Genomic DNA, 576,716 nt, shown 5'->3' with positions numbered 1-576,716 from the left:
ATATTTTCTTTTCTAATTTAAAGAATCTTTATTTTAATTAAATGTTTTTCTCAAATCTGGATTGTAGTAATAAGACAGTTTCTCTATCTCTTTTTTTTTTCAACAATGAGGCTTTTTTAAACAAAGAAGAATCTTTCAGTTTAATTCATTCCTTACGAACTATTAATGGATAAGATCTCAAATTCATAAAATATTCGATTTCCAATGTAAGGAAGTTAAATCTCTTAGAGATGTTATTAATAATGAAAAAAATACTAAGCATGAAGCATGTTCTAAGAAAATTTGTTAAATTTTATATCAAAGCGTTTAATCTACATTATATTAGAAGAACATCCATTCCACCTACTTAATTAAAATTTGAAAATCATTTAGGAGCTGCCCTTTTCTTCTTTCTATAAAAATTATTTTTCTGTCTATGAGGGGAGAAGCCTCAGTCTCGAAATCAATTAAGAACTTTTAGGCATAATTCATTTTTAATCTTTTGTGATAAAAATGAATTTATGAATTTGCCGCTGAAAATTGTTTCTAAAAATTGAACTTTCATGCAGAGCGGTAGCTTTAATATTCCTTTAGGCGAACGTTTTCCACTACCCAATAGCACCTTGAAAGAAACTCTTCAGAGATTCAATTTGAAAGCTCTGAAATATGAACAGCTATTATAAACAAAAGTGAATCTAACCCTTTCTTAACGATATTGACATGAATATCCGCTTCCTCCAGGCAAAACAACCCATCGAACAGCTGTTCCTGATCCAAAGGGTGTGGGGGGGATAGTTTTGTTTTTCTTCGTTCATTATTTGCATGCAACTCGTTGCCGTCTATAGTAAAGATAGGGTTAACTTTCAAAAATGGGCAAACGATATCTGCTGGCGTCTTGCCATTTTTCCCCCCTGTTCATACAAAACCTGTTCTGGATATCAGTGTTCTTATCGTACTTTAAATTGCTTTCAAATCTGTACTATCATTGGTGCGGTTAAACGGCTATGTATTTTGGTATCTGCTTTCTAAAAGTTTAATTATTGGTTTCAAATATCATCTGCTATCGAACGGAATTAATTAAAATTTAAGTCACTTGTAAGTTTGTTCATTCCCCCTGTTTCTCTAAAATTATGTAGTGAATGAATTTTTTCGATGAAGGAAGTTTTAGAAGATTTAAATAGAAGAAAATTAAGGTATTTTGTTTACACGTTTTTTTTACTTAATTTCAATGTAGGCTTGGATTTTGTAAAGATATATTGCATTTGATTTTATTTTTCAGTCAGTTTTCATGTATTATTAATACAGCTTGTTATAATTTGTATGAAGGATGATTTTAACGAAAAATATTGATTGTCAGATTCAGAGAAGATGTATTTTAAATTATTAATTTAATTAAATTGATAAATAATTTTTTGCTAATTAATTAGTGATGTCCAAAATTATCTGAAATCTGAATATAAGGTTATATTGCGAATTCATTTTACCATAATCGCACGTAGAAGTATATTCTCTTTTTTTTTTTTTTTTTTTTCATCTTGCTTGTTCTTACTTCTTTTTATCATAATGGTTTGATTTTGTTCGTTTGTAAAATAGTTAAAAATGGAAAAAAATAAACAATTATTTTATCTATTAATTAGTCAGTCAACCTGAATATAATACTGAAGTCTTTGCATTATTAATTTTCAGCATTTATATTAATTACTGGAGTACATAAAAAAATTTAACTGAAAGTAAAAATCTCGCCTTATTTTTTCTGTTCATCTATATCCATATTCTTTATAGATTTCAAACTTTTCTACTGATTTAAAAATGACAATCAATTTGTATACAGTTTTGAATCCAAATTCTTTTTTCATCTAATATGCAGGCTTATTATGATATTTATAAATAAAAACTATGTTCATGTGTCAATTTCTTATTATAGCCCAATCAATTAAGTAACTGATTCTTTATAGTAAAAATTTTTAAAAACATTTTTATTTTAATTTAAGAGCAATCGATAGATTTGTAATCTGTTTTACTTCAGAAAACTGGAAACAGAATTATTCCTTAATTGTTAAAAATGGAATCTGATTTTTATTGCATTATTTTTATATTTAAATTTATCTTTAGATTTCAGCATATAGAAAATTTTCAATTTTCGCAAATGAATTTAAATTTCCTCATGATGATGGTTATAAATTTATTCAATTCAAACTAGCTATTTTGCAACAATTATGACATTTCCTTCAATGCAAATGTAACCGTCCCATTAATCTCTGATTTAACTTAAAGCTTAGATTTCAGTAAATTCCGCCATTTAAATTATATGAAATAAATTAATGTAATTGTGAAGTAAAATTAAATTCAGAATGAAATAATAGTAATTTTTTAAAAAGAAAAATTGGCGAAAAATCCTTAAAATTTGTCTTGCTTATAAATAAATATTAAGGAGGTTGTTTTTTTTTTAAATATTGAAAAATATAAAGAAATAAAAATTGCATTCCAATTCCTTCCACTACCACAAGAGTAAAAGAAAAGTCCAGAAAAACTCCAGGATTTTCTTTTTTTAACATGAAAATCTGGCTAATGCGCGGCGGCGTATACAGGGTTGAAAATTGCTTAGGAATTAGTGAAAACATATTGACTTCTTAGGAAAAGTTGTAAAGAAATAGTGGAAAGCGTTCTGTTTATATACGGATGTAAAACGCAGCTGTTCTATAAATAAGACACTGGGTATTAGCGGTTTATTGTTTTCTTCAGGCAATGCCTTTTTATACTGCGATATTCTATATGAAGATTTAACGAGAATCTTCTCTTTTTAAAACGTTATACCTATTTCATAACGATTCTAATTAAAATCTCTTAGTCATATTATTAATTTCCATTTTTACCAAAACAAACCTGAAATTCCTTTTAAGCTATTGAAAATCATTCATATCAAATTTTAATTTTTTAAATACCATGGGAGTCATGTATTAGGTAATTTCTGACAACACATACTTTTAAAGCACATGTAACACATAGTTCTCGCTAACTTTCTTTTATGCCAAAACACAATGGCGTCATCAATAAGCATTTTTTCCCCAATACGGTAGTTCATGCATTAAAGTTTGAAGAAACTTGAAAACGTTTAAGATTGCACTGTAAAAATGATTTATATTTTGGCTGTTTTTCAACTTGCTATAAATTTCATGTTAAACAATATTATTTTAAAATTTTTACTAATGATCATTGGTATAATTACGAATATTTGATATTTAGGATATTTTTCATTTAATTTCATATTTATTGTTTAGTTTGATTCATATGATTCAGAAAAATTAATCCTGCAGTATGAAAATCAAGGGTTAAATATATATAAAAACAATTATAGAAAAGTATAGTTCAGTATTGTAAAATAGTTATACAATATAGCAGTTATAATAAAAGAAGAAATAGAAGCAGCTGTTTATATTTTCTTGGGATTTATTCAAATAATCTAATAGTATAAACAGGAAATAAAGAGATCGATCACTTTTTATTGAAATCTCTTTCATTTATCTTATTTATCTTGCATTTGGTTTAAGTTCTTCATGCCTAGCTTATTTAAGGATCTTTTATATTCCAGTAATATAAAATATTACTTGAAATAATAAATACTTGTCAACTATTGAATGTTTTTTGGTTCCGATATTACATTTTGTTAGGTAACTAGATGCACTGTTCTCAAACTTGCATTTTTCTACCTTACAATTCTACCAAAAAAGTACAATATTATACATGAAATCCTATCCTTTTTTTAAAGAATTTTTATATTATATAATATCATGATCAAAAATTTCAATAGTCCTTCCTTAAATAAATATTTAAAATGATATGCTCTTTTTTAAGAAGAAAGGCATAAATGTTATTTTATTCTGAATATAAACATATTTCAAATTTAGAACTCTTAGGAATCCGAAATTTATTTTTTACAGAATATTGTTCCCAGAATATAAATCTATTGCATAATTTTCTGAATAAGAATTTTTTTTGTTGTTAGTTTTTCATAGATACAGTTTTCCGATACAACATAACAGCTGAATATTATGACTGATTCTGTAAAATTATTTCAGAATAGGTGCCAGCTATAAAATAGAGGCAAATAATATTTGTAAGTAAATAAAAAAATTATTTAGTCACTGAGAACTTAAATATTAAAGATTTTTCTGAGAATCTGTAATAAAAATATTGTAATCAAAACCATCATTTCAATTTTTTGCCCAAAAATAAGAGTAATAATAAATATTGTCATTACAAAAATTCTATGTCTAAAAATATTAATGCTTTGATCACGTAAAAAGATAAGGAATCAAAACTTTTATTCAGGTATTATCAAATATTTACAAGTTAACTTTGAATGTGAAGTTAGTTTTCAGATTTTTATTTTATCCTATTATAAATCCAGTTGAAATAAAAAGAAATTTGAACTGCAAAGATTATTGTTAACATTTAATTACTAATTACTATTAAAAGCTATTGATATTTTTATTCGATATGTAAAATGAATGTTAATTTTTTTTTTCTTTTTCAGGTACGTATTTCGTCATGTATTCCATGATGAGATTGTTTGTCCTCTATAAGATTCACTGAAAAAAATATAAGGTATTGTGCTACCTTCATTGTCTATAAATGCCATGGTTAGTTCCTAATTTTTTTTTAATTCTCCAGCATATTATTTAGATGATCAATTGGAAAATATCAATATTCATCTGCAGTGATGCATCAAATCTTACAACAGTTGATAAATATAAAATTAATAAAAATTTTGAACAAATTATTGAAGAATGGCTGCTTTATTTCGTTTGAAATATATTTTTAGTATCTTCAATATTTCTTTTTAGTTTGATTATTATAAGTTCCTAGTCCTTTATTCATAATAAAAGATTGTAGATGAACAAATTAATTGTAAAATTTCTCGTATTCAGTTTCATGAAGTAATTATACTTTCATCTCTATTTTATTCAGAATTTGTTTCGAACAGTGTAATTAATTAGAGAGAGGGAGGGACACAACAACCAAATATATATTTAAATATGCAATAAAAAAATCGCTTAAGTTTTTAAAAAATTTCTTAATTCGGTAGTAATGTACTCTACCCATTTTAATTTAAATAAGAAATTAAAAGTAATGCTTTTATTGGGTTCGATACCTTTGTACAATCTATGCATTTGAAATTCGAATATCACTTCCCTGAAATTATCGACAGTAAAAAGGCATTATTACAGTCATAATTTTTCTTTGTTTGTAATTTTTGTAATGTGGGATTTTCTTATTTTAAAACATATAGCGATAAAAATAGTTTTACGGCTAGAAATGACGAATTAGTGAGTTCCTGAAAAGGTAATGTTATAAGCATCCTTCTGATAGGTAAAAATTATAAATGCTATTTTTTTATTAATTTTTTGAGAGCAGTTATTAAGCTTCGTGATTAATACAGTTTATTTCAATTCAGTGACAAAACTCACATTACTTTTACTATAAAGTTCAGTGTATTAATAAAATTATTTAATTATCGGAAAAAATTACACTAGATTAAACTTTGAGATTCTCATTGCTGTTATATTAAAAATTAAATCAAGTGCAATTTTTTGATGACATGCTTTAATAATAGATATTGATTTTCTCTTAGGTTTATTGTAATTATTTAAATTTTGAAATTGGTTGTTTTTAACATCCATAGTTATAACTTATATTTTTACTCAATTAGAACTAAAAAAAAATCTTTTTTGCTTTATCAACGACGAAACGATACGACTGAGTCCATTAAGTCCATTTTTTATTCATATGGTATTTGTTGAAAATCACATGTGAGGACTATTGATAGAAAAACATTGAAATAAAAATAAGTCGTTATATTTTGTTCACAAATTAGTTATTTCAATAAATGAATCAATATTTTCTAGATTTAAACATAAATATTTTCTATATTTAAACATCAATATTTTATATTTTTGACATCAATATTTACAATGATTAAACTTTTATCCGGATTTAAAATTTCTTATTCGAATCTGAATTTTAGCACTGACATTTATCTTTGTTTTGGATGTAAAAGTAAAATATCCCCTGTTGTATCACTTGAGATCTTTTGTTTGTCTTAGATTCTTAGTTAACTTGAGAAAAACTGAATGATGTTAAATTATTGATTTGCTATATAACTGAGAAAAAAAATGGTGTAGTACTAATAATGTGAACAAATTCTTAATATTCGTAAATTACATTTAATTTTTCGAATTGAACTAATTTGGAATTTCGGAAAAAATACTGAAGTTCTCACTAATATCTTTTTTTATTTAAATTACTTCAATTCTAAAGATGAATGCAATTATTTTTTTTCTGTGAGCATCGAGCATTTTTCTGTGAAATATTCATACGAACGAATGAACGTGCAAAATATTTCTGGAAAACACTGCAATTTTCCAAAAACATTAGAAAAAAGAAAAATATTTCAAGTTTCTTTTTTATTTAAAGTTATTTATAATTTTCATATTTAAAGTAGGAAATGTAAATAGAAATCATGAATTTTGATATCCTTTTGATACTTTGTATACTTTCCCAGATGGTGAGAAAAATTAATTGCAAGAAATCGAACTAATTAATGCCATCTATCTTTCAATACAAGGTTATGCATTTATTAAAAGTCAAAAATTAGTCATAACTGTATTAGAAAAGCATTAAAAAGAACACAAATTTATGAACTATAATAATTACACAAAAGGGAGGGTCTTACAACTTTAAAATTTGTTAATCACTGCATTGAAAATATTTATAAATGCCTAATGATAAAATCGAAAAAAAAAATTGTAAATTGGAGTTTATATTTGATTGATGGATTCTCAATAAACTTATTAATAATTTGTCTAAAATTGTAGCTTTCGAATAAAATGATTTTATTTCTGTAAATAAACAGAGACAAGTTACCAAAAAAGTTATATTAACCCTTTAAAGGGCCATTTTTTTCTAGTCATATTATGTTTAAATATTTTAGGCTTGAAATTAGAATAAGAAAAGGGATTCATTTAGCTTATTAGATAAATTTAATTTGATTAATTAATTTGGTTAATTAATAATTAAGTAACAAATGAAGATACATCATTTTGTGTGAGATAAAGAACTGAAGCATTTTAGTTTCTATCTTTCTAAAAAAATTTGTCAGAACTTATGCCAACCTACATAATTTCATACAAAGATTGATAAATTTGGTGGGAAGCATACTTCTCACAGCCTTAGAAAGGGTTAAAATTCTTTGGACAAATTTATTACTATATTTAAGGAAGTCTTGCTGAATAGCTGACTTTTAGCTGAATGATGTCTTGCTGACGTCGTCTTTTGACTTTTAGCTGACGTCTTGAATAGCTGTAATTTTATTATAAGTTGTATTACTTCTTTGAATCTTAACCTAGGTTAACAAAATATGTTTGTAAATGGTATTGAATCTTAAATATTCGAAGAACAGAATCATGAATATGTTAAAGAATAATTAGATCTCAGATTCAAAAATTATAACAATAAAATCTAGCTCCATATAAAACGGTTACGGAAATTTGCTTCTTTGATAAGGTACAAATTTAATCACTTTGAAATTTTGAAAATTTACTAGAAATCTTCATCGATAAATCAGTCAGGGCCTCTGTCGGTATTTAACAGCATTTTATTCTTATAACTGTATATAGCAGAACGTGTGTATAGAAGTATACCTCACAACCCTATAGTCTTATTAAGGGGATACGGCGTGGCATTGTAGTACCATTTTTATTAAAATTTATTTATAGAAATTTTTTAACAAGAATTCTGTTAGTTGAAAATATTTCAGAAATTTTGAAAATTTACTAGAAACCCTCATCGATAAACCAGTCAGGGCCTCTGTCGGTATTTAACAGCATTTTACTCTTATAACTGTATATAGCAGAACGTGTGTATAGAAGTATACCTCACAACCCTATAGTCTTTTTAAGGGGATACGGCGTGACATTATTATTAACATTTATTTATAGGCATTTTTCAACAAGAATCCTGTTAGTTGAAAATATTTCAGAAAAATTTCAGCTTACGCTGATGGGCATAGTTAATCATAAGAATACCTTAAAACACAAGTTTTTTTTCAATAATAATAACTACAAAAAGAATTTGAAATCCTATCTCTTGCAATGGTGCTGTGAAAAAGTTCCATTTCATTTATTCATGAAAGTGCAATTAAACCTAAAATTTCAATGAACATTTATTTGATATCGTTTATGAAATATAGATTCAGATAAGAACTATTCCTATAGCAACAGATAAGTGTAAAATGAATTTCTGAGGTTTCTACGCTGATGCAGAGTTAGATCAGTAATTCCAGGACTTATAATTTCAAAAAGTTGTAAAATTATATCGACAAACTTTTAATAGAGTTCTAGATATTATTCAAATGCTTAAATTAGAATTATGGCATTTTATTTCTGTTGTCATTATGGAATAAAAAACGTAGAGTTTTGATTATCCTTTTCCCCTAATTTTTTAACTTTTTACTACAACGTCATTGGAAAAAAATGTAGAATTTGATTTCGTACTATTTGTGAAACACAATATATACTGATAATTGAAAACATTAACAAAGATCAATTCTATCAAACGACATTTGTTCTCAAAGCCACTTTCAATTTTCATTTTGCAACATTTTACATGAAACCGAAAAGCCTCCTTATCGCCATCTCGCCACCACCCACCGACCATTTCTTGATCTATATCTAAAGGAAAAATGTGTTTATTATTTAATGAAATTATTCCAAGAAGTTCTTTCTTGAATTGGGTATGTAAATCAGCATCGATTGCCGCCTTTTGCAACTGGGAGATAAAGATACTGTTTTCGATTTAAAGACATTTCTCGAGTCGTTTGAAGCATTCAACGTGTTTTTATTGTCAGTTGAATTCCAAAACGAACTTCACATCTGCTCCACATCATTGGATATTTATTTTTACATATTTATCGGATAAAATATTTAATTTGAGAAAATTACGTCTCATGTGACAAAACAGAAGATCCTTTCTGTGCGCGGAAGGCAAAGCATATTTGCATACTCACGTCGCAGCTCGGATTTTTTCCTTCTTTCTTCTTCGCATTTAAACCGCCTTAAAGAGCTCATTTTTGAAAGCTTTGAAAAGGAACGTTCCCAAAAAATGTTTTTAGGGTCTTGCGCCTGAAAGAGTCAATCCTTTCTCTTTATGCCGCATTGCGACACTGGTATTTATTTTTGAAAAATGACGTTCGGCTAAAAATTTTCTCCCCGAGCCGAGAACGATTAATTTGATGTCAGAGCTTGGTTATTAAAGCAAGAAGAGCGGCAAAAAGGGGACGAAATTGCAGCCGAAAGAAAAATTATTCCTTCGCTTTTCACTCACAAAAAGGTGATTTGACTTGCTTAGTAAAATACGGTCAGATTTATTAGTTTTCTGCTTTAAAGAGTATTAAACCCCATGCTGTTGTGAATATTACGCGCACGTGTGGGTAGATTGGAGAATGAACATTTTTAAAAAATACGTCCCTTCTATCTTTGCTAAGGAGTAATAACAGTAATGATAACTGACTCCAAAGCGCTGTCACTCATGCAGCTAGAAAAAGTTCCTTATGGCTTTTCGAGCGGACCGCCGAGCTTTCAATTGTTAATCAGGTTTTCATTCAAGGTGCAGAAACAAGGGTTGCAAAGAAGAAAACGTTTATCATCTTGCAGGCTGTTGCCACTGGGATTGCTCGCCAAGTATCATTTCAAATGACACTCATTTTTACGAAATCTTATAATTTTAAATGCTAGTTACGAAAAGAAAAAAACACGAATGTTCACTTTCAATTCATTCTATTCCGTGAAATATATGTTCGCTTTGTAAGTCATTAGAGAACAACCTGCAACATTTTTTTCTTGCCTTTGCATTTAGCAGTTGCATATAGAAATGGACCGACAAATAAAAAAAAAAAAGTAAATACGTTGGTGCATTAAGTAATAAAAAAGTGTGTTTTTGAGTGATAAATAATCTCAAACAATTATAAGAGAATTTTTGTCAAAAAAAAATGATGGCACATTTTTCACATTCTCATACATTTTGAAAATCAAAAGGATAATTTTCTTTTATGAGGAAATATATTATAAGCGAATGAAAGATTATGTATTAAATATAAATAGTTGTTAAAAATTATCTTAAATTAATTTAAAACAAGCGGCAGGTTTTAGGTATACAGTAAGTAGGTAGACGAAGAAGGTATAAAGTTAAGATTAAGTTTCAAAAATATTCATTATAGACATTTTTATCTCACATATGTATTTCCTGATCATTTTTATAAAATAAAATAGGACTCCATAACATGAAAATTTCTTAACTTTAACAGCGCAGTTTTTTTTTTTTTTTACTTGTGATATTGGAAAAAAAACACACCATGCAACAAATTTTCTTAAAGCGTTGATAAAACAATATTTGGAAAATCAAAGAATGGCTGGCCAATTATTGATTGATTATTTACAGGAAGTCATCATCCAAAATGAAGGAATAGTATAATTATGTAAAAAATTACCTTATGATCTTCAAGAAAACAACTCCTTCAAGGTGAATAATTATTTATTCATGGAAAAGGAGAAAGTAATTTATTACTCCTTTCAACTCCACATGAGAAAAAATTTATCTCATAGTCAAATGATGTAAAAAACGAGATTAGGAAATAACTTTTCATATCATGCTTCTTAGTATAGGCAAAATTTTGTATTTAGCATAAAAAATAAGATTTTTTTTTTATTGTATGAAACTTATAATAGTCCATTTATTTTCTTAGAGGAAAAATGATAAAATTATTTTTACCTAATACAAAATGTTTGAAGTTGTTTCACTTTGATTGGCTTTTTCTCAATAATTGGTTGTTAAATATTTTTATCCTTAAGGATAATAAAATTTTTTTTAATGATATTGCCTTGATTATATACCCATCATAAGTCTTTTATATTAACATTTAAACAAATGCTTATACTATAATGAAACAATCATTCTTAAAATCATCAAGATATTTTAATGACTGTTATAAACATTTACTTGCATTATTTGAATATCCATTTTGTGTAGACCAATAAGCTCTAATAACATTCAGATGCTTTATAAATTCATTCACGGTGATTGTAACTTAGTTTCTAAGAGCTTTAAATGCAAGCCTTAAACTATGGGATTTTTAAAGATATTTCATTTTCTATTAATTGAATTTTTTACATATGATTGCGATTAAATTAAGATATTGGTTCGAAACTTCAAAAGATGTTGTTGAATGCAAAAATATCGTAAATCAAATTCAAATTTTAAACACAAATTTAAAGATAAAAGAAATACATAAAATTACTTGAAGAATTAGCATGACTGTAAGAGATAAGAATTTTATCGAATGTTTTCAATATTTCAGAGTGAATATATTTTATTTTTAAAATATTGCTCAAAATTGGAGACAACCATATTATCTAATATTTAGGCCTGATTTATTGATGGATTTAAACAATACTTTTTAATATTTCATCATTTCAAGAAAAAGCTGTAAAGTTTTAGAAAATGGTTAGCATATTAAAAAAAAAATTCTATACTTTTTGAGGTATATCTTCAACATTTTATGTGATAGTACTGTAAATAGAAAAATCATTGTTGAGTAACTCAGAGGCTTAAATTAATCACAGAAAATAAAACATATACCTCGTTTATTCCTTATAATCAACTTTTCAGCAGAAACATTGGGTTTTATTTTATATTTTACATTTTTCTTCACCACAAACTGCTAAATGAAGCTGTAATAATTTTGAACCATTATCAGATAGACGATAAACTTGAAATTAGAATTTGTTATACTAGGTTTTTTCCTAACACTAACTGATTTGCTCATTATTTAACTTTATTTTCCTTAAAAAAATAATAAAAACGAAAAATGGGTATTTTTATTTGCTTACACCCTATTACAATTTATTACCTTAAAATTATTTATACGTTTTTGATTAAATCATTCATTTAATTCTTTTTTTCCCTAGCTTCATTCATGTCTTTTTGCTTTTGCTTTCTGTAATAGCCAACTCGTAATTTTGAAACAGGACTTCTAATGTAACAAATCGATTAGTTGTTCTCTTTAAATTAATTTTTCCTAATTCAGTTACTGATTATTCAAGCTATTTATTTATTACATTTTTGACTTATCGATGAACATTTCTTAGTAAAGAAATTTTATTTGCCTAATTAAGGTTTTTAAACTAAAAAAGCATAGATTAAAAATTTATTTAAAAATAATTTTTAAAAATTATTTTACCTGAATTCTTTTCACTTGAAATATAAAAATTTTAGCGGTAAGAATTTAAGATTAAAAATCAAGTTCTTTTACAAAATACTTTAAAATATTTATTTCAATTTAGACTTTAATCTCCATAAAGTATTTTAAAAATGGAAGAAAAGGAATAAACCGATTTTCATAAATTAAGCATTCACATTTCATTTCGAAAATTACAAAAATTTTCAAATATACTTTAAAATGTGTTTAAGAACAATAATATATTTTATATATTTAATAAAAGTCACATGCAAATGTATAACTTAATTTTTTTTATGGCAATGAAATGACCTCATTTTTTTTATCTCTAACATACCCACACGCTCTTATATTTTTATGTTAGTATTAATCTAAACATTCTAGATTTTTAAAATTTTAAGCATTTTAAACAAGACATTTCCATCAGCAGTTCAATCTCATAACTGCCCACTATGCGCCTGTATTTTGAATTTTTAACATAATCTTCTAAATAAGGAAGAGAAAATTTTCGAACTTTTCTTGGAATAATAATCAAATTACATTCCTAAACCCCTCGCCTGCTCGATTCCTTGAGATTATTCATCTGCGCTTGTGAGAGAGCATCCAGCATATACAAGATATAGAAATGCGCTCAGTCACAGGAAATATTGAAGATTCAACAGGCAAGGCCTATTTCTTTCAAGGCCGTGTCTTTCTCTCATTGTTAAGTCTCCTGAAGTTGGCATGTTTGGCGTGAATTCGCGGCGAAGTCAAGGATCTTGACCCGACTCGCGCTTTACACAAAATCGAGGAGCTGAGGAGGAGGATGACTTTCCTACCTCGAACAAAATTAAGAAGACGTAAGTGACGTGGTAAATGAGCGAAGAGGCATATCCTGTCGTCTCGACCCTTTTAAATTAAGCTGTCTTAGACCTCGAAGTTCTTGATGGGACCACAGGCAGAAAGCCAATTCAAATTAGTATTATGGGCATATTGTCCCCGTCTAGCAGTTGAAAACAGACCCTAGTTGAAGAGATGGTTCATTGTCTAATAAATAAATAGACGTGATTATTCCACTTAAAATTCGCAAATACCTGCTTGGAGTGTTGATCCTCTTTGTCTATTAGGTATTCCGATAATTTAGGAAAGCCTTGCATAGTTAATTGCTCTACTAATGTTTAATTAAACGCATTCTATAGAGGAAAATAATCGAAAAACTCAATTGATTGTCGTTATAGGTGAACGATAGGTTTGCGCTGATATCTATGCAAATGACATATGGTCTTGGTATGAATTCTTAGTAGTCGGAGCTCAATGCTGAAAATTCGGAAATGATTATAAGATTTAGAAATGAATGGAAATAATTCAGCCTTTAAGTTTTCATATACGCCTTAGGATTTTGCACTGAATACGAGCAGAAAACAATAAGTGCTGATTTCATGCTTCTCCTGCTTTCTTTAAAGCTATTATTTTTAATTGAATGCAAATTTTTAAAACGCCGTATTTACAAAAATGTCTCTTTCTTTAATTTCTGATGTTATATTGTTTGCCATTTCTTGGACATAAGATCATAGTATTTTTTTTAACTAGAATATTTTAAATATTTATTGCAAACAAATTTTAAAATCTAAATTTATATTGTTAAAAACAAATTCATTTACATGAAAACTTTAAGTTCTTGTATATTGTGATTACTCTGACAATTACTTTACTCCATTAATTTTGTATTAGCAATATAGGAAACACTTAGCCATAATTATCCCAAAATTTAATTACAATGTCGTTTGAAGTTTTTAATAAAAATATATCTAAATTAATATTATTTCATTAAAACTGTGATTGTATATCTATAAATAGATTTTCTATGTTTAACTTGCAATATTCCATACCATTTTGAAGATTTTACATTAGATTAACTTCTAAAAGAAATCTAAGAATAACATCTAATGAATAAAATAATTCTGTCTGATAATGCTCAACTTAACAGTAACGATGAATATCACCAACTTCTTAAGTTCCTTATGGTTCAATATGCCAATATGATGCCTTAAGTTCCAATATGATGATTTCTAGAAACGGATATTATATGATGAGATAAATTTTAGAGAAAATTACGAAACTGTTATGTTTAACTCTCACTCTAACAAAAATTCATCAACCGTTCTTCAGTTCTTTCGAAAATTCTCTCTACCGCCTTCATAATTCTTCTCTTTTTTTCAAAAATGGGATTTTAAGAAAAGCGAATAGTTATCTGTCTCCAACATTAAAGTAAGATGCCATATTTTTGAAATATTTTGCTTTACCTACATTTCATCAGAGTCAAATCTAGTTTTAAATTATACATAGCAGAGTAAGAATAATTGGGATTGAGAAACAAGCATATCATGCAAAGATCATACACCTAATATCATATAATACCATGATGACATTACTATGTTTCTAAGCATACAATTTCATATAATTAAACAAATATGCTCATCTGTGACTTTAATTGCATTCAGAAAAGTACATGGGACATCTTTTTTAGAAATTTATTTAAAAGTAAGAAATCGTATGTAGTGAATTTTTGGAAGATATATGGCATTTGTTCAGGGTTAATGCCTGGCGTATTACAGATTAATTTTAATTACAATTACAGAATTTTAAGAATTTGTCTCTTTAAAAGGTAAAATACAAATAATTATTTATATATCAAAATTCATTCAAGATTAATATTTAGATTTTACATTTCAGCACGTACAGAAAAACATTTCTAGAGATAAATATTCTATGTTCCATAATATGAGTATTTTAATATACACAAATAAATTTAGAATTTAGAAAGATGTGGGTGGTATTTTTAATATATGCCTTATCGGTAAAATGCAAGTTTAGATAAAATATGTTTCAGCGAAATTTCAATCGCATTTATATGTAGCATCAAAATCATGTTATGCAGAATTTTAAGAAAGCTTCAAGTTTCCTTATTGATATAATGTTATATTCACATGGTAGACTTGCGTATATATACAAAATATTCTTATTATTCACCATACATCGTTTGAGATTGGTTTTGAGGTTTGTCAATGAGCTACCTCTGAGCACATCGGGTAGTTTCAAGGTAGTAAGAAATATTTCTAAGTAAAAGCATGAGTTAGAAAGGGGAAGATTTTTTTATCATGCAAATCTAAAGTTAGAAATCTGGTGGTTAGTTAGAAATCTGGGCATTTGCATTTTAGTAGTTGCAACAACAACACAAAATTATTCTAGAAAAGTCTTTTATTTTTCTGATGAAATTATCGCTAATTTTTAATACGGAAATAGGTATGCTCAGTTTTTCAATCTTGAATATGATACAAATTTTCTCCTTCATATATCAACCAAAGGCTTTATACTGACAAGTAGTCTTATGATAACCGATAAATGGAATGCAAATTCTAAGCAATTTAAAATTGAGATATTTGATAACAATCAAACTAATTTTTAAGCTATGTTTTTATGTTTATTATATAAGTTATAAAAATAAATCAGTGAGCTTCATTAGTCATATAAAGTTCATTAGTCATATTAGTCACATAAAACTGATATAGATAATAGATAAAGCATAAAAAAGAGAAATATTTATGCCCACATACATATGAAATATATATATAAACTAATACAGTTTTTCTTATTTCATATAACTGAGAAAAATAATTTCCTCCTAAAAACTTCGTAATTTCAACATAGTAATAGCTTAGAATCATGAATCATAATGCTAAACAAAACAGGAAGAATACATTCTTAAGTTTTTTTTAAAAAATATCGAGTAAAATAAATTTATCATTTATTATAAGATTCAAGATGAAATGCAAAGAGACGTTTTCCTAAAAATATTTAAAATGAAGTTAAGTTCCATATGCAACAAAAATAATTTTCTGGGCATTATTCTGGTTTTAATTTTTTAAATCTGTTTCTATCATACGAGCAAAATTCACCAAATGATATTCTAACAGACCTTAAGCATAAGAAAGTTAAATTTTAAACTGGAACTTCGTTATTTCTAACCATTTAAAATTTCTGTGGTCAGTATTTCTACGCTCATATATTTAAAAATAATTTTTTAACAAGATTTACTAGAAGGCAAAAAATTGCAATGCATAGTCACGATCCAAAAATTCAAATATATATATATATATATATATATATATATATATATATATATATATATATATATATATATATACATACGTTAGGTGAATAGGTTAAGTAAATAGATTAGCTGAATACGTAAGGTTAAATACGTTAGGTGAATTTCATGACATAAAATGTATACACAATCATAAAGTTCACATGAATCGTTTTTATTTTTTAAACAATTTCTAAAAAAAGTATCTTCCTTTACAGAATCTTTTAAAAGTTATTAACTGCTCTGAATCCAAAACTAAAACTATAAAATATTTCACATATAAAAGAAAAAAAATTGCTTATGTAATTGTGGTATTTGCATGTCTAAACAAATTCGCTGAAAAGATACCATTCTTCCCAGAATGCATAGGAAAACATTTTAAAAAAACTGCTATCTTCTAAGTTTATTTTCAAAAGAAATCGCACTGTTTATACACTTCCAAAAGATAAAATGAAGATTAAATTTAAATCCCAAGCAAATTTATTTCATGAGACAGCAAACACAGCCTACTGTGTAATGTGAATTCTTAAAATGGCCAACAACTTTCTTTCCTAAAATCTCCTAAAATTGTTGTAACCCACTTATGTGTGGTATATCAATGACAGAATAGCAGTAAATACTCATTAGACTTAATCTTCTAAGCTAGAAACTCTTCTTATTTCACATTAGGTCGTAATGTTTCTAACAAAGATTAGTTTAATCCTGGCTTCTTTTGGCATTTATTGTAGGTTGAGCTTGTTAGACACCTAATCCACTCTTATTTCATTAAAGATATCAATATTTGTAACAGCATTTATGTAAAATCGCATATTTTGGAATATATTATAAGATTAAATGATTAAATTAAAGAATGTAAAATTGTTTAACATACCAAATTCAACTATCTTTTCGAAATTATGAGCAATGAAAACTCGATTTTATCATTTCAATTTCAAAATTATTGAATTTTCTTTGAAAAGAACATTGCCAGGGGATTTTATAGAAGATTCGCTTCCATTTGAGCTAAATGAAAAAGAAAACAAAATAGGATGTTAAGAGCAACATATAGTACAGATCATCTGTCGTAGATGGAAATTTTAAATTATTGTTGTAATATTTGAAAAAAGCAATTCCTATGAGATTTAAGATCTAATATTATCGTAGTAGTGTGAGGATCGTTTCTCTTACTGAAATCTGAAATTTTTTCTCAGTTTATTTCTACTTTCCATCTCCCGAATATTTATTGTGTTATACATATATATGATACGACACTGCCAGATCAATCTGCCAATATTCAGTAAATAAATTTGCTCTCTGACTGATTAACTAATGTGAAAACTTTACAACTTTTTAAATATCATTGTGAAGATATAGTAATATATTGTTAGAATTTTTTGACTAATTTTCAAATTATTATCTATAGTTTCAAATTAAATATTTATGGTGATCTCCATAAAGTATTCAAAAATAGCTATTTGAAATATATTCCAACAGAAATAAAGTAGACAAAATTTTATCCATGGCAATTGTATGTATATGCATGTAATTCATGGTAAGTTTCAATTATTAACTAACAGCATAACAATAAAAGGCATAAAAGCATCAACTATGATATTTCAATGCACTGTGGTAAGAAAATATTTTTAGAAGATTCATTCAATTAAAATATAAGTGGAGGTCTCCGAAAATTCCTATTCAGGAAACTGGTAAAATTTTGCAATAGCCAGTGGCGAAATAAAATGTCAGTTTCAAACACGACAAAAAATTCCTCTATTTTTAAGGCACAGTTAATGTTTATTTCCTCATAAAACGAATTTCTAAAAGGAATATAAACAGTAAAAAAGTTTTTTTAATAAGCTTTCAAATAAATTTAAGGTATGAATTATATATTCTAAATTATATAAGCCGAAATTAAAATGGGAGGAGTTAACTATTCAGGAGTTCAACTAACTTTTGAATTCTTAAAAGTAGCTTAAAGTAATTCATTTTTGAGTAAAAATTTATTATCTTTCCTTACTCAGTTTAAATCCTATAACTCAACGGTTCTTAACCAATGGGTCGCGATCCAAAATTGGGTCGCGGAGCATATTTCTTGGGTCGCGCTGAGTCGAACCAAAAAAGTTAGTAATACACCAAATTTCAGACATTTTAGAAATGACGACTTGAATAAATATCAACAATCGAAAATGAATGTGATTAACAAGATCAAAAAATATCAGTTATCATAATTAAGTAATGAATCGATGAAACCGAACAAACTTAAAAGACATTTTGATGCAAAACATAAAAATTTTTCCTTTGAGGGAAAAGATCGTACTTTTTTCGAAAGAAAAGAAGCCCATTTAAAAAGACAGCGTTTGGATGCACCAAGTAGTAGTGGTTTTATAAATTCTGCCAAACTAGCTACACTTGCTTCTTTTCATGTGGCTTGGCATATTGTAAGACAAAAGAAACCCCATAATATTGCTGAAAAACTTATAAAACCTGCTGCCATTGACATGGCGCATATCATGTGCGGAGATTAAAGTTCAAAGAAATTACAAAAGATACCATTATCAAATGAATTTGTTAATATTAATCAATTTCAAGAACAATTAATAGAAATACAAAGTGACAAAGCATTTCGATACAATTTCTACAAAAACACTGAATCTTTATGTGCTTTCTGGTTAAAATTAAAAACCGAAAAGCCAATAATTGTTAAAGAAGCCCTAAAAGTATTATTGCCCTTTTCAACAACATATATGTGTGAGGCTGGGTTTTCGGCTGTATATGTAATCAAAAACAATTACCGGAACAAGTTAAATCCTGAAATAGATATAAGGTGCTCCTTGACAAGCATTCAACCGAGGTTTGAAGATCTTTCAAAATGTATTCAAGCACCAGGTTCTCATTAAAACTGTATGACTTGCATTTAAAATTTAAAAGACTTAACATATGTATTGATATTTCTTTTTTTTATTTAGGAATAAATTAAAATGTCAATTATTTTCAAAAAGTTATAAATATATTTTAATTTGGTCAATAAAAATTATTAAAAACGCTTGATTATTAATTAAATTTTCCTTGGATCGAAAAGTACTTTTGTTTATCTTTATTATTAAAAAAATAAATAAAAAATTTGTAAGTTTAAAAAAATTATCATCGTAGGATTGAAGATTTTTTTATATATATTTCTCAAATTTGGGTCGCGGCTTAAAAAGGTTAAGAACCACTGCTATAACTAATGGTAAGTGAATGTAATAGTATCATTGTCTGTTACATATGATTACATAGTCTAACATCTAACCACATTTAAAGAAGAATGTAGAAACAAACAATAGATAATTCTATTTATACAAAATAAAGATTATTGAGGAAACTTACTTTTTTAATAATTGTGTTTGTGTGCACTGGAAGATGATACGAAATATGGCAATATCTCTTTCGTTATTCTCAAAATTTCATCATGGTATGATGAATACATATGATTTTAGGGATCACTTATAAATTATTTTCATATAGGAAATCATAAATTGGAAAATTAATTTTGAAAATGCTAAAATAATCTTAAAGCTGTCTTAAATAAAATATAATTTTAAATTCAGTGCGTTAAGAACAAAGAATTCATAGCATTTTATTACAGAGTATTTCAATAAAGAAAAATCATACTGATCAAAATAATTCATTCTGGCTCCAACAGAATCACAATAAATTCTATTAACGTTTTCGTATATATATTTGTATCAGGATCATTTTTTTAATCTGAAAAAAAATTTCTACAAATAGTTTTAGCTGTAACCTTTAAAATTCTTAGAAAAAGAACTGCGCTCCCATAAAAAGAACTGAGAACTATCAAACTATGATTAACTCCGATGAAATCGATGATTGCAATGATAAATCAGTGAAATTACAAATAAGAATGTTGCATTTTAAGTTTAATTCGAAAACTCTGACAAATCAGTTTTCAGTATGTAGCTCTTCATAATAGAGAAAACACATTGTTATAAAATGAAATAATTAATAATTTTCGCTCATTCTAATTCACATCATCTACTTATCTAACAAATTGCCTGTTTGACTTATTGAAATACACAATTTATAAACTTTAAAATACTTTCACTGTATATGAGCTAAATTTAATCAAAAGCGTATTGGAAAACCGAGGGCTTTAACCTCCAGCTTCTCACGGAGAAGGTAATCTTCCTGTTCCGCAAAGTGTTTTTTCGGGCGTTCTTTTAAGCCATAACCCCTTCTTACACCCTCCTCCGAATTTCCAAGTTTACTTCTTACACGTAGATAAAAAAGAAGGTTCAACCACCGACCTTTAGCGACTTAAGAATAAGGTGTTCATCTAAAAAGGGAGTTTTTTTTTAAGTCACTTGATTTTTGGTTCCCACCAAATCGAATGTTTTTGGTTGAGGACATTGACAGGGAGAGATAGAAAGTTTGTTTCCATCTTAACTTCATCTTACTTCATTGATTTGTATTATTTTAACTCTCTTTTTGAAACCTTTGGATTACAAACAAAACATTTCGAACAGAAAAATGGTGAATAGTTGGTTATACATTATTTTTTTTTTGTGATAGGTATAATTGAACTCCAGAATACTATGTTAATTGATTAATTAGAAAGTATAAGTAACTAATTAGTACAATATTTGAAAACATTAAATACAACAATTACATTTTGTAACGGTTTTGATCTTAGATGATTTATTTTATCATTGTTAGTTCTTTTTTAAAAAAATAATGGATTTGCTTGCAGATTATAAAGTTTGGAAGATGACAATTCAAGAACTCTGATTATTTTATGACCTAAGTTCAATTTATGCCTGAAATTATGCCTGAAATGCTTCTACAATTTCATAGATTATTCAAGTTATGTTTGGAATTAAATATTTCATGTGTTGTATTTATTTTAGGAATCTTTATGAAACAATAATTTTAAAAATAAGTCAAATGGTATATCAACATGAGAAGTAACATTTTGAAGTCACAAACCGGCATACGCAATCATGCAATTACCGATTCTTTTGTAAAAGTTCCATTTCAGTTCACGAAGTTTTATTAGGACAATTAGTGAGCAAAGATTAACTGAAAATTGTTATCTTTATTATTCAATGGAAAAATATCATCAAAACTCTATATTTGAATACGGAAAATCACATTCTATTTTAAACACAACACTTATATTTTTAATATAGGATTCATAAATACTTAACCCTTTCTAGGACCGTGGGAAGTATGCTTCCCACCAAATTTATCAATCTTTGTATGAATTTATGTAGGTTGGCATAAGTTCTGACAAATTTTTTTAGAAAGACAGAAACTTAGATGCTTTAATTCTTCATTTTACACAAAATGATGTGTCTTGATTTGATTCTAAATTATTAATTAACCAAATTAATTAATTAATCAAATTAAATTTATCTAATAAGCTAAATGAATCCCTTTTCTTATTCTAATTTCAAGCCTAAAAATATTTTAACATAATATGACTAGAAAAAAATGGCCCTTTAAAGGGTTAAAGTAAAATGAAAAATTTCATTCAGCATATATATATCCATATATTCTGAAGAAATATATATAAATATATAATATTGCTAATTTAAATACATCCACCGAATACAATAACTTTTTTTGAATATTTAAATTCTATAATAAAATTGCTGCCGTTTCTTAGCCCACCGGATATCTATGATATTTCATACATAAATAATTTTACATTTTTCATTAAAATTATTAAGAAATATTAATATTTTTTAATAATTTATTATATTTGAAACATAATATATAATATTTTATCTATAAAGATAGATATTATTCATACTTTAATCTGGTTAATTGACTAAAAAAATCGGTTAAAACTTATTATAAATCAAATATTGGTATCTTCAGTGAAATACTGAGCTTAAAAGCAACTTTATAGTGACAACGTTTTGAAATTAAAAATTTATGAAAGCATTTTCTTCAAAATATTTTTAAGCATAATAATGAAAAAATAAATGACTTTTCGTAAATATTTGATTTTTATCTGATCATCAAATTGCCCTTAAACAAATCTAAAAATAATTATTCTCCTAAGTGGAATAAACAAATCAAAGACTTTTCAAAATGCAATTAAATTTACCTCTTAAAGAAATTTATGAGCCATAAAAGTATAAATAGAGCCTTATTTACATTTGTATGTCAACATCAAGTCAATAAATGGTTTACCTAACTGCAAATGCTATACAAGTGATTTAATCAAAATTAAAATACAAAAAGATCCCCAAACAATCTCTACACGAAATCGAACAATTTTCTGTTTGCCAATAAGAGAAAAATTGAACCTGAAGCATTAATGATCTTAGCTTAAAAGGTTGACTGTCATTTTAGTTCAACAGAAATCAATGATTTATATGCTAGGGGCGCAGTTGCATTTTATTTATAATAATATTTTTAGTTCAATATATTTGCATATGTTAAATTTAACCGAAATGAGTTCAAACATTTTTAACTTTTCTATGCATCACAGAATATGTGAAATTTATACTGAAATTCTATAATCGCTGTTTTGCTATTAACTTTTACAACGATAAACTGGATTATTACTAAAAAAATACATAAATTTGAATAATTAATGACTAAAAATTGATTAATTGTCAGCGTCCTGGCCTAGAGGTATCGTGTCCCGGGTTCGAGTCCTGACTCGGGCATGATTTTTCTTCAATCTTGTGTTCTATCTGTGAGGTGTGTAAATAAGCCCCCCTGTAAAAAGGGGTTGTGCAAACGAGTATGTGAGTCTCATCCTCATATGAGCTAGAAGTAAGATGTCTACCCTCGGGTGCTCAGGAGTATTTACCCTCAGCAGCTAACCTTTTTTTCCGTGGTAACACGGACACAGCATCATCATCAATTGATTCATTAATTGAAACATAATATTTTCATTCAAAACAGGATATAATTTTTTAATTAGACTAATAATTTGGGGAAAAGATAATTTTTACCAGTTAATGAAAAATTACAATAGATTTCAGGAAATAAAATCTCCGCAATTATATTGAATGTATCTTCAGTTCCAAGGTTCATAAGACTTTTGGATTTGATTATTTGTTCATTTTTGCTATTGCTACACATTAAACTAATGGGCATTTTGGAATCTAATAATTATCACGGGATATATATCAAATGTTTTCATGCTAATTTAACACTGAAATCGATGATTAAAACTTAGGATATGATACCATATAATAAATAAAACCCATTAAATCTGATGCCAGAAAAAAGTATATTATCAATTGGATAAATCTGTTCACTATAAGCAAAATCTCCATTTCAAAAATTATAACCGACTGGAAAACTTCCCCCCCCCCCGCCTTTTTTTTTTTTTTTTTTTTTTTTTTTTTTGCATAAGAACAAATTTTTTTAATTTTAGAAGACTGTCCATTTTTTATAGTTTTAAGAATATAATTTTCTCAGATATGATAATGTACATACATTTGCTTCATAACTTGAAGTACACAGCAGCAGTTCTTTAAAATTTAATCATTTTTTTATGAAATTTTAAGACTGCTATAAAAAAACAAAAATAATGCACTGAATATCCATAAATAAAGAACATATATTTTTTCGATAACGACTTAGCAGAAGAAGGCCTATATAAGCAGATAAAATGAAGAAATACAGAGCAATATGTATTTTATTCTTTTTCGAAAATCAATTCAAATTTAAAAGGTTGTTTATGTACTTTAAAGAGATTGTACATAATTTCGGAATTATTAAGATGAGGATATTGTGAAACTGAAAATTACTCTAAACTAATAACACTTTCCTTTAATAAGAATGAGTGTCATTTAAAATGATAAAAATTATAGCATTTTAAGACAGTTTTTAAAAAACTACTAGCAAAAGCGATAGAAATTAAACTAAAAAAAATTTAGCATGAAAAAGTTTTATCCAGTTTAAGTAAAAAAAAAAAAAAAAAAAAAAAAAAAAAAAATTAAGGAACAAATTCTTTAAATTTTAAGTATCCATTTTTTCTTCGATTTTTATCGTGCATATGCATTTACACTGTGAAATTTAATTCGAATTTAAAGAGCTGTTTAGTATATTCAACCTTTACTGAAATGTAATTTTTCTGATACAAATATAATTTTTAATAAAAAAAATAAATTATCTAAGTAGAGGAAATTCTAAATTAAGAAATCAAGGAGCAAAAAAAGATAAAAATTGATATCAATTAAATTGATTTATTTTTTTAAATAAAATTTTTTATCATTCTGTTAGAAAAGAAATGAGTCTTAAAATTTAATTAGCACGAGTTTAATGAGAGACAGTAAGGTTTTATGCTTTAAATTTTTCACAATATAATGAAAATAACACATGTCTTAAATGATTTCTTACGAAAGATAAAATGGATTCAAAATAACAATATATTCAGTTTTATATCTAATAAATTATTCATCTATATACCAAAGTAGTTGCATGTTGATTAAGATCTAAATAACTTTTTTTTCCAATCTGGGCAAATTGAAATTTAATTTGTACTTTCTAGTTCATTTTAAATAATTTTTAAAACATGACTAATTCTATCATAATTTAAAGGGTTTTTATTTCTTTTAGAAATTATGGATACTTTTACAAAGCGGATGAGAAAAGAGGGATACTGTTATCAGGAGAATGTTTTTAGACGCAAGGAAATTATCTTTATTAAAAGCTTTTATTCTTTAAAACTGGGGGGAAATATGAATTTAAGTGAAATTTTTTAATTTAAAAAAAACTCTTCAAAAGTGCTCCCAGAAATATACTAAGAAAGGCATGATACATCTTGATTAAGAATAATTTCACAATGTCACTTCGCAATAAAATTACCATTATTATGAGAAAACTCCACTCATTTAAAATGGCTACAGAGAAAAAAATAAACGACAGATTTTTTAACGAAATAGTCGAGTTTTTTTGTCTCCAGATACTACTGTAAGCAAGAGACATCCGAAATATTTTTATAGAGTTTATGTAACAGTATTTTAACTATGAAGTTTTAACTATGACTTTGATTTAAAATAAATCTTTGATTTTTGAAAAATTAAGACATAAAAACACGACAAAAAATAAAATCCAAACGTCACAAGCGATTATACAAAACTAAAAGAAAAAAAATCAAAGACCCAAGATTCTAAATCTGTGGCAGAAAAGCTGAAAATCATTATTTTATTTCATTCATCAATCAAATCTTTAAAAAGTATTACTTAAATAAGTTTATATATTTGTTAAGTGTTATATAATAAATATTTGAGGGAAGAGTAGGAAAAAGAGCCATGCTATTTGACACATCTTTCAATGAATTTAAAGTATTTTTGATCAAATCCATTATGTTTCCGAGCTTCAGTCTGGATGCTCGTTCAAAAAGTGAAAAAAACTCCGTTTTCCGAAACTTTTAGAACGCCATCTACTGGCAATTCCTTTTGATGCTGTGTTGGGAGAAAAGAATCAAGTTTCGCCGAAAGGAAAACTATTCAAACTATTTTATGAAGGGCGTGTACTAATTCGAGTTCTTTAAAGAGCTAATTTCTTCCAATGACAATCGCATTTTACCGAAAGGTAAATTCACAGTTTTATGAACAAAAGAAGAACGAAAAAGGATATCATAAGACAGTTTAAGATTGCAATTGGTTGTTTAGATAACGATTTATGAAATGAAACAAAACATTTTCCAATTTATTAAAAAAAGGACTTTCAGAAAAACTGAGCCGAGTTTATTTTTTATTTTTTTAAATAACATTATTTGAAAAAGGAAAAAATATCTTTTTTAACAAAATTGGAATGAATAAGATTTTAAATATAGAATACGGAGAAAAAAAATACTATATTCAGCTATAGAATATTTAAATTTTTTTGTATTATAAAAGAAAATCTTGTTTTCTATTTCGGTTTTTCCTAAATTTTGTTTTTTTATAGAAGGAAAAAAAAGAGACAAAACTGAAATACGTATGGTGATAATTCTTGACTCCTTTTTTGTAATATGAAAAAAAAAATTCTTGTACGAAAAAAACGGCTTAAAATGTCTACGTTGATGCATTTTGAAATAGGAAAAACATTAAAGACAACAAAAACATTTTTCTCTAACAACAACAACAAAAAAGAGACAAATTTGAAATGTACGTGGAATATGGAAATACATATATTAATATGGAAACGAAAATAATCGCAAATGCGATAATATATTTAAAATAATTTATACCAACAAAGGATGGTAAATTTGAAATAGATAGGATCATTTGTATAAATATGAGAAGAACAAGAAAAGAGTAAGAATATAATCTTTTTTCAGAAAAAGATGCCGATGGAAAATCCAACATCGAACTTAGCTTTCTTATAGTTGATAATAGATACATAAAAATCAAAAATGAATTACATCTCATGATATAAAATTAAATTTATTCATTCAAAATTCTAGTCTTTATATACAACAGGTATTATTTTTTGGGCCAGTCGGAATTCAGAAGAAGGTGAAAAACAGACATTATAAAGAGTTAAACCGTCAGATTTCTTCAAACTTGTATAGTCATACATGAAATAAGAGATCAAATAACAAAACAAAAAGTGCCAATTCTGCGAAGGAATTATTCGAGATTCTTTGAGCTTGTTTATATAAAAAGGCGATTAAACAACCATCCTAAAAGAGCTGCTTGTAGGAGCATCAGATTTCTTTGAGTTCATAAAAATCTTACAAGTGATATACAAATAAAATAAGTCAATAAAGAATTTTCATCAGGGAGATGACAAAATCAAACAAAGTGCTTCATATTCCCTAGGGAGGAAGATCTGCTTAATATTTATTACAGCGGTTGTTCCGAATATAAAAAGGAATGTCTTATAGCGGAATGAAAAAAAAAGACCAAAAGATGTAGCATTTTCCGGTTTTATGAGAAGCAGCATTACATTCATTAACAGTTTTCGTTTAATGAAAGACAGCGGTGATATTTTTCATGGGAAATAAAATGAATAGAAAACCCATGCTATGCATGTATTTGGGGAGATCTCAACACAGCAGGAAGTCAAAACAATCTTTTCAATGATTCCTCAAGAGTCCAAAAACACATCATACCCAATGAACGCTTAATCAATAAGGTAAGAAACAAGTTTTGTAATATATTGTGTAGCCTGAAGCAGGCGAGAGAGAACGAGAAGTAGCAGAAAATAGTCTGAAAGAAAGCAGAAAGTTGTAAAAAAAAGTCGAAAAGTTTCGAAAAATAAAAACGAAAAAGCCATCTCATTATAATAACAAATGACTTGGAGCTGCAAATTTTCTTTCAGGATAGAACGCTAAATTCATTAATATCAGTCGCTTGGCAAAGAAGCAGCAGGGAAAACAGGGAGAGAGAGAAAAAAGCTGCACAAAATAATGAGAAAGTTCTTTCGGGGGTGAAAATAAGGAAGAATTGATTCGACGAGAACCCTAGAGGGGGCGAACTGTTTCGGAGAAAGAAGGCATTTTTCTCTAGTTTACATTCGGGAACCACTAAAGAATAAAAAGAAAAGCAGTCCCTTATCCTCTGGCGTGCCGTTGTTCCTAGAGTAGTTTTCTAGAAATAAAAATTCTCTTCAACCCCCTGCCACCACTACCACCATCCCTGCCAGAGCAGAAGAGAACGCGCTGAAAGAAAACGACGAGTTAAAGTGAAGGGAGGGGGGCTGTGATGAGCTGTCGGGGGGAGGCAAGTTTAGAAACCGTGTTCTCCACTCTTAAAAGACCTAGCTTCCACAACGGTATGGCAGATAAAAGAATGAAGAGAAAATTTAAATTACGAAAGCAGAAGAGACGCAGAGGAGAGAGATATAAAAGGTTAAAAAGGATGAAAAAACGCGCCGTTGGAAATTAAAAGAGGAAAGAGATAGTAAACAAGGCATGCAAAGACATGTAAGAGAGGAGTGAACGAAAAATCAATGCTTGTGCCAAGCGCTTCTGAGCTGTCTAATTAAAGACTTCGTAAAAGATATTCATGAGAAAGGAAAGAAGGGGCCTTTTTTTCGCTCCTCTTTACATCCATCCAGACTCCGTATTTATTGACCGCGAAACATCTTGATCGTTAAGATGTACCTTCCCTTCGCCTCCCTCTTCTTCTTAAAACCTTGTAAAAAAGAGTAAAAGGCGGAAAAAATGCAAACTCTTTTAAAGCCCACTTTTCTGTTGCTCAAACAAAACAAATCATTTTTCGCAAAATAATAAAAAACTTTTTTTTTTTTTGCTACACGAGGAAAAATAGTTTCATAATTAAAAATATAATTAGCAAAAGCCTTCGACTTTTATGTTTTGAAGGCCCCCGCTTTTGCGAAGCGTTAACGGCTGGTATTTGTCGCCTGGCTCGAGAAAAAAAGTTGAAAAAATAAAATTCTCCATAAAGCCTCGTTTCGGATAATAAACACAGCAAGGATTTTCTGGAAAGGCCCATTGTCTTCCTAGTTTATAGAAGCGGAGAAAGTTAACGTACTTTTAATTAGAAAAGAGCTCGTTAAAAGAAAGACATATGCAAAAATCAATATTTACTAGCGGAGCGGCAGGCCCATCAAAAGCAGTGTTTACCCAGAGCATAAACAATTTCTGTAGGATGAGAAAATGAAAAAAACTCTCATGGTAGAGGGGTTATGATTTAGCACGGTCCGTTAGGAAACAGACATTTTCGATGTAATGAAGTAGAAATAGGAAAAGACAAAAATTTTTGCGTTATTTAAAACAAAACTAACTTATATGATTTTAAACATAGATATTAGGTTGTATGTGTACCTAACGAGATTTTAATGCTATATTCTGTACCTACAGTTTTCTCGTTTTTGTGTACATCATTCAAAACTAATTACGTGCCGCGCTCCCATTTTCTTGTTTCTCTTTACATCTCTACTATTATTTATAACTTCATTACTATATCGCATTGAGCTTCAGTAAAAGGTTTTACAACTCTCTTAAATGACAATTCAATTTCTTAAGAAAATCTTTTTAACATTCAGTCATGAGAGCCCTGTTCTCTCTTTCTTCGTACCTGACAGCATTTATTTGAAAACTATTTTCCAATTATATGCCTCCTTAAAATAAACTTTTTTTCTTGCTACAAAATTTCTGAAAAATAATATTTTCATTTGGATTCTATTCCAGTGAAATATTTTTCTCATTTCGAAGAGAAACTGCATTTCTGTCTTTGATTTAATTTCTTTAAGCACGCCCCTGTTTCAACGATAATCTTTGTCTTAAATTAACCACATTTTTTCTTCTTTTTCTTCTTCCGTTCAAGCCAATGGCCGCAATTGCTGCTTATCTTTATATTACATTTAAGTATCTCCTTATGAAAAATCAAAGAAAGTTGAGATACAGTACTGCTCCCTTCTTTTCTTTTACGTGGCAAGGTATTAAAATTTCTTTAACTGCTTTATATAATTGCTCTTTGTAATTCATAAAAGTTCCATCTGAAAACCAACCATGGATGGTTTTAAACACAATGTCCTTGGCGTGTATTTTGTTGATTTTGGAAATTTTGTCCGAGATGGAACTTTCTTGGTAGGTCTTCATTAGAGAATAATAAGGTATCAAAGTTAGCAGATAATGCTAAGGTTCTGACATGAGCCGTAAAAGATATGTGAAAGACTAAGGATAATAATATATCTCTGTCCTTTTTTGCCACAGAGAATGAATACCATCAAAGGACACTGGTATATAGTATTAACGCCGTATTTCTTTTATTGGGCCGCATATGGAGGTTTCTTTATTTATCTTATCCCTTTTCTTTTTTCATAAAAATTTTAACTATAATCGATCATGGATAGATATGAATCCAAATTTTATAGTACTGTTTGCTTGATTTTGGAAACTTTGTCCAAGATGAGAGTGGACGAGAAAACCTGACTTTGTTAGTCTCAGTAATCCACTAAGACAGGTCCGTAATGAATAAAAATGAATTGAAATAGATAGTTACTTCCAAGAGTTCTAAAGCATTTGTCAAGAAAATATAGAGGAACGTCACTTTTTGCTTTTGCAATTTTTTTTAAAGGCCCAAATTCAAATTAATGCAATATTAAAAAATTGTGGGGTATTCTCAAATCAACCAGTTTGTATTCCAAATTTCACTTGCAGTCCAACCACAATGCTATCATAATCTTTCATCTCTTATATATTCTTTTATTGAGGCAACAAGCACTTAAGTGGCAATGAAGTCCCTTAGAGATGTGATAACCTCCCGTTCTGAGATGTTCCTGCTCAACTTCTCAGGTGGTTACCCTTTCTTTCCTTCCCTACCCTGTATCCCCTTCCCTGCATCACTTCCCTAAGGAACTGAAGCTTGAACTATCAAGTAAGAGGTCCTTACTCCACTTATGATGTTCGCTGTACATAACTTGTTTATAGTGCATTGTTGAAAATAGGGATTTCTTTTGTCTTAATTTGATGTAAAGTGTTAATTGCTTTTTAAAAATCTTCATGGTCTAATATAAAAAGATGAGCTAAAAATATCTTGCATGCAACTTCGTAAATAAAGTGGCGTAAGAGGTCAATGACCTATGTATTTAATGTTATTTATATGATATGCTGAATGACAGAAAATTATTTTACTTTCAATATAGATTTATTTTAACATTTTTTTTTTAAATTATGAGATTTTTACATTAATATTTATTCATTTTTTTTATTCATGAACTTACAGACTCATGTGAAAAATTGATGTCTCCGAGAAACTAAAAAGTTTTAAAACGAATGGTTAAGGCGACTATTTTTTTACAACAAATGTCATTTTCAAATCCCAAATTTAAGTTGACCTTGGAACGATGTCATTTTTAAAATGGAAAAGACCCAAACAAATATTGGTATTAAATATCTCAAAAATGTGTTAACAAAATCCACTACGAAATGAACTGATTGTTATTTCTCTAACATATACATAAAATAATGCATACCTGCATATAAAATTACAGTAAAAAGTAGATTTGAACTGCATGTTGTGATATAGTATACACACAAGAAGAATACCAATAACTTATTTGTTGTTAAATTTTGATTTATTTCTCGTTAATTTATATAGATAATTTAATTTGTTCTGGTAACTTTTCGTTTTCGTTCTGATTTATGCTAGCGCCATAAATAATCTAAATAACGTAAGGATCTCACTGATTCACTTTCATGTTTCAAATAATTTCATTAAAAAATATTCTTGATGAAAGCATAAGTATTATTTAAAGAGCCAATGATTAACAATTGAGTATCAAAATTTTCAAGCTACAACTTTGTACCTTTCAAGTCACAATAAGCTATAATGATTAAATTCATAGCACTATATGAGAAAGCAATTTTGTATTGTTTTAAATAATTTTGAGTTTTATGAAACGAAAATCTAAAATAAAAAACGTAAAACTAAAATTAAAATTAAAACTTGGCAAAAAATGATACTGCAAAAATATTCGTTATTATTAAGTCCTTGAAACTGCTGATTTCATTGTTAATTTAAGCTTATAAATTATGCGTTCAAAAATAGTTTTGCAATTTTACTTCACATTAATGGTAAAAATCTTCTTGTAGTGAGTTTTCACAAAAAAAAAATAACAATTTTTGAATGTTATAACACCTCATATGCCCATGAAAAAAAAACGTTTAACCATTAATAAACGTCTCGTCATAATAAAGAAATCTTCGTAAAATCTAAACTAAAATTTTAATGTATACTGGCAATATGAAAAGTTTTATTGAAGTAAATTAAAAAGAAAGGAAATTAATGATTTTAAATTAAACGATTTAAAGCATCAGAGTTTTGCTTCCTACAAAGTCAATACGACTTCATTATCTTATCCAAATAAGCAAATAAAATTCTCATTGCTTTAAATTAATTTATGGATGATCATTTAATTTAATTTAATGTAAAGATTGTCTCACGTACAGCAGGTTTTCTTTCTTTTTTTATTGTGAAAAACAAATTTTAGTTTATAGCTTGAGTAATTTCAGTAAATTATCAATAATTACAGATATTCTGATTTACTTACGCATTTTCGATCAAAATAAATAACGTTTTCTAAATTTCAAATAATTTAAATGTCTTTACCTAGAATTATTTAAAGTGTCTTCACATATTAAAGACTGAAAATTTTTTAGCATATCATAATAATTTAAACCATACAGAGGAGCACTTTGGATTCATTGTCAGACTTCATTATATCTGATTTTTTTTTCTATAAAAAGTTTCTTTAAAAAGTTTTGAAATTACAAAGAAAATAAAAATTATTAAATTTTCTTTACAAACCACCCACATCAAAAAATACTACTACGCGTATCAATATAAGAAATATGCATTTTTCATGAAGTGAAAAATATTCATATATTGAATACTGCTGTGAATAAACGAGCTCCATCGTTATGAGTCACAAATGAATCACCATATTACAATAATTAGCCCATGTAGAGGAACAATTCGGATTTATTATCAGACTTCAAGCATATAGTCTGAATATATTTTTTATTTTTGTCACTATAAAACCTTTTCAAAATTAAAATAAAAAAAGAAAATCATTTCAATTTAATTTTTTTTTTGAATGAATAACCACATCAAAAAATGTAAATGTACCAAACAATGTAAGAAAAACACATGATTAAATAAAAATATTAAATTATAAAAAAGACATTTTTTTTGATAAGCGAGTTCTATTATTATAAGTAACAAATATATATATATATATATATATATATATATATATATATATATATATATTTACTTATCACAATAACTCAATCCATACAGAAGTACACTTGAATTTCACTGTCAGGAACCAGTCATAAAGGTTGAAGGCTGTTTTTTTTACGTTATTATAAAAAATTTCACTAAAATTTTTTTTAATTACAAAAGAAAATTAAAATTATTTTAACTAAAATTTTGACATAACCAATCACATCAAAAATTATCATTATACCAAACAATACCAGAAAAAAATTTTACCCACTAAATGAAATTATCAAAATGACGAAATTTCGCAGCTAGTAAACGAATTTCCTTTCCTGAAAGTAACTAACGAATATCTTAAGAATTATTTCATTTAGCATATAAACTTAATCCATTTGTAGGAATATTACTGCCTGTTTATGAAATATGAGCTAAAACGGACGAATCTTATTTTACTTGTCGTTATAAAATTTTTCTATCAAAATAATCACAAATATTATTGAACTTTAAAAAAATAATAATTCCACACAATATCACTACACCAAACAACATCTTAAAAAATGTCCTTAATAAAATGAAAAATGTTAAAATGGAGAAACAATGTTGCGAGTAAACAAGCTTTTGCAATGCAAGTAAGAATCGAGTTACCTAAAAATTATTTTACTTATTACAATAACTTAATCCATGTTGAGGAATACAAGAAACTGGGGAGTGGGGAAGGAAATTATGCAAAGACGCACAAGTATAAACGTTTCACTTCTCTTCAACTCTTAAAACGTGTGTCAAAGCGGAATAATGTCTTTCATTTAAACGAATATTCGCTCTGTGTGTATTCTTTAGATCTTCTCTTTGCTCTTCTTTGTGAAATGTCATACTTCAACTATATTCTGCAAATTTCGTCACTCGTCAAGTTTCATGTTTTATCCTAGAAAATTATACTTTTTGAAAGTATTCTTTGTTTTGTTTGCTTTCGCCTCTGGAAACTCATCCTATTGTTGAGACCTATTTCATGCAAATCTGCTCTGTTCTAATGCAAATTAACTCAAGAGTCGTAGATTAACGCGCAAAGTTCTCACAAAGCATTATCACAGCGAAATTTATTATATTATCCTCGTATTCTTCTTGAAAAGATTTTTAGAAGTCGAGAAAAAAAGCATACAGAAACTTGCGTTTGACTTTCGGAATCACAATTTAATTAAATTGCATTTAATTTGAATATGTTTTTCGGCACGTTTTTGACTCTTTTGCCTTGAAATCAAGAAGCATGAAATAATTTTGTTTGACTTGGAAATAAACTGTTTAGATTTAAAAAAAGTGCAAAAAGTTACTCGTTGTTTAATTAAAAAGCTCAAGATTCAGATTTTAGTTGAAATAAATTTGCATTACAATATAAGATTTTAAAGTGAGAATTCATGAACTAAAGAAACAATTTTCTTTAAATGGATAAAAATTTGTTTCATTCAAATGAAGTTAATTAAACACTTTGCATTTTCTGGATATCAAAGAAAAAAAAATCTAAAGGAAAATACAGGCAATTTGTATGGGTTTTTTTCGGTGCATGGCTTATGCGTAAAGAAATTTTCACTAACTTTCCAGTGTTGTCTTCTTGTTATAGAATAAACATTTTATTTCACTATTGTTTGAATAAATGAAATCTATATTAAATTATTTAAACGAAAAAATATACATCTCTACGCATAAATAAATATACGTCGTTATACGTCTTAGATAAAAATTTTATCTAAGACTTATAATATTTTATCTGAAAAGTTGTAGAATGCTTGTTTTTGTCACTGAAAGTTGTGTTTACTTGGTAGAGAAACGTCAGAACCATATACAGAACATAAATGTTATTCTATTTTAAGGGAGTTTTCAAATAAATTAAAAGTCTTGGGAAAAGTGCATATTAGGAATAACATGCAGTATATCAACAATGACTGATAGCTTTGTTTGAGATGTTTGATTTAATTAAATATGTCTCTTATCTAAAATGTCATCACATAGTCCAAGATTAATAAACATTTTTATAACTAAATATTCAATGTATTAACACCTCATTTATTAACTTTCAAATTACTAGTCAAGGCCCCTAAATGCTTTTAGAAAATTATAATATTAGAAGTATCTAAACTTTAAAAGCATTTTTGATTAATTTTCTTTGTTTTCAACAAAACTGCTTAGCATGTTTCTGAAACATGAAATACAAGCCAATTTCGAAAAATGTAACATTTTTTTTTTCAGTTTTTTTTTTGTCAACTTTTGTTGATTTTAATATGTTCTCATTGTTGTAATCCCCACAATTTCAATTACATCTGAACAAGCATCCATAAATTGCTAAGATTACTTTTAATTCTATCTAGAAATTTAATGAAACAGTTTGTATTGAATTTAAAAAAACTTATATATATTTATGAATTTTTTTTATTTTACTGGAAATTATAAAATCTAAACTGTTTGCTGCGTTGTATTTCGTTCTTTCATTCGGTAAAATAATGAAAAAGTTTGAAATTCCTAAATATGAAATGAATATTCTAATGAGAAATATATTCGTGAACTTGAACAATTTAAAGTGAAATTTGAACATTCATCATTCAGCCTCAGCCACATAATAATACGTCGCCACATCTTGAGATTGTTCCCATTTTACCAAAAACGACCGTTTAGAATCCAACCCATTTCTTCCCACATCTACCATTTAAGCCTCTTTTCTGCTTGTTATTAAATTGGAGCAGAGAATTTCGAAACAACAATAAAAATGAGTTTCCATCCGATGTCAGCCGCATCCTTCCAACGCATTCTGCAGCTGAGTTTCTTTTTGCCAGCGAAACTCTTGCATCTGACAGTATAAACGGGGGTTCCTCTCTTCTTTATAATGAAAAAAAGAAGCTCCTCGCTTCAGACGAGTGAGTGAGTCCATGGAAAGTACGCTTTGCGCGGAGTAAGCAAACGCGTGTTAACCGTGTAGGTAAAATCTACAGAAGACATTAACTCCTGTTTTCCAGAATTCGATGCTGCACATTCCGAAAACGGGAGGAATGGGGGAAAAAATTAAAGTCTTTTTCCCTCTGTTGGTTTGGTTTTCGAATTCTCTGGGAATCTCGGAAAGCCAAGCGAGAGAACAAAATAAATGAATATTTTCCAGTACTAACCATTTCGTTTAGCTTTAAACACAGGGGCCTCTTTGGTGATTGCCTACGCGTTATGCAAATGGAGACAATTATGTACTGGGTTCTGGAAAATGTGGTTTTGCACGTGAAAGGATCCTATGACGTCATGATCCCCCTTACAATCCACGCACGCTCTTACATTCCCTGAGATCGGCCTCAAATTAAATAATGGGAATTTTATTCCGGAATTAGATGAAAGAGCAAGATTTTCCTGTAAAACGTGATCTCCATTTTCTCGTAGCCTTTTATGCACGAACTAAATAAAGCTTTCGAACCCTGAAGAGTTTTTTTCCAGCTTTTCCCACTTTGGGTAACCGAAGGAAGTGGGTTCTTTCCTCGAAAAGTAGCAGTAAAGTCGCCAGAAAAATTAGTGGACTTCAAAGTGACCTGTGTTTGCAAATTACGACTTGGCTATAGAAAGTTATGTAAAGTGGTGTTGAGCATTTTCGTGGTAGTAATGGGGCAATGAAAAAAAAAATAGTTGTTTCTAGGATGAGTATCGCTTAAGCCCTAGGATGAATCTATTACAGATTTTATAGGTAATCTAATGCATTATGGTAGAAGGGGCGGACTAATTAAACTGATGCGAAAATAAAAAAAAATTAGTCCAAGCATAAGCAGGATTTTACTGCTTTAATAATTTAATGAAGAAGAAAATGTTAATAAATATAACACCATGCAGGCTTTTGTTGCTGCAATATGCATAATATTTTCAAGCAAATGCTATCTTTATGAAATTAAGTTGATATTATATTTTCCATTCCGAAGAAAAAATAATTTAAATGATTTAATAGATATGATTAAAAACGAATTATTCATGATTTATCATCTTGAATACACCACACAAAACCTTTCTTTATGTTACAAATTTCTATTTATGCTTAAAGCACAAAGAGTGTATTGATACGAATATTAAAAGTATATTACATTGGGATTTCTTCAACTCGAATATATATTTTAAGAAAGTTATAATTTTTTTAAAAACTGCGCAAAAAATAATTTTGGAACAATAATTCACAAAAATAATTGTATTGAAGCATAACTGAACAAAAAACAAAAATCAGTCTCACTGTCTTTTTTTTTTTTTTTTCACAATGGTAATGATTTTTTTTCTTATGGATCTTGGATTTATGAAAACTCGTAAACTCAGGGGATAAAAAATACAAACCAGTGAGTTTTCTCTGTATAGAATAAGCAATTGTTTGCTAGTTCATGCTTTTTTAGAGTATATGCATGTAAGAATGTATTATAATACTTTGGAATCTAGGTATTTGCATAGAGAATTTTCGATAATCCAGAACCTTCATAATCCGAACAATCCTTTGTTTGATTTAATTAATACAAATGTTATAATTTTATACATAATTTTATACATCGTTTTGCGATTAGATTTCATTTACAAACAACAGTTATTCGAATCTCATTATTTCGAAAAACGACTTTGTTATAAAAAGAATCAATAAAGGGCAATGCCCGGCAATATGAAGTTCTTAGATGCTTGGTTTTATTCGATAAATAATAACATATATGTGTATGAAAACCATATATATCATCTAAGAATCATACTAAAAGCGAATCTTATAATACTAATTAAAAATTTGTTATCTTAATGATCAGGCCTTTAATATACAAACTAAGCTAAAAAATTTCCTTAAAAATGCATGAACGGCATAATTTATGAAATTATTCGTTATGTTAGCTGAAAAAAATAATTGTATCTGTTATATTACAGAAAAACTTCATATTCTTTTACATTAAGAAATTATATAATAAATTATTTATTTTCATTAATTATATAATTCTGCAATTCTTTTACCAGAATAAATATAACAATTTAAAAAAAATCTAAAATATTCGTTGAATACTATAAATAAATAAATTTAAAATTAAGTGCAGGTGAAATTAAAATTTAAGAAATTCAACTCTGTTGGATAAAATTTCTCCACCCCACCTCTTGTTCTTTTAAGAAGCTTTACCCTTTGATCTGAACAGGTGCACAACCTTAGGTTTAAACTTTTCAAAGCTATACCATTCTTGAAGCAAAGTTCAAACATGAAACTACCTTCAAAGTTCAGTATACGTGAGCAAACCTTCCCCTTCACTCCTTGAAGATTTAATTTTTAAGAATAGAGTTTTTTTAGGCTTTCTCTGAGAAAGGTTCCTCTTTCGAAGAACTTTAGTGTAAGGGTCCCAAGGTTCCCATTGAGATAGTTTTCCCCCTTTTCTTAAGTCGACGCGCCTCCACATCTCTCCCCAAAAGAACCCCTTTCGGTACTGAATCGTAATTTTTTATTGAAGACGAAGAATGTTCGTAAAAAAAATTTCCCATGCATTTAAGTTCATCGGCCTGCCTTGAGACGTTTTCCTAGACTTCTTCGAAGCGGTCGATGACATCAAATCATAAACAAATTTAAATGATTAAATCTTAATAATATAAAATTTTTCAAATATGCTATTTTTTATTGAGTAATCTGTTTGAAATTTTATGTTTTTTTTATTAATATATATGAATTTGGGGGATAAATTTTATAAATATTTCAGGTCATTGATCCCCAAACACAAGTCTCTCTATTTATAAACTATTATTTTTTGTAACATATGAAATTTAACTTTTAATAGAAATAATAACAAAGGCAAACAATAATCCACTTCCAAATTTGACGAGTAAGATACATGAAAGGAAAAATTGTAATTTTAAGTTTATGAATTAAAATGTTATTCTTAGACATTATTATTTCATACACGAAATACATAAAATCTGTAAACATGCCAAAAGTTTTTTATCTGAATAAAAATGACCATATACTCCAATAAATAAAAAAAATAGCTTCTATTTAGAGAGCAAGAAAAAAATCATAAACTGTCAAAGGATAAAATAAAAATTATAAAATCAAAAAATATCCATATCTTTATTACAGATATATTTAACGGGGTTTCAAAAGCATGAAAGTTATATTATGTACTCTTTGATACGATGTGGGTCAATTATGCAGAAAGCAATGCAAAACAATAGATTGAGGTATGTAAGAGTTCATAAGAATATTAAAGCAAAAGTTCACTTCGTATACCTTTCCAGTCAATCTTTTCAAATTGTCTATTAAAATATTCCTTCAATGTTGAAGGCCCTAAGCAACAACCAGGAGTAAAATGAAATCTGTGAAGTTAATTAGATTACGTTTATGTGAACTCTAACCTGCATTTCCACTCAGACGCTATGCGAAGTCAAAGATCAGCAACCTGACTGTTTCGCTGACAATATCATGATGGATAGACTCACTTCAGTTTCATGAAGGCAACAAAGACTATTCCAACTCTGTCGAATGTTATCAAGTAAATGAGAATTTAGATTGAGTGTATCTTTCTTTATTTTATCACATTAATTGATTATTTTTTATTATGTTATTACTTGTTTTATTTTTTATATGTTTATTATAGCTCTTAGTAGATCACGATTGTATGGCACGAGAATCACAAAACCAATATTAGAAGACAGTTAAATCTGGATATAATGTAATAATCACTTTTGAAGGTGAAAATTGTGTTCGATATTAAGAAAATTAATGAAGGACTAATTTTAAGAAAAAAACATTTTAAAATAGCTCAGAAAAATTCACTAAAATCCCAAATAAATCGATTAAAAATCGAAAATTAGATTAATATTAAAACTGAAATTTTTTTCTGAAACGATGCACAAAATACCGCTGTTTAAAATGAATAGCATTCCAGATTAAAGTAAAAATGGATAACAAAATAAAGAAAAGGAAGCATATTAATATATTTGAAATAACGGAAAAAAGAGAAAAGGAGAAAATTATTGAAAATACAGCTTTAAATTTAATGTGTAAGTATTCTACAAGCTTGAATTACAAATTGGAAACAACAAAATTTATATTTGCAAGTGGTAAAAAAAGGAATAAAAAAATTCATTAGAGATTTCATCGAACGATGAGATAATAATCAGAATGTAATATGATATGTTTACTTGAACTTTCGCTATCCAGATATTTATAATTTATTTATCATTATTTGTTGAACTATACCAGTTCTTCGAATGGAAATTACTTAAAGATGTAGTATGCGAAGCATTTATTTATATGATACACTTTTCTTGATAAGTTAATATTTTAGTACTCAGCCTTTGGTTATATTCTGCCTGATTTTAGAAATATCGTTGAAACACAAGATGCTATTATTCATCAGAATATCATTTTTGGAAACGAAATTAGATCTCTATTTCCTCATATTTTCTACGCATAATGTTGGTAAAATTTAAGATGAGAAGCTGAATAATTATAATTTGCCATCAGGAGTATGAATTTCTGTATTTTTATGATTTGATTGCTATCATATTAATTACAACTAATTGTAATCTTCAATTAATGTTCAACCTTTATTAAATTTCTTTTTATAAGAATATTTTTATATTCTTTTTATTAAATTTTTTTATATTAAATTTCTTTTTTATTTTTAAATAATAAATTATATTTTTTTAAAAAAAAATCTTATTTTCAAATTACGAAATTCAAAAATGGTGAAAAAAGACTGGGTGGTGTTTCTCTCTTTCTTTTTTTTTTTATTTCTGCATGCAAGCTTATTTTAAATTATTAAAATCATAGAATTTTAACTTAAATTTAAATTACAGAAATTAAATTTGAGTATACCAAAGTTTTCTGCACAATTTGCTCTTATAAGTTGCCGCGATTGCTGCTTTATGTAAGAGCTCATATAATATTTTTAGTGATCCAATATGTCGAAAATAAATAAAGAATTGAATTAAAATTCTTGTTTCCGTCATGAGTGTTCATAATATGAAGAAGTTTGTATGGTATTGGACACGGAATTTATATTATATTATATATATATATATATATATATATATATATTGTAGATTATAGTTGATGTTTTAGCTGTTCTCAAATTCTTCAATTATGGAAGTAGTCTTATAGGAAATATTTATGTTCAAATTATTACGCGATTGTTATTAAAATTATAAGCATGCACAGTTTAGTTTGTAGTCTTTTTGGCATCATCATTTGCATTTCAGCATTGAATAAGAAAAGGAAATTTGATTTTGCATCTTCTTCAGGCGGTAGCATAATCAGTACAAACCTTATCACATACCATAGTTTTAAGGAAGTTTCTAATCCTAGCACCTTAAAAATTAATTTAAAGCCTCGTGTTTTCTGAAAGTGAAGAAACGAAATGACCTAAAACAAATATTTAGAGCTGTTTTTCTTTCTTGTCTTTTCCGCCCATGAAATTAGTTAAACGTTCATTAACCTTTTATCGAAGACAGGCCAGTCAATACTCTTCTTGTTAAACTCTCTTTTAGTGTCGTTAAGACGATATCTATTTTAGTTTTCCTGATTTGATGGATGCTGATTCGAGTTCGTGGCACAATTAGCACTCTTTTACGCAGCACCTTCTGCTTTTCTTTAATTGGAGAAAGATAATTAAAACAGCAGATCAACTGCTTACTAGAATTTCGTTTCACCACTAACTGCTATTGACCAGCTCACCAGTCGTTCCAAACCTCAAAGCGTGATTGAAGATCATCAGGTGTTTCCTACTCCCCTAACCTAATTAAGGAAAGCAGATCTGGAGATTTGTTTGCGCTGATCTGCCTTCTTCAAGGAATTTCGCTTTTTACGATCGTAAGGACTCGACGAGAAGGATTAACAAATAGGTGCAGCATACCGAATAAATGGGTCCGCATCATTATTATCTACTGCTGAAGAGCCGCAACAATTCACTTAAGATCTCCAATTGGAAGGGATTGGATGCTTCTATTTTTTACTTGCATGCACTTGAAATGAAATATTGGATTTCATTAAATGGAATGGGCAGGTTTTAATAACTGAAATTCCTCTTAGAAATTCGTTATGATAAGTTTTTAAATAGAAAAAAATTTCTCTTTGAAAAGTTCCAAGACTTTTTTCCGTTGAAGGGTAATGTATGTGTGCCTACATTTTTCAAGATGAAGTGTCATTTAAAAAAAAATATGAAAAATAATTATTTAAGTTCAAGGATGTAAATCTTTTTTAACATCTTGTTGATTTTATTTAAATAATTTGATTTGAAATTAGAATTAATTTCCAAGTCCAGAAATCTACCATTATTATTTATATCTGCTTTTTAAGACGTTTAAAGGATTTTATGAGTGCGTTTTTTTTTATTAATTTTCTAAAAGCAATGCTATTGACCAAAGTAATGCAAACTTTATTTTTCTGATTTTTTTTCCGTACAATTAAAACTTTTGCACAATATTTTGAATGATTGCACCCTGTCTTTCAAATCCATTTAATATATTTCTAACAACCAGTTTTTCTATGAGCAAAATTTAATGAAATGGTAAAATTATTCAATTATTCTGCAAGATATTAGCATTTCATTAATTTTTAATTTTTTATAAAATTTCCAGATATAATATATATATATTCGTAAATCTTTAAAGGTATTAAAACGTCTGCTACCATGACTTTTTTTTTATAAGGACATAAAAATTTTGCTTTTTTTGCGCCATTAATCTTTAAACCAAAATAAGAAACTTGGAAATCACCTTTTCTTTGTTAGCGAAGAGCATAATGTTTGAACCTCTTTCCCTCAAAGGTAAATCTTCCCCCATTTAACATTATCTCTTCTTAAGGCATGCATTTCTCAAATTATGTAATAACAATAACGATACAATTTATAGGTATTATTTAAAATAAGTACTTTTTACATACTCCTATTATCTGTTGCCTTATGAATTTTTCAACGCGTCATCTATTTTGTTTTCATCGTCCGAAATGTAAATCTTAGTAACTTTTCCATTGATGTCCTAACACTTTCTATTCTTCTAGAACATCTTCTTAAAGATAGGGGAGGGGGTTTAATCGCCTTCATTGGACAACAGCTGCGCATTACTGCTAGCGGTACCTTTGTTAAAAAGAGGTGGTGTTGGAAGACGATTAGCGCGAAGAAATGAGTCTTTATAATCATGCTTTACTACATCTTTAAGGGAGGGGAGGCCCCAAAGGGGAGCGGGGTTTCTCCTTCCAAGCACCAGGTGGCACTGTTCTTCATGTTGGGTCCTCATCAAATAACATTATATGTTCAGTGCTTTTTTAGAAAGCAAGAAAGAACTTTTCGTTTCGATCGGTAATTTTGTGGGTATGTTCTCTGAATTTTTTAGCATTTTTGAGCCACATGTTTACTTACAAATTTATAACAAATGCCAATTAAAATTCATACTGAATCTTAGAAAGTTTTTCTTAATTATTTAAATGCATTAAAAGTTTAATAATAATTGATGAAATAATATTTGAAGAATTTTCTTTTGTCACTTGTTAAATAGCATTAATTTGAAGATTATAAATTAATTTTTTTAATCCTTTAAAAACTTTTTATTACACATTTTTAAAAGCATAGGACTGATATATCACAGATAGTTTAGAATGTGGAAATATTTTTTCGAAGATCTCTTTGTGTAATTCACATTTCCTGAAAAAAAATTACACGATCCTTTTAACAAAGAATTCTTCATAAATTTAGCATATTTTCTATCAACACAGATTTATTTATTTATTTTTACCGTTTCTTAATATAATGTATTCGCATGTCAGAAAATCAGGTTTATCTTTATTATTATTAAAATACTTAAAATTTGTAATGTTTCTTAATTTCCAAGATAATTCTGCAATATTTTAGAAAGAAAAAAATAAAAGAAAAGAAAATATTTCGAGTCATTTCAAGATAAGGTTTTAATATCTGTTTCTTTTCTTTAGCAAATGTTTTGAAAAGCTGAATATTTATGAGTAATTAAACCCAAGATTTCTGTATGCGTACTGCATTTATAAAGAACCAAAATGCAAAGAAACTAGGGAAAATCAGAATCATTACGATTGCCTTTCGGAAACTTATTCCATCTATAAAAACAACAATGCTACTTCCTTTGCACATAAATAACAATTTCCACTCTAAACATGCCAAATAATTTTTCATTATAAACCTTATTTCTTTTATAACTTTATTATTTACTACTAAGCGTCTCTGAAATACATATTCACATTCATTCCCCCTTTTAGCAAACAGTGCCCTGCAAAAATAAACGGGAGCCCCCAAAGCCCCCCTCCCACCTCGCTTTGAAGTAAAATCAGGAAGTGAGCATTTAGAGCGTGGCGCTATTGATATTCGCATTCTAAAATCGGCATCAGAAAGAGAACGAACTTTGCAAACGAATCGTCCTCCACCCGCCTGGGTAAGCCACAGATAAAGTCAACGATAAAACATCGGCCCCCGGAAACATTAATTACAAACGTCGCCCGAACTTTGCGCTATATTAGCTGATTGGTTAAAGCGAAAAAAGGGCAAAAGAAATCCAGCAACAGCAAAGCAGAAGCAAGCTGGTGGAATTTAATAAACGCAGAAAGCGAGCGAGATATTTATAATGTTCGAATGTGTTCAAATTAAAAGTCCGTCTGTATAGCCTTTTTTTAACTTCCTCCTGCGCGGAATGCATTTGCTTGCTGCAGTGACCAGGTTAAAGCATCATTTGCTTTCGCAGTTAATGGTTACTGGCTTCTTTTGCGATACAAATGCGCGTCCTGGAATCACAGGAATGGGGAATCAAAGAATAAAAAAAATCGATTAATTGCGTTTCTCGTCTTTTTTGGAAAATTAATTCCGCACAATAATTTATCGTTAAAACAGCGAGGCTTGATAAAAGAGAAGCGGGACTTTCAGGTGTCAAATCAAATCGACTTAGATACTATTTATCTAATAAATCAGCCAGGAAAAGCATGCCCAGAATGGCTTTGCTGGAATTATTTGCGTCGCTGGTATTAACGTACAGGTGAAAAGATATCTTTGCATGTAATGTGCAACAAAATAACATCAGCCGAATTGAAGATGTAATGGGATTCTTTTTAAGTCTAGTGTTATTGTGCTAAGCCCAAGTGAGTAATTCTACATTAGCGTTTTTGGAAAAATTGCCTCGAGTCCTCGCGACGGAAACTGAAAAAAAAAGGACTAATCCAGAACTCATATACAACATTAAAAAGATATTGTTCTCTGATGCCCTGAAGCATCCAGAAAAATGAATGCAGATTTTTAAAAAGAAAGAAACAGGTTGTTTGTTAATCAAAACTGAAGATAAACCTAGATTTTTGAATAATGGGTATTCAAAACATGATATCAGTAAATTTGTATCTAAGAATTTCAATCTTCTTGCCTGGAAAAATGCCATTATAAAACATATTGCAACTTTTTAAAAGAAAAGATCGATGATTAAAGCTTCGAAAATTCTAGGTTAGGAGTTACACTTTGAGAGACGGAAATAACACTACCTGAGATTTATATAGTATATTCTCATTGAACCCATGTTCATTTCTGTTAAAAAAGTTAGCGATAGCGATTATTAGCGATTAATTTTGAACAATATGTACAAATGTGATGCCTTTTCTTTTACATAATGAAGATAGCATTAAACTGAATAAATTATCTGAAAGTATCTGAAAAAGGAATAAAAAAGGGATTATGCATTCTGAATACAATATTATGATATTTATTGAGTATGAAATAGATCATACTCAAAAAATATCTCAAAGCTTCATATCAGAAGATATGATAGGAATTAAATAGCCTTTCATATCTTTTAAAGGTCCTTTTTGAGATATAAAAATAATTTTCTGCCTATAAATCAAGTAACTCTCTAACAATCTGTTAAGACTGGAACTGTTGTATAACTGAAATCGTACATATTTTTTTTCAAATACATAAGTAATAATCAAGTTAATTTTTTTTAAATCAATTGTTGAGGTTTCATGGTCGGTAAAATACTTATGAAGCTAAAACTGATTTCAAAAATTCATCTTTGTTTCATAAATCAAGTGTCCCATATTTGCATTTGAAATTCATCTTGTGTTTGGAATAACTTAATAGTATTCGCAAACCCTTAAAAAATTTTCGTACTCTTCTCTAAATATATATTGTTTGCGAGGAGTAGCTCGTATTCAAATGGACGTATAAAAATACAGATATGTCAACTATTCAAACGCCAATGAGGCAATGTTTTTGCTGGAATAATTAAAATGAGTGGAATAGGATAGTCTTATGAATGGAAGAAAACCTTAAAAGTGTGAGGTTTTAAAACAATCTCACATGCCTCATATTTAAATTTTGGATGCAAAAAATAGACGTTAAAATTAGCAATGTAGATTACTACATAGAAAAAAATGAATATTAACAATAAGCATAATAACCTATAGAAATGGCGATAAATTATTGTTTGCTATTTTGATATAGTTGAACATTCAATTAAATTTTGTAAAAAATGCTTTAAAATATTTAAAATTAATTAAAATTCCTATATTTTTTGACGTGGCTCATTATGTATGTTTTTCACAAATGAAGAAAACTAATAGATAATAGCACACTTAAAAAAGAGTTATGGAATCTATATCATTTTTATTTAAATCTTGAAAAGAATTTACATACCTGATACGTTCTTCAATAATTTTTTAAACTATAGTATTGGAAAATTAATGTTTTTATTTTAAGAAAAATTATTTCAGATTCAATATTTAGACCTTTTACATTCAATGTGTCCCTTTTTGGTTATTATTTTAATTTAATTTTGTTCGGATGCTTTTCTGAAAGCATTAAAATAAAACAATGAAGCATACTAATTAGATCAAATGTACCTTAAGGAAAGCTAAAATAGCAAATTTTATGAGATTTTTTTTTTTTTTTTTTTTTTTGCATGAAGAAATTTAAAATTTAGCAAGACACTTTATTATTCATAGAATATGGATTTTTAGTTTAGTAAGATATATAATAAAGAACTGCAAGAAAAACCAAGTTTTCGGTGAGGATCTTTTTAACTTGCATAATGATCATGAAAAACGGTGTTCATTTTTTAATATTCCAATAACAATACGCTAAATAAGGAACATAACCAGCATCATTTTTTTAGTTGAACTTAAATAATAAATTCTTTTTTCACACTTTAAATTTTCTTTCAAGCAAATTTACTCAAAATGGCCTAAAGTTATGAGCGTTGTTTTCTTTTTTACTATGCTAAAAAAATACCACTTTGATCAAAATTTAATGTTATTTAAATTATTAAAATTAAAGGAAAAAATAATCTTTCGAGTATTCCATGCTTTTTATTGAGTATTACAATTAGCTGAAGAACAATTATATGATTTTTAATTTAATAAATTTTTAGTATGTACCAAACAAAATATACTTAACACTGAATTTTAAATCATTTAACAATGGCCAAACAATTTACTCTCAATTTTTTGTATAATCTAATAAATCAATCTTACAATTTACTCACAATTTTTATATAATCTAATAAATCGATAAATTGATTATGTTTCTCATAAGACAGACATTTGTAAGTTCTGGTAAAAAAAATGAGATATCCTTACAAAATTATAAAATTCATTTCAGCAAAATCATATACTAAGAAAAATATAAAAGTACAAAAATATTCATGACATAGCACTTCAGTTCACTTAATCTTCTTCACATAATAGTGAAAATTAAACTGACGCTATATACATTGTTACGGTTAAAAATTTGAAAGTTTAACGAAGTCTCAAGAGCTTACTAAAATGTAAGTCTTACAATCATCAGGAATATCCTAAACGAATTGTCTAGCAAAATTCCGTGATTAAAACATATTATTTCGTATGTTTGTCTTAATGAGTAACAAATTAAAAATTTTAAAAAAATTAGCACTTCTTGACACATGTATTAAATCTCAATATTTGAGACAATGTATAAAAAATAGTTAAAACTTCATAAATATTTTATTTCTGTTTAATATTTCCATAAAAAAATTTAAAAAAATTGTTTTGCAATAATTAAAGTAACCATACAGAAAATTTTTTGGAATACCATGTAGGCTGAAAACTCATAATTTACTAGCGAAATGTAATATTTCTTTTAATAATGTTAAATAGGTAAAAAATATTTTTCCCATTTCTGTTGTTCTAATGTGTCTAAAATCTTTAAACTGGAAGATAAAAAGGCTGTGGATATCAAATTTTCAAGGCAAACATGAAAATGAAATCGATGTAAATAGCAGTCCGTGTAAGAATAAATAAACAAAAATTCTTTTCAATAGTTTAAGAAACCAAAATTTGGACACAAACGAGGACGAAATTGCATTTTCGAGAACATATTACACTACAAAAAAAAATCCTTTTTTTCTAAATGGAAATAAACATCATTTATATTTGTAATTAATTTCAATTTAAATGTATCCTAGAAATTAAATTCTTAGACATGGCAAATAAATAAACTACTTCATGTTCAGGAAACTAATATTTTAACTACCATCCACAAAACGGTATCAGGAACGAAAATATCAGAGTTTAATAAAAACTTTCCTGGTCAAATAATTCCACGTCTCTATGCATAAATATAGAAACACTATTTATGAATATAAAAAAATTAATTAATGATAAATATAATATTTCTTTATACAGAAATTTCGTTAAATTTAACCATATGAATAGAATCAAGTAAATTATTTCTGTTTACCAATATTAACAACTTGAAACAAATACGTTTACTGGTAAAATTTTGAGATCCGTTTTATAAAAATTTATTGACTTTTATGATCAAATCTTATTCATTTAGGGAATAGAGTCTTCAGTAAATTATATGTAAATGAATGTGTGTTTCTTGTTGATGTAAATAATGGCAGATAAAAAAATACACATATATTTCTGATGTTGTGTTTAAAAGTGATATTGAAACCTTTATTCATAATATACAGCTTGTTCAATGGCAACTTGAAGAAAATTTCAAGGAATAACTAAGATTCTTAGTGAAAAAAGAAATTCCGCACATAATGTAGAAAAATAAAGGAAAAAAGAGGTTAAAGAATTTTTTAGAAAAAAGCTCTTTTTCTCATAACGAATGATAAACATTTTATTCCAACGCGGCTTCAAAATTCGATTTTAGAAAAAAAAAAGTATGTTGAAATTTATACCTAAATATCCTATAAAATATATAAATAAATTTGATTCTATAAAAGCTTCACTGTTCATTTCATTAAAATGAAACTCATATTAAATTAATATTCATTCTACCATAACTCTTCGTTTTTAGAAAAATCTTTTTATTACACTTAATTGACTCCGATATTTTAATTTTTTCATATAATTACTGTATTATTTGGTGTTTCTTTAACTTTTAATTTAAGTTAGACTTAATTCATAGAAAATATCCAAATTACAAACATTACAATTTCTAAATCGGTTTCGTTTTTTTTTATTCTTTTATAATTTCTTTATAATATCAATACATTTATTCTTTTATAATATCAATAATGCATTTTATTCTTTTATAATATCAATAATGAAACACATTCTTCAATTCACTTTATTAAATTAAACTTATTTGCAGAAGAATATTATTAAAGGTCAAAGGCAATTTTTAATCTCCATGGAAAACAAGATGCCTTAAATATCTCTTCTCAAAACTGACTCTATTTCGACAGGTCACTTTTACAACAAAAAATGAGTTCTGAAAACCCTTAGCAGATTAAATTCACATAGTTCTGAGAACATGATTTAAAATAATGAGCACTAATTTTAATTGCCAAAATTAGATTCTTTAATAATAACACTAAGCTTATTAATTATTATTATATTCAATAAATTAATAAATGATATTCCACTTTTTAACTCTTATTTTTAGCTGCTTCTGATTTTTCTAGGAAGCACAACAATCTCCTATCTTATTCGGAAGCATCTCTAATAAAATTTGCAATTAATCTAAAATAATTTTCAATTATAAAATTCCTTCTTTTTTAAAACTTTTACCTTCTCAAATTCTTTTCCACTGCGCTTTTTAGTTCTATTGTGAATGGTATAGTAATATATTTAAGTGCTTTGAGGAACTACCTTTCTTAGAAATTTTTGTTGTATTTAAAATTACATTGTATTTATTTAAAGGCACTACAGATTTAAATTTAAAATATTTGAGTTTAATACCGCAGCTCTAATTTCAAACACAAGTTGCGGGGGTTGAAGCAATTCTTGAAATGTTGAAAACTCGAGATTATTAATGCCATGTGTCCTTTTTAATTTTTTAAAATAATTTTTATTTTTTAATTTACATTTCCAAATTTCAAATTTCGCAGAAGACTTTTCAAGGTAATATGACAAGTGAATTCCTAATTTTCTCAGTAAGCCCATTTCTATTGTTTTATAACAAATAAGCAAGATAAGCAATGGAAAAAGTCACAACTGAGTAATTTTTATGAAAGAAACTTAAGTTTATGTTTGTTCTTGTTTATGTTATATTTATGTTTGAAAAAATACAGATGTAAATAAAAAAAAATTCAGATAAAGTCAAAAATTTTCCTAAATGCTATCAAAAATTCAAACTGTCTTAAAAAAGAGAAGCACATTGAGAAAGAACAAAATTAATATTAAAAATAAAGTTCTTGAATTTTGAGGAAATAATTGAATGAAGAAAATACAGTCATTAGTGGTTTTATTTCTCTGCAAGTGAGGCTTAGAAACATCTTGAGATTTATTGAAGAATTTTAACTAATCTTAGAAAATTCATCACATAGTATTTAAGAATTTTACAAACCCTATCATTCTCAATAGTACATTGCATTTCTTCAATTCAGTAACTGCTCGCGAAAAGGTGTTTAACTTCGGAGTTTCATAGATAAAAATAAGAATGACAGCTTCAGAATAAACACAAACGCATTTTTTTTTTCATTTAAAGGAATGGTTATTGAGTTGATTCAATTCAGCGCGCTATCATTCTTAGCTTTCTTTTCAAAATAGTAGAGCCCTTTTTTTTTTTTTTTTTTTTGGTAAAAATGTGAAATAATGCTGAAACCGCCAAGTGACCTTATTAGTAGCACTGGTCATATTTATTACCCTAAAATATCTTACTTCATAATTAAAATATTTATTGTTAACGAATTTTTTCCCAGAATTTTGAAGTAATAATTAATTACTGAGGTATAATAAAAAAGTAAAATTAGATTCCGTGAGAATGAATATTGTAATTATATAATTATTATTTGTTAGTTGCACCGAATTATCAAAAATTAAAAATTTACGAAGAGTGAATACAGTTTCTTAAGATACAAATATAGCTATTTGCATTTAAACGGAATATTCTTGGTTTTAGACGAAATTTTACATACTGAAGATGATAAGTTGTTTTAATTTATTACAATATGACTTAAAATACAGATTGCTTTTCTCAACTAAAGAAAGTAAAAAAACATCTGCATGTTAAAGTAACAGTATTTAAATCAAAAGCACTTAAATCAAAAGTTGCCAAATTCCACATTACAGTCATGCAAGCGGGAAAACTCTAAGAAACTAGCATCTAAATTTGGTTCTATCTCTATAAACACCAGGAGTGTAATTAACCATGCCATATTTGAGTCTTGATGAAAAAATTATTTTTAAAAATATTCTATAACAGATCTTTGATTGCATCCAATCCATTCGAGTATAGGCCACCACAATTCAAGATGAGATACACTTCACCTAGAAGCAGCTATTCGGATTAGAAAAATTAAAAGTTCATTTCTTACCTTCTATTTATGAATGATTTTAAAAAATGTCACAGTTAAGAAAAGGAAGAGCAAGAGAATTTTTCTATAGTTTAAAGGAACGAAAACAATAGAAAAGCATTGATTTGAAGATGATAAATTATTGAACAGAAAGGGACACACCCTAAAATTAAGAAGAAGAAAAATATCGTATCAAAAAGTAGATCTCTAGTTTCGTTTATACTTTTGACTGGCACCAGCAACTCAAAAAAAGCTGCAGATTATTCGTCTATTTCAATTGATATATCAGATACAAATAATTCAACTCTAATGGAAATAATTCAATATTAATCAAAATGTTATGATGTTAGATATCCATTAATAATGTTGTGATAGTATGGAAATCTTGAATAATGAAGAAGAAAGATGAGCTTTCTAGATAATGAAGGCTAATTGCAAATTATCGAACACTTAAGAGAAATCTGGACCAGTGAGCTCCTTTCAAGTAAACAGATCGTTATTTATCAGTACTTTATTCGTGAAGGGGAGGGAAAAAAATGCCTCGTATTACTTTCTATAAACAAAATTACTCCCGTGATCTTCTGATATGGATCCATCCACTTAGGCCTTTTAACAAAAGTAGAAAACAACGAATTTTAAGATTCCTAGGTGAAATTGATATGCTTTGGAGTATATATTTAATTATTTTCCCTCTTTCAGAAATCATTTCCTTTCAAGTACTTTTTCCAAATTAATGTAAGTGAATATGTGATGCACTTACAGACTGAAGTTGTGTGATAGTGAACATTAATTCTTCTTAAAGAACATTCAGTACAAAGTTTGAGTTTTTAATAAAATATAACGTCAGTAGGGAAGAACTTATATTGGTATTGAGCTGCGTACAAATTATCTTAAACAGAAATTATAATTTTCTTCGTAATGCTTATTTTAGACCAATCCAAAACCTAAAATGACCAGCGATAGATTTACCTATACTGTTAATAAGAAATATTAACTAAATGCACGGTTTCAGCTTTATATAAAGTTATGCAAAAAACTGTATTATTTATTTTTTATTAACTTCAGAGGAACTTTCAGCTAATAAATGTTCTTCAAATTATATGTTATAAAAATAATCTTTCATTTTAATATTCACCAAAGAATTTATGGATACAAAAAGTGAAAATGATTATAGATCAGAAATTTCAATCTGAGAATCAGATCGTAATACATCATAATTAGTAATAGATTTTCCATTTTTACTTCCATCTAATATATAAAAATACTAAGCAAACTTTGGAGGAACACTGTATTCGAAGAAAGTATTTAATGATATCAAACCCCCAAGAAAAAAAGTTGTCTTTCAAGTTGATATTCTACTTTTTTTCCTTCGAATTCTTTGATTTTGCATTTATTTATTAGTAAAATCTCGATTATCAATTTGATGAAATAAACTATAATAACTTTTATAAATGCCTAGAAGAAGATTAAAAATTCAAGAAAAATATTATGAGCGGATAAATTTAATTAATTAAGAATTTTTATTTCGATATAAAAATCTGTCACAAAATGCTTCAGATTTTTAATTCTAACTATTTGAAATTCTTCAACGCTTAGCGAAATGGACATGCAAATATATGCAATTTTATCAAAGGATGTTCTCAGGTTAAAAAGATCTGCTCAGATTTTATTTAAAGAAAATAAGTTATCACAAATAGTCCTTAACTGAACTTTGTGGATGTAATTTGTTTACATCGAACTACTTTATTATTGTTCATGATAAGAATGTATCAGTTAACTTATTCAACTGAGTTTTATATGTTAATTTTATTATTTTACTGGAAACAAAATGATATTCCAACATGTTAGGTTTAAAAAAATCTATTTCTGAGAAATTTGGATTGATATACTCATATATGATGAGGTCATATGAGCTACATGAAAAATGGACCATTCTTTAAATATAAATTCTCTTATAGAAAAATGTTTTTAAAAGCTTTTTAAAAAATGTTTGCTTCATAATTTCCATTTATTTTGAAGTTTACTATATTTTTTTTTTAAATTTATTCCATTATGAATTTTAACGCTTAGAAGATAACAATAAAAGTTGAAGATTTTCAATCACAATGCTCCAGTATTTTCAGATTGCAAACGAATATAAATTTTTTGGCACGCACTCATTTGATCATGCATCAAAATACTGCTCTGATTTAATACCAAGTATTCAGGCGAATAATGCTCTCTTTGAGATCTAACGAAAACGCAGTTAAATGTAAGAAGATAATTGAAATTACTGTTCAAATAACAGGGATCAATGAAAATTATTATGCTTGTTTGAATGCATTTATATTACTGTATTCATGAAACAGTAAATTAATTAGAATTTGTAAAACAGAATTTCAATCAAACATTTACTTGAACTGCATCACAAATCAAAATTAGCCGTTTTCAAAGTATGTATAGAAATTTCAGGAAGAGAATAAATTAAAATTATGAGAAATTGTATATACTTCCTGAAAAAATAAACTAATGCAATCTATTGCAATATTTGACAATTCTCTAACAATTCAATCTCGAGAATCTCTGATTCTTTGAAAAGTCCTTACAAGCATCTTATATATAACAGGACATTTTCTGATTAACAGATAATGAAAAAAAAAGATAAATTATCTTATTTTTTTATCAAAGAAAACAAAATGAATGAGTTACAGTTCAACATTCTCAAACATTCTTTGAATATTTTTAATGAAAATTGTCATGATATATACAAATGTATCATGAAAAAAGAAGGTTTTAAGTAACAGTATAAAAAATCCCCCATTTTTCAGTTCTAATACATAAATGTTTTGAAAATAGATTCCAAATACTTTTAATCTTTTAAAAAAATCATTTTTTATTTGCTTTTCTTGAAAAATAGTAAATTAGGCTTACAACATATTTGAGACACAACTTAAATCAAAATGGATGATAAAACAAATATTTAGCGAGATGAAAATTTTGTTTATCATCTGCGACAATTCTTAGTTTATTTCTCAGAAATGACGGCCGTTTATCTGTATTTATTTGAGGGGAGCAATTAAGCAATTAGCAGAAATTAAATGAACATTTTACAATTAAATAAATTCCTCTTACATTTGAGAAATATTAAATAGAGATATCAAATAATAACTGAAGTGTTAATTTAGGAGGAAAAATTCGGGACAGTTTTTAAGGAATCCTGTCTGAATAAATATAGACAGCGAATTCTTAAACTTCTTAAACAAATCCAATTCTATTTTTTGACGGAATAAATCAGCATTTTAAACCATTATCGGTCACAATATTTATGATTGTATGCATTAAATATGTCCATTCTATTGGAAAGAATTTGTAAATATTCATTGAAAGTGAGAGCTACTTATTGAATTGCGAAAATATTGGATGGAATATATTTTAATAAGAACAGCAACGAACTTTTAGTCTAATTATTTTAATGGTATAATTCTGCTTTTGCAGAAAGAATAGTCAAATTTCTTTCGTTATTCAGTACAAAGTGAATCGAATAAATACATCATATATCTCATAATAGGAACATTTGGAAACGAAATTGTATAGTTAAGATTTACTCTATGTATTTCTCTCAAGCAATTTTATATTAATTTTTATAAGTACCTAGTATTGTGGACCATTTCAATTAAAGACTTAATGCATTCTACTATTAGGAAATATGAATTATAAAGAAGAAATGTATTAGAAACATAATTTACTTCTACTAAACTGAATATATAACAAGAAATTATCCCTAAATAGTTTGAGCAGCGAATTTGTGACCTGTTTGCCATCAGCTAGTGTTGATGTACCACAAAAAAAACACAAACAAAAGGAAAAAGACAAGATAATTTAGGAATATTATTGAGTTTCTGCCAATGTTATGGCCGTATGTTCTTTGAAAAAAGAGCATTTGTTTACTTTCAGATGTTATTTTCTTACCTCCAAATATAACAATAATATTGCTAAAGTATCTTGTGTTTCAGGTTTAAATGCGCTTTATTTAATGGAGCAAATTTAGGATAGATGACTCATTGAATATAAACAAACAATATCAGTTCCTTAAAATGATACCAAACATAAATGCTTTTAACACACAAAAAATACTTGCGAAGTGGGATAAATTATCAATTTTGCAAATTTACATGCAAGCAGAACTACTACTGATTCTTCCATAATTAGAAAGAATTATAAAAGTAATGAACTCCTTGGAACTATGGAACTGTATTTCGCATCGGCTGTGTGAATTACAACATTACTGATTTTAGATTTACGAAATCATAGTCGGGAATCATAATATGACCATTAAAAAGTTTGATTTAAATAATTTAATGTCATTCAGAAAATTATAATACTTTTAAAGACTTTTAACAGTATAGAGATTGAAGAATCTTCATTTATTTAATGCATTCTTAGCAATAATAAACTAATAAATATTATATGAAAATGACGTTTTACACTACGAATAAATGGTTGAGAGAGAATTAGATAGTTATAATGAAACCAGCAAATCAAGTTTTTATTATAATTCTTTAAAAAATTTACATTTAATAAAATAATTTATAGATATAATTTTCTTAAAGATAAATGTTGCTTTGAAAGCTTTAACGCAACAAAATTTTAAAATTTACATTATAAATACATTGGGGATCTACGCAAAGAGTGTACTGAACTTCAACTTCCATAAGTAAAAGAACTGCACCTGTTTTACGTCGATTGCTGAAGATGAAAAGGAAGGAACTCCCCAGAGTTCAGATTATTAAGAATCATACCTGAATACAGCAATTTGACTTTTATTTAACAAATATTTTGTTTATAAGTCACCAAAATATTGAAAAAAATCATGTTCGCCACAGTATAGAATACCCTAGACCTAATCAAGATTATTGGAACAAAAAGATCAATGAACTTTCATGTTTTACCTATGTAAACAAGTTACAATTTGCAATCTTTTTTAGCTTTGAAAACAGAAAATAGTTTAAATTTGTATTAATAGATTTTTCTCATCAATTATCTTTTTTTATGTATGCAGATCTCAATGTGAACATTTTGTATAATTACATCAACTACATTTTTTTTTATAAACACATTGTTAAATATCATAGTAGTATCATCGAAAGTAAATAAGAATAGCAAAATAAGGTTTATTTAACGTACTCTTGAAAATAAAAATTAGAGAATGATGTTAATATTGGTATTTATCTAATTTGATATCAGTTTACAGTGCATCAAATCGAATTCAATAATAATATTGCTTCCTATAATTCTTAAAATCTTTTATATTTACTTTAAATGATATATTAATAGAATTTTATTAAAATGCACATGATTTAAAACAGTTTAACTTGGGTTATTTGTTTTTGGGGAACTGTGTAATGTTATGAGTTTCTACCATAATTAAAAGAGCATCACCTGTCTTAAGTTTTTTGGTGCTGAAAAGCTAGCGAAAGAGTTCCTTTAATAAGAATTAGATTCAAAATCTTTCTTAAACAGCAATATTTAGATATAACTAATATTTCACTATCTAAAAACGCTAAGGCACTTAATATATAGTATAATGCATCGGATGTGATCAAGAATCTCAAAATTTGAACATTGCAGATCTCAATGTGAACAATGAATCGACTAAGAGCAATGAGCTCTTAATCGATACAATTGTCAACAAATCCGAACTTACGAGTCTCTCGAATCTTATAAAAAGAACTTTGGCATTACTAAGAACATAATTTTTTTCCTATACATATTACATTTCTTTTTTGGGCATTTGTTGCTTGCAAGAATTTGTTGCTTTGGGCATGTAAGAATTTGTTTGGTTATAGTAAATATTTTGCGTTTTTTATATTAAATAGTCTCAGCATTATATAATTAAAGAGACCGATAATGTGTTTATGTATATTGTTTATTCATTGTTCTTTTTCAAAATGCAAAACAAATTCTATGCTACTGTAAATGATAGTTATCAAAATCTAACATTGTCTTACTCTGCATTAAGCAATCCTAATTCAATCATAATAGCATATGCTTGCTGTATTTTTATAAAATATTTTTACTTGATATAATATTTTAACTAACAAGATTTGATTTAAGTTATTGCAAACTGCAATGTTTTAATTCAATTTTAAACAGTAAATTTTCATAAATAATATTCCATAACCACTGAGAATCCAAATAATGAAATGAACTTTTCCTACCATGTGTGTTTATTTAACTGTTTTACATCTGCTGGCGAAAGTGAGAATGAAAGAACACCTAATTGTGAATTTAACGCAAAATGATTCCCAAACAGCTATATTCAAATTCTGAAATAAGGATATTTCAATTTCCAAAAACACTGAAAAGACCTGTTCGGTATATAAGAGAATCCTAATGATATATTCAAAATTCTCAGAAATATCGGCGCAATGAATTCTTAATTTATACCAATGTGAAATATTACTTTAAACGGTTCTTCAAAGCAGCAAAAGATTTTATATTGCAGTTCTTGGCGACTCGTTTCTTACAAATTTCAATGCAAAGATATTCTAAGTCACAGCAAAGGCATTTGTTATTCAAACTCTATGTTAAATATCATAAACACTATACAAATAAAGATGAATAGAAAATCTTTCATATGTTCAAGAAACAGATCATATGTTTTTCTTTAAAGTACAAAGCTGAGTATTAGACTGAAGAAAAGATATCTATCAAAATTATTCTAATTTATTTCACATAACATGATTCTTGTAATGGAAATGATTCTTGATGTAAATAATTCTATAATATAATTTTACTAAAAGAATACGCTCCTTACTAACATTTAATATAATTTAATACAGTAAAGATTAAGAATTTTTTAATATATATACACTGGAACCCACATAGTGCAATGAACTTCTTCAGTAAGTCTAAGAACTACACCGATCTCACACCTCCTGCCGAAAATATAAGACAAGAAATTTCATAAATATGAATGAAAATAAATATGGAATTCGAAATTATTTCCAACAATAATATTTAAATTTTAAAGAAAATATATTGAAAATCTTCGTTTGATTTTGGTAGAACACTGGAGATTTGATCAAGACTCTCAGGATTAGAGGAGCAATGAACTCTAAGTTTCTACCAACGTAAACAAATCACGACTGATCAATATAATGATATCGATAGAGATTAGTTTTACCTGGCCTTTGAATAAATTATTTCAGATATAAATTACAATTTTTGATATAAGTTGTTCTACAAATCCCTGTGCAAAGTTTAGCTGCACTAATGCTTTTTTTCAATGCTATGTTGAACATCATTGGTGTTATATATGGCAAAATATATATTTATTGATATTATTTATTAAACGTTCTTCTATAAATTACAAACCTGAATAGGCGATGCTGGTAAAATAATGTTTATCAAAATCTTTATGTGCATTTATGTGCATATTATTCCCATTCAAATAGAATCGATGCACAATTCTTATTAAAACTCCTTATGTTTCATACAAATATTCTACTGGCAATATTTTTATGGAGATAACTGCAACTTGTAATGCCTTGAGGCAATTTAAAACAATAAGATTTCACGAACTCTTTTACATATATACCGATAACCCATTTAAGGAAATGAAATTTACTTCTAAGTGGATAACATAATTTTTAAAAACAATTATGTTTCATATGAATAATTTATTAACAGAAATATGCAATGACAGATGTCACTTTCAAATATTTAATGCAATTTCAAACAATAAAATTCGATAATTTGGAATGCAAGTGCACTTAGAAATCATTTAGGGCAATGAACTTTTTCTGCCGTTGGTGTAAGTTCTTCACTTGTCTTATGTTTGCCAACAAAGTTGAGAGTAAAAAAATTCTCTGAATATGATTCTTTGAAAATTATTTCCAAAGAGCAATATTATTTAGACTTCCATTTGACGGATATTTCATGTTTAAATCTCCTTAAGTATTGAAGATTCATGTTTAATAAATTTTAGAACCCAGAAATTAGAACCATGATTCTCTGAATCACAGGGGCAATGATCTCTTGGTTTCTACCAAAGTAAACAAATCGTAACTTATCAACTTCGACACTCTAACCACTTTTGTTGTAAACAAATTTTATTTCGTACATTTTACATTTTCCTTTGCAATTGTTTTTTTACAAATCCAAGCTTTGAAAACTCATATAATCACAATAGAACGCATACATATTTATTTTTGAAATACTATGTCAAATATCATAAACTTTATACATGTAAAGAATAATAATGTCAACATACATTTATTTGATATAGATTATCTTCAGGAACAATAGAAAAAGTCGGATGTTTTTCATCTTTCTTTTATATGTTTCATATCACCATCGGCAGCAATCCCGTAATTTTACTAAGCAACATATGCAACTCTAGATAGAGTTCCAAAATATTCTTCACACACGACACTACGTTAATTTTTCATTTGTTATTTCAATATTTTTATATATCTATTTTGATATTATAAAAAGGTTTTTAATCCTTTAATTTTAAAGGTTTCGAATCAAAGTGGGAACGAATTTCTAACAACCCATAATTTTGTCGTGTTTTGCATCCTATATAATGAACAACAAATTTTAAAAATGAATGTTAACCAGCTTGTTTATTGTATTTTAGAGTTTATTAAATCTTCCAAATAAGTTTTTAGATTTTTTTTTCCTTCTTCCTTTTGAATAACTAATTTAATATTAATTTTTCAAACTTGCCATTCATTTATGTTTGTTCCTCTACCGGTAAAGATAGCCAGATCTAGTCATGATATAATAAAATGAAGGAACATTATCAAATGTTCCACTTAAAAATGATTCATACTTTTGAAATAGATTTTCAAAGCGTAAGGTGCATCAAACGGTCGTTCAAGTCGATTTTTCAGACATTTTTATTTAAGGGCATGATTTCAAAAAAACACCTGTAGAGCTCAAATTCGAATTTAAAAATCCATACCTGTGTTAATAAGTATCCAAAGATGGCTAATTAATCCATTAGTCTGTAATTGACATCACAACATCACAAAAATATCCGAATTATCAAATCCAATTGCACCACAGATTGCACTGAAATTGAGAGCATAAACAAATGCACATTAATCCCACGTGTTGTACACTTCGATCAGTGAAAGTGCATCTTATTGACGAAGCAATTTCACTCTCACCTGAAAATTCCATTGAATCCTGAGATGGAAAGTGCATCTTGGGCCAATGAACTTTTCCCAGGCATGAACCTGTCTACTTTCTCTAGCGGAATTCTATCACACCGGCAGGCCCCCAGGTAAGGGAGGGGGGCCCGTACCTACACAATAACCCTTTCCGTTCAGCTTCTTGAAGAAAGGGTGGTTTTTTTCTAGTAGGGCAATAATAGTTGCTCGATCTTTTCCGCGTAGTGAGGTTGTCTGTGGTAGGATATTGAACTCTTCGAGCTTATAGGATGGTGCTGTGATACCCTGTGCTAGAGATGTCTGAAGAAATGTGGTGAGAAAAGAACCTAGGCCAGGTCATTGATTTCTTCCTAGATGAAGAAGACAAGAAGTTTTTTGGGGGTTTGGATCAGGTACTTTGGGGATTCCCATACAGTCTATAAGTTCATTGACTGCGAATGTCAACATTGGTCCACACCTCAAATGCCGATACATCCAGAGATAAGCAGACGTGCTTAGACTTCTTGGATGTTGGTTGGCATTGCTGGAAGAGAATTATTTACGGTTTTGTTTTGAAGATATCAACTCATGAAAGTCAATGGATTACTCATATTCGTCTTCCAGTTAAGTAGAAGTAAGTGAAAATTTTAATTTCCATGCACATATGTTTGATATTTTCTTTTCTTGAAGAACATTACCGGGGTCCTTAACCTTTGTGTTTTCATGCTTTCACATTCTTCCTCGTAATAAGTGCAATATTTAAATGAAATAAATGTATTTCGATGTATCAACATTAGAGTTTGCTAATATTTGTAAGCATTATGTTTTACTCTTTGTTTAGATGCAGATATGTAGTTGCGCATTGTTTGTACTGACCGATTTCTTACATTATACAAAAATTTTTTGAGTGTCGAATTGTTTTATTTCAGTCAAAATTTTATTAAGCTTTTTTCATATTTTATAACTTAATTTAATTTAATATTTCTTTTTACTATATCTCTCTTTCGTATTTAATCTGAAAGGACAACATAAGAAACTTAATGATGAAATATAAATAAGCGGAAAAAGGATGATAAAAAATGATTTTTAAAAAAAATTCATTTTTACAGTTTTTAGTGATAAATTTGTTCATATTCCATCAAAAATTGGAATACTCTTTTACATAAAAAATGTCGTTGCTTTTCGTTTGTCGCAAATGTCACTGTAATTAATATATCGTTTTTACCTGTTCCTGTAAGTAATCGAAGTCATCATCCTGTGCGTAATCATTTAAAGTGAAAAAATATTCAATAATATTTTTGTTATTGTTAGTCTATGAATTTAAACATAGCTTGGTAAAAACATTTTCCATATAATAAAATAATAAAAAATATATGCTTAAAACTTTTAAATTTTCATGCATGGATTCCCTTTGATTTAGAAATCATCAAGTTATTAAATAAAATTAACACCTTTAATTTAGAAAAAGTATTTAAATAAATTTATTTTATTATGGTCTTTATTAAACCACATTTTTTAGATTTTCTATTGCTTTTTACAGGTTTTATCTGTTAGAATAATGGTTTGGATAGGTTAGAGCACTGAACTTCCTAACAAAATAGAAAAGTGGTACAAATTACATTTTTCCTTTTCTTGTACCAAAGCATTCAAAATTTAAATTTAAATTCAATGCCATTGCAATGAATTAAAAATTTTAAATAATCTGCTATTTATATTTACCTAAATTTAAAAAAAAAATCATTTTTACATTTTTAGTGATAAATTTGTTCATATTCCATCAAAAATTGCAATGCTCTTTTGCATAAAGAATGTCGTTGCTTATCCTTTCCCAAATATGTCCCTGTAATTAATAGATCGTTTTTACCTGGTCTTATAAGTAAGCGAAGTCATCATCCCTGAGTAATCATTTAAAGTGTCAAAGTATTTAAAATTATTTTTGTTACTGTTACTCTGTCAATTTAAACATAGCTTAGTAAAAACACTTTTCCATATAATAAAATAATAAAAATATATGCTTAAATATTTTTAAATTTTCATTCATGCATTCCCTTTGATTTAGGATTGCACATGAAATAATCAAATCATTAAATAAAATTAACACCTTTAATTTAGCAAAAATATTTCAATAAATTTATTGTATTATGGTCTTTATTAAGCCATATTGCTTAGGCTTTTCATTGCTTTCTACAGAATTTACCTGTTAGAGTAATGGTTTGGATCAGTTAGGGCACTGAACTTTCTAGAAGAATGGAAAAGTGGTACAAAGTACATTTTTCCTTTTCTTAAATTCAAGCAGTAAATTCAATTTCATTGCAATGAATTAAAAATTTTAAATAATCTGCTGCTTATTTTTACCTAAATTAAATAAAAAAAATTGATTAATGAAGTTTTTTTAATTTCAGTATTCACAGTAATTTAAGAAAAAAAATCTATTGAAGCATTAAATTTTAATTTTATTTAACTGTGAAACATATTTATTTGAATCATTTATAAAATCTTATTTTATCATACTTATTTAATATTAAGTAATAAAAGCCATCTTCAATTAGATTCAAGTCAAGTCGTCTCTTTCACGAATTTCAGCAGCAAACTTTAAATGAATTAATTTCATTCGTTTTAAGGTTGTTTACAAAATACTGAAAAATTTTTCTTTAGAAAAACTTGTCAAAAATGATATTTTACATATATTCTGATGATCATTAATTAAGAGAGAAGTGCATTTATTCAATGCTTTTAAATAGGAGTTTGACCATTCTCGTATTTATGTACAAAATAAAGAAAGATTTTTATGCATCTACAAGTGCTTCAGAAATTTTAATTGAATTATAAGTGTATATGAATTCACTTTTAGATTTTCGTATTTAATGAAATTTTATCCTTATTCATATGATTTAATGCAATGATATAAAAAAATGTTATATATTTAATGAAGGTTAATAATAATGAAACTTCTGCATTTTCTTTAAATAGCAGAAATGAATAAAAAAATTTTAAAGAAAATAAAAAAATTATATAAAACAGCTTTTTATATGTTCAGTAATCTTTCAAAATATAAGCTTTTAATTAAAAAAAATGGGGCATTGATTTTTTTTTTTTGTATATTTTAAAGAAATAAGAATATCACTTGAGAATTAGTAGAAAATGACATACCATAATCTTTTAGCTATAAGAAACTTATTCAAATCATAAAATTAATTGCTTAGTTTTACCACTCTTTTTTATATCTTTATTTTATATAAAAATATCTAATAACAACAATAATAATAATAAGAATAATTAAAACATTAATATCCATTGCAATTATAAAAATAGAAATTAATATTTTTTTGCTTATAAAATTTTTAAGCTACATGATTCTGCTACTTAATTTCCCTTTAATTTGTAAAAAAACCATAAAATAAAACAATTTTTTAAGAAAATTTTACACTTTATTTCATGATAAATTTACATTTTTATGTTAACCTATTTTTAACGCCATTTTTATTAATTTAATAGAATTCATATTTATATTAAATGATTTTTTATATGATAATACAGTAATAATAAAAAAAAATCACATCATTTTCCTTCCATAAATTCCATTCAAACATAAAATGTGTTGCAAATATTTTTTTTCCTTATTATAATAACATTTATTGTGGGAAACTTTTTGAAGCTCTCATTCTTTATAGCAGTAAACGAATAATAGAATTTGATTTATTTAAATTATTTTTAATATTTCATTTCAGAAACGTTTCGGATAATAATTAGCTTTCTTAAATAACATATCATTTGAAGCGTTTGGAATATTTTAGAAAAATAATAATAAAAAATATTTATTTTAATTTCATTAAAAATGAATCTCAACTATCAATCTGGAATTCTCTGTGATTTGTTTAATATTAACATTCAACTTTTTTAAACTTTAGTGAAGATCTTTAAATGGATGGAGTCCTTGAATAAAAAAAGTGTTAAAATGGCATTCGCATCCAAATAAGGCCAAAAAATATCATTTTCAGAATCAAATTATTAAAATATTGTTAAAATAACAATGGTTTGTTGAAAAGATACAAAAATAAGAAATTTTCCATGCAGTAAAACAGGTTTTTTCCATCTTGTTTGTCTGATATAATTATAAAAACTGGTTTTCCCAATTATTAAAAGAGATAAATGAATAAAAATTATTTTTTCTGCAATTAAAAGACGAATATTTTATCTTATTTTTTAACATTCTATTTTCAATATTTATTGATAATCAAAATCCTCTCTAGCTTAAAATTTTTTTTCCTAATCTATACAACTATATAATATGAATTGAATAACCAACAATACGCCATGCCCATGATCAAGATAAAACATTTTTCGTAATACGGAAATTAAAAATTTCCCAATTCTTAAACTAATCGGCTTCAGCTACACCAAAGCTAAGAAGGGTTCGGTGGCCGTTGCAACGCGGAAATGCTGTGTTACCCACTTTGCGCAAAGTTCGGTCGTTGACATAGGTAAAGGATCCCCATCTGTTCTCTATCCCCTTTCGGAATCTCAGCTGCTCCACTGCTCCGGCTTCATCCCACAGTAGGACAGTGCGATTCGAGTCACTACTGCCCGGATATGGAGAAAGAGTGCGGGGGTGAAGGGGATGGGCTAACTACAACCCCAATTCTTTCGGTTAACCGATTTAGCCAACCCATCCAGTTAAAAGTTGGACACAGCGAGGACTAGGCAAGCATATGAGGCACTACCTGCATTTCGGATATGAAGTAATTATTTGTCATCTTTTCATATATTTTCATATGTCCATCATCATTTATTTATTTATTCATATATTATGTTCAAAAAATAACATATTAAAAAATTATTTCATCCTGCCTGTTTAAGCAAAAAAAAAAAAAAAAAAAAAAAATCGATAACTTTTTATTTAGCTTCGGAAGTTCTTATCATTGCAAATGAAAAGAAATAGTGTCCCGAAATCATAATTTCTTCAAAGATGGTAATTTGATTAAAAAAATCACTCTCGAGTTTTCTTTGTCTTGACTAATTTATATTTTTAGTGATTGGACTGATGTCTCTCTTTGTATGCCTACTTTGCATCTTCTTCCACATATTTCCATTATTTTTCGAAAAATTAATTTTACACATAACTCAGTGATTCGCATTTCCTCTTAGATTAATTTTGAATATATATACATATATATTTCTACTTTTTGTCCGTTCTGACAAATTAAATCTACAAAGTCTCTCCTCTCATTCTTTTGCCATGGTGAAATTAAAAAAGATATATATGAATCTGACAGACTTTAAAAAATTCCATTTCTTAGATATTGTATTTTCATGATTACTTTCGTACGATTGATAGACGCCGGTAGCCAGTCAGACGACCCTGATGTTTTTTTATAGTAACTAACTTTTCTTGACAGCTATTGAGTTCTAGGAACTTGATTCAAAATATGCATTAATAATACATCATATTACTTGTATTTGTGAATTGAGATGTCTCCGACAATATATATGAAAATATATGTAAGCTCTTTTTTTTACTCAGGAAAAGTATTTTAATTTTGACAAGTATATTGGAGATTATATTAACTTATACTTTCTACAATAGTATATATAAATATTTTTAAAACTGCATTACATCAACAACAAGTAGTTATGTTCACTTTATTCGCAGTTTTAACCATTTGATAATTTTTTTTAACTATTGACTTTGCCAATTGATTTACTTTTCTCCAGATGAATAGATTCATTAAAATACATTATTAATCACGCATGCAACGTATGTCATATAATCACGATTTTAAGTATTTTAAATTATATATTTAAGAATAAATTTGACCAACTAAAAAGTTTTGTTCAAAAAAACAAATCTAAAATAATTATTATATAATTTGTGTAAATAAACAGAATATTTTACTGGCAATTTGTTCGGAATAATTATTTTTAGTTAATAACTTTTGTTTCTAAATTCTGGAAAGTAATATTTTAAGATTTTCAAAAAAATTTCTTGCTTATAAGTCTTATAAGTGAATAATTACATTGCCGTGGAAATGTTGCAGATTTGAAAAAAGCATTTTCTGATGTAATAGCATAGTATTACATAGTTATTTAAATACAGCATCTCGGAATTTATATAAATATAACTCATTATATGTACTTTTTATTCCAGTTAATGCCATTCCTTTACAATTATATTTAAAATAAAATTCAAAAGTTATTTTTCTTTATTATAGATAGAAACTGCAAAATTATATTAACTATATCATGTAATCAAAATTAAATTCAAACATAACTGGTAAAAAAATACTGGCAGATTACTTTAATTACAATATACGATCAAAATGTGGGGATTTCAGATATTTCATGAAATGTTAAATTGTTACAGGACCGAATGAAATGAATGAAAAAGGATAACTTATTTCAAATTTATAAAGCTTATGAATTTTTCTAAAAAAATTTCCAAATTTTTGAAAAGGAAAATCTAATTATTTATAATTCATATACTTATTTATATTGTACACTGTATGAAATAGGGCTTCTTGAAATATGATTTATTTTCAGAGAAACTCCAATAACTGATCATAAACTTTAATGCCATATTTTTTCCTTATCACAAAAAATATCCTTATATCTATCTATAGCTGGAAAACATATTATCAAGGACATTTTTGATGAAAAACTTTAGATTTAAAGTCGAATCATGTGATGCTCAACACCCCTTCTCATTATGTACTTTTTTCCATTGCTTCATCTTTGCACGTTTTAAAATCTTAATCATAAAAAATATTGCAGATAAATAGATTCAATAATTATTTGACTTTGTCTGTTTTTCTTCTCCATTGAAATATGGATTTTAAATCAAATAAATGAATGGTTTGTTATTTCCTATAAATTTTTATTTATTTCTATTTTTCACCATACATTGACTCTTAAGTTCATTAAAGAAATAAAATGAAAACGAGGAAGAAAAAGATTTTTCCCTCTCGATCAAATGGGAAAAGCTTCAAGAGCTGTCTGTCGGAAAGCTCCATCTACCATAACATTTGAAACAGTGTTAAATGCTGTTAAAAGTAAAGAGATTTCTCATGTACGCATTCTCAGAGGAATCCAAAAAGAAAGCAGCCCAAATCACAATAGAATTTGCCTAATTTTCAATTGATGATATATTTCCACCCGCTGAACCGATCGATGTCTCGATGAATGGATCGACATGCATAGTGCGCCGTATAAATATTACCCTGAGCACCTTAAACGGTTTCGAAAAGTGAGGCGGGGCTCTTCTTATTGGAGTCGGAAGTTAATATTTAAGAGGCGGAAATCTCTTTAGCAAAGAATCTGCTCCGATGTCAACCGGAATCGGCGCGTGTCAATGGTGAACCTTCTGGTGAGACACCTCCTCTGCCACCGGTAATTGCCTGCCTTCACCCTTGATTTAAGATTACTTGTAATACGCGTTTGGCGTAAAAGATCAATCAACAAAAAGACGATAGATAGTAAAAGGTAAGTACCACAATCGGTCGTGGCTTTTCCTCAATGAAATCGACGTCACACACAAGCTCATTTGCATACTAGCGCCTTCATTGTCTGTGCCATTCCCCCCTTGTGAGACTAATCATCGGAATTATAAGGCCAAATTGAAATGGAAAATCTCGGCAGCGCGACTGTTGACTCTCCACTTGAATATTTATAGAGGAGTAAGTTTCAGTAGGACAAAAACAGCAGACAAGGTTCTCAAGTTTAGATTTTCAGGGTCGCTTTTCAAGGTCGCTAAGGATCGGTCGACTCCAGGCCTCGCGAGTCATTTGTCTCGTGTTGTGGTGGAAGACGCTCGTGACTGGGGCTGTGGAAGGCATTGACTGGGAAGGCGTTCTGGGGACTTAATTAACTACTTCCAAACGGAGTGTCGAAAGTGAATATTATTTAAGGTGGCTTAATATTTCGTTAAACAGGATGGTGACTCAGAAAATTAATGATTTTCGGATTATGTTACTTCGTTCGAAGATGCCTATGACGATGATGAAATATTAATGTGAGTTTAGTAATTGTTATGATGCTAAAGGACCGAAAGTAAGTATAGGCATGATACTGATTAGATATTAGTATCTCATTGAAGGATCGTGTATCGGAGTAAAATATAAGCACGGATAGATTTGTAAGAAAATAAATAGGCAAATTAAATTTAAAAGAGACAATTAAAAATACCGTCTTTCTGAGATACCAAATTAAATTAAATTAAAAAATTTTAAATGAATTTTACCTACTATGCAATATTTTTGTATAGAAAAATAAAAAGAAGCGTATCGATTGCTGATACGATACATACGATTACTATACTTGCCAGAAGAATGATTTCGTTCTCTTTGCATTTGTTCAGTTTACAATCTATGGTTTGATATTTCTTTTCCAATTCATTTACTAAATCCGTATTGCATTTTATAGAGTCCATGAAATCACAATCCTTTCAGGTTTCATTGCGTAATTACATTTATGGTAAGAAAAAACTAGTAATGCATTATCTATCTAATACATATTGCAGAGGTTTGACTGCATTACTTCAAGCAAAAATAAACCTCAATCTCAAAAAGAGTCAAAGCATAAAATAAGAATATTCTCGGAAGTATATGAATATATTCTTTCAGCGTTAAAACATCTTGTGGGAAGTAAAATGTCCTTCTTTCATGAAAGAAGAAAACTAAATAATGTGATATTAAGAAAGTAATAACGAAGTTAGTGAGTCTGGTTATAACTAGATTAATGTCAGAATGAAATATGGCCTTCGGCTATCGTCCAAATTTGGAGCTATTATCAGCAAGCAGGAGAGGAAAGCAAATGTTTAAGCTAAGTTTGGCAAGCATATAACAAAGAATTCATGAAATATTAGATAAAGCTAGCCAATTAAAAAATAGTGCGAGTGACTAAGTACTATGATGACATTATATTCAAAGTTAATATGCAAAAAATTATAGGTTTTTCAATGTTATATGTCAATTTGGATCATTTTCTCAGTTTCTACTTTTTCGATCAGTATCGATATTCATTTCTATTAATGAAATTGTCTAAATCTTTATTTATTATAATAATTTTCTTATAATTTCCAATAACTGACTTTTAAATTCTGCGTTTTCTTTAACTTGTAGATTTTATTTACGATGGCAATATTATATCATTATATATTCAGTAAAATAATACATTTCCTTTGTCTTATCCTTCCCCTTGAATCTGCTGCATATACATCACTCTAAAGCACAAAAATTAATATTTCTTTAAGAAAGAATTTTATGCAAAACCATGGAAGAAAAAATATAGAAGATCTACATTCTCTATTTTTTATTTTTTTTTAAGTTTTCAGATATTTGATATTCATTTTTAAATATTCCCTTCATATTTATCCTTTTATTTATTTTGTGGTATAATCTACAATGTCAATCTAAATAAAGGTGTCAAATTGTTGAATCATTATTCCAAAAAACTGTTTTGAATCATAGCTTTCTTTTTTAAAAAACTTTACTAAATTAAAAAGGAAATTCTATATCATATTTTCTTTTAACTGAATTCTAGAAATAATGTGAAAATTTCTGAATAGTCTGTCTTTTTTTATAAAGAATGCAAGTCAACTCTTTTAGAAGTAAATATGAAACAAAAATTTAATAATAGTATCAATTTGTTTTATATTCTATTCAAAATAATCTTAGTGATAAATAGATGATTATTGAAACTTGCAAAATTCTCAAAAAGTATTATTCAAAACTTCTTACTCGATTTATTGAAATAAAGTGAATGAAGTGCAACTAAATTTACCATAAAAGAAACCACAAATCACAGAACGTTGACAATTATGTACAAGGCATAGAGTTCCTAATGTTACTGTATTATTGGGATGTAGTTGATATTATCTATTATTTTGAAAATATGTTAGGTTATTTTACTTTTCTACAAATGTTGAAAGCGTTTTAGAGTTAGAAAAATTAACACAACACTTTATTATAGTAAACAAAACTCTTTAGGAAAACAAACTAATTTATTAAAAACCGTATATTTTTTTTATATATTCTAACTCTAAACAGAGACTCTAACTCTGCAAGTATTTCAGAGTTATTATCAATATTTTCAATTACTATTAATATTTATTAAAATTAAAATTTTATGGTTATCCTGGTTTTAAAATTCTATAATACAGAAGAAACAGTCAAGTAAAAACCTGTATAAATATTAAAAAAACAGTTTAAAATAAAATCTGTTGGAAAATATTTGATATTTCTTACCTTTGGATGTTATCGTTTGCTTTGCGATTGTTTTAAAAATAATATTTTAAACGATGATTTATAAATTTAGAAATTATTTCGAATATAGTTTAGGCAAACCGTAACTATGACTATGATTTTTTATTGACTTAACTTCAATAACTATGAAGAAAAATCTGAAACAATTTTAAAAATAAATAAACATGAGTTAAAACAAGTAAATAAAGTAATTTTACAAATAAAAATAATAGAAGAAATAAATCCCATAGAAATAGAAGAAATAAATAAATCAAATCCCATAGAATTTTTTTTTACTACTGTGCAATAAATACTTGTTAGTCATTCACGACGATAAAACCAATCATTTCATTTGAATGAAACCGAAAACTCTTCTCGGTCACGTTTCGATTTTTCTACATTCTTTTGATGATTCCGTCGTTTTTGTTCGGGAAATCCGCGGACATTGCCCGGCATAAATCAAAAGGATGCAAATAATGGCTTCTCTTCAACAAATTTCATCCATTAAACGCTTATGAAACTAGATAAACACTGAGTCTTCGGGCACGTAGTCTGAAGAATTGTTTCTTGCTGCAGAAATCAGAAATTTCGTGTCACGTTCGCGAATTCGATCGAAGTTTTACCATAAGAATAGATAAAGCGTTGATCGAGTTGCCTCCTTGAAGCAATTATGCCTCCAAATATATGTATCTTGCAATAATCATTTTTGAAATCATTTCTCAAAATAAATGGTGAAGGAATCCTTCGGTTATTAGCCTCTATTTCTAACTAAATAGTTTTGCCTCCTAAATTTCATACATGACATCAAGAACATAACACCTCAGGCAACAAAATGAATCATTGTACTTTATTAATAATTAAGATTTGTGGCTGTCTCTTAAGAAAACAACCCTCCACTGCATTATATTCTACTTATTATTTGTTTCTGCCAGAAAGAATTTTTTCATCCTGTTTTAATGTATATCTTCTATGCGATTAATTTGAACATACATTGATAAATGAATGTATTGAATTTCGCAAAATATGGAGAAACAAATGTATTAAATTTGGAAAAAAAATTGTAAAAAACAAAATAAGAAAATATAAATAATAACTTGAAAATAAGTATATACAAGCAAAATGAATAAAATATATTTTGATATTAATTATTTCAACAATAAATTTCATTGGGAGCCGGAAAGAAAAAGTTAAACTTAATATGAAAACTTGAATTACCAACCACCAAAAAGGTTAGCAATTGTTTATTTAAATTATTTTACTCTGCTTTTTAAATTTAAATTGAATGAAATAAATAAAACTATGTAACTTAAAATAAATTTTCTCATTTTTTACAATTGATTTCTTTCATGATACATCACTACAAATTTATAATGTAGATTTTGCTACTTTACTAAGTGTTTTATTTTGTGGTAGCAAACATTTATCAATTTTGTACTTAAGATAGGTTTTTGGTACTGGAAAATAGGTTTTTGTTGCTGTAATTGGTCTTCCAACTTTTTGAGCAAACTGTTTTTTAAATTAAATCAAAATCTGAAATGTCAGAGAAATTAAGAGTGTCTTCTTAAGTAATTAAACATTGTAGGTAAATAAATTGTCAAATAAAAATCTTATTAATCTGAAATTGTTGAAGAAATTGATAATATTATAATATTTAAAAATTTATTGACATAAAGGCTTAAACAAAGAACTGTGCGATGAAATTAAAATGATTCAAGTTTAACATGAATTCGTTTTTAAAATGAGATATAATTCTATTAAATGAAAATTTTAAAAGTTTCGATATTTTCGAATTTTATTTTATTTAACTTTATGAATATTTTGAAGATAATTGCTTGTACGCAATTTTGATCTTTAAGCATAATATAGCTAGTAACAAATAAAGCTTTTAAAATGTTTCTTCAAAATGAGTGCACCTAATTTTGCTACATTATTATAAATAGCTTCTAAAACATTTTTTTTTTTAAATTTTCCACTAATTTTATGTGTAGGGAGAAAACTTGTTTCACTTAAATCGAAAAAATCGTTATATGAGGAAGACATTTTTTTTAAAAAAATCAAAATTAAGTTATAACTTTTTGTTTTAATAAAAAAAATCTGAAATTTCTTTTGGTTTTTGAAAAGGAAAATAATTAAGGGCAGTTTGGCTATTGAGTTAATTTCATGACTGCTATCTGAATAGAAACTGTTGAAAAATCATAGAATTTTGATACTGAAGAAAAAGATACTGCATAAGATAATTTTTCTTGCTCAGGACTATTTTATAGAGTGCATAAGAAAATTTGTAACATTTATCTTCTTATCCATAAAAAAATGCATAAAAATTCAATTTAAAATTACCCTTTAGTTTTCTTTTATGAGTGTTATCTTTAATAAAGAACATTTTAGAATCAGAAAGTTTTGATATAGAAACAGCGTCAAATAAAGTTATGCCCCCCCCATATTTATATAAGTTGCTTCAATATTAAAAGTAGATTAAAAAATTATTATGTTATTGCCTATAATTCCATCTAATTTTTAAAAAAATCTCGAAAAATGCATCATTTTCACTTAGCTGTCTATTTCAGTTCATTTAGCTTTATTTAACACATTAGCTCAATAAAATAATTTTGAATACAGTATGTTTTCTTAAAATATGAAAATCTTCGGATAACGTTTAGAGATTATTTTTGTTGTTAGAAATTATTAGATGTCCGGGCATATTTCTCAAAGCACCCATATTAGAATTCGAATCTTAACTGCTGTTTGTAGATTTTTTTTAAATTTATGATGGAAGGAAGTTTTCAAAATTTTGCAAAAACAAAAACCTGTCTTTTATATAAATTTTGAACAAAATATTTGTTTATATTACATGAATAACAAATGCAAACAATAATTTCCACGTGACTGCTTAAAACAAGATAATTTTATATTATTCGACTTCTAACATTCTATAATCATATTGAAATACTTTCTCTTTGATTGATAATGCTTCTGTTTGATATGAAGAGATCTAAATCATAAAATATTTACATTGACTTTAGCACACTTCCTTTTTAAAAGAGTGTGTATTCAAAATAATTTCGACAACTTTCGCAATTTCATTTCATCACTTTAGCTATTTATTTCTATAAAATCTTTTGAGTTGTTTGGTGAAGAGTGCGTATTGACAATGAAATTTATTCACAATATCAAAACAATTAATGCAACTTAATAAAATCAATCTTTCTAAGAATAACAAACATTTCCTTCCTTAGCAATGAAATAAATAAGCAATAAAATTGTTTCAAGCAGGGAGAGAAAATAGAAGATTTTCTTTCAAGTATTATTGCATTTAGACAGAAATTATCGAATGTTCCTACCTTCTAGTATTTTAACAAAAGAATATTTTAATGCTCAGAATATCTTGAAACGTAAGCATTTAACCTTTTCCGAGCCTGTGGTGCCATTTGGCATTATTGAAATAACATGATTCTATATACATTTTTTTTTTTTTACATTTGGATTACAATGATATGATCAAGATGACAACATGATCTGGATACAAATGGACAATGATTGAATTGTTTTAATTAATTAATCTAGATGATATTAATAAGTTAAATAATTTTTTTAATTTATAACTTCCAACTGGAAATATTGAGAAGTTGTTGCTTGTTTTCAAGTTATTTCATCTGTTTTTTATTTTTTAATATAATATTTGAAAACAAAAGGGGATAAGGATTTCTTCAAAGATAGAATAAATTCTGATTTGACAAAATTACAATCCTGAATATTCTATTATTTTACCTGTACTTTTGTCAGCTTTTGATACGCAAATCCTTGTTTGGTACTTGAATTTATAAGTCTACATGGTACTTGAATTTTCTAATTATAATATATTATGGCCTTAACACTGTACTTCTTTTTTAAATCAATATAAAAGTTATTGACTCATTCATATTCAACTTAATCATTAAATAGATTTCAAAAACAGAAAAATAACAGAAAGGTATTCTTCTTTTTAACAACAAGAAAAGCCATGTTCAGCTTATTCAAAATACAAAACTTTTAAATACAATTAAAATTAGTTAACCTTTAACACAAGATTCAGTTTAGTTTCCATCGCAATTTGTACATGAAAAGCTTTATTGGTTCAAATAAGCATGAAAACCCTTAGTTGATGAAGGTTCAAACACAATCAGTAGCTTTCTTCAAAATATATATATTTTTTAATTTTCAAATTAATTTATATGAAGTATTAAAAAAAGAATCTTAAATTCCATGCAAGCAACTATAAAAAAATCTAATAATTTTTCAAGCCAAGATTTTTTTTAAAGGACTGAAATGCACAATCCTATGTTTTGAATCTGAAATATTTAAAAATTAATGTTTGCAAATTCCAAAATCTCTATTGTTATTTTGTATTGCTTTCTACAAAGATGATTTCTGAAATTCCCTCCATCCTATTGAGTTGACAGAGCCAATTTGATGTAAAATTCATCATTTTAATTCTGAAGAATTATTGCTACAAAACATTACTATTAAATGAACAATAATAAAGAAAAAGTATTTACTTTTTAAGAAAAAGATGTATTTACAGCATACCTAATCGTGTAGACATTTTCTTTACTTTAAATGAGCAAATATAAAATACATTTCTTTAAAGATATCGTCTTTGAATCTTTCTTAATTCTTTCTAGGCCCATGGGAAGTATGCTTCCCACCAAATTCATCAATCTTTCTATGAAGTTATGTAGGTTGACATAAGTTCTGACAAAGTGTTTCAGTAAGAAATAAGCTTAGATGCTTCAGTTCCTTATCTCACACAAAATGATGTTTCTTGATTTGTTACTTAATCATTAATTAACCAAATTAATTAATTGATCAAATTTTTTTATTAAGTTAAACAAATCACTTTTCTTAAGCCAATCTCAATCCTTGAAATATTTTTAATATGGCATGACAAGAAAAAAATTTCCTTTTAAAGGATTAAATTATATTTAGACGCTCGTATTCAAAGTGCTCTTAGTGCTCGTACTCAAAGTTCTTACTCTTTCTTTAAACAGTGAGTTTTATTTTTAAAATACAATTTTTATTTTAGTTTGGTCCAGTTGATTTCTTTATGGTCATTTTCTTATATCCAAAAAATCAAGCTAGATTTGTATTTACTACAGCTTGTCTAATTTTGGCCAAAAAGCAATGCACTTTTAACAATGTCAGGATAATTAATGTCAAATATAAATATTTTTCACATGATTATGAATTGTATCAATACATCTTTAAAAAAATCTTCATGGGTTTTTTTTTTGTTTCGTTTTTTTGTAGACTTCGAAAGTTTTGATAAATTGAGTCAGAAAAATTGCATTTCATCAGATTATTTATAGTAATCTTAATTTGCAGATTTTTCATTTTCTGTTTCAAAAATTTGATATAGTATAATATAGTAATATTACCGCATTAATTCTCATCATTACCGCATTAATTCAAATAATTCGTTAGTTTGCCTTTCTTCTATTTTATCTTGAGAAAAATGTTTCACACCGAACGTATTCACTTAAAACTCTATTAACTTGTGATGTGACATGTAATACTGTTATTCTTTTTTCTTTACAACTTATACAACTGAACTTAACTTATATAATTTAAGAATTTGATATGCGTTTTTCTCAAATTATTGCTGTTTTTCTGTGCTGATAAGATTTGTTTATCATTCTGGAGATTCTATGCAAAGAGAAAAATAATCTCTTTATTCTGTGTCGCATATTACGAAATCATAAGCTAAAAAATTAAACATTAATATCAATCTTCTGTTATGTAAAATTTATATTTCTCGCCAAGATGCAGACCTAAGTTTTAAGTCTCGCCAATGCAGACCTAAGATTTAGATACAATTGTTTTCCTTTTCTTAATTTTGGGCTTAAACTTGCTTTTTCCAATTCATGAATTCTTGTTTTAACTATTTTGTTGATCTACTTACATTTACTATTATTCATTTTATGTTCTAAAAATAAAACTATATAAAAATTATCCAAGTCTATTGAAAATTAGTTATTTCTTTAAACTTGTAATGTCCTAAGTGCAATATATTTTCAATAAAACTGTCTTGTCCTAATATAATCAACTAATTTTAACTGATAATCATGTCTGAAATTTCCTACTTTAACTTAACATTTCTATTTCCTAAAATATATAAATATTTTTTCTGTTCTTGAAATTAAACAGGTGTTTAAAAATGAAACATGTAAGTCTATTAAAACTATTTTGCTTGTGTTTGTCTTGCATTAACTTAAAAGCATATTTTTCAAAGAAATATTCTCTTAATAAAGATATTTTACCCATTAAATTTAATAACCAAAAACAGATGAAAAATTTAATAACAAAGCCAAAACTACAAGAGAATATTGATTATTAATGCACTTGCAGTGAAATCGTACATTAAGTAAATTATTCAGATAATTTTTTAGGCAAATATTTTTTTCGCTGTTGCGTGTGAATCAATATAACAATAAAATCTCAAGGTCTGCTTACAGTCACCTGTTATTATTTGTTTCGTAATTATCTAAGTGCAAGTTGTTCCTTTATTTGCCAAAGCATTGTATGATGCAGTCACTTCCCGTGCTAAACTTAATAACTAAAAGGAATTGTCCTTGGTTATAAGAGAGATGAAACCGTAAGTGACTATCGATTTCAAATGAACTTATTGTGAAGTGACACACATAAAGGAATTGGTGAAAGAAGAATGATTGTTTGGAGGCAAAGGCTTCAGGCAATGATCAAACAATACAAAAGAGGTTAATAGATGCTCAACTACTATTCGATAGGAGAGGATCCTTGCGCAATAATTCGATTTGTTGCTGTAAAATTGTAAGCATTTAAAGAAGAAGAGTCTTGTTATCAGATACTAGGAAAGAGAAAAGAAAATCTGTAAACTGGAAAAGGATATTTCGTTCTAAATCATGGAAGACAAAGATCGGCCAACATTTCATTGACAATTCCTTTCTTATCGGATTGACAAAAGGCTCGGTGTGATAAAAATGTTGGTTTTCTCATAGAGAGTCAACTCCCATTAGGGGCCTTAAGGCTCTCGTTAAAATAAATTAAAAGTTAAAAAATCTTAAAAGGAATATATATGTACAGCAGAACTTGCTTAATTCGAATATTTATTATTCAAATTTGCCAGTGATTCCAATCGGTTCGTGATATAAATTTTTACCTGATTTCTTCAATTTCCTATTTACATAATTTTAAATTCTCCTGAAATTTCAATGTGTTTTGATTAATCACTGAATTCAAAATTAAAAACTGTGAAAAAAACTATTTTTTATTTGTTTTTATTCATTAAGTGTATCAGTACCTTATGGCAACCGAATCCATTTTATTATGCCCCTCAATCTTTTAAACAAATAAAGTAAAAAGAAAAGTTGATTATTTTCGTTTAAAAGTTTTGAACATTTTAGATATGTGAGTGCACATATCTAAGTAAATTTTATTATACAATTATTGTGTTCAAAAATCAGTGTATTGTTCATTCATTACAATCAATATCCTATTAGTTAACCTTTTAAAACATAATTTATCACTTTATTCATTAAAATTACTTATTTATTTATTATATCATTATGCATTAAGACTGTTAAATATTAAAAATAAATCCTTTCTGCATTTTTAAACTAGAAACTGAATTTTTCTCTTTCTTATTTACAATCCCAGATTTTTTTTAATTCAAATTTTTGGACAAATCCAATTTCTATTGTGACCCCTTCAGCTTCGAATTAACGATTGCCTACTGCATTTATATGTGAAACGAAACTTGCTATTTTTACTTTTGAAAAATTTCTAAAAATAATACAGCATAAATGTAACTGCATTTTTCAGTAGGAGTCAATTACCAATAAAAATGAGTTAAAGTGGCCCTGACCTGTAATAAATAGTCACAGAAGAATTCCAGAAGGACTCCTGTGCAGATATTTTTGTCATAGTTCCGTAAATTTTATTATATTTAATAAAAGTTAGAATTCATTAAAATCAGAAATTTTAACATTTCAAATAATTTTAAAACATAAATGGATACATATTTCCTAATCCAAATATAATATATCATGTCGATAATGTGCGTGTTCTTTTCAAATTGTTGCAACTAACAGGTAGCTCTCCAGATAATGATTAATCAATGACAGGAACTACTTTATAATATTTTTCTACTTTATAATTATTTTTCAACCTCTTGGGCATGAAATTTATATGTGATGTTTTCGGATTCGAAGCATTTTTCTATTAGTTGTGGTAGATTTTAACCAATCAGAAAAATTACATTTATTCTAATGAAGTCATGAATTGACAATGATTCTCAATAAATAAGTAAATTTAACAAAATAGGAACTAGATACATGATGCTTTCTAATTTCTAATACTATTTATGTGTTCTATGTCAAATGTTCTAAAAAAAGTGCAATTGTTTTAAATTACAAACGAACTTTTTGAGCACACTGTATCGAGGTTAATTAAATGTCATAGTAAATAAATGAAGTTAAACTGCGAGAGCAATACTTAGACTAACAGTTAGATTAAAAATTAGAGCTAGCTTTAGTATGTGTTTCTTTGGATAAATAGCACAAAAAAAAAAAAAAAAAATTCCTTCATCAATTTTTTATAAAACCAATTAATGCGATGTTGGGTGGTGATGTATGTAATGTAGGTGGTATTGTATGAAGAATCAATTAATCTTAGTAATAAATTAAATAACATTTATAGACCGTGTTAAAAATCTCTAAAACCCTCAATAATATGTTATGTTAAAATGACGAGAAAATATACTAAAATCATATCATATTTAAATAGTTAGAGCCTAGTTATCTTTCATTTAAATTTACTTTTAATAGAAACCATAAAAAATTTCCTTTCATTTTTTTTTCACCATTATTAACCTACATTTGTATTTTAAATTTCAAAGACTTTGAAGAATAAAAATTTATTCTCTATTTTATTGAAAGTATTTTTGCAATTTGCCTGATTGTGTGTGTGTGTGTGTGTGTGTGTGTGTGTGTGTGTGTGTGTGTGTGTGTGTGTGTGTGTGTGTGTGTGTGTGTGTGTGTGTGTGTGTGTGTGTGTGTGTGTGTGTGTGTGTGTGTGTGTGTGTGTGTGTGTGTGTGTGTGTGTGTGTGTGTGTGTGTGTGTGTGTGTGTGTGTGTGTGTGTGTGTGTGTGTGTGTGTGTGTGTGTGTGTGTGTGCGCGCGCATAAAATTGTAATATCCATCAAGAATAAGAAGATATTTGATCAAAATGATTGGAGATTATACTTATTTCCAACAAGAAAATACTTTTTCTAGTTTAATAACATACAAGTATTTTAATGGTATTTTAAGCTCTGATCATTGACTTATACGTTATATTAAATTATAAACTGAAAATATACTGTTAAAAATACATAATACACATTGCCATTCCGTTTGAAATCAAATTCTCCATGTTTAGAAAATCCCGTATTCAATTATGGGATTACTTTAAAAATTTGTTCATTAATACATCAATAAAACACGCTGCTATGAATAGATTGTTTTATATGTTTTTGACATCGAATCTTTATAATCGAAACTATAGAAATCTCTTACATAATCATAACAAGTATACAAACATATCTTAACTGAAGAACATTAGGATTTAAAACTACATTGATAATAAATTTATAAATTCACTATAATAATTCATAGATTTGAATTGCCTATGCAGCTGAATATAGATTTTATTGAAATAACAGCATTTGAAAAACATTCCAAATGTCATATGAAGATTTAATCATATTTTAATTATGGATTTAATTTATTTCTTATGCAATACAGGGAAATCTCTTAATTTTATAGCACTTACTTGTCTTACATTTCAAAACATTTAATGTAAAATGTCAAAAAGAATATGTTTTAAATGAAAATGTTGCTTCTGTTCATTAATGGAAAATCGGATGAAAATGATTTTTTTAAATTATTAACTTATAGATGAGACAATAATATCTACAGAAACAGGTTGTAGCATATCTTAAAACAAAAATCAAATATCATAATTCCTGTTATTTATTTCTAATATATAAAAACTTATATTATTAAGTGTACATACTAGTATTATAAATATTTTATATACATATTTATTTTAAATAAAATCATTGCTTAAAAATGCAAAAGTTTTTATATTTTGAAATAATAAATTATGTAAATAAATCTTTCAAAAGTCTAGAAATTCGTTTTCGTTTTGATTTTAAAATTATCAGTAGTTTTTTCTGTTGCTAAAAAAGCCTCAAATTCTTTAACAAATTTTTCAGTAACGATAACAGTAATAATATTTATGTGCATTCAAAAAATTCTTTTTATTTATTAAATGCGTCAAAAAATAATATTATGAAATAATGCATTAAATTATTTTGAACAAAACTAAATAATATAAAAGTCTTATGATAGATATTCTCTCACAATTTCTACAATTTCTCTCCTTTCGTCTTTATTTCTTTTTCTTTATTTATTCCAAATTTATTTTTTGTAAAATAAATTATCAAAAAGAAACTGCTCAATATAACATGTACGAACATTTTCTAAATATATAGGCTTAAGATCTTTTTGTTGTCAACCTGCAATGCTTAAAATTCAATGAAGAATTCTATATCGGCTTAATTATACATCAATTTGTTTACAAAAACACCTGTCCTGATTTTATTTTGAGAAAAAATGATTTTACTCTAAAGAAATTCATAAAATATATCAAAATGTATTTAAAATTTTTATTTAGTTAATTGTGATGTATCTTACCTAATCATTTGTTGTTTCTTTTTTAAAAGGAAAGCATTTATTATAAAATCAATTCTTAAGAAAGAGATTAGTTACTACAATTCCTTTGCATAATTTTGTTCCAATAATATTACTTTGTCATTGGTGCTAATTTTTCAATAAACTTTCCTTTCCATAACTGTTTATATTATAATGAATGAAATAATAAATAAAAGGTAGACAGCCTGTATTCATAATTGACAACTGGTAACTGACCATAAGAGAATTCAAATGTTTTAAAGTTTAACTATAAGCATTTCAAGCAGATAAAAAAATTAGTAAAACGTGAAACGAAATTCGTTTTTCGAATATTTTTCTTTTTCGAACTAAAATTTCGAAGACATTTTAAAATTCAGCTTGTTCACACTCAATATGGTTACATATTTTATGTTATATTCCTTATATTTTGTGTATTGTGATTCTGTCAATATTTCATAGATATTTTACTCCAACAGATACACCCCAAATCGAGTTTAATATTGAAATGATGACTGTAGAAATATGTTATTGTAAATATGTTTTAAAAGCGTTCATTTTAATCAGCAATAAATCAACTATTTATTTAATGTAGAAATAGTAAATTTTCAGGATCAGGGATTCAAATGTACTTCAAATGATTTTCAGAAAACATACTAAAAAAGTTCGGGGATATGGAATTTAACTTAATCTATAAGTTTTGCATTTTATAACAGTAAATCATAAGGGTTTCCATGGATTTATTGAATGCATGTTTTAATCTTTCTTTGGGTAAGAACAAAATATAATATTAAATAAATTTGTGGTTCATGTGTTCAGTGAACATAGATATAGATATAGATTCATTTGTATTATGAAATAATTTCCTTTTAATATTCTTCACGCCTTGATTTCAAAATAAATGTTTCCTTTAGAACTTTTTCTAGTGAATTCAAAGAAGCAAACACATGTTTAATTTTGTCTTTATTTTTTTAATTATAAAAAGAAATGCTTATAAATGCAATATGCCCATCATCGTGACTCAAGCCAATCCAAAATTATGCCATGTGGAGTAAATAATAGTCATGAGTAGTAACAAGCCCTGGGAAACAATGAAAAATATATTATTAAACAGGAAATAATTGCTAAATAGGTATTATTAATGTTACAATATTTTAGCATTCAATGTAGCATTTTTTATGTTACACATATAAGAAATTTTGAATTCTGTAAAGTTATTTTATAAGTATTGCTCAAAGAAAAGATATTTAAAGGGCTGATTTGCAAATAATTTTCGTAAAGCATTTGCTTTTAATTTTCATTCATTTGAACACAAGAGTCTTTCTAAGAAAATTCATATATGAAAGCATATTATACTGTAAATAATATCTTCAATAAATACTAGGCGCATTTTTTTTATTTCTAATCTTATGAATGCTGTCAAAAAGAAATTGTTAAAATATCTTCATTTGTAACTGTTTAAAGACATTTATTGATGTGAAACAGAGTATTTTTGATTTTTATTCTGAACTTTCTTTGTAGACAATAGTCGTTTTCACTGATCATTTTTTCAAATCATCAAAATCTTTTTCATACATGATGACTGCCATAGCAATTAAAAATATTTCCATAAAATTCTTATTTTGTAATGTTTTGTTCTTACTCTAGAGATACAGATTCAAGTAAAATGTCAAACGATTTTGCTTTTAGAAAACTATATGGCTTATTATCACTTATACTGAAAAGACATCAAATACTTTTCTGAGTAAATAAAACTGTCATAATATGGTATTGACAATGTAAAGAGAAAATTTCTTTCTTAACTGATAAACAGATATGAGAAAAATGTCTCTACTTGAGGATAAAATCTTTCTAAAATTACAATTTAAATTGTAATTTCATTTAACTCCTTTCATAATTATAAATGAAAAACTTCTCATAATGTCGATAATATCTCTTTTTGACACTGAAAGAAAAAAAATATATTGATATCAGTTTATCAGTTTTTGTTTCCAGGCTAAGGCCACGTGTTGAAAAATATCGAATTATTTGTTTACATTCTGAGAATACGACCGAAGATTGAAATATTCAAGTTGAACCGATATTTTATATAGAATATAACCGTATTCAAGATAATAGATAACAATATTTTAGTTATATATATATTATAATACAATTTCGGATTTGTCTTAATTCATAAAGCGAGCTGGTAACGAATCTGATTCTCCGAATTCAATACCGTCTCTTCCCGCGAAAGATTCGAATCTCACCGCTACCTTTCGCACATTAAAACGACGACGAAAACATAGGCTTACGAGATAACTCTTGATGACTTTAATTTCTGTTTATACAAGTCAAAACAAGCTCCGTTCAGCTTACTGAAGCTTCTTTGTCTGAAAAGAGTGGTTAGATGTAGAGCCAAGTCTTCTAAAAGTGATCTCATTGTGGTTTGGTAAAGTAAGGAGCTCCCAAAGACTGGCAGGTATTTATTGATATACCATGTCTATCATGGATTACTGTTTTCTTTTCCCCTTCTCCCCAAGCTTCAATGTAAACCATAAAGATAACCGTCTTTTGGAGGAGGGCTTTTCTTTACCCTGCATAGGCTTAGATTAATTTACGGGGTTATGTGCAAAGGGTGAGAGGGGGTTTCGATCCTTATGAATCGAAAACGATCCATGTTCCACGTGGCTGGCTCGGTATCGAAAGAAATGGTGAAATCGCGTGCAGGGAATCTATTTTTTCTCCTTAGTAACAGTGAAGAAATTACAGCAGGGAGTCCACTAAGTGATATTAACAGTTTTCTTTGCAATAATTGCGATCAGAGTTAGAGATCGATTTCCAATGAAGGGGCGTCGTTTGTGTACTTTCATCGATGACAGCACAGTGTTGCAAATGAATTTGATTCAACCGAACGCTTTCGGTTTGCCATGAATCTCTTAAAAAAACGATGGGTTGAAGTGACTGTTGCTGAAGCTGCTTTGCCACTGACAAGTGTGATAGGTGAATACGGCTTTTCTCTGTGCATAAACTCGGATTTCATGTTGCAGATACCAAATTGCCTCCGTTGTTTAGGGTTAGAGAGAAAAAATAAAACTCGGAAGATCGGTATATTTTTGGATTTCCCATGTATGCCAATGTCAACCTCAGAAATCGACAGCTGAGATTGGCAATAAGTTAGAAAAGGGAAGCTCAGTCAAACTGAAACAAAAGAATGCATTCAACTCGCCAGTTAGAGGTTTCTGTCTTTTTCATGCGTAACTGTCATTTTAAAACTAAATCGAATTTCACTATTTGCACTGGCTGGTAGATATTGCTCTTAAAAGTGAAGCTTCCTTTTTCCTCCTTTTTTCCAGGAAAAATACGTCGCCTCTTAAAGAGCCCAAAGCGATAAGGTACAATGTACACAAAAAACTTCATAACCTAAAAAAGTGCACCTTATTTTAAAGAGTTATATGCGTGAAGCCACAATGGATATAAAAAAAAATTGTAAGAGCGAAAAAGCTCTTTTCAAATGGTGGGTGATATCGCTTTGATTTCTGTCGCACCTACCCTTTCTTCACCCTTTTAGTTCCCCCTGAGAAAGGAGGGCCCCTTTTACATAAGAAGTTCATTGCTCCTTACATTAACGCCTCTTACTTCACGACTCACTCGGTGCCGAAGCATAAAGTCTTATTGAGCTTCGGAAAGGGTGGGATAGAACAATTTCACCTTCTTTAATAAGGGGTGGGCGAGTCATGTTGTATAAATTTCGTTTGGTCTCCTGGGTAACCCAAAAAATCTGGTAGAAGAATACAATACGGCGCAGCATGAGGATTTTTAATAAGTATTTATCGTCGTACTTGGATTTTCTAAGAACTCTTCTTTTCTAATCTGCATTTTTATCTTCGCCGTCCCTTGCATTTAAAATGTGCCATGGTTTCAGGGACCAATCTCTAGGATCTGGCAATTGTTCCAGCCTTCTCATTCAAGAAGTTGAACAGTTCTTTCTCTTTTGTTAATCCTTTATCAAAGCTTTCACACTTCTGCTTTGCTTCTAAATCAGTATTATTACCAAGTAAACCGCGGAAGTGAAAAAAAATAAAATTAGATTTTAAGATAAGTTTGTTTATTAAGAAATTTTAAAACAGTATGCTTTGTCTTACATCTGCATTAATTTAAGCAACTATCTGTATAGAGTTTAACCATGCTCAGTTCATAACATCTTAAACTTTTTTTACAATCTCAAAAGCCTTAAAAAACTAAAATTTTGTTGATTTCGGTGGTCTTTTTTTATATAAAATGCTGCTTGATTAATTTGTTTTTAAAAATATAAGCAGAAACTGAAATATTTTAACTTTCTATGATTATAGTTTCAAATTCTATAATTATGAAAACAGTGTTTAAAACGAATCTTATTCCATGCTTGTGAAAATTCAATTTTAATGATAGATAAATGTTTAAGTATTTAAAAATTGTTTCTAAGATATAACTTTCATTTCCACCACATAGCCAGTGATAATAAACCATTCTTTTAACTGCATCTACACACTTTTTATAAAGAAAAGGTTAGCTTATTTTATGCAGATATTTTTACAGAAGCTTCAAAAAATACAAATTTCTTACAAAGGGATAAGCATAGTTGATATATTTTAATTCTTACTACAATAATTAAAAATTTGATTCTGTAAAATAAAAGTCTGATTATTGAGAACATAGTTCTTTTTCTAGTTAAATTGTTAAATAATAAAATTACTCCCCTTTTAATGTTTCATTGCAAAATTTTGAGATGTCAATGTCATTTATAAAAATTACATTCATTCTGCATCAGTCAAATAATAAAAAAATATTATCAGTAAAAATTATGTTTCAAAATTTTCAATTATTTCTGCATTATATAAAAAAAATATTTTTTTATTTATTATCTAATATGAAATTAAGCTGATTTTCAGTCATTCTAATTTAGAAAAACTGTTATCTGATGCAAATGCAAAAGCTATAGTGGAAACCTACTAAACTTTAAATCTTATAAACTAATTAATCTTATAAATTATTTTTTGCATAAGTCTTTGGAATGTTTTTGTTCTTCAAAATCAATTATTTCTTACCAGAGCTATTAATTTGAATTGAATTTAAAACATTTTGTTTGTTTTCATTTTATATTTCTCTAAAACATCAAACTGATTAGATTTGCGAATTCTCATCACAGCAGAATTTTAATATTCTTCATACTTATTTTGTAATCTATAAAATAAAACATATCGTACCATATCCTTAAACACTTACAAAACTTCTCATATTTTCCACGAAATGCACTTTTTACAGTGTTGACAAATGTTGTTACATCAAGATACTAATGATTTCCTCGAATTAGCTATTTCTGAAAATAGTTCGATTCTTTAACTCTTGCTGATTATGGAAAAACTTTTTTTCTTAGCACTCTGTAGCAAGATCATCTATTTAGAGCAAAAATTTCTTAGGTTGATTACAGACCTTTCTTTCTTTTTTAAATTATGAAGCATTCAATAGAAGCCAAACATTGAAAAAATTTCTGTTCAAATTATTTAGGGAAAAAAATGTTCTCCGAATATTTGAATGCTAGATTTTTTTCGCAGAATCTTGATAGTTATTAAAATTTTTCATTATTTATGCATAAAAGATAAAATTGAAAAAAGTATATTAACGCTCATTAGCACATACACATACGTTACATTTAATTAAAAAAGTATTCTAAAATATTTTTTTTATTATTATATTGATTTTTTATTAAAAAAATATATCATTATATTAATTAATCAGATGTACCGTTATAACATTGAAGAACTTTCCTTTTTTATGGCGACTGTGTACAATAATTTTAAAAAACCAATGAATGTAAATAAATGCGAATTGGAATTATTTTTTTTAAAATATGATAAAAAAATTCATTGAAAAATCATGATTTATTTTCAATATTCCATATTATTGAAAAGTATTGTAGCAAAATTTTCATACAAACGATATAAAAAATGTGTGCTAAATATCGCTTTGTTGCTTTCCCATTTTGCAGCGTTGTTGAAATATTCTTTATCTGCTTCTTTGTGCCTGTGAGAGATTTCCGCTATCTCTTTATATATCCTTGTATGATTTTAAAAATTCAATTAGTGGTTTGAAATAAAAATATTTAAAAAATTTATTTCAAAATATTTTGTTCAAGAATTTTTCTATTTACTAAGTTACTCTGTAATGCGCAATAAAATAATTTTATTTTCACTTTTAATATCTTTGTATTTTGTTTTTCAATAAGCCAAAGGAGATATTTAAAAGTAAATTTTGTAATTTAATTATTTTGCTATGCGATTATGCAAACAATGATAAGATATCTCAATTTTATTTATCATTTGGGAATTATTTTCATTTTATTTGTTTATAAGAACCACTTACATAAATAAAGCAGATATGAAAATGCTTATTTGGAATTACAAAATATATTGCTAAACTTATTATTAAATCAATGACATTATTGATGTTAAAGAAGCTTTTTCAGCGTGTGATACGGAGATACAATATTTTAAGTGAACAAATGTCACCGCAAAAAATATTCTCAACAAATTCATATAAAATTCTCTGTTTGAAAATACATTTTAGTAATGTTCAAAGCTCCTTCTCTTCATATGCTTTACTAAGTGGTAATATCGCATTTTATTCAGAGAAAAAAATTTCATTCACTATGTATTTGTTCTAAAAGAATTAAGTTATATAAATTCTTTTATTTTTAGATTAAGTTTCAATTGCGATCTCCTTTCTGAAATCAATGACCAAAGCTCAAATAAAGCTGAATTGAATTAATTTCCATCTAATATTTTTTATGATTAAACTTACTTATAAAAGTTTAATAATTTCTAGTTATTTTCCTCTAGGGGAAGAGGGAGAAAGAATAGTTATCAAAAGCATTATTGAAGATTTGACTACTGAAGAATTTTAATTAATTTTATCAAAGAGAACACTGTGATTATCTGTTTACTTCGTGTTAAAGATTCTATGAAATGTTAGCAATTTTCTAACTTTAAAGAGCTTTTTTTTATTTGAAAACTTAAATAGGGAAAAAATCGTTAGTATTCCGTATAAAATATTAAAATCCTGAGTAAAATAATAAAAAAATTAAATATTTTAAATTCGTGGTAAAAAAAATGAATATGCATTTGTTGTAAATCCTAGTAAAATTTCACCAATATTATTTTTATAAATTATAAGCTCATTTAATTACGTATTAGGTATTTTAGGTTCAATAATTAATCTCAAATAAATCCATGTTAAGTATTGATGCACACAAATCCTTAGGGAAACAATTATTTTTAACTTCCAATATAAGTTATATTTATTTTCAAATAACATTTCTAGGAAAATACTACATTATAATGACAATTGTACGAAATATTATATTTTCCTGCTATAGTAATTGTATGGAGATTATATCTTGATAATGAAAATGTTTGATCCATAGGGACTTTCTCTGACTTGTGGAGAGACGTTTGCGATTGAGAAGAAGTGAAGGCATTTTGGCTTTGATATGTACTACCTAAATTAAACGAAACAACAATATAAATTATGAATTATGTTATGACTCCTACCATTTAGCTATGAAAAACTTTACGTTTAGATTCGGGAAACTCCAGCCTTTTCCTCATGGATAATTTACAAAATCTTTCAGATAAAATTAAGAGTTGTAAAATTTCTTTTCGGGATTTTTTATGTATTAAGTAGCAACTATATGAATTTGGTGGCTAAGGAATAATATCGTAAAACTCAATTTTATTGTTAAAAAAGTATTAATCGCTATAACGTAGAAATATGCCTATGATATAAAGATACATAACAATTCATACTAAACCAAGTTTGGAAATATCATTAAGAAGAATTATTAAATAAATTTCAATTTACAGAAGAGAGTATTCGATTTTTTTTCTTTCAGAAAAAGTGTTGCAACAGAAGCACTTTTCTACACACAATCACTGCAAAAAATGAGGTATCATTCATCTTGCAGATATTTCCTTAAATTTATAAAAACTTATGCAGTAATAAACTGAGAAAAAAAATATACCTCATCACTCATTTACAGCATCATGAAATTTTAGAAGAGTTGAAAAAGATCTAGAAATAATTGTAGTAAATTATTCATTTTTTCATTCTGTCCTACTTAATTCCTGCTTAAGACTTTGTGGTTTAATTTTTAGAAAAGTTTTCTTTGCGAGAAAACACTGTGTATTCTTGATAAGTAAAATTTGAGAAATCTTGAGAAAAAAATGCTGAAAATGTTTGAAAGTTGAAGATAGGATTGAACATCATTTGAATTTTTTATCCTTTGAAGTAAAAATTTTATTTCAAACGAAAAACACACCAGAAAATCTGTTCCAACTAAGCGGGATGTTTGAAATAATTGTTACACTTTTGTTTTTGAATCTGTCTTTAAATTAACGCACTTTATCAAAAACAAATATAACTAATATTTTTAAATAAAAAGTTTGCCATATCTTATGATTTAAAATTTTCGAATTCAACAATATTTTAAAAAATGTGAGAATGAAGTGTTGAATTCATTCCTTATTTTTTAAACAAGAAATTTTTTATATAAGATTATAAAACTAAGTCCTAAAGTTTATCTTACTAAAAATCGATATAATGGATCTCATCTCTCATATATATATATATATATATATATATATATATATATAATCTTCCAATTTATTCTGAAAATGACATGTTTATATATAATTTTGATTGGTAATCAACTTTCTTATCTGTTCATCATCTGTTGTTTTTTTTTTTTGGGGGGGGGGGGTGAATCAAATTTCATTATCTGCTTTCCAGGCCATTTTAAATACACATGTATTTGGAAATAATATTTTGAAGAACAGTTTTGGGATCTTGTATGAAAAAAATTAGCAAGATTTCGGAAATCGCAGAGTAAATTGGTAATACAAGATTTGGAAAGATTTATTAGAGTTTTCTTATATTTTTCAAGTGTGTTCAAATTTCTATCAGAGCTTTCAATCATGACAAAAACACAATTTAATTCAGCAAGCTACAGAAATAAATCTTTAAAACAGTTTCTCATAGCTCCTTTAATTGTTTACATGTATAAAATGATCAACCAACATTTTTTTCTGTGCGAAATAAATGCTAATTTCTTAAATCTTTTATTTTAAAAAGTAAATTTTTGTGCAAATCTTAATTTCCAACCTTTTTTTCATAAATATTTTAATATTATGAGGTTACAGAATTAATGTTTAAGATTTTTTTTGTTAGTTAAATTTATTTTTAATTAATTTTTTCTCAATTTTGTGAAGTGGAAATTTTTATAGAATTGATAGTTGTTTCTTTATCTAATGGTTTACACAGTTCAGATTGCAGGCAATTTTTTTTTATAAATCGGAAAAGTCTCAATTATGTATAAAACTGCAAGTAAAAGATAGATAATTTATGCAATCTCATTTGCCATGTTTGGAAATTTAATTCAAATTATATGCTGTAATAACATTGATAAAATACATTTAGCTTTCTAATATGAAAAAAAAAATTGCTTTCGAATTGACTTATTACCTGTTTTAATATATTCTTATAACCAGTTATAAAAGTGTGCAGAAATAAGAAATGATTATTGTCCATGTTAAAAAGAATTAATTTTATCATCCGGCATAAATTTTGGAGAGTTCCAATGAGAGAGTATTTTCAAGAAAATCTTTTCAGTATTTGAACGCCTTTCTTGTGGGATGTCTTATGAAAATGATATGCAAATACGTATTTTCAATGAAACACTAATAAATCTACGTGAGATCAGGTTAAGCTGTCCTAAGTGAATTAGCCCCCATTTATTGTTTTCGATATAGCATCATACATAGTTGTGACCCGGAGCATGCCCTGTTCCACATCAAACATTGTGGGGCACTGAAACTCTTTCTGTCCCTGTAACGAAAATCTGAAAGCTCTACTGTTTACACATCCCTAAATATAATCCCGGGTAGTTTGCTTTTACAATAGCACCCCTACTCCCGGAAGCGTCGTTTTTATTTGGTGTGTACCTCCTCCGACAGATAGCCATTCTGTCTCTCGATTAAACATTTACTAGGTGCAGGTGTCTTCTAATTGCAGCCACAGGCTATCTGTCCCGGAGCGTCTAATGGGTATTTTCGCAAGATAATATACTCCATTTAATGCATTCCAAAAACAGCCTTCACCGAAAACCTCTATAGTCAGGAGACTGCTGGATTCACTTCTTTATCCGATTAGGACATTACTTATTCACTAACTCTTGATGCCCTCCCCCCAACTTCGGGCCACTTGCCCTTTTCTCTTGCACGCTATTGTTTTTCCCTCTCAGTATTATCCTCGGCTTTCTTCAGCGCATTATGTATTCTAGTTTTAATAAGACATGGACATGGGTAACGCAAAGTCGCCTTTAAAACTCCTTAATCTGTTACAACGAAAGCCATCTTCAGAGCTCTCTCCTACTTTCATGCATTCACTCACTCACTCCAAGTTGTTTGCTATCCATGTTTGAACATGATCCAGCCATGGATGCAATACAAATAACTTTTTTCCCCGAATCTCCAATGGTAATAATTGATATTTCCAATTTAATTCCTAGAATGGATTGGATGCAAGATTTTTTTTCTGCAACCAAAAAGACATTTAAGTGTGCCTCCGGGACTGATATTTTTGGATCGGTAAATAAGCATTACTTACTTTAGATGACGTTAGAGACACAGTTCTATGATTTACATTTTTAAATTAAAAGTTGTTTTCATTAAAAAAATGTGTTATGTATTTTGCTTAGAACTCTGCATGGCTAATGAAAATTCTTACCGGTGAAGATTGCTCAAGGGTGAATTGTTTATTTATCGTAGATAAGGAAGAGGTTTACTTCCGAAGTGCAAAATGATTGAAAGAATTCAAAGTGCCATATGTTTAAATATTGCTCGGTCTTGTACATTTGAACTGATAAACATTTTTTTCTTGTCAAATTCTAATTAAATCTTATTGAAATGGCTTCCCAATATAATTTAGCAAATTATTATACAAAGTTATTTTAAAGGTTAAATTTAGGCAGCCTGCATTTTAGCACCTGAACAGAATGCTTAAAAATTAAACCTTGGAGAAGTAGAATACTGTAAAATGTAGAGTAGAACCTTATTTACATAGATATTTATCGTATCAAGAGCACTGGTGGGAGATAGAAACCAAAAATAAAATTAGAAAATAAAGTACAATATTAAATTTAAAATAAAGATAAATAAAATATATGCTTACCATTTAGAAAAGAATAACTAACAAACAAAAAAAGACCTTTAATAAAAGGCGAAAACAATACTTCTGAACCCTTTAGAAACAAAAATATAAACAAATATGCAGTTGACAGTTATTTACTCAATTATAAAGAATTATTGAAATTTGGCTTTTCGTAGATGCAGAAAAAAAATCACAATATTGAAACAAAAAACAAAGTCTTTATATAGAGTTATTAATTCCTGAAATACAATAAACTGAAGAGAAAGATAAGCGATATAAAGAGAAAAACAAATACTGCTTCCTGTGCTTATAAAAGAATCTTAGTAATAAAGTCTATTACAAGCTTGTTATTAAAGATAATTATATTAATTTTACTCTGTACCATGTGAAATTTTGAAAAAAATAATCACAAATAGAACAGGCACAATGATAAACAAAAATTTGAGCATCTGAACTCAATGATTCAACCTGTTAAAGGTTGTTGTTACCTGTTATATTTACAACCTGTTATATTTAGAAATAATTACAAATGCATATCTATCAATGAAAAGCAGGGAGTCCTTTAAATTATTTGAAAAAAGTATACTTCAGCCCAAACAAAAAAGATGCAAAAATAATGCAAGGTGAGGCCTTATTACTATAATTTTTTTTAATTTATAAAAATTGGCTTAATGCAATATTTTGTTGTAGTGAAATTTGTAATATTTAACAGACATTTATCAAATTGATATGCGAAAGTATTAACAATTATTGTAATATTTTATTTTTTCTTTCATAATTGTATTCTGCTAATAAAAGAAGAGTATTTTGTAACCTGAATTTACAAAATTTGTCATTTTGCAACCTGTTTATGTCTGCATGAATGTAGAATCATAAAATACTCTGAATAGATCTATATCGATCATTAGTATAAAAGAGTATAAAGGAAAACTTCTAATTCATTAATACACGAGTTCTATACGCAATATATTTTCATATACTTCATTTTTTAAAATATTAAATATGCATCTAAATTTATTTCGAAACATTTTGCATTTGAAAACTTTGTTTCTCTATGAATGAAGCATTATTCCTATTTTTTAAACATTCCTTCTTCAAATATTAAAATTATTTCCTAAGTTGCAAAGTAGCTTATTAAAAAGGCCATTTCAACAAAATTATAATAAGTCTGTGATTCTAATTCTTAGTATATTTTGCTTTCTTATCTTTCCTTATATATCTTAATTCAATTAATTTCTCAAAAAATGCAAAATAAGAAAATCTTTGACATATCGTGGTTTTATGATAACCTAATAAAACCAAGTCAAATATTTTGTAACTAATTGAACTCTTAAAAGCAATTAAAATTTTAATCATTTCAAAATAAATGTCCCACCCTTCAAAATGAGATTCTGCACTATCTTTTTTCCATGTGTTTTCAATATTTTAGCATTCAAAATAAGATTGATAATGTGATATAAACTGCACAGATAAATTCTGAAAGTTTGATTTCAATGTACAAGTGTATCCTAGAATACATTTTTATAATTTACAAAATTTTCAAATCAAATTGCATTCCAAGAGAATATTCTGATTGTTGAATAGTAACCAAACGCTGCAAAGGACAGCTTCAGCAATGAAAAAAACTTAGAAACTATAATGGATAACTCATGTTTGAAAAGAGCATTCAGGTCTATATTTCTCCATTGATACTTTAGAGATGTATATTTCTTTCGAAACAATAAGCTCTGAATTATATCTATTATTTCCCTGCTTCTGTTTAATTCCATTTTAGTTTTTATTGGTTTGTTATCATAGTTTTGTGCAATCTGTGCCAATGAATTTCAAAATTCAGAACTTCTTATGTAGAGCATATTTGGAAGATTCACATTAAAAAGATAAATGTCTAAAATTAAAATTGCGGTATATAAAGAAAATTTTCTTTCTATCAAATTTAGGTAAATGACGCAAACTTAATATGGAATTTATGTTTTGAATTTTGCGTATAGTGACATTTTAAAGTATAAATATATTAATGAGTCGTCCGTTTAATGAATTTCAAAAATTTATCAATTCATTTTTAAAACTTGGTAGTTCAATTTCATTCTTTTCTTCGTAAGTAAGAAAACTTTTTGTTTAAGATTCATTAATAGAAAAATTCCACAGTATACGCCCTGAAAAGTCAGAAATCGAATATTCTATTGACACTGCAAATTTTATTTCAATTTACTAAACTATTACGATAATTTCGCGTGTTTAATGCTTTGACAAATTAAATCATAGTTTAAACAATTAAATACTCATTTTGTTAGTTTTATTTCAGTTTTATTATTTTATAGCTAAACTTTAGAAATACAGTAAATGCATCAATTGCATTATCATTTTCATAAGAAAAAGGATATGTTTTATATCTTGTTACTGATTAAGCTTTCAGGAAAATTACTTTTATTTCATTTCAAAATGCAACTAAACGTTGATGATATTGATAACCAGAAACGATATATGAAGCTTTTCCTCAACATGAAAAACTATTGGATTTTTCTTAATTCATGGGAAGAAACAATAGGGAATTCTGCATTTCGAAATCGATTTTGTATATAATTCACATTTAGAATAATATATAACTATGAATAATGTAAGCCGCTAGAATTAAATACTTGCTTTGCTAGAAACATTAAAAACGAAAAATAATCTTATTGTTCAAAAAATTGATGGAATCATATTCGATTCAATGGATAGACATTTTCAACTGACTTCTATAGATCAGCTAGTAAAGACTACAAAAATGCGTAGAAATAAGGTGAATTAAAAAATGAACTTTACTTACAACAATGGCTGCTCATTGAACAAACAATGAAAGAAAATAGCTGGTGAATATATTTCTAATGAACAGAGTAAATCCCTGTATATATAATGCTACTGAGTTATCCCATCAAAGAAAACGCCTTTGGAATAATCATTTTGAATAATTCCTTTACAATGAAACGCGTAAAATCGTTACATTTCTTTTCAATCCAAACAGAAATGCTTCATCTAGCGCGCTTTGACTTTAACTTAGATTCTATTATAACATTTGAATTAAAAAATTCTATAAGCTGAAAGTAATTTAATTGCTTCGTAAAATGTATTCAATTGACTTCTATTGTCCGAAGAGGTAAGCCATAAGTTAACCGACGGGTAATAATCTGTTCTACTCTAAAAATCGCTTTTCTCTAATTGTTGACTTTTCTAGCAACGCAGTTTGTTGGATCTAAAAATTGTTTTGCCAGTTCAGCAAGGATCTCATTTTTGAAGAATTTGCTTTGAAATAAAAAAAAAGTATTTTACAAAAGTATGAGATATACTAAGCGTTACAAATATTGTTTTTTTCTTTTTATTAATTGCTTGACTTAGTATCCCCAAAGGTTTTAATTAATCTTAGTATTTATTATAACAAACTTCATGATAAATTTATAATGTTCTTGCACCTCAATACAGCGACAAAATTCAGTAGTAAAATATAATAATAAAAATATTAAAATAATATTAAAAAATGAAGAATAATATATTTTCTACAATAATTCCATTCATGAGAAATATAAGAAACAGAAACAAATATAGCTTTTACAGTATTAAGAAATAAACGGCTGCTGAAGTTTTGATAATTGATATCACATTATGTTCGTTCATTATTTAAGCAATTGCAAAGATGATTAAAACAATAATTATTTAAGAAGAAAATTATGAAGAATTTGAAAAAAATTATAGCAGTTTTTTTTTTCAACTTAAAAGATCTCAAAAAAATATTATAAAAATTGCGTTGTAATATTTATCAGCATTTCATTGCTTGAAAAAAGGTATAATTTTTACATTTACTTCGAAATTAAAGCAGTTTGAACGTTGGCTGGATTCGATTATATACTAAAAGGAATGCTGAATTCATGAATTTCAAATAAAGCGTCTAGTTATATTCAAACATAACGTGTTTAAATAAGCGATATTCTCTGCCAGAGTTTGAAGCGAGATATTACATATTAAGGATCCAATATTTTGAAATAGCATATAATAAAAGAAATAATCAAATTTAAAAATCAATTTTATTAAAATGTTTCAGGGCTGAATCAATTGAATGTTTCAACCAGTATATATCAATGCGTGTCACCCAGATTATGTAACAGTATTTCATATATTTTCATGAGTTAAGATTTTAAAAACCTGCCAGCTGATCTCGCGTTACACGTTGCATGCTTACTGAACGTTTTTAAGTATCCTGAACTAGTTTCAAAAGCTGCAAAAATGTCATTTTATTGTAAATTATATATTAACATAATGTGCAGCATATGTTTAAAATGAAATTCTTCAACAAGATTGTAGTAATTTAATCATATAACTCGTTTCAAAAGAAAATAAATAATCCCTATTTTGTATACACATTTTTTTCTTGTGTCACAAGTTCTTCCGGCTTTCTCATTTTTGAAATCAAAAATTCAGACTCACATCAACTAAATTCCTTTATGCTCATGAATCATAGAAGACTAGGAAATGAAAACACAATAAATCAAGATTTAAGTTTTTTTTTTCTTTTGATAGACGCTCTAGGTCACAATGATACATCCCCCAGGACAAGCTCAAACGTAAATTCTTGCTCTTCTGTCGCTATGCAAACAGATATCTCAACATTTTAAGGATAAGCGAAGTGATTTGTTTTAATTGTCTGTAAGCATTCCAGTGTTGATAAATGTCTGATAATGGCCTAAATCTGGTTTTCGTGGCTGGTGACATTTTTGTCAATTCATGCTATGCAACAATCACATAAGGAATGTAACAGGCTTATGTCTTATAAAATTTTATAGCATGTTTTCTTAGTTTTTTTTATAAAATTTTATTTCTTTCTTTATAAAATTTTTCTTAGTTTGTACAGCAGCTTCACGTGTTTTTATCCGTAATTAAATCTCTAGCGTATTCCAAAATTTAATTGGGATCATCAAATCGCATTGATATGAATTGATACCTCTTGAGTTTTAAGCTGATATTAGAATTCATCCTAGATAAACAGAAATATTAGATTTTTTTTTTTTTCATTTCTCTCCTTTGTAATGCTGGAGTCGTATTTCCGTTACTTATATTTCTCCTTTGTTCTAGGAAATATGACGTAGAAAATTTGACAAAAATTATTAAATCATCATTCATAAGTTCATCGTTACAAAGTAACCTTTGGAAAAATTTAAAATCAAGTCTAAGTAATTTATTAGAATATAACTATCGGAGAGCTTTGTTCAAGATTGTTGGGCAGATGGAATTTGAATCAGAAAAAATATAAATACTTGAAGAAAAGTTTTTAAGTCATCAAGAAATTTCACTTAAAATTTTTTTGCTAAATACTTCTTTCTCACCCTTGATTGATTTGATCAATTAAAACGTGTGAAATAGCGAGGACAACTGAATGCTTTATATGCTCTTAAAAATTTCAAAAATTAATAAATAGTAGATAATCAATTAATTAAAATAAATAGTTTACAAAATAGCTTAAAAATAAATTATTTATTAAATCTACAAACAATTTTATAAGTTATCTATTTAATTGATCATTTTTTAATAATTAACTAATTCAATTAATCACTTATTATGATTAATTTTAAAAGTTTATAAATATTTGGTGGAATATTTCTACATCAGAAAATTGCGGAATCCGAACTATCAAATATTAGGGATGTAATAACACCTAATATTTAAAATCCTATGAGAAAGAATTAGATATAGTAGAAAAAGTTAAAAATTTGATAAAGTCACTTAAATACATGATATCACAGTAAAATGAAAATCAAAACTGATGTTTTAATACATTTTTAGAAATTCAGGTCTAAATTCAGTTGATTGCGTGCAAAAAGAGTGACAATTGGCAAAAATATTTTCGCCTTTTTATTAATTATGCCATATTGCAAAATCTATTACTTAATTAAAATTAAATTTGATCATTTTTTAAATATGATATATGAAGGAAATATAAGCGTAAAGGAGATATGTTAAGATAAATCAAGCTGTCTCTTATTTATGTTCATCTTTTTATATAATGCATGAATATTTATTCTTTTTATGATGAATCTCTCCTAAAACAATAAAAAACCAGTTGTTTTAGAATTCAGTATTTCTTTAAAATTATTTAATTACAGATCTTTAGTATATCGAACTGTTTAAAAGTCTTCTAAAACACCAGAAATTGCTTATTTTATTTATTGCCATTACTTGTATTATCTATGTTACTGATTTCAGACCATGAGATTTTTTTCATAGCTTCAAAATTAACTTATTTGATGACAAAAACGAAAATCGATGAAATGCATACCTTGCTGAAAGATAGTAGTATATTTGGAAAAATAAATAAATAAACTAGACTACTATAAAAACGATATCAAAAAACAGTATCAACTTACAACGCCAATTCTAAAGCAAATTTTTTAGTTTGTTTTTAATATCTGACTTTCGAAATATTTTATATTTTATTTAATTAAATGTGAACAATTATAACTTTCTGCCAAATTCTAAATATTTTTCGTAAATTTTCCGCAATTTCAATCTCAACATTTTATAGCTTTGCAATAATACTTTATATATGGGAATCTGAAATAAATGGACATATTTTTTCGTCTTCGCTAAATCTTAATTCTTGTTTTTTCAATAATAATTACAACATTGTATAAAAATATGCGTATTTTAATATAATTCGGTATAACTATTATATATTTAATGTAATTCGGTATCCATTTTGCACAATTTTAATGACGTGGCATTGCTTCATAATATGAAGTCTTTTTTTCCAGTTATTATTTATTGATTGTTTTTTGAATGATACAATATTATTTTATTTCTCTTTTTAATTGGAAATATCGACCAATAAATGTCTTATTCTGGTAAATATTAAATTTTTAATCATTAAATGACAAAGTTTAAAACAGATGTGACATATTTTAAAAGCATTTTTCTCTACAAGAAAACTTTTTTTCAAACTTCTGCCCATGATCTGGAAACTGGTTTACTGTCTTCAAAATTTATTATCAATGCATTTTAATTCTTTAAATCCTTTTAAAGATTATAGCCATTGCCCTTATTATTTAAGTGTGCTGGTTACGCAGAGTGCTATGATATTTGCTAATAAATATTTTCTTCCATACATTTTTAAAAAATTCTTATGATAATGACTACTATATTCTTTTATTACGTTACCGAATTCCATGAAAATTGCTTATACTTTCTTTCGTGAAAGACTATTTGGCTTTATATTAGTATCTTTGCAAATACTGATTTTAAAACAGTTTATTCAAAATTCATCATCTTGAAGAACCTCCTAATCTTATAAACATTAAGCTGTTTAGAGTACTGTTTATATCAATCTCTGTCTTTTGATTACCTGCAGCTCTCAGAACTGCATAGATTATCTTTAATTAAAAACCTACTCTTCAAGTTTGTGAAGCAAGAAAGCATATGACTTGGATATCCATCAACCCACATCTATGTCTGTAGGGTCAAGTGAGTGCCATTTATATGTTTGGTATATTAAAGTAAAAGTCAACTTAATTAATGAAAAAGATACTGTTGACAGCATCAATTAAGTTCAAGGAAAAATAAATAAAATAGCATCTAATCTTAACTATTTGACAGTTTCATAGTGAAATTAATCCCGATAAAAGTCTCGAAGAATTAAAAAAATAATAATTTATGTGCAAGATTTCTCCTTCTCTGCAAAATGCCCAATAAATTTCTATTTTTCATAGCGAATTAAAAAGGAAAATTTTTCTTTCCGGTGCCACTTAACTTTATAGTGTGGCTAATAACCATAATGGCCGTACCTAATTTAAGTATTTATCGCTTCCGTTTCTACAAGAGCTCGATCGAAAAAGCAAGTGAAGTATATATGGCTTAAAAGACCTTATTACATAACTTTCTCACTTTCTTATTGAGATGAGACCTTCCGAAATCTTAAAAGCACTAATTGAACCTCTACTTTCGATGTCATTTTTGATTTTTACCATTAGCGAGTATTTAAATCCGCTTAAAAATCTTGTAAGATTTAAGCGTGCGAATATATCAACTCGTGTCTTTCGATTACCTGTTACCGTCAGTAACTACATAGATTCCTTTTAATTACTTGGAGGTGCTCCTTCAGAGCTTGCTCTTGGGGTTGGAAGATGCATCTGACGAAGACTTACCCTGTCTGTCTCCGAATCGTTAGAGCATTTCATCGCCGCTTGATAGTCCCGAAAAGGAATGTGTTCAAACATTGTTTACTGCGGTAGCATTTTAACGCTTTCGACGAACAGGAGAGGGCTTCAGGTAAATATCTCTTGCTTCTTGACGAAGTAGTTCGTTGGTTTAAACTTGTCTGGCTCCTTGTGTTAGTATATGACCTCTTAAACTATAAGTCCCGACCATAAATGGGTTTGTGGGTTGGAATTGTTTCCACAAGCATTAATAATGAGTGTTTTGGTCAGTAATATTATAATATTAATATTGTTTTTAGTAAATATTTTATAAATTGATTATATTAGTTTCATAAAACATCACATTTAACCAATTTTTCTTCATATATGCCTCATTTCACTGTTCAAAGTAGTTAAGTGCTTAGAACTTGTTTTGGCCATTCTTCTAATGAAGTGACAAACTATAGGTCCTCATTTTGAGTCGCGTGCAGTAATTTTGGCATCATGAAACGTTGACAAAGAGCATTTCATCCATATTGTTTGATACTGATTATCAAGATCACAATAAAAATCTACCATGATTTAAAATATTTGATTAAAATTTTATAAAAACTGCACAATTAAGAATAGTTTTTTTATCATTAATTAAGGATTCCTTCTCCTATTGAGTTTTAATATTTATGGGGAGAATTGAAACCCAGTAAAAAGTTTTTGTTTATGAATCGAGTTGCTAAAGATTTTATACTCGAAATGGGATCGTGAGGAAAAGAAGTTTTAACCCCATTCCAGTGAATGTGCAATAATTATATGGTGTGTATGTGTGTTTTTCTATATGAATCAAATACAGCCGTGTTTATAGTATCACTCATTGTCAAAAAAAAATTTTTTTTAAATGAGAATCTAATCTCAACAATTTGATGATTTCTTAATGAAATCTTTATATATATGTAAAACGTTGCTTACCAAAGTAGTTCACTTGGGCGTTCATGCATTGAATTTGTGAAAATTATAACAATCGGTTAATTCAATTATTTAGGAAATCTATATTAAGTTTCACGCTATCAATTTTATTCCAAAAATAATTTAAATATCTGTGTCATTCTAGAACAAGAGAATCTGATTATCTTGCAAAAGAAACAAATTTCAGTTAACTATGGAATTTCTATAAAATATAAATATTTTTCATACCTCGAAAGTATAATTGAAATCTTTGGCAAATGCTTCTCCGTGATCAACAGAGAATTTGGCTGGTTAAAAGCTGATTCAGCGTTCCCTGGAGTGAATCTACTGTACTCACACTATCCATTACTCCCAAGACATAAAAAAAAAGTTATTGATTGCTAAAATTACATTATTCTGCCTATTATTACATTATTCTGACATTATTCAACGAATAACTTAAAAATGTTAGCGTTTATCTGACGCGAATGCCTTGAATTATGCCATGAAAGACTCCAATTGCAAATAATTGTGGAACTCGACTTAATTATTTGCAATTGGGGTTCTTCCCATTGGAAATAATTAAGTTCGACTTTCACATTTATGTATTAATTTATAGTTCAACTATTCTTCTTCTATATACTGTAAGGAAGAGCTTCTAAAACACCAGCTTCATATTATCTAAAACCCCTTTAAAAAGAATTTTGCTAAAGCGTGGTTAACTGTGTTAGAATCGTAGCATTTTCAAACAAGAAAAGAAATCTTCAGATATATGCTTATTAATATCCGCAATACAAAGTAGATAGTCAGCAAAAACCTGGATCGGTATTTGCTTGACAAAAATCATTAATACTCATGTAATTAATTACTTTTAAAGCCTGTAGAAAGAGATTCATGTTCACACTATATTCTGCAGTGTTTTAAAAATCACCTTAAATATTGGTATGTATCTTGTTTTAGTGCTTTAAATAATTAGATACGGTCCGGAATTTCTTAAAATAGTATTCTTGGAAAAGGGCTTCTCAAATTTTCTGCTGAGTCAAATAATAATTTCCCTAAATTAATTAGGTGTACATAAAAAGACTTGTGAAATAATTAATAATACATACGATACAATTAGGTAAAATGGTAAATATTAACGACATGATTTAAAGTGCAAATGTTGTTTTTCTTCAATTGTTTTTATGAAGAGATTGAAGAATCAGTTGGATGCCTTGGCTATTAAAGTATTAAAATCCTGATATTTAATTATATAATCTAGATATCGCATTCCATTTTTCAAAAAGAGGAAATTTTAAATTACCAGCCTTTCCTTATAGAAAATTGGAAATACGGAATAATTGGGATTTCTAATATTCTTGACGTTGTTCAATTCTTCTGGGAATTTGAATTATACATCAAATATAGTATTTTCAAAGCAGTTTCAATGTAGTTTTCAGTGATTTTATTTCCGCTTCATGCAATTCTGATGTCATTTCACAGTGTTTATTGCTTTAAATACCAGTAACATACTTTCAAAGTGTATCATAATTCCAAACACTGAAATCAGAAAAGAAAATACTATTCAGGAACTTCTGAAAGTGTTATTTGAATCCAGTTCAGCTCAGTATTCTGTAATGTAAATCATTAGCTAATATTAGATGAATTAAGTATTTTATATACAAATATAAGTATTAAATGAAATCAATATTTTTAACATTTCTTACTTTTTTTATAAATACAAAAACCTTTTAACATAAATTGTAAGATAATATAGTTTCTCTTTATTTCAAACAGTTTTAATTTCTCGTTAATTTTTTGTCAATCTGCATTTTTTTAATTTATAAAATTTATAATGGAAGAATTATTATGTACCATTAATAATATCATGAAAAATAATTTATCCCTTTCTATGTGCGATTCTTGATAATAATAGATTCAACAAATTTTTAATTATATTTGCCGTTAACATATTAATATCCCTTAAGTCAAGTTATCAAAAATATCACATTACAAAGCATTTAATCACATCTAAATTGGGCCTTTTATTTCCAAATCAAATCAATTCTAACTATTTTATTAGTGTCTTTTTCGTAATAACTATGCAGTCGGAATGATTTAGAGAGCACTCAATAGCTTTTGAAATTTAAGAATGAAAGATGCAAATTCCCCCAGTTATGTAAGCGAAATTTATCTGCAGAACTTACGGAACTAACTTGTTAAACGTTTGGATTTCTCATCACCTTTTCTCCTAATTCATTCACTCTCAAATGGAACAAGGGATGAATCTTACACCACTTCATCTAAAAGAATCTTTTAGTCATGGCAAGGCATTGACTAAACGATTCGCTCTCGATGCTCTAATTAGTACTTTTGAGATTGTAACCGAAATGGTTTCCGAAGCGGCGTCAAGTCAATCAAGAATCGATGCGCCCCTTCCGCAACCCGGAAGCGGGAACCAAAGGAACCAGAAAGGGTGTCTCCGCAACAGCTGATGCAGTCCAGGAAGTCACCTTTTATCATTTCCTGATTATCCCGTGACGTCACTCGGCGAACAATTCAAACATGTTGGCAGCCTTTGATTCCGCATGCTTCTTTCCAGGTCGCATTCTAACGCTTTTTTCGCTATTCTTTGAATTTTAAACTTTCTTACTTCGGTTATGATTTTTAAAGTAATGCGTGGAAATGGTAGGAAAGTAGAAAAAGTAAAGTAACTTTTGAAATCCTTAATATAGTTAGGAATACGTATAAAAAAGTAGAAAAGTCTAAATTCTGTTTTTTCATTTTTTTTTAGCTTCAAAAGAAATTAAAATAAGAAAATTAAATAATCAAAGTGATTGCTGTTATTTTGCATTTTACAGTCTTTTGATTTAGACAATATTTCTTTTAAAAAATCCTCTTTTGAAGAAATTCTTTAAAGTGACTTTTGAAATCCCTCCTACAATAAATATTACAAGTTTAAATAGGATAAAATTACAGCTTAAATAGATATATCTGATATCTTGTAAAATTGCTCAACGCATAAAACCTTATCAGTCATATGTCCCTCATTTGTAGAAATATATTTCAAAAGCAATTGTAAAATTCTCAGGAAATTCATATTTAATATTTATGGTGAGAAAAAAGGATTTTTATATAATTTCATCACTAAAAAGTTTCATCATAAATGATTATTTTGTCCATATTCGGCTCAACAAATGTGGACTAATATATATATATATATATATATATATATATATATATATATATATATATATATATATATATATATATATCATATATATATCATATATATATCATATATATATCATACGCCCCATCATTTGTATTTCGAAATAAATTGTAAAATTCTCAGGAAATTCATATTTGAAATTTATGGAGAGAAAAAAAAGGAATTTTATATTTCTTTCTTAATTTAGACACGTTCTAAAACTCAAAATGTAAAATTTTACAGCAAATTTATGGCAAACCATAAAACTTTTTCGAGGTTATTTCTAAACTAATGGCTAACTGAATACATTTCTAATGTCTTTATGAAATAAATAGCATTCACTGTTGATATGAAGGGACTTTCAGGGCAATTATATCCGTTTATACGTATTCGTTTATTATTTTTTATATCATTTTTTTTAAAAAAATATATGAATTGCTATACTTTATAAGATAACATAATTTGAAAATTAACAATGCCATAAAAATAATTTTCTATTAGAATCCTTAGTAAATTAAATCAACGGATATTACAGAGTTCCCTGGAAACCTTTTAAACTGATTTTAAGGTGTTTCAGTTTCAAAGCTCGAAGGCGCCTTCATCTTTATTGCTGTTTTTTTAGGATATATATAATTTTTCATGACTTGCTTTTATGGGTATTATCAATAAAAAGTTTCATCATAAATGATTATTTTGCCCATCTTCGGCTCAACAAATGCGGATCAGAATGTAAAAAACTTATAGAATATTTTTTATATTCTACAATGCGAAAGTTAATAGTTATGCACGATTAAGAAATGTATACTTTTTTTTTTTTTTGCTTTTCTTAAGAAAAAGAGATTTTATTGATTATGATTCTATAAATAAGCCGCTTCAGCAAAGGTAATGTTTTTATTTAACATTTAATGTTAAGCAACTAAATTTTGAAAAAAATGGATAGCTTTTTTATTGAAAAATAATTGGTGTAATAAAATAGGAATCAACATGTTACAAAGCACAAAAAAATTCTATTACTCATAATTGGACACTGCATGCTAAAATTAAAAATGTCATAACATAAGAAGGAAATTATAGGTAAGTGAAATAGTTTACTGAAAAATTTTAATGTGTTCTTAACAATTAAATCAAATATTTTTAAAAATCTAAACATAGAACGATTTATCTTTCGATTTCCTTTCAAAATTAATATATTAAAACAAATAAATAATAGTCGCAAAACTTCTTTCTGTAAGGGAGATAGTTATTTATAACAATCAATGTTCCGTGCAGTCAGAAATATATGTTAAAATGTGTCCTAAATAGTTAAAAAAATTGGAAAAATTATTAATAGTCTCATTTAAAACGCGCACATTTGTAAAAAAAATCATTGTGATTGCAATTCAAGAATGTGGTGTTTTATAGCTAAAAAAATCTCAATCAAGCAATATACATAAGAATTTGTTTCATTTTATATTTAAGTCTCCTCAAATGAAATTATAGAAATACTTTCGCATTGCCTGTTTCACACTTGAGATTCCTAGTATTATGATCTACCAAATTAGCTTAACTACTCTTTCTTTTAAGCAAGCAAAAAGGAAATATAATCAAACTTAAACCAACAACTAACATATCGTAAGATTTTACTTTGAAAACTGAATTTTATTTTAGAAATTAATTCTAAATTTTATCAACCTATATAAATAAAATTTATTCTCTCACTAGTTTCGTCAGACAATCAACTTTAAAATTATTGCTGAAAGTGGTTCATGCGCATTAAAATATATTTCCTGTCTTATAGAAGAAATATAGCTATTGCTTCGTAAGAGTGTTTTGTTTCAAACTCATAACAATGATTACAGATTCCCTAAAAATGCATACATAGTTTAAATAACTAATACATAAGCAATTTAATAATATACATCAAATTTTCATACCAATTTCGTATATAAAGTAAGAATATTGTCAAATATTGGATATGTACAGACTGCTGACTGTCATTTTCCAAATTCATCTGAAAAAGTCGAATGATTAACTGGAATCTGCATTAACTTATAACGGTTGCTCTTGATTCGCAGATTGTAAATTATCTTGATCTATAAGCACTATATTTCATTTATCTTCAAAAAAGAGATCCATTGAGATAGAATTCAGTTATTACTAGGAGGGGAAGATGGGGGTCAATTCTTCTTTTTCGCCATCATCATTTGTCGAACTGAATTCTACCAAGATAGGTCAACACGTCATGATCATTGGGCAGAAATACTCCTTCATGTTTCGTGTTTCATTCTTTCTACTCAAACATTTCTTGAATGGGTGAAAAATGTATTAAATTTATGTCAATATGCCCTGCATTAAACTTATGTCAATATTTACATTAATTCTTTATCTAATAGTTATTCAAGGGGTATATATATTAACCCAATTAAATAATAACAAATAATGTACTTATAATTTTAAGACTTTAAGAAGATTGAATCTATTAATAGTAAATAATAGTAATAATAGTAAATAAAAAAAATAATCAATATAATAGAGAAATTCTGGATTAAATGGATATCAACTTTCTGGGGTTATGACTTTATTAGACATTCCACTCAAATAATAAATACAAAATCTCATATTCAACATGACAACATTTAGTGATATCCCAGGAGCAATTTTTTATAGAAGAAATACAATTGTAAGAGCCTGGAAAATATATTCGGAACGTTGTCATACTTGAAAAAAATAGACTCTTAAAGAATTGTTGAAACAATAGAAGATAATAAAATATCTAAGCATAGTCTTTTTTATTTGTGCAGTTGATACATATTTTCGATGCTATATGCTTAGTTTAAAGTTTCCTGTAGTGAAGGTTACAATCCCCGGGTTTTTTTTTTTGTTTGTTTGTTTCTGTCTAAGTTGTAAATTCAGGCGAAATTTATACCTTGTGTTTGGAGAAGCATAACCAAATTTAACACTTCCACCAATAACCGGCAATAAATCAAATCCTACTGTGTTACAGTAGCATAATTTTCAAGTCAAGAAATCATTGATAGCTGATACTCTTGCCAGAATTTTTAATATTAGGGATTAACATCAATAATAGAAACAAATTGAACAAAAATCTTCATAAAATTTATATATCAATTATGCAAAAAAAATTATTTGGGTTTAACCCTTCAAAGACGAGTTTTATTTTTTCTTGTATAAGTATATACTTGAAAAAGAAAATTTTTCAACTTAAAAGGAATCGCTAGTGCAAAACTTCGGAGAAAACGTGTTTCAGAAATAATCTGAATCGTGTTATATTTACAAATTTAAAAAAAATTAGTGATATTTAGATTTAAAAAAAGAAATTGTTGATAGTCCTTTGAAATAACTTATTACTATTATATATATTTTTTATATTTATAACTATTTATATATTTAGGTTTAGAAACAATTTAAGCAATAGCAAGCTTTAAATAGATTTATATAAATTTTGAAAAATAAATTTAAAATGCAGAATATTTAGTTTTGTGCCTTTTTTAAGAAGCTATTTTGGTCATCTACTATCAGAGTTTTTAAGAAGAACGATTTGTTTTTCCTTACTTCCTTAGTACCTCTTTCTAAGTCTCAATATTATTTCATCATGTTTATCGTTTTCTATATTATCAACTGAAAAACATTTTTATCATTTAATTTTCTCCAATTTAAGTAAAGTCTGGAACTTTAATGTAACCTTATACCAACTGTTATCCTATAATAAAAAAGAAATTAAATGAAATGTTTATTTCATTAACTTTTTCCCTAAACGCGATTAAAAATTAGACGCAAATCAAAGTTTCAACTATGCAATAGCTTTTCTAAATAGCCAATAAAAGCATAGACAAATTCCTTAGGTTTAATATGGAAAACTGAATCAAATTTAAACCTTAACTTTGAAATTAAAAAGCGAAGACAAATTTTAAGTTACTTAACCGACTAACCATTCTATAAATAAAACGAAGTTCAATGAAATATTTTTATCCAAAATACAGATAAGCATATTGACTTTATTTTGTCTTTAAGTTAATAATAGAATAATAATATAAAGAATAGAATAATAATATATCAAAAGCTCATTACATTTCTGAGTTTCGTTTATTTTTCAAAAATTAATAGAATTATTTAACTTGTAACTTCGAAATATTCAATGTATTTTATTATATCTAAATAAAATTTGGATATGATTTCTAATAAGTATCAACTATAGAGCAGAAACTAGATTAAAATAAATTTTTAGATTTAAAAAACGTTATTCAAGAAAATTACCCGAGGAAAAAAAAAGCTTTTCATGATTTTAACTTTTGCTTCGATGAGGAGTAAATAATCTCACCTAAAATCTTAGATGTACTGATGGCTGTATATACTCATATTATTGTAAAATGAAAGGCTTCATATGCTTATTTATTTGTAAAAAGGTTAATATTCTCTAAGATTTAATTTTTTTCTAATTTTCAAAATCAAAACAATAAATGAATATGTTTAATTTTGAAAGCCAAACTAATTTTGCATTTAGACATTCTTCATTTCTCAGAAAAAAAAAAGTCTACTTTTGCAAAGTATGTGTCATTTTTATAAAAATAATTGAACAAACGGCATTTCATTTGATGCTTTGTTCAAGATAGATGCCTAAAATTTAATTTTTCACTTGTCATTATTTGAATTATTAAAGACATTATAAAAATCAAACTTCAAGAATACTCATTTCAAAGACATTTTTTTTTAACTTTTAAGATATATCAGCCATATAATTTACCTGCTTAAAAATGAGCTGCCCGCCTTCATTAGAGAACATCAATTTTTCAGAATTCTAGCTCAAATCTTTAAATTTTCAAGAAAAATAATTAACGTCGCATTGAGAAGTAAGAGCGCACATAAGACAAAATTACATTCTTAAAATATTGGTTTATTATTATTACTTATCTCCTGAATGAAGCGAAAATATACGAATAAAATAATATTTTGATACAAAAATCAATAACACCAGCTTAGTGAACCTATAAAGATTTTTCAAATTTACTTCATATGTGTAATAAAATGACAACAGTTCACCAATTATGTAAAATTCATTTTAGTAAATATTTTTGCACATCAGAAGAGTACCCGTTGGGGCTTCTTTATTTCTCTGTCAGGTAAAAATAATCAATGGATATTTGGAATAAATAAAATAGAGTCATAGAGAATATTCAATTAAATTAATTAAATGAAATAAACTTTTTTAATTAAACAAAATCTTGAAAACCAATTTTTCTGATTGCGAATCTTAATTCTTATGAGACTAACAAGAGATTAATACTACGAGATGGAAAGTGATATATTCATTGATTCGAATAATTATATCTTGAATCCTAACCTACTTTGTTTCTTTTTCATAGCTCTTCTGGGAGTGTGAAAGGAGGCATTCTGTTTTCGATTTTACAGTATATAGATGTTGTGAAACAACGCGTGAAATAAAAAAAAAGTCAATTCTGAATATCTGCTAAAACGTATCCATTTTATAAATAATATTTTTATGCAATATCCAATTATCTTGAATTTTCGTGAAACTTTAGCAATTAATAATATGAATGTAGTAGTTTTTAAAAGATTAATTGTTAACAACAATTTGTTATTCTTCTATAATCAGTGCAACTAAAATCCTCAAGTCCACCTACACTTTTCTGCAATTAATATCGGTTGTTGTATCACTCTTTCAGTCTTCATAAATTAAAAATCTGATAACAAAAAAGCTTATGATATTCCTGACGCAAAGCTAATTTGAAAAGTTTGATAAAATTGTGCAGTTTTTTTTTTCTTTGTCAAATTTTCAAACTAATTTAGGCCATTCATAAAAATTATAATCTGAGAAAAATTCTGAACATTTAAGGGACAAAATAATATGAAATTTGAAGAGAAGAATGCCTCTAAAATGCTTTTCAAGAAATATAAAATCAATAGTTTGTACTTTCAAACAAAATTTCTTCAAAGATAATACTTATTTTTTTTAAATTTCCATTTTTATAAAAACATGGCTGATCAAATGCTCAAAAACATGTTTGTAATCAGTGTCTATTTTATCAGAAAAGATTATTAAAAGAATATTTTGTGTTTTTTGTAGTAAAAACAGAGTCGAAGTGTATTTATCAAATCGCTTTTTCAGGTTTTTACATGTAAAAGTTTATAAACATTGTATCCCCTTGCGAAAATGTTACATAAAATTAATAATTAAATAATTAGATCACTGAAAACATGAAAATGAAGTCTAATGTAAATGGTAAGATGAAGCAGGAAAGTTTTTGAGTTTTTTCTTATAATTTCTTAAAGAAAAATTTTGCTTTAACTATTTATAAAATCTACTTGATATTTCTATTCTATATATAATAACTGAACTGATAGAGATCTAGATTAACCAATATTATCAAGAATTTTACATGACACTAAGAATTTTGAATTATCCCAATGTTTTGCTTCCAGTTTATTTGCATATTTAAAGTTCCTTTTAATCATCATGAATGTTAAATCATGTTAAAGTTATATTACTGGAGTGTGTGTGTGTGCACTGGATTACTTATATTACTGGATTGTGGATTCTGTGTGTGTGTGTGTGTGCGAACTTGATATACTTCTTGAAAATTAAAGAGCGATAAAATACTATTTTTAGTTTTAAATAGCCTTTTGAAAGCAAAGTTGCATTTAGCTTTAGTTATCATAAAATATTTTTTTTCTTTAATTTGCTTTTTCATCAAGTACCTGATTGGCCTGAACGTCATAGCTGCATCAAGTTATAATATATTTTAATATTATGAATTAAAATGAAATAATTATAGACCCTATAATAAGATTTTTATATTATGTGTTAAACATAAGCATCTCAAGTATTTCATAAATTTTTATATTAAAACTTTAGCACATTTCCAAAACAGGAAATATAATCGAACTAGATAACAGAGAAATCAAAGTAGTCAAATAGTTATTGATTGAATAGTGAAATGTTTAAATGAGAATCAGAAAAATTAATATACACCATAAATAATCTCCATTTTTTGGGGACTCAGTTTTATCTTACTCTAATTTTGATTTATGCATATTTACCTACATTACTTTGGTAACAGAAATAAACAGTTATTCAGAAACAAAACATCTAAGAAATTATTATAATTGACATTTAGTTGAAGCAGCTAATAACAAATTACTTCTAGTAATAAATTCTTTTAATAAGAAAAAAATTGGTAGTAGATATTTAAATTTATATTTTTTTACTATTTTGACTTTTTAATAAATATTTGCTCCGATGTATATTCAACTTTTTCTCTGCATTTGAAAAATAACTTCTCTCTTGTGATGAAAACTACTTATCACTAATGACAAAGAGAGCTATATAAATTATATCAGATTCTTTTCATTAATTTAATAAGGAGACTTTGCTGCCAATCAGTTTTTGAATTTCAAAGAAAAAGCGAAAATGATTTATAGTTCAGGAAGAAAATAAAGGAAATAAGAAATTAATATGATTTAATAAAAACGAATGCATAAAGTTGTAGCATTTTTACCATTAGTTTGTAAAATATGATATTCCATCCTATTGCAAAAATTCCTTCCAATATAGGAGTATTGGTCACCTAAATCTCAGATTCTCTTTCTCAAGTTCCATATAATCCCAAAAACTATTTTTAGAACATTTTTCCTAGATGTCTACTCTAATTATTCTAGAAACTTCCAACAATCACAATTACCTGAGTCGACAAGTGATTTTCTTTGTAACTGCCCACATTTTTTTGTTTTGTTAACTAAGCTGAAATGCACGAAAACATGTCCATATTTATTCTTATATCTACTCTATTGTATGAAAAAAAGTATATAGGTCTGCCTTTAAACTTTGCTTCATGTTTAATGAAAATTTTTCGTACGTTGACTTTAGTCAATACTCTGCATTCTAATATTCTAAAATACAGTATTCAAAAGCAAAGTCAATCCTCGTAATACCATGATTTCGCCTCATAAAGATATATATTACGTCAATTTTATATCGAGGAGTTTTTTTCCGATCAAGTCCTTTCTTGCAGTAAAATACAGTAGAATTTTTCATTGATATCCACCTAACTAATCTGAAAGTAATGTTCTGAAGCGATTCTTTCATCTTGCCTTTTCAGGTCATTTAACACTACGTGAAACACATATAAAAAGTTATAAGTTTACATAACTTGTATTTTGTTATATTTTTAATCCAAATTCAGCTGTTTCTGAGTAACCTCCTCCACTTTTAATCAAGCAATTAAAAGAAGGAGGTCACTGGAACTTATGCTGTTTTTGCAACTCATTTGTGGTCATATACCTCATTAATAACCAAATATATTTTTGCTTGTTTTTTTATAAACACTTTGTCATTACCTTTAGGACAAAGCTTTTGACATACTGGTCTAACTTTTGGTTTCGGAATGTTTCGAATTTAAAAGAATTAAGAACAAATGTTTCAGGCAGGATAATAAATTGGGATAAGTTTTTGATAATAAATTGCAATTAAAATTGTTTCTATTGTTTGAAGTAATACCTTAAATTAACAGAGTGAGAGAAAAACGAGTTGCAAGTGTAAAATTTCAACAGACAAGTACATATTGATATGTGAAAGGAAAAACGAGCGATTCAATTGCTACTGTATTATGAATAAGCGTTTTTTTTAAGAAAATAAGATGTTTTAATTACTAATTAGAAGACATGTTTTTCAGTCGTTAGCTTCTACATATCAGTTCGATATTTAATAGGAAATAAACTCAGAAATAGTAACTACAGAATTTTGTATTAATACTCCTTAAGAAAATTCGTTAATTCCTAATTTTTAGAATCAACTTCTGTATGGGTATGCATGCATTTCAGCTGAAAACTAAAGAAGCATATTTCCAAAAATTAGCATGTTTATATAATATTAGCTATCATTAAAGTTATATTTTCTTCCATCAAGAGGCTACCGAAAAAATTTTATATTACGATGGCAAGGACTCCAATTGAAATATTTCAGTGAAATGTTCTTTTCTTAATTTATTTAACTATTTTTCGTATTCGCAAATTATTGTAATGCTAATTGCTAACGACGATTCAGTACTTTTATTTTTATTCATTTAATTTCCTTTCATTTTGAATTTGATTTAATAAGGTTTATTTTTTTTTTATTTTATCTATGAAAATGCAAAGAAACTTTTTTGAGTAACCTATAGCTTTTATAAAGAAAATAAATGGATTTATTTTATTATTTGCAAAGACAAAAAATGGTAAAGCAAACACAAAAATATTATTTGATTTTACGAAATTTTTTATTTAAAAAAAATTGTCTTATGCATCTTTTGTACATTATATTGCCTTTTAATGAACAAATCGCTTTAAAATAATTATATGCACCAAAATTTCCCTACTATATCGATTTATAATTATAAATGTATGTATTTGAATTTTTTTTATTTTTATTTTAACAATTTATTGAACTTATTTTCCTATTTTTTTTTCTCTTTAATTTCAAAAATATAATTTTCAAGAAATATTCTGCAGAAAAAGAACAAAAATTTATTCACTATTTACAAACTACATACTTAAATACAATGCTGAGAAATCATATATATATCTATACAAGCTACATATAAGCATTAAAATATTATAAATGACTTTATTTCGCTCCTTTTTAACGAGATTTTCTTTGATTACATTCATTAATGTTATAATATATCAAATATTAATAGCGAGAATCAACCTTCAAAAATAAGAAATGAAATTTGATACTTTAATACTATTTAAGCCAAAATTGTGAAGAAGATCCCTTTAGAAGCAAGTACTGTGGGTTGCGAAGTTCAAAAAATTTTAAGAAAACGTCTAATAGTAGCAAAAATTTACCTACAATTTTCTTTTGTTTGTTTCAATCAAAAACAATGAGCACGAAATATTCAAAGAAACTAATTTAGTGAACAAAATATAAAAATAAAACTATATTAAAATTCTTTTTAATTTCGAATAGAAAATGAATAGATTTCTCAAATTTTTCTGATTGAGAGAATTTATTCATTTATTTATTTATTTATTGCGTTGTAATTGTTTTGAAAAATGACGAAATTTAACTAAATTGACACAATTAAAAACATCGATTGTGACAAAAATCCAAACAATGCTTACATTTTTCGGGAAATTTTATGCAATTTTATCATTTTTACGAGTTAGTAAATTGAACAAATATATATTGTAGATTTTAAAATATTAAAAAATAGAATTTTCAATTAAAAAAATATGAATGAAGTTTTACACTCAGAAAATTCATGCATTAATCATCTTTGATCAATTGTCCATTCAGTCTTATTGAGATCACACGGAGTTTTTATACTTAATTATACAAAGAAGATTCACAATAATACAAATATATTGTTCTTCTAAAATGCAAGAAAAATTTGAAAATTAGAAAAATTATGTTATATAAATTCCTTTCATTCCCATGTCTGTTTACAGCTTCAGTCTATATCTTCTTCTTATAAAAATTTTTTTCTTAAGTTTAATTTTCACTTGTAAGACATAACTCAGATGAGCAGTTCTTCGATTCTTAAGCAACCGTAGATATTTTTTATTCAAACTTAAAGCAGAAACTCTCTTTAATAAATAGGAAACTATAAGTCAATTCTGAAATTGGTCAAGATACGTCTTGATCTACGAATATTGAAATATATTCAGGTAGATTCTAAGTAAATGAATGTTTTTTTTTACAGATTCTTTTGAAAATTTGTTAAAAAGAAATCATATAAATCTTATATAACTTTTATAGTTATGTAACTCTTAAGATAACCGAGAAATGCGCGAATACCCGAATACGTCTGTAAATTATCATTCGAGATATCCTGAACCGTCCAATAAAATATAATTATTTTTATTGGCATGCAAAATTTTCAAGAAAACGACATGTGCGTTCTTTTAACAACTGCAAGTAGAAATTTGAATTTGACATAGGGTTAATTTATTTAACCGTTCCGGACCCTTAACTGTAATAAAGTTTAATTAATAATTTTAATGTAAATTTATTTCTGATGTGAATGTGGGGTATTAGAAACTATATGAATTCTTGAAATTCTTTGTGCATTCTGTTTCTCCCATTCTCTTTTCACAAGTTTTTATTTTTATTTTTGAATTGTAAAATGATTCAAAACTATACTTTTAAAATGTATTGCTTTTTCTAACATAAAATTATATAAGGCAGAGATCAAACTAATTTCATGTCATCAAAAACTGCATTATGATTTGAGAAAGTCACTAAGTAAGAAAAATGCCTTCTTTAACATAATTTAATGTAAAACATGATAATTCTAATTATTTCTCACAGCAACAATAACCTTTTCTAAGAAATTGAAAAGTAAAAAAGTAAAATTTTGTGTCTTGAAAAATGCGAGAGTTCTTTTTATATGTCAGATATAAGATGACTTGTAAATTAACTGTATTGAAATATTATTTTTAAAGAGAGTAATTGACATTCGAATACTTCTGTATTAATTTTTGACAATTTCAGTTATTAAATTCCATCAATTATATGGTAAAATATACATCAGATTAGGCTATAAATAGAAGTGATGTCAGCCACTGAAAAGTTGTGCTATTTAGCAAACTTTTCAACACCAAATCGTACCACCTTTAGATCAGCCATCAAAACCTCACAAAAAAGTTTTGAGATTTATTCAGAATACTAGCTAAAATACTCACATTACCTTGCCAAAGAAGTTTTAACCAAATTATCTACAACATATCATTAGAAGTATGTATTTACATAAGACTAGACAGGCGACTATAAAAAGTAATAATTTCAAACGAATCCTTTTAAAACTTCAATAAAAAGGTTCGAAATTTATTCAAAATTCTAGTTAAAATACACGGGTTATCTTATTATAGTGCCATTATAAAATCAGAATTTAGCTTCTGAACAGTAAAATGGACTTTAATACTCTTTCATTTATTTATTTGTTGTTTCATCTACTTCTGAAAAAGTTTCTAATTTTCCGATATAATTGAAAGAAAGATCTGCATCTTCGTACAAAATAATTACGAAAAAAATACTGCATATTTCCGTTTTATAAAATTAAGAGGGGATTTTAATCAAGAAGTAAGCTACAAGAAAATAAAAAAATAATACCCTCATTAAATTAGTATATGTTTGGAAAATTTATATTTGTATTTGATGTTTAAATGTATCGTCAAACATGTTTATATCTATTCATTTTTGGTTGAATAACTGGAGAAGCTATCAATTCGGTCACAGTTAAAAGACTAATAATCAGAATTTAGATTTTATACAAAAGATTAATTAAAGCAAGTCATTTGATCCAATCTCGTTTGGACATTTCTCAGAATAGCAAATTTCATACTTATGAGTTCTAAAGAAATAATGCCCAAGCGATTTATTTTCCTGTTAACGAGAAAAGACTTAAAATTTTTGCAAAAGCTTATTTTGCACATTAGCACTTTGCTACTATTTATTGTCATTTTTTGTGCAAAATAATTAGAAACTTTGTTTAGTATTCTTGTTTAAATTATTTCGTTTAATAAGATTAGAAACTCATTTGTAGTAATTAATACTTCATCCTCAAAATTAAACTCTCTCTCTTCAAGAAATGCATTTGAATGGCAATGTTAAACTCTGTAAACATTCATTAATAGATAATTATCTGCAATTGTCGGTTCATTGACATATAGTTAAGGTTTTTAAAAGATTGTTAGCATAAGCAGTTATTTGCTATTGCAACAAAAATAGCTTCAATTCTTATACCATTTTTAAATTCAGACATAACTAAAAAATAAGCATAAAAATTAGAAAGCAGTTTTTAGTGAATCTGTTTACTTAATGTAAATGCAATTCAAGAATTTCTTAATTACAAAGGGCTCTGTTCTTGTTTCGATTGTGTTCATAATTTTGGTGAAGTATATTTTTTTACTGAAGAATACCCTTATTTTATATTATTTTATTTCCAAAATTGATCATACTATTAAGTATAAAAGCATAGGAAGCAATCGAAATAAGCTTTTAATCATATTTAGGTATTAAGTTTCGGAGAGTATTTTCAAGACCGATTAGCATAGAATCGCTCACTTCTTCCTCTTATCTTACCAACTAATATCGTTTTACAAATTTTTAAGAATTTTTTCTTAAAACACAAAAGAAAACATTGTTTAGAAGAAGAAAGAATCCTGCACTTCAAAAGCGTTTATTTCGATAAAAAAAAATAAAACCGGCATTTCTCAACACAATATTATGATAATTGGATTCATACTAATTTTGCATAACAGATATAAGTACCGAAGGGTTTTTTTTTTCATTTTTATAATAATCTCAGCTGATAATAATTTAAATTTTTTAAAATATACGTGTTTTCAGCTAGAACTTGAAATTATTGCGTGAGAATCATGCATAACGAAACAAAACAACTGTCAGTTATTAATATATTTGTAAAATTCGGATTTTTTTTTACTCCTTAAAATTTAAAGGCACATATGTAACCTTTTCATCTAGAATGTAAAATACAATACATAATATTATGCATTTTGGGTAAAGAATTGTATCCATTTAATATGAGATATATACATTATTATAAAAAAGCAAAAATTTTATTTCATGCAAAAATAGTTTTTAGTGTTTTATTAATGTGTAGAAACATTAAATAAAAGTGCGAAAAAATTAGTTTATTTAAAATACATGTCTGAAATCAACAACTACAAGAAAAAACACTTTTCTGATATTAATCTTAAATATATTATTCGTATTTTTCAAACTATACAAGATTTTTATGGAGTTGTATTTTATTTATATCTTTAAAATATTAGAATGTGTGCAGCTTATAGGTGTAGTATTTATAGCAATTTAAATATTTCATAATTTAATAAATATTCAAGGAATGTTTGCCATTGAATTTGCAGACATATTTGGTAGATCGACCCAATTCAATAAATATTGTAGTTGGCAAATTGATATGGTATGAATTTATTAAGAAGGGATTAATTCTTCTGCAAGTGAGTAATACTCATCTTTGAAATGTAAAAAAATTGGCATTTTGCTAAATGATATTAATTATTTAGATGGTTTTATGGTCAAATGAAATCAATTTTTAAAAGAATTTCAGTAATGTCTCATGTATATATTAGAAGTGTTGTTTTACTAGAATGAAAATAGCACTACCAGTGACAACGTTTTTAATATTTGTTAATGGTTATTTCGTTCCTCGAAATTACAATCGCTGGTCAACTTTCGAAGACCCCTTCTCTGTAGGTAATATAAAAAATAATGCAAGTTTGTATTTATTAAGCTGTCATGAACCTTGAAAAATTGTGCTAATCTGATTTCTCCTACAGCTTAGAAGCTCTCTAAAAATCTTACTCAGAAAATATTACAGATTGGAACAAACCATTTGAGTTTTCGTGTTTTTCTGATAGCTTAAGAAATTTATTTTTATTTGTTGAAATGTAGACATTTAATTCCATCTAAGATGATTAAAAGGTATAAAACATAAGTATATTATTTTTTTTGTAAATGGAAAATATCAAAACATTGCTAGTCTCAAAATAGTTCTAAAAATGTTACTGAAATGGACGATATTATTTTTATGTCATCTATTTAAGATTGCTGTAATATCATGTAGAGCATAATTAATATTCAGAACTAACAGCAAGTTTCCGCCTGAAACTGGACTTAGAGAGTGAGTTGGTTAATCCCTCACCTAAATAGGATGCTTGCTAAAAGAGAAGTCAGAGAAACGAGGAGGGAATGAAAAAGACATGGTCCCAATTATCAAATGATTATGAATGTCTTTTTCTGCTTGGTCCCTCACAGGACGAAGAAGTTTCCCCGGAAAAGTCCAAGACAGAGGCAATTTCCTAATCCGAGTTTCACAATTGAAAAGAGTGAGTATCGTCATTAGCAAGGCGAAATTTGGACTCGACTTTCCTCCGAGGTGCGGTTGAGCGGCTCCGGATAAGCGAGAGACAAAAAAAAAATCAGGGGTGATGGAATTAATCTGTTACACAGAAAAGTCTTTTTCTGGCAGCAGCAGCAAGGCGGCCCTATAGAACACGCTCACTGGAGAGTTCCTGCCCTTTTGATATCGACCGGAATTTTTCTTTTATTTTTCCACTACACTTCTTGTCTTGAGTTGTTGCTAAGGATGAGCTCCTTCCCCTCTCTAATTCCTCTCCCCCCAACCTCAATAAAAAGTGTGGATGTCGCCCACTGGATCGCAGAATATTGAGCCTTGCGTCCAAGCTCCAATGACAGGGCTTGCCGTACTATCTAGCTCCGCCCTCACCACATCCCGATCCATCCGCATCTCCATCTTCTTTGCAAAAACTCCTCTTCCGCATCCCATCCCTCTCTTTCTCTCTAGAAACCACCCCCCACCCTTCCCTCACTACCCCTCCAGTGGAAGTAAAAGTGGAGGCAAAACGGGGTGGGAGGTGCATGCCAACAGCATTTGCATATTCTTTTGCCTCCTTCCCTTTTCATAAAACAGGCATCGACTGCGGCAAATGAGTTATTGTTTTGGGGAAAAGTTTGCTCATAGCTCTCCACCCTCCTTTATTTTTGCCTGACACGAAGGTTTCCACTTTTTCCTTCCCCCCGACATTTTTGCACGCAGTCTGTCCGATACCTAATAATCCAGTATTTCAACCTAATATGTAATTAAGCATATTTGCCTCGCTGAATCGGTACCTAATTTGAACTGGAGTAATGTAGGTCCACGTAATATATTGTTTATTTTGCGATCACCAGTTTGCTCTTTTTAAACAGCGTGTCTGAAATTTCTTAAAATATATGGAGGAACTCTTTCAAATAAGTTTAATTTTGGTTGCAGGGTGTGTTTTAGTGGTTAGAACTACATTCAGTGTCATTTTGTTTTATTTGGTATTAGAGAATGATCGTTTTTCAAGAAATTTTTTCTATGCGAATGATTTGCATCTCGCGTACGGAATGTTTAAATACAAAGAAACAAACATTTCCGTGCAAGCTGCTTCGAAATCATTATACATTAGTTAAAATTATCGTAACATTAATTTTAAATTTTTATTACAACACATAAAAAGTTGAATATTTATATAAAGTAAGGAATAAAAAATAATATCTAATCCATTATAGAAGAAAATAAATGCGAATTCACAGATTTAAATAGGCTTTAACATATATAAAAATGTTTGCCGTTACTTTAATCATAAAATAAATTTCGATGAGGATTTTGCGTTTTAAAGTGACTTTTTTTCATCCATCAGAAATTTCAAAGAAAAAAATTATTGGCATGTTTTTTTCATTTTACGCAAATAGTTTCGTATATTATAATTTTTAGAAAATTCACTATTCTATTAATTTTTTGTTTGCTTTTTCCTAAAATAACTTTTTTCTTCTATTACTATACATATTTATGCAGAAATTAACTATATTTATATCTGAAATTATTGTGTTATTAATTGTTTGGTTATTTTAATTGTATCACTTACACCGTCTATCGTTGGAATGTGTTTTTTTTTTTTTGACATTCAAAAAATTTTACAAGGCTAATAATAATTAGAAAATATGATGATGATTTCATTTGTTAACAAGTTTTTTATTAAAAGTAGCTTTGCAACATTCTTAATTTTAAAATGACAGAACGCAATGATTTTTTTTTTGTTGTTATTGTTTCACAAAAAAAAAAAAAAAAAAAAAAAAAAAAACCCGCGTTACTTAACTATTATGCGCAATAATTCATCTTACAATAATTTGCTTCTTTTTATATTTCTTGTGAAATATCAAAAAAGAGTAGTGTGTCCATTAGATGAGTTTCATTTTTTAATTATTAGCCTTATTGCGTAATTTTTTAATCAAAAAGTTCAGGCATCTTATGGCCCTAAAATATTAATTTTTAAAAAATGAGGTAAGAGATGAAGCAGTATTTAGATTATTACTTTAATTATCATTAAAAAATTCTTAAATTTTGTTTTAATTATTTTTAAAATTTCTTTTTTTAAACCTTATTTATTTGCTAGATTGCCTTAGTTTATTTTCTGGATATATAAAAAGAAAACATTTTAAGAAATTTTTTATTGTATAACAATGTTCTCTGAAAAGAACTTAAATATTTTAGTAACACAATAATATGCATTAAAATTAAGTTTCGGTTAGTAAATAATATTGAAATCATTCATTATATCACTACACAAAAATGAATTGCCATTCTATATTTTTTAACAGAAAAAAAAAAAGAATTTCCTATTTTAATTGATTTTTTAAAAATATTTTTATAATTTGATATTCTTATAAATTTTTTTATAATTTGATATTCTTAAAAAAATCTTGTGAATTTATGATAAAATGTTTCAAAATTATTTAATACGAAACTCTTATATTTTCTTAAATTTTGTCTTATTTTCTTACTTTCTTTTGTAAAGCTATCAAAAATCTGTTTTACTGATTTTTTATGTTTTATTTTTTCTTATAATTTTTCCTTTTGTTAAAAATTTACTTAAGGTAAATACAAAAAATAGCAAAACACCGAGAGAATTATATTTTATTTAAAACGATGTAAATAAAAGTTATATAAAATTGAAACAAAAATTCATTAAAAGATTTAAAAGGAAGAACTGAGCGTCTTCAAAGAATGTTATGAATAATAATATTCTTATCATTTAAAGCAAAAGAAAATACTGTGGAACCACATATTAACGGATTACATCTAATTATCCAGAAAATGTTTAAATAAAAAATATCCTTTAAACTATAGATTTTCTGTCTTTTCTATTCACATGAATTTGCTATCCTGATTTAATTTAAAAGTTAAATACTCTTTTTAAACAAGACAATAAGAAATAAACTGTTACTTCTTTGCATATAAAAGTTAATTATATTCGTCTCTATGTTTATTATCTCTTAAATTAACAAATAAATAAAATCGTTCCATATTTTATCTTGTGATAGCACTTATTTGGACTATACTGTTTTCTTTAGATGTAATTCAGTTCTGTCTATCATGTACAGCTATTCATTCTTTTTTAAAGTAATTTTATATTTGTTTCGCGTGTCGTAAAAAAAATTGCTAAAATAAATATCCGAAAAATCGAAATAATTATCATATTACCCTTTTTTAATAGCAGAAAAATATTAATCGAGAACATTATCTTACACTTTGTTGTTAGTAAGTAGAGATGAACATAAAAACATTCAAGCCTTTTTTACCTAAAATACTACCTCATTTCGATACGTTTGAAACGCTTTATTACATATTAGAATTTTATAGATTTCTGGAAAAAAATATATAATTAATCAATTTTTTTAGGATTTCTTATAGAAATCCAGAAATATTCCCAATCATTATGCTCTTTTGTTTTTACAGTTCGTAATTACAATACAGGGGAAAAAAACTTTTTTTTAATTCGCTGTTATAGTTTGTAACAATGTCCTGCAGAGCTTGTTTCTTTTTTCTAGGTAGTTTGTAAGCATCTGCTTTGTATTATTATTAGAATAGTTGAAAGAGAAATGGCTTAAGCAGCTTAAAAACTAATCACTTTTTTTAATTAAAATAGCTCCGCTAAACATGTAAAAATACTTCGTAATAAATCAATTGCATCTTCAAAAGGAGATTCGTCTCAGATGTTATTCCATCAATGAAATTAAAAATGCGAAAATAATTTCTCTTTGGTGCCCCATAGAGCCTTTTCCATGCATTTGTTAATTTAAATGATAACACATAACTGACAAGAATTGAAATATCTTTCTAATATGCAAATAAAAATTACATCTAAAACATTTTAGCTATTTTTTAATCTTATTTCATCTAATATTTGAAATAAAAATTCTTTTGAGTTATTTAATGGTTTTCATAAAATTTTAGATGAAAAGATTTCTCATAATTTAATTTACTTTAATGCTTAATGATAATTTCCTTAAAAGTACGCATCTTCAGTAAATTAATTATTTGTTCATAAACTGATGAGTAACAATTCTGATGGAGCTTTATGTGTTTTGATAGTTTCTATTTTGGAATTCATCTGACTAAAGGAACCTTAGTTTGTTTGTTTTGTTGGTTATCCACAGTGAGATTTATAATGTTAAATGAGTTATGATATTACATATAAAAGCTTTTCACTTTTTATTGGATAATAAAACTCGATTGATGGTTTATCACTTCTATTCACACGCTTTCAGTCGCATGTTTATCATATTTATTCATAAACTCAAGATAAGAAGATAAGAAATTGTTTCAATTATTTAAAAATTACAGACTTAGAAAAATATTTCTCTAACATTCTAGAAATTTATTAAATTTTCGAAGCCTTTGAGTCTGATTAATTTTTCATATTAAAACTCAAATTCTGAACTACGGAGCAAATATAGCACTTCACAATTGAAAATCAGCTTTATCTTAATGAATTAAAAATGCATTTAAAGTTAAATGATGCATTATATTTAAAAAATAAATCAAATATAATTACTGATATAAAGATTCATGTAAAATAAAACACTTTACTTAGGAAGTTAAAAATGAGTAAAAAATATTCGTCAAAATTTATTAGCAAAATGAGACCTTCAATCGCTTTTATATTGTTTTATTAACTGAAATATAAAATCAAAAACAAGAAATGTAAGAAACAATTATAAGAAAGAAATCTTGTTTTTATTGCACCTGTTAAGAAAATTTAAAAAAACAAAATTTTTAACAAACTAACTTTTTAAACTAAACTTTTAACTAATTTTGCTTAAAATAAGTTATATGTTTCGAATATGAAATTCTAAAGCAAGTTTTAAGGAGAAAATATGTTTGAAAAACTGAGTAATATCGCTTTTATAATGAATATATGTATATAGTTCACTCCAAATAGTATAATTCAAGATTAATATAATAATTAAGTCCCAAATTATTCTTTTTTATTATTTAAACTGGAAATGAAAGCATTTTAGGCAATAAAAGAAGTTAAAAATCAGAATAATTTTCTGCAATGTCTTTTCTTAGAAAATCTCATATAATTGGAATATCAGTGTATAATATAAGTTTGAATCTAGGACAGAATAAAAGGGATGTTTCACCTGGGACGCAGAGCGATGGATGATTAAAATAAATATTTTTAAAATATTATCATTAATGTGCTTTATTTTAAAATGTTCAACTTAATAATCCTCCAAATAATAATAAGCAATTAATATCCTCCAATTTAACTTAATAATCCTCTTTTTTAATGATCCACCAAAAACAATTATGTACAAATTAACAAGAACATCAACTGTAAAATTTTATTTTTGATTATTTTAAATATATGAACCTTCTCTATAACATGATTGCATGGGGAATTAAGAATCTAATGAAAGAAAAAATGCAAATATTCACTTGACAATTCTTTTTAGATTCATGCCCAATTGCTTAAATTCCATATACTGACTTAATAAATCAAAATATCTAAATGAACTAATTTATAAAATGCAAAATTCTGAAAATACCGAAAAAGAGAGATTCGCTTGAAAAGCAAAAGAGAAATGTATTTTATTGTTTTTCCGAAACAATAGATATGATATTTAATACGTCAAGAGTACTCCTAGATATAGTCTTAAATCTTTTAATCGGATTTAATAAGGTTTGTATATTTTGTGCAGATGATTTTCTTTATAGAAAATACCTCGCATTGCAATGGGATTCACATTTGCATCCTTATCATTTCTGTTGTTTTTTAAATAAATTTCGAAGAATTAATTTATTGATTAATAAAATTATTTGTTACGATCACTTTCTATGATTTTGACAAAGTAAAGAAGTTTTAGGATCAAAATTTGAATTAAGGATTATATATTTCATAAATTTTTTATTAATTATTTATTATTATTTTATTAATAATAATTATTTTATTCAATTATTATTTTTAAAATCAAATTTCGGGTACTTTTTGAGCATTCATTGCGTCCATTTTTGTTTTAGTTTAAAAAAATAGCGAAATATACGGTCAAGTTCCGTTTTTATAAAGAAAATTCTATTAGCAGTAAAAAAATTCTGCATTATTAATATTATTATTGAACAGTTTCATACAGAATGTATTTAGAGTAGAATGTTCTAACTGTAAGATTCCTTTGGAGATTACTGATCGTTATTAAAATATCGGAATAACTTCAACATGAAAAAACATAAATAAAATTATTTCACTTCTTCTGAATATTTTTCTCCAACAACTAAGCTTTTTTTGAGAAATTAATGAAGAATAGTTAATTGTTTTGATTAATTTAATCTTATTGGTAATTCTACAACCTGGCATGTTTATAAATAAGTAATATTAATCTAATTTTTCAGCTTTATTTTTCCCCTGTCAACACATTAAATATGCACATCAACAAATGTTGCACAATTTATACCATTTTAGCCTTTTATTTGGCGCAGTATAGTCAACACCATAAAAGTCCAAACAATCCATTCCAATTCACCAAATTTTGGATGAGAATGTTAGGAGAAATGTATGGTTTTCAGTCATACTTATTAATAGTAATATTTATTTAATATAAGATTTAACCTTAATTTGCATTTCAAAGTCAAAACATCCTTCAGTATTTATTTAATTAATACGAATACTTGATAATAGGTTTAGAATGTGTTTCTGCTATTTGTCAGTAAATGTAATTTGTATTCAAAAATGAAATTTTTTTGATATTCAGCGATTTTACGAAGTGGTAGAATAATTACGATTGATTTAACAAACAAAAGTTCAAATTTGAAATTTTTATCTATAAAATAAATTTAAATACATAGTGGATATTTTTGTTTCAAAACATTATATTGATAATGATAATTATCATTTACTGCGCTAAATATGAATGTGCCAAACAATTCAAGAGCTCTATTAATAAGAAGCGAAAGAAAAAGTTAACATTCAGAGAATTTTTTTCATTCCTGAAAACGCCTACATTCCGGTTATTAACTAATAGTTCATAATTACTCTACTGAATATTATTGTATTAATTATTGATTTAATACAAACTTTTCGTAAACAAGTAAGACTTCATTTTAATTTAAGCAGTAATCCAAACTTCAAATATTCATACTGATGGCTGTAACTAAATTTAATTCACTATAAAAATTTATAGCATTCACATAGAATTTTTGATCAAAAATCAAAAAGTGCATTTTTGCTAAAAACATAAATCGGTAATATTAGTAAGCAAACTACATAAACCATCGAAGAGCAATATAATATTGTAAATAATTTTTATCTACAAGAGAATATATCATGAAATTACATCTCAAATCAGCACGCATTAAAAAGAAACTGATACGCATCTCAATTTTGAGAGCAATCACCCGTACTGGAGCTTCATCTGTGAGAGGTACCCTCTCCAAAATTCATTAAAATAAATACAAAATATGAAATTGCTTTTTTTTCTCTCTCTCTTTTCAATTTATGAAAGTTTTGATGTGAGAGTCGAGACTTTTAAAGCTTTAACATTCTACACCGCAGAATGAGATCCAGAAAATGCGATAAGAATAGGAGTTAATGAAGCGCGGCTTTTTAAAATTTACTTTGCATATTTGTCGATCAAAACTTTAAAATGGCGACCGGTTTCTATTATCTAATCTGAGTGACTGCAGGAAATCACGTAAACTAGGAAACCAATTTACCAATTTATGCTTTACAAAGTATTTGGATTAGTTTCCGTTTATGACTTGGTTAAATTTCTTAGTAATCATTACACAAAAATACAAGTTAAAAGATATACAAATATTGCATACCAGAATTCATTTAATTATTTATTTAAAAAAAAAATACTTCACATGGTAATATATCTTCAAACGGAGCTTGGGTTTATGAAATTTAAACTGTATTTTAAAATATTAAATCCAATAATTTTATTCAACAAATGTCAAAAATTTATCATTTATACATTTTCTGATATTTTGACCTCAACTTTCGTTTCTATATTAACATGTATTATAGTGTCCTCCATTACCTATATTTAGATTGAGATTAGCTTACGATATCTGAGGGATAGGTGTCTGAGACTTGGAGGTTCAAGTCTTTACTTCCCATAAACTGCCATCATGACTTGAATTTTGTCGCTGATACGTTGTAGATAAATTTGAGCATCAATACAAGCTACAGCTTTTTAAAACTACGGAATTCTTACTAAATTTTCCGAATAGGGCGTTGATCTACTTAATTCAAAGTTATTTAAACCAAGATAAGTTTGATTTTAATTAAATATTTTCTGATTTATTTGAGCATAATGTAATAAAATTCACTTATCAGAATTTTAAAATTCTCGAATTCCATTCATAAATCCATGATATTTGAAGAAGCTTCTATTTTCTTCAAATGTTATAAAAGTTCTTACAGAAAGCACTGTTTTCGTTTCAATAAATCAACGTTTATCAAAATTACTATTTTATCAAAGACAGCTGCTTAACTTCAATGTATATTATTGTTTTAACCTTTCTTTGAATAATATTTTTTAATGATACGAAAATTTTATTATATCAGATATTGTTCATACAACTGAAATGCATGGCAGAAAAAAATATTCTGTATATGAACTCTTCAATCAAGCAATTATTTCTCAAAGTATTCAGTAGTCTGCATTTAGATTTCGGAATTTTAATTAAGTTAATATTCACTTACTGATTTTCTTAGAAAAAGTGGGAAAATAGGAAATTCCATAGAGTGTACAACACATTGAACATACAGTTCAGTGAGCTTTCAAAAAAAAAGCTCTCAAAATTCTTTAATAAAATGAATATTAATAAAATCTTGAATTTTCTAATGCTTTGATATGATATAATTTTTTTAACAAAACAATGCTTTTGAAGTTATTTAGTAAGACAAATTTATGAATATTCGTGTGAATTTAAATCCATACTTAAGATCTCATTTTAATGCAAAAATTAAAATTCACAACACTTAAAAGAGGAGCTTCCTTAATTTAAAGAAATTGCTATCTTAAAATATGTTAAGCATTAATGTAAAAATCCGCAATTAATAAAATATTATTTTATGCTTTGTGGATAAAACAGAATTCATCTAGCAGTTTATAATTAATAATACTTTATTTAAATTTCTATTAGTTTTTGTGACTGCAAAACAAAAAGTTAAAAGGCTGTACCCGTTTTGCAATACACACTATTTGTACATACAACACCATGATATTGATAATCGTAACAAAAAAAATAATAATTTTTACTATATTTCACTATATTTCTTTCTTCTTCATTATGACTTGTTTTTCTGCTTAACTGCTTGAATAAGAAATTTTTAAGGTTTTTGAGATAAGAATAAGATTAGATATAACAATATGAATTTTTTGCGACAGAAGTTACTGAAGTGCTCAACTACCTTTGCATCTTTTCTGTCTGAAGTAAAATGATAAGGTTTAAATAATAATAATTTTCTCAAAAAATCGCAAAAACTAAATTTATTCAATCCATTTTACCGATGTCTTAATACAAATAATTTCTCTTTAAGAATTAAACAAATTAAATTATAATCTTAATTTTCAAAGAATTTTTTTGAAAACTTCAAAGTTTTTTTTTTTTTTACTATGCATTCACTTAGAATAATTTCATTAAAAAACAATTAAATTAAAGGGAGAAGAAGACACATTGATCTAAATTGCATGAAATATTATTCCATTTAATTTAATAAACGTATGAAAATAATTATGTATTATTAAATATAAATAATGAATAATAAACAATAACGCAGAAGTCTATGCTTGAGCTGATCATTGCTTTAAAAATTAGGAAAAAATAATATTTCATAACGATGCAACCAAATGATTTATCATCATTTATTACTTTCAGCCACAAAGATCAGATTCATCATGTGTTTTTAAGTATTATGTTCTATATAGAGTCTTTGTATTCTTGGCGCTTTTAAAAGGATATCTCTAAATATATGAAATGCTTCCCTTCAGTATTTATTTTGAATACCGCAATAAACCTTCTTTGATTATCTAACTATCCGACATTCTCAAAATAAGCTCAGTGTCATCTTCATCACCTGTCCGAAGTTCAAATAAAGAGATACGCTCCAAAATAGACCTCGTGGTGCTTCCAAGCGGAACGTAAATATAATTAAGCAAATTAAACTAACTATAACTATTGTAACTAATAAACTAACTACAACTTTCGAGCTGTAAATTTTAATCTCAAACTCAATCAAGTGGAAGAACTCAGAAATAAGGAAATATTTTCTACTTTTTTGCAAACATTCGAAATTGCGAATAAGCTATATAATGTTACATAACTTCCAGAAATTTATCTTAGTTATATTATAACTTATCAGAATTATCTATGCAACTAAAGTTATACTTATCAGAATAATCTACGCAACAAAATTCCTTAAAAATTCAGTTAAAATTATAATCTGATCTTAGACATGTTATGGAATACCCTTATTAGGCTATACTCTACATGATAGATTCAGTATGTATTCAGGTCTCTTCAGTATGTAATTGGCGCAATAGAGCCTTATCTGGATTTTGCACCAGTATAACAACAAATAAGCCATCCTCTAATATATCTCTGGTGTCTACAATATAAATAGTTAAGAACTTTAAAAAACAAGAGAAATAGCTCCTGTTTAAAAATCAAATATTTCAATAAGCAGATATAAGTAATTTAAACCATCCTATTATTGTTAAAATGCTATCCTTAAAATTAATATAAGTAATGGCCTTTAAAAATAACAAACTAAATAATTACCGATATTACAATTAGTTAATTTAAAATTCATCATTTAATGGTCCCTTATCCATATTACATCTCAATATATACTTAGTATTAAATAGTGAAGAGCACTGCATTAGAAAATGAGTTTTGAAAATGAGGGAAAATATTTTTGAAACCCTTGCATAAACCATAAAAATTCTTGACTTTCATAGAAACATATTTCGCTGCATATTTGAGAGATGTTTAAGCATCGTCTTGGGTTACTAGTTTGGGAAACTGTTACATCCTGCTGTCTTGCTAGTTTGGGAAAGCTATTAAGATTATTGGACAATTTTATCTTGTCAGCAATAGATGCATTCTCATCAATAAATAGCATCAAAATATAAAGTAAACAAACTTTAATTAATATTTACTTTCCTTTAAGACATTTATTTAAACTTGATTTGAAGAGGATTGCGGTATCCCAGAAAATTTTAGAATATTACACTGTAACTATCTTTTTTCATTCCTTTCTTTCCACTTACTTGAAAACCATATATATTTTTTCAACACAAAAGTATTAATTATCTTTTACGATCAAGAACAAACTTCTATTATGATTATAAACATATATTCTGTTAATATTTCCTGTTATTTCGTTTAAATAAATAAAAATATAGACAAAATATTGGCTTTTACATATTTAATAGCCAAACTGTATAAAGTAATTCAACTTAAGTTGTTAATTCCTTTCATGCAAATAAGTTATTGAATAGTGGCCCAAAAAGAAGGAGATATTCGATAGCCTATTATTTATTTAAAAAATTTTTTGAAGAAATTATACATGTGCCATAATCAGAAATAAATTATACATACTAAAAATATCTCAATTCATTTAAAAGTTATCTTAAAATTGAATATATCTTATATATTAATAAATTAATAACTTTTCATAATAAAATTTAATTTATCAGTATTTCAACTGATAAATTACGAAAAAAATATATAAAAAATAATTAAAATGAGATATGAAAAACCCTTAGTAATAAATACTGCATTTATGAAAAAATTTCTGGTATGTAATTTTTCATTTCACAAGAAAAATCATTTTGAAATGCAAATTCGAGATTATTTTTCATATCCCGGTATAATTTACATTATGAGATCATTTAATTAATCAAAAACTTGTAGGTATGAATAGTACTTTAATTTAGCAAAGATATTTAACATAGGAAGGAGGGCGATATATCTAAGAAGAATTTCTTACTAAAACACCTGAATTTAATAGTTACATTTCTCTTATATATATATTTGATAGATATCAGTAAAATTTTCTGCTTTTATTTTCTATGGATTGACTTCATTTGTTTTCTATAGAAATAATTTTATTTTGCATTCTAAATTTAAAACAATATTTATTTAGCACTTACAAAGGAAGTAACAACTAATGAGTAAACTGTAGAAATAAAGATTAAACTAATTTTGATAGTAGATTGAAATATTTTTTTTATGTATTTACTGTCCACGAGTTAATTTTTTCCTTAAAGATGCAACAATTTTTCACTCCAGTTTCTGAATACCTTTTTTAAATTGATGGAATAAATATTAAATTTTTTAAGGATGAAATCTATCTTTTTGCATAGATATTGTTCTCTTGAATCTTTTAGAAAAACTTACATATTTATAGACAGAACAGTCATTTTTTTAATAAAAGTGTATGTAGGGCACATGTAATATTATAAGTTTATTTATTGTAAATCTCTTTTTACTTACAATCTCTACTTGTTATAAAGAAGTATTGTGTGTTTTCAGTATAAAGAACAAACAGTTAGAATTAGATATTTCACACTGATAAACTTTACAAAATCAAAATAAGAACCTCTTTGCGATTTAAAAAAAAATAATAGTTTAAAACTAAACAATATTCCGAAGTTTTTCCATCAAACCTTAAAGAAATATTATAGAAAGAAAGTGATTTTTGTGCCAATTTCAAATAAAAATTATCTTTTCAATGATACCCGTTTAGTGCCATAAAATTTTCTTGTCTAATTTTATTTTTTTAAAAAAATTAAATATATTTTGAAATTATCTCTTCACTATTCCAATGAAGCCAAATCGTTTCCATTATCCCCACTCATATTTTATGCCGATTTGTTTTCCTTCAATTGTTGTTAAGGGGTCGGCTTATTTTTCTATTTTGAATAGGTTTCTATTTAATGTATGTTTTTAATAAACTTTTTGAATACAGTAGCAATTAATGCTTCAAAAGTAAGCTGTGATAAAAAAATTCCTAAAGTTTTGGGAATTTTTAAACCAATCGTTCTTTTCTATAATATAATTGGATGTATAAAAATATATTATGATTCTTATAGTTTAATGTTTCGTTTTCTTATTGTAGTATACTGATTTTTTTAATACAGAATTTTGTATTGATAGTAAGTCATGAAATACTTTCTATAGGGTATACTAAACATCACTATTGAAACATTGTTTTTTCTAATTTTATATTTGCTATGAACGAGCTTCAATTCTGTGAAGATGTTATCACTCTCCATTTAAAATTACTATTCTGGATATAATGATAGAAATTTAAGACGAACATAAGACATTGAACATAATTGTATCAGGTTCTAAAAAGTTACGTGACTATCGAAATTTGAAATTTATAAATTCTGCGCTGGGGAACCCAATCAGTAACGTACAAAAAGTTCGATTGCAATTTGTCAGAGGTAGTAATCTCGACGAATACACTGGTCACCAAAAGCAACTTGTTGTTGAATAAATCTGAAATTTTCGATAGTACAATTTTATCTGGAATATTGATATCAATAAATTAATCAAAGTTATTGTAAAGTGAATATTTTGAAATTTTAATTATCGATATTCTTTTTACTATCAGTGTCAAAATATAGAATTATTTCTCACTGACAAATATTATTTAAATGATATTAAAAAGAAAAATTATCTACTTATTTCGAAACTCAATTGAAAATATTTTAAAGAATTTATACGTATGATATTAAAATAGAAATATTTCCTAAAACTCTTTTCAATGTTTATGAACATAATACTTTTTTTAATTTACTCAATTATCCCAACGATCAGCAACTTTTTTTTCTTCTTAATACGTAAAAAGGATTTTAAAACAAAGTAATACCAGCACACTGGTGAAAAAAAAAACCGTAGGTTCCCTTATGTGTTTTGGGGAATACACCAGAGTTATATATTGAAAATCATTTTTATTGATTAATATCCACCACCTTACAGAAATAAGAACTATTACATCCTGATTGCTTAGGAATTTAAATGTCCATATTCCTCTAAATGTCTATGTGATAGTAATGAAACATAATTTCTCATAGCAAAATATTATTTAAAAGAAATGCTCAAAAAATGAAAAATACTTTAATATTAACTCATATTAAATTATTTAATATTAATGATGAAATTGAACATAATTAACTCATTATAGATGTATTATTTCGAATAGAAAATCTTATTTAAAAGGATTTTTAATGCCTTAACATAAAAACTCTTTAACAAACCAGATATTACAAATCATCACTCTTATTGTCTAGTAAATTAATAAACTGCATCAAGAGGGGAAAAGAAACAGTATCATACTGATGATAAAAAGTCCTTTAAGCCCCCTGAAAGCCTTTTGGATATTTATCATTGTTGGTAATTAAAAATAGTTTTTTATTAACCAACCGGTATACATCTTAAAGAGGCTTCGTCGTTTATTGTAGCAAAATTTAAGAAATGGGATCCAAATCCTCAAACATCTCTGTGTTTTCCAGAAAGCTATCTTTTGAATCATTTAACTTTAACCAGAAGGGGGCTTTCTGCTTCCACTGGTATGAATATTTAAATGCATTCCTGATTAAAACGGGAGAACAAGGCTTCATGGGATGGTCTCCGTGAGAAACTAATATTTCTTAGCGAAATTAACTAAAACAAGATTGTGCGGATAGAGACTGCATTTTAAGTTCCGTCCTATTAAAATTTAAAAACAGTATTATTCTCCAAACGTATGTTCTCTTTATTTAATAAAAGGTAACAGAGCTGTTTTTCAATAAGAATTCAAGGTTTTCTGTTGCTATAGCGGAATTTAAGTCTGCATGTTTGTTTTCGATCTGCATGCTATTCTACTATTCCAGTTGTAGCCGTTTTAGTGAAAAGGTTGTAAATTTACAGGTACAAAACGCATTTCTTCTCACAAGAAATTTAAGTCTTGTATAAATATTTATTTAAATGACATAAGGATATATATCTTAATTATTTAGAGAATGGTCTTCTAACAAAATAGTGCTACCTTTAAAAATAAATATTGGCTGTTAAAATCCAGAATTTTTCGTTCAATATTTCTGAATAAGGGCCAGTTTTGCACTGACTGATATATATTGTTTGTAATTTCGGAATACAAAATAAGTTTAGAAAATTTGACTTTAAGGTTTTCTTTTCTCTCATTTATTCTATAAGCAGGATATACTGTCAAATCTTTTTAGAAATAACATTTTCCTTAGCTTTCCAAGGCAAAATTTTACATAATTTGCCCTAAAAATTGATGTAATTTAGTAGTCATGAAAATTTCAAGAATAATATAGAAAATCATACATACAGGTAAGGTTCAGTCGTAAGTTTAAAAGAAATTACTTGCTGTCATCTTAGCCACTCTATATCTAATTTATTTGTTTTGTATTGAATAAAATATGAATGGAAACTTTTTAATACTTCCAATATTCGATTATGCCTTCGAAATAAGATATGTATCCTCAACAACACGATTCCACAATTTTAGCTCAAGCTGTTACCTGTTAACCATCTTCCATGTATTAATCAACAAAATTGAACAAATTCCTTTTAATTATTAAACTCAGTTTTTATTGTTAATGTTTTCCTATATAAAATAATAAAGTTTGATGCCATAAGCTGATATTATTATCTGTAGGTATAAAGGAACTTGCCATTGTTGCTATATAGTAATACTTTTTCTTTATTATTTCATGAAATCTTAATAAACAAAAATTTGGATTAACAAATATACTGGCAAAAATAAAATGATCTCCGATCGAATATAGAATAAATTTGGATTAATAAATACGTTATATTTTTATGAAAAAGTTTAATCATATGTGTAAGCTGCAAACTCCAATTCATTATTATTAAGAACCACTTAAATATTTCTAAACTTTTTTAGTCCTTTGGACAAATGAGTTTTAGAGTTATTAAGGGCAGTAATCAATCTTTTTCTTTCTTCATTTTTTTGTACTTATCAACTTTAATGCTTGCTCTAATTCAAAACAGTGGTACCTGATGATAATTAAGAAAGCAATCCTTCTTATCTATCCAGTGACTAATTAACTGATTAAATTTCTTATATCCAAAATACGTTTATATTTCTCCATTGATTTATTAATTGTTTTCTAAGAGTGCAGCTTTTTTTTGCCAGACTGTTCAATTATTAAATTAATTTTCTTTTCACCTTTAACAAATAATACAATATTTTCATATAAATGTGATGAGCCTGCACATCAAAGCTCTTCAGAAAAAATCCTGATGACCATTTATCCGTAAATATAAAGGCTGTGATTATGAATTTTTTGTTTCATACAATTTCTGAATATCCAAAGAACTGTCTGAAAATTAAATTTATAACTGTAAATTTTTTTACCAGTATAATGAGTAACTGTGAAGTTTAAAGGTTAAATGAATTCATTTATAAACAAATACATAATTACAGACTTTAAAAAGAGTAAAGAAAATAACTACATCCTACTAGGTAGACATCATGTAAGCCCATTAAATCATTATCGCAATTAAATAAACAATAATTGAAGTAGTAAGGAAAACATTACTTAAATAAATATGAAATATGCAAATGTGGAATATCTTACTAAAATCAGAACTATAAAATCCATATTATTTAAAATATCAAATAGCATTTCGATGAGGAAATGATATAATAATAATATTATAATATTTCATGGAATGCATCATTATATATATATATATATATATATATATATATATATATATATATATATATATATATATATATATATATATATAATATTGCATTTGAGAGTGCATGTAGTTTACGAAATTTTTTGGAAAGCATCGCCATGTTTAAAACGGAAAAATATATTGAAAATGTGAGCCAAATTCACTAAATATTTCTAAATATCAAAAGAAAGCCTCTTTTACTCCTTTTAATATCGCATATGTTTCTGCATCGTATACTTCATTTTGTACGGGTTCTTTCGTTGATTTCTAACATCTGTAACGTGATTTTTTAAAAAACTTTTGATACACACAAACTGAAATTCTTATTCAATCTTGAAGCGCGGTACCATGTCATTCTGTACCAAATGCTAGAAAAAAATGGAATTCTTCGAAATGACCCACAAAATTTATTTTTCTTTCTATGTTAAAGAACTAGGTTTTATTTACTAATTTCACAATATACCATTAATTGGGTTCATTCATAATGATTTTGTTCTTACTTATCAAAAATAATTAAAAAAAATATTTAAATTAGTTCATGATGTTCATCAGATAAAAAAATGCAATATTCTCAAACCAAATAATCAAAATTCTATAAAATATATTTAAATATACAGTGGTGGCCAAAATTGTGGACACTTTTGAAAATTTTAATGTTTTCTAACTTTATATACTTATAGAAAATGTAACTTTTCACAAAATGCAAACCCTTACATATCATTTTAAAGGGAATTTAATGCTGATTTCAATACCAAAATCAAAATTCAAATATTTGCAAAACAAAAAAAGTTAAAAGGTAATAATTGTCGAGATACATTAGATGCTGATGATTGCATTGAGTTATCAGTTCTTAGTAAGGTAATCTTTATTTTTTATTACAGCTTCACATTGATGTTTCATTGAGCTGACGACAGTTTTAAACTCTTCCTTCGTTATTGTTTGATGCCAGGAAACAATTATAGACTCAATTAATCCTCTTTTATTTGATGAATGCTTCATATATATATAAGAGTTTTCAAACTGTTTCATAAGTTCTCAATAGTTTTGAGTTTTAGGAGGGTTTCCTGGCCATGATAACAATTCAATGCTCTTTGTACTTAATCACACTTTCGATATTTTTGCTTATGGCAACGAACCGAATCCTGTTGAAAAATAAATGTTGCATGGTTGGGAAAGAGATCACTGATGAAGGTGTAAGTTTTGGCTTTAGAATAGTGTCAATATATTTTCTTGCATTTAATGTCCCATCGATAACATTAAAGCGACCAATACCGTCTGCTGACATGCATGACCAAATCGTTACACTAACTGAATACTTCAAAGTTGCCTGAATGCAGTCAGGATGTAGCTCTTCGCCTATTCTATGTCTTATATATTTTCGCCATCCCTACCAAATAGCAATATATTTGTTTCATAACTCCGTAAAACTTGCAACTACTGATCATCTGACCAATTAATGTGTTCTTTTGCCCACTGTAATCTTATACACTGCTGTAAATTTTTTTCGTTGAATTCTACATCTTAGTCTAACATCTAATAATCTTGTCCTGATTGTTCTTGAACTGACATAAATGGCAGCATCATTCAATTTACTTCTGGTGGCCATGACATTCTTCGATCATGGGGACATGGTCTTTTTATTCTTCTGTCATGAACAGATGTGGTGTACCTTTTTCAGCCATTTCCTGCTTTGTTTTTTATTGAATTTGTCTCCTGGTATCGTAAACAAAACTTTCGGACGTCATATGTAGTTACTGAATCACCCACCTGTTTTGCAATTTCAGCACTGGAAAGAACACATTCATGTAACACAATAATCTTAGTTCTCTTTCTAAGTGTCCAATTTATTCTTTTATTTGATGGCATTGCTTCATGACTAAATATTAGATATAATTCCTATTAAATATTAAAAAGCGTAACAAAATTTCTTACTTGTGATTTGATTACATAAAAAAAGTCTTCCTTCTATAGAAAAAAGCACAATAATGACCTGCTCCAACTTTAAACATGATGTCATAATTTTCTGGCAATTATTAACATTTTATTGGTTCCCAGAATAAAAATAGTGATTGGTCAGGAAAGTTAAAATTTACAATCCACTTCATCACTGCATTTGTTATTCAGATTGAAGTAAGAATAACTTTTTTTTTGTATTGAAAATATTTGAATTTTGCATTTGTATTGAAATCAGCATTAAATTCTCTTTAACATGATATGTAAGGGTTTGCATTTTGTGAAATGTAACATTTTCTATAAGCATACAAAGTTAGAAAACATAACGATTTTCAAAAGTGTCCACAATTTTGGCCACCACTGTACATCATTTTAGTTTCAATGCTTTTACCTAATTTATTTGTAGTAATCATAACATGGAGAATTCAAAGATTTTATGCTTTAAGCAGCTAAGCATTCAACTGAAATTTTAGTTAAGAAATTAGATTGCACCGAAACATGAAAAAAATATATAATAAATAAATCGAAATATAAAAATTCTGAATGGAATTGCTGGTGCATGAACATGAGTATTCATTTATCAAAACTACGTATGTCCATGATTGCTGAATACTGCAACTTCGAGGGGGGAAAGGGTTTTTATGAAATGATAAATGAGATCTTTTTTCCACAAGGTTCGAAGAAAAACATCTCTTAATTTGAATTTACATTCAAATCTGCTTGTTTCATGCTTCAAAACTCATAATCAGGATGCTATAAATCAAGATTTTCCGAACTAATCTTTTCATGTGAAAATCTTAAATTTCTTTCTTACAGGATAATTTACTAGCCAAAAACAGAAGTATTATCTTCTAAAATTTTAAAAGTTGACCATGTCAAAAGAAAATTTAGGTATTTACTTTTATTTCCCTTTTTGCAAGATTTATTAAAATATTCTTATATTACTTTAAAATAAGGTTTTAAGTTTATATGAATAATCAGTAGAATGCATAACATTTTCCTCCACAAATTAAGGCATTTGTTTCTCAGGAATTTCGTTTAGATTATGAAAATCTGATTACTGATTTGAAAAAAAAATAAGAAATTTTCTGTCAATCTATTGAAATTGCAACCAATGAAGCGCCTCGTGTAAATTTTTTATAGTGCATCATAGCTTTGAAACTTAGAAAGAAAAATAAACATTAGAATTATCATTATTTTTTGTAACTGAAAAGGGGTAAATATTACCTGAATATTCAACCTTCCAAGACTTATCAAAATTTAAATTCTAAAAGTATGTAAAAATTGGATTTCAAAACACTCAATCCTTTTTATAACATAAGTATCTTATTTTTTTTTATTTCGTTTATTTAAACGTTTGTATATAATGTCTATATACACATTAAGTAAAGAAACTCTGATAACTAACTCTAAAGATTCTGTTCTGCTATAAATATAGAATTCTCATGGAATTTTTCTCTTTAAAATTCTAAATGTAGTAAATCAAAATGTAATGTAGGGCAGACTTACCGAATTTGTACTATCGCCTAAATAGGAACTTTATGATAACTTCAGTTCTATTAAATATCTTCACCGTAAAATATACAGGTTATAATACATTGCAGTGTTGTAAATATGGTATATGGAGTCATTTGTAAGAGATTAATTAATGTTTCAGTTAAGGAAAATGTGTTTTATATTTAGAAAAAATTCATCAATTAAATACTTTAACTAAAGATTAATAGGCCTTAAAGTAAGTTACAACTGAGATTATGCATTTCGATCTGACGATGTATTTCTTGTTTTCAGTTCATATGAGTTCAACCGTATATTTTCAAAGCATATACTTTTTAATTATAAAACTTCCTTTTCTTCTTTAATATAAAGCTTTAAACAGGAAGTAAAATAGGCATTATCTAATAAAAACTGTTAAGAAAATCACAATAGGTTTTAATTACTCCAATAAAGTTTCCAAAAGAATTTTTCAATTTAAAGTAACAATGAATGTAATTTTACAAGGCACAAAAATTTCATTCAAGAATTTGTTTAGAAAATATTTCATGAGAAGAAATTCTTTCATAGCCTTATTTATGCGTAAAATCAATTTTTCCTGTGAATTAATTTTCGCATTTTGCATACTCTTATAAGGCAGGAAAATTTACTGTTACTTATTTATTTATTTCATTGGCAATGTATGAATAATTTTTAAAGACATTTAATTCATGCAATTAATCATGAAACTTTTGTTGATATTCAAAAGCACCTGAGTACCTCATTACAACACCTCATTCTATAAAGAATTGCCCTAATTTTTAAGTAAACTTTTTAATTTTTTTACACAAATGTTCTAAAATTTTTGACTCAATTGACTCAGTAGGTTTTTGACTCAGTAAAATTTTTGACTCAGTAGGTTGTATTTTAAATTATTGTGTTCAAGATTATTTTTTAATTAATTTACTAACAATTTTAACGTTCTCTCTGTTATGTAATATATTCTCCAATTCATAAAACAGTTTACCACGATACATCTATCCCACATATTACTAAATATTCAAGATTTTTTTTTTTTTTTCATTTTGAAAATAAATTTTTGCGTAATTTTCCCTGAGAAAATACGTTTGTAAATTATCAGAAGAAAAACAGACTCTAAATAATAGTTTCGATATATAATTTTATAACCACCCTTTAATGGAAATCACAAGGAAGATTTTCTCACTTAAAATTAGATGTCAAAAACGAAATATAGGACCTAATATTTGCTATAATAATGTTCATATATAATATTCTAGTTTATATTATATATGATCTTCTTATTTGTTCAGAATTTTATTACGCTATTAATAAAGAAAATCTACCTATCTATCTATTTTTAAAATTCAGAATTAATAAAGAAAATCTATCCATCTATCTATTTTTAAAATTCAGAATTAATAAAGAAAATCTATCCATCTATCTATTTCTAAAATTCAGAATTAATAAAGAAAATCTATCCATCCATCTATTTTTAAAATTATTTATTTTATGAAAGCTTTAAATTTTGAAATATATTTTCTATAATAACTGTTTTTATAAAAAACACACTAAAACTTTTAAAAAATGTAGGTAGATTTTTTTTTCTTCCTCAAATTTTGAAGTTAAAAGTGAATAAATAATAAAGAATTTTAAAAATAGAAAGTTTAGTCTCAGAAGTTTTAAAAAGCAACAGAAATGAACGGAAAACCTTTAAACACAATAAGAATTTGTCAATTAGCTTTTTGTTAAATCCAATTAAGATATGGTATTTACTTTTATTATTCCATTTTTTTTTAATTCTCCCTGAAATTAGTCATTTTTTATAACTATAAATAAAACAAAATTTTTATTTGAATTTTTTTAGTAAACATTTTTCTTCATTTAATCATATTTTCAAAATTACTGTTTGAAAGATCTGTTGCTATCGAAAATTTTAAAACAGTAACTTTGTAATATATATTTTTTTTATAAAGAGGAAGAAAAATTAATCTTTTATGTTATGAATATAGCTAAATTAATATTTAGTATCTTTAAATCATTCTGAATTCAGTATATTATGAGATATTAAGGAAATGATTGTCAGATATCCTCTAGATTTAGGATTTTTCCACTAGTATTTGGTTAATACGAATTTAGCAATTAATTTTTTTAATATTTTTATTTATACAAAAAAATTTATATAACTTTAAATTAAACTTACGATTGACTTATATTGAAATTAAATTTTTGTAGGTAATCTGTTGCTGTTTGATTGAAACAACTCATGAAAAATAAAAGCTGAAAATTCTTAGTTCACATATGTGCTTAACAAATTTAAAGTCAAATTTGATAGATTTCTGAGACTTAAAGATAATTACCCATAAAAATAAACGAAGCATCTGTGTGCTATTACAAAACTTTGCTTATCATTAATAAGATCAATATGCGCAAGCTCAAAAATAAAACTTTCAATTTAAGAAGATTTTAATTAGCGTCAGGAAAGGCCGAGTCTTTAATTAATATAAAATTAATAATTATTTTTAATAACCCATAGTTAAGAGTAACTATTCATGATGTAAAGGCATAATCTTACAACTAGTGGTAAATTTTGCTGGCTCTGTAATAATAAATGAGTATCTTTTTTGGGTGGATTATATAGAAAGTTGCTATCTTTTTATATTAGCTGTTTTCTGTTAACAGTAAGAAGTTTAATTTTTTATTTTAGTTTTCATCATTTGAATCGTATATTTATTAAATATATAATTTATAAGAACATTTAAGAAATACTGCTATAGATGCTGAGCATAATATCGATATTTCGATGATTTTTGGTTACCATGCCGCATTAACCAAAGAATTAGTGCATCAAGTTACGATATGACAGCTTTCATTATGCGAATTTTTATTGGCTTTTATATAAGTAACCAAACCCATATTAAAAAATGATATAATTTTTAATCATGTTTTCAATTTTTTTTTAATCTTAATATTTCGTCATTTTCATACTATTTTGCCATGCACAGGGAAATTTGTACAGGAATTTGTTGTGTATTATACAGGAATTACAATTTTCATCTGGCTAAAAAATTTAGGCGGAATGCAAGCCAAATTTATACAATAAATATCTTAGTACTTGATTTATTTTTAATAAACGAAATTTCTCTAGTTTATTGAACCGTAAACTGTAAAGTGAAAAATACCCTCTTTAGAACTGGAAAATTTAAAAAAAATAATGTGGTAAAGAATTAAATTTCTATTGAAAAGTGGTGAATTTTAAAACCAATTTTTTTTCCCAGAAAGTTGGAAAAATTATGTTCCTTATCTAAAATATTATTACTTTTTTCTAATATTCTACAAAATGAGCATGAATGTAAGAGAAAAGCCATTTTCTTGTACATTTTATCAATTACCACTTCAAATACTATATTTACTGATTCATTATAATTTATAAAGAATTGCTTGATAAAAACTGCAGGAATAAAGGATTAAAGCAAATGTCCCGGTACCTACAACAAAGGACAACTAAGTTGGCAAAGCAGAGAGTGCAACGAGTGATCATTCTTTTATAGGTAAAACAAAACAAAACCCTTTTTTTTCGCATACAAAATCAGTGCACAAATTTCGATTAAATTCTTTTCATATGAGTATATTACTCAGCATACAGTATGAAAATATTTAACTGAGTATAATAATGCATCGCGTAGCTTTCCGAACATTCTCGATTTCAATTATTAATGACTAGATTGAGAGTATTTCAAAAATGATATATCTTGCTTCTTTTGGATATTAAAGGAGGAGGACAAAAATAAATATCGATAGCGAAAAATGCGAAAATAATTTGATGTTTGATTTAAAAAATATTTGATGCATCGCTGAAAAAGATTGTGAAAAATCACAAAAAAATATCAAATAACAAGTTGAACAAGACTTCAATAAATACAAGTGTGGCAATCAGAAAAATTCAAATCCATCCGCCAAGTGGTCTATCATAATTCTCCAGATTGTTTAAAATATCGAAATTGCATAAAAGCTATCTTGGATAATATCGTTTTATAAAAAGTGTTTCGATTTTTTTTTATTTATGCACAATAAGTTGAGAAGTAGCATGAATCTGAAATAGATTATTAAAGCCACTGGTTGTGGTATCATGAAAAGTGGATCATAATTAATTCAATTTATAGGCTAGACAATATTACCATGTAAGTAATCTCCAAATTGTCAGAATTGTCTAAATCTTCTGAAATCATCACTATTTTTTTGTAGCAGCATAAAAATGATTCATGAAAAGTCCGTGAAAAAAGTTGTGTGAAACTGCCCTTACCTTCATTCTCGGTATCCAGTCCATAAGTTTGTGATGCTTAATATAGAATGCGTCTGAAACAGAATTTTAATGTCAAAAACTTTTTCCACATTATATTGAACATAATTTTTATAACTTTATACTTGTAATATATTAAAATGAACTTACTTGGCTGGTTTAAAAATTTTATATAAAATCTAAGTAAATATTACAACAGTCACAGGGTTCCATATATTTTTTCATAAGAACTCACGTTCTAATTTTTTCACAATGTATAAAATTGCTCTTAACATATCTAAACTAAAAAAACCTTTCCACTGTATCAAAGTAAAATCATAATTATTCTTCTAAAACATTAGTTAGAAATTTCTCATAAACGTTTTCTGAAACTAACTTCAGCAATATCAAATTTTGTTGTTTCGATAAAAAAGTGATCTTACATTATATTGAACATAGTTTTTATAACTTTACACTTGTATTATATTAAAACGAACTTAATAGGCGGGTTTAAAAATTTTATATAAGAGCTAAATAAATATTACAACAGTCACAGGTTTCAATATATTTTTTCATAAGAACTCTAGTTCTAATTTTTTCACAATGTATAAAATTGCTCACGGAACGAACAAATATGAGATAAATCTTATTGCAAAATTTTTCAATGTATTGATTATGTGTAAGTGTGTAAAATATTCTTAATATTTCAAGCACGGTTAAAATATTCACATGAGTAAATGTAATACTTGATACAAATTTTAAAGTCAACGGTAACACTCATGCAACAATAATCAGAACTCCATCCCTCTAAAAAATATTTTATTCTCTCGTAGAGGTATATTCACTATGCAGTACCTTACAAAGCTGTAAAACGTAAGTTTTTTCTAAAAGAATAAAACCAGAAAAAATTTTATTTGATAAAACTCAAAAAGAGATTTTACTATTGATAAAAAATATTTAAATATATGCCATTTTATTTTGTTTAAAACAATTTTTTGAATTTCGAAGTCATGAGAGCTTTTCAGATAAATTGCATTTCTCTTAGAGATTTAATAACAATTCAAATAACAATTAAAATATGCATTCTTGTTTCTCCAAAAATATTTACAAGTTCATACTGAAGATTAGGTTATTTCATCAGTTAGGCAATGAATGTATGATTTATTAATTTTATTTGAGCAAATATTCCTAATTGCAATTTTTTGTTTTAATATAGATGCGAAACTTTTATGCGCGATGAAAATCTGAGGTTTAAACATTCTTTCTAAATACTTACTATACTCATTAAAAATTTTATGTCTACATATTATAAACGATCAAACTTCAATATTGTTGTATCAAAATGTATGTTGTCAATCTGTGAATAATAGTACTGTTTTGTTTACAATATAATAAAATTAAATATTTGTATATAATGTATTTTTTATAATATATTTATATATTGTTTCATCGTGTAATGTAACTTAATATCCAGAATCCTCATTTGACTAGTCTTTAATGCTTATTTTATTGGCTTTAAAAAATTTTATTTACTTCGAACAATATTTGAAATTGTTGACATTTGGAAGTAAATGGTTAAGAAAATTTACAGTTGGTATATTTTCTTTCTGTATATTGTTCTTGTGTATGTTAAGTAATAAATCCTGATTGTAGGGAAACATTTCTTGTGGTAAAGGCTTTAAAATGATCCATTTTGGAATTCCATTCAATTAGTCATCTTTTAATTACTTACAATGCATGCTTATGTATCAATTTAAATGGTAAAAACGCTTTTTTTTATATATATACTTCCGCAAGTCGAAATAATAAAATTATTTTCTTTGTATTCTTAACAGAATTCTTAAGAAAGACTTTTCTTTACTCCTGGAAGCCTATTGAATTTATATTGATGATCTCAAATAATCAAATAAATCAAAAACTTTTATTTTCGTTTCAAGACTTCTTTAATTTCTTCAAATTTTCCACATTCAAATTTCCCATTTATAGCCTTTAAAAATATTTTCACTGAATTTATTTCAGAACAAATTGTTAAGTTTTAAAAATCGATGATCACTTTTTTCATTCTTCTTCCTTTTCTCTTCTTTCTTTCTCTCTTTCCTTCATTCTTTCCTTTTATCTTTCATTGAGCTTTTAAACATTCATTATTGCAAAAATGTTTGAGGTACTTATTATATATATAATACAATTAATATATAAAATTATAATATTATATATAAAAAATATATATTATTATAATTATTATATATAAAAAGTGTAATAGATACTTATTATATATATTATATATATTTAAATTTCTCTTTGGTGTTCAAATATTTTCTCTCTTCATTTCTTTAAAAAAAAATATGAATAAAACTAATATAAGGGGACAGTGCTAAATTATAACAATCTATGGTTGTTTTGATTTTTCTCATAATTAGCTATCAAATTTACTTGCACATGGACAATCGAATTTTTAAGGGTTTCCTTTTTTATTATTATTTTTTTCCAATTATACAACGCGAGATGATTTCGTTGGCCTCTCACAGTAAAAATTTTGCTTAATTAAACAAGTAAAATATCATTTTTATTTAAAACTCTTCTTTTCTCTTATATCGTAGAAAACATAGGTAGCGAGTTTTAAAAAAATATTACTACTTTTTCTCTTCGTTTTTTTTTTTCCTTCGGTTTATTAATTTCCAATAAGAATTCCTTTCTGAAAAAATCTTGTATTCTGAAAGTGTGTTTCAAAATTCTATCCATTCAACAATGTAACAACGTCACTTTAGTTACTATATTGAACGGTCCCGTCCAACCAATGTATGAAGACAACCAACTTCTACCCACTTCCTAATTTTTTACTTTTTCAAACTATAAAACTCGAGGTGATTTCGTTAGTCCACCACAGTAAAAGTTCTGGTTTATAGTCTCAAGTAAAATTTCGTTTGGAGACAGGCCACTTACTCCCCCACCTAATTCAAAAACTAATCCAACTAGCGTTTATTCTGTATAACATCCGAACAAGCCGTTTCACTCGAACGATTTGATTGAGTTCCAACCTTTCCCCATGCTTCAGCGCGCGAAAAGAGTTTCTCTGCTGCAAAGAAGAGTTCTTTACGCTATTGCAGTCCGTATCACGTGATCCATAATTTTTTTCACCCCCTTCATTTCCTCCAGAAAATAAGGCTAAGTGCCAAATCGATTCGCTTTATCTTTCTCGCCAGGATTTTGTCCTTCTTTTTATTCCCCAAGAAAAGCGTCCATGGAGGTGGTGTGCGGGAGGGGCACGCTGCGGAAGGAGCATCTCCCGAAAATTTCCGGTTATTTTCATTTTTCGCCAAAGGAGTAAGGAAAAAAGCGGCAGAGCGGAAAGGCCTATAATTTATGCCTTCTCCTGCACCCTAGAACGCCTTCCATTCCAATTAATGGCATCTTCGGAAGCAGATAAACCAACAAAAAGGACAATTAAGAAAAGCTCCTCAACTCCTGGCCCGATCGATTCAAGGGAAAAGAAGAGCGCCTTCTCTTCCCTTTCCTTACTTTGTCAGCTCCTTTTTTTCACTCCTTTCTTCCTTCGCACACACGAAGAAGCGCCACCTAGCGACGAATTGGGTTTTTGCTTCCCCTATAACGAACCAGATTTAGGTTAAATGGCAGCAGAAATGATCGTTAGATCATGGTTGGTTTCAAAAAAAATATCTTTCTGTATTTCCAAAGACAGTAACTCTTTTTAAACCTTTCGTGATATAATGGGTGAAAAGGGAGAGGAACATTTGCAGGTCGAGGGGAAACGACGAAGGGAACTTTTTTCAGCCGTTTAACTATTCAAAAACCCGATCGTAGTTAGGTGAGCACCGCTTATCGGTTCACCCTTTCAACCCGATGCTTTTTCACTTCCCTGATTCTTTCGTTCAACATATTTTATTTCCTGATTCCATCAGACAAAATAAAGGGTTTTCCAATAATAAAGTAAGGGAAATTTTTACTGCTCAAGTTTGAATTTTGTTTAAAATAAAATATTAAAATTATCGAAATAAGGTTGATGTTTTAATACATTATTTTAAATATAAGTTTGGTTAGGTTTTAATAAAATATCATTTCAAAAATTTGTTTTTACCACTTATTAATAGATTCCGAGCAATAAATTCGCAAAGCCAGATGTTTCACGCATTGCAACACGAAAGGTATCAATTATTGGCTTCCGAAAGATTGTTTGAAGTGGAAATGTTACGTTTTAAATTGAGCCTCCTCAAATGACCGTTTGTTTGTTGTATCAACAAGTGATTTTCATCGATTCCATCAAGTTCCCATTGTTGCTTTCGCTTTTGTTTGGAGAAGTGCATATTTGAGCATCTTTATGCTTGAAGGTTTAGTAATTGTGTTAAGGTATACTGTCGGCACGTGGTGATAGCATTGTAGACGGAAAGGGAATTTTTTATTTATTATTTTAAGAAGCTTTGGTATACAAAAATTGTGAAATCAAATGTCTGGCTATTGTATTCTATAGAACAAATAGGGCTGCTACTGTTAAAAGTATTTTATATTCATTAGTTGAATTAAAAAATTCCATTTTTAATATAAAATATATATTCCATTTTTAATATTTTAAATATAATTCCATTTTAATATAAAAGTCCCATATGAAAATGCTCGAATGGAATAATTTTAAGCCTACTATATTTTTTACAATCAAAAGGTTTTTTTTTATAATAAAAAAATACGTTTTTTTTCTTTCATTTGATTTATCCAGCATATATTTAATTAATATGGTCACATTTTTTTATCTTATGTTTTAAATTGGGAATTCGGAATGTTTATGCTTATTATATGCAGTTATTTACTGTTTCACTTTTATACTGTTCTTTCATTGTTTCTTTTTGTTATCTTTTGATTCTATTAAATCGGGAGGGGGGGGGGGGGCTCATCACAAATACGTGAAGAGAATCTGAAGTATAAGTAAGCCTTACTTTATTCTTTCTTCCAAGATCTCACGTTCTTGGCCAGTTTACCAATAGAGTGGGGACAAGTTACTTCCACTCCATTGATAAAGTGTACCTAATATGGAAAGAGATGCCATGGCGATAATTACGATTGAGTTTCACCCTTGGCTTTTAGATCTACAGTTTTATTTCCTACCTTCCGCTATGGTGATGACAGACATTCAGATCATTCCAGATGCTTAGGCAAGGCTGGAATAGCTGATGCTTAGATTGTAATAATTATCACAAAAATTTCTGGGGTATATAACATAGTGGCTCTATATGTGTTTTTGTAAATTTATAAATTTATTTTTGGGTGTGATGGGGCTTACTTGACCTCTATTTTTTCCCCAAAATTTTCCCATTTTTTTTTCATGTGTTTGCATATTGAGTTTGCATTTATGGATACTATAAATAAATTAAAAAGGTTTTTTAGTCGCTATTTTTATTAGGGAAATAACTTTTAAAAAGTGGCATTAATATCTACAATTGAAACGCTGAATGAAGAAAAAGTCAAAGATGCAAAATAAACGTAAAGAGATGAAAACAAATTTCATCCACTTTTAAAGAAAGACATTTCTTTCAAGTCATTTTTAAAATAAGCTGGACTTCCCTATAGTTTTTCTAGCTTTATATTTCTTTCAATTATTTTTTGCAGCAGAAAAGCAAGTAACAAAGTTTTTATGACTGTTTATATAAGTGTTCCAGTTCATAACAGTAATCTGATTTGTTAATATATTAAATTTTCAAATCTTTTCAATTCAAATTTCATGTTCACGGAATTACTTTTTTAGCCTTTTGAAACATGTTTCGGTTTTATTTTTATTAATTTTTCCAAAATTTTCCATTTGATTACGAATTGAATTTATGAATATTTAAAAAGTTATCCTTTATGTCTGTAATTTTTTGTCCACAGAATTCTCTAATTAAATTCCTTAAACTTTTCAATAATTAATTTTATTCTTTCATAATTATATGTTATTCCTATGATCTAGAATTCCTTTTATTTTTTGTTCATTATATTTGAAACAGTTTCAAAAGAATATGCAATTATTCGCTTTCATATGACGTGTTTTGGTGATTGAAAATTATGGAAGATAAGGAAAATGTAAAGATAAGAACGTGTTTTAGTTCATTAAATTTTAAAAGAATTATGCTTTAATTTTGTTTCGATTAAGCATATTTTCATGTTTTTATTCTACGAATTTTTAATGCAGCACACAATTATTTTAAAACTTTAGTTCCTAACTTACACAAGATATCCAAACTTTTTTTGCCTTCAATTTAATAAATCCACACACGGTGAGAGAACATTTTTCATATCTCTTAACACACTTTATAAAACTCGGTATATTAAATAGATTTATGAAATGGTATCATCAGAAAAATTGTCTCTGTATAAAGTTCTTTTAAATCAATGTAAAAAATAGGTTTAACGGAGATTTGTCAGAAATTAAAACATTTTCTCTTTAAGTTTTTTGCCTTCTTAGTGGATTACAACACTTTTAAATCCTAGGAAATATATATAAAAAAAAAAACTTTATTATTCTGTCCTATTTTATAAGAAAATGTCAGATATCCATTAAAATCAACTTTATAAGAAGATTATTTTTTAATAAAAGGACCTTTTGTTAATATCCTTTCCAAATTTCACACGTGCTTGACAATGAGTACACGTGCAGAATTTAACGCCATTTGAATTCAATTGTGTTGCTTGGTAAGATGAAGTATAAAAGTTGAAGAAAATCAAGCCTTCCATCAACTATAAAATATAATAAGTTGTTTGGTTCTTAACAGCAAGACATATGAAAGCTGCTAATACCCTTTTCCATATATGTGAAGTGCTTTTTCGGTGACAATGTAAGGAGCATCAGTAAATGCACAAATTTTTTCATGGAAGAGGGAGAAAACACGCTCTGATGAACCATCTGCAGTCAATGGCGATATGGTGCAGATAGTTAACAGCAAGATTCATGCAAGCAAGAGATTTACAACTTCCACGCTTTCATCGAAATTCTAAAAATAGTTTTAGATTTGTTTGAAGTTATATTAGAATTTACAGTCTAAAATACTGTCCTGTCGATGGGTTCCTAAACTATCCAGTGAAGATCACACACACACAAAAAAAGGATGCCAAATAATTTAACAAGAAGATTGACGACTCTTTCAGCGATACCGTCTCAGGAGTTGAGACATAACTGTCTAGTGTGGTTCCCGAATCATTAACAAGAGTCAACGAAGTTGCGACACGTGCCATTATCGAACGAAATGAAGACAAAACAGAACACCTTCAAAAAGCAAAATCATGGCAATTATGTTTTAAGTTGGAAGGTGTTTTTATAGAACTTTTTGTCACAAAATACATCAATTAAATTCGTCTTCCTACCGAGGATTCTTTAAGAACTTCACTGCCCGATTCCAAACAAATGGCATGTAATATGTTGTCATGAGGTGTGAAGCCATGTAATAAAGTTTGAATTAAAAATCGAATAAAATCTGTTGGTTGGAATATTCTATCACCCGCCATACAGTCCAGTTCTTGCCCCAAGCGATTGCCATTGATTCTTCTATCGCCAAACATTTCTGAATGGCAAGTGTTTAGACACTGACAAGGAAATGAAGCTGATTGTGGATACTGGCCATCATCACCATTACTTGCTTCGTACTTATTTTAAAACGCATCTTACTTAAGAAAAAACCCTCATTGTTTACTTGCTGTATCTCCTAAAAATCTCACATTTACAAAAACATAAAATTTAGTATTTTTTCAAGTAAAAGATTTGCGGGCCCCTCTATATAAACTGTTATTTTAAGCTTCTTTCTTCTCCCCCCCCCCTTTTTTTCATAAGTAAAACTGTTTTCAGATAAAGTCTCTATTTTTACGAGTTTTTCCAAGATGTGCTTAAGAAGCATACATTCCAAAAACAAGAAGTAATTACACTTATTTCTTTTTATTACTTCTTTATTGAAAACTTTTATAAAGAGAATATAAGAGTAGTTTGTTTAATATTATTTTACACAGACATATAAAAATCTCAGTTACTAAAGTGATCTTTAAAAGCAGTCTCCCTTGAAAGAATTTATGGTTTAAATTTTCACTTTTTTAAAGGAATTTGCATAGACGTTTCATAAGCATGTAATTTCGTGAAGCCTCTTCAAAAACTGCCATTTCATGTTTCTTTCTCCTCCTCTGACTTATAAATTTCTGAAGGGGTCTTTAAAAAATCCCGTCTTTTAACATATTATTGGAGACATGCTTAAGAACAGGACATTTCCAAATAATTCCTCCTTGTCTGCTTTATTGGATGTTGTTTTGTTGCGGGTGTCCCAGCTGTCTGGCTTGTGTTGCTGCTTGATATGTTTTATGGGGCTCGTGGGTGAAAAACGGTCTTGGATTGATTACTGAGTCAGAAAATGTGTATGAGACATTCTTTCGAATTTTCTCCACTGTCGTAATTTACGGGAGGCCCTGGTGGCAGTTATTGCCCCCATTAACCTTGTTTTCTGGACAGCGAATTAAACATTCTTTCAAACATGAGGAGAATTCTCTCTTGTGACTGGGTAATGACTCCATCCCGAAGCCTTTCGCGCCCATTTAAAACTTCGGGGCCGAATTCTTGCCCTTGGCTTTTGTTGGGGGAGGATGGAAAAAACGGCACCATTGGAATGCCATTGACGGGGAGACAGGGTTTTATTACGCGTACATAACGGCTTCATCTTGATTACTTTGAAAACTTGACGAAGGTAAAAGGAATTCCGATGTCTTTTCTCTTGGGTCAAACATACCACCCTCCCACCCTACAGACTCAATAGAGCGATGATTTTTATAGCAGAAATTTCGAAAGGCTGATTTCTTAAGCCAACCTAAAAAGTAAAGCGTGATTTACTGTTTAGAGTCAATGAGGTGATGAAAACAATAAGGAGTCTTCCGAGGTTCAGCCATTTGACCTGTAGTTGAAGTTACACCTTTCTTTCATCTTTGTTCGTAGTTTTTATTTTTTGATCCCATCTCGTGTGGGTCAAAAGTGAGATTCTCATCCCACTTTTTGTAGTTAGGAACACTTTTGATAAAACTCTTGTTTGCATTGCCTCTGTAAATGGAAATTTATCATGGCAGTTTATGGAAATAAGTCCCCTTTAATTTCTTTGATAGTAAAAGATTTTTTTTTATTGCGGAACATATGAACTGTACAAAATATAAAAACTCTCTATATAAAATATAAAAACGATGCAATGAAAGTTAACTGCCGATGAATCTATAGCTATTTGAAATGATAAAATAATATGCTTTTTCTTTTACACCTGTTCTGCTTTTTAAGAGGTAAATACACTCAAAGATACTTTAGATATAGAAATTTTTTTAAAAAACAATTATCTTTGAACTTGGGACTTCAGCTAATTTTTTTTATTATTATCTTATTCTTTATTTAATGATTTAAGTTGTGAGTAATTTCTACAAACAAATTAAGAACTTTAAATGCTGCTGATAAACTACGGTTTTTCAAAACTAGTTTATAGCTTGGACAACAGAGTGGAGAACTAAGCTCATTTTTTGAATAAAAATGAAGTATTTTTCATTGTTTGATATTTCTATTGTAATGTAGCTTTTTCTTTTGCAATTTAATCCCTTCATACTTTACCTGAAAGAAATGAAAATTATCATTCGCACCCTAAAAGGAATAAATGTTTAACAAGTTTTTTTTATTTTTTAGAAGCTATCTAAAATTATAAATTTTAATGCATAAAGAGATATACGCCTGAAACTGCTTTTAAATATATCTTAGGATCATTGAAACTTCATGAAAGCGAATATTGGCTGAAATAGTAACACACAATTTTTAATCATTTTCAAGCCTTAAAACTAATATTTACAGCTTTCACGTCTCTTTTTCAAGTTTAGAAATATACGACAAAGATAAATATCAGGCAGTGGCGAATTCAATGTACCCTCCACAGGTGGTTTCTGACAAGCAGCCTGGTACCCAGTAGTCATTAAAAAATGACAAAAGCCGGAAGTTAAAGCATAAAAGCCCTACTTAACTCTCCATAAAAGAATTTCTTTCTTTTTTTCTTATTAATGAAAATAGTTACTTCAAAAAGGTTGAGATTGCTCTGAAAAAGTAGTTTAGCTGTCAGTACAGAGATGAAACTTAAATCTCTTTTAATCTAATTATTCTAAGAGAAAGTCTTTTGTACAAAAAGTGGGATTGTATTGGATTTAAATTGACTAAACAACAATTGAAGCGATAAAATATGTATGCGAAAAAAAAACTCTATCAAACTCATACAAATATTTTATCACCATCTCTTGTACTATTTTATTAAAACCAAATCAGAAAGCAAAGAATTTTAACAATTTAGTAAATTTAAGAAAACTAAAAGTTGACAAAAATGTTATATAAAAATTATATCATAAATCTTCAAATATTTCTTTCTAAAAATAAACTCTAAAAAGTGTCTCTCTCGTTCAAAGTTTAATTTTTCAGAAATTTAACAATTATATGATTTATCTTTTGCATTGCATTTAAAAATATTATAATTTATCTCGTGAAAATCATTCTTCTCCAGAAAAAAAAAACTGAATTTTTTAAAAGAGTTTTTTTTTTTTAATTTAAATACTGAAACATAGTTTTGTATTGAATAGATGGTGCTTATGCATTTTAAGCGATACTTTTATTAAGATAATTTGTCCTTTTTTTTTCATGAAAAGATATTTTTTATATGGATGAAACAATTAAATATAGTCGTATTGTCCTTTGAATGCTTTTAAACTAGATTTCTTTCCCCTGAAGAACAAATATTTTCAAAACAAAAAAAAAATTCATTTCATTATATTAGAAATGATTCCTTTATCTTTCCAGAGTAATCAGAAAAATCAAATCCTTACGAATAAAATTAAGATCTTTAGTGCAATATTTTTGTAATAGAACTGAAATACTTGTATTCAAACTCTAACTTTTGATTTAGTAAAACAAGTAAGTTATGGAAAGTTTTACAAGAAAATTTTTTTAATCACTTGTAACTTTCATTTTAGTCAAAATGCAGTAGACATTTTTCGTCAATAAACAATCAATTATATCCAAAATTTTCTCTATTATACCAACATTCTAATTAAAATCTACCAATTTCAATGACTATAAATATTTGGTAGCCCTCATGATAGTCCGTTACATCGAAAATTTGTTCTGCTGTATTTCATTTCTTATTATTTACTTATTCTCTTCGATACGTCCGATATAGCATGATTCTATTCAAGAAAAGAAATTGCTTAAATTGCGCAAGTGAATTAACGTTCAAATAAAGAGCGTATTTAGGCTATGTGCAGCTGTTAATTATTTAAAAAAATCGTTTTGTTTTATAAATTTGTTCCTAAAGACAAAAAATATTGCATTTAAAACAAAGCAGCTGTTTAGCTTTGTCGTAATCTCTCTCCTGAAGTTATAAAAATTTAATTCAAGTGCATTTCTTTTTTAAAGCAGGAGAAGGACGCGCGAAGTTCTTTATTTTATATCTTATGCTATAGAAATGTTTTTATTAAAAGCGATATACTGAACTTATTATATTTCTTTGTGTTGTGAGTTTTAAAAGCTTGGTGAATGTTAATAATTGATGTTTTATTTAAAAATGTCAAACTGATGTTAATTTTGAAGGCGTTGAAAAAGCCTTAAGGTATAGTTTCTATCTGAATAAGAATGTATCATTATTTAAATTATTTTTTTAAAAAATGTGAAATGCAGAAAAAAGAAATCAGTACAACTTTTTAGTTTGAAATTATTACAACTTTTTAACGTCAAAGAAGGAAATTCTAATATTTTTTTTAATTGTCAGTAAAAAAAATTGCATTTCTGCTTTCATACGAATGAGGGTTATTCATAGACGCAATGATAAAAAAGAAAATACATTGAAGAAGTGTATTATATTTCTAGAAAATTACCTTTCACGGTGGTTAATCTATATCTAAAACTGAAACTTTGCGCCATAGGTAATTTTTTAAAACAAAAATCAAACGAACAATGCAATCGTTTTTAAGCTCATCAATTATTCCACACACACACGCAAAAAAAAAAAAGATATTGCCCATTCCAAGGCAAAATTTCCATTATTCGCTTTATTCTTTTATGATATATTGTCTTTTTCTTTCAAATCTCAGACCTGAATATCCAGCTTCCAATAGGAAGCCTGCAGTTTTATACTAAAACATTACAGAGGAACATTTTTTGCAATTGCAAGGTTGGAAGCGGTTTTGATATGAATTCCGTATTGTAAATATCACGTATTTACATACCAGAACTATATATCTTACCAGTAGGCTTGCTGCATGCATGCTTTCCATATTTTTTTCTTCTGTTAAGAATATGAAGTTGGACATACGACGTATACAGGAAAATAATCTTTTGGAGAATTGCCAAAAAACTTGATATAGTTACAGAAACAATGAAGACTTCGTTTTTTATTTGTTTTGTTTTTTTCATTCAAAAAGAATTGACTTTTTTTTTACAACCATCAAAAGAGTGTTGAGTAAGTGCATCATTTGAAAGTGAAATTTTTTGTTCGCCTCGGTTTGTCGTATGTTATTCATTGCTGGAGCAGGAAACACTTAAACTTTTCCAAACGAAAGCATAGGGGGAAGTTGAAAAATTTAACCATAATATGTGCTGTTTTAAAAGTAAATTGGAAAATTCACTTCGTTTTGAACGTAATTTTTGAGTACTTTTATAAATCAAACAAGATGGGAAATTTGAATATACTTTACCTTGAATAAATTTATACTTGACTAAATGATAATTACATTCGCTAGATTGTTAAAATAAAAAAATAATGATTTTAAATAAAATATTTAATTTCATTCATGTTTCTAAAAAGGAGAAAAGCTATATTTTTAATTTGTAAAATTGAATTAAATATATCACTGGTTCCATGGAAATGATTTAATGTCTTTTAAATAGTTGAAAAAAATGTTTGAAATTGAAAATCGGCGATACGTTGACACTAGTGTATTTTTCCATTGCTTCCTGCTCTTTAATACTCGTCATTTCTCTAGTTAGCAAAGAACCATGCAACCAAAATAAATCTAAAATGAAATTTAACTATAAACAAAACAAACTATAATATCTGCTATTTACTTCAACCTTATCGGTGAAAGAAACATTTCCCTGTCATGACTAAGCAACTGTGAACTATGACTGTTGTTGGACTCATTTCGTCTCATCAAAGCTTTGCAGTGGTTAGCCATGAATTGAAAGATTACTATCTAAAGTTCATAAGAAAAATGAAGCGCATCTTGTTATCTTAGCTTCTAGAAAAACAGCTGATTGAATACTTCTCATCAACTGAAACTTCATTACTTCACTCTTCAACCTATTGTACTCTTTGCTTTGCTGTTTCGTTTATTTTCTCATATTGTTTGTTTCCCATTAACTGCTTCCGTTCTGTTTCGTTTTAATTAATTTATTTTTTCCTTACTTTTTTTTCAAGTAAAGGGTGGGTTGCAAGAGTGCAGCATCTGTGTGATTGCGAGTATACAGTGGCCAATCACAGCAGACCGCTTGACTGGACAGGAAACGGAAAATGCCTACGGCAATAGATAATCTCAACGTTTCTAAAACTGAGTAGAACTATGAATTATTAGCTCAACCAAAATCTAAATAACGCGCTTAAAAAAACAAAAAGTTGCTAGTATTCATCTTTTCTACTATATCAATAGAAGATTGGGAAAAACTTTTAAATTTACTTTTTAAATATATAGTTAAAAGATTGCTTTAAGAAATGTTTTAATAGCTGTGTTGTGGCATTTTATATAAATATGAAAGTATATTACCATGATAAGTAAGAATAAATGTTACGTAATATAAATTTGCGGCATAATTTTAAACGCACAAATTTTTATAAACCTTACTTATTAATTTTTTAATGTGGTTGAAGTATTAGATGTATAAATGACAGCATAACAAAAGTTATAAGAAAAACGGTAAAAGCAAAAATTTTCAATTATTAGAAGCATTAAAGTAAACTAATTATGACAGTATGAGTTTCTATTACCATTTTTAAGTCATTATTCTTCTTGGTTTATTAAAGACGTTGCTTCAAGAAAGATAAGGCTTTTAAAATTTAATACTTATTATCATACCATTTAAAACTAAAATAATTATTAACAGCATGGAAATAAAAATTATGGCTTGTTGTTATCCTTAACTTAAAAGTGTTTAAATTTTGAACTTGGTTAAGGAGAAGAATTTGTACTTATTTATTTATTAATCCTTAATTAGAGTTTAGATTAGTAAAGATTAAAGCCTAAAATATATTTATGATTAATTGAAACTTAATTCTTAACTTAATAACTCAAGAATTTATTTTATATTTTTGAGTAAACTTGACTAAAGTTATTTATTACAGCTCTGACCCTTTTATCGCATCCATTCAATTTTACTGATGTTTTTTTTATTATTATTATTATTTAAGCACAGTTTCTAATCTTTCGTATAAGAAATTATATGTAAATGATGTTGACTGTAACATATGTGTAAGAACTTATAATATACTCGGGACTTACAACTAAAATTCGAGTTTTGGTAGCTTCACATTTCTTATACAAACTTCATCTGATTTAAATCAAAGTATTTGATAATAATTTGATTGTGACCTTTTCCGCCCTTGAATACTAGTCATTTAAATTACCAAATGCTTTAGGACAGAAAGGATTCTTTCTTTATTTTTTTTTCTATCACTAGCTTCTCAGAGAAAGTATTGTGAATAAATTTTAAAGCTTCAAAGAAATATGCATTGTTTGGTAAATTGATTATTTATACATCTATTTTCTTTCTACTATTTTTATATATTCACGGATTTTATGGTACAAGATCCAAAATATTATGAACTACGCCATATTATTCAATGCAATTAATTATAAATGTTAGCTTCTAGCTTAGGTTCCTCAGTCAGAGCTAGTTAAGTTGAAGACAAACTAAAGGAGCTAAAAAAAACAGGAACTAAAGCTTAAAAAGTAATGTAACTATATATTCGTGATATGATACACTTATTGAAAAGTAATAAAGTCAATAATAAAATAAAAAATCAGAATTAGACAAATATGTTGTATAGTAACTGTCATAGAAGATATTAACATCCTTCAAGTAGATCAATAAGTTAAGATAAACACTTCATCAATTGACTCCTTGACATACAAATTTATTTTAATTAAGCACCATATCCTATTTAGGAAATTCATTGATATTCCAATCCGCTTAGGACTCTTGAAATAATTGTGAGTGTCTAAATTACTTTTGTCTCTTAAATCAATCGCTATTTCCCTTACTTATGAATTTAAATACAAAGTATATAAAAGTTAAAATCCGTAGATTTTTTTATTAAAATTCTTTTATTCAATGCTACAGACGCATACGCCATTATATGCGCAAAGGTTGAGAATGATAAGTAGCTATAACTATATGCTAAGCCATACTTTGTTAAGAAAGGAAATTTTAATAAAATCGACGCACCTGACTTGAAAGTGAACTTCTTAATTAAAGTGATTTTTTCCGCATAATTTGCATATTATAACACACTGCAGAAAAGAAGCTTTATATCATCATCTCAAAGATTAATCATTTGACCAAATAAGGGACAGAAATTTTAACCCGATTATTCTTCCTTGCAGTAAAGCTTTTTGGCGAGACACCGCTCTTGCTCCCTGTCAAAAAGAAGTCGTTTTTTTTTTTTTTTTTTTTTTTTCTTTTTTTTCTTTCTTTCCACCCTCCCTTTCTGTTTGATGATTGCGGAAAGAAACCGCGTGAGAGTAGGATTTCGAAGGTTGAAACTACTTCAGTCGTGCTTCTGAATGTTCTGTTTAGCTAAGCTTTGACCCAACTGACAATGAAGGCGAAACTGCTGACCCCGAATCTCATCGCAACTTCTTCGCTATAAATCCTTCCGTAGGATTCCCTTTCGCTTTGTTTTATTGCGTTTAATCGAGTTCAAGTGAATTAAAAAATAATACCAGACATCCGGTGAAGCTTCTTATTTCTTAGACAGCTCTGCGCAATCTGTGGCGAAGTACCTCCAGGCAAGGGTGGATCTAGAATTTTTTTCCCCTTCTACTAAGGGAGACACAGATTTGTTACCCGATGTATGCTAATTTGCTTAAATCTTTGGGAGATATGCGTGTCCGTGTATCCGCCTATGCCTCTGGTGATATGTGCCAGGACATTTCAGGCAGATTAAAAAATAAAACCTGAAGTTCTAATGAATACTTGCAACTAAAGTCTAAAACAAATTTTCTATGACATATTAATCATGTTAATCATTTTTTATTCAGTGTAATGTAATTTTTTTTAAGCAGTTGTCAGAGTTCTTTTCTAGAATAGTTCATCTGGTAGGGTTTCTGGAAATTAATGTGATTACAAATTAAAACTGCTGATCGCTACGGTTTTCGATGCTTTATAGAAAGAATTTCAGACCTTGATACGTCATTTGAAATTCGTTAATGCCATTGATAGTCAGTGTTTCTCAACCTTTGACCTTTTTAGTGTTCATCTCCCTCTTTATATAGAAATACATGGAATGTTTTACTTACCATTCCTAAAACTGTAATCGAGCAAGAATACATAGAGATAAAATGTGCTACATTTCTGTGAAAAGTTATTGATAGACAGGAATAAAAAAACTCTTTAATCATCAAAGGGTTTGATGATAATTTAACACTCATGATGTGCTCTTTTATCTCGAACCTTCTAAAGGTGGCTGAACTCAAACTGAAAATCACTGGCCAAAATCAAGGTTTCAGAAACTGTATTCTCTATCTGAATTACAGTAAAATTTGTGCATTTTTACAAAATTCGTCACTCTAAAGCTAAATATGTTTTTGTCCGATATCTTAATATTATTTAGCAAAATTGTTGCAGAAATAATTTTTATGTAACGTAAAGACATAAGGCACAATTTGATGACAAAAAAAAGAAATTCCCGTGTTTCCATTTTTTATGCGAATTGTTAGTTCTGTAGAATAAAATACAGTAATGAACTAAGAAAAACGTGCTGAAATCATCTCGCATTTTACAGTATATGTTATTAGATTCCAATATATAAATATCTGTGTGAAAAATAACCAGATATATAATTTTCATTAAATTTTTTATTTTCTTTTATTATTATTATTAATATTAACACCTAAAAAGAAGTTCGAATGTATGTTTTTTTTTATCGTGTAAAGCTTTGGTAGACTCCTGTGTTCTTATGTTTAAATACAATTGTGTCACGTAAAAGAAAAAAATAATAATTGTGTGAAAAATAACCAGATATATAATTTTCATTAAATTTTTTATTTTCTTTTATTATTATTATTAATATTAACACCTAAAAAGAAGTTCGAATGTATGTTTTTTTTATCGTGTAAAGCTTTGGTAGACTCCTGTGTTCTTATGTTTAAATACAATTGAGTCACGAACAAGAAAAAAAATGAAGATTCACCTCGAATAGAAACAGTTCCAGGAGCAGAACCAAGGGGTTTTAGCATTTGTTTCTTCTTTTAGATATTGGGGGGTTTCTTTATTTTTTCAAGCAATTTAGATGCATGAGGGCACAACTTATCTTCGTATCCTATACAGGAAATATCATAAATGAATTAAACAAGGGGACGATTTGGACAAACTCAAGCAAAAGAAAAAATATAATAATCTCTTTTTGCTTTCCAATTAACTAATTAACTATATTTTATTCGTAATGATTTTATAATATAAGCGAATGCAGCTTCTGAAAAAAATATATGAAATCCGAAAACTGTAAAATAATTTTTAAAAAGTAATTTTACATCACTGTAAAAAAATTGAAGTTGTGATTTATATAAAAGAAGTTAAAGGTTAATTTCTGTGCTGCTTAAGTATCTTTATTTATATTTTAGATGTGGTAGATGTGTTTCCTTTTAAATCAGATTTTTAGATGTGTTTCCTTTTAAATCAGAATATTATATACTCGATACTTTCTATTAAACGTGAATGCGAAGTCTCTGGGGTTTTGTACATATTTTAATTTAATTATTTAGTTTAAACAAAAAAAAACCTTTAATTGCTTCAACTGCTATTAACCATGTTAAAATTCCTTTACCTAAGTCATGGTGTATAAATGAATTTTTAGGAAACAGATGCGAGAGAATTAAAAAACATTAACACAAATGTAGTAAGTTTTAAGGCAATGAATTAAGCAAAAATAAGTAAAAGCTTCTATTAAAATGATATTTGTACCAATTTTCTAAATTTGCTGCTTTAAAATACAGCTGAAACGAAAACCAGTTTTTTAATCAATCCAGAACTACTCTTCATAGGCAGATCGATTGTTTCACAAATTTTTCAACTCGGTGTGCATTTATTGCGCTAATTTCTCTATAATTATATCCGGCTAAAATAGAGGTCACCTGATACTCAGCCAAAATCCATTTTGAGCATCCGTTTCGAAACGAGAGCTGCAAAAAGTAAAAAGAAATTCCAATACAAGTTCCTTTTGTTTTAGCTCCATCAATTCGATAAATTATTTCCCAAAAACATGAACTAGCGTATGAAGGTTAGTGCATCATTTACGGTCTTATTGTTCAAAATGAAGTAGACTGGTTTTAATAATTGATTTTTAATACAAATTTTATGCGGATATAATATTAAATTAAGAAAAATGTGAATCATATATATAATATTATGTGTGTATATATATACACATTTTTCTTTTCTCTGTCTCTTCGGTGGATAGCGACCTACAACAAAAACCAGTTTGGTTCTTTCGCAACCCCTTTAGAAAGAAAGTATTCATCTTCTTTATTCTCTGTTCACATCTACGTTCCTGCCCCAAGAAAGGGTTACATAAGATTCTACGAGAGAAAGGCGAGGCTTTTTTTCTTTCTCCGTCTAAAGGCAAGAAAGTTAATCGCCTTTCAAAGTAGCCTCACTATAAAGAAAGTGTTTTTTTTTTTTTTTTTTTTGCTTCAATTGAATAATTTCTTTCTTCTTTTTTTATTCCTTTCATTCTTCTTTGCTGAGTTCGCTGTCTTCGAAACTTTTAATAGCTACGTTTACATTTTGAAACAGATTTGTAAAAGATTTCTGGGTTGATGACTAACGGGTTCTGCCCTCTTTATGAGAAAGGCTGCGTTGATTTATGGTTATAACCTTAAAAAAAAATTTTAGAAATGAATAAAGAATATCCATATAAATTACTACGATGGTAACGAGGTGGTTTTTTTTTTTTTTTTTTCCCTCCTTAGCCGAATTTTTTAAAACACTCGCTATAATTGCTTCGTTTTTTACGATAAATAATGCATAAGAAATAATTTCACATTGTTGTCGCTTCACATATTGCGTTTTGTCTTTATGACATATTAAAGAAGTAGTTAATCGTGAAGGTTCTCACGTTCTTTAATATTCAGATTGGCTGAAGTCTTTTTATATTCAGATTATGCGGGAAAGGAATAGTTATTTGTAGAAATATTCTTTATGAAATGTAGCTGTCTAATAAATAGTATGCGCATGCTAGTCGAAAATTAGTGCTTGTATGAATACCTTTTTGTTTCAAATTTTACGTTTAGAACAGAGAATCTGTAATTTAAAATATCTTTGAATACGCTTATTTAAAAGCATAGCTGTTTTATTTAACATAAAATTTATTTAAGTCGGCTTTAAGTACGGTTTTTTTTATATTCGAATATGAAAATAACTTTGATACGTTATTATAAGGAACAATGAATTTTAAATACCACATTTTTAGTGAATTGCAATGTATTTGACGGAGAATTCAGCAAGAAAAAAAAATAAACATTATCTTTTCCTTTCTCATTTAAATCAAAATACCTTAATGAGTATTTTAATGACATTTTATGAGTTTCTCAAGATGAAAAAACCCATCCAGTATAAAAATGCTACCTTTAATGATAATATAATTTTGTGGAGGAGATGCAAGTCACTTATTAACGAAACGAATTTAAATTCTCATGGAAGGATTTTTATTATCACTAATAATCATGTTATTTTTAGTTTTTCAACTGAAAAGTTTATTTTTGTTTTGAGTTCTCCTTTAATAAGTCATTTTCCATATATATTTGGATATTACTCCATAATAAATTAAGTTTAATTACCATCGATGCAGCTTCATTTTTCGTGAATACTATGACGTAGTGAACGACATTGAAAACTGATATTTCAGACTTAATATAAATTTCATGTAAATAAAAATAAATTAAAAATAATTAAAATTTAGATGAACATGCTATCCATTATGTATAAAAACTTCATATTAAAAGATTGTGATCACGTGATGTCCATTCTTCAATTTTCTTCTATCTGTCTTTGAAGTTCTTTATATTCACTAGAAAAATATTGAAAATATTCACTTTCACAGAACATTTCATCGCTTCTTATTTATTATTAAATATTTACGTTACACCTAATGACATATGAACAGTTTTAACTGCATATATTTAAGTAAGTCTTTTTACAGATCAAGCTAGCTCCAAACTCACTTAACTCCTTGACCTATGACTTTACTTAATTTCTTAATTAGATGACACATCCTATATGGGACATTCAGTATTATTTTAATTTCTACAATATAAAGGTATATGAGATTTCTGAATAAAGTGATATGTGACCCCGTTTATAAGAGATTTCTGAATTTTAAATTATTTAATACTTTCACTTAACTGCAAATTTAAAATTTAAAATTCAGTAATTCAATGCGTCAGTCAAACTCGTTATTGTACGCGAAGTGGTAAAATAAGGTTTAAAGCAAGCATGTATTCTTCCTGTATCTTTTTTTTTTTTTTTTTTTTTTTTTTTGTAAAGGGGAGGGGGAAGAGAGATGTCATCTAGTTTTGTTTTTCAAGGTTCGTGCAAGGTAAATAACACTTATTCGCATGAAGAAATAAATAAGAAAAAAAGTAATGTTCGATTTGACTTTTATAAGCACCGCACAGATAGTTTTCGTAAAAATATACACCGAAAAACAATCAATAATCAAGATAAATTTCGTAAATTTATCTTGGAATAATATGCAATCCATAATAATTTTTTTAATCTTTCCAAATCAAAAATGGAACTTTCTTAATTCTCAAAACTTGAGTGGTTGAAATGATAAAATGTGGTTGAAAAATCTATACTGTAGACGTATTAAAATTTCTCAATTATTTTATGTAGAAAAAATTATGAGAAAACTGTTAATATATGAATGAGAAGGATATTTCTTAACTTTAGCGTTTGGATGAATTAGTTGCATCTAGGTACTTTATTTTGCAGGGATACATTAATTCCATATAATACAAGAAAGCTAACCAAAAGAAGAAAAGTTTTTGAAAACACATTTAAAAAATTGTAATTATTTGCACTCCTTCAAGAATGAAAAAGTATTTGCGCAGGCATATGACTATCCTAGTACTGGTAACCCGACATGCTTTATGTGTTAACTGAGCACTTTATTGCTTTAAATAAATATTTGTAATAGTTAAAAGTATCCTGTATTATTTATTTCATGTATCGTTTTATTCGCAAGTCTTTAATTTTTGAAGAGAAGAAATGTTGCTGTAAATACTGAAATAGCAGTTTGACATACATATTAAAGAAACTGTTATCAGTTGAAAAATTCATAATTGAATTTCTTAGTTTTATGCAAAAATGCCAATTTTTAAGCTTTAATGACGATATAATTTTTTCAAATTCTAAAAAACCGCTCATTTAACCAAGTGAATTATGCAACCCCATATTCTATACTAAATAAAAACGTCTTGAACATTATCTTTGCCTTTCTTCCATTAGGTAATTTATAATAATTCCGCGATCCACTTTGCTGCATTATTTGTCATGTTTCTTTGCAAAATTATTTATAAATTTGAAATAAGATGGTAAAACTGAATGTTCATTAAAAATAATAGTTGAGTATGCTTATTTTTGCAAGGCAGTATACATTCAGAATTTTGAAGCAGAGGAAAATTTATTTTGGAATAAATTCTGTTCTAAGGCACTTTATAGGACAAACCTCCCCTCTTGGCGAGGCTCGTTAAAAAAGCCATGTTCTCCGCGCAAAGAAAGCAATTCCTTTTAATAGCGAACAAATCACTACCAGATTCAAGTATACATTATTAAGGAGCAGTATTGCCTAACTATTTCAAGCGCTGATGAAAAAGGTGCACTTTCTGTATTATATTGAAATTACAATCCAACTTTTTCGAAATGAAGGGAAAATCTCGCCAAATGCAGTGTGATCTTCTGTATGCAGGTCTCATTAACTGAATGCAAGTGTAGAAAAGCTACTTGAAGTTCATTTCGGAAAAATCATCTCTCGTTTCCTGTGAGGTCCAATTTGTTCTTTGGCAACGAGTGAATTGTTTTAACAGCTGTAGATTTTTTAATCACTCTTTCGATTCCCTTGTTTCTGACAAATGGTCACGAAATATCACTCTAGGTAGTAGTGGTTCACACCGCCAAATTATGCGACTGACAAGGTTTAATTAGGAAATAAAATGTTTCCATGCGTGTGAAATGCTAAAGCCTTTTTTTCCCCTCGTCAATGTTTTATTCAAACCTTTTCTTTATGTCTGCCTTTTTTTCCCCCTTAAGAATAATTTGCCCATGAATACTTACTCCACTTACTTTGATGTTTCCGTAATGGTTTTATGACCTTGAAGAATCAGGGAATGATTGTAGGACAATTTTTTAAAATGAACGCAATCGGAGTAAATAGTTTTGAACAGTTTAAATGGCTAGAATGAATATCACTTTTAAGGTTACTCAGACACAAATATCACAGATAATTTTTTTTAATAATTCAAGTTTTATTATTTTATGTATGCAAAAAATAGCTATTTTTGCATATGAATATTCTTCTAGCTAAAAAAAATAGCTGTCGAGGCATTCAAAAAATAATATATATGCTTTTCTTAAGTTTCTGGAACTTTTACCTGTACATCATACTCAGTCATTTGGAAATGTCTTTGTACCATTTTGTATTTTCCAAGATAAGCTAATAAAGTTAAATGAAGGAGAACCAATTATGTATTTCAAAAGATGTTCCATAAAATAATAATTCGATGAAATTCAAAGTGCTGAACGCAGACAACTAAGTTAAGTTGATTCTTAACATGTAACGAATCCACAAATAATGTTGCAAAAATTCGTTTTTAGTTAATATAATTCTCGAACACTGTATATATGCGAAATAAGGAGGAATTCGTAAAATTACAGATTTCTGTGTTTTTAGAATAAAACAGATTTGGATTCACGCGATTTCTATCTTTAGGGTGGCCCCAAATAACTGACCTAAATATTAAAGAAATTTAAATCTAAGAGTTTTTTTTAACTTTCAGATATCTTTTAAAGTTCATTATAGTATTTATAAAAGAAAAATTAATGAAATAATATAATAGCTCTTTACAAAAATTATTTCTTGATACAAGTTCTCTTCACTTCACGAATATTCTGATATAAAAAACGTTTTTATGTGTTTTATTCTTATATTAGGACAAAAGAAAAGCAATTTCTTTAATCGCAAGCAAATGCAAATTTTATTATAATTAAAAGCTTTCTAATTTTATTGGTCCTCGTTGAATTAACGCATTTATAATCTTCATTCAATTAAAAGCTCGAAATAAAACAAAGTTATAATATTTCTTCTAAATAGTGTAGCACAATAAATTGGTACACAAAAAAATATTTTTAAATAAATTGCTATTAACAAAAAGTCCGTTGAAAAATTCTGGATCAGTTTATAAAGTTTTTATATAACTTTATTTCACTACGAAAATTTCAATGTCACAAATTAAACGCACAAAGGTCTTTAATTTTAATTCCCTTGTAAATTAAGTTTTAAATGCTTAATTCACACAGTGTTTCAAGATGTACTTAATTTTGAAGCAGAGAGTTAATACTAATAAATTATTCTGCTCTGTAGTTAGAAGGCATTTGAAGGTGAATATTTAAAATGTCTACATGGCGGTATCTTTTGCAAAGTGTTTGCTATTCCCTCAAGTCACAGAAGTAGAAAAGAACCAATATTGACCTATTTTCTGCAGAAACTATATCTGTTAAAGCTGAATTTAAAGTTTAAGTTATCTGTAACCCTTTTTTTAATTGAAATGAATGCAGAGAGTTCTTTTAGGTGACTTTTATTTTTAAAAATAATTAGAAAATTTTTTGATGCTTCGGAAAATTAAAACTATTTGAATTTTTGTGCTTATATCTGAATTAATTTAAGTCATCCTGAAAATTAAAACAGAAATTCAAGATTTTAAGAACTATAATTGTTATACATTTTTTTTGCAATAATTTATTTTAAAACAACCAATAAAAAATTCAGACAAACGAGGACCAAAACGTAGTCCTCTCTGATCACTTTAAAGCTATATTATTTAGCTCATTGACAAAATATAAAATCTTATAATATGTTATTTCATAAAAGCATTGAGTGTTCACCCACCAATTCAATTGAAGGCATTTTCAAACTTTCCATAGATAATTAGAGTTATTACTAAGTAAAACAAAACTTAGAGATATTTTTGGACAAAAAGAGAAACTGATGATTATATATCATTCGCTTATAATCTACTAATAAGGAGAATATGTGTTGCTTCTCTACAGATCAGACTGTTAGAATTAGAGCTACCAAGTTTGGAGCAGATATAATTTAGAGGGTGAGAATGGGCACTATTTTTTGAAATTTTAATTAAATAAAAATAAGCGAAAAAACAATAAGTATATACAATGGACAGACTTCACTCTCACGTTATACATGGTAAAACAACAAGGACAATTTTAATTTATATTATGAATATGAATTCATTTAAATTGACTTCATTGTAACGTTTTAAAATACACGCATTTGGAGAAACAAATATATAATATTATCATAGAATAGAATTTTAAAAAAGTTTTATTTATAAAAGAATCATTTATAAATCAACTTAAACTTTGATGAGTGACAAAGAAATAATACTTTAAATTTCAGAACAGAATTAAGTAAAGAACATAAAAAAATATGAATAGTAGCATGTTTTAAAATGAAGCTTAATATACACTTTTAAAGAAAAATGAAATATGTTTTATCATCGAATATAATCGCACGATGATATTAAAAGAGAAAAGAAATAAGATTGTCTTAAATCATTAATATTCAACAGATTCGAGAAAATTTAAAGTAATTAAAAAGACAATGCAAAAGAGAGACAGGATTACAATGGAGTTCTTTTTTCTGAAATATTTCCATCTAAAACAAATGCCGAGGTTTCTTCTTTCTTATACAAAATAAGTCAATCTTGAAGTTAAAATAATAAACTCGCAACATAAACTCTCGAATTGTGTTAAGAATAACACAAAAATATTCAAGATGTATTCAACAATATATACTTTTATTAGACAATCCGTTTGAGGATAGGAATCAATAATAAACTGTAATGTGAAAACAATGGAGACATTATTTCATCAGCTCAACAGGGAAAATAGCATTTTATTTTTGTTTAATATTTCCTAATCAAAAGATGTTGGTTTGAATGCGGATCACGATTTTCATAATTTGTAAAAATATCGAAGACGAAGAGCTCTAAAAGAGAAGTCAATTTGAGGAGGATGTGAGAAAAAAAAATTCTCTTTTCCCGAAGGAAAGAGCTTTGCAAAAACCAGATTTTTGAAAAGTGAGTCTGCGAATCTTTTCTATATCATATTTGACGCCGTAGGAAAAATCAGATATTCTGTTTGCTCTCAAATTTTCCGTTTAATTATGCATAAAAAAATCGACTTTTCGTTATCATTGAATTCTGGTATATCTTACTATCTTTTCATTTGTCTGCGTAAAATATTTCAGCAGCTTTTTCCACGAAATCCAGTTATTAGTTGTATCCTCACAATTTGAGAATCGCCTGCATTCAATTTCATTGTTTGCAGAGTTAGTAAACAAAACGACCTTTGGAGTCGAGAGGATGTTTTTTTTTTTATTCGAATCCGAGCTCAAATTCGGAAGTTGTTTTCACGTAAAATGCAAACGATCTTAGAATGCTTTTCATAACGCAGCTTCGGTTGTGGCTCACGACTGTTTGGCTTTTGTTTACCGTTGGGAAAATCGCTTGCAAAAGACGAAATTGTTCGAGCTCAAGTCAATTTTTATGCCAATTAAACGGATGTTAATTAGAATTTACAAGATTTAAATTTGTTTCTTCTTTGCTGCGGTGTCTGGATTCAATCGAATTCATTATTCGAGGATATGAAGTTGGATGATGATCGTGGGTTTCTATTCATGATGTCGGAAATGTCAAAACTGTAGGCAGAAAAGCAAATAGAAATGAAATTTCCACATTTTGTGTAATTTAGCAAAACATTGGGATGCATATTGATTTGAAAAACAGAAAAGTTCGGGAGAATTTAATTGCTCTAAAATTATTATTATTATTATTATGTATACATATATATACGGGTGATTTTTTTCTCTTATTTATTCTTTTGTGTTTCATGATACAAGATAGATGAATTACAGCTTTTTCAAAATAATTCACAAAATTAAAATAATGTAAATAAACTAATTTAGTTCAGAAATGAGTTTTAGAATTTTATATTAGCATTTGATATCTGAGGATATATTTCTGCATATGATTGAGCATCATTTCGAATATTAACGTAAGAAAAAGGCTAAAAAATTGAAATTTTGTTTACAATTTTAATAATTTCGTTTCGCTTTAAATTATTTGAGTGAAAAGACTTCAAACACGCTACTTCACTTCCAAAGTGTTGTGTGCCTAATTATTTTTAATCTTATAAGAAGAAAAATAAGAATCAGTTTCCCATATCAAAATAAGATATTATACATTTATAACTAATTTAAATAATATTTGTGAAACTTATTTAATATAATATTTTATTGAAATGAATTTTTATAAAAGATAATTTTAGTTCTTATGGCTAAAATAGCCTGAAGTATGTGATAAGGCTATCGTGGAAAAAATTCTAAGTTAAATTTTGAAATAAAAATACGACCGAGAAAATATCTTGTTTATTTATCAATTGCATATCTAGAAACTAGTTAAAAGCTTCTCTTCTTAAAACTTTAACTAAGTATGTTTTCTTTGAACATAAAGTAACTTTAAAAAAGTTATTTTAATATACCGATATCTATAATCTCGTTATACCATCTTTTTTTTTAAGGGGTGGTGGGGTATGAAGCCTACATTTTTAAGGTATTAAGCCTGAAATATTTATACATGACAATTGTTAGCAACTAATACATAATACTCTACTTATTTAAAAATTTCATTGAATGTCATCTATATTTGACAGATTATGATTACAAGTATTCTTCGCATATAACATGCTTCTCTCCTTTACCCTAAGGGAGGAATCAACCTTATACAATTTTCTTTTGATAAGTAATACAGTAAATTATCTCACGCGCAGATTATATGAACTTTACTACGATTATCTTATTTTTAAATTGATTTTCGGACTCATATTTTCATTCCGTAATCTGTTTTTTTCTCAATATTAGTCTACTTAGTTGTAGCACTTCTAGATATGTTGCAATAATGCATAATCAATCTTTTATTATTTATTTTATTTTTTAAATTTTATTTTCGTCTTTCAGTCAAATTGTGTTTAAAAAGAGTGAAAAAATGCAGTTAAAAACTATTAATGATAATTTTGAGCTTTATATTTAATAATTAAAAGATTAATTACTAAATTTAAAACATTTGTTTAAAATGTTTATTTTTAATATTAAAAACATGGCATGGAAATAATTTGAATAATTCAAATTATTAAAATATTCTAATTTAATTTAAAATTAATTAAAGGGTGAAAATGTGGTTACAAATCTCTTTTAAATTTCGGTAAATAAGATTTAAGAAAAAAATGAATAGAAATGTGAAGTGTTCGTATTTAATTGACCAACTGCATGGAACTGTTCATCAGATTAATATAAGCTAGAATCAGTTTGGTGTCCAAATGGAAATTCAATTTCTCTTTCCAAGAAATTTAAATTTAATTCATTTAGATTACTATTCATTAAATTAATTGTTAAAACCTAAAAAAGGAGAAGTATCGTATCAAAATTTTAAGATAATGAAATTTTGACATAAAATATTTTTCTAAGATTCCCCTGTGTTAATATAGAGAAATAGTCTATATCGATTTGAAAAATTGCCTCGCAATTTAACAAATAGCTTCATTAAGTTATATTAATCATTAATTATTATTACCTCATTTTTTCATTACTTTCATTTCGTATAAATATGCCAAGAATAGCACAAAAAAAAGACTGAAAATGGGAAAGATTTCCGCCGATGGAAAATGCGTGGCATACTGAAAAGTTTTAGTAACTTTGATTTGTAGCAGTTAAGTTACCTTTAGATCAATGAGAATTCAAATTGACAGTTCACAGAAATTTATGAGTAACTTCACCGATAGAGAATTGCGTCATGATGGTTCTACACGTAATTAGACTAAAGAAGAACTACAAAAAACTAAATATTTTTATTTTTAAATGTAGTCTTACTACATCAGTTATCGCTTACTGATATTTAAACATCAATTATCGATACACCAAATATCGATAACTGATGACTAAATATAAATAATGTTCAAATTCTTATATAATAATGATCTAGAAATACGAGAAAATCATATCCAATGTTTGTTTGTTTTTACCCTAATAAACTATTACACATCATAGTTTTTCGGATGCTACCTATCATCTTGAAATGACACTGATATATAGCTTGATAATACAATCATTTGGATATTTTATGTTATTTAGTCAAGATTGGGACAAAGGAATAATAAAATATTTCATTGTCGTTAAAAGAAAAATAATCTATTAATTTTAGTACTCTGTACATCTTGGATAATTTTTTAAGCAAATTCTACTCATTTTCTGTTAATTTAAAGTATTTATTTGCATATATAAAACTAAAAGAATAACATTTTAAGAATTCTGGAATTTTTACTTATAATTTTTTACTAATAACAATTTAAAATAATGACCAAAACAAGAAGATTCAGTGTATGTAATTATTATATGTAAAAACATATATGCATCCTTGAAAAAAAAATATATGACGCGGAAAGTAAAATATATTGTCCAAAGATAATTTCAAAAAAGTTATTTTCCTTCCTCAAACCAGGCATTAACTATGAAAATTATAAATAAATTGTATTCATGGTTTTCTTTTCCCTTTCCTTCTTTTTATGAAAACTAAATTAAATTTTTTAATAAAAAAATGCAAATAAATGAATGCTGAAAAATGCTGCAGGGCGTATAAATGCTAAAAATATATTGTAGTCTACTCATATCACTTTTCAGATATTTTTACTTTAATTTGTTATTTAAAATCTTTTGCTGAAAACGTTATTTGCATATTTAAATACTTCTATAATTTTAAATGTCATAATTTTTATTGATATACATTATACCAAAATGATTTACATTATTTTCTTTTTTTCTTTTCAGGTAAGAAGACTATTGAGTTTGTCTCTCTCTTCTAAGGAAGATACAGATTGATGAAGCTCTTGTAGGATAAGATGGCATGACACAACACAGTATTTTTATATCAACCACTCATTCAATACTATACAATCATAGCAAATCAAAAATTCCTCATTAAAAATGATAAAAATGGGAAAATAGAGCTTTATATCAGAAACGTTTCACTTTGGCAAAATGAATTACGTAAACATTTAAATAAATGTTATTCGAGTCCCTTTTTTTGTTTGTTTGTTTGTTTAAAAAAGTAATTTTGGTAGTAAGTATTAAAAATGTATTTTTCTTTTAAATCATCAAATAAACCAAGCGTAAAGAAATTATTTTTAAAAATTAGTAAGTAATAGAAAAACTTCTTCGCAGTGATAAAATGTTATCAAAAAAAAAAAAGAATAGGATTGATAGATAAAAACTTCATTTGAAAATCGGGGACTATCTTAAGCATAGTGAAATGATCATGCAAAGCATGCTTCCATTATAGTTAGCATCTTGGTTCTAGAATGGAGGGGGGAGGGATGTTTACTTCTTAACCTTTTTTATAGGCAACTAGTTGATTATAGAGAAAGTGAAACGTGGTCGTATAGAAAAATATGCAGAGGAAATGCAATAGGTTGATAAAAAAAATGCAAAATATGGCATGACACACATTCTGTTAGCTGTCCTAAAGTAATCAAAGCCATGCAGTTGTTCTCAATGCTAATTCTTTCACCTCTTTTAAAATGTTATTTTACATGTATTTGGTGCTTCAATGACAAACCGTCGGACCGTTATAGAACACAATAAAGGATTTTTTTTTTGGGGGGGGGGAGAGTTAGTAAGGTCTATTGATGCTAGAAGTTTGTGTCTTATTACAATATCTTTACCGCTTTTTTATACTCTGAAAATGTCCAAAGGATGCTTTGTAGAATGTCATAGACATACCACCACTATTCTGGTTATGCGTATTATATGCAACCATCTGTCACAGTTGGCAGCCTTATAAAACGTGATTCCTCGCTGATGGATTAAAGATGCCATTAAATGATTAAACTATTTTCCTACAGACTTTCCACACCAAGCGCACTCTCAATGGTCATTCCTGATAAAAAAAAGCAAAACTTACAATTTAATTTAATTAATCCGCAATAGTTTATACTTATTTTAAGACAGATAATATGTGAATGAACTTATGATTATTTATTATTATGGGACTAGATTACAGCCTTCAAGATAGTCACCAGCTTGATTGTTTTTATTTTTAGCAATTTTTGGGAAGATTGCATTAAATGCAAATGTTGACAGAAATGGTCTATTTAGAAATTTTTATACCAGTGTTAGAATTTATAATATTGTCTTTATGGCCTAAAAGGCATCTTTGATGTGGAATAAGTTGCTTATACTATGAAAAGATCAGATTTACATCAGTATCAAAAGGCGATATTGTAGCAAACGTATTTAAATACTCTACAGGAAAATTTCAGTTTGATTTAAAATTTTTGCCTTTTTATAATGTTTTTCTCATGTTATATCATTCAATATCCTTCAGTGGCTTTAAAACTGTTAACAACTGCTGTAACTGTAAGTGCAATAATAAATAGTTTTGCCACGCAATTCTCATTGAAGATGACTTATCTAAAGTAGCAATGTCTTTCATAAATCGCATTTCTTTATTCAAATGATAAAAACCTAATTCCACTGACCAGTGTTAGGGTTTTTCTGTGGTAGTGTGTTCAATGAAACCTTTTTCTATGAATATTTGATGGTCGAATAAATGTAAAATTTAACTGTGTCAATTTTGTTTGATTTTTTGATAAAAGACATTAGCCGGAAAACAGCACTAATCTATAAACTTATTTCGATTAAGATCCTTGAAATCTAACGAAATGCCGTGATAAAGAAATAATACCTTTTGTGTCTTCATATCTCTGCGGATAGTGCTAAGAATATGCTGAATAACTTTAATTCAAAAACATATAAAGATTTTTTATACATATTTCGCTTCCATTTTAGTAAGCAAATACATATCATTTTGGTTTCATTTGATAATTACCAGAAGAATAGTATAATTCTTGTTACCATTTCACAGCATTTCCGATTTCTCTCTTCAATTTGCGTTCTGATATTATAACTCCATGTAGAATACTATCTATGAAATGTTAAATTTCTTCAATTCGCGTCCTGATATTATAACTCCATGTAGAATACTATCTATGAAATGTTAAGTTTCTTCAATTCGCGTCCTGATATTATAACTCCATGTAGAATACTATCTATGAAATGTTAAGTTCCCTCATGACGAATCATGGTATGATGGTAAGCATATTTAAAACTGCTTAATGGTTGTTTCAGTTGTATTTTAATTTATTATCTAGATAATGTCATTGGAATCTAAAAATGTTATATAATTTTAATAGAAACAAGTGCTTTATGCATTTATACTGATAAATGCTTCTAATATGTGTATATTCCAAACCCCCTTATTTTATAAGTAAAACAAACTACCAATCCAAATTTTTATTCTGGACTGATCTATGCCATAAAAAACAAGCACAATGAGCTGATGGGTAAGATAATGACAGACTGCTTGGACATTTCATTATTCTATTACTATGCTATTACTATGTTTTCAAATTCTTGAATTTGTTGAACTCTTCCTCCCTCATCATAATAAAAAATTATTATTTACTTCCTCATTGAGAGATATGAACAAATAAAATTATATTTTACATACTCGTATGACAATTCATTATATTTTAAAAAATACCAAGAGAATCCTATTTAAAGTATCTTGTTACAGAAACGAAGCTGCGATTCGCCAAGATTTAGCTAAGAAATTGAAACCTCCTTCTGCAAATATAGTTGGAGCGAATAATTACAAATCGAGCGATAGACGTTTAACGAGTCATAACGCTCAGGGAAGGCGTTAATCGTTTACACAGTAGAGGCAATCCGAATCGTGATTTTAATGTCGTATTCTCGACACTGGCTTCCAGTGACAAATGCTGACTTCTAAACACATGCTGTCACTTTCGGCTAAATGTTATCTAATGGCAGCTCGTTTAGAACCTTTTGGGATAATGGCCAGTATCCATCATAATAATGATTACCATTTAATAGCGAATGTTCACTTCTGGATAGCGGGAGCCCCTTTAAGAAGTTTGTTTAAGGACTGCGCCCTAAACACCTCGAAAGATCGACGCGAGACATTTGAAAAGAAAGGTTTCTTTGCGGAGAAAAAGTATCTGTTTTCATGGGAGGAGAGTCCTTTGCCGAATTCAGAACCAATCAAATGGGATATTGACGTGCATTTAAGCACGCTCTCTGATTGGCTTCGCTCTTTTTGATGCATTTTTGCGTACTTTTTTAATACCATTAATTTTCAGCATTAGTTTTGATGCTTTTGCTTCTTGACGGAAGATTGCATTTATGAGGGTATATTACTTGTATGGGAAGGGGCAGGGCTTTCCAACTCCTCCTAAAATGGGATCGTCTTGCAGTGTCATTTTGGCTTAAGATGGGAAGTGTTTGCTCTTAAAAAAATTCTAATCGTGGATTCTTTGATGTAATTAAACTTATTTTCACAGAAACATCTCGTCATTTTCGTACCTTTGAGCTATTGTAAGTGATAACATTGATCTTTAAAAAGAATCAAATAAATTTTGACTTCTTTGTTTTATTTCGAGATGCATCAATTTATTAGAAGAACAAATTTATTTGATTTGTTTTCTCAAATACCGTTCCATTGAAAAGCTTTCTATTCAAACTCATTTTTAAAAGTATTATATTTATGAAAAACGTTAGAATTCTTGAAGATAATTATTATTAATGAATAATCTTTAGCCGAACTCCAAAAAGAATTTGACTAAATCTCAATTTTTTTTAAAAAATTCAAAGGTTTTGTTTGTCGTTAAAAGATAATCTTTAACGATATATGTCCTACAATGGAATATAAAGGTGGGGGAAGCGTAATGTTTCATCCGAAATTTTGATTGAAAATTTCGTTTTTGTTTCCTTTACTATTCATGCTTTGCAAATGAGATTTAATGCTTCATCATTGTACAATCTCAGATATAAAAATAAAGTCAGTAACGTGAGAAAAAGTAATAGATGTGAGACAAGAGTCAGAATTAAACAGTTTCTTTTCGGTTCTCTAATAAATCAATATAAATTGTTATAAAAACTTTGTATATTTTCATTTTTAATCAATAAAAGATATTTATTAAAAGATTATTACAAATCAAAGTCATTAACTTAAATTATTTCCTTATAGGAACATTGACATTGAGGCAACCAAAAAATTTTCCTCTGTTAAGAAAATGGGGACCTAGTCAGAGTTTGTGAATAAACTCAAAGACAACTTAAGTACCCTTGTTATAATATTTTTGAAAAGTTTGCGTAAATTAACAGACGCAATAAAAATGCTTTAGTTTGGTTAACGCGGTTCCTTCCGAGTCTCCCGATGTAAACATAAGCCTGAAAATTTAGATGACGACCAACTCTTTTCAGATGAAAAATTTTGCAGAACTAAAAAGGACATAAAACAAAGTCCTGCTTTAGAAAATTATTAATTCTTCTCTCTCATTTCTAGAAAAATCTCTCGTTCAATACCATTAGACCAGAGTAGTGCATTAATTTTAAAGCAGCTGAGTTCAATTAGCCTTGTGCCCGCAACAGACAGCATCAGACCTCCAAAAAATGGCTTTGCTGCGCTGGATGGAGTCCAGCTCTCTTGATCGACGCTGTCTCCCAAGGATGATGGACGATTCTATGACAGCATCTGACGTCAGTTTTGCTGTTCATCAACTCTATCAAGTCGCGCGGGTGTCAGCTTTCGTGTAGATCTTCATCGAAGCACTCGTTAAATAGTTAAGACTGTTTAAAGAGGAAACCAGAGATTTTTTTCCTCTCTGTCACCCCTTTTTTGCAATATATCATTCTTTATTGTACTGAGATTTCTCTAGAAAAACCTTATGATGCTCATAAAATAGTGGAAATAAATCATATCAGCATTATATTAAATTAAGAAATGCACCTTAGGCCCTTTTCTTCTTCCTCTGCTTCGCTTTATAACGATAAAAACAGCTATTTTTCGTTTTATATTAATTATTAATAAAAAATTTATTATATTAACATTAATTAATAACTATTTTTGCCAATGCTATGCAATGCATTCTCGCCCTTATCCGAGTCCATAATTTTATACAGTGGGAAAGGGATAACGTCTTTATTAGAGAGTCTGCGAGAAAGTTTTAGGGAGACTATTTCCGCTAATTTAAATTAAAATCCCGGCAATTTGACTATGAAGCTGTTGTGTCACTTAAAACTCACGCAAGTGCCTTTAAACTCAGAAATAGTAAAAGTATTTTCTAATAACTTTTAAACAAAAGCAACTTAAAATGATAATTATGGTTTTTATTAATAATTATTAAGAAAAAATTTATTATATTAGCATTTATTAATAACTATTTTTTGCCAATGCCATACAATGCATTCTCGCCCTTATCCGAGTCCATAATTTTATACAGTGGGAAAGGGATAACATCTTTATTAGAGAGTCTGCGAGAAAGTTTTAGGGAGACTATTTCCGCTAATTTAAATTAAAATCCCGGCAATTCGACTATGAAGCTGTTGTGTCGCTTAAAACTCACGGATACGACTTTAAGAAATAGCAAAAGTGTTTTCGAATAACCTATAAACAAAAGTATCTTAAGATGATAATTATCGATTCCTAAAATAAAATTCACATTTTAAGGAAAAACAATAAAGGGATTTTTTAATTAAGCAATCATTTTTTATCTCACTAATTAATTTCATTTATTGAAGAAATTTATTTTATTTATTTCTTTATTTTTATTTGTTTCTAATTACTGAAATTTATTGCATTAACTTCTACCGAGACAAATATTTTTATTATGACTTCCGAAAACAATCACGCATTTTTATTTATTTTTTTTTTAATTTCGTATTTAAACGCTGCGCAAGGTAAATATGTAGATCTATTAAAAACTGAACAGTAAAGCATTAAGATATGAAAATCAGTATACATTTTTTTTTCAATTGCGCAAGATCTTATACTCCAGTATGGATATCCTAAAAATTAATATTTTTATTATTAGCCAACAATATTCAAACCAATATTCAATATTCATTCATCTTATACTCCAGTATGGATATCCTCAAAATAATATTTTTATTATTAGCCAACAATATTCAAACCAATATTCAATATTCATTCATCTTATACTCCAGTATGGATATCCTCAAAATTAATATTTTTATTATTAGCCAACAATATTCAAACCATATGGACCTCACTGAAACTTCAGAAACATTTCCAAACTCAATTTTTAATTAGATCTTTCAGTTCCGGAGAATGGAACATTCTTCATTCAAATGTGTTTCTAATGTGAAGCATTCAAATGTGTTTCTAAAGCAAAACGACACAATGCATCAAATTTAATCACTATCTGAGGAATTGGAACAATCGAAAAGAATCTCTCTTTCTACTGTCTTCTCATTCGCATGGGACTTGAACTTGACCGCTTAATGAGGCGTCTTCAGCGGCTGATTTCAATCAAAGTGCTGGCACGCAGTTAATTAAGTGCAGTAAACCTCTTTTCTGTGTCACATGAAAGTGCAGCGCAAAATATCTAGTTTTGATTTCTTTTGTAAATGTATTGAATGCTGCGATTTCAAAACAACTTGGAAACAGTAGTGAATCAAGCGAGTTCTTGTAAGCCTGTGAATTAATTTGTAGATTTTAGTTGATTGCTATTGTGGCCAGAGAGAAATGATGAAAATATGTGGAATTTGTATACAGTTAGCCTAAATTTAGAATTTTATTACGCGTAATTACATAAGTTTCACAAAATGGACAAGTAACGAAACATTAAATAGAACAACAATTTTTTAAAAAGCTGTTTTATGCATCCGATTAATATTTCTTATTATTCAGATTTTTGCCCGCATCCACAAATGACCAGGGTTTTTTCCCCAGCTTTTTTAATTTTTCCGCGACCATATCCCAGAAAAAATATAGATGTCTCGAAAGAATTTGCACGGCTCACTTTTTTTTTAGCAAACTTCCCCATTTGTAAAAAAAAAAAAAAAAAAAAAAAAAAAAAAAGCCTGTCTGGATTTAAAATAGTTCATTATAATTAACTAAATAACTGATCAAGTTGGATATTTCTTATTTCATATCGTTAATGCACGAACGATAAACAGCGTTAATCATTCGTGCTTTAACAGCAAAAACATATAGGAGAAAGGTTTAGAAAGCTTTCATTCAAATCGGTTTATGAAAATAATAACATCCTTTCAGAAGTGTGAAACAATATCTTATAAGACAAAAAGATCCCGCTTAATTTTTTTTTAAAAATAATAACAGATATCAATAATTTTCCTTCGGATATAATGCTAATGAATAACTCAATTCTTCAACTTAATAACGGAAGGTTAATTATAATTTGTTAGAAAATTTTTACTCGGAGAAGATTAATCTACATTTTTAATTTAAACTTCTAATTTCATATTACTAAAAAATGGCATCAGAAAATCCACATTTTAGGATATAAACGATATTTTTAAAAATGGAAATCAATTCAATGCATATTTATCAGTTTATTTAAAATGAAGACATAATTTCTGTTCATTTAACTTAATGAATAAATATTGAGAGTTTTTTATTATTTATCACCGAGCTAAGTTCTAACATTTACATCTCATTAGCTTCATTTCCATCTCAAGTCACCCAAAACCTGTAATAAGATGTATGCTCTCGAATTTTGTTCAAATTATTTAAAAATTTGTTTTTATGGAAAGAAAGTGAAAGTTTTTAATTTTAGATTTATTGCTGTAAAAATAGCAATAATATTATTAAGTTTATTTCTGTAGTTCAACTCGCAAATTTCGTCTATGTCATCCATCCCCTTTCTGGTTGTTTCCTAGTCTATGAATTGCATCAATTAGCCTAGACAAAAATAAGCTTTGTTACAGTCTGAGGGTGCTTAAACAATATGTGTTGCATCTTTTCTATAAGATCTTATTATCGGTGTTTGCTTACCTTGGGGTATTCATAGTAGACTGAATAAATCAAGATATAGTTTCTTGATGATAAATTCTTTGACTTGGCCTTCTTCAAAGACAAAGTGGTGTCTTAGAATAGCCAGCACTTGTCTGTGCTTGAAGACAAGACGCGAACAAGAGGGAATTGCTGATAATCTCGGAGCTTCTTGAAACGTCCTTTGTAATATAAGCAACTCTGAAAATGTTGATAAACAGAAGCAGGAAGATTTGTTGTCAAACAAAGTGTAATACCTTACCGTTGCTATCGGTCATTTTCTTGAATTAAAGTTGGTATTATTTTATAATACTTTAGGGGGGGGGTGCATTATATTACATGATCTAAAAATTATATTATGAGATAAAATATATTTATATGAAAATGACAATTTAAAAAATTATATTCATATGATGTCGTCTTACACCTTCACTTTTGGGATTCTTTAGTTTTCTTTCTTCTTTTTTGCATTTCTTTTTTCAAATAGGCTATATTATTTCATTAGAAATTTTTATGTATGACTTTCTTAATTATTATTATTTATTTATTTATTTATTTTTTGTAAATTCTATCTAAATAATTTCATTTAATAAATTGTAAGGCGGGTTTGTATTACTCTGGGAAAAACTTTTTTTTTAAGTAAATTAGTATTTTGATTGATTATATAAATTCTTCTAAATTTTTTATAGAGTAGAAAATAAGTATTTTAAGATAAAATACTTATTTTCGCATAAAAATGAAATAAAAATTTCTTAATATTTATTTCATGTTTATGCGAAGTACATAACGATAACTGAGTACGATGCATAGTACTAAGCATTTTTATACCTACTTTTTCATTGCGTTTATAATTTCTGTTATCTTCCTTTGCTTACTAATCGGGAAAGAAAAAACTGTACCGTAGTTTTATCAAGCTTGTCTCAAAAATTACTTAATTTTTTTTTCTAACTTTCTCTGCTTGACTATGCAAACAAATTTACACTGATATAACCCTGTAGGTAATAAAATAATAATTAGTGGATTTTTTTTTATTAGGGTGAAGTTAGATTGATAATTCTATCTAATTCCTTATTACGGGAACTATTTAACAATAAAAAAAATTGCCTAATTTAAAATTAATTAATTCAGTCTATTAGTTAAAGAGTTGATCCATGCTATGATAATAATCTAAATTTTCATCCTGTAAAATCAATTATTTCATAAAATAAATGGGTAATATCTGTTTTAATAATTTCTCTTAAAATCAATTTTTTCAGATATTTTTTCAATTTAAAAACAAAATGAATTATTTATAACGTTATGACTCTATAGTAAAACTTAAGAAAAATGAACTCCTTAACAAAAGTTCAATTCTGTGTTTACCTAGGGGACGTTCAACCCTAGGTTTGCACCTACCTGCAAATACCGATGCAGGTTGAGAGAGGGGTTTCTTGATAGGAATTTCCGGCGAGTTGAACCTCCAAGTCGGGAGAGGGTTCAATACCCAGGAACGACTTACTCCCCATTGTCTGATCCTAAAAGAGGTGCAAAAAAGGGTTGAATGTACGAAAGTAGCCTCGGATCCGACATTTTTTTACAACTTGAACCTCGAAGATGGAAAGGAGTCCCTTAAAAGGGCCCTTTCGTTCCCATAGTCTCATAGTGTTGCGTTCCTATACACCATCAAATCCGCCGTGCATTGACCCGGGGAACTTTTTAAAGCAGGTCAGAAATGATTTTGAAATCCTATGCAAAGCGATTTTGCCTCATTCGGCTTGTCTCTCAACTCCTTGACACCACTCGCGGGATTTTTGGAGGTAAGCAATAATTTACTTATCGTGTAGTCATAAAATGCTATAAATTATTAAATTTTTTTATCGTTAAGTAATTTACTGTATTTCATATTACCATTTAGTTAAACTTTTTGAAAGTAAATTATTTATAAATTTTCAAGAAAGACTATTGTTTTTCAGATGAAGGCTAATTTAGAATTAATAGTTCTGTATTTAGTTTATTACTGTTAGTTAGAATTTATACATTTCTATTCTTAGTTCATAATTAATTTTCGATTAAATATATGCTCGTATAATCTTGTTCTTATTTTTTGTGTCGTTCTTGATTTAATTTCTTAGAAGACTTCTTGTTTATTTCTAATTTTAAATAATAATTTTTTGTAGTCAATCAAACATCAAATAGTCAGTGTGTGTGTATGTGCATATAAGCTCGTGTGCTTGCGTGCGTGTGTGTGTGTGTAAATGACAGTTTCACTGCATGCCTTTTACGATTTTTCGGTAATAATAGCACACTATTTAAAGAATGCCTATGTTAAGTTGATTAATGTTTATATGATGAGAAGAAAGCGCCTTATACCTTCTATATCACTTTTTTTTGTTATTTTTACAATTTTTCTATTCATTTGATAGTAACATAAAAATAATTCTATAATAGAATAAAATTCAATATATCTTAACTACTCCGTGTTGCTTTCTTTTAGGTTTAGAATCGCTTTTTGTCTTTAATAATTCAGTTTCTGTTTGTAATATAATCTATGAAATTCTACATATGTTATTTTTATTTATTACTTTTATAAGTTATTATTTTTAAGTTATTAATTTTTAAAAATATAAAGAATACAAATACAAATAAATTCTCAGCAAAGATAAGGACTAGAAATATTTTTGTACTTACTTGTTTCAAAAAAAAGTAAATTTCAATTTTTAATTAATTTTTCCATACATTTTAGTTAGTTTTATTGATTTCTATTTCCTTTAAGAAACAATTATTATTTTATTTCTAGCTTTATAATCAAAAATATCCATTAATTTTATTCAATTTTATTTCATAAAACGTAGATTAATTTATTTCAATCATAATAAATCCAATTTTCTCCAACTATTTGATAGATATATTAGTTTAGATTCCGAACTTTTTACTCAGATCCTAGAAATTGATTCAAGGAATAAAAAACAGTGAATTAATTCGCGACCCTTCTGATTAGAGAATGCAAATGATTGAAGACTAAAAGCATTTCTGACCTGCAAAACTCAGCTCATTGCTATAAGACATCATAATAATAATTATGTTTTTTATTTTCGAAGATGTCAGATGACACTCAGGGCACATATTCAGGTAATAATAACTTGGATTTATTTGAAACGTATTAACAAGATTTTCTATCCAGTGTAAGAACAAATTAATTAGTTTTATCTTTAAACCGCCAGAAACGCAATTTTCTGCTGCAGCTCAGGTTTCGAATAATTGATTTTTCTTCCCCCTGTTTTTCGACTTATTTATAATAAAATTGGAAATTGTAATCCCACCATCATGTATTCATTGATTTTTCTGCCATCGCATTTGAATATAGCTTTTCTTTTATTACTGGCCATAAATTTTTATTTTGATCTAATTGAAAATTTTCAGAATAATTGAATTCTAATTTTTCTTGCTAAAAACTATTCACAGAAAATATCATATATTTTTATCTCATATTATAATTTAGCAATTAAAACTTTGAGGAACTTTTGGTTTGAAGGGGTTTTTTTATCCCTTGAGATGTCATATTTTTCTTAGAAATCATTTAGAGTACAAGAGGCTATCATCGGAATTTCGGAAGTACACATTTTTCTATGTTGAATACGAGCATCAAGGAGGGTGTGAAAAGTTGCCTTTTATAATCGGAATTCTTTTAATTGATATGAATATGATATGAAAGACCATGGGTATGTAGATTAAATATGATAGAAATCTCTCTGTTAAGATTTTTTAAAAAGTTTAAAAATTACTGAATCCTTGTGAATATCGTCTCAAAAACAAACATTTTCAAGCGATTTAATACATTTAAAAAGTAATATTAAATACTCTTACCTGAAAGTCCATACATGAAAAAAATAAAACAATCCATTTGTTTAATACCAATTACATACTTACTACAACGTCTTGAAAAATCTTCCATCAGCATTTTGCCAACCAACCATTCAAACCAACCTCTATTGTTCAATTTATCATAAGAATTTATCATCATTATTGGTAAATAGTTTCTTTTGATAATTGCAAGATCAAACGCATTTCAAGAAGCTGGAATGAATTCAGATAAATATGTAAATCATTAATGGAACTATCATGTTCAGGTTTTAAAAAATTTATGTTCTGGCGCACTCTTTTTTTCATTCACGAAAGAATAATGAAAGTTTTTGTCAGAAATAATTGATCAGTTAGCCATAAATAAATTTTAATGGCAAAAAAGATTTCTAGATTACACTGATTTCGACTATTTTAACTGAATTTATTATCTTGATTAATCTATTACATTCTTTTTCAATGTTCATATGTATCATTCTATGAAAAAAAAGTTGTGTCTTTCGAAAGATTTCGAAAAAACAAAAAAAGAGGAAAATACATTTTTTGTCCTTCTAAAATTCGAGTAATCGAGTACGCCTAGAGTTTTGATCAATTTATTATCTGGGAGTTGTCTTTTTCTATTAATTTTTTTAAATTCGTATTTAAAGTTTTGGCACCTGTGTTCATCTTGGGAAAAAGTTATATTTTTCGAAAGTTTTCGAAGAAAAGAAAGCAGCATTTGCTTTTTAACACAAAGTCGTGTGTTTTATCTCTTCTTTTAAAATTCTTGGTTGATGAGTTTCTGATATTGAATATGCAATGAAAAAGCAGATATAATAAATCAAATTAAGGAAACATTACACTGTAAAATCAAAGCAATCCGCAGAAGTTTGAAACATTCGATACTGAAAACTCTCCTTGATTATTCTTTATTTATTAACTACAGGAAACAATTAATTATTATGTTATATGCAAATTAATTTTACTTGCATTTTTTGCAAATTAAAGTGGTGTTTTTTTTAAATCGAATTTAGATTATTTTTCAAATAATTTTAAATTTTTAAAATGCATAACTTCTGGAGTTTAAATTATAAATAACATTCTGTAAAAGTAGTTAAAATTCACGAGAAAAATTTAGTTTCTGAAACGGTAAAAAAGCATCATTATGAAAACTTTGATTTTATTCTAATAAATTTTTTTAATATATTTATTACATCTCATTAAGGGGAATTTTGTACTTTTCTTTAAATGAATTTTTCATGAATGCATTATCCAAAATATCATTCATCAAAATGGTATTGACAGCCCATTTCCAAAGTTTTTAATATTATGAGAAATGAAAAAAACATAAAAGATAAAACGCTGGTTTATTCTAAAATATAAGGCAGATAAAGCTTATATTCCTTATATTAAGTTACCAAATATTTTCGGTCTCTTCGAGATGTGATTGATCAAAATGTAAAATATGGATTCATTTTCATTGGATATCAAAAATAAAATCAAAATTTATATCAAAAACCGTCATAAATTAGCATAGTTTCTCGTGACTGCAAAGATAAACTGAATTTATCGAATAACAAAATATTCAAAGGAATTTGTATTTGATAAAATTCAGAAACCAAGACTTCCATCTTGGATGTTACACCTCATTAAAAGTTATTTTCCTATATTCCTCCATGAACTGAACAAAACAATTTCGATTCTTCAAATATAAGCAATGTAGCCATCGCAATGTTTCAAACTCTTGACTTAATTCATTACGATCATAAATTCCGAGTTGTATGGATTTTAATAACTGACCAGAGAAATTGAATCTTTAAAAAGAATTTAAAAGATATTTTCTGCATTATTACTATCGCTAACAGAGTTTCATTTGACTTATACTAACGAATATAGGGATTAAATGATGGTAGTATATATTGCTTCTGATAAGATTTTTTGCTTTGTCTTGAAACCACAGTCTTACCATCAAAGAAAGATAAATGGTAGGAACAAAACCGCAGCCTTTATATTTAAACATCAATCTGGTGGAGATATTTTTTAGGATGATGCATTTTACATGTAAGCAAGAATATAGAAGTTCATTCTAAATTGAAGAGATGTCAGGTTTTTTCCCCTTATTCGGAACATGTGGTAGATGCCACATTTAAGTTGAAATTGTGTAAAACTTGCTACAATATTATATTTTTCGAATCGCATATTCATCAATTTTTGAAAATGACGATGTGACACTGAATTCAAATGACAGTTAATTATTTATTTATTTTTTTGTTTGACCTTTAAATCCGGGGATATCCGTGTCATTGAAAACATGATTCAAGATTTTAACACTGTTGAGATCCATTGACTATGACTATGTGACATTGAATTCAAATAAAAATTGATTTTTTTTTATCTTAAACTTGGTGAATATCCCTGTCATTAAAACAGAAAACTAGTACATCATTTTAACACTATGTTAGGTATGAAATGTCAGATATGTTTTAAATTTTCCATTTTTTAGAGACCATTAAATTATTAAAAAATATATATTAATTTAAAATCTAAGTGAAGAGTAATAGTAGTTTTAATAACAGTTTTCAAACTCACAATCTAAAAATCGTGAATTGGGGACTAATTTTATCTTAGATTACGCTTTAATTATAATCGCATTGTATTTCATTAGCTGGATGAAAATACCTAGAATCATATAAATATTAATTATTATTATTATTTATTGTACTTTAGTTAAAGGCAATTTTTTAACAAAAAAAATAAGAGATGAATTAAACAATTTGTATGTATTTGTGCAAGTATTTTTCATTCCAATTTGGTGCCTTTCAGTAGAATAAAATGCTGGAATATTAAAACTATAAAAATCAAAATCGTTCCGATACAAAAATACATAAAAAAATGCCACAATATTAATTCGTTCGTTGTACACTTTAGGGTTATACAGTTAAAAGTATAGGGCTCTTTTCTTATAATTAAACATTTTCGTATTAACTATTCATCGGTAATTGTAATAGTTTTAAACATCTAGGAGAAACAGGTTTATAATTCACAACCTTCAAATAAAAATTAGATGCCTTCCATTTACATATAAAGACGGTGAAATGATTTAAGTTACAGTAAGTACAGTAAAAAGATGTAAGTTACAGTTTATTTAAAATAAAATGCTTTAAATGTTCATGAGAGCATTTTCTCATTGATACACTTGATTAATTAGATATGCGTTCTCAAGTCACTTCATTATAAATTACTTTTGTGCTTTCATTATTAATTATTTTTGTTTAATTTTATTATTATTTTGTTTAATTTAATTATTTATTTTATTATTTTATTATTATTCAAGAAAAAACTGATGAGACTATATTTAATACGTAGGTATCTCAAGATCTGTGATATAAATATATTTTGCAAAGCAATTTGGAAGACTACTCTGCAGGGGGGGATATCACTTAATTCGCAATTTTTCCCCCTTTCCAAAACTAAACAGAAAACCTTCAATTTCTTTAAATCAAATTTATTTGCACTTTAAAATTTTGTATAACTCGAACGGCCTAAATGAAGTATAACATTTTCCTCCGCGTATTCCTTTTCTGAAAACATAAGAAATGTAGTGGGTTTTCTGCACATGTCAAAGAAAAACTCTAACACATGTTTGCTTCATTCCTATTAAATAAAGAATTGCAGTATCAAAAAGAAGGGTTACAACATTAAAAAAAATCTTAATTTTAACTTAAATAGAAATTTTTACCATTTGACTTAAGGGACTTACTTTTTTTAAGATCCCCAGCGAAAACCTATTTTGATTTTTAAATTATGTTTCTTAATTTCTACCGGATATTAATTTACATTACTGGTTTTGCTCTGAATTAAAATATTTTCAAATATAATATATTTAATATAAAGACTACCTCCATATAAAATATAATAATATTTAAAATCTTTTTATTGCCTGGTTTTAATTAACTTTGGTATATCAATTGAGTCAGATAGCTAATTCTCTTCATACATTATTAAAATTTATTACAATATCTCTGCAAATTTTATTCACAAATGTTTAAGTATAAGGCAGGTTGTCTTTGAGCGGTTCACATATGTTTAGTTTTAAGCATGGTGAAATCACTACTTTTAAGACTAGGAAGTTTAAGAATGTCAAATTTTTGTTAATGCTACGATGACTTTTATTTATATTAAGATCATCCTCAGACCTGAAATTATGAATTTGTTGCCCTTGCCTATCTATAAAATTTCTGAAATGTGAATTTTGGGGATAGAAGAATAATGATGAAAAAAATTATGACTCAACACTTCAGGCTGACAGATAAACTATTTCTCTTGTAAGCGGTTTTTATAAGTCTCGATTTTTATAAACTGTTTCTTTACTTCGTTTAGAAAAGGCAACTAAAAAAAAGTGCTGCATTTTATTAAATTTCATCTGCAATGTAGTGGGTTGAATCACTTCTCAAGCATTTTCTTTTTTAAAAAATGCTAGAATTTTTTAGAATTTTTTGATTTACCGAAAGTGATTGTCCTTTTTTTAAATGAAATTGGGAAAAGATGCTTTTATTTTTCACAGAAATTGTAATGAAAAAAAATGTGTATATATTGAGGCAGATATCCAAGGAACATTAAAGTCTTAAAAGCATGTCTATAAATAATTTGAAGGGATTATGGAAACTGAAAGACATCACTAAACTTTTTTTTCTAATTTCATTTGACAAGAGAAAAATTTTAGAAAAATTATCAATTACACTGACTCTTACTTATTTGAAATTCACTCATCAAACAAAATTCTAGACTGCTGCAAAGTAGAATTTCTTACCTAAATAATATACGGAAATAATGATTCCAATAATATTTTGCTGTTATATTATGTTTATGTGTCTACGAATTCTTCCATTTTTCTTCTTCTTAAGTATTCAAGAACCTTTTTAGTTTCTTTTACTTCTTTTTTATAGTATTACATAGTATTGTAATAGATGGGCTTTTTTCACCTTTCTGTATGAGAATACATTTAGATGAAAACTTTTTCGATGTCATTTAATGCGTATTTATATGTGTCATTCAATTCCTCCAGGGCTTATTTTTTACTTATCAAGAGTGCAGAAACCAATTTTTTTGAAATCTTTAAGCACTTTTTGATTTAAAAAATTCATTTTAATGTAAAATTTAAAATAAAATAAAAGGAAAAGGCTAAATCATAGAATACCAAAGAAAAATGTGTGATGATTTTTTTTAAATCTTTCTTTCCAGCCAACTAGAATATGAAGATATTTTTTTAAAAACTATGAAAATTAGGAATTTGTCTATTGGATATTACAAGTTGGCAATATGGAATGTAATAAATGCAAACATTTAGTAAAAAAAATTATTTATCATTTCCTATCATATTCGGGTTTTTTCTCATTTGATAGAAAATGCTCGTTATCATTATCTCCAACTTGGCATCGCTATTTTCTGGAGTAGTATGAAAATATGAGCAACTATCTTTTTTCTGATTCAATGAGTATTTCCTTTATTTCTAAAAATTCATACATTTTTCATTTTTGAAAATATTTATAAAGATTTCTCATTCGGATCAGTTATACACAAACTAGATAACAACTTATACTCATTTTCCAATAAAGCTCTATAAAATCTCTTTTTAATTTAAGTCTTCCTAATCTATTCCAGCGTTTTTCATGGAAAAATTATTTGTCATTAGGATTAATATACAAATTGCATAAAAGTATTGCTTAAACTCTACACTTCTAATGGCATTTGGAAATTGAAAATAATCTCTGTTCTAATTAAAATATACTGATAAAAGAAAACTGTCTTGAATTTTGTGCAGAGTGTCTTGATTATTGCACGAATATTATTATTCCCAAAGAAAATGACGAACAACAAGAATTATCAAATAATTTTCGTAATATAGAACGCTTAACCATTCGTTCTGGTTATTTTTCCCCCTTTCTTAACATAAAAAAATGATAATTTCTCCTTTTTACATAGGTTGGTATAATGACATTTATTAAATCATTATTTAATAGTCAAGAAGAAAATTTAGTTTTACAGTAATTATAGGTTAAAAGCAGATGTAGCTTAGCTTAACCTTGATGATATTATGCTAGATTAGAGTTAGAATTAGTTCGTATATTTAACTGCTTAAGAATTATTTAATTCATATGCGTAGCATTTAGTTATATAAATCATTTATCATTTTTATTGATTAGAACTATTAAGCGTGGAAATACAATTAATATAAGCAGCTGTCAAATGGCACTGACTTCGTGAAAAGTTTTCTTAATGAAATGTAACTATTATTTATTGCATGTTTCTTAGAAATAGGAACATTTCTGCAATTATAAGCTTTTATTTGCCGCCTTTCAATATTTATGTGTTTGAGATGATGAGATGCGTTTACAATATCTTTTTAAGTCATGTCGTATCATGTTGCATAGACATATAATTCATTTAATAATATTTTTTTTTTGTTGTAATTTCTTCTTTTCGATATCCCATGAGAAAGAATAAGCATTAAATCTTCTAAAAGGCTTAGAAGGTTCCTCCTAACCAATTATTTAATGCACAATCTTTTCTACAGTAATATTTTACAGAGTAGTTCAACATGAAATTCGTGCAAATCAACTTAGATTTCTTCGGAAATTAATCAAAATCAAATCTTATAGCAATTCCATACTACAATTATGTGATATGTTAAAAATATATGCCTATAGAGCACACTTACCGATATTAGCTCTTAAAGGATCGCTTATAAATGAATTTTGATTATGATGATTCGGTAGAAATAAATAGTTTTTTTTCCCCATTATAAGGACTATAGAATTGTTATAAACATGGAGGCATTTTAATTAAAATTTCAGAATCACTTTTGATTTTCCTTTTAAATACTTTTCGGAAGAAATATCAACTTTTTTAAAAGACTAACATTGCGCTCTCCTTTACTTTCAACATTCTTTAATGCGCATGCGTCTGCCAGCAATGTGCCGAATTCATTGCCCCCAAACAAAATACTTATTTGAACTAGAAGAACCAGTCTTTTCTCACATGTAATTTGATACGAATATGATAATTTTAGTTTTCTTGCAATAAATACTAAAACATGCTAAGCAACTTAATATGCAAAACGGATAATTTAATCATGGTGATTTTGTGCTCTTTCCAAATTAGGCAACTTTTGCCAGAATGCTCCTGAATGTTTAAAGCTTAATTATTTCTCTAAAAGCCCTCAAAGATTTTAGCTTGTTTGATAAACACTTTTGCCCAGTACCCAAAAAAAATCTGTGGTGTCACAGACCACAATGTTCTGTGCATAAAACAGTATATAAATCGTGTGAAATTTTAAATTCTTTTTTCAAGCGCAAACTGAAGGAGTCAACCAAACATAGCATTTCGATATCTAATTGACAGATCAAATAATATTTGTATTTCTAAACTTTCACAACTTTTCATATAAAATATAAAAAAATATTAGTCAATTGATGATAACCTTGAATTCATTTTATCATGTATGAAACTTTCCGAAATACATGTGTTTATCTGTCATTCAATAATACCTCTATGTAATGCATTTTGGTCAAGTGTTCTTTAAAGTATTTGAATGCTCTACTACTTCCACCTGTCTACTTGAATCATTAAATTTAGTCAATTTGTTTTAGTTCTCTGTTTCTGGCATTACACGTGGCACAACAAAGAGAAATCCAATCCATGCATTATACCTAATAGGAAACCTCTCAATAGCAATATTGTAGCTCTGTCAACTTCTTCTATATTTTTAATTCTTTTAGCAAGTGCTTTAGGCAATTATTCTCAATGCTAATCAGTTTTTGAATCATCAGAAGACTGAAAATTATTGTATCATCCAACAATAAAGTCTGTAATTATTTGGAAGAAATCAGGATGAAATGAAGTTGATTTTCTATAGTATATTGTCAGAAAACAGTTCTGTCGGTGCGTGAAAGTGTCGGATTCGTAACTAAAGATCATTGTTTCAATGAGTATGTTATACGTTAAATCCGTTGAGGTCAAATGTCCTCCCACTGGTGTGGTATGGAAGTTTAAAAGGATGGGGATTCAGTTCCATACTTAATCTAACTGCATTTCCATCCAAAATAACCACCTTGTCATTACAAAATTGGGTATTAATCCAATTAATGAAATTTATCTGTAGACTTGAGACAAAGGGTAAGGCAGTAGATAAAGTAAGCATCTACTAACGTTGTGGTATTCGTTTCTTTTGTAAGGAATGCAGAAGTTCATATTCTTAAAACAGGCTTTGGTTTTATTCATTTTTTATAACTCTAGGAGGGAGAAAAATTATGTGACTGAAAGCAACCGTATGAACTTCTTTCTTTATTTCAAATTTTTAGGAGTGAAGAACTGTACCTATCTTTTAAAAAGTATTGTTATTCATTTTCTGTGTGAATTTTCATGGTCTGTTTAATTATTATTATTAAAATATCATATTTTTAGTAATTTTTATTCTATTTTCGGGAGCTAGGTTGCTTCGTTCTTGACTCTTCTCATTTTTACCCCTCATGTTTTGCATTCAATGCCTTGTTTTGAAATGCATTGTTTTATTTTACTTTTTCTTCTTGTAGATATATATTATTTAATCAGGTTTTTTTTCCAAATATTTTTTATTATTATTTCAACTCTTTTTTGCTGTTAGAATTAACATTTTCTTTCCAAATATTATTTCATATTATATATAAAGAAGATTCCCAAATTGGAACCACTTGAAAGTTTTAATGCCCGTAGAGAACGAATTCCCATCAATATAAAGAATATTTATCTTGAAGACAATGTAATTTAGCTTTTAGGAAATACCCTTTAAAATAGAAAAATGGCTTATAATTTGTGCCACTATGCCAGATAAGGAAACTAGTCTCCCAAATTAGACCCCCATTCCTTTAAGAACAATTAAAATAAACACATTTTTTTTATTCTGAAATTTGCATAAATGCCCAATGTATGAACACGAGTATGACAATTTATGCAGTGTATCATTTGTTATTCTTCCTTTGCTTCCTTACTTATGGAGCAAAACCCCGTAGCCAGGTTTTGCGCCTTTTTGTATCAACATATGATGTCTAAAGTTTTTTTTTTTTTTTTTTTTTTCTTTGGCTTGATCTAATTTTATGTTATATGGATTACTAGAGGTTTTAGCTACTTGTTAGGTTATTCCTCTAGATCAAAATAATACTTCTGTTGATTTCAACAATCCGATGAAAGCAAATTGTTGTAGTCTAGTCTAAATAACTTTTGGGTCAAAAAAAATGGCAAAACCTTATCTTCAAACTTTTATAAAATTATTATAGAAAATTGTTGTTAAAGAAGGACCCCCTCTGAGTATTTAATAACATACTTTGCAAATTACTTTGAAACAGTTTATGGTCTATTGGTCATCTGCTGAAATATTTAATTGACAATACTTAAAAATAAACGTTTCTTCTCTAACTTCAATCATGCAGCCCTTTTTTTTTTTTGGAAAAATAACTCCACAAACCTCTTTTATATCGTTGTGATACAAGCTGCCTATTTTACGAGTGAAATATTTAATAGAAGAGGGGTTTTGATACTGATCCAAACTGGACAATGGTCTAAATTCGAAACCCTCTCTTCATATTATATATTACAGAAATAGGTACAAAGATTTTTTTATTTAATTTATCATTATATAATTCCCTTTAAAACTTACTCAATTTTTTTTAAAGCTAGAAACGTTACATTTTTATTTATGTACAAACTCTCAGTAGCAATGTATATAACCTTGAAATTATTTTATATAACTCCTTATCTATAGGCTATTTTATGCTAGTGTTTAATATTTGATATATTACATTTCTGTCTTTGAATGCAGATGAAATTTTGCAATTATTATCTGTGTTCTGGAATCGTATCCCATTAAATCCACCATTCTTTAATGTTGTTTTATGTTGTTTAATATTATGTTTCCGAATTTGCATAATACAGTAAGAAAATAAAAAGAAATGAATTTCTTTAAAACTTCAGAAAACTCATATTTCATATAAAAAAAAGTAAATATTTTTTTATCCATTTTGTAGAATTATTACAATTAAAAAGAATTATTTTATGACTGAACAACTTGTACTGACGCAAACTTATTTGTAACGCATTGATCTGACCCTGAACATATATACTGACAAAGAATTCCGGATAGGAAACGGATGGACACCGCAATGCATATCGCACACAACCTTATCAGCAATTAGAAGCAAGTGACACCAACAATCCAAACTCCACGACACCAATCCCAGTGTCGCCACGACAAGCAACCACAACCTTAAACTCCAACCACTCCGATGTCAGAGAATGATCCCAGAATTGAAAAAGCTCATTTTCCAGAAGCGAGATGCGCTTGTAATGTATGCGAGCGTTGTTGGGCAAAAAAAGCGCGAATTAATGAGTGAGGGATGCCTCCCTCTTTATGTTAAGGAGGCGCGGGTTTTTTTTCGCGGGCGGATTATGCGGCGATCAAAACAAAAGCGCCTCCTTCGTGGGCTGTGCGGCGGCGCCTCCTCCTCCGCGCATAATGAGGGACGACCATCCGCCCCCGCTCTCTCCCGACCCTTTTTTCTCTTCCCCGAAAGAAAACTCTGTCGACCCCCTCTTTCCCTCCCCGCATTCGCATTGGACCGCGACCCAAAGGAAACTTCATTCTTCTTACATCATGCTGACATGAAGACGAGGAAATAAAGAGAAAAATGCACAAATATTGGACAGCTTGGCAAATGCATTTTTTTTTCGAGTTCTTTTATGCGCATTATTGCAAAGCAGTTATCTAGAAAGAAGCTTATATTAAGATTTAAACTCTGAATCCTGCAATAGCAATGTAATGATTCGTCTTAATAATGTAGTTGATATTAATTTTGAGGCTTTACGACAAAAAAAATCCCCGATAAATAATAAAAAGATAAATTAGTAAAATGCATTATAGTTGACGATGGTTCTTTGACCATAATTGTATGAACTTATCGACAATCCAAATGATAGTCAAAAAGAAGTTAAAACCGTTGATTTATTTTAAAGTAAATTATACCAAGAGCAAAACTGCACATCCAGTAGCAATAGCAATAAGTAAAAGTATCGATGTGTAGATATTTTTAATTTGATCATAAAAATTAAAATCAATTTCCAGCAAAAAAATCTATAAATAGAAGAAGAAATTACAGGAATTTAGAAGAAATTACAGATATCAGGAAGCATATTAGTTATAATTAATTTATTAGAAGTTGTTTGAATACAGCATTCATTATTAATGGCAGGTCTTTTTTTTTTTTTTTTTTTTTTTTTTGTAAAAAATATTTCTAAATATTCCTGATGTTGAAAATGAGTTATGGTCATTCATGGTTCTCTGTAAAAAAATTTCTTAGTTTTCATACAAAAAATATCAATAATAGTATATTATTCGAATAGTATTGTCGAAGTTAATTTGAACCATTAAAATTAACTGAATAACTTCTTTTTGAATAAGTAAATAGTAAAAAATTAAAATATTAGATTTATTGTTGTTGATTTTCTGTACTGTACAATGTTGATATATTTCTGTACAATGTTGATATAATTTTCTGTACTTCATGCTTTATTATATGCATTATAGCTTACTTTATTTTTTTGCTTTGCAGTTGCATGTATTTTTTTTATGTCATTTACGAATAAATCAAGGGTTCTTCTATGTGACAGGTTAAGTACAAACATTACCCCATGCAACTTATAAATTTGGGATGAATGAAAGTCATACTATTTTGCGAACTATTTTTGAGAGTGAAAAAAATATTTCTGACATACTTATACTTTATTTATAAATATTCAATGCAGGTATTATATATCAAATAATGTAACAATGAGAAATTTCCTGTTATCTATTTTAAAAAGGAGAAGAAAGGGGAAAAAAGTAATTCGTTTTTCACTCATTCATTCAAAAATTCACAAATATTTGTTATGTTACAAATTACAGTATATTTTGTCTCATTAATTATTCGGTTAATTAAATGTGATATTTTCAGCATTCTTGTGAGGGAAAATAAAAAAAAAAAAAACCTTAAAAAGACAAATTTAAAAAAAGATACTTCCAGTACATATATTCTTTATTCATAAATATTCAACACTGGCACTACATATCAACTAAAGTAATTTGTTCATTAAGTATAAAATATAAAACAGTTTACTATGATGCACAAATCTTTTTTTAGGGATGACGTGATGACGTCAATTTTTGTATATGTTTGCTTTGCTTTTTTATTAAGCATGTTTTAACTTTTCTAGATGAAAATAACAACACACCTTGGTTGCAAATGAAGTTAAATTTTCTCTTAAAACTTGCTATTTAATACTTTCTTTTTCAGTAGTCAAAAGTTAATTGTACCATAATCTTAGAACATAATGCACATCCATAAAATATAAATGATTCAATTTGTAATCTAAAATGCACGGAATATGCATAGCCATACATCTTTAACTTTTAAAGGATATTCTGATTTTTCTTTCACTTATCATTTTAGTTTTTAAAAAAAAAAAAAAAAACAAATACATAAAATTGCAAATGCTTCAAGAAAAGAAATGAAATCTAGAATTAAATATAAATAAGCAGATTTATAAGTTATATAAACATACTTGGATTGCAAAAAATTATTCTTTAAAAAGATTTTTAAAAAATATGTATAATTTCTTTATAGCAGTATTTAGCAATGAAAGCAAGGAATACCTGATAAGGTACAATTTCATGGTTTAAAAAAAATATTTAAAAAACTACCGATTTCAAATTCACAGATTTTTCTTCTGAAAACAATTGTTGTTGTTGTTTTTCTCCTTTTTTATCAATAAGACATGGAAAAGTTTTATTTAACTAATTTAAACTTCTACCTTAAGTTTTTTGGCATGCATGTTGAAGATTTTCCTAATAGGTGGAAATGTGAACCTTGGATGTTTCCTTTTGTTCCTGATATTCGAGGATGATACAGAAACTTCATAACCCCAAACTAAGTAAAATTTTATGCAATATTTTTTTAATTATTTAAACACGTTTTTTATTTGAGAGTAAATTTTATTGACTTTTTTAATTCATATATTTCTTCAAATACCTGCTTATTGCTCCAACACATTTAAATATGAAAAGTTCACGAAAACTTTATTATATCAGTTTTAAATGTATGCATACTGCATTTAATATCATATGATGTGTTTTTCTTTCATCTAAATTTTCACTAATTTTAACATAAAAAAAAGATTTGGAATGAAGTTATATAAAAGAAAAAGTTATTTTTTCAAAATGAATAAAAAGCATACAAAAAAATTAAATTTTACTTAGGTCTAAAAAAATATAATCAAATATTTTTTTTTTCTTCTTTTTCTTATGACAGATATAAAATTTGTCAATTTTCTTTCTGAAATTCTTAAAGATTACATTGCTTCTATTACTTTTTTTTATTCTGCGCTCAATCACTTTGTTCATTCAAAACGGCTACTAATTTCAATTTTTGATGATTGCTGTACAATATTAATTCATTGTACTCCTACCAAAATTTTGATCTAGCTCTCTTATATGAATGTTTTTCCATTAAAATTAGAAGAGTCACTGTGTTATGTGCCACAATTTTTGACATGTAAATCAAGCGTTATCACACTTTTTTCATTTTTTGTGAGATTTAATTTTTAATCCTAAGCTTAATAAGACCTATATTCCATTTGAAAGTCCCCGATAAAAACGTATAATATGAATTCCTGTGGTTCAGAAAAAATAGACACTTTTTTATGACGGTAATAAAACTCATTCGATATCTCTCAGACTCTCTTTTAAATTGGTTGATTTTTTTGTTTGATAAGGTCTCGTAATTTGTTTTAAGGAGAAAAAAAAATATGAACTCAAGTAATACTCAAACTATGTAGCAATAAAGTTGTTACACATAAACTTTCAGAGATTGCTTATGTGAAAAAAAAATTAAATTAAAGAACCCAAAGTAAGCGATATAAAATAATGAAAACATTTCGAAATAAAACGTTTTTCTGAAAATATAGCCAAATAAAATTGATTTGGCTGACCATACTGTTTATTTTACAGCTTCTGTAGAAGATCACAACGTTTTTTCTGTATTCCACGTGCACCGGTAACTATTACGTCAACTGATAGGTCAGCCGGCGACTAACACAAGATCATAACTATTCATTACTAGACAGCAGAAAAGCTGAAAAAATTCCACGAAACCTGTTTTGTTGGCAGAAAAAATAATTGGAATTCAGTTGCTGTCTGCTATTTTATTTTAAGAATTGCAATTCACTATTACTGTAAAATTAATTCAGTATATTTAAACAGACGGAAGAAAATTCAAAATAAAATTTAAATAAAACTGGATTTAAAAATTCAGAATGAGAATTAATTCAATTTATAATTAAAAATATTTCTTTAGATTCTTTTGAATTAATTTGCGAATATATTTATGAATCATATCACTGAATATGATAGGATTTTTTCTTCGTTTGAAATATTTATAATGCAAAATTTGCTTACTATATAATTGCATTAAAGCCCGTCTGAATTTTTTCTCAACTAAAGTTTACAGATTAGCATATAATTTTCAAACTTTCTCTTTTACAAACTTTATCTAAAAGATTTCATATTCTGTTTCTTTATATTTGGCTAAAACAAATTATAACCCATTGTTGTATGAAAGGAAACTGACTAGTGACCTTTTTGCCTACATATTATAGCTAAAGTCCCTGAAAGGTGTAAATGAGACTATTTCCTTTCCACGCCATTAAGGAGATACTTCTTTTCTGATTTCTAAAGCAATTATAGATCGCGTGACATTGCCACTTCGAAAAGAAATGTTTATGAGAGCATTAAGGTCATTTATTGAATCGTGTAAACTTGCTTGCATTTATATTTAAAGCCAAGCAGTCATTAAATGCCTTTTTTAAACATAATTACTTCTTATATACTGAAACAGATTTCTTTTTTCAAAATATATCTTGATGACAAACGATTATATAGCTTTACTAAACTGTCGATAATAAAGAGGAGCAAAATTATTCTTCTTGGAAAATGCGTGCAATTTTAGAGCTTTTTTTGTGTTGTCATTCGGAGCATTGTATAAAATAATCATTAAAATAGATATTTTTAAAAAAGTTTGCACTTACATCTCAATTCTGAGTACTCATTCTATTCTGAAACATTTTAAATCTTTTCTTATGTGTGTGTGTGTGTCTATTAAGCAATATAACCCATAAAATGACACTTTTTTGAATATAATTTGGATGCAAAACAATTATAAGTCTGATCTTAGAAAATTTATTTGTAATCATCACATGTAAAGATTGTAAAAATCTGCCTTAGCACTTCTCTTTTGTATACAAAAGAATATTGAAAAATTTAGGGCCTTTAATTCATTCTTTGTTACTTTTAGAATCATGATTCCTGAATTTTAATAATCATTCATTATGCAAAAGTAAACAACTAAATAAGGTTAAATACATTAGATTCATTATCAAAGAGCTTTATTGAATTACAAAATGGGATCATTTGAATCTATTTGGAAATTTAATTTTATCATTAATAAATCATTATACAAGCATCAACAAATCATTATGCAAATTATTATGAAAACGAACATTTTAAACGAATCGTTTTGATCATCAAATAATCTTGAACAGAAAAACAAGTTTAACATCTTAAACAGCTTAACATCAGAGATAGGTTTAATTCTTTCGGAATCAATTATAACTATGAGCTCTTTTATTGTGTTATTATAAAACATTTCAGAAGAAGAAAATGTTCTAAGAATATAAATCATATAAAATGCTTAATGCAATTATTACTCTTATATTGATATAGAATTAATGTTTTTTAGAAAATATTGTTTACTTCAACAATTAATCCGTCGATAAACATAATTAGTTTCTTTTTATTTAATTTTATCCAACATAATCACAGACATTTCTTCTTCACATCATTTATTTTATAAATAATCATGCAGTATATAAACTTTAAATACTATTCCACCAATTCCTTAAATGGTATAAATACTTCATAATCTAGACAAAAAAAAAAGTGAAATTTAATTAAAGAAATTCAAGATTTATTAGATCATTTGCATTTTAGGCTTTCCTTTCAAATATAAATTTGGAAATATTTCCTTATTTTGTTACCAAGTATTACAATTTGATTTAATATAATATTCCCTGATAATTAAATGTAATATAATTATATTTAAGTTTAAGCCTTTTGAAGCCTTATTGACTTTATTTTATTTTCAATGCATGATTGACAAAAATGTTCATCAAAAGTTCACTGAATAATAAATATAAATTCTTGATATAAATATTTTAAATTTTCTTCCTTAAAATTTTGCTTTTTAATATAAAAAAACGCTACTCGGTGACAATTTCAATGCATTTTAATAGGTAGAGCGATATTACAATACTTTAAAAATTTAAAAATTGGAAAGACTAAAGTAAATTAAAAGAATTACAGTTGCCATTAAGTTCCTCAATGATAAAATGAATTAAGTAATGAACAAATGCTATATTTCTAAATAATTTAAGATATAAAAACGACATAAAATAAAAATATATTATCTACTTCCTATTGTGCAGGAATCATAAAAGCGTTAACATCACGTAAACCATTAAAATGTTTATCCGCATGTATAAAATAAGCAGGTGTAACTATAGAATTAAATCTGAAAAAAGTTATGCAAACTTTAAAGAGTTTTATTTTTAAACGGAAAGTTCTATCGTGAAACTTTGCATAGTTCAAAAAAATTTTATGACGTTTAATACAAGATTTTTTTAAGTTTTTCAGCTGTCTAAAACCGGACAAAATATAATTAGTAGTTATATAAGCAGAGAGCTCATTAAAATGTTTGACTTTGCATAATTTTCATTCAAAAAATATATTCAATTATTTTCCAGTGACAAAACTGTTGCATTTTCTAGTCAACATCAAACTAGAAATAAAAAAAAATTCAACAACAAATAAAATCTTCCTTAAACACCATTCCGCACATGGACTCAATCAATATATTTATTTATAAATAAAATAGCAGATTATTTTCTGACCACATAATATTTTTTACACTAATTAAGTTTTAAAGAAACTATTCTACGATCGCAGTATAGTTTCAGATCCTAAATAAAATATTTTGTCTAATATGAAATGAAATACTGCAATCTAAGAAAATATTAGACATAAAATAAGAACTTATTCTATTTAACTTGAATTTCTATTTGAGATAAAAAGAAAAAAAATCAAGTGTAAACTTATTTCTGATAGTTTTATCTGGTAAAACCATTTTAACTTGTTTTTTCACTAGAGAGCTCACATTTTAGCTACATTCTCATTTTTATATCTCTAAATCATGTATTAATAAAAATTTTATTACATGTCTCAACTATCTCCTTAAAACGAAATTACTAGTTATACACAGCAATATTTCTATTAGTTTTAAGTAGGCAATTTTTTAAAATTTAGTATCGATACACCAAAAAAAAAATATTTTTATTCGTCATTTGTTACAGCAAGTCTACAAAGTCTTCCGGGTAAGAATTTTCCCGATAAATTTCTATCCATAAACTCGAAACATGACAATAAAAAAGCTCTTGCGGTAGATTTAAGCACGGCAAAGAAAAATTTAGTAATTCGGTAAAATAAGAAACATATTAAATGTAGTTAGGGAAGACCGGGGCAAAAGGACAATGTTAACTGTTAACAATTTTTTTATATAGTTTTTGAGGTAATTTTTTTTTCGCATAAATTATTAGAATGGCCTGTTTTTGTATTATACTTAGTTGGATATATTTTTATTTTAGTTTTATAAATATTATTTTGCTATTTTAAACAAATAATGGAAAAATGTCATCTGACCTCGGTACTAGGGCAAGATGAAAATTTTGAAAAACGTGCATACTTTGTTTTTCTTAGAAGATATAAGACAGTACACTAATGAAATAAATTTTGTCAAGTACATTTTTTAGAATTGTATGTGATGGAAGGGGTTATTGTTTTTAAAAGTCTATCTCATAGTAAATTAATATAATTAAAAATCGGGTTTTTATTATTACTATTATTATCAAAAATTGAATATGAAGTTCCCTCCTAACATCTATCCTACCGCCATGTGTAACTTTTGCAACATTTTATCATAATTTTATCATAATAGAGGATAGGACCAAAACATCTCACATGTTGGAACTGCATTTTACGTTCCGAATAACTGATAATGACCGAATAACTTACTACGAACTAAAATTTCTTTACTGATACTCATGTCATGAGTATCAGTAAAGAAATTTTAGTTCGTAGTAAGATTTTTTTTAAACCTGAGGCTCTTACTTTAGATGCTTTAAATGTACTTGTTGCGTTTTTATCTATTTCCTTTGGAACTAGCATATATTGCAAAAGTGATCCAGTTAAAATATTATCTGTAAATCTCTGCGATGGCGATATGATTTTAAATCGTTTGTGGATAATGTTGATTAAGAAAATCGCACAAAATATGTAATAAATGCACATAAACGCTAAAAAAAAACAATAAAAGGCATTTGATGCAAGTTAATAAAATCATCACCTTACCCCTGTTATCTTATCCAGGCTAACAGATTTTTTTTTTTTTCGTAACATTAGCAAGAATAAGATATAAATAAATACTGATAACAAAAAGCGTATTATCTATGTTATCATGTATAACAAAGAATAACCAATTGTATACCCTTTTAGTCAATGAGATCTTCTGTAGTAGACCTTGAAAATTACATTCCAAAAGTCAAAATTCATGAACAACATTTAACAAACAACGAAATGGCGGAAGTGGTCTATGCGACTTTCCAGTGTCTAAAAAAATATAAAGGGTCAGCAATAACCGTAAGGTGATGAATTTTGAGCAATACTTCTTTCTACCTTACAAATTATGATAAAAAAAATTAATTTAAATTGAAAGTGGGATTTTTATACGTCGAAGGATAAATATTTTAATTTCTTAAATATAAATTAATTCTTAATAAAAAAATAATTAAGTAATCACTTAGCGTGTTTGCTGTTGCTTCACGTATGTATCAAATTAACACATTTTTAAATGTATAAATTAATACGAAGTTATTCGAAAGTGGCGCAAAATAAATTCATCAGCAGCTACGACATTTCAAAAGAGAGCGGCAAACACCCTAAGTCTATCATGTTCCAATTATGTTGGTAAAATAAATAATTAAGCAATTTGAATGATGAATACAGTTGAATTTTTTTATAATATAACTTATTTCCAGATAATTGGAATGACTTCATATCATTTACTTATTTATTTTTATCTCCAACTTTTAAATTAAAAACCATAAAAATCTATATGATCAATAGTATAATTAAATTTTCAAAAATGTTTGCTACTTTTGCTATGAATTTAATGTGGAAAACGAAATTCGAGGCCGGTGCTGTATCTTCTTAGATCAATTCCATTAAATGATAAATGCTTTGAAATAAAAAAAAAGAAAAGAAAAATTATTCATAGTAGTTTTTTTTTTAGTCTGGTACGTATCTTGTGCAAGGGGAAGGACAGAACGCAAATAATTTATTGTATAGCATTCAAACTCCAATTTGATAAATGAACTCAACTGAAAACAGCAAACTTTGCTTTTTATAATATGTGTCTTCCATGTAAGTAAAACAGGTGGCTGCATATTTGATACAAAAAAGAAATATTTTATTTTATATATGGCGAATAAAATTGTTATTCAAAAGAATTGAGACGTCTGAACAAACTAAAGAAGTGCACAGGTTGTAGTTACACGTGACTGGCTTCTTCAGTGACTATTTTACTATTCCATTTTTTTCACTTCCTTTTTTTTTTTTTTTTTTTTTTTTTTTACCTTCGTCTGTTAAAAAGGTTGATTTCGCAGCTGTTTTGGAAGAAAGTTGTTTACGCGTTTCTTACTAATATGCAGGAGGAATTAAATCGAAATATCTAAATCCATGAATGTTGCTGGAAATATCCACCGAAATGTCCATCCTTAAGCAATAGTGCATTCTTATATTTTTTTAAAGATCGATAAGATAATACCAACAGAATATTGCTTTTGACAAAACACACCATATGTATCGATAATATATACATAATTCAATTCAATATTTTTGTGGTTTTTCAGAAAGTAGTCATGGACACGACTGCAACGAAAAAAATAAGTAAAAAAAAAAATTTTCAAAGTAAAATCTAGAAAAAGTAAAGCGCTCAATTCATTTAAACGCATTTTTTTTTTCATTATAATAGACTGTCAATTGACTATTTGAGTATGAAAATTTTTTGGTAATATTTAATTCAAATACCAGGTATAAAGACATACAAAAGAATTCCATGATAATAAAAAACATTCTTCAAAAATCAATCTTCGATTTTTTTAAATGTCGAATTTATTAAAACTTTGCAAATTGTGTCGCTTTTAAAATCAATTTATGAGGCAAAAAATTTCTTTTTGAGCATAAAAGATGAGATCGAGTGTTGAAAAATGTAAATTACTGCCAAACACAAATTATGTGTGCTGTTTCTCGTTTAAATAAAGTGCAAAGTTTCAACGAAATTTTACACTTTAAATGTTGATACGCTTAAACAAATAGAAATGAAGAAATATTTCTGAATTAACTATAAAAAGTGAAATAACTCGATGACTTTTTTTTTCAATTGGAATTTTATAATCTTCCTGTTGTTTTAATAAAAAATATTTTTTGTAAAAATTTGAAAATTTTAACCTTTACCTACTACTGCAGAAATAAAGGCTTTCCAAAAATTTCAATATTACTAGAAGATTATTTCTAATATCAACTAAGAGAATTAATTAATGATTATAAATAATAAATTTACTAGTTAAAAAAAGCAAGTTCGTGATTTTGAGAGGACATGCATGTAGGAAAAAATTAAATACTCTATTAACGAAAATCAATGCTTTAATGAACCATAGCTCTTATGAATACAGTAATTTAATATATTTTATTGAAATGTTTTTAAAAGATGTTTCAAAAATTGTTCTTGATTATTAATTTTGAAAAAAATGGCAGAAGTGAATTATTTTCAAAATTTTAAAGAACTAAATTTCTTCTATTTATTATCGCAATCCACAATCCAAGAAAAGGCTTCAAGCAGGCCAGATTTTTTTTGTTTACAGTTTACATTTATGTACAAACGTAAATTTTAATACCCGACACTCCACAGAATTCTGATTTTATAACTATATTTTGGAATTAAACATGTCTTTTTCCATCTTAAGACCTACTTGTAGTAACTATAAAACTATCAAAAGATGTAATTATGTCATGCATTTCAAGAATTGGGGGGGAAAACTAATTTCATTGCATTTCAAATATTTTCTTTACCAAGCACACTGCTGTGTTTGTTTATAAAAAAGAAAAATGATAAAGAATGAAAGAACAATCTAAATAAATATCTGTTTGATGCTTACAGAAATTCTTCATATATTATCCCTTAAAAAAATCATCATTCTCTTCAAAATATTACAAAAAAATGTATTTTCGCATACCTGAAATCAAACAAATATATACATTTATTTATTTTTGGTCATTTTATTTCTTAAAATTTTTAAAAAAACTCATTTAATCAAGATTTTTTTTAATAATAAATAGCATCCAATATATTAAATGAGAGATGTGTACTAAAATCACAAAACTTTAAGTATCTTACTAACTTACAAAACTTTAACTACAAGTATTTAAGTCGAAAGAAAATTGGAAAGGGCATAATACCCTTACAATCATGGTATTTTTAACAACTATGAGAAATTTCATCTAAATTTGGGCATTAAATTATTTTGGTTTTCGCTATAGAAGTATATATAAATATATTTAATTGTCTGAACATGAAAATAATCTGAATAAGGTAAATTATAATTTTTTTTAGTTACTTACAACTTAGAAGACAAATATCAAATATCAGCAACATTATTTCTATGAAAAATTCATTAAGGGCGATAAAATAATTTTTAAAAACTTTAAGATTTCTTTCATTTTTATTCAGAAAAAGTATCTACAAGGTAAAGTTTCACAACATTCAACAATATCTAAGTAAAAAGTGTAAAGAATTAAAAAAAATGATTTGGGGTTTTTCCTTCTGCTTGATGCAGACTGAAAAAGCATTAACAGGACAAAACTTCGTTGCGACATGACCATATCGAATAGTATCTTAATGAACTTAACTTAATGAATTTACTTAATAATTACGAATAAACTTAATGAATTTTAACAAATTATTGTAGCACACATCTGCATGATTATATTTCAAAGTTTAATATAAACCTTAAATGAAATGAATTAATTATGTAAAGAAATATGCTAATGAAACCTCATTTTCTAAAATTATACAGAGTTCAAAATGAGAATAGAATCCAGGAACAGAAATTGTATGCCAAGTCAAATGAAAATTCAACGCAAAGTTAACAGAACAGGAAATTAAAATAATATCTGAAATCATCATTTTGTTTCAAATGTATTTTCACATGCTTGAAACTTGCATAACTAAAATTATTATAAAAATATATAATATTAAAAGCATATATAATAAAAATATATAATTGTCTCATAAAAGATTTCTATTCCGTAACTAAGCATTTAGTTAACCAATTGACCTTTTGTTTCTTACGAATGATCAAATCAGAAATTTTTACATTAACATTAAATAAGAAATAAATAGCTTCATTAAAATAGTTTTCAGAACTTTCTATACAATCATCCATACAATATTTACTCACTCAATTCTGTTTTATTTATTTCAAGACTGAAATTTAATAATTCTTTGAAACCGGAATCAAATAGAAAATTCCTCTTTGTAATAAATAAAATATATTTGCTTTCTCAAAACTGAAGGGGGGAGGAGGCTTTATCACCTTCGTTTATCTTGAAAAATGCCTGGCTTTATAGTTTTCTTGTTATTTTATCCGAATTATTCGTACAAATTTAACATGAAACCAATTATTGGACTAGATTGAATGCTTTCTTAAATGGTTTATAATATTGGTAGTTTGAATCTCGTCTTGGTGATAGTTACGAAAATTTTTCTGAATACAATAGTAAACAAACAGAAAAAATAATAATTATTATCTAAGAATTATTATTTAGCAAATAATAAATATTGTAATGTAAAATAAAAGACATCTGAAAAACTGAAACTTTCAATTTCATAAGTACATAATTATATTATTTACACATTACTCAAATTTGAAAGTTGATTCTACAGAGTCATAAAAGCTTTTAACTTTCACGTGACACAAATTCAAAGTAGAACTTTTTTTTTAATTCTTCAACATTAGACTTATTATCTTCCTATTCCATGGTTAAAGTGAAAAATGTATATCATAAAAAAGAAGAAGAAACCATATTTCTGAATGAAATTGAAAATTCGAATCGCTCTTAGAAGTGAAGGTATAGTTTTCAACAATATAAAATAAAAATTGGCTAACATAGGAATTTATCAGTAACTTTTCAATAACTAAATTGATCTTTTCTCGTCTAATTTTATTAAAAAAACAGACGTATTGGCGTTTAGTGCTCATGCGTATTTATATATATCAGTTACTTATATCCATCTCGTATTATTTATATCAATCTGTATCTATGAAAACCTTACATTAATTATTAATAATTTAACAATTAATGAGGAATTTAAGCAGAAAAAGATGGATATTTCAGGTTAAACTTGTCAATCGATCATTAAAATTTCCAGTATAAATATTTTCAGCATAACTGCAAAATGTAATTTATAAGTGAATGTAAAACTGAATCAATAAATATATTTTTGAACGATTTTGTTTGTTTTCTTCTACCATACAGAAATACTCAATGCACAGCTTCTTTGTGAACTCCATATAAAAGATATGCGCTTTTTATATTGTTATTCTAAAATGTATATAATCAAATTTTATCTTCACTAAGAAATTTTATAAAAAAATAATTATAGATATATCTCACAGAAACGCCTCCTAAGTACCGCCACTTTACTGAAAAAAAAATGAAATTTTAATTTATCTATTATAAAAAAGAAACAAAAGCAAACATGATGGCTCTGTCACTCTGCTAAGCTCCTTGAACTTAAAACAAAAGAAACAAAGGTACGTGTGTTTGTTCTAATTGCTGCTGCTTAATCCGGAATCTTGCAGTTTTTCTAGAAGAACCTACCTGTAAAATCAAACATTCATCAATTTAATACGAGTATTCAAATACAAAACAAATTGACAGAGGTTGAAATTCAAGCAGTATTCTAAATTGTTACTATTTTACAACTTAACTAGTACTGTACCAATTCATTTAGAAAATAGTCAATAAGGGAAAAAAATTAAAATCCTTACATTAATTTGAAGTGTGACTAACTTCTCGAAAATTTATTGCAAATGGCAGTAAAAATGATCTTTTTTAAGTAGGCTTTGAATATTTTATAAACATTTTTTTAATAATAATATATATAAATCGGTATAAAAATTCTTTTCTAAATAAAATCATCATATATTTGTAAAATCTTGAAAGTAATTTTACTTACGGTGCCATTATGTGTTAATTTTTTTCGGAAAATATGAGCGGTGTTTAAGATGATAGAATTTAAACCAAAACACAAGTTTTAGCGCCTATAGAGCACCATTTTTATCATCTTTTGTCATCCTGCAAATTTCTTTCTACTTTTTTGTATGGTATTCTAAATCTATGCAAGATATCATGAAGTTGGTTCCAATCAATAATCGTGAATGTTGATTTGAATATTAGTTAAAATTCATGATAAATTCATTATTTGAATATAACTTAAAATTCATAATAAATTCATTATTTGAATATTAGTTAAAATTCATGATAAATTCATTATTTGAATATTAGTTAAAATTCATGATAAATTCATTATTTGAATATTAGTTAAAATTCATGATAAATTGATTATTTGAATATTAGTTAAAATTCATGATAAATTGATTATTTGAATATTAGTTAAAATTAATGAATATTAACTAATATTCATGAATTTCAAATCTATCTGAGATCGAAATTTTTCTTAATTCTTTGAAAAACGGCGTTACAAAAGAATTGTAAGCCCAATTTTGATACCAAAATCTTCGTACAATTCAATCCCATAGCCATGTATACAAACGACCTGTGTTTACATATCATATTTGTTCTGTTATCCATGGCCATCATCTGGTCATGATTCCAAGTACGATCCTGTTAAATAATTTTGAAACTCAAAAGTTATAAAGGTAAATTAATCTATCTGATTTAATTTATACTTCTAGGTAAAAATATCAATGAAAACAGTCTTGTGATAAACTCTTAAAAAGCCAAAAATAAAATTAATTAAATCTGTTTAGTTCTATTTTGCTTATAAGCAGGCTTTATTTTTCTTACTTATATACAGAAATAGTATTGGGGTCATCTTCCTAATGAAAATGCTTCTGGAATGGAAATGGATGAAGAATACGATACCTGTTGTACGATGATAGTAAAATAAATCTTTTGTTTTTTTAAGTATTCATTTGTAAAAGACATGAAACTCATGTTTCACTCATTTTTGAATGAAATTTATATTAAACTTTCTATTATTATCAATTAATTAAATTATATTAAACAGTTTCTTTCTTCATTACTCAAATTTCATTCAACAAATATTAAAATTATAGCTATACCAAATAATTTTATTAAATTAAGAAAAGATTTAATTAATGAAACTATATTCACATTTCACATTGTAAAGAATTAATTAAAAGTATTTTCAATAGAAGAGAAAATAATTCGAAAATTTTTTAAGATATCTTGATTTGAAATGTGAGCAATAATAAGTAATATCGAATTCAATTTTCAGGCTTTCAAATAATCATGTATATTCAATGAATATGTTGAGCATCTATATATAGATATGGTCGGAAAAAATCGATATATATAAATTTTGAAAAACAGAAATACAATTTTTATTTGTGTTGTAATAAAAGCAATTATGCATGGTTGATTTTTGGTGGCTAATAAAGACTTAAACAATTAAACTAACAAAGAAATTTATAGTGAAAGTTTACACATATCTATGTGATTTATAAATTTGATTGCAATTTATTAAAAAAAAATGTAAATTCTTATACAAAAAAAGACTAATTTATTGCAGTTATTTATTTTTAGTCAAAGACTTTATTTTTTATTAGTATTTAAAGTTTAATTTTGGGCTAATGTCATTTTGAACACAATATTTGGCTGCAGCCACTTCAAGATAAAGTTTATTTTGATTCATAGAGGAACTAATCAGCATTCATGAATTAAACTAAATTTAAATAATAAAAGTTGAAACATCTATTATTTTAGAGGCTAATTAAAGCATATGACTCATCGGCTTTTTTAAAATTGTTTTATGTAAAGGGCTTCGGGGTTTCCGGGATTTCTATTGCAATAAAAATCGGTAAAACATTTTTTTTCCTTATTTAATTTATATTCATTCTGATGAACGAAATGAATGATTCCTTTTGATTACAATAATTATATACAAGCACACAATTTTTATGCAAAAGGTTTTGTTCGATATGTTGCAATTTTATTCAATATACATAAAAAGATTTTCGAATGAAAATCCAAGGTTCCTGAAAACTGCTCTTTATATATTTTTGTATATATGAATTCGATGGTAGTTTTTAAAAAAAGTAACTGAATGTTTTTTTAAAAAATGCTTTAAAATTTCCTAATTAACGTAGGATGTATTTCCAATTAAAAAGAGAGATAGTAGAAAGCGGCAAATAATTATCAAATATTCTGTTTATATTAGAAATGAATTCATAATAAACGAAACAGAATTTTTATTCTCAAAGGTTATATAAGTAAATGTGCAGAGGAAAAAAAATTAAATTTTAATCCATTTTTTTTCAGTTTATCAAAATAAATACCGCCTTCATAGCCTAATAAAACATACTTCAATTTGTCCAATTTCGTTCTTCTTTGTAGGACAAAGCTTAAAAATTAAAATTAAAATTCTTCAATAAAATATTTGGTAAATCTTGTTTATTATTTTTAAAGGATCAGCGCAAAGAAAAAAGAAATACATATCTGCAACTTATATCCATAAAGAAATGTATTTTATAGTAAATTACGCTGAAATAAATACAAAGAATTAGATCTAAGACTAAAAGATTAAAATACAATTTTTTGTCTTTACAACCTATATTTGCAAATGTCTGTAGCCGTGAATGAAAAAAAAAATTTTTAACTCTTATTTTCTCCTGGCAATTTTTTAATGTAATTGTTATCTATGTGTATAAGGCAGACAAAAAAGGTTTGGTCTTATTTTTTAATTAATTTTATTTATTTAGGTAATTATAATTAGTTTAACATTAACAATTAAAATTTTATGGTTTGTAGCGAGGAGTCTAACTAGTTTTATCAGGCATAATTAAATTATATGCAAAAGATTACAATTTCATATGCCGAGGAATAAAAAATATAATCATTTCAAACTTTTTCTGTAAGTATATATATAATAAAACTAGAATGATATAAGTTTCCTTTTTATGACCGACTTGAAAAAACAATGGAATTCTTTTCATTCATGGGGACATTGGCATATTAAGGAGTAAGTAAAATAAAATCTACAACGAATTTTTTTGTGTGTGGGTTAACTTGAAATGAAAAACTGTTGGATAATTCCTATGTGTATTTTAATTAGAATAATATATTAATTCATTCTCTATAACCGTCATATAACTATATATTTCTTGCTAATCTTAATAGATTATCCAGAATTCCAAATAATGCATTTAATTAATTCTACGGAAATCCCATCAACAGTTCAAACAAACACATCAAATAAACAATACATTAAATAGTATTAGAATTATACCATGCACAGGAAGTAAGCAATCTCTATCTAAATAATACTTAATTGCTGCCACTCACATATAATATGAGACGTAAATTATTATAATAAAATTAGCAACAATACAAAGAAAGAATTAAATTCTAAGATCACAAGTAAAAGACAAAAACAAATTAAAATTAATAGGATTAATCAATACAATTATAATGTATGCAGAAACTAAGAATAAAACATTAAGTGATTCAAATGATTAAATGAGCATTTGAAGTAATCGGTGATATAGTAGAAATGAAGTTTTATCATGCATTCTTAGAGCAATATCACACTCTTACGTATTTTATCAGAACAGACTTTAGAAAGAAAAGTTCTTCATAGCATTTTGTGAACATTAAATTGTTTAAAAAAACTATAGAAACAAAGAATGCAAAATCCCCTGTTGTCTGTGATTTAAAATTATTAATAATCGTCTTTACAATCAAAAACTTTTTATAACTTTTTTTAATATTTGGCTTTTTTTTCCAAAGTGAAAAAAATCTTTTTTTTTTTTAATGTAATGTCAGTTTAGATTAAAAAAAAATTGAAATTGCTAAAAATTGTTATGAAAATGGTCGTTTAGCTTAACAGTTTAAGAAAAAAGTCGTATTATTGCTTTTAAATTGTTTTCACATGCATATCAGTTAAGACAATCAAGCCTATTCCTTCATTGCATACGAAATTGGGCAAACCGTTCTAATGGCACTTTTCAAAGAAAAATAAACATGTAATAGTATTCGAAAACATTTTTAAAAGTGCAAATAAAGAAATATTTATAAAAAAATAATAAAATGATAAATAAATAAAAAAACGTTGATCTATTACCAAGTCCCTATTGGTATTTTATTTTTAAAAAATTGCCAAATCTATTTTGTGCTCAGCATTTTTTTTTTTTTTTTTTTTTTTGAAATTTGAAAGAACTTCTGCCATTTTTTAAAATATAATACATTAGATACAAGCAAGATTTTAAAGATTTGTTTCTTTTACAGCTTGATAAATAAAAATAATTTTAGCAAGATTTTTTTTTCTTCCATTTTACTAAGAAAATATAACTTTATTTGGTACCCCCTACCTCTTTTTCAGAAAGTGAAATAAAAAGGCCGAGACAGAAAGTAGTCGTAAAAACAGATTATAAATATGTTTCATTACAGAGAACATCCTAGTTACCTGATTTAATTGATGTGATACAATTATATCATTAAACATAAGAGGTTATAACCTTCTATGAACGCCGCAATCTAGTGAAGGGGGGGGGGGTGAGGATTCTAAGCGTGATCCATAACAAGTGTTCAGATTGATAATGAAATGGCACCTGCTTATGTAAAGCATAGAGCTACAAAATACATAATAGAAACCAAAGTAAAAGTGGCAAGGTAATGAAAGTGAAAAAAAAAAAGCTTTTTTTTTTTTTTCAGGCTTTACTTTCTCTCTATCGAGAATAAAAGCCGAAGGTTATTCTTTATAAAAAAAAAAATGAGGATAAAAAAAAACCTCAAACGTACCTTCTCACGCGCACAGGTTGATTGATAATTTTATTCGGCGAGGGGAAAAGCTCTTTAAGAAGAAAAGAAAAAAAAAAAAAGAAGAAGAAGAAAAGAGAAGAAAAAACAGGCCTCTTTTTCAAGCTTCGGATAGTCAACCGCACTCAGTAATCGGAGTGAGTTAACAGACACTTGAGCGAGTTTCACCCCTCCCCCTCCTCGCCTAAAGTTCATTCTTTTCAAAACGCCTCACAAAAAAAAAAAAAAAAAAAAAAGATTATAAAAAAAGAAAGAGAAGAAAAATACCACGATTTTTTTTTCTCTCCTTTTTCTTTCAGTGAGGTAGCACTTATTTTTACACGAAAAAAGTTTTCAAAAGAAAGCAACAAAAGACCTTTCATCGAATAAGAGGTAGGAAGAAAAAAAAAAAAAAGGCGAAAGTATATACAGCAAAATCTAAAGAAAAATGGATGAGATGCTCGTAATATTATTGAGAGTTTTGATACGGAAATTATTAGAAATAAGAGATTCTTTAAATTAAGAAAATGTACTCATAAGATAAAAAGAAATAAAGAACGTTTGTATTTCAAATAAAATTATAAGGAAAAAAAGACGAATCAATTCTTATTACATTTGAGAATTCTTCAACGAAAGAAAACAAGACTCCAAGCGACAAGAAACAAATCATCGAAAGCCTTATCGATTTCCAGAAGATAAAGAAAAAGAAAAAACTGCTACATGCAAAAAAAAAATCTAGTTTTCCCCCTTTCTCCAAAATCGATAACTGCGCACTTTAAATGCAGCAAAGAACGCGCAGCCATATTTGACCCGAATGAGATGAACAAAATCCTTAAAAAACTAATGGCATGCGATAGAAAAAAAAAGTGTTTTTTTTTATTTGACAGAAAACTATCGATCTGCAAACAAAAAAAAATATAAATGCTTGTACAAGTATGTTATTATGCCATAAGATTCAACCGAGGTAGAAAAATTCTATAATTCGGATCACCCCTTTCCAAAATTTTCATTAACTAGAGCACCGCTTTATAGGCGGAAGCCTCTTTTCGTATTTTTAGCTGCATGTATCTTTTTCTACATACCCGAAGAGTATTGGCGACGAAGTGGGTGCCTTGGCGATGCTTGGCATCAGTGGTAGGAAGGTGGTGGTGGCAGTGTGCGGTGGCGGGAAGATCGATGCGAAAGAAAGAGTCGGCTCTCATGAGAAGTTGTATTATCGACCGCTTCGTAGAGAGAGAGAGAGCGGATGCTTGGTTTTTGTGTTTTGTTCTTTTTTTCTTCTTTCAAAAAGCCTCGCCTCTTTTTCCACTTGCTGCGGACGGCCATCTTGGATGAGCGACGAGCTGTGTGATCAAAGGGTTAAGGAGAGGAAGATTCGCGTTGTTGTTGACTCTTGTTTGTGGATGCTTCTGCGCAGACTTTTACCCGAGGAACGGGGCCTAAAGGTAGGCTTCTAAATAAAAGAAAATAGAAAAAACATCACCCACATAATTCAAAAAGAGATTTTTTAAAATAAATATTTAAAAAGTTTTTTTTTTTTTTTTTTTTGTTAGAGTGGATAGATTGCTGCGATGGCAATCAGCGCAAAAAATATTGGGGTTTTTTTTCAGAAATTTTAATGAAATTTTTTTTTCATGTGTCAGGATTATTAATTGTGTTAAATCTTCAAGATCACCAAATTAAATTGAGTGAAGATTTTTTTTTTTTTCGTACCCGGTATTACATTCTTGGCCTCAAGATTGAAATCTGCTAATTAAATGCTATTCAAAAAGATGTTTTTTAAGTATAACTTTTATAAGAAAAGTTTTTAGAAGACATAGAATAGGAAAATTTGGTCAAATTTTTCTCGTTAAACTCCTATACCCCTTAATAGGCTTATGTATTTATTTTTTGCATGAAAGTTAAAAATAAATCAGATTTCAACAAACGGAAACAAAGTTTAATTAATTTTATTTAGTATGATTTTATATATTTTAGAATCCGTATTTTTAAGGGAATGGTTACTTTTTAACTAACTTTTTAAAAAAAGATTTCTGAAAAGAAAATTTATAAAAGTTGTAAATGGCATATAAAGAGAGAAGCATAGAAACTTCTTCATTTAGTTTTCTTAAATAATCACTAAGAAAGGAATATGTGCAAATTATATTTGATATGACTTGCAGCAGAATAAATCAATTTGAATAAACAAGATAAGGTACTGAAAACAATTATGTATTTACATGCGTTTTCTGATTTTTCCATCACAAAAAAATTAACATAATTGTTAAATCAAGAATATTCTCCCTTTCATTAACAGTTATTCCTCCAAATAGTCAGATATTATCTATATTTTGAAAAAAAAATGTAAGCGAGGAAGTTGATGATTTAATTATTTTCATAATGTATTTTTTTATCTGATTATAGCTTATAATATTAGATTCCCATTAAGAAAAAATGTTCAGGATTATTTCACATTACTTATTTATAAATTAGAATGAAATGCTTTCCCTTTTTCAAAAAAATGAGGGAAATTGATCCGTCATTTTAGAAAAGTTAATAATTTTTATGTCAACATATAAACAGAATACCATTAGGTACAATCATACTAAATTATATTGTCTGTTATTAATATACCACAGGATACATTCAACATTCAAAGATATATCGCATACGAAAAGTTATAAACAGTTACTTTTAAAATATGCTATTTTAGCGAAGTGATTAAAATGAGATAATATAAACTTCGTAAATATTTATCATCTAAAATTTAAGATGAATTAAAATGCTCTTTTTTACAACAAATTTTGTAAGACAAGATAATTTTGACAAACGTTTATTATTGGAATAAAATTACATTCTCTTAACAGTTTAGAATATAACAAAAAGTTTTTTTTATAAATTCTGCACTTTTTTTTTCCTTGCTGACCTTCAGGAAAATTCAAAGTGTTAAAAAAATTCAAAAATCTCCTGTGAAGAAACAAAAATATATTAGTCATAATTTGTTCTTTCGTCATTGGTCCATAATAAAAACTTTATGCTTGAAAATTTTGAAATATTTGCAGAAAGATATTCTTTGTAAAAGGGAAAAAATTCTGTTTTTACTTTCATAAGGAAAAAATTTGTCATAAAATTTAGAAAATTGCAATCTTATTTCATGCAAATAGAGCGATTATCACTAATTAAACTATTTATTTCACATAAAATTATCCATATTAAACATAAAATTTTTCTGAGTATTTTACTCTTTGAAAATTGCAGAAAATTTCCATCTTTTCTCATGCAAATAGAGGAATAATCACTTATTAAATTATTTTTTTCTACATAAAATTATCCTTATTAAACATAAAATTTAATGTCTGAGTTTTTAACTATTTGAAGTTATTATGAAATAGTATTCTCTTAATCGAGATTCCACACCAAAGCATTATTTACTTCAAGGAAAATATGCTACCTATAATGAAATGTGTTTAAAGCCATTAAAAATTGAATCGAGTAATAAAATAACAGTAGAGCATTTTTAAACTTGTAAACACCCATTTGGTTTTAAAATGTGAAAGTAATATATTCGAATGCGTGTCTTGGTTTTACTAATCATTTAAAATTAACTTTCAAATAAATCAGAATTTTCTAAATGATATAAATTTAATTTGTAAAGGCTTTATAAAGTAGCATTGCTATCTATACTCTTTGTAAAATTCTGATGAACTGAGGAAGCCTGGTAATAAGATTATTAACTGGACTTTTCTTAATGATTGCTTTTAGGTTCCAAAGAATTCAATTTTCAAAGAAGTTTCAAAAATAATTAGCTCCATTAGCTATTGAAAATTGGTATCACAATAGAGCAATTACCTATTATGTTAAATTAATTTTCAACCTTTTTGAAAAACTTGCTTACAATTAGACTATTTAATGGAATTGCTCTTGTTAGTTACTGATGGAAATTTCAAGAAAAATATAGAACAAATTGGAAATTTTAAGCGAAAATTATTATGTACTTTTTTAAATGCTCTAAAATAATAAGATGAATCTTTTTTAATTTTTCATAATTCTTATTGCAAATGTCTTCAGTTTTCTTTTATTATTGGGCATTTCAGGTTCAGTGTTATTCCACAATTATTAGGTAAAATAATAATTGGGACAGAAACTTATATGTAGATATTCAGAAAATGTGTAGATATCAGATTCTGAAAATCTGCTGTTATTTACAATTATAGATATTCAGGAAATAACGGATTAAAACCTTTAAAAATAAATTTAATTTTAAAATGTGCTTAGTTTTAATTTTGATTAACTACTTCTACACGTGTTATTATGAAATGTCCAGCATAAGTTTAACTGTGATTGTCTTTAGCCTGGCTATTTAAGGCATTTCAGAGCTAAATAAAACTATCATAAATATTCATCTTATTTGTAATTTTAAAATTTTATAAACTATTAAAAGGTTATTACATTATTATTCGTTTTAGATCAGGGTTAGAGAAATACAGAAAAGACTATTTTGCCGGAAAAAAGCTATTGTAACAGTTCCTCTTTTTGAGCTTTATACACACGTTGCCTTTAATATGCTTTGGAAAAGTACATGCCCAAAGAATATTAAGTTCAAAAGGCAAAATAAATATTTGAATAAAAGACTAAGATTAATATTTATTGCAACAAGTAAGCGTTTAATTTAAATTAAAAAATAATCATCTCACTTTATTAAAAAGCAGATTAATAATTTTTCATTTTAACATAAATTTTAAAATTGTATTTCAAATTAAGATGGGAGAAATAAATATTATCATATTATCAAGCACGCTTTTTTGAGTGCTTTTAAGTCGCAATAAGATCAAGAAAATAATTATAATAGAAAGCCTGCAATATCTAAACATGTTCTCATTCTGTGATATGGGGGAATTAATATATAGATGAAATAATAAAATCTTTTCCGATAAACTACACACTAGAATTTAAATAATTTCTGATGAAAGAAACTTTGATTATCATGAACATGGTTTGAAATTATACTTTAAATATTATGTCAATATCATGACTACATTCATTTGCTCAATAAAAAAATAATTTGTGAACAGAATTGAGTGTTGAAAATTGAATTTTTTAAGCCTTTCTAACAATGGAAATTTTAATTTCGAAATTTGTTTTTCATTCTATGTTAATCCATGTTTGATTCATCTTTAACATATCGGCATGTTACTGGATGATAATTCAAACATTATAAAGCATATGGAAGGAGGTATATGTAAGCGTTTCTGTTTTAGGTTTTTAACGTAACAACTTACAATAAACTTTGTATGCTTATAGGTATAATTAATAAAAAAAACTCATTTCATGCAATTATGCAATTATTTAGTAATGTTTTATTATTTAACTAAATTAACTTTTATTATTTATTATTATTAATTCTTTCAACTAAAATGATTTTTGACTTTAAGAATATTTATACTTGCTGTGTTTGAATTATTTTGTATTAAAACAATAATTCAAATTTGTTTAGAAAAAATTTTTTGCAGCTAAACATCAATCAATTTAGCACATCAACTTCTTTCAGCTCAAACATTCATCCACCCTAACATTGTGCATCTAAATATAATTATTATATTTAGATTAATTTTACATACAAGTAAACATACAAATAGCACAATTTTTACGTTGTTATCAAGACGAATGACGTTGATCCATTGTCATCCAATTTGCACAAAATTTGAAAGCTAAATATTAAATGCAAGGAATATAACAATATTTTTTAAATTTTGCTTTGAAAAAAATATAGAAACTGTGTTTAGATCATGACTTTTTTAATAACGGGTCGAGATTCTAAATGGAATCGAACTATTGAAATTTGTACACAAGATTTTTATTAAATATTTGAAGAATTCATTGATCAATATTATTATCATTATCATTTTTTGCATTAGTTAGTGAAAATATTGCTGGCATTTATTTTCAAAGGTATCATTCGTGCTAAGTTAAAATAAAGCTAATCAAATTCGCATCAAGTTATAGCCAATTAATTAAGAATTTGGGGTTCTATTTCAATTGCCGTCGCAAATTTTCTATACATACATGAATTATATTAATTTTTAAAGTGATTGAAAATTAAATTCATAATCAATTTTTTTAAAAAGATTAGAGGTTTTTTAACTATATGAAATTAGAGATTCAAGGTTAATCATGGTCCAATAACTCATGTTGAGACTCAGCACTGTCTGGCTTTTTAATGCAGAAACAAAATATTCTCATTAATATGGAGCAGTTTTGTGGTTTTAATAATTGATAATGTGCTGTCGAATAGTAAATGTGCCAAAAATAATTTATAAAATTATATTTATTAATTAATATTTTATTTTCGTATCGTCAAATTATTTCCTTATATTAAAGATGGTCAAGAACGAAAAAAAAACCTTTTTGTTGATGATATCTTGATACCTAGCGAAAAGAAGCAGTTTGGTGTTAACAAAGTATTGTATAGACTTGCAAAAATCCTTCAGATCAAGTTTGAATACATAATCTTATTCCATCAAATATGTATTTAAAAAAAACGTAAAAGTATCTTAAAATGCCCAATTTTGCTTGTGAGGGTGTAAATATTTTATATCTTATATTTTATTTTTTAAATTTTATATTAATTTAATATTTTATATTTTATAATTGAGAGTGTAAATATTTAAAATCTTTCAGATCAAGTTTGAATACATAATCTCATTTCAATCAAATATGTATAAAAAAAACCGTAAAAGCATCTTAAAATGCCCAATTTTGCGTGTGAGAGTGTAAATATTTTATTTTTACAGCATGAGAAAAACATAAATATTATTGTTGTAAGACAAATTATAGACATAATGAATCCTTTTCAAAAATTTTAATTTATAATTTCTATCAATCTCTCATTTTCAGGCTCATTTCTCGGAAAATCAATTTCAAACCAAGAAAATTTGTGTCTGGATTTTTCAATGTTTCTGTAAGGAAACTGGTGAATATCTAACAAAGAAAAGTCGTGAAGACATATACTACAAATTATAAGACTTATTTTGAAAGATTTTCTTCTATTACAGACAATTATTTGATGACTCAGGAAAGTCAAGTTCACTTTCAAGTTTAGATTATGCAAATTTACCCATCATATATTTAAATAAATCTAATTGATTGTAAAATTGCTCATATCCTTGACCTTTTCTAAAATAATAATTTCTTGTGCGTATGTTCTTTTTATTTTTAACAGTTGTTCTCCAAAATAAAAAGGATTTAAAGAAAAACTAAGTTTTAATTGCAGAATGTTAAAGAAATTTTAGTTCTATTTTCTCATATCATATATGTTTTGCAGTTCTCAAGAACTGTATTAAGACAGTGATATACAAAGCAAGCGTAAGTCAAATGAACATAAGCAGCTTAAATATGAGTAAGTCATTTATAGCTAAAAATTCACTTGCTATTTCTACAATTTCATCTGATAATATTTTTTGAAATGTCTGAATTTGAGAAACTAAAAAGGCTTTATTTACTAATATAAACATGCATTCATCATGTTAAATAATTTTAAAATAATGAATTCTATCTGAAGATTTAAGTCTCCTTGTCCATTAATCAAGCTTGATAATACTTCCTATTAAAAACGTTTAATAACAAAATTTTTGTTCTCATTAAAAAACATCTGTCTTAAAGACGCTTGAATTAAATGCATTTGAACTGAATTTTGAGAGAATGTTATTGATATTGGAAGGAAAACCGTAATGTAATCATTTATCACATCAACGTTAATTAAATATATATAATAAAAGTCGTCACACAGTAGTTGAAAGATAGAAAATAATTATATTGTACATAATGAGAAGATAAAATGCTTTATCATTAACAAGTGACAACCATTTTCTATAAATATTAATCAAGTCAAGACGCCAGATTCCTGACTGAAGTAGCACTTGCATTAGTTGATTCAGCTGGTAGGAAAAACACGTAGAAGATGACTCGGAAATAATATTACCTAACAAATGAAGAATTCAAACTTTGTTGTTTCTGAATTCTTACACCTATTATGTTATATAGAAGTTAAATCTGCCGCTTGGCTTTCTATTTCGATGAGATGTGCATTTAATATACGTTTAAGAATTGAAAATCCATCTTAAAAAATCTTAGGAATATCAGTTTATATTAGAATTGTATTTAATAATTATTTATGCCAAGCAAACTGCAGGATCGTGAGCATATGTATAAAAGTTTTTTAAAAAATTATATTTATTAATATCTATTAAATTACAACTTTTTCTCAAATTAAAAGTAATTGCGATTTAAGCAAATTATCATAATAAAATATCGTAATAAAAAAAAGAAGTTTCATATATCTTGCATTACATAGCTTCATTCATACAAAGAATGAAACAGAATTTTATCTATTTCAGAAATCAAATTTAATATCACCGCTCAACGCCTTTTATATCATTCTAAGCATTTTTTCGTACATTTATTTTATGATTATTCATTAAGTAAACTTCATTGGCGGGTAATAGAGATGCTATTTTGTACACATATTTTTAAAATTACTTCACAGTTTCTATTTTCATCTATTAATTGCAATTTAAAGATGTTAATAACTCTTCCTTCTAAAAGTTACAAAAATAACATCTTCATTTAATAATTACATGCATTAAAGTATTCATGACTAATTGAATCTTATTTTAAACCATTTTTATACTAAGCAATAGTTTTTCAATCTCTATTGAATTAAAACTATCATCAGATACTTTTTATAGTCATTAGTCAAATTTAAACATTTCGATTCACCCGCTTAATTTCTTTCTACTTTTTCCTTTGGTGACAGCAAATATTTCTTAATCCTTCATTCATTTCAGCCATTAAGCAGTCGCATCGTTAGAGATGTTATTACCCAATGTATAAATTGATTGATCGGCTTCCTGTTGCATTTCAAACGAAACATGTCTTATCTGATAAACGACTTAACAACTAATTCATCACTCTTGTAGTATTTCCTAAATCACTGAGCATTTCCAAGAAAAAAAGATATGTAAATAATTAAAGTATTTTTATTAACAAGCGCATTTATCCCATTTCAACACCAACACGATCATCTTATTCATGAAAGAGCCCCGAACCTTTGACCCTTGTTCACCCCCTTTGTTCCAAGAGGGTATGGAAACCTCTTAATTGCAACCTAACAATCGTCGGAGCCTCCAATCAAGAGGAGCAAAGCATTTCACCAATATCCTTTTACAACTCGAGGAGGCTAAGTGTTCGTGTCTTCGCAATGCTTTAATTGCGGTGTCATCATCCTATCTGGTAACTGTCAAGCATCCACGTGGAGGAAGAATCACCTCGCTGATTGGATGTCTCTCTGTAGATCATCTCTAAGTGCGCTTTTTGAAAAGCTTCAAGAGTATCAAATAGGAAAGAGACCGACTGCGCTCTTTCAGGAGTAAGAAATGTTCTTTCAAGAATTAATTCTTTGGCGCGTAAAGATGAAACGTTTCGCCTACTGTTAAAAAACGGTGTAGTTAGTGTTGTTGCAGTGAAGTGGTTTATGAAAAACTTTTTCCACGTAAAAGGGATAAAAGAGGAGTTTCGAAAACTAAATGAAATGAAGAATTGTTTAAATAAAAAAAATTGAATACGTGAAGTTTTATATGATTGCAAAGTAAAACCGAAAATTGCCAATTATAAACAAAATAAGGCTTCAAAGATGTTCAGTTTTGTTGATTTTATGCATTAGGGCTTCGTTACCATGATATGAAATAACTAGAAAAATAAATTTTGGTTTTCGGAAACTTAAAAGAATGTGTTTAAATTACTTTCAGCTAGATGTCTAAGTGTTCATGTCGTCGCAATACTTTGATTGTGATGTCTATATCCTATTCTGCAGCAGTGTTTATATTATGTTTAAAATGCAATTGAAAAAACATTTATCCTAAATAAAAGCAAAATATAATTCTATATTAATGTCCAAGCTGTTTGAATTCATTTCTTCACAAAATATCAATCAAAATTCACATGGTGAAAAAATGCCGTGGCTAACCAGAGGTCTTTAAATAAATCCATCTCCACGTGTGTATTTTGAAATTATTCAAGGATATTAAATAGGGAAGAAAATAACTGATATATTTAATGAATGAGCAATGTTCATTCAAAAATGAAATCGCTGTACATAACAATTTTCTGTACTGTTTAAAAAACAACGCATTTAGTTGTTAACTTAATTTAGTAAAAAACAATATAAAAGTGACCTTTGAAAAATGTTTTTAATTTCATGGTTATGATTTGATGCATTAGAAACTGCAAATGAATTTATGAGCATTTTATAGGTCAAAGAACTAAATATGTGCATAGTCGTATTCTTACAACATCCTGTACAGAATATTGCTTGTTACAAACAAACTCAAGATTCGAAGTATCTTCATTTACTAAATTATCAAAATCAAGGTTCAAACTTCTTTATTTACTAGTTGCCACTTCAATCAGCTCACATGAAAACTTTTCGGCAAAAGAAAATAATTGCTGATGTGTTTCAGATAGTTCCTTGAAATGGCTCTTGATAATACCAGAAGTTTATTATTATTATTATCATTATTATTATTATTATTATTGAAGTATTGTGAAATCACTCAAGGATATCTTTATAATGCCGTTTAGCCAAATGTCTTTTATTATAAACAAAATTATGCTTAATATTTCTACAAATATCCAAGCAGTATCATATCAACCTTTTTATTTCCTTCCCCCTTGCCAATCATAAAGAACAGTATTTATTTATAAATGAATGACTATCCCACACAAGTTTCATTGGAAAAAATTTCGAGATCGACAAAATTTACAAAATGTGTGTAATAAATATAGCTAATATTAAATATCAAAACCCTAATACTACTTATCAAAATGTTGCAAATTACAAATGTACTCATAATAAAAGTAATCGTTTGTCTTGATACATTGAAATAATTTTATGCCTAGAAGCAGTTCATGATTATTTTTACTTTTTTTCAATATGATAACACATTCTAGTCAGAAACCAATTTTATCATCATCAACAGATGGCCAAGAAGCCAAATTGTCGGATTTTTATTTAGTTAAAGTTTTGAAGGCTTCGATTAGATTCTGATTAATAATAAGCTGATAAATTAACTGAGAAAACAATTTGCATTCAAAATATTTAATTAAAATTCACTACATTAAATCTGACTTATTTTCAAGGAGCACTTATTAATGCTTGATTCGATAATTCTACTTTCTTTTTATATACTTTTAGAATCTCGAAATATGTTTTCGGTCATGAATAAAACAGCATCCATCCTCTTATACTAAACATTTCGTTACTAGATTTGTGAAAGGTTTATAACAAACTACAAAACATTGCCTATCATGAATAAAAATATCCTAAAAACTTAAGAAAACCCATTACAGTCATTCATCTTGCTGTTGTTGTTTTTTTCTGAAATTATGAATCATTTATGCATGACTAATTTAAACTTTTTCAATTTGTAACCTAGATTTTAATTAAAAAATTCTTTCTTGATTCTGGCGGTGTTTGTATATAGAGAGAAGAATATGCATATTAATATGTAAAAATTAATTAAATAAAGATTCTTGTTAATCCTTAATGTGTGAATATAAATTATTAATGATAATGATTATTAATGTGATTATAAATTATTAGTGATAATGGAGCCGCCTGCTTCCCATTGTTGATTTGAAAGAAAAAATATATATATAAGCATTTCAAACCTTCAAAATAATTTTGTGCAAAATATTTTAACGCAATCAAAGAATTTTTATAAGCGCTTTTGCATTTCTTCGGATATATATATCATCAGGCGTAGATTAAAAAGACATTGATATATAATTAGATTTCAAAGTCGAAAGCCATTTACAAAAATGCTGAAAATATCTTTACACAATGAAATTATTGGGATCAGAAAAGAATTATTTAAATTATTTATAAATTTTTATGCAAGTATTAACTACAACAAAAGATGCACAACAATTTTCTACAGTTGATATAGCAAGAGGTTTTTTTTGCAATAAAAAATTTCAAAGAAATTATTTTTTAATTATTTAGAGATTAGTTAATTAATGCAATAATTTACAATGAATTATATTAATATCTTCAATAAAAATTAGTGAACTCGAAATATACAAATCTTGGGATATGTATCTTTTTAAATCTGCATCGTTTCTCAAAATTTTGTGATGTAATATTTTAAAACTTTTTAGGTTTAAAATTTTGAAACCTTTATTTATTTTCTTGTTTGTTGATTACTATCCGAGTTTTAAAGAGGCATATTCTTATGAGTTTTTTCGACACTTGCGATAATAAAAAATCTGGCATACCTGTATTTCAAGAAGTTTTGAAACATGCTGATTTTCTATAGATTGCACTTAACTGAATTCTGATATCAGGTTGAGACAATTGGAATCATTTTAGATTATTTCTTCTTCCATAAAATAAGTTATAATCAAAGGCATTCAATTTCTTTATACGGCATTTTGACTGAGGTATTTAAGTACTTTGTTTAGACTTTGTATATATAAATAGGATTATTTTTCTGAAATATTTATTAACAGTGCTTCTGCTGCATAATTCTGCAAATTTCTGTATGTTTATGCTGATATTATTATTAACCTTTTCAATTGGGAGACGAAATTTAGAATTGACTTAACTAATTTTTTGACCAACATTACTCGTATAAAAATTTGTTGTTGTAATGATTTAACAAATAAAATCGGTTTTGCCTGAAAGAATTTGTATTTTGCAAATTATTTGCATTTTTATATTAATTGCAAATAATTTGCATCGGTTTTGTCACAATAAACTTTTCATAGCTAATTTTTTCCCTTTACATGGGAACAATTGACCTGAATAATTATCGAATTAGATATCGTAAATACATTGAACTATATATAACTGAATATTTGGAATAAGCTGATCCAAGATTTTGGCTTTGAATAAAGTGGCAGAAAAGAATATCTCAAAGTTCAGAAGTTGTCAATCTCAGTGCAGAAAATTATGAAAAAAAAGATGAGCATGAAAATTTCCAGAAATTTTACAATTCATTCTCAAGTAAAATGTCATATCATGGAAAACTAAAGATAAAAAAGGTAATAATGTAAAAAAAATCGTCAAGAGTAAAAAGATATATGCAATAAATATGCATATATTATTTAAAATTTTTCTGCCTTTTATGGTTTATTTCTTTGTTATAGAGCATGAAAATTTTGATATGCTGCATATTTCTATGAATGCCGTTTATAATGGCGTTTCATCTACTTTGTACTTCTAAGTAATTTTAATTGGAAATTCTGCAAAATAGAAGAAAGGAGCCTGCAAAAAGATAATGAAATTTGTCTGGAAAATCACGAATCTGAATTATAAATATATATTTCAGTCATGAATTTAAGATAGAGGACGGCATAATGAATTTGGCTCTTTACAAATTAATATTGCGTATTTTCTAGGCTAAATTAATTTTTTTTAACTATTTATCACTGTGAATTTTTTAAAATACTTTTCTTTAATAAATATTAAAGGATCTGAAATGAAATAATTTTGAGAAATAATGCAGATTTTCAACAAAACATATCCTAAGGCTTGTGCATTTCAAATTTTTCAGTTCTTATTTAACATATTAATGTCATTCACTTTAAAATTAATGAAGTAATCGATTTCTAGATAATTTAAAAAAATTAATGCCAGAAAGATTTTGATTACAAAAGATATTTTGTTATATCAATTGTTGAAGAAAATTTACATTTTTTTTTTGTACTTAATAATAGCATATAAATTTGTAAGTAATCTGAATAGTACTTTTTTGATTGCAATACTTTTATTATGCCGAGAAACTTTTAATCATTTTTGTGAAATGCTTTTGACTTTCAGGGATAATTATGCCTAAATGCCTTTTTAATTTATTCCTGGTGATATATATCAAAAGAAATGCAAAAGCACTTATAAAAAAAGTGTTAAATCACTTTATTATATATTATTTTCCACAAAGCAATCATATGAATATGACCGAAGAGTATCATTAACAATTTCGATACAAATAGATGCCTGCATTTTAGATTAGCAACAATCTTCGTCTCTATTCTAGAGTTACCTCATTTTGATTATGTATTTTATCAATATTTTAAAAACTCGCGTTTAAATTATTTGTTAAAAATAAAATAGACTTGCTTTTGCATGAATTTTAAATTGATTTTGAACTGCTGATTTTTTAAAAATAAATACCTGACTGGTTCAATGCCTCTCTTTCATATCTTGCTTAAAAGTAGTGTAGATCTGATTATTACTATTTTAAAATAATCGCCTTTAAAAAAAACGAGATTTTTTTTTAATTGCATGATAGAATTTAACATTAAATAAGTATTTTTATTCCAAAATATTGCAGGATTTTGCATCTAATATCCACACGTTTGTATTTTATGAGACAATCCTTAATGACCAAGTTTCTTATTTTAAATGTTCATTATTAGAGTATTTTCAAAGACATCTGTACTCACCATAATATGAAAATTTCTTACCGTGGTTCTTAAATATTTTGTAATAATGTACTAATTTAAAAATAGCATATTACTTTTCTTATCTATATGAAACATAAATTTATTAAAAATTAATATTCAGGAAAAAAAGAAACAATTATTAAAGTGCTAAGAAAATTAAAAGAAAAATTTGAAGAACTCTTTTTCACACATTTAAAGCAAATATTTTAGTGACAAAAGATTAAGAAATATGGCTTCCAGCAACTTCATTTTGCCATTTTTATAATAATTGTTTTCACTGTCACTTCTTTCTTGTGATAAGCCGTGGGGCTAAGCAGAGATGTAATCAGAAATTAACCAAAAACTAAAAGAATACTTTTAAAAGATTATAGAATCTTTTTCTTGACATTTATAGGCACTTTTATTTCATATTTCGAATTTAAATGGAATTTTTAAGAAGATACTAATTTCTTTCATTTCCTTACAAAAACATTTATGAACAATATGAAATCTTAATAAAACAAAATATTTATTCTTTCGCATTTATTTGGATTTTACATGTTATAGCCTGAATTGCTATGATATTTTATATAGAGCGAAAATGGGATTGAAAATTAATGTAGTGTATAATAAGTGATTAAACCTGTATGTTCAAATATCACTCACTAGTTTAGATGTTCAAAACACATTAAACATAGGAAAAGTTAAAAGAACGAAGAATAGTGAGAAAAAGATTATTTGACCACAGCTCCTTCAAAAATTTATGTATTTTCGATTCAGGGCTATAATATTGATTTAAATATGTATATTTCGATTTATTTCGGTATTTGAGTCTCTTTCCAGGGGAATGCAATTGCGGGTTAAAGTTGTGTTCATTAATTAATTATGAAAATTCCGTAATTATATTTAACTTACTATACACTCTATATTACTTACTCTGACATGCAAGTTTAACACTGTTAGGTTCTTTTTTATTATATAAAAATATCAAAACCAGAATTCGATATAGTTAAAATATTTCACTGTAATAAGGAGTAATAATAAAAGCTTAATTAATCCGAATACTAAAAAACACAATGTATGTAAGAAATGTCACTCACTTCAAATTTTCGTTGGGAGTTGAAAGGATAGTAAACTATAGAATTTGGATGATAAGTCATCACACATATTTTCTATTGTTGCTCAAAAACATTGTGTACCAAAATAAATTCAATAAAAAAAATTTTTAAAAAAAACTGAAATGACCGAAAATTTTCTTTAAAAAAGTCAAAACATTTGTTGTAAAACAGCGCAAGTGATCCTATCAACATATATTAAGGAAATGTGATCTAATGAATATATATGAGATAAACAAAGCTCCAGTTATAATGTATTGAGAATGAAATTTTTAAAGATATGGTATTCAAAAATTCACTCCATTTTCCGATAAGACTCCAATTTTAGTTCTGCTCCCCTTCCTTTCCCATTTTCTCTTGGAAAGAAATATATTCATTACAGTTGGTTAGAATAAAATGATCAAAATACGTGAAATTCTGATTTTAAAATTTTAATACAGATAAGTACTGATTAAATTCAGTTCATTCACCTTTCTGAAAAGTTCAATATTTACTCTTCTGTTCTTATTAATAAATGTTATTGATTATTATTTTTCAAGGCCATTTCATCAAAAAGAGGCAACACTGTATACTTTACGAAAAAATAATAAAAATAAACAAAAATAGTATGCTACACCGATAAGTAATCATGCTATAAGATTCGTTGAATTTCAAAAGCATGTGGGTAAGAAACAATGGACCACTGCAAATTCAAAAAATAAAAATTAAAGAATAATATAGTACAGATGTGTTAGATTTTTATATTGGGAAAATAATAATATTAAATACAGAAATATTTATATAACTAAAATAAAATAGTTACTTAAGGGTGCAAAGTGCCTGAAGGGTGAATGACTTTTCGAGCCCGATGGCATCCGCGTTCACTTCCGCTGTATTGTGATCCCCATGCGCATGCGTGTTATTTATCTCTATAGGGAAAAAATGTATGTCAAAATTTATTTATCAAAAATTTTTACAGTTATATATTTAGTGATATATTTTATAGTACTGGAGGCTTTTTTTCACAAGAAAATTTTATTTTTCATAAATAATTTCTTATTGCTCACTATTATTCTTTGAAATGAATAATAATAATAAAAAAATACGGAATAAAAGTGAGAAAATAAACAGGAAAATTTTTTCTTATAAATACTTTTGCATTCAGTGTATTAATTTCAACATATTACATTTATAAATATATTTTGGAAATACAAATACAAAATGATAGTATTATCAAAATAACAAACAAATGTCTTTTTTAATATTAATTTTAATTCAATCGTAGTAAAATGTGACTTTATTCAACTTTTTCCATAGTATTCTTCAATTTACTATTATAAGTATCAATCGATAAATTTATCTTCACAAGAATTTAAAAAAATTCGCTACATTTGTAGCTTTTAAATCTCTTTTACTCCCTAAATCTGTTACATTCCATATTACACGTATCAAAAACTATTTAAACTAGGTAAGGCGTTAAATAAATAACTATTTAAACATTTTATTTATTTACTTACGATCGTAACACTCCGGTAGCAGCGCGATCACCTTCTTTCGAACGACAGCGACCTAAGTAGTTGCTCCTCCACCTCCCTCCCAATCATCCCTAAAATCAACCCTCATTTGCGTCTCGAGCGTGAATGAAAACGAAATCACTTTTCATCGCTCTTCTCACCTTCGAAGGTAATCATCTCAGCGGAGCAATAGTTGCACAACTCTTGAGGTCTCCCAAATAGCAAAGTGAGCCCCAAAACAATCCTACAAAACCTTGCTTTTAATCCGCCACAGCGGGGCTCATTTTTCAAGTAAGTCGCGATTATCTAGGAACATCTTCGTGTTAGAGAGAGAGAGAGAGCAAATGAAAAGAGGTACTTACTTGGGTGAAGCTCTGTGTGTGTTGTGGGGTATGTCTTGGGGCGCATTGACTCGGGACGGGACGGGGAACAGCTTCAGTAACAGGTAAGCCATTTCCGAATCGGCTGGGAAAAAGGGGGTGGCTTTCTAGGGGGTTAACCCTTTCGCTGGGAAGGTAGTTCGATGAACTTCTTGGGTGCACCGAGTGCGGAAGAATTACCCCACTGTGATTTTTGAAGAGTGCACTGCCATTCCTCTACTCTTCGGTCATTCCACCACAGCAGATCGAACTTCTTTCTGAACTTATAAATATTCCAGAAAAAAACTGAAATGATTGCACAAAAGTAATGTGGCTTATTTATAATAATTAATTATAAATTAAGAATGGAACACTTCAATTAAAAATAAACTAATTAATTCAATAAATTTAGCATTTAATTTAATTATGCAGACATATTTCTTGCGAGCATCGGATGCCATCGGTTTCGAAGAATACACAAACACTGAATCGTATAAACTTTTTAAATGTTTCGGGAAAATACTGAAATAATTAAACAAAAATAATGTGATTTATTTATAGTAATTAATTGTAATTTTAAAATGAAATAATTTAACTAAAAATAAACTAATTAATTAAATGAAATTAATGTTCAGTTTAATTAGTCAAACAAATTTCTTGAAAGCACTGAGTGCCTAAATCTATTCCTTTGCGATTTTGAAGAATACCATTTCTCTACTCGTCAGCCGCAGGGTCATTCCATCAGAATAGATTAATTAATAAAAAATGTTACTGAAATGTTCAATTAAAAATAAAGCAATTAACTAAATGAAAATCTATTTCATTAAATTAACCAAATAAATTTCTTGAGGCCTCGCGTGCCTAAAAATATTCTGTTACGATTTTGAAGAATACAGTTCTTCAACTGACGATCAATAGAATCATTCCGCCACAATGGATTTATTAATATTATATCAATTTAATAAAATGGTGCAGTTTAAAGCTACAGCAAGATACACTTTCAAATAAATTGAAGAAAACTGGATATATAAACAAGAGCAGTAAATTATTCCATTTTATCTAAATTTATTATATTTATGGCATTAAGTAATTAATTTTGAGAGCTTCAAACATTTAATTAAAATAATATATGAAATCAAAAAACCAGTGACATCCTACCTGAAGGATACACACCTTAATAAAACTTGAATAACAAAGACAAGAAAGAGTAAAAATATTAATTGTATAAAGCAATAAGGAAACTCATTTAAATAAAAAAATAAAAATTAAATACCGTTTCTAAAATTTTTAATAAGGTATAGTAAGCAAAAAAGTCAATGGAAAATAATTATTTAAAATCAAATCTTTTTCAGCACTGAGTAAGAATTCAAAGAAAGAAATCGGTTTCCAGCATTAAAAGACTGAGAATTTCTGAATCGAACAATTAAAGCAATAAATGTATAGCTTTTTTTATTTAATTAATTGTTTGAATTGACAAAATAGACACTACAAAAAATGAAGAATTCTTCAGTTTTTTTTTTTAAAAAAGTAATAATATTCAATTAAGAGCAGCTAAAATTTGTTGGAACTAAAAAGTAGAAATAAATTTAAAAAACTAATAATTAGCAAATAGAACGCGTTTCAAATAATGTTGAATAAAGATGGCAAAAATTAAGTAGTTTTAACTTTTATTTATTTATTAATTTATTTAATTTTCAAAATTTTCCTTAGCAGTTCTGAAGCATTGATGTATCTAATATTGCTATTTTGATGTTACAGAAGCACAATTATTTTGAGTAACATTTAATTTAAAAAAAAATTAACAAACTAGGCTTAAAGAAAAATGTATTATCACTCTGTCGAAATTTCAAATGATAAGGTATTAAATGCCAGATTAACATTGTGGTTTAAAAAAATTAATCGAAATCAACTTGAAAAATCTAGATATATTGACTGAAAAATTCTTCATTCTTATTTTGTTTCTTAATATTGAAAATTTTAAACCTCTGTAGCTTCAAAGATTCAAATTTTTTTAAAGATATAAGATAGTTTAATAAATTGCAAAAATAACATTTAAATTTTCGGGATAACGCTCACATTTCTATTTTGAACTTATATTGTAAGGAGACCAGAAAAATAAAATGAGGAATAAACCCTTTTTTAGTAAATAATAATAATAATAATAAGACATCCAATGATACAATATTTGTCTGTTGTATGAAAAAAAAAAAAAAAGATAAACATTTAAGCTTTCATCTGAAAAAGGGCATTAGCCTTATTTGTCATTTTACTGCATCTGCTATAATTTATTTGAAGCAGCAAATGCAGCTTTGGCAATTGGTTATTGACCTTTCTTATTAAATTTTTTAATATTCACATAACTTTATCATTCAATAGCATTTTTTTCCCATGAACTTTTAAGATGGCGATTTTAAATTTAATATGACATGCTCCTCATTTCTCGGACCCACCCAATGATGACAGTTAACAATTCAAGACTTCGGTTCAAAGTATGCGTGAAAAAAAATTGCCTCACCCTTTAAAAAGAAAGTAAAGCCTTCCTTAAGGTGTGGTGTCCTGGTATAGGCTAAATTTTCTTTTACCTTACTTTACGTAGTGATCTGCACCTGGGTTATAACTTTTTTATGTCTCTTAAATACCATAAATAACATCTTAATGGCTGTGCAGAGGATCAAAAGAATTCCATACTATGACTCCTTTTATCAATACGGCTTCGGTTTTGAGCAATAAACTAAGTATATATATTGTTGCAATCTACATTTGATACAATAAATCATAATTTTTGCAGTAAACAGATTATATTAAAATATAAGTTGTCTTTTAAAATTAACTCAAGAAAATGAAGAATGCATTATCTTGATAATTTCTTTTTTATCTCATAAGTCAAAAATATTATTAATAAAAATATCTCATATTTTTTTTTAAATTATTATTAGAACGAAATAATAAAATTCCAGGAAAAAGACAAAAATTGTAAATTTTTTTTGTTGATCATGTTTCTGGTGATTTTTTTTTAGATTCAAATTTGCAATCTATCTCTCATTTGCAAAAAATATTAGTTTTCATGCCAGCTTAAATTTAAATATTTATTAATCTTCTTCGGAAATAATTTTTATTGTATATGCTGAGTAATTTTCAACAATTATTTATTCAATTTTTATGAGGTAAAATTCATTAGATCTTTATTTATAGAAACAATACTAAGAAATATGCTCCGCATTTCACTTAATGAAAAAATTAGTGAAAAAAAAAACAATCATGAGATCTATTTCTATATTTAAAATTCTTTGAAAAGAACTGTATATATAAATTTTCCAAATATCATAATGACTGTTGCTCTGCTCATTCCTAAATAAATGGGCTTCTCGAATAATAAATATAAAAAAAAATTCTACAGTAAAATAGTTAAATTATGGAAATCGAAACCTCAGAATCCCAAAAATCGTGGCGTTGAAAACGAGTTCTTTCTTCACCAAATCTTTGCATTATATGGCTTCCTTTAGCGGTTACTTTAAGAGCTTATGTTTCATACTGTTACTTCGTTATTAATCATTCCTGAATTTTTTAAATTTTTTTTGTTTTTATAATTAAATATTTCTACTTTTAAAACACACTTTTTATTTCAGATCATTCATGAGACCAAAAATTGTAATTTTTGTGTGCGCATGATTTCACCATTTAAATAAAAAAAAATTTAGTTACAATAACAAAGTAGCATGCGATAACACATACGAGTTTTTATTCGCGGCGAAAATAGAACAGACAGATGCAAACAACTCTGTGTCATTCCGTTCTAAAAGAAAAACAATTTATGAAACTGCGCAATGCTGTCGTTTTCGTGTACTTCAAATAATTCGCATAAGTCGTGATTGATTTAATCGTTTTATCGATGAAATAAACGAACAGATAAACAGATGTTGGAAAAAGTGTTTTAAGACTGTCATTAATAATAATTATAGGGAGGGGAAAGCCCAGCTACAGGCTAAAATACTCGAAGCTCAATAAAAAAAACAATTGATAACGCAATCAAACTCGTTTTTTCCTTTAGACTGTAACCAGACAGTTGATCCAAGGCCGAAGGGTATTAGTAAGGAAAAGCAAACCATCAGTGTTTCTGTAACAGCTGAAACGGGCTGTCAGGCCAAGTCTGCTTTTTATTTACTTTATTCGTACGTTTCTTTTTTTGTTTTTATATTCCGAGTCGTCGTTCAAATAACAGACACATCCAAGCTGCTCTCCTAGACTCAGGAAAAGCATCTGTCACGGCGTGAATGAGTAATTTATGAACGATTAATCTGCTACCTTGAGACTTATCGAGTAAGATTAAAGAAACATTTGAAATTTACATTTTCACATGAGGCAGAGCTTATTCATTAGATGCAAGCTGCTAGGAAAATTAAACTCCGGAAGTAGCAAATGAGGGCACTTTACAATCCTGGATTTTGTTTTTATAAATTTATTTAGCATTGTTGTTGGCCGTTTCATTTTGTTTTTGTTGTTTGGAATTAATTTCTTTTTGCCTGTTAATAGAAGAACCGTTATTAAATCTGCCTAATTTTAAGCCTTTTATATCATACAATAGTTAATTAATCAACGCGAGATTTTCATGACATTATCTGAGTAGCTTTCCACTTAGTGCTAGTTTTATTTCGAAGCACTCTGCAAAAAAATGAGATTTATTTCTCGAAAATCATTTTCTATTATTTATGGAATTCGTGAAAAAAATAATACATTATATTATCCACTTACAAGAGTTTATTCTACTTTTATTTAGTCTCAAATCATGTACTTGATAGTTTATGGATTTACATCTAGTTCATACCTAAGTATATCTATGCTCTTAATTGTGAACACGAATTAACATTCTAATACGAAATATATAATTCTGAGTGAGCATTTTTAACTGTCTTTATTTTTTGATTAAATATAATCTCTTTTCTAAATAATAAATCAATCAGAGTTAAAATATAATGATTTGAAAATCATATGTATATCATCATATTTTTTACTTTTTTTTTTTAAGTTCAGCATTTATTTATGTTGAAGTGCGCTGAATTAAAGAAAATAATTATATTTACGCACTTTTTAAGATTTATTCTTCAGTTCATAAAAATTTATCTTTAATAAATGAGTTTGAAATTTATCTTTTAATAAATCAGAATTTTCATTTTATTTGTGAATCGGTATTTTTTATAGTGTTTCGTATAAGGATTTCGAAATTTAACTTTTTTAAAGGATTCGGATGTCTTAGAGAAATATAAGACATTCGAATGATAAAGATATTTTTTACTTGTAAGATATTTCTGAGATTATCGAATTCACGGAATAAAGTGAATTATTAAGTCAATTATATTACAATCCTTCAATCTAACTCCATATAATTAAGTAGACAAAAACTCAGTTCTCAAAAAGGGTTTCATTCATTTCAAGTTCTCAAAAGATTTACATCCTTTAATTGAAATACTACTACTTTATAAAATTATAATGTAATTATTTATAATATTATAGTTTTTAATTTGCAGCCGGTGATCCTTTATATTCTCAAAATTCGATTTGCATTCGATTTTGATTAGTTCCAAAAAATAATCTAAAACTTTTCCATCTGATAGGCTGAGTTCATACTCTAAAACACCTAGCTTCAATCTATCGTTGTGGTCATTTATCATGGCTCAATATTTTGATATTGCTCTTCATTTCGAAATACTCTATTTTAAAATCATGTAATTCTCCTATTTATAGATTTCTGCGTTGTTTTGCAATTGGATATCTCAGACTAATAGACGGTTTGGAGGACTGGTCGGTAAAAAGAAAATTCTAGGCTCAGTTAATGATCCAGCTTTTCCGAATAAATATTTTTACTGTTAGGGATGAACAAAACCAATAAATTGGATCACGACCCTAATTTCCGTTGTGTGTTTTATCTCACATCCATCTCCGTTAATCTCTTGTAAAGGATTTTGTGTCGCGTTTTAGGAAGGCGGTTACCCTCCGCGGACTTATATCTTAGAGGGAGGGGTATGTTTATAGCTTTTACATGTGTACCCCAACCCCTGCCTCAAAATTATATAAACTCTTATTTTTGAATCTGCTTTGCTCCAACCTGATTATAAAAGCGTTTGTTTTCTTGCTCACTTGAGAGATTTGGGGCTACTTCTGGAAAGATAATGTTTGAGATCAGCCCCATTGGAGGCTGGCTCACCCGCCCACTGAGACGAAGCGAAGAAAGATCGTGTTTTACACAGATCCCTTTTTCTTCTTTTGGCGACTTGGATTTGCATTAATCACGTTATTAGTTGAAGTTTACAGACACAAAAGAGTCCCGGGAATGGTTTTGGCCATAGGAGGTGGATGATGAAAGCATGGAAGAGACTTCATTAAATGAAGCCCGATCCATCATCTGTTTCTTGAGTGCATTGCTTCCTTGTTGATCGGCTTTTAGTGAGTGGATTTTCGTTTTTGCCCCTGTGCAATGAAGTTCCCAATGCACGAATCAACAGTTTGCGAAGTACTTATTTTCCCCTCGGGGCTGTTCATTTTGCTGTGAAAACTAAACTTGGCCAATGGAGCACACCAGTTGATTTGTTTTCGTTTAGAGTGAACAAAGTTTTAATGGCTTTCTCCATTTTTGCCGTTCGTTGCCGATGTGGTTTTTGAGTAAAATTTTATTTGTTTAAGAAATATGCTTTGTAACTAGCTGAAAATTTATAAAACGTTACAGTGGAAAAATAGATTTTCAGTGTAGAAAAAGCTTAATATGATGGTTAATTTAAACAGTTTCACCAGTTTTAATTGTTCTTACAAGTAATATATTAGTTAATCTTTGCTATACATATGGTATTTATTTGAGTTGTTTTTTTTTTTTAAATTCATTCATATGGAAATAATTTTTTTGGCTCATGTTTCTGTGCTTTGAAACTGAATTATGAGCCATTTAGTTTTTTTTTTTTTTTTTTTTTTTTTCAGAAACAAAATTTCACAAGTCCTTGGATTTTTTCAAAAATATAAATGAATCAAGCATTGAGAAAAACGATTATTTTCGGGGCTATTTGATAGGAGAGTCATTAAAAGCACGATTCATATTCTATCCGTTTCATTATGTAAGCAATTTTCGATTCCAATACATGCATTTATATTGTATTATAATTGAAAAATGTCATGCAGTTTCATGTATTAAATTCTAGCATATTTTGTATATGCCGATGAGATTTTTTCAACATCACTTTTCAGTCTTCAAATGCTTAATTTATGAGTTTTCAAATTCTAGCAAACAATGTTTTTTTTTTTTTTTTTTTTTCATTTTTTTATTCATAAACTTTAATATTTTTTTAAAAAAATTAATGCGTTAATGCGATGTAGTGTAATTTAATTAGATGAATTGCATTTTGTACATGTGTAAGAGACTTCCGGTACCACTTTTAATACCTTAAACAGCATTTTTATGTCAATTAATAATCCATACTTTTTGTAAATGTCTGTGACACTTATATACATTACTGTCTGTCTCGTCAAATTTGTTCCATATAATCAACAAATTAATTTAAGAGACGAGTCATTTAAATTATTAAAAATGTTTTAATGTATTACAAAAAAACATCTAAAATAATATATTAATTATATATTAAATAATTTATCATTAATTTAGTATTTTATATTATTAATATATATATATATACACTATGAGAATTTGAATATTCTTGTTTTTATTCTAAAACATTCAGAAATTTCCTCCCAAGCAGTTTTATTTGTTTGAAGATTTGTAAATTAAATAATTTCATCTATTCTTAGAATTTTTGTATCAGTCGGTTTGTCACAGAATCGAAACAAAAACAATTTTGTGCTCGAGTTTAATTCCGCTGTTTTTATATGATATCAGGTTTGGAAACACGGAAAGTGTATTGGGCTCACTTCTTGGCAAAATCTGTCGTTCCTTTTCTCTTTCTGCTAACTGACTTGACTTTCAAGAAAACTTGTTTCATTTTGATTTTTCCTTCGCTGGAATTATCCTATTTTTATGATGAGAAAAAGCAAAAATATTATCACTTTCTACGCATTTAATTTGTTTCTTCTGTTATGTAAACTGCTAGCTTATTTGATTTGAAGGAATCTTTATTTATGCTTTCCTTTCCTGGGAGAATGAATAAGATCTTGCGTTTTTTGCTGTGGATTTTGTAAGTTTATCCAGTGGTTTAGCAAAGATACTTGATGCCCGGAGCATAGTATTTATTTTTCGTACCATCCATTCATTCATCAGTTTTTGTCTTTCTATTGTGCGATAAAAGCAAAGATATTGACTCATTAATGTTTCCCTAAAATTCCGCTCGGGGCATCTATACTTCCCCATTCTCTTTTCTTATTACGCCACTGAGTTTTTCTTGACTATTTTCTAATGCGTATCATTTCTAAAATTGATGTTGAGCATCGTGATTGATTTGAATTTCTGAAATTAAATATAAGGAAGATTTTCTTTCTTACTTACTTACTTTCCCCCTCCCGGAGGGGGCCTCGAAATAAGGATGAGATACTTCCGGCATGGTGGGATCTTGCTCCTCCCATCGATGACGGGACGTACTTCCTTAGAGAAGGGTTGTACCGTGGCCGATGATGGCCATTAGGACTCAACCACAGTTCCCACCAGTGTTGCTGTTGCGGCGGTCCGGTCATTCAATATTTATTATCCGTATGCCTTCGGGCGGGTCGGAGAGTTAGTGATATGACTTTCTTTCTTAGTTTTTTTTTTTTTTCTGTATATTGTAATATAATCATATGTACGTACTTTATTAATGAAATTATTGATTCGCGCTTAGATCGTAGATACTGTACATACAGGAATCAATTTTGCAATTTTTTCCTGATACAAATCCTTTTTTTTTTTAAACTGACTCTAATGTTGATAGTTTCAGTGTTTCGCAAAATGATACTACTGTTAAGTCGTAAAGGCAGTAAATGCCTCGATAGGACAAACAGCAATATATTGTCACCTCATATTTTATCATCTTTCCAACTCTATCCATTTTTTAGCATCAGTATAATCCTTTTAATTAATCTATAATCCTCTTAATGGTTGTAATATTCCTTTGCTATGCGAAGTGGATCGCTTGGAAAACATCTTCGCTGAGTGTCTTCTAAGAATACCTCCTCTCTTCTTCAATAAAAAAAGTGCCATTTGCTGTAGAATGGCCTCGAACAGCGGAGGAAACGATCTCTGCATAATTGTACCGACATTTGAAAATCAATGGCAATAAAAGATTTAAGGTTTCATCTAAAGAGAAAAAGGTTAAGCCGCTCGAAATACTTTCTTAGATATTTAAGGCAATTGGGTCTTCCTTTTTGCCTTTCTTTTTCTTCTTGATCCTGATGGATGGATATCTCCAAGTACTTTACGAGTCGAAAAAGAGTCGACAGTATCTTTCGCATGGTCTAACAGTTCTGAATAGGAAAGAACGACTTGATCGTAATTTTTATGACCAGTTCCGCTTGATTATCACTTCCTTGCATGTATGTTTCTGTTACTTATTCGATTAGGTAGATGCGTGTAAAAGAAGAAGCATTTAAATCAATGGCTCCTCCTAGATTCCGAGTGGCAAGCTAGTGGAAACGCTTTTTAAGGGATAATCTTGTCGCTTCGTTCTTTAAAATCGTTTCAAAAATTAAAAAGAGGGATCAAATGAATATTTAAAATAGTTTGAAAGTTTCTTTTTTTAAAGAATGTAATAGACGGTTAGAAAAAGTTGTGTTTGTCTTTAATGGATTAATACATTTCAGAGTAATTATTCTTCGAATTTTCAGTTAGGGTTGAGAAAATATAAAATATACGAGCTCTTTTTACTATAGCTTAGAAGGTTTTTCTCATTAAAAACTTGTGGCATTGAATCAGTTTTTATGCATTTTAAACACAGAAATCTGTATAAATTTGATAAGCCATATATCGGCGAAAAAACTTGGGTCAATGACATTTCTAGACATGTTTTTAATGGATAACTATTCAGTATATTTTTCTTTAATTGATAAATCTTTGATAGAAAAATTGGAATGTAAAATTGCTTGTGGCCTGATGTAGAACTATGGAAGCAAAACAACGGATTATTATCAGTTAAATTACAACAAAATTTGAGTGACTTAAACACATCAATATAAATGCTGCTGCAATTTGTCTTTTTCTCTGTTTCTTTTGTTTTTGTTTTTTTAATCTTTCTGAATTGATTCGTTAATAAATTTAAGCTAAAATACAATTCTAAATTTTAAATTTTGCTTTAGATATTTAATTCATTAAAATGTATAACGCAAAAGGTTTGAAAAAGGTGTTATCAAAAATAACAAATGGATCAGTTCATGAATTACATATAAACTAAAGAAATGAAGAATTAGAAATGATTAATTTTTTCAGTTAAGAATAAAAATAAGAATGTTTTATACGGCATGTAATTTCACTTGAATACTCATGTAATGCACACTGGGAAATATTAATATTCCAATCGATTGCATATCTTGCAGGAAGAAAAAGCTATTTCCTCCTTAGCACAGCATAAGAAAATGTACAGTTATATGTTAAATTGCATGCGCAGCTTAGTTTGATATGTGATAAAGTGAATATGTGAATTGTGAATTGACTCTATTCTTTGTTGAAATCTTATACGAGGTGAAAAATGTATGCTTTTTATAGGAACATCTAAATAATTTTATTTCCATTATTTTATTTCATGTAACTCCTAATCGGACACTTTATGCATAAATAAAAATCGACAATTATTTTTGCTAACTGTTCTCTTTCAATGATATTTCTGCTTCCAAAGATACAAAGCTCCAAATATGCTTTACAGAACAAACAAAAAACTTGGCAATTCACGATGTAAGGATAACAAAAGAGTTCGTAAGAAAAAGGGATTCAAGGATTTAAAAGAAAGGCGCCTCAGAATAAATTTTTCTAAATTCCTCTTATTACAAGCGGTTCATTGTTGATGAAGTGTTGGAATGATTTACTCTTATTCTGGGTTTTAATGAAAAAAAAAAAGACAATGAATCTTTCTCAAAGTTCGACCTGCGCTTCGGAATCTTCTTCATTGAGGCCCCTCCTTCTTCTAAAACAGCGCCTTCATTAATTAAGTGAATTTTTCTCCCATGCATTTTACAACGATTAATTGTAGTTAAATTTAATTAATTGTAGTATCTTCACAGCTCTAACTCTTGCAGGTAAATTATTCACATAATTGCTTTGAAAATCGGCAGTCATAATCCATTCCTTTGATTAGTAAAAATTAGGAGAATAAATACTTTTTTATGTGAGCGTAAAATAATTAGTCCATTGAACATCGGGTTCAAGATTTCGATTTGAAAAAAAAAGTTATAAATTGGAAAGCATTTTAATCAATCATTACGCATTTCAGAAGTAAAAACTTATTAACTCCTTACGAACTTTACTGATACTGAAGTTAACTTGAGATGCTGAAGTAAACGGATGAAGTAGAATGAAACATAGTTTGCAAAGGAATGCATTTTAGGACAATTTAAGATTCATATGTAAGAACTTTTTGTTTCATTAAAATTGAATCGGATTTGTACTATAAACAGGGGTTAGAAAGGCAATACATACTTGCATTTATGTGCTCCTTTCGAATTTTTAGTGATACTGAAATTAACTTGATACGCTGAGGTAAGCGGATGTAGAGAGAAGCGCGATTTGCAAAGCAATGCATTTTTGGACAATTTAAAACTTACAAGTAAGAATGTTTCGTTTCATTAAAATTGAATGTGATTTGCACTAAAAATAAGGGTTAGGAAGTCAATACATACTTACATTTATGTATAATTTTAAACAGCACGACTAGTTCGAAAAGCTAAAAAAAAGGGGGGGAGGCGCAGTTGTTTGTTTTAAAAGACAATATATATAATGATTTTTTTCAATGTAAATCTGTAGAGATAAACTAACTAAACCCTCAACTTAACAGATACAATTTAATGATAATTCAAGAGATAAATCGTTTATTACCACTCGATAAAAATGTCTAATTTTTTATTACTATTCACTTTAATTTATCTAAAGAAAAACTAGGCTAAAAAATATAATATATTTTGTCAAAAAATTTCGAACTGATATTTTCGATTTAAATAATGTCTTTGTGTAAATCCTTTGAATTTGATTTTTTAAAGTCGCCCAGCAAAAAGTCCATTACCACATTTTTATGGAAATTAAAATACCACAAACATTATCCATGGAAAGGAATTTATTAAAACGCAAAAAGTAACAAATTTTAATTATTTTTTTAAATAAATTTAAATCCATCCAGACTAGCATATTGCTATCAACAATAGTATTATTAATACATCAACATTAACAATTTATGAAGTTTCTTAAATGCGTTTTGGAATAAATAGTACAATATAATGTTGGAACACACTTGATGATCCAGTCATTTTTCGGTTATCCACTATTTTCTTTTCTGTTAAAAGTAAAGAAATTGCCGAACTGAAGTTTCTTTTCTGCATTCTAATTTTTTAATGAGTGTATATCTTCTTTCATATCTAGACAATTCAGTATCTCGATCTTTTTTTTATACTTTTAGATTTAAAAATTTTGGAGAAATTCAAATAATGTTTGTATTCTTCATGCAGTATTCTATCTGGTTCAATATAGTGTTTGAACAAGATAGAATGAAGAATACAAACATTTTATTGAACTTCAATATAGAAAAATCTTATTGAACTTCAATATTCAGTATTTATTTACTAAAAAGCAAGGCATAAAAATTTAAACTGAATCAGTAGGTTATTGATAGTCCGACGATAGTATATTTAAAAATTTCCAAAACTTATTGCTGTTTTCTTTTTTTTTCTTCGAATACTTATATTATTATATTATTGAGCATGAGCGACTATCTTCCTTTACTTACTTTAAGTACAATTTAATTTTTCTTAAAAATATTCCGGAATATAAAATCCTGTTTGAAAACTGTTATTTAAACATTCCGAAAAAATCAAAATATTCATTTTTTGATACCTGTTTATTTAGCAAACTGGAAAATTACAGAAAATTACAATAAAGATCTTTTAAAAATAATCCCTTATGGGAAAACTGTTTCAGGTATCTAACAATAACTGCATGAATTATTAATATTTATTAAAATAGAAGCGATAATTTGGTTTCCATTGTAATAGAGATGCTTATGGTTAGAAATATCAAAATCATTATAAAACGTTATATTTATTCCAAATTGGTAAAATCCACTCTTATAAACCAAGTTGAGAAAATAAAATAAGTTATTGTTCGATTTTTCAGTTAGGGTTTTTTTAAACCACTTAAGTTGCTTATATGTATAATTGGAGTAAAGATTTTATAATTTCCAAGAATTTAGAAAAATACTTATATATTTAGGTGTTGCGCGTTTTTCTAATCAATAAATTAAGTAATACCGGAAAAAGTAGATTCTAATGCATATTCAAAAACATTGGGAACATCATATTTTTTTAAAGATATTATAATTCATAGCAATTCTAGTTAGCATTATGAGTAAAGATGCTTGGTATTCAATCAAATATTCCCGCATATGATCTTAAATTATTTAAAAGAAGTTAATGTATTTAAAAAGAATTTCGTTTTAAACATCAGTAATCTATATTCCGAGGTTTTAAAATAATAATTAAATATTTGATGTAGCAGAATTTTTTTTTTTTTTACCTGAATTGTGAGTTTTTTATGTGGTATTAACATAAGATATCAATGACAATAGAAATTATTTATATTGCATTTTTGATAACTATGGCACTTAGTTTCATCTAAGAGTCCAGATGCAGATTATTCGAACTGCAATTATAGATTAAAAATTTGAAAATAACTTATTCTCAGTTCTCAAAACTGAGCAAAAAATGATGCATCGTGATTTAATTTTTTTCCAAAAGATAAATTAAATTTTTGTTTTGATAAAAAGGCATAAAATGTATCGTAATTTATTCAAGTTGATTTTTCAAAAATATAACACATATCATGATTTATCCATTCTTTATTTTCTTAAAGAATGAAATACATCATAATTCTACTTCTTAAAATTGATTTTTAAAAATTGTCATTTTTATTTTAATAAAATGGTGTTTTTATTTTAAAAAATGGTAAACTTTATTTTAATAATGTATTAATTTTTATGTTAGTAAAATGATAATATGATTTCGTTCTAAACTATGCAGTGATTTTTCGCACTTCTCATTTTCATTCCAACCATTTTTGTATTTTTTCAATTAGGTTGAAATAATCAAAAGATTGATTAAAAAATATTTATTCAATGCAAGTTTGGCTTGAAGAAAGAAAGTCTTTTAGAGCCAAAATTTTAATTAATTGCTTAATTAATTATTTTTAATTACTCTTTCCGAATTTTTTGTAGCCATTCATATAAATTTATATAACTTTTGTGGAAGAAAACCTTTTTAATAAAAGCCACTCTGTGTATGATTGAAAAATAAAAATTAAAAAAAGCTCCGGGAACATAGATTTGTAAAGAGATCTAACTGATTTTATCTAGTTATTAAAAAACTAAGCAATAATTATTATTCAATAAAGTATCATTTTTATTTAAGATTAAATAATAATTGCGAAAAATTTGATCAACAATTAATTAAAAGAAAGGCAAATAAAAATAGGTTATGGACGAGAGTATGATAATGTGCAGCATACACAGTAGAACGCAAATTATAGCAGATTGATTACAGCCTGAAGTCATTTTGATAATCGATATTCTTAACAACTTCAAGTAATCGATTAGGAAACACAATTTCTTCTAAAAGAACACAAAATTAAATGGCTTTCTCACATGCGTTGTTGATCGAGTGTTTATTCGTTTAAATATCAACCCATCGCCTTCTAGGGAATTCCACTGAACAATCTGGAGAAATCATCGAAATCTGAAGTCATTACTTAAAGGCTAATTATTTGTTTTAGAATTTAATTATGGTTAAAAATTACCTTTTGACACTATTCATTTTTATCCTCCCTATTCAATAAATTAATTACAAAGCTTCGGGTAATGTTATTTCCAGTTTTTAGACGGCTGAAATTGTCCCAAAAAATTAGTGAGGTATTTGTCCGCAGTATTGCACACAAAGTATAGTATATTTTATACAAAATTAAATCATCCTTGTGTTCATTTGCTTGTTAATTAATTATCTTGGACAAATTAATCAGGTGAGGATAGAATGAAGAGTGAGAAATCTTAAGTTTATTATATATTTCGAGAATAAATATTTCATTCGCTTTGAGTAAAGATATAAAAGAAGCTCTTTTCTGGAATGAAAACTCTATTAAAAGTTAACAAAAATTATATGTATATTTAAGCTAATTTTCTAAATATATATATATATATTTGCTTTTTTTCAGTTTTTATACATAATAATTAATGTATAAAATATACAAAATAATGAATTCTGTCATACCTAAAAATACGCTCATAAGGAAAATTTGAAATCAGATTTTAACTTAAAAGAAAACAATGATAAATATTTTTTTACGAACAAAAATCTGATTCCATTTGATATAGAATCCATGAATAATCTATAAGAATTCATGTATATACATGAATGTAACCAGTACATATAAGAAATCCATGTACTGGTTTTTAAAGAGTCATTAAAATTAAAATTCAGACAGATTTGTACTCAACGTTTTGGTAAATGTGTGAAGACTGCTGTGAAGTATTTATTACATCTCCACGTTTTGATATAACGTTTTTTAATGTTATATCACGTTTTGATATAACGATCACGTTTTGTCTTGAAATAAAGATCGCAATTTTAAGTTCCACTGAAAACCTGTTTTTAATATGAAACCACTGCACATGTATAATTATGAATATCCGAAAGTAAAAGCTAACACAATGCGGTACTCGCCATTATTTATGTTATTTTGTTCTTCAGACCATCATTTTAGATTGCTAACATGATAAATTCAATACGGGAAGTTAGCACGATCTTACGACTAGGGTTCGGACCATCTATCCAATTACGAACTTTTCGTTGTTATCATAACCGTAGAAAGGTTATCCAGTTAGACAAGAAATATGAATCGCAGAAATCAATGTGTTAATCAAATAAATTAGTCTATATAGTGCCATAAATTTAACATCCCTTTTGTTTAAGAAATGCACTGCAAAAACTCTACGTCAGTCTTATTTATCACAACCCATTCTAGGTAAATAACTCAAATTAATTCAATTTTTATATCAATTAATGTGCTTATCAATGCATCAAATAGTTAGTTGTGAATCTGACCATGGCGCAAGAACCTCTATCAGGATATGTTGCCCAGGAGCAGATAAATAACTATTGTTAAATGCTGCTAAAACAATTTTATTTAAAGTACTTTCTATCCTGATTGATGTTTTATTGCAACCATCAGAATTTTGTCTAAGTGAGTTTCTAAGTGAATTTTTTCTAAGTGATGATTGCAGTAACACTTTAAGATGAATAAAATTCCTATAAAAGTTCTTAATGAGGAATGAACATTTATTTTAAAAAGTAGAAAATAACAAGATAACAAATGAAGAAATTCTATCAGTAAATATCCAAAGATGTTTCTGTCGGTTTTAATTTTTGATTCTCAAATAAGGTCAGCATTAGGAACAAAGATAATGAATGACTTTTACAGCATACCTTTGTACATTTTTTATTGTATTTGTGATAATGTCGTAATAAAACTCCCATGAATAGTTCATCGGGAGAAAAAGGTTTCTGACATTTCTTTACGCCAAATGCGGTATTTCGGACCTTTACGCTTGGAAATAATTACACATTGAACTGAAAAGGGGTTTTTACAAAATTTTCTCGAGTATTAAAAGCTGAGGCACCGCGGCTCCGTACGAAATGGAAATAAAAACTTCAGTTTATTCTCTCTCATTAATACCATGACGAAGCCAAAGAAAAATGCTGCTCTCCTTGTGTTTTTTAATTTCATTAAAAGTCTTTGTAATCTGATATGTATTGCACCCGTTTTTCTTCAAAGGGTCTTAATGATTGATTCGCTTGCAAGTCCAGCGCTTTAATGATGGATTCGTTTTAATGTATATAATTAAATAGATGGAATCGGTCTGTCGTATCGGTGAGACAGACTGGTTTTAAATACTTCTTGGATCACCTTATCACTTTAAAAGCTTTTCTGGGGAAACTTTAATCTACATTTGCCACTTTTCAATGGATGTATCCTTTTCTCCAGTTGTGGGCCCGCTTGAAGTGATGACTCGTCGTAGAAATGCTCGTCTCACCCAGCTAATCGTCTACAAGACGAACACCTCTTGTGCTGGAGAGAAAGATAATCAACCAAGCAGTTGATTTCGATAAAAGGATGGGTTAACAAATGTTTCTTTGCCACAAACATTGCTGGCGATGGAAGTGAGAAATTTACGACTCAAAATTAAATTCTAACCTGGCTTTTTTTCTTCTTTACTTTTTCTTGCGATTGGATTCTAAGTAGTTTCAACAGCTATTTTAACTCGAATGATGAGGATGCATTCGTTAAATTGAATGGTTTTACTAACTTTACAAATTAAAGGAAGTTATTTATTAAAACTTTCCTTAGATTAACTAGGCTTTCTTTGTAATCCGACAAATCTTGAAATATTCAGATGAAATCTTTTAACTTAATAGCAAAGAATCTAGACAAAACTTGAAGCTTAAATAACTAATCATGCAAAATTTAACATTGTATTATTATAAATTGAATTATTCATGATTTTTTAATGAATATTTTTCTCTTTAAGATAACATTTCGCTTTGCCGAAAAATAAAATATAAGTAGAAACATCAAGGAAATCCATCAAACTAACTATTGAAGCATTCAAACTGATATAATTTGGTATTGCTGTTTTTACTTCCTCTTATACGAGGTTTACGAAAAAAAAAAGTATTGTAATCGTCAAAAAATTTGAGCTCGAGATTCTCTGCGTTTCAGATCTCCTTGAACCCGAAAAACACATTTTTTAAAAATTATATCTGTCTGTGAACACGATAAATTAAAAAGTTTTGAACAAAATGAATGAAATTTAGTATATGGTCTTTACACCAAATTGATAGATTTCTATCAAATTTTGAATAAAATCTGTTCAGAGGAAGTCTATCTATCCGGTTATATAGGTTAATTGAATATACGTTATATACGTTAACTGAATATACGTTATATACGTTAACTGAATATACGTTATATACTTTACTAAATATACGTTAGCATGATAATTGCAAAATGAAGAACACTAAGTGGATAAAATTCGGTTCATAGATTTAGCATCTAAAATGTAAACACCTATCAAATTCGGAATCAAATTCGTCACGGAGTTGACAATCTAACAGTCTGTACTTTCACAAACATGTGAACGCGATCATTGGAAAACGCAATAACTTATGTGTATATATGGTATTCAATATGTGATATCATGACTTTAATTTTAGTTCTGTGACAAATTTTGATTTCAATCGATGATAAAAAAAAGGCATCCAAAACACACATTCAGTATTCTGTATATTATTCGCATCCCAACGATTAAATGCCAATAAATCGCCAAATATTCTCTTTCGTGACTATTGTTCGACAATGGCATGCGATTAATAATACACAAGAGCATTTATTAGAGAGTCTCGGAGAGAAAAGTCGTCCTTTAATGTCATCACTGCCGCTGGGGTGGAGATTGAATTTTAAGTTTTGAGACTGTTGCTATTTGATTTTAATTGTAATTTTCTTTTAACTTGCCTAAATAGTTTACAAACCCACTACTTTTTGTTTATCAACTGTGTTTACTGATCTATCTGCATTATCATCTGAAAAAGCGCTGTTATCGAATCGTAAAGATAACCAATAATAATCAACGACTTACACTTGTATTACATGAGGTTGAATTTTCCCTCATTATTTTGAATTAATTGTTAAACATAGATAAATTATAATTTTAATATCATATTCAGAGTTAAATTGCTAATAGTCGTCTTCACTCACCATATTAATAGTATTAATTTAGATAACAACCAACTTTAATGAAATATATCATCGATATAAAGAAAAATGTTATTTTAAAATATACTTGCACAATAATCATAAAGCATTTTGATTATTTAGCTATTCCTGCAAGATGGCGAAATCGGTCAATTGTTGAGATTGGACGTACCGACGAATTATTTTACGAAATCTTTAGAAAATGGAGAGGAGGGGAGGGATGCAAGCTCTGATAACGTACTTAAGGGTCATAAATTTTCATATGTAATAAAAACTGGTAAAAATTTTTAAAGATTGTGGGTCGTGAATTTTATCAGGGTCTTTTCTCTTAAAGAATGTATAATGAAATAGTGTTTTTGATATTTCTCGCGTAAATGGAGGGTGTTTGACCATCACTGATGACGCATCATGGGAACGTAAGCTAAAAATGAATTAAAAATTGACAAAATCGGATAGGTGATTGGGACCGATTAGCGGCACTGGTTCTTTGGTTTGTCCAATTACTTCGTATATAGATATTGTAATAGATTAAATATATAGATATTGCTTCGTAATCTTTAAGAAACACTGAACTTTTGAACAATAATCAAAGCATTTGTCCAATGAAATCTTTAAATTAAATATGTTTTTCATTTAAAAAAATTCAATAGAGGCAAATGCACCTTCATGTAAACACTGAATGTTGAGGCCAATATCCTCTGTCGGTACCTGAAACCGTATATTGAACCCTTTTCCCCAACCTTTTTTCCCATGGATCCCTTTCCTACATTCTTCAAGACGGAAGTCTTCCTCTACCATCTACTGCAGCGGTTCTCAACCTTTTAGAATAGGGTTCCAACTTTCCATATAAAATTTAATCGTGTTTAGTAATTTTTGTTGAACTTTTCGATCGAATGATTTCTGTTGAAATTTCTAAGAAATAATTAAATTAATTGGAAAATTAATTATTTTTTAATTAAAAATAATTTATATAAAAAATCTTTTGAGTTCGTTCCATGTATTTATTTGTATTTTAAAGGGAGGTATATTATTTTTACATTAAAACCATGCATTTGTTATTTTGGCTTAAATAATAGTTTATTATTTTATCTCAGTAATTTAGAATCTTTAAAAAAAAATTTTCATTCCAATGTTTCTCCTAACAGCATAATAAAGCATTTCAAAGTTTTACAGCCATTATATTTTAAACAGAGCTTTGAATTTCTGTAGCTTCCAGTTTAATACCCTAGATGTAAACTGAGGAAAGAACTACTGTTGGCTATGCTCGATATAGACAAATTGCACATCATAAATAAAAGAAAAAATATATATTAATTCATATGCAGGAATGTATTAATGAGACAAAATGTTACTAAATTATTTTATTTGCTGTTCAAATTCTTAAATAAAATATCATGAGATAGGTCATTAAGGTATTTCCCAATGGTTATGTGTTCAACCTCGGGCGCTATTTTCTTCACACTGCTGGACAATGGTTATGATTAAAAATCATCAAATTTTATATCTTGGTTAAACCATAATGAAAGAGATTCTAACTAAGGCAAATGCACCTTCTATCTAAGGCAAGGTGTTGGGGCCAATATCCTTTATTCGAAGTCGAATGTTGAACCCTTTCACCCAAACCGTTCCCAGGGCTCCCGCTCCTACATTCTTCAGAAAAGCAGCCTTCCTTCAACACGGTTCCTTAAGTGTCATTCAACCAGATCTCCTTCTTACAGGGATTCACCCCTCTTTCCCAACCTGACCCCTTACTATTTTTTATTGCTAAGCATCTCTCTAATTTTTTCTCTACTCTTGAATCGGGAGCAGGTAGTTAAAGAGTTGGAAACCGATGAGGGAACAGGGCGATGAACTTCTGTCTCTTTCTGAATTTTGGATTTCTTTCAACAAAAGGGTTTTCTTGCTTTGAAACTAGGAGAGAAGTCAGGTTTGAGATTGTAAAAAGTTTGCATTCGAAGTTCAAGACCCTTGATTTGAAGAATTGCATCTGTTCTTATGCTTCATATACCTGATGCTTTTTCGATGAAATTTCGATTTCATGTTTAAGAAGATTAGTTTATTCATCTGAAATCTTTTACATACCAATGTGGAGAAGATATACTTAGTTCTTATCTTTGAGAAATTCTGGAATTTGATAAGTTATTTCTGCCCTTGTATAATTTTGCTTCATGTTAAAAATAGTTTCTTAGAGGCGATAAGTCACTAGTTCCTTCTTCTACTTGAGGAGCTATACAAATAAAAGTGAAAAATACTTTAAGAAAGATCTAATCATGAATATATCTATGGTCAAAAATATGCAAATCTGTATTTCTGATGTCTAGATTGCTTGATATATTTATTGAAAAATGTTTCTATTTCACAGAATACCTCCAAAAATGGTTGGTCTTTCGTATTAAGAACCAGGGATTATTTGTTAATAATCACACGAAATTATGAAAAAAATTAAGTAAAGTAATTAAAAAACATCATTCTGAGGTAAAGGATAGGTAACGTGCTTCTATGTCATAGGAAATTTAAACTCCCAAAGAGTTGCTTCTTATATATTTGCTTATTCGTCATAGACAAGCACACCTACGTTACTTTTTGCTGTTACAAATTAAATTCGTGGATTTGCCGTATTTTCTGAAAATATAGGTGCTCAAAGCATTATATTTTCTTGCAAATTTACTTACACATTATTTAGCTAAATTATGAACTCGAAATGAAGTTCCATCACTTCTCTTTCTATCCATGATAGATTTCCCACTGAAATAAAGCCAATGTACAGCACAAAAATCGGTGCTCTTGTGAAAGATATATTCAATAATGAATCGGACACTGAAAACGACTCAATTCTAATAGACAGTGATGTTATATCGCTTCATTTTATTATTCTATTCTCTTCAGATTTTCTCTCCTGTGAGATGGTAGCACTTCTGTTTCAGCCCTGAGTACCTCATCTCTTCGCTACCTCCCAATTTTTATTTTTAGTTATTTCTTGGCAACAGGCACTCCTTTGGACCACTCGTAACGAGATAGTACCAGAGTAACCTTAGAAGTCCAAAAGCTTTGTGTCTTTTTTCCCCCTCTAATGTTCCGCCCTGTTGCAAAATAAAGCTTAACGACCAATAATTTATCCAACGGCTAAAAAGGCCTTTACCGTCCCCCTCCTGAAGAGAAAAGGCTTTCTTCTCGCTATCACTCCCCAGCCACTTACGGGCTTACAGTTACAAAAGTACGAATAACTTGATGAATGCAACCTGAAAAGCGAAACGCTATCGCAGATAATCACGATGACCGCTTCAGATGGTGAGCGACGACACCTTCCAAGTTCTCGAACAATCATAAAGGAATCTCCAGTTACCCTATAAAATAGATGTGCCTTCTCCGATTTTTACTTTCGCCTCCATCCAAACCGTTTTATTACCTGCTAATTGAACGGGCTGCCTCCTGCCGCCAAAGAAACGACTCGCCTCTTCCCTCCTTTACTAGAGCGACAGAGTGACAAGAATTTTTTTTTCTTCAGTGCTGCTTCTCCAGTCAAGGAAATCCGTCTTTAGCTGGTAAGAAAGCAGGCAAACGCACCTAGGTCGTAAGTAAGTGGCGATCAATAAAAAAGGCTCCTAATAAAGCAGGTGTTATTTATATGAAGAGGGTGACATGTTTCAGAAACGACGACTGTTTACTTTTGCGGGAGCAGTGTCCAGATACGATGGTTGTAATAAATCACGGACATCTGTGATTCATACTTTGCTTTTAGAATTGTAAGCTAGAAAGTTTGCTCGTAATAAACGACGAAGGCGGAAACTTCTTTCCAGCAAATAAAAACTCTTTAGTATTCAGAATAAATAAGGAGAAACTGTAGACATTTTAGAATAACTTAATACTAATGAAAAACAAAGTTCTGTTTTCCTGCTTCATCAGCGTTACATCTTTGTTTAGCCGTGACAGGCTAAGGTGTAGTTAAGTAGGATGAATAAAATAATAAGTAGCGATTCAAATTTTTCTGACAGATAGAGAAAATATAACTATGATGTTATTTATTTTGCAGAAACTTTGGCACAGAAAGCCTTTATATATATATATATATATATATAAAATGGCGAAAATTTTGAAGTGGAACACATCAAAACAATTTTGATTTGATAAGCATAAATAATTGGGTGAATCATACACAATATTCCTTTGCATTTTTTTTCAAAAAATTATTAATTTATTTTGTTTATTAAAAGTTGGACAGATTTTTCAACCCCTTTTTAGTTATATTTCAGGGTCTTTTCTTCTCTATTAGAGTCTATAATTTCAATTAAAAGAAAATACTGAATTCTATTTGATTCAAATCTCTCTAATCATACCTCATTATGAGGGATGATTACGATTAGGAATCACATTCACTTCATTTTTATTTGTAATGCAAAAATTATTATTGGAAGAAAATTCTCTACTCTGTATTCATTCTTTTCCAGAATTAATTATTTCGTCAGTTCTCCAGTCATCATCCTGATATTATAATAATTCACTATAATCTGGTTAACTAGGCATCATCATAAAAAAAAAAGACGGTGGTTAGGCCAATTTTAGATAGTTTCAATAAATTCTACGTCGAATAAAATATTGCAAGCTCACTAAAGTAGAGCCAGTATTTTATTGGCTTAGAGTTTCTTATATATTGAAGATTTTTTTTTTAAATTATACAAGTTCACCAAAGAAGTCGAAAGAAAGAGCCTATACATGAAATGTGTTCCAACTATTTTTTAATTTAGATTTTCAAGTATATTTGTTTATTTTTTTTATAATGAGCTCCCATCTCTTTTATAGAATTTGATGAAAAATCAATTTGAATTTTTTTTTCGTGGTTAACCCTTCAAACTGATTTGTTCGTCTTTTCTTTTTAAATTTATCAATAAATTTTTAAGCTATATTTAATGCCTTTTCGAAAATGAGGAGTGCGAAGAATTAATATCTGTTAAATGACACAACCGCATGCAGGTTCTTAAAAAATAAAACTCCTTAGAAAAAAGAAATCTGCTTAAGTGCCACGTTGATATGTCTGATAGAGAACGTGTTTAAGCTGTCTTCAGTTGGGACAAAAATCCATCTATTAATCAATTCTATCAAACAATTGCTGAAGTTTATAAATTCTAAAGTGTGTTGTTAGAAAAATACATTTGCGTAACAAGCAATAAAAAATGGCATTATTAGTGCAAGAAGTGAAAATGATTTTTGTATTAAGAATGCTGTTAGGTGGAAAAACATTGTTTTCACTTGTAACTTAATAATTGAACACACTTTATGGATTCAATGTAAATGTTACATTTTACATATTCAATAATTAATAGATCTTGATCTAAATTTATTCTTTATCAGGCTGCACAAACAATAATAGTCTAAAGCCTTGAACCAAATCAAATTAAAAACTGAAAAAAAGCTTATCGCCATAATATTTTAATGATTAGAATGTTACTTACTTACTAATACTATTACTATTATAATAATAATATATAAGTAGAATACTTAGATGATTCCGAATCCAGTTTCATTTAGAGAAAGGTTGTACTAAATTTCTTCTAAATTTTGAATTATATCTTGTAATTTATCATTCACTATAAGAAGTTCAAGTGAATTAATCTGGTTTGCCATCAGTGGAAAACTTGTAATTATTTTAATAGCTGTTACAAAAGGAGTAAAAACATGAACATCTTGTGGTGACTCCTTTTATTTTTTACAACTACCTTTTATGATTTCTGTGTGTCTGTGTGTGTTAGTGTGTGCGAATTGAAAGTCAAAATAGAGCTCAGATCTCTGTTATCTCCCTCATCCGCCACCAGTAATATCAGATCTTTCATCAAGAAATGAGCAAATATTGCCTTCCTATTATTATGTAAATTTTCTTTGCCTTAATAAAATTGGAAACTTTCTGAAATTATATAAAATAAATTTCTTTGATTTTTATTAAAAAATTCTATTTTTTACGTATATGTTTGCATTACTTAGCGTTTTGAAAAACGTTATATGTGAAAACTGCGCCGTATAGAGCTTTCGAAAGAAAATATGGATACATGGCTCAAAAAGTTTAAGAAAACAGAATTTCTCTTTAGAGGGACAATCTTTTTTTTCCCTTCCATTCATGCAAGAATGGCTTGAATATCGGCTTTTGGAAACAGCTTACATTAGTGAGTAAACAGCTTCAATTCCATATTTAGCTTTATATTTGAATTTTAATTAATTGATTGCTTTAATTAATTGAAAATACATGCCAAAACAGCAAAAAAAATTATTTTGGTATTCTAGACATTTTTATTTTTCAAAAAAAATTATCTTTGTTCGTTTTCTAATACAGCCTTTTTTTATAGAATTGTCAAATTCAAAATTCGGATTATTTTTGTTCAAAAAAAGAGCGTTTTAAAACTTAGCTGTAATAACTATTCTATTAATATTTTTACTATAAATCAGGTTCAAAAATCGGTTATTAATATGAACTAAAAATACTTCAAAATGGGAATACATGCAAAAAGGTACTTATTCGTCTTCAGCTACTATTCTTGCGCTACCAATGTATAAAACGAGGCTTACAGAAAAGAAAAAAAATCTCATTTTTCACCTATAATAATTTATTTGTGATGACCATGAGATGAAAAAATAATGAAAATTTAAATTTACTTTTACTGTAAGCATTTTATTTTATTACCTGTAGATGAAATATTTGCATTTCAAGAAATTCGCGGCCTTTAAGTGTAAGATCATAAATACTTAAGATTATTTTAAAGAAAAAAATTATTAAATAGTATATTAAATTATTATTAATTAATATATTAAAGCAAAACACGTTACACTAAAATTAATTAATTTAAAATAAGTTAAGAAGTTTTAATACTTTAAAACCTAAATCTTTCTTTTATTGTACACTTTTCCAAAACAGGAAAATTAGTAGAAAACAGGAAAGATTGTTTTTTAATATAATTATATTTTTACTGTATTATACTTTATAGCATTATATTGATAATGTTGCATTCTAAAAAGGAGAATTTTCAAAAACTAATTATCTCAAAAACTTTAATAAACCAGTTTTTTATTTAAAGCTTGGAACATTTACCAGTAGATTATTTTTATAAGCCATTTGTTCTGTTTTGATGGCATTATTTTAAATTTTATTATAAAAGATATACAAAACCTCCGTTAAAGTCCTTTGCAAATTGTTTAAAAATTAACTAAAAAGAGCCATGTCAGGTTTTCAGTTAAAAATACTATGCCAAAAAAAACTTTGTACAAATAAAACTCCTTTTAAATTCAGTGCTTAATAACACGATCATTGTTAACTAGTTATGATTAACACAAAAGCAAACCTCAAGCTCCTTATCGACCTAAATAATAAAAATTCGTTTCAGTTTTATTTCATTGTAAATATTGAAATTGTTCTTCAGTTTTTTTACAAATATATATATATATATATATATTAGAAATTAACCAACAGCAAAAAAAAAATGAATAATCAAATAAATATATATGTCAATCAAAAGTCCTATTTCTAAGTATTATAAATAAGAAAGGAGAAGTGATTGATCATAAAAACCTTCAATTTTATACTTTCTTTCTTTAATATCTCCAGTATTATATTTCTAACATATTTCACTTGGCTATTAGAAACTGTTATTGAAATTTGCAATGCTGGTAAACCTTGATTATTCACAATAATTTGAAAATCTTATTGAAAAATAAAAAATAAAAAAAGAACTGTTAACACACGCAGACAAACCAAATGACTAATGTTTTTTTTTTCTTTGTAAAAAAAATGAAACTTTCAACTTGTAAGTGTATAAATCTACATTTTATTAAATCGTAACTGTAACTGTATAGGTTTCCTAAAGAAATTTTTTTTAAAAATGAAAAATATTTCCGTGTTGATTTTACTTCCTTTTTCAATCACCTTGCGAATTATACGTGTAATTCAATTATTTGTGTTAGTCACGCCTAGTTTTAATAAATACACCTAACTCTCGATAATTCATAATGGTCCTAAAATTTGTTTAAAAAAATTCAGTTATAAATAAAAAAGAGGTGTTTAATGCCAAGAAAAATCACTTCTTTTGTAAGAAAGCATGGACATAAATCTACTGTTTATCAAGTCTTAATCATATTTGTTGGCTCCCTATTGAAAAAAAAAAAAAAAATTAAACAGCATTTTCGTCTTGATTTGCGATCTTTTAGATCCTTTTGTGGATCATCTGTATAATTCGTCTATCTAAGTTAACCATGCCCCCAGATTTCACGGATAATAGAGAGTATACAAATTTCTTCTATAAGTTTGGTATTTCTTCCACTTTAATTCGTGATAATAATAATAACAATAAAAATATAAAATATAATTGGAATACATCACTGTTTATTTAAATTATTCCAAAGGAGAGATTTTTTTTTAAAGTAATAAAATTTACGTACAATAAAGAAGTATTCGTAAATATGAATTCCCAAAAATATATTAAAATACGACTTACATATTTGCAATCTGAATAATGTCTTTTAAGGATAGTAAAAAATTTTCAGAAAATGGAGAAATCTTAGACTGGATTGTAATATCATTTGAGTGATAATTATTAATCTTAAATACAAGTAAAAAAGGCAGAAAAATTATTTTTATATGTTTTATTATCAGAAAATATTATAGAACTCACAGATCAATACGTAAGCCTGAGAAAAAACTTCCAGGCCAACAAAGATAAAAGCATATAAGAAAAAGTACAAACATTTAGAAAGTTGTATAGAAGCCATTACTGCGAATTACTTCATATATTCTTACATTCATGGATGAAATTATTTATGCAAATGTCACCCATTTGGGTTCAGCATTTGGTAAAAAAATGACTTGCTATTGCATTTTGTTATGGTTGTGAGTTCATTTTACCCAAAATGAATGCAATTATAAACAAACGCCATTGTAAACAAAGCGTCCCTAATTCACCACCGTTTATTGGCGCTTGGAGAATATTTCTTTCTGATTCATCCAAATTCCGTTTTTTTAGCAAGAAAAATCTATATGAATCAATCTGTAGTCCCATGATCATGACTTGCTGGTTGAAATTCAAACGCTGGATTTTGTTCCTCTGCAGCAACTGAGGCTTAGTCAATTTTGCTGTATAAATGTAATTTCCAGATCTAATTGTGTTATACATCGTTTTTTGACAAACATTTAAGTCTGTCATCTGAATAAGTTTCCTAGTACTTATTCAGAGATGGCTGAGTACTTTTTCAGAAGATGCAAGTCTGCAAATTCTTCTTTAACTACGGGAGGACAAATATTTAGGTCTTCTCCGAGTGTTCTTTTTACCCTAATTGTTTTTCAGTTTTTTAAAAAAGTTAACTACAGTATTTGATCTTCTTATCTTTATAGCAATAGTACGGCTACTCATTCTTATTAAAGAAAAAGCTTCGATCTGTTATTTCATGATCAGCTAACATCTTACTTTTCGCCATCTTCACAAAGAGCATCAAAACTTTGAAGAAGTATATAATGAATTTGAGCATTCCTCACAATCTATGTAATTGCAGCAATACTTAATCCAGTATACAATATTTATTTTTAGAAATTATTGATGGCCTTAAATTTTTTATTCAGGCTGAAATACTAACTCTGTATACATTACTTTCTTCTGATAATTATATATTTACAAATTCTGTTTGATACGTTGCTGATTAGCAATACACTTTAATAATTAATGATACAATAATAGTTATTAAATCCCTTTTATTTCATTTTACTATTTACTCAAAATTTTTTACTGGCCTTAAAATTTTTTATTCAGGCTGCATAAAAACGCTTTTTAAAAAAAAACAGGATTTATCTTTAAAATTTGGCTTTCAACGCATTAAATCATTAAAAATAAAGTCTTAAATATTTTTATTAAAAATTATACCAAGTAGAACTAGAAATATCGCATATAATTTTTACAAATTATGACATAATTCAAGCTACACTTATTAAATATTAAAGATGCGTTGCTGCAAAAAATTTATGAGGTATATTGCTATTACTTTTACTGTTCCAATTTAAATAAACGTGAAGATTTCGGAAATTTGCACACATTTCGCCATTTTACGAGAGATTTTATGATTATATTCTATGTTATTTCAGAAGTACAGAAGTACAAATGCATTTAAGAAATAGCTTCCCGTCCCTTCCTTATTAATATTTATAAACTATTAAATCCCTTCAGGTGTTTCTTGTCATACTTTCTGCTACATACGTTTTTCACCTCTTTAAAAGCAGAAGTACTGTGAATATGAATGCATAAACAATTCGGTTGTTGTGCCAGTTCTTTTCGCACATTAGTCTTTACGAGCTTTTATTCGAAGGTAAATATCATTTTGTAATTTGTGCGCTCTGTGTTAGAAAAATGTTAATCTTTCTTTCGGTTTATATATTTTGTTTATTTATGATAATTATTTCTTTTCGTTTTATTTCAAATGTATATAAACAAAATTAAAATTCGGCAATATCTTTTACATTAAAAAAAAATCAAAATTATTGGATACATTTTCTAAAAGCTTTGCTCACAGATATTATGGAACATAAAGAAGATTTTAGTAAAAATTTTGTACCAACTAATTAAATAATCTTTTCACGAATTAAAAACTACTATTCCATATATAGAAAAGATTGTTTTATCTTAAATGTTCCAATTCCAATTGAATGTGTATAATATTGGCATTCATATCATTTTATTTGCATCCCTGCCAAAGCTTAATTAAATTTTGTCCTATTTTTTTATAAAAATTATTAATGAATTATAGAAAGAAATCAGATTTCGGCGGTTTATAAAATTTTTTTATTGTCTGAATTTCTTTGACAAGCTAGGAGATTAAAAAAATGGCTTCATGTAAATGATATTCTCTGTTTAAATAATATAAAATTGCTGACGATAAGAGGTTTTTGCATAGTAATGTGTCATTTTACATGAAATTATTATTATCTCATATAAAAGCATCTTTTACATTACAAAAAAAATGCTTCATATAAATGATATTCTCTGTTTAAATAATATAAAATTGCTGACGATAAGAGGTTTTTGCATAGTAATGTGTCATTTTACATGAAATTATTATTATCTCTTATAAAAGCATTTTTTACATTGCAAAAATTGTGTTTTTCAAAAAGCAACCACATTTATTTATGTGCGAGTTGGATTCAATCGAATATTATTATTAAATATATTTTTCTCTCTCGTATACGATAATTATATCAAGTAGCTGACAAAACCTGATTTGAAGTGCTAATTGTAATTTTCGTTGTGTTATACTATTATTTCCCCCACAAATATTAAAACACAAGGAAGGTCTAGCGAAAGTTTCGAGACAATTAATTACATAATTAATTTTCTTTATTAATAAAAGATATAAAAGTATTTTCATTTTGAGAAACGCCAAGCTTGTAAAAAATAATAGAAAATATTCTTATAATGGTACGTTGTTTATTTCAAATCAAATAACATATTCAATTCAAATGACATATTTACATTCAAAGGACTTTCTTCGTATGCGGTTATTTGTTTATTTATAATAATGGTAATTGAACCTACTTAAACTGATACAACTGATATTATGCGATATAAAAAAAAAGCAGAAATGACCCAAATGGAATTAAGAAATCATAAACAAAAGGAAGTTGGTTCTCATTTTACATGCAAAAAAATTATTTTTGGAATTAAATAAATTTAATTTCTGTGTATTGGTTATTACTTAAATGAAGCGTACTCATGATCAAATATTCATCAATTTTTTATTACAGAGAAGTTGCCTCTTACAATTGTATGGCTCTACCTAAAACTCATATTCAAACTGAATATTAAAAAAAATAATTTCGTAAAATAGTTTCGTAATTTCGTTTTTTAACTAATAACTGAAAATTATTTAAAAATAAACACGACAGAGGGAAAATTATTTTTAAATTATTTTAAAGAAGAAAGTTAACAAATTATTTTTTTTAAATGCTCCTAAGTCCTTTTAACCGTTCTTTTGTCGTGCCCATGAAGCATGCCTTCTTTGCAATTTTAAACTTATAATGTAAAACTAAATCATTCATACAAAACTAAATCACATCAAAACAAATGTTACAATATAATGAATAATAAAAATGTTTTATAGCTGAATGGTTCTTAGTTGAACCCATTACAGTACATTTCGAAACGAGAAAGCACTATATTATTTACTTACTAGAAACTTTGCATGCTAGAAAAAAACTAAAATATTGGTTAAGAGCGAAAAAAAAAATCTGCCAAATTCTCTGCAGTCGGTTGCTAACCATAACCAACTTTTATATATTGCTAAGATCGCTAGTCTCAAAAATTGCAATGAATATATATATATATATATATATATATATATATATATATATATATATATATATCAAAAATATTTAGACATATTGCAAGTCCTCCATCCATATAGCGATTAAAAATTTTGCAGTTGGGCGGTTAAAATTTTTCAATGAATTTTGTAGCTTTTCTGAATTACATATTATAAATCTAAAGATAAAACTTCAAAGAAATAGAACAGAATGAAAAGAAATAAAAGGAAAAAGTTAACAGCAGGGAAATAGAAAAACGGCAATGCGAACCTCGGTTTCAATTTCCAGTAATAAGTTGCAAGATATTCTGATCTTTTAACAGTACGAAAGTAATGGCCCAACTTAAAATCGAAGAGATTCATTGCTCTTTTTAATCCCCTTCGGGCAAAATTCACTTGAAATCTAAAGATAATATTAATTCATTGAGACTTTTTATCCAATATTTGATCAGTCTGTCCAAATCAGTTGAACGAATTCCTTTTTATTCAAATCGTTCTTCGAAAGGTTCAGATTTACCTCTCGCATCTCAAGAGAATTTTCCATTTCTTCTTGATTTCTTCCAAAGCAGTCCAAAATATATTTTAAGTGAAATTTAAGTATGATCATAAATTGTGTTAACTATCCGGAATCTTATTTCCTCTATTTCTCTCATGCTACGCAGGTTGGCTGGCTCTGGCTTTTTGACAGTACTCGTTTAACAAATTCGGTCGTTCTGGCGGGGAGAAGGGTATCGTTCGATTTTTCTCTTAGGCTATATGCATACATTACTCCTCGGTGGGCAATTCCATGTTTTTTTTAATGCACATTCTAAAATAACTCGCTGGATTTCTCCTTTTTGAAAAGATGGGATGGGTTACAAACTGCAGATTCGGGAGCGCATTTGGGGAATGCGGGCCAAACGGGAGAAACAAAAAGGAAAAAAGAGATTTAATTAATTTTTTGCTGGCTTTTAAAGGTTATTTTTAGAGCGAAAGAGACAGCCAGTTAATTTAAATGAGCAGTAAAATACTGTTGGCGGTTAATCATATTCAAATCAACTGGAACCTAAACCCCGGGCAATTTTGGAATCTTCCGTTTGTGATTTATTAATTAATTATTCCATAAGTATAAAGGTCAGGATTGTTTTTTGTACTTGTATCTTTCATTAATGAAAACTCATTTTCAACTGCATTATAAAAACATTTTTATTTGTACTGATAGTATCGCAAAATGTCTTTTGCAGAATCTTTTTTAAATATGATATGTATAGATTAAATTGTGCCTGTAAAGTTTTGAATTTTACCATTTTTCAAAAACTATATGAAATTTTCAGCAGAAAGTTAAATAAAGATTACTAAAATAAAACACTTCCATTTAGAGAAAAGTAACATACCCTGTATTTCTACTATATTCTGAAGATTTTAAAAGTCCATATATAATCTTTAATAGAATAAAGATTAGTAAGATTTAATAGAATAAAGAATGAAGATTAATTTCTCCCAATAGACAACTCATGAAATTCTTTACTAAAAAAAAAGATTCTAAACCTGAATGAAAACATTTTTAATGTTTTAAGTTCGAGTTTTTCTTTTATGGAAACTTTGTGGAATATTTATTTTGAAATATATTCTATTTATTTTGAATAGCTATATATAGATTCATTTGGAATTCTAAAATTGATTACAGAATAAACCTCATTATTTTGTCTCAGTTTTTTTTTCAAACAATATTAACATAAAATTTAAGTCAAGCTTTCAAATCTTTTTATGACATTAAAAAAATATTCAAACATTTTTGTGACTTTAAAAAAATTCAAAAATTTTTCTGACTTCAAAAAAAAATCAAATATTTTTTGGTGATAATAGAAAAGACTTTTGGGATTAAATGAGTTGTTAACTACTTCAGATAGATAACATTTTGATTAAAGTGATTTGATTAAAGTTTTCAATATTTTACAAATAAAAGCTTTTGATTAAGATATTACAGGTACAAATAATATATAATTAGTGTATTCATGGCACAAGTATTTGAAAGTTTAAAAAATTTTATTTCTTGCACTTCAAGACAATTTCTTTCCAAGAATGCGAACTAAACATTTTTCATATAAAGTATATAACCAACATATTACTTCTGTCTCTTTGAGATATTAATTTGAGACCAATATTGATGCTTTTTCTTATATAGCAATAAATAATGCAGCATTCTAGAGTCTTTCAAATTATTTTATTATTTATGATATATTATGCTTCATTTTAAAGAATAATCCATTAAATGAGTTAATTTTTAACGAAAAAATTTTGAACGAATTTGATACAGATCACTGATTATCTTTATGGGGATATTTAAGTTATTGCAATATTTCGATGGGTTCCTAGCCGGGAAAATCAGACATTTAAATCTTGCATATTAGATTAGAATGATTTAAAATTTAAAATGATTAATATATGGCGAACCAAAAATGGAGCCTTAAATATTTTAGATCTATTATTTGGAGCTTAAAGGCCATTTTACAGATTAGAAAATATAAACTCCTCAAAAATATCTGAGAAAGCGGTATTTAAAATATTGTTTATTTGTTTTTTAATATTGAGTGAAAGATTTCCTTTTCATCCAAAAATAATTTGTTTGTTCTGTTTAGATGGTTTGCTTGTCTTATTTAAATATTTGATTGGATGCAAAAAGTTGAAACTTAAAAGCTTTGTTCGTTGTAGATATTGTTTGCTCTTTCAAAATGATTGCACTACTTGCGTTATTTAAAAGAATTGTATTGTATCTACAGTTACACATTCATAGTAAATATTGTTTTTCGAAATAGGCATGAAAAATTATCAATCTTCCTTTACTATCGAAAGCAGAAAAATTATAGTTGTGAAATCTAATCTTTTGATCTTCTTTTGTTCATTCTTATGCTTAATTGAAACCGCATTTATTATTTCAATAAACTTTTAAAGGGGCTCTTAATCTTTCTTCGGTAGGTGCGTTTTCTTTTCCATAAACATTATGTTACGAACTCACTGATAATAAATGAAACAACGACATTAGGTGATATTTGTTTAACAGAAAATGTATAAAATATCTATCGTTAAAAAGATTAAGAATATATTCAAAGATCTTTCATTTTCGACATAAATTCATTTATATATAGTAAAATTCATACAAGAAATTTCAGGTTGTACGATTTTATTTTTATTTTTGAAAAATTTTACATTTCTAAAATTATTGAAATGACAAACATTTTTAAATGAATGAATTAAAATGAAAGTTGATGACTCTTTAAGCAAGTATATTAATTGCTTTTTCACACAACAAAACGTTTTCACATGTAGATATTTCCTCTATTTGACTGAGATTTTGCAAAAGGGAACACATATTTTTTCATCCCAAGTAATCGGCATTCTAGATCTTCTTGTTGAAAACTCTCCCAATCAAAGAAGTTCTAAAAAAGAAAGTAATCCATGAAGTAATTCAGGATATAATATAGTGTGCTGCATACTGCAGATTTCCTTAAATTTGTTGAAAGCTACAAAAAAAAGTAAGAAAAATTTTCAAATATATAAATACTATCTTGCTTATAGTAAAACAATATTGACACATTTCTACAGTATTGTACAACATTTCAGACATTTTAAATTACATAATCCATCATTTGTTCTTACATATTGTAATTCTTAACATGACGTTCATTAAACTTTGACCATAAGTTGTCTCAGTTTCTTCTTATTTGTTAACACACAATGTACATGAAACTATTTAGGTTTTTTAAAAAAAATAACTAGAATTCACAAAGGAAAGTATTAATTTTAATAATTTCTTTTTCGAAGTTTTAGTTGCTGCTCTATTTGCTTTTTATATTTTTTACCATTATGTATATTTAAGATGTTGAAAAAAATTGATGCTAAAATAAGGCCTGATTCGATTTTCGGTTGAAATACTGTCTCAAAGACAAATGTTTAAGCATTCATGGTACATTGCAAAATAAGAAGCTTGTGCAACCAATTGAAACATAAAAGGTTCCGCCTAAAAAAAATAAGATATTTTTTAATGTTTTTATTTTTTTTATGTTAGAAATCAAATATAAAAATAAAGATTACATTTTTATGCTTGCAAATTATATTTTAGTATGCATTTTAAAACACATGGAATCTACGCAAACTACGATTGAAATGTATACATATTTAATAATAATAATTAACATAATTATCCTACTTTTGTCTTTTTATCTTCTTTCTTTGTCGCAATGAATCTAAAACTAAGCTTAGAATTCTAACCATCTCATCACTTTCCATTACATGCATATAGTAGAGCATCTCGGTAGCTGCCAATAAAAGAGATACATGTATTTACAAAGATAGTAAATTATAATAATGTTTTCGGTTTAAACAAAATATATACCCATAAATTTAAAACCATGAAGCTTCAAGAATTATATGAGTCACTATATAATGCTTTCCTGATGGAAAATTACTTTATTACTTATGGTACAATGTGACAGCTTGAATCCTAAAAAATTTTATACGATATACTAAGGAATATAATTTATCGTTTACTCTAAACAACATGGATGATCATGCACCAAAACTATATAGTTTGGCCATTATACCACTAGGAAGCCGTGGCTCGTCCACTTATAGTAAACGAGCTGGATCTTTCTGGTCATTAAAATTAGAGTTTCCAGTTGGATTTCCAAGAGGAACACTATTAATCGCATTTTAATAATTAAATAATCAAAGATCATTAAAGAGTTTAATAACTAAATATTCAAATTATAACATATAAAAATAATCTTTAAGTATAATCTTTAATGTTAAAAAAAATAATCTTTCTTCTTATATACAAAAGAATTTTTTTTAAATCCCCAAGTATTTGTGTACGGTAGTAGTGCAGGAAGTATGGGCGATTTTCAGTTCATTCTTCGTTCTTTTCGGATCTTCAATGCTTTAGAGGAAAAAAAGCAGAGAAAATCACCTTGACTTTAAATATCCCTCTAGGTATAGTAAATAAATTTTAATCGTGTTAATCCTTTTTTTTTATATCTAATTGTCGCATTTACTTTCGAATCTGGAATCGCAAAACTTTGTTTTCCCTGAAAGGCGATGTGAAAGAAAAAAAAATCTAGTTTAGAAAATTTTTGAGTCAACTGTCATAACTTGCATACTTTCGATTTATTTGTATAATCTGTCAAATCGTTTTTCTAATAAAAACTGCACCAATTTCTAGATAAGGTAATTTCCCAGTGGTTTTTTTTTTTTTTTTTTTGTAGTTTTTAAGTATGATCAAATTTTTTCATATGAAATCGTTTCAGAAACTCTTAGTAAACAAAAAAAAACTGATAGAATATGATTTTTTTTAAATTAAAATTTTGTCACAAATTATTCTGCTATATATATATGAAAAATTCTTTTAATGCAAAGAAAATTTAATTATTTAATTTTGTCTGTATATTAATCATCAGCTCGAATTTGGAAAATTTATTACAGAATGAAGTTTGCTATCATTGCGCTCATACTAACAAACTATGAAACCTAAAATGAAAGAAGAGAAAAACAATTAATAAATTTGTTTTAAAAATCTATTAAAACGATTTTTGCTTCCTGATGGCTTGCTTTTATTTTTTAATAATGTATCATGATACGTTTTATTGAAAATTACTTACCATAAAATATTTATTTAAAAATATTTTTTTAGTTACTGGTTATCAATTTGGATGGCGAGAAAGTTTTTCTAATATCACGCTGACATTCTCAAATTAACGACGCTGAAATAAACAATTCATGAAACAAAAAGAAGAAAAAAACGGTTTTAATGAAATCTCTTCAGAATATCCTCTAGGGCTTTTCCCCTCTTCTAATAAAGTCGGATTTGCTACAATCAAGCATACCCAGAATATGCGGATGCTAATTTCTGTGTGTGATGCATTTGGCTAAAAAAAAAAAAGAAAGAAAAAAAAGAAAAGAAAGAAAAAGAAAAGAAAAAATAGAGAGAGCATAAAAAAAAAAAAAAAGTCTGCTTTGATTTCGGCACCACCTGCGTTTGAGACTTGCTGAAATGTCACGAGTCTGATTCGTGATATACCTGAGGCATTTGTAACCGATTTTTCCAGCTGCGCCAGTTTGAAACAAAGATGGCCAGTGAAATATGGACTCTAGATATATTTTGGTGCTTCAAGGTCATTGCTCACCCGGGTGCCTGCCCGGAAGAGTTTGAGAATCTACTTTAAGAGTTCTTTTTGAAGCTATTAGAGCCATTAAGATTTGGAATCGTGCATTTAACCAATTGTTACGAAGTAGTGCGTTGGGTTGAACGATTTCTTTCGACAGAGGGAAAAGTAGGTTCGTTTTTTATTCATTAAAGGACGATTATTTGTATGATAATTACAGTGATACTCCGCTTATGCGTGTTTCACACGGTCAGAGGAGAAAGAAAAAAATGTCAGTGAAGAAAAACATATGCACGTAAAACGCATAAAATTGATTTGTACGGTTGATTGTTCTGTAGCTTTATTATCTGTAGAAAAGTTATTGTAAATGAGCGTAACAAAGGCCGTAGGATGATTTCTAAATGTTTTTATAACAAAAAATAGCTTATTTTTTCTTCTAGATAATTGCCATACGAACATGATAGAGCTAAAAACGAAAACTTTTTTCATTTTCAAGGTGCATATTGTATATAATAGCATCCTAGAAAATAATAGCCTTTGGATATCTGAAAAACTGTAGTCCTATTGCTCATAAAATATGTTGAAAGGAAAATGGAAATTCCTTTTTTTATCCTGCGATGAATTAAATTTTGGGGAGATTAATGAATGAAGATTATTATTGGTAATTATTCCAAAAGACATATATAATTTAATAAAAGTACAATAATTTTCCTTTTACTTCAAGACTTTTATTATTTGTTTGTTTGTTTGTTTCATTACATTTTCAGTAGGACCAATTTTTTCTTTTCATTATTTTTTCTAACAGTTAAAACGTTTGAAGAATCTTAGATGCATAAAATAAAATCCTCTTTAGCTAATCAATATCTAAATAATCGTTATGAATATAGCACTGATTTTATTAATTTATTTTCAAAGCATCATGAAGAAAATTTAACATTAAAAAATACTTCTTCCCGAACAAAGTTTCTAAAATTTAACATATATCTGCAATTTTGATGCAAAAATGACTTGAAAATTTTATTCAACTTTTTTTTTTTTCATTTTATAGCTATCATGTCTACAAGAACTGAAAAGCAGAGTGAAAATTCTCCCGTAGACAAAATTAGAGCGATATTTTATCATAGCCTTGATTTTAATATAAGCATAAAGTGTTCATTTTTAGCAATTAATTTCATTATATTTCTGAAAATAGTCTAATAAATAGTCTGGCTTTTGAAAGATTTGGCCGAAAATACAATTCAATTCTGCAATTTTGATGGAATGTCTATATTCTAAATTCCATCCCTCTCTGGCTTAAGGTCTGCTTTTCTTGAGATATCATACCCATAAGCTCACGGTAAAAATAATATAATTTCAAAAAAAAATTGAGATTTAGAGCTATTCAAAAAAACGAAGATTCATCAAAATCTCGAGCTTGAGATTTAGGTTCAAAGTGCGTAGTAGAATTACTGTTATTCTATAAATTCCAAAGCAAAAAGTATGTACGGATTCCTAAAATGTAACACTGTTGATTAACAATATAAGAAAAATGCTCACAAAATTCTTTTGAGAATTTTGATCCAAAATAGTATTTGAAAATTAAACTTATATTTTTCCCCTTTAGGTAAAAAAAAACACTGAAAACTTTCAGAGGAAAAGAAAAAAAATTCGGAAATTCAAAGTTTATGATCAATTTATAAATTCTGTTCATTCTAAAAATCTCCCCTCCAAAATTTTCCCACGGATCTTCTGTAAAGTAGCTCCCCCAGAATATTCTTGATGGAAGAAACAAGCAATTACTGCTCTTCAAGCCGACCTTCGCTTGTTTTTCCCCGGTGGTTTCTCTCTCTCACACATCACAACCACATTTCACTTGATCCCATTAATAGATACATCTTTCCATTAGTCAATGCGCCCGACTCAATAAATTACCTTTAAAATGTCGCACTTTAAAACGCTTCTGATGCAGGTTGTCTTTAAATGATCAAATCAGGATTTTAAAATATGAATGCGACGATGATGTGGAGCATAAATTATGCGATGCGCTTTTGAAACGCATAATCGTAACTCGTGATCGGCCAACTCTAAATCACATTAAGAGAAAGCAAATTTGCAATCTTTTATATCAAATCATATCTTAGGAGGACATTATGCTGAGAGGCAGAGGTTAAAATAACGGAAAAATTATGATATTCGAAAATGCATTGATCGTGAGGCAATAAAACTCTAGTTTATTATTGTTGAAGAGGGCACTATTTTAAAATGATAAATCAGTGAAATAGAGAATTGTTTTAAATTTACATATTCAAACTGAAATATATTGCCATAACCTTTTTATTAACATTATAAATATTATTACTAATCTAAAGAAAAATTATGAAAAATTATAATCAGATTTCAAGAAATTGTCATTTCTGTCAATATAACAGCAGCGAAGTTAGGATTGCTTAAAATTATACTAAATTAATCAATTCGACCAAATACTAGCATTTTATGCAGGGAAACAATTAATCAGATTGAAAGTTTTAGCAAGGTTTAATTGTGATAATTTAAAACAAGAACAAAATTATATTTAATGGCATTAAGAAGGGTTTTTTTTTTCCCTTTTTTTCCAGCAAAATCCTTCTCAACAACCCTTTCATTTTTTTCTTCAGCATTGTCATCCTTTTCAGCAATTACCCTGCTTTATTTCAAATTAAATTATTTAATTTGAATTAGAAAAACGCTTCTTCATTTAACTATTATTTCTTCACAGCTGCCTATTTATTCATTTTTTTTCTTAATATTTATATTTCATCTACTATTATTCATTAACCCTTCGTGAGGATGTGCTTTTGCTCTTCCCTTTATTCACTAAAAGCGATGAAATGTAGATGCTTACAGCTTAAAATCCCTTGATCCAGGGAAAACATTAAATATACTTTTTCAGCAGGTTCTATTATAACTGAATAAGAAAAAATTACCTTTGCACCACATCAAATTCATCTTCTTTTCTCAGAAATCTCTAGACATCATTCATAAGAGTTTTAAAAATCTGTTGCATATCTAGATTAGAATCTTACAAAAAATAAGAATGTGGCTCTTTTTTTTAACTTTTATGAATTACAAAAGAAACATACTTTCTTTTTTTTTTCTACGAATATTCGACCTCGTATTATTTTAATTTCCTTTTTTATCTATTACTCATTTACACGATATTTCGAGAAAAAGAGCGAGGTGAAAAGATTAGTTAAAACTTCCTATCGTTTCAAATTCAATCCATATTCAAAAATTCAAATCCATATCCAATTCTCATTTCACTATATAAATAAGGAATTACAAGCGGTATGAAGCCATTTCTTCAGTTATGAACGCATAGATATATGCATAAAGTAAATCTATATCTCATATTTAATTCAGCTGTTTTAAAATGTGGTAGAAAGCGACATTGCTAGAATTACTTTTAATAAAAGCATTAAATTATTCTCTGAATAGCGTCTATATATAACCTTTTGAAGCAGATTAAAGTCTATGTAATATCTGGCATTAATACCATGAAATTTAAGTAAGTACGTATTAGCTGCATTTGCAATTCAATGTTGCGTGCAGTAGTGAAATCTGGTAAATGTTTTATTAATATAAAGAATTTAACGATTAAATAAATTTAACAAAATAGAATTTATTTTACTATCATATTTTATTAGATTGTTATTCAACAATTTCGTATTTAATATATTTTTAAATCTACTGTATATATATTGAGAAAAGAATTATTTATGACACATTTTTGAGTAAAATATAAATGATACTTTTAATATTTTTGAATAGATTTTATTAAATAATAACTACAAATTATACCATTGTATTTATAAATCTAAATAAAAATCAAAACTCCGATTCTTAAGCATTTATAAGTTGCTATAAAGATCAAGAATTCTCTTACAAATTCGGCTTATATTAACAGGTCAAATCTAATAAGAAAAAGACAAATGATTGTATTCTGGTTCATCTGCGTCTTGCTGTCCCAAGAAAGGTACATATTTGGAGCTGAAAAGGAGTAAACGAGTATAAAGTTCCTTTTGTCATGCTTGCGTACTGAGATGATAAAGTGCTACGATTAACACTCTACTGCCATCTTGGATAATTAACCATGTCGCGGCTCACATTGGGTCGTTAGAACGGCTTCCTAAGTTGAAAGACTATCACCGACCTACATTCATCATCTACTTATTTCATACGCAACAAACAAGACATAAAATCTCTCAGAAGGGAAGTTTATTAGCAAGATTATTTACTTATCCATTACTAAGTTTTTTTTTTTTTTTTTTTTTTGTTATGGCCGTCTTTTACTTGCTGCACGTTTTTCAGCTACTGATACATTGTAAACGAATAAGTCGAACGTTGTTGCTTTCTGATTAGTTACCCAGTTGATGTACCAGACTGTGAATGACCTGAAGCATATCAGACTGGTCGAAAACAAATTTTGAGGTCTGATCAGTCGTTTTTATGTTTATTGAAAGAGACATGGTTAGGACATAAATTGCTTGGAAGAAAATAAAAACTCAATATTTGGAAAGTTGACTAGAGGTGAAAACTGATTTTTATTTAAAAAGGATAGATTCCGCAGATTTTCGTTTAGAGAAAGCATCGTTTAGAGAAAACATGACTTTATTTTACATTTTTTTTTAATTTTTTACCGTTAAACTTATATTTTTATAAATAGTTAGACTTAAAATAATTGATTTTTTAAATCAATCTTTAATTATGGATTAAATAATTCCACTTTTAAAGGTTTAAATTAATTTTTTAATGAAAAAATCATGAAATAGAATTATATGTAATCAAGATATGTACAAAAAAAATAATTTGAAGTAATTTTAAATCAAACTAAAGTTACCCAGTTGAGTTCCTTTTTCGGCAAGTTGAAATTTACTATAATTCATTGCTCATAGATAATATATCTAATCTCTAGGATTAAATAGTGCAAAAATAAAGTTTGAAGTATCGAAATTTAAACATGTCACTTATTTTTAGGATGAACTTAATTTAATTTCTGTCTTTTACAATTTTTCATTATTAGGACAACAATTTAAATATTTTTCGTATATTTCTAATCCTATTCATTTACTTCTTGAAATGAAGGGAAATTTTTAGTTTAATGTCAACTTTCTGAATACTTATTTTGCAGTTAACGTTGAAACCGTAAATCTTAGATTTTAAAATAGCTCTTAGTCTGAAAAATGAAACCTTAAATTTGCGTTTTTGAAAGACTTCGTTTATTTCTATTTAATTTTGAAAATTATACAGCAAAAAAAACGTATACTTATGGTGTTTCGTATTTTTAATATTTTACTTTTTCATGGCAAATTTGATTTTTTTTTTTTTTTTTTGTGCTATTTCAGTAATTTTATAAATGAAGACAAATGCTGCATGCAGTTTTGCAAAAGTGTGATGTAAAATCGGTTTTTAGAACGCATGTTTTTATTTCTGTTGTTGTTTTTGTATATTTGACTTGCATCAAAAAGATATTCACCTATAGAATAAAATATATGTTATAACTCAAAATTGAAAATTTTAGATGTAGTATAATTTTTACCCAGGCCTGCTATATATTAATTCTTGATAACATTTCGTGAAAATATATATTTGAAAATTCTGGGGGAAAAGAATTCAAGATGGTACACCCACTTAGTCCACCATGAGCAATCTAAATATAGCTATATAAATAAAAAATAGCGTGGCAACTAACACAATAATATTGATAAATAAAAAAACTAAAGTAGAATATACCTAAATCATAAAAACTTACTCTGAAATAAACTGCAGTTACAATTTATGCTTCATTAATTCACGATACTAAAAAGTATTGATAAAATCTATTTTCAGCTAAACACGACAATTAATTCTCTTTCTTCATCAATGTTCTAGAAATCAGGAAAAGTTTTTTATACACATAAAATCATTCATTTATCTAAGGTCTGCGTTGTTTTTTGCATAGCCGAACTTGATTATCAAGCCTTGATTTTTTTAACCTTGCGTATAATTTTTTTTAATTGCTCTTTGAACTTGAGTGCTTTGGAAAGGTTTGGGAACTGGAACAAGTTTGTTCTATTTAAGGGAAAAAACTTGAAGGTAGATTTGATAATATTACGCAATAGATAAACATAGAAAGTCAAGACGTGACTAGAATGTAAAAAATTGGCGAATAAAAACCAGTTTAGAGGAGAATAAAACAAGAGTATAAATGAGACTTTTTTGTTGTTATTGTTGTTATGGAAAACATGATAAATCAACATTTAGGATATTCAAATCAAATTATACTTAATCTACGATCTATACGTATTTACAAATTATAGTTGAAGCATATAAACAGAAAAGAGAAATTTAGATATGATATAAATAGTAAATTCCAAAAGCGAAAAACTACATGTAACAAGATAAAAAATTACCAAACATATATCACGTTCTTAAAAATTAATGATAAATAATTCATTAATAAGCTTTTGAGTTTTATTCAAATGCCAACCATTTCCCATACAAACAAAATGAATTTAATGTTCATGTTCATGAGTTTCTCCAAGTAGATGCAATTAACTTTATAACATTTCTGATGATCTCTGATTTTTTTTAACAGCCACATAAGCTAGTAATCATATATGAATTCGTATTCTGTATTCAATTGAATTGTTGACAGCCTTGGAAATTCTTCGGCTTTTTTAAGATTGGACTTTTTAAGATCACACTTATGCTTTAAATTTTATCACGTTTGTATCAAGAATTTTTGTTTATTTTCTCATACCATGGACAATTTCTATAATATTTTAGCATTATGCATGATTTTAATATGCTTGTGATGTATAAAACATCAACACTTTGATCTTTGCATTAAACTCCTCAGTTAGAATTTTATGTACACTGAATTTGTTGAAAAGATACTTATTTTCAACATTTGTTTTTGTTGTTCAGCTGAAAATAAGTCAGTCGAAACCTATATTACTACGAAATTATATCAGGATTAACATTAAAAAAAATCAGCTGAAACATATTTTTTATTTACACAGTATGATTCGAATGAGAAAAGTCTTCCGCAAGGTCAGATGTTAAGTGATAATTTTAATTTGAGCATGTTTAATTTTAGTGATATCTTATAACCATCACATGATTATACAACTGAATTCAAGAATAGAACATTAAGAAGGAAATGTATCAGACATGTTTCTTAAAGGATTAAATTGAGTCTAAATAAGGAAGTCTCCAATTTTGCAACAATAAATAAACATAAAAATTTTAGCGCTAACTCTCTAGGGAACTTTCTAAAATAGATAGCAATACTTGACAGATTTTCTTTTCCTTTTTATTAATTTAGAATAGTTACACTGAAAATTTTATAAAAGCAACCAGAATTTACATATCCCAATAAGATCATATTTAAAAAGGCATACTTTCATTATAAATCATACCGTAATAAATATCGATAAAAATGAACTCTTCCACTATAATGTGTCAAGATAGTTAAAAAACTGATATTTTCAAAATGAGAATGTCCACTTTTGTAGAACTAGTTTGTTAACAAAAATCTAGAAACAATAAACTTGATTTTTTTTAAAATTTCTATTACGCTCATAGAAGAGTGCTATTAATTCTTAAATCAGGCTGATGATAGTTCAAATGCTAATTCTGTTAACAGCACAAAGGCTATGGCAAGCTAAGATTCTAATTGTGTAAATCTATTTTATAAAGAAATCGGAAGACATCAAAAATAATACATGGTGAGGAATTCCTTATACAAGTAGGTCTACAAATTGAAACTTTCTCTACTATATTGCGAAAAGAAAGTAATCTAAGGAAGGTTAAAAATAATAATATATTCAATAATATATAATAATATATACGCCAGTAAGACCCAGTTTCTTTAAAGAGGATGCAGTTATTTCATAGATAGATTTGATTTTTCCTCTTAGTATAATTTTCACCAGCTGTTTCAAATTTTTACATCTAAATGTAAATAACTCAATTGAAACTGATAGCTAACCTTAAGAAGCTACCAGCATAGTATTTTTTTTTTTGAATTTGTTGCTTATCATTAATTCATAAGTACTTGGTTTTTTTCTTTTTATCATGCAGCTTGTTAATTATCTATTCAAAGCTTTTTTCGATTTAAAGAAAAGGAAATGCATTACTAATATGTTATACATTCATTCCAAAACTTCTACAGTCTTAATAATCTAGGACTATGACTAGGCTAGCTTATTTAATCTAAAACCATCGCTTAATTTGCAAGAAGACAGAAAACACATATTGAAAAACCAGAGATTTAAGAAAGGAAAAACGTGAATACCGAATTTCCTGTATTTCTAAATCTGTTATGAAAATATTTGCCATATTTTAGAAGAAAACGTGCTCGTCAACTGGGTCGAATAGAAATAATACCTTCAGCAACAGACGCTTATGTTGACTCAGGTGACGAATGTTACACCACTTGTTAAGTTGTTAAGCCCTCTCTGACCTTTCAAATGGACAAGAAATCGTCATATTTTGCATAAGAATTTAATTTTATTCTAGAAAGATCAATGGAACTATAAAAATAAAGGATTTTCCATCGATGTCTGAGAATTGTTTATACAGCAGGAAGGTTTTAACAAAATTATCTTTCTCATGAAGAAAAAAAAATTCTTCTTAATCAGTCAGATAAGTTTATCCTTCATAAGTTGGAAATAAGCATCCAGATATGGAAGCATTTATAATGTGTGTAACTTTCAATAATACTCTGCTTTAACCGGGGAAATTCATTATTTAGAAATCTAAAAATCATTGCTGCAATTTGCAGTAAAAAAATAATTTCGGAAATAATACTTCAATTCATTGCATTTGTTGCTTCAATTTTTAATGCGCATTTAAATTAAGTAAGTTCTTTCGTAGGTAATTTAGGGTTTGAAATTAAAATGATAATCTTTCAAAATAGCTTTTTGATGTAAAAATTTTCCTGAATTTGAGTTACTAATTTTAAGCCCATTCAGGTTCATTTGATGCAAATACAATACAAACTCCATTAAAACAATTTAATGATTGTTTCTTTTAAACAAGGGCCAAGGGACTTCATTAATATAAAATGGAAATTCAGAACATACTATCATTGTGTTTTAATCTAAACAAAGGATTCTTAGATTTCTACACGGACAGCCACTTCCAATCTTAGGAACAAACCTGAATCCATATAAGCATATAAACTGGAAAATGAAACAATTTTATAATAAAAAAAGTTAATCATAAATGGAATTATATATTAGTATCAAATTAAGACTACTTTTCTCGAAACTGCCAGTTTAGAATTTTAATAGTTTTCTTTTTTAATTTTACCTTGCAAATAATGAAAAACTTACTAGAAAATTGCATCGATAATGTTTTCGCATCATCATATTTGATCAAACCTTAAGTTTCTTGTAGGCACTATAATTTGATTGTTTATTAGAAGTGCTTACATAAGAGTCTGAATCATAAAGATTTTTAAAGATGAAATTTCCGTGACTCGGGAATTTGTTTTGCATTCGTTTAATACTTCAAAACATGATATTTTTTAACATTTTGTTTTAAGAAATATTTTCAGTTAGTATAACATTGTATATTTTTAGAGGGGGGAGAGAACAATGAAAAAAAATTCATTTTAAGAATTGTATTTCAAAATTCTATTAATTTAATATTTGTTATTTACAATTAGCGGGCAAATAAGATGAAAAAAGCGAGTAATTTTTTAAACAGCCTTTTTTTTTAAAAATGGCTCAGTCAAAAAGTAAAAGATTTTGTAAACAATTCGCAATGACATGTATTTATACTTGAATTCCACCACCGAGTCGATACATTTTACCTCTCACTAACTTTCGTAGCGTTGTTAACTCTTAAGTATTTAAAATAAAAAAGATTCTCCAGAAATTCATATATATATATATATATTTGATCGATGCAAACTCAAATTCTTTTTGAATAAATCTTTATAATCGCTTTCATGGTAAAATCTCATAATTATTGTTATTAATTATTCAAAAATCTCATAATTATTGTTATAAACTGACGGCTAACTAACAATTCATGTTTTAAAACGCATGACAAATAAAATTGTTCGCAATGATGTCATACCCTCCAATATTGGTTACCCAGTCATCCGTAGCACTTATAGATATATTATATATAAGAATATCCATAAATTATTGAAGAATAGATATTTCCAAGGAACTTTAATTAAAACATTACTCAAAATTATTCAACAGACATTTATTAATGATTAAATATATTTGTAAAATAATTTTACTTAAAAACACACAATACGATTTTGTTGATCAAACAAATCAACATTGTTTTCCATATATTTATATATTTTTTTTCTTTTTATTAAATAGCAAGCGTATGTACTTTTTAAAAAATCATCACTGCTCAGTTTAACATCATAGCAAACTCCCCATGTGCATTGTGTAATGAGAAGCGACCTCCAGTGTTTTTGCGTTCATTTAAAAAAACGGTTGCGGGTTTTTTTTTTTTTTTTTTTTTTTAATTATGCTAAAAAAAGAATTTTTCTCTCTAGCCGAGCATTGAAGTGAGTGAGGATTCGGAAAGAGGGTATTTTTAGAGATTTTTGTAGTTTTCCGTAGTTTTTCCTTATATATTCGTAACTCCGTAGTTTCCACCTAATTTCCGTAGTAACTACGGAAATTCCGAAGCTGTTGTAGGGTATGCCATGTCTGTCCCTGTGTAGTGAGTATCTGGAAATCTTATCATGTTTAAATTTGTTAGATACTCACTCATTAATCGTACTTCTGAAATTCATTTGAATTCATGGTTTCCGCGAGGTCTACAATTTTTTAATTGGAATTTATTTTTTAAACTTTCGATTTTTTCTTAATCATTTTCCTGGTATTTAGCCAAATATTTCTGTGAAGAAAAAGTTTATGTAAAAGCAATGATAAAAATCGTTATTTATTCGTCAAACTCTAAAATTACAAATCTTTAGCTTTAAAAAAATTGTGCATGTATGATACCGTAGTCCTAATGCCGTTATTGTAAATAATTGTGAGTTTCACATTAAACGTTTAAACGTGAGTTTCACATTAACGGAATAAATTCTATTAATAAACTGATAAGTAAAATTATGATTAATTACTTCAATATAGTGATTTAAATCGGGCATAAAGAGCCATAATATAGCATTTGAAACGAACAATTTCTCCAAGACATAACAGAATCGCTGTATAAACCGATATATTTAAGAAGAACCCACAAGTTAAATAATCCAAAATGATGTACTTATAGTGAGATAAAAACAAATTTATTTCATCATAAATGAGCACTTATTAACAAATCAGAATGCTATAATACTGATCAGAATATTAAATTAGCATCCGTGGCAATAGAAACAAGATTCGTGTTAAAATTTTTAAAAAAGGCAAAAATAAAAGATCGATGTGTTAAAAGTTTAAACGGGACAATAAAAGTTTCAACTCCTCTCAGTGTTTTCAATGCGATTGCAATGGAGCAAGGAAGGCGGGACAACAACAATAGACAAATTGAAGTTCACGCAAATCAAACAGGTCTCACAATACATTCGCTATTTTTAGCAAATGATTGCTCACCGCTTGCAAATGATCTTCCTTTAAGCGCAAGACGACGACCCCCTTTCCTCCTGAAGCGCTCTCCGTTTGAGGGGGGAGGGACATCGTTTCGCTTCATTTCGTAGGTGGTTCTTGAGTTGCACGTGGTTTCTCTCTAGAAGGAAGTTGCGTCTTCAAAATCACGCCGTTAGATAGGTCGGAAGGTTCAAAAATAAACAAACCAAATTATGTAAACACGATGAATCGTTCCTGATGTTCTTTACAGATGAATAGGCATTAATAGAGCTATCGTAAATTTTTTCCAGACCAATGATTTAATCCGATTTTTAAGCTATTTACTTAAGATAAGGATTGCGGGAAAAAATTAGGTTAAATAAAACGAATATTTTAAGGAGTTTTTAAATTTTTTTTAAAGAAAGATGAGATAGTTTGCTAAAAGATACATTATAGCTTAATATTACTAGCAAGGACTGAAAGCTGTAAATCCAAAATATATTTCCGGGGGAAAAATAGTCGAGTTAGGAACTGGTAAATATTTATTGAAAAATAATAGCGTAAATAATATTGTGATGTGAATTATAAAGTTTTAACTATGAATAAGATTTGAACCGAATTTTGCTTATTTACATTTGCATCATTTGAGGTGTGATTTATGAAAAAATTTTTAATAACTAATGGATTTTAAAAGAAGAAAAAAATCTATGTTTATCTGAAATTTTGAGTAATCAAAGGAGTAGCAGAAAGAAGAAAAGACGTAAAATAACGTTTTCTTTCTTGTATTGATTTTAGGAAATGTTGATTTTAAAGGTATTTTTCTTTTCTGTCTTTCTAAAATACCTAAAATGATAAAGTTTTGTTTCCGCTTCATAAAAGAGGATTACAGAATGTCTCTCAAATGAAAGATACGCAGGCAATTTTAGAGCATTCATTTTAAATTTTTGGATTTGTTTTTATTGGAAATATTTAACAGTCTATTTCAATAAGATATAAACTTTTTAATATATTTCAATTTAAAACGTATTCGGATTATTTTCAGACATTGTCCAAAATAAAATAACAGCAGCTTAAAATTCAATTCCATCATTATGTCTCAATGAAACAGCTTAGAAATAAATTATCCCCCTTATAGCATTTTTTTGAAGCCGCGTTTTGCGAAATATTTGCTAATTTTTGCATCTGCAAAAGTATTTTATTTCACATAAAGTTATAGGGTACTTTTTCCCCTTGGGCTAATTCTTCCTAATCTGATACTAATTCCTTCAACAACTATGCAGCGTAACTCTTCAATAAATACTCTAGAAAATATGTTATTTTCCATTCATGTTTTTTTTTTCATTAATTTTTAACAACGGTATCTCTCTAATAGAAATATAATAGAGCCACGTTCAACACTGCATCTTGAAAATAAAATAATAATGCAACGAGCTTTATTTCAGATGAAAAGTATAAATTTTTGGAAATCGTCAACTCCGTACTTTTAGCGCAAAGAAAATAGTAAATTTAAGTGCGTGTAGTGCGTAAGCTTAGCGTATATCATGCGATTTGAGAATAAAAAGAATGAGAGCGAGAATGGGAATACTTTGCTCCATCCATAAATGAAATTTTAAAAAAATGTGAAAACGTTTAAAATTGTGTCATTCATTTGAATTATTTCTTGAATTTTATAAATTATTATAAGCATGCAATGAGTTAGTTGAATATTCTAATTAATAAGGCACAATTAATAATGATAATTTAGGAAATAAAGTAACATTTCCTGTGTTGTTTATTTGAGATTGTTATGATCATGGATGCTTTAGTAATTGAAATAAGGTGGTCATTTTTTATCAGTCTAACTAGATAATAATCCCATAACCTGTCGTATGTAAGGAAATTGAGTCTTGCTTTTATTTCCAAAGAGCTGAGCGAAGAGCATTTTGAATGTCAATTATAGTAATAGATGTCTCATCAATACAATCCACTAAGCTGGTATTCCAAAAATAATAATTTTTGGAAGGGTTTCCGGAAAACTGTAAAAGTCCCCCCCCCCCACCTCCAAAGAAAACTTTTTATCATTTTACTTCTTTCTTTGAGTAAAATTTTTAAAATTTTACTCAAAGAATTACTACCAATTGGAGTAAATTTTCAAAAATCATTTCCATAAGGGAAGCGGATATGCTATGTTAACAGTTGGCCATTTTAATAAATTCAGTTTTTTTAGGTATACCGACTTTTTTGCATATATTATTAGACTGGTCTTTTTTAGTATTGTATCCATTTGGATAAATTTTTTTATTTTAATATAAACAATGTTATTTTGTTATTTTAGATCATAATACTTGCCCCTGTACTGGTATCCCTAGTCTGATATAAGTGGCAAGATGAAAATTCGAATCAAAATTGAATACATATTTATTTTTAAAAATATGAGACAATATACTAATTAATTAAACATTGTTAAGTACTTTTTCTAAAATAGTTTCTAATTAAAGGGATATTATATTTAAAATTTTAGATTTTCTTAAATTATGCCTAGTTATTTATATAACTAAAAATCAGTATATTTATTAGATAAATATTTGATACATATTTTCCACTTTCTAAGTTTGAACATCCCTTATGCCACTATGTATAGGACTTGAGACGCTCTATCCTAATTTTCAGAGAAAAGATGAACAGAGATGTCACTAAATGCAAAAACTGCATAGTACTTTCTTTGGAAATTTCAGGTGATATCATAAAATTCGGGCGTTGTTATTTTTATCAAAAGGGAACTTTCTTAGTTTTTTTTTTTTTTCTTGCATTTTAAATCTTGCTTTTGCTGCTTTAAATGTTCTTGTCGTTCTTTATGTGTTACCTTTTAAACTGACATATCTTCCAAAGCTTATATTGTTACATTAGTATCTGTAAATCTATGAGCCCTACTGTTTAAGATGAAACAGTTTATGAATAATGTTGATCAAGAAAATCACACGAAATAAATAAAAAATGCACGTAAAGCCAAATAGAAAATAGTAAAAAGCAATCGAGCCAAGTAGAGAACGGCGTCAACTAACACTGCTCATTTTGCCCAGTTGGAAACATTAATAGTCTCTGATTTCATTGACTGAAACCATAAGAATAAGATACGAATAAATAGGGATTGAGAAAAGTACATTCCCTAAAGTAATTATGTATAACAATGAATAACCAAATATCTTTTCTGCTAGTTAGCGAGATCTTGCATTTGTGAAATAATACCACGCTAGACAAAATATGTGAACATCGTTTAACAAACAACAAAACAGTAACATTGATTCCACTGTGCAAATTTTTAGTGTCCAATTGTGTGAAGAGCTTATAATACCCGTAAGGTGCTGAAGTTCGATTACTATGAACAGAAACTAAGCCATTTTTTTTTTATCTTGCCTTGCTCATCAACTGACATTGGCTCCTCTACTTTCTTACAAAAAATCGTTGCAATCCTTTTGCTTTGGGCAGCGTAGAGATTTCATCTCAGTTATTCAATGAAATTTTCGAGATGGTGCATTTATAGAGTTACACATAAATATCAGTTTGTTGAATTCTATAAGTATTTTCGCAAACTTTGCGTATAAATAGTGATCAAAAGTAACCTGCAATTTTAAATAGAAAAAGAAATATACTTAAGTCACAAGAAGAGTGAAACGTAGAACGAAATAAGGAATTAAAAATAGCTTATGAGTAATTTTGAAAAGCAGCTAAAGCAGCTACATTTGATTTCAGCATAAGAATAAATGTGTTAAATTATTCTATAAATATATTTATCATATATTTACAGAAATATAATTTCGCATCTTTCTATTAATTGGCGTAGTCCCTAAATCACCTTTTTAACGAAAATAACGTTTTATTAGTAAAAGAAAGGGCAATTATATTCTCTAATTATTGGAAATATTTCGCCATATTTTGGTTAATTTCGATCCCAGAATAATTTCAATTCCATGAAATATTTCTTCTTAACTCTACCTCAGTAATTAAAAAGGCTTAAATAATAAACTGGGGAGTTCCGATTGTTAGTTATTTCAAGTTAAAAAAAATGTTTTAAATACCATTGTTTCCTTTATATTTTTTCATTTGAAACATTTTCAAGTATTCATGTACATATAATTCATTCCTATTACGGGGGGAAAGTTCCTTTAATTCTTAATAAAAATGCAGAAAAAAAAAACTGAACTTACAAAGGAAAAAATATGTATGTTAAGTTTCCTAATGATATCTTAATTGTTACTAGATCGAATATTTTCACCTTCCCTTATACTGTCGAATTCTGTCAGTACGTTATATTGACTTTAATTGTGAATAATTCGTCCTGTAATTGTGATTATTGATACAACTTAATTTGGGTGTTATTTCTCTTAACATTAATCTAAGGATTCATCTTATCTTCAAACCATCGAGAATGATATCCCTGAAACTTTCTCACCTACTCTCCAATAAACGTCTTATTCTTCTCCCTCTACATTCTACTCCTCTTTGGTAGAGCTGAGAATGTCTTGGATGGCACTGGTGAACAATAGTTACGAAATATAGATCTATGACATGAATCTAGTATTTTTACTGTATCTATCGTGCGAATATGTATTTTGGACGCCTTTTCCCGGCCGATTGGAACAGAAACTAACACGGAACTACAGCAGTAATCATCAGATCACATACCGAGTTTCAATGATATGTCATTAATTTCTTAAGTAATTGCGTTTACATAAAATATAGACTGACAGGTAGTCAATCCTTTGACAGATTTGATTGAAAATGTGATAAGATTCTACATTTTAATTGGAACAGAAATTGGCCGCTAAGTCTGAGTTTCAAATGTTATCTAGCTATCTTTTTACGCTTCGTAGATATATATTTACTTGTATTTAGATGAATAACTTCCTATGAATGAATTTCTTTCAAAATTTGCTAGAAATCTATAAATTTAATGTTAAGTTCACAAACCAAATTTCATCCATCTAGCTCTAGGTGTTTTTGAATCATCGTATTCGCAAACAAACAGACAGACATAATGCCAAAAACGTGTTTTCGAACTCAGAGTGGTCTGAAACGTCAATCTCGAGTTCGACTTCATTCAGAGTTCGAGTTCAAAATCTCGAGTTCGAATATATTTTTCTAACAATTACAGCACTTTCACTGTATTTCATAAATGAGAAAATAAAAAAAAAAATTAAATGAATCTTCTGATTTATCATATTAACGTAACTAAAATCTAAGATATTTTAAGATTTCGTATCTCTATACTTTCTAATCTTATCTTATATCAAGAAAGCAATGAAAATAATGATTATTTCTTGCCTTTTACGATGTTCTAGTTCCTTGAATACAACATTTCATATAGCACATAATTTTAGGTAGATTAAAATGATATGTTTCTGGCTCAAAGGAGCTGTGATGAAAAAACTCTTTCTAATCATAAACAGCAAATAAAACCTTCACCAATTAATCTAAACTTAGAGAGAAGCTTGTTTTATGGGCATTAGCGAACCACATTTCGTGACTTTTCTATTTTTCCTCTTGAGTGAATGTTTAAACAGAGATTTATGAAAGAAAAAAATTGTCTGGGAATGAGACGTCATAAATGAGATGATGAGTATACGTGCAAATTTTCGTGACTCGAGAGATGAAGTAAGACCCGTTTCGCAATGCTTACTTCTGTGTCTTCGACAAAAAAAAAATAATAAAAAAAATCGTCTAATTCTTTCCCGTTTACTTCGTTGTCGCTTAATGTACGCCTACATTATCACGAATTGGAATGGAAAATTTAAGACAGAAGACATTGCGAAAATCTTTATCACCTTGAAGCAAAAACAACTATAGAAAGTGATTTATGTAATATCCATCTTTTTTATTTATAGTTTTTATTGGTTTTGATGAAAAACTATTCTAAAACTTCGATTGATTCCTTCTAATTTCGATTTTCATTGCTTGATATAAGATTACACTGTTAAGAACAAGAAAATAAAAATTAATATGGATTTTATGAAGACCTCTATCCTTTGTAAAATAAAAAAAAATATAGAGAGTGATTTATGTAATATCCATCTTTTTTATTTATAGTTTTTTATTGGTTTCGATTAAACACTATTCTAAAACTTCGACTGATTCCTTCTAATTTCGATTTTCATTGCTTGATATAAGATTACACTGTTAAGAACAAGAAAATAAAAATTAATATGGATTTTATGAAGACCTCTATCCTTTGTAAAATAAAAACAAATATAGAAAGTGATTTATGTAATATCCATCTTTTTTTATTTATAGTTTTTTATTGGTTTCGATTAAACACTATTCTAAAACTTCGACTGATTCCTTCTAATTTCGATTTTCATTGCTCGATATAAGATTACATTGTTAAGAATAAGAAAATAAAAATTAATATGGATTTTACGAAGACCTCTGTCCTTTGTAAAATAAAAACAAATATAGAAAGTGATTTAAGTAATATCCATCTTTTTTATTTATAGTTTTTATCGGTTTCGATTAAAGACTATTCTAAAAATTCGACTGATTCCTTCTAATTTCGATTTTCATTGCTCGATGTAAAATTAAATTTTTTAGAATTAGAAAATAAAGATGGATTTTACTAAGACCTCTATCCTTTGACAAATAAAAAAAAATCAAGGAGGGAGGTATTTATTTCTGATTTTTTTCCCTTCATTTTGTACTCAAGAAAAGTTCAGAATTACTACAGAAATTTTTGTTAGAAATTACAGTAGTACTTTATTAAATCCAAAATGCGGCTTGTAAAATGGTAGTAAAACAAAATGTGAAGAGGAAATGGAGCCGTCTTAAATTTCTTGCTACAATTAAAGGATTTAAGATCTATCATTTCATTTACCATATGCTTAAAGTCTTCATAAATTTAAGCCAAGAAAATTTTCTAATGGGAAATTTTAATGAGAGGAGAATTAACTGAGTTTCATAATAAAAATAAATGTGCACTAATTGATGCGTTGAGTTATTTTGCTTTGGGATTTCAACTTGCCTGATCAATTTGCATTTGAATAAAATCCGATTATAACGATTGTACAGTTTAATGGGAAAAAAAGGTGTGACGAAATATAACTAGGAATTTTCGAAGACTGCTCTAAAATGAAAGATTTGATTCATAAAAAGAAAGTTAAATCTCTTGAACTATGATAATTCTAATTACTATATGTATTTACTCCTCGAGAAGGAGATTTTTAGTGCCAAAATAAAAGACATTGAAGTTTTACGATATGTTGATTATTAAACACAATTTAAATATATAAAACTATATTGTATTTTATAATACATTTCTTTAGCTTTCTTTTATTGCAAATGTTCAAAAATATATCTTATTTTTCCAGTTCTCAGCCATGAAAATTTCCATCTCCACGGATCTAAGATACATTTTAATTTTTATCCCTTCCCCTTCAAGTCCTAGATTACGAGGAAAAGAAGGATACGGTTAATTGTATTCTCGTGATAATACAGTCATTAGCTATCAGTGAATGGTTGTTTGCAATTTTTCAGTGCTGTGTTTGCCTAATTTGATATACATCACTGAATTGTGATTAAATACTAATTAAAAGTCAAAAACCAAACCAACATTTGTATAATTATTTTATACTAACTATTTCAAGGATTTTATTTGGAGATTCCGCTATGTTTTTGTGCTTTTTTTTTCAATAAACCAAATATATTAGTTTTTTCAGAAATACACATTTTTCTGCAAACTAAGATATTATGAAGCAATATCAAATTGATAAAATTGCTGAATAATCCCATGAATGTTTTCGGGAACGCCCCCATGTTCTCGCTTTTTTTCTTTCGATGAAGGATAAATGAAGATTGTCTTCTTTCGCCAAATCAAGAGAATTTGTTATACCTTGAAACTCATATCTTTCTATACCTGTAAGCTTTTGAGTGAGTCAATTAAAATATTAAGTTTCACCGTTTGATTCGTTTCTCTATCTGCAAACTGTGCATCAAAAACTAATTACGCTAAATTCCAGCATGACTAAATCTTGCTATGTATTCTTTTACTGACATTTCTACAAATTTTCCAAAAATTCAAGAAATGAAAACTTTTAATTTCCTAGATTTCCTACACAGCATCAGCATTTTGGATACTAAGACATTCGAATAGCACAGCTGGTTAAACCATAATAAGAATTTAGAAACCTGAACATTTCATGCTTTTACTTGGAATTCTTTGAGAATCTCAAAATAAATTATTAATGAATAACATAAAAATGAGCAAACTTCTATTTGATAAAGAAATTTTTAAAAAAGCCAGTGAAAATTTTTAAAAAAAAAACTTAAAGCCTCATTTCAAAAAACATCTATAAAATTTTTGGAAGATGAATTTTATTTGGGAAATATAAACATTTAATGCTCTGGCTTAAAGTCAGAAAACATCTCTAGTTATTCATTTCGTCGAAGATTTTTGAAAGTTACTTCCTTCAAGACCTCCATCCCTGCGTGCAAGTTTCCCTTAAATAGACCCTGATTTGCATTCAAAAACTCTATTAAAAGCTATTATCCGGACCAAAAAATTGATAAGGATTCAGTAAGAAATTTTAAAGCATCAGTGCCTAGTTAAGAGATGATACATTGATTTACTGCACGCAAAGATATTGATCGCAACATCACACATTCATTCTCCCCAGCAAAGTACTATGTTATCTCTATTACACGATTCACTGTACAAATACGTATTTTTTTAAAATGTGGCTTCGACACCGCATTGTTGACGTGCGAGATTTGCACAGGCCTTGGAGTGAAGACTAGCGTACTACCTAGTGTTTATTTAGGAAGAGGACATCAGTCAACTTTTTGCAGACTAAAATTTTCCAAGTTCCGCAGAAAAATAGCGATTAAACCATTTAAATTATATACTTTTATTACAGAAAAGTAGATAAAGCTCATGATTAAAGCTTTGTAATGTCTGTTAAAATAAAAACTGTTCGTAGAATAATTGGTATAAAATCAGTCAAGTAACTTAATTATCGGTGGAGATCTAGCACTAGTTACATTTTTGAAACTTACTTATTATTATTTTTTTCGCTTCCACATGCATGCTGTGTTGCTATACTAAGCAAGTTTTTCCTCCATCATATAAGAGATCTTATCATGCAAATTATAAGCTTTTATTGTTTTCTTCCTTCTGTCATACAGAATCTATGTGATCTACGTTATCTATCATCAAGTGGGATTCAAACAATATACCGAGCATTTTCCTGTCATTCATATGATAAATACTTCAATTTTTCTGTCATCTGTCACTCATTCAAAGAAAGTACTAATATGTTTGGTTAATCACAAGTTAAATTATTTACTTTATTTTTATTGTCCATGATTTTAAATCCGGAAGTATGTCAAATGGCATCGAAAAAAAAACCTAACTTCTTTCATGCCAAATTTTAATGGAAAATTGTTTGATAGAAGTAATTATTAGTTTTGATCAAAAATAATCATAGTAATCATTCTTATCTGTTATAACCAAGTCAAACATATTCAGCACGAATTACTTTTTATTTCTAAATCCATCCAGATTTCATAATATTAGAATATTAAGATACAACAATTCTGACTGAAAAAAAATTAATTAGCCTACAATAACTTTTTTCAAAACTTTGGCAATTTTTATCAGTTTTTTCTACGAAATATATATTTTCTTACTTATTCAATATCAAAAATTCTCTTCAGAGCAATCAAGAATATCTTTTTGATTGTAAATGAAAAAAAAACCAATTTTTTTAATTCAGGGATTTTTTAAACAATGGAAAGTGATTCCTTATGATGACTGTAAATAATACGAACAGAGTTTTTGTCAATTGCTTCAAAAAGATTTATCGCAACAATTTTGTCAAAATCTTTTATCGGTCTATTTCAGGCCCTTATGTTTAATTTTCATTTAGAGCAAACTATTAAATATTTATTTTTGCAGTCATTAAGGTGAAAAATCAGATAATTACTCTTTGCGTGATGTTTCTTCTAAATTTTTTGTTTAAATCTTTTTATTGCTGCAAATTTATTTTCAACATTGATAAAAATAATTGAATTGAGTTCTAAATCCAGTTTTAGGTCAAGTCTGAATTGAGTATACATATTCAGTCAAATGTCCAAATGACTTGTATTTCTAAGATAGATTGATTTTAGAGAAATTCAAAGACTATTTTTTTTCTTCATTTTCTTAACTTTCCCAAGAAAATTTAAAATAGTGAAAAAAATAAGTTCATCATCAAGATAATGTAAAATTGCTTTGTAAAATTTATAACTAGAAATTAAGCAAAAATTACTTTCTTCTTCTTCTGGAATTCTTGCAACATTCACTAATTATATCATCTTGAAATTATTTATATAATTTATATAACAGTTCTAAGAACCACTTCTGGAATTCATGCAACATTCACTAATTATATCATCTTGAAATTATTTATATAATTTATATAAGAGTTCTAAGAACCACTTCTGGAATTCATGCAACATTCACTAATTATATCATCTTGAAATTATTTATATAATTTATATAAGAGTTCTAATAACCATTGTAAAAATCGCCGAGGAACGAACAAATTTTAAGTAAAAATGAATACGAAAATGAAATCTAAATGAATACTTACTGTTCTATTCATATCATAGAAACTCTTCTCTCCAATATTTTGTGCCTTTTAAAAATGAAATAATTTTGTACTACTTTTATTGCATGAAAAATGACGAAATGAATAATACATGAAAGATTTTAATCGCTTTTGACCTTGAAATTTTCAAAATGCATACCTCTCTTGAAACACCTTGAATACTTAAATAGAATTATCTTTTGGTTTTAATCAGAATTTGCACGTCTATTGTCCTAGATTTGATTTTAAAAGCGAAGAGTGACCTATTACAATACGAATAACACATGAAAGATTTTAATCTCTTTTGACCTTGCAATTTTCAAAATGCATACCTTTCTTGAAACACCTCGAATACTTTAAATAGAATTGTCGTTTGGTTTTAATCAGAATTTGCACGTCTAATGTCTTAGATCCGATTTGAAATGCGAAAAGCGACCTATGACACATGTTTAAGAAAACTTTGTATATTTAGTTAAAGGATTAAATTGCCGGAGACCTAAATCATGTTCTTGAGAATAATAATTTTGTATTTCAATTGGCAAGTCCTTCCAGACATGCTTTATAATACTTTCAATATCTTTTTTTTAAAAAAAACAAATGAAAATTCAATTGTGGCCAACCTAAGATCTCATGCTTCAAGTGATTAATTTGAAGTTTAAGCTATCACTTTTTCTATATTTTCCAGCGAAAAATGCATACTTTCTACTGAGATCAGATTTGGGATAAAAAAAAAAATGCTTGAAAATATTCATCTAGTAAGTTTATCCCTCCACAAAGAGCCAAGATGAGTCTTGATTTTTTTTTATGTCATCAAACAAAAAAACTAGCTCCCGAAAAAAAAAGTATAATTATTTTAATGCTGAAAACTATAAAAGAAATGTTGACAATGACTTGCTAACACAATATTATTCTGACACCCCCTAATTTTTAATATGATTTCTTATTATTTTTATATGTCTTAGCTTTTAATATGGTTTCTGATATGCCTTGTGCATTTTTTTTCGTGAATTCACCATCATTAAAAGTGCCAGAATGAATTTATATAGAAATATATGAAACATGCCGCATAAATTCATAATTTTTACCAAAAAATATAAGTAGGAAGAATTATTTCAAGCATTTTCTTGTATTCAATCGGTTCCACTTTTCGTTTGAAGTGATAACATTCTTATTATTCATCCCAAATTTACAATAGCTTTTAATGTTTTTGCTGCTTATAACATTCATTCTTCCGTGTTCCTTAAGTCATGGCAGAATTACTTTTTCCCAGTTTATATGACTTATAAAATTGAGCAAAAACTACTATTTTTTATAAATTTCTGTACTAATAATAAAGAATAAAGTTCTAAATAAGAATAAAATTGAGAGTTCTTTTGTTGTTTTCATGTAACTCGATTTCCTCGAAATATACACAGCTTCCGAAAAGGCAACTTTTCATGCATTTATTTAAAATAACTTCATAAAGTATTTTCAGTGTCTGCATCAATAATTTAGCTTGAAGTTATCAATTACTTTTGTTATAAAAAATTCATATTTAAATAATCAAAAAGTAGGGAAAAAATCCATGAAAGAAAAGACTCAAAAATTAATTTGAAAAAGGCGAATTTTTTAACTATAACTTTAAACATTGAATGAGAGATTATCGCTTTATATTATTTAAACTAGTCTATCGTAAATCTTCAATGAAGAAATTATTAATATCCTGTACATTTACATCCTGGAATCTCAGTATTATGAAGAACTAAAGAATCGCAGAGAAGAAAAATGAAACAACTAACGTTTTCTATTTTAGTTTACACATTGAATTTGAAATTTCCTCAACCCGAATTTACTTATCTTTAAACTTCTTACAAAATGTTTCAATTTTTTCTATATGATACTTTTTAAAGAAATGTCTAATCCATTATCTTTTGTGTTGCAAGTTATGAATTGAAATCAGCTATAAATTTACTCAAACAGGATTTACTTCAGCTTTTAACACATAAATCTTTATAAAGTTATTTACAAAATTACAGCAGTTTTTGCTATGGATTCTCACTTTCTTAAGAAATACCTCATTTGAAAGCTTTTTTGTTGCAGGCAATGGACTGAAATTAATTATAAAAATTTATTTATGATAACAGTAATTCCTTTCCAGAAATTATCTTAAGCGCGCGTCAATTAAAAAAATTCCATTCAATGTTTGAAAAAAAAATATTCACCTTTAAGTCAAGGTAATTATAAAGAAATTTTATGAGTATCCGCAAATTTCATGTAAGGTGATTAACAAAACAACTGAAAGAATTTTTACATTCAGTTACTTATAGATACTCATAGGATTTAGAAAATGCTACTCATATTCTTCTGGTTAAAAAAGTATAAAAGTATTCTTTTATTTATAGAAATCATATTCATCGTTTTCTTTTATGTATGCGACTTACAAGTGTTAGAAAAATATTATTTGTTCACAGTAACATTTTTGAAAATTTCCTTCTTACTTCAATACTTTTAAGTAAATGCCTAGAATCAAACGCAATAGAATAATAACACTATGAGAACTTTGCAACGACAGCTGTTTTCATATTTTTAGCTAACTCTTAAGTTTATAAAATTTATATGAAGCTCAAAAAATACTTATCTTTCTAAAATAAAAAAGTAAAGAAAGAGTTCATGCTTTGGTGAATTTTCACCTTCTTTCAATGAGCCATACTTTTTTAGTTTTGTTTTCTTTCTTGCTTACATTTCTTTAATCTTTTTTTACTTGTTTTTATAGCCAAGTAACGGTACGAATTTGAAGTCGTTTTGGAACAGACAATTGTATTAATTTTATTACAGAAGTCTTAAAAAATGCATTCCATCTTTCTTACACGCACATTCACGTGTTTCGATTTTTTTTTCCGGTTTATAACTATTATTCACCACAATTAACAGCTATTGTTTTAATTCCATTGTAGAAACGTTAAGAAACGCATATCGTTATGTAGTCACAGATTTCTTTCTCTTTTTTTTATGTCTATACCATCTCAGCATTGTAGACTGATACAGTCACAGCTTTATCTGCGAATCGCTGAATTATTCTTTTGTAAATTGTCTTTATGTGACAGTTATAGGTATAGATGTAGAGAAATATAGTTAACATAGTGTGTCTCAAAGATTAATTTATAAGTGACACCTCACCTGAAAAAGTCTCGAATTTTGTCTTACTTTCTGTTGAATAACAAGTTTAAACTCAATGGTTATAAGTATATGTAAGTTTAAGTAATACCAACGAATTTTTAAATTATATAAATAAATCTGAAGATTTTCTTTAATTGAGCTATGTTTTTTTGTCATGTAAATTTCATCAATTTACATGACATGTTTTAATGAAAATGCATATTAGAAAATGCATCTATCGAAATTCAAAACTATTAAATAATCGACAATTGTGATTTTGAAAGAGTCTAGACATTAACATCAACATCAACTGATTTATAAATCTTCAGTTTTGATTCAAATATTCCAGCGTAGCAACTTACAAAAATATAAACAGCAAAACTTCAAAGTTTATTTTAAGCAAGCATATAGCATAAAACATTTCAGGCGTTATTTTTATCCGAATCGTTGAATTCTTTCTATATGTAAGCGAAGTTCGTACATAGAATCCAGCTTGTTGATCTAAAAAATACATAACTTACGCATTGCTTTAATATTAACATGAAATAAACTTAATGAAATGTTGGTAAAATCACTTTAAAATTTCGATGGATATGCAAGATTGATTATTACAAAGCTTTAGTACTGAAAGCATTGTTTTTAGTAGAAATCTTCGATTAAGAAAAAAACTGAAATGCCTTGATCTCCTAAGATATTTCTTAGAATGCGTAAGAAAGTGCAAATAATGCTTTCCAGTTGGATTTTTCCTTAAATATTAAAACCTAAAAATGTAGTCCAAGGAAAAATAGTTCCTATATTGTCATGCACACACATAACAATTGTACATAAATCATTGCCCAAAAGGTGATTTTCTGCCCCTTTTTTGCAATCAAATCACATGAAAAACGCAAAAGATGCATTTCAGTCAGTAATCATATCCAAGTTATAATAAAATTATGATTAGCGAAATAATATTTCCATTCAAAAAGTTAGTATTATGGCTAACATTTTAAAAATATGTTTTCCATCGGGGGGAAATTGCCTTGTTTAAATTGCTTTTAAGCCATCAGCTTTCAAAGTTTCTGACAACAAACAAAGTAATCCGTTCACAAATTTCTGAAAACGTTGACTCTGTTATTAAAAAGATTGTCCATTTTTTTAAAAACTTCTATTTGAGATAAACTTTGAAATTAACTTTCTGAGAAACTGGTCTGGTTTTATTTAATCCACGATATTAAGTTAAAGCAAATACGATTATCTTCGCATTATTTCGAAGAACAGTATAAGCCAATATTTATCGGATGTAGCCATTTAGTAACATGATAAATACGTTTTCACTTAGTATTGCATTATACGTTGACGCTGCTTACAAACTTTAAAATTTTTTATTCACATCGTTGCGATTTATCTCTCTATAAAGTTTAGAATTAATCTCCCATGTCAATGGGTTATTGACCTATCTACTAAAATATAACTATAGATTAAAAGCATATAATTACCTTTATCCATAATACTGAAATTATATGGAAAAAAATCCTTTAGATCCAAGATTTCACATTTTCTGCAAAAGAATTTCAAGAACTGATAAGAGTATTATTTAATACCAAACATGCGGTATACCATGCAAGCATGCACTGAGGTACCCAACCTCAAGATCTAATGTAAGGGCTATGAACTGCGGAATACTTCCTTGAGAAGTGCAGAACCTAAAGGTGAATAGCTTCTAAGGGAACCTGGCGGTGACAACCGTCTTTGCACCTAGTGCGAACGGGGTGCGAGGGGCCCCCCAGTATCGGATGGTAGGCACTAGAGCCCCCCTGGTATACGGAAGAGAGGTGTCTTTTTTTATAAGGGCAGCTGCTTGTGCAAATACTTCCTGTATTGAGTCCGATGAACCCTTTCGTTGCAATTCTCATATTGTGCCGGATAGACTTCGCATAGCGAAGCATATTGCTGATAGTAACGTCAAGTAAACATCAACTTCTCACTTTTAGATAACTTTTTAAAAGTTTCTATAATTCGCATGGGCGCTTGTTCAGAGTTTAAAGTAAGTTTTAAAATTTGTTGATGTTTCGCGAAATTAAAAATATTATCAAAATTAGAGTCTTCAACAAAGGTGAATGAACTTTCTTTTCTTTTTCTTCTTTTAATATTAAAGGAGATGGCTACAAGAAGGCACTTTCATTACATCTTTCACCTGCAGTATTTTCAGGACGTATTAAAACTTGAAGCTATGATCATAAAAGTAATTTTAGAAATGCTCGTTGATGCATAGGAGACTATTGCCTGCATCATTCTGCTCAAAATTAGAAATTATTTTGCATTCAGTTTCGTAAAATGATGTGAGTATGCGATAAAATTCAGAAATAGTTTGAAGCAAATTCAGATATTTATCACTTGCTCACATAATTTCTTGGCAAATAAATTCAAATAGAAGTATGATTAAGAGTTCCGTGAACAAGGGAATAAAAACAAAGTTGTGTCCATGAAAAAGTTATAAAAGCTTAAAAAAAAACTTCGAGAAAAGTAGATGCGAAACTACACCACGTTTTTAAAATCAGAACTCGTTTGGATGTCTTTACAACTGATTTTTCTTTTTTTTTTCTATTGATAATTTTGTTTAATATTTCTTCCCTGTTCTATTCAATATTTTCGTCTATTGTTCTTATTGAGCATCTGCCTGTAAAAATATTCTCTCACAAATTTATATCAAGTATAAAAAAATGTTTTGAATCATCTTTTTATTTTGCATTTATTACTAATAATCTCCTATTTAAATGCAGTTAAAAGAAAACTAAATTCGTTTCAGAGTTGTGGTTGCAGTACTTTGCATTCAGCAATTAGTTGCAAAAACTGCAGTAACTTTAGAGCATCATATTACAGAAGTGTGCAAAAACAATTTAGAATTTTCAGTCTTTCTTCTTAATAGCATTATTAATTAGTTTAAGTTTACGACTCATTTAATTTTCTTAATAAGTTACTAATTTACTAATAAATTTTGCTCGTAGATATTAAATTCTTATTAAGTTACTTGAGATGAAGGTCACACATTAAAAATAGGACGTAAATGTTCCTTGGAAACGGAATTCCGAATTTTTAAATAAATTATTATATAAAACTATATCTACATGAAAGTAACATTGGATCATCTTTGCTTTGGCAAAAACAAATTGTTTTGAGGTGAAACAACTTAATCTTCCAGCCTGTCTAGTATAAAATAAGCTATTTGAATTCCTTGAATCTGAATGATGTATCTTACTTCTCAAAATTTGATCTAACACCTTCTGGCATTATTAACTTTATAATTGTTTTTATAACTAAAAAGAAATGAACATGTTTCACTGAGTAAATTATTTCTTTTTAATTTTTTTGTTTTAAGCAGAACAGTCAAGTTAGTCCATCTATCACAAGCATATGAGTATCCAAGTTTTTAATAAATCACATTTCTTGATATTTTTGTTTATTAAAACGAAAACTCTGAGATTTCTTTTTTTAACTTAAGAAGTGTTAGTTTGTGCATTAAAATTATTTCTTAATTTTTTTAAATTTTGCTTCTGATTTGTCCTTTTGCGTCTGTGAAAAGATTAAACTTAGTATGGGGAAAATGCATGCTTACATACAAATAAATAAATAAATAAAATAAAATAAAGCGGGAAAGAAAAAAAATCCTTATCATGCTATCTGAAGGTATCAAGAAGTGGCTAAAATAGTTTTTTTTATTTTAACATTTTGTTTTTCATCACCATGTTTTCGTGCTTATTTGAATATATTTTTTCAGGATTGATTCGTTAAATTCTGTTAATGAAAACTAACCACTACATATCTTCATCATTTCATTATCATTAACATTTCTTAAAATTTCAGCTTTCTATTAAGTAATGTATCTTGCGTTGCTTTTTACTATCTAGCTGAAACTTTTAAAACTGCATAGTATAAAATCTCTCACATATATTTTTCCTGACATGAAAAATTAGAATTTTAAGCTTATTTTAAATATACACATTCTTACAACACATAAAAAAGAAACATGCACTTACCTGGAAAGATAAACTTATAGCACTATATATTTAATTTGTTCTCACTAAATTATTTTAGACTTACTTCATAGTTTTTTTATATATAATTTTACTCTTACTTGCTACATACTTTTGCTTTTCTAAACATATTTTGCTTTTAAATGAGTGGGGGGTCAATTGGTTGGAGACAAACTATTTTTGGAAATCAGAATGCATATATCAAAAATATTAACAAGTTTAAAATCCGTTTTACGGCAAGGAAAAACGAAAGTTTCGGCAGTTGTGCTAAATGACTGAGGTTCTTTGAGCTGCCAAAAATGCTTTATTTATTTATGAGGAATAGCCTGTTTTACAACTATTAAGTTTTTTAACTTCCGTAGAACTTCGAAATATGAAATAAGTACAAAAAAAAAGACATACTCATCCTAGAAAAAGGCAGTTTCTCACAAGTTTAAACTAACCAGCATTTAAAAACTTAGTTACGCTAAATTCCTCTTGTAATATAGGAAAAATGCTGAAAATTATTAGTTATTATGAGAAGAATTCTGAAAAAACTGCATAATTATGCTATGCGTCATTTTTGCCATTAATTCACTTTTAATGATTATCAAAATAGTCAAAAGAATTAAGGACAACCAGAATCAAAAGCTAGAAAAAAATAATGAAAAGCCATTTTAGCCGCAACAATCGAACGAATAAAAAGACCTATCAGTTTGATACAATCAAGTGCACTCGCATGGAATAATATTATTTGTTATTAAGAATAAAAATAACTCTTACGGCGCTTTTTCTTAATCTTTTGACCACATAGGAATCAACATCTTATGTCAACAAGCATTCTACTGTTTGGTTAAATGATGAAGCCTAAGTCTAAATAGCAGCAGAAACAGTTCAAAACACTGGCAGTACCATAGACTTTTACTTAACACCTGCATTTAATTGCCGATGGAATGAACCAAAAATCGTTACATTTGATTTGACTGAAAACAAATCCAAACTAACTTACCAAAAATTAGTTCTTTGCATATGTTTGGAAAACTAAGATAAATTAATAGCTCAAACAGAGCTAAAGAATCCACCAAAAAAATATGGGTCCCTAAAAACTCTATACTAGGAGGTTTTAGCAAGGAAACTGATTCACGGCCAAATGTCTTGACCAGACCGGCTACGGAACTACCTTGCAACTACCTACCGGCTCCCGGTTTTAGAAACTACAGAAGCAGATCCTTAAAGCAAACCATCCAAACTGGCCGATCAACTTTTCTCAACTGTCAAGTATACAGATGATGCGTTTCAGAGAAATGCCAGTACCACCCACATCCCAATGGATGATGCGCCGAAAACGAGCCCTACAAGCAACGGAATCTCAGCGAAAGGACGGTCCACAACAGCAAGAAGGACGGTAAAAAAAGTCAGCGAAAGCTTGCCATTATTTTTTTGTGGCAGAGGCGGCCGTCAGAATCGATCGCGCCATAAAAATCGCAATTCTCTCCTGTAGGGGGATGGTTCTTGCGCAGACGCTGATCTTCGCTGCCTTTCTTTTCTATACTGCCGCACACAAAACAAGCAGTGCGCGCATTTCTTTACTTCCACGCCCTCCTCTCGCTTTACGTCAGTGATCATCTCTGGCCCCTCTCTCCCCACGTGACCCGGGACACCCAATGGTACACCCGCGACACTAGGGCCCTCTATTGACGAAGAGAGACAAACCTTGCCGACCCCCCACGCTCACATTTTTCAACAGCGACCCCTTTTCGATTGCGGGTTTCAGTCGAAGCCCGGCTCGCCTAGCAGACGGTTGGTGTGTCGACGCGCTCCCGTTTCTTCATTGGTTGCGGCCACTACTTCCTTTTCATCATTCGCCAACACTGGACACTGGGTGACCTTCTCTAGTCAGCAGACCCCCCCTTTGATTGTGAATGGAGTTACTGCTATGATCGTCAACAAAAGTAGGTGGTTCCTTCTCGTAATCCTCTCTTCCTCACATCCCTCGCGAAAACTTGCGATGACCGTGGGTCAGTTTGGACTTGGCGATTTTTAGGGGATTTCGGACTTTGCCGCCGCGAGTGCTCCCATGCAGCACTGGACCGATACGGATACGGACTTGTGCGGAAACTTTGCGAAATGTGTCGGGTTGTGACCGCAAATTGAATCTTCTTAGATTCGTAAGAAGAATTTGGATTTTTTTTTACTGTGTTATTGAACTTCAAGAAGGACTTGTATTTTTTTCTCCGATTGGACTTAATGCAATCGAGAAGGGATTGTCAAAATGGAATGCTTGGCTCCTAAAGTAACAAAGCGGTCTTTAAAAAAGACGAAACATCAAAGTAATGTAATTTTTTTATGAAATTATTGAATTATTTTTGTTTTCTTAGAAATTATCCGTTGTGTTACGATTAACCTCCGTGCTGTTATATACCAACATAATTACAAGTAAATATTGTAAAGAGGGACTTAGAGCGAAAGAATATGTAGAACTTAGTAACCATTATATTTTTAAAAGCGAAATAATTTATTTTGTCTTTTTACTTAAATATTAATAAATCACTATCGAAGTTGGCTTTTTTAAAAATTATTTTGCATTTATAACTTTTAATTGATATAATCGAATTCTTTTTGAAAACTTCTATGATTTCAACTTTGTTTCTTACAATTTCGAGAACTTAAGAATAAACATTAGAATTTCAGAAAAATGGATTCTTTAGAGCTTGTAATTTAAAAAGAATTAGAAGAAATTTTAAAAATTCATGAATTTAAGTTACCGATCTTCAGTTTTATTGAAGTAGTTTCTATTGAAAACTATCGTGCAAAAACTATTTCTTAAAACTCACAAACTGAAGTTGTGCTGTGATTCATAAGTTTAACTAAAATTCAATTTTAGAATTTTGGCGTTGAACTTAGTATTATTACAACTTAAAAAATATTTTTGTATGCGAATTGAATAAATATTATTCCTGCATTCTTTTATTTAATCGCTAAAATATTCTAATTTCATTTATACTTTATATTATAAATAAAAAAATGTAAATTTTATACAAGAAGTAAAAGTATATTACTTCTTGCTGAAACGACCAAACTTTTTTTTTCTTTAATAGTTTTTATCTTCATTTACGAAATATTTCTAAGCGCATTGCTAAAACCACTTTAATATTTTTTAATCAGTAGATAACTATTTTCTAAATAATATACTTTATTTAAACTGAAATGCGATATTTTAATTTAACTTGCTTTTTTCCCGTTATATGTATTTTCTTAAAAGTTATTTGAATGTAAACGTAAAGATCCTCTTTTTGTAAGTCTATCTTTCAAAACTAAAATTGTATTTCTTTTCTTTATTTTGATTGAAAAATTTTGTCCGTGTAAATTCGAATATAAATTCATTTTTTCGTTGAAGTATGAATAATTAGTATGAAGAATTCTAAACGGAGTCAAGTCAAAAGTAAAATGAATTATCTTCCTTCTTAAGTAAATTTTGTTTTAGTATAAAATCTGTTTGCTTATCTCTTAGTTGTGTTTTTATGATGCTGCGGAATTTTATCAAAATGATAAATAATCCGATGACTCCGTCCGTATGCTTAATTGTGGGATGTTTCGACTCTCTTAAAAAAATCGCAACACGTTGTTTCGTAAAATCTTTCTACCTGTTTGGCAGCGCCTCTCTCTTGCGGGAGGAAATTGCGGAAGCGAGCGAATCAAAAGTTGCGGGCAACTTCAGTGGTGCGCTGCCATTCGGCGGAACATTTCGATTCTAAACAGTGGAGAAAGCGAACTGCTTGTCTGCGAGCGCCCTCTCTTGGCAGCTTCCTGCACTTTCTCTTTGTCATCCATCACCGTGCAAACAGACAGTGATTGATTGCACCCCTCCCATCACTTAAAACAATCAACATTGTCGCATCTTCCTCTCCGACACAAAAGACGATCTCGGAATGCTTTAAGAAGAATGCATTGTGCTCGAGGAGGGTATTGTCAGTCGCACAATGGGATAAACATCGGGTTATTAAGTATTTGAAAGGAGTTTTTTAACTTAGACTTTTTTTTCTTTCGTAATGATAAGATTGTCAAAGATAAGTATTGTTTTTAAAATAATAAATAATTATAGACTATTTGAAAATGTTCATTAAATTATTTCCGTTTTTAATTGAAATATTTTTTCTGTTTTTTTTAAGTACATTAAAACTTATAAATAAACATTAGAAAAAAATTTTAAAAACTTGTACTATTGAGCTTGAATAATGATACTGCTAATAGAAAACCATAGTCTACATTAATTGCGACAAAAACTTGCTTCATTAGTTTATTTTTCTCCGAAAATATTTTCTGTATTAAAAAGATTGCGTTAAAACTTGTCGACATTATTTAATTTAAAAAATCGCTAATAATTGCAGTAATATTGATTTCTAGAATTATAATAATTTTTTGTCCGAATTTTCGTTGGTTTATATTTTTTTTAACATAAACAATTTTTTTGAAAGACTTATAAAAGAAATCCCCTCGTTAAGTAATCCTTAAAAAAATAATTTCGTATTCTTAAGTATTATTAAACTTCTATTTGTATTATTAAATACATTAAACGTATTAATGTTAACTAAAAGGTATTAATATATATGCTGTTTGAAAACATATATATTAATATCTTTTATCTAGTAATTATTTAGCGTGAGTTCAGATTTAATTTATGTCTAAAACCAAGTAATGTTATTTTAATTTTGCTTTTTACATTGATGTCCCAATTTTTTTATTATGAATTTTCAATTATCTGAGCAAATTTTTGAAACTTGAGCCGTTTAGTTTGCTTGGTAATGAAAAGTGTATCTGTTTCATGCATTTCAAACCTCTTATCGACTTTAAATTAACATATTATTGTCATATAAAGAAAAATATTTCTTTTATCGTATTAATATATTACCAAGTCATTGTACTAACATTCTTTAATACCGTAAAAATAATTTGAAACAAAGAGATTTTACAAAATTTGAATAATAATTAGAAACTATTATCTGCATGAAATAAAATAGTAGTAATTTTTTTTTCTTCGTCATATGTCCGTTATAAAGCTATGTTAATTTAAATCGAAATGAATTAAGTATGGTGCGACTATAATTCAAAGAATAAAGTATCTAATTTTTTAAATGAAAATTAAGATTTAATTATGCATTTAGATATATTTCAAAAGATTCAAATTTCATTAGGATTTTGAACAATTTTTAGTGAAGAGAATGAATTATGATAAATTTCAGAATGAAGACATGATTTCATGTACTTCATAAGTATAAGTAACTTCCATAAGACATATAAATGCAATTAGTATTTCTTTAAATAAAATGATAAAAATTGAATTTTTTTATCTCAACTTTTATAAAATGACCGATCTAAAACTCTGCAAGCAGAATTTTTCTTTAAATGAATTGGAAATATAACTCATTACGGAGATTGTAATGTTTCGTTTTCATTTGTACTCATATATTTCAAAGGGTATATTGCTTTTTCTATATTTTCAGTCTTTATATGTGCGTATGTCATTATATGCTTAGGTTTTTCTTCAATATTAAATATCATGAACTAAATAAATATCCATTTCCACGAAGGAAAGCTGATTGTGATTATTTTCTCCTCAGGCATATGCTTTTTGCTGCTTCTATTTTTATTTTAGATTTGATTAGTGCTATTCCTTGACTTTTTATTATTTACGAGGATTTCAGCATAATTATAAAATTATTTCTAAAATTCTACATTGAATTATACTTAAAAATAAACTCAAAGATTAACAGAATGTTTTTCGAGGAATGAGAAATTTGGACATTTTAAGATACAACAGGGATAATATGCAAATATTCGACAATATGCTATTTAACGATGGTTTTAAATGGCAGAAACAGCGCTAAAGTTTCAACATTTTGGCAAACGCCTTAGCATTTTTTGTTTCATTTTATTCATTCATTTATTTATATGTTTCTTGATTTGAGGAATTAGCTTCTTTAAATTCCAAAAGTATTTCTCATATTATTAAGATAAGTAGAAAGCAAATGATCGAAAATACTAAAACTTATTATTGAAAATACTAAAAGTTGCATCGTCATTCTTCATAAAAGTTGCATAAAAAAAATTCATTCTTCATTCAATTCTTTTCTGTAAAAAATTAAGTTCACTTTTATTCTAATATTATGCACATTATCTGGCATATCTGGAACCAAATTATAACTAAATAATTAAATTTAGTGATTTTAATTTTTACATTAATGTACCTTCATTTATATAAGAATTAGTAAACTTAATCGCAATCTGACGTAGTTTCTTCGTAAATTGGCATATTTCAAGAAATTAAGAAAATATCGCTATTTTTTCAAAGTTTGGAATTTTGATAATCTTACATCTATAGATAATTTTAAATTAAATAAAACTATCCTTTCATAAAATTAATCGATCTGACACTTAATTTTGTAAAATGTTTATAAATATTCCCAGTTCTATTTTTCAAGAAAATTATAAGAATGACGAAGTTAGCGCTTGATTTCTTCGTTTTGCATTACATCTCGCTTAAAAATTCAGATATCAGAATGATATTTTGTATATTTATTTTTAATAAGGGTCGTAAAAGCAAGAAATAATCCTTATTAATATTTTATTATAAATAAATGACAAACATGATTCCAAAACATTAATCACGGATTTGCAATCTATTGCCGTGAACTGAATTATTAATAATGCTTCTTTTCTCTTAATATTATATACGGCTTATCGAATTAACTTCCACATGTTCCCACTACGCTCTAAGGGCACTTATGGAGCATTTTAATAACAAAACGAAATTTCTATAACTTTATTTTGTAATTGTGCGTTTTCTTTTCTTTATTTATTTCTAACTCTTTGCTTTTGTTCTATGCACAATAAAAAATGACTTTGAATATTGAAGAAATAAAATATTATTAATGTAAAATGTTATCTTCAAGTCTTAAGAATTCGTTAAAGTATATAATGAAATGCTAAAGGAAGGAATAATTCTTTGAAACATTTAACTGTTTTTGAAATTTGGCATCCAATTAAATGTTTCGGATCTATTTCCTTTTAAATTCGTTAGATATATCTTTATTGAATGTCATCTTTTTAAAATTCAGTGTCTACGATTTTCCAGTTTTGTTTCATATGCATTGTCCATACCGATTGGTCAAACTCCTCATAATTCACCTTTCTGAATCTTTGAAAATTGTTGAATTTTATTCTCAAATTTAAAATTCTTTTATCTATTTTACGCTTTTTTTAAATTTTATACTTTCACGACATAATTGTCAAATTTTAAAATTTCGTCTTTAGACTTTCACCGATCATTTGTAAAACTTTGGCGCAACACTGCCAAATAATGGTCTTTGTGCCGTAAGTGCCAGACTAAATCAAGTATTTCCATTTAAATAAGATATTTTTATTTCAAAATATCTGTTTAAATTTGTTATTCTTGTCTCGTAATCGGAACATCTACTGATTTAAAGGAAGTACAGACTTCTTACACGTGTCTCCTTTTTTGAATGAAAAAAAAAATTACCATTTGCTATCAAAAAGAATAAGCGACTTGCTGTCCAGAGTTACAAAATAAATAAGATAATAAGCTATTCATTAATGATATCTAAAAGGAAAATGAACTGAAATAAATATGTAGCAAATTTTAATGAAATGTGATAAGCAAGATAATTTTCTTAATTGTTTCTTCTTATAAATTTTGAAGAAAAACATTGAAGGGGAAAAAATCGAGTAAAAGAATTATGGCGACCTCAATATTTTTCTTTTTTTTCCCCGACCCCATTTCGAAGCACGGTCCATGATTTAAGAAGCACAGATTTAAAGAGAGAATTTAAAAATTGTCTGATTAATCTTACGACGTGCGTGAATTTTATGCTTTCAGCTTCATATTTTTTAACTTGTTTTTCACGGAATTAAATAGTTATCCTCACAATTCCAAACTAGTAATTAAATTCCGTACCGCATTCTGCCTTTTTTTTTTTTTTTAAATCTTTTAAACTTCCTTTTCCTCTGTTTTTATATAAAATTTTAATCATTTTTTTAAATAATTTTATGAAGATGAAATGTAAACATAAATTGCTACTTCTCGAAATGAAATGAATTTAGCTAAATAAAAATAAAAAAATCTTTTGAAAAGTACTAAACTTCCTCACGAAAGCCTTCCAATGTTAACGGTGTCATTATGCTAATGCATATCTGCTTTTTCGAATGTAATTAACATAATGAAAGGGTTCGCAGCTTTTGAGGGGTTGGAGCTCTTTCCCCATTCACATGCATGCACACAGGGACTGGGAGATATTCCAGGGTTTTAAAAAAGTTTCTAAATTAGTAATTTATTTCTGAATTACATTTTGTTTTCTCAACACACACGGAAAAAAGTATTTATGAGATTGGAAAAAAAAAAAAAAATTCCACTGTGTTAAGATTTGTAATCCCCTAAAGGTTTTTAACTTGTATCGTTAACCAACGGAAATTCACATAATGAATATTTAATTAATTAATTAATTAATTTTTCACAATAAAAAAATTCATAACTTTTTTTTCTTGTTATTTATCCTCCGCTGTTTTTTACAAAAAATGTCCCTTAAAATTATTCTGAGAGAGAAAGCGTGTTTCTCACGAATAAGGACATTTTTTTTTATTTTTTTTTATGCATCAAAGGAATTAGTGTTTCAAAATGCTATTACTGTATTTCAGAAAACGAAGCTATTATTTTTTTTATGTTTATTTGAATTGTCTAATTCACACAAAATCAAAGAACTTTTTGATAAGTCTGTTATACATTTGATGAGTTTTATTTAATTTTTTCATTTAACAAAAATAAATTTACATACATCTTGCTCAACATTCACTATCATTTCCCTCCTTGGAATTTACCCTTGGATGGTTCTTTTTATTGGTACCAAAATTATTTATCTTCATTTATCTCCCAAATTCTATAATATCTGCCAAACTATCCATGTTCAGAATTTTGTGCGAAAATTTTCAACAGCTAAATAATTTACCATATTCAAAGCTTTTAATGTCTCGTATCTTCAGTACGATCTTTGAAAAGTACGGCATCTAGAATGCAGCACTCATCTCTATGAAGCATTTTTCAAACTACAATCCATCTCTTGATTATATTTCTTTTTTAAATATATACCTGCATGGTACCCGTGTTAAGAAAGTTTCATTCAGAATTCTTTGATTTCTCTTTCAAGAACCATTATTTAGGATTTCAAAAGCATTTTTGACTGCGAAGCTTCGAAAATTCGTGTTGTTCCACCTGATATTTATTAAATACAATTATCATTTTTTAATCTATTACCGAATCTACTTTTAACCAAAAAGACTCTGGCGAAAAATTCAAACTCTCAGAAGTCTAATATATATATATATATATATATATATATATATATATATATATATATATATATATATATATATCATTATTTTACATTCGTTGTTTTTCAATACTTTTTTGTGTCTTGAATAATTTGAAACCGGTACATTTTATTGACTTCTTCCAATCTCATTATAAAAATTTTCTTCAATTTCAGATCATATCTTTTCCATTTGGAGCAAAACACTCATACATGAGAATAGTTATTTATGCATTCTTATCCTCTATTTTTGAAATAAAACATCATTTTATATGGCAAAGATTCCTAAGCTGTTTGCGTAGTTGAACGACAGGGCATGTTTTATATTTCGCCATAAGTATTTCTGCATCCAGAGATATCTCTAAACCATTAAGCGCGAAAGAATAGTGGTTTAGCGAGAACGTTTACTAGGGCTCATTCATTTTACTAAAACTCATTCATTTTCTGCTCTAAAATATGAGTTAATAGCTTCAAAATAATGTTTGAGTATAAATATTTTCCCCTCAGGAAAAAAAAAAAAAGTGTTTATAAGTGGACTCTGTGCATTCATTGCGAAGTCAACTCTTGACCATTTTGCAAAAAATCCATGAGCTTGACCCGGGCACTTTACAGATCCTAAAACCGTGTCTAGTATTGATCGCCTTTCATTCTCCTTTTTGCTGCTGCGAGAGTAGAAAAGGAAGGTAACAAAAAAAAATCACCTTCACGTGGGCGTGCCCCTCACCGCTAGAATCGTGTGTTTTGACCCAGTCATACATCATGGATGAAGTACATCTCCCAACAGAAATAATAGTGCCTGCTTCGGCTTTTCATGACCCTTTCGAAAAGTCAAAGTTTTTATGGCCAGAAAAAGAATTATTGTATTCTATTTTGCCTTCTGTTCCTTTGAGAATAACATTTGTGGTTATTTACAGCTGAACAAATGCTATTATAATGGTTGTTTAGTTAAACTCTGAGCCTAGAAATGTGTTGATGAACAACTTGGATTCTATCAGTCATCGCTTGCTATGATTTTAATGATAAAGAAAAGAAGTTACCAAAAGGTATTAATGTGCCTTTCTGACTAAAATGTGTTAAGTTGTGCTAGTTTAGCACATTTTTGCACTTGGTGGTCATTTTTTTTATTTACTGGGCTGACTATGATGGCTGAGATATTCTTAGATATGCATTTCTGTGTCAACTCTAAACTGAAGAAGTAATACAAACAACAACAGATTCAAAACTTAATTTGTAGAATAATTTACAAAATAGGTAGAACAAATAGATTCAAAACTTCATTTGTAGAATAATTTATTTGTAATAATCTTCTGTTAAAATGCAATGATCCTTTACGTTTTAAACGTAAACGTATCTAACTGGTATATCTTCTTGGTCATTCTTCATTTTCTAGAGGCATTGTAGTTATGAAAGAGGCAAGAAATAAGAACGCTCCACTGTCTTTCAGTTGAATATTTAAGACTTTTTTTCTTAAATGAAGCCAGGTCATAAATATCACTAAAGGTCATGACAGCTCTTAATATTTCATTGTATGGTAATTCTTGAAACACTTTCCTTGGCGGAGGCCAGGAATTCTTCCGTATGTTCTTCCTTGTTTTCTTCCTGCTTGATTTTATTATTCGTTAACAAACGTTCCAACACTCTTTAGATCAGGTGCAAATAAATTGCTCAGTAATAAATTCGTAATGATGCTAGTAAAAAATAATGGCACAGACAAACATTCTTTAGTTGACACTCAGCAGAATGCCATCGTCTTTCGAATGCAATGAGCATTGTTGATTCAAAAGTTCGATATTCCTTTAAATTTTTTAATAGCTGATCAAAATATTGCTCCAAGGATAGCTGGATATTTTTTTAGATTGATCATTATTCTGTCTCAACATTTTGAACTTGTCTGTTCATCAAAAAAATAAATTCTCATGAAGATGAAGAAAAAAGCTAAAAGTTCTCTGACATTAAAATGTGTCGATATTTTGAATCGTTACTATCTGGTTAATAAGCTGTAAGGAATTAAAGAATTTGTGATATTTTTGTAATGCATCAGGATAAATAATCATCAGTTGTTTTTTATCCAATTTCATTATTTTATAGAAAAGAATGGAAGATTTGCGATCTGAAATATTAAATAAGAAAAGTTCTTTGAAAGAAAAAGAATACTGTGCAGATTCCAGCATTTGTTTAAATATTTCATATCGTGCCACTATTTTTTGATTACTCTGTATATTTCATTCAAAAATATTTCTCATAATGATTTAATTTTAACTCAGTTAAAGATCTACTCTTAGCCTTCCACGAATTTAAATATTATTTATTAATTTTCTTACATGGCTGAGCTCTGAATTATGCCATTTGATTCCTTCATTTTTTGGTCAATTTTGCTCTCTTTCTAGCCAAATCTAGTCTCTCTCTCTTAAGTTTTAAAAATACCTTTTTTAGTTGTATTGATATTTCCAGACTTCCTTCCTTCTCTTCTCATTTACTTTATAAAGCACCATCTTACTCCAAATGAACAATTCTTTTCTAGTATTTTAACGGAGTTAGAATTCATGAGATGTTTGTGCAAATTTAGCAACTTTGTTGCCAGCATTTCTGTGCAAGATGCAAATAATTTCTATGAAGCACTCAAATAATGAAAAACAGATGTGCAATATAAATAAACACTTCACACTTTTCCTTTTCTCAAAAATTTAGACACAAGTTTTTTATTTTATTAATATTTCTACAGTATTAAATTTGAATTTACATTTTGGTTTTATTTCAATCCCACTTCGAAGAAAAATATTCTCATTATAAGATCTTTCATTGATGTGTTTCCATCACAGTGACTTTTCGATTTTGTTCATACCGTCAATAAAGAGTGTTCATTTATAAATAAGTTGTATCGCTTCTTTAACCTTCTTTTTAGTACAAGTTTGAATTGCAAAATGAATAAATAGTTTTGAATTGAACGAATACTACTTAATTCATACAAATTTCTTTTCTCGTCAAATTATTCATTTGATTTTTGTGAAATAACTACTGACATCTCTTCACGAGTAACGACAGTGATTCGTATAATATTATAAAATGAATTGGTTTCATCATTTTTCCCCCAACTAAACACTATGATCAATCGGATTATTCTGTGAGAATTCCAGTCATTGGAGTTCGGGATTTAGACTGGTATTTTAATAATTCCACATGCCTGCATGTTATACCTAATACTGAAATATCAGTCCGAATGCAAATATAAACAGTTTTCTTTTGTCTCAATAAAATATTCAGATTTCACTATTTCTATTAAATTAGGTGCTTAATTCCATAAGAGAGCTTATTGGCAATTTATCCATCTCTAATATTGATGATTATAACTTCATGCGCTGAAAGTTGTATTTTATACTGAAATATCAAAATAAAATGCTGATTAACAAGAGAATAAAAAGTGGTGATGTAGGTGGACAAGCCTGAGAACTCTCACCTGGTGAGTTCTCAGACCTACTAACCACAAACAGGAAAAACTAGGACTGGAAGAAATTTCGGCTGAAGCCTGTCTAAGTTTGTGTACTTACTTTTCTACTCGACTTTAACCCTGATAACAGCAGGTGGAGAGGAGTAAAATGTTCCTCGTTTAAAATTTGCCTCTTCACGTCTTCATTTTTTCCTTTCTTTCTTTCAATGTGGTTCTAGTTCTCTTATTATCCCAATTTCTACGATGTGTCCTCCAAGTTCTTGTTGACTCTTCAACAAACTGCCTCGGACTTAGGAAAAAGAGCGAGTGTTATGAGGCGATAAAGAAATTTAAAGCGACTGTAGAGAGAAAGAGAGAAAAAGAGAGAGAATAAAAGATTTTTATCGCTGCTGTAAAATCTTATCTTTTCTTCTCATAAACTTATGACGCGTACTTTTCAAGATAATACAACGTAATCGCGTAACGATCGGTTTATTTTATAGGCTATTTTTTACAAACTCTATTTCGGGTGTTAAACTTTTAGCCGCTCGGTACTGAATACAAATTTCGGTATTGATTTCATTTTCTCAAGGGTCTTTCTCTACTTTGTGTTTCTAGAAGCTTTTGGTTTTGTTTAAAGGGTAAATAGAGGTGAAAAGTGGCTGCGAATAGAGTGAATGGGCGGCTCACTTTACGTTTGAAACGGTTCAGTTTTCTCATAAAACCCTATTGACCGAGAGCAGCACTTTGGACACATGAGAAAGTAAACACTTCTTCCTCTTCTTTGTCTATATCTTTTACCTACCCCCGATGTGCTATTACTTCTCAATCCTCTTTCCTTGTTTTTAAGCGCTTTGACAGGTTCATGTTACTTCGCTCATCCTTTTCTAAATGGTTTGCTACCGACTTTGTTGCTCCGGAGAGTAAAATTTAAGATTCGTTCACTCAAAAAAGAAAATCTCTAGCTTCATCACATCTTTAAATAGAAAATATATCTTAAGATTTATATATCTAAAATAACTTTTTAGGTAATGAAAAAAGTGATCAAATTTCTTTAAAGATGGAGTCTGTCTCGTTATGTTATATGATATCAAAGCAATCACGTGCATTGAAGTACTTAAAATCTTTTATCGTAGCTTCCGAGTCCGTGGAAAGCGAATAGATTCGTTTTCTCTTATGTGTTAAAAAAAAAAAAAAAAAAAAAAAAATGACGGTTCCACCCCCACCCCCCGACTCTCTTTCTTCCCTACTAATTTTTCAGAAAAGTAAATAATTCCATACAGGGCACGTGACGTACGTGTTGCGTGCTATTATTTCACCTAGAGAATGATTGCAATATTCAATATTCATGGAAGTTTTTATCCTATAACTTTTTTTTAGATTTGTTTGAGCCCCGCATATTTCTAAGAATTTTGAAAAAAAAAAACTTGTTTAAGAAATGTGGCAAAACTCAGTAATAAAATTTTGCTCTATGCGTTGTAATATTACTGAAATGAAAAAAAGGAAAGAAAAATATTTATGGAATAAAAACAAAAGAACTTAAGAAAAATTGCAATGTGACGACCATGTTTTTTTAAACATGATCGACAATGATTTTTTTAAAGGGTTAACTGAGCCCTGAATTTTTAAAATTTTTCACGATAAATTTCACTTACAGGTGATAAAAGTAAAGTTCATCATAAAATTGATTCACTTCGTAATTTAAGTAATAAAACTTTTAAAGTTGTAATAATCTTCTTTGAAACACCTTAACACTTAACATTGTATCAACTTGCGTGTGATGCGCGAACAGATAGTCGAATGTACAATTGGGTCAATGTTCCTTTTGGCTTGCTTTTCAGCTCAAGGTCACTACGGGGTGCAACATCCATGAACAGCAACTGTTAAGCGCTTTCGGCCATTGAGAACCGTTGTCTTCAGTTTAGTTCCGCTGAACTAAAACGACAGTCCGACAGATAGACAAAACATCTCTTTTCCGTTATACTACGGAACACATTTCTATATTATTTCTCTGTAATGCAATTTAATGCTGAACCGGAAGAATTTTATAATAGTGTTTTCCACTTCTATAATCTTATGAATAGGTTTTAATGGCATGAAAAATGAAATGAAAGGTGGTAAATTTATGATCATGAATTTTTTTTTTTTAATATGTTCCTCTTCTTATCCCTTCTTTTTCTTTTCTTTTTTTAACTTTTGATAATTTTTAATATTTTGTGAAACAAGACCATTCCTGAAATTCTTTTCACTTCAAAATTTTCTACCATTAAATCATCCAAAGAAAAAGCAGTATTTGAAATGATTATCGAAATAGTGCTAACTGTATGTACTTTTTTAAAATTTGATCAGCCATGTTCTTTTAGGGACAAATAACTTTTGCATTTTAATAATATAATTGCTATTAGGAAATGAAATACATTTTTCTCTTAAAAACTTTTATAATCATTCTCTTGCTGGAATTCATTAACTTTTGAAATTTTTCAAAAAATATATCTTTTCCCTTGAAATTAGAGATGATTAGGAAAATATGAAAAATTAATTATTGATAGCCTAAAGGAAATTAAATTAAGAATAATTACCAATAAAACTTTTAAAAAATTTCAAATTATAATTTTTAAATCATGACCATTTTCTAAATTATATTTGCTTTCGCATGTTGAATACTACATATTAATACTTATTGCAACCTACAAATAAAAAAACTCTGTTCTTTTGGAATCTAGAATTTCAACTATTCTACTCCTTATTGCTTATAAATGAAAATACTAGAAATACAAAATTATTATATTACCTCTATCTTTTGTAATTAGTAAAATTATTTTTCCATCACCTTTAGTTTGTGTGACAAATCTAAAACTTCTGACATTTGTTGTTTAGGATTATAATTTAATTTATTTAATGAAATTCGAAGATTTTTAAAAATTCAATTTCAAATTCTTATTGAAAGAACTTGAAATTTCAACAAGTCCTTTCATTAAGAACTTTCATAACTAAAGAAAGTACACTGTTCCTTCATATGAAAGTTCAAAAACTATTCTCTTTAGTTTCTTATAAAAATAATTTACTAATTGTCTTGATTTTCTTTATTCTCTTGATATTTCTTCTAGAAAGTTACTAAGTAAGCAAAAATAAATAAATAAATAAATTATAAAATACTTGGAAAAAATGCAGCCTATATTAATTCAAAATATTGTTATTTTGTGACAAGCTCAATCATGTATTAGTATTATCCGGGATACAATGATAAATTAATGATATATCATTTGTAATGCGATATCCAAAAGCAGTTTCTTTCTAAATGAACATTTAATAAGGTAATATAGGCATGCCTCACTTTTATGTAGAAAAATTGTGTAGAAAGTTTTGACATGCAACAAACCATCAATTGCTTTAACAAAACATTAAACTGATCATGGCAAGTAAAGGGGAGACTAAAATTTACCATTAGGAGAAATGTCTAAAATGCATAAAATTACAAAGGATAGGGATAACTATGTGATATTAATTTCATTTTTCTAGCTAAAAGTGCTTAGATCACTTTTATTAATCATCTGAAATTAAATTACTGAAACAGGTGCTGAAAATAAATAGCGTTTATGTAAAATCTATTTGAATTCACGAATGAAAGAAAGAACTTAATACTCAACAGTTAAAAAAAATGTTTTTTACGCTTACTATACCTATATCACTAAATCAAGGAATGTTTGAATGCATATTGAAAGCTGTTTGAATTCTCTTTCAGTAAGCTAACTATATAATTTTGTTGTTAGCACAGAATGGTAGAAATTATTTTCATGTCATGAAATCTTAAAAACTGGCCAAGAAAATAAACTTGATGGTTTATTGTTTTTATTTCAAGAACAATTGAAATTTTAAAAAAGTTTAATTTGAGTTTTACCATCAATTTTCTGCAATTTTGCACACGTTATGTCAGCTATTGGAGACTAATTTCTTAATCTTAAATATGGGTCAGAATATAGGACCAAATAATAAAGAAATAACCAAATAATAAAGAATATAGGACTCACCACTCATAATAAAGAAATTCGAGCCTCCACATATGTAGCGAGAATCAACTCGGCATATTTGATATATTTCCAGCGGAAGTGGTTTTGAACGTGCAATCCTCTGTTTAGGAAGTCAAAACATGACTAAACTGCTTTCAAGTTGGGCGAGATCGCCACATGAAAGAAAAATGAACTTCGAAAAGGTATCTTTAAAGAATTGGGCTAGCTGTACTTTTGAGGGTCAGTATATGAGCACCTCTTCAATGTTTTAATGCTTTTTTTACATCTAAACTAATTACCTTATTAAATGATGCTAAAGAAATATAAAGCATGGCCTTATCAAATATTACTGTAAATAGTTCTAGTTGGTCTTGGAAAGAATTTATAAGTGTTAGTAATCTTACGTTTTTTTAAAAACTTTGAAATCTATGTACGTATAACTGAACAAAAGGCCTTCCTTTCATTTTTATGGAATGATCTGTTTTTCTATGGTTGCATTTAAAAAAAAAGGCAATCTTTATTATTATTGATAATAATAATCATATGACAGAGTTTGTTAAAACGGAGGAATTACCATTTCTTGAATTAGAAATAATTTAAGACTAACGAGTGGAGGGCAAAAACGGAAGAAGCATCCACAAAGCGGCGAATTTGTGTCAAAAGATTTAAGAAACAAACATTTATCACGTGGTTCAGAGTTGTCTGTATTTCTTCTCTCGATTGCACAAACACACTCATCAAAAGTAAGTAACGCATACATTAGAGCCTACTCAATTTCTGTCATTGTATTTCCGTGCCAGCCAGGAAAGAAGAGCCTTCTGTCGTTTTTAACCCTGAAAACACGAGAGGAATTGTTAGCTTTTGTTTGCTGTCCCTTCATTTGAATACAATTACGTCTCCTCCTATTGTGATCCGATTACAGCTAATAGCCAATCAATGCTCTCGCTCCCGCAGACATTCTTAACTTTTCCTATTCCGATTCATCTCTGAAAGAGTCTTTTTCAGGCGCTAAGTATCCGCGCCGAAGGAATTTGTCTCTGCTATGGAAATAGCGAAATGTTTATTCTGCGCATCAACAACATTGAATCATTTGGCCTTTTCGGGTTAGCATTCTTTTTGCTCTCTCGCTACATTTCTTGCATTCTTATTTCGATCGTGAATTTTTCATGCGTTATTTTTAAAAAGGAAAAATAATGTGGAATTCCAATTGCTGGAATCTTTAAAAATTAGGAGGGGTTTTTTTTCCTAGTTATTTATTTTTTCTTACTGTAATGGAATAAAGAAATATATACAAAAAAAAGAGTTAAAATTTTTAAAAAATGAGATTTTAAGGAATTTCTGAGAAATAAACAATGAAATGAAAATAAAATTTGTAAATTATTAGAAAATCACCTCATTCCCTAAAATCAGTTTTTTTCCTTGCATTTATTCCTTCCTTGCATATATCGGAATAAACTGAAACTATAAAAAATAATAATCAAACATAAATATTGTAATTTTCAGAAATTTCTGAGAAATAAATTTCTGAAAAGAAGAAATTTCAAATAATACGATAAATGTAATAACGTGTGAAAAAATATAAGATATCTATTCTGTAGATATGGATATATATATATATATATATATATATATATATATATATATATATATATATATATATATATATATATATATATATATATATATATATATATATAAGATATATACAAGCTATCAAATTAAAAATATTTCGCGTATGCGTTTTTTAAACATTAACCACTTTTTTAAATTCTTTGTTTTTAAACGGTAGAATAAAATGAAAAAGAATCAATAAGAATAACTAATTTTTTTCAGTCTCGTCTTTTTCTCTTTATTCCAGAGTAGAAAGACAAAGAAATCGTTTCTTGCAAAGAAATCCTGCAGCAAGTAGATAAAATCTTATACATAATGTTAATTGAATAATAGACTATTGTTTTCTGAGCATGAAATGAATTAAGAAAATAAAGAAAAATAAGTGCGCTACTGTTTTCTGAATAGAAAATCAGCTTTTAAGATATACAGAAAAATAAACACAACCGAAAAAAAAATTGTATTTCTTGCTATCGTATGTTCTGTTTCTTCTTTAATCATGTGCAAATTTTTTTCTGTTTCAACCATAGTAATATAATTTAATAATTTCAAATTTTAATTTTCACTTTAATCAAAGGACTTCATTTATTTGTGAGACACCTTTATACCATTTTGAACGCAGCGCATCCTTAATATTCTAAAATCAACATTTGTGAATTCCTGATTAACTCTTTAAAACTAAACTTGCAGATGATATTTAAAATGTGTGATGGTGATGGGGAGTTGTTATTTATTGCAGATTATTCCCTGAAATTTTTGATAAGAAACCAAATAGAATATTTTTAAAAAATTCTTTTTAAGTTTCTTTAGATTTTTTTAAAAATTTTGAAGTGAACATAGTATTATTATTAAGATATTCATATATGACTTGAGTATATTCAATTCCGGCTTTTCTTATAATTTTTACTAGCCAATAAACATAAATCTAAAAATGATCAATAAAAATTGCTTTTTTCCCCGATCTTACACTTCTGTTCTTATTTATTCTTAAAGTAATCTTTGCCGCTGACTTTTTTTTGACACAACTATAAGAGAGTTCATTTAAATGAGGTTAATAATTAGCTTATGAAAATGAAATTCTATTTAAAAAATGAAAAGAAATTTAACCATTTACTAAGTAGCTCTAGGAAAGAATCAGATTTCAGTTTGTAATTCATTTTGATTACTAGATAAATATCATCTTTTCTTATTTTATAAAAAAATATCATCATACATACCAAAAATTAAAATTTCTTCTTACATTTTAATTCATAGATTCTTACTTGTTTTTTTTAAATAATAATTCACTTCCTACATATAAATGATCTTTAATGTGATTTGTTATTTTTTTTTGGACTTTTGATATGCTATATCTTAATATTTTGAAATTTACATTTAATTTAAAATATCAAATTACGAACTTTTAGAGCATTTATGCATGCTTTCATAAGCATTTTTTTTATAATTAGGAAGGAAATTTAATGAATACAAAATATACGTCTAAATAAAGAATCTAATAATAAAAATATCTATATAATAATAAAAGCATTTCTTTTATTTTAAAATTAAGAAAAACAGTATTTTTTAAATAGTCAATCAATTAATAAATAATGTGTTATTTTAAAATCCCACAAATGCTTTAATCTTATACTTGTTTTAAAAATTACTCTTAATCAATTTTAATAATCTAATGGGATCCAATGCAATTGCGAAAATATTATCTCTAAAAGCTAGAGATTGAATGAAATTTGTGCTCTTAGAAAATTCTAACGCATAATACTATTTACTGCATCAAGTCCTGAAAGATTTGCACATTTGAAGAAAGAAAACTTTTCTTAGTCCAACAACACACACTAAAAATAAAATAGCGTAATTCCGTAACTATTCTATTTTTCCATAATTAAAATGCTTACGAGGTAAGAGTACTTAAAATTACTATTATTACCGGAGTTTTTACTCCATTAACTCTCCATCGCAAAATGGAGAAACTGTATTTGAAAGTTGAATAGACTGCTTTCTAGTTCGCAACTGATTTATTATTGTTGCTTGAACTTCGACTAGGCAGGAAATTTCTGAAAGTATAGTAAATACAGGTTTATACATATTTTGATGCATTTTTGTTTTATTAAGAAAGATTTTAAGGTGTTCACACCTAATTTAGAAGATTCGATTCTAGTATTTAAAGGTCTAAAATAAGGCACTAATCATTTTTTTTTAACTATGAAGATATGCTGTCTGCTTGCATCCCTATCCCCACCCCTAAAAATCTAGGAATAAAATAACTTTAAAAAGGGAAGAAAAAATTTCAAAGGAATTTTTACCTTTCTTCTTTTTGCTGTTCTTTTAATTTTGTCTTTTTTCCTAATTCATGTGTTTAAACTGAAACACATTTATAAAAAAAAAAAAAAATGCCTTTAAATAATGTTTTATAAAAGAAATAAAAAATAAATATCCAAGATCGATTTCTAAGATTTCTTCTTATCCATACTGCTCTTTCTTTAAAGTCATCTATGAAACGAAATTTTCCCTCTCGTTCGATCCTCATCTTTAATCCCATTTTAACTCTAGCTAGTCACTCCCGGCAAGATTTTAAAGCCTTTTCTTAAATCAATACTTTTTTTCCTGCCATACAACAGACCTCATTAACAAAGAAAATACAGAACCAAATGAACCATAGATATTTCATTCGGTCTTAACCCTTTAACATCGCATTTAAATACCACAGAAATAATAGCCCAGCTTTCCGAAGGGAAGATCAAAATTAAAACAAACTTTATCATCTTAACCCTTTACCCGTAGAAAAACTCCCCCTCCAAAAACGCGGGAAGTTTGCAACGAAAACAAGTGCGCTTGAGAGCCAAGTATGGCAACCCCTGCATCTGCGTTCCTCCCCCCTCCATTAAAAAAAGTTCCTTGCGCTGAACGGGTTGCCGATAACCGGAAGCAATTCTAGCCGTTGGGTTTCTTGACGCAGAGGAGGAAAAAAACATTACTTGCAGAGAGAAAATATGCCGAAGAGCATTCATATTTCAGGTTGCTGCTCTTTTTCAGATTTTGGGGCTTCCACTGTGCTTATCACTAGCTTTACTTCAATAAAGCTTCCCCGAAACGACACTTCATTGGTGCGTTGGGCGTAGAAAAAGAAAAAAATGTAAATGTACCCTGCACATCGTCAAATGTGAGAAGGGTGATGAATAACAATTGCAAGCGGAATAGCTTCCACAACGTTGCAAAAGTTTATAAAAATTAATAAATATTCCATTGGCCGAACGCATTTCCCGCTTAATATAATTTTTTTTTATTAATCTTATGATTTAATGCTCGGAAAAGTAGTTGGAAAAAATTATCATCGAAGAGTAACTTCAAATTAGGATGAGTTGGAAAACACATTCTCTTACTGAATTGAATATATTGAATATGTTTTCTTTTGCATTCTAAAGAGTAACTCTGTTCGTAGATGTTATAATATAAATTTTATGATCAGAACTATATATTGCAACTTAGAATCCTAACGCTCAAAAGCAATAAATCCCAAATTTCATGTGGAATAGTTTCTGCTACATTGAAAAGGTTTACAATAATTGATATATATTACCGTGACCACTTATTTTCAACATTTAATTCTTTTTTATTAATACTAACCTTGATTTTTAAAAAAGCTGGAAAAAGTAATCTTTATGTTACATAATTTAGAAGAAGAATGAGTTGAAAATTTTTACATTCTAAACAGTAGTTTGAGATTTGTCGTATCGCTTAAAATCCAAATGTGAGAAGGGTGCTGAATAAGAATTGCAAATGGCACAGCTTGTTACTGCATTGCACAAATTAATCTAAATTAATAAATTTTTTATTATTTTACTTATTTCCAACTCAGTGTAATTTTTCAGTTGATCTTATGATTTAAAATTTAGAAAAGTAATTGGGAAAACTAATATCATGGAGTAACTGAGCAAAAAGATAAGACACAAAATAAAATATTAACTCATTAACTTTTTTAACTCATATTTGAAAGTGCTTTATTTATATATTTTTGTTTGTTTCTAGTCTCACTTTTAAAGAGTATCACATATCTTAGAATTCAATATTCGTGCAATAAAGAATAACAAGAGACAAATCATGCAAAACAACAATTTAGAAATCATCAAATAATCAAACAGATATAGAGTATTTTTTTTTTCTTTATTCAAATAAGTAAGGAAATCGTTTTTTTTAATAGAATTTTTACTCATTATTTATTTGATTTTTTTTTCAGAATCACAAAATGCAAATAAGAAATGAAAAATAAATCAACGAATCGCCAGGTCAAGTTTTCTCAACTTTAAATTCTTAATTCTAAGACTTTTGTAACCTAAAACAGTCATTTTATCTTCTACTTTAATCTTCTGTGGCATGCATTACTTTTCAAACTATGCATGTTTAAATTTGCACCCTCTTAAATAAACACTAATTAACATAACTTTCAGTTTTAAATCACTAAATGATGAGGTCCAAGTGATGTGCCAACAAAGGTAGGATCTACCTCCATATCCCTTGATTAAGAAAATCTGTGAACATATATTGTGTAATTATTATAAAATTAGCATTTAAATAAAATATTTTTTTTATCTTATTCACTTCAGTGTATAATTTCTTTCTTTGTTCTTTTGTTTCAGTTTGATTTTTTTTTCAATATCTTTAAGGCCGCATATAATGATGTTAAAAATGTCTTCCTTAAGAGACTAAGGAACTTTTGTAAACGAATTATCAGTGAAAATGCCCATAATTTTTTTATTCCTGTAAACAAGACAAATAATTAATACATACATAATATATAATAAAATTCTTTTTTAATTCATTTCAAATATTTTGCTTAACAGCGTAATTTTTAACTAGAAATTAACAATAGAAGCTGAAATAATCCGAAGAGGAACGAAATATTTTTTTACTCCTTTTATGCAGTTATGAGTTCATAGAATTATAAAAATTTATTGAAAAAAGCATTAGGAAGATGTGCGCATAAATAAAATTTATTTGGTAGTGTTTATTATCGCCTTACACAATTTCAAGCATTGCAATGATTTTTTTAAAAAAAATTTTTAAGTATGCCTCACTATTTTGAGGGCCAAAAGATATGCTATAGCATATTCCACTTTGTGCCAATTCCTTTTTTTTAACTTTCATTTGTTTTGCTTTCACATAAACATACCGGGAAATAAGCATAAACATAAAAACATTTGGAATAAATACATTGCTCTGAGTGCATTCTTATTTTAATTATGTCACATCTTCGTTAAAAATGCTTAAAAGTTCATGTACGAAATAAAAAATGTAAATCATAATGAGAAGAATAATATATAATAAGAAACAGTAAAAGTTATTAAAGCCACGAAAAATGACTTTTTGAGGGTGAAAAGGAGTTCACGATTTGTCAATTTTTTTTTATTAATTTATAAAGGTCCTGTTACCTCTTAAAAATAATGAGATTTGTACAAGTATGTTTGTTTATATGTGGCATTCTTATTAATGGTTGAAAGAGATAAGATCTATTGCAATTATTTTGGATAAAAACGGACGAAATAAACAAGTAAACAACAACAAACAAAGGTGTCAGATTTGTTTTCCCTATTTTTAAGCTCCCATATGAAACTATTTCGTATTATTTTTTAAATCAAAGTCTTTAATGTCAAATTTTAATTATAGTGCTAAATAACTAATCATAATACTTATAAATTTTCATCAACACTATTAAACTTTAAAAACTCGTTGTTGCTAAACAGTGCTTTGTTTATTCTCCTGTTGTTACAACCATTAAAATAATTAAATTGAGTCTTTTAATTAATCGGTTGTTTACCTACAATTCCATAAAATTTGTAAATAAATATCTAGTAGCACGGAGGATTTTAATGTTAAGAAATACAACAACATGTTCTCATGAGGTTGCAGACTATGATTTGTAATCTTGAATATATGTTTCTGATATAAAAGATGCTATAAATATTAATATTAATTTAATTTAAAATATTAATTAATTTAAAATAGTGCAATATCGAATGTTTTAATTTTTCCAATAATTACTCTCTAGAAATACTTCTAGAATCCATTTATCCAGATTTGTATTTTGCAGTATCTCATCTTAAACAATATAACACGGATTATTACATGTATAATACAGGTATATTATATAATTATATTAATTAAGGTTAATAATAGGCCGATAATGTATAGTAAAAGTAATACGTATTTTCCATGATTGAACTATACATTTGATTTGTAAAATCCATCAGGTTTTTGAAAAAAGTGAAATTAAAAACTGACCTAATTTCTCTTGTAACACTAAATTCATTTTATATTTAAAAAAAATTTAAAAATTCTAAATGATTTGTAATTTGTACAGATATCCGCTTGTCTATTCAGTATGTATATATATTGTATAAATAATTGTATATTTGGTATAAAAAGATGAATCAAATAAAAGAAAGCTGTTTCATTCGCCAGCAAATTATGTCAATAGATACTGTTAAAACTAGAATCGTCATTCAAGGCAGATGACCCGCACTGTAAGGTTAATGGTGTTAAGCGATAGTCGTCATACCAGTTATTGGTAGCACTTGATTTTGATTTTCACAACCAGAAAACGGGGAAGTCAGGTCTTTTCTTCATTGCAAATTTTCACTTTAAAGAGTCTAATTTCTGACTAGAACGGTTTATCTTTGAATAGAATACTTGATTGTAACATTTTCTTTGCATGCCAAGTCTCGGCAAATTTTGCTGATAATTATTAAAGGCAGTTTTTTTATCGTCTGAGATAGATTAGTTGTATTGAATAACTTAAATCGACAGTTATCTTAACATTTATTGAAAACATTTGATTTGATTTTTAACAATCACAACGCAGTGTAATCTTGATTTTGAATTACTTTCACTTTTATCATTTTGTGAATCTTGATGTACCAATTTGGAAAGTTTTTTACGAATGCAATAAATTATTTTAAAATATATTTATTAACGATTTCGCTTTAGCACTCATTTATCATAAAATTATACTCTTAAACATTGTTATATAGTTATCTTGGCATTGTTATATAATTGACTTGACGGCAGAATTCAAATAATTTACACCGTAATGCTTTTAGTGTTAAGAAGATGGGTCATAACATTAACTCAACAAGAAACTAAAATCCTTAGAATTTTTTTCCTTCACCTAGAAAAGGTAAAATTTCTTGATTTTTCTCCCTTGATTATTTTCACTTGTGTTATTATAGGAAGACAGAAAAACTTTTAGTGCAGAATAGAATTGTTTTTTTTTTAACATTTTGTGTGCAAAATCTATTGAAGATTTCAAAATCTCATTTACTCGTCAGCAAATTAGGCAATTAGGTATTATTAAATAGGAATATTTACTAAAAAAAGATTACCTGCATCATAGAGCTTCTGGCGTTTAAACAATGATAATAATGGTAACGGAACCATATATTGGTAGTCAGTTGAAATGAGATATATTTCTTCTATGACCAAGAAAAATTTAAGTTTTGATTTTTTTTTTTTCAGTGACAAATTTCAAGATGAGACTTGTGGCAAAGTTTTCAAATTAGACCATCTTTTCTTTTATTTTGATATCAATGTGTTACAGTTTTTATTCACATATTTTACAAAATGATTGATCTTCGCAAGGCAAAAAGTTGATTTTTATATTCTGTATGTTCATATTAGGTTGATGAATAAATCTAAATTTTAAAATGTTTTTCCATAATGCTAATGAAATTTTACCTCATAAAAGAAAGCTTGCAATTTCTTTCGAGAGATAAGTATTGAATGCAATATATTTACTAAAAAACTTAAAATAAAACCTTTAAATTAGTTCAAAAGAGATTGAAAAAAATCCTTTTTGTATTATACTTTATACAAGTGATCACTTTAATCGTGGTTCAGTAGCTAGTTTCTTAACCTAAGAAATATGCTTATGCTTCTAGTTAGAAAATTGCTTTAAATGAGGTATATTATATTGTATATTGTTGAGGTTATATTGTATATTGTTTCAGTCAGTAAATATGCTGCCGAAAATCTAGCATAATCTAAAATTTTACATAATCACCTGATCCCACTAGTCATACTAAAGAAAATATTATTGGTGCATTCATATTTTTATTAAAAAAATAGTATTCTTCTGCGACTAAAACTAAGAGAGTTAAAGAGCTTTGAACTTTATTATTTCTAACCAATTAATGATCGGCTAAAAAAATATCCATCTTTTGCTTTGTGGCTATTGAAATGGTCTAAAATCGCATTCTATTGAGAAATTGAAATTTACACAAAATTTAAGAGTGTCAAGAATATTTTACTAAATATAATTAACATAACCAAAAGAATATAAAAATTTAGATGCAGTAATTTTTTCAGCATAACGCTTATTAGCTGCAGCAGCTTAAAATATAATTCTTGGAGTCATTTAAAGCTTTTTTTCCATTTGGAAGTATACAGTCCGCTCTAATGCTTTAGAAATTAATTATTATGCCACAATTTGAGTGAACTCTCTACATACAAAACTATAGCTTAATTAAAGAAAGCTGATTCATCATTCTAAAAATTATACTTAGTAATATTATTAAGCTTAAATCTATGTAAAGCAAATGGTCTACATTTTAAACGATTTTTATATTTATTACTTGTAGCATTTGAGCTTAAATTTCCATAATCTGAAAAAGAAGAATCTTGACACTGTTTTTCAATAATATTTAATATTAGATAATTTGAAAAAAAATATTAAATGATAATTTTTTTTTTTTGGAATATGATATTTTTGGGTGTTATTTATAATATTTGATAGAGGATATTTCTATCCTGCTTTAGAAAAGGGAATATACAAAAATAAATAAAAGCCTAAAAAAATATTTCATAACTTTTGCTAGAAATTCTAAAAAGTTATAAATTAACATAAATTTCTGGAAAATTATGGCATAATTAGACATCCACATTTTACGAAATATCAAAAATGATAGAAAAAAATTTACTAAGAAATAAGTGCATAAGTGTTCGATTTTCAAAAACTGAAAAATTTTAAACAAAAGTGGAATTTTATGCACAATTTTATTAAAACAGCTTACAAAAATTCTTATATTATCAGAAAGAAAAATAGAATTCTAGCAGCTCCTTAACATTTTTTAAAGTCGCAAGATCTTGCACCTTTAAAATTTCTTTCAATATAATTGTTTTCTTTTTAAATATAATTTTGCATTTCTTTAAAATAATGCTGTTAAGGAAGCTTCTTATGATAGAATTAAAACACAAATTATTACATGTTACAAATAATTTTCCATTAAGCATATAAAGAACTTCATCTTTTGTGTAGTAATCTCCTATTCACTGCGTTAATTTTTTTAACTACGATTTTCCGGGCAATTCTTAATGAAAGTCAGTACCGGGAAAAAACTTTTGTAAGCACTTTTCTGGTTTCTTGATGATTTCTTAAACTTCTCCAATCATAATGAAAAAATTTGATAAGAATGGTTTGAAAAAGATAATTGAAAGCATGGTTTCCTCCTCTTTTCATTAAGAATAAGTTAATTATAGTTTTATAAAAAAAATTGTAATCATTTTTCTGGCTTCTTTAAAAAATAATCTGACCTCTTTAAGAAGGTTTCTTGGAAAATCTATCAACTCCTCTGTTTTGAAATAAAAAAAAAATTGGTGGGAACAGTTTCAAAAAGATAACTGAAAGCATAGTTTGCTTCTCTTTTCATTAAGAATAAGTTAATTACAGTTTTATAATTTTACAACTAAAGACTTATACAAAATCTCATATTTTAATTTTCTTCTCCAGAAAGGCTGCTCCATCCAGCAAATTATTAGAAATATACATTCATGAAAAACATATCTTCGTCCATTTAAGATTTTATGACAAGCGGTTTTTACGATAAGAGGATAATTAGATAATGAAATGTGAGAGACGTATTTAAAATTTCTATAATAAGAACAAGAAGACAAAGCTTAGTCTTAGTTTTGTTTTTAATTCACTGAAGCAGCAGCTTATGGTTTTTAATTCAGAAAAAGAATAATCTGATCACCATTTTTCTTTAACATAAGTGGAGGCGAAGTACCTAGGCATACTACATGAATTAAAAGGCTCGTCTTAATCCAAAACATGAATTAGTAAGAAAACATGAGAAGAAATACTCTTCATGAAAATTCTGAAGGGACTTGTACTTCGTAAAGAAAACCTTTAAGAGATCATCTTGGCAGTGACGATACCATTAGATCGATTGTTTCAGTCATGCTGTCAAAAGATCAAAGGTAGGAAAAGATCTCGTGTTTCAGAAAAGGAAATAAATGCTATCATTATCATGATCAACTTAATGGATATTCATTTGCACTGGGAATTTAGAGAAACATTAGTGTCTTTTTTTGAAAATAATGGTTATTAATAAATCATTTTAATTTGTAAAAAAATAAAGTAAGCTCAATGGTATTTTCTATTGGGACATTTAGAATTGCTAAATGTTACACACACATAGCTATATTAAGATATACATCTTGCACATAATTATCATCGTTTTAATCGAACTTGAGCTTGAGCTTTATATGGATATTTTACTCAAAAAAATTTAATCTTATCCAAAAAATTAAAAAAAAAATCATCAGGTTCTGGGAAATATATTAATTCTATGGTTTCATTGACTTGACTGTCCATATAAGTGCCCTTGCAGAAACAATTTCATAAAACGTTTTTTTACAGAAGGTGGGGACAACGAGACACGAATAAATATATTAGAATACTATTCGAGGAACTTTGACTTTATAAGCTAACTTTAAAATGCTATTTAAAATGGGGTGCTTAAATTTGAAATAATTTTTGTTACAAAAATGATTATATCATAAGCCTCTTTTCTACCTTTGTTCCATTCTTATAGAATAAATAAAACAATTCTCGCATAATACCTTTGATAGATAATTATTATTTCCTTTAGTGATATTATTCATGCCGAGAATGCAAAATAGTGATGCAAAATAGTGATTAAATGGGAACTAAAATTGTGTAATTGCACAAAGCTTGATGAAATTAAAAACCAAACTATTTACATCATTTTATATGATTTACATAATAGGATTGCAGAATTCTTGGAAGCGTTTATAACATTTAACTTATAAAGAGTTATGCTTATATTCGTTTTATGTTTCTTTTAATTAGGAAATTTTTCTTTTACCATCATATAAATGATGAATTCTGTGAACAACTAATTCCTAGGATGCATTAAAATTTTACAAAATGACACAGCATTGCTTGCTTTCCCCAGTACATTGTAAAAATTATGTTTATGTCTCAATTTCAAAACTTTTCTCATGTATTTAATAGCTTTCTGAGGAAATATAGTTTATGTAATACTGGCGCTTTTATTCTGCTTTGTTTCTCTCATCTCATTGAAATTATTTTTTTAAAAGAAATTTAATCAATTAATCGAAATTAAACGTTTGCAGTGACTTCAAATGTTTATAGAAGCATTCTTCAAAATATATATATATATATAATCTCTTCCCCTCGCTATGGCTCTTCATAAAAAATTAAATTAGATCAAAAGATTCCTTTTAAGCTTCTCTTTTAAAAAAAGGAAAAACTAAGTTACCCAAAGATATTCTTTGAAAAAATAAATACAATTACACGAATATAATACGACTTAACCCTTTAAATGGCCATTTTTTCTAGTCATATTATGTTAAAATATTTTGAGGCTTGAAATTAGAATAAGAAAAGGTATTCATTTTACTTATTAGATAAAATTAATGTGATTAATTAATTAATTTGGTTGATTGATAATTAAGTAACAAATGAAGACACATCATTTTGATTGAGATAAAGAACTGAAGCCTCTAAATTTCTGTCTTTCTAAAAAAATTTGTCAGAACTCATGCCAGCCTACAAAATTTCATACAAAGATTGATGAATTTGGTGGGAAGCATACTTCCCAAGGCCCTAGAAAGGGTTAACTCGGTTTGAGTTATTATTTTAACTTCAATATGTGACTAGTACTAATGTAGTTGGTTATTTCTCTTATTTATTATTTACCAGATTTAAACTCGCCTTTGAAAGAATACAGATTTATCAGATTTCTTGAAAGCTTAACTTTCTCTTCATTGGTCCTTTTATAAGAACTTAATTTAATATTACTTTAGAATGAAGAGACTAGATTCAAACTAATTGTTCAATTAATTCTGTTTTCTGGCTATTCACTCGCATATTATGAAATCTTCTTCAATACTGGACGTGGTTATAAATTTTCTCGACTTGGTATATTAATTATTATGGGAAATATATGTAAAATTAAACTTTATGTTCATTTCAAAATAGTTTAAAAATTCGAATATATATATATATTTGGTTTTATATATTCTTGCAGTTTAGAAAATCATAAATTTAAGTTAATGGCTTGAACCTTACATTGAATTTTAAATTTTTAGCTAGCTGTTATAGAATTTTCCTTAAGCTCTTAATATTTTTTTCGAACTTCTACGAATCCTAATTGATTTAGTCTTGGCACAGACACAAATAAATAAAAATGTATTTATCAGAAATGAAAATGTTTCCTACTTTTAGGTCTTTAAAAACTAAAAGAAAACTATTGCGTTTTCTTTTCTTCTTTTCCATCAGTGAATTTGTTTGATAAGATTTATTTTCTGCTCCAGTTAAAACACACTGGAAAACTTAAACTGTATTAAATTGTATAAAAATTGAAACTGAAAATTGATAATAAGACCATTATTCGGTTTTAGCGCAGAATTTTGTTGCGTTCCTAACTTTTACAATAATTGCAAACATCCACTGCTGAAAAATAGAATCCAATCGGTCCCTTAAAAAAATTATATTTTTAACTGGTTACTTCAGATTTTAGTTAATAAATTTAGCTATAAAAATATTTCCATCAAGCATAAATTCAAATTCTAACTGTGAAATTTTATGAAGTGGATATTCTTTATAATACTCATAAAGCATTTTAAAGAAACCTGAAAATGTAATTTTTTCTAAATCCGTTTTGATACAGATTATACTTTTCAATACATTATCTCTGTTCCTTCCATTTATAATTCTTCATTTATTGACATAAAAAAAGATAAGCCTTACTAATATGCAGATTATTGTATTTTTAATTTTTAATGTATATATTATATGCGTCATTGATTTACGCAGCACAAATTTCCAAATATTTGCGATATTTCTTCTATTTAGAAAAAAAAAAAAAAAAGCTGCCTCACATACAGTAAAATTAAAAACTTCGATAAATAATATTTTATAAAAAAAAAATTGTGAAGAGAACGCAATGATATTACCACGAATAAATAATTTGTTCAAAATAAAGTAAATAGAAATATCAAGTATTGCTTAAATCAGTTTTTATATTTTCAAATAAATAACCGAGAAATCAATATTTCGCTTAAATTTTTGAAATGCTCTTTGGAATTTAATTTACGAAGAGCAATGCAATTAATTATTACAATTTTATTTTCTTGTAACAAAAATTTGCAATAGTTTCTATTTTTAGTGCACTACACCAGTAAATAAATTAATTTCTCAATTAAAATAAATTAGTGGGAATGAAAAAGGGCAATTTGATCGCATATGTAAAATGAGAGACAGAGGGAGAAGTTATTTTGTTTAATAATTTATTTGAACACTCAGTGATGATTATTTATCTACTTACATTGCGAAAATAGCTGTTAATGCATAAATGATTTTTTTTATGAATGAATAACGTTTATTCCTCTAACTGAAAAATAAAAGCTCGAATAACGTTTATAAAATATTTTCTGCATTACTTTAATTGATGTAGAATTTCATTTTAAGGATTTTTAATATTAATTTCTTAAAAATATAAGGAATATAGTTATTTATATTCTTAATAAATATAAGAAATTCTTTATAAACGTTTCTAGATCTTTTTATTCCTTTTAATTATTTGGAAGTACAAATCGAGTTTTTCAATTCTACCCTAAATGGTAACTTCTTTATTAAGTTTAATTGCACCTAAATAAAATGTTTAAGCATAGCATTGTTTATTGAAAACAAATAAGTCCCTTCTTCCAAAATTTTCTACTGATTCGAAAATTCTGAAATGTTATACCAATTTATAATCTCCATGTGAAAACCCTTTGTAAAACACAGAGGTTAAATCTTGATTTAACATCTTTCTCGGAATGTTACTCACCGTAAGAAACTTTTAACAAAAATGAAATTTCTTTGCGAGTTAATTGGGTTTTTTTAATTGTATCATATCAATCCATGCATAAGAACAATTAATTGAAAGCAATTTAAAAGATATTCTATCTTAGAATAAAACTCGTAAAAATACTATTCTATGTAGTGCAGCTCAAGCATTTATATAAATTTAACTTTTTGAAATAAGTGTCAGTGCCTTTATAGAAATCATTGTTAAACTCCTTTTTTTTAAGCAAGCATTTTATTTTTCTTAAGTCCCTACAATGAAACTTTTCAGTTTTTAACGAAGGACATTAATAGGCATGCTAACAGAGATTCTCCAAAAATATTAAGTTATTTTCGAATTGAATCAAAATTTTTATGTATTCAGTAAAAGAAGAGCTTAGTCTTTTTTTAACCCTAAAATAGTGAAAGGGCTTGATAAAACTTCAGCTTTGCACTAAAATTTATCAATCAGTTCAGTTTCAGTTTGTTATCAAATAAATATAGTACGTATGAGAACCTTCATTATATTGAGATAATCAATTGCCCAAGAAGTATCTAATACAGCTGAATCCTAGGCGGATTTAATAATAAATCTATTCGCCGGTTGTTGAGCTAGCTCGCCCATTAATTCTTCGAACATTTTTCAAATTTATGACGAAAACGAAAAGTTTGTATTATCAACACTGCATCAATGAAATTTTAGCACATAATGAAAATTTGGATAGAACCTTTTAAAAATCCTGTAATTGTTGGTATAAAACAGAGTTCAATGCACTTTTGTGGGATCGAGGAAGTCGCTACTTCTAATATCATTAAATCAAGATCTGCTCACATTTTCGGGAGCGATCTTCTTTAAAATAAAAATTTGTGGTAAGATATCTCCAAAAATCTCATAACCCTAAGATCAAGGCAACCGCAAATCTCCTTAAAATGCTGATACATGGGATACTTCATATCAAGGTAAATAGGAACGATTCGGAAGACAGAGATTGAGTAAGAACAGGAAAAAAAAATGGCGTGGAGGGGGGCACCACTAAAAGCAACCCGTTCACTCCCGGAATAAGGCAGGCATCGGCGCGGTTAAAGTTCAATAACTTCTCTTCGCAAATCACTTGTTGTCTGAAGAAAGAGGTGAACTAATCTCACCGGCTGTTCTCTGCTGTAGCAGCTCAGCCATCTGCCAAGGTCGCGGCACATCCTCACCACTTGGAAGAAAACACTTGGAAGCTCCAATTGGGCAATTAAGCTATCGAATCCGAGGATGACAAGGAGCGCAAGAATGGGTCTCCATTGTGTCAACAAATAATTAAAACCCAATTGAAACAAAGAGATCGGGTAGATCGCTGGGTAGATAGGAAGCGACTCGCTCGATTGGATCGCGCTCTCTTAAGACTTCACTCGCTCTGCCATGTTATCGGAAGTGATTAGCAGCAGATGAGCACGCGATAAGAATGCTTTGTGTTTTTGTGGCGTGAACAACACAGGGTTTGTAGTAGTATTTGTAGGTAACAACAATGACCAAAAAATAAATTTTCTAAGTGGTGTAAGTTGTTGGAAAAAGTGTAATTAGCAACCAAATAAAAATGTTTTTCGTTAACTACAACAAGTAAGGGCAAAATAAAATCTAAGCTGAGTTTTTTAAAGTGGTTTTAAATCTTAAGTAAACTCTTTCCTATTTTCTGTTGTCAAGGATGTATTATCTTAATTGATCAAAATGATGTTTGGATCAGATAAAAATAATTTTTTTTAGCTTGTTAAAAGTAATTTTAAAGTGTTTCTTTTATTAGAAAGGCTCCTAATTAAACATTAATTTTTATTAAAGTAAAAGCCTTGAGCAGCATAGATTTGCATTTAAAAAAATATGATTTTCTTAGCACATTCTGAGTGAATCAATGGAAAAAAATATTGATATCCGTCTAGGAATTATGTGAGATTAGGAAATATTGTCGATAATGTTTTTCTAGCTTTTTAAAAGCATTATAGAATATTTCAATTTTTTTAACGATTTTAGCTACGTATCTTTATCATAATTATCTTTTCGAAGCGAATTGGATTTTTTGAAAACAGATCTAAAATTATTTTTTAAACATAGTCTGAGAATAAATGAAAAAAGAAAACATTTGTTGTCTTAATCAATGATATGATATTTTTTTATATCATTCTAAGCCACAAATACTAAATATTGTTAATGAACTTCAAATCGTTGACAATAATTTGAATTTGTTAATCAGTAAGTTTATATGAAAAATTCGTATGTTGAGCCAAGCATTTCTCAGTAAAGAAAGAAAAAAAAATCACCTACGCGACTAGTGTAATGAAACGAAGTGAAGACTGATTACCTTAGAGTATTGCGACAAGAGATAGCTCCGAATAACCTAAGCGCAAATTATTTATTTAGATCTACTAAGTCACTCGTAGTGTCGTAAATTTTCTTTTTCCACGCTCGATCACTTTTCTTGCACAATTATATTCAACTCGGAGATATAGGGACTTTCTAATTAGTCAGATGCTTGTTGCTACTAATTTATGGGATTCTTCAGTTGCTAATTCAATTATATTAAAGGAATCTTTCGGTATTTCACCTTCTAATATATGTGCTGAAATACTCTGTATCTCATTTACTAGTGGTGTAAATCACTGTATTTATTTATCAATATTTTCATACAGGGAATTTTTGTTTGTTTGTTTGTTTCGTCGTTTTTTATTAGACTGGTATCACAAATAAAAGTAAAACAAAATTAGAAAAATGAAATAAAAATTCTTATTAGTTTTGAAGAGTTAAAAACATATTTTAGGTAAACTGTTTTAAACTTTAAAATTTAGAATACTAAGTGAAAATCAACTCTCAGTTGTAAAATATTTTTTTAAAAAAACTATTCAATAGCCCAGAGGTAGGTTATTAATTTTTAATATTATAGATAAAAAAATCAATTAATTAGGTTAAGAATATTTTAATGTAATTTAGGATAATATGAATTTTAGTTTTTAGTAATTTAATTATATTTTAAAAGATAAAAAAATTAATAGTAATTATAATAGGAATTAGGAAATTTTTTGGAGAGAATTAAGAGATTTGGGCTCAAAATTCTGAAATTTTTACTTATTAGTCAAGAGAACTTTATGAGAGTCCAGATAAAATTGAAGAGAAATCATTTAATAGGTTTCCAAACTAAACTTTCAAGTTTCTAGAGATCTTATTATATCACTAGAAATGCTAATAATAAAATTCTACTATGTTCTAAATTCTACTGTGTAAGCATCCCTAAAATCCTAGCCATTGACATCCATTTGCATAGTAGTGATAACAAAAAACCATTTCAAGAATTGAAAATCATGCACTGAAGGCATTTAATTACACAGAATAGTCTTCATATTAATTAAACCAAGAATTCGATTATATAATAGTTTAAAGACAATAATAACAGCATATTAAAATATTATTGCGATAAAATACTTTAAATGTAAGAATGAAAATGCTCTGGGTTTAAAAATTCACTATATATAAAATAAAATGCACAATATAATATTTTAGCTTAGCTTCAAAACGGATCAGTAACTGATGAAAAATATCTTATAAGCATTTAAAATTTGTATTGATTTTTTTATGATTTTATTAAAGTTCTAAATTTAAAATTTTTTTTATGATGCAAATCAATTTTTCTATTGCGTATTTAATTTTATTTCGCAAGTGGAATATCCGCTTTATTTAAACAGCGATTCTTAACATTTTGTTGCCGTTCTTTTCTTTGACATCATACTTTTTCGTCAATAATTTCTGTTTCCCTTTAGAACGAATGTTATGAAACTCTGGAAACTTTTTCAATGTAATCGAATGAAAAAAGCTCAGAACACTTAAATATATATATATATATATATGTATGTATATATATATATTTGAAAAATGAATATGATGGAAAAATGATATGTCATGGATATATAAATATATATATATCCATGACATATCATTTTTCACAGCTGTAACTTAGCTACAGTTAATATCTTGCATTTAATAAAAGTCTTATAATAAATATGCAGTTTAAATTAACAGGAAAATTTTTAATGGATTGAAATAAATAATGAAAAGAGCCGTTTATTAATAATGTGTTAACAAAACACCTTCTGGTAGAAAATTAAGCTTCATTTCGAGTTTACCAATGGCAGCACGGAGAGGAAGGGAGGGAAAAAAATGTTAATATATGAAAGCATTAAATGCATCTGCTCTCATCACTGATTTGCATAAAGTTATCATTATATTATGGGGGGGGTACATGAAGGGTTGGCACTGAGAGTATTGATATGTGTATGCGTTTTACTGAATACATTCATAACTTTAAAAACATTAAATAAATTTATTTTATTTTACTACAGAATTAACCTTAGACTGTGCATGTATTTGTACAATTCCATATTTTGTACAATTTATTTGTATTATGGAATTGTACAATGTATTTGTACAGTTCCATGTAATTAAAAATTATTTCAAACTTAGATTACATAATTTAAATCGCTTAAAAACTTAAACTATCTAAGATTTATTTCTAAAAATTTCCCGCATTTCAAGATCTACTAAATTAATTAGTTATTTAAGTTAATATTAAGGTATTTATCATTTATTTGAAAACCCAAAACTGTAAGTAATGCACATATGCATACCTTCAAAATCTAAAGATAAAAATATTTTATTATTTATCTACTTAAATCGCAGCTGACATTGGAAAATAAACTAATCTAACAAAATGAATAAAGTTTTATAGCACAAACTCAAAAAAAATTGAACTTTTAAATCAAAATTTCACAGCATTCTTTATAAGCTATTGAAATATTTTCTTGTTCTTTTTGAAATTCTATGATTTCATATGAATCTACAAATTATTATCCTATCATGTCCTTCACACCTTCTTAATAATACCATTTAACAGTTCACACACTTAGAGATTTCTCTATTGAATTTCCAACTTGCATTTCATATTAAAATACATGACCCATCTATAGATAATGAAAACACGTATAGCTTTAAATATTTTAATCAGCAAAATATTAAATTTAAAAATTTTACATGAAGCCAAACGAGCAATATGATAACAAAAATTAACCATGAAAAAAATATTTATCTTAATATTGTTATTCATAGTTTTTTTCTGAAATTCTAGAATATTAGCAATTTTCTGATATCTCCAGTATTCTCATATATTAACACCGGCATAAGCATATTTTGAAACAGTAAAAATTGTTCTCTATGAAGTTGTTTTTATATTGATGTTGTAGGTGCACCTAAATTTCGTTAGCATTATTCAGGGTGAAATTTTTAAACATAATTCAATCACTTAATGCAGTGCTTTTTTTTTAAATCTTGCAGAAATATTCATTATTCTCGAATAATGTTTTAGATTATTCTAAGACTGCACAGAGGAAACATGCAAATTTTCATTAGTCACATTTCTATATCTAATTCTATCTATTAGATTTGAATATTTCTTTGCTATTGTAATGCATGGAGAAACATTATAATGTCGAATTATTTCTTATTCATTAATACACATGCTAAAGAAGGATTTGCAATTTGAATTGATATAAAACTCTTTATAGATTTATAACTCAAAATTTTAACTGTATAAATGAAAAGACTGAAGTTTTCTTGAAATGCAAGTTAATAAATTAGCACAAAAACATTTTGTGAGACAAAAAAAAAAAAAAAAGCTATTATCCCCTTCTTTTTCCATTTAGAAGAACGAATACATTTTTGACACCTAAAAAAAAGCTTATATTTTCTATTTGCTTTTAATGTAAAATTGGTACTCATAATCTGTTCCTATTACATTCCAATATATTTTTTGTTTTAATCTATTAAATTGTTTATGTATATTTATTTTGGAGAGAAACATTTTATCAGCAAAAATATTTAGAATACTGAATGCAAAAAATTAATAAAATTGCAGCTGAATCATATTTATTTATAATTAAAATAGTGAAATAGGAATATAATCACTTAGCCTAGAATATTTTTATGAGGCCGATGTCCGTTTACAAAAGATAGGTAGAAAAGAATGAAAATATCACAAAAAGAATACAAAGACTGAACTAAAATATACAAAAAAGAAAAACTTTTAGGAAGGAGTATCGAGAGAGAGTTAAAGTTAAAACATGAAAAGTAGAAAATTTCGTCACTCGGCAGAATAACAAAGTTGTAAACCAAAAACAAATATTTCCTATAATAAGCGAAAGCAAATATTATTCAAAACCAAGAGAAAACAGAGTTATTTACTGTTGAATAGCTTATTGCAAATAAGGAATAAAAGAAATAACACAATCACGATATCAAAGATGAAATTTTATTCTGAAGATGTATGTTATTCACATATATGTCGCTTAGGATTTAAAATGCTTCGATTTTATCTTTTGCTCATTTGTGGGCTAATGTATTTTTATTACTGCTAGAGTGCAAAAATCTTTGTAAAATTCATTAAATCTCAAAATGAACAACCATGGTTTGAGAACAGTGCCGTTTATACACGTCTCATTTATACACCGTTCCTACACAGACCCGATTCATTCATAATCCTTTGTTAATTCGTTTATACGACGTATAGCTTCAGTTATACATCGTTTTCTGCCCTTTAAAAACTAACAAATTTTCTGACGTACTCATTATTTCTTCGTTCCTGTTAAGGAGGAATTGAACTATGATGCTATCATGACTTAGGAATTACTCACAGTCATTGAATTAATAGAAGTTTAGCTGTTTGAAACCAATTTCAGCTATAATGAAAAAAGGATGTAAATTTCTCAACTTTCTTTTAAAGACTCCTTTGAAAAACTTAGAACCCCCCAAAAAAAATTACCAAAACACTCTCGAAAAAACATTCAATGAAATAAATTGGATTTATAATGCTGTAAATACTCAGACACAGTCACTTTGTTTGACCTTGATTAAATATTTTTTAATCAAACTCATGCCTGCATGTAAATATATCGTTTAAAGTTAGAATAGTGTTGCCAGTTCTCAAGGTCTGAATTTTATAAGCTTTATGGTAAATGATTAGTTTTAATATATTAGTACAATCTCAAAAATTTCAAATTATTGCTTTAAAATAAATTTGTATTAGTAGCGTTAAATGTGTAATAATCAAAGTTGTTTATTAAAATCTGATTATACATTTGTTTTCATTTATACATCGTTTTACTTAATAATTAAACTTATTTATTTTACTTATTAATTAATTTACTTAAGACGTATAAACATCCTTAATTGTGATTAGTTTAGGAGGTTGGGGAAAAATATAGAGAATAAAGCTTTAAAATATTTATCAAAAATATGTGATAATTTTCTACCATGAAGGGGATCATGGTTGTAAAATTAGGTTTTATTCATACAAGAGTGGAAAATTACTTATGATCTATCATTAAAAATTTAAAAATCTTTTAAAAAATAGATGATAAATGGATGGATATATTTGTTTAAAGTTGATAATATGACTCATTTTGAAATTTTTCCATCAAGTGTCTTGTGCGTTTACAGAGATAATTTAGTAAGCCAAACTTGTTTTGGACATTTATAATATTGCATTTTATTAGAATAAAGCATTTTTTATTGAATATGATACATTATTTTTAGAAGGAAGACATCGAGAAAAAGTATCAAAAAAAGAATTTTGTACTGAAATGGCATGTTAGTTATCAATATGAATTGTATATTGATAAAAATATTATCCTGGATTACACATCTATTAAGACTTGCAAAAACTGAAAAGTTTTTTTATATATATATGTTTTAAAAATAAATAATTTATTTTTCATTGTTCATAAACATTTATTTTTAAAAATGAGATAGAATTTTACAAGATTAATTCGAATAACTATTCTAATCAGTAAATCTTAAATTATCACCTTCTCTATAATGTATTATGAAGTACAATTTCATGTATATATATCCTCCCACTTTGTTTTATGTTTGTATAGCTTCGTCAAAAAATAAGTTTATTTTTAAATCATATCTGATATGGTTGTCGAATCCCTATTATTCATTATTCAGAGGTAATTTATTAAAAGTAATATTAGGAGCATTAAAGATAATGCAATTAAATTTACTTAAAAGCGCTTTATACAGCTTTTCATTTATATTTTATAATTATGCAAACTTTGAAATGATGGATATATAGCGATAATAAAAATTAGGAAGTGAATAAATGAATTTAAACCATGCAATTTCTTTAATAAATAATATTCAAATCCTTTCTATTACTTCTACTTACTCTACTAATAATGAAATAAAATCTTTTCTTTATTAAATATTCACAGATGTTTAGTTTTACATCTATAAAAAATAAGATAGATGAAGATGTATTCTTGTTTAGTGAGAATTTTCGAATTTTTATTTCAAAATAATTAAAAACTGATAGTTGTTAAGTTTCAAAATTAAAGTATTTTTTTTAAATCATAACTTCTTTTGAATGTAATAAAGATTTGTAAAAAGTAATGATACATTTCTGTGTTATGATTAAAAAAATATCACCTAGTTAGAAATTGTTTTACAATATCTATTATAACTTTATTCGTGGAAAAAAAACTATTAACAGCGGATAATAATAATTTTAGATTAGATATAACTTTCCAAAACTATACGTTATTATTGATAACTACATTAAATTCTAAATACCCGAGATTCCAAAATGAATATAGAGCTTCCTGAGAAAATGTTACGAATATATTTATTATGAGAGTTTTTTTGGACATTTAAGTTATTGAGTCATACAACATATGCATTGTAAAGATTTACAGATTAAGTTCTTTTTTTTTTTTATCTCATTGTTTCTCTAAACATGTAATTATGGATTTCAAATGTATATTTCAGTGTAAAACTTATATTATTAAATTTGATTTAAACATAGGCTAAAACTTATAAAACACTCATTCTAGTTGAATATTGAATATTTTTAAGTCGGTTTGAAACAGCTGGAACAAGGAAAGAATTTTTTATCCTGATTTGAATTTTGATTTTTTTTTCCATTGAAAATACTCTTAAATACATACAAATTGGTTTCAGTCTTTTGAAATTCAATTTATTTTGTTTCTATATTCGGTTTCTTTAAGAATTTTATTGCTTGTTTATTTATTATAATTCCTACGCATCTTAATTTTCTTTCTACAAAATGCATACGATTAAGAACTAAAAGAACAAGAAACCAAAATTTATTTGCCCAAAATAGTTCTCATTACATAGCTTTTTTTAAAAATTTATATCATGCATATGCAGCATAATTTCCTCATTAATATCTGTCTTATATAGTTTTAAGTTATTGCTTTCTCAGTCTAGTGTGTTAATAAATAAATAAAATCGCAATATGGCGTTAAAAATATGACAGTAAAAATAGATTTCAAAAGAAGAAAACTATATATTTAATTATAACGTCTCTTATTCCTCATTCAATTGTTAAATTCCATTGCCCAAAATAATTTTAATACAAAATATTTATGTTAAACATACACATCTTATAAAAGAATCTAAATTCCTATTGATAGAATAGTTGTAAATCTTATAAACATAAATACATTATTTTGATACAAACTTTAAAGGAAGCTACAAAAATCCATTCATAAAATTAATGAGTCTGTATTATTTAAAAAAGCAACTACCCGTCAACTTTTCTAATTAACTTTCGTTTTAAAATTTAATTTCCTCTACGAAATTATCTATATTTCAGAAGAAAAAAAATTTACATTTGAAATTTATTCAAAAGCAACAACTGATCTTGTGCTAAATGAAAATTCTTAAAATTATTCACTTTTTTGTTTATTATTCTAATAAGATTAATCCTTACTTTTACAACTGGTTATAATACTACTAAAAAGAATGATGCTGCATCCTCCTGTGGTTTTTTTCATATTTTTAAAAGCATGTAATAAAATAACTAGGAAAAATTTGAAAGATTTTCCAGCATTTTATTCTATTTATTTACTAAACAGTTTTAATGTATGGCTTTTGTCGTTTTCATGATTTAAAAAAATCAAAAATTTAAAGATTTTCTATTTCGACATTTTCTTGCAATTATTAATGCAAAGGAATTTATTTTATAACAATTTGTATTCGCTTTACAGTGAATTACAAACTGTTGATAATACCTCAATAATTTCATTAATAAGGCGCCAGTTGTATTGAATAATTCTAATTTCTTTTTAGCTGCATTCAGAAAGTTAAAAATCATTGTAAAGGATAAAAAAATTTACTGGTTTGAAATCTGCTGAAATTTATCTATAAACTGAACAATGGAACGAGCGTTAATTTTCTAAATTATATAAAATGAAAACAGAAGCTTTTTCAAAAACTTTTCGAACTGAATTACTAAATAATTGTTGTTCGAAATCATTAAATTTAATTTAACAGAATTAAATAAGGTTTTGTTTTGGTGCTTTAGTAATTTGGGGATAATCTTATGAATACCGCCATTGTTTTCCAGATTATACGAAAGTTTTAAAAATTCTTTTAGAGCAAAAAAGGTCAAAATGAAACGCTTTTATTTTTAAATCGCAAACAATTTGTTTGTGATTCAGGATTAAAGAATTAAAGAACCATTAATATTTATTAAATGATACAGCTTTAAAAAAATATTCTGAGAGGCATGCATTTTATTCTCCTCAATTTATTTACATCATTCTTTATGATTTCGTATCACAGCATTAATTAATTTGTTAACTCATACAATAATAGGAAATTTGAAACTTAGAAAGCTGAAATACAATCAATTAAAAAAAAATTCTATGTATTCATGATTAACTAACTAGCAATGCTCATAATGAAGCTTTGCGAGAATGCAGTGCATTAGCCATTAAAAAATATAAACAAAATGTAGGTTTTAAATGCAATGATATTCTTGAGATAGTAAATGATTAATATCCCGATATTGTTGAATACTGTTTTCATTTAATATTTTGAATTGGTTCTTATTTGAACTTGTTGCTCAAATTAAATCACATCATCAGAAATAAAAAAAAAAATTAAAAAAGTCGATAAAAAGTGCATATGAATGAATGATAAACTATCTTTCGTTTACGTTTCGATGAAAAGTTTACGTATTTTTTTTTCTTAACACTTGAAGCTAAATTTACTTCAATAATTCACACATTAATACACATTATATACTAACACACAATTACTACATTCGCCCAATTACAATGAATGATGTTGTACCTATCTAAAAACTAGAGACTAAAAAAAGTTATATTCTCTAACGTTTAAAAGAGCTATATTTCCTCCTTATACTTATATTTAATAGAAGATGCTTTCTATCTTAAAATAAAATATTAGAAAATAGTTTTTTATCTTTTACTAGGATAATTGGGTCTTTTCTTTGTATTTGCTCCCCAGCTAATTCTAAGTTCCTGCTTAAATTTCTTAGATTTCATTCCATAACCTTGTTATTGTCTTTTATATCAAAGAATATTCGTTTTCTATCAATTCTATTTCTGGGAAATTCTCTTCTGTAGAAGATTCTCTTGCCCGGTTTTCTCGGAACATTCTATTTTTCATCAGCGTCTTTATTTTATCAAACTGAAAGAGAAATGTAATTTTAGACATTTTCTGAGGCAATCTTTTAAGTGCCACATCCAATTTGTACTGATTTTGAAATCTGAGATATTTTTTTGATGGTCAAAGACTTGTTTTTATCGTCATTAAAACTGTCGAAAAATAGTTTTCAGAAAATTATTTGATCATTGAATTTCATACGCTTCAAACTTTTTTTCACATTCATTGATTAAAGATGTTTTACAAATTCCAAGAAATTTAAAACCCATTTGCAATTTATTCTGGGTTGTCTATTGTATGTTAAACGAGAAGCAGCACGTGTGGCAAGACTTGCACGTGCATTGCAGTAATCCATTTCCACTGTTTTCTTGCAATCCTTTTCTAAAATGCTGAAAAGGAGTTAAATTCTTATATTTTTTAAAAATGTTCATGATGTAATAAATCACACAATTTGGTTGATTTTTGTCTACTTAAATTCAATATAAATGGAGGCATAATTTTGAAACATTGAAATTTCAAAATTGCATACATCAACAAACCATTTTTTATGGTTTTTTATACAGATTTTTCCTGTTAAGATATTTATCCTACACTACAGATTTTAGCCGATAGTCTCTTAATATTTGTACAGAGGGTGTTTTCATTTTGTTGATAATCTCGAAAAAGATAAATTTCAAAATTGCATGTATCAATAAATCATCTTCTCTACTTTCATATTTACCTTACTTGAGCTAGGGAAAATAAGCTAGATATATTGCGCTAGCTTTATTTAGCTTTGCAATATTAAGATATTCATCATCATTACGGATGTTAACCGATAGGCTCTTAATATTTATACATCGAATGCTTTTATTTTGAACATAAATAATGAAACTCTTTCTGTTTCCTGATAGAATCGTCTAAAGAATAAAAGTCTATTTTAAGTATGACTCGATTAGATTACCATTCAAGATCTCAACTGGTATCTTTATAGACTCCTGTTTTCGGAACGCCGTCGGATACATGTGAGATTAATTGGAACGCTGAGAGCATGTAAATGTTTTCATTTCAGAGGAAGGGCGGATGACTTCATATCCTTTTCCTAAATAACCCTATGTTTACATTCAGAGTCGCATGCATAATTTTTTTCCCACATTTGCATAATTTTGGGCAGCAAAGTAAAGCAAGGAGATACTATTTCCTTCAAATAAAAACAGATTAATCCTGCACTTAGCTTTCTTTTAGAGTTCCGGATGAATTTCATCTCATTTGAAAGCTAAATCCGTTCTTTATTAACACTTTGCCTAATTCATTTATTTGGGTATTTTTTTTACCACCTTAAACTTTCTTAACAAAAGAAATTATTTTAATACAAAAATTTGTTCTCGTGGAAACAATCAATGCGAAACTTCAAAACATCAGGTTTGTAATATATATTCATTGATTTATGAATTAAATAGTAATTTCTATGCGATTTCAAATTTTCTGTATAGTAATTCCGATAGCCTAACCAGCTGAGAGTTCATTTACCTCTAATCGAATGCAGGGATGTAATGGAATCTGTTTAATTTCACATTTATCCTATTAAAACTTTCCATCCGAGGTATATATGATCAGATTTGTAACTTATTTAGAAAATGTTGATTCAAAATTAGTGAAATTTCAACACTAAAATGTTGTATGATGGAATTATGTCAATGTACTCTAGGGTGAAGTCTTCTGGTATCACTTGTTCATTTTTATCGAAGTTCGATAACCTCAGTTGTGACGGTAAAAAAAGGGTTTTCTCATTCTGTTTCCCATTTTTTCTATCACCCCCCCCCCCTTTCTGAAAAAGATAAATAGAATAATGTACTGTGGAAAGTTGGGATGGGATGTAAAAAAATCCTTCGCTATGCACCGCATTGCTGCAGTGGGAAATGTTATTGAACCCTTTTCTCCCTAAAACCCCCTCTTCGGTGGCACAGGTAAGTTTTTGTACGAACCGGTTATTACCCTTTACCTTATCGAATCTAACGGAAGTCGCGTCCCATCGCTTCTTTTTCTTCGCAACCCCCTTACGTAAAAACGTTCCGAGGGGGAAAGTGGTCTTGGTAGCAAGTTTTTACTTTCCCACCATCCATCCTTATGGTGCTTTCTTTGTTCAATTACTTTGGAGGCAGCTCTCTCAAAAAGGGTGCTTTTTTTTATCGCTGAAGTCTAATAGCGATGCCTGATAGGCTCTCAAACTGTGCACTCGATTTTAAGAAGGTATTTTTTTACGCCATCGAGAGTTCATTGGTACCAAATTTATGAGAGAAGTGTTTATAGATTAGAAAAGCTGCAGAATTTCGCACTCTTGCTTATCTATTCTTAATTTTAAATTTTCGGATAGAGTCAATCAGTACATTCTCTATGATCTAATTTCTTACAGAGATTTCAAGAAATTATTTTTGCAAACTGTGCTTTTCGTTACAACGATTAGCCGCAATTAGTCTCCTAAACTGTGTGTTCAATTTCAAAGATACTACATGTGTGGCGAAATGTTCTCTGTCCATTAATTTGAAATCTTACGTGGTCCAACTTGAACATTGAATGGCATTCCATTTGTTCTGACTGGATTTCAAAAGTAACCACTGATCCAAGGAAATTATAGTCAGTGTTCAGTTTATTTTTACGGAAACTTTACAAATAATTGTACCGAAAGAGGTGCTTTGTGTACAGATACATAATTGGCGAAGCAAGATTTACAAACAATGCAATCGCATTATAAAGCTGAAGTTTTTACCATGAAAAACGTATTGAGAGTAAATAAGTATTGCCCAGTCAGTGAACATAAAATGATTCAATTGCAATGTGCAAAATTCTCGGTTGATATTAAAATATCAATCTATAGAGCGACAGTTTGTGTTAACTTTGCAGAGATTAATAAAGATTTTTCTTCGAAAGTAGCTGCGATGCTGCCAATCAATATTACGAAAGCGTATACTTAATTCTGTGAATATATAACTTTCCTATAAAGGAATTTTTTGCTTTCAAGATTACGGTTAACTAAGAAAAGCTTGTTGTTTTTGTTTATTTTCAGAAATTTTTCATTGACAAAATAAACTATCAACTATCTAAGCTTATCAACCTACTTAATTTTATGAAAAAAGCTTTTGTTCTGCTTTATGTCTGAGAAAGATTTTAAAATGCTTTCTTTTGGATTTTTTCACAAATAATAGTTTCTGAGAAATGGAAATCTTTGAATTTTTGGGATAAATTCTAAGATTATAAATTAGGTTTTTAAACTAAATGAATTTTTCTCTTCAAGCTCATTTGCTTCAGTGTTATTAAAACATACCAAAAAATTGTTTCAGTAAATACTTACAAGCAATAAATGGTCAAAGGAAATGGAATGCTTTTTTAATACTAAGTCTTGCTTACAAAAGTTATTGGAGGTAAATTAGTAATCTTTTACATCATATTATAATTACTTTGCTAAGTAGGAGAGGAGCTGAACTTATCATTCTAAAATGTTTTAATAATTTATTTGAATTCCGTTATATATGTAAGATAGGAAAAAAATTATCAATTTACTTATCTCAAGTGGTTGTTTATCTACATATTGCTTTATAAAGAATTAATTACCAACTTCATCTACAAAACTTGCTTGTAGAAATTAAAAGTACTGTCCAGACATACAGCGAGCTGAACACTGAAAAATTCTCCAGTGCCAACAAGTATTTTTATATTCAGAAAGTATAAGCACAATGTAAGTCATTTTTCTTTCTAATATTTTGTACTTTCATCAAAACTTTACTTATAATTCATCAGCAATTTGCATTGAAATGCCCAAGATTTTTGAAATTAGAAAATGACTACTATTGCCTGTTTAAATAGTCTTTGACACAAAATGGTTTAATAAATAATAATCTCTTGACTTGTTTTTGAATCTTCAAAACTAATCTTTTTATATCAGTACATCAGAACTTTTAAAAGTATGAGAGTTCTTTAGGGAGTTTCTTCACCTTTCATCTAATCTCCACGCTAAAAACATGTTTTCAATAATCTATTTTCATGAAAATTGCATAAAAAAATTTATATGCTTAGATAATTTAATTAAGAATAATAATCAATTAACGGCTTTCTAAAACACATATATCCATGCACGCACATAGTACACGTACGTTCATAAACAAAAATAAATATATGATAAATCATGACATAGTTTTATTTTAAATTAAAATTTCTAATATTATTTGGAATAAAGTTAGCAGAATAAAGTCAGAATGAAGAATTTCAACATGAAAAACCATTTTAGTTTCAAACTTTAATTTATTATAGAAGTATTAAACCCTATAAAGAAAAAATATTGTTAATTTTATTGTTCTACTGTGTTGCTTGGAATTAAACTTCTTTGATGTGAAATATTTTTAACGTAAAAACTACTTTTATATAAAATATAATAATATAAAAATATTAGATATATTAAAATAAATATTAAGTATATTTTATTGCTTGGTTTTAATTCAAATGAGAATAATAGTAAAATTCACCGGTAGCTAATTTTTTTGCATAGGATATTAATATTTGCCCTATTAATTATGCAATTTTTGTTTTTTAATGTGGAAGTACAAAAAAAAGCTTGTCCTCGTTTGAGCGATTGACTTGAGCTTAAATTGAAGCATTGTTAAATCATTACTTTAAGACCAACAAAAGCATTCTCAAAAACAAATTAAAATGAAAAAGTAATTTTAAAAAGTAATGGTAGATTGTTTCAAATTATGAGAAAGACACAATTTTTTATAATTTCTAATCAGTTGAATATTTAATTAATTTTTGTGCTTTGAAAAACTGACAGTATTCTTTCCTATATCTTACATAATAAGTGTACAAGATTTCGTTGAACTCGGTTCAGTTGTTTAGAAGAAAATGTGGAACAAACATACAGATATAAATGCATAGCCACAATGATTTTTATTTATATTAAGAAAGCTTTTTCTCCTTTATTCATTTTTATAATTGATCAAAAATTGAAATTATCTAACACATAAGTTTAAATTATTTACTTCAAAATAATTTTCCTTTCTCTTACATTTAATAATAAAAAACGGACATTATTACATAAATATTATATTAGGATTCTGATTTCGAAGATATAAAAAAATGTTTTTTAAAGAAGCATAAATTAATAAACTCCGTGAGAAAAATTTCAAGCTCCTATTGAAAACGATGTTCAGTTTGTTTCGAAGTGGCTTACTACTGACGATTTATTTATATTTTTGAGCCTTTTCTTGAACAAGCAAATGTGTATAAAAATTTTATTTTCTCTGGTTGACTGTAAAAATAAAGCTTTATTCTTGAAACCTAAAGTTTGTAAAGTTCAGAAAAAGATGAAAGAATTATATCTCAAACAGGAAATATATGAAAAATACAACTCTTGCAATAAAATCATGAGTTGAAATTAAAAAAAAAAAAAAAAAAATCGGCAAGAACTTTTAGAAACTTTTACTGCGTTTTAAGCTATACTAAAGCTAATAATAACTACTAGCTGCGTTTTAGCTATATATTTTGAATACAACTTAAAAAAATATCCTTTTAAAAATATATAGAAAAAAAAATAAAAAGGAATGCGTGAAAAACAATTTAAAATCCCTTTTTAAACTTTTTATTTGCATTTGATAATTGGGTCTGTCGAAATGCTGTATTGAATGAAATATTTGTTTTTCCTCTATAGAAATAGTCATCATTGTTTCCGTTCTCATTAAATTTTCTGCAGCAATTAAATGAAAATTTAAATATAGAAACCGTATAAGCAATTAAATGAAAATTTAAATATAGAAACCGTATGATTTTCTTTGTAATACCGAAATTTCGAAAAATAAATGTGAAATTTCCGCAAATTCAAACGTGTTTCAAGAAATAATTGCCAATATTTTATTGTTATTTTTTTTTCTTTCTAAAATTAGCAAAAGAGCGTTACTAGCAGGTACATCATGCGGCTGAATGAGTCATTGGAAAGCTGAAACGCATTTTAGGCAAAATATTCTTTTTTTAAGAAAATTATTTAGATGATGCATGCTTTGTAACATTAAGTTCTATCTTTAAAAAATCCTAAAAATTAAAAATTGTTAAATTTGTTTCAAACTTTTTTAAAAATATTTATATACATTGTCATCAGTTAAGCTTGATTCAGTATGAGTACAATACTTTAAATTTAAAAGAATTAAAAATTGAAAGATCTTTGAGTTGCTTGATTTCCATTAAAAAATATCACAACAACAACAAAAAGCATTTAATCAAATTCCAATCAAAGAACTTCACGGTTTATATCGTAACCCAAATAGTAATGATAATTTATCCGATTACATACAAAATTTATATTTTCTGTGTTTAGCATTTAAAAGTTGCTTTTCAATTGGCTATTAAAAGTAATAAAAATAAGAAGCATATAATGAAAAAAATTTAAATTATTTAAATCGGGATTTTAGAATAAGAAACTTTACTTTCATTGATCTGCTGTTTAATTTATTTATTATTTTGATAACCCTTATAAAAGAATCTGTTACATGACGATCAAAAATAAATTTCTTCCATATAGAATTCTAATTCATTTCAATTATGTGCGAAATGCGGTTATTTCTCACTTCGTGTTTGAAAAAATAACTTCTTGGCTTTGAGAAATCCGCGCATCTAAACTCATATTTATTTAAGAATTTTTTTTTCCAATGAAGTGTATAAAATAAGAGCTTTAAGGGTTGTAACCTTACCATTTTCCCTTCAGATATAAATTCATTGAGCAGTTTCTCTCTTAAATAAAACCCAATAAATGTGTTTTAAATGAAACAGGGTATTTATTTAAATACTTCTTCAGTGAGAGTTAGTTATAAATTTCGTCACAGATAGGGTGGGATAAGAATTTTTTTCTATTGTAAAAATGCTTTAAATGTTTCTTAAAAGAAACTTCATGAAGTACATTAATAAAGTTCTTAAGCCTTAAGAATTATTAAAGTGCTGCACTTACCATTATTTTTATTTATTTTTTTAAATCATGTTTTGTATAAGCTGTAGGTGAGCATTTTTGCATATTTCCGTTTTCTCTAGTGATGCCTTTAGACGATAAACATACTTATTATATCTTAAGCTAGCTTATTATGTTAAATTTTCAAATCTGTCTACATGGAAGTATGCACATTTTTTGATATCAACGCCTATAAATTTTGAAAATACCTAGTTATTTTTCGGGGGGGGGACGTTCTGTATATATACATGGACGATTTTATTCATTACTGGTGGTAATTCTTTAAAAAGAAATGTTTAAAACTTAAATAAAAATTTTTTTTAATTATCTTTATGTTTTATTTTTTAATGGTTTTTAAAAACATATAAAATTAAAAAACATAGAGGATATATTTTTTTGATTTTAAGAATTTACATTCTTTTTTATGAATTATATTAGCATTGAACTCTAGAACCAAATTTCTTTATCAAAAAAGTTATTTCGGGAAAAAAATAATAATTTCGAAAAATCATGCTTAGATTCTCTAATTCCTGAAATTTCTTTAAATTCTACTGTTATAAATTATAAGGCAGCAATAGATTTTGCAGTAGTTTCAGCTGCAATAAATTATTTGAAAATATAATTTTTTCTGTGATATATCAAGTCATAATGTATAGATGTATCAAATATTGTCTGCTATATGTCGCAAAAGCTTTTACATTGATTCCTTTTTCATATTTACTTTATGGGCATTTGGAGTTTTAAAACATTGTGATTTAAATTACTTTTTAACAATTCTCTGCTTTTAAAACTTTTAAGGAACATTGGAGACATTTGATATTACATCTTTTGCTTCTAATAAATACAGTTCCCTAATAATTACAATAATGTCCCAGTAACATTTCATACTTTTCTAATGAATGAAATGTCTTGTAACTTATCCGGAAATGTCTCGTCATTTTCTGCTTAAATAAAAATTTCAAAACAGATGCAATCAAGTTGCTTTTTGGAAAGCTTTAAGAAACTTTAATGATGTATTCTACTAATATGTCGAGGCTTTAGATTAGATCAGATGATACTGCTGCCTTCAAGCTAATGTTTCCGAATGTAAAAGAAAAAAAAAAAAAAAAAAAAAGAAGAAGAAGAAGAAGAAATGTTCCTCAACAAGTACTCCCTACAAAAATTTATAAATAAAATTGTTGCATTTAATGTTTCAGTTCGCAATTTTTTTTTCAATTTGAAGTTTTATTAAAACAATCAATATTTTAGAACTCATCTAAATGCCGTTTGCAGGATTATTTTAATCTAGAATAATAAAAAAAATGATGATAAATTATCAAGTATAATAAAAAGAAAATAGTTTTTATGGCTTACATTACTTATATAAATATTATATATATATGTGTGTGTGTTTATATATAATATTTTAAAAATAAATGATACTGCTTGTTTGACTGTTTGCTCTCTTACTGATGTTAAAACGTAGGAAAATCAAACATTGATAATTTCTTTTAAACTAAATGCCTTGCTAGCAAAAATAAATAAATAAAGGCAAAAATAAAAATAATCTTCTTTTAAATCGTTTTTTCAATTTTTTTTATTCTAAGGTAATCTTGTTGATAATTTCATTTAAAATGTATGCATGCTTTAGGATTGTAATAATACTTATTAATAGTCGGTTGTAAATAATTCATATCATTTTATAATTCTCAAGAATTTGGAGCTTTTTTTAACTAAAAAAAAAGAGTCAATTATCCTTTAAGCATAAAGAGTAATAATTAATGGGAGTTTCTATTATCTTTTAAAGCCTATCATTAGAACAGGATAATATTTCCAAACTGAAGATCTGAGAAGGAAAAAAAATGCATTTATTTGCTTCATATTTGAATGAGATCTCAGAAATTATTCATGATATTATGTTTGAATCGCAAACCTGAATTTAAGATTTTATTTTAGATGTTTCGTGCCAGAATGTTTAAGAAATTAAATCAAGCTCAGTAATTTTCACTATACAGTTTATTTTATATTTTTTTTATTTTATTTCACATAGCTTTATTTTCACAGATTACAAACACTTTCACAGATGTTTTAAATGAAACAACAAGTGAATATTATCAACAAAATTAAAACTTTTGGCACTTCATAATCTTTACCAGTTTAAAGCATAACATTACTTATTTTGAAAACATGGATAATATTTTTAAAAACCTTTTTTGTATTATTTTTATTTGATAATTTTTTTTTTCGTTATTCATTACTTACTTTTCTCTATTTTCTATAGACATGAAACAGAAGTCACTGTATTTATGAATATAGTTTATAAAGTAAAAGGCGCAGTATATGCAAAAAGAACAAACGAGTGCAAAAAAGCAATTTATGTTGCAAATAATTAGCTATTTGCTCTATGCAAAATATTTCCATTATTTTTAAGAAAAGAATTTTTTAATCTTAAAAATAATAGAAACAGTTCACAAAAATGAATCCAAGAAGGTACAATGTCAATGAGAGTGATTTGTGACAAGGAGTAATTTGGAACAGTGATTACAGTAGGCAACGGTGGAGCATTAGCTAATCGGGAAACGTGCTTTCCTTGAGGCACTCTAGAAGACGATAAACACTTTCTCGCCTTTTTGCAGTGAAATTTTCTAACATTTGCTTACTTTAATTTCAACCATATTAAAAAAAAAAAAAAAAAAAAAAAAAAAAAAACCATGTGAAGCCAATACTTTTTCCAAGTGTCGTCATTCATTTTCTATATCAGTTATTTGCAACATAAATTGCTAAATTAAACATTTCTTGAATCTGTAGAATATAAAGGTTGCGAGTAAGATTTAATTTTCATTTTTGGACTTTCTTTTGAGAAACAGGATAGTGTTATCAATTACACCTCACAGTTTTTATCGTGAGGTAGTTAGGAACAGACTTCCAATATAATGAAAGCCTTCATTTTTCATGCATTTTGAATAATTTGTGATAGCAAATATTATCTTGGAAAACAGAAATGCTCTGTTCTGCCTATAATTTTTACTATTTCATGCCAAACTGGAAACTCATATATTTAAAGAATTTACCGTGTGATCAACATACATAATACATTTCATGTGTGAAAACTGGTTATTAATAATGATTTGATACTGATTAAAGTCGAGTATGGAAAAACTTACCAAAAAAAGGGGAGGGGGGCTTGTTGCTGAAAGAGGAATCTGAAGATGATAATTTCGATACTTTTTCAATAAGAAACGAAGGTTGTGGAGATGAAGAGTGTAACATCTCGAATCGTCAATGGCTGACTTTTCAACAAATAAGTATATTTTGATATCAGAATGAATATCAGAATATCAGTATATAGATATCAGAATGAATGATCTTTATTCGTTCATATAATAATTTCATGGAGTTATATAATAATTTCATGGAGTGGTCAGCTGAATGCGTTAGGTTTGAAGAACACCAATTTGACTGAATCAAAATCTGTTTTAACGGTTAATGATAGCTCATGATTGCCTAGATTTAGGTAAAAATTAAACTAACAGATCCTATAGCTAAAAATTTTTTTTCTGGATGCGTAAATATTAGAAAATAGTTGAATTGGAGAATGAACGTTCTACTTGAAATGGAAACTCTATTCTGTACAACCTAATTGAATTACTGGTCCTTGTTCATTTTAAAGTAATTTTCAAAATCTTATCTCATAATGTTCAGCTATTTCTGTTTTTTTTAAAGGTTTATTTCTTTACTTTTCCCCGCAAAACTGGAGACAGAATGATTATAAAATATTCTAAACTGATGGTATTGAATAGAAATGGCAGTTTAGATGCGATATTTCATGAAACAGAAGACGCTTTTATTGAAAAACAGTGAAAAAAGGTACTTTGGGCTTGCTTGGAAACAGGCAGAAAAATGAATTCTGAAGAAATAAGCAATAGTTTCTTTTCATTATAAATATATTATCTTCAAATCAGCTCGTTACTGTGATCAAAAACCAAAATAAGTGATCCCAATTACCACACATTTTCTACAATAATTGGGAACATACCGGACTAATTATGAACGTTGCTGTAACTAAGACTGTTTGATTCGTAAATTGATTTGGGAAAGGGCATTTAATGAGCCCTCCAGAGTATGAATATACGTTTAAATAAATTAAAGACTTATTTTCCTTCTCATAAAAATATTTTAAATCAAAGAAAATGACAACTTCTACAAAATTCTTTTCCAATTATCCTAACTGACTATACGTAAATGAAAAAAAAAAAAAAAAAAAAAAAAATGTTTGGAAAAACTTCTCTAAAAAGAATACAGTGCTCTAAATTCTGTAAAACCACAAGAGCTTTTAGTTTGTGCTTTCAAAATACAATTTATTACGATCGATAGAAAAATATTATTAAAGAATAAGTATTTTTTGGATAATGTTGACTAGATTATTTTTTTGATAGCCGACTTTTGACCTGTCAGGGAAAAACACAAAATAGATAAATAAAACTTATTTTAAAAGAAACAAATTTTTATTTTAAAGATCTGAAAATCTTATAATAAATATCTGATCTTAGCGAAATATGTAAAACAAGAAAAGACTGTTGGCATTCATCTGTATTCAGACTGAAATATTTGTGCTAAAATGTAAAATGAATGATTTTCCTAGAACTTTTACGGATGATAACTCATATTTACCTTACTGTGAATTAGAATTATTTATATATTTAAAAAATACTGGATTTTCATTATTATATAAATTTAAAAGGAAAACTAAACTTTTGATATTTCTTGTACTATTTTATAAGCAAGAATGGGAAAACGGATGTTAGTTCTATAATTGTTTAATGCAATAAAAAAAATTTGAAAGTTAAGAAGGAGCCGCTCAACTTTTTTTTTCAGTCTTAAAAATACTGCTTTGATATTTATTCTTGCATTAATTTCTTTCACCCATGTCATGCTCGAATTTTCGATTGACAACAATTTCTATTCCCATTTAAAATTATATTTTAGATTTCTTTCTGGTCTTTCTCTATATGGAGTCAATGTTTTTTTTCCCTATACCAACACTAAAAGTTTTAATTCTTACCTTTGTAAAAAATATCAAAAATACAATGCATTAATATTAAATCACTCCGAAAAATATCTGCATCACCTCTAACAATCACTTTTAGTGTTAAATTTCTGCGTGTTTTCAACATCGTAACACTATTTTAACAAACTTAAAATATTTCGCATCAACTGCATTTATACAACGTGATACAACTGAATAAATAAAAAATGGGGTGAATGGTAAGATATCTCAGGAGTGAAAGTGAATTCTTCAGTGCCTGAGGGGTGGAGGTCAAAGACATTTTCAGGAGTTCCTCCTAATACCCCACTCCTACTTTCTCCGATCGTTCACTAAAGTTGAAATCTTACCCACATTATTTGGCATATTGTCTTCTTTCACTTTAAGGAGCTGGATTGGGTTCTCTTAAAGATTGGGGGGTTTTTGACCTCCGAGAGCACTGCTCCCCCACCTGCCAGAGCTCGTGCGCCCCAACCGTTTCCTGCTTCCAACCCTTTACATTTTTCCCCTATCGGAAAAAATACTCAAAGTTCATCGACGAAGTTCAACTTTCGTCGAACTACAAGAAAGTGAGAGTGTCGAGATGGCGATCTTTGACTCCTGTTAGGTTAGAATCCTTTCTTGAGTTAACTACTTTGTATTTATAATCCTGATTATTTAATTATCGCTGTGTTTGACGTATGAATCGAGTTCACACGAACGGTTGATTTTTAAATGAATAATCAAATTGTATTTTCATTTCCGGTATAAGTAAAATCTTTTTAAATATTTAAAAGGTACAATTTTCAGAAAAAAAAATCGAATTTGTTATATTATTAAAGGTTCAACCAGTCTGAAATGGGCATATTTATTTTGTATGGTAGCAGTTTGCTCATTAAAAGACGAAAAATTTGTTGCTTTGCGCATGCCATAAAGAAAACTTAATTTATTTCAAATTTGATTGCTCCTTTAATTTTTGAAATTGTTGAAATCCTATTTAAGACTACAACTGGCAGAAAAGTGATGTTTTCCCATCTTCTCCTATCCAAGCAAGTAAGTGTGTTTTGTTATTCATTTTAATTTAACAAATGTATCTCTTACTCTTCTAGTTTAATTCAATTGCACCACATAAATAAGATTTCTTTGTTTATAATTCAAAATCTTTTGTAAAAGAGTTTGATGGAAATTAGATCGAATTGTACAGACTTAAGTATGCAGAATAATTTGGAGAATGATTGTAAACTTTTTTCTGGTAATATTTGCACCATCAATGAGAAAACTGCTATGTTCAGAATTCAAAATAATTAAAATTGTCCTTTTTTAAAGTGGTCTTTAGTGTTTTGTGAATATATCTTGATGACAAATGCTCTCAGAAACTTTTAAAAAGAACATTTCACCGTCATTTCATTTTCTAACTAGCTCGTTACTTAAGACAACAATGCATCAGTTTCGGAAGTAAAAGATATCAGAGATAATATTTGTTCAAACAGGAATCTTGAAATATTTAAAATTTGTGGAACAGATCGTTGGTCAGTTAATAATAAATATGAACTGATTCTTTTCAGTTTGGATCAGTATGTAGAATAGTAATACACATATTGATTCCATACAATTTTTAAATGCTTATCTTCAAATAACATAAGTGTTTGCAAAATGATACAGAATCTAAATGTAAATAAAATTTTAATAGTTGAATATCTAGTTTTAGAATAACATTAGGTAAGTTTTATTCTTTACGATTGAATTAAAATAATGAATTTAAAACAAATAACCCATTTTCCGGTACTTTTCAGATTAGAAAAAACTTATTAGATTTGTTGTGCTAAATTTCAGATTGATAATATGGTCTTTTTCCCCGAGTTTCATCAACACTGTTTCAAAAACTTTTACTAAATTGATCTAGGATGCTAATTTTTTAAATTAGCTGATTTTAAATTAAGACAAACTTCTTTTTCTGACATCTTAATAGTTATATGCACAGCAATATAATATTTCATTACGCAAATCTATAGATTCTTTTGAAAGTTTAATTTTTCATACAGATCTGAAATTTTCAAGCAAACACTTTTTCAATAAATATCTCATATAACGGCTTTAAAATTTCACTCCTATTCGCATTCACTACCAAAATTCTTTTCTTAACAGATAATTGCGTTTTGAGGAAGTTTCATTAAGTCCACATCTCTTTCCTCCCGTTCATTTCATCAAGAATACTATTATCAAGTCCCTACACAAATTTGCTCTACAATTAGGTCATCTAAACGAGTTTTGCTTTTCGTGAAAATCTTCTCTTGTGAAAACGACGACCTGTTCTGGCGCTAACAAAGGCTAAGAGTCAGTTCCATCGCAGGTCACGAAAACAAATTGCATTGTCCATGGGAGTGCCTCGAATCCTCAAAAACCACCAAAGAAGGGAAAAGAATGTTATACAATGAAAGTTAACAAATTACTTCATTTTTCATGCACCTTTATTACACTTAAAAGAGTTTTATTTTTGCTTCGGTTATGAATTAGGTTCGTGTGAAATTTCAGATATATTCTTGGTACAATATATAACGTTGTAACAGTTTTGATGTTTGTTGTTATAACATGGCCATTAAATGAACGGAGACGATCAGTTGATAGCAAATAATTATTCATATTACCCTAAACGGAAAATCAACACACTTTCATGAGAGAACTATTGTGAGTTTGAAACATTTTTATCCAGCTGAGTAATATTCCATCTGCTATTGATCAGAATTCTTGAATGCAAGATTTTATTTAAAAGAAAGCTGCATCTAAAAAAAAATTAGTACTATATAAATCTTGGTATAGCATATAACGTTCTAGCAATTTTGCTGTTTGTTGTTGTAACATGGGTCATTAAGTGAACGGAGACCATCATTGATAGCAAACAATTATTCATATTACCCTAAACGAAAAATCAATACACTTTCATGAGAAAACTATTGTGAGTTTGAAAGAATTTTATCCGAGTAATATTCCATCTGCTATTGAACAGAATTCTTGAGTGCAATATTTTATTTATAAGAAAGCTGCATCTAAAAAAATTAGTACTGTGTAAACAGTTGAAGTACATTTATTTTACTACTTTCAGTAATAGAGACTTTCCACTGACTGCAAAATCTCACCAATAATCACAAAAAAGGCCAAACAATAAGAAAAAGCTAAAATTTTCTAGATTTTTAATAACACTTTCTGAAATACTCTTTCAAAACGCATTTATTATTATTATTATTAAAATATCTTTTATGACTATTATTAAATAATTGAATCGTATGAGAGAAAAATCTCCATTACTGCTCAAGGTAATTTTTATTTAAAACTGACAAATATGTTTACCAATTCCGAAATAAAATGGGTACCAGTTCCAATGCACCTCTTTTTTAAATGAAATTTAATGATGACAGTTTATGATAAAAAATTTCAATATAGTTTTTAATAAATATTTATTCATGAAAATAAATATTTTAGCTGGTTGATAAAAAGAAAATTAAAAAAAAAGAGTATTTTTCTTAAATTTTTATCTATATTTTTTTAAAAATTATTCACCATATCAAACATATTGATATAAATTGTAAATATCTGTTTAAAATAACGCATAAAAATAATTATAAGATATTTTAATTTTTTAAATTTTAGAAATTATAACTGATCCTTCTGTATGCATGAAAAATTCCTTAAATAATTGCTCATATTTAGAAAATTTAAAGAATGTCCGAATAATTATACTGCAATTCTATCTTGGAATTTTTTTATTGAAATTTTAACTTTTGATACCTTTTAATTTTTTTGAAATGTTAAAATTGTTTTTTAAAGCTATTAATGAACACTTTTCGAGGTTGTTTAAATATTTTTATTTAAAAGTGATTCTACCCATTCCGGAATTGTTGATTTAATAGGTGTAAATCTACATCACTTTTAAAAAGGATGTAAGTTATTAGATTTTCTTTAGTACTTTAAAAAATTAATGAATGAAGTTTATTGCCCATCATAAATTACCACAGAGTTCTTGTAAATCACAAAAGTGTGGGGGGTGGGGGATTGTATTTCATTGAGACTTAAGAAATAGATACATATGAAGAAGAACGATACATTTCTTTAAATGAGATTTTGCCTACAGTTATATATTTTCTACTCATTCCTTAAATGTGAATAGTATATTTTTCACGCTGCGGAGAAAAACTTTGAACTTTTATTTTGTTGATTTAAATCTAGCAATAAAATAAATCTGTAGGGCAAAAATTTTCCTTTTAGCTGCAAATAAATAAAAAAATGAGTATCCATATTTATTATCAAAGTAAACACTTAAAAAATGGCAAGGACTTTTTATTTGAAATAAAAAGTTCTTTTTTCATTAATTCATTCTTTTCAACTTTATAAAAGATCTGCTAAATTAAATTTTATAACTGCTAGAACTAAAAAGAAAACAATGTAGCACATGTTAATTCCATAAACACACCCCCATCCTTGTGTTTTATGTATCGCTTGTCCCATTCAGAGGGGAAGCGCGATTCGATCCCAATCCAATTTTAAATGGTGTCATCGGAACACAGAAACATCTCTTGGAAAAGCATCAAAACAAAGCGACCGAAAAGGCAAGATCATCTCTCGTCGACTGTTGTCTTTCTGAATGAGGATTTACATCTTACCACCGCTCAGCACCGCCGCCACCCTCATTAACAAGAAGCCAAAGATTAATTTACGTGATTGGCTTAGGCGGCGTAAATTTTAATTTTCATCCTATTTGCAATGTTAAAAAGATGCAAATGAAAGCATCTCGTTAGCGAGGCTGCGACCGCAGCGCCCCCTATGCAACGAGGCTAGAGAGCAGAACGGGAACAAGCGCATCAGACGCACGAGGTTGCAGCTAGGAAGAACAGCTGGGATTGCGAAGCTCTTCGATCCGAGTATACAACCACCTCGGCTCCGTTCCCTCTCTGTGTGCACTCATCTGTCGGCGGCTCGTCTGCGATGCTGCCCCATCCTAGAACTGTCCGCTCGTCGTATGCTCTGGTTCAAATAACAAACTTTAATGACGTCTTGAAGATCGACCTAGAATCCGCTTCGTCACTCGTCAGCTGATTTCCACATAGTGTGCTATCCCCCTTTCTTCTACACAGATGTCAGACGGACAATGTGCTCGGCCGAGAGTTACGATGGATGGCTTGCGACTCCTTCGACACACATCTGTCAAATGAGTAGACGACAAAATGACGAGTACTGTGTCTCATTATACGAAGTAGGGTTAGTGGAAAAACTTCTGCCCGACGGTTAATCAACGCAAAACATTGGCTTGTGTTGATTGTGTATGTCGTCCGCTTTGTGAACACTTCATGGTGTGGATTTTTTTGTTTTGATGCCATCGGCATTATTTCGACTTTTTCTCGATGGTACTTAGATGGATCGGCCAGTGCGGGAGCTCCTAGATTCTTGCACAGCTTCCAATTCATCATCTGACGCTTTGTTGACAGTTACCAGTGGGGGACATTCCGGGTCAAACACTCCTCTGTCGACGGGACGGCTTCTATCGAGAAATGCGAATGGGACAAGTGAGTACCAACGCACAACTGCACACAAAATTCACACTTCATATAACATTTAATTTTATTAATATAATGTAAAAATTTTAAAGTATGAAATTCACTGCTACATTTTTATTTCAAAAACGATCCCTGAATAACAGAAACTAATCCCTTAATTTTTTATTTGTGTGATAATCTTGAAAATTTAGAAATTATTTCTTATGTTCTTCACTAGTATTCGTCACGTAATATAAAATATGCTTTAGTTTGTTTATGCTATAGATTCATGTTTTAGTTTAATGTTATACCAGTGTGTATGCTCATTTAACAGTTAGTTTCCATAGCATAGCATGTTTAGTAAATAAACTTTAGATATGTATAGTAATTGTAAATCCTTTGTTAGCACTTTATCTGTCCTTGCATTTAATTGGAATAAATAATAATAAAATTTCTGAATTTGGTGGTCATACTGCCCCTTATGCATGGCATGTTTACTAAAGTTATTTGTACCTATGTGTATTTTGAATTTTTATTAACATAATGAAAGTAGTTGCTAGTTAGAAGATGTTTCATTCATGAAGATATTTAGAAAATTAATTTTATATGGTAACTAATCTTGTAGATCAAAATATTATTCATATATGTGTTATGTTACCTCGATGTTCCACACATTAACTTTCCAAACTAAATTTTCTTTTAAGTATATTATCTAAAACATTATTTGCATGGATTTTATGGTAATTGATTCATTTACTTATCATCGCATAGTTGTACCTTAGCATGTTTTTCAACTTACCTCTGCATAGAATTTTGTTTGTTTGTTTGCAATTATATATCTTGGAAAATATCTTTGATTATATGCAAATTAATTCGTTTAAGTAAATTTGAATTGCTTTATGCTTTCGAAAATGAACGTTACCTTTCAAATCATGTATAAGGATTTTTATTTTTAAGGGAGATTTTTTTTTAAACAATTGAACTGTTTTGTAATACTTGTTTTGTAATATTTTGTTTACATTTCAAAATCTGTTTACAAAAATTCGATTTTCATCATGTACTTAACAAGATCTTTCTGTCTAAATGATGATATGCAGATACGTAATCTATTATTGCTTGAAGAATTTACATTTCTCTTGCTCGCTATTGTTTCTCTGATATATATGACACAATAATTTAAAAAATTTATTTAAGCTTTGGATTTTGTAGATATTGAATTTGTTTATTGGCTGCATATTTTTGATATTTACAGAATAGCTCTTTCTTTATTCTTGACACCTCTTTTGCTGTATTCATTCTCTAGAATTTTTGATACCATCAATTTACCGAAAGATTTCATTCATATTATTATTGAAGTATGCCTGTTGTCTGCAGCTTCATTTCATCTTCTACTAATTCATAAAATAAATTGGAGAGTCTGTGAATAATTCATGTTTTTAAAAGAAAGTCAGTTTTCTTTTTCCTCCATGAATTGGGAAGGAAATATTTTGCACATTTGATAAAATTATGCATTTTTGACATATTGTCAAAATGAAGGTTGGTTTCTAATTTATTATCAGATTATTCATTTTTAATAATATTCCGACACCTTTCCAACTCTGTTTAGGAACATATATTTTTATATTGAAATGCTTCTGCTTCGAAATGTCAAAATTTTACAGACATTTCCTTTATTTTACAAATCGATATGGTTTTATTATTTTTTTTATTCCCGTCTCTTATATATATTTAATATTCAGCAAAATTTTGTCAGAATCTTTTGTTTTTCCTTAATACAAGTCTAAGCTGTTCTCAATTTAAATAAACTAAGCATTTCTCCATCTACTCTTTTTGAAATTCATAAAAATTCCTCTAAAAATATGTTGAACAATGTAAAATTAAGAAATGTTATTCTAATCATTCTTATACACTGCATTCGATATATTAGTTTTTTCTTAGCTCAATTTATGAATATAAAAGTCGAATGTACAACCTTAAGTTTTTAGTTTATTGTTTTGGTTAGTAAAAAATATTTTGGATTTTTTTTTTAAATAAGTGTTCATATTAAAATTAATCATGTTGATTGTTTATCTTATTGTAAATACTGATATCTTAAATGTCAAAAATATTATATTTTTTGTATGAAATACTTACTATTTTTTATGCACTCATTGTTTGTTTTTCTTTCTTATGTAGTGCCTTTGCATGTTGGTGTTTGTGTTCCAAGTGCTTGATTCTTTTATGCTTTAATGTGGTGGGATATGCTTTGTTTGTGTTGTTTTGTTTGCATTGGTGCTTTTTGTTTATGCTTTGCATGTGTATTTGTAAAAATTGTAAATATTGATTGCACATAAAGAATTTTAAGATTAAAAGTGTTGTAATCATTGTATTATTTAAGTTAATGCTTTTAAACACATTATTTTCCTACACACATTATTTTCATTTTTAATCTGCAAGACCCTAACACCTGTTTATGATTGACCACTATGAACATGTCACTTTTAGCTTTTAAAAGGTCGGTTACAATAATAACACTTGATAATGTTAATGCACTTGTAAACATTTTATTGAAATGTGTTTTTAGAGATATTTCTCCCCCACTCCACGCTCATTAATAAGTTGTGACTAGTCTGATTTGCATATAATGAATTGAATTAAGATAATAAAAAAAATGAAGCTAGTTTTTAGCATCTTATAATTCAAATTATAAAATTTTACATTATATTCAAATATTATTTAGTTAAGTATTTAGTAGTATGTTTTATTGTATTATAGTGGTAAGGAACTATATATATTTTTGCTTTAAAATTGATTGCTAGAATTACATAAACAAAATATTTTATTTATATAGCAAAGTTCTTATAACAGTTAGTATTGTTAGACATTAAAATGGAATAAAATACTACAAATGAACAACATAGTTAGTTTATATTTTGCTTCCTTTTTCATTATCTTTCCTTACTCTTTTTGTTATAATTATAACCTCAATACTGGCTTATTATAAACAGTTTTTTACATTATTATTGTTAATGCTAAGTTATTAATTTTGAGCAGAATATTTAAAAAGAAAATCCCAACATATATTCTTGAAGAGAACTGTTACCTTGCACCATTTCATCAGTTGTGTTCTTCGTAGATAAATACAACTCACTACGTATAAATCAAAGTGCAACATACTAATTTTAAATATTAAATCTGATATGAATGCACTCGCTCAGAGAGGTATAAAACATCGTATAATTATCGAAAACCTTATTCATATCTTGGTTCGTGTCATGTTTTACTGAAATCCATCTTTACAGTGAATCAAACTGATTAGTTTACAATGTCTAAAATTTAATATTAAAGCCTCAGCTGATGCCATAAATCTTCTTCCTTTCTTTTATAAAACTACTTACATGTAATATAATAAATATACTCATTGCGTATATATAAATAGTAATATATGTTATAAAGATGCATTATATCTGGATTATTAACATTTGCTAATTTATCTTATTTGATCTTATTTGAAAAATTGAATTTTTTATACCAATTTTTGTAATTGGTTAGATGATCTTAAGCCTTGATCAGTCATTTAAATTTTTCTTCTATTTTTTCTGAAATATTAATTTGGCAATTTTTTTTTTCTTAGCCTTGTTAATAAAAATTTATAACGAGCAAGGATGAACATTTAAATTGTTTAGCTCCACATCTTATAATTTTTGTACATTATGTAATGCAAGTTAAGTGTTAAATTGCTTCTATCACCATAGAAATTATTTTGCAGAATGTTATGAAAAATAAACTTTTCATTATTGGAGAGATTATCTCCTGCTGTCCCCTTCCCCTGTCTTTTTTAGTATAAATGTTTTCTCCATACTAGATGGGGAAAATACTTTAGTTTAAAATTTTAACTGTGCTTTTTTTTATTTTAAGAAAATTGTTAATTATTGGTAGATTTTGTTTACATAGAAAGGATTCCAGGATGACTGAGACTTCTATAGTATTTATGATATTAAAATTTTTTTACAGCTTATAAATTGAAGTTTTTGATGCACATGCATCTGTAAGACCCTATGATTTTTTTCTTTGTTTGTGTATCTTTGCCTGCTAGATAAATTCCATGTTTAACTAAATAAAAAAAAATCCTAATAAAAATTTTTTAACACATGGTCTTTAATTGTCCTGTAATAATTCGAAATTAATCTAAAGTTATGGATAATATAATGCATAAGAACAATTATATAACAAGAAAAGTATTATCCTTTTTGATTAATTCTTAGTAAAATTAATTTTATGTTTTGTAATTTTTCAGGTTAAACAAAGTAATAGGCATAGTTTATGAACATAATGGGAAATAACTAATTTTTAAATTGTTAATTCCCCTCCCCATTACCCTAATTTAATTTTGTTAACTGTTGAAGATTACACTTTACTTAATTGTTAAATATAGTATACAGTTGAAGGTAGAACGTAAGAACATTTTTTATTACTGCTTTTTTATACAATTTAAAATTTATAACAATATTAGAAGATTCACTTTTTACTCTGTTTAATGTGCTTAAAATCTTTAGACATATCTGTGTTAAATTTTTTTTCCAACATTCTTGTGACTTTGCCAACTTCTTTCACTACAGCTCACTTCACTCACTTTTTTGCCAAGTTTTGTTTTGCTTAGTTAGTCTACAAATAGACAAGTTAAAAAATACTACAAAATTTAGGTTACTGATGAAATATTTTTAAACTAAGTAATTTTTAAACTCTTTGCTTGTGATATATTTTTTAAACAAAAATGAAAATTCAGTAATATACAATTTTTCCTATAGCTTATTTAATATTTATATAAATGTTCATGGAACTTATTATTTAAAATTTTTCAACAGTTTGATTGTTAGTCTGTAATTTAAATATGGTAAATAAACTTGTTATCATAAGTATTTACCAATAATATCCCCTTTCTCAACTGAATATTCTTAGTTAAGTAACTAAATGTAACCTAGAGAATCAAAAAGAATATTTAACTTCATTTTTCCGAAATACAAATTAAGCTTTTTTTTTTTTTTTTTTTTTTTTTTTTAAATTGATGATAAGCAAACTATCAATTCCGTGTTGAGTTACGCATATGTTTGTGCTTGCGAAAATAGCCTTGTTTTCGATTTCATAGAAACACTATCTCAAATGTTTGTCATTTGTTTAATAAACAAAGTTGTTTTCTAAATGTCTCGTCATGAAAACTTAAAAGGCCCTTCATAATATGAGATTATACTACTATAATTATACAAAAATGTATTTGATTAAGCAGATTGATTTAAGCGCCCCCATGCACACACATGACGTTTTATTTTATTCATATTTTACTGCAGTTCATTAGAAATTAGGTTGCATATTTTTACTTAAATTAATATGATTTTATATCAATTAGGCTAAAAAGTAAGGTTAATGAAAATCTGTAATAAATAACTTTTTCCAACCTCCTTTCGCTAGAGGATCAAAAATAGAATTAAATTTTATTTCCTTAAAAAGGATAACCGAGAAAATTTCATTACCGGAACATTTATGAATATACAATCGTAGATCATAAAAATTATATTAACTAACGTATTTACGTTAACACATGTAAATTTTTTTGGTATCTACGTCTTTTTCTAATTATTATATTAAAATAATGTGATGTGTAAATTGTAAATTTAAAATGGTACTTAGGCTTAAGTAACCTGTTTTCCTGTCGTTTATCGCACAGCAATAAGATTGGTATAACCAATCTTTGTGTATAATAATAGGATAGCAAAATTAAAATTTTCAGAACATCCTTGGAATTTAAAATGGTTTTTAAGTTGATTTTCACAAAGCACAATACACCTATCACTAAATAAAGTGCTTTTACGAAAATTGTGAACTTGTAATTTAATTTTTTTAAATTAAAATTTGATTAATAGAAAACAAGATATTATTCACATTGGTTAGAATAAGTTCACCTGAACTCAATAAAATATTGTTGTGAAAATAAAATGGCAGCTGATTTATCAGTACTGTTTATAGCAGTATGCATTTTTTTTAACCCACTAAATAATCATCACTACATTCTGAAACTGTTGATTAATTAGAAAACATCTGATAAAAATAAGATTTAAAATGCCATTTGTTTCCTGTATAAAATTTCTAATTAGTTTGATTTAAAAGTAAAACTGTTGAGTAAGGAAATAAAAAAATCTCGTAAATATTGCATTTATTCAACGGCATGATTTTTTTTCTGTTATTAAAACATTTTCATTATTTTTTCTCTGAAAAATTTACCCCTCTATATATCACTGATAAGAGAGTAAGTATTAAAAAAAAAAGAAGTTATATATCTGGTCTTTAATGAATGACTTTCCTTCTCATTTAAATTCGAATAATTAAGTAGTTTTAGTGAATAAAAATATCTAAGTTTACATCCCGTAAACTTAAGATATGAGGGCGAATATCATCAGCAAATAAGTGGGAAGGATGTTAATTTTTGGTACAGCGCGCCTTCAAGAGATTTGCTCGTAGGCTGAATTGTGGATACCATCTTTCCATATGGCAGTTAGATGGTACTCTGGGGGATCTCGACTCGTATTTGTCACCTCTAAACGATTTTCTGGGCTACAATAAAAGCCCTCCGAAAGCTGGTTCCATTTCACATCCGACTCGTCCTTAAGTCCTCCTTTTTTTATATATGCGTTACACCATTTAATGAAAATAAATTATTTTTTCTCACCTTTTCTAGAGTGGTGTGTCATAGTGTGAACACATTAATAAATTTTTATGCAGAAAGTACAGTCATTACAAGCGCTGTGTTTTTTTAATTGCGTTATTTGTACTAATTTATTTATTTCCTCTTTTTTTAAGATTAAAATTTCCAATATATTCAATGGGAGAGGGATTTTTATTATTGTGAAAAATTTAAGATTTTGGATTCGACGTTTTCTTTGACTTTTGATTCTGTTTTTACGCCCCCATCAATTTAATTACTCAACATCGATTTATTCAAATTAGACAATCCATCTTTTTTTTTTCGAGAATTTTTATTCAGATATAAAAGAGCATTGAAAAAAATTTATAAAATACTACTCTTTACACGTTTTATATAGATTAAATTCTTGTTTTATCAAATCTGAAAAAACAATTAAAAGCATTCAAACATATATATTTCCCCTTGCAGCTTATATTGTTGTCTTTATCATTTTTTAAAAATTTTATTTAATTTCAATATGTAAAAAAAACAATAGTAATTAAAGTAATTTTCACATAAAATGTAATTTTGCAAAAAAATATTATTTTCCGAATTTAAACTCTAAAAATTATCAATGATATATTTTGCTCAAAAATTTTTTTAAAAATTCACTTTCGAATCTTCGAGATATTTCGCTTGAAAAGTAAAAGTGAGGAAAAACGCTCTGTCGAAGAACTCTGATGTCGGAGGTCGTTCACTTTTTTGAAAAAGTTCACCCCTTTTTTCTCCATCCCAATCCTTTCACACCGGGGAGAGCAGTACCCTCTCTTTCCATAGGCATGTACAGGGATGTATCCCCCTTCAAAATCTTTCAACCCTCTGTAGGAAACTGTCTATAGTTCACGTACTACGATAAGGCTTCTTCATCCCCCCCACTTTCAAAAATCTTCATGTATCGGAGCGCAGGTCTCGCAACCAAAAACCCCCTTCAGGGGTCAGAGCCCCAGCAAAGCCAGGTAGCAAACACAGAGGTTCGTTTACCCCTTACACTTTCACCCCTTGAATCCCTGTGCATTTCCTCCCGCTTTCACTTCCTTTCTTGATTTGAGAGTTCATTCACCATTTATAGTGTAAATTGCTTCATCTTTTATAATTAAATTTGTAAGAAAATATAAAATAATTTTGTAGTAAATAAGAAAATATTGCTTTTTTCGTGATAATAGGTAGTTATCTCTTTGTTCCTCCATATAAAATCAAGAATGGGGTACATACATAAAAAGCAGTACCATCTCGGTTCTCTAACCCCTCTGGCATTTCCTCTCTAGAGTTCATTCCCCACTCTTGTGAGGTTGATATCTTTAAAAATCGGTTTCTTCTCTTTCTTAGGTAGATATTTCCATTGAGTTTCTGTGGTAGCGTATAGTAATTTTAAGTATTTTACATTTTTATATTAAATAAATTATTTATTCATTTTGTGACTGACAAAAATTTTGTTTTTCTTGCACTTTGAGTTATTTTACCACTATTTATTTTAATTTATCGTTTATTTTAATATGTCTTTTGGCAATGCTTTTATTAGTCTTAATGCTATGATTTAACCATATTTAAAACTAAGCTTAAGTCTATCGCTCAAATGAAGGCAGTTTTTCTTGTACTGTAGCGTTTGTAAACAAAATTTGCAACATAACAAATAAAAATAACTTATTGAAATATTAACTATAAGTAGTTTTTAACAATCATTTGTTTCAGTTGATACTCTAATTGTAATAAAAAGCAGATGATAAAAGGATTTTATTTATTATAATATTTTATACAAAAGTAATTTTTATTTTAAAAATATTATCATGAAAGACTTTAATCTTGAGTAATTTTAATCTTAAGAATCAGACCCCCTCCCCTTTTTTTTTTTATTTACTGTTATTCAGGAAAACATATTTGAAAACTCACGAAATTGTTTTTAAAATGATTTATATTTATTTTTTAACGTTTGGTTTCATTAATTTACATCTAATAAATCCCGAATTTAAAATGCATAAATTCATGAGATAATACTATTAGTAGCTCTGTCATAAATCCTTTAATGAGTTCTTTGTCTCAAACTTTACAACTAAGGACCATCTATGAATAATCCTTATGTCATAAAAAGTTTTACTTTTTTTCTTTGTGTGCATCTGGAATCCATGCGAATCTTTCTAATGTACCTACTTCATTTTCTATACTGACTTTCACACTAAATACACACTCTTTCCTAAAAGGGTTAATATTTAAAAGATCGAAGTCTAGAACAACTTAGTCAATCTATCTTAGTCTTGATTTCCTTTTGGCTGACTCCCAGTTGGCTTGACAAGAAAACATTCTTTAGCGCTTCTCAGTCAAATGAAGAATATGGCCAGCCTACGTTATAAAATCCGTTGTACGTGATGAAATATAAGGTGGTGCCCCAGAGGTCATTTCTGATCATTTTTCCATCTGTCATTTCCTTTCCAAAACTCACTTCACATGCGGGCTTCACTTACTGCCGATTGTTATTATTTAGTTTTTAACAAAACACATTTTAAGCAGATGGACAGATTTGTACAGTAATTTGATGTAAGTAATTGTCGTTTAATAAATATTAAATACATTGGCGTTTCTTTTATCACACTCTTTTTACACGCTTCGAATTACGGCATTGTCAAATTTAACAGAGAAAGAATAAAGTAGATAGGAACTAGTAATTAAAATACTTCTTTTTGTATATTTTTAGAAGCATTAGAAACTGCGTATACTCTCAGTTTATAGCGAATTGATGTTATTTGAAATGAGAATAGCCCATTCCTTGCAAAAGGGAATAAGTAAAGTTCTGCAGATTTACCTTAATATTTTTAAAGTCAAAAATCTGTAAAAAAATTTTAATATTATAGTATCTTTTAAATGATATCTTTTGTTCTTCCCCCGCCATATTATATATATACGAAAAGCTCTCCTCCAACTAGACCACTGAAAACGATATTTATATAGAGGAAGAATTTGCTTCTATTGTAAAATCTCTGATAAGATGTTGAAAATAGTTCTGGTTTTTAGAATTATCAGGCGATCAGTCTGAAACAATCATTTTAAATTTTGATGACGTCTGACTTTTTTTAATACAAATAATGTGATGGGTAGATTTTTCTAAAAATAAATTGATATACATTTGCTGACATTTATAATTTAGATATAATGCATAAAAAACATAAAGTAAGCCATAAATGTTTTTTATATGTGTATATTATTATTGCTTTTTATTGTATTTAATCTTAGTTACCAAATGTTGAGCATCGGATCTTTCTTAATTTTCAACGTATTGTAAAGAATTTAAATGGTAATTTATTTGAAATGATTTTCTAAAGACAGAACTGTAAATTAATATTTCAAATTCAGAATATCAAGTAAAATGTGTGATGCTTCCATCCAATATTAAGTGTCCATTGTAAATATTCATATCAACATATGAGACTACATACATTAAGAATTCAAATTTTGAACATTTAATAGAATATCTTCTATTCTGTTGATCTTGGTTTACCCAAAGATGGGGTCAAAATAAAATTCATATTTATCCGAAAATTTGTATAAATACTGGGTTAAAAATGAGCACCGCAAGAAAAACTGTAATTTGTAATTTAAAATTGTCTATAATGATTCAGTAACAATTTTAACGGTTTGAATAAATAATACATAATTAATAAAAAATCAATAAGTAATTTTAATAATAAAAACAGTTGTAATTAAGAATTGTAATGATTTTAAAAGTAGTAATTTCAATAACAGTTACTTTAATTTATTATTATTTGTACCTTAACAGAACTTAAATATTAAAATAAATATAGCAAAATTCTTAAAAATTACATGGTTGATTTTAATTTTTTTTAAACTGAAATATTAAGTTAAAAATATAATGAAAAAAAAAACAACTGGTGCATTGTGTAAGACTTTAAATATTGTACGAAAAATCTTGGATATTTCTTTCACATTTTTTTTCTTTAATTTTTTTAGATATTTTCTATTTTAGATATTCTGCTTCATCTAATGCTTTTTCATGAGAGTAATTCATGTAGCAGTAAAATGCGGAACTTCTCTTTAGTTTCGAGCCCAAAGTTTTTAGCATAATAAAAATACACAAGTATTTTTTAAAATAATTGTTTAAGTTGTTATCATTCGTTTAATAAAAAGCAACACTTCTTAGAAAGTAACATATGTTCATATGATTCATTTATTTATAGATATTACAGTTATCATTTAGTTTACTTAGTAAAATATATACATATTTATAGGTTCTTTTAGTTAATAAATTTGTCTGTTAAATTTATGTATTTTTTTTCCTTTGTAGCATCTTATAGTAAAAAGTCTAAAAAGTGGTAAGTCAATATGGAAAGGAAAACATATCAGTAAATAAAATCAGTAAAATCATTGAGCCTGATGCCAATATTTATTAATTCACAATGATAAAGTATTATTATTTTATTAGATATATAATTTTCCGATTTTTTTTATTTTTTTTATTGATGGCTGTTTTAAATTCCTGTTGAACTGTTTCAAAGATTGCAATCAATATTCCATGATCAGAAATTTTGCTGCTTTTTTGAATGCTGAATTTTTTTATCAATTTCCAATCACTCTTAATTTCACATTTTCCCATGATTTGCGTTTTATAATTAATTAGTGCTTTTTTTCGAAGATTATTCTTGCTATTCAAACAATGATACTGAATCATTCAAAGCAGCTATATAACAGAATGTCATAAAAACAATTAAAATTACTGCACTAAAGAGTAATTAAAATGAATTCTATGAGACATTTTCAAATTACCTCGAATATATTTTCTGTTTAATTTCTAATAATTATTTTATCTGAAACAACCAAGTGCTATATTTCAAATAAATAAGACTACTTCTTTAGAAACAAATGTAAATTTAAGTCAGGAGCAATTACTTTATTTTTATTAATATTTTGTTCATCCTGAGTGCATCTACTCGAAAAACAAAGTAAGGAGTCTGTAGAATTTATAACCTTTAACTATAGCGGTCAACTTTTCTTTATCTGGAAGATCCGATCTTTATCCGATGTTTACCGTATATCTTTCATTAAGTATGATTGTTTATCAACATATTTTTTTCTTAGTTTCTACCTTATTTTTTCTGGTCTCCTACTTTGCTTCTAAATTTTCTGGAAAAAATATTATAAAATGTTTATTAATAATAAACCTTACAAAAAATATGTACTCGGTATGAAAAATATTAATTTTTAAGTCAAATTAAAATACTAGGAAAGTCTTTAAAATTGTTAAATTCTGCCAAAAAAAAAATTATTTATTACGGTTGTAACAGTATAATTTCAAAAATTATTGCATATTTTTTAAGAATAGAATATAAATGCAAACCTATTTAGGAATAGGTTTTTAAAAATTTTCCAGTTGTGAGTTCAATTAAATCACGTTATTTATTGTTAAAGAAAATTTTCTATCAGCATTCGGCTAAAGATAGAATTTTTAAGTAAGATACAATTCAACTGTATTGACTAAATATCTTATGATGGTGATAGAAGAAAAACTTGTCTAAATTAATGTAATTCTTTGATTTTTTTTTTTTTTTTGAAAGAGGTAAATTGACATGTTAAGAGTTTGATTTTTTTAAATGTGTTCATGAGTGATGATGAGTGTTTTACACCTTCTTTTAAGGTGCTAAAACTGCCAAAGAAAAAAAAATATCTTATTAAAATTATGCTTATTTTCTCTTTAAAAAAATATAGTATTTATGAGGACAAATATCTCATATATTAAGCTGAAACCTTTTTCTGAAATAGAGAATTGTAGTTATCCTATGATGTAATATAGGAAAAATTTTAAATTTCAAAATTCTAGGAGAGAGATTTATTTTTAAGTCTCAGAATACTTGATTTGAAATTGCTAGAATTTTGAAATTGCAAGAATTTGAATTGAAAAAAAATTTGAAATTTTGAAAAAAAAAAATTTTTAATTGCAAGAATAAAACTCCTCCTTATTTAAGTAAAATAATATTAATATGCGAAACAGGTATATAATAACTTATTAATATCATTTTTGTGTGAAATTTGTGCTATTTTTAAAACAACAATTTTAATTTATATTGCTTTAAAATTGTTTTAATTGGCCTGACATAATTTATGAATAAATCATTATCCTTTTGCTCTAATAAATATAAATATTTTCGTGGTGTGGCATAAATAGAGTGAACGAAAATAGATTAAAATATTTATATATGTGCATTGCGTACGCCTTTTTTTTAATACTATATCATATCTTATTGAGTTGATGCATATATATTAGGCTTAAAATTCAAATAATTCCACTGTTGAAAAATATTTTGTCGATAATTACATACAGACAGCAGATAACTACAATAAAAATATTACTGGCTTTGAAAGTATGATTTTATGAATATCAATGTAAGAATGAGTATAAAATTCCTAGAAATGTGCAGTAGAATAGAAGTAATTTTACTATTTCATGTCACGACTTATTATTTCGTTTTCATACCGGAGACTACCGGCTGCGGATTTCTGTCTAGGCAGCTGACTAGGGCCGCTGACTGAAAGAGGATCGCAGACAGATTAATTAAAAAATGTGTTTAGTCTAATTATCCCATAAATAAATTTGCAAAAGATATAAACTTTGTGAATTATAAAACACAGAGTGTTTATAAGTGAATACCCTACTTGGCAGAGCTATTAAAAGAAAACGATACATAGCACAATTTGTTTACTCTTTGGAAATTACAAATAACAGTTGGAAATTTAAATTCGTTGCAGTTATAAGTGTTCATTGTTGGCCCGTCCAAAAGTGCAAACGATGTCAAGGCGATACGATAGCTCATCCCATACTTTTTCAGCATCTCTGCTGTAATGCTTTGAAAACCTCCAGATATGCATGTCTTAAGTTCGTCAACGTCAATTGGTAGTGGTGAAACAAACACCTGCTGTTTGATGTAGCCCCAGAAAAAAAAATCAAATATTGTCATACACGCATATCTGCATCTTTTCAAAGCTTCACACCAAGCACGCAGAAAAAATTGTGAGAGAGAATTATCATGTCACTTCGTATCCTTCACATTTCTGGAGAGGCTCACATTGAATACTTATAAATGTGCTGAATTTTAACTTTTAACGGTTATTTTTTTTATTTCCGATGAAAAATTAAGTTATATTTTATTTTGTTTTCTTTAACTTGCAAAGTTAGGGGTATCTATTTATAAATACCCTGAATTAGGGCTACAATGTACGTTTACATTGATTTATTTAAATCATTATTAAATAAATCAGAGAATAAGTAATCAGTTTTAAAAAATATTTTGAAATAATAATTACTCATTAATTAGTTATTTTATTTTTCACGTGACAGGTCTTGTAATATTATTACTAAATTTACTTTGTTACTAAATTTGTTTGAAATGTATTATTTGGTTATAATTTTTCATAAAAATTAAATGTATAGATTTGGTTAAAACGAAACCATTAATTAATAATTATGGTTGATTTTTCAAGAATTCCATTGCTTTGTTTATAGTTAAATAATTTAAAAATAAATTATCATGGACATGTATGTTTTCACAAAGATGCTAAAATAAAAACAATTAACTGAAATAAATCATTAACATGCTGATTCATTTAAAAATGGGAAACTAAACTAACCATTTATTAAAAGAGGCTTCATGATGTGCATTGAGTTGGGCTACAAAATCCCCAAATCTACCATTGAAGTTTACAGTAAAATTCTGTGGTAAATCTTAAAAATTCGTGATGGCTAATTTTATTTTTTAGATGTAAGAAATGACTCATGAAATATATTTTTCTTTATTTTATAATTATTTGCTAATTTTCTGTGGGTATTTGATACTTTTATAAGGGCACTCAAATGATAATGGAACTGAAGAAATGTTCTTATTTTGCTTCTTTTCTTTCCCTAATAATTTTAACAAAAAATGTTATATATTTTCAGTTCATTTTAAGTAGCGTATGAAATCGTTAAATACCAGTAGGCTTTAATTTGTTTCTTATTTCAATGATTTGATCAAAATATTTAAAATGTCGAAACTAAGCCTCTTATCATGATTACCGATTTTCTGTCATTCTCTTCATAAATAGACGATAGAAAAAAGATGACATATCAGTAAGTAACGCTACTTGCATTTAGTACTGTGTTAGCAGCTTAAAAGTAGCACACATTTCAAGTGTCACATTTCACTCAAGTAAATTAAGCTTATCAAAAGTTTTGTAAAAGTTGCTAATTAGAAGATTTTTTTTTTATTATTATTTATCTGTAAACTGAAACTTAAAAGCCGATACAAGTCGCGAAGCTTGATTTACACCATTTTAATTCTGATTTCCCCCTCCAGATATTTCATAGTGTTCTGAATTGAAATCTGTTATTGCAGACAGATGTCTGCGAGACACTCTAAGATTAATAGGCCTTCAATTTCTTCTTATGGCGCTGGTTTGACCAAAATATTTGAAGTAGTTAAGATTACACCTCTTGTTTTGCTCCATTTCTTTCTCTGGCTTTTTTATATTTATATATATAGAAAAGTCATCATTTAGTAATCAATCAAAAGGGCATAATCCGAGCCATTTTTATGTCAGTATTATGTGAGTAACTTTAAAAGTTTCACATATTTCATGCAAAAGAATGCTCATAATTAAATGATTCACTGTTTTTTTTTTTAACTTTATGTTTCAACAGAGATTTAATGTGCTTTTACTCTTTATCGTTAAAGAGTTTATCGAGGATATTAAATCCTTTTTAAAGTTAAATATCTAATATGCATGTAAAAAAGGCGCTCTAATAAATTTTTCAATATTTTAATATAGCAAATGATTTGAACCCATTTTTTTAAAAATTTAGTCATTTGTTCTTTATGAATCCAAAAATATTTAAACTTAGAACAAAAACAGTTGAAATAAATTATCTCTTTCAATTACTGTCCATCTGCAATTTATCAATAATCGACTTCATATATGCCTAACCAAAACAGGGGGGGGGGAGACAACATTTTCTCTATTTAACAATTCTTTACCCATATTAAGATCAACCTCTCATTTACGATATATATAATATGTTAATATTTTCTTTCCTGCATAAAATCGAATACTAAAATATTTTATTTAGCATTCAATCTTTTCAAATGTTACTGTTTTTCTGTTTTTATTTCAAAGTGTTTTAATGAGCCTTCATTTGTTTGCAAATGAAAATTTGAAGCTAAGAGGCCATTATCAAATTAGAAATATATCACTTTGTCTATAGTCTGAGTATTGTTATTTTTTTATTTTTTATTCATCTACTCTTTGAGTCTACAAAAGGCTTGCATCTTTGTTTACCTTAACAAAAATCGCTGGTAGTAGATTACTTAGAGAAGAGCGAGTTTAAAGTATCAGAAATTGTTTTATATATCGCTTTAAAGCTGGTTTACACAAGACTTTTTGAAAATAAACGCGCTCTAAGAAATGAAGGGGGGAAAGACAACATTGAAAATTTTACCTCTTAATCCCCCTTTACATTATTTTTCCTCTTTTATTTTCTTTGTTGCTCATACAAGCCTCTTCCCAGTGTTAATATAGACGCATTTTAAGGTGTGGGAAGAATTTTTCAAAAGAATCTTTGCTCTTCTCTTTATTCGTAATAGAATACCTTCTGTAAAAATTTACACGTTTTACTTTTTTTTTTTTTTGAGGAAGGGGAGGGTGCTGGTTGTGTATTTAGTATTTTTGGACTCATGCGATAGGGTATTCCTACCTTGTCTCCTAGAATGATATCTGATGATGTTATTTGGGTACAGCTATTAACCCTTTCCCTCGACCAATTTATTACAAATAAAGATAAGCTTTTCTTAATCTTACTATCAGATATTCCATTTAATTTTTTAATCTTGGTATCGGAATAAATTATGTAAGTAAGATGTTAGGAGGGAGTTTAGTAAAGAAATGGCGTTTTAGGAACATTCATTTCTTCAAAATCCAGTCGAGAAAAAAATCGGTCAGAAATTTTAATTGGATGTCCTTTCCAATGGGAAAAAAAATTATACACGCTCTATGGAAATAAATATTCCTCTCTTGTCATTTTCTGATTGTACTATTCAAATATAGTACATACTCTTAACATATTTTGGACATTTCGTAAATGTTTGGAGAATAAGTTTTCTTTAGTTAAGTATAAATGAAGCCATGAGCAGCCCATGAATAGAATCTTTTATCTAATTGTTCACTTCGTATAATTCGAAACCATTTTTTTATTTTTTTTCTTCTTGCTTTTATTAAGGAGAAAAAAAAATTTTAAAAGCAAATTTTATTCAGGATTTACTTGGAATATATCGAACGAAGTTCTTGTCTAATGTACTATTGAATTAAGTTTATGAACAATCTTAATATAAATAAAAGTCATTGTGACTATGCATGATGTATGCATCATATCTCCTCCTAAACGACTGGGCCGATTTCAATCAGATTTTACACATTTATTCTTTAGGATGAGAGAAAGAATATTCACAACTTTTCAAAATGCAGATATTAATTATATATTTAATTAATTAGAAATTAACTAAAACTTTACCGTTTTCTGCAATAAATTCGGAGCAAATTATTTTAATAAAAATATTTTAATACCATCTTAAAATTCAAAATGCTACTTTTCTGTGATACCAAATTCCTTTCTGTGCAATTTTTTTCAACTTTTATTCATTCTTTTTAAATTTAAGATTGATGATTTTGAAATTCAGTAACAGTGAGACTCTGATCTAATCTATTACAATTTTCACTTCATATCTTTTGGAATTTTTTTTATTGGTTTAAAGTAGTTATATAACGGTGCCTAAAATAAATGATGTCTTCTTTATTTTCAAGCAATTACATGTGACCGAGGCCTAAGGACAAATAATAAAATGTTGTTGTGTAAAAAAATAATTATATGTATTATATTAATTTATATAAAACAAAATTTTACATTCAAAATATTATAAATGAAAATATATAAATTTTGAGCCGCCGGGTATATCGACTGGTATCGTTTTAAGAATGTATCATTAGTATTTTTATTCTCTGCATTCATTTATATTTTAAATATCTTCAGCCTGGTATTATTTATGAAAAAGTTTATTTATTTTTTTTCTCTTAATTTGATAAAGACTTTTAATAGCTCTGAGCGATACTATGGCAAATGTTAAATGTAGAAAATAATATGTGGAGGCAACGTTTTGATCAGATTTCAATAATTTTGAATTATTGTAAAAGTTTTTCAATAGTTGTATTTCAAAAATTCGGCTAAACAAAAGAAATGTAATATATACTTTCTAAGATCATTGACAGCGAGTGTTAGGTAAGACTTAAATCGAGTTGAATTTTGAACTAGGAGCTGAAGGTAGGCTTTCTTTCTGAATTTGAAAAAGAAAAAAATATATATAATAATTAAAGATGTTTTGAAAACAGTAAGCGAATGAAATGGCTTAGAGTGAAATATATTGTTGCATATGCACACAAAATTTTATCATATCTAATTATTCTATTTTTTTAAATAGAATCATTATTAAAATTATCCCTCGGAATAATTTGATATACTATATTTGCTTCCGCTTTTTTTTTTGTAGCTTTCTTTATCCAGATTAATAAGAATACTTATATAAATGATACTTATGCGTTTATTATCTTTAATTTGTAATATCTTTATATAGCTCTTAGAACTAAGGCTTCAAGTTGTTTAAATCCCATAAATGAAACTGCTATAAAGTAATAATTGAGAATGCCTAGATCTTAATCTCATCTTATCCTGACTTTGATTAAATTTTTTGTTATTTTCATGATATGATTCACACAGATGTTGAAGAAAAATATTCGAAGTGTCATAAAATAATCCAAATCTCTGTCTGGGACTTTATTAAGCTGTGGATGCCACTAATCCGCACGAGTCGGATGTGTTTGTTGAAGTAGTTAACATTTTAAAAAAATCTAACTAGGCTGCAGTGGCTGGCGCCAGGCCTCTTTTCGCCAGAGTTGTGCAATTTCTCTCTAGCAGACATTTTTCCTTGTTCTTCTCCTTGGTGTGTTCTTTTTTCCCTTGCTTTCTTTCTTCTTCTCTTCCTTATTCTTGTGTTTCATGCTTCGAATCGAAGGTAGGAGGGAGGGGTAGGGGAGCAGTTTTTGCTCCGTTTTTTCTGTGTCTGGTTTTTCTTCTTGTGCCTCTCTCCGACCTTCGAGGAAGCAAATGCTTTTTGCTGCAGACGTCTGCCTGCACTAAAAACAACCAAAAAACATCTCGTCTAGACGGTGAACAAAAATAATATCTCTCTTATGTTCATAAGAAAACTCAAGCCTCTCTTCGATATTTCCTAGAATGAGTAGGAGAGAATATATCTATCTATATACAAATATATATAAAAAAATAAGGCGCTCCTAAAAAAAGGAATAAAAAAACCGTTTCCATCGGGAGGAGAAAAAAATAAAAAAATAAAAGAAGTTCGTATAGATTGAGTTTTCAAGAAATCGTTACTTCCCCCACCCCACTCCCCCTTCTCTTTTCTGTACTATTCCAATACTAATATATATATATAGATATATAGATGTAAAATGAGAAATATTTTTTTCCCTCCTCCTTAGCTGCAAGGTTTTATTTTTTTCTTCTTTAGCGCTTTTTATGTGAGTCCCCGCGGAAGAAAAAAGCGCTTACAAGAGACTAATGAAGAAAAAATTCCAGACAGAAACTGCGCGTAGATATCGATCTTGCTTTTTATGTTGCTGCGATAGACGCGCCGACAATTTTTTTTTCCCCCACCACTTTTTATCTTTCTTTTTTTTATCATTTTTTTCTCCCTTCTCCTCAATTTTTTTCTTTACATTTCCTCCGCTACATGCTCCCTTTTTTTTTTTTTTTTTTTTTTTTTTTTGCTTCTATTTCTCAGTCTTTTTTTATTTAAAAATCCAGCAAAAAAATCTAAAGACCAAATCGATTTTTATTGAATTGGAAGTCATTTCAATAATTTTTGTAGACTTATTTTGGCTATTTTAGGTATATTGGATTTCTATCGAGTTGAATTAGTATCAGATTCACTTGTTTTCTGTGACTGAAAGAACTATAATAAAAATTTGCCAACTTGCATTCAATAAATGAATTTTCTTAAAATATGGTCGTAATGGTCATTAATATGATTGGTTGCTGGATAACATGTTGTTCGATATTGTATAAAATGTTTTGAAATTTTCGAAACACTGTCTGGTTTTGAATAATTCCTTGTTGATTTTAATAAAGACTTAACCCAAATGTTATTGGCCTTTCGAAACCTACATAGATTATGTTTCAACCATAAAGTATCATATTTTTGTATAAAAATTAAAACAATGTTTTCTTTAAGCTAAAAGCATATTTTATTGTATTTGTAATACTTATAATATTCGTAAAATAATAATCGTAAAAAATTGTCTAATTCACCTTTAAAGTTTTGAAAACAAAAAGGACAATTAAAATGGCATAGCTCTTTTTCTATTTTTGGAAGAGATACACGTGGCTTTATGTTTAAATTTTGTAACAATTTTTTGAAAAAAAATTTAATATGTTTTTTTATAAACTGGCATTTTATATGTAATTTGTGTTAAGTGACTTGCATGATGCAAAAATTGTTCAAAACAGCTCTACAGGGCAAAAGGCAAACCCTTAGCCACAGAGCTTCCAAATTTGGCGAGTAATTACTTCTTAGGTAGTAGGTAATCATTAAAAAAATGGCTTTTCAAAGTTTATATTTTTGATTAAAATTGATCAAAATTTCTTCGTTTTTCCTCAATAGTTTCGAACCATATTATCGTGCTCAAACATTTTTTAGTCACTTTAAAATTTAAAAAAAAAACCTAAGCTGTTCAGTATTAGTAATTCTCTTCCATAAATTTTTCTGTAGTTGTAATAAATATTTAAAGATACTTTCAAATGTAGTTAACAAAACTTTTCATTGCTTTAGTAACTCTGGCTATACTCATCAGCGTTTGAAAGATGCTAATATATTTTTTGCAGGCGCGTTATTGCTGCTGTGTAACTAAGAGGAAATTTTAAAAATAAACTAACGATAAACGAATCAAGCTTGAAATATTATAATGTTACGATGCTTCAGACTAGAGGTTCGAATCCCCTTTAAATTGTTATTTTTATGTCCTGTATTACATTTCTCACAGAAACGATTTCTCTAAATTATTTTTAAATTTTCATCAGTCACATCAATTAGTAACATTCATAATTGAGAGGTTCTGGGTACATAGGGTATCACCACATTGCTGTGTTTAAGTAAGAGTACTCTCAGATTAAAAAATATATATATTTTGAAACTTCCTGTTTCATTGATCTCTTGACTGAAAACTGATAGATTGATTCGATATGACATCGCTTTTTTTAAACATTAATTGGTATTTACTGCAAGTTCTTTTCTTCATTCTTTATCAGGTTTCTTTTATTATTTTTTTTTTCGTAACTATTTCTTTAATATCATCACTTCACTTGGGTTTCGTCAGTCATTCCATTTTTCAAGGACAGAATTCTTTTACTTGGTTTTTATATATATATATATATATATATATATATATATATATATATATATATATATATATATATATATATATATATATATATATATATATATATATATATATATATATATATATATATATATTTAATTTCTTATCTGAGTTTTACGTTCGATAAGAAGTAACAAGTTTGAAGGGAAACAACTTCTCGCCTACCCCTCCCTTCCTTTGATTTATGTTTCGAAATAATTTTCTGAAGAAGTTATATAGTATTTAGATTTTTGTGCAAATGCATTTGTTTTATCTTATTAACTTCAGAACTATTAAGGAATTATTGTATCTTGAGTAACTTTATAACTATTAACGATGAATTAGTCACTTGAAGATAGTCTTGGCACTTGAAATTCAATATTTATTATTTTAAACATTAAGAATTTCTTCCTAACAAATTCCAGGAGAGGAATGTAGCTTTCTCAGTGACTTGATTTTCATCAGAATAATTTCTTACGATAATTTTCAGTTAATTTTGCTAACTGAAAGAAAACGTTTTTTGATTAATTGTTCAAATTATTTTGTTTGTTTAAATTAGTCACTTTTTTTGGACTTATTTCATCATTACTGAACTATTTCTCATTTGCAGTGCCTATTAAATTTCATAGAAAACAAGACAGCGAAACTTGCAATCCATTAAAATTTCAATTTCTAAAATTAAGTTTGGAAGTTGTGATTTAATGAAAATCTCTTGGCCATATAAATTTTAAGCCTTTGGCAACTGAAATAGAAGAAATTGCAGTTTCTGTAAACAAGTTAATGATTTAAATGTCAGACTTAAAGGCAGACTCTCATGTAAAAACATTGTTTAATAATATCAAGATTGGTAAAAATTAGTTTTTGATTTTGTTCCTGTATTTTTAACGCATCTAAATTTTAGACTGCTTTTTAATAAAAAAAAAAAATAAAGTATAAATTTTTTTTATTAGAATATCTGAAAGCTTATTCTAAGGTAACGAAGATAAACCAATTTATTAAATTATCTATCTTCAAAACATCAGTAGTGTAATGTGTACTTTTCCATTAACGATCTGAAATATTGTACTACCAGTGCTGGGATTCATTTACCAAATTGCTAAATCGAGAGCTTACTTCTGACGCAGAAAGAAGGAATGGCAGACAAAATTCGATTGCCTGAACCAGATGATGCAATGTTGGTCTGGTTTGTCTTCACTCCTTTTATTTGTATCTTTATTGAAAACAGAACCCAGTGATAAGCCATTTAGTTGCTTGCTAGTTTTGTATTCACTGGTTGGATGATATCACTGTAACAACGGGGAAAAAATTGGAAAAATAATGCTGAAGGAAAAAAAAGTCTTTAATAAAACTGTGTTTGGTAATGCTTTTGTTGAAGTTAAAATAATAAAGAAATCACCAGCAATCGTTACAAATGTTTTAGTAATATCAATATATATTTAAAAAAATGATTTAGGTGAAATGTTATTCTTTAAATTATATGCATCCTAAATATCCTATTTTAATAAAAACATTATTTATGACTTTTTAGAAATTTTCTGATTTTCTCTAATGGATAACATGCGGAAGTACAAAGCAGTTTAATTTTGGTAATTTCCAAAAAAAACATTGCATAATTTGTCGGTTGATTGCGAAACACATTGCATATGATAATGGAAGTACTTCATGCTCTGTAATAATTATAATGTCTGTGCTGAAACATTTGAGTTCCTATTTGTCTATTGATTAAAAATTTTTATCAAAAATTAGAATATAAAGAAGTTTATTACAGCTGAATTTATAATAATATTTTTATGATCAATTATAAATTTTTTGTATATGTGTCTTAGTTTCTTAAGAATATAAAATTAGTCCAAAGGCTGTTTGCAAAAGAGAATATACTTTTTAAAAGATGAGGGGTAAAATTTATTGTAGAAATTTTCACAACTATTCCCGAATTAGTCACACTAATATTTGACTTAGCAAATTTATTGACTTAGCAAATTTATTGACTTAGCAAATGAGATAGATATTCAAATATAAAATCTTAAAAATTTGTGACTGTACATATAAAGAAATAAATGTAAAACTTTGCTCTACCAACTTTGCTCTTGCAATCTACAAGGTAGATTAAGTTTATGTACGCAAGAAAATTTATATGACTTTTTTTTGTTTCAGCATTCAGTTTTATTTTTTTTTTCTGTTAATTAGAACCAGTACTTTTTCGAACAACTTCCAGATTAACATGTTCTTCATTTTATTTAATTAATAATAGAAATTATCTATCTGACTATTAAAATTGACCTGCATTTTACTTTTGCCCTAATATTATTTTTAGCAGCACAACCAAATGAACCGATCTTTGGAAAAGGCAGGAGACAGAATTCAAATTTCATTGCTTTTCGAGAAATTGAATTGAAAAGATAAAGTATTTACTCCTTTTATTAACGAATTTTTGAACCAGAATTAAATTTTAAATTTATTTTTTTTTTATATTTTTATATATATTGCCTCTGTCTGTTTAAAAATTTGCACTTCTTAAAAAAAAATTTAACCATCTAAACTATAATCAAATATGTGTATTATTTCCCCTCCTGGTAACAATGTTAACCCCAAATTAGGAAGATATTAACACCTTTCAATCTTATTGGTAATATTCCACAGTGAGAAAAATTGCAATTCTGTAAAAGTTCACTACGTTTATTGAAACCTATAAGACTGCACGTGGCTGCCTAGTTTTGGCGCAATTCCAGATCTCGAAAGAAGATCGAAAAGATTAGAAATTATTTGTTCCATTTTTCTTTTAAAGGAGAGAATGTTTCTCCCTGTTTTCGAAAACCAATGGTGGGATATGAGAAACAAACTTTTGAATTTTCGCGCTTAAAATTCTAGCTCAGCGTTTTATGAGAGATAGTTCTTTTTTTTTTTTTTTTTTTTCCCCAATATCCCTTATATATGTTTCTTAGAGACTCTTTGAGTCTGCACGCTTAAGGATGAACCAATATATTTTCAAGAAAGAAACATTTGAGATTTTTTTAGCAAACAATAAATAAAAATTAAAAAATAAAGTGTAACTAATGCATAAAGTGCTCTTGTTAACAAAAAAAGAATCGATACTGCTGCAGATTTTTTTTTATCCCCTTCCCCTCCTTCCCTTTCTTTTTTCTCCTCTTTAGTAACCTCTAAAACCAGAGAAGAAATCATTCCAGCATGTCTCTAATTCTACTTTAATGGATTCTGTCATTATTTATTTCGCATGTATTTTCTTTTTGACTAAGAAAGAGATAATGAATGCTGTTACCATTTTTTTCACATTTCAAATAATATAATTATTTATTATCTAAATAAAGCAACCAACTTCGTTTCTTACATTTCTGATTTCCAGTTTGCATTATACACCTATGAATCGTTGTAAATTTTTTACGCTTTCCTATTACTTTACCTATTGATACCATGTACAGTATTCTCCATTTTTTTTAAATCCTATTTTTGCACCGATATTAAAACATAAAACATTGAGTGAGTTACAAAAAAAAAAAAAAAAAAAAGCAAAGAATTATTATTGAATTTCCCAGAAATAAAGGTTGTTGCCCCATATATATTTAAAAAAAACTTTCTAAGAAAAATCCATTTGGTTATTTCCTCTATCTTTTCTTCTTTTACGTCAAGCGATTTTTATTATTATTATTATTATCTTTGTTGTTTTCTTATTAAGAGTTTGGTTTTGATTCTCACCCGAGCTGTATATTCCCACCATTTAAAGTTTCTTCACCACGATTTTTATTTACTTTTACTAATGTTACAAACATATAATCCCGAAGGAATCTTCGCCTACGATAGCATTTCAAAAAGATTTTAATTATTTTTTCATCGCTTTTTTTTTTCTCCGTCGTGTCAAAAATATCATCTATATTCTTTTCAAAAACCATTACCTCTTTCGACCCAGGTTACCAAAGGGTTCCACCTAAGCGTGTGAAACTGTTCTTTGTTTGGAAATGAAGGATTCACATTTCTTGCCTAAGGGTGAGGTAGAGGGGTGGGGGAGGCGGTAGATGCACTTCCGATGATTGCTTATCAATCCAGACCTGCTGTCTGGCCGTTGGAGCACATTTATCTTCTCAAATTGTGTTTCCAACTTCTCTAAGTCTAAATAGGAGGAAAAATAAAGAAAAAAATAGTATTAATAACAAATAAGAACAACCAAATGGGCCCTCTCGGAGTTTTTCGCTCACCAGCTGTGCGACTTCAGAAATAAACAGCGACCTGAGATCGTTTGTTTCAACCAAAAAGAAAAAAAAAATAAAGTATAAACAAAATGAACGGGTTAAAAAAAAGTCTGATACAAATATTACGAGATAGTTTGAGAAGTAATTTAGCAGTTTTTTTCCCCCTTTCTTTACGGGCGTGGCAGCACCGAAGGTAGAATAATAATCAACCCTTTCGAGCAACATTCATTGTTGTAGACAAAGACTAACCCTTTGCTCACCAGCTGCTAGGGGCAATCGCTGGAGGAGGAGGGGGGGAATCAGGAAGTTCTCTCGCAGCTTCTTTCTCCGCGCTTGCTTTTTTTTTGCCGCGCGTTTTTTTCATTTCTTTTGTCTTGCGCCGGCGCTCCATTTGGCTCGTTTATCGACCCTTCTTTGCTTCCGTGAAGTTGACTTGGCGTCGAGGAGCGGCTGTTTGGCTCCGTTGCTGTAAGGTGGAAAGGAGCCAGAGAGAAGTGGTGGTATGAAAAACTGATATGGTAAACGGCGAATCATACACACGCACTGAGCTGTTGTTTTTATGGTCGAAGCGATGTCGAATGATTTTTCCCAATTGATCGCTCTCTTCTCTTCTTTTCTTTTTCAAAAAACATTTTTTTTTTCGCCTTCTGAAAATCCATAGCTTTCTTCTTTTTACGTTCGGCTAGAATTTAATTACTCTGGAAAAATTGTAGCAGTTTTTATTCCCGTGCGATTATCAGTATGTATTTTCGGAAGGATGGCTAGAATAGAGAATGCATGCGATTCGCTTCTTATCTAGATCAATGATAAAGATTTGTTTGAAAAGTCCGTATTTTGGCTTCTTTTGAGAATTTAAAATTGACTTTGGTCACAGAATATGAATAAAGCTGTGGAAGCTTCAGACGTTTCAAATGAGTCTTGAAAGACATGCTAATTATTTTACTTTGTTTTAGATTCTCTTCTAACCATCCAGTCTCTTGTCTCTTTTATCTTTCTGTCTTTATTTATTTATTTATTTATCGTTTCGTGATAACGTCAGGAAGATAGTTGCATATAAATTGCCAATGAAATGTTGCATTTTATGTTATATCAGATGTAAAGAGTTATATGGTTGTTCTTACTTTTTCAACAATGAAGCACTGCTTTAGTTTAAGCCGTCATTCTGTAGGATGTTTTTTTACGGACTAGGGAGTGGCATTTAAATGTAGTTATAATTGGTTTAGGCTTATAAAAGCTGCATGTAAACAGCAGAACGTTGTAAGGTCAATGTTTATTAGCGTCTATGAAAATTGCATAATTAGAAGCAGGAATTTTTGTGTGAAGTGGGCAATTGTATTAGTGAAAACATTTAGATTAATGATTGGTTTTTTTGTGTGCTTCCCTAACAATATTAACAGTTTTGTTTTCTTTAAGATCAACGTAACTACTAGTTTTTAACTCATGGTGATCATAATATTGTATTTTGAAGCATCCTAAATTGGATTCCATATTCAAACTTGTGGATTTCCTAAATTGAAACAAGACATTACTTGTACTTAAGTGTAGCGTTTTTTTGCTACCGGCATTATTGAATAACAATGAAAAACAAACAAACCAAACCCCTGTTTAATTTGATATTTTTTAAAAAAAGTTTTAGTAGATGTTGCTTTTCGGTTTGACATTTTGTTTCCTAGAAGTAAAGCTTTTTCAAATAAAAAAAATGTTGGCAGCAGCTTATTTTTTCTGAACACAGTGCTTTCTGTAATTTTTCTTTCATCGTTTCAAGTATTTTGCATTAGTGACCTGCTTTTCCAGAAGTAATTCTGATAATGTCACTACCTGTTTGAACATAGCAATTGTAAAAAATCAATAGATTTTTCGTATCTTGCGGATTGAATAACTCGTTTCTTATATAAAATTATTGCTTCTTAGTGGTAAACTTATAAAAACGGCTGCTCCTAGATGGCGACCGATTGGCGGCATTGGAATAACCCTGGCGAGCACTTGTTTTTGAATCTCGTCTGTCTGTGTGTGCGTGAGAAGAGCTGTATTTTTAGCTGTCACTTTAGGGCTTGGGATCAAAGGGTTAGACAGCGAGGCTCCGGAAGTGGAGCGCACATTGGGCGACTCGTTTACATAAATTTCGGACGAAAAAGCGGAAATGTCCGTCACTTCGCTTAGAATTTTTTTTTTTTCTCTGAGTCCGTCTTACTTTTTTTTTTCCCTTTCGCATATGACAAGAAATTGGAGGAGATAAAAATAAAGAACTCCTCCTCTGTAAGCCCTCTTCTCCGCTCTGCTGCTCAGCTTATTTTTTCTTCCCGTGCCCTTAAGTGGATTGTCTATTGCAACTCCAGTCTCGGTTCGCTTGGTCCTTCAGAAATTAACAAATGAAGAAAAAAAAATGAACCTATAATCTTGTTGAATGCGTATTCATATGTATGTCTGATCTCAATCTAATTGCTGAAACTAATATATATATATATATATATATATATATATATATATATATATATATATATATATATATATATATATATATATATATATATATATATATATATATATATATATATATATATATATATATATAATTTTTTTCATTTGCTTAGTCGTGCAACAAAGTACACCACAATAATTTAACTTTGATTTTCTGGTATATTTTACAGAAACAGCTTTGATTTACTACCTAAAAAGACCTGGACATTTTGTAAACATCAGACATTGATTTTAAATTCATTCCGAGTGAAATTGCTGTCCAGTCATACTTTAATTCCACTTTTTGCATTACCTAAATGCCACAAGCTTTTTTGTTGTTGTTGTTGTTGTTGTTGCTGTTGTTCTTTCCTGGATTCTGGAAACCGATTTAAGCAATAAACGAAGTTAATTTTTCTTCTCAAATAATATTAATGACAGATTTCTTATTAGTTTTGTGTGTACATTAATACTGAAAATATAAATCAATCATCCATCGACAAGTTTTTAAAGATATTTCTTGCATATGTTTCCAGTTAATTTTAGTGCCAACACAAAACTTTTTGGAAACAAATTATGAGGAAAATGAAGCAAAACTTCCTGATCAGTTGTTGAAGATGCAACATTTTCACTATTCCTAAAACAATTGATTCTTCTTTAAATTATCTTCTCTACTTTCAATTCAAATAACTCGTTATCAAACTTTGACACTACTGTAGTTGAACTACTTAAATAAGAGCAATCTCCTTTATACGATCAATCTATTCTAATGCATTAACTGCCAATTGTACTGCAAAAGAATCAAGTGATCATTTATTATGTGTAAAGAACGGAAAATAGAAAGGACGCTGTCCGAAGTGTCCTTGTTTTTTGAAAAGTTGCATACATAAAGTTTCAAACCAGTGCCCAGTTAATAATCACCAACGTTAGAATAACGCCTATCCAAACAAGTTTGTATTTCGTTGAGGCGATTTTTGATTTCGGCTGTATTTAAGAAAGTGTCATAGATTCCAAAGTTTCCCTCGGGGAACTCCCTTCCTCTCCCATCCTTCTCAAGTTATAAACAAAAAGACCAAAATTCTCCCTGCATTTCCATTACGGAGTTCAATTTACTTTTCTGATAGTCGCGGCATTCCTTCTTTCCATTAAGCAACCTAAAACTGCAAGTGGATGAGTATTGGCCTTTGTTTCGAACACAATGGCCCAACCCTTTGATCCCAGGCAGTGTGGAACAGCAGATGGTATTCGGAACGCCTTTCCCGCGCTCTCCACGGTCCACGCCTGACAGATACTTTGGTTGCTTACTTGATTACATAGTGGCGCTCCATTCTCTCTCTCAAGTGACCAGTGGGGGCGATTTTGACCCCCTTTAATTAAGTTGCGTGATTCGAAAAACACGAACGCTACCGCATGAGAGATGTCCAATTAAAAAAGCTTCCTATCGGATTCCCTCTTTCTTTAGATCAAAGAAAGCTGCTACATCAGCAGCGATATATTCAGAAAAAAAAAGTGCCAGATTTTGCATTCATTCCTATTTATTCGTTTGTTTTACTCTGTTACAGGTGGGGTAAGAAAAGGTAGGGATTTATTTTTGTTTCAGAAAATAATCTGCAGCATTTCTGTAATTTATGTTCTTGGATTGGATCCTGTCCCTTTTGTTGCATTGCGATCCGCCCTTAATTTTTTTCCTTTGTGATGATCGTTCTTTTCTTTGTTATTGTGGGACTTATTTTTCAATAGAAAATGATCTGATGTATAAAAATATTTCCTCTTTTTGATTGGATTTATTTAAAAATGAATAAAAGGCAGCAATATTATTTGGATTTTAAGTTGTAATTATATGCATTTTTACATAACAATCTTCTTTTGATATGCTTATTCCCTTTTTATTAACTGACTTAGGCAATTAACATTTTATGGCATTGCGTTATGAGATTTTCTTTCTCTATAATTCAAAATGTGTGTTGTTTATATAACATTAGATTGGTTAAGAATATAACTATAACTATAAACCAAACTATACGTACACGAATTATCCCAAATTCTTATTAATATAATCATGGCTGGGCACTTTATTGCGTCACACAAATTGAAATTTACCTTCCTGTATCTTTCTATCTGTACACAAAATGAGTTCTTAATATGCATGAATACCCCCAAATAAATAAACTAGTATTTAAGGTACTATAAAATTATTAAAAGAAATAATAATTATGAATACAAGGGATTGAAACCATTTTATGCATTTCTGAGAATTTTAATTTATGCAGCAAGTTTTTTTTTTTTCAAAGTATTGCAACTTTTACTTTTTCTTTCTGTTCATCCATTTCGCTATTGCACATGGAACTTTTATTCATGTTGTCACATCAACTAAGCATTTTAAAAAATTCTAGTTGTATTGGAAATTAAAAATAGCTAAAAACAAAGCGAAAATGGAGAATTACTTCTTAAGAAAGTAAATAATTTTAATCAATTAATATTTTTTATCAATTATTAATGCACTTAATATTTTTTTCATGGCCATTTACTGCTAAAAGATCAATATGGTAAATTTTATAATTCTTTATGAAAGACAAAAAATATTTGAAAAAAGTCAACCATAGCTTCGACTTTTTTAAAAATTTTGAAACTGATATGTAAAGGAGACTTATATTCAAAATTGTGGACAGATAATTCTTGATTTGAAATTATTTTTCAATTCTAAATTATTTACACTTTTTATGTTTATTTTAACCATTCTTCACAAAAATGACATAGTAAGAATATAAAGACTATTCATACCACATACGTGATTTTCGATTTGTTGTTCTTGCGAATCTATTTTTAAACATGCGCTGCTGAAAAAGATAGTAAGATTGACGATTAATACTTTGTCTCAGATCTTCTTAACCTACTTATGACGTCCTCGAAGGAGAAAAACATTAAGATTACGAAAGCCCGAGCAGTACGTACTGTTATCATGTTATTCAAAATTAAGGAATAAAAGTATTGATTCAGCTTAAAGTATTTTATTAAAATTTATTATATAAATACAATACAGAGAAAAGAAATGGACCAAAACTGGACTTGTTGTTCATTCCAATATTAATAGTTTGATGGTGATTCTTAGTGACTGCAAAGAAAGTAAAAATATATAATTTTGAAGCATGCTTTTCCTTCTGTATTGGGAATACAAAAATTACTTTTTAGCCACATTGTCTCTGTCCATTGTACAATTTATGCAACTAAATATGGAGAAGATATATCGGTATCATTTTTGTGCCTTTCATTCATTTTATGTTTTGTATAACATAACTTTTACAGCATAAAACAGACCAAATCAATCGGTCTCTGTATCATTTTAAAAATATAAATTAATTTATAGGCGACACATTTCTCTTGTACGTGAAATTTCATAAGAAGATTATTTTGAATTTAAAAAAATTAATATTGTGTGCTTAATACGTCTTAAAGAAACTTTATATTTTAACCATAATGATGACATATTATTTTCATTATTATAATTTACATGCTTATTCATTTTTTTTATTATGGCTGACTTTCCAACTTAACTTTCCAAAACTTTATTCATTTATCCATCATTTATGTAATGCTGATTTATACAGTACTGTCTTTGCTTTTTTTCTGGTGCCATTTGTGAGATTAATGTACCATTACGATTCGGTTATTTTTCTCAAATAAAATTTTATATATTGTATACGAATGGATAATATTCTATATTATTTCAGCTGCAGGCATATTTTTCATCCCATGTCAAACAAAGCATTTACTGATCAATAATTCCACTGCATCTCTATTTTACATGTTTTCTTTATCTCCCACTCTATGGTTTATTTCCCACCTTTTGGAAGATATGGTTTATTTCCTAGAATTTATGAAAAGTTGGTTTTTGATTTTAACAGTCTTTATATCCTCTGCCATTCTTTTTTTACTTTACATTTCTAAAGTTACATGTTCTCCGAACATAAAAACAAAGAGAGTCAATAGCGCCTTTGAGAATAATAGAAGAATATTGCGCAAGTCTTATTTCGAAATTTGTATCTTAAAGTTCGAAATTTTCTTTATTAAAAAGTAAAATATTTCCAGGAATTTTACCTGGTATTAAGTGGGATCAGTGAGAAAAAGCCTTTAAGATTGAAAAACTTATTTCTTAAGGTTTCCTTTCATTTTTTCCCCTGTCTGAATATCCTTTCGATTTCTTGAACCCGTCTGGTTTTGCAACTTATAACCAAAATAATAAAAAGTTTAACCTTATCCCTCGGAAGTCGATTGCATTACCGTCGCGAATTGTTGTTATCTTTCCCGTTTTTTGCTGTTATTTACTTGTGGTTTTTCGAGTATTAAACTCGTTTTACTTGTTCTCTTCACCCTTAATTATACGCCAGACGTCTCCTAGTATGTTTGTTTATTGAAATTAAAGTTTGGAATGAAGAAAATTGGAAAATGTGTAGAGTGTTGAATTTGTATCATGAGTCTTTCAAAATAACCGAAAATGAACTCGGGACACTGGGAATATATATATATTCTTCAGCCAACCTATTTTAATTATTTATTTTTATTCGAAGATTCTTCAAAGGAGCTTTAAAAGTGCCCTTTAGAAATTTTCCTGGTATTCAAAGGAGCTTTAAAAGTGCCCTTTAGAAATTTTCCTGGTATTCATTTAATGGTGATCTTATAAATTAGTATTCGATCCTTGGTTATAATTCTTGGGGCTTTTATGAGTTATGTCGAATTTCAGCATCTGTGATTTTTGATTTTTTTTGCAAAGGAACGACTTGTAGTTTTTATGAAATAATATAATTTGCTGTTAGACTGTTAAAAATTGCTTCTTCCTCTTAGACGATCAACTCAAAAGTCTTCTAGTATGAAATTTAAATGTATTGAAATTGTTCCTGCGTATGTTAGGCATGATACAAGGAAAGGAATTACTTTCCTTAGCATTCCGTTATGGTTCGGGGTGGGCACTGAAAAAAATTGGCAATTCTTATTGAACCCTTTCTATATTTTTTTAATTATTATTTAGAAAGTTTCAGCAACTCTTGAACAAACACTCATTTAAAAATTTGAGCTCAAACTCTGTTACAATATTTCAATAAAATTCCTAAAATATAAGTGAAGAAGTAACCCCCTTATAATTATTATAATCTTACAGATTCATTAATCAGTTTATTATATTTTTCAGTAAATTATATATATTCTGAAATTTGTATTATAAGTTAGCCATTATGTTAACGAAAAGCTTTATATTCGTACCAGGAATAATAAATCTAGCTAATTTTATCTAATTCAAGTAGTATTCCTTTTCTATTAAAATATTTCATCTCATTTATTCATACGCAAATTAATTATATTATATAAAATATATTAATTAATTTTTTAAATTCTCTTCACTGTTCTACTTTTTTTTATTTTAAATTTATATTTCGTCGTGTGTTAAAACAAGACAGGAATAAAAAATAATTACAGAAATCAACATCTCATTTCATCAAATTACCTCTTATGGTCAAAAGTTAATAAAGCTTTTATAATATTGCTTTAATAATTTTTTTATTTTATTTATATGTATACCGCACAATTCTGTTTGATCATTAAATAGGTGCAAAAATATCAGTCTGATCCAGACAACGAAAAGTTTCCTTTTAAAAAGCTTATCCATTAGTTTTTCCTTTGATAAAAATCTCCGCCAAATTATTTTCACTTGCTGTAGTTTTTGTTTGTAACATGTTTATTGAGAACTTTTTTCATTTAATTACAGATAAGTAGTTTTAACAATTTTATCTTTCTTTTTCCTCATAGTTTTGCTCAGGTTTACTTTTGCTCAAGTTACTTTCATTAAAAAAATAAAAAAAATAAATAAATAAAAAACTAGAATGGCAAATTTTTATGTCTGACTTCTGGCGGAGTTAAAAAAAAACTGATATATGCTTTATTTAAATCTCTCTTCCTGCTTCAGTTTTTCATTCCCAACTGTCCAGATTAAAGAGTGAGTTCTTGATTTTCTTAGTCAGTATTAATTTTCAGATTTTATTAACTTTAAAGTTTATTTATTAGAAAAAAATGCGGCTCACAGTACTAAAGGGTCATTTTTGTTATTTGTGGATTTTATTTTAGAGAGAAAGGTTTATATTCACCCATGTATTTATATCACACACACACACACACACACACACACACACACACACACACACACACACACACACACACACACACACACACACACACACACACACACACACACACACACACACACATATATTTTATATATATTTACAAGATGTGTCTTAGTTGTTTCAAATTTAAATAAAAGCGTAGAAGACGATTTATGATGAATTAAATCAGCTCTTCCGTTAATACGTGAAAACATTTTTGTTTTTAATCGATGCCAAATGCGAGTCACTTCATTGCACAAATTTGCAATTTCTCCTAAATTATTTTTTTTTATCCATAAACTGAGAACGGATTTTTTTAAGAATATACTTTTAAAGAAACTTTGTAAGGAATTTGTGCTATAAAAATAATCATTTGTTTCAACTTCTTTTCCCCCTAAATTGTTATGATTTTATAAAATTACCAATAATATACTAATACAGTTTTTCCTGCTTTGTTATACTAAGCGTAACACGCTTTCCTCATAAATACTTTTAACGTTAAAAAATGACTTTTTTTCTGTTGATTTTTATTTTTATTGCTTGGCTTTTATTGTTTTTATTTTATTTATTTTTTGCTTGGCTTTTATTTTTATTGCTTTTATTGCTGTCTGAATAATTTTTTTCATATTCACTTTGTGGTTTAACTACTGGAATCGTTTTTTTACTTTCTACACGCATTTCAACTTTTAGTTATGACTTACTACTACATTTAATGAGCTGCAATCCAGAAAATTCTGATAAAAAATTATTGCACTAATTTAAATTGAATATTCACACCAGAAAATTCACAAATAATGATTCATGTATCGTCGGTATGCTGTTAAAAATGCCTATGCTGAATAAAAAGAAAATTGAATGTGTGTGAATTAAAATTGTTAAAAAACATCATTTTTGTAGTCGGAAAAAATCGTGCAGGCTAATTGCATGTGCTGCATATAATTTTTATTGATGATACATTGATATGTGCAATTTTTTATAACAAAGATGATATTTTTGTTAATTCATTTTTCTTATTCCTTGAATGGATCACTTTTAACAGTATAAATAATTTAATTCTTAAACTTTCTGAATTTATTCATATTTTGCTATTATTTTCTACCTTACATATATGAAAAAGCCTCGCTTTTTTAAATAAAATAATTATTTTTATTCTAAATTGTTACATTTATTGTATTAGTACTAGTTAACTAGTTATTGGTGTTAGCATCTAATTATAAAAACTGTCTGGATAATAATAACTTTCTATTGGCTTTTAAAATGTGGTATTTGCAGTAACTTAGCTTTTCTTTTTTTATTTCGACTTATTTGGCTTCAGTTCTTAATTTATAATTTCTCAGATATATCTTCATTAATCTAAAATTTTCTTGTTTTTGTTCAAGAAAACTTAACTTTGGACACTTTCAGACTTCCACTATGCCCAATAATTTTCTCTGCATAGAAAATAACATATCTAAGGTTTCACCTCTTCTAAACGTTCAATTTATGTGGGAAGTCTTATGACGTTACGGATTCTAATTAATTTTTGCCTTTTCTTTACTTAATCACAGATATTACAAGCATGTCAAAAATGAATTAAAAAAAACTATGATGTAGTAAGTTAGTTAAAAAAAATTTGGTGTACTGAATTCGCCGAAAAAAGCATGCTTTTGTGTATAAAAGACGCTGAAAATTGAGTTATTTTATAGGATTCGTTTCCGGATTATAATTAATTGGTAAAGAACGTTGTCAACTGTAGATCTTATTTTTTTCTTCTTAAAGACTCTCTCGAAATAAAATATTCTAACTTCACGCATAACTATGTAGTTGAAACTTTGTTTGATGGCATTTGTTTTGATTACGTAATTGAGTATTCTGTTTTTCCTTCCTGCTTTTGATAATGTGATAAGAAGTCAACTTTCCCTCTTTGTGACGACGTGTATGCTAAGAAACTTTCAATTTTATTCGCAGTTGATGCCAAGTATTTTTGCAACCCTTCCCTTTAATACATGTACCATAAACATGTCTTATGAAGCGACGACATGCAAAATCTGACCTCAGAAGATTATCTCAGATGATAGATTGTACTCTCTTCAGATTACCATATCTCTCGGATGACCTGATGCTTAACGTAGGATCAGATGACAACTTGAAAGAAAAAGGAAATTAAAATATCTTTCAATTTATTGGCGAACTTTTTACTTGTAGATAGTTAGTTGTTTTTATAAGTAGTGACGGAAGAGTTTTAAATTTCGTAGCTCATTTTTTTTCTCTCTTAGTCTTTATCTATTCGGCTTCTTTTTCAAGGCACTGTATTGAATTCTGTTGTTTTGGTTTCTGCCGTCTGTTCTTTTAAGGATTTTTTTTTCTCTTTTTTAATAATACTCGAAAATTATCTATGGCATGACAGTGTTCCTGAAAACTATGTTGATGTTGAAAAGTATTATTTATGAGTTTTAAGTGATGTAATTGTTAATGCGTTGGTTGAATTTTGCTGTTGAGATACAAATGTGTTTTTTCTCCCTGAACGCGTTGCAGCTGTTTGGATATCTGTCCAATGCATAAAACATTTGCGTCATTTGAACTTCCCTTCGATGATTGCCATTAAAAAAAATATTTTTATATACATTCAGTTTTTAATCTGTAAAACTCATAAATATATCTTGCATGAATTTAACACTCGGGACTGAAAAATGAATAATTACTCTTTCAATATATGTATATATTACGTAAAATTTTTACTTCACATGCTGTCATTACTCTGCTTAGTTAATAATTTAAATTCTAATTTCTGTAAAAGTAATTGCAAAAGGGTTTATTGTTTTTATTTTTCTAAAATTTATATTAAAAAGTGCGGTTTTACATAATTTATGTTACTCAATTTAGTACAGTAAAAGCTCAGTCGCAGCTTTAAGTTCATTGAAAGAATAATGGTGTTGATCAGTTTTACAAATTCTCCTTCACAGAGTCTCATATGTTCTCGATTAGATATAAACCAAATTTGCTTGTTTTGATTTATGAACTGATGATTTTCATTATATATTTGCTTCTTTTTTTCTAAGAAAATAGTATTGTCTTTTTATATCATCAATCCGTTTGTAGAAAATTGGAGAAACTTTAAGACAGCTTGAAACTATAACAAAATATAGTGTAGTAAACCATCTTGGAGTCAACTCCTTTTATTCGTTTAAACATTCTTTTTGAGTTTTTATTTAAGTAGGTCATTCTTCTTAAGTAAAACAGCGCCTTTATTTTTTTATTACTAAATGCGCTCAATAGTCATTTGAAACGGGATTTTTTTTTTTAAAAAAAAAATCTTTATAGTATGTGTTTGAGAGAGCACAAAATTCCAAGACGACTTTTTTCTTTTCCTAGTGACAAAATGTTATTTTTTAATAAATACTGTTTGTTCATCAAAAGGTATTTTAAGACAAATAAGCATTCATTCGGCTTTGAATATTTCGTATTTTCATATCGGCTCATTTTTCAAAATATTTAAATTATTGGCTAGTCAGTATATAAATCTGATCAAAATCCAGTTGCGAATCTATGAACAATGTTAATCGTAAAAGTTCTAGCAAAAGCATCCCTTTTTTTTATTCAGGTGAGCTTATAATTGTCGGTAAAATTGTAAAGTAAGAAACTGAATCGTAAACTAAGAGGAAGATCTTTTATTTTCTTTATAAATCCTCGTATCATTACTTCAGTTAATGATATGTAGAACAAACTATTACACACTTACAAATTTTAGCTTCGAAATTCTATTCGGATGTGTTAAGTTTTTTGCTGGAACCAAACTTTAGTTGACTGGGGGAAAATGGTAAATATGTCATATATATGCAATATTTTCTTTCATAATTATTTAGCTTTTTATCATGTGGCTAAATATCAATATTAACTTGTCATTAAATACTGTCTAATGTTATTATCTTCTAACTCATTTTGTGTCTTTAATATCACAAAATATCGATGGCTGTTGAGATAATGCAATATTCGCAGAACTGCTATTAAAAATTGCAGCTCTGCAAATGAATTATCCATTACAGTTTTAAAACCTGCCAGAGAAAGTGTTGTTAAATATGTTTAAAGAATATCTGGATTCCCTATCATATGTTCAAAAACTTAAATCACTCTTATCCAACCAATCGAGAAGTGCTGGAACCTTCTCTCAAACTCATTAGTTATTATGTTTTAAAACATTCTCTATCATTTGTTAAAAAATGTGAGTGGGATTCGTGCTAAGAGTTAAACAGTTTGGTAATGACCTGTTTAAGAGATTTCCGAGCAAGAAATGATACAGTTTTAAAAGCTCTACGTACTTGTGCATTTGTGTGTCTTGAAATAAAGTGCAAAATGGTGCCGCAAACGTGACTTGCATGGTGAACCTGCATGGATCACGCATTGTGAACAAGACCTTATTCCCTTATGGCTGAAATATGTACTGTCGGTATTGATGGAAACGAAGTTTTCTAACCTATCGTTTATTAGATATGTTTTCATTTAGTAATTCAATCCACCACTTGTTCATTTTTATCAATGAAATGTATTTAGTTTAGCGATGGCAGAAACCGTTTTTTAAATAGTTAAACATGATGATAACAAAAGAAACTAGTGATTAATACTGATTGCAAGGTAATGAATTTTTAAAATACTTTTTATTTTTTTCACTGCGATAAAAATATGGTAAGAATTTTCTCTTCAATAATCAGAATAAAATATTAGATGCAAGTGTATCATTAATGCATGCTTCACTCAAAATATTTTAAAATTTAAATACGTAATCACACGCACTCTATTCGAAGAGAAGAAATACTTGCTTAAGTGTTTAAAATCGAATTATTTAAGATAACTTTTTAAATAATGGTGTAAGAATCATGTTTGCATAAATTAGAATAAGAATTTAGAAATGAATTGAAGAAACTATTAAGACAAAAATAGGCAAAGAATTGTACTTTAAATCAATAACAAGAAAATAATTTCATAAATTTCTCATTTTATACCAAATTTTCACAAAAGATTTTAAATCTGTGGAAATTACTTAAATCTGCTTAGGATACTCTTTTTTTCCAACAAAAAATGTGGGAAAGGGTGTTTATTAGAAGTGTCGTAAAGAAGGCATGTTTATAAAATGCTTGTGTTTTGTGTTCAGATTTATACGATATATTCTCAAAAGATGGTAAATGCAACTGCAGCTTGTTATGTATTTTTAAATAGAAATTCGTGTCAAAAAATTAATAAATATTGTGGTGTGCAAGGTGCCAGTCATTTTCTTCACCTTAAAATGTAATACATTTTTCAATATTGCAAAAGAATATGAATTGTTTTATATATAATTCATCACAATATTTTGGCAATCCATTTAAATTTTTAGAATTAAAATTGAAATCCATTGAAATTTTGGAAATTTCAGGAGATTTTTATTTTTAGTTTTTACACTCTAATCATTGTTTTAATTGATTTTGTTCGCTTTAATACGATTGTTTTTGTTTATTAGTCACATTTTGCCTATAAACAAGAAAAAATCAAAATTATAGATTTTTTAAAAACTATAAATAAATTTTGTTAATTATTTGCAATCTCTTATTCAAGAAATTAACATATTTATCATTCCTAAGACTTAAACTTTTTAAATGTGCATATATATCAATTATAGCTTTTTTGTCATCTATACATTTAAAATACCTAACCTGCCTTACAAAGCAACATACGATCAAAAACCGGCTATATCATGACCAGTGACCACATAACATACCGTTTAAATGTAAATATTTGTCACTGTGTCATTTCGAAGGTAAAATAGCTATTGAAGAAAGGGTTGCGTGACCAACTGTCCCTTCTCCTACCCCATTACCCGTGGTCTATTTGTTTGTATGTTCGGCCTGCAGCCTTTTCTTTCATTTCCATGGTTTTCTTTATTACCTGTTTATGGCATACATGTAGGGGGGTGAAATCTGTCATTTCATGACGTCACCTTTTCACGGAATATAGCCTTTATCGTAAAACACTCCTCGCTGATAGACTGTGATGAATGGGTGCGAAGAATCGACAAAGCAGTTGTTAGTTTTTATCGTTATTATTTTTAGAAGTTTCAGCAAATTTAGGTAATATCCTTTTTGGAAATGAAGAAATGTGATGAAAATGAAATGTATTGTGCTGAGGACTTGCTTTTTTCTGACTTGTGGTTGGATTTTTATGTGTTTTTGTTATTACATTTGAATACCACAAAAAACATTAACTCGACAAGATAGGCTATGAGATGCGTAAAGTTTGTTTCATTTTCTTCAATTACTCTATGTGGAGCGATTCAATTTTCGCAACTCAATTTTTCGCTTAGCTCTGTCCGAGATAGAGACATTTCCTTTACAATAGAAAATAATAGGAATTCAAGGTTTAAAGTAACATAATAACGTATACTATTTATCGGAATATCTTTATATCATATATTCTTTAACTTTACAATAGAATCTTGCTATTGCGATCTTAAAGGTTGATACATTGTTAATAATTGCATTTATCGCAATAAAATTTAGTTAATGGTAATTTCTTGTATCTTACATCATTTTCCTTAAATTTTCTTTTGCTTATCTTTTTCCTTGATATCAATTGTTATTCGGGGATTTAAAAGGAAATAAATTATCAAACATAAGTTGGAAAACTTCTAATTACACAGCGTACTAAGATTTTTTTTTTTTTTTTTTTCAAATTACTTGCGAGGTAAAATTGTTAAAAAATTTGTATTTTTTTAGCTACTTTCCTTTAACTTCTAAAAGAAATTAATTAGTAAATAAGTCTCTAAAATTAAAAGAAAGAAAACGATTTTGAATTGTGTCAAAATAAAGCAAAAAGAATTTTGAGCAAAACGGAACTCTTAACTACAATGATTGGACTAGATAGATATTTCAGTAATGTAATTACTGTCTAACTGTCATGAAATATTAATTAAAAAAATAAAGGTAGGTAAATTTTCTGTAGAATCTTTTTCTTAATAAAGGTTTCTTTTAATTCAATACCAAAAAGATATGCCTTTCTTAATTCAAAATGCTGTTTCATAAGACTCTATTTTCCTTTTTTTATATATACCCATGTTTCTCCGAATACCCACAGGCTTTTTTTTAAAAGCAACAGAAAATTAAATTAAATTTTTAAAGTTCGAAATTTGAACTGAATAAAAAATTTTTTTGTGTATTGTTCAAAAATTTCTTGTTTCCAAATTTTTTAAAGAATTTGTTTAAAAAAATGCCTGGGAAGTTAATTTTTTTTACCACTATCTTTCGAAGTTTTCCCTTGATCTTACTAGTTTTATTTTGTTTTACCTTGAGTTAAAGGTGTTTCTGTTATTTTTTGCTTTCCTCTGTTTATTTTGCATAATGTGTCCTTCATTGTTTTTAAGTTTAAAATGACTCACTGTTTGTGAAAACATTCCATATTTCTGAGTTTGAAAATATTTTTGCCTTCAATAAAACCAAACTATCTTCGACTGGTATATATATATATGTGTGTGTGTGTGTGTGTATGTAATTTTTTCTTTCACTGGCATTTTATATTCTAAAAGTATCCGTGCAATTCGATATTCAAAAAACTTTCCTCTGTTGTACTTTACTTTTTTAAGTATTGTTATGTAAGCAACTTCTTGTTTAGATTATTTTTAAAGCATCTGAAGATTTCTATGATGGATTTCTTTGCTTTGAATAAACCTGTTTTTTTTTCCCTTGAATTTTTTGTCATCTTTAAATAAAAAAAAAAAAAAAAAAAATGCCACCGCCTGATAAACATTCAGTTAATCCTCATAGACTATTTTGATGGAGTTGGTATTATTTTTTATGGCTTCTGTTTCCTTTACCTTCACAGTTCTTTGAATCGCTTCCCTCCTAGAATAATCCAGGGCTATTTCAAGCGACTCAAACCCACGTTAAAGTCTCTCATTTTATTTGACACTTTGGCAAAAATTCTTTGAATCATTTAGATTTTTGTTTTAACTAAATAAATAACTAAATCTTAATGAAATATTTTTGTTACAATGATTAAGAAGTAACCTTATATTCCATAATTGGTTTTAAATTTTTTTAGATATTTTTTTTTTTCTAAATATATAAAAAAAAAATTCTCCTTTCTTTTCAAAAGGCGACAAAGTAAGACATAAGCACTAATTTATTTTTTTTAATTCCCTATCTTTTATTATTTTTTGCTGTTTTAATTTTTCTGATTCATGCTTTTTATTACGTGAAAGTGAAGTTAAGGCACACCTTTGACTGCACTCTTTGAGAAGCAACAATCACTGTTAAAACTTTTATCATTATGACTATAAGATATTTTTTTTAATTCAGTTGGTAATCTCCCTTAATAAAATTGTTTTCTCTATTTTCTTAAAAGACAACATTGCCAACTTTTAAGCATTTTTTTATCCTTGTTGCAATAATTTCGCAATCACTTGGTGTACAAATTAGAAGCTGATGCGAAGAATAAAAAAAGCGTTACTTTTGGCACGAGTGATTAGAAGATTTTTTTTTTCTTCTTATTTTTTTCTTGGCTGCTTCAATCTCTCATTTCTTTACTACTCTAGTTCTTCATTTTATTTAAATGACTAAGACTTGACTTCTGAACTACAAAAGATCAATTGTATAAAATTTTCAGCATCTAAAGTTGACTTTTATTTTAAAATTAAGTAAAATGATTGAAAGAAATTAAGTGCCGTTGTTAAGCAGACATTATTTTGAACTATGAAAACAAAAGTGCCTTATTTCTATTTCTTGGGATCTTATTGTAAAATCTTAATCATTGATGAAATAGTATTTCATCCAGATTTCACTTTTTTTTAAAAAAAAAAAAGTTTACATTTTATGTACCTTTTTAAAAGTTGGAACTGATAAAAAAAGTATAACTGAATATTTTGAAATAATTTTTTTCACATTAATTTCTATTCTTTTACCAATCAACTAACCTCAGTTTATGTTTTTAACTTTTAGTTTTAATACCTATGTTTTTAATTCTTTCGCCGCTTTTATGCAACTATATTCAGCATATTAAATATTTGTTCCTTTTTAAAATTTCGCTTCAAAAGCATTCGCCCCTCCCCCTCTCCCTTGCATTTATTTCTTATCATCCACACCCTTTCATACACTCATATTTATCTACAAGTATCGAAAAATTAAATCCTAGCTCTCACACACAATTTTTTAACTCACTTCAATTCAGTGTTTTTTTATTCATCCATTCGTTTTGTATGAATAAAAGAAGATAATGTAGATTAAGAAATAATGAATTAATTAAGAAATAATGATGTAGATTATTCATTATTCACATAAATAATAATTTTTCAAGCATTTTATAATTCTTTTCAAAGCCTAAGAGTGTGTTATCGTAACATTTGTTATTTCCTTTCTCATTTCCCATCCCCCAAACCAAAACTCCAACCAAATTATTTGAAGCCTTCAAACTGCTTCCGTGAAGTTTTCCGTTGGTTTTTGATTTATTCTTGATTTTCCCGTCGAGAGGTTGTTAGTCGGCTTTTGGGCTTCTTGCCATTGCTAAACGACATGTTTTCATTCTTCGAGGAGTCTTCGTCATTTTCAATGATTCAAGAACTCTTACGCGGGAAGCTTTTGTTTACGTTCCGTATTTTGTAAGTCTTTGGTAAAAATGCCACCTAGGTGGTTTTGTTTGCGATTCAAAAGGAAGTTGCACTTTTTCCGCTCGATTTAACTTATTTATTTTCGCAAATGAATTGTTCTACATTTTCTAATTAACAAAAGTAGCTTCAATCGACAGTAGTATCGAAATCAAAAACAATGCTGCGGCTCATCCTCTTTTTAAAGCTTTGTCATCTTTTATCTCCAGAAGCTTTTTTTCTCATTCTTCCTGTAACCCAACTTGAGTTCGTGATTACAATGCGATTTCAACTTTATATTTTAGTATAAACTTTTGATTGGACTCGTCTATTTATAAATACAAAGCCAGAATTTTAAAAAGTTCGAAACATTTTTCAAAATCCTTGTTCATCTATATATTATTGAGGGAACTGCTTTAAAATTTCCTGCATAAATAATTTCGCTTCTAAGAGATATCTTGATTTTAAATTTATTATTCTTAATTACGCTTAGAACATTAATTAATTATGTGGCAGTTCAATTTTGCATTTAAATTGACGCTTTAGGTAAGGTATTTTTATTGAAAAACTAACCGTCTTTGATTATCGACTGGTTTACTGATAATATTGATTGTATTTAATTTATATTATATTCCTGATACAAAATGTGATATTCTTAATTTTCTCAACAAAGCATTTTGACCATTAAATACTGATAGGCATTAAATTCGCCTCACACCTTTTTTGCTTATTTTGTAGCTGAGAATTTCTAATACAGTTGAGTCTCTTTTCATTGCACGTTTCTCTAATTGCACGTTGTCTTTCACAATACCGGAACTTCCCCTTCTCGTTCCGAATGTAAACCGCGCAGATAATAAAACAAAATCTTTCTTTCTGAGCTTCTAATAATGGAATAAAGTCATGCTATTGGATATTTGATGAGGCAATGAAAATGTTTTTAATTTCATTGTAGCAGTAAAATGAGCATAATTGACAAATGTTAAACTGAAAATAATGCTAAAAATATTTTTTTAAATTATCAAAATTTGAAAAAATAAATTATCAAAATTCAGAAGGTTAAACGAATTTATATCATTAAAAAGACAAATTTTGAATTCAGAAATGCTGTAAAATTGATTTTTGTGCAGTAATGTTTTGGGAAAGTATCACGAATAACCATCAAAATCTCGCTAACATTAATTAAAATTCAAAACAAATCACTCTGAGGTACACATTTCCATCCATCGAAATTAATTTGTGCCAAATTTGTTAGCTTTTCTTCAAACGGTCTGAGATATTGGATGCTAAAAAACAGGTACACATCCTCCTTTATTATTAGAAGAGATATATAACATCTCAGTAAAATTATTAACAATATAATTTACAGTTAATGACTTTCCTTTGTGGCCATTTCCAAGAAATTGTCTATTTAGATATTTTTGGAATAAATTCTTTTATCTTCAATTGCATATTTGGGCATTTCGTTTCTATCCCTAAATTCTACGCTTGCTTCTTACTTTATTTGCATAAAATCATTAATTTGTTTTTCGTACCTTCTCTTACGTAAAAAGAAGTTATTAATATTAATTGGCTCTTAATATTAATTTTCATCAACTACATTTTTTCTTACTCTCTATGGATTTTCTTATTCGAAGCGTAATTTTCTCATTTTTCGGGTTTGTATAAATAAAACATAGAAACTGTAATTTGCGGGAAGGCTGCGTAAAAAAAAGAAGCAAAAAGCGAAATAAAATCCCTCGCGCTTTTTCATTGGTGCGCCATAACTTTTTTCGCAGTACTTACAAATTTTCTAAAGCCAATTAATTTTTTTATTGTCATTAGATACGATGACAGTTTTTTCCCCTTTTGCAAAAGCGAGTACCTTAATGGCGAAAAAGTAAATCGCCCAAAGGAACATTTCCCTCCGAATCGTTGTGGTCTTTCATATTGCCACTCCCTAATTTTAAAAGTCTTCCTCGTTTATGGCCGCTTTAATTTTTACGACTGCAAAAAAGCAGATCAAGAAACTACTTCGAGAGCCACTTCGAATGAGCTGATTTTCTATTTACACATCTTTTAAGCAGAAAGCTACTGATTATTCCATTCAGCGCCCTACTTTTTTCAACTTCCGAATCTTCTGATTCAACCATTTGCAACATTTTTATGCTATATTTCCGAGTGAATGTTATTTATTTTAGTGCTATTTGTGATTGCTCATACCTTTAAGAGATGTTGTAAGAATAAAACTTGTTATACGCTTCTAAAATGAGAGATTCTCAAGTTTTTTTTTTTTTCTTTCTTTCTTTCAATGATTTGTTTATTACTTGAGTACTGCAGACATCTCAGCTTTTTCCTGTTGCTAATCTCCTTTCCTCCTCTACCTGAAGATTTATTTATACAGATTTTTGATTTTAAGGATTTGTCCTTTTCACTTTTTCTAGAAATATCTGAAGAGCGCATCACTACCTGTAGAATTAAGTTTACGTCCTTCGTTTAAAACAGAACTTCTTGAACATTTTCCATTCAGTTAAACTTTTTAAAAAGTTTTTGGAAATAAACATTTTTTCACGCCCCGAGATGTATTGAGAGAAAGATGGTCGAATTTGAACCACCTAAACATTTTTTAATGTATAGTGATTGAGAAGTAATTTTGATAAGAAAAAGTAGGTTTTATTTTGTTGTTGTTGTTTATTTACTTTCAAATCAATTAAATTGACGTTTTAAAAAACAATTTCAAATAGAAAAAAATATCAGAAAAAAAATTGAATCCTCCATCCAATTATGAAGACTGTTTTCTCAGACTGGACCATTTATTTTCCAAATTGGACCACCAATTTTTTTAAGCCCGATTCTTTCTTTAGCCCAATTAAGCCACCCAAAAATCTTTTCCGATCCTCAAATCACAATGTATGAAACCAAATATGTCATGTTGTTTCTTCATCTTTTATTTCCTCAAATCGCAATGTATGAAACCAAATATGGTATGCTCTTTCTTCATCTTTTATTTCCTCACATACAATATAAAATCCACATGGACTTATATTTTATTTCTAAATGAACATTTGATATCGTTTTTGTTTTTTTACCTTGTTCTTTTTCTTCTTTTTTTTTCACTTGATTCACTACCATTTTTTGAAGACTATTGAATTTCTTGATAAATCAGATTATTTGACTGCTTGTCTAAAACAGACAACAACAGCAGAAAAATTCACCTAATCTTACCTTTAAATTCTTTTAATAAAATTGCTGTTGTAATTTGTTTCAGTCATAATGTTTCATAAATCATTTGGTCTTTAAAATAAACTTAATTTAGAAATTTCCCTCATTTATGAATTTGTTTAACAGCTGAGACAATTTGTAAAACCAAAATCCCATGAATAAGACTAATATTAAAATCGAAATGAACTCTATAAATTCGGAAATCATAAATTCTTCAAACGTGATTTGACTGTTATTTTCCATTGGTTATTCAGGTCTAGATTTGTTTGAGTCTGTTATAATTATTAAACTTTTCATATCAATATAAATAACTGGAGAATAGAAATTTTGTAATTTAAGAGAAATATTCCTTAAAATTACATACAAATTCGAACTCAGTCTTTGTAGCTTTTCTTAATCAAAATAATCATTCTTCGTTTGAAAGTCAAACTGAGGTAGAGAGGATTTTATCTTTTGAATTTTTCTGAAAAATATTTTTGGTCCTAATTTTTGTTAAAACATTTCAAACACTGTTTTTAGTTTCATTCAGTTTAGAAAATACTAAAATTTTAAATAAAAATTCTTTTTTGTTAATATCCATAAAACATTTATTATTTAAAGGCTTATCATGAAGAAATAACTTTGGTTTTAAAGTGATTTATGAAATATGAATTATTTTTAATCATGTCATAAATCATTGAAGAAACGATTGCTTCTTTGTGTTTTTCTGCTCAAAATTGTGCTGTCGCTACAAAAAATATGACTTCGATGCTAGACTTCACCGCCATTTATAATCCAGTTGTTCATTCGAAAAGATTTTTCAGGACCACATAGTAATAAAATGAGGAATTTTTCAAAAAGATTTTACAAATTTTAAGATATTCATGTCCATTACATTAATTTTGATATCTTTAGAATTTTTTTAATCATAAAAAAAAAACTTTTAAAAACTGACGTAAAATATTTAGTTGAAATCGAATATAAGCTTTCGTGCAGAAGTAGCGCTTTTGTTCTTAGTATGCTTATATGGCATTCATGAGAAATAATTTCGGTGATACAAATTTTTATGGTATTAAAAATTTTTATTTCATTGAATTTTTGGAATATATATTATGTTCCATTAGTTAATAGTTATATTTCATTCCATTAGTTGTAGAAGTTGCGGTTTTTTTTTTTTGGTTTTTTTTTTATTCAAGCATTAATCTTGATACAATGTTGTTTTTTTTTTTTTTGACAACTTCGTATCTCACATTTGTAGAATTCTGATCGTTATTAATTAAAAATATTAACCTAGTACATTATTATCATTGTGACTTTTACCATTCACAGAATTTTGGAAAAGCAATTAAATGATAATTTGATGGCTGAAAGTCTTAGCTTTATGAGGACTTTTACATCAATAAGAGAAATTTTTTAAGAGACGTGTAGGATCTTCTGCTGACACAGAGAAACCTGGTTTCAAAAGGATTTACTTATTCAAGACATTTTTCTTTGATTACTTTATCTAATTTCACTAGTTTTTATTAGGTCACATTGGTAGCAAAAATACATAATATCTTTATAATTCCATAAAATTCTCCAAAGGAAGATAACCCCATTGGATTATCTTCCTCTGGAGGATTTCAGCTTTCGATCTGGTTTGTGCTGGCTCATCATAATTTCTATTAGATCTTTTCAATTGATGATACAATTCCATTTACTTGATGAAAACAATTAATTTTTATTATTATTTATTTTTCATCTCAAAAATGGATCATCTTCAATGTGTTTGGAATGTTAACCATAGATTTGATATATTCTATTTATTAATTTTCTTTCGTGCGAAACTCGGAGTTTTTTTTAAAACAACAGCTTTTACATATGTCTGTTCGTGGTTGAAGACGAATTTAAAGAATTTCTCTAATCTAATATCAACTATATTAATCACTAAGACCATAAACTGTTCGTATCTCTTCATATTCACCAACCGCTTTCTTTTCTTTGTGAATATAAAAAAGTAAAACATGATAATTCGAGTTTACTCATTTCATGTTAAAATCAACACCATACAAACAGCTTTAAATAAAATTAAGCGCAACTTGTGTTAAAAGTAAATTATAGGATAATTAGCATCAAATAATATAAATTATATGACTAGCAAAAATCATTCAAAAAAGGGAAGGACCAGATAGCTAAAAAAAGGAACTTTTTATAAAATATAGCTAAACTATCTGTTTATTAAAATTACTATTAGTTTTGCACCAACCTTATAATAGTAAGTAATATTTTTCATGTTTTAAATTGATTTCAAAGTAATATTAAATGGAAACATGGTTAATACGAAATCTTTCTTTTATTATAAAATTTTTGGAAAGAATCATGAAAAATCAAATTTTCAACCTAGAATATTATTTTCTATTTTATTCGCTATTGAAGTCATTATTTTACTTTTACCAAGTAAAAGTTGAAAGTTTACCAAGAAATGTTGAAAACAATTGTCTTTTGTTTTCTCAGTGAATTCCTCTCATGGCTTTTATTTGATTTGTACAAATCCTTTAAGCTGTTCAATCGTCGCCAGATGGCTGTTGTACAGACGATCTTAATCCCGCCATTAGGAAAGTGTCAGTTCTTAAAATAAATATCAAGTTTGTCTCTGGATAAGGATAAGATGTACTTTAGACCAATACAGTTAATGCAATAAAAGCATCTGAACTATTCTTTAGTTATTAGCTTTAAATCTACACTGGTTAAAAGAGCTCAGGAAAAAGGAAAAAAAGGATTTTTTTTTTCAGCTAAACTTATATCTTCTGAAAAATTATGTTTTAGATGAAAACATATCATTCGTATACATTTAAAATTGACGGAATCTCGAAAAAGTCAATGTGTTCTTGTTGTTTTAAAATGCCATTTTTGTAACACGAAAAGTTGTGCATAATATATGCTCAGCATATTTGTGTAATGACGTTAAATAGATATGCGAAATTTTATTATTATTATTTATTTTCTTCTTCTTCTGTGATGACATTTTAGAACAACACGTTAACATCAGTTCATTTTCCTTTTCTTTTGACTTCGTCACTTTTAGTTGTATACTGACGATATTTTATGATATGAATTTACAGTTATGTAATTTTTAGTGAGTAACGATTAAATACAATAAAAACATCTATTTTCTTGTGAAAGATTACGTGACGTGGTATGATAAAAATGTTCCCAGTTAACTTTAAAAAAGTGGAATTAATATAATTTTTTTCTAACATTTCTTTTATTATTATTTTTTTTAACATTTGAAAAACAGAATGGAAATAATAAATGTTATTTTCATAACAATTTTCAATTCTATAATCACCTGCTAGCTAATGACTCATGTTTTTTAATCATTTATACAGCTGCGAGTTTGTATTTATATATGCGAATGCTTTATTAGCTGAACTTTGTTTTCAGTTTTGATTTTTTAATCGTAACTTCACCCGATATGTAATTCAGTATATTTTTTCTCAGACAATACTTCTTTTTAAAAAAAAAATATTTTTTGAGATTATGAAACGAAATGCAGAGTGAAAGAAGGATGAGACGACAACAATTATTATTTTTTATAAGATGAAATCAATTTCTTAACAATCAAAATTTGTTTTATTCATTTGAAAGGGGAAAAAATTAAAAAAAACAAGAAGCATACCGTAGTATTAGAATGTGCTTTTTTTATATGAGATTGCTCTCATCTATATCAAACAGACAGCTTTATAGCTGGTCGGATAAATCTCAGTCTTAAAAACTCATGTTACTGAAAAATTTGCATAAAATAAATTATTCTACATATACTGAAAAAAGAAACATAAGAAAATGCGAATATATACTAGAAATTTTTAAAAACTTTCCCCCTGCGGTTTGCTAATTTTTATGAAACAACACTTGTTTTCTTTTCTCTGAAATATTTTTTGAATTATTTCATCTAGTTCAGCTGGTTTAACCTAAGCTGTAGGCATAAATTCTTAATCGCAGAATTTATGCAGGGAACTAAAAAAGTGTCCATGTAAAAGACCCGTCTGGGAATTCAAAATATCTGTTTTCTTGAGACTTGAGTTTTGAAATTTATGGTCTTTAAGCTTATCGTAGAACTTTATTTTAAAATATTCAACGTTATTTATTTTGGTTTTCATATTCTCAAACTATGCTGATATGATGTGATGTAAATTTTTTTTTATTATTTTGGTATTTAACTTGTAGTTATGGGATGAACCTTAGAATAGTTAAAATCTAAAAATACTTAATAAATTGGAAATTTTGAATAATTTTATTGAATTAGACAACACAAAATAGAACTCAACTTCTGAAAAAAAATGAATATCGTTAGCGGAAACTTTTTTAAAAAATTGTACGTTTCTGAGATAAATTTGAAGTAATTTTAATTGGATGATTAAAAAGAAGAAATTCAATGTAGTTAAAATTCAAGTTTTACCAGTGATTATTCTCAAAAAAGGATAATTTCGTTTGGGATTATTTCTTTTGTATCTTTTTTTAAAATCTTTTCTGTCTTTTTATTTATAAAATATTTGATTTTTTCTTTGTTACAGCCATTTTACTTTTCCACACACAAGGAGTTATTCTAACAAGCACAGTTTTAGTGATATTTTTTTTTCTATCTAACAATTTATTTAATATCTCTCGTCTAAAAATTTTTTTAACATGTCGGAAACACTTTGACAATTTCAAAGCAACCGTAGATTACATTGGAAGCTTTAAAGAATTTCAAACTATCCAATCTATTTTTAAGAAAATTTCAGAATGGAATAATAGACATCTAAATTGAGTATAAAGATACGGTTGATTCTCTAACAATTTTGACATGACTACTGTACCTGCTAGAATGATGATTTTTTAAAGTTATCGTTTTTCATTATTATCTTTCCGATTGATGGTAGTAATCGATGGAGTGTAATTTAAAAAGAAAAGCATTACATTCTTTTTTTAAAGCCTTTTTGTCTATTCTTTCTTTGTGAAATATTTGTATTTCGGTGAGAAATTGCTGAGCTTATCTTATTAGTTTTAATACGAAATGCGAATTTTTGATTATTGTCATCTGTATAACAAAAATATTTTTAGCTGTTCTTTCCTCTTAATTTTGTTTCCTTATAAATTGTTTTGAAATGTAATAACTGAAAATAAAGAAATAAAAATGGAAGTGATCCCCCCCCATTAATATTTATATCCAGAATTTGATCTAAAAGAAAGCAGCATTTTAAACTTGATACATAAATCCATTTATGATTAGAAAAATCATCAAATGATGCGTTTGTTGCTACAGTGATAGAAAACATAAAAATGTTTCATTATATAACTTACCGGCTTCAATCAGAACTAAGCTGAGTCCAAAATTTTCAGTTTGATTTGCACATTATGTATAATTATTTTTGGGTGATGATAACTATGTTAATATCGATATTTAGCAAATAAGCAATTTGTAAGAATATCGAAATTATTCTGTAAATGTAAAAAACATATCTATATGCAAATATATCTATAAATAAAAACAGTTCTAATAAGAATTCAGATATAACATCTTATATGAAAAAGCTGGGTATCATAAACATAAAAATAAGTTTTAGGAGCTTTAACCCATTCACTGCCAGCAAAATTTATAAACGCTTAATTTTACTGCAGTTTCCTACGAGATATCTCGTAAATGATAGTGAATGGATTTAAAAATAGATTTAAAAGTTTGGAACAAAATGAAATGATCATTTAGTTCTTCTGAAAAGTGAAGTTTTTGGTCGTAGCATACTTCTGATCTATGACAGCGATATTCTATAATCTAATGTCAGAAATTTTAATAATTATTTTTTGATCTATTTTGGAAATAATCCGTTTGCTTCAAAACGAGCAATTTACATGCATTTTTTTTATTTATCTTTTATTTTGTTATTTATTTTTTTACTGTTATATCTTGAAAGCAGTTTCTTAATGTGTTTTTCATTTCATCTTCATTATAAATTTTCTCTTAGATGTGTCTGTTATTTCTTTTTTGTTTGTTTTTAAGATTTATTAATTATCCACATTAATAAATAAGCCTATTATCTCTTACTTTAAATGATTAATATTTTTCACTGGGATTCTTCTTATTATCATTTTTACAATAAAATCTTACATGATATGACATTCAATCAAATTAAAAAATAAATATAGGAGAAATGAATAGGTTTTATTCTGTTAGTAAGCTCTTTTAAGACATTAATTTATTCTTCGCGTAAAAATAAAATGAATCTGTGGTATCATCCAATATAGTATTTTTCTATCACAGCGCTTCACTGCGAACAATTTGTCCTTTTTTTTAAAAAACATCTTTTTTTTCCTTTTTGGATTATTTCAGTTGACCTAACTTGATTCGCAAACTGGTTTTCTTCTTAATAACTCCTTCTAAGACGCATTTTGGAGATGAATTAACTGGCAGCGGCCATTTTCATCCTTTTTAATTATGTTTACAAAAATATGAGAATGGAATCTTTCATTTTCGTTACTGAAAGAAAAAAATCAGTGTAAAAAAAAGTTTTTACAGGAAATTATTCCGCGTATTTGCAAATTCCATCCTTCCTGTTAGTATGAAAATATTTCACATTCCTGGAGGCAAATTCTGAAGTCTGATGCATAAATCCAATAATTTTAAACAAACACAATGTATAAAAAACATTAAAGAAAAAAAAATGATTGAATTTTCCTGTAAATAAATTGACCTCAGACTCTGTGGGTTGCTCGAAGCAGAAACAATGGATGGATTTTTAAAATAAATGCAATATCCATTTAACTTATAAAAAATTATATTGAAAACAATGTGCTCTGCCCTAAAAGTAAATATAAAAGCATATATTTTGATATTGTAAATTTTATTGCAGCGCAATATTTATTATTATTTATTTTTAATTTCAAGAGGAATTTTCTGGCAGTACGATTTTGAAAATGATATTAATTTTCCTTACTATTATCATTTTGTATATTATTGTTTAGACTTTTTACATTCTTATTTATATATTTTTTTTTCTTTGGCATTTGTTTTGGCTCTTTCGATTGTTTATTTTGACTCGTATTTTGAATCATATTTTTTTTTCTTTCTTTATATTTGTTCGCTTTAAATTCTTTGTTTGTCGTTTGACTGAAAGTTTATAATTTTTTTCTAAATTTTTTTGGAATCATATCTGAAAGACTTATATTTTTAACCTATTGAGTTTCAATGAAATAAAATTTAATTGCCTTCTATATATTATCTGAAAGACAATCACGATTGTATTGATGCTGAAAATGAAGAATACTGCACAAACTTAAGTAATTCCTTAATAGATTATTTTTATTTATTCCTCTTTTTTTTAAATATTAAGTAATAAAGTTGTGTTATAAGTGCATAACTGAAAATAGGTTGCACGTTAACAAGAATTTTATTGTTTTGAACTTCTTAGGTTCTGTAAAAAATAAGAAAGGTTACGTATGATTTCGAAAAAATTTGGATATTTTTTCTTTCTGTCTTTACATACAGCAAGATCCTTTGAATTATTTTTGTTTACTTTTGGCATAAATAATTTAGAGCCTATGTTTCATCTAACTGGATTTTCTTTTTAGTTTTCTGCCTTTGTTTCCATGAAAAATAATAATTGATTACAAAGTTTATTACAACAAGTTGGTGGCGGTTTCAGTACTTGAATTTCTGAGTAAAAATATAAAGCTTAGTTTCAAAAAATAAATTCAAATTAATCTGTCAATTTTTATTCAGTAATCTGTCCTTTGAATTCTAAAAAAAAAAAAAAAAAAAATCTGTCCCTTTAAAATGAATATTTTCAATATGAATTTTATTTCTTTAAATCATTCTAAATTTGATTTCTTTTGATTGAAATTCGAGTCATTTACGGCTTTATCAGAACAGCATCCTCTTGCTCCCTTCTTTCCACTTATAATGAACTCTTTTTATTCGTTTTACTATTATACTGTTAAAGATTAAAAATTTAAAGATTTTGAAATATGTTTCTGCAAACTTTTTTACATTCATATAAATTGCCTGCACTTTATTAAAAAAAACTTATTAACGTTTTTAAGAACAGTATTTTTTTAAAATTATTATTATCATCCTTTCATTAAAACCCTTTACATACGAATTTTGAGTGTCTCTTGAAGCGTGTCTGTTTACAATAAAGTTTTCCCTAGAAGTTAAAAATTTTAATAAGTCTGCTCTCGCTTTTCATTCGGAGAAAATTTTTCCTCCCAAAAGTTTTGAACAAAAGTTTCGAAACCCGATTTGTAAAGCTGATGCCAAAGAATCCAGCCGAAAAGCTGCTGCTGCTGCTTTTGCGTTGTTTCGTTGTAGAAGAGCGCCCTCTCGTAATATTTGTTTTCTACTCCACCCCTCTTCCCACTTTCCACTCCTTTCTCCTTATCTTCAAACTTTTCACCTGCCTAGAACCAACCATTCTTGGTCACGTACAAAAAAAAACAAATCATAAAAGTGCATCAAACCATAACTGTTTCCATATACATTTTTTTAAATTTCCATTTTAAGTTAGCTCTTCCTTGTGTATTAGCCAGTATGGTGCGCTTAACCCTTTCGTTCCAGCTCTTAACAGCAAGCAAGCACATGGAGTTGGATATTAGGACCGAAAGGGTTAAGCGTAGCCGAACGCTCCCACCAGATGGCGCCACAATTCGTCACACCCAGTGACGTTGCTATGTACGCGTTGCTCAGCATTTTGGGTTCCTTTTTTTTCCCGCGCGCGTAATTTTTTGTCTTTGTTATTACTGTTCTGTTTTATTTTTAATTTTTTTTTTTCGTGCGAGCGCCGCGCTTTTAGCCTTCGCCATTTGTGAGAGAATCAGGAGGCAAAGGGTTGATGGAAGTTGGCTCCTTTGGAGGAGTTCTGTTTAGCTGCACCTCCTCCAGTGAGGAGCGAACCTATTCTTCTTCTCTTCGGGTCTTCTCATCGCAGGTGATAAAAAAGCAAAAAGAACGTCGCGGAGAGAGGTGTGTGTCGGGGGGGGGGGGAGGGGGAGGTCGAATGCGCAACGCGATGACCACGCACGTGTAGATCGATGGACTCGTCGTTTTTAACCTCCTCCCCCTTTCTTTTTTCTCCTTTTTTATTTCCCCCTCCTTTTTCGCCATGTATATTCTAATCCTGCTCCTTCATTTACGAAGCGCTCCCGAATTATCGACCGTTTTCTCTCTTTCTGTCGCTCTTTCGTGGTTCCCCCTTTTTTTCCTCCCCCCCCTTTTTTAACCCTTTGCGTTCCGCCTAAGAAAGCGCAAAAATAGAGCGACAAACAAATTACTGGGGATGTGCATAAAGGGAATATTTCATAAGAACGCTTGTCGGTATAATTAAACATGGCGTCTTTCCGGCGGAATGGACGAAGGAGGAAAAAAAAATTACGAATAAATAAATGATGAAAACACTAAATAAATAAAAATGATGATCCATTTAGACGTTAGCATCAGACGTTGCACATCCGCTCGTGGAAAATAAACTGTTTCTGATATTCAAAATCATGTCGTGTTTGTTCGTGTATTGATGAGTCTCCACCAAGAAATTCACTGACATTGGATGTTCTCCCCCCCCCCTTTCTATTAAATATTCGGTGTATGTGTATGACTGGAGCCGAATAATCGGCGTCCAGCTCGTGTTTGTGGTCAATTTTCTTATGTTTACTTTCCATTTCTCTCGCTAGGGGCGCTGTTGACTACTGTCGTAAAGGATGTCTTTTAAAGGACGCACACTGACAGAAGTTTTTAAAAGATACTCAGGGATAGTGTATTGTTTAATCAAACTTCTTATCATTCATTTAGCTTCTAGTTACCCTTGTGTATTTAATGTATTTACTGAAATCTTAGATTTTATGGCAAAAAAAAAAAAAAAAAATGAAAGCTTTCTCATAACAATACATGATTCATCAATCGATTAACTTCCTTATTAAATGATTTTCTGTTAAATAATTATAATCTGTATTTATGTATGATGTGGGGAAAATAATGTTTTGTCTCATCTCACAATGATTTTTATCTGAAGTACATTTTTATAGTCAATGAGGTTAAGATGAGGGGACTAAAAAAGTTTTCACTTTATATAGATTTTCCTATTTTTGTTAGAATCGCAATACACTACGACAAAGTTAATGAAACATGTAAAAATAAACAATAACTGTTGGAAAGAAAGAAATAATGATTATTTAAATATATAAAAGTATTATTCATGCAGATAAAATAAAAGGATTATCCTCGAATTATTATATAAGTATATAGAAAGTTCATTTTTTACATCGTAGGGTAATTATGTAATATGAAGAGGTAAACAGTCAACTAGATTGTAGGAAAATTATATTTTTTATTTCTTATATAAAATTAAAAGTTGATTTAAGTTGATAATTTATACTTATGAGAAGAATCTTTATGCATTTAAATAAGCTTTATTTATATCTTTTTTCTTATTTTTAACTATCTCAAAATTCTTTCGCGGTAAAAAATATTTAGATGTTTTCTTATACCATAACAAAAAAAAGTAATGATTCTCTTTTACACGTTTTTTTTTTTTTTTTTTCTCTCCTCCTTTGACGCAGTTTCTGATGTTAGTACTTTTGTTACGAAAAATATTTTCCTCGTGAGAGGTGGAGCAAAACCCACATTTTTTCATAACAAAAGAAGTAAAGTGGTTTTTAATGTAAACCTGTTTTTTTGTTGTTTTTTTTTGAGGGTTAGGGGGCAGAATATAAATGTTTTTCACAGTTATTTTTTCTGGTTCATGTAAAGAATAAGCATCTGAACACAAATAAACGTTGCAAAATACTAAAAGTACTATAACCAGCGATTTAGTATGCTGATACTACAAATAAACATGCTACGTCAAGGTAACGATAACGATAAAAAATTCTCTTATTTGGTTTAAGAGTGAGAACTGATAATGTGTTGTGCTAGTTACATTCTTTTAACTGTAGGGTAATAAGGTAACTTAATTTTAACTGTAATTTTAATTTGTTTGAGTCAAAGAATACTTATTATCATGATAAAGCTAATTTTTACAATTCGTTTGTATTGTAATTTGAGGACTTATACAAAAAGAATACCATTGAAGAAAAAATGATTACGGTCTTTCACCATAGTAATTGGGAGTATTTTTTTTTTTTTTTTTTGACATAAAAAAAGGTTCTCAAGTGAGAGAGGTAAAATTTCAGCTACTACTGTCATTTTAAAATGGTTTTAATTTTTAGACCTAATTTTTAATGTAGTTATAATGATAACCTAGTTTTTTTTTTTTTTTGTCTTCAAACAGTAATCTTTCTTAATTGATTTGGAGGTTCACAAAGAAACATTTTATTGACAAAATATGTGAACTAGTGACAAATATTTTGTGGACTCCATACAATGAGAATTGCCACAAATTTTTTTACTAAAAAAAGTCGAAATGAATGAGATTAGACTGAACCATTACTATTAATCCTATTTTGAAAAATATTGACCATTACAATAACAGAAAAGTTTTATTTTTAATGTAAAAATTCTTTGAAAGAGAAAAGCTAGGCAAAATCAGCGAGATTAAACTCAGATCATTACTATTAATTTGGCTTTTTTCAAAATGCATTTACCGTGATAATACCAATAAAACTTTTTTTATTTTAAAATAGTTCTTAAACTCGAGTGGGAAGTACATAGTAAAAGGATTGTGAACTAGAGAAAATGATTTTTGGCTTCCACGCAATGGGAACTGTCAAAAAAAATTTTGCGAAAAAAAAATCGAAATAAGTGAGATTAGATTTAACCATTACTATTAAATTAGTTGTTTTAAGCAATAATAGCCACTACTATAACAGAAAAGGTGGGTTTTTTTTTAATATTAATATTTTTCGAATGTGAAAAGCTAGGCAAAGTCAGCGAAATTAAAGTTAGATCATTACTATTAATTTGACTTTTTTCCAAGCGTATTGACCGGGATAATAACAATAAAACATTTTTTATTTTAAAATAGTTCTTAAACTCGAGTTGGAAGTGCATTGTAAAAGGATTGTGAACTAGAGAAAATGATTTTTGACTTCCACGCAATGAGAACCGTCAAAAAAAATTTTGCGAAAAAATTAAGTCGAAATAAGTGAGATTAGATTTAGCCATTACTATTAAATTACTTGTTTTGAAAAATAATAGCCCCTACAATATCAGAAAAGGCATTCACTTTTATTTAAAGTTTTTTTCTGTTTTTGCTTTAAAAGATTTTTTTTTTTTCAGTATTGGCTTGGGTGTTCATAAAACAAGACTCTATGAACTAGAGAAAATGAATTTGCGTCTGACGCACAATGTGAAATGTCAGTATTTTTTGGATGAGAAGAGTTAGTCACAAAGAGCGCGGCGCTCGCAAAAATGGCGCTGCATGCAAAAACAAAGTACCTCCGAATCAGCTTCATCTTGCGGTTATTGTTGTTAGCGTGAAGGAGTTGTCACATTTATAGGAGTTGTCAAAGGGTGCTCTTAGGGGAAGAAAAATGAAAACTTAATGAATCTTTTAGAAAAGCGTTACGAACGCAGCTGCCGCACGACGTTTACTTCTAACACGCTATTCACAAATTAGACCTCTTTTCACGTGGAATTTTCCCTACGCCTTATTAAAGACGACCGTTCAAATTAACCACAAATGCCCGTCAAAAGGCTGAAATTTTCTCACGCGTTAAAAAATTCATGCCAACACTTTTTTCTACTTTAAAACATCGAATTAAGTTTCCAAATCGACGAAAAATTTTAGTTGTTTGTCAAAATAACTTCCTAGTGGGTGGAAAAAAAAAATCCTCTAAACAATCTCGATATTTAAAACATCATCGCATATTTTTCATTTGATTAATTCTCTGTGGGAAAATCTTTTTTTTAATGAATTTTGATTTCCAATAACAAAAAATAGAAATTTAAGCTACACCAAGACGTTTTCAACATTCAACTATTTTAAACTATTAAATGAAGTTTTCATTTTGATTAAAAATGTGTATTGTGACCTGCATTCGAAAGTAATGTGTTTATTTATCTTGGAATCTCAAATCTAATTTGTTTTTACGTGGTATTTTTCCCGCTGAAAATTAGTTTTTATATAGCTGTTTTTCAGTTAAATTTACTATGCCAAGGTCAAAGTAAAATAGCTTAAAAAATATTAATCAAGTTACTGGAAATTTCTCCTTTAAAATTTAATAAATGTGTGTCCTATATTTCTTTTAATCATATTAGTATTCGTAAGTCAAAAGTAAGTTTGCACATTCATTTCACTGTCTGCATTTAAAACAGCAGATGGCATAACTTCAACAGCTGGTACTTTTGCTTTCACATTATTTCAGTGCGATATGACATAGTTAAAAAGTTATTATTAATGCCGACAATTACGTGCTTTAAATTTAGAATTTGGAGGTAATAGTTAAAATGTTTTACTACCCATAAAAATCTATTAAAAAAGTTAAATAAATGACATATTTTGTAACCGTTTCACAGAAAAACCTAATTTGTCATTTTTGACCCATGTTTTAAAAATCAAAAACCATCTTGATAATTATAGCGACGAGAAATATTATTTATTCAGATGCCATAAATTTTAAAAAGCGTAGATTTTTATTTAAATTTAAAACATTATGATTTTGTGTTATATTTTTTCAGCTGTTGCGTAAGAGAAATAAAGCGGTGTGTGTGGGGGGGGATAAGTAAGTGCGTCTGTAAATGTAAATTGTCTACAATATTCAACTGTATCTTTAATCTTTTTTATTTTATTTCTTTTCTCTGAATACAAATTCATCGAAAGTTTTTAATTTTGGATTGTGAAGATGCGAGTCCGTATTAAATATTTTAATTCGATCAGGACAATGCATAACTAAATCATATAAAATCGCACAAATATGGAATGAAATTTTTGAATAGTGAGACGTTATTAAAAGTCTGGCATAAATTTTAATTCGTTTTAGTTAAATAATATGGATACTTTCATTGTAGTTTTTTTAATTGAATTTTCTCAATGAAAAATTTTTTGTTTTTACAAAATTTGAGAATTTTTTTATAACAGCTTTCTGACTTTAATTTAAATAGATTAAGACGCAAATGTATTTGTTTTAAAGCAATGAAAATGGAGCAAATATAGCTTTTATTTTACGTATTTCATGTAAAAAAATTTCTTTTACTAGTATATGTGCTTGATACTTAATGTATATAAATGTGAGCTTACATATGAAGGAATATTTTTCAGCAAATCAAATCAAATGTATTTTGATATTGGTAAGGTATGTGAATTTTAAAAAAAAATCTAAGTTTTTTTTTTTTTTTTGTAATTAAAAAAATTAAATGTTATTTACTTGTTTTGGATGTTATAGTAATAATGGAATTTTAAAGTTTATTAATATTTAAATTGTACAAAAAGTTAAATAAAAAGTGTTAGAATTTTTGATTAATGACCTTTTGCTAATTTTGAAGTTAACCTTCAAAAATCATAACAGGCTTTTTATACGATATGTCATTATGTTTGTATAAGTGTCCAAACTGGATCAGATGTTTTGCGCTAAAATGTGAAAAGAAAAAAAAATCGTTTTCTTTTCAGAATTTTCTGTGAGCGCGTGTTACGGAATGCATTTTCTGTATTATTTTTATACTTCGTTTTCATTTGTCAATAACATTTGGTTTTTCTTTTCTTTTTCAGTCGCCATGACGTCCCAACCGACGAATGAGTCGGAACTACAACTGTATCGAGTCCTCCAAAGAGCTAATCTACTGGCTTATTACGACACCTTCATTTGTCAAGGTAAACTTCTGCATTATTTATTGTTCTGCTCAATGGGCATTAATTTTCTTTTTCGCTCTTCTTTGCCTTTTCTCGAGGCGGCTCATTTTTCAGTAATTGATTAGCGATTGAAATCGGTAAAGAAAAAAAAAAAATTGGCCTCCGAATTCAAACTGAAAATCACAGAACTGAAAAACTGAATTTGTTCCTAAACGAGCCACTTAAAAATCCCAAGCTTCATTAATCTCTCTCAAATCAATCGCAACTTTCTAAAATTTATAATAATTCCGAGCCTCTGTAATTTCTTTATTTCATTTTGTTTTCGGAGTCTCATTTTTTAAAATGTCAAACTTGGGTTTCATTCGACAAAAATAATTTTTATTCTGCAGCTGAGCTGAAAGAAATTAACCAATCATTTAAATCTGAATTGCATGCGCCGCTTGGAGAAAGTTTTTGTCTTTCATCCGTATAAACAACTAATTTAAAACATACTTAAATAATGATTACTAATACTATTTGGCAATCATGTTGAATCATGTAGATTCACTGAGCATGAAAACTTCCTGAAATCCTTACATGTTGTTTTAAAACAATTTTTTCAAGGAAGCTGGAAGTACTAATGAATATGCTTGATTTTATAATTTAAAAAAGAATAAGATGAAAAATTCAGCATCGAATGCTTATAGTTTTTCTTGTAGTGCTGCGTGTGTCAGTTTTGGCAAACATTCCTATTTGCTATGTTAAAACTATTTATTGTTTAAGTTCTTGTATTTAAAAGCAGATTTATATAATTTGTAGTCTAAGATAAAGATCAGTATCAGTTTTAGTATTTTAATCTATAAAAATTCAACTCGATGAATTTTTCAGAAACGTAAATAGTTAAATGAATAAATAAAAAAGAAAAATATTTGCCACTTTGGTAAAATTGTCCATGTCCTCTTTAGTTTAAAATAAGATGCCTTTGTTTTGTTCAAAAACGAGCAAGTATCATTTAATCCCATAATATTATATATTTAGTGAATAGATTTTTTTAATCATGTTTTAGACATTTTTCCGTGTTTCCTGAATTAAAATACCTGGTGCAATATTTTCCTATCAGTCTTTTTTCTCAGTTCTGACATATTTCAGTATTCTTTGTACCTTTAGAAGAAATACATCAATTAAACTCATAGTTATTATCTCAAAGTTGGATAATTGCACCGAATTCTTAAATGTAATTGTTCATAAGAGCAAAATTGGGAGGTAAATGCTTTAATTTCGTGTAATTAAAAACATCAAAATACCATTTTTTTCACAATCGTATTTAATTGCAAAGTAAATATTGATGTTGATTAGTTTTTGATGATGGTTTTATAAATTATTTTCTGTTTTATGATATAAATTTATCCATGCATCATCGTTTACTTAAAAATTTTAAAGCTTTACTTGTAGCTGCATAGTAATCGGTCTTCGAATTTTAGAATTGAAAATCAGCCTTGGAAATGTCATGTTTTGCTGAAGACTTTTTCTGTTTCTTTTCCGATGAATTCTTAGAACAGAACAACTACATTCCAAAATGTGTGACCTTCTATCAACTTTTCATATTTCTGATCTCTCGTCTAATGTTTGCACCTTTCTTTTGCTTTTTCAGAATATATTTTCTTTCGTTTTTTTCCCCTGTCTTTCTCTCGAATGCTTGTTTTCCTTTTATTTCTCAGTCTTTGTATCCTTCCTTGAAAATGTTCACTCTCTTGTATGCAAATGCGTGGAGAAAATGCGGCCATCTTGTGAAAATTTGAATGAAATTGACTTCCGCTCTCTCATACAGGTTTTGTATGGCCTTGAATCTTAGATTCATCTCTTTTACGATCATCTTCACAGCTTTTTTTGCCCTTTTCTGCATATGAATATACTGTATGTGGAATCTGTCCATTCTTGAAAAAAAAAAACTTCTGTTTGTTGATAGCGAATTTAATTGTATGGATATTTTATCATGGATTCTGCTGAATGTAAATTCATTTGCACAGATGATTCGTGTTGTAGAAGTGTTTGCTAGTAATAAAACACACTAATGATTCGTCCAAAAGAAGTGTTTCCTAGGAAGTTTTTGCGTTTTTCTAGAAATTCTTCAGTCGGCAGTACGTTAGCATGTTTCATTCAAGTTGCTTCGTTATAACTAATGAAGTGGAACTAGTAGGAAGTTAGAAGCTCATTAAAGGATGCCTCGCCAATATGGGATCAGTATGAAAATTCAGAAAGTTCTTATTAAATGAAAAATGTTAAATTAAACTTTGATTAGTCATAAATATCTCATTAAGGAAAAAAGTTTTTTTTTTTTTTTTTTTTTTTTTTTTTTAAGAATCAGTTGTTTTGGCTTAGTACTGGAAATGCTAGTTGTGATTGAACGAATCCAAAGACTTTCATTGGAGCATCTGTTAAATGATATCAATACTGATGTAAAAGTGGAGCAAGTGACTGAAATCCATAGTCATCGTTAATTTCTATCGCATATTAAAATCTATCCGAATGGATCTAATTGAGTGTAGAGATACTTTTGATTTATTGGCATTTTTATGTGTGTGTGTGTGTGTTTTCAAATACATGATTATCTATATTCAAGACTTGAATGCAGCTAAGATCATCTATAGTGTCAGATACCGCAAATTTCGTTATATGCATGTTAAGCAGAAGTGTCTTATAAGCGAATGAAAATGTCTGATTCATCATTGCTTATCTTCCTTTTATATTCATTAATAAAAATATCTAAATTTATGGGATTTTGCGTAAGTATGGAATAAACATGACCGGCTATGCTTCCTTATTAAAAATTCGTATGAATCATCCTATGCTTTGACAAACTTTATAGATGAATTTTGGTTTGCGTTACAATGATCTCCTTGATAAAAAACATTGCCATTCCATTAAATTCCTTTATATATTATATCTAGTTGAAGAGTTTTGAAATCGAGTAAGTAGGTTTGATTCCTCATTGCTTATCTTCCTTTTCTCGTTTTTTCCTTTCCATTATTTTAAATATCTGAAGTTATGAGATTTTGAGTAAGTACAGAATAAATTTGATCGACTGTAGTTCTTTATTAAAAGTTCAGAAGAATGTTAGGCCCAATTTAATCTTTGAAATATGAAAACACAATTATGTGCAGTAAATATCGCAGTCATTAATTAGCAGCATTCGAAAGAGGGTTTTTTTTTAAAGAAATTCTAAAATGCAGCCCAAATATAAATTCTTTGATTTTGTTATGGAAGAATTTTGAAATTATTCTTTAAACAAAAAGGAACTCCAGAATTTTTATATCAAAATATATTTTTATATTCCGTGGGTATCTTTCTCCACAAGAAAAATTCGTGCAGATCTTTCGTACTCGAAAATAAATTCATGTTATTTAATAGATTCAATGTTATTTCAACAGTTTTGTAGATTCAATCTTATCTTCTGTAAACAGTTTAGTAGGTTCAATAGAATGCTATTGAAATCAAATATTTATTTTTATAGAAAACAATAATTCTCTTTTTTTTTTTTTTTGTGAGACATTTATTAATTCAAAACATATAATTGTATGTATTCTACGCTATAATCTTTTACATTTTAGCTCTCAACTTACAATTCACATTAAAAGTAGACAATGTTAAGAGTTTCCTTATTTTTTTCGCTATTTTATTGCTAATAATTTCAACTACTAAAACAACAGTTTCTTTACATAAGAATGATTTAAACAAATATGGGAGTTACTGTTGTAATAATCTTTTTTTATTTCCTCCAAATAATTTTTTTCATTTCCAAAATGATAGGCTGAAATAATAATCTGGCATAAATTTTATATTATGAAAAGGAAACAAAACTTTTAGCAAAAATAATAAATAAGATTCCTGAGTGTAAGAAAAAAAAACATATAAAAAAGAATTGAAAAGACGCTTTAAACCTGTATTAAGTTCTCTGATATTTAATCATGCTTCAAAACCAAAGTGTTTATTCAAAGACTCATTTGTGCAAATAGTCTTATATGACTTGTAATTCTACACAGCGATTTATTTTAAATTCTTTTGAGGAAATTTATCCAAGAAAATGGAAAACAGGCATTCCACATCTTCAATATAAAATGTTATGACTCGAACTCAAACACATGTGTCGATATTTGATTAGAAGGTTTCTTTTTCTTAAATCGTGAATTGCAACTTAAATTTTTCTTATTGTAAAGGTAGATGAAAAAGAATACGTGTCTTTTGGATCATTTCCTATGTGCAGGTAATTCATAGACTATCTATGTGGCGTGATTGGAATTTTGTTTTTAATTATACTATGGGTTCGAATTTTCATGAGCACGTGTGCTCCATCTTCATAAAATTTAGTATCATGAAAAGGTTTTTAATAAATTCGGCTTTAATTTGTCAGATTTATTTTACATCTTATCTCGCCTAATTAACTTCATATTCACCATCTTAATTTTCAGCGACGATAAAGAAAGAAAAAGTCTACTTTTTTATCGTTTTGTAAATGGATGTACATTCCTTTTTCCAATAACATTTACAATACATGGCCGTTAGTATCTACTTCTAAGTAGACACTAACGGCCATGTATAGAAATGTTACTTTAAAAACTTCTTTTTGCATAGTTCATGCAACACTTGCAATTACTTGCTAAGAAATGATAACAAAAATTGGCAATTGTTATTCAGTTTCTAGCACAGGTCCTAGAAAAACATCAGTGTTTTACCCAGTAGGATATTTAGATGTAGCGTTTGATTCATTATATTTTCATCAGCTATATCGTTAAAACATTTAGGAGACTCTTGTTGGCTATAAAATATGTTGTCTTAGAAGAAAGGGGAAATTCGGGACTGTAACTATTACAGAGGTTTAGAGGGCCTCTGAGAAAAGAGGGATAAATATACCTATTCTTTTATGCTTGGGATTTTATTTTTTTAAAAAACTGAAAGATTAAATTTCGCTAACAATATTAATATTTTCACTTTTCAATTAAGAAATTATTTTTATAATTAGAAATGAAGCTCATTTAAAATTAAATAAAAAAGGTAAAACCAAACTCAAAAAATTAACATCGATAAAACAATTTATTTTCCCCCCTTCAAAGTTAGATTTTTGAAATGCAAATTAAGAATAAAGTATACTGATTAATTTATTAATAAACATTTTAATTAATTATGTCTCTTATGTTTCCTTTTGTTCTTTTTATGGCATCAACAAGCTTCAAAAATATTTTATTCTTTTTAACGAGCAGAATTAAACAGGATTCAAAACTAATATATAATAAGCACACATCAAAGAAAAATTTATCACAAAAATTTTGATTCCATCAAAATTTATGTAACTCCTTTGTAAATTACAAAACATTAACCATGATTAGAAAAAGTTATTTAAAATTGGAAGAAATAATAAAGAGGTAAATAATAATAAAAATAATAATTAATTAATTAATCGTTCCTCTATTCTCGAGTACCTAGTTATGTCCATGGGAAACTTAGTTACAAATAATTTATTTAAATCTTAGTGCACATTTTTGCATTCACATAGCAGGATTGGCTGTAGTGACAAAATGACTAGAGGAATTAATTTAAGGAAATAAAAAAGAAATAAAATGTGCATTTTTGGCTGTTAAAAAATCTTTTGCTGGTAATATAAATAATGTTGGTATTATTTCTTTTAGGACTATTAAATAATTTATAAAAATGCCTGCATGTTTATATCAAAGATTCCGCAATAGGAGACTACTAAAAATTGATATGCATTTTGAGTACCATATTTTAAATCACAGTCATGACAGCTACATTCTGCATATATTGAATTTTAAATGCAGCTGAATTTAAACAGTTTTGAGAAATTTTATCTAATACATAATCATGATCTTTCTTGATGATAGACAGCTAAAAGTCATCGCTTTTCCTTGCTTTCTTTGAAGCAGACGGAAAAAGCTGTCTGCAAAATTTCAAAACACATTTTAATAAAAAAATTTTTAAAGATTTATTCATTGTATATTTCATTACTGAGCAACTAATTAATTTTTTATCTGTATTTTCTTTATTTTCTAGTAACCTTTCCTGCGTTCATTTTTATGAGCTTCCAACTTGCCATTTTTAATGATTCGGAATTATAGTTTTGAAAGTTAAGGGATCGATAGAAAATTACAAACAGAAGAGAAATTTAACGGACAACTCTTAAAATGCAGACTAATTATTTATTACGGTTGTATTAGTTATTAGCTGTATTATTTCCTGTCGTATTATTTATTAGCTGTATTATTTCCTGTCGTTATGGCATGGATTTATTAAAAAAATTAAGTGTAATTTAATTTAGTTTTGAACAAAATGGGCTAAAATGTAGTGAATTGGTTTGCATTTATGCATGATTTAATATGACTCTTTCTTTAGGATCAATGATCCACCACTCTAGTTCTTCTAAATTTGTATGCAAACATCGAAAAAGATTTATTTGAAAAAAGGGAATTTCTTAATGTTAAATTGTCAAGAAATTTGAATCCTTATCCACTCTATTGTGATAATTGGTCTAAATTTTTGGACTTACAACTTTTTATAAAATATGTTAACTCATTTTCTTTTCCTTAACATTATAGTTATGAGGTTAGAAGTTGACTTACTTCGATCGTTATACAATTCAGTATGGAAATCTTTACCCTACAGCATATTATCAAAAATTCATCTTACTGGAATTAGCACTTGTTTTTTTATATTACACACTTAATGGTGTGTTATTTCATTATCCTTTATTTTTAAAATTTTTCTAATTTGATAACTTTTTAATAGCATGCTTATACCTTCTAAATTTATTGAGATTTTCAGTTGTTCTTGTTATTTATCTTTAAATAAATTAATATTCTAAAACATATAACTTTAATAAACAGATCTTTTAAGGCTTAATGCGCTAACACACATTTGCATTGTAGAAAAAAATATACATTCTATTTATAAGCAAATACTTATTTTTTTTCTTTACGACACATTATCTAAACGTTTTAATATGACGAAATAAGATGCTGTTATGCACTTTCCCTCGCTAGATAAGTATATATTCTTGAACGTAATCGAAACCTTAACCTCGATTTAAAATGAGCGTCATTCAAATTATATTTGAACTGATATATTTGACAGCATGAATGCTAAAATTTCCGAATTAATTTTTTTAATTAGTTTTTTGGACAAATATTTATTTTAAAATTTCTCATTTATATAATTTAACCGTCCTATCTTATTATAGAACACCAAATAAAAGTCAATGAAAAAAAAAGTGTTCAGGGTATGATTTGTATAAAATTACTTTCCTTGTGTATCCAGTTGTTTTGTCTAGCTTTCTTTTATTTTGATTCATCATTCCGCACGCCCTCTAATTTGTGTTTGTCTCTGCAGATATCTCTTCTTATTTCTGAAGTATTTTGACCCATTAGAACTTTTTTTTAAATATAGAAATAAAGTTATTGTTCGACAATCTACAGTTGATGCCAATGTTCTGTAAGCGGGGCATTGCTCCTTCAAATCATACTGTGCTTTGACAAACTATACATATGAGCTTTGGTTTGCATTACATTTATTTCTTTAGTGAAAGCACCGAAGAAATAAAAAAAGAAGAGATGGAGAAAAATAAAAAATATGAGATGGAGAAAAAATTAAAAAAAGAAGAGATGTAGGAAAAAGTATAAAATCTTGAATTCGAGTAAGGGATAGGAAGATGATTATGTCTGTCAGAAGAAAAATATTTTAGGCTTAGCTTCCAAAATGTATAGATGTTTAAATGCGAGCTTCTGCATCTGTTTATAAATCAAATGAAACTTGACAGGGTTTAAGATTAATAACACAATCATATCTCTGAAATACAAGTATAAGTAGTAATTCTTAATCTACAAAAGTTTCAAAATGATCAACGATAGGATGATAATGCAGAACTAAAAGTAGAATGGCATCGAGTATATCGAGTAAAAAGTAGTATTAAAAATACTAGATAAAAGCAATGAGTAAAACAAAAATTATTTACAGATACATTATGTGAAACATTGTGATATTTTAAGCAGTGACTGATTGTATATCATAAATTTAAAAAAAAAAGTTCTGCATGGACATTCCATTTTTTAAATTCCTTCTTTCACTTTAATTTTCTTTTCTAATAGAGATTTTCTACTGATGGAGCTTACAATAACTCCCTGCACTAAAAATAATTACTTGTGAAAATATAACAAGGAAGTTAAAATTTCGAAATTCTATCTGTAAATAATAATAATAAATAAATAAATAATAAATAAAATAAAAAGAACTTTCCATCAGTATGAAAAAAGATCAGATACTCTAGGATCGTGATTTTCCTTTTGATCTCAATGCTGATCTAAGGGTACAAATTTTTCATTTGGTGTACTGATAAATTTAGTTTTGTATTCTTTAGATTTTGTAACATTTTGTATGGTTGTATTTTTAAAGAAAATGTTGCAGTTTTATTCATCACTCCTATTTAAAAATAAATCATACTTTAACAAAAAAAAAATGCAATTAATACGAAGGATTGTAAAAAGAAAGGGTTGTTAGTTCAGAAATCATCTTAAAAGAGTGCAGATGTAAAAAAGAAAATAATAATAAAAAATATAAGAATTACTGTCTTGAAGCGATATTTTCTAACTAAAAATTTCAAAAGGGTCCTATTCCAAAAATGTTTGAAACACTTCCTTTTCAAATGCAAAAGTTTGTTATTATTATTTTTTTTTACAGATATGAGCTGAACTTCCTTTTCTAGGCTTTTCAGTTTTAATCGGATTTTGAATCGCTTGTTTCAACGAAAATTATTTCAAAGAGTTCACTTGATCGAAATTCTGTGGAAAAAGCTTTAGTTACAAAAACTCCTCTTTGTTACATTTTTTAGATGTGTACAATCGCTTCCTATCTAGGTTTGAACTGCCGGGAGATAAGCCATCCTGTAGTTTGGCCAAGCGCCAAAGTACACATGTGAAAAAACGGCGCATAATCCTATGTAACATTTTTCGAGTCACCTGATTTGAGTGTCACTTTCTTCATCTTCAACCCTTCCTCCCTAAAAAAAGATAGGCCCGAAGAAAAACATTATGATTTTATTTTCGCTTTTTTAAAACCCTTTTTTAAACGAGTATATTTGTGAATTTTCCATATGATACTTGCCTAAAAAATAAAAATAGTATTAACCTTTATTCCCTCGTTGATTTTCAAAATCGATGGTCGTAAATGGATAGTTATTTTATGTGGAAAGTGTAAATTAACATATTTTGAACCATTTTAAAGTAACGTGATCTGAATGGAGAACCTTCTTAACTGCCGTCTTTAAATTTCTGGGCCTTCGTTCGCATTCCTAATGCCACCTCATTATTTTCTTCTCGTTTGGGAATTAATCATGGACTTAGAGGGGGGAGGGTTGAGAGCTAGGAGAAAACGAACAGTTAAAACAATTGAGTGTTTAGTTTTTGCTTTTTCTTCTTGGTTCCAAAAACGGAGAGCTTGTTTTGGATTCAATTTAACTAAAAGAGATTACGTCCTGCAAAGAAATTCACGAACAAAATACTATAGAAGACTGTTTTCACAGGAGTAAGCCCAGAAACGCCATGATTTTTCTCATAATTGAGGCGTGGTATACATTTGTGATACGATTGATTGATGTCATATTTTCTGTAACGGGTTAAAAGGGTTAATTTTTTTTAAGTGTAATGAATGCCAACTTCTGATAAATTCTCAACGTCTTAAAGGGATGATGTGAATAAAGTATTCACACTGAAATTTTTTTTTAAAGTGGATATGCGCGTGCAAATACAGTTAAAATAGGTTGTTGTTGTCATCAAAATAAGTAACTTGAAAATTAATTAAATCTGTATATGAACAGAATAATTTTGTTTGGTTCAATATCTTGTTCATATTTCATCGTATTTATAGCTAAATTTCTTTTGATGAAAACTTCGATATTTTTCTCAGAATCGCCCCTTCAAAAAAATGTTGTTGCATTTATTGTTTTGTTTATTTTTTGCAATTTAAATTAAATCGGGATAAATTTAGAAAATTTAAGTATGTTTTAAGGAAAATGCAACTTTTGTTTCTGTGAGAAATTTTATTTAACATAATTTCTTTACGCATTCATTCAAGGTAATATAATTTTTTTGCTGAAAAATAAATATGGAAATAAAAATTAAAACCTTTGTCAGCATTATCCTAATGTATTATTTTCTATGAATGGGAAATGAGTAAAAAATTTCTATAAAAATTTTGCTAATCGTGTTGGACTGTATTTATAATTTCATTTCAAAATCAATTATATTTTCAATTTCTGTTAATCTTGGTTTAAATTAATTTACCTCATCATCATGATTTCTTCAATATATATATATATTCATTTTTATCCTTTAGTATGGTCTTCTTAGTAAGAATAGGAAATTGTTCACAAGAAGTAGGAGAAAATAATCTTTGTTTGAAATTGAAATTGAAAATTGAATGATTTAAAAGGCAAAAAAGTGAGATCGCAATTGAAATATCAGTTATGCCATATTTATAAGCGTTTTTTCATGACGTATTTGGTGTCGTTACTTTAAAAAAAAAAAAAAATATATTTATCAGCTTTTTTCATGACACATTTGGTGTCGTTTCTAAAAACTAAAAAATAATAATAATAATAATCATAATCATAAGGCGTAGACACAGAAATTTCTCGTATTTGATAAAGAAACGAAAATAAGTGTTTTAATCAAAACTGCTATAGATTAATTACGTTATAGAACTAAAAAAATTCTATATAACTTGATTAACAAAGCCTTCTAAATAAATTTATTTTTCCAAAACATCCTTGAAAGTTGCATAACAAAATGAAAACTCATTGGCATTGAATTGATTTAACAAATAATTAGCTATGGAACAGAATGAACAAACAAAGCAACGTATCGTAATAACGTGACTTAACCAATGGCGTGATTTTATTTAATTTCTAAAACACATTTCTTTCTCTAAATATTCAACGAATACAAAAAAGAATGGGAAATTCTCGCAAGGCAATTTCTAACATTTCGTAATCTATTGACTTTTAAAAATGTAAATAAATAACTAATAAAATTGGCCAATAACAGTCAGAAAGATAATTTTGAAGCTAAAATTCGACTTTACGACTGTCATATGTATGCGTGCAAAGTTTTTGTTTATTGGAGTGATTGCCACTCGTAATGTGTGAATGGCTAGGTTAAGACACAATGATGATGGATTGGACGATCGCTTGGAGAGGGAGGGATCAACAACTTCCTTTTCTCGCGTGGAATGAAATAGTTGATAGATATTCTTTCATTAACCTAAATACTTCCTCACGACATATATTTACAATGTAACGCTCGATAAAGGTCTACATTTGCTTAATGAGCACTCACTCAACATAGAGCGACACTTGAAACGCTACGACGGATCGTGGGAACGGAACTTTTTTATTGAACTTATCAAAATAATGACTTTCTTTTATCATCAAAACTCTAATACAGAAAAATACGGCTTCTGCATAAAGGAAACCTTTATAATGTTTTAAATTTAGGAGGGGTGGATTTTTTTTTCTTTTTCTTTTATTTGAATCTGAGTGTGTGAATGTTATTTTAAAACGAATGAATAGTTGCTTTAACGTTTGCAAATTTCTTTTTATTAATATTTCCTTATATTAAAATAATGAAATCAGCAGTGAACTTATAAATAAGATGTAGAATCGAAATAAAAAAAATAGAAGTACTAATAAATAATCGTAAAATGAATATCCTAGTAATTTTTGTATATATATATATATATATATATATATATATATATATATATATATATATATATAGAGAGAGAGAGAGAGAGAGAGAGAGAGAGAGAGATAAATAGATAGATATTGCTCTGAAACCATAGATTCAGTAATATAAATTATGATACATTATCACATATATCAGTGAAATCTGTTTAGTAAAAGCAGTTGGCATTTGTTTTTGATTGAACAAACTCCTTGTCTTTTTCTTTCGAAGACAAGCAATATACTTTATTTGTAAATGAAAATTGAATCCATTATAGTTTCCTAAAGAAAATTTTCGAAAATTTTGATTTTTTTAAAAGAACATTGTAGGCATTACTAGCAATACTAGTGCTAGTTAATGTTTTTTTTTTTTTTTTTTTTTTTCATTTCCACCATCTCTTCTCATTCTACAGATCAAACTGTTGTGCTACTTTATGTTGTTTCCATAAAAGAATTTCTTTTGTTTGTCCATTATTCATCTTTTATTGGATTCTTTTCTGATTTGAAAAGAAAATGCATATTTCCAGAATACGGATAATTAAACTAATATATTAAGAACATTTCTTAATACCTTGAAAAATACATTTATTTTCCTGAATTTCGATAAACTTTTGATGAATTTTTGAATTCCACATTTCTACATTATCTCTCTAAACCTTCAATGAGAAATAAAGCAACTGAGTTGTCCATAATTAATTAGAATAAATTATTGATTAAGCTTGCTTTACAATTTGCAACTATTTTTAAAGGGAAAAAAAACCTTTATCACATTTAAAAAAATTACCCATATTTATCAAATCTTACTATCACCCATGAGTGAACATGTTCTGCCCTGAGTTCGTTAGCTTTTCGAAAAAGCAGGAACGACCGATTTCTGAGCTTCTCTGCAAATTTCCAACCTTTTTTTTTTTCCCTATCACCCCTTTCAATTTTCATGTGCAAAAGTCGATGCAGGGCGATGTCTTTGGAAGGGTTAAGGCCCCTTTTTCAAAAGATTGCACTGCTCCTGACGTTCCCACACACCCGGGGGGCTTTCTAAGGGATGGACCTGTTCCCAAAGTGCGCTTCCGGAAGGGGCGGCACAAAAACTTTCCACTCAAAAAAGAGTTGAGCGGGGTCTTCGAACTGATTGGGAAAAAGAACTTTGAACCCATAGCTTTTGGGAACTCACTCCTTTTCTTCTTGGGGAACTTCTTCACTTCACTTTCTTATTCTTCTTCAACTCCCCAATGTCTTTCTTATGTGGGGTTGACGAAGGAATCAAGTTAGGAATCGTAAAAGTTTTTGACCTTAGCTCCTTTTTATTTTATTCCCTAAAAATCGATTTTGGAATGCGTTATTTTTTTAACACTTTCACCTCAACATTTTATTTACTTGTCGGTAACTTTAACGGTGATGTTAATGAAATAGAGTAGGGTGAAAAAAATAGCGATGGTTGAAAAAAAATGGCAGAAAAGTTTCTTTTTGGTTACTAAATATTCTTCAAAAAGACCTTAAACACTGAGTCGTATACTATCAACAACTTAATTAAGATTTTTTGCAACTCTAAATATGAATAATGCCAAGTACAATTATATCTCCTGTATTTAATATCAATCACCAGATGAAATAGACTTTTATTTATATATGTACAGAAATAGTCGTTTGAATTTATTTAATTCTTAAAAATGATGAATTTTGTTTCCAATTTTAGAAACAATATTCATTGCCTCGATCTATTTTTATAACCTTCAGAATGTGCTCGTAACATTCTTCAGTGGTTTTATGTGAGCTTGAAAAACGTTTTTCTGTTATTTTTCTTTTTCTTCTACTTGAAAAGCATTCAAGCATAAACCATTTTATGTCTTTCTTTGATATAAAGTGGAATAAGATTAAATTACTGGGTTTTTTTTTATATCACTGGCGGTTTTATTCTCCTAAGAAAAAAGGGCAACTAACTATTATCAAGTATATCTGTTTAGTTAAATTTTTTTGGATTTTTTTAATTTCACTTCGTTTTTGTTTTAAATTTTCGTCATATCTATAGCAACAGAATCTATCCATAAAAATAAATAAATTGCTGGCTTTTTTTTTTTTTTTTTTCGTATTAGCATATTCCAATCTTTTTTCCAAGCAATCTGTTCAGATACGTTCGTGTGATTTTTTTTTCCCTAATTGTTTTTCTTGTATTCATAGTTTCTACTTAGAAGGGAAACCCCTCATATATTCACAGAAAATCAACAAATTTTTGTTTCGATTTAGTATTAGTTAAATTTGTTGAAGTAGTTGTAAGTAGAATTACACTGCCTTGCAGATTTATCAGAGAGAAAGGGAAAATAATGGTTTGTATGTAAGATACTGTTAGATTGACGCAACTTGGTGAATTTTTTATATTAATTTCATTTTTTCAAATATAATAACAGTCGCATTTTTTAGACTTTCTGCATATATATATTTGGTTTTCAAATGTGATATTTTTTTCAGCATTTTTATAGTACCTACTTTATTTAGAATGTGTCCGATGTAGCAAAAAGTTTTCAAGAGAAATTAAACTTCTAACCATTGAATTTAAGATGTTCTAGTGTATTAAATTTCTAACCATTGGATTTAAGATGTCCTAGTGTATTAAACTTCTAATCATTGTATTTAAGATGTCCCAGTGTATTAAACTTCTAATCATTGGATTTAAGATGTCCTAGTGTATTAATATACTGGTTTATTATTAAATCCTCAGATGTAGAGTATTGTCTAGATTTAAACATTTCTACATTTGCAATTTTTTTTAAATTTTATTTATTTATTTATTTTGTACGGTAAAATTTAACGGTACGGATTTTGTCACTCTTTATTACTGCCATCTAGGTTTTAAATCGATGTGTTTTTTTATTTATGCATACCATGTTTATAATGCCGGAAGAAAAAATGAGAAATGATTAATATAACAACTCAAGGATACGAATTGTAATCTTTTCCATTGCTAAATCTTTTTTTAAAAAATAGAATCAGCTATTTTTATCTATCACATTTTTCAAAAAAGTTAGCAATTTCAATTTAAGGTGGATATGATCAACATAGTAATAGAAATTCAAAACATTCTTAGACGTTGTTTCGAAATGTGATTTCATTCGTTTTGAGTTTGAATAAATAATTTGAAATTCTCTTCTTTTCTCCTTGTTGTTATTCTGCTCTTCTTTCGTTGTGATATCGTATCTCGATTCACTATTGCTCACTATGAGAAATTTTAAACAATAATCTAATGTACTTTTGTATCTATCAACAGATAGTGTTCAATCTTTTTCCAGCAATCTATTTTATTCTTTCCCCAAAAGCACCAAACTCGATTTCAAGTAATTCTTATTTTACCCACTGTTTGTGCTGTGCACTGTTTTCCTTTCTTTTTGTAATGCCGTGAGGATTCAGAATGAAATAAATTGCGTGAAAATGCACGCTTCAAACTTTTTCGAATTTTTTACTTCTTTTCCTTTTGGAGATTCTTCACATTCAAGGGAATTGGTTCGATTTTCATTTTACTGAATTCTAATTACTCGTTCGTAGAAAAAGAATGGTTTTTCAAAGAAATCTGTTTTGCAGTGATCAATCATCGTTTTCCGTCTTTGTTGCGAAGTAAAAACCAAATCGGATGATAAGTTTCAGAATGAATGTAAAGAGCAGTTTATTCTTTTCGAAGTTTTGATGCATTTTGAAATATTCTGGGGTAGGGTGGGAGATTTTGAAAACGAAATAAACAGGTGCGGATGTGCAGAAGACTGCAAATAAAACGTTTTCTGCGTCAAGCTGAAACGTATAATTTTTCTTTTAATTCAGATTTTCAATTTTTTTTTTATTTTCAAGTTTTTTTTTCTCCTTAAGTTTCTTTCTACTTTGGAGACTGACCTCGTTCGAAAACCTGTTTTATAAATCTGTATTTAATACATATATGCATCAGGCAGAGAGATAAAAAAAAAAAGTAAATCTTTGAAATGCAAAAAATAAGGTTTTAGTAGAAAAAAATAAGTAGAAGGCGAGCTGAACTTTTTTTTTTTTCAAACAACTAAACATTATTCAAGGTGACTTTATATATCGCTCGCTTCCTGCTCATAAACAACTGGTGAAAAAAAAGTTGGAGGAAAACAAGTTTGTTTTTCTACAGGTGCACTCATGCTTAAAATGAATTTTTGAATTTTACTTCGATGTAGGATATTAAAACAATTACCGGCTTTGGTAATTCTGTATGCTAGACTTGATTCTATTTCCCACGTTGGGTCCTGAGTCAAGATGAATCACACTTGACTCAATAATAGATATTTGTTCCGAAATAACGTTTAGCGGCACTTTTCATTATATGTGTGTACGTAGCAATTTATTCATCGATTGCCTTTTGCATACTACTGCGCAGTAAACTTATCTCTAATATATATTTAATTTGTTTACAGAAAAGGGAAATATTTTCACACACAATATATTTTTTATCATTTTTTGCGAAGTTCTTTTAATTTCAGGAAATTCGGCGGCACGCGTGTGAAAAAAGCTAAACTGAAACTTGATCATCCACGTTATCAAGTCCCCTTCCGATGTTCTCCCTCCCCTCGCCATTTTATTTTCAAAGCAAATTGAATTAAATTGAAAATTTAGAGAACTAATGACTTTCATTTATTTATTGTTTTTTTCCGGACAAATCGGTTGGATTCTGCGTTTGCTCATAAAGACGGAAAAATAAATTGCTATTGTATCTTTCCGGTAGAAAGAGAAATAGAATTCTCATTCTTTCAGATGCTTTCTTTAGTTTATGCGATGTTATTTGATGTTGTTTCTTTTCTATAGGAATAGATGTTTTTATTATTATTATTCTATGCGGTCTAGCAATAATTATGATTTTCTATAAACTTTAAGATCTCAAATTACTTTAATTCCTCTTTGTTTCTGACTTCACAATATACATTTGGATTTTCTTTAAAAATCTATCTACTGTTGTAAATTTTCTTTCCTCTCTGTATGAATGAGAATTAATTGCGAAATAATTGCTTTTTATAAATTTATTTGTTTCTTCCATTTCCTCTGGAAATTATAAAAGATTCGAATACAATTCAAAGATCTGGTCAAAATGTTTCAAAATTTATAAAGATTGGGATTGGCAGCTTTTTAATTTAAAATCTTCTGCGGCTTTCCAATTTTAAAATAAAATGTTATCGAAAGAAAATATTCTTTATAGTTGTAATAAATGTATATTTAATATCGTACTTTTAAAATCGGAAGCTTTTGTATTCTGGATTTATTTTTTTCTTCCTAATAGTAATATCTTTATAATTTTGGCAATTATATGGTTTTTAAAATGAATAACAAGTTCATTCTTCGTGCATTTTTGAGGCTTCTATTAAGAAAAGTAATTACTGGGCTCAAAATTTTTCAGTCATTCCTATTTCTTACATTCATCAAATATTTAAAGAAATCGATATTTTTTCTGACATTTATTATCTTTTGTTAAAGTAAAAATTAATTTGATTTCATTGGATTTACCAAAAATTGTTTTGCCATTTCCTATCTAATCATTTGTTCTGAATTTTTTATATCTGGACAAATTAATATGCTGTTTATTGAACAAATGAGTTGTAATCCGTTTGACTTCTTTCACATTTATCGGAACTCAAAAACAAGTTTTCAAGTATTCTATTACCATTGCAAATAAAACTTTCGTAATCATCTTTCTTTAAATTCTTAGAAAATATGGGCATTTCTAAAAAATAATATTTTTAAAGTTTTTGTTACGGGGTATATCGCGAATGTTATACGTCACAAACAAGTTTAACTACATCCTTTTCTTTTTATTTTTGCACATGAAAATTATAACGCCATAATTTAAACTTTTTAGCATATGTTAGCTAATAGCTAAAACCTGCTGTGCTTTAAAATTAAGTAAGATAAAATAAGTAATTGAATTATTATTGCTAATTTTTCTTTCATGTGGTTTTTTTTTTTTTTTTTTTTTCTCTATACGTATTGGCAATAAATAAGATTGGATCATTCCTTTCTTTGAAGTTCTTTAACAAGTTACATAAAAACATATATTTCAGTTTAAAAAAATTATTTTGACAAAATATTTTGTTTTTAAAAAGACCCTTTCTCATCTTGAGTAATGGATTTCCTATTAGGCAGACTTCGCAACTGCCTAAGGATCGCAAGCATGTGAATTTAAAAACTTTATTTTTCTAGTTAGCAAATAAATAAGTATGTAAGAAAATACAAATTCTATGAATGAATAATAAAAATAACGAGATAATATTAGCATTTTATGAAATGTGATTAATTAGATTCCTATTTATTTCATTGCGCTCATTTTATTCAGTTATTAGAATATTTATAAAACCGAACGCCGTGAAGTCTGGAATCATAATAGATATGTAAAAACAAACTCATTTTCACATTGTTAATAAATTAAAAATATTAGCCTAAAATAAACCATCTGCATGCTAAAAATGTACTAAAATGTGAAACTAAATTGTCCAGCTTATTGAAACAAGGATGTCATATTGTGTACTGCCTCACACATGTTTGTACCATTATTTTCTGGTTTCTAGAAGGAAGGAATCTAGAAGTTACCTTTTTATGATTAAGTATATATTTGGATTTAATTCTTTATTTGAATTTTCTTTTCCAGGAGGAGACGATGTTCAGCAACTTTGTGAAGCCGGCGAAGAAGAGTTTCTGGAAATAATGGCTTTGGTAGGGATGGCTAGTAAGCCGCTGCATGTTCGACGGCTCCAGAAGGCTCTTCAAGAGTGGGTGAGCAATCCCAGTAAGTAACCCTTCTACGTCGTATCTACTAAATTTCTCAGAAGTGGCGTTTCAATAATAATAAATGTATGCACTGATGTTCAAAATTCTATATAAAAAATTCTGAAAGATCTTTTGTTGAGGAAATTATCCTATAAGTTAATTTGCAATGAAATAAAGTATTTGTTTCATAATTCATTTTTTTCCGTTTGTTTTTGCAATGTTAATCGATGTTTCTACAGAATTTAAAATTTTGCATTTGTGTTCTTTGTTAATAAAACTTACCTTCCTTCAAATTCCTGTTACTTCTGCGTAATAATTTTCTGAGATAATTAAAACTTCGTAGAAAATTGGTGAACAAAAACTAATATTGAACTCGTTAAATTTGATTGCCTCCTGTATTTAGTTACAAATAGCTCCAAGTATTCAGATAATTGTCATCTATTCATAAAAAAAATAATTTAAATTCATTAGGAAAATTATAAAACTTTTTTAGTAATTCTTAGCAATATAAGTATCAGTTTTTTTAAACTGATTCTGTCATTAACAATTTACTATATGTAAACTTTTGTAAATGCTTTTACTCTTAAATTAAAGCAACTGTAGGTCTGGGACTTGTAAAATAAAAATAATACCAGCAACAAATGTACTAACATTGTTTAATAAATTTATTATTAAATAATGTTAAGTTTGTTACAAAAAGCTCTGACTAGCTGATACACATTGTTCAAATTGGTGCACTATCCAAAGAAGTTATTCGTAATTTTTATCACCATTTTTAGCAGCGATTGTTCTAGGAACTCTATTGTCAGTAAATTATTCTCCCTCTTTAGTCTTTCCAGTATTTGAAAGGTTTCAGCAACTCCGGTTCTTCATTTCCCCTTGAAGCACTACAAAAAGTTAATTAGAAAGAAACGGTAGTTTTCTGTTTTTAGTGGGTGAGCTTCTTGCTGATTCAAATGTTATTATATTTTGGTGGCAATTATTTAAGTTAATATTGCATTAAAAATCACAAAAATGGCTGTTTCCTTTGAAACTACTGAAGAAAGATTTAATTATTTTTCATGCATATATTGTGAACCTTATTGGACTTACATGAAACAAAGCGGTGATTCAGAATTTGTTAATTTGTAAGGATTCGAGGCTGTAGGATCAAATAATGTGAATGACATTCAGCGATAAATCACCCATTTCACTCTCTCAGAATTCAGTCAAAAACAAAAATCTTGATTTCTAGCATTTTTATTGTTGTATATTTATTAATAAGATATTAACTGGTATCAAGTCTAGAGATGTAGATTTTATATTATGATATCAATATTTTATACAACTTGACTTGAAAGCAATGACATTTGAATATGGTAATTACAAGGAACATGGTAAAATCAATAAATAAATTTTAAAAAGAAGGATATATTAATCACAGTATCTAATGAATATAAGGATATTATGATTGCTTGTGACTTACATTATGATTGCTAAATTATGACTTACGCATAAATATGATATGCAGCTATTTTGAGCAATTAGTATTTGCTTCTTCATGTTCATGAAAAACAATGCCTCTGGAAAAGTTTTACTTTCTTTTTTTGAGATATTGCTACATCCACTAATGGCATTTTTTACTTAAATTTTTAATTCAAGATGAATTGAAATCTTTTTCGAATTATATTCTCATAGCAGCTGAAAAATGCATGTTTTCCTTTTATTCATTTTAATCATTTGGCGTTTATCATTACTATCGATAATTATACGAATGTTATTGTAATTTCATTGATGAATTAAATTTTGCAAGACAAGAAGTACACCACTTGTCTGATTACAAATGACGATTTCCATGTTATATTTAAAATAAATAATTTATTATTTGAATATTCATTTTTAAATATCATCATATTAATCAGATACTGTACTTAATATGATGTCCATCTTTTTAAAATTCATTTTATCACGTTCCCTGTAAATATCACCACATCCCAATATCATTATTTTCGGAGAAGGTTATATAAAATATTGATATCCTAATGCAAAATCTACGTGATCATTTTAATCAAAATCCTTTTAAGACTTGTTATCATGCACATATCTCTGCTCACGTGAGATAGTTTAAACCTATAATAGATAAAACCCTGACTCAGCGCTTCTAATACCACTTAAATTAACAGTACATTACCTTTGGTAATTAATATGCTGACTGTACAATACATATATAATACATTTGACTAGAAATAGGTCACAGAAGCACTGAGTACTTTGTATTTCAATGGCAAAAGTATAATACCGCACAAACGGCATAAGTAATATGGCAATACAAAAGATAAATGAACGGAATTGGAAAATTTACCAATATACAAGAATTCTGTTTCCAATCGTTTAATATTTCTATTTCCTATGTATGAAAGCATTGATGGAATCTCTTTTATGAAAGTATTATATCAATTGCCAGTTGGTAAATACCATATGTAAACCGGCATATCTAAAGGCAAGAATATATAACTGCCATGGGAGCGGTCTTGCTCTTGAGCTATCTAAATAAGCTTAAGGAAACAACCTGTTTTCTTTTGCCTCCGTTGAGGATACAGAATTACTGACTGCGCAACTCCCCACGTGACTGTTGTTTCCGGATGTAAACTCGGAAACCCAAGAGTTCAAAACTCTATTGAATGATTCTCACGTGTCTTGTGTTTGCATGCTAGCGCATTCTCAGATGGGGGAAAAGGGCGGTGGGTTGAACCGTCAATCATTTTCCCCCTTTTCGCGCCTGGAGCGACGGCGATTGGATGGGATCAAGAAGGCGTGGTTTCCGTTCCTCGCAGGGGGACAGCTCAATCAGCCATTGTAATGAACTATGCACCACGAAGCTTACCCCACCCCGTCAGTGAGGAATTTCATCATAAAACCGCGTGGTCTCTACAGGATTGGGGTGGAGGGGTGAATTGCATTTCTTTTTATTAGCATTTTTGAATCGGCAGCTGGATTTAAATGAACTTTATGCTAATTTTTTTTCTAAATTATTTTCCCAACGAACTCGTTGTATTTCCGTAAACTGTCGATAGGGGGGAAAAGGGACGGAGCATACAGCTGCTAAACAGGAAGTAAGAAAACATTCTATGTGAATCATGGTATTTATTCATACTGTATAATATTTTATTATATATATCATAAAATGGTTTTATTGTGCATCAAATTTTCAAAATTATAAGAATTCTTTACTAGTTTCTGAAAAGATATAGAAATGAATTATAGAAAAATAGAATAGAAAAATCTCACATTCATTCAAGAAATAATTCAGAATAAAATACTATATTCATATAATATTACTTTTGGTGAATAATCCGTATAGACTCAAAGAATATTATTTTAAAGCAGAATATTTCATATAAATAAAAACACAAATATCTAATAGTTTTTGTTTTGTTTTTTCATATTTAATTGACCTTCTAAACGTACAGGCTTGACTTTTTTTTTCATTTATCTTAATTGTTAGCCACTGCTTCCATAATCTGTGACTGTTTTTTTTTTTTTTTTTTTTGTTGTTGTTGTTTTTGTTACTATATATTCGTATTAAAAAGAATTTTTTTCATGCTTGTTTTCATTTATAAAAAACTCTCCTTCCCCAGAATTTAATTGATGTATAATTAAGGTTATGAATAATTTTGAAAGTATTTGTGTCTATATGTGTTAACACCATTTCCAATCGTGTATTTATCAATACAATTCTTTCAAATTCGATTGTATTCTTTTTCGCAGCCATGTTCCAGACGCCCCTTGTTCCCGCCCTGCCACCGAGTCACCCAAACCACCATCTGGGTGGAATGGGGGGCGGGGTGACCCGGGGCGGCCTCCAGGGAAACATGTCCCAGGCTCAGCCGCCCATGCCTATGCGGCCCAGCCCTCCGATCCCACCGATGCTCACCAACAACGCCCATTCGTCCCCTTCCCCTGGACACGGAGCACAAAGCGCCGCCGCCAAGGACGTGACTTCCCCTTCGCAGATGCAGCATCTTCATCATCAACAACAACAGCACCAACAGCACCAGCAGCATCTTCATCAGCAACACCAGCAACAACATCATCAATCCCATGCTCCGCCACAGTCTTCACAACAGTCCTCCCAACAGCTGCAGCAACAGCAGCAGCAGTCACAACAACAACAACAGCAGCAACAACAACAGCAGCAGCAGCAGCAACAGCCTCCTCCGCCCACCCATAGTCAATTGCAGCAAATGTACTCGCAGTCCTTGCCGCCTGTAAGTGTTCCATCAATGAATCCTGTGACATCTTGACATATATCTCCAAAAAGTAAAGCTTTAGAAAATCGGTGTTAGTCTGTGATTGTAAGATGTAATCTCTTACAGAATATTTATTTAAATTGGAGCAATATATCAAGATTAACATGATCTTTTCCTTAGTTGCTTGATAATGACTGCAGGGTAACTGAAGTTTGATAGCACAGTTTAGTTCTTTGCGGACATCATAAAATGGACTTTTATCTCGCATTAACGCTGAAAATTTTTGGGACATGAAATATGAATTGGACTTGCAAACGCTGGCAATTTTTTACTACACATTATTTGGAGTGATGAGCACACAATATTTTGATTAAAAGCTGTAAAATTGCTGACGAATTACTTTAAAGATAACATAAAGACATTTCTAAGTTATAGACCATGAACTGTTGCTATACTAATGATAGTTGAAATCAAAAGTCTCTTGTATGCAAAAGCCCCCTAAAGGGCATTACGTCATAATTATACTATTAATTTTGGCGTAATCAGTTGCCAGTGATTGATGAGATAACTTTAAGAAATGTACTTTGATATTTGTAATGCATTTCAATTCAAACTGTTAGTATAGTTAACTGTTGTCCAGAGATTCCATATATTTATTAAAGGACTGGATTAATGGAAACAATTTTAGGTGAATTCTTGAATTGAACCATGATTCTTATCTTTTTTTTTTTTTAAGCATCTGTTTGAGCTAAAAATACTCTTATGAATAATGGTTAAGTAAATGATATTCAAAAATCTATCATATCACAGTCTTTTTAGTAAGTGCAAAATTTTATGAACTATTATAAAATCATTTACATATAATTAATTACTTACTCTCATTTTTTCGCAACAATATTCATTTATACTATTACAGTAATGTAAGAAAGAACTTTACAAAATTCGATGTTTTAATTCATGATTGGACGCAATAACATGAAATTTTAAATAGAACATAATGGCGATGTCTGAGGCATATAAAAAAATCATTTGGTATATTTTTTTGTTTGTATTTGATTCACATTCGTATCGGTACTTCAAGCTTAAAATTTAATGAAGAAATTTATAATTCTTTTAAGCGTCATATTTCGTATCAAAAGTAAATCTCAGTTGCATATTTTTAAAAAAATAGAATAAGAATTGATAATTTTTATTCTATTTGTATCTTCACTCTTCAAATTATGCTAATTGTAAAGGCAAATAACTATTTAAAAATATTGTCTGGTATGTTAGATAAAAAATAAAGCTTTATTCTCGGAATCATTATTTGTCTGCTCATTTTAGTCAAAGAGACTACTACATTTGTCTCAGTTGGCTATAAGAGCCAATCTAAAGCTTTACTTTGGTATTTTCTCTCATATAGGTTTCAATCAGGTTTTTGAACGCTCTAGTGTGCTTTGCATTTTGTCAAAATAAAGAATAGGTCCAATGCAATTTGTTTTTCATACATTTAACAAATGCTCTGAAATACCGCCTTTATCATATGCATCTCATTATTTCTTAATCGAAGCTCCCCTTCGTATTATTGGTTGAAAATTAGTTTTTAAAAAATTTGATTTTTCTCTGTTGGATTTCATCTATTTCAGTGTATAAGGGGAAGCCAAATAAAATATTTTATATCACTGACATAATCGTAAGTTGTTAAACATTTCATATTCTGAGTAATACGATGATTCTTCTAATTTTATGACATTTTTAATTCAGCGTTTAACGAATATAAAGAAATTGTATATATTGCATATTGAAAGTACTCGTGTATATATTGTTAAAAAGTACTCTTTGATTCATTAAATCTATGAGTCCTGTGGTTAATAACATTTTATATATTTTTTTAAATAATTCGAAGCGCCAATAAAAAATCTTAGTAAAATATTGTCGTGAAGTGATGATTAATTCTTAAGGAAATCCTTGCTTAAATTTTCTTGCATTTTTTAATCTTAATAAAATTGAAATATATACATTTTATTTCGTTTCATTGTCGTCCTTGTTTATTTTCCTTCTTGCTCAAAAATTCTATTAAACTAGCAAAAGTAAACTATAAACAATCTTAGCAATTTTGCTCGATATCGTGCCGTGTAATTATGTGTTGGTATTCACATAAATAATTTACTCGGGGTGAATGATAAAAATTTAAGTATAAAATTTCGAAATATGTAAATACATTTTCATAGATAAATAACTTCTTATGAAGGAGTTCAAAATTATTTAAATTATTTTCTTTTTTTGTTTTTCAAAATGACTTAGAGAAGTTTCCTTTTAAAATTTGCAAAACAATCGCATTTGCATTGACAAAATTTATCGTTCTTATGTTTTGATTTTCAAAGCAAAAATATGTTTTTTTTTTCCTGAAATATATAGAGCCAGCTTCCGTATATGGTAGACTGAATAAAGTTTGATGACTGAAATTTATGCTTGTTTTTGGATTTCTATTGGAATTTTTTTATATGTTTATTTCAAATTTGTCTTTGATAACATTTCTAAGGTCGAATCAAACTGTAAAGTTGTTCAACATTTCAAAATCTCATCTTTCGTTATGTGATATCAAAAAATTTTGAAAGCTGATTGCTCATCTTTCTAAGTTACTTTTAATTTCTATATGAAAAGTCTTCATTGGCAAAATTATCTGTTTCTAAACAGTGGAAGCTTTTTGACACTACAGTTTTAATAATATTTTCTCGATAAAATCAAGCTGGTAAATGTTTTTATTTAGCTTATAGCGTATTTTATCATAAATAATAATAATGACGATTTCGCCATGTGCTTTTTATTGTTCTATTAGGATTTCTTGTTCCTGTAATATATAAACCTGAAGCAGCTCTTCCTTATCTAGTTACCAATTTTCAGCGTTAACTACAAATAGACCCAGTTTGATTGCTTAGATTCCTTTTCTAGCTTCTCTTGGTATTTTTATTTCTTGATAATTATGATATTATCAGAAAATCATTATTTAATTTCACTGGTGCTAGTTAATAGTTGTATTAGACATGAGTGTTTAGTAAAATTTTTGCTGCTTAGATTTTGAGATTTCATGAATACTTGAAGAAACGCGCTTGATACAGCTGGAATGGAATTAAATCAAATCACCTGTTTTACAGTTTGACTTTCAGATCAAAATTTTCGAGCATATATTTACATGATTTACTTTAAATGTCCACGTTGTGCAAAAATCTTTTATTTAAATATGTGATCATTTTCTTACACGTGTACATCATAATACTCTTTTGCCTAAAAATCTAGATATTATGATCAAAACTTCACAAGTCATTTTCTAATTTTATCGGTTCAATTTACAAGATTGAAATATGTTAATTTTCTTTATTTAAGCATTAATTTTTTTTTCTGTACGAATATGAGGATTATCTGCAAAGATATCTCGAAGTCATTTTGGTTTTAATAAATTCCAACTCACTCATTTCTAAAATTTCTAATTTAATTATTTGGTACATTATACCAAATAATTTAGATTATGGAATTGGTTACTTTATTTGTACTAATCTGATACATTTTGGAGGACATAGTTTTTAATGATTAAGAAGTTAACTTTGGTTTAATTACTTAACCACTCCGCATTTATCTTAACAAAGGATGTTTTGTTTGCAACTGAATTTAATTCGTCCATGTTTTGCTTTTTCTATAGTGGCTTGTTTCAGTTTGTCGTGTTTAGGCTTTGTTATGACTACTGAGTCTCTAATCAATGTCGAAATCGTTGCATTTTTCTTTTACTTTTCTTTAGGGGCGGAAACTTAAAAGAAACTAGAGGAATAACCACAGGAAACTGAAAGAAACTAGAGGAGTAATTTTTTCTTAATGCATTTGCATAATTAAGAAAGGAGGGCTACAAAACCAGGCTGAGTGAAGAAATTCATCTATCTTAATTTTGTAGGCACTCAACTGTGCACTCTTAAATAAGAGATTAAAAACTCAAAGGGGATGAAAAAATTCCTCCCTTCACTTACTAACTTTTCTAATATCTGAAACAAAATAGACATGAATCCTTAGGAACCCTTTCTATTTGATTAACTATCTCTACCAGCAAAACTTTTAATGTCACGAGGCGCAAAGTGTTCCTAGAAGAGATGGCAAAAAAAAAAAAAAATCTTTATGATCCTCGCTCGCTCGCCAGGAGATTAAGGGGATTAGCTGTTTTATCCATTAAAAATGATTTATGTCAAGAAGCAAATTTTTATGTCGTCGTTATCGATTTTACTATCATAGAAGGCGACAAAAATTAGCTTGGCAAATAAAATAAAGACCTTCTTTTGGGTAGTGACGCGCACGAACAATACAATGATTTATTTTATAAGCGCAAGGAATATTAAATTTTACATTCGCCTATGAGGTTGTTTATTTTATCCAAGAAAGGAGAGTTTTTTAAAGAGTCAAATTTCCTCCGTATTATTTTTAATTCGTTAAAGTCAATATTTGAGATGAGTTGTAAAAAGTGGAAGTAAGCGATCTTGTAATTGTATTTCTTAAAATAGCTAAGTGTTGTTAGGAAGGCAAAACTTCTTATTAGCAAATACATTTTTGGATGTATCTCATAAAGTTATTTCCTTTCTGCGTTTTTTTAATTATATTGTTTCCAAAAATAAGTTTTTGACTATCATTATGATAATGAGCTCATTTATTTTAATTTGGTAACGGGGATTCGTTTTTGCTTCGTTTAATCGATTAAAATTTAAACTTTATTTTTAACAATTATTTACTTTTGCGTATATAATGATAGCTATATTTTTTGAGTTATTTTTAAAAATCAAATAATAGAATTTAGAATTTTTGAAAATTTGTGTCAAATTCAACTTAGTTTCAATATGAGGTGAAACGAATTCTATTTCTATTGGGAAAAAAAATGTAGACTTTTCTAATATTTTTTTTTCCCAAATTGCATTTGATTTATTTGGAAAAAAAAATTATTTGGATTCGATTGTTATCGGTGATAGTAAAATATTTTCATTACCTCTTTTTCAATGTCTATTTATTTTTTTTCTATATTTTTCTATATTTTTTTCTATTTTTCTATTAATTAATTCTTTAAACTCTAAGTTAAAAATTTTTCGTTTATCCTTCTCCGTTAAAAGATTAGGATAGAGAATGTTGATTAAATTTATTTCTCTTGTGATCGACGATGAAAATTATTCATTTCATGGTATTTTGAATCTGAACAGGAAAATAAATTATTCGATTTATCTTATCGATTTGGAAGAAAAAAAATTAAGGGGAAAAGTGAAAATGTATTTTATTTAGAAAATAATTCCTTGAAATTCACTAAAAATGAAATAAGTATGTTAAGAAAACCGGTTTAGTTAAAAATATAAATCCATGCAAATGCATTTATTAATTGCTTTTTCCAAGAAGGCCTTGAAAGTTAAATCATTTCTAAAATTCTTTCCCCCCTTTTTTACAAAGAATTTCCTTTTATTTTTTGCATTCTAAAAGCTATTTGTCTTTTTTCCCCCTTCAGATATTAGTCAATGTACAAGTTATTTGACTATCTAAAATTAAAATTTTTACCCACTGTATTGCTGAACAGAATACGAAACGAGTTCTAGAACAAAATTTATCGCATTTTATGTCGTCTATAGCTCTTAATCTTATCTAATTTTACTTAGCCATACAATCTGCTTTTTTCTATCGTCTATGTGTTGAAGCTTACATAATAAATGATTGCTGGCCTTTTTTTAGAAGCGAAATTGTGCTTTTATTACTGAGTTTATTTTTTCCTTTTTTTACAGTTATTTTCCATAGCGAACTAGATTTTTTTCTCCTGTCTCTAGAAAGACGTGTTTTTGAATGAAGAACGGTGTAGACAAAATTTTCTTTAGAGCTAACGAGAGATCTTTTCTTTTTACTTTATTTTTTCCTCTCTTTGAGAAAAAGAGACTCTATTCAAATCGATATAAGAATTAATTTTTATCATCTGAAGACGAAAGTGCTATTTTGATCATAACAGTGAATTAAAAATATAATAAAAAAGAATGAATTTAATTCCGAAAAGAGGCCCTTTTAAACATATACTTCTGTATTTTTAAAATGAAGGCGTTTTAAAATCAGATCGCTTTTTTTTTTAATTTTTATAAAATGTTCTCCTTTTAACATTTCCTGAAGAGAAAATTTATTTTGTGTTTTGTGTAAATTTTTTTAATACTTGAGCTTAGTTTGATTAAGATAGCTGTTATCTAATCCTCTATTAAAAAAAAGTAGATGTTGCTTACAAAAATAAGAAGGAATCTTGTATATAATTAACAGCTTCAATTTACAAAAATGTTTGAAATTGTTGTAATTCAGGAAATAACAGATTTTATTTAAAGATATACAAAAGAGCTCATGAAAAAAATTGCTGCAAAGATTATAATTTATCATATAAAAACAGAGACCACCCCTTTTTTTTCTGAATTCAGAAATTTTCTTTAATTTGAAAGCAGAATCTAAACCGATAGCTATTATCTAATAATATTACAAAAAGTAGATGTTGCTTACAGGAACAAGAGGGAATCTGGCATAGAATAAAAACTATGGCGGATAAAATGAAAAGTAATACTTATTGGTTCTGTTTCCATTAGTGTGCATATTATGACCTACATTGTTTATAAAATAGATGTATCTTTGGTCGAATGACAATATATTCAAAAATGACGCAATTCTTTACTTTAATTAGAATGCAATTTTTTACACTAACAATTTAATAATTTAAATTATTACTTAGTAATAAAATAATATGCAAACAAAACAATCTAAATTTCAATAGATAAAATCTGATTTTGTTTGTCATATAATTAGTTCTTGTAAGCAAATTATAAACTGTTTATTCTCTTTGGTTTCACATTACTGTTCCAATTGGTTCAATATTTCAACCAATTAATTGGTTTTGAAAATAATTTGATAGAAATGTTTTTAACTTTTATTTATGAAGCTCATTATTAAAAATTTAAAAGTTTGCATTTGTCTTTTATAAGACAATCCTGAGTATACTCATTGCACAGACTAAACAAATTGAAGCAAATATTAATTTTTGTATTTTTAATGGGAATTATTACAGTTATTTTTCTTTATGCCGATATTAATCGAGTAAGTTAATTATTTATAGATTTTTAGCATGTACAGGGCTTTCACAAACACTTGAATTTTGCTTCAGTTGAATACGTGTTGTATAGTGTTTTTCAAAGATAATTTAAAAAGATTTTTCTCTGTACTCCTGTGTTTCCCTGCTTATTAACAAATTTGAGCAATAAAAAATCAAGTGTAGAAAATTAAAAAAGTGCTTGCTCTTTTTTGATTATTTGATGTAATAGCTGTATAATAATTACACAAATTTTTGAATTTTCCGTGTATCAGCACATGTAATTCTTAATTTTCTAGAAATCTAGCAATATTTCATTGCATTGAAACAATTATATTGAGTTCATATCACTTCTATATTATCTCTAAACAGATAGAGAAATTTACATCTAGTATTGTTTTTTCAGAAAAAAAAAAAAAAAAAAAAAAAAAGATTGATTTCTGAAAAATGCTCTAAAACTGTTTTCAAGAAAATCTGTAATTTTAAAAAGAAAAAAAAATGGCAATTTGTGTGATAAAACCCTGTAGAAGATTGATCATAAAACCCTGTAAAGTTTATCATAGCTCAAGCTTTCTAGCCCCTTTATTTTTGTTTTCCAAGTGTAGCTCTCTGAAGACAGCATTTCAAGGTCAGGTTGGTAAGCTTTTCTGCTGGCGTGCGTGCGAGCGAAGTTCTCCATATCACCGTATGAAATTCGCGCGTTTCTGTGCCTGCTGTTTGCGCGTGCTTTGCTGAATGAACTCTGGCTTGCCAAATGAAATGACGCTCCGTGGGAGGGACTGCGGTCTTGCTTGACTTAACGCCCCGCCCTCTTTCGAATGGTGATCCACCGCCAGCAAATAGGGAAGTTCCCTGCTAAAAATAGCATCCAAAGCTCCGCCTCTCCCCTCTGAAAAGGTTGAGGGTAAGGGGAGAGGTCTTTTTTCTCTGCTTGTGTATTCTTGCTTGCAGGGCATGCGCGGTTATTTTTTGTGAACCTGCCAACTTTCAAGCATTTTGGGGGAGGAAATTGGGGAACTAGGGAGAATATAGTCGATTGCACTTGACACGCAAATTTCGAATATAGAGTGAGACAGTAGCATTAATGATTAAGTAATATTTTCAGGATAAATGAAAATTAAAATAAATTAAAAAAATAAATATCATTTCATTGTATCCAGCTATGCCTTCAGTTTCAAAAAGTGTAGATATATTTAATGATTAGGTAATATTTTCAGGATAAATGAAAATTAAAATAAATTCAAAAAACAAATTGCATATCATTAAATCCAGCAATGCCTTCAGTTTCAAAAGGCGTAGATATATTTGAATTCAAATGCAGTTTGGTGTAATTATTGAATAAAAACAAATATATGAAACTAATATGATATTTGTTTAGGCTGAAAAATTTACTTCCAAAGTTCAGTATATTTTGGGTAGAAGAAACTATAGTATAATAGTTTTATCGTATTGTGAGTGCTGGATTTATTTAGTTTTGAACCATATATCTATTTCTTTTAATGAATAAAATTAATAGTGTAGATATATTAACTAGTGAAATTTTATTAATTTATGTCCATATTTTTTCTGTATATTTGAAAGTAAGCAAAACATATAAATTTTAGTTTTATAAAATTTAATTTAGTTAATTAAGAGACTGTGTTTCGAAAGTTACTAGTATTTAATACTGAGTATATAAGAGAATATATATAGGATTCTGCATAAAAGGTATCGGTAGACAATCTTAACCCTTTTTTTTTATGCAGTGGTACATAAGCTTAAAAAGGAAAAAAAATATGTACATTTGTTTTATATTCATAAAGTAACAAGCGGTGTGATATTCTACTATGAAGAAAAATCCACTGTGATCTTATCAAAAGAGCGATAGCATGTTTTCTGTTTGAATAAATTCATTTGAAACATTTTTTTGTAATAAAATATAATATTTCGTATTCTCTTTGTGCATTTTAATGCTTTTATCACATGTGTATCATCTTGTGGAAGACTTGCTTATTATTCTGTGCATCTAAACCGGTTAAGGACCGGTTAACTCTCTTTAGGACCGGTTAGGTCCTAAGGAGAGTTGCGATTTGAATTAATAAGTAAAAGTTTAACTAATAAGGCTACACTGTTAGTTACAGGAGATACATTGCTTGAAAGCTTAATTGCTACAGTGTTAGTTACAGGATAGAGAACGCCAGTAAAGAAAATGTTTATAATAAATTTGGTTTGAGTGAGTAATAATAGTAAGTAGTAGTTAGAGAAAACAGTATTTTAACTTTTGTGTAAATGCTACTTCTAGCTGCCTTCAAATATCTCTCCTATTGGTGTGACTTGCTAATCCTTCTAAGAATTCTAAGTCAATTTTTAGCCAGGAAGTTATAATGCATTTTAGATTCGATTGAATTTTATTTATTTCAGCTTTTGTTTTATACATCTGTAATTTTTCAGATATGCAAATTTAAGCGTACTCTGGTTTTATAGCAATTATTTTTTTGAAATGCTGATCTAATGATTACTGTCATACATCTGGTGATTCATGTACATTGTTCATTTGTGAAAAGTTTTAAATAATTCAGCATTGAGCTCTTCCCCACATTGCCAAAAATTGGGCATCATAAGGAATTTGTGTGTCATTTCATTTGACTTGTGTGTCATTTCATTTGACTGTCATATATCGTCAGTTTATAATATCAATAGATACCTTTCTGAATTGTATATAATATATACTGTATACTGTTCTCAATTTTGACTGCATATCGTCATGCTATGCAAATTTCTTTTTTGCAGATTTCTGCACGATAATAAGCAATTGAGCGGCATTGTTTCAATTTATTTAACTTTCAAATGATATTATGGCTTTTGGGGATTTTTTTCTCCTTCTGTTAAGATTTCAGCTTTATTCTGACTCCAATGCTCTTTGAATATTAAATTACCGCAGTCTTTTGGTTAATTTTAACCAGAAATTGTAAAAGCAACTTTGGCGTAGCTTGAAATTTCAACGTTCGAGGCAAGTATTCAAACACTGCTCTTTTTATTTTCACAGTAACAGTTTCAAATGTATGAAACGGTATTACGTGAGTAAACTGCCTCTTTCAAATCTTATTTGTTCCTAGCTTAAAGGAATGCATTTGAAAACTTGAATACAGTTTATTGTTATAGCCATTCTTACAGACGTGTCATCAAATGGATAATGCATCATGCTTGTTTTATGGAATGTAATCTTAGAAGAATAGAGCACTACCCGTTTATCGGTCATTTTATTCCATTGTTACCAATTTGCTGTACGGAGATTCTGTGTAACCACGTGAATACGGTGATGGTAACTTTTCAGCAAAAATTCGACATAAAGGGAAATTATTTAAACTGGAAAATTGTCCGAGATTTCTTTGTCTTCATAACTTTTTGAGATTTTCACTAAGCGAAAAAATATGCCTTTTTTTTTTTTTTTTTTTTTTTTTCTGTTTCTAGTGTAGAGTTTCATAAAATATTTGATTGAAATTTTCTACAAATTTCAATGTCTTTTAAAACATTATAGAATTTTTTTACTTTATTTGCATCAAAAACATTTTAACCGTGATGTCGCAGAATGTGCAATATATTCTGTGTATACCGCTTTGAAAGTGCACGATTTGGGGTCAATCCTGCTCTCAAATAATCAGAAATATATCACTGTTGAAATATCAGAGTATAAGTTGCCAATTTTGTCATCAAAAAATGGCACATCTTTCTCACGACCAATACCTAAAATATTCCTTTTATTAGCTGTTGTTGAAGCCTAGTAATCAAATAAATGAGCTTTTCCATTTCTAAGTAATAAAAGAACCTATACTATTTACCCATCTAAGATCAAATTTCATTTTTTTATATTTTTAAAAACGGATTCTTGAAGTGAACGTAAATTTTATTTCATTACCGCATGTCACGCGTTGTTTTCTTAAGAGCACATAAAATATTTCAATTTATTTCAGACTTTTATTTAAAGCAAAGGCATCTGGAGCATTAGTCTGCTTGCAATTGCTGTTCAAAGTTGTCTTAAAATATTACATATGAAAAGCAACATATTATTCCCATATATATTGGTAAAAGACTTAACATTTTCTTGAGGAGTTTGAGCTTTTTTTAAGCTAACGCTATGCTGAAACTTTTGCTCATTCCTCAAGCACTTCGAATTTAGAGCCTTTCTTAGATTTTAAGGGGCTTTGTCTCGCATGCACTGTAGTCACTTCAGTGGATAGTAAATGCTTTGTTCTGCATGTGAGTGTTAATCATCATCCATAAGCCGAAAGGCTTCAACACTACGCTCGAAATTAGCGTAGTGATATCTGTTTTATTTGTTAGTAATGGCATTTTAGCAGATCTTCTGCTTTTCAAAACTACGAATGGATACCTAAAAGATGTTTTTTGTCCCTTAAAGGGCTGCGGCGAGTATCCAACGAGTGACCCCATGTTGTCTCTGACGCCTGTTCTGTGCGAAAGCCAAATCCAGAGACTGTCCGAGACTACGGAGTCCATGATCCCGTACCTCCTGATGCAGATTGACCCCAAACTTCCCAATAGCAAGAAGAGGATGAGTCAAGAATTAGAGGTATGGGATTTGATTTCTCCATTTTGTTTGGCTTCGCACGCCTTCGGAGACTATGCATTCCATTCTACACGATTTTATATTTCTTTTATGTCTTTTTCTCGTTGGTTCGCTGTCTTTTTTCTAAAGAAAACTACATGTGTTTTCATAAAAAGGATATGTTTGCAATTTTCATGCTGACGTTTTACTTGGGGGGAAAAGCCATTTTTATCTAGTTGTGGAGCTCTAGGGCTGACTCTCAAGAAACCAGAGGATATGTTAAACGCTCTAAAAAATATTGTGTTTATATCGATATTATGATGTAAGTTAATTTTTTTTTCCGATTGTCAGTCGTATATTGAACGTTAAGAAAAGAAAATCAGCAAATGAATCATTTTTTTAAAAATAATTTTATAGTTAAAAATGTGTTTATTTCCTCCGAAAATTGAAACCGTTAATTCTCTCAGAATCCCATGTTACCTATAGAACTCGTATTACTAGATTTAATTTTCTACAAGTATTTCTACTGAAGTTTTCTCTAAAACTGAACATAAAATATCTCTGCTTCGAAGCTCATTTTTCAGGTAATGGTAATGTATCGTGTTTTCTATTAAATTTCTTCTAATGAGCTAATTACTTTATTCGTCTAAACTTTAAAAATTAACATTTAAAATTTGTCCTTTTAGTTTTCCTCAGGTAATTTTCAAATTTGCTAAATCATTATTCTGCTGATTTTTTTCAATATCGATGTAAACTAATCGATTTTCTAGAATTGTATATTTTCTTTAATCTTTGTTGAGTGTTAAACAACTATAAAAAGTACGGCACGCACAGTGATATCGTTTTATGCAGTTTTTAATAACTATCATATCTAGTTAAATCCTTGGATCAAATTTATAAAATTAATCTCTACTCTAATACCTACGCCTTATGTGGTAATTCATTCTGCTATGATAGAAACCAATATCGTTACAGTAACCATTCTTACTGTACACGATATCAGTTACTTCATTCATTTCTAGAATGGTAATAATATTTTCCATAAATGAATTATTTCAAAATCGAAAGCGTGTTTAATTCATATGTTAGCAGCATCAAAAATATATAAGAGTTATTATAGAATCTTACTTTTAAGAAAATTTCAACAAATTAAGTTTATTATCTAATATTAGCTTTCTTCTGTCTTCGTTATATATGCGTGGCTTCTCAAATCTTTAGGAACTGTTATAATATTAGGATCCCTATTTACTGGTATAAGAAAGCTTTTGAAAAATATGCACTGGTGTTCTTATAGCCTAAACTACTTTTGCGTAATGTCATTTAAAAGATGTTGTTATATCTTACATCTTGGTCTAAAATATTTCAATTTCCAATCTATGCATGGGCAAGTTGTTTAAATTTCATATCTAAAATGGTAACAACAAAGCAATGAACTTTAAGAAATAATGTTAATAGTTCATATGGTTGCTATTTAAAACTGTTCGACGTACTATCATAACAATGCTCAATAAAATATAGAAGTTCATAAGCCGCAAAAAATCAAGAAACACTCCATTTTTTTATAGTCAGATTTAAAGTAAACAAATTCGGCATAATAATCTTTTTCGAGTCCTTTTTAGGTTAGCCTAAATTAGGGTTAATACATTGAGGATGTATTGTATTTTATATGCTATCTCTTATCTTATAATCATGTTTATGATGCCTTTCGGTTATTTTGGCATCCTTTTTCTGGCACCGCTTTAATAAATAAGAAAATTGAATAAAGGCGTTATTTGGAAGCTATTTTCAAACAGTTTTGAGTCTATTTCATTTGCATATCGATTTACCATAAGCCGTGATGGTCACATCCTACTTTTTTGATTACCAATTCAACAGGGCTCGAAAAGAGATTTCTTTTCAACGCCATTTGACCGCAACCGCTTGTTAGCCCGCCTTTTTTCCCCCTTTTTAACTCTTTCATCGTTCGGTCGGGTAAATGCTTTTTTTTTTCCATGCATCACCGGTTGCTTTGGAAACAAAAAGAAATAAGCCACAGGGAGAACTATGGACATTTTCGACTTTTCAATTGCTTGCTATCTCCAGAGCTCAGATAATAATTTTTTGTCTTATAGAAGCCGTCATAACAAACGAATTTGCAAGTGTGTTTGCTGATGACGTATTTCTATAAGCTATTCTTGTGTCAATTTTTCTTCTTCTTTTTTTTTTCTTTTTTAGACCAATATAAACTAACTAAAGAAACCGGTGTAATTTCTGTTCAATTAGAGAGATCGCTTAAGGACCTTTCTTTGTTATGAGATTTGCAAGCTATTTGATTTACCATAGCATAAATGCTTAGTTCTACATTGTTTAACCGAAACCTGAAGCTCTCTAGTCTTTCCCACTCAAATCTTTTTAGGACTTTCATGTATGTACTGAGCGACGCACTGCCTTAAGTACTATGCACATATTTCTAATACAATAAATATTTTTTGAAGTACATTTTTAGTGAATCCGCTTTCATAAGCAACAAAAATCTTGACATGCATCTTTTTATTAGTGTAAATGTTATTTTGTAACTTTTATCAAGGGTTCGTATTGAAGAAGAGTGATTCTTTGAATAAACAAGGGAGTTCTCTTAAAACTAATAAGTATTCGGTGGTTATAATATTGTTTTTAGTAATATTCTGAAATATCGGCGTATTATTGTATTACTAATTATTGTATTAAAACATCTCTTTGCAAGTCTTTTTATACCTAACTTTATTTGTTTTGAATGTCATTTGTTGTTTTTATGAAAATATAAAATAATAACTGATTGTAAAATCGTTTTTAATGCAATTTTTTTTTTTTGACTATGTATTTATATTTTTTCTGTCAAACGGAATTCTACTTATAATTGAAAAAAACTTTTAAAACCTTGAATTTTTTGTAGCTTTGAGTATTTACCTGACTAAAATTGCAATTTGGGATCAAAATCAGTTACTTAACATTAAAGTATTTTGTTGCTCAAATTTATTCAATTTCTATGCTCAAAAAAGGTTATTTGTAGTCGTTTGACGGCAGCTATCGCCTTTGTTTTTTCAGTTAATTTTTTTGTTACCATTATAATATATGGGTAAAATCTTGATTTTCCAAACTGCTTTATATTTGTGATTTCGTTTCCAGATCAGTTTAGAATGACTGCAAAGTATCTGAGTTATGATGGCCAATTTTCTTTTGAAATTATGTTAACAAAAGATTAATTTTTTTAAAATTCGTTTTTGTTCATTTAATAAACGGTACATTAGCATTAAACTAAGTGTCGACTATGTTAGCATGATTTTTGAAAAAAAAAAAAAATCAACTAAATTCGTCTTTCTTTTAGTTTGCTTTTTGTTAAACAAAAATTATCATATTTTTTTCTGAATCTTTTCTTGTGTAATTGACCGTGATCTTTTTCTTTTTTTTAGTACGTGATGAATATGCCCGAAGATGACCCCCGGCGGATGGACGAAATACGGAAATATGCGGCAATCTATGGCAGATTCGACTGCAAAAGGAAGGCGGAGAAACCACTCACTCTTCACGAGGTATAAAACTCTCGACTCTCTTTCTATCTATAATCTAATAACATTTTTGACTGAGCTCTTCTTTCTCTCTAAGCCATGCTTTTATTTATCCATTTCTTGTCTGTCAGACCATATGTTTAAAAAATCTTATCCTTTTTCATGTTCCAGCCAAGATAACGGAGTCAGTCTTATTTCTCTAGTTAAACTCTTGAACTATTCCAACCGGACACCAAAATGTGTGGGCTCCCAAAGAATTTCAGTATTTTTTAACTCTAAATTATATTTGACATATTTTTATTATGATCAAGATCCAAAATGTACTACTCATAAGTGTTTGGTGTTGTGCAAAATTGATTTTGATGTTACAAAATGATGAATTTGTGTGTGTCTTTCTCTGTCAATGGAGATTTTATGCTGGTTCCTAATAAAGTATTATATATTGTGCCTAATATTTAATGCCTTTTCCTAAGAGAAATCACTTCATTCAGTATGACTCCTTATCGGAGATGTTATCTAATCACGTGACAGGTAAGATTTTTTTTATAATATCGCGCCACGGTTCTTTTAGTCACTGATTCGCTTCTGAAAAAAATAGCAGGTAAGAATTATTTTTTATCTATTAACTAAATTTATTGTGTTTTTTTACAGTTGTTGGCTTGGTCAAACGTTATTGAATATTTTTCACGATATAAGCCCACAGTGTGTTTTATTTCAAATGTGTGTGTTGCTAATACTATTCCAGTGCAAATTTTATTATTTCCCCTGCTAATTTCTAAAGCCCTGTTTCCTATTATAAAGCATTTTCCTTCTTTTTTAGCTTTTTATTCGTATATTAAAGAGCATTTTGAAAAATAATGTGTATCCCTTTTAGGAACACAAGTCAAGACACATTATCCTGCTAATTAAAAGAATGATTGATTATTACTTATGTCAATTTAAAATATTGAAAAGTTCCTCTCTTGTACATAATATATACGTGTTCTTGAATTTACTATGTTCCTGAAAGGAATATACATACCATAGTTTAAAGATCTAACAAATATTATTATTTCAGGTGTTTCTTGTATGAATTCCACAATTCCATTCAAAACTGTTATGATTTTACAATATAAAAACTTCGCTTTCATTCTTTGTTATGTTGGTTGGTATATTTGAGATAAGTTTTTTTCCCCCCTGCAAGAAAGTCTGATGGGAGAAGAAGTTCAAGAACTCTATTCAAAATTCATTTCGATTGTCTTACTCATCAAATTTTTGTGAACTGCCCATTTTCTTTCCATAGGCCAAAAAATGCAAGTTTAGCATTTTTCAGTGCACGTGACATTTTCCAGTTGACAATCCCATCCCCAGAGCAGTACTCAATCAAAATTTGAAACTCCCCTCCCTCTCAGGTTAAAATCTCCTTTGAAGATAAAAATCTCAAACTGTTCAGATAAAGATCCCCCACAATTAACACCTTGTTTTCCCCACAGCTTATGGCAGCACTTTATTTCCAATGAGAGGATTCAAAACTCTGTTTGAATGCCCACATAAAAAGTGGATCTGATTGATGTGTTGATTAAGATTTGCTTAGCCTGGATGATAAGAATTTGCTAAAAAATCGAGGACATCATCGTTATTATACTTTTCAAAAATGAATTAAAAAAAATAGGTATTTCAACAGCTTCTGTGTATAAAAACAGATTCTGCTTTCCTATGATTAGGATTTGCTGAGCCTTGATGTTTAGGATTTGCTACTAATGGTAAAGTCATCATGACTGTTGTTCATCCTATCGGAAATGTGTGTAGAAATCGATATTTTTGTCCTTACATAGGAGAAAGATATCAAACTAATATTTCAAATGGAAAGTATCCATTTTTTTATTGGATGCTTATTGTTAAATACTATTCATTTCAAATCACGCTAATTGGATTTTTTGTTACTTACAGCATTATTTATGCTTTCTTCGCATATATTTAAAATTCTTTCAGTTAATTACACCAATCCAGCATTATGTATACTCAAACTGTATCTCGGTATCACGTTTATTGTGATCTCAGATTTTAAAGTTTGAGTGAATTGTTGTTTTCTTTTTAATGAAAAATGAAAACAAATTCCCTTTTACTTTTCCATTAATAAAAAAAGGATTCTTTATAATTTCAGATGGTTGATTTTGCTTCATGGAGAACATCTCAGCTAATTTTATTAATATTATTTCTAATTATTAAACATAAAAAATATTTGTTTGGATTCAATATAAATAACATTGCCGAAAGATTACGCCAACCCCTTTTATTCAGTCGTTATTTAAAAATTTTACACAGTTTTCAGTCTGATATGCATTTAAAGAGACGCGACTCCTAAAAAGATGGACTTTTCCATTTATTTTTAATTCGCTTCCAAACTAAGAGTTTTCTGAAATAATTAATAATGCGAAGAGGTATTGTTTTTTTTCAATGGGAGCTAATTATAATCTTAAAAAAGAAAGAGGGGGAACACGTGAAAATTAAAAGAGAGAAAAAAAATTAAGCTCGCATAAATTTCCATCTATCTTTTAAACTAAATTAAAGAAGTATTAGCAGTTGCCGCTTCTGTGATTTCATTTTTACAAATCTGAATCTTTAAAGAATTTTTTTCTCTCTCCACCGCTTCAACTGATATTTTGCTGAACGATCTCGCTGAGCGAGAGCACTCTTTTTCTCTAAGCAATCGATATCTATTTGGATAGTCAACATGAGAGAAGAGCGGGAAAAAACTGGATAAAACGCCGCGGGGAAAAAAGTAAAATTTGCACCGCTTCTCCCTCTTCCCCATCGCCTTCGAACGAACGCCTACCCAACTTCTCCTTTCAGTCTGTTGTGTCGCCATCTAGTGATAGATGGGTGAACTTAAAGGAATATCAGATTGTTTAATTCCGTCCAGTGTCCTTGTTTCATGCATTTATTTATCTTTTAAACATTATTCGTTTTACATTTAAAATTAAATTATTATGCAAATTTTAAATTTGTACACGAAATATATTTTTATTTCGGAATTTTATAATTAACTTTGACGGGTTTTTTTAAAAAACTGAATTTTGAATCTGTTTTAACTTTTTCAAAATCTAAAACTTTTCGGCTTGCAGTATTAAGAATCGTCATTTTGGTTTTCCAAATTTCAGTTACATTTATCATATTAAGTTTTTAAAAAATTTTATTCTGATATGCATATAATTCCTCAGTGTCAGTTTGTCTAAGTCACTTATTGCATTTTTATCAATAAATAATGGCTCATTTTACAAGAAATTAAAATAATGATAATATTTATTATAATGTCGCCTTTTTAAAATTTTATTATAATGAAAATCCTTTTTAAATTGTTCATATCTCCTTAAGTAAGTATTCAAGAAACATTCCTAAAACACCTTCTAAAAGGCTTGAAATAAGTATCTGCCAGCATATGCTTGAAAGATTTCTATTGTAGTTTGAATGTATTTAAAAAATTTTCTATGATAACTAAACTGACAAATGTGTCATTACTGAGGAAAAATTATTAAATTTTTAGTGTGTAAATCCTATGAATATATATATAAAAAAAAATTGTGAAATAACTTTTTCCAAGAAGGAAAGTTTCACTGCTTTTCCATTACATTAATTAAATGATTTTTTTTTTTTTTTTTTTTTTTTTGCTTTATACACAGGCTTAGTATTTAAATAAATTATTGAACAAGTTCATTAATTTTTACACAAAATTTCATAGTATAATGTAAAATGTATCCCGTATGGTTCACTATATAAATAAATATTAAATTTTCATGGTAAAGTTTGATTATTTATGCATTTGATGAAAATATCTCTTTTTCAGATTTGTAAGGTTTCATTTTATTCGTTAAAGAAATAAAATAGAAATAGATTTTTAAAAAAATTAAAAATTCCGTTGTTTCTCTTGCATTTTTTTTTTTTTTTTTTAAGAATTCAAAATTTATTCCTAACGGTTTGTGAAATATAATTTAAACTTCAATTTCATGTAGTGCCTCTTGAAATTAAAGCAAATAAAAATATAAATTAAAAAATCCTCTTGATCTGTTGAGAAATCAACCAATTACTTATCATTTAATCCTATACAGAGAAGTAGCAATCTTATGAAATAGAATTAAATTTCCCTTGGGGGTAGGGAGATATTCTTTAAATGACTAGTGCGTAAACTAGCCATTTCTTGTAACGAACTTGTAATTTAATCTTATTTCTATATAAGGGTTATTCGTTGACTTCAGCAACTCATATCCAATGCATGTACTAGACATTTTCACTCTCCTTTACAAGTATTTTTATGACTTCATCGCTCTATGCCAAAATTTAAAAAAAAAAAAAAAAAAAAAAAAAAAATCACTGTTAGTCTTGTATATTTTAACTCTGAAAGAAAATAATATTATCAGTTTTTTTCTACGAAATAACTCAAAATTAGACTTTCAAACTGTAATGTTGTAGTCTTAGAAAGATGCTTGTTCGATTAAAGCTATAAATTATATCAAATATCGTGCTATGAAAAATTGTAGTTCTTAAAAGTGAAAGATATCGTAAAAAATAGATAAATTTTAGCCATGAAGATTTTGAAAGATTGAAGATAAAGAAAATTATGCAAAAGCTTATTCATTTAAAAAGCATTCTTCGAAATTGGACTGCCATATTTCACTCAGTCGGAGATTCATTACTTTTTGAGCTTCGTATCTTCATGATTTATTTCACGGTGCAGTGTTACTTTTTGTCATTAATTTTCATAGTTTATGCATAATGTAAGATTAGATAAATCAGTGAATGCTATTTTCTTAAATAGATCTTAAAATATGTATTTTAAAAGTTAAGCATAACGTGTAGTTTTAGAAATGAAATACAAAATAACGCTCTTCAATCAACAAATATCTCTTTTCATAGATTAAAGTCTATAATTCTATTTCCAGTTACACCAATTAAGTAGAAAATAAACAAATTATATTTAATTTTTTCGATAACATTTAAAGAGTGTTACGAGTTTTTTAAACAACGTTACCGTTTACAAGACAATTCTTTAAACACAAATGAATGTTAGATATTTATCAGTTCCTTAAGTTTCTTCAATTAATTCGTGGGTTGTGTGAGAACGTACATTTTCCTTGAGAATACACCATCCTTTAATTGTATAGAAAGCAAATTTATTGCTTCAAACGGTTTAGAGAAAAAAAAATCAATGTAATTTTGAACTGAAAGCTAAACGTGGTCTCATTTATTTAATTCCATGTCAGACTAATTCAGTGTAAGATATGCATTTTCTAAACATTTGCTGAAGAAATCAAGATTAATATTCACTTTCCAAAAATTTTACTTTGAAAAGAAGATTGAGAACCGGCAGATATCCTACTTCACAAGCAATGAAATTATCAGTAATATTATCTAAAATATTGAAGTAAATATTTGAAGTGGACGACAAAATTCTTCCCCAAAAAATGGTGGATCTCTAACTTTCGAAAAAAGATGTATTGCAACATTAATGAAGCATATTTCTCTGCTGCATTTGTACATCGCATGCGCACTTGAATCTAATCACAAAATATTTTACGGCATTTGAGAATTTGGCTTAATTTCATTCTTAAAGGGACAACTGGATTTCCTCTCTTTGGATTTTTTTCCTCTTAGGAGCTTTGAATTTTATTTAATTCCCTATCCAGTTTTACTCTATGATTGTGCTTAAATTAATGTTAAAAAATTATCAAATTAAAAAACTGACTAAATTGTTTGAGTAGTAGCTCACCCATTTTCTCTTCTAAGAAACATTAATTGTCTTCGTTGTCCGTGTTTACAATATTCAAATTTGTGGGAATTTCCTGAAACTCTAAACTGATTCTTGAAAATTTGATATTTCTACTTATATATCATACATGATAAATATATGAATGAAAAGAAGATTGAGAACAGGCAGATATCCCACTTGGCAAGCAATGAATTTATTAGAAATGTTATCTAAAATATTGAAGTAAATATTTGAAGTGGAAGACCGAATGCTTCCCCAAAAAAGGATGCATCTCTTACTTTCGAAAAAAAGATGTACTGAAATATTGATGAAGCATATTTCTTTGATGCTGTGTACATCGCACGCATACTTGAATCTAATATCAGAATATTTTACGGCAGTTGAGAAGTTGGCATTATTTCATTCTGAGAAGGACAACTGGTTGTCCTCTTATTGGATTTTTTTCTCTCTTGGGAGCTTTGAATTCTTTTTAATTCCCTGCCCAGTTTTTCTCGACAATTGTGCTTAAATTAATGCTAAAAATTACCAAATTAAGAAACTGTTTGAACTGTAGATCACTCATTTTCTCCTCCAAAACTCATTAATTGTCTTCATTGTCCGTGTTTATAATGTTCAAATTTTGTGGGAATTTCTTGAAACTCTAAACAGATTCTTGAAAATTTCTACTGATATATCATACATGATAAATGTGTGAAAGAAAAGACGAAATAATGATTTATAATATTGTTTATAATTGTATTGAGTGCACTCTGTACTTATTTATTGTTCATACTTTCATGTGTTTATGACTCCACTTTTCCCTTTTTATATATCATTATATTATTCTTTATGCTAACGTTTATTTTATGTGTAACTAACACTATGTGTTTATTAGTGTGTAAATTACCTAATGCTTCGCTTTTAATATTTATTTAATTTTTAAGGCTCTTTCCTAAGGAAATTCCTATTTGAAGTGATGTTTTTATGTCTAATAGATTTTTTGTCAAAGTAGTGTACAATAATAGCAAAGGAATGGTTCCAGGTGTCAGTGAACGAGGCAGCAGCTCAAATCTGCAAGCATATTCCTGCTCTGCTTACTCGTAGAGATGAGTTGTTTCCATTGGCAAGACAAGTAGTCCGAGACAGTGGTTATCAATACTCCAAAGGTCATTCCAGGTGAGTGAATTTATTAGATTTGATAAAAAATGACAATCCCGATTTTTGTTTCGCTAAAATAATAGAAAAAAAAATCTCCATAGAGACGTCCTTTATATGAACGGATATCGTACTATTTCAAGATAGGGAATATAATACTTGTATTATGTTTCTTTTATATCTTCTTTTATAAACCAGTTTTGAAGAAGAAATATATAATTAGGTAGAACTGAGAATGAGCAATAAAAGGCAGATAAACTATTATACTAACTTTATATTGTATATGATATATGACCAGTCAGCATCAAAACGGCCATTTTATCTGGAGAAACCGGATATGCGCTTCTTTATCGGATATGAACTGTATAAAATGTTATCATAAGATTGTTAGAAATATGCATGAAACAGTTCTCTCTTTTTTTAATAGCAAAAAATTAATTAATTGATGAATGGAATAAAATTATAAAATTTAAATATTATTGCAATACCAGTTTAAAAATCTTTGCTCAAATTATTTTGTTAGAGATGTGGGACGTGAGATAAATTTTATCACTGATAAATTTAAAAGATATTTTTTTTTTAATTCCGCTTCATGTAGAATTATTGCAGAGTGGTATGGAATTCAAAATGAATATTTATACATTTATAAGGAAATTAGTAAAATATATCAATCCAAACTTTAAATTATATAATATAATCAAATACAAAACTCTGTTATCATAAGAAAGCTGGAATAAAGTTTAAAAAAAGGAAAGGTAACGTTATTTCAAACTCTGAATTTTGCATAACTGATAAATGTAATGATAAAAAATTAGGAAATATTTAAAAATGAGTATGAAACATTGGAAAAAAAGAAGCGTTTTTTTCTTTCTAAAAGAGCATTAGAAAATATATTGTAGAATTAGAAAATATACGACATAACCCTGGTGTTCACGTTTAATAAAAAATATATTCATACGTATTTTTATCTTATTATATTTATTTTGAAATAACTTCTAATTTTCTAGCAGTGAATTGAATATCCCAATCTAAATAAATGCAATCATAATATGAAAATATAGTATTTCAAAAAATCACGAATGTAGATGAAATATGAGAAATTACCTAATCAAAAATTTAAAAAAAAATTGAATATATTAATAAATCATGCCTTTAGTGTTGAGTAAGCTTCCATAATTTTTGAAAATAATTTTTTGGGTTAAATAAAAATATATTTTTTTAAATCTAATAAATAAAAAAAATATCTAAGAAGGGAAAATTTTTATGAAACTCAAAAGTAGACAAAATGAAATTGTTTAATATTCCTGGAAGTTTATAATCTTTGAGGTCAAGTTTTCATCGATGTGGATTTTTGAGTTGTCTACATATTTTCTCTAATTTTGTTCGGTAATTATGTTGTGCAAGTATGTTTAGAGAGAAATCCAATTTCTATTAATAAAATGGAAGTGGACCGTTAGCAATTCGTGGAATTTAAATGTGAACTTTTATTTATTTTAATAGTAATTTGTTCTTTTTAAAAGCTTTAAATGGAGAAATACCATGTAGCTTTCAGAAAATTATACAAGTTGTCTATTCACACTTTTGAAGCAAACATTACAAGAATTTTTATTCTTTGATTTGATTTGAGGTGCAGCGAAAAAAAAAAAAAAGTCTTAAGATATCTGTAAGGTTGAGCTACATAATATGACATACAGAAACAGATGTTCTTAATGTTATTCAGGTAATTCAAGATCACAAGGAAAGCTTCTTTTCAATCGACCCTGATGAACAAATCAAGTCAACTTGTATAGAAATGTAATTTATTTACATTCAAGGGATTTCGAAGTTATTTTATCCATATAGTATTAACTATTCACATGAGCATACTAGAAGAAAGCGTTGACTTGAGTTGTCAAGTTTTAAATGACAGTGTATATCAGTACATTTGGAAAGTTAATATGATTTTCGAATAGTATCATACTTGTAAAAGAGTATATACTATACTATACGTTTACTATAATACTACGCTATACTATAAAATACTATTCAAACGATATCAAAGCTTTTTATTTTGCGGATATATTTTTTTTTTTTTTTTTTTCGCTGGCCTAACTATGTAACTCGTAAACACAATTTGAAATAGAATGCTTCTGTATAATATTAAAATTTGAATAAAAATTTAAAAATCTGTATAATATTAAAATTGGAATAAAAATTTTAAAATCTGTATAATATTAAAATCTGAATTAAAAAAATTTCATAAAATTTGAATTTAATTTTAAAAATTTGAATAAAAATTGAATAAAATTAAATTATTCTATTTATAATTTGATCAAAATAGAAATTTTTATAAATCCTTTTGAGATTCAAAGTATATATTGTAGATTTAATGTGCTATATTTTGAATGCTTTTATAAAATTAACCTGAAACAAAAGACTACGTTAGAAGATTTCATAATTTTTTTGGGTTTTTTTTCATAAAGTATCTGTGAATCGTATAAGTGGTTTGAAGCAATAAACTGAGGATAGAAATAAGACGTTGTGGCCCTCTTGTGCTTTCAGAATGACGACAATATCTATTTGGCTTATTTAAAACTTCATCATTCCAAAAGTATTTAAATATTGACAGGGAAGATAATGCATCATTTTGGAATAGTGTATGAATAATGTACCAAATTCTTTTGGAGATTATGTTTTATTCCATATCATCATTCTTTTGCAAGCATATTAGATTCTTCAACATTTGTTTGCAAAAATGGTTAAGAAACTCTTTTTAATTTTAAACATTTCATTAAAATGTATTAAATAATTATTTCGACGTTGAGTTTCGTTTTTTACATCTTTACTCAAAGCTTCATTTTCTTTTCTTTCTTTAATTTTTTATCAATTTTTTTTCACCAAAATCAGGATCACGTGAATTTTTTTCTGAAAAAAATTGAATTTTTGATTTTAAATTTAGATGACAGTTTTTTGTTGTTGTTTTCACCCGAAACTAGGACTTAAATAGAATAAGTCTAAGAATCTGCTTTATTTTATAATTTTTCCTTGATTTTATTTAAATGCCAATTTCAATTTTAATTTTTTATTTGAAAAGCACTTACACTTTGATTGCACATTTCGATCCTAAACTTATATGATTATTAAAAAACCTTTTTGAACAACATATCGCTTTAATGGTCTGTGTGCATTGCAATCAGATTTTAGTGAAAACTTCTGTCATGAAATAAAATAAAATTTTAATGTAAGGTATTTGAAGGTAATATAGCCACTTGGCGGTTTGATATTAGTTTAAATTTTACCAGGAAAAGACTCTACTATCGTAAAAAGAAATATAAAAATATGCCAATATCCTTTCTTGTAAATGTAAAAGTTTGCATTTCCTTGCCTGTCAGAGCGGACATATGGTTCTTGCATAAATCTCAAAAGAATTCATAAACCCTGCTGTAGAGATATAAAATAAATAGTGACGGTAGTATCTGCATACTGTTATTGTTTAAAAATTCAGGATTTTTTTTTGTTTGAATCTCTATTTAATTGTCTTTTTGACTGTTTGAATTTCTAGCAGCATTTTGAAAACTTTTTGATTTCCGGAATTTTTTTTATAACATTTGAGTGAATTCAAATAAGAATAAAGAAATCCTTTTCATAAAAATAAGGAGTTGTGTATTTTTATCCTTGCGTTTTTCGCTTAATTGCAATAAAGCTCAGTAATTATTGACAAAAATTTGAAAATGGCCGAGCTACATTCACTGGCCGTATTGCTTTAAGAAAAAGGTGTTTGAGAAATTTTGATAAGTGAAAATCAAACAAGGAACAAGTATTTTTTCTTAATGACAGATAGCACTAATAACCAGGTTTCCATTTGTTCAACATTACTACAGTAGTTTCAAAATTTTTGTTTGGAATGAGAGTAGCCATATTACTTTCAGACACCTTAAAATGTGACTAAACTATATTTCCAAGAAAGTTTTTAGGTAGATTTAACAGAATTAAGTTTCAAGCTAAAATTTATACATGATAAATAGAGTTTGCGTTTCCCAAACTATTCTCATTCAAGAGATCACGTAGAAAGATATATAACCTTCTTTAATGCTTTTTTTTTTCACTGGAAAATGGAAGTGGCTTATTCAGTTTTAGCCGTAAGGCGATCCGGAGTTTTCTGAAGAAAGAACGCTGCACATCTATTGAAATAGAGACAATTGTAAAACCTCTTTAATCAAACATGAGCGAGCTGGAAGACCATTTGCTTCGGGCGTATAACAGAGAAAAGACTTTTTTCGTTATCTTTCCTTTTATTCTCGAGATAAAAATAAAGATAATGAAAAAAATATCTGATTAGCATTATAGAGTTCACAAATTTTTTGATATTTAAAAAGAAATAGGCTTGACTATGTGTTTATGGTAGAAAAAGGTTCTACAAACTGTCGGTGTTGCAATAAATTCTGGAATATATTATCGGACACACGTAAAAAATCCACGTCTATCAGACATAATTTTCATTTGCAGTTTTATTAATTTCATCCATTTTTTAAGCACATTTTTTTGTCCTTGAGAAAGTCACCTAGTTTTGGAATATTACAGTGGGCGTCTTCATTTCGCATGCATGCCTTTGATTTTCTATAACATATTGTAGTTTAAATTCTGTTTTATAACTAAAATAGTGAGGTTTCACGTCTTTTAAAGTTATTCTTTTTTGCCCACTATTATGTCGTGTGTTTTTCTTTTTCCATGTTTTAAGTTATTTTGAAAGATCAAATTCTTTAAAGCTAGGCTTCGGGAAGCTCTTCTATTCTTAGAACATTTTTCGCCTCCCGCCATTCCTGGAAAAAGTTTTTTCGCTATTCGGGATATAGTTGTGTGAAAAATAAAACAATAATTAATAACAAATGCAGATTAATATAACTTGATATTGTCGTTTTTAAGAATTTTAATTTAATATTTTTCGTCGGAGAAAATAATTTTTAGTAATCGACTTTGGAAAATATGAGGAAAAAGCTTCATTAATACTTTCTAAACATCTGCAGAAATTACAATCTCTGTACTAGTTACTGGTTTACTTATAATTCGTTGTTTTGCTGAGGTCGTTTAATTTCTTCAAGAAAATTGGAAGACTTTTTGAGAAAGTAGAAAATGAATTATTAAGATAAATACTTAGATTTAGTTTTGTTGAAAAAGTGATTTTTGGTTATTAATTAACGTTATATTAAATTACCTAGCTATTCCAGACGACAGTGGGTATTTTCAATATAAAGAGAAAAAATATGAAATATGCATTTCTTTTCGTGACTTTGGTGTTATGCAGTAACTAAGAATTGTTCACGAGTAATTTACGTACTTAAAGGACTTAATGATAGGTTTGTTATTGTATAAGTTAATAATTTGGAGGGTCCCCCCCCAAGGCTTAATGTTAGATCGCGTTATTTCATCTATTAAACTGTGGAAAACCATAATTTTTAAAATAATTTTAAAATAAATTTTTAATTTTTCATCGGCTGAACCTGAAATATCAAAATAAATAATTATTATAGTGTTCCGATTTAATGATTGGAAAATAATGCATGTATAGTATTTTTTACATTCGTGATTCAAAGATATTTTTAGAAAGAAAATTGTATAAAATATCACTAAATTTTCAGTTTGGAATTTTAAAAACTGGAAGTTTGGAATTTTTTGCTTGTATGCGGGTGTATATTTTTAAGACAAGTTTTTTCCGACAAAATGAAAATTAATTTTCTAAGTTCAATAGGAAAAAACAAACTAGTTTTTCATTGGTTCAATTCGGTTAAATCAGAGCTCTGATGGTGTTTAGCCTTCTTGCAGACTTGTTGCAGCAGAAGCTTTGATATTTCTAATTTTAAAATGCATGATTATATATTGACAGATTTGTACAAAATTAAATTAGTTTTTACTTTTCCTAAAAAAAATATAAATATTTTGACTTTTATGTCTCATTGAAACTATTCTAAAGACGTATCTTTATAATGAATTGTTTCAATGAACCTCAAGAATTATTAAAAGTAATGATAAAATTCCTACACTACACACGATTCTAGTGAAACTGCCATCGAAATATTAATACTTCGATTTATTAGTGTATCTATCTTGTCAATATAAGGAATGAATATAATTCTTTAATTAAGGAATAAATATAATTCTTTAATTAAGGGATAAATATAATTCTTTAATTAGGGAATAAATATAATTCTTTAATTCTGTAATTAAAGTAATAATTCGGCTGATATTTTTGGCATAATAAAGAAGAACTTTGAAAATTGTCTTGTTGGTAATTTAAAAAAAAATGTAGAAAATGTAATTAAAACAAGTAACTTACCTTGAGAAAATATTAAGTAATCAAATTCTGAAAATAAATATTGCATTATTTTATACTTCTTCAAAAAATTGATAGGCATAAGAATTATGAAGACGGAAGAAAAAAACAAATAAATGTAAAATAAGAAATATTATATTTATAAAGAATATTATTTTTCTTATACATTTTGTTAGAATGTAAACTGCTTACTGTATTTCGTTTGACATAAAATATCAGGCATCATATGAAATATCTGAAAAGATGTTTTCTTTCATAAAACTAATAAAACAATTATTGTAGATATCTGCAATCTGCTATTTGATACTGGCATACTTTTTTACCAACTGTTTTGCTGCAATATTTTTGAAAAAAACATTTAGCTTATTAAAATTTAATGTTTATGATTTTTTCTTATTTTCTGTAAGGAAGTACATTGGAAAAATGCATATCAAATTATGAAACATATCATGGTGTTAAAATATTTTATCTCCAAATTTAGAAAGGCATCATATTTTTTTAATTCTGAAATGGCGAACAATAAGTTGAAAGACGTGTTTTGAAGGAAAACGGAAAATTTAATTTTTTAAGCATGATTATTTGATGTATAGTAATATCAAAGTTCCGAAGAGACTGCCATCTATAACCACTTTCAGTAAATAGTCAAAAGCAAAGTATTGGTAAAAATTAAAAGCTTTTAGTCGTATATCACATTTTTTTAAATATTTCTCGGCTGAGTTTTCGTAGAATATTTTCAATCTTAAACGTTTAACCTCTCTATCGCTTTCTTTGAATTAACTTCTATAATTCTTAACACAGGAATTGTCTGTATTACATTTATAGATTATTTTATTTATTTATTACGATTCCGGTTAATCTCAAGTTCTTATATTTGTCAAAATTCTGTTACTAAGCTTGCACATTTGTTTAATACTAGATTATACGATCCATACATTTTTATTATTATTATTATTATTTAGATTTAACAACTGAGAATTGATTTCGAACAAGAGCAGGAAGGAGAACTTTTTTTGATAATTAATTCTACATTTCGAAACAGCATAAAATGCGATAGTTTATAAATTGTGAAGCCTTTCCCTAGTTTATAGCATATAATATATTGGTCTGAAATTTAGTGTCTGTCTAATTTTCTTCTCTTTACAAATATATTTAATAGAATATTAATTTTATTGTATTTGTATATGAAAGTAATTTTTGAATTTAACAGGTTTAGAACTATATTTCATAAAATGACACAAGAACTACCTAATTCCATGAAGTTTTTCTCAATCCATAGTTTCAACTATGGTCTAATATAAGACGATATCTTTATATTTAATTTGTATCTTTAATAATATTATATAGAATTTAAAACGAGGCTTTATTCAGAATAAGTTTTCAAAAATGAGTTTTTCCTACAACTGACTTTGCACAAAAAAAAAAAAAAAAAAAAAATTCTTTGACGAGGTACATCTTTTTGATAAAGAATGTAAACAATCCTTCATTCGAGTTTATATAAGCGAATTTTTGTAAACCATATTTAAATTTTAAATTGAATATAAAATAAGTAATGGCTAAAATCTTATAGTATGGACAGTTAATTTAAACACAAATAAATTAATTATTGACATTTTATCTGAAAAGAGTTACACTTAATTAAAGGGTAAACTCAAAAAAAAATTATCCTTATTTGTTAGCGCTCTAACTTTTAACTCATTATTTGTGCATGTGTGGTAGACATATGAGAATAAGTCAATTAAGTATCTGCAAACAGTCTTTAAAATTTATTACAATAGCGATACAAAATTAACAATGATATCATTTTTCAATATAGTCACCCTTTTTCAATACATTTCGATCATCGTTGCACAAGTTTTATGCAGAGTACTCCAACATCTTTAAAGATTTTGAAGAGTTCTGACATAGGCGGTGGTATGCGGAGGCGTGTTTTCGCGTTGGCATGCAAAAAATAAAAATAAAAAATAATAACAAATAAATAAAAAAGACGGGGGGGGGGGAGAAAACGAAAAAAGGAAGAAGAAAAAAAATAACACTTTTCGACAATCGACCTTAGAGTTGGTTTCAAATTTCATACTTAAACTTGAGGCAAAGTATATCAAATATCATTTATTATATATTATTTACCTTTTTTTCCAGATAATGCTCCAGAATTCATTTTTGCGAGTCCCCCCCTCAAAAAAAAACTGTGAGTGTCACTTTTCTTACAGAGAATTGACTCTTATATTACTTTTTTAACTGGGCATTCGGATGTTTTCATTCCAAGCTCTGGCGTTTGTTCTTTAGTTAAAAGTGATGATTCAATGTTTCGTTTCAAAGTAAAATGCTTCGCTTCAAATCATATCTTTTTTTCTAGTGATGATTCATTAAAAAATCGTTTTCTGTAACATGTTGCTGATAGATGCTCATGTGATTGTGTTTGTGCTCTTCACTCAGTAGTTTTGGGATGCATTTCATAAAAACTTCATGAAAATTGAGCTTGTTATGTATGATTTCATGTGCAGAATCATGAGTAATATGTATATGGTTTGCAACTTAATCTATTGTCCCTCGGCCGTTCAGAATCAGGAAAAGGATTAGTACATTGCTGGGATCAGCAATGGATGGGCTGAACATCTCACTTTTTCCTTGTCACTTCTTCAATCCTTTTTAAACTATCTGAACTTTCTGTAAACACTTTGCTATGGTTAAAAAATGCATCCATATTGACCTGAGAGTCTTCTATATATTTCAGCTAATAATATATTTTCAAAACACACTCATACAAAAAAAAAAAAATATTTACTGAACACTAGCTACGTATATTCTTTGATGCAAATTTAGAGAGGCGCAACCGTGGTTATTCTCAACTCTGAAATCTACGATAAGCGAAGAGAACGGCGCCATCTAGCGGCCAATACGTGCACAAAGTTGTGCAGCCAACCTACAGGCAATTAGAATTACTGTGCAGATATTTATTGACTTACAATCCTATATTTGCTTGATAGATATTTTAATGTGGTCTGTAAACGAATTTTTATAAGATCTTTTGGAATACACTGTTTAAATTAATAGGTTTATATATACTCTATATTTTTTTTCTAGTATATATAGTCAAGTTTAAAGTTTCTGATTTTATAATCTAGTTCTTCTAGTCCTGAAAATATAGCATAATTATTCATCTAAAATCTTCCTAACATAATTACTTAGAAATCAGTTATTCCGGATTTTTTTTTATTTGACTCGGAACCATCTATAATAAATAAAAGCTGTGCGGAAATAAAAAAAAATATTTATATAAATATTATAATTTTTAGGAAGTCACTGAAGAATTTATGCATTTAATCACCCAAAACTACCATTTCCTCTAATTTTTATTTATAAAGTTAAAATAGCAATATAAATTAAGGCCCCTGTATTTTCAGAAATAGGGAAATAACTCTTTAATGTTATAATGTTTACTCAAAAATTGTGATTTGGATCATTATAAATAATATTGAATAGAATTCTTGTCCGATTTTGTACCTAATCAAAATTTTTTTAGGCTTTATTATCAGACTGTAAAAAAACTAATATTCCTTTATTCATCATCAAATCATAACATTCCTCGAATAAATTTGATCAATTCATTCATTGTCCTTATGGATTTTGTAAAGGATGTAAAGTTTTGTATGCTCATAAAAAGAATTTGTTAGAATTATTGACAGTGAATAAACCATAATTTATCCTAAATACCCTTCATGAAAATTAAAAATTACAACATTTGTCGAGCAATTTCCATCTGTATGAACCCAATAATATTCAGAAATTTCCTTGTATACTCCATCAAAAATCTTATAAAACATAAATAGATTGTAGAAATTTTGTATAGTGTAATTCACCGGAAGTTTGTAACAACTTTAACTAATATGAATCTTCTGAAAAATATTTTCTTAACTGTAGCCAATCTATGAAAGAAATGTCCCAAAACTTTCTGTACTAAACATGTGTAAATGAGGTAATAAAATGTATTTCATTAAGCATTCAACTGCAAAATCTGTTATTCAGAAATAACAAAATTCCTTTGCACTGGATTTAAAATATAACTTGTATCAGAAAAATAAAATATCGCTGAAGCAAGGCTTTACTCTCCAAGAAAAATACGGAATCTTGTAAATACTGGTGATTAGATAGTACAAAGCTTCTAAAATTTTTCAAATTCACAGTCCCTTTTAGGGTAGGAAAAAAATGCTGATGTCCCCATTTTCATGATAAAAATATAATTGAGCTCCCACTACAGAAAATTAAACTAAGAAATTTAGCATTAATTAAAAATAAACAGAAATAGCTTCAGATAAAGTTTTTGTTGAAATAAATTTTATAAAAAGTTTACAAATTCGAAATGTTTTTTTAAATAACTTTTATTTATAAATATTGGAAAATCTGATAGATGAGAACATTATGAAAGACTTCGAGACACTGTCTTTTATAAAACGACTTCATTTTGAAGTTATTCACAAACTATAAGAAGTCGTGGGATAAATCATTGGTTTGTAGATGCAATTTGATGTTGGGACATCAGTCTACAGAGAATTGTTAAACTGATCATTGTTAGACTAACATTAATTAATTGTTTTAAATTAATGAAACTATTTTCAAAATTAAACTCACATATAAAATAATATGTGCAAGTTTTTCTTATCCCAATTTTTTCTAATCCAACGGGAAAAATAAGAATACCACGAGTAAAGTCTTATTTAAATCTTTATTTTTGAAATGCTTTTCAGATGCAACTAAAAGCGCAGAAGCATAAACATCAGCGTTAAAGAATGGATCCGTTTTGTAATAGAATTTTTTTAATTTTTATCCTCAACATAACAAGGAGGATCAATATACTTGAGCTGATAACTGTTTTATAATTTATATACTCTTTTACCCTTCTCACAGCCTTTGTCAAATTTTTGCTCCATACTATTTGCTACATTCTATTTTAAAATAAAATATTTACTAAGAAATGCCTTTAAAGGATTTAAATTTAACTAGCTGCAGTAAAAAGAAAAACTTAGTTAAAAATATCAAAAGTATCTTATCGTCATGTTTTTATGTTTCCATAATTTTTCCGAGGGAAAAAAGTACACAAACCTATTACTTTCTCCTACTTTTTAAAAATATTTTAATAAATGTACAAACTTTTTTAACCAAGAATATTCAGTGTGTCAGTCGTTAAAAGAATAAAGTGATCAAGCGTTGAGCTCTAAGGAAAAAAAATATTGAGTTCCTAAATGTCATAACTATGCTGACATTTTATCAAACTAGCAGCTTAGTGACAATACAATTTAGTTTTGTAAAAAGTCATTACTTGTTATCTTAATGTTTTATTTTTATGCGTCTGTACTTTAAAAGGAAAAAAAAAACTGTCAAAATCTGTTACATTCTTTTATTTTCTTAAGACATATTTTAGAAAGTCTAGTTACATCATTTGAATTTTCTCCGAGTTCCCTTTTTTTGCAATTTATTGTTGTTGTCGTTGTTATTTCTAGAAGTAATATTATTTCTGATGTATACAAATTATATTTTAAACATCATTTTTTTTTTGGGGGGGGGGACTCGATATATAGATTTGGAAAAATAGAACTGCTTCGACGCTTAAAAGAAAATAGTACATATTTAAACTTTTTCTTTCTCTTTCTTTGCTGATAATACAGCAGAAAAAAATATAATTAAATCCTTCTTCAAATTTCTGCACTCTTAGTTTGAAGAATGCACTTTTTGGCATAATTAATTTCCTGATATTCCAAAATAATTATTTTAAATAGGTAATTGTAGCGTTATAATTGTTAATTATAGTATCCCCTAATTGACAGCTGAATTATTATAACTAATTGTTATTATTATTATCTTTTATTAATAGACGCATTATGGTTAATTATAGTATATCAGTTACTAAATTTTTCTATAAAACTATGAGGATTATTAATAGTGAAAATAATCTTTTTGTTATATCTTTATCATGGGTATTAAGTTCGTATTATTTAGAATTTTTGTTCCCCAGGGAAAACTTTATTCTTATGGATTCGGGAAAAAGGAACTTTTCTTTCATGCAGAAATTCATTCACAGAAATTTGTTATATTCTTGAATGCTTTTTAATTTAAGAGATATAATATATTGCTACCTTTATTTGAGGATTCTTAGAAATTTTTTTTATATCCCCTTATGCATTATAATTCTGATATTTGTTTTCGAAATGTAATTATAATGAGGACGAATCAATAATGTGATCTAAAATTTATGTGAAAATCACTTGAGAACTAGAAACGGACACTAAATATTGTTGTTCTGAAAATAAAGGGGAGACTTTTTCTCTCAAATTATATTCATTCTAAGAAAAGAATGCTTTAATTTTTTAAAAACCTAAAGATTCATAAATGAGCAAAATCTTATTTTAGGTTTTATTAACATACTACAGAACGTATTTTGAAACAAAAAAAAATCTAAAAACTCTTGTAAATTCCGATATGTTCTTGAATTCATTACACAATTGTATAAACGTAAGAAGTATTATTTCTTTAATAGAATGCTAACTGGTCTTCATTTCAATGAGTCTGTTTTTAATCTGTCATTTTACAAATAAAAAACAATAAAATGCTGACTTGTTTTCGTTTTTCTTGTTTCGTATTCATGTTCCGGATTTCAATTGTGTTCTTATTAATCCGCATTCTTTATCCTAAGATGGTTACCAATAATTTTTTTAAACAATCAAAAATTATATAATTATTTGAGCACGTATCAATTGACAAGCTACTTTATAGTTCGAATGTAGCATAACATATCAAGTTTAATGACCTGATGGAATTCAAAATATTATATTGAGGAAATAAATGTGAAAAATAAGAAACTTTGCTAGATATTTTTTTGTTTTTTGTTTTTGTTTTCTAAATGAAGTTTTAGCAGTGAGATGCTAAAAAGAGAAACTCGTTATATGCTCATTAATATTTAATACTTTATTTCCCAAATTATTAGTGCTTAAGAAAAGACTCTTAAAATAAACATCAGAAAACTCATATTAAGCTTTTAACTTCCAAAACTTTCCTAAATTTTATTTAACTCTCCAGTTTTAAAATATTTCTTCACCAAAATTTCAGAACTTAGAATTAAATAGATCAATTTAAATATTCAAAAAAATTGAAAATTTTTAACAGATATCATTATTGCTTTTGCTTTGCTTTATATTGCTTTTTCGTTGCTTTATATTGCTTTAGCGTTGCTTTATATTGCTTTTGCTTTATATTCACAATTTAATATTTTCAAGGCCAACCATTAAACTGTACAGATATAAAATCTCCATTTTTGTGGAGATAATGTGCTAATATATACAAAATTTCAGGTTAATTGTATTGCCTGATAGCAAAATATTAGCTTTATTTATCAATTGGAGAATCGCGACGCTGAGCTAAGGTTCCACATTTTCCATTTATTTCCCTTCCATACCTCCCAAAAATAAGGATGTAGAACATCCTTATTTTTATTAGGTATGGAAGTTGAAAGAGAGGAATTCGCAGCTCACGTATCCTTATGATACAACGTGCCAGAAGTATGTCGTCAGCATCCATTGTTTAACTTTGAAACGGTATTTTAATCCAACAAAAAACGGATAAAACTCAGATTATCCTTTACTTTTCAAAAGTGTCAATAAAAACAGAATCATAAAATACACGAAAAAAAATCTTTTGTTTTCCTTATATCTTATACATATTTTTAATACCCTGAATGTTGCGCAATTTCCATGGAAATTTAAAATCTATTAATTATTAATGTTTTATAAAATCTTATTTTAAATGCAGTTTTCTTTAAAACATCAACTTGTTTAAAAACTTTTTATATTGTAAAATAATAGTCACAAAGAGATTGAAAATTAAAAAATTCTAAATTGTGTTTTAGTGCGATGCTGAAAAAGAAATCCTTAAAAACTTGATGATATAAAAGGAAGAAAAGATATTCATATATAATTCTTCAATTTCAGGTTATATTAATTTCTCAATAAATATACTCTTATAAATAATATAAATTATGAAAATGTATTTTTTTTTTTTTTTTTTTTTTTTTTTTTTTTTTTGGCTGCACTAATTCTTAAAGATTTAGGGTTTTCTTGGATTCCAGTTCCAATTGTAGATTTGATCGTTAAAGTAATACTCTATCCAAATACATTTTTAAAATGGCAAAATTGCTTGAGATTCAACTTCTATAATATTTCAATCATACTTTTTTCACCTTATTTGTATTGCTCTAGGTCAGTTTCATTGGCAATTCTTTTTCGCGCAGGATGCAGCCATTTTTTTTTCTAGACATATTCTGCATTGACTTAGAATATAAGAAATGTAGATTTTTTGAGTTCAAAATACATTAAAACTTTGAATTAATCTTGTACAATAATTTTGTAAACCAACATATTATAACTGTAATTCTGAAACATAAATATTTCACAAAAAGTAATAATCCCCTATATATCAGACTTGAGGGTTCCTAAAAAAATTCAATTTATAAAAATATAATATTGCAAATTTTTTATCATTTTATTTCTAGAAACAGCTTTGTAAAGTTATTTTTTAGGATTAAAGAATTAAAAAAAAAAAATCAGCTATCAAAGAAATTTATTTCTTTATTTATTCGTACATTTAATTTAAATGTACAAATAAGAATATAATTTGCAGACTTGCTTACAATGTACTAAAAAACATATGTTCATACGAAATAACCATGATGCTGTTCTTGCTACGTTTCCTCCCTAACATTTATAGTCTTTGAAAAAAAGAAGTTATATTGAACAAATTCTTGAAAACACCCCAGTTTTATCCATTTTGAAACCATTGTCGAGCTCATACAAACGATTTTATAAAAAATATTTTTCCACTAAGAACATTTCGCGTTTAAATCGCAAGCCCTTTCACCTTTTCTTGAATGCCATGTCATTTTTTGCATTTATTGAGACGTCCAGAAGTCTCTTGGAAATTGAAAATTGCATATTTATTTACTTTATTCTTTATTCAAGGTCAGTTTTCCAACAATTATTATTTTTACTCATTTACATCTGTTTTATCGATCTTATCAAATTTTAAGGATTCAAATCGTTTCCAATCACCTCTAAAAATTTCAATGGCATTCATAACTTAAAACGATTTTTCCAAATTATTGAACATCACTTTTTCAAAAATTAATGTTTAAATTTCATTATCTTTTTAAACTTGGCAAAGTGTGACTGAATCATTGACTAATTTATGTATTCAAAATAAATATGCCCTCTCATAGTGCTTTTCAGTATTTTGTCGTTAATAACAATTGTCTGTTGATCTGTCTAAATTCTTCTGAGATTCTTCAAGCATAAAATCCGTTCGAGTGGAAAAAATACAATTATTCCAACGTAAAATTACACGACTACTTTCTTTTGATTGTTTATTGAAAAACATCGGATCCATTTTGATAATAAAAAAAAGAAATTTATATTATACAGATTATCTTTTTGTATCCGAGTTCATTATTAATAACTGTTTATTTATTTTATTTTGTAACTTTGCTTCATAAAAACGGATTTGCAAATTAAATTTATTTCCTTTGCTTTCTGAAAATATGAAGAATAATTATAAAATGTGCCTCTGTAAAACACTAAATACTGCTGTATTTAATTTCCCTTTCTAATTTTATCTGGTTCCCAGAATCTGGATCTAACCTTTATCATAATTAAAAGCATGTTAAGAGGCTAAAATTGTCAGATATCGAGACATTCAATTTAACGGAGCATCATTGGCCTCGAGGCTTAACTTCCAGGGAGAATCGTTTTGCTCATTAAATCCATCGATGGTCAAATTCCCTCACGCTGGTACGGTGCGGAAGTTTAAGAGAGGAGGTGCAGCTTAGTTATTATAAGTTATTATATTCGACATCTAACCATGGTTTAAAATTTTGCGATCCCTCTCAAAACAGCTCTCAAGTAACTTCAAAATGGCACGTTAAAATTACTAAACTAAACTTAATTTATTAAAGGCTCTCACGGGCCTGATTTTTCATACTTTTTATAGACAAAAAAAATGAATGTATGTGTGGAAGGGTATTGTTTCTACTAATTTTTCTTTTCCTTAAAGATATTTAAATTTATTTTTCCGTTTTTTACGCACTGGTACATATATTGTAGCACTGAACTATAAAAATCTCATTCATCTCCAGCAAACCAATCTATTGATCTTACAATGAATTCGAAGATATTTTTGTTCACTCTGTCCTACTGTAACATTTCATGCGTGTTTGAGGGAAGACAGAAGCAGGCAACCTCAGGGTCGGTCAAAAAGTACCACAGATCTTATCTCTCAGTAAGCTAAAAAAAAAAGGGGGGGGGGGAGAAGAAAGAAAAAAAAAAACCTGACAAGGGAAGTTTCTTGTTTCTATGTTAGAATTCCTATCATAAAAGTATTTTGATTTTTCAACTAGTCATAATAAGTAAAAAGTGAGAATAAATTGTTGATTTTTTTCTACAATAATTCCTTTCCATTCATAATTCTGATACAGTACCTTTTCCAAACAATACTCGCATAAATTATAAACAGAAAAAATCGTCCTGAATACAGTTTTTTTAATTCAACTGAATATTCTTCAAAAACCTGTCAATGAGTGTTTTTGAATAGTTCGCCTAATTTTAGTACAGTGTCAATTGTATGTGTTTCTTGATATAGTGAATTTTTCTTTATAACTGTGTCCTATTTTTAACTCAATAACTGTTACAAAATATTTTGTTTTGCGAATTTCAATTATTAGAATGGTATAATTGGATTTTAAAAGCATCGAAATACCTATGATTGCTCAACTTCTGGATGAAAACTGCTTCGGAAATTGTGGGAGTTATTGGTTTGATAAAGCACAAACTCTTATATATATATTTTTTATTATTATACTTATATTTTGCAAATTTATTTGATTAATACATTTGATTAATTGCAAAATATTAATCAAATAACTATTTCATTAAAAACATTTTAAAGATCGATTAATTATGATTATACTCCTATTTATCACTTTCTTCTAATGAAGTATTTTTTAAAATAATATCGTAAATTAAAAATTCATTCACAAATAAAAAAAATATAATGTCCATTCTTATTTGTTTCATCTATTTACCTGCGTTTGCAACTCCATTTATTGAAAATACTAAATTTTTTTATTTGATTATACGACATCGTGACTATAATAAAAAAATGATTTTTAAAAACATTGCGGAAAATAGGTCAACTTTAAAATAAGACATAATTCGATAAAAACTTTTTTTAATTTTAAAGATGTAAATGTAAAGAAATGTAAATGAAAAGAAATGATGTGGTAATTGTTTTCTTATTATGTATGTTTTTGCATTTATCTCCGAAAAGCATCAAAATTACAAAATGAAAGATATCAGTGACAATTTGACTGAGTCAAAATAAATTTTGAATACTTTAGGAAGAGTTTTCATATGTCACTCTGACACATTTGGGGGCAGCATCCTCTAAACAAATCTATTTTTGACCACAGGTTAAAAGTAATTTCTTTTCGTGGTAATAGACATGGAAGTCGAGAGAACATGGCCAATTTTCGCTACATATATCTTTTATGCGATAGCTCAGTTCTTCTAGCTCCTTAGTATCGCTTTTATGACCTGCATTATTGTTTCCAGTTTGGAGTTCTACGTCACATGTGGAACTCCGAACTGAAAGCCTTACTATAGTGTGGTATAGAACTTCAAGAATAAAGCACTGAATCTTGTTTCAGTTTTTCACCATTTTTCAAACTTGTGAACTTGTTTGAAAATTTTATAAATGAAACCCGAAAAGAAACTAACATAAAAAAAATCCAGAGTTTTAGTAATGAAATAATTAATAATCGCTTTACTTGGCTAAATGTGTTTGAATCTTATATTTTGCTTATTAAAACAAATTCAATGATCTCTTAAGCAATATTTTGTATATTGTCATAATTCTAATTGTCAGCTGTTTATCAAAATAAAGTTACAGTGAATATTAAGTAAATTATTGGCTTCTCAATTTTTTAATAACATTTTTAAAATTCATATTTCTATATCGTATACCTTTTCTATGTTGGTTGATGATTTGCGTTACAATCATAGAATTTTTCGAATGTTCGAATTGCATGTTTTCTGAGTATTCTATCCTCATTTTGTTTGTGTTTACTACAAAACTGCAGTTAATTGTTAAATTTATTGTCAAATTAAAGCTGTAGGTGACCGCTGTAATACAATTATTTCTTTTTCAAAAATAATATAATTATTTCCTTTTACGTTGTTTCACATAAGTTAAAGCACTTGAAATTAAAAAGAATTTTTTTAATTATAAAACCGTATAATTATAACGTAAAATAACGCAATTTAATAATAACTTATAACATAAAATTAATAATAATAAATAATTTAAACGTTTAATTACAACGTAATTGAAAATTGTAACACAGAAAGGGTGTATTATTTAAATTTAAAAGATACATTCAAGTAAATAAAGTATGAAAACATTCACTTGCTTGGTGCTCAACGTAATGGGAACAATTTAAAAAAAATATCTGAGAAATAAAATTACTACAAAGGAAATTGAAAGAATATTGTTCACACTTAGTATGCAGGACTATCTGAAATTATTAAATTTATAGGTTGCAAATATTTTAAAATTCTCAAAAGTTTTTGTTCTTGTCATTCAGTCTTTTTTTTATTTTTTATTTTACAGATCTCAAATGTATAACAAATCTTTTGATGAAGAAACCTGTAAAAGATTACGCTTGGATGCCAGTCCCGGTCAAGCAGGTGACAAACCTCAACTTGATGAAGAGCGTAAAAAGAGACAGGTAAGAAGACAGCAGTTTCATCAAATAAATAGAAGGCATCACATGATCAGTAACATTGAGAATTTAAAGAGGGTCTTTTTTGTTGTTATTATTTTAACTATTTAATTCATGAATTTATTCTTTTGACAACAGAAAAGGCTGTAAGTTTCTCCATGTTAATAAGCTGTCTCCATGTTAATATTTTTTTTAAAGTCATGACATCTCGTCTAACAATCGAGATCCATCGGCCCTGATATATGACGTTATGACCGTATTTCAGAATCGCGATCAATTTGCCTTAGATTTGAATCTTGATTCTTTCAAGATTCGTCATGCTTGTGGGTCTAGTTATGTCAAATATGATCATAAAATAAGCTTCCTTCAGTTGGTGTAACAGGAAGTGTGGAAAGTGGTGTACAGATTCTAGTTCTGTCTTCTGTATTTCAAAGCTGTAGTTCCCCCCCCCCATACATATGCGTTTGACCTTAATAGTATATGTAATATATTTAATAATAACATTAATATTTATAATGCTATGCTGTTAGACCACTAAATTATTTAAAAAATAATTTAGTGGTCTAACAGCATAGTATCATTTCAGCATCTCTGAAATATCTAGACTTATATCATTTCTAAAGTAATAAGAGAACAATGCTTGTAAATAATTTCTAGAAATAGTTACGTTTTACGTCCAGTTTTAAAATATCACTTCGTTTGTGATACATAGGACCGGAGTAAGCTCTGGAAGGGCCTTTGGGAAATGTAAGTTTCATGGGTATTTTTTTTACCAATCTAAACTTTAAAAAACACTTTTTCATTAATTTTAATTTAATCTCTATGTAAGCAATTTAATAAATATTGCACATATTATGACAAACTGAAATAATAAAATATTTAATTACGAGAGCATTACAGATAACTGATTTCAATATCTTACCTATAAAAGAATTTCAAAAATTATTTTTAATTTTTAATTTATTTTTGAATCAAAATTGTAAGAAAATTACCGGAAATTTTTATGAATTTTTAAATATTTAAATAAAAAGTTTGCCATGTTTGTTAACTTGTAGGTTAATTATCCAATTGAAAAAAAAAACTGCTTCTGCAGGTGAAAAAATCCTTAGAATAATTGAAAATTTTAGCAACACTTGATTTCAATATTATTATATTCAACTATATAGCCACAACAAATCCTATGAAAGCACTGCGTTAAATACCCTGAAAATATTGCAAGAAATTGAGGTTTCTGCCCCCCCCCCCCAAAAAAAAAGATTACAAAGCCTTAAGTGTTGAATACTTTGCATATTTGCTAATCCTGTCCTGATGCATACAGAAACATGTATGCATCTGATTCTCATTCCAATAATCCAATAACCCTACTAATTAAAAATTAGTTGGGTTATTAGATTACAATCAAAATTTCAATTAAATTAATAAAAAATTAGTTATGTATTATTTGCAGTATGGTTCTTAAACTAGGAAACATATTTAACAACAAACATTATATCGTTATATTTGAGGTATCTGGATTTCTGTCATTTTAAGATATTTAAAAAGTGACAAGATAGAAAATGCATATGAATATCTGAAAAAAAAACTGTCATATTTTGTCTACAAAATTAATATAGCACTCCATTTATTGATGAATACATTTAAATTTCATTACAGCAGTTACGAGTTATTTGTATGCTAGAGTTAATTTTATGTTATTCTTGTTAGCCATTTTAAAATAAAATAATTTTTATTTTTCTAAAAAAATAAATAGATAATAACTAATGAATAAAGAATTAAATTATATCTTTTCTTTGCTATTCATTATATGGACTCTTTTCAGAATTTAATAAAAAGTTGGCTGAAAAGAGCTTAATTAATAGATGTTTTGTTTTTAGAAGTTTTATTAGTTACAAAAAAGTAGATGAAATATATATATTACTATTATTAAGTTAAAAAGAATAAATCCGGGAAGAAATCTTTTAAAGTATTTGAACAAAGGGTAAGATTTAAGAATATAATTAAAATTAGATTCTTATTAAGAAATAAAAATTTATTCAGAGCAACTGCTGTAAAGGACAAATTGATTTGAAAGGTGAGTAAAAATTGACTACTTGCAGTTTTATAAAATATGTTCTAAATAGGAAATTGATGAAATATTTTTAAAAATTAATCTTCACATAATAATTTTCTTACTGTAACAGATAAAGAATTTATAACTTAACATACATGCAAGTTTATATATGAATTTTTCTACTAAAAAATTTAATGCATAAAACAGACAAAAAAATTAAATCAGAAAAACGAATTAAATGTTACATTTCTTTTGTTTTATTTAATTCGAAATGAAACGAATAAATGGTGAATCCAATTGTTTGAATCAAATATTAATATCTTAATTCTCATGTTTAACAATAAATAAAATTTTAAGGGAAAAATCGTCTTTCCACAAATTGTTTCATTGGCAAATTAACTTGTAACAAAACATGTTTCCAGAGTTTTAGACTAGTTAATTTGTATCAATTTTATTCTAAATGATAATTTATTTTTCAACAAATTTTTATTAAGGAGTGTAAAGAATCCAGGAAAAATAACTAAACAATTTTATTTTTATACGAAATTTATTAATTAAAAACATTGCTTGTTTAATTAAATTTTATTCTCTAAAAGTTTTTTGTTCATCAGGTTAATAAATGTAGCAAGCAAATAATTTTATTAATTTATTGTTACATTGTTCAAAATTAATTAAAAGAAGAAATATTAAAACTGAGGTAAGATTGTATCTTTTGTAATCAGCTGAAATAAAAAGTAAAGAGATCAAATAAAAATGGAAAGATAGTCTCGCAGTTAACTTCTCATTTAAAATGTTTTATATTAAGTCATTAAATACTTAATAAATAACTTAGAAAAAAATGCTAAGAAAAATTATTTTAATTGTATATAGGGTATTTCAGCTAAAGGTTTGCAAATTTTTAGGAGAGGTAAATTACACTAATCACAAAGAAATGACAATGCTGAATCAAAAATGCTTACCAGATGCGATAGATGGGGCTGCAGCGGAGTGAGAGTTTGAACATTATGTGAAACTGCATCTGCAAAAGTGCGCTAAAGATCCCGTTTATTCAGTTTTTGTTTTGTTCACTGATGAACCACTCTTTACAAGGGATGTAATCTTCAATCATCTTAATATGTGAGCAATGTATGACTCGACTTTGAGACTCGAAAGAGTGCAACACAGAGATGCTTTATGGTAAATGGCTTATGGTTTGGTTTTCTCGATTACCTCATCTATTATGCCTTCCTTACTTCATATGGAAACTATATGAAGTCACTTGCGTATGACACGCCGGTTGACAGCGAGGAGGAGTTAATTCAATACATCATCTGTTTCTCCCTTCTCGTTGTTTCATTTTTATTTTACATTATCCCTTCTCATCTGATTCATTTTTATCTTCAATAACTGATGCATACAAACTTTTTATAAATTGAATTAAAAGAGTGTAAATTTATAATGTAAATGAGTTAAAGAAAACCTGAAAAGTATTGTCAATAAGCATAAAAGTATTGTTGGAAATCCCGTTATCTAGATGGGGGGGAAGCATTTCTGCATTGTATTTTATTGAAAGTGTTCTTTTACATAGAATAATAAAATCGTATTTTCATTGCTCAATTCCTGAACTGTGATTTATAATACTCTATTTTTTATTATTATTTCCTTACGATTTGATTAACCGAACTGAACGAAATTAGATTAAATACAATTTTTTACCTTCAGTCTTGTCTTTATTAAAAACTGTTGAATAGCATTTGATATAAACTCTTTTTTTTTTCCTGAGAAAATCTTTATAGATAGACAATTTAAAGAATTAATTTCAGATTAAATTTAGCGTCTGATTTTACTAAGATATAGGTTGCATTTTTTTATACTCAATGCTATTCTCCTCTGTATATTATTTAACTCTGTTCATTTTGCTGGAAACTATTTTTGAAATAAATATATTCGTTTTTATTCTAGACATTTGCTGAAAAAAACAAAGTTAATTTAATTAAATATTTTGGAAAAATAATGAAAAATGATTTGATTACTGTTATCAAACAGAGGAAGAAAATGACTTACCGAAAAAAAATTCAATCAAATGAAATTTAATTTAATACATTTAATCAATATATACACAAAATAACTTTTGGGAGCAGAGCGAGGATGAGGTAGTTTAGCAATTTAACTCTCTGATTCTTAAGATTATTCGAGTTCATCTATCTCATAGTACTGGAAAGACTTAGTTTCTCTTTCAAAGATAAGAAAAAATATCTACTCCCTCAAAAATTGCAAAGACAGTCTGTGTTCTCTAGGGTTTGATGTAACAAAACTGACCTCGCTTAGCTGACGGCTGTTAAGCAAATGTAGGTTTGGACATCCTTTCAGGGAAAACCTCCCCCCCCCCCAAGCTCATCTCGATAGGTATCTCTAAAGAGCAAATCACCCGGCACGAGTATTCAACCAATCACATTTAACGAAAGGGGGAGAAAAATTCGCAATGACGAATGACTAGGCATCTCAGGTACTCGCCTTAGTATCGTTGAACGGGCGTTTGGGGCCTTTCATTAGGAAATTCTACATAATAAAAAATAATGCAGTCATTATAAGGCTGTGATATCATTTTGCTAAAACAAGCAACATTGCTATAAGCTGCAAATTTCATCAAGTAATCACGGTGTTTTATTGATATTACCGAGAACTAGCAAGAAAAAACAACTATGACTATCTTCACCATGATTCCTTGTTGTTCGTCTATCATTCACATCACTATGAAGGGAGAACTTTTAGTTATAATTTATTAGGTCTGGTTTATCTACATTCATAAGAATCATATTTTTTATCTTTCCATTTTTATCTTCTGAGAACTTATTCTTGGGGGAGTTAAAATTCTGTGGTAGATGCCATTTTGCTTCAATAAGATGAAATCAAGCATGCATAAAATTTACGTTATAATCTTTGAGAAAAAAAAATTTCAGTATCAGTAGGAGGTATAATTAATACCTCAAAATCATAAAATAAATACCATTTATTTTACAATTAAGATTTTTTTTTTGTACTTAGAGATTAAAAAAAAAAACATATTGCGTAAAAAAAAGGATTTTTATTTTTTAAGTGAAATAAATCATATTTTTTTATTCTTTAAAAAAAAAAAAAAGACTAATTCTTGATTTTTTTTTATTTTACCTCATTTTAAAGAAATATAATTTCTTTAAAATTTATAAGCATATGTTGCTTGTATTTAATATTATTTTTAAATTCCTAGACTATCAACGACAATAATTTAATATGGCATAATTTTTTTTAAAGTTTTCTATTTATAGTAAATTTAAAAATTCATGTTGTGCTTTTTTATTATTCTTCATAGGAAAGACTCGAAGCTATTTCAGAACAGCTAAAGCTCCTTGGTAGTCAACAGGAAGAATTGAAAACTCGTTTGCAACAAGCTCGAGAAGTTCAAAACTATGCGGCGGTAACACATTTGCAAACCCAGCTGGATCAGATCTCTGCACAACAAATGCAATTGATAAATGATCAGAGTGACATAAATAAGCAACTTAGAAGAATAGAAAGGTTTGTGTTTGAAATATTTCTTACGTATGAAAAATATTTTAAAATATGTTGAAAATTTTATCATGATTTTTTTCAAGAAGTAAATACGATATTGCAATGAATGAAATATTCACTCGTGCTAAAGTAGTATTTCATTATAAAAACATAAAAATATTTATATCTATAATATTCTTAAGCGCTTCTGTTTTTTTTTAATGATATTATTTTTAAAAAGATGTTTTACGAAAAATTTGTAGCTTTAATTTAGCTTTTATTAAATTACCAACAATGGTTCTTTCTCACCTTTTACCATGGACTGAATAAGATGACCTCGTTGTATTTGCTTGCAAAGCTTCTGAGTATTTTCCTAAAGTATGGCTTAGAATAGTGCTTATTATAATCAGTAAATTAAATTAATTTCTGCCTTTTTAAAACTATTTATATAATTATGTGAATCTCTGTTAATGTAGTCGGTTAACATTTTATTTATTTATTTTTGCTTAATATGAAAACTTAACTTTTTAAATGTATCGTTGAAATTTAATGAAAAACTAGCATAAGGCTTTTATTTAAAACTGACTGTAATTATAATAAATAATGTTATAATCATATTAATAGCGGTTGATTAAATTACTTATTATAAATATAAATTAAATAAAAATTAAAAATTATACAGTAACAATAGTAACAAATTTTATTAAAAATTTTGTTATATAAAAAGTTTAAATTTAATTTAGTATACGAGTACGTTTTATAAATTGTGTGCAGTTTGCAATGGTATTTCCATGTTCGTTCAAAGCATTAAGAGTGTCTCTCACCAGTAGAAATATAAATCTTTAAAAACGCATTTTCATCAGAAATATTTAAAAATTAAATATATTTCAAGAATATTTTTCATGAAATGTTGCTGCTATATTTTAATCTATATTTTTAATTATTAATTAATTTTATATATGTTTCTTAATTTATCACTTTATATTTTTTTAGATATTACCTTGGTGGTAAAGGATGTGGAAGACTGTCTTCGTGCTCAGATCCTGACAAAATAGATAATGATGATACTGGTATGTGTCCATAACTTAAGTGATTTTCTTTTGTAAAACTCATACAAATTATATTTAATGTAAATACAGCAAAATTTGTTATAGGTAAATTTTGTTTGTAAAACACACAACTCTCATAAAAACTTTAAATTAAAAAAAAAAGATGTTTTGAAGAATATTAAAAATAAATAGCCTTTTTTAATAAACTCTTGGAAAGTATAAAAATTAGTTTTGAATAACTTTAATTGTAACAGATATTTTAAATCATCTGTTCTAATTGAATTTCAATTTTATAATGTAATGGTGTGTGAATTTTATTCTTATAATAACTACATTCAAATTATTCACATGAATAATAATAAATTTTTATAGTATATAAAGCTACTTTATTTTTAATTATAATCACTTTTTTGAATGAACAAATCCCATATAAAATTAAACAAATAAATAGAAATATTTAAAATATTCCCCATTCCTAAATATATTTTACATATTCTTTAAAATAATATTCTTTTTATCGTCTTAAAAGCAATTTGCTAGAAATTGTTTCAATATATTCTCCTTTTTATATGCCATTAATGGAATTGCATCTCTAAAGTACTTCATTCATTTAACAAAGAATATCTTCCTTTCAGATTCACAATTTTCTGCATACAGTAATGCTTCTTCTCCTACTTTAAGTCATGATGCCCATGATTCACCTTCACAAGATTCAAATCAATCTGCGCATACTACTGATGTTTTCGGAACAATGAAGATGACTATGAAGAAAACCAGTGTTCAAATAACTAAGCAGTTAGTTCAAGAAACGTTAATTGATGAAGGTCTTCGTGTTGTAAAAGAACTGGCCAACCAGATTAAAGAAGATTGTGAAATTTCAGCATTGGCACCACCAAATGTTAGTCCCCCTCGGAACAACAGCAGTGGTAGCAGCACAACTTCAAATGGTCCTACTCCGAATGTTTCCAACAGTTCCAAACCTGAAACTGGAAGTCGTCCTCGAGGTAGGCCTCCGAGACTCGATAGAGACTATTCAATAACAACAGCTTCTGCCACTGGAGGTGGATCAAGAGCACCTACTCCTATGAGCCATCCGCCTCCAGCATCTACTCCTTCTCCTTCCACCACAAATAACAATTCTAACAGTAACAATGGAGGGAATGCTCCTGCATCATCACCATCTGCTCAAAATGGACGTACTATGTCATCTTCTGCTATGAATGGTCCAGCATGCTCCTCTGAAACCCATAATAACAACAGTAGTACTAGCATCCCAATCAGTGCCTCGTCTCATTCAGTGGATGGATTTGCAATGCCAATGACAAATGGAACTAATGGCCTCAGCCATCATCATCACCATCAGCATCATCATCAGCAACATGGGTCTGGAGGCAGTAATTCTCCTGTTGTTGATATAACTTCTTCTCCTGAACCTATGGGAAAAGGAGCTTCCAACAGTCTTAATGCCCTTCTTGCCTTTTCTCAAAAAGGAATCAAACAAGAGCCCTCCTCTCCAAACAATGCTTATAAAATAGACTGAGGCCTCTTCAGTATTAAAATGCTCTAACCAAACTTCTACTATTTCTCATGTAGATAACTTTTTAACAAAGATTTTTATTTTCTCTTTAGTATATATTCTGTTACTGCATCCACACTTTTATTTATGTTTTATAATTTTAGCCCTGTTATTTTTACTGCTTTTGTACATTAGATTTATCATTTTGTGTGCTACCTGCCAAAATGAGCAGAAATGACACTATGCTATTTCTACTTCAAAAGTATAGTTACTAGTTATCTAACATAATTAAGAAAAACATTTCAAATTAAGATATTGTTACATAGAGAGGCTCTGAATAGGGCTGGAGGTTTAATCCATTCCATTGGTGCAGTATAAAATATTTGTGTGCAATAACCTGTTGTTAAAGTCCTTCCATTCATGGATTCGGGCCAAAACTAAAAGAAAAAGGACTGGAAATCTTGGCTGAATAATGTCTGTGATTATTTGTTCTTCAATCCGTAAATATACGTTTTAGCAATTCAATACTGACCTGGTCAGTGCTCTTGCAATGTGCCGTGAATTTTGTGTGTGCATGTTGCTTTATGGAAGTCCTAGACGTCCGCATTTGCCTAGTCCAGTGTGACCAGTGCAGTACTTGTCTGATTTTATTCTGATAAAATAAAAGACAGACGTTAAACTTCTGATGGATCTTTCACTTGAAGAGAACCTCTTAGGTGGTGCTCAGCAGGAGACAGATACATTATTCCCAACAAACTCTCCTCTTATTCAGTGGTTTTCAAAACCAAAAGCTTCAGGCCGGTGGCATGAAACTTGAAAGACATGATTTTAGGGACGTGTATAAAATGAAGTGCAGAATGAGCTTAATCTTTGTAAATCACTTGAAATAATCTCCTGCTCATAAAGTGGAAAACATTTTCCCTGAAACAACTATCTATGCCAAGTGTGAGTGCAACAGAAACAGAATACAAAGATTTCTGTTCTCTTTCTCATCTTTGTTAAAAAAAGATGATATAAATATATAGCTATATATAGGGGAAATCGAATATTGGTGTTCTACAGAGATCTGCAGTATCATCATACCATACTTGATTCAGATATCTGTGATTACAGTCATTTATTTGTCATGCTTGTAAGCTTTTCTTATACATATGATATCACTGGAAACAGATATTGGAATATGAGCTGGACTTGTAAAGTACAAGAGGAAATGGAATGGGAACAATGAAACCATCTTAGTTGACAGAAAACAACAATCAGTGCATTTAGTGATATGATGCCAAAATTGTACTTGAAAAAGTGATGTTCCATCTTAGTTTTCTAAATTAAGAGTTGTGTGATGTGATAAAATGTGATAGTGTTTACATCCTTAAATGTTATGCACAGATAGCTACCAAAGTCTCAATCGCATATGACTTTCTCATTCAGCATTCTTTAAGCTCCATGGGCTGATAACTAGTCTTCGATTGAAGAATAAACGAGAAATCAAACATTTTGATATAACAAATTGCACTATCCTATTATCAGTTAACTCACCAAAATGCTTGGAGTGTCAGAGAATGGATATATCTGTACACTTCAGGTTTTTTGGTGGTGTTTAAAAAAACAACTTCTCGTTTGAATTTATTTTCTTATTTTTGATTTCAAATACTATTCCATTGCCAGGCTAAATTTACCAAATTTATAGTGCTGATAGCCTTGAACATCAGCTCATGTAAAAGTTTCATTGGCTGATACAAATTCAATGTAATAAATACATACTAATTGGTCATCTGTCCAGGCTATAAGCACTACTAAAGCAATTCATTATCTCAATAGGATTTATTTTTCATTAAAATATTTTCTACGGTTTATATTTTATGATTCTAATCACTCTAAATGCAATATTGATAACACTAGCACTGCTCGCACTACAATAAATCTTAGGCGAATAGAAGTGAGTAGTGTGATAGTGTTGATTTTATTGTATATCGATTAATGTTCAAGGCTATATTGGTGTGCATTTCTTAATATATTGCTTATATAACCCAAACTTTCGTTGCTCTTAAATGCCTTAGATGTGGCTTTGTTCTTCCTGTTCAAATCAGAATTTTTTAGGTTTGTAAATAATCTGTGGAATATAAATATTTAACCTAAGAAATAATTAGTTTGATGGGCATAACTGAATGTTTATAATGAATGATTTCATTACCAAATGTTTTGCATGGGCTTTTAAAAAACATTTTAACCACTGTAAATTTTCTTCTGAATAGAAATTTATAAATAACTTCATTAAAAAGTACAGTCATTCGATGCAACTCGCTAATTTCCTAAGTAGATATTTTAATATTTACTCTCGTTAAGTTTAGGACAGTATGATATTACTTAATCAAAGTTCATTTACTGTTAGATTTGATTAATTGCCAGACTGTCATTATTTACTTTACTTATAAGTACTGCACTCAAACCTCATTCGCTTGTGCAATAAATCTGAAATTGGTTTGTAAATGTGTTGAATTCACTATATCAATATATATTAGTGTTTTTTCAAAAGAACTATATTTGTAATTTCTCTAGTTATATATAACTAAATATTCCATGGGAAAATAAAATTTTAATTCATTTGTGCAATACCTTATTACCCCTAATATCATGCAAATTTATTTAATGTGTAGTTGGTTTTAACAAAAATCTTTTACTGTTACATTTTTTCACTTAGCGTTTATATTGTTTATATTGCCTTACATTATTAAAGTCGATGAAAAACTTGATATAAAATATTTGCAATGGTTGGGGTTACCATATTTTTATTTGTTTTATTGTAATTATTTTTTCTGAGTTTTAGTTACATTTTTATAGTTAAATGGTACTGTTAATGAACTTAATTTGAGTTGAAATTAGAGAATAATATTGTTATAAAGTTAAACATTTATCGATGTAATCTTCATAAGCCAATGATTTATAAATAAACCAATTTGCAATAAATATTAAATGGTTTTACTACTTTTGTATATATGTGTTATTTACATTTTGTGGTATGAATTCAGACTTTTGAAGATTGTATTTATTATCCAGTATTGTTGTTATAGAAATCAATTTCCTCTTTTATAATGTAACTGAAAATAAAATATCCCAACTATATATCCTGAAGTATATCAGGCTAAATATTAAAGGCTTGAACTTTGAGTCCAACTGTTTACCATATAAAGACACTTACAATAGCCAATTATAATATTGTTTGTTTTTAGATTAAATTTATTTTGTCCATTGCTTTTTTTATCTATTAATTCAAGCATTTTCCATCGTCATGTTTAAAGAATTATTTATAGTTAAACGTGGCTTTGACTTCAGCAGAAAAATGAAGAGAATCTAAGATTTACTGTTTCAAAATGTGCTGAAAATAGCAATTTTTACTTTGTAAATCTTCGATGTTATGCAAGAATGTATTGGTCAATTTTTGATTTTTAAAATACTCAATCGCAATACTCATGTAATTTATTTGTCCTATTTTGTGTATTATGTGATGTACTTTCGGCTAGAAAGGAAATGAATCTCACTTTATTTTTTTGATGAATTACAGTTTTAGATAAGTTTATATAATACTCTTGTGTTGTGTATGTCACTGAAAAGATCATAAATCAAAATGTGTGTGAAATTTCAGGCATATTCACTCTTCATTTTTCAGAGTTTCCTAGCCTAGTCTCTTAATTTTAATGGAAACTTTGCTGTTGTCACTGCAACTGCAATGCGATTGAGGTGTATTTTTGTCAAGAGTGTTCCTGTTTTGGCTGTCATATCTGAATAAAATTCAATTCCCCTTCTGTCAAGTAGTCATTTTCTCATTTTATTTTATTCATGACAAACCTTGCATCTTTTTTAAATTGCACAACATATTTACGTTAATACACAATTCCTACTTCTTTTTCATTACACACATTTCACCACTCCCATTCTTCATCCAATGTAAGTATTCTATAACAAAGACATCTTTGAAGCTAAATATTATGTTTAGAGTAGTTCACAAATTCTCAAGGGCATTAATTCACACGTTTTCAAACCTTTCTCTGCTTCTCGAATATTCTAGCAACTCTTTGTAAACAGGCATGTAGGAAGCTATCATCTGCTTGTTCTCAAATATTCTCAAACGATCAAGTGCATTCGTCCCATGTGAAAACTTCGTATTGTACAAATATGAGTAATAAGCGGCAAGTCTTTTTAAACAATTGTCTACAGTGCTTTCCAAACTTTTGGCACGCAAGCTGATTTTAAAGTATAGAACCTAATTTTCATTATTTGCATTACTTATTTATACATCCATCGTGAGCACTGTTTCAAAGCTATATTTATACCAAACTGGAAAAAAAAAATGCCGAAAGAATGTGAGATCTTTTTTATTGATTAAATTGAAACCATTTCTTCCAGAAATAAGTGAAATTTGTTGTGTATTCCTGAATTTAAAAAAAAAAAATGAAACTTTTTATGCATATCACTCAGAAACTTTCTACGAGTTGGTGTATGAGAGAGAAAGAAAGTAAATAAAAAGAAAATTACAGTATTCTGATCAATTTTTAACTGTCATTTTTTAAAAACTATCAAGTTTGCCACAAATTTAAAACTAATTTTTAATCCCAAACAAAGTCTAACAAACATTCCACCTTCCCCAGCCAAAAAGGCCGCGGTGGCCTGGTGGTAAGGTCTCGGCTTGTGAGCCGTAGGGGTTTCAGGTTCGAGACCCGATTCCACCGAAGAACTGTCGTGTAAGGGGGTCTGTTGCATGTTAAATCTGTCATGCCAAACGTCCTCTCGCTGGTGTGGTGTGGCGTGGAGAGGGGGGGGGGGTGCCAGCTCAGGTGTCTTCCTCGTCGTCTGACCGCGGTTCAAAATTACGAGGTCCGCCCCAAAATAGTCCTAGTGTTGCTTTACAACGGGATGTTAATATAACTAAACTAAACTCCCCAGCTAAAAAACCGAATCAAAAAAGAGATAAGTAATATTAACCAAAATATTTGACAGCCCAACGTCAGATTTGCAAATTTCTAAAATAAGAAGATTCTTGTTTTATTTTATTTACTCGGTTGTAAGAATAGGTTGAATTTATCTTTTAGCACAGAGATTAAAATGGATCTGAAATAAGGATTCATGTATTCTTTTATATGTATATTTTCAGAGCTTCTGGTGTGTTCCATCTTGGATTGCGATAACAATAACGAAAACAGAAATAATAATTGATGGGTATTTCACTACTCTATTCTTAAACAACTCCTTACCTTTTCAAAAAATTCTAGATACAAATTTCTTTTCATATTCTTAATTTTAATTTCTAATGTCAATGTAAATTTATTCTTTGCTCTTAAATGTATTTAGTACAATTCATAGCCTTTTTGTTGAAAATTTCTGTTTTGTCCACTGATTAGTTTTCTAAAAGAGAAATTCCGATCTAACATTAAATGATACATTAATAAAGGAATACAAATATTTGAGTAACGTAAGATGTAACAAAATTTTAAAACATTTTTATAAATCCTGATTTCTTCCTTCTAATCTAGACTCATTTTCAATCACAAGTACGATGAAACAACGAAATCCTTCTAATCTCTTTTTATGACCAGCTGTCAAAATAAATACTGAAATCGTCCAGATACAAGTTACTTACATGTCGGAAATCTTCATTACAGAAACAAATAGCACTAGTAAGAATAATGATCATGTATAAAATATCAAAATCATAAGATGCATCTCAAAATTTGACATACATATATATCAATAAACAAATGACAGGCATTCGATTATATGCATTTCCTTTTAATTAAATTAGCAACATTTAACATATGCTCAGTTATATACTGAAGAAATAAATTACGTTTAGGTGACAATTGATAAGACTATTCCATAAACATATACTTTCCCCCAGTTCTTTTTTGGAGCTGCAACTACACTTCGGATTTGGAACCAGAAGGCTCCAACTTTGAAACCCTATTCCCTAAAAATCAGCAACGTAAATGCACATTAAAATCGAAGGGTAAAAATGTTCCATTAGTATGACATGGCAAATTTAAAGGATGCTATCTGTTCAGGTATCGCCCTTTTCATCTGATCAAAGTTCAAAATTAAGAAGTTTGTCCTGAAAATGCTTCTAGTATAACACCTAAGTCAACTTTAAGCTCTCTTCAACACTGGTATTTAAATCAGTTTTCTATCTCGTCTTTTCATTTATTAACACTCTGATTCACCTTATTCGATATTACTATTTTTATATCAAGTAATATTTTTAACTTTATAGTAATCTGAGTCTCGCATACCTCTCACTAGGAATATTCCTTCAAATCTAACATTTTAAGCAAAATTTTTCTTTCCCATTTTGTACTGCATGTACCGCATTCCTTAAGCGATCGCGTTTACAGCTTTCGGCAAAAATTTCAATAGTTTCCGCTTGCATTGAGGTTAGAGATACATTTATCGATTTTCGCAATTCAGTTATTTATGGTACGTGATTAACAATTACTTTTATCATCATTTGCATCCAATCATTCAACTCAAATTCGAAAAAGTTTATCTATGCTAAAAAGAAAGAAAGAAAAATAACAAATTTTTCAATTTACTTACAGAATGTGTCGTTGATTAGCAATTCCAAGAGGCAAGCTACTATAGATTTAGTAGAGGATGGTTGAAATAAATGTGTTAATACAACTATGTGTTAAGTAAATCACGCGGCTGAGATATACGTCGAAAAAGTTTGAAATTTCGTCAACAGATGGCGCTTTACTACTGAAATCATACAGATATGTGTAGCTCAAGTAGTTTCACAAAAAAAAGTGGCACAACAGAAGCTTAACTACAAGTTTTGACAACAGAAGTTTAGACTCCTCAAAAGAAAAAAATATTTGTACATCACTACTCTATCTACCAGCAACAACCAAAAATACAAATTTAAAGAACCAATGAATAGCTCCAATAGCAATAGCTCCTCAGGTATAGGCAGGACTCCTGTCTCAGAAAATAAAAACAAAGAAACAAGGGATAACTTTCAAACTGTCTCCCCAAGGGATTTCGCAAAATAAAAACCGTGAGTTCAGCAAAAATTTAAAATTACCACAGATCTTTCCATTCTAAAACTTCCCCACTGGAGAAATCAATAACCCTGAAATGAAGAACAAGAAACCTACAACTATAAATCTAATTCTCAGTCAAAACAATAGTCTTATTTTATAAGAAATTACCTGCAGCCATCCGACAGCTGAAACAAATACTCTTTTGGGTATATCAATATACAGCAGCAGACAAAAGATTCAAAAGGAAATATCAAAAAACTTCTCTAAGATAAGAATAAAGTATTTTCAATGAATCAGGTGACAGGCCACTTAAAAGCCGTGATAAAAACCTTTCCACCAACACTAATCCTGAAGAAATCGAGCAAAAATTGCCAGAGGAAAATTTCCAAATCACCTGGATCAGCCCAATGAAGAACTTCCACAGTTACATCTTGAAGGCAAGAAAAATGATAATCATCAAAATATTTTTAACTTAAATCATCTTACTTTACAATCATCTTTATTTTACAATCATCAAAATAAAAATAGATCCATAAAAGAAATCAACCATTACAATTTGCTACAAATGGATCTCACCATGCAGCTAGGAACTGCCACGCTTGGCTCCATTGCATCGAGCCTGGCGTGCAACGGCACCCACGCTATTAGGGAATGCAACATGGGGGAAAAAAAATTAACTCCATACGCATCAACTGTCATATGACAGAACATCTCGCTTCCTGGAAAGAATGCCCAATCACTCCTCAAACTCAGAAAAGTCTCCCGAATCAATTCAAGAAAGCTTTTACAAAGCCATTATCTCATCAGCAGTTTATCGATATTCTAATTAAAAGAAAAGAAACTGTCCCAGGTCCCGAAACCAATCTTGTTTGAACTCATAAAGAATTCAAAGATTCAATAAGCGACCTTAAAGAAATTTGAAAAATACTTTCAGAATTCCCAAACCTAATGAAAACTATTTTAAGAAGAAAGCAAAGAGCAAGCTAGTGAAAGTTCTTACTGTTATCAACACACTCTTCTCAGATGAAAACTCTCCCAAGAATAAATTTCTGTACTCTGGCCAAATGAAGCCTTCTCATTGACGACTCCCATAAAGTCACTAATCCAACCACCAGATCACTGCTCTAGATATCAAGAAAAGAAACGTCTTCACAAACCAGCAAGATCCATAATTAGATCAAACTTGAAATCGTCAGCCAAGCTATCTCCCTTTCACCTCCACTCCTACTTTAAGCCAGACTCGTTCATGTGCTTCGTCCACTTACAGACTCATTTCTCTTCTAGATCATCAATATTGCATGTCAATTGACGAAACTTCTGAAGCTCCCACTCATGACCGTAGGAAGCTTCAACAGAGGTAAGTACTCCATCAACCACCAGAACATTTTTTTAGAACAATTCATTCACCTGCAATGAACATACCGCTGGACAAGAAGGAACAAACATTGATAGTAAACCTCTATTATCAGAATGAAAGCAATATTTCGGCAGCATTCCGTACTTATCGGCGGATGAGAGAGGACCCATGTCCGTAAATGTAGTTAAAGACATGATTCATAAGTTTGAAAGAACTGGTTCACTAGATGTTGCACCGGGAAGAGACGGTGTGCTTCTGAGCCGACGATTGTAAAGAAAGTTGCAAAGCTGAATCACTTGAAAATTCTTCAAATACCACTTTAAGTGCCAGATCTATACCACGAGCACTAGACATTCTGTGGTCAACCGAGAGCATGATTTTACACAAAATTTTAATGCTCTACCCTTACAAGATGCACATCGTGTAACAATTGAAACCGCAAGATAACTTTGCAAGTCTTGATTTTGTCTTGCGTTTTCTGGCGAGGATGTAAGTGGATGATTATTGGTCATTGCATATTTTAAGAACAGACGAAGTTCATTTCCACTTAGACAGTGTTGTAAACACACAGAATTGCAGTATTTGAGGTTCCAATAATCCTCATATCGTACAACAAAAAACCGCTATCTTCCCCAAATGTCAAGGTATGCTATGAATTCAAGGCAAATTTCATTTTGGACCAATATTTTTTCGAAGAAATACTAAGTACCTACTACTTTACGTGTACAGTCACAAATGAACAATGCAATAAACTCCCGAAGGATCATATTGCCACGACGTTAATACAAAGAAGCTGTTTGATCACCACAGTGCTTATGCAAAACGGTGCAATTGCTCTTACAGCAATATATGAAGATGATTATAGCTATGCTTCTTGATGAACATGTCATTTTGCGGGCTTTCACATAAGGTCACCAGAACCAAGTCCTTGTGACTTACAGCTGTGGAGTTATCTCAAAAATCACATTTATCAAGAATGTATAATTAATGAAGCGGAGTTGAAAGCCAGCATCGTTCGCCATCTCTGTCTCATTTCTACTGATATGTTGCGCGCGACCGTTGATAACACGGTGGTAAGCCGTTAGCACGTCGTTAACTGACAATGTATGCACATAAACAAACAAATGTGTAAATGAATAAAATTTTCTATTATTCTTTGATTTTTGAATTGTTATTTTACTTTTAACATTGTTACAGTGTCATCTTTCTGCAAAATTTCAAACTTCTTTTTTCCGATGTAAACCTTGGCCGCATGATTTACACAATATAAATTTGAAATTCTATCTGGATCCGTTCAGCAGAAGTGAAGTTGCCAGCCTTAGATACCGTCAGCTTAATTTTAACCACTTTGCATTAAAGGCTAAGCGAAACTTTCTTCACAAAAACATAATTCAAAATAAAATTTATTCTGCCTTTTGCATTTTAATGAATAAAACCGTTCTCTGCTGACATCTTTTCCCTAATATGAGTTTGTTTTATGAGTCTGATTCTTAAAACTGATAAGAAATAAAAATTATATTACATGTTAACTTGCAATAACATAAACGGCCTTATGTCAGAATTTCCAAAAATGGTGTGCTATTTGTTCTTGAAAGACGAGATTCATGTAACTTTGCATACTCATTACTTGACCATAAATTTGCATATGCGTGGCATGCAAAATTTATGATTAACGTAATATACTATGAAATCTTTACCGGCAGACATGCATTTGTTTAAGACATTTCAGAAGAAACACTGAAAACAAAATTCGTACTCGTATACATTCAGGTTCGGTTTACACTTAACATTCTCGTACAAGTTCTAGACATAACAGATGGCATTTTAAACTGCCACCTTCTAATTATGAAATACAGTACTCCCGTCTTCATGCCGTTTACCTTCTATATAAGAATGAACAGCCAATGCTCAATAGCCATGAAGCTCTTAATCGTCTTATACAAAAGAATTTTCTTTTTTTAAATTTTTTATTCCTCCTTGAATTAGCACAAATGTCTTTCCTTATAATTTGGTACAAATAGTTTTATAAAACTCCTCTTTATAAGTTGAAGTTTCAAGAAAGAGCAGGAATGTTAGGATATCGTAATAGCAAGAATTAATGTACCTTCTCTCAAGATAAATTTGTATTAATTAAGAAGTACTTTTTTTATTTTTTCCTCTTCTGAATTACCGATCGTTCATTGCTGTATGAATAGCTGAGTTTAGGAACTTAATTTTCTGCTTCAATTTATCTTTGTGTGTCTTTTTTTTTTTTTTTTTTTTTTCCTGCATAAAAAGCAGATACCGTATCCATGGAAGAACAATCAAAGGTTATTTTTTTAAATCATTAAAAAAAAAAAACACAGTAATAAGCATGAAATGGTATTTAATTAGTTTAAATATGACAAATCTGTTTGTAATATTTACTGCTAGAGCAGTAAATATTACAAACAGAATAATTGTGTACAGTTTGTAATATTTACTGTGTTGTTGATTCCTATTTTCGTTAAAAAATTATATAATAAGGTTTTAACTCTTTCATTTTTTAAAAGTTATGATAGTATTCTTCTATAAATAGGATATCATTTCATAAATTAATAATAACAACAACATATTAAGTGAATTAATTTAAGAAGAAAAATTATCACCTTTATTGCTTCATAATATCTTACAAGTACAAAGTATGATATACTTTGGCACAACATGACTACAGTAGTATTTCAGTTTCAAACAACATTTTCTCATATTAAGAATACTTTCAAATCAAAAATACTAAAATTCGATACAAATCTTTGACAAACATTTTAACGACATAAACAAAGCTCAATACAATTAAAGGGAGAAAAAAAAGGCACGGATGTTGAAAGTATATATAGGCCCATATTTCTCAGTCAGGATATTTTGTTCTTTTATACTGCAATATTGGCAGTTTAACAAAAATTGGATACATTGTCACAATCTCTACTAAAAAAATATTCTATGAAGTAAAATGTTATAGATAATTGAAATGTCAAAATTAAATTAAATGCAACACGATATACATTAATCTTCCTAAATGATCTAAACATTTACTGATTTTTTTTAGTTTTATTGGATATAGAACAAATAGTAACTATAATTTGTAATATAAAAAATATATCGTTTTCATTTTAGCTTTTTTTTTTTCAATTTAATGTCAAGTGTTGTTCCTTAAATCTGAAATTAACAGTAATGTAAAGTCTTTAATATGCATTGCGAATTCAATAAATAAAAAAAAGTTATGAGTGTTCCACTTAGGATAAATCGATCAATATTTATGAAGAAATAAATTTATGAATGACGAATATATTATATCACTTCCGAATAAAGAATGTGACAATATACTTAATTAATTGTGTTAGACAAAGATAAATTTAAGGTCCATTAATATAATCATGTATCATAAAAGATTACCATATTTATTATAAAGGACTGAAACTAATTTGATACACAAGAAATAATAAAAACGAATGGAAATATTTAATAAAGTTATTATTCCAATAAAATCTACATAGCATAGAGTTTATAAAGATGTATTTTTCAAGCAAGCAGAAACACGGTGGTAATAGAATATAACCATAAAAGCTCTGAAGTAGAAATTTTTGAATTAATGTTTGTTGCAATAACAAGAGAATGAAGTATAAGAATAAATAAGTTGGAATTTGTCTTATTTGAATTTGTCAATCAATATTCATGCAGATCCTTCAAAACCGTAATCATACTAAAATTTTAAATAAATAATTTTTACACATTATACTTACAAAAACAATAAAATATTATCAGTCATAAATATTCTTATAATATCTAACTGATGTTGAAATGAAATTATCTACACATAATGACAAAGATGAGGTTTAACTTAAATCTCATTTTGTAAGTAAAACTTCAAGATGCTTCTTGAAATATTTACAGATAATGAGAACTTTCGCCCCACTTTATAACATGCAAAAAATAGAAATATTATTTTTTAATTAATAATTTGGAAATGGAATGGAAGAAAAAAAAACAATGCGAAATAATGGCTTTAGTCAAAAAAGTGATGAATTAAAAATATTTCGAAATTCAAACATAAATGTTTTTTTATATATAAAAGTGCAATATTTAATTTTTTTAAAAAAATTTAGGATGCAAAAAATCTGAAAACTTTATAAAATAATCACAATATGTTCCCTCATGGTAAATATATGTTTTGGTAATATCGTTCGATATTCATAAGATGGAATGTAATGTTAATAATCGTAAAATGCAATAATTCTTTGAAATCTAAATTAAAAATTTAATTATATAAATTTGTATTGGAATGATAAAATCACATTCAGATATATTGTTTTACACAGTTCAAATTAAATGACTGTCATAATAACAGTAAAGGCTAACTTTAAATACATTATTAAAATTTCATGCTTTATATATTTCAAAAACAAGATACTAAATACCAATAAATGAATATAAATGGTCTGGAAATCTTACATTAAAATAATTTTTATAGGAATATAATCAACAAATGTCCTTCTTAATATAAGTCCAGCACTTAATATAATTCTAAAATTCTTAATGACTATCAGGGCATAAAAAAAGAAATGAAAAAGCCTTGTGAATACAAATACTCATGAACTGTATTTAAAATTTTTGGGGGGAGGTGACACTTAATTATGAGATAAAAAAAATTGTTTTAGGACAGAACAAAAAAAAAATTGAAATAATTATAAAACAAATTTGTCAATAAATCAAGCAATGACATTTAAATTTCCAGTCTACTTATGATGCAATTTCGTACAGTTCTGCTACTTGGTAACAGATGCTGCAAAAATCAATTACATAAAAAGAAATTTCAGAGCGTGTTAACTTTATCACAGTCTACGATAACTGACGATTAAAGCAATTATATGTCATCTACAGACAAAAAAATAAATAAATAAATAAAATTTAAAAAACTAAAATAACGTTTCATATGCAAATTCTAAACTTCTGTTATGTGCTTTTTAGAATAATTTTCTTGATTAATCTGTACTCCAAAATATTTAATAACATGATACTTAACAATTGAATAGTTTCAGCATTATGAAAAGATTAAGAAAAAATAAAATATATGCTATAATGATATATAAATAAGAAAGAAGACCTTGCATTATAAATAATAATAATTTCAATTAAATTTTGACAAAAATACATTTAAAAAATACCCTTAAAACAAATGACATTTAAACAGCTAGACAAATACCGTTTCAACAGCAAAGGTACAATTTCCAAGCCGATAATCAAGAATTCTGGTTAATTGCCTCACCCCCTCTCCCGCCCCAAAACACCTTTGACCATTATGGATTTAAGAAATAAATTCAGTTAAATTCTCAAAAAAAAAAAAAACACGCAATCCCCATTTTTTCGGAAAAATTAAAGTTACTCAAAATTTTAAACTTAAACTGCAGAAGTGGTTTCAGACAGGAAACTGCTTAAATTTACATAGAATTCTTAATCTTTAATATCTACTACTGTACCATTCGTCCCTAAAATGCGTTTCAGTTGAAAACTTTCGTCATAGTAACTAATTTAAAGCAAAATTAAAAAAAAAAAAATTAAACACAACAAAATTAACTGCACCATCATAAAATTTTAAATACAGTTTAAAATATAAACTGCACTAAGATTTTGGAGGAATCTTATATTTTCAAATTTTTATTTCTTTCTTTCTTTTCATCCGTTTATGGTAGAAGGGAATGATCATAAATAAATTAACTTTATTTATTCTGAATATTTTTAAATGAATTTCAATTTCAAACAACATCTAAACAATAGACTGTAAAAAATGATAGTATAGTAAATATTAAACAAACTTTTCAGAATTTATATCACAGTTAGGCGTTTGAATAAAAGTAAAACTAACACTATTCCCGACTATTTAAAATAAAATAGGATTTTCTAAACATTAATATGCATCTGCAGTGCATAGCTTTGAAATCCTTTTCAAAAGAACAAAATAAAATTTCAAAATAATTAAAATTAGATTTTTCCAAAAATATCTCAATTACTGTTTTAAACGTCGAATTTTTAATATTCAGCACCAATAAAAAATAAATGGTAAAGGAGCAAATAAAAAACAAAATGCGAATTATAGATGCATAAATTTATACTTGCTTTTCGAATTAAACAACGAATTTTAAAGTTTAACCTAATTTTGGCATTAGTATTTCAGATGTAAAATACAATTCTTAATAATTTCCAGTCATAAACGTTAAACACAGCCTAAAATATAGATGAAATTTAGGATACTTGCAACATTTAGGTTTCCCAAAACATACTTATCAATTTTTTATACCAAAGACAGACATAATTGTCAGAATAATTAAAGATAATCTTCATCTATTATCATGAATAGAAAGCTGTGAAGAGAAAATTCCTTTAATAAACAGAGTTAAATGGTAACAGTAATTCTTATGAAATGAGATTATCTTAGAAATATAAGAATGATCTCCAGCACTTTTTGGAAGGACAAAATTGTGTTGCAGTAAGATTGGTATGACAAGACATTGGTATAACACAATACACATAGACAGTACACAGAGTCAAATCAGTTTCTTAAGGGCGATCAGTTCCATAACCACAGATTTGTATAAAACTACATTTGAAGAAGACTTCCAATCAATAAGTCTAATGTGTTTAAATACTTAAAAAGTGATTAAAACATTCCATCATGTATTCCTATTGGTACAAGCAACAAGAAAAAAAAGGTAACATTTCGAACTAGATATTTCCAGTCTGTCGGAACAGCATATTTAACAAGAATGTCAGTTAAAGAATGAATTTCGTGTGCAACACAAACAAAAATAAATGATGTTACTAGAGCATTGAGGACAGGGTAGCCAGGAACCAATACTAAAACACCATGTGTATCAGCAGCAAGCCAAATATGATACTGGGCAATGAAAAGCTAAAATAAAAAAAGAAAGTACTTAATTTAAAGGATAAAAACTTATGTTCCAACTCCTGTTAAGTTAATTTTATACTATAAAGGATAGATCATATCAAAATACTCTCAAAATAATTACAAAAATGATGCAGGCATATCTTACAAACAATAATTAATTCTAAAAAATAAAATTTCACATACAATTCTTAGAATACATTTTTTACTTTCTAATATTAATAAGAATATACATTCTTACTTCTAATGAAATGTTGCCGAACCATGCGAAAAACATACTATATCTGGTACGTAAGTAACTGCTTATATTCCTCAAAATGAGATATGACAAGATCTGAAAAATATACAAATAAAAAAAAAACAATAAAAATCATGTATATAGCATGAGTTACAAAACAGAATTAATATGCCCAAAAATATAGAAATGCTTTTCAACAAATTATGAAATACCATATTTATACAATTTAAAATAAAAATTATTGCTTGCATACAAATGGAGTACAAAATAATCTGAAAACAAGGTGGAAAAAATTACCCACAAATGTAAAGCACAGGTACACTTGAAATACAGCAGTGTTACTGAGGAAAAGGTTTGTTATCTGGTGACTATGAAAAGGGAAAAAAGTGACATGGATGTTGTGACCATTGTACTTTCTGAGAAATGCAGCAATATAAGAAAGAAAAAAAAATATTGAATCACCTCTTATGGCAGCATGCACAACAGTTGGTAAGATGCTAACTTCAAAACTCAATAGTGGATTAAAAAATATAGCTGCTCGATAAAGAGAAATTATTTCTAAAACACCTAGTAGTCCGAAAGAATAAGTAATCATTATTCAGATAACATCCAAAATGAACAGTAGTTTCCAGGACCATTTCCGAAAAAATTGCTGAAACAGAATTCCATGCTTTTAAAACATAGCATCATCTGTAAGCCATTAGTAAGACCCCGTTCTTCGGTTAAGCAATGGCATTGATGCCCAGTACTCAAAGAATGGGCCTCACAGCAATAGCAATAAGTTATCTGGTGATAAATTTGAATCCATCACATTTGTTGTTTCTTATGGCGCCATGGACAAGCCCGCTGTTACGAAGACAGCGATTTAAGCCGGTGGGGGAGCGACTCTTGTTTTTTTTTTTTAGTAGCGCCACCTAGGGCCAAGAGTACGACTTTGCTACTCACGCATCTCTCATTCGCTTGTACAACTCCTTTTTACAGGAGGGCACATTCACACATCTCACAGATAGAACAACGGAAGGACAATCATGTCCAAACAGGGACTCTAACCCAGGACGCCCGGATCACGGGGAAGACGCGCTACCCCTATGCCAGGACGCCGGCTATCATTTAAGACCAGTAGACACATCTAAGTCAAAAGAAAGCCCTGGGAAGCCTTTATTACAGAATGTCTCTCTTTAACTATGAATTTTAGAGATGGCTTCTTGTTGCATTGCAGTATCTAATTATGTCTTATTGAAATTTGTTATTCTTCATAAATAAATAGCATCCATTGTCTCATCAATCAAAAGGTAGTTTAACTCATTTTAAATAATGTCCTCCTATTTCTGAAATGTTCATTTCATTTCGTCTCTCAAATGTATATATCTGTGAAACGTAATGAATAAATTTACACCAAAAGAGAGTTTTCAAATTTTCATTTTCATTATATTACTTTGTCTTTTTTTAAATCGCTCATTTAAAAATTGGCTCTAATTACCATTATCTTCCACAAAGAAATTACTCTGTAATAAATTTTTAATACTTTCCTTTTTGTTATAAGTATTAAGTCTAGTTTGGATTCCTTTGTAAATAAGAAATGCAGTACCTGGTAAAAAAAAAAAATTTAAGGCCTGCTTACAACAAAAAAAATTAATGTAATTCATTAGAAATTAAAAAGGCAATTACCTTTAAGTTTTACTTGCTTGTGGTTTTTTTATTTTTACATATTAAAGAAATTTGTATAAATTACAAATGAAATACAATGAGCTAACAACAACAACAAAAACGCTCTGAAGATTTGAAATCATTATAATCACAACCAGTCTTGATCAAAAAAACAGTAAATCCTTTAGAAAGTTTAAAATTCTAATGTAAACCATTTGTATTTCTATTAAACCACATGTATACATACAAATGCTGATTCATATTGAATGGGATAAAAAAAAAAGCATACTTATGAATATGTAACTAATTTATTTTGATAAATCAAATTTGCTATGAAACTATGCTTATTCAAGTTTTTATAGCTGTTCTATGTATGCGCCTCTGCCAACACGGCAAATATCTATGCAGTATTCCAGTTCCTGCTACACTAACGATAACATACCCCCTCCCCCTGTTAATGAATCCAGCACATCACTTAACACACGCCATGTCTCTGTAACATACGCCACATCGTAATTTGAAGCCCACACAGTTTTACTCTCGTACGATGCGTCAAGTTTTCGGAACTTCGTGAAGATTTTTCAAGAATTTTTTTCAAAAGGTGTTTTCTTGAAATGGTTTTCTTATATTAAGGCACAGTGTCCTGAAACAGCTTTATTCACCATTCCATCTGGTGACGATACAGTGGGTCTTTATCTAATATCGTGCCAAAATCTCTTCAAACGATGATAAATGAAAGCGTTTTGGTGCATTCCAAAACAGAATATATTCTCCAGCATGGATGGCGCCATTTTGATAATGACGACGGTGAACGCTTTCTCCTAGCGGTGATTTCGGGTTTGAAATAATTTTCGTTGTTGGCAGTTAAAAACTCGTATGATTGTAGTTTCAGTATAAATCTGCTTCGATTTAATAAATCAATTACAGAATACGTACTGTGATATTCCTTTTGACCCATTCAATATGAATCAAACTGCATATTATATAGGTAAACAATTTTGCAGATGCGTGGCCGAAAAGAAACTTTTGAAATTTTAACTTCGATTTATTTTACCACGGGAGTCATATTATGTATAGGGAAACGGCAATAAGAGATACGCCAATCTGCATTGAGATACAAGAGCAAAGTAACAGAATTTTTCCAGTCAGTGATTTTACTATAAAATTTTGATAGGGATTTTATTAACACGTGTAGGCTTAGGAATGTGAATCTTAGGTCTCTAGAATGTTGAGAGCTGTAGGGATTTTTCTCCCTTCGCCCTGAGTGAGGGAAATACCAAAGTCTTCACTTTTCTATATTGCATGTTAGAATTAATTAAATAAAAAGTGGAATTGGATCAAGAAATAAGAGAACATTTTAGAACGAGATTAACATGGTCTAATTTAATATAAATGTTAGGAAATCAATCAAGATTTAAATTAAATTAAAAATATCGCATGTATTTTTCCAGACATTGTAGCTCTCTCTTATTACTTATTTATTCTTCAACTAATATTACACATTCTAATACTTGCGCCTTAAAAGTCTTAATCATGATAATTTGAAATTTAAACATGTCAACGAGATAATTATAGTCAACATAACATTGACACTAGCTTGAAATATTAGTGTTGCAAACAAATTGCTTCTAGTGACTTAGAAGCCATAGAATACTTGCGGAAGTACTAATTATGACGATGATACAGACGGGTGGGTCTATAGCTGCATTTGAACTCGCTCTTTTGAAATAGTTCCGTAAAAATATCATGGAGTGTTCCCTTCATCTGTCGTATAAAATAATATGTACGGGAACTAAAATCTGAGGTGTGCAAGAAATGGGTAGAGAAACTTCAAGCTTCAAAAAAGAAAAAAATTATTCAGTTGCATCCAAACTTTTCCAAAGATTCTGAAAGTAACAGGCCACCCCATCCGAACCATTCCTTAACAGAACTGGAATATCTTCAGGTATTCTATGATTTTCACATCAATGACATAATATGTATACATTGCTAGTGGTTGCAACGAACGGAATATAATCGTTTCAAGCAAGGATCAATGTTGCATTTTGCACTGACCTCAATTGTATGGTTGTTAATATTAGACTTTCCACCTTTATATTAATAAGAGAACAATGGTTTGGTATAAAATAAGCTGTAAAAATATCATAAAATAAAGATATTGTAAATTTGATATCCTTTTATTAAAATCAAAAATTCATTTTTATATAAAGCAAAATGTATCAATATTTCTGTAAATTTAAACTGTAATACAAATTTTACTTACAGGTACAAAAGATATATATGGGTGAACTTCATTGCATTCAAGTTTGTTTCTACATAGAAATGCAAATACAGCATAGCTCTGAAAACAAAAATCCAATATTATGTATAAATTTCCATTCTGATTATTGTATAAAATATTTTAATGAACAATAAATTAGTAAAATGTTGGGTTTTGTTTCGTTTTCTAAATCTACAAAAAGTAATGTACTGTTAATTAAACATTGCTTATAACCTTTAATGAAAAGAATATTAAATGATTATATGAGCCGTTTATTTTGAAAACAGGGCAAGTTCATTTTTTGTTATTGCGAGATATTTAAAGGTTTGCGTTTCAATAAATTTAAAAATATTGGTAAGTATTAATATATATATATTTTGCATTTTGTGGTAACAGATAATGTAAGTTTGTAATCTAATAGTGTTGACAAAGCTGATTAAAAAAAAATAAGAGTTTTATTATAACTAAATGGACTTGCCTCACTTTCAAAATTAATGAATTATTGTAAACGTACATTTAATTAGGAAATATTTCAGTTGCGCCAGCCTTTTTTTTAATAATAAAAACAAAATACTATTCAAATTTTTATAAATATTTAATCATTTGATAAAAAGTGAAACCAAACAAAGAATATTTTTGTAGAAAATATAATATAACAGTAATTCAGTTTTATTAAAAATTTCAATGAAATTATACATCTTAAGTTTATACCCAGGTATAATTAAATTGAATTTTATTCAGGATTTAACATTTTAAAATGTTCATGATGGACGGGAGGTATATATGATAATAAATCCATCATATCCTTGTATTTTTTAGATGTAATGTATCTCCTTTTTTCATACATAAAAGAAAATTTTATATATCTGAAATTATTTGGAATTATTTACCTTCCTCGTTGTGTTGACAAATCGATAATTTTAAATTCAAAATCTCGTTCTATCGAAGTTTTGTTGAACATTTTGTATGGTGCATCCCTTGTAAATCTGATCAAGTATATAATTAATCAATTCACGGTTTCTCCATCGGTATTTTTTTATTTTTTCTTTTTAAAACCGCTTTTTCCAGAGGTTGGGTTGAAAATAAATTTCCACGTTTTATTTCATGTACTAAAAATTTATTATGTTTTCGACAATTTTGTATTTATAGTAATCCTGGGGAATATGCAAGGAACTGGTTTCTGGATTGAATAGTTACTGGATAGTTCCACTCCAAAATCACGATCGTTCGGTAGAAATGAATGTCCTGACAATAAAAATTTGTGATAAATGATATTTATTCATTGTCACTGGACTGAATAATCGGTGATGGAAGTAAACATATTACTATTGACACACAAAATTAAGATATACTTTTTATTATTTATGAAATACTATACAATATCCGATTTTCAATATCAAAAATAGATAAATAGAAACACTCTAGATTTCAGACATGATGTCAAACGGCCACGTTTGCTTCATCATATAGCAACCGGAGCTAAATTTTGCCGTAATATATTCAGTCAAATATAATTTCAATCTAAGATGGACTTGCACCACTTTCAAAATAAACAGATTTTCAATACTGTTAATAGCTACAACTTCCATCTCCAAAATACTAGAATCAAAATTTTATTTTACTATAAATTATTTACACATAAAAATATAACAAGTTTTATCCCCTGCCATTATCCCCATTTTTTCCAAAAATGAACTTGCCCCACTTTCAAAATAAACGGCTCATACAGACATATACTTACGCATTTAAAAAAAAAAATCAAAAACATATATAGTGGATATATAAAGTAAGCTACGTTACGGCATGCAGAAAACTTATAGTGACAAAATGTAAATATACAAAAGAGGAAAACTATTCTTAATATAATGATAATAATACATTTTTAATTGCCATAAGATCGAACTTTTAAAAATATTAATTTATCAGAATAAAATAATTCTTAATTCCTTTGTGCAATTCCTAATGTAATTTAAAATTATTTTACCAACAAGAAAATTTAATGAAATTTAATTTTAAAAAAAGAAAGAAATACACATATTTACCGCTATACCAACTAATGCTGCAGAAGCTGCCGTTAATGAAATGCCTTTTGAAAATAAATTACCACGATTTTTATCATCAAGTATGTGATACTGCTTTAATAACTGTAACCCAAACGCAAATAGCATTCCATTTGCAACACTCTAAAAAGGAAAGAACATTTATTTCACAAAGTACAAACAACAGAATATACAATGCAGTGATTAAAAATATATGACTTACATATCGATCTATTTTCCATCGAAACCACCATTCTTTAATTGAATCATCGGTGGTAACAAATAATGCTTTCCATGGTCGAGTAACAAATATTTTCTCAAAGAAAACCTGAAACAGCAACAAAACGAAATAAAACTCTGTTAAAGACAACACACACACCTGCACATCAAACACATTTAAATAAAATCAAAATTTCTGCTCCTGTATATAAATATACTTCCCATATAATTAAAATACATTTTATTTATTAAACATTTGTAATATAAATAAAAAGTATTTAAATGTTCTTTAAATGTTTGATAAATATCAATACTAAGCCTGAAAGGATACACATTTCTTTTTTTTAAAGATACTACATATTTAAATTCATATTTTATATTTGTTACAATGGCCTTCACTTGCTGTTTAAATATCATTTCTGCTATTTAACATGGTCGGAACTGAACAGAAGATTAAACATTAAGATAGACTTTTACTCATTATTTTTCATATATTAGATATTTTATATCATGTGAAATGTAAATAAAGAATTAATGCACTTTACAATATTTACAGCGATTCTGAATTTGGGCTTCAATTTTAAATAATTAAAAATCACAATTAATCCAAAACTAATTAAAAATCAAAATTTTAATCTAATTCAATCAATCTATCCTTTAAAAATCAAATTTAATGAACCTTAACCTTTTGGGAATGCAGCAACCTTAGCAATTATTTCAAAAATTTCCTTCTTTTCTCATAATGTTTGCTGAAACTTTGAATATCATACAAAATTACAAATAAAGATCGTTTGTTAATCATATCTTATAAATATAAACTGATCTTGAGTCTTTGTGCTGTGAAGTTAAAACATATATCAAATCGTAGAAACAGAATAGCTAAAACATATAATCAATACCGCTTACAACAAATGCCAAAATAATATTAAAAAAAAAAGAAAAGAAAAGAAAACGATGTATGAATGTTGAGCTTGCAGAGCTAACACTCCCTTCATCTAAAGAAATACACTTACAATTTTATTTCTTGTCTATTCCTCACTCCAAAATTATTTTCTCTAGCGTTCTTTTTTAATGATTTCATTTTAACTTTCGCGCGAAAACAAAAATTCAGCTTATGCATTATTATTTTTTTTCCATCACTAATAATAATTTATCAAGGAAAAAAATAACTGTTTTCCAGAGAGAAAAAGAAAAAGGGTATTCTGGAATAAAAACTTGTATTTCTGCATTAATTTTTTTTTTTTTTTTTTTACCAAAAAAACAAATGACGTTTATTTAATCCTGTATTTTTTATTTTTTTGTTATCAATCCTGTCTCACACTGAATGCAAAAATTTCTTAAAAGTGTTTGTAGCACTGCTGGTTTTTAGGCTGGTGGGCCACCATTACATAAAACCGATACTCACAAACTGATATAACGATACACAATATATAATAAATATGATAATGCTAACAATTTGATAACCGATTTTATAAGGAAATGTAATGAACTTCACCTAATAACCACCAATACCAGAGATATCCATTATTACAAAATAAAACAGAAATTGCATAAAACTTCTTAAAGAACAGATTGGCAAAATATATGTTTAAAGTAATGAATTGTGAATTCAAACTTCAAAATGCACTTTGAAAAAAAATTTAACCCAAAACTCAGAATTTTGCTGGTTTAAAAATAATTTCAAACTTTTTTTTTATAAACTAAGTCTATAAAGCTTTTTAATTAAGAATTATAAGTAACAAAACATCTTTAAATGAGATTTATAACTCTTATAAGTTATTTTTTTTTTATCAGAAAAAATAAAATTGGGTCAGAAAAGAAAGAAGCAAACAGAAGAATACAATAAACAGGATGTCTTAAAAAAGAGGAACAAGCTTTTATTTCTCTAAATATTGCACTTAAGCATATACTTCCAATTAGAAAATTTTAATAAATAAGAGGAAGGGGGATTGTGTGAAAACACTGGCTTCTGTGTGTTGATAGCAAAAACTTAAATTTTAGTACATCCACAATAATGAAAAAATGTCAGTTAGTAAAATATTTATGTGACATTCATCAATGCACTCACAAAATTTCACACTCTTTTCTACAAAATTTGCAAAGATATGCTTATTTATAAATTTAGATGGAAACATTCATTTCAGAATGCAAATTTATTCATTCCAGAAAAATCGTCATATGCAAATATTTGTCAAGTAGTATATTATAAAATCACAATAATTTGAAGGAAATTTGCGCACGCATAATGCATAATTTTGTTCACTTTATTGGCTGAAATAGCATTTTCGATTTCATAAAGAGAAAAGAAATTTGTGGGACTGAACATTTAAGATATTCCAGAGTACTTAAATGCCAAACAAGAAAATATAATTTTTTTGTGTGCAATTGTGCGCTTTTTAAAAGAATGACAAAATTCAATATAAAGAACGCTTGGAAATGCTTCGATTTATGCTTATGTAATCCTACTGACGGGCTAATTGTAGAATACAAACGTCGTTTTCTGTATTCCTGCCATCCTTCTAGGAAGTGTATTCAGAGAACGATTCAGCAATAATAACTACAGGATTCTTACTTCCCCCCGGAGGAAGGGAAAGATGAGCCGTTAAGCAAATGATACAAAAATTGATATTATGATACATTTTTTAAGTTACCTCATGCTAGAGCAGCAATTCAAAATTCGACATACGAAAAATGACGGTGAGTATTTAGTTTAATAACTGGTATCCATTCAGCATTCATGGACTGTTACAACAGTTACATGGACAACTACACGATCGAAATCTAAAATTTTAGAACTGGGCGCTTCTTTAGGTAAAATTAAACTCTTCTTTTCTGAAAAACACAGAAAGAGGGATGTCGCTTCAATCGAGAAACAAGCATTAACCTTCAAAACAATCACTTTTGGAACAGTAAAAATCCATTTTTCGTACAAGAAGTTCATCTTCAGAGGCAATGTTCTATAAATTTGTGGTGTGCCGTCTTTAGAAACTCGTTGGTTAATCCCATTTTGTATAACAGTACTATGAATGGCTACCGACATGTTCAGTTTAATTTTAATTGCTATTATATCTGAACTAAGGGATAAATTGTCTTTGACAATATATGCTCTGGAGATCTTTGTTAACAAATTCAAAACACCTTATATATTACAACTGACGAACTGAATCATATACACACAAGTACTGTTTAAAAAATCCAACTTTGTAGAGAAGTCAAGGAAATCGTCATTATTTTACCGATTCTGCCCTTTTAATAATCTTTAGTAGTATTACATTATCCATTAAAATTATACCGTAAGTCTCACTCAAACACTTGTCAGAAGAAAAAGGATCTGAGTCAATAAATTTGTCTTTAAATATCTCAGAAAATTTTACAAAGCATAAAAGTTTGCGTACATATGATGAATGTAGGGTAAACATTTTACTCACTAACACGTTTTCGCTATAAGGACCATGTAAAAATTTAATTTTTGAAGTTTTTTGCTATTACCCTCCACAGAAGCTAAATAATTTAATACATTTAGGCACCTTATTTGGCATTACAATTGGAATACAGTTAAGGAAATAATCTCCTGTTCCACCTTTTTTGAGACACCCTGTATATATTTTATATTAATTATCATATCAATAATAATTAATATAAAATAGCATACAGTAAATGAATATATAATAAAATATTCATTAATTGTCAATCTCTTTTAGTTGTAAAAAACAGAAAAAGTCTTTCAATATGCTAACTGAATTAACATCTTTACGGCTGAACTATTACCTCAGACATGTATAAAACTGTAACAACTCCAAATAGTGCAACAAACTTCAGAATCATGTAGAAATACAAAAGTGGATTAACTAAAATCAGAAAATAAAATGATCAATTACTTTTAATAATGCAAGAGTAACATATTTTTTTTAGCTAATTCAAAATACAGAATACAATCAATAATATGGGTCATTTCCAGTATATCTCTCAAGCACTTATACTAATTAAAACTGCAAAGATATAAGAGTTAATAAAATAATAATCACATTTATAAACACGATTTGTGTAGCCAAGTAGAAATGCTTTGTAAAAGAAAAGTTAGCAAGCAGCATCCTGGTAACTAAAGTAAGTAATATTTTAAGCAAAAACTACCTATAAAAACTGAAACTGTCAAATGGGATATGCATATGATGATATAAGGATACATATTTAGGACTTCTTATAATCTTCGCATCATACAAATGATAGGAAGGTTGTTTGAGATCCCAATCGATTTCATGCATTTCAGGTAAGTAAACAAAGTGCACCAATTTTAATTCTTCACAACACACAATGCAAAATTTAATAGTAATAGTGCAGAAATGACAACTATGGAAATACATACAAGAAATAATGGTTCATCAGCACTGCTCCATATTCAATAATATTTACATATTCTATAAAGACATACAAACAAACTGCACAACCACTGTCTAGTTCAATTAGATTAACATCCCATTCAAAAGCCACATGAGGACTGCTTTAGCACATAATCTCATAATTTTGAAACATGGGCAGATGGCGAGGAAAAACTCCAGCATTCCCCGTCTCCAATCTTTCACACCACATTGATAGGTGAAAGCTTTTGACCTTGAGCAATTTAATAAGCACTAGATAATATACAAGGCATATTTTTGATGGAATACGATTTCGGGTTAGATTTCGAGAAAATTCCCCTCACTTGTTTGAAGTTCAAAAAGTATTTATAAAATTGATTTTCTTCTAAAAATGATAAATCTCACTTTTTATTTTGATGACCACAATGCTTTAATCTGATGACAGAATAAATTAAAGCTAACTTGAGAACTATGCTTTTTCTAAACAAATCAAAATCAAAATTAACATATTTTCACAGTAACCTGCACTTCAAAAGAAAATGAATTACAGATTCATCACATATATCGCCTAATTATGTTCATAGTGACTACATCTCCTTCAAAAATAATTTTCTTGTAATTCTATTAATTTGACTTCTCCACCTCCAACAATTTTAATATGCAACAAAAATTTCTCTTCATCTGAAAGTGTTTGGGGGGAGGGGGGCTAAATATAAAACTGCTTAGTTTTTCAGTAGTATCATAATTAGCAATATAAAAAAATTCATAAAGATTTTTAACTATTCTTGATGGCACATTTCATCAAATAAAGAGTTTTATTTATACATAACCATTTCTAAGCTATACAAAATTGAAATCTATGAAAAAACATAGAATGCTGAATAAAATAGATACACACCAACAAACATTATTAAAATTCAAAAAGCCTGAGTTCCACAACTTGCAAATGAAAACCAATATTTGTAAGTGATCCATTGTATCTTAAAAAAATGGAACCAAAATACAGAATGTTGGAATATTTAAACAAACAAAATTATTATGATTATGAGGAATTAAAAATTGTGCACAGAGGTATAATTTCTTATAAGAAATCAAAATAATAATCAGTAGCTGCAAGTTCCTTAAAACATTAACTCTACCAGAAATGCCACAGTGGTTGAATATTGCATCAGCATTTTGAACTTAAAAATCATATTTCAATTCTTACAGGCAAGCATATAAACAAGAAAGCATTCCCTTTTTGAAATTTTTTATAGCATTCACTAAATTCTCATAAGGAAGGTGAGCAAACCATTAAAAAAAAAAAAAACTCTTCGCCTATTAAAATTAAATATGGTTTTGAATTCTGTAACCAAGGAAGCTTATCTTCATTTCAAAAATTACACTTAAAATATTATCAATTAATAAATTTAGATCAAGTCAACTTTAAAATATCTTTAAATAAAATCATTTAAATACTTACCTTCTGCAGCTGGAGCTGTGACTTGGGGAACAGATTTCACAGTGACAAACATCACAACAAACCAAAATGACACTAAAGGCACAAAATAATAAAACTGATATGGACGGTTCATGCACAAACATAGAACAACAACTAGGAAATTTAGGCGGAAAAGAACCTAGAAAGAATAAGCATAGTTAAATACATCTGAATGGCAAAATTTTAAAATACTTTTCAATAATAATGTCTTAAAACATTTCAATTTTATAGTACATTTTTATAAATATATTTTAAAATGCAATTTTTTTTATTATTATTTTACATGAAAAAACTTTAAATCGTCTATGCAATAAACATTACAAAAACTGAAAAAAAAAACATAAATAGGATTTAATTTAAAGATATATGCTATTTTGAAATCTCAGTAAAATATTTATGTCTGGTCACAACAACAGTCCAGTTAAAATGACAAAAGTGCGCTTTTTTAACACGAGAGCACACAAGGTACACAGATCTTCATATACTCAAGCAAAATATACACAAAAGCAATCGTAATTACAGGATAAAAATAGAAAAAAAAGGTGATGATAATCATCTCAAATTCATTTTGTTGCATATACAGACGGTCTGACTGAGTTTTAATTAATGGCTCTATTATCGGCTCTTTGTAATTAGTAAATCTCCAAACTACCATGTTAAAAAATGTGTTGCATTGAAGTGACTTAATTTGAGTAATAATTTGTTTGAATTTACAATTTTTTGAATTCTGTAGTCAGCAGTTTTTAACAAAAAGCAGTCATAAGTTACTAATCTATTACATGAAATTTACTGAGGGAGGTATCAGTCATCTCCATATTTAAAACACTGAATGACTCTGCATAGGTTCTTACACAACAATCTGTTTCATTTATAATCTAATTCCTAATGTAGGAGACAGGAGTTTAGCCTATCAATCAATCGATAAATGGTGAACTCAGGTCTGTCCATGAGAAGTAAAGAGCAAAGAAGCGCCATGAGAAACTATTCCAAATGTTTATCCCTAAATTAACCAGAAATTCTATTTCACAGTATGCAAAATCACCACAACAAGCATCAAGGGAATCTCTAAGTGAGATATCTAGAAGCAAATAAAAAGACAAAGCTCTTCTAGATCTCGCACCTATTTGCATAAGAAAAAAAAAAAAAAAAAAAGGAAGGGGGACAAAAAAGAAAAACAACCAGATGGATGAGAAATCTTGAAGCTTATCACTTCCAAATGACATGCACTCCTTAAGGTGTATAAAATTCTAGAATTCTTTCCCAAATCACAGAAACAGATTAAATCTCTGCAACTTTTCAAATGGAAATAATATGAAGATTGCGATACCAGTAAAAAATTACTAATAACAATATCAGCTGCAATCATTACTCAGTATTTGGGGATCAGTAACAGTTTTTTCAGAATTATTAAAAGTAAGGTAAGCACAAAGAAATATCAAACATTAAGTAGGAACAAGAACTGTATTAATGTTGCACTTGTCAGATTTACTTGGTTGTTGTCAGATTTACTTACACAGATTACCAATATTGCCAAAAGGGCAGTGCAAGCCATTGCTCATTTCAAATATTATAATAAGATTTAAGGAGAAAAAAATGCAGGAACTTTTCAGCATTTCAGAAAAAGAATGGAATCATTGGTCAAAACATTACTTATATTATAACTACTCTTATTATTAATCTTTTTCATTACAATGCTAGCACATTAATTACCATTTTTTTAACGTGTGCTTAATGTGCACATTATTATGGACTATTTAATCCAAGACGCCATGCATTTAAAGTTTTCTGTGCGGGATTAGCATATTTCATGTATAATCCATTAAAATCAGCTAATATCGCCAGTATTTGTTTAAAATATGGAAATTATATTATTTTTCAAAGAAAGTGTAAAGCCTTAACTTGTTTTTTTACTCCAAAATTAAAAATTTAATTTCTTTCCCAAGATTCTTACATTTACATAAAAATTGTGATAGTAAAACAACGCCTTATTATTTATCATTACAATAAATTATAATGAAAATTTCGTCATATTATTGGTTAGATTAGTTTCAGATAAATTTGCTTTCATATCGAACACACGATATAAGTCATACAAGCAGTGATAAATCCTTTTGTATTTGCAACTGTTCAATGTTTAAATCTGATCTGACTTAAATTTTCTTCCTGCTTGTCATTACTAAACTGCAAGTATTACTAGCAAAAAAAAAAAAAAAAAAAACCCTTAGTGTTGCTGTTTTTATTGTATTTAGTCACCAAAGGTGTGACGTTAGCATATTAGAAGTAATAATACAATCCAAATTTTATTTAGGAATTGATAAAATCCATTCAATTAGCTTTTGTTTCAAGTCTTTATAAACCAAATTTAAGGCTGGATTTCAAGTGCATGTTTTAAAACTCTAAAAACTAAAAATAAAGACTTTTTCTGATTATAAAAAAAACAAGAGAATTGATTGGAAATAAAGAATTTTAAATTCTAATTGCATATGATGAAAGCTGACACACATTTGTGATTTAGAAACAGATAATTAGCATCAAGCATTCTATACAGGAGGTATATTTTTCATGTCCCCAATTTATCTAAACACAAAATTGTTATAATAATTCTATAATTGTTTCAGGAGCAAAAATAAAGACATCATTTTTTGTAATTTTATATACGGAATCATAAATTTTAGACTAGAGCATGAAATTTTATCAAAACTAATAAAATACGATCACAAAAACATGACTTAATTTTAAAATTCACATTATACTAAATAATATTACATTTTTAATAAAGCATTCAAAATATTGTGTGCTAATTACATTTTACATTTATTACAATTATAAATTATTTCTAATTTCAAATTATAAATGATACTAGGTAAATAGTAATACACACATATATACAACATACCTGGCAAAATCTATAAAATCCAAAATCTCCATAGTGATAAAAATATGTAAAATGTCCATATCCACTCAAGAAAAGATATGAAGTCACTAGAACTCGTATGTGCATATATATAGGCAAAACCTTCACGAAATAAAATAAAAAAGTGAATGAAATTGAATCCTTACACCAAATAATTTTATATTCGGCAAGTTTTGTTTTTAATTTGATGCAAATGCACACAATCAGATAATTAAAAGAAATATACAATTTATACATAATATATGCTTTAGTATGCAGAAGAATCTACTGCGTTTTACGAAGAAAAGAAGTTCTTTATTTTCCCAACTGTCAGACTATATATGAATGATTTCTTTTCAAAAAAAAGTAAATTTAAAAATTAAGTAAAGACAAAGTTCTTTTGCATAGAACACTATGCATATTTTCATTTTCATATTTCTATTTAAATAATTTTTCCCGATGACAGCCCCTGAGGAGTTTCTCCCAAAATTCAAAAATAGGGAAAAAAGGGACAAATTATGAATATGTGCTGAGCAGAATCCTGATTATGCAGTTTTTTTAAGAAACAATTTTTGGCAACTTTTAGCTGAACAGATTAAACATAAAATAATTTGAAACGTTACACTTTAATGCATCTATGAATAAGCAATTTTCTAATTACTTTTAATGGAATTGTAACTGTTTCTCAAAATGATTGTAAAACATCAGATTTATGAATCCCCCTTACTATTTTTATCAGACATACATGATTAAAACAATATCTTCAATAAAAACAAACATAATTAAGCGAGTATGCATGGCAAATCATGATATGTTATTTCTACTCACATGACTAGCACCTGTCATATGGTAAATAAGAATAAGCAATTGCATCCAGCCTTTCCATTCATTAGTTTGATCACGGTGAAGAACTTGAGTCTAAAATTTAAAAAAAAAAAATACAAAGCAATTTAATTAGGTAAAAAGTCTCACAACAAATATTTACAAAAAAAAATCTAAAAATATATTGCTTGCATAAATCATGCAATAATAAAAGAAACGAAATATCAAAGCTGTAACATAAAATGCAATACAGAAAGCAAGCATCAACGGAATTAACTATACATATAAAAGCAGCACATATCGTGAATGTATTTTCAATAATGTAAAATTTAAAGCAGGGGGCTTTCAGTTAAAATAATTAATCCACTACTACATTAGTTAATACAATTTTAAGAAACAAAATTCAATTTTTTAAGGAAAAAAAATCTTGCATAAAATTGAAATTTTCAGTACAAACATCAGCAGTGTATTTCCTTCGTTTAAAAATAATCAAATTTAGAAAAGTCAAATAAATATTAAATGAAATTTCAAAATTTCTTATAAATACTTTAACTGTTATCGTGTCAAGATTGCTTTTTTGAAGCAAAAAAAAAAAAAAAAATGTATATAGGTAGCTTTTTTACGCTATAAAAAACAAAAAATAAATTAAAAAATCGTGTAATAAAAACCGTTTAATAAAACTAAGTTAAAAATTATTTTATAGTGGTAGTATATTTTTATAAAGTTGTATGGTATACTATACAAAATGAACATAAGGGCTAATAATATAATTTTAAGCAGGAAAAAATTTAATAAACGCTTATTATAAAAAAGATTAGACAAAACGTTTACAGAAACAATGAAAAATTATTTCAAATAAAGAAGCAAAATGATTAAATTAAAATGAAAAACATTGTTGAACAATTTAAAAAGTTACTTTTTTGCCACCAACTTAAGTTTATGCCAAACTTATTTTTGATTATTAAAACATTACAGCTATTGTAAACGGACTGGCTTTACATTTTGCATCATCTCTTCAAAATGCATTCAAAAATGTTTCATTTTTCTTTTTATTACAAAAATGTCAAATTAGTTTTCAGAAAAATTATTGCCTGGCCTTATAAACTAAGGCAATTATGCTCACAAAGTCATTCTGAAGATATTTTTTTTTATCACGGAAAAGCTGCAACTTTATAAAAAAAAGCATATTTCAAAATAACCCGAGTTTTGCAAAGGAAGAATAAAATAGTTTTATTCTTCCTAAGTTACATGAAAAACTCTTTCATTGAAAAAAAAATCTTAATATTTATTGGGTATCTATCTTGAAAATAATAAAATGCACAGTTATTACAGTCACTTACAAAATCAGATGCATTTTAAAAGCAAAATTTTAATACTTACGAACTGACTTTCCTCATTAAAAAACAAACCAAGCGCAAATAAATATCCCAAAGGCAGAAAAAAGTTTGTGTAGGTGAAATACTTATTTTCCTTCATAAAAAAATTAGTGCTGAAAGCAAACATTTATTATTATTATATTATACAGATCTCACCACAATTTACATGAAATTTAATTATCGAATGACATGAATGTAGAAATAGATACTTGCATAATTACAAAGAATTCAAAATGTTAAAAAAAAAAAGCGCCCATGAATGAGATTTTTTTACTCCCATAAAATGATTGATGTGTTAACAAAAGAACCGTGAAGTATTTTAGCGCGCATTTTATAAATATACCTCCCTCCTTTAACTAGATAATTAATCTATTAAATCATTACAAAACAATTCATTAAAGTTATGTGGAATTATTAAGCATTTTACAATCTAATTGTCTTACAACTTTAAATTCAATGTAAATGTTAGGATGTTACCAAATCCAACAAATGGTACTTCTATTTAATAAATTAAGAGTCCTATACTAAGGATACAATATATAAATAATATTTACACAACTAAGGATTAATTTTCACATAGTATCATAATACATTACATTATTAAAGGCTGATTTTGTTATTTAATATTTTCAATGATATTTTGATACGATATTAAGAAATTTACGAAACATCTTTCATGAAATATGCTTTAAATTTTGCATAATACAAAGTTTAAACAATCGTGACTTGCAATTCTTCTTGCAAAATGAACATGAAATGCAAGAAATTGGCATCAAAAGTCGAAAATTATAATTACTTATTATAATAACAAAAGAAGAACGATGCATGTTGAATGTGGTTTGATTATAACTAAATATTTATATAAACATCAGAGAACACAATTTTTTTTTTTAATGTAATCATGATCATTGAATCTCAAAAATTAAAATTAAATGTTTAAAAGAGAAATATGATATAGAACCTTGAGACAAAGAGGAAAAAAATTAGCTTTTAAGTGCAATTAAAACCAGGAACTCTTCGTTATTCGAAACATAAATGAAATAAATTCAAGATACCACAATTATTACTAACAAATGAACAGAAAATGACCACAGAAGGCTATGATACATATCACAGAAATTTTCTTTAAAATAATAGGCTAATCCAGCACATAAACATCCTTCATATGAATATTCAAAAGGAATGCTAATTCAAAGATAAGATAATCTTTTAGGTACATGGAAACATAATGTTTAATTTTTAAAATTATCCATCAAATTAACTATAATGAAAGCTTTACTAAATTCTTCGTTTTCACAGTATTTATAAACATAATTGGGTGAAAATCTATGCATCAGTTAATTTCTGTGGTGTACATACTATTTATGAATTTTCACTTTTGTTTATACAGATTAAAGTATCTTTTACATAGTAATTTCATATATAATTTTTGAAAAAAAAAATGTTTTTTAATATGCATATTGACATACCACTGAGTGTTAATGTTATATATTTATTTTCTCTTAAAAGACATTGACAGAATAGACAGCATTAACAGGTTTGATATATGTTAAGCGTAGATTTTGTTTTAAGTATTCCTGATTAAGTTTAAAAATGCTGAAATATAAGGAAGTTTTGTAACAATGAATTAAACAATTTTTCATTAGTAATTATATATATCTGTGAAGCAAAATTCAAAGAAATATTCTAAAAACTGAAGGAAATTCAAATTTTTAACTTTATATTCATTTTTGTTATGTTCAAATATATTTATATTTTAATATGAGCACTCTAAACAGCTCTATTTAACAAACTTATGTTACATAACTTACAGCATACATAAGCTTCACTAACATATTAAAAGAATTCTCTTTTAAGAACTTTGTCAATCATTCAATGCCATTTTATTATAGATGCTCTCTACTCCAATCTCCTACCCTTCATCATGCATGCATACATAAAAAAGAACATTTTAACGATGAAATACTGTAATTTCCCTAATCTGATTGCTTTAATCTCATAATTTGAAACTATACAAATGACCAAGGAAAATTATTAAACAACTCTATTAGACTAGCACATATCTCTGAAACTCTTACAAGGAATAAGTGTTATAAAATTTTAATCTAAATTAAATTTTAAGTACTCTAACCCTAACTACAAAATGACCTTTTATTGCCACGACCTAAAATCATAATTTTCTGATCAAGTTATCAAGACCTATCATATAACTGAAATGGTAGGCTTAAAAAAGATTATAAATCCTAATAGCATTAATAACTAATATTCTTTCAACAAAAGGCAGGTAAGTTCTTATAATCCACAAAGTTTTTTTCCCTTCAAAACTTACCGATCACAAAGAAAAAAGTAAGACATCACAACGGCAAGACGAGCAAGTGCTGTAACCAGTTCAAAAGGTGATTTATCTTGTGGGCCTAGTAAATAAGAGACAGATATATAAATGCCGTGGACAAAGATTTACAAAAAAGAAGGGAAAAAAATCCATAGACATGAATTCAGGAAAAATCTATGTGTTTTGAATGAAGAAATTCATGCTGTGGATTTCGCAAATATGTTCTACTTCTTAGCAAAGAATTCGTGATCAACAACATTACTCTGTATCCTAACTGTTTTATAATGTAAAATAAACTTGAAAGGAGCTGGTATAAAACATTTATATTTGGGTATGTTGTACATTTTATACTTCTTATTCAATAGACTAGAAGTAAAAAAGAGAAGAGAATTAAATACTGTTCAAGAAATGCATTGAAAGCAAACAATAGTTTGGTTAAAATAATTTGTCTCAAATTATTTATTAGTCAGTTATTAGCAAAAGTTTTCAATCATTCTTAACTGTCAATTGCTACAAAAGGATGATTTTTCTACATAATTTCGGAAATACAATTTAATCAAAGAATCAAATAAGAAATAAAATGTTTAAAAATGCTATTATTTATTTAATTTTATATTTGAGTTAAATTCGTAATACATTTAATTATTAAGTCAATATTTTCTTAACAAATATGGTATGAAAAAAGAATCACACTTAAATAAACAGTTTTGTGCAATCTGAAAAATAAATATTTTGCTTTGAATATTGCCAGGTTAAAAAGCTTATTATTAAAGCTTAAATTTCTCATCGTAATCCCATATTAAAAATGTTGTAAATTTCAAGTCTTTCTCTAACACGAATGTATGACAATTTATTACAATCTTAATCATACCCACAAACACAATTGTTCATATAAATATCACGTAAATACGATAATGATAGCCTGAAACAAATCAAAATCAGTGGCGAGTTTTTTCCTCAACCATCTCATATAATTCAAGGCCCACTTAGCACAACTTTTTTGTATTCATCCACAACATGGCACACTTGGTGGAGCTTTGTCGAATAGTGAAGAGAATTGATTATATATAATGGAATAGTACCTCTTTTTTCTCCATCGATCGATTTGATCCAAAATCTCATGCAGATTGAAAAGTACAGTAGACTCCCGATTATCCGCGGGCGGGTTATCCGCGCCTGCCACACAAAGGTTTTTTTTTTTTTTTTTTTTTTTTTTTTTGACTGATTTTTTCAAAATGGTGCAGTTTTACAGTTATGCTTTTGTAATTACATAATACATTACCGTATTAAAACAGTACATATGTATTAATTTTTCTGTGTATCCTTGACACCTCTCGCAAATACAAAGCACTTTTCTGTTTTTATTAACAAAATGTATTTTAGGTTAGTTTTGAGTGATATACTAAAATATTAAGCGTAAGTTAAACATTTCCTGCTGTTTATTTTACGCTTTATTGTACATAAAACGATTTTTCAAAGTTGGAATGACTGTTTTCTTTTTTGCTATACCCGTTTTTAGCTTTTTTCGGATTATCCGCGATTTTTGCTATCCGCGGCGGCCGCGCCACCCAATTCCGCGGATAATCGGGAGTGTACTGTATAGAGTAAAGATGAAATAATAAGCTTTATTCATCAGACTTATTTTCCTTGAGTCCTTACTACGTTATTTATGTGAAAAAAATTACCAACAGATAGATAGACCTAATTCCAAATTGATTATTCTATTTATTTACTTTCAGAATCAGAAAATTCTAAAACACAGACTCATTAAACTCTTAGACCCAATTCTTTTTATAATCACTATATTTTTTTCCGTATACATCTCATACACAAGAAAAATATATATATATTACATGAAAAAAATTCAACCCTAGAATACTATACAATCATGTCATTTTTTTTTCACAAACTGAAAATAAGAATAATTACAAATCTGATATTCATAATGACTGATCTGCACTAAATCTTCAAAAAGACATTCTAAAAATTAAGAGATCATCCACTTTCAAATGGTATTAAAGGAGAGAACTGTTTGATAAATCCACATGCGGAGCTGCTACTCAATTTATCATTCTAGATTATGGGATGCATCTATAAATTTAAAGCAAGTAAGGCTTTCATTTTTGTGCAGAACAAAGACCAGACAGAACAAGCATTTCGTTACGGGCTGGCTACACCTTTACAATGATTTAAATTCATAATAATTGCAAAAATGATTGGTTTGATTTTCTTTTAAAATGAAAAACCCTTCCACATATACTTGGTATTTCTTTTCTATCAATAAGGAGTAAACCAGCAAAAAATATGCAAATTATTAGGTTGAAATGCCAGAACCAATACGGTCAAATTTTCCATTTTTGGTAAGTGCAAAATACGCTGCTTGTAAGGATATAGAGCCTGCAATAAAAGAGACATTTGAAATAAGCCAATTATGTCTTGTTAATTTCAAAATAATCCTGAATTTGTTCTTTCAGTTAGAATAAATGGATGTAAGATTTCTTATCCCACTTTATCCCAAATAAAAACATAAATAATATGTGACAGAAGTTCAAGCTTATAATCAAATTTTTTAAGAAGGGGGATGAATTCAACAGTTATTCCATATTATCGCACCTTGACTTTCATGCACAAACTTTATAAAATTATGTAGTTCCTAAGACCTCTAAGCTATATCTGCTCACACCATGCTGTAAAAAAACCTATTCAAAATTGAGTTTTAAAATACGAAAGCATTAAATTCTGGAATTTCAGTAAAGGAGAAATAGAAGGATTTACAAAATAATATACATTAAAAAAAACCATTCATACAAATTTTTACAGAGTTTTTTATATTAATCTTACTTTTATATATTTGCAAACTAGACTGATAAAATAAAAGGAAGAAACAAAAGAAAAAAAAATCACAATAAATGAAATATTTCTCAATCACTTTTCCTTAAGATTTTAAGTTATCAATATTTCCTAAAATTTTACAATAGTGAAAGCGGCTCCTTTTTAATATTTTAAAATATCTATGACAGTCAAAACATTCAAATTCAATGAGGGCAATACTCGGAAATATTAGTTACAGTAATTTATGAAAGGTGATTCAGAAGTGAAAACTCCAATACAGATTACACAAATGAATTGATAGTTTCAGAAAAAAATCATATATACCAGATGATAATGAATCGGAAATAAGAAAAATTCAATTAATGAGATTAGATTTAGAAATATTTAAATAAATGGAATAATTATATAGAGCAATTATATTGACTATGCTTTGAATTAATACATAGCTGTTGTTGTTTTTTTCAGTACCTTGACAGATCTTTCTAATATATTTCATAATGATAATATTATGACTAACAGAACATGAAATTGGATAACACTCATAAAAAGTTATAACTCCCATTTTTAACAAAAATTTAATGTCTTTTCTTACCAAATATTTCTTATAAATAAATAAAAAAAAATGAGATGATTTAAATAATCCTCTAGCATTCTTTATTTTTATTTATACCATCTTAAATATTCATTCCTAACATAATTTTAGATTTTAATATATAATTGTTTTAAAAATCATAAATTTGAAATTTCAATGAAATCTGGCTTATTATAGCAAAATTTGTAAAATATTTTAAACTAAAACTTATTTATCACTTACAAGTTTAAACGTAATATTATATAACTACAGAGATTTCAGTCAGCAAAACTCATAAAGGCATTTTTTTTGTTAAAAATTTAACAACATATATGCAATAAATAAATTAGTGAGGAAGTGTCATATTTTTCAACATTACACATATTCACAAAGAAAATATCCGGATTTTTTTATGCAACATTTAATATAAGGAGTATCAATCTGTAGATACAAGTGTTTCTTAACACAATAAAAAGAACCTTTATTAAATAATTTTTAAAAATAAATTCTAAAAGTAATACAGCACAGATTATAGGAAACAATTTGTTCAGCTTAAAATAATCTATATGTGAAAAATGAAAAGATTTTTAAAAATGATGTTATGACAAATAAAAAAAAAAGACAAAAACAAAAACTTCAAACTTACGATTACAACCCAAAATTTCCTCATCAAGTATTGATCCATTATATTTATAAAATTTACCAAACACTTCTCTATTTTCAAGAGATTCTCCTAGAGAAATAAAACAAGAGAAATATTAACAAAATGTATAAAACATATATATGTTAACAAAACAACATATATGTAACGAAAAACAAAAACAGTTCGATTTATTTGTCTTCCATTATAATGATTAAGATTCATACTGTTTTTAAAACAGTTACATTAAAAAAAAACCCTGATTGATAAAAATTTGTACAATAATCTTTGTTCAGTATTCAGCTATTCAAAGTTTCATAAAGAATCTTATTTTTCTTTATTTTGGTTTCAAGTTACATTTCACTGTAACATAATAGAATATAATGAAATATACGTAAAAGCCAATAAGTTAAATTTACAAATATTTTTCTTTAATGAATACAAGACAAATTAAATGCTGTTTATCTTAATAATGAAAAACGATAAAAAATATTTTAAAAAGTTCTAGCAAGAAAAAGACCTAAATTTTCAAAATAAAAGAAAATATGTTAAGTATCAAATGGATGCAGAGGTGAATTTAAACCAATTTTTTAAAGCTTATTTTTAAAGGAAACACGATTTAGGGTTAGAATTAACATTAACAATATTTAATCTTTTGTTTGCTTTTCAATTTAAAAATGGTTCGGATTAAAATTCATATAAAGAAAAATGAAAAAGAAAAAAAATTTTAATTTCGCAACGTTTTTTTTTAAAAAAATCAAACAAAATTAAGATGAGCACAAATTTATTCAACATCCAGGAGAGCCAACTCAACGTTTTGCTTTAGAGCATTAATTGGTTTTGTGGATACAAATTCATTCATTAAACAGGTTGCAGCTAAACATGATCCATCATTCTAATTAATTTTCTAACTTTTATGGAAAAACATGACAGTAAAAAAACTGCTAGGAATACCAAAAATGGATGAATGACACGTTTTGAGAATGATTTTGTTCAATTATACATGTCACAGACTTTCAGTCACAAAGTATTGTATTAATTACCTGTCAAAGTATTTTTGATCACTGTTGCACAAATCCTGCTTCTTTCGCTTTTGAACACACAAACTTAATTCTTATATAGCTAAATTAAACTTAGAAAGTAACTTAGAAATAATGTTTTATCTTATTTTAAGAACAAATTCTTCTAAGATTATCAATAAATAGTATTACTAAAAGTCAGAAAGTATCTATCAAATCTAAAAAATTTAATAATTCCTATAAATATTTCTATTTTATATTCCTTATTTCAACATGGTAATACATTAACGTTGCAAATGCACTATTTTTTAAATGCCTAAACATTTAAGAGGGTACAGATAATATAATTTAAAATGTACTTTTCTTATCAAAAGGAATGCAGTTACATATTTAATTTCAATAACGGATAACTCATTTTTTAAAAACTTTCTCATTTCACTTGATAAAGTTATTTTGATAAAGTTAACCAATACTTTTTATATTAAATGAATGAATTCATTTTCATATATTTACCATTACAAATTTTAACAAATCAGAATGACAAGCTTCATTTATTTTGTTATTTTATTAAGCTAAAATTAGATATGGAAAGATCATGGTCCATCAAAATGTAACAAGAGAACAGAAAAAAAAAAAAAAAAAAAAAATTCTTTAGAAAATCTAATTTATCATACAAAAATTTTTTCAAGAATTTTAAAACAAAGCCCTATTCACACTTCTTAAAATGTGGATAGGTAATGCACAAATTAAATGCTACATTTTGCACTGACACCAGTGCTTTATATCTGCTTTATTTGGCATATTGATTGTATTGATTATTTCAGCACTGTTTTGAAAATTGATTTCAGAGCAAAAATGCCTTTTGAAAATAAAGACATGCTTTTAAGAATGAAAATACAATCAAATGAATAATTTGAAAAAATGTTTCAATGTTTATGAGAATTTTATATTTTAAAATTTTTTTACTGTCACTATTTGATTTGGTTTATTGTTAATTATTCATTTTACAGGGATGGACTGGTAACTTAATTAATAATGAAATAATAATATAATGAAAGTGATGCCTATATTAGCATATATATTTTGATAGTAAAGACACGATATAAGGTGGAGTATACATAATCATCATCGAATCAATGAGCAGCAAAATAGTATATACGGTATAGCTTTGGTGGAAATGGGCTTAGAAATCACAATACTCCAAATTTAAAGGTGAGATACTGCCATCAGAAAGAAATATTTCCATTTTCCTATCACAGATAATAATGTTTTTATACAAGTGTTGGTTCGAATTTTTTAAATTTCTGTAAGTATTATTTATAAATGAACAGCTGAAAGGCCAAAAAAAGATGGATTTGTTATATAAGAGATTAATGTGATAAACAAAGTAATGAATAATATCCTTCAGCTGAAGTGGTACGTAACTTTGAGAGAAAGATAATGGTTAAGGTGGTAGGTAGCACAGTTATTTGATTAGAGAGAATTATTATGCTTTTTAAGAGTCTTGGTATAGCTTCAAAATGAAAACAATTTAATCAATTATGATTTCCAAAAAACACTTGCTAATTTGGATCAAACCGACTACCCTTTAAACAGATGCAAAACATGTAAACATTAAAATAGCACTGAAAACTACATGAAGGTTATTTCAGCCTTTTTGCCCTTTTTCCTGCAGAAAAAAAAAAATGGAGATAACTTCAATATTATGAATATAAAAGCAACAACTTTATCCCCTGCAAAGCTTATTGATCAATTAGAACAGATAAGATACATAAAGATTCATACATAGGAGATAGGTTTTTTTCAGTAATTCATTTCTACTGTATTTGTTTTATTCTATAGTTAATGAGGGAATCCCAAAAATGGCTGACTATAAACTTATGAAGCAACACAAAAGAAAATGTTTTCAATGAGAAAGTTGCAAGTATAGGAAAAGAAGATATTTCAAAACATAATATTCCAGTTGTGAAAAGATCTTAAATTAATTCAAAAAATTACTATTTTGAAAAAGTAATACCTTCATTATTCAGCACATTCATGTTTACATGCAACTTCCTACTAATCCATTTGCGATGAATAATCATAGCAAGAGCAATGGTGAAGCTAGATGTAAATATAGATACATAAATATGCGTATTTGGCAAATTACCTTATACAGAAACATAAGAAAAATGCATTGCGTAAATATTTAATATCATTTAATGCATAAGACTGACAACAGCAACAATTAAATATTTGCCATAATGAATTAACATTTTAAAAGCATATTTTTACAATAGTTGAATAACAATGAAGAACTTATGAGTAGGGTAAGAAAGCTAGAAAATCGAATATACTTTCAATGATATTTGCAGAAATTATGGAAAGGAATCTCATTTGAAATAATTTTATGAATTACATTTTAATGATTTTTTTTATTTCTGATATTTATTTATTTCATGAAATTCTAACATAATTAAAAAATAAATTAACACAAGAATTTACATTAATGATTTTTTTAATCAAGAAGTGGTCAGAACGTGTGTTGGTCATTGTAATATTAATATGAGTACCTAACCCTTTTAATACTTAATCTTTTGTTTTGAAAAATTAATAATGCACTATTAAATAAATATATATGGATGAAAATAGCATTCAATATTTATTAGGTTCCTTGTTTGCACTTTTGGGACAATTCTCATACCAGATTAAATAACATGTTTGCAATACAAATCAAGACAACAGACTCTTTTCCTAGTCTCACTCTCTCGAATCTTAAATTCTATCAAAACTAAAACTGCATTTTGACAATTTAGCTATAAACAGCTAGTGATGCCATTTTTAAAATTATATTACAAAGTTTGTTGATCCTGTTTACAAATTTTATTTATTTAATGAAATTCTAACATTATTTAAGAATAAATTAACACAAGAATTTACATTAATGATGTTTTAAATCAAGAAGTGGTCAGAACGTGTGTTGGTCATTATAATATTAATGTAATATGATTAAATGACATTGAATGTAATACTTAACATACTAAAATCATAAAATATACCTGACACCAAGTATTGAGAATGTAATTAACTGCAGAACAGTAACTGGTTCTGGGCTACTACAACAAGTGCCATCATTGTAATTCATGTGATCATTGCAGTACATATTCAGAAGAATTTGTATAGCCTGAAAGTAAATCAAAATTTCTCAACAGAGTTTAAAAACAGAATTATGTGTAAAAGTTTATTTTTGCACAGAAAAACAATTTATGTGCACATTTTTAAACATTACTCAATAAAGATAAACTAGCTAAATGAATATAAATTAAACCTACATAATTAAGTGCATTTTTCCCCATGTGCAAACCATCTACCTGATCTTGATATAATCCTTGACTGACTAATCGTGAAGAACTCCATATTAAAATTTTACTGTGATGCCTAAAAAAAAGTCACTATATTAATAAATCAGAGCCAATTTACAGCATATAAATCCAGCAAATTTCTCAAACTAACAATATCAATCTGTTTGTTTAATCATAGGAACTCATAATACATTTCAATATCAATTACATAAATGTCACAGTAAAAGATCAGAGGAATCACAATAAAGGACAGCAAAGCATCACAGCAAAATATGCATACTCCTACAATTAAATATCTTTTTAAATGTTCACAGTAATATGAATTCAATTTACAGCAAAATAAATACAATAGTTCCAAGGAAAAAATATTAAATGAAGAATCTACAATAAAATAATAAAAAAAAAGAACTAAATTGTTTTTAACAATAAAAATCCTATCATCAATTTTTCAAAAAAGAACTATTGATTAAAAAGTACACATGAAAAAATTAGCATTCTTGAATCAATGATGAGAGAATTTAGTATCAATAAGTAGGAGAATCGATTTTAAAAATTAATATTTGCATTTATGACAGAAAATAAACATAATAAATATATTTTTATCAATTGTATCAATTTTTCACTGAACAAATCTGCAGTTTCTCATATTTATTCTTAATCTATCAGACAATATACAATTTTATTGAGATAATAAAGAATGCTTTTATATACAACCTAGATTCATAAAAATTCAATTTAAATTTGTTAAAAAATCAACAATATGGGATTTTTTTAAATGAAACTGAGGACACAGAAATTTTTATAATAAGGTAACATAACAAATTAATTTAAAATCAATTTGTCTTTATAAAATTGATGAAAATCAGATGTAAATGAAATGTGACTTTGTATGGAAGATTATCGTACTTTGTCAATTGCTTGCCTTTTCAGATGCATTAAAAAACTCATTTAGAGGTTAAAATAAAAATATGCTTAGGCATTAAGGAATGTATAAAATATATTGTTTTCTATGGAACTGAACACAAAACTGTAATTCAAGCTAAAATTCATAATAGTTTATTAGTAATGATTGACTGGTTTTCACATAATTTCATATCTCACACTATACACATCGCAACCAAACAAAATGACATATTGTCAATGGTGATGTATTACTGAATTGTCTGTACAAATAGTATTAATGATAAAATGAAAATATTCAAATAATTAAATACTCATAATGAATGGTTTTCTACCACTCGCTGATTCAGGAAATGAGAATGAATTACAATTGAAATAAATTGGAGCAAAATACCATTTCGGTTCATCAGAAATTTGGGGAAATTACAATCTAAAACTACAAAGAACAGCAGAACTCTTCTAGTTTCATGGTAATCAGTATATCATATGATTACATCATAAAATGAGTACATAATTTTAATAAGAAACAGTAATCTACTCACATAACTTCCATAGCTGCTTTGTTATACAAATCAATTTGTTCATTTGTTATCATTTTTCTAGATGGATGTAGCTTTTCTGTCACAACTGGGTCTTGTAAAACCCATAAAACTTTAGTGTTTGGAGTCAAGCTATTTAACATTGGCACTAGATGAGAAAGATTTCTTTGATAACTTGCATACATATCCATGCTGGCATTGCTTATCTTTATAGCCCATACACCACTACCAGTTACAATAAGGGATGGCCTGGTGTTGGTATCTTGTATCCAAGGCTTATATATGTCAAACATAGTCTGATTGACCATTGGAGCCCATATGAAATCCTGCAGAACCAAATTTGAAATTAAGCAGCAAATAAGAATCTTAAAAAACTTACTGAAAGTATGACATTATTTTATTAAATGATAGAGACTAATTTTCCAAAACCTTCAATACTTTAAACTAAAAAAAAGGGTGGGGGTAATGATACTGACCATTTCACACCAAAACCTCTTTCAAATAAAACTTTTTCCTTTTTTTCATATAAATGTCTATATCTTGATACGCATTAAAATAAAAAGTAATTTATATTTAGTAAATGAATGCCTAGCTGCCATTTTTGGTTAGCTCCATTTTTACAAACAAAAACTTACAATACACACACAGTGAAACCTCTACGAATGGCCACCCCTATATAGCGATCATCTCTCTTAACGGTCAACTTTTCGTGGCACGGATTTTTCGGTCCATAAACTTAAAGTTAAAATAACCCCTAGCAGCGGCCACTTAACCCATTCTGAACCGGCCGCCGCATGGATTCGCCGACCTCACTTTTCAGGAAAATGTAATCGCTTACTATTTCTAACTATGAGCCGAAAGGTTTAAGGTCAGGTTAAGAAAGGTTATTTGTACTTCTTGCTTCCTGGTGGATATTAGCTATTCTTATGAGCTGTTCCGATAATTTTGGATCAAAAACATCATTCAGGCTTCTTTCATTAGTTGGTCATTGATCTGAGTTGCAACGATGTTGAAGCGTGGTTTTTATAAATCTCGAGCAGCGCATTCAAGTTCTGCATCAATATGAGAATGGCAAATTGGGGAGAAGTTAGGTGAATTATTTTACAGCGTAAGAACACAGATTAACAAAATCATTACAGAAAAGGATTTGATTTTGAAAGAATATGAAGACTTCAAATTTCGTGGTGTCAACCGGATGACGAAAAGTATATCGACATAGCAGATTAGCATCGAGAGACGATCAGATGTCTCCCGATAATCGGCAGAAGTTTAATTAGCTAAGCTCTCGAAACGTGCTGGAATAGAGTACTATCCCGAATGCTTCCAGCACAAAGCAGCAGTGAAAAGTTTTGATGAAAGTTCCGACTGGGAGTAATGCCTTTTATAGTTGACGAGTCTATCGAAGGTAAGCGTTTATTTTACGATTAGAGATTTGCCTTTTAAACTGAAAGACGAACTTGAAAATATGATTGTTTCTAAGAAGCATAAAAATTTAAAACAGAGTCAAATTATATCGTTTTTACAATAAAATGTAGAAGAAACACATAAAATAAAGTACTATTTTCTCTTTGATAAGTCCCAAACTTCATTTTTAATGTGTCAGACTTGTTTATATTATATATTATAGCAATTATCTTCAATTGTAACGAAAATCCATCAAAGCGGCCAAATTTTCTCGGAACGGGGAAGTGGCCGTTCAGAGAGGTTTCACTGTATGCATAACTGTACATTTAATAATTTTAAATTAAATGCTATTTTTATAGCTCAAAAATTTATTCTAATCCAAACAATTGGTTGATGTATATCCTTTTTCAAAACATACAAATGTTAAAATGCTCGTTTCTACACTGGCATAAAAAATCTAAAAATATAAAAACAAATAAATCATATTTTTTCAAATATAAATGTTAAGATTTTAAATCTCAAAAACAATTGTTAAATCAGTTACAATAAAAGTTAAATAGTCTTTAACTACGGATTAAGGACAAAAATACTTACAACATAAACTTTTAATTCTTTATCACTATAATGTATATTATGGTGAGCAATATTGTCTTCAATTACATATTTGGGGTTGATTAAAGATGCAAAACCATAGTACAGTTGTCGAATACGAGAATCTCCAATAAAGACAACATGTGTTTTCCCACCCCAGTAAGCAATATACTGTAGACACATTTGAGAATCACTGAAATAAAAAAATTAAGTGTAAAAAAATTAGCATATAGATAGACAGAAGTAAAAAAAAAAAAATGCTAATACTCTCTCTCTCTCTCTCTCTCTCTCTCTCTCTCTCTCTCTCTCTCTCTCTCTCTCTCTCTCTCTCTCTCTCTCTCTCTCTCTCTCTCTCTCTCTCACACACACACACACACACACACACACACACACACACACACACACACACAGTATGCATGCGCGATACTTTAGATCGTAGCTGTATGCATCTTTTCATGATTAAGTAGAATGTACACTTTTGTAACTTTTAAAAAAATTCTTTGTTAAAACCATATCCAGAAACATGACTGACATGCTCACTAAAGAATTGTAAAAAATGGAAAAGTGGAATTGTGTGAAAGCATTCAGAATTATATACCTTCAAACGGAGATTTTACCAAAATCTAGTAGAGTAAGCATTTATTTCAGTAGAATGATACTCATTTGAAAATGCAGCTTAATATTGAACAGTTGCAATTACAAAAAGTAAACCCTGAGAAATGAGGAAACGCCAGAGAGCCACGCAACTTAGAAGTTAGGATATGTTTGAATCAAATCATTAGAAAATAAATAAGTTTTAAAAATGCAGATAAAATGAATTTATCAAAGAGACTAACATGCATTTTTTAAGATAAGTCGTATACATAAAAACCTAACTGAAGAAAATTTCAAGAAATCATCTGAATTTAAATAATTTATAAATGGAACCATTTCAAACTCAAAAACAAGGAAATTCATTATATTTACTTTAAAAAGATACTCCAGAATGATATCAAGATTTAATAATTGCTCTTAGACATTGAAGTACTATTCAAAAACGTGGCTAATTTGATTATAAAATATACAAAATTGAAATAACTTTTTTATTGCTTATTTATTCCGTAATGTAATATGCTGTCTTACTTCATATTCAAAAAAATTTATGTTGCTCTAAGTATTTATTAATCATTTGTAAAAAAGATTAATTATCGATTCAGCAGGATATAAATAGATTTCTCATTTAACCTTTTTATTAACAAAACAGCTTTCAATGCTGCTAATTATAAGTATATTATTGTCTGAAACCATCATAATAGTATTAAAAGTACTTTTATCCTCAAATTTAAAATTCCATTATAAAGAATTTAATAATTATTATCACCACAATTGATTTTAGAAGCAATATATCAATGAAGAACTGAATTAAATGCCAATATTAAATATGATTTTTTTTTTTTTTTTTTTTTTTTTTTTTTTTTGCCAAGGAAGACAGCATTCACACACACACAAAAAAAAAATCTTGTAAATATCCTCATTAAAAAGTTATTCATTTCTAAAATCTTAGGAGCTTTTAGCACTATATTTGAGAAGATACTCTTCTCTGATGATTTATTATTTTCTTTATTTCATAGCTCATCTCACACAGATCTGAAAATAATAATTGCCTACAAAAATCACATATGGTATACAGACATAAATAAAAGTTTTTCCCTCACTTAATAAAAAATTTAAAAAATGTGTTCCCTCAAAGTTTAAAAAAAAATCTTATTTATTAAAATTTAAGAACAGATTAATAGATAAAAGCAACCTTATTGCAAATCATACTTATTGAAAATTATAAGTAAGTAGTTATAATATAACAACTAAATAAATAATAATATACAAAATAATCATTGGAGTTCTGCCACATTGGATGCTTTTAAATTTTTGCTCTTGATTTAACTGAAATTTTTAATTAAAACAAACTACGTCACACTTTAATAATATTTATTAAATCTTTAAAGCCCTACAAAGTGGTTATTTCAAAAACTAATAAAAAATATCTTTATTAAAAAGATTTACTAAGTAACATTCTATACTAATGTAGTAAGCTTTTTTCCCCCTCTCTATTTGGGCAGCATTGGCCATATGTACTGTAACTGATAAATCATGACAAAAACACAAATTGAAAATCTGAACAATTACAGGCATCATAAATGCAAGTTGAAAATAGAGCAACGCTTTAAAGTAGTAGATGACAGACAATTTTAAAATAAACTGTTACAATGTATTATTATAAATTAAAGCATGCAAATTTCATTAGTTGAAAAATCGAAATGTATCAATCACTTGAAATAAATAAGAACATATAATTTATTTTAACCCAAGTTGAAATTACATTAATATTTATTTACATTAGGTCATAAATATAAGAAAAATTTAATTTTCTCAGATTTAAGAGAAAAAATTATCAAATATAATTCAATGTGTTGCAGAGTTTACTCTATGAATATACTAGCCATTGCACTCAAAATTTTATTGAAGTATATTTGTTCTACATATTCACATAGGTACAGAAAAAGCAAAACACGTATATTTACAAGTTCTGCAGTTTTCTATATTCAATATATACAAGGTTTAAACTTCAATCTCCTAATTATAATTAGTCAATCCCCTAATAACTACAACTCTAAAGTATCTGGATAAAAACATTTTTAGTGTCAATGTTTGACGTATTATCGTTATTGCCTTTTCTGTTACCAAACAAATGATATTGACCATATTCTCCATATATATGTACATGTAAAACGTTTTAGCAGTTGCGTGGCCAAATAGAAGAAACTTTTGAACTTCGATTTATTAAATCACAGGAGACATAATTTACTACAAAAAGCGATGATGAAACTGACATCCATTTACATCACGATACAAAACCAAAAAGGGCAGTGATTTTATAATGAGATTGTGATTGGGATTTCTTTAACACATGTAGTCTTAGGAAAGGCAAATTTAGGTATCTTGAAAAGAATGTGCTAAGCATTAAGGATTTCTATCCTTCACTCGGAGCATAGGAAAATGCTAAGATAGCAGTTTTATAGAGAACATGTAGCATTAATTAAATAAAAAAGAGGCACTGGATCGGGAAATAAGAGAACTTTTAGAATAAAGTTAATATGGGTTAAATTAAGATAAAAATTTGAAAATTAATTTAAATTAGATTTTAAAATATCATTACATATATATGTATATATGCTGTTTGAATTAGCCTTTTATCCTTTAGGTTACTTCATTCTGACATTTTTAATCTTTTAAAAATTAATTTCTTAAAAATACCACTATGAACCTTAAACTCCAAGTTTTTTTTTCCATGCCCAATTATATGTGGTCAAATTCTTGAATAAGAACTCTAATCGTTTAAAGCCAAAGTCTGAAATATTAAGCACTTGAGTAATTAGGCTTGTTATTACATCCTCTCTTATTTTTTAGCCAGTAAGGGATAAAAGGAAGGAGTATCCCCTAGAATTTCTTCATACTTGATATTTTGCTGCATAATACAAAGTGCTATTTTTTTTGTAATAATTGACAGTATTTTCAATGGTAATTTATTCAAAGTATGAGTTCAACTATATGAACTTTTTTTTTGAAGGAATCTGCCTTTCCATTTCAAGAAGTATTTGAATGCTACATCCAAATTAATACACTCTTTTCATTTAGTTTTGCTCTAATTAGGATTTCCTTAGCTATTTACTGATTCGAAAGATAAACATTTTAAGGCTTGAAGGGCAGAGAAACTGCCTTCAAGCCTTAAAATTAGCCTGTCAGTAAAATAAAAAAAATTGGGGAGGCTGAGAGGTTATCAGCGGCTTGAAAAATCATTGCTAAAGCTTCAGTTATAGATATGTAATTAACAGAATGAATTTGATTAACAAAGTATTATAATAATAAGATGTTTTAAATGATACTAAAACAGAATTCTAACAACCACAAAATTGAAAACATTTTTTGGTTGTGTTTATTCATTTATTTACAAGCCACTTTCCCAGAATACCAACTTTTTTGTCTGTTAAACTATTAATATGGAATGCATTCCTTAAATGTCATCCTATCATTGATTAAGACTAATGTTTATAAATAAAAATAGGGTCAGTCCATACTAAATTACTGTTCAAGCAAATTAAAATGTGCGTATATCATCATTTAATGATTATTTCAGTTATTTCAATAAATAATTGATCATGATTTATCAGGTATTTCATAAAATTTCTAGTTATTTCATGAAATTCATTATTTTATTTTGTGTGAAATGACGGATTTTATATTTTGTTGATACAAATCAGAGTGATTACCTATCTGCTGGTAATTCAGTTTAATTTGGTACTAGAGTAAACTTTCAGTTTGATGACAGAATTTTGATTTTGTTTACAATTCTTTCCACTGGCTGAATTTTACATGACATGGCAACTTTTTTCACCATATAATTTCTAATAGATTTTCCAATCCCATTAATTAGCTAAGACTGAATTGAATGCAATTGCAAAAACTTTTAATGAAGCAGCCTGAAACATCTGCAAGATCATTTGTTGACATTTGACTGAGCCCACAAGAGAATAAGTAATAAGACCAATTTCTGTGGCAAGTACATTAGTGTATAATATATATGGATAGTGAAAAGACTTATCTTCGTTGCTTTTGTGACATTATCGGCATTCATGCGCATTAGGAATCTTCATATAGATATAATGGGTGTATTAAAAATGTATTAACACTAAAATATGAAAGATATTAGGTCAAGCAGTTAAAAAAATCATAACTTTAAAAGACATCATTTAAAGATGAAATACTGCATACATGTATCAATAAATTGCAAATTCAACTCAAATTCAAAAAGCAATGTCACAAAAGCAAAATAATAGCAAGAAAATAACTTCAAACTGGCAAAGGCACATGAGCAATCTATGCAATTAAACAGAAAACATCTTTGATGTTTCAATAGGAAAAGGATGCTGTTATAAGATGTTTTTAAATTAATTTTTTTTAATTGGTTAAAATTAGAGAACTAACTATTTAGAAGAGAAATTAGTATCATTCAAAATCTTTTTTTTTTTTTTTTTTTTTTTTTTTTAATTTTAAGATGTTTTAAAAATTTTTGCAGAATGACTAATCCAAAAGTTATAGTAAAAAAAAAATCTTTAAACATTAAAAAAACATTAACTTCCATTTTACACTTTTGGAAATCAGAAACTTTTTAACAACATACTAAATTCTTCTATGTGTTACGGAATATGTGCACCAAATTTCATTTGTATTCATCAAAGGGTGCGAAATTGTACTAAGTTCAAAAATTCAAATAAATGGATTTTCAATTTATATATATATATATATATATAGGTAGGTAGGTAGATAGATAAATTTAAGTAAAAGGAATGCCTGTTTTTATTTTAAAAAATGGAATATAAAATCTTCCCTTCAAGTAAATGGGAAAAAAATACTAACACCAGAAAGGCAAGTTTGAGACATCTACAAATAATACCACTTTTTCAGTAAACTGCAATTGAGACCTTTTTTAAAAGCAATGGTTTCAGAAAGGTAATAATAGAAGAATACCTGATTTTAGCGAGTTTTAGAGTAAGTAAAACAGAAGTTTAGAGTTAGTAAAACAGAAGATCAATGAACTCAAAGCAACACAATAGTCAACCAAACTATATCAAAGAAATAAACTCAAATTCTAAACTGTGAATTCCACAGCAACATACAGCAGAATGCTTACCTATTAATCCCAGGTATCATCTGCCACAGATTGCAGTTTTGGCCATTTATGTCTTGATGCCAATGATGGATGGAATGTGGTGAAAAGAAGATCTCACAAAAGTTTTTACCAACCATTTTTTGATATGCGATATAGTTGATCAATTGCAGGCATCGTGGGTAAAGAAATTTCATATACTTTGTTATTTCCTTGATAATCCTGCTTGTTCAGTAATATGTTAGAATGTAACTCAATCCACCATAATTCTGTTCATAAAACAGAATTGCAGGAATTACTACATGAACATGCTAAAGCTTCACGTCACAGCTGCATCCTGATATGCACTTAGGAGTGGCAAAATTCAACTCATGTCATTGCTCTCATCAGTTCAGTACGTATCAGACATGACTGAAAGCAGTTTCATCCTCATTCCCATCTTACAATGACTACAGCGGAAACATATGTGCAACAAATTAGTTGTACTGTAGAGCAATATCCAAAACTTAAACAATTGCATGCATGTACAACTCCTTAAATTATAATCAATTTTACATTTCATTGTAATAAAAGTGTTGCATTGTTTTCATTTACTCAGCATAGTTCATTTTTCATAATAAGATTTTACTTTCTGACAGTGTATTTATAAGACAATATATTATTTTTCTTAAAAAGCTCTAAAATTCATTCACTAATGACTATTTCACTCACCTAGAAGAATATGAATGCATCATACAGCCATATGGCTGCCAAACTCTAAAACCTTGAAAACGCCCATCACTCAGTAACCATTTGCAAGAATCAATACCTAAAAATATAAAGTATAATTTATATAACTACATTTCTATGCTACACAAGATGTCCACCCTCATTGTGGTTAAACAGTCAATTTCTACACCATTAGAGGCATAGTTTTATCTGGAAGAATGCTTTAAATAACAAGAATTAAATTTTTGTTGTCCCAGTAAATAATTACATTTCTCAAGAAGTTACAAAATCTAACTCTTTATACAGTTTCATAAATTATATTTTGTAAAATATTTTTGACACTGTAATATTTTAAATTAAAAAAATCTATTCTTCTGTGACTAAATCTGATCAAGTTATGAAATGCAGAAAATCGCTATTTTAGAAAAATTTTGCTGCTAAAGTCACAGCCTCAAAAGAGATCTTAACGAATCATCTGTAAATTGAAATTATGCACTATCGAGTTATATTAAACTAGTATTTTTATAAATACTTTGCATGAGGAGGCATTACTACTACTTTGAAATTTTTTTAATATATAATCATTTTTTAATCTTTTCGTCAATGTTATTTTCTTAGTTATTTTAGTTAAAGAACAACCTCTAATTAGCAGAATTTGTTTCTTATAGGACCCATGAACACTTTCTTACTGTTTTTAGCAATGAATTTAAACTTGATTTGGGACTGTAAAACATTTCACATCAGCAAGGAAATTAGAGAAATGCAATTACTCGTAAAGGAATAAAATAAAAAGAAGCTAAAATATTAATACTTCTAAACATAAACAATAATTAAGTCTAAGAGATCACAAACCAGCCAACAACAAGCAAACAAAATTTCAAATATTTCTGCTACGATGCAAAATTTAATTATTTGTAACAATATTTTATTCTTAATTTGTTTTTATATTTTCATCTAAATGGAAAACTTATTTTTCATTTGAGTGATTGTTTTAAAATTAATAGATTCCTTAGCATCTGTGTGTTAATACTTTTGTTACTATTATTTGCACTGATTGACTGTACACCTGGCCAAGAATAAATTACTTAAATCATCTTGAATACAAGTAACTTTCAAAGGTTAATGGTAAAAAGTTAAAGGCTTTTAATTCCAGCTTTTCAATTATTGATTATAATCCCATTTTGAATATCAATTACTTTTGTAATAAAAATTTAATTTTTCCATTCCCCCCCCAAACTAGTTGTATATTCTATTATTTATGTATACGCTAAATACATATTTAAACTTATCTTTTGAATATATAAACCAATAAAAAATTACATCGACTTTTTTAACTTTATCTAACATTTTTACTTTTTCTAATTATTCTTAAAATAAATATGTATAATTCCTCTCCCAATTTAAATTAAACAACCATAGTCAATTTCAGGCATAAAACAGCGCCAAACTTTTTTTGTTGTATGTTTTAAGATTTTAACAATATTTTACTAAATTTGACGAAGAGGATTAAAGGATTGCATACTATATATTTCTGAATATAAGCCGATGCATGAATAAATGCATTTTTTTTATTCAAAAATTTACCACAAATTCAAAACTTGCATAAAAACAAAAATAATTTTAAAAAAAAAATATTGTGACTTTAAAACTTGTTGCCATGAGAGCAAAAAATATAACCAAACAGATAAAAAAAGTGGAATATTTTCTAATTAAATCACTGTGAAATAAAATTGCCAGACACAGCAAATAATAGTTTTAACTTGAGCATCTATCTGAAGCTAGTACATGTGCTAGTCTCCTTTTATGTGCCATTTTATTTTTTGTTTCAAGGATAAGCACAATGAGAAAATCTTATATAGCAAATTTCAAACTATAGGCAATTAGCAACAGCATAGTTGTTCAGCATTTTTCACAATCTCTTCCTCCCATGAAACACACCAACAATAATAAACAATTTCAAAAATAAAATAACTCATTTCACTTAAAATTAATTTTTTTAAATCAAAGATATACTATAGAAATTAAATATGCTTATTTTCCAATTTATTGCTTATTCTGCTCAGCAAAAGAAAATGAACCTACATTTTTTGCAAGATTAACAGATCCATCTACAAGCTAACCCTTGTAGCTTAGTTTTAGAAAATAATTCTAAAAATTTAGAAAGAAACAAAGCATAATACAAAAAAATTATGCAGTAATAAATTAGAATTCATAAGTTTTTCAGATATATATTTATTGACTTAAACAACATTAAATATAATTTCACCAATCATTAAAGCATTTTACCAACTGGAACTATATGCATATTTCTAATAGTTTATAAATTATCTATTGGGCCACAATAAGAGCAGACAAACTGTATATTTAAATAATTACTATGCATGATATAGATCTATATAGTGCATACATCTCAAAAATATATTTGATATAAACTTTAAAAATAAATACGCTTTTGGCAAGATATAATTATTCATGTTTATTCTTGAACCTAGGCTATGAAAAAATAAGAAGGAACTAATTAAAAGCAATAGATAAAGACAGCTTTCCATTAATTTAAAACATTACAATCGCAAAATTTATAACATGTAAAAGTCTCATGCAAACGATCAAACTTTGAGAAAATTACAAATAAACAATACTATGACCATGAAATCAATATATATCACTTTTAACATTTTATTTAGAAGATAATGCATTAGTTGTTTCACATTCTTCCAATTGAATATGTCATGTATATTGTAATATATATCTGGTCTCTAGATTTAGCGGACATATATATATGTATATCAAACACTGAAACATTGAAATAGCACATTTAGAATATATATACATATGCAGTAATTAATGTACAGCATGGCAATTACAAAGCGAAATAAAATGTATAAGCAATAAAAAAAACTTTAAAAATTACTATGCTAACATAACTATATTCATGATATAAATGCATTACAGACAAGATTGTTATTATTGACTCAAATTACTTTAAAACTTATTATTCAAGAAATAGAACATAATTGTGTTACACCAATAAAAGAATGCAAAAGGAATTATTTTAGTCAAAATAGTTTAGCAACAATTCAGGGCATTAGTATTGCACAAAGTGCAGAAAAAATAGCTTAAAAGAAACAGAAAGATTTGTTTAATGTTTCGCTTTAATTATAATTATTTGAATAAAATGTTCCAATGCAAAACTGATTAATTACTTTAATGATATTCAATAATTTAAATACTAAGCAAATCATGACCGACCGGCTTTTCCAATTATTTGCTTCGCATGACTGAAACTAGAATAATGTAGTAATGCCAGAAATCAAAACTTGACGGTAACTATAGAACAAACGAAAATTAATAATTTTTCTGAAGCTTTTTTATCGGTTCCTCAACAGGCATAATAAAATTAAACAGAAAATAAACCAAACTCCATGAATTACAAATTAAATTCCCGTTTTCAAAAAAAAAAAAAAAAAAATATGCAGAGCGAGAATAATTTGAATTGCATAAACTTCCTAACAAATGAATGTTTTTTTAATAAAATTTAATGCATGCGAACAGCACAGATATACGATTATTTAAGTTGAAGCGGGTCTCCATCTCTCACACAAAAAATGTAAACAAAGCAGTGCTGTCCAGATCAGATTGAAATGTAAGCAGCATAATTTTACTTAAAAATTCTATTTCACCTGCTGTTAAGTGAAGTATTCCATGATAGCCGATAAAGCCAATAATAATAAAAACAGCCAATATTTTGGCATTGCGAGAATTTATATGTTTAACAATTTCTCTCGGATCTTTTACAGTCATTGTCTGTCAACAAATATCAACATTGCCAAACTCCAATTCACTTAAGTTGATTTGGTTTTTTCGTTAACTAGTTCGTCTGGCAAAGCCTGTTTTGTCATGCAGCATGCAGTAATAAAGACACTCTTCAAATAATTTATTTATTGATTATATCTTTCAAGACAACATTATACCCTGTAATAGATTCGCAGTGGTTCTCACTCGAAATAATTAATCTTGGAAAATATAACAGAAAAAGATCTGCAGCTACTGACATTTAAATTATGTCTTAAAAATCAACCATTTAATTTTTTAAAAATAAGTTTCTCATTTTATTTTAAGAGGGCTGTTTAAGGATGGACATCGTAATTTAAAACTGTGATGACGAGAACAATACCTGTGCAACTCTAAACTTCCATATTATGGTCTCATAAAAGCCCCATCAAGCCTGCTTGTCAACAATATTGTTACGATATCTTCACGGTATTGTACGGCATTCAGAAGATCGAACAACATTATAGAGATATCGAACAATATTTTGTGCTAATAGAAATTGCGCATCTTCGGGATCAGATTTCTTTTGTTATACAATTGGTTTCAAAAATGTAAATATATTATTTATTTGAAGCTTTCAATTCGTTGTTTATTTCCTATAAAATAAAATTCAACAAGGAGAATTCCATCCCAGATGATATTTTTTTCCTTCGGTAGTTGTATAACAGCCATTATCAGAAAGCAGTAGATTAGCCTTTATATTGAATGAGATGGAATATTTGCGTCTGAAGTTTTTGTAACTTCCCTAGCAATCTGACGTACCTTGAGACAAGCAGTTTCTTTCTTTGTACAAACTTTCACTTCCCATGAAATCATAGTTACAACCAGCGACAACTTTCCCTTCAACTTTCTTTTAAAACTATATAGTGAGCGACATGTTTAACTTCGGAGTGCAGTAAAAGAGAATCGAGTATGTATTTGGACCTTTTCTCTATGGCTGATTAGGTCCAAAATTCAGTGAAGATTTACTATTTTAATATCAAAAACGCATATCAAATTTCATTCTTTTTTGTTGTGTTTTTGAAACATTGTGTTCACATTTCCATGAAAAGACAGAACAGCAAACAATCAACTTTTTTGGGGGATGTCGTGAAAAATTTGCCGCATATACTGACCCACCGCAATGAGAAAACCCCTAAAAGTAGGGGTCAATCTGCATGGAAACGAGAAATTCTATTGCATTTTGGGGGTGAAGGAAAGGGCTGTTACTTCATTTGGCTCAAATAGAATCGCCTGACGATGCCTGACGCTCATATTTTGTGATTTTCTGATAAATTCTATTTCTGGTTTTGTTTTATCAATCATTGATCCAAGCTGTGAAAGAGAATCTGCCACTTTTGTTGATTATATTGTAGCTTTGTCTTATAAAATGACTACATGTAAAGGTGGTAGGAATTTGCATTGTCAAGCACGTACTATGGTTTTGAACAGAAGAAAAGTACAAACTCGTTAAACATATGGAAAACAGTTATTGAAAAAAGATGGACTAATAGAATTAGTCATCAGTGTATATCGCATAGGGATTCAGATTCTTGCTCAGGCAAAAACATTTCAAGTGAATCAGACAATGATGTAGTGTTTGGAATATTTATTCACACTCTCCAACAGCTACGGAATTTCTGTAGTGGGGTCAATTCACGGTCACGTACCAAACAAACCGCTTCTGTTCAATTTTCAACCGTTCTGCGCATGTCGTGATGTCTGTCGATAACGTTGACACTGTTTACATTGTTGTTGACATTGTTTAGTAAATATTAAGCTAGCCGATCAATTATTAAAAACTTCTGATTTTTTTTTTAAAGATATTATTTTGAATTATTTTCTCCAAATTTTCTTAGTTATATATTTTTATTTCTTATATTAAAATTTTAATTAATATTTTCAATAGAATTATTGTTTATGCAAAATTAACTAACATCGCTTTTTAATTCGTCTGGTGCCGCTTTATTCTTTCCTTTCCCATATCCCCCCACCCCCATTTTTTGATCCGAAGGATACATTTTGACAAATGACTATGGCAGTGTTTTTGAAAAATTACATATGTTCTTTTTTACATATTATTTAAATAGTGCTGAATTTTATGAATATAGTTCCCCTAGTTAGTTCTTTTTAAAAATAATTATTACTCTTAGATAAGTTAATATTTAAAGCTTACTAATGAAACTATTGTATTTTTTTTTTCTTATGTAATTACTTTTATAAATATTGAGAGTTAGTTATTTGATGTTTTCAGTTTGCTTAAAAGAAAGAACATGAAACTCAAATTAGTATATATTGAATAAATTATGTTTACAATTTCAAATTATGAAATATAAAAGGTATGGATACCTTTTTTTAAATCTATGCAACTTATGAATAAATAATTTCATTTTAATTTGTAGAAATCATTAAAGGAAAACAAACAAAATCACGCTTTCATAATTTTTATTTACACATTACAAATATATATATATATATATATAGAAAGAGATAGAGATATATAAAATATATGTGATAATTATTTGAAAAAATATGATCCAATGTATGTTTCAATGTACTCACTAATACAAAAAAACTAAAAAAAAAAACTATTTACTATTTATCAACATTTATTTTTCTAGAGACTTAGAAATAATATAAACACAGTATGACAAGAATGTCAATGTAAATGATGAAATCAATTTTATTCAACAGAAACATCCTAGATACTAAAGAACAGTTTTTTTTATCACTAATAAAAACATAATGTTGAACAGTATACTTTTAAAGCAGAACATTTATGAAATTTTTTTAAATGCTAAAGTTACATTGATAAAAATTAAATTGAATGAATATCATAAAATAAAACAAAAACATATAATAGAGTAAATTTAATAAACAACAATAAGGTCATGATATATATACATATATATAGAGAGAGAAGTTAAATATTATATAAAGAGGAGTTGAAAGAAACACTTTTATGCTTTCACAGAATTTTATAATTCAAAATTGATATGTTAAAGAAATAGAAAAAAAAAAAGTGAAACATGCATGTAGCAATGAAGTTGGGAATAAAAATTATATAATAAATGCTGATATGGAAATTGATTTTCAATGAAAAGACCTTTATTTATTAAAACAGAAATCACTGAGGTGCGCAGTGTTATAACAGGATATTATGATAACAGTGAATTTCAGTTTAAATACAATAAACTATTGACATTTCATTTTGAACAATAGAAAAGATGTTTGATATAAATTCACTTTGAATCCATCACAAATCTGCAAATGTAATTAGAAAGCTAGTAATATTCACTTCCACCTAAGTTTAGCATTATAGCAGTTGTTATTTTTGCAATAGGAGTTTGTTTACTTACGTTAATTAAATTTAGATAAGATTTTGTAAAAAAATGCAATGTAATACTCATGTAAACATTTTAAAACCTTCTAACATATTCAAAATTATCAGAAATTTCATCAAATGTGAATGAAGTCAATTAGAAATGCACTCATGATTTTGTTTGATTGTTTTTGGTGGCAAATCGCTTACCGATTTCTTTTTCTTCGAAGAGTTTTTCCTAACAAATTACTGGAACAGCTATATTTAATAAATGGACACAAACTGAAGGAATTCTTCAAAATGATCGGAGCATATCATTGACTTCGAAGGCTTGAAAAAATCTATACCAAAGCTATCAACCCAAGTCAGGTTTGTTGAAAGGAAAATAAAAAAACATTTTATCATGACAGTCACTCTTGTATTTCGCATTAAAGCATGCATCCATCAGCACACCAGTATTTCCTCTGTTAACACATAATAAGAGGAAAGAAAATGACTCAAAAATTATAACTTCAAATGTAAACAAAAAATCCGCTTCATACTTGGCGGAGAACGTTAATGGCAGACTGATCGACGAGAGCGGCGCGGATGAAACTTAAATGCCATGCGCAAGAGGTACATGACATGTGACTTTTACGCCACATGAATTGACCCCGTTGCTACGAAAATTAGTTGAAAACTATGGAGTTATGGATATATAGTGAGTGAAAAACTACGGAAAACTACAAAAACCGCCAAAAATGTCCTCCTCCGGAATCCTTGCTCGCAGTAATGCTGAGAGTTAGTGAAAAATTTTTTTAACATCGTTAAAAAAAAAAAGAGAAAAAAAAAGCGGAATCTTGTTTCTGTATGAATGCAAAAACATTGGAGTCGCTTCTAATTATAAAATGCATGTGGGAATCTGCTATAATGTTAAACTGAGCAATAATGTCTCCAAAAAAGTACAAATGCTTGCTATTAAATTAAAAAGAAATTATAAATATGTGACAAACAGTGTTAATTTATTTGATCAACAAAATTATATCGTGATTTTTGAGTAAAATTATTTCACTTATATATTCAATCAAAAATAAATGTCTATTAAATAATTTTGAGTAATGTTTTAATTTATTAAAATCCTTTAGAAATATCTATTCTTTAATAATTTACGGATATTCGTTATATATAATATAATGCTACGGACGACTGGATAATGTTGGAGAGTATGAGTTATTCTAAAGATTCAAAAATAAATCATCAAAAATAAATGTCTATTAAATAATTTTTAGTAATGTTTTAATTTATCAAAATCCTTTGGAAATATCTATTTTTCAATAATTTACGGATATTTGTTATATATAATATAATGCTATGGACGACTGGACAATGTTGGAGTATGAGTTATTCCAAAGATTCTGATAAATATTTCGTAAACTCTTAAAAGAATACAAAACGAATCTTTGAAATAATAATTTTGCCTGTTTATTTATTTATATTTATTCATTTGCTGAATTTCGTGTTTTTACTTTTTATTTAGGTTAAACAGTAACGGATTTATTATTAACTAAACAATAATATTTTCTAATCTTTTTCTTGACCCTAAGTTTATCATTGGAAGCTATAATTTTCACCTAATTCAAAACTTAGAAATTCTAGTGTAAAATAAAGGAACAAACAAAAAAATTCTTGTCTTAAAACATAAGCTTTTCTCTCTTAAAATCTCATGAATCTTCAAGAAAATAGCAAACTATCTTGTTACTACCCAATGGTTTTTATTTAATTGACGGCAGACTCAAATCTTAAAAGAAATCAATTCAAAAGCAGTAGAATGTCGTTGAAGGCTTTCTTATGCGAGACATTATTTTCAAGCTTAAATAAAAGGGATTTTTAAGTTTATCTACAATTGAATAAGAAAATTTTATTTAACTTTCATATAAAAACATTTGCATTAGCACAGGCAAAATGAATTTCTCGCCTAATGAAGCGCGTTTGGTTAGCCAAATGTTGTGATCTGTTTTAATGCCCACTTCCCTCCTTTCTTCGACTCGTCTACTTACGGCAACTATGTTCAGAGTTTTTCTCGTGGCGGTAGGTCAGTATAAGTTAGCAGAGGTGATTACCGGTAAGCATTACTTGCTATGTGCTATCCAATTATGGTTTTTCAATTACTTTGTGAATAAGGGTGCTTTTCTCAGCTTTTCCCCCTATTTTCAAAGGGGAGGTAAGATAATCTGCACTAATTTCTTGTTATTGTCTTAAAAGCTGCAATCTAATAAGGTGAGTCACTCGGTTTTTACCGTTTCGGACTCTTTGGAAAATATTTCCTCAATAAATTAGAATTGCATCAAAATGTATCCTAGCTCTAATGAAAACTTTTCCAAGAGTGTAAAATTCACAAATGAACCCATCATTCAAATTGACCAAAGACAATACGAAGAAATTAACTTTATTTTGCACCACAGAGATGTAACATCCAAAATCCCTCGTGTAAACCCAACGTTTTATCCAAAGCAATATTAAAAAACACATTCTTTGGTACAATAATGTTTCGAATATGAAATTCACAAGACTAGGAAAGATTACCTTCACGCCATCTCATCTCGAGTGCGCTATCCAAATCGTAAGTTTGGATAAAATTCTTGAAATCCTATTTTCGAACGGTGTAATTTTAGAAAATGCGACTGATAGATTTTGATATTTGATATTCCTACTCAAATTTCACTTGAAGAATTGGCTGAGAAATTAACACGCAGTAACGATATTGAAATTAGAAGATTTACGTGAGCGTGAATTGACCCCATTATGAAAAACTCATTAAGTATTCATTAAGTTTCGTAATCTATAAATGTTTTTATAAAATTTAAATAAACTTTCGAATCATACAAATCCGAATTCTAAATACCTTAACATTATTTTACAAAAAAAAATCGATATATTTTTGATCCAGTGCACCGAAATTAATTATTTGCTGATACCTTTTCTAATCAAAATACAAATATTGAACTTGTATCCTTGATCTTTTGTAGAATAAATTCCTTCCTTAAAATCAGATATGAAATTTAGGAACTTAAGAAAATAACCTATAGAACTAAGAACTCTACTCCTGGAACCGACAACACTCCAGACATCTGGTTCAAAAATCTTAATAATAATCAACTTCAAATTATTTTGAAATTATTTCAACACCAATTTGATTTTGTTGATATATCCAAACAATGAAACGACGCTCTAATCATTTGGATTCCCAAACAAAATAAAGACGAAACCAACAGTTCTTTCTGCCATTCAATCACCCTAACATCGTTTTTTTGTAGTCTTTGAAAGTATCTCACTCAGAGCATTATTTATCATTTAACTTGCAACAAAAATCTTCACATTAGGCTGTATGGTTTTATACCTTTCAGAGATAACCAAACTGCAGTTTGTAATATCCAGGCAAAAAAAAATCATAGAAGCTTAAAAAAAGAAATTGTTGGTGTAAATCTTGATATCAAGAGTGCACAAGATTCAGCCCTATTGATGGCCTTATTATTTTAAATACTTACAATTTTGTATAACAGACAGTATAGCAAAGTGACTGTCCAATTTCGTTTTCTCTGAATTTTTAAACTTCGCTTTTATTCGATCCTGAGAGGCATAACGTATGCACAAGCAAGAAGCGACGATATACGTGAATCTACATCACAACACAAGAATGAAAAGAGAAAGGAGCGAAAGAAATATTTATCCCCGTGATTATATGCCATGAGATTCTGTGATAAGAATTTCTTTACACGTGTCGATTTAGGTAAGGTAACTTTTAAAAGAATTTGTTTAGGTTGACAGATTTTTATCCCTTCATTCAGAGCTTGAAAACCGCTGATTTAAGTATTTTTAGAGCTTCTGTAGCATTAATTAAATAAAAAAAAAGGTGTAATTGATCCAGGAAATAAGATAATATTTTAGAATTAAGTTAATATGGATTAAATTATGATTAAAAATTAGAAATTAATTAGGATTTAATTTAAATTTAGAGATATCATTACATATTTCATATTATAATGATATTTTAAACTATAATTTCCAAGATTCTAATCCAAACTTCTAATTTCCTAATTTTAATTAATTTCCAAGATTTTATCTTAATTTAGCCCATAGTAACTTCATTCTAAAAATATTCTCTTATTTCCTGATCCGATTTCACTTTTTCTGCTTAATTAATTCAAGAGAAGCTTTGTAAAAATGCTTAGGTCGGCAATTCACACACTCCGCGTGAAGGGATAGAAAAATGTCCAGTAAGCACATTCTTTTTTAAAAGATCCCTGTGTTTTTCTTTCTTGTGCTTGACATGCATCAGAAATCCCTATCAGAATCTTAATAATATATTAGCGCTGTGAAAAAATATTTTCCCTATCGATATCTCATGTTATATAAGACCAGGGATAATTAATTTCTGTCTCTTCCCTCTCTTCTTGCCTAATCTGTTGCTGTGAGTGGACGTGCCTTCCCCGGAAAGAATAAATCGAACTTAAAAATGCAAAGTCTCTTCACTGCCGTTGCACCTGCATTTTACTTCACATAAAATAATGCTTATATATATATATATATATATATATATATATATATATATATATATATATATATATATATATATATATATATATATATATGTAACATTGTTTGTTGTGAAGCATGATGCAGTTTTGAATACAGTGAAGAAACTTTTTATTTTTTTAAATTCTTTTTAATCCATCGGGTAAGCATAATTATTTACAAGAAAAGACGCGGACATTGTGCGTCCGCCACAGCGCGTTGCAAAAGCAGAAGTCGGGAAGAAAGGGAAATAAATTATCCCTCGTCTTATATAACCTTAGATTTTGATAGGGAAAATATTTCTCCACAATGCTTATATATTATTAAGATTCTGATAGGGATTTCTGACGCATGTCAATCACATGTAAGGGAAACACAGGGATCTTTTAAGAAAGAATGTGCTTACTGGGCATTTTTTACCCCTTCACGCCGAGCGTGTGAAAGTATCGGCGTTTAGCTGATTAAGCAATTTTATGAAGCTTCTCTTGAATTAATTAAGTAGAGAAAGTGGAATTGGATCACGAAATAAGAGAATATTTTAGAATGAAGTTACTATGGGCTAAATTAAGATAAAATCTTGGAAATGAATTAAATTGAAATTAAAAGTTTAAAATATATATATATATATATATATATATATATATATATATATATTATATCCAATCTTGAATTGTCCAATACTGCATTGTCCTAGAAAAAAATTGCAGTATATATTTCTTACGCAGAATACCCTTCAAAATGGAAAGAATCGATTAAATTTCTTGGTATATATTTTTACTTTCTCATATAGGTAGTATAGAGAAAGTGTAGTAATCGTCAAAAAAATCGAACTCCCGATTTTGATGAATCTCCAAGTTTAAGACCTTCTAGAGTCCAAAAAACACATTGTTAGGAAATATCCGTCTGTCTGTGATAAAGATAACTCAAAAATGCTTTGAGCTAGACGATTCAAATTTGGTATACGTCTTCACAAGAAATTTGCAGATTTCTGTCAAATTTTGAGTAACATTTGTTTAAAAGAAGAGTGTCTGTCCGGCTGTTAAAATATAATTTAAAAGAATAATTATAAAACGAAGAGAGCTATATAGATAATATTCGGTACACAGATTCAGTGTAGACACCTGTCAAATTATGAGTCAAAACCAACTACGAGTTGACTGTCTGTCGGTTTGTACTTTCAGAAAAAAGTAAACACGTATAGTTCAAAAACGCAATGACTTACATACATCAAATTAGGTATAAGATTTTGTGAAAATAACTGCAGTTTTGTTTCATATCTTTGTTTCAATCGATTGAAAAAAACGTATCTAAAGCACAAATTAGATTTTCGGATACTATTAACCCCATGCCAAGGATTAATCACCAAAAAACATTCGCCAAAGATGACCCGATAGATTCAGTAAAAAGGCTAAATTCACACCAAAAATATTTCTTAACTAGCGTACACGACCGCCATATAAAGACTGGCATGGTGAGTTTATTAGAGAGTATGATAGTAAGTTTTGGAAAGACCACTTCCACTGTTTCTAAAAAGAATAACAATTTAATAATGCTGGAATTTTCAGAAATCGTGCACTCGAAAAGATAAATAATCTCAAGATATTTGCTTTAAAGAAAACCATAACTCCAGGACTAAAGATGTTATCAAAATCACAAATAATAGCATTTTCAGTATATTTTACTGCAGCTTCACTATAGTCAATAAGTTTTCGGAGACTTAATTGGCATGTAACACTATTCAAACAATGCCTCTAAGTATTGCTCCAGATCTCTCAAAATGGACCCCGAACATTGTCCTTCTAAAAATTACTTCACAGAAAATTCTTTTAAAAAATCAAGCGACTGACTTCCTAATTCTTCATTAAGCAAATAGCTACATTTCCCACTTTTGAAAAAAGCATTCCCCCAATAATTGGGAAATTCAGTTAAGTAACAAAGACAACATTTCCCACTTCTGAAAAAAGCATTCCCCCAATAATTGGGAAATTCAGTTAAGTAACAAAGACAAAATAAATAAATAAAAAATAAAAATAAATAAATTTCGTTTATACTCAGAAACTGAAACGCACATCGTACAACGAAATTATCACCTTATCTAAAATCCCCTTTGGCTAAATCCAATCACTTTGAAATCTTTCTTACGAATTTTAAATTTCAAGATAAAAATATTCCTTTGACTGAGATCAATAATTATTTTAAAGAAAGCATTCGGAATTTTTTTCCTGATCACTTTATTATAGCTACTGATGTATCCAAAACACTCTTAACACACTTCAATTGCTGTTTTTTTTTTTCTCTATTCAAAAATTCACATTTCAAACCTATCCAGTCAACTCCATTTTTATTGCAGAAACTTCAACTATTACTGAAACACTGGATGTTCTCATCATCCCTGCAAAAGATTGTCTGATTCTTACAGATAGCTACTCTACTCTTAAATCTTGAAAAATATCTTCATCCAATCACTAAAAATCATACAACGTATAGCCTCCAAAGAACACATTCTGACCAAATCGAACTAAAGAATACCTTTTCTGTGGGTAACTGGTCACTCGAATGTAATTGAAACGATCTAGCAGATCGTTTAGCCAAAGAAGTCACGGGAAGTACACTTTGCATTGAGTGAATCTTTCCTGAAGATATTGTTTTAAGCCTCAAAAAATGACGTATCAGATGACAGTAAATGATTATCGAAACAGCAAATACTTCATCCTTTCAGACATTGACACATTCTCTCCATATTCCAAAAATTGGAGAGAAGTTGTAGTTCTGACCAGACTAATCAACAAAACGATTCTAACTCAATGTATTTGAATCGCTTTAACCTCCATAATAATTCACTTTGTCATGAATATAACAGTGTTAATGACACTGTGAACATAATACATTCATGCAAAAAGTATTCTTATTATAGAGACCTTATTAAAAGTATTCTTATTATTCAATCAGACATGCAAAATATTACTTTCAAAAAATTTTTGGCAAAAATAACTGCAAACAAAACTAGTCTCCAAGTTTCTCTACAATTAAGGAAGCACTTCAATATCTACTAATCTCATCGATCTCATTCTGTAACGGTCTCTACGGGCCTATTTACCTAAATCTTTCCTCCTTGTTGCTCAAACTCTCCTCTTTCTTGCACCTCTTCTTTTGGTTTAAAACTTTAGAGACATGAATATGGACAGAATCGCATCATTAATACTTTCTGAAACTGTAAACGGATAGAAACTTCCTTCTGTTGTATTTTTTTGGTGTTATTCTGGACATTGATGAATTTAATTACTCTCTGCATTTCAAAACAGGGAATGATAGCCATTGTTTCTACAAATTCCTAACTCATTATACATTCAAGCTCAAGTGCTATAGATCAACAATTTGGTTGATAAAATTGTATATAAAATTTCATCCAACTAACTCATGGCTTTTTTAAATGTCATTTTCATTTGAACGAGGACAAAGAGGCGAACAGATTTCGTCCAAAATTTTACAGAAGTCTTCAATTTTGGTGTAAAAACGTCTCAAATTTCATCTTTTTAGCTGATTGTGTTTTTGAGTTATCCTGTTCATAAGCAGGCCAAATATAATGAGGTCTCTTAATATAATTTAAATCCTAATTAATTTCTTATTTTTATCTTAAATTAGCCTATATTACTATATTGTAAAATTATTTCTTATTTCCTGATCTTTTTTTTTATTTAATTATTTTCAACATGCGTTCTCAAAAGTGGATGATTAATATAGCTCTCAAGATTTAAGAACATGGATAAAAAAATCCCTAACTCCCAAGGCATTCCTGCCCGTTATACCCGAGATTCCCTTTCCTGAATCGACACGTGCCAAAGAGATCTCTCTCTCTCACCGAAAAACACGAATAGAAAAGTTTGTAACATTTTTCTCTTGTGTCCTGAAGCACACGGACGTGTTTCATCCGTCATCTCGTGTGCAAACCATGCTCTCCCATTGGGAAAAAAAAAAAAAAAAAAAAAAAAACATTTCTAAACGTGTCTACTTGTCTTCTTCCTATCGGCTTGACTATTCCCAAATAAGTTCATATATAATTTTATTATAACCAGATTATTTTAGTCCTTTTGGATATTTATTCTTTTAGGAAGGACAGTCCATCAATCAGCTGCTTGAAAAAAATATTTTATAAATATTATCGTTTCATTTTCGAGGTGTTTCGTTTTAAGACGTTTATTACGATTGCGTTCTCATCTCGTTTTTTGCGGTACTCCACTTTACTCTTCCATGCCGATACTGAATTATCAAAAATGTGGTCTACAGGCAAGTTCTTGGGCGAAGGGCTCCAGATTTGAAACCCGATTCTAATAAAGGTCCCTCATGTATGCGGTCCTGATGCATATTGCATCTCTCGTCGACGGTCAGATGTCCTCCCGTTAGTGTGATGCAGAAGTTTAGAGAAAGGGGGAGGGGGCGTCAGCTGAGGTGCCATCCTTATCGTCTGACCGGGGCTCAAAATCATGAGATCTTTTCAAAAATAGTTCTAGTGTTGCTGTCAAACTGGATATTAATGTAACTAAACAAAACTATAGGCTCATCATATCTGTTTAAATTATAAAAATGACCGGATATCCTGTAGGATACAAATAATTAATAAAATATTAAAAAGAACATCAGCAAAATTGTTTCTATAATTATATAAAAGGTCTAATATGTGTTTTGAAGACTTCATCTATCAATAAAATAGATATCGTATAATCGTCCTGATAAAGTTTCAACCAGTAGATGTAATATTTTTTATATAAAATTTACATTTAATTTCTTAATTTTTTTTAAAAAATGAGAACATGGATTAAAAGTATTTAAACATGTTAAAATTTCTGTTTTAAAGGTAATACACTATCAAAATATAATACCATTTTATTATCAATTTAATTACTTTTTAAATTTATTCATTTATATTTTTAATTTTATAAGAATATTCATTCGAATTTTATTGATTTATTTTTTCAAAATTTCATGTAATAAATCAATATACATTTAATCTTATAATAAGTGCAGGTACTTCTCGTTTTTTTATATGCTATACAGTTGTAAACAAAATGATTAACTAATAATTTTAATAGGCAAGGACTTAAAATAATGTGGATAAAATGTGTTACGTTACATTACCATTTGAGTTTCTCTCTTGTAGTAAATAAGGATATGTATTTTCAATATAACAGTTCCACTCCGACAACATAAACTTTATATTTAATGACTCCATTAATTTAGAAAATTCAATAATCTGTTTTACGTTGCCTAATCTAATTTTCAGCTAAACATTTAGTTGTCCATAAATTGGTCTCCCCACACTTTGGAACTTAACATCAGTCAAACTAGTAAGAACTTTTAACATGTAGAATTCTTTTCGCATCCGAAATCTCAGAATCCTGTATACTATTATTTAATAAATTTAGTCGAAAGTGCAAATTAATAACGCGGAGAAGTAAAGAAGATAGAAATGTGTAGGAACTTGCTATAAAGTAACGGACACGAAAATGAATAGAAATGAAAGAAATCCCCTGTTAATAAATAATGGATGCATAAAAATGTAAGATTATAGTTTTTAAGAGCGCATTCAGGATTTCAGATTTTTTTTAAAAGATACTTTCCGCATTCCATATATTATTTGTCTAAACTTTGTCCCTATATTGGAAATATTTTGAATTTTAAGAAAACATGTTAATGAAAGTCCATACCATCTATGAAAAGTTTTAAAAAATGTGTTTTCTTTTCATCCGTTATTAGAGAGTATTGTAATAGGGAAAAAAAAAAAAAAAAAAAAAAAGAGATCAATAAAGGAAGTTTGAGAAAGAAAGTAGTAGGAATGTTTTGATTAGGAATTTAAGTGATACTGTTGGGAAATACTTGTCAATTCTACCTATCAACAAAAACCGTTCCAACATCGGGAATAGAACGGAGCACATAAAAATATTCACTACCATGTGCTAAAGAATTTTTATTCCTTACAATTTATGTGTTTTATTATTGTATTTTGTTCTTTTAACCATATTTTAAACTGAATATCAAATGCCTATGATTAGATTTGTAAATGTTGTATAGAAACGGTAGTGTATGTTTGACTTTGAGATGTATTTGCCGAACGCAGATTACGAGGAAAAAAAGAACCAACTCTTACTTTGTTTTCCTCTTAACCGGAAAATACAATAGACTTTTTATTACATTTATATTTTGTGCATTTAGACATATTACTTTGGGCATAGTCAGAGATTTTTTCCAGTGAAACAATATTATAATAAATGCTAGCTATGTACTATGTTGGAATGAGATAAGTTTGCATATCTTATGGAAAATAAACCATAACAAATTTAGTACAAATAATTTCTAAAAAGACATCTTTATTAACATAAAATTGGAGGAAAAGAGTCAAAAAATGGTGAAGAAAGATCATCTGTTGACTGATTATAAAACTATATAGTACTGATTAAGTTTACTTGTGAACATTACGCTATATTATTTAAAAGAAAATCAAACGTCTTCTATTTATGTAGAGTTGCCGTGAAATATTTGGTAAACTTAGCACAAACGATAAAAATGAATTTTTATAGATTCAAAAATACATAAAACCCTGACTTTAGTGCACAAAAATGTAATTTTTATTTCGATTTTTTTTCCATTTTACTTTTTAATTTATTATTTATCATATTAAATATTATAGCACCTTGAAATCAATTTGCCTTAACCTACAATCAGCCGGCACCAATTATATGAAATAAAAAGTTAATTTAATTTGAACAACTGATAAACAAGTTTTGAAAATATTGAAACAGACTATTGTTATTCAAGTGTATATAATTTCAAAACTTTAGCGCATCTAGAAGTGATAGAAAAATTAATTACAAATTACCGTCCTCACAAATATGAAAGAAGTTAAATAAAGGTGTATAAATGAAATGAAGATTTAATTTTTCTGTCGAGCAATTTGGACACAATCATATCACCGGTTTTTATCTCAAAATTCTACGGGTTAGATACACCTGATTAAAATGTTTTAAATTTTTTTGATAATTGTATAATGGGTTTTTAGTTCGTCAAGGATTTGAGTGTACGGCGTATTCTTAATTTGAAAGCAGTATGACATTTGTGCGAAATCTCTATTTCAGACCAAATTTGAGAACCTATGTAGCAGGCATGGAAAGCGGTTCCTATTAACTCTAAAGATATAAATTGTTGACAAAAATTGCAAAATAAATAGTTATTTTCACCATAAAAAAAATCAAAAAACGCGATGTTATTTACTGATAAAAATCAATTCATTCATGATATTCAGAAAATATTCCATTTCTATAATGAAGAGAAATTCAGGATTTAATACTGTAGAAAACCTATGGAGTCATGAATATGTTGCCGTTCAGGCTGTCATGAAAATGCATGACATCAACAGTTTTTATTAATTATATTTTTCTTTATACACAATATAGATAAAATAAAGAGTTTTTCCACAAGATCGATGCCATTTGATTCGACAAGCTCCAGTAATCGCATTGATATGGCTTCCATTCTCAGAATCGAAGCTGAAACGTTTTCTGTCCGTGGAAGATCCAATTAGTAGAAAGATAACTTTTATTTTTATTTGAATGCTACAAAGAAAATCCAGAACTATCTCATTTAAGTGAAGGAAAGGAAAAAAGTACCGACTGTTTGTTAAATTACTCCGCAATCTGATTGTAAATTTCTTTTTATACCTTGTATATCATGCTATTTCTTTCTGTGATTACTTTTTAAAGATATTTTGTATTTGCCAGCCAATGGAAATAAAAAAAACTTTATAATAATATTGTTATAGCAAGTTTAAAATGTAATTCTCAATATTTTTATAAAGATTATTTCTTTATGTATTAAATACACTCCGCATTGTATATCAAGGCATAATGTGTTTTCTACCAAATTATTTTTCTTCATTATGTTTAGCTCTGTTTTAGTAAATTACAATGCAGATTTAGGCTTTTGCGGTCCTATACAGTGCGCATTATAAGACTCATGTTTTAATTTAATTCGCCGGACAATTTAGTTTTAGATTTTAATACACTTTTAACATATGTTATTTTGAATTAATTATTTATTTATTTTAGTAACTGTGTGAAAATTTATATATTTATTCAGTATGACACCTGACTGCGCGGCAGCTACATTTATAGATATAATAATTAAGCATACATCGTTATTTTGAAAATCCTAATAACTACGTGAACGTACTGAAACGAGAGGAACCTAACTAATTATACTTGTCAAAGTATTAATATTACCCCAATATTTTATAAGTCATAGAAATTGTATTTTTTACTAATTTATTTATTTGCCAGATTTATTTTCCAAAATCTTTTTAATTGTTATCCCTGCGGTCCCTTCACCTGAACGGACCTAGATAGCTGTCATTCTGAAATTCACCACTGGTATCCCATATATTAACTTTGAAGACAATCCATTTACCAATCAGAATAACAAAAGTCAGTGGGTGAATGGATATATGAAATGGTTATAACTTTACATAAGTTTTCCTCCGAGGAGGTGTAATAATTAAAATAGACGTATTCTTGAGTGCTGTCTTCACAATTTTCTCATTAATTTCAACTAAAAGATGTTATTTATAAACTGTGCTCAAAATTAATTATATCTAAATTATGTAAAACAAATAATTCATATCGATATTAAAAACATTCGAGTCCAAGGTTAGCGTTTTAAAATAATAAATTATCTATTTTTAACCAATTTTTAATATTCATATATTCCTGTAATAACTTCGAAAACTTTTAATTAACGAAAACATTTTTTTACTTCATCTTAAAATTCTCAAAATAGTTTTTCTAATATCATCAGTCAACAATTCTTTCAAAATATTTTTAACACCTCATTTTGTACTATAACATGGTAATAAGTACAAAAATGTATTTAATATTTTTGATTTGGTATAGTTAACACAGCGCAGATAAATAGATGAATTAATTCAAAATATGTATAATATTTTGATTTTACGTAAAAGGCAATAAGAATGTGAAAATAATCTTCTTAAATATGGTGATATTTTATTTTCATCCCATGAATTGAAATGTAATGAAACAGACTATTTTCATTACCGCAACTTCATATATCATATATTTTCATTGGCGATACCTTATTTATCTTCATCGTATTCAGGACTTGAACAGTTGAGTCCTGAAAAAGTAACTCTTGTCACTAAAAGATTTTATGGAAGATTTGATAATTATCTACAACTTTGACGTAAGGAATAAACGACAAATCTCATCCACATATCTGCAAGGTCAAAGGTATCCGAGTATTTTCGGATTTATACATTTTTAAAATATATATCTTTAGAAAGGCTAGACCAACCGCCTTTGGGCTTTTTCATTTAAGGTATATTCCGAGTTTACATTTTAAGTGGAAATTCAGTCATGACAGCGTTTAGGGGACCGAAGAGAAATCAATTAAAAAGGAAATAAGGATTCAAGCCGTTTTACAGAAAGTTGATTTACAACATCCAATAATGATTTTGATTTGCATAACAAATTTTCATAAAATTAGCATGTATATTCGGGCATAAAAGTCTAATAAAACCCATGTATTTTTAAGCATCTTTTTTTGCCTATAAATGCAAAATTTTTAATCAAATTAAATTAAGCTTTACAGGAAATATGACTACATACCATTGAAGCATTATATTAAAATTCAAAGTAAATACGTAGTTTCAATATTTGAGGGAATATAAGTATTTGTGATGAATAATTTTTAACTGTACGTGAGGGAAACAATTTTTTTTTTTTTTTTTTTAATCTTTCACAATTTCAAACCCAGATATATATGACACTATATAAATAAAAATTATAGATATATCTGGATCTAGAACACAATACATATAAAAATTACTGTTGATTACTTGTTAAAATTGAGAGATATCAGCATTACAGGACGCTGAATTTCAGTTGCCATTTAAGAGAAGCTAAATCATTAAGGGTTTTCCACAAAAAATTCCGAAAACTAGTTATATATGTATAATGGCTAGAATTGTGCTAGAAAACTCTTCATATATGTAAATTATATGAATAATTTGAATTGCAATAAATTAAACATCACCAATAACAATAAAATTTACTATTTTATCTCCATTATTTGTACAAACATTGGAAATGTATCGTTATGTTACATGATATACACTATACTATAATTAAAAGCATATTGGTACCTTTAAGAAATGGAAAATGCAGTCAAATTTATGGAGATTCACTGATGAAATAGATTGATGTCTAATAAAACTGAAATTTAAGAACGGCTTTCCTTTAAATAACAACATCTTTTGCGGTATTAATATAGGCACAACTCATCCATTAGGTTTGAGGAGCTACAACATGCCTTGTTAATTATTTCAAAATTTTGTGTGTTCTTTTCATTGGTAACAACTGCTAATGTTTACTTAACAAGATTTCGGTATTCTCATGGAATTAAAGGATTGCAAAAAATATTTTTAATTACATCCTATGATTGCTATTGAATTGTAAAATATGTCGTTTCTATGTCTACTGTCGTTTCACAAAATCTCAACTTGGACACCATTTAAAACTGTGTTTTAGTTACAGATTGAATTGAGGTATTGAAATGACGTATAAAGAAGAAATAAGAAAAAGACAATGTCACTGATACTGCAAAGCAGTCTTTTCCTTTATATGAATAAACTCCGAAATTGGCAACCGTTCAATATCTTTCTTCCCTGATCTCTCTTTTATTTGCTGTGGGTTTATTTTTTAAACTTTTCGCTTTAAAAGTCACGAGATTATTTTCTTGTTTTAAATTAAATATTATTTCAATATTATTGTTCACCCAAGAGAAAGAAACATTTTAGATTATCTTTTACAAATAGTTCCCCAGCATTACAAGGAAAAGAGCAGAATAAACAAAAAATAAATATTTTAATCCTTTGCTCTCGAATGCCTTTTCTCAGTCACCATTCAAGACGGCGCATCATGTTAACATTTTACTTATTTATTTTTTAAATTTTAATTGTTAAAAATGCCTACAGAATGTTAAAAAGATGTAGGTTCCTTTATCAGGGAAACTCAACTTAAAACAGTTGCATGTATTTATTTTTTGGTGCAATAAACAGGTTCATGTATGAAGTGAATAATTACTCATCGAGTTATCTTTCCGAGTGCAAAGGGTTAAATATCTAGTGTTGAATAAAAAAACTGAATTGATAGAAGTTAAAAGGCAATATTTTGAATATATTTTGCTATACTGCCTATTTAAATGTTGACGAGCCACCAACTTAACTATAAAAATTAACTTAAAGCAACTTAAACTATAAAAAACTTTTAACAGTTTTTTTAAACACTTTATCAGTGTCCTAAAAGTAAAAAAAAAAAAAAAAAAAAGTTTATTTGTAAATTTTTAATCCGTTATTGTAAACGTACAAATTTAAGGTCGTTTTTGTCACAAATTCATTAAACCGAAGATTAAATGATAATTAAGTTGTGAAAATATCAAATAATATTTTCCCCCCTAGAAGACACAAGCGTACAAAATTTCATACTTGCAAAGATGAAATATGTCAAGTTAAAATGAAATGATGAATCAAAATTTATTTGAATCCTTAGCATTTTATTGGAATTTGATGGTTGATCGATGGTTAAATCAGATTACCAAGGTACGAAATTTACTTGGAAGTTCGAAGAAAAAAGTATCCACAGTCTCACTACAGATATATTAGAAATAATTTACGCTGACTATGGTCACTCTGGTCTAGTTAGATGATATTTTCTTCCATTTTGGAAATCTGCTCTCCTATTAATTCCTCTACAATCCACAAAATACTTGATCTTTGCGGATTAATTCGAAATTTTGGTATTGAATTACGTTGTCTATGAATGTTTATTTTAGTTGATAAGTTTAAAAGACTAAAATGCGATGCACGTATGCACATAACGGGTTAAAAAAAAGATTTCACTCTAAATCAATGGACTTGAAAAAATAGTACTAGAGATTTTTTTGATGCGGTTGCAAGCGTTAATCTTCCCAAGCATGCAATTGAATAAACAGAAAATTTGAACAATAGAATCATAACATTAGTTTAGTTTGGTTTGGTTTGGTTTGGTTTGGTTTGGTTATATTAACGTCCCGTTTGAAGCAACACTAGGGCTATTTTGGGATGGACCTCGTAATTTTGAACCGCGGTCAGATGACGAGGACGACACCTGAGCTGGCACCCCCCTCTCCACACCACACCAGCGGGAGGACGTTTGGTCATGACGGATTTAACGTGCAACTGACCCCCTTACACGACAGTTCTTCGGTGGAATCGGGACACGAACTTGAAACCCTCCGGTTCCGAAGCCGAGACCTTACCACCAGGCCACCGCGGCCCTCATCATAACATTAATTGGTTGAATAGCACTTTTCCGAAGATTAATATCATGGTTTGGAGCTGTATCAAAGTTTATTGTTTGTGAATCTTATTACTTTGAGCCGCTATCATTGGGAAATCATTGGGTTACATAGGCAGTAAATCCTAAAAAAATACTTGTATTCTAACACAAATAAAAAGCGAGGAGCACAGACCATGAGCATTTACAGTCTTTTTCTCAATAGGACTTTGAATTAAGAAACGTTCTGTCAACGAGGCAGAACGCAACGATGTCAAAACTATGTTTCAATATTTTTAAACTGCAGAAATTTTTTTTCGCCATTTGAAATTTTAATAAATGATAAGGGAAAAGTAAGAAATTATGATAAATAAAAAATTATGTAAGAATCAATTGTCGATAAATACGAAACAGTTTTTTTGCATTCAGAATTAATTTTTCTGACTGTTTTCACCGATAGATGTTGAAAATTCTGAATGATTGTACTTTCGAAATATCTAAAACCCCGATATTATTTTGTACAATCCTATTTAAAGTCGTGAAGGAAGAACTTTGAAAAATACTTGGATAGCTTCAAGGAACAAAACTTTTTAAAGAATATAAAATAGTATAGATAAAAAGATACAATACCCTAAATAATTGAATTCTCTCAATTCGAAGTATTGCTAAAACATTCAATTTCGAGATTTTGAAGAAACGCGCATATTAAAAGTTCTTCTCCACCCCCGTAAGGAATTTTAATAATTATATCTTTCTCTCCGTGTGTATATGAACATGACAATTTCAAAAACTGAGCAGGACAGATGAATGGAATTTGGTACCAAGACTTAGCACCAAACTTGGATTTCATCTCAGATTTGATACGAATCCAATCAAAGAGAATTCAGTTTGTCTGATCTTGCGTATCTTCGTTTGTTATAACAGTTAACAAATTTTAAAGTAAAAATTGTTAATCTTTTCTCACTCGAAATAAAATAAATTAAATAAATAATTAAAATAAATTAATAATTAAATAAAATAAATTTAAAAAATTAAAACATTAGATTTCATTTAAAGTAGTTTTTTTAATAACTTCTTTATCCATTATGTTGGAGAATATTATCAAAATTGATATCCTTAAATTTTCACTAAGCAGTTGACGTCAGAACAAAAATTAATCTGTACAAAATAAGGTAAAAATTGCTGATGCCGACTGCGAAATGATGTTATTCGGACATGGCATCATAATTATATTCATTAGATTTAGAAGAGTGTCGGGTATCACATGAAATTGATTACTGATCTTCCTCTGGATCAATGACAAATTCACTTGAAGCTTTTTAGAAATAAAAATACTTTACCATGGGGAATTGGTCATATAACAGGTGGTATATATTCTAGCATGCACCGATCCTTTTTTTTGTGTGTGATTTCTCCGCGAAGAGGATGGAACATGCAGAAGTAGCAGTCATTCATGAGATTACTTTTCCCCCTAAAAATCATAGGAATGACAAACTACATCAACATTTTCTTTTGACCCCTTTGCTATTCTATAAATTTCCTTGAACAAAAATTATAACATATACAGAGTCCACAGTTTATCCTGGCCTCCAATTTTGCTTTCAAAATAAAGATGATAATGCCTCTAACTAAAAAGTTATGATAGTTCTGGGCTCCAAATCTAACTTTTACATATACATGGTGAAAGTTATCAGCGAATTAACGCATTTATCAAGCATCATAGTTCTAAGAAATATAATGTATTAAGATGCAAACTCGCTACAATAATTTCTTTCTCATACAAACCACTACTTATAAACAATCATATTTTTATTTTTAAAAAAACAACGCCTACAACCAATTTGGAACCATCTCCTTCAGACTAATTGGCAAAGATTTTTTTCCTCTAAAATAGCCTATAAAGCTTTTAACTTGAGAACTAAATTTTTAAATCTTAATTGTGTCAGAAACTTCATGTAATGTAGTTTATATTTTCATGTTCGTATATATTCAATATTTATGACATCTATCTTCGTACATTTCTTTGCATAGAAGTTTTCATATAATTTATTATATATTTAAGCTATATAAACTTACATATTCTCATACTTTATTTTTTACTAACATTTCAAGGAAAGTGATAACTTCCTATCTCTTAAACAAGACTATTTTTGCTATCATTTTTGTGTTTAGCGGTCCAAAATTTATAGGAAATGACTATTTTCATATTCAAGGAACTTTCAGATATTTCTGTGCTTAATAATAAATTTTGTATTAATCCCTACATATATATTTTAACTTACTTAGAACTCTTTTGATGTTAAATCTGATCATCTACATCCTTAAAAGATAGGGTAAGAAAAGTAGAAAAATAATTGAGAAAATTTATATTAAAATTAATTAAAAGTTAGCAATTGGTTAGTTAAAACTTCATTCAAAATAACCCTTTTCAAATGAAGAACCTAATAATTTTTTGCTAACCAATGCTTTAAAGATACAAAATTAATTAAAATTGGTATAATTAAATTTAGAAATCATCATTGCGCAGTATACTACTACTTTAAGTTACAGCACTCCAATAATAATTTGAACAGGAGCCGTCACTATTGAGGTTGCCGAATATATCCGACCCTTTGTTTCGAAAGAGGCTATTGATGATTATCATAATTTTTTTAAACACTAAGAACTATAGTTAATTACTTACTAGAATAGAGCGCTTGAACATTCTGAATAATTTAATTGTACTCTTTTGTTGCTTATTTTGATGCTTCACCATTGCATTAATTACCCACTATATGGTTTTGTATTACATGAGATTACATATCAACCTTCAGATAACGGCCGACTTCGTAAGAAAGATGCACAAAACCAATGGTGAAGACGGGGAAATGACGCCTGAGATAGGGTTTATTTTCATTCCTTGTCATATTTATGTTTAAAAAAATGACATAAACCGATTTCAACATCGATTTGCCTTCATTATATTTTGAAAGACTGGCACATGGGATAGCTATACTCGTCTTGCCCTAATCACATCGCCACTTTTTAAGCCTCGATTCTATCAAAATGCTTTCTAATTAGAATATATTTGCAGCTTGAAGACTTCAGAAAAGCTTAGGTATGATATCTAAAACTTGAGAGGGGCGTAAATTGATGCTCACTGTGTATGATATTTAGCAAAAGTTGTGTTAACTGTATGTTCTGAGAAGTTGAAACAACAGCATGCAAGCCGATAATGACCCTATTAACAGATATTGTACGACATTCTGAATGCCTTCCAATATCATGTAGATATCATAAAAATACTGTTGGGCATTTAATGCTGATAGAAGATGGCATATTATTCTTTGTTAATCTACAAATATTGTGTGTTATTTACAAGCAACTCAGTGTTCAAGATAAGTGTGTATAAAGTTAAATGGATCTCATATTTCAAAAACCCAAAACAATAGCAGACAACCGACAATATCCTCTTATAAAGAAAGAATTGTGAAAAATAAATTTAATATAGACGGGTTTTAAAACACATTTTTACTAGCGTGCTTTATTGTAGAAATAGTTTTTAATTTATTTATCATTGTAGTTTAATAATTTAAAAATATTTTTGAATCTTGAAATAAAATTTTTTTTTAAAATCATTATCACAATGTCCCATTAGTTTAGAAAAGTAATTAACTCGTCATTAAATTAGTAGATTAATTGGTAGTTAAACTTCTAAAATATTAATGTATTGTCATTAAGTATGAGCATAATTTCAAACCTTTAGCACATCATGAAGCGGGTAAAAATTCTATTAAAAATTTTAACCTTACCAACATGAAGTACATTAAGTTTAAAAAAAAGTATGCAATAATTAACAGTAGTAGAAGGTTGTGCAATCCATGTAAACAATAAAAAAAAAAAAAAAAAAAAATCAGGGAAGACAGCAAAAGATGCACACCTACTAAATACTCATTACCTGCAACTAGAAAATATTACTTTCCATTCAGAATAGAAGGGAAAACAAGAAACCACCAAATTTTCGGGGCAAAAGTGATAACTAAGTGATAGTGACAACTAAAACAATATTGAAACTATAGAAATCTAAAATTAGAAAATTATATATAAAATACAAAAATATTTACATACGAAAATAAATGTAAGAGAAGTTCTGTTCAGTGCATATGTTGATTAGGCAACATAGAAGTTGACAAACTAGATAAAGTTGGAATTATATCATTCTCTTCATATTTCTAAAATCAAGTTACTTGAGAAATATTGATGGAAAACTGTTCACGTGGAGATACCGAAATGGCCTCTCTCCCGTATCATTTACTATCACTTCAGAAATCCGAAGCCGGTCATCCTTGGTTCAAAAAAACCTGGCGCCACAATATTATGGTAAATGACAAAGCCAAGTTTAGTTTAGTTATATCAACGTCCCGTTTGAAGCAAAACTAGGGCTATTTTGGGACGGACCTCGTAATTTTGAACCGCGGTCAGATGACGATGACAAAGCCAAAGGAAGATTGCAAGGTCTACTGGTGCAGAGCAGTTGCCAAATATAGGAAATCTCATGTAAAAAGAACAGTCAAATTATTAGGTTCTTGCTGAAAATATATACACTAGATCATCCATTATGCAAATAGCAGAAATTGAAAAAAAAAAGCCTAAAAGAGCATTTACCGCAATAATATTTACACAGAATAATGCTTCTAATTGTATGATTTACGCATAATCTCTGTCTTTCCTCTATACATAAATGGACGAGATTTATAGCAATGCTTAAAACTATATGTCCTTGTGCCGGCCTCTTGGCATAGGGGTAGCGCGTCTTCCCGTGATCTGGGCGTCCTGGGTTCGAGTCCCGGTTTGAGAATGGTTGTTCTATCTCCGAGATGTGTGAATGTGCCCTCCTGTAAAAAGGGGTTGTGCAAGCGAATGAGTGATGCGTGAGTAGCTAAGTCGTAC

General features: G+C 27.8%; 2 protein-coding genes and 1 long non-coding RNA gene across 9 annotated transcripts; 1 reads left to right on the top strand and 2 right to left on the bottom strand.

The window, feature by feature from the left end:
• Positions 1–216,545: 216,545 nt before the first annotated feature.
• LOC129960309 (NGFI-A-binding protein 1-like) lies at positions 216,546–498,328 on the top strand. Of its 6 annotated transcripts, none has more exons than XM_056073650.1 (11): positions 216,546–216,769; positions 422,422–422,523; positions 440,892–441,029; positions 444,758–445,257; positions 456,732–456,902; positions 460,307–460,426; positions 467,155–467,300; positions 486,289–486,406; positions 491,779–491,984; positions 492,951–493,027; positions 493,642–498,328. In XM_056073650.1, the coding sequence occupies exons 2-11, from the start codon at positions 422,427–422,429 to the stop codon at positions 494,544–494,546; spliced, it is 2,478 nt and encodes an 825-aa protein (XP_055929625.1). In that variant the 5' UTR covers positions 216,546–216,769; positions 422,422–422,426; the 3' UTR covers positions 494,547–498,328. The 6 variants fall into 6 exon arrangements, with proteins under 6 accessions (XP_055929625.1, XP_055929624.1, XP_055929622.1 ...); XM_056073649.1 differs by lacking the exon at positions 216,546–216,769 and adding an exon at positions 301,189–301,375; XM_056073647.1 differs by lacking the exon at positions 216,546–216,769 and adding an exon at positions 360,309–361,018.
• On the bottom strand, positions 267,174–300,987 carry LOC129960310 (uncharacterized). Of its 2 annotated transcripts, XR_008783572.1 has the most exons (5): positions 300,433–300,987; positions 296,910–296,971; positions 292,300–292,344; positions 268,202–268,310; positions 267,174–267,431 (listed from the first exon to the last, which is right to left on the bottom strand). It is a non-coding gene; the product is annotated as an uncharacterized LOC129960310 (long non-coding RNA). The 2 variants fall into 2 exon arrangements; XR_008783571.1 differs by lacking the exons at positions 292,300–292,344; positions 296,910–296,971.
• Positions 498,329–505,513: 7,185 nt separating the features above from the next.
• Positions 505,514–551,539, bottom strand: LOC129960581 (N-acetylneuraminate 9-O-acetyltransferase-like). The gene is made up of 19 exons (XM_056074075.1): positions 551,411–551,539; positions 547,734–547,830; positions 541,325–541,514; positions 539,330–539,652; positions 537,858–537,963; positions 537,585–537,709; positions 536,564–536,649; positions 533,534–533,620; positions 529,482–529,566; positions 527,157–527,265; positions 525,783–525,872; positions 524,958–525,077; positions 522,044–522,200; positions 519,995–520,074; positions 516,231–516,335; positions 516,011–516,151; positions 513,972–514,049; positions 510,065–510,157; positions 505,514–509,829 (listed from the first exon to the last, which is right to left on the bottom strand). Exons 1-19 carry the CDS (start codon positions 551,529–551,531, stop codon positions 509,578–509,580), a joined length of 2,445 nt encoding a protein of 814 aa, XP_055930050.1. The 5' UTR covers positions 551,532–551,539; the 3' UTR covers positions 505,514–509,577.
• Between the last annotated feature and the right edge of the window lie 25,177 nt (positions 551,540–576,716).

Source organism: Argiope bruennichi, chromosome X2 (genome assembly GCF_947563725.1).
Source record: "Argiope bruennichi chromosome X2, qqArgBrue1.1, whole genome shotgun sequence".
NCBI lineage: Eukaryota > Metazoa > Arthropoda > Arachnida > Araneae > Araneidae > Argiope > Argiope bruennichi.
This window is presented reverse-complemented; position numbering and strand designations above follow the sequence as displayed.

Bases quoted from the DNA above. Each gene is read 5' to 3' on its own strand.
- LOC129960309 (XM_056073647.1), top strand. From the start codon at position 360,868: ATGGATCGGCCAGTGCGGGAGCTCCTAGATTCTTGCACAGCTTCCAAT. The intron at 445,258-456,731 runs GTAAGTGTTCCA...TGTCCCTTAAAG, and splicing joins ACTCGCAGTCCTTGCCGCCT to GGCTGCGGCGAGTATCCAAC. The intron at 486,407-491,778 runs GTAAGAAGACAG...TATTCTTCATAG, and splicing joins AAGAGCGTAAAAAGAGACAG to GAAAGACTCGAAGCTATTTC.
- LOC129960581 (XM_056074075.1), bottom strand. From the start codon at position 551,531: ATGACTGTAAAAGATCCGAGAGAAATTGTTAAACATATAAATTCTCGC. The intron at 522,201-524,957 runs GTATGTTGTATA...TATTCTTTCTAG, and splicing joins GATTTTATAGATTTTGCCAG to GTTCTTTTCCGCCTAAATTT. The intron at 510,158-513,971 runs GTAAGTAAAATT...TATATTTTTCAG, and splicing joins CATATATATCTTTTGTACCT to ATCTTGTCATATCTCATTTT.